Genomic DNA, 576,716 nt, shown 5'->3' with positions numbered 1-576,716 from the left:
CTGTGTCCCTGTCTGGGCTGGATTGTCCCTGTCTGGGCTGGACTGTCCCTGTCTGGGCTGCACTGTTCCTTTCTGGGCTGGATCGTCCTTGTCTGGGCTGGACTGTCCCTGTCTGGGCTGGACTGTCCCTGTCTGGGCTGGACTGTCCCTGTCTGGGCTGGACTATTCCTGTCTGGGCTCCACTGTCCCTGTCTGGGCTGGACTGTCCCTGTCTGGGCTGCACTGTCCCTGTCTGGGCTGGACTGTCCCTGTCTGGGCTGGACTGTCCCTGTCTGGGCTGGACTGTTCCTGTCTGGGCTGGATTGTCCCTGTCTGGGCTGGACTGTTCCTGTCTGGGCTGGACTGTTCCTGTCTGGGCTGGACTGTTCCTGTCTGGGCTGGATTGTCCCTGTCTGGGCTGGACTGTCCCTGTCTGGGCTGGACTGTCCCTGACTGGGCTGGACTCAGCACTTCCTGTCTGGGCTGGACTCTGGACTTCCTGTCTGGGCTGGATCATTCCTGTCTGGGCCGGACTTCCTGTCTGGGCTGGACTTCCTGTCTGGGCTGGACTCTGTACTTCCTCTCTGGGCTGGACTCTGGACTTCCTGTCTGGGCTGGATTCTGCACTTCCTGTCTGTGCTGGACTCTGCACTTCCTCTCTGGGCTAGTCTCAGCACTTCCTGTCTGGGCTGGACTCTGGACTTCCTGTCTGGGCTGGACTCTGGACTTCCTGTCTGGGCTGGACTTCCTGTCTGGGCTGGACTCTGTACTTCCTCTCTGGGCTGGACTCTGAACTTCCTGTCTGGACTGGATCATCCCTGTCTGGGTTGGACTGTCCCTGTCTGGGCTGGACTTCCTGTCTGGGCTGGACTCTGGACTTCCTGTCTGTGCTGGACTTCCTGTCTGGGCTGGATCGTCCTGTCTGGGTTGGACTTTCCTGGCTGGGTGTGCAGGGAATTCTGGGTTATTGGCACACACAGTGCCTCCTCTAAGCTGAAGGCTGCATGACAGTTGCTCAAACCTGGTGTATTTCACTTCTCAAGGTGGCCTTGACCGGTCCTGTCGTGTTACTGGAATAGTGTCCCCTCCTCCCGTTACTTCCTGCCACAGCTTAGGTTGCTACTGTGACCTCTGAACACATTTCTCCAGGTCCTCTCTGCTCTGCTCACCTTCCCCCCACCCCCCACCCCCCAACATCAAGGGCATTCCTGGCAGAAATAGTCTCTCCTGAGTGTTTGTATTGAAATGAACTGGTGTCAAGATTTAATCTTTGAGAATAACAGCTGGTGGCCACGATTTCACACTGTTTACTGAAACATACAGACACTGTCTCCTACAATCCGGTCCAGGCCAGCATGTCCCTATAACCTACACATCACACCGCAGGGTCCCGCATCAGAGCAGCACTGCCTTTGTCTCCCAATTAGGGTCTCTCGCACCCGGGGGTTTGCAGCGGATTTATGCCAACCAAGGCTTTAGCCAGAAGTGATTTAGCTTCTGCCGGACTGACTTCCATCAGCATCTCTTAAAGGGGTGGAGAAGCTCCATGACAATTACTCCGGGTTGGTTGTTTGTTTTCAAGATTAATTTGAAAAGCACTAGAGGAGACCTCAGCTAAAGATGTAAATTATAGTGAACAAATTTCAAGAGAATCAATATCTCTGAAAATGGGGCTTTTCTATACTCTGACCCACAAGGATGGTCCCAGCCATCGCCTCCTCTCAGAGTTTGGTTTCCATCAAGGGGTAACGCAAATTGTTGATGAAAACCCAGATGTGCTCATATCTTTTATTTGCCACATTCCTTTCCCTGGAGTCCACTCTTCTGAACAAAACAAAATACAGTGATATGGTACTTTCCACATGAATGCTTTTCCCAAATGCATCTTTAGTGTGTTTTCCAAAGCAGATGAGCAGAGAGGCGAGCAAAAGCCACAAATTATGCAAACCATCCCGCTGCGATTGGAAAATTAGGCTGCATATAGAAACTGTACTGTAATCGCAGAGTCAGAATGGATGTGGCCAAGGGTCTGGAACTGAAGGTATAACGAACCTTCGAGGCTCACAGAGTGGCATCACGTGCGGCCGTCAGGTTCAAGATAAAGCATGTGCAGCTCGCCACCACAGGGCCACAGCAGTCGGGGGCGGTGGCCATGATGTTTCAGGCCCCATGTGCCACTTCGTGCCACAGCCACAGTGAACTTAGAAAGGAGAGCAGCCAATAGCCGCTGAGCTCCTGTGTGCACCTGAGAACACACCCCTGCATCTGCTCTTCTGAAATGTCAATTTTATTTTAAACCATGTGAAAATTTTGACTTCAATGTAACATTTTTCTTATGTAGCCTGTCATGGTGCCGATTCTGTTACATGCACACGGAACCCAGATTCAAGTTCACATCGTCGTTTCACCCACCCCCACAGTCAGGACCCCAAGAGCCACGGAATCAAGGTTTACGCCCCGGGGAGAAAGCTGGCTTTGGGGCGGGGAGGGGAGGCACAGCAAACCTGGTGGAAATGTCTTCTTTATTTAGCTAGACTAAAGCACCAAGCAAATAACAGTTGTGATGGAACAGAACACGTCTCTGCCTTAGCATTCGCCCTGCTGGAAACGTGTTGCCAAGAACATTTCTACCGACATTCTCATTTTCTACTTAGAAAAGGGAGAAATAGACACCCTAAAAGAGTACTGCTTTTTTGTTTTGTTTTGTTTTATTTATTTTTTATTTTTTTTAATTGATTTTCAGAGAGAGATGAAGGGAAAGGGAGAGAGAGAAAAACATCACTGTGATGTGAGAGCAACACATCCATTGGCTGCCTCCTGCATGGCCCCACTGGGGACCTGAGTTCACAACATGGGCATGTGCCTTGACTGGAATCAAACCAGCAGCCCCTGGTGCATGAGCAACGCCCAACCCACTGAGCCACACCAGCCAGGGCAAGTACTCTTTCTGCAGACTGGATGGAGGGGATGTCTAAAATGTTCTAAATAATAATAATAAAATAATAAAGTAAAAATGAAAAGTAAATAAAATGTGTGCTGTTCTTCTCATTGCAGAGATCAGCCAGGTCTACAAAGGTAACCATTACAGACCAAACCCGAGAGAGAGAGAAAGAAGTGAACATGGTGTAAAGGTACTATTGCATAGGTTGAAAATCTCCCTTATTCATACAGTATTTTTAGTGTCTTTTTAAGCTTGATTCATTGTGTTGAAAAAAAAAAAACACAACTTACAGCTCATCAGAAAATATTTATAAATTCTCAGTGAACTAAACCACAAACAGGTGAAAAGACAAGGGATTCATGCTCATTATAGTAGAATTTAACATTAGCAGCAGTTTCTAGGAACTGAGATCCTTACTGCTTAAAATAAAAACTCTAATTACAATTTCTTCTTTGCTGTTAGGGCTAGATATGAAGAATGGTGGGATCACGTGCGGTTTGGCAAGGACCTTCGAGTCTGAAAGGACTGAGTGAGTGTGGCTTGGCTGGCTTAGCTGTGCTGTGCCTCATTCCATTCAAATCATCTCCTTCCGGGGTGTTCAATTAAAGTATTATTGTGAAGTATGGATTTAACAAGCCTTTTGAAATGATAGCTTGTGGTAACTCTGTTTTATTTCATGTTATAGTTTGTTTTGCCAATGGAATGTTAGTGAACTTGAAGCCTGGATAGTCCTGGAGGATGAAGGCTGGATGAGGACATTAGCACATCAAAGTGCTGTCAGTTTTGCACAGAAATGGGGACATTGTGTGTGGTATTTTACCTAGGAGGACACTACACTGTTTAAAGAGGCACTATTAGGGTGGGGCTCCAGGTTCCTGTATGAAAAGTTCAGATCAGCAGGAATGCAGGGAAATGAGGGCTCCGGCACCTGAGAGAACAGGCAGCCAGGCAAAGGGAGCAGCAGTCTTTCCTCTCAAGGCTGCAGGGATCTTTCTGTGGAAGGACTGCCATCTGTAACAGATGATGTCAGGATGCCACATCACCCACGTGCCCACGGCGGGTCCCCTCTCCATTCATCTCCACACAGGCTCTGCTCTTCCAAGAACATGCACTAGAGATGGTAATTTCATCTCTTCTACTAAAAATAAGTCAAAAAACACCACCCTGACATGTATTGTTTCTACGGCTGAAGAGATTCTAATGTGAGAGCTTCCTTAACATGCATAGACATGCCAGGTCCCAAACAGGAATAGTCGCCACCTGTAAACCCCAAGTAACTGACAAATTAAGTGAGTAGCACAGAACCTTTTTCTGAGGACCCACACTGGTGACAGGTGGGGCACTTTTGATAGGTGGCCCCTGCCTAGAGGGTCCCATCAGAGTCCCTAGCATGGAACAATGGGCCAGAACTTTAAAATAATGGGACATGGTTCTTTTATTTTTACAGCCTTATCTTCCTGCATGCCCCTGAAAGTATCTCACTCCATCCAGAGTCACAGAGAGGCCAGGCAGTGAGGGCTCTGAGCCTCTCAGGTGCGGAGTGCACACATCTACCAGGCAGCTCTGTCTACCTGGCAAATGCAGCTTTCACGTCCAGCCACATTCTCCAGGCTGCAGGACTGCACTGTTTATCGGCTAGCAGAAGTCCATGTAAACAATGTGGGATGGATTCCAAAATGGCAGCGGAGTAAGTGGAGGCTACACTGACACTGTCCCAGGGCCAAACTGGAAATACAACTAAAATACAGAAAAACCACCCTGAAGAATCAACTGAGGACTTGCTGGAGAGAACCCTGATAACCAAGGACAGAAAGTGGAGACCACACAGAGACTGGTAGGAAGTGCAGAGATGAGAAAAGACTGGCTGGGCTCCCACAGACCTCAGTTGAAGTTCCGGAAGGATATCTAAGCTCTGGGGGTTCCCACTGAGAGCTCTGGGGTCCAAACCCCAAGCTGGGCTCCCCAGCCTAGAGCATCAGAACTGAGAAAGGTGCCCACATAACATCTGGCTGTGAAAAGCAGCAGGTTGATATCTGCCAGGGAGAGACAACTCGAAATTCAGGCACCTTTTAAAGAGCCAACACACAAAATTCCCTGTGGAGCTACCCACCTTGTACTCTGACAGAGGGAGAGCAGAGTGGACTGGAGCTGCATGAGGAGAGTCCAGGGTTGGGAATCTGGGGTTGGAACTCAGAGGGCAACTACCCCAGTTTCCTGTGCTGAGTCATTCCCTCACGCTGCAGAGGACATCTTTCTCTGGGGGACCTATGCCATCCAGGCAGATTTTGCCTGGGGGAAGGCAGGTGCCTCATCTGTTGGAAGATCTCTTGCCCTACCCTGAGGTCAATAGTCTGAGACTAATGAAGATCAATCAGCCTGCAGGCGGAAGTGGATCTCTGGAGGCTTTGAGTCTTTGCCTCATCTCCTTCCAGGCCCAGGGCTAGGAAAAGTAGACCTTGGTGGACATCTTGGTCCTTTCCAAAGGCACACAGCCCCAGCAAAGGGAGCCGCAAGCTGTGGATTGCTGATAGCACCAAAGAGGATCCTTAGGGCCAGCCACAAACAGCATTTGACACTGCCCTGCACTAGAGATTGAGAGTCATAGCAGATCTCCATAATACATAGGTACAAAGACAAACAGGCAGCCAAAATTGGGAGACAAAAACAAAGCCCCAAATGAAAGAACAAGAGAATTCTCTAGAAAAAGAGTTAAACAAAACGGGGATAGGAAATTTATCAGATATAGAGTTCAGAATAATTATGTCAAGGATGCTCAACAGCATGAGAAAAGATATAGTAACTATGAAAAAAGACACAAATGGAAATGAAGAATGACATAGCACTAATAAAGAACACATCAGAAATAATACACAGAAGATTAGGGGAAGCCGAGAACCAGGTCAGTGAATTAGAAGACAGGGTAGATAAAAATAACTCAATCATAGAACCAAAAAAAAAAAAAGTAAAATAAACAATTAAAATACAGGAGCACAACATAAGGGAGCTGTGGGACAATATGAAATGTAATAATATTTGCATCATAGGAGTGCCAGAAGGGGAAGAAAGTGCACAAGGAATAGAGAATGTGTTTGAAGAAATAATGGCAGAAAACTTCCCTAACCTGGTGAAGGAAAAAAGTCACACAAGTTCAGGAGGCACAGAGAGCTGCAAGAAAGAAGATCCCAAACAGGCCCACACCCAGACACATCATAATTAAAATGCCAAGAATTAGATACAAAGAGAGAATCTTAAAGGCAGCAAGAGAAAAGCAATCTGTTACCTACAAAGGAGCTCCCATAAGGCTGACACCTGATTTCTCATCAGAAACTCTATGAGCTAGAATGAAATGGCATGAAGTACTTAAGGTAATGAAAAGCAAAGATCTGAAACTAAGATTACTATATCATTCAAAAATAGATGGTGAAATAAAGAGCTTCCCAGACAAAAAAAAAAAAAGTTAAAGGAGTTTATCACCACCAAACCAGCACTGCAAGAAATGCTAAAAGGACTGCTGTAATAAAAAAATATTGAGAGAAAGAGAGCATAGGCATAAAGAATGAAAATGGCAATAAATAAGTACCTACTAATAAGTACCTTAAATGTAAATGGATTAAGTGCTGCAGTCAATTAAATGCAGACATAGGGTAGCTGAATGGATATGAAAACATGATCCAATTATATGCTGTCTATAAGAGACCCACCTTAGAACAAAAGATTCACACAGGATGAGAGTGAATTGATGAAAAACAATTCTCTATGCAAATGGAAATAAAAAAATATAGCTGGAGTAGCAATACTCATATCTGACAAAATTGATTTCACAATGAAGGCCATCACAAGAGATAATAAAGGTCACTACATAATACTAAAAGAATCAACCCAACAAGAGGATATAACCTTGGTAAACATATATACACCCAATATAGGAACCCCTAAATAAATTTAAAACAAAACAAAACAAAAAACAAACAAACAAAAAACAACTTCTGGCCCGGCTGGCATGGCTCAGTGGTTGAGCATTGACCTATGAACCAGAGGTCACGGTTCAATTCCCAGTCAGGGCACATGCCCGGGTTGTAGGCTCAATCCCCAGTGTGGGGTGTGTGGGAAGCGGCCAATCAATGATTTTCTCTCATCATTGATGTTTCTATCTCTCTCTCACTCTCCCTTCCTCTCTGAAATCAATAAAAACATACAAAAAAAAAAAAAAAACTTCTGGAAGCCTTTAGAGAGATATCAACAGCAATACAGTCATAGTAGGGGACCTTAACACCCTACTGACTTCACAGGATATAACTTCTAGACAAAAAATTAACAAAGAAACAGTGACTCTAAGTTACACACTGGATCAGATGGATTTAATGGACATTTATAGAAAATTTCACTCCAAAGCTACAGAATATATTTTCTTTTCAAGTGCTCATGGGTTATTCTCAAAGATAGACCACATGTTGGGACACAAAACAAGTATCTACAAGTTCAAGAAGATTGAAATCATATGAAGCGTCTGCTCAGATCACAATGGAATGAAATTCGAAGTCAACTACAGTAAAAATACTCAAAAACACTCAAATGCATGGAAGATAAGTAGCATGGTGTTAAACAATGAATGGGTTACCAGTGATATCAAGAAAGAAAGAAAAAACTTCCTGGAAACAAATGAAAATGAACACACAAGAACCCAAAATCTCTGGGACACAGCAAAAGCAGTCCTGAGAGGTAAGTTCATAATACTACAGGCCTACCTTGAAAAATAAGAAAAATTGCCTGGTCAGTGTGGCTCTGTGATTGAGAGCCCGCCTGTGAACCGGAGGTCAAGGTTTGATTCCCATCTGGGCACATGCCTGGTTTGTAGGCTTGATCTCCAGTAGGCGTTAGACAGGAGGCAGCCAATCTATGATTCTTTCTCATCATTGATGTTTCTATTTCATTTTTTTCCTTTCCTTCATCTCTGAAATCAATAAAAAATATTTTTTAAAATTAATAATAAACTATTTAACCATACTATTTAAAGAATTAGAAAGAAAACAACAAGAAAAGCCAGGAAAAGAAATAATAAAGATTAGAGTAGAAATAAATGACATAGAGATGGAAAAAAAAAAAATCAATGAAACCAAGGGGTGGCTATTTGAAAAGATAAACAAGACTGATGAACCTTTAGCCGAACTCATCAAGAAACAAAGCGAGAGGACACAAATAAGCAAAATCAGAAACAAAAGCAGTGAAGTAACAAATGATACTACAGAAATACAAAAATTGTAAGAAAATTTAATGAACAACTAAATGCCAACAACTTGGACAATGGAGATGAAATGGGAAAATGCTTACAGAAATATCATCTTCCAAAACTGAATCTTGGAGAATCAGAAAACCCGAATAAGCCAATTTCTGGAAGCTAATTCCAGCATGTCCTAATAAATGCAAGAAGTCCTCAAAAGGTTAATGGGCTTCTATATTCAGCAGGGCTGAATCATATTGTTGCCTGCTGGAATGGCTGAAAGCATTTCCCCAAACCTAAAGATTTGCATATATTATTGCCTGTTGCCAGACAGCTTAGGGCATTTCAATCCACATGTTATTACCTGCTGCTGGCCAAACAGGTGAGAAAACCCTAAAGACTCCACCAAAAAATTACCAGATGTAATAAATGAATTTGGTAACATATCAGGATACAAAATACCCAGAAATCAATGGCATTTTTATACACCAATAATGAAGTCTCAGAAAGAGCAACTAAACAATCCCATTTACCATTGCAACAAAAGTAATAAGATACTTAGGAATAAACTTAACCAAGAAGGTAAAAGACTCAGAAAACTACAGGATATTGAAAAAAAGAGATAGAGGAAGATGTAAACAAGTGGAAGAATACACTGTGCTCATGGATTGGTAGAACTAATATCTTTAAACTGTCCATACTATCCAAAGCAATCTACAGATTTAATGCAATCCGTATTAAAATACCAATGGCATATTTCACAGATCTGGAACAAATATTCCAAAAATTTATATGGAACCAAAATAATACCCTGAATAGCCACAGCAATCTTGAGAAAGAACAAAGTTGGAGGGATCACAATACTAGATATGAAGTTATACTACAAAGCCACTGTAATCAAAACAGCCTGGTACTGGCACAGAACAGAACAGAGACCCCAGCCATGACGCTCAATATTTGACAAAGGAGGCAAGAGCACACAGTGCAGTCAAGACAGTCTCTTCAGTAAACGGTGTGGGGGAAATGGAAGGTACATGCAAAAAAATGAAGTTAGACCACCCACTCACACCACACACAAGAATAAACTCAAAATGGATAAAAGACTTAGATGTAAGTTATGAAAGCATAAAAATCCTAGAAAAAAACCCATAGGCAGCAAAATCTCAGACATCTCTCATAGCAATATATTTGCAGATACATTTCCTAGTATAATTAAAGCTAAGAAGAAAATAAACAAATGGGACTACATCAAAATAAAAAGCTTCTGCACAGCAAAAGAAACCATCAACAAAGTGAAAAGGGAGCCCACTGCGTGGGAGAACATACTTGGCAATGATACACCTGATAAAGGGTTAATGTCCAAAGTATATAAGGAACTCATACAACTTAACAAAAGGAAGACAAACAATCCAATTAAAAAATGGGCAAAAGATCTAAAGAGACATTACTCCAAAGTGGATATACAGATGGCCAAGAAACATATGAAAAAATCCTCAAAGTCACTGATCATCAGAGATGCAAATTAAAATGACAATGAGGTGTCACCTCACACCTGTCAGAATAGTTACCATCAACAAATCAACAAATGACAAGTGCTGGTGAGGATGTGGAGAAAAGGGAACCCTCCTGCACTGCTGGTGGGAATGCAGACTGGTGCAGCCACTGTGGAGAACAGTATGGAGGTTCCTCAGAAAATTAAAAATGGAACTGCCATTTGACCCAGTGATCCCACTCCTAGGAATATATCCTAAGAAACCTGAAACACCAATCAGAAAGAATATATGCACCCCTATGTTCATAGCAGCACAATTTACAATAGCTAAGATCTAGAAACAGCCCAAGTGCCCATCTGTAGATGAGTGGATAAAAATCTGTGGTACATTTATAACATGGAATACTATGCAGCTGTGAAAAAGGAGAATCTCTTACCCTTTGAGACAGCATGGATGAACCTGGGGAGCATTATGCTAAGTGAAATAAGTCAGTCAGAGAAAGACAAGTAGCACATGATCTCACTTATATGTGGAATCTAACGAACAAAATAAACTGATGAACAAATTAGATCCAGAGACATAGAAGCATAGAACAGACTGTAGAATCTCAGAGCAAAGGTAGGGGAGAGTGGTTGGTTGGGAAGATCAATGAAAGAACTTGTATGCATGTGTGCATGACCCATGGACACAGACAATAGGGTGGTGAAGGCCTGGGGCAGGTGGTGGGGGCGGACTAGAAGAGGTCAATGGGGAAAAAGAGGGGACATATGTAATACTTTCAACAATAAATATTTATTAAATAAATAAATAAATAAATAAAAATGTGGGCAATCGTGTGTAGCTAAAGTTTTATTTTGTAGAGTAAAGATATTAACATCAAATTAAAAGGACGTAACAAACAACCCACCATCTACAATCTCATCATTTCATAAAAATGAAAATTTTAACATTGAAAAGGAATAAAGAATAATTTCAATAAAGTAATACATTGGCCGTTCAGGAATGTCAGCCAGTACTTCCTGCTGATCTCATTTTCTTCCAGATAAGCACACGTTTTGTTAGCCAAGTCCTGTTCTCAAAGGAAGGGTTTTAGGAGATTTTTCAACTAGGCCAGTGACTGTTCTGAAGGTATTTTTTGCTTGCTGTTTCCCTTTCTCGAAAGTAAATTATTAATGACATGAATGAGGTCTTATTGGTCCCAGTATCTGCCACAGTGAGGGGATGCCCAGCTTAGAATGTGAACAGGATGCTGCGTGAACGGGAGATTTACACGTGACGACAACGCTGCAGACGGATAGGGCTGTTAGGATTTCTTAGGCTGAATTGAAATTCCTCCCAGATCTCCCCATTCTGCTGCAGAGAACAACTCTTTCTATTCTCAAAGCGCAAGCTTGCCAACGCTCAGCCCGTCCTTTCCCTCAGGCACCAGCCTCAGCTCTGCACACTGCTCCTGTGAGGAAGATGCTGGGACACGGTCCACTTCCTGGTCCCTCCCTGGGCTCAGCCAAGCTGCTCTGAGTCCCCGCAGTGAGGCAGCTCCGCGGGGCTTCCTGTCAGGGGCCTGGGTCAGGTGCGGCCCATCCCTAGCCTTCCTCAGCTGGAAATCAATTGACGTGACTGCTACCATTTCCTCGTTTTTACCACCATTTTCTGTGTTCTGTTTTTTTATGTGTTCACCACTTGGAAATACTAAACTTCACCCTGCACTACAGAGTTTAAAAATTAACTTAAAATACTGTTTTAATGAAATACTAATTTAAATAATAACTACATCACATTTATCACACCCCCAACAAAAATGGTCACATTATTTTGAAATGCCTTCTTGTGTTCAATTCCACGGGACTTGGCAGGAAAGCGCTTTTCCCGCAGAGAGCCCAGTATGTTTGGAGTTTAGTGGGTGAATGTGAGTATTTTTAGACAAAAACACACATCCCAAGTGCACCAAAACCCCCTACTAAATCTCTTCCTCATTTCACGTGGGCGCAGGTGTTTTTCCTTCACGGGTGCCCACTCCCCCTTGTTCCAGAGCTTTCTGCCCTTGAAAGGGTCCTCAGACGAGAGCCCACCTGTGCTTTCACTGATGGTCAGTTCAGCCAAGTGGGGGGATGGACACCATGGAAAGCCCAACACACCACAATTCAGAGGTTTCCCCCTTCTAGAGTCAGTAAACAGTGAGCAGCAAAAGGCCCTAACTCACACATATGACCCTGGGTCTTAGTCACAGATAATACCAAGAATTACCACAATATTCTGTGTGTATACTGTGTGTGTGCATGTACTAGTATGCGTATACACTGTGTGCATATATGTGTATACTTTTGTGTGTTCATGTGTGTATACTTTTTGTGTGTGCATATGTATACACTCTATGTGTGCATATGCTCTTGTGTGCATGTGTGTGTATATTCTGTGTGTGTGACGTGTGTGTATAACATTAAAAGACGGTCATGGGAATGACCTGTTCAAGAGAAGCCTCATCAGCGTTTGATTGGATGGAGTTCGGGATGAGGAACAGTGAAATGGGAGATTGCCCACAATGAAATAACCGATTGTTATTGTTAACGTATTGACTTGAATGAACGATGGGTCAATAGAGAGACAGTTGAAGGAAAGGAATTCTCCTGAGCCTTTACAACAGGGAAACCGTGGTGCGACGTCATCCTTATCACGTGTCCTTATTCCTGACCCAAATCCAATCTACTCCCCTCCGGAATTTCAGAATTAGAAAAAGCTGTACTGTTGTATCACTTATTGAAGGACGTGGACAGTTACTAAACTGTGGGAAAGGAGAAGAAAACAAATATTAACCGGAATGTTGTTCCTCATGTTTGCTGTTGAAAACGCATACTTAGAACAGAAGGAAGAGGATTCCTTGTTCACACGAAACGCTGAAGCTTTTAAAGTGTAAGCAGTCGCTCCAAGGCTTCTTGATGTCCCAGCAATGTGCTTATCAAGGAGAGCAGCAATCCAGCTCCTCCTCCTCTGTGGTGGGGACCACGGTGTGGAGATGGATCCGGGCAGTGGTGCGGGCAGGGGAGGGCTGACCGAGAAGGATCCTCTAGCTGACCAGAACACCTTCCTGCTCAGCCCGAGGAGGGAACTGCTCAGCCCGAGGAGGGAACTGCTCAGAGAGAGATAAGGAGCCAGCAGATTGGCGTGGAAAACCTGCTTACTCTCCAGCGGAGGTGGAGGGGGAATCGTGGGGTGAGCTGTGTCAGAGGCAAGTGGGGACCCCCCACAGAGCTGTCTGTGTACGCGCCCGCCCAGGGGACTCTGAGCAGCCAGCCACCCTGAGAAGCTTGAATGGAGGCGCATCATGAGTTGTGCTGAGCACCCCCAGTCCCACCAGCCAGGAGCCTAGCATATGGCCCGTGGGCGCACGCCCGTTATACTGCAGATCCACCCGCCCAAGCAAGGAGTGTGGAACTGAAATGTGATCATTGTCCTCTGAGCTTGTTCTTTTTGGTGCTAGGAGTGACGTGGGTGAGAAGGCTGGGGAGCAGGCAGGAGGCCCAGTTCTGCCTGATCGTCCACGGTGGACTTCAAGCAAACATGCTCAGCTGTGCACAGGTGTGTGTCCGTACACCAACTGACTTTAGATGCTGGGATGTGGGAGGTGCACATCCTCACATGGGTTAGCATACACTTAAATTGTTTGAACCAAACATGTCAGAATGGAGATTTGAGATTTATTTCACCATGAATTCAGCAACTGAACATAACGTAGAAGCATTTATTTTATTTTAAAAATATTTTGGTTTCAAAGCATTGAGCAATATGGGTTTAATGAAAGAACAGAAGGCTGTTGTTACCTGGCTAAGATGACTTCTTTCTCCATGGACAGCTATATCTCAAATAATATCATCATTCTCTTCATCAAAATATAAAAACAAAGTGTCTTGGTGGACATCAATATGGTTTCAAACTCTTTTATGCATATTGGGAAGCAAAAGATGCTGTTAAATTAGTATTTGAAAAAAAATTTCAAAAGGCAGAGTCTGACAAAATGAATTGAGAAGCAATTTGTTTTAAGTACAAGATCATGAAAAGGCCTAAGGATGGGGCCAGCCACACAGGAGGGCGAATGACTGCAGTGAAGACAGGGTAAGGCCGGCGAGGGCCAGAAAGCCACGTGTAGTAGGATGTTTGTGAAGTGCTGCACACAGAGAAATGCTCGGCCTATTTACCCAGCCGGATGACTCCTGAAAACTGAAGAAACCCACGGAACCAGAATGTGGGCCAAGAATCAAAATATTCCTAGCCTGCAAGTTCTCGCCATTTAGCCACCACATCCACTCTTGGGGTGACCCGGACCTGGGTCCTGACATGCAGGTGGACTTTGCTGAAACCTGTTCCTCCCGGCCGGCCATTGCGGTCACCTGGCGCGGCACCTGCCACACCCCAGCCCGCGCCCGTGTCCAGGCCCGAGGCGGACCCACGGGTGGGCGCTGTGGCTGCTGCACGTCAGAGCCTGAAGGCAGAGGGCGTGCTCCGGGCCGGGCCCCGCCCACCTCAGCACCCACGTGCCAGGCCGCGCCTCAGTGTCCCCGATTCCACGGCGTCCCCGATTTCCTCGGGGTCCCCGGATTCCTCATGAGTTTTTCCACTACGGAGCTCTCATTTCTTTGCAAAGACAGGAAGGAAGCTCTCTCACAGGTTAAACTGCTGAACGTCCCAGCAGCTGCCCTCACACACACAACACCACAGGAGTCACGTGGGCTCACATTGCAGGAAGGGCCCCGCACCTCCCCTGTGGCGTCTCCGTTACCATGGCTACGTGCGCACCTGGGCCAGCCGGACTGGTAGCGACCCCAGTCCCACAATCAAGAATGACAAGCGACTGCCCCTCAGGGACATCTGTGACAGGAGGTCAAAGAAGTCAAAGGTCACCCAGCGCAGTGAGCAGGCTGTTCTTTGGGGTGGACGTGGTCAGATTTGGGAAGATTTCAAAAGGAAAGATGTTCCCGGGTCCTGGGAGGGATAATAGAGCTAAAATAGCGGCGCCCGAGGCAGAGGAGTCAGCAGGTCAGGCCCCAGCTGCTCCAGAGCGAAGGTGCGTTCGCTCTGGTGCTGTCAGGCCACAGGGGTGCCTGCTCCCTCCCACCCCTCCCGCGCGCCCCCCCCCCCCCCTCCCCGGAGCAGCAGAAGGTCCTGTCTGCTCTGGCTGCCTTAACAGGATTCCCAGCCAGGGGCGGGGCGCCACCCCTGCCTCTCTCCCAGTTCTGGAAACTGCAAGTTCAAGACCAGTTAGCTGGCAGGACCCGCCCCTTGGAGGGGTCACTATGCGGGCCCATCTGTCTTTCCGAAGCTCTCTGCTCTCTTTTTAAAAGGGCAAGAACCTCATCTTGACCTCCCCTAAGTCTAATTACCTCCCACAGCCCATCTCCAAATCTATCAAATTCGGGGGTTGGTTCATCACATGAGTTGGGGGGACACAATTCAGTCCATAACAGTGTTGGGGGGCTTGACGGGTTAATGGAGACAGAGCACTGAAGAAAGATCTGGGCCTGTGTCCCAGGGGCACCCCCACCAGACTCTCAAGAGGGGCGGTCACTGACCCCACGCCCCCCTCCTCCAGCCCAGCATCCAGGCTGAAACAGGAACACACAGGAGACACAGAGGGTGCTTGGCAGTACAAATAAGGAAGCAGACTAATAAACTAGAAAAGACATAACCATGGCCATCCTATGTAATAAAGAGGTAATATGCAAATTGACCATCACTCCAACACACAAGATGGCCGCCCCCATGTAGACACAAGATGGCCACCACAAGATGGCCAGCAGAGGAGGGCAGTTGTGGGCAATCAGGCCAGCAGGAGAGGGCAGTTGTGGGTGATCAGGCCAGCAGGGGAGGGCAGTTAGGGGTGACTGGACCAGCAGGGGAGGGCAGTTGAGGAGAACCAGGCCTGAAGGGGAGGGCAGTTAGGGGCAATAGGGCTGGCAGGGGAGTGATTAGGGGGTGAACAGACTGTCAGGCAGAAGCAGTTAGGGGCAATCAGGCAGGCAGGCAGGCAGGCAAGAGGTTGGGAGCCAGCAGTCCTGGATTGTGAGAGGGATGTCCCAGATTGGAGAGGGTGCTGGCTGGGCTGAGGGACACCCTCCCCACACCACCATGCATGAATTTCGTGAACTAGGCCTCTAGTCTCTTATAAAAGCTCAAGGATGGATGGGGTGAATTAGATCTGAAAGAGTCAGCCCAAGCACATACCTGTGCCGGTCAGTATACTGTGCACATGGCCTTGTGAACAAGAAAAGGCTCACGGAGAGAATTTGGTTCCTGCAGGGCTGGAAGGAGCCTCTCCATCTCAGACACTGTTTTCAGGATCTACCATCTTCCTGATGGGGGTTGTGGGATTTCAACCTCATAGTTCCAGACAGGGTTGCAGTTTCTCTGCCACATTATTGACCACGGCAACTGTTTCGAAATCCAGAGATAAGTAAATCCCTGGGTACATCCATGAATTGCTTGCATCTAATGCTCTGTCAATCCGAGCCTTCCAAGGACATTGGTCAGTGCAAGGACGACAGCTGTAAGTGATTTACACAGTTCGTTGGACAGATACATAGAGCATTACTTCCAATGAATACAAAGCTACTTCTTCACAGGCACATATGGAACATTCACAAAAAGCAGACTAAGACACAAAGGAATCCTTAATCATATCCAAAAATCACATCATATGGACTATGCTCTTTAATGACAACTGAGAAAAAACTAAAAAAAATTCTTTCTGTTTGGAAACTAATAATATATACCCTATCTAATAATAGACAAATATGCAAATTGACCATACCTCCGACACACCCACAAGCCACGCCCACCATCCAATCAGAGCGAGTATGCAAATTAACCCAAACCAAGATGGCTACAGCCACAAAGAACAAGGTTTCCTAGGTAACAGAGGAAGCCAAGCTTTCCACCGGCCCTTGCCTAAGCCTCCACTCAAGCTACAAAGTTTCAATTACAGAAGGTAAACAAATTCAAACAAATGGCGGCAGAATTGAGCTTGAGAGAGCAGGCCAGGATTGCCGCCGGCAACAGGGGAAGCAAAGCTTTCTGCACACCCTGGCCGGGCCCACCTGCTTAAGGCAACAAAGTTTCAATTATAACCCCAACAGAAATGGCTGCTGGCCTCGGAGGGAGCCCCAGGCTTGGCTCTGCTCCAGGCTACAAAGTTTCAATTGTAAAAGGAAAATAAATTCCAGATACCAGGGCCTCTGCTTGGGTTACCAGGGGGCGTGGCCAGCCTGCAAACCACCACAGGCCCTCGCTCAGGCCGCCCCACACCCCAAGGGAACCCCACCTGATCCAGGACACCCTTCAGGGCAAACCAGCTGACCCCCACCCCTGTACCAGGCCTCTATCCTATCTAATAAAAGAGTAATATGCAGATTGATCATCGCTGCAACACACAATATAGCTGCCCCCATGTGGTCAAAGATCCTGCCCCCATGTGGACACAAGATGGCCACCACAAGATGACCAGCAGGAGAGGGCAGTTGGGAGGCACCCGGCCTGCAAGGGAGGGCAGTTGAGAGGGACCAAGCCTGCAAGGGAGGGCAGTTGGAGGTGATCAACCCTGCAGGAGAGGGCAGTTAGGGGTGACCAGGCCGGCAGAGGAGGAAAGTTGGGGGCAAACAGTCTGGCAGCAAAGTGGTTAGGAGGTGATCAGGCTGGCAGGCAGAAGCGGTTAGGGGCAATCAGGAAGGCAGGCAGGCAAGCAGTTGGGAGCCAGCAGTCCTGGATTGTGAGAGGGATGTCCGACTGCCCGTTTAGGCCCGATCTCGGGCCTAAACGGGCAGTCGGACATCCCTCGAGGGGTCCCATATTGGAGAGGGTACAGGCTGGGCTGAGGGATAACCCCCCTCCGTGCAAGAATTTCGTGCACTGGGCCTCTAGTCATTATATAAAGGGATAGCATAAAGCAGATTAATAGTTAGAGCTAAAAAAATACAAATAGAAAGAACACGTCAAAATAAATATATAGGAGAAACCAATGAAATCAAGAACAATAACCACATCCCCACACACAACAAAACACAAACAAGTAAAAAACCTGGAAGATAGTTCTTTAAAAATGTTAGTAAGAGACAAGAACCAAGATGGCAGCATAGGTAAATGCCTGTACTTGCTGCCTCCCACAGCCACATCAACATTACAACTAAAATACAGAACAACTATCATCCAGAACTGCAGGAAAGCTGTCTGAGTGGAAGTCCTACAGCTAGAGAGGTAAAGAAGAAAGCGCACTGAGACTGGTACAAGGTGCGTTGGCGCGGAACGGGCTGGTCCTACACCTGGGTGTGCTGCTTTTCTAGGGAGATCGCCTCTGCGGAAGCTGCCCGGAGGGGCAAGGAGTCCCAGCCCCACCCCAGACCCCCAGCCCAGGGTCCCAGAGCTGGGACAAGAAGTCCCTACGGGCAGTAAGAACTACGGACTGTAAAAACCTGTGTGGATTGGGGCTGAGTGACACACAGGCTGCTAGAGACCCAGCTGCTCCTCTTAAATGGCCGGCACCGTGAACTGAATTGACAAGCTCCCACTTGCTCTGAGCTCCAGTGCCGGGCAAGACTCTGGGGGACCCAGACACATACGGGGGAGAAACTGATCTGTCTGGCTTCAGGGCAGGAACATGGGGGGGGGGGCTTTCTTCCAGACAGAGGTGCTTGAAATGGTCATTGTTCCTGTGCTGGGACCTTCCAAGTGGTGGGCTAACTGGCAGCCATTTCTGTTTTTCTGCCCTGGAGACTCCCTGAGACCCTGCACCACCCAATTTACAACCCCACCCAAGCTGTGTGCAGTGGCTTTTTCATATCAATGGCCTGTCTTTTATCAGTCTAGAACCTGTCAAACCAATGACAGCTGGGTCAGGGAGCCCCAAATCTATCAATAAAAGGCCCAAGGCCCAGCACCAGCACCAGCCTGCCTTCCTTCACAGCTGGGCCTCATATGGGCACTTCCAAAATTGATAAAAAGAGGAGGAATCTGCAGATCTCTCTGTAGCTCCTGCTGGGTGGCCCCAGGCAGTGGCTGAACTTTGCACCTCCCTGGAGACCCAAGAGCCAGTGTACCCAGTGGTCAGTCTGAGACCCATCCAGATTAGAAATCTTCACATCCATAAGTGATACACTCAAGGGGCAGACTCAGTGAGCACCAAAGCCACACTGAAGCAAGTCCTGCCCCATAAGGGTGTCTCCTGCACAGTAGCTCTCCCAGTGTAGTCACAGTTGGTCCCCATAGCCAGTTGGCCTGGAGGTTAATTCCTCCCAGTGACACCAACAGCAATCAAGGGTTAACTACAACAAGACTGCACACAGCCCACAAAGGGGTGCACCAAGAGTGTCCACCTCAGGTGACTGGGGAGGCTGAGCCACTGGTCCCTATAGGACACCTACTACACAAGGCCACTCCATCAACTCAAGAAGACATAACAGCTCTACCCAATACATAGAAACAAACACAGAGAAGCAGGCAAAAGGCAGAGAAAAAGAAACATATCACAAATGAAAGAAATGGAAGAAAGCAAACTACTGGATATAAGTTGAAGACCACAGTTATAAGGTTACTCAAGAATCTTCTAGAAACCTCCAAGAAACTTAGTGCTTAGTGAGACCTTCAAGGATCTTAGTAAGAATGCCAAAAAAAAAAAAAAAAAAAAAAAGGAAAAGGAAAAGGACCAGTCAGAAATTAAGCATACACTGACTGAAATAAAGAATAATATACAGGGATTCAACAAGAGATTAGATGGTCCCAAGAATCAAGTCAATGATTTGAAATATGAATAAGCAAAAAACACCCAATCAGAAGAGCAAAATGAAGAAAGAATCCAAAAATATGAAGATGGTATAAGAAGCCTCTGGGACTACTTCAAGCATACCAACATCAGAATTATGGGGGTGCCAGAAGAAGAGAGAGGGCAAGATACTGAAAACCTATTTGAAGAAATAATGACAGAAAACTTTCCCTACCTGGTGAAAAAAAATAGACTTACAAGTCCAGGAAGTGCAGAGAAACATAAACAAGAGGAATCCAAAGAGGATCACACCAAGACACATCATAATTAAAATGCCAAGGGCTAAAGACAAAGAGAGAATCTTAAAAGCAGCAAGAGAAAAACAGTTAGTTACCATGCAGGCCAGAAGGGAGTGGCAAGCCATATTCAAAGTGATGAATAGCAAGAAACTACAACCAAGAATACTCTACCCTGCAAAGCTATTATTTAGAATTGAAGGTCAGATAAAGAGCTTCACAGACAAGAAAAAGCTTAAGGAGTTCATCACCATCAAACCAGTATTACATGAAATGTTGAAGGGTATTCTTTAAGAAGAGGAAGAAGAAAAAAAAAGGTAAAGATAAAAAAATTATGAACAACAGTGACAAAAAATACATATCTATCAACAAGTGAATATAAAAATCAAATGAATAAAAAATATGATGAACAGAATAAACTGGCAAATGGAATAGAACCAGGGGCATGGAAATGGAACAGACTGACAATTCTCAGAGGGAAGGGGATGTGGTGGGTGTGGGAAAAGATTAGACAAAGATCTTATATGCATGTATGCATTACCTATGGACACAGACAATAGGGTGGCAAGGGCCTGGGGTGGCATGGGGTGGGAACCAGGTGGAGGGGAGCTTTGGGGGGAAAAAAGGGGGACATCTGCAATAATCTCAACAATAAAGATAAAAACAATGTTAGTAAGATTGTTGATTATTTGGCAAAGCTGATTGAGAAAAATAAAAATACATATAAAACAGCCGCACACCCCTGGGTCTGGGGGAGGCCGTGCGCCCCTGGATCTGGGTGAGGCTGCGTGCCCCTGGGACTGGGTGAGGCCGCGCGCCCCCGGGTCCGGGTGAGGCTGGATCCCGGGTCCGGGTGAGGCCGTGTGCCCCTGGGTCTGGGGGAGGCCGCGCGCCCCTGGGTCTGGGTGAGGCCGCGCGCCCCTGGGTCCGGGTGAGGCCGCGCGCCCCTAGGTCCGGGTGAGGCCATGCGCCCCTGGGTCCGGGTGAGGCCACGCGCCCTGGGGCCTGGGTGATGCTGGGTCCTGGGTCCGGGTGAGGCTGCGCCCCTGGGTCTGGGCGAGACCAAACCAGAGGGAGTCGGACCTCCGTTACCACCATTTGTCCACCATCCAGAGCTGAAAAGTCAGTGCTGACACGTACACATAGGGAACTGGTGGACATTGAAATTGGGTCTCAAAAGAACTGTTGGTCCAGAAAGAAACTCACTACAGACTGATTCATTTGCCTGTCAGCATAACTATTATTGCTTGTCTCACATTCCGTTCTTATAAGTATATTTCTAGTAACACATGATCTCACTCATCTAGGGGAAATGATGAACAACATAGACTGATGAACAAGAACAGACCCAGAAACAAGGAGGCATCGATCGGATTGTCGGGCCTCAGAAGGAGCGGAGGGGAGGGAGGGGGGTAGTGGGGAGAGATCAACCAAAGGACTTGTGTGCATGCATACGAGCCTAACCAATGGTTAAGGACAACAACAGGGTGGGGGCATCTGTGGGGAGGGGTGTGGGATAGGAATGGGGGGATGAGGACAGATATGTGACACCTTAATCAATAAAGAAATTAAAAAATAATAAAAAAGAAAAGAAAATGCCTAAACCTAATGGCTGGACTTAATGGTTCTCAAACTTTATCATAATGAAACACTTATTAGTCACCTTGCTCAGTACCAAACTCCATGGAACTCTGATCTATGAACATAAATAAATATATTATTTTATGTTTTATCAGATGCCAAAAAAAAAACCAGAATGAAAGAATGGATAATTACTTCAGAGAGAACAATTATCAAGAAATAAAGAATATTGTAATTACTACAAAAGAGTATAATAGGTTTGAAAACCTAGATGAAATGGATAATTTTCTGGTAAAGTATACAGGATGGGGAAAAAGTCGGTTTGCAGTTGTATTTGAAACACAGAGTTTATTATTATTTATTAATGTTTATTTTCCATAAGAACAACTATAAAACTACTTTTGTCCCACATTGTACAATTTCAATATTGAAGTATGAATGAAAAATGCTGAATATATCTGGGACTTTGGATTTCACAATTTCAGTGCATTCAAGAAATAGTAATAATAAAACTACATTTACCTGTGCCAAGCACTGTGCTAAGCCCTTGAGTGGAAAATGTGGGCATTGATGACTGGGTCAGAGCTAATTATATGCATTTCTAAATAGGTCTAAAAGAATATTTTCAAAAGATATAAAATGAAATACTAATGAATAAGAAATTCATTGTGTCATGGCTTAACAGTGTTTTCATAGTGCTACATAAAGTAATTGTACATTTTATATTTGTTGGTTTTTGGATATAATGACATGTGGCAATATGCAAAGACTTCAAGCCACATGCCGAGACTTTCACCAAATATCTGTCATCCCTTTTTCCTTCAGTAACTAGACCATCCTTCTCTTCTCCCTCAATGTTAAGCTGGGTGCACTGAAACCAACTAAAGACTATAGTTCCCAGCATCCCGTGAAGTCAGATGAGATCATATGACCACATTTGGCAAAGTGTCTGTGCTGGAAGTGATGAATGGTGAAACTTCTAGGTTGGTTCCCTAAAAGGCAGGGTTCACTTTCTAAAAGGCAGGGTTCACTCTCTCACTTCTCCTTTTCTTGTGAACTGGAATGTGGCAGCCTTCCAAGCTGCCATCTGAGGCTGTGGATGGAGCCATGTTTGAGGTTTTGGAACCACAGTGTAGCAGGCAAGCCCTAAATACCCAACTGAAGCTTCCTGAGTTTTTATTGCTGAAAAAGCGCAGACTTTTCATCTTTCCTAGAAGGCTGGATTTTATCTAGAGTTCAAATGTTAGTAAGGATTGATGTGTTATTAAATTTACCATTAAAAGCTTAAGAAGCCAAGAAATATGTTTTCTAGGGTAAGCATATTTACCTAAAAAACAATCTCTCTCTCTCTCTCTTTCTCTCTCTCTTCTATATATATATATATATATATATATATATATATATATATATATGTATATATATACACACACACACACATATATATATACATACACACACACACACACACACACACATATATAGTTGAAGAATATAGTTACATATACTAGTATATGTAACTACATATATCCTATATAATAAAGTGGTAATATGCAAATTGACCCTCACATCCTCACACAAGATGGCCACCCCCATGTGGTTAAAGATGGCCGCCTAAAGATGGCTGGCAGGGGAGGGCAGTTAGGGGCGACTGGGCCAGTAGGGGAGGGAAGTTGGGGGCGACTGAGCTGGCAGGGGAGGGCAGTTAGGCATCAATCAGGCTGGCAGGGGAGTGGTTAGGGGGTGATCAGGCTGGCAGGCAGGTGAGTGGTTGGGAGTCAGCAGTCCCAGATTGTGAGATTGTGAGAGGGATGTCCGACTGCCGGTTTAATCGGACATCCCCCGAGGGGGTCCCAGATTAGAAAGGGTGTAGGCTGGGCTGAGGGACACCCCCCACTCCCCAGTGCATGAATTTTGTGCATCAGGCCCGGTGCATATATATATATACTAGTAGCCCGGTGCACGAAATTCGTGCACATTGAAAGGGAATTAATTAGATGAAATATTTTAATATTGCTATTTGCCCTTTCTCTATAATAAAAGTGTGAGAGATAAAAGGAAATGAGTACAATGTATATGAAAATAATACATAAATTTATTAATAAGTAAACAATAACAAAATGATATAACAATAACAAACTGATATAACAATAACAAACTCGTAATATAAAAACAACATTGATGCAAATAATGATTGATAAAGTGATTAAACTTATTCTAATATCTTCCTATATACCACATTAAGAGTAAAAACACTTTCAGAGTGCTTGACTAATTTCCCTTGAGATAAAGTATTTACAGCTTTAACTTTAACGTAACATGCTCTTTGAACTCAAGAGAAAGCAACAGCCTTAACTGGTTTGGCTCAGTGGATAGAGCGTCGCCCTGTGGACTGAAAGATTCCAGATTCGATTCCGGTCAAGGGCATGTACCTTGGTTGCGGGCACATCCCCCGTAGGAGGTGTGCAGGAGGCAGCTGATCGATATTTCTCTCTCATCGATGTTCCTAACTATCTATCCCTCTCCCTTCTTCTCTGTATAAAAAAATCAATAAAATATTTTTTAAAAATACTTTAAAAAAAAGTGAGAGAGAAAGCAACATATAACTGACCATGTCCAAAAATGGGTTCAGGTAGGAATATTCCTACTCTGTCTAGAGTTTGTCCTTGTGATTTATTAATAGTCATCACAAATGCTGGCATAACAGGAAAATATCTTCGAATTAATTTAAATGGGTGGCCAGTGTCAGATGGGGACAAATCAATTCTTGGAATCAGAACAATCTCTCCCTCTGCAGATCCTGTTAATATTTCAGCTTTGATAATATTAGGTTGCAATCTTTTGATAATAAATCTGGTACCATTACAAAGACCCCATTTACTATTAAGATTTCTCAATAGCATGATGATTGCACCCACTTTCAATTTTAATTTATGACACGGCATTCCAGAAGGAGTAATTCCATTAAGAAATTCAATAGGAAAATTTTCCTTTTCAGCATCATCTGTTGAGTCAATGGAATCATCACTCAAATAGGCGTGAAAATCTCCATCAAGTATATCCAAAATTTCTTCATTTAATTTTTGATCATGCTCATTTTTTGAACAAAGAATTGCATGTTTAGATATATTTTTAATATTATCTATAGATATACTATTTCCAAAGATGGCTTAAATAATAGATCCATTAAAAATCATTTCATGGGGAATTTCAATAATATCCATTCCTAAATGAAAACTGCTATCAAGTTTGCCATCTCCAAGTTTTACTAACCATTCACTATAAGCAGAATCCTCTGATCTCATATTTGTTTTAAGAGACAACTGTCTGAAACATCCCCAAACACTACAGTACTTTAAAACTTATTTGTACTATGGCCAATCGTATAGCATGGCAACACAAAAATCCCCTCTGAAAAGAACTTTCCCACCAAATGCAACATTCAAATTAGCGCCAGCGAGAGCTTTATATGTATGGCACATGTGCGAGTCAAAGTTTATTTTTATATTTCCAGTGCGTCATATGTACCAGTTGGTCGGACGGATGGACAAATGTCGGTCACTTAGCCTTTTATCTATACAGATTATAAGTCATGATTTTAACTTTTTTAAAAATTATCCTTTAATACCTCCAAAGCACAATGAGTAAGAATCTGAAGGTTTATGTGGCTTCTATTTGGTTTCTAGGACAAAGTTCTTTCATTTACCCACCACTCACTTCTCTCCTTTTACTCTTGAATGTTAATTCCAACATAATTTTTGTAACACCTCTTGAAAAGGATCCCACCAAGTTTTTGATAGTCCACATGATAAAACTTACAAAAAAATACAGCATGAGACTTTCATTCTCTCACTAAGTTCTTCATATAACTGTAATTCCTCAGCCTCTAAAGAATGAAAAAGGAAAATAAAAGTGCCTTCTCTCATTCCAAGGCCTTTCTCAGTCAGGCAACCACAAAAAGAAAGAATGAGCCTACAATTCATGCCATGTAATCTCTATCAGGCATAATTCAAATCAAATCCCATCATGCAAAGTCTGGGATAATTAAAATGTATAAGAGAACAGTGGTGACCTGGGGGAGAACTTATGAAACCTTGTCTCCTGCTTTTGCTGACTATTCTTTTCATTATGCTAGACTCCAAGTCCCTATCGTGGACCTGGTCAGATGGCTGTGGGTGCTAACCCACGCCACCTGGATCCGTGATCGGGGACCTGGGCAGCCTGCTGCAGGCATTAACCCACGCTGCCTGCCCTGGTCCATGATCCCTGATAGGGGCTTTGAGTCAGCTGCCACTGGCGATGGCTGCTGCGGGCCTTAACCGACGCCGCCTGCCCGGGTCCGCGATCGGTGATGGCGGACCGGGGCAGCCGGCTGCGGGCCTTAACCCTCGTTGCCAGCCTGGGTCCGCGATCAGTGAGGGCGAACCTGGGCAGGCGGCTGCGGGCCTAAACCCACGCCGCCTGCCCGGGTCCGCGATCGGTGATGGCGGACCTGGGCAGCCGGCTCTGTGCCCCGGTCTGCGATCGGTAATGGCGGACCTGGGCAGCCGGCTCTGGGCCCCGGTCTGCGATCGGTGATGGCGGACCTGGGCAGCCGGCTGCGGGCCTTAACCCTCGCCGCCAGCCCGGGTCCGCGATCGGTGATGGCGGACCTGGGCAGCCGGCTCTGTGCCCCGGTCCGCGATCGGTGATGGCGGACCTGGGCAGCCGGCTCTGGGCCCCGGTCTGCGATCGGTGATGGCGGACCTGGGCAGCCGGCTCTGGGCCCCGGTCCGCGATCGGTGATGGCGGACCTGGGCAGCCGGCTCTGGGCCCCGGTCCGCGATTGGTGATGGACCTGGTTAGGCAGCTGCCCTGGTCCGTGATCCCTGATCGTGGACCTGGGCAGCCTGCTGCGAGGTTAACTGCCTGCCCCGGTCCACCATCATGTCTTGGATCTCACTGGCATGGGTGCTTCCCTCTCCCCCGCCATCTTAACGTGTATATTTGCTTCTGATGGGCTGGTGGGCGTGGCTAGTGGCCGTGGCTGGTGGGCGTGGCTTATGGGTGTAGCGAAGGTGCAGTCAATTTGCATATTACTGTTTTATTAGATAAGATATATATATATATATATATATGGTATATGTAACTATATTCTTCAACTTTGGTTACAGAAAAACAATAACTAAGGTTGAAATCATAGCCAATGAGTTGTTACTCTAATAAAAACACAAGGACTTACCCTTAGATCTTCCCCAAGTTAAATTTTAAAAACTTTAAAAAACTTGATTCTTTGTCAGAGATATGGCAGAAGAATACATCTAAAATGAAGGTATTCTTCATTTTCTCTATCATTATACAGTGTAGTTATCATTTATGATGAAATTTGAAAGGCTTTCATGTGGTGTGTATGTACGCATGAGGGTGCGCACATGAGCATATGGGTGGGTGTAAGAGAACAGCTAGAACTAGGATTTACAAAAATATATTTCAATGTTTTTATTAGTATTTCTATGGTTTTAAAATAGAGCCTTAGCAATAAATAAATAAATAAATAAATAAATAAATAATAATAGGGCCTTTTCTTTCCCCTCTACCAAGGAAAGCATGTTGTTTTATAACATGTTAGGAAATAGGATGTAAGGTTTTACTAAAGAAATTCAGTTGGCAAAATTAGAGTTGGGACACTTCCAAGTTCCCACATGGAATATAATAAATTCTCCAGAGAGATGACCTCTCACTAGGAAGTCAGCACATGAAGAATTACACCCAAAACACATAAAGTTTAATAGGCAAAAACCATGATGAAACACCAGCAAAGCACTTTATTCTTTATATTAGTTCTTCTAAAAAAAGAACTTAGTTTTCTTTGCTTCAAAAAGTGTGTGTTTTAGAGCAAAACTTGTTGCAGCTTAATATAAAAAACACAACCATATTTTATAACTACAATTATTTTTAGGGAGCATATCAATATTAGTTATGATAATATTATTAATCTTGATACTTGCCATGTGTTGGGACCTGTGCTGAGTACTTTGCATACATTTATGTCAATCTTTTCATCTAACAATTTAATGAATGATGCATTATGATTCCCATTTTTAAGATGAGAAAACTGAGGTACATTGAAATTAATTTGCCCAGGTTCAGACCAATAGTAAATGATAGAGAGAATTCAAAATCAGGTCTGTTTGATTCCAAATCCAATCACTATCACGGGGCTTCATGTTTTGACCAAAAGTCAAATAGAGAGGATCTGAGGAATTCTAGTATATTAAACTGAGAAGGGAAATTCTAGATTAGTAAAATACCAGAGGATTCTTTAGGCAATATCCTATATAATAAAGAGGTAATATGCAAATTGACCATCACTCCAACACACAAGATAGCTGCCCCCAGGTGGACACAAGATGGCCGCCACAAGATGACCTACAGGGGAGGGCATTTGTGGGCCATTAGACCAGCAGGGAAGGGCAGTTGGGAGGGACCAGGACTGCAAGGGAGGGCAGTTTGGGGAGATCAGGCCTGCAGGGGAGGGAAGTTGTGGGGGACCAGGCCTGCAGGGAAGGCTGGCAAGAGAAGGAAGTTAGGAGTGACCGGGCCAACAGGGGAGGCAGTTGGGGGTGACCAGGCCTGCAGGGGAGAGCAGTTAGTAGTAACCGGGCTGGCAGGGGAGGGCTGTTAGGGGCAATTGGGTTGGAAGGGATGTAGTTAGGCATTGATCAGGCTGGCAGGAGATTGGTTAGGGGGTGATCAGGCTGGCAGGCAGGTGAGCGGTTGGGAGCCAGCAGTCCTGGATTGTGAGAGGGATGTCCGACTGCCGTTTAGTGGGATCGGGCTTAAACAGGCAGTTGGACATCCCTCAAGGGGTCCCAGATTAGAGAGGGTGCAGGCTGGGCTGAGGGGCAACCCCCCACCCTGTGCACGAATTTTGTGCACTGGGCCTCTAGTATAAAATATATACATGGAAGTACATTTGTTCAATGCTAAGTCTAATGTTTCCATACATTTAACTGTTCAGATTGTGTTTTCTGGCTACTGGAAAGCGATGGCTCCCACAGACACACATAAACTTATTTCCTCCTTTGGTGTAAGCTTTATAAATGGTTCTATGTTTGTATTTACTCAAGCACATTTATAGATATTAAAATATCAGCTGATGCTATTCATCTTCTAGAACTTTATCAAAAGGAAGTGCATTATGTGAGCAATAAACATTAGTATGGTCTTAGTTTTATTGAAAACTGTGTTTCTTTAGAGATAGTTCAAGCTATACCTTGGACTAGAGGACATGGCTGAAAGCTAATAAATCCATATTATAACATTTAAAGCAATTTGACACTCCCTGAGTACAGTCAAATGACTTTTAACATTATGAAACCTGCCATGTCTTTCCAAGGACAAATGAATGGCCTGCAACTCAACCAACTGTGCTATTTCCTATAAGAATTAGCATCTCTCCTCCTAAATCATTAGCTTATAAAATGGAAGACAATATTTTTTGGCAGAAAATTAACTGAAGTTTCAAGTGGTGTCTCTGAATTTTATTGACATGAGAATTAAAACCACCTCTCACAATCAGAACATTATATTAAAAATAAATTTCATAGTTAGGTAAGCATCTATGATAAGATTTATTCATTTTTGTCCTAACATTAGGTAAAAACACTTTTATCACGGGATTCTGATATTCATCCCTAATATTTTGAAAGATTGTTGGTTTTGCTATTGATATTCTTCAGGAAAACATGTTAATCTTCTCATGACCCATAAACACTTTATATTTCTGTCAAGGAGACATGTGAGAAATAGTCAAAAGATCTGAAACACATTCTATGAATCAGGCGTCTACAGAGACACAGAAACAAGAGGAGATTTGCTATAGGAATTGGCTCATGTGGTTATGGGGATTGAGAAGCCCGGGGTTTGCAGTCTACAAGCCGGAGACGCAGTGGAGCTGGTGTGATTCAAAGGCCTGAGGACCAGGAGGCCCGGCGTCTGAGGGCAGGAGGAGAACATCTCAGCGCAAGCAGAGAAATAATTCACCCTTCCTCCCCCTGATTGTTCCTTCTATTCAGTCCTCTCCAGGGAGGATGATGACACCTGAATTCTTTTTTAAAAATATGTTTTTATTGATTTTAGAAAAAGGAAGGGAGAGGGACAGAGAGATAGAAACATCAAAAAGAGAGAAACATCGATCAGCTGCCTCCTGCATGCTCCCCACTGGGAATCAAGTTCACAACCTAGGCATGTGTACTGATGGGGAATTGAACCAGCAACCCGTTGGTGCATGGGATTACCAACTAACCAACCGAATCACACGAGCTGGGGCCCAGCTGAATTCTTTACTCAGCCCAATGTGCATCTTTTCAAGAGATACTCTCATGGACTCACTCAAAAATACTATTCACTAGCTGTCTGTGCCCAATAATCAAGTCGATGCATAAAATTAACCATCGCACATATGTAACTGGTGTATCTGAAGGAAAGAGGAGAGAGAGAGAGAGAGAGAGAGAGAGAGAGAGAGAGAGAGAGAGAGAGAGAGAGAGACAAAGGGACAAAGATTGAGAATTGTTCTAAAACTTACCAAAGTCTTTAATCCACAGATTCAAGAAATTCAGTATTCCCTAATAGAAGAAAATATAAAGAAAACCAAATGTAGGCACATTATCATAAAACTGCTGAAAACAAAGACAAAGAAAAAATATTTAAAGCAGTGGGAAAACCCCACAGTATCTTCAAGGCAGCAAAAACTAGACGGATGGTTGACTTTTCAAGAGAAACCACAAAGCCAGTCCAATGGAAATACATTTCTAGAACACTAGAAGAAAAATTTCCTGTAAAGAGTTCTAGTAAAAATATCTCTCAGAAAGGCAAAATAAAGACATTATCAGACAAAACTAAAGCTGAGATATTACCACTACAATGAATTTTAAGTAAGTTCTTTAGAAAGAAGACAAATGATTACAGAGGACTACAATTGGATGAAGAAAATAAGCAGCAGAAAGGGTAAATGTATAGATAAGAGTGCAGAAAATTAGCTGTTAAAAACTTGTGGGATTGTTTTCATAGCAGCACAATTTACCATAGCTAAGATTTGGAAACAGCCTAAGTGCCCATCAGCAGATGAGTGGATTAAAAAACTGTGGTACGTCTACACAATGGAATACTATGCTTTGGTAAAAAAAGAAGGAATTCTTACCATTTGCAAGAGCATGGATGGACTGGAGAGCATTATGCTAAGAGAAATAAACCAGTCAGAGAAAGATAAATATCACATTATCTCACTCATTTGTGGAATATAATGAACAACATAAACTGATGAACAAAAACAGATCCAGAGACAAAGAAGCATTAGATCAGACCATCAAATCTCAGAGGGAGGGGAGGGGAGGGCGGGAGTAAGGGGGAGAGATCAACCAAAGAACTTGTACGCATGCATATAAGCCTAACCAATGGACACAGACACCAGGGGGGGTGAGGGCATGAGTGTGTGTGTGTGTCGGGGATGAGGGGGCAGTAGGGGGATAAGGACACATATGTAATACCTTAATCAATAAAGAAAAAAAACTTGTGGGATTTATAACATGTAGTAGAAAATATATGACACATCAATAGTGCAAAAGGTGAGAGGGAGTTGATAGGGTTAAACTATTGTGAGGTTTTTTACTTATCTTAACAGGAAAATGCATAAGAGAGGCACTATTGAATCAAGGAGCACATTGAAATCTTCAGTATCACTGATGAAAACACACAAGGCTGTGTAACTAAGATGCTCCTAGAGGAAGATAAATGGGATGTTTTAAAAAATGCCTGATTATTCTAAGAGAAGAAAGAAATGAAGAAGTAACGATCAAAGAAAAGTGGGACAAAATGAGACAAATAACAAGATGGTGGACCCAAACCACTTCCATGAAAGAACATGGCCTCTCCTTGGAGGAAGGGCTGACTCTAGGACGGAGGCAGAGAGCATGCAAGATGGGCCTGGACAGACCCTCCATGATGGATCTGTGTCACGGGCAGGCAGGAGCTCTCTGGAGGAGCTCCCAGAGGCCAAAGCTGGGCCATCTGAGCAAGGACACAGGAGGCATAAAAGAAATCTCCATGAGACCACGCTGATATAAAAGCAGGGGAGAGTGAACAAATCTTTGTCCTGACAATTCCAAACAATTATAGACACTCCACCCTCGAGGAGCCGGAGCCCAGTCTCCACTTCCAAAGGAGGGGCTGTGAAAGGGGAGCGGGAGGGGCAGGGACTTCCTGGGGGAGGAGCCCATAAAACAGCACTGGGTCAGCGATCAAGGTTCATCAATGGTGATAAGCGTGTTCGTGTATGTACCCTTGAGGGGGCAGCATCTTACCTCTGCAGTCCTCCAGAAACATAACCCCAGTACAATCATGGAGAAATGGACCAATCCCAACTATGAGATGTACTACAAAACGGTCAAGTCATAAAAATCAGGGAAACAGGAACAACAAGGAGAAGCCTAAGAAACACAACCAAAGTGGGGTTGAGGGTGAGATCATGGAAAATAACATTAGGTAAAAAGAAAGAAAATCTGAATTCAATATGAACTTCCGTTGATGTACCGATATTGGTTCATTAACTATAACAAACTTTATTTTAATTAAAGATACTAATAACAGGGAACACTGGTGCAGAGCCACTGTGAACTCTCCCTACAATCTTCTCAACTTTTATTTTTAAAGTTGCTAAGGTCAATCCTTCTGCTCAGACTCCTTTCCCCGCCTGCTGTCAGTGGTGGGCTGGCGAATGTTCCACAGCCAGCCCTGAGGGTGGAGTGGGAGCCTTCATGCATAGCATTTGCCACTCGTAATTCCCACCCCATGGCCAAGTTCAAATGCTCAGTTCCATGAAGAGATGCAATTGGCAGCCAGTAGGAGCCTGCTGGTCTCCAGGCCCGAGAAGCCAGGAGTGGCAGGGCAGCTGCCACTGACCTTGAGTGTGAACACTGCCAAGCCCATGGAAAGGCACCTGTGCTCTGACAGTCATGACCTCTAGACCCTCAGAATCGCATTTTCAGTGACATATTCCCTGAGTGTGTCCCAGAGAGTGGTGGTGAGCTGGGCGGCTCCCGTGTCCACTCCTCAGTTCCTGGCCTGTGGCTCTGCCTGTCAGGGACACGGCCCACATCACGTGATGATTCACGTGTAGACTGCATCTCGGAGAATGGCTCCCTACCTCAGAAACTTATCTCCGAGTCTGTGCTGACAGGTCACTCCACTGAATTGTCACCGGTCTAGTTGGAAGGACCAGTGGGTCCCTTGGCTATGTGCCCACTGCTGCACCTCTTCTGCCATAATGGGGTGACCCAGGGGGCCCAGCGTCCTCTCAGTTTGACTGAACTTTAGGCAGGCTCTCAGCCCTCACCTCCCCTTCCTTAGAGCACAGCTTTAGAAAATGTGTAATTATAGATTCTTCCTCTGTCCCTTTGGCCTGGAAATGTTTTTAAAATTTCTTGAAAGATTTCTACCCCAGAAAAGTCTTCCTTCAGACCTAGAGCCGTTCTTCTGAAATGCCATCATCCAGGAAGATAGAGCCCAGTGTCCCAGACTGTGGGAGCGTAGGGGCCTGACTGTAGGAATGTCACTCAGCAAACACAGATGGCTAATCCCGGGGAAAAACATCTGCAAACTCAGGAAAAACTAAATGTGTTTGACACAGCCACTGGCCACACTCCCCACGACTCTCCATGACATCCCCCGACTCCCCCCGACTCCCCACAACACCCCACAACACCCCACCACACCCCATGACTCCCCATGACTCCCCATGACACCCTCCAACTCCCCACGGCAGCCCACGACTCCCCACCACACCCCACGACTCCCCACGACTCTCCATGACACCCCCCGACTGCCCATGACTCTCCATGACACTCCCCGACTCCCCCCGACTCCCCATAAGACCCCCCGACTCCCCATGACACCCCACTACACCCCATGACTCCCCACTACACCCCATGACTCCCCACGACTCTCCACGGCAGCCCAGGACTCCTCATGACAGCCGCAGCCTCGTCTGGGGCTCCATGCAGCACACAGAAGCCCTCCTGCCTGGCTCCAGCACAGCAGAGCTCCGGCTAAGCTTCGCCTTCTCTGCCATGTTGCAAGAGCCTTGAAACAAGTCTTCCTTGACTATTTAACTTGTTTCGGTGCCATTTTCCAGTGACTGTGGGTCTCCAGGGCAACGCTGATCCTGAGAGGAACACTCTGAGTGAACCTGGCACTTTGGGTATTGGGGAGAGCTGAGGCCCTCTGGGCGGGAAGGTCATATCACACACAGGGTCTGATGGATCCCACTCCTTCCGTGGTAGAATGAATCTCTTCGTAGTGGAAAGGAGAATTCTATTTATTTTTTAAATGCTTCATGCTTTTAATTTTTGTTTTCATGGACCTCTAACATATATCTGCAATCATTTCTACTTTTTACTGGTCAATAAGCATTGTGTTAAAAAATATGGATGCACGTATCATAATATCTTAAAGTAGAAGGAAACCCAATGTTGTAGAGATGACAAATATCTCTGCAGGGAAACAAGCAAGCCAAGTACCGAGTGGTCTCTAAGTTGGAATGCTATCTCCCGAATCCCAGATGCTGGGCTGGTTCTGCGACTGTCAGGAGTGAACCAGATGTAACTGCTGTGCTTCCAGCGTCCCCTGGCTTTCTGAGAGCCTGTCTCCTCTTGTTAAAAGGGTTAACAATCCTATTGTGTAATGATCAGGTTGTTACTAGACTATTTCCATAATATGTGCCGTTTTTGTCCACTCTAAAAGAATGTGCTGTTTCCTCCCAAGTGAATTGTTAAAAAATCAGGAACAGATGAAAAGTCTGGGGCGCTATTCTTCCCACCCCCTCCTTTCCCTTGGGTGTCAGGAGTGAGGGATTCAGCCCATGTAGGGTGTGGTCTGGGTGCTGGTAGAGAACTCTGATATCCTCCAGGTTATTGTTTTACTGCCATTTTCAGAGTCAGAAACATAAGGCTTCTCCCAAGAGGAAGTGGAAAGAACGACCTCAGCTCCACTCAAGCTTTGCCGCCGTCTCCAGAGCCAGGGAAGCTGCCCTCGGCTGTATGGCAGCTGCTTGCCCAACCAGCAGATTGCTATGCTCTTGATCGGCCTGTGCACACACTCTTCCCGCCTCCGGACAACACAGAGGGCAGCATGTGCTTCCTCACACAGAACAGCCCTCATCTGAAAAAGCATCTTCCGTGAATCCTTCCACTTCACCTCCTTTTACCTTTCTCCCCCGCCCGAGGCAAAGGGCCTGTGGGACTGGCCCAGTGGGAAGTAAAAGGGAATGTGCATGGTCTTCCTCTGAGAGGAGAGGGGAGCGTCAGCAGTGAAGGCTCTCCCCGAATCCTCTCTAGACGTTTGCAGAACACAAAACAATGCCTTAACCATGGTGAACTTGCCCTCAACACCCCCCAGTGGTTTATATGAAATCCATTTATCCAGTTAAGTTTTACTTGTATTGTCTGACTGTTATATTCAAAGTATTGGTTACTTACACCTTGCAATCACACTTTTGAGGAAACTTATTTTTGCTGCGAAACCTGACTTTGCTGGTTCTATTGAGTCACGTGTTCATTCATGTGTGCCCTTTCTTTACGTGACTGCGTGGGGTGGCCCGTAAAGCTGTAGGCTCTTAGATGATAGAGCCCTGGGGAGGCGGCTCCTCCGGCCCAGGCCCTGCACGGTGCTCAGTGATACTAGAAGGCTGAGGTCTAATGGCGAGAGTCAGGCGCCATAGGCGCTGCAGCAGGAAGGCTTCCCACGGTAGAAAACAATTCGTTGATCACTGAGAAGCCGATCGCACCGGTTTGGTCTGCAGAGAGTGCCACGGCCGTCAGGGGCTGCAGGGGCCATGGTCACACATTGCATCCAACCTGCTGTTAGATTAGATTATAGGCCCTGGAACAAGCTCGGATCATTCGCTTCTTGGTTCTCAACCACAATATGACACCCCATGTGTGTGTCACAGTGAAGGTGTGCTTCTGGAACAAGTTGCTTTCTAACGTGCTCGGGTGGACTCACACCTGCCTCTGGAGTGACATCATCACTCACTATGCTCGGTGCTGCAGACACCAAACACAGGGAGCATTCCAGGACTTTCGTTCGCCTTTCTAAATGTTTCACTCCAACTGGTGGCGTGTTATGAAGAGAATTCCAACAAGAATCAAAATTATTTCAGGCATAATCAATATTTTTCAAGTTAAGGACAGAGCAGGAAAATAAAATAGCCTATTTTAAATCCATACCTGATTTAACACATATCTTTGTTGGTCATATACTATGGGCAAGGCCATTGTGCTAAGTGTGGTAGGGTGTTCAGAAATTTGTGACAATAACTTATGTCCAAGAAGGGAAATTGAAAACGCTGAAATTCACACTGCAAGGTTACTGCTCCTACAGTCCCCGACAGAGATGGGCAACGGATCGAGCTGTGTCTCATCAGCAAACTTCCCAGGAACAAAAAGTTAAGTTTAAAAGAACTTGTAATAAGGTGGACAAAAGTGACCAAAAATAAACCAACTGAAGTCAATTCAACTTATTTAAAAAACGTTATTTATTTTAAACAGTTCATGTACAGAACTCCCCTCCCCCACCCCAGTAGCTCATAGGTTTAATTAAAAACAGTTTTCTGTTTTAAGCTGAGTCCCCGGCTTTATCTGCACTTGGTGGTGTGTCTGCTAATTCGACAACATGGCTCTTGTTACGGGCAAATCATTGCTAACACTTCTGGTGCCATTACTGAGAAAGGCGAATTTTTTCAGTAGGGGATGGGCTGGCCCAGAGGATTAACATGCGAGCTTTCATTTTGTCAGTCAAATCCTGCAGATTCCTAGGTCAGATGAGCAGGCGGGTCTGCATGTAGAAATCATGCCACATGCCTGGCATGGAAACAGCCAGCGCTGGACGCAAAGAGCAAGTGAGGGCTTCGGAGGCTGTAATTGAAAGAGCATTTTTAGCTTCCTGTTTACTTCATTGAACTTTCTACGTCCTTCTTAAGTACAGACTGTGTCTGGTTCCAAATGGCTTTCATTGGGAGACGCGGCCTTTCCCTCTGCTCTTGGGGAAAACAGACTGACCCTCTGGGTGAGGGGCTGGACGGGGGGCAGCCTGGCGCCCTGTGGCCGAGGCTCCTGCACCCGGGACAGCGCGCCCGCCGGGCCCGTGGCCTGTCCCGGGCCAGCCCAGTGCTCCCAGCGCAGCGGGCTGTGCCCTCTGGTCCCAGCGCCCCAGGGGTGTGCCCCGCAACTTCTCCCATGTTCTCGGCGGAGGAAAGCTCCCGCGGACATGTAGGGACAATGGCTGCCTGCACCACAGTTGGCTTCCTCCAGATTCCCTCAACAAATGCATGCCTTTGCAACGTGCACTCTTCCTTCTTTCTTTAAATTTTAAATTAAATTTAATTTTCCTATCACCATGTACCCCATCTGTGCCTCCTCCATCTCTACCCCCTCCCCACTGCCCCTCAATCCCACGATGCTGTCCATGTCCAGGAGTGCTCTCTCTCTCCTTTTTTGCTCAATTCCTCCCCCACCCTCACTCTCTCCTGCTTTCTATCTATGAGTCTGGCTCTATTCTGCTTGGTGGTTCAGTTTGTTCATGAAATTCCACATATGAGTGAGATCATGTGGTCATGTCTTCCTCTGACTGGCTTACTCCTGTAACAATTCCATGATTTCCTCTTTCTGTTCAAAAGTTTGAATCCTTTCAGCCTCACCTGTGCCCCTCACTCCCTCATCACCTTACTGAGAGCTGACTGACAGACAGGGGACAGGGAAGGCGCATGCCCAAAGCTTCCAACGGACACTGTGACACATCCATCACAGGCTGGAAACTGTCCCTGGTCTCTGAAGTCCTGCACCTCCTCCCGTCATTTCTCCCCGGAGGCGAGGACCAGGCCCAGTCATCCAGGGGAGCTTGCACTTGCCAGGGTTCTACAGACAGGACCAATGCAGGGATGCTGGCCTTTCTCTAACTCCCTCCGCAGACTGTTGAGAGCCATCCCCATGCTCAGTGTGTCAAAGGTCCCTTTCTTGTGACTTCTTGGGCAGATTCCAGCCGCATGAATAGGCCACCAGATCTTCAGCCAACTGCCCATGAGCAATTTGGTTGTTTCCAGCTTTTGCCTATTTCTAATAAAGTTGCTATGAATATTTGTGCACAAGTCTTTGTACAGACATCCCTTTCTTCCTGGGAGAGTACGGAGGAGTAAGACAGCAGGAGGATTCATTAGGAGTGTGCTCGGCATTGTAAGCTGTCTGGCCACTTTCTGGTGCTCACAGCATTTGGTAGGCCCCCCAGCTGCGCACAAGGGGACAACTGCCGCCACATCCCCCCAACACCTCACACAGTCCCTGTGTAAATTTAGATGCTGAAAGAGGTGGGTAGTGGAATCTCCTATGGTTTGAATTTTCTTTTTCCCTAATGATGGTGAGCATCTTTCCATGTGCTTATTTGAAATCTAATGTGTATTCTTTGGTAACATGTCTGTTCCATGTTTTGGCCATTTTTCCTGTGTTTATTGACTTGGCGTGTTCTCTGTATATTCGGATGCAAGTCCTTTAAGAGATCTGCACTCTGCAAATTGTTTTTCCCAGTTAGAGGCTTACCTTTCAAAGAGCAGGTGATTTGTAACTTGAATGAGGTCCAGTTTATCATTTTTATTTTATAAGTTTTGTTTTTGACATTATATATAAGAAGTGTTTGCCTCATCCAAGGTCACAAAGATTTTCTCTATGCTTCCTTCTGGAAGTTGTAAAGTTTTAGGTTTTACACTTGGGTCTAGGATCAATGTTGAGTTAATTTGTGTGCTTGGTGCAGGAATCCATTAAATTTTACTTATGGATATGCAATTGTCTCAGTATCACCTATTGGAACACCATCCTTTCTCCACTGAATGGCCTTTGCATTTTGCTCCAAATAATTTGTCTCTATGTAGGTGCACATTTTTTTGCACTCTGTTCAATTCTATCAATCTACTGATCTATCTTGATGCAAATATCATGCTATATTGATTCCTGAGGTTTTGTTATGTCTTAAAATCTAGTAGTATTAGCCCTCCCCTTTCAGACATGGTTCTTTTACCAAGTGAGTTTGCCTATTCTAGGTCCTTTAAGTTTTACTACAAATTTTAGTATAAGCTTATAAATTGCTTTAAAAAATGCTATCATTATTCATGGTGGCCAAGACATGGAAACAATCAAAGTGTCCTGCAATAGAAGACTGGATAAAGAAGATGTGGCACAGCCCTATCCGGGTTGGATCAATGGATAGAGCATCAGCCTGCAGACTGAAGGGGCCTGGGTTCAATTCCGGTCAAGGGTACATGCCCAAGTTGCGGGCTCGATCCCCAGTAGGGGATGTGCAGGAGGCAGCCTATCAGTGATTCTCTCTCATCATTGATGTTTCAATCTATCTCTCCCTCTCCCTTCCTCTCTGAAATCAATGAAAATATATTTTTAAAAAAGATGTGGTCCATATACACAATGGAATCCTACTCAGCCATAAGAAAGGATGAAATACTGCCATTTGCAACAACGTGGATGGACCTTGAGAACATTTCGCTAAGTGAAGTAAGTCAGTCAGAAAAAGCTAAGAGCCATATGATTTCACTCATATGTAGGATATAAACTGAAATTCGTGAACATAAACAGCAGTGTGGTGGTTGCCAGGGGGAAGGGGGTTTGAGGAGAAGGGGTGGGGGGAAAGGGGGTCCTAATATATGGTGACAGGAGAAGATCTGACTCTGGGTGATGGGCACATGGTGCAATATACAGATCTTGTAACATAGAAACCCACACCCGAAATTTATGTGTTCATGTTAACCAATGTCACCCCAATAAATTTAATTAAAAATGCTGTCATTTTTAAAATTTTATTGAATTAAAATTTACATAGCATAAAATTCACACGTTTTATGTGTGCAGTTGAAAGATTTTAAATAAATGTATGGAGTTATGCAAGCACCACAATTCCGTTTTAGAATATGTTCATCATCCCAAAAGATCCACCTTATCAATCTGCAGTCACTTTCCTTTCTTATAGCCAGCCCTAAGCAACCACTATTTCTCTCTCTCTGTGCATTCGCCTTTCTGGACATTTCATAAAAATGGGATCTGCACTGTACAGGATTGCATCTACCTTCTTTTACTGAACATGGTGTTCGAGCTTCTTCCATGTTGTTGCATGTGTCAGCATTTCATTCTATTTCATTGTTTGACAGTTTCCATTCTATGGCTAGCCAGGTTCACAGGAGCCACTTACCCGATAATGAACCAGATTGGTCCAGATTTTTGCATCTGTGAATGCTGCTGCTGTGAATATTTGCATGCAAGTCCATGTGGGATGTACAGTCATTTCTCATGGGTAGACTCCTAACATTGAAATTGGTGGGCCATATCCTAAGGATGTGTTCAACTTTAAAAAAACAGATTTAATTTTTTAGAGTCATCAGAAGTTCACTGCAAAATTCAGCAAAAAGTACAGAGTTCCTATAAGTTCCCCACACATGCACAACCTCCCCACCATCATGTCCCCCACCAGAGCGGTGGTTAGCTATACTCAGTGAACCTACAGTGATACACCATCACCATCCAAAGTCCACGCTTACATGGTAGTATGCTCTGTGGGAATGTACAATGACACACACCCACACTTGCAGTAGCATACAGAGTATTTCACCGCTTTAAAGTCCCCTGTGCTCCATATATTTACCCCTCCCCCTTCTTTGACCCCTGAAAACCACTGATTTCTCACTGTCTCCTTGGTTTCTCTTTTACAGAAGGGCATAGATTGGAACCACACAGTTTTATAGTCTTTCAGACTGGCTTCTTTCACTTCACAATATGCATTTATGGTTCTTTCATGTATTTTCAGGGCTTGCTAGCTCATCTCTTTTTACCACTGAGTAATATTCCATTGTCTGGATGGACCACAGTTTGTGCTTCCATTCACCTCCTGAAGGATGTCTCGGCTGCTTGGAGATTCTGGCCGTTATGGATAAACTGCTATAAACATCTGTGTGCATGTTGGCTGTGAACCTAAGTTTCTAACTCATTTGGGTAAATACCAAAGAGTGCTGAGAGCTGGCTTGTATGGTAAGAGTGTGTTTAACTTTGTGAGAAACCCTCCAACTGTCTTCCAAAGTGGCTGCCCTGTGCGCATCCCACCAGCCCTGGGCGAGAGTTCCTGCGGCTCATGTCCTGCCAGCACTTGGTGTTGTCAGCATTCTGATTGGTCGCCACTCTAACAGGTTGTTGTTTGAATTTTCCATTCCCTAAGGACATAGGAAGGGAACGTCTATGTATATCATCTTTGCCGAGATGCCTGCTCATGTGACCATATTTTAAAATATATATTTTTATTGGTTTCAGAGATGAAAGGAGAGAGAGAGGGAAACATCAATGATGAGAGAGAATCATTGATCGGCTGCCTCCTACACGCCCCACACTGGGGATCTAGCCTTCAACCTGGGCCTGTGCCCTGACTGGTAATTGAACCGTGACCTCCTGTTTCATAGGTAATGCTCAACCACTGAGCCACACCTGCCAGGCTTGTGCCCATTTTTTAATCAGTTTTTTTTAAATGTTGTTTTCTTATTGTTGAGTTTTAAGTTCTTTGCATATTTTCGATAGCAGTCTTTAATCAGACATGTCTTTGGCAAATATTTTCTCCTAGCCTATCCTGTGATTCTCTTGATACTGTCCCTTAAAGAGTAGATTTTAAAAGTTGAGTATAGCCCAGTTTATCCATTTATTTCTCTCATGAACAGCTTTGCCATTATATCAAAAAGGTCATTGCCACAGCCAAGGCCACTTAGGTGGCCCCTCTCTTACCTCTAGTTTCCACTTTACCTCGAGGGCTGTGACCCACTGACTTCACTGGCGTGAAAGGTGCACTGGCTTCTGTCTACGAGCCGGGAACGGAGTACGCGCCAGACCCCACCCCATCCCCACCTCAGGCTCAGAAAACTAATGTTTGGGGTTCAAGTCGCGCAGTGTATGGTATTCTGCATTGACCGCTGAGCTAAGACCCCGTACACTCACAAGGCCTCACCTTCCCATGATCAGAGAAAGAAGCTAATGGTGAAGTTCACGGTCACTACACCGTCTGCTGGTGTCGGCACCAACCAGGACCCTCCTGGTTTTCACAGACAGAAACTCAGCTGGAAAAAAAAAGGAAGAACCGAATGCAGTAAAGGAACCCACTGGCTTGAGTAACTGGAAAGCCTACAGGGAGAATGAATCACGGGGCTCAGACATCCTGTTAGAATCCCACCTGTGGGCTCCCCTTCCCCCACGCCACCCCACCCCCACGCCCTCCTGGTGCCCTCTGCGCCCTCCCACATGGCGGGGGGGGGGGGGGGGGGCTGAGGACTACACTCTCCTGAGCTCCTTGCAGGCGGTGTCCTGCTGGCTGCATGAGCGCGTTCCTGCAGGTGCAGGTGCGAGGGGAGGAGAGGCCCGTGACCCGCTTCGCCCCGGGCTTTCCGGGGTCCGCCCCACAGCCGCGTGGCCCGCACCCAAGAGCCCGGGATGGAAAGCTGCCCTGGATCTTGCATTTCTGACTTCCTGACATTTAGCAACGCCCTTTGGCCCTGGGCTCTGCAGCCTCCGCAGCCTCCGCAGCCTCCGCTGTGGGCCAGGGGCGGGGCTCGGAAGGCCCTGACAGAAAACGGATGCGGCCACAGAACAGGAAAGCCTTACCGGTTCTCAAACAGTAAGGACAGGACCCCTGTGGTATCCATGCCCGTGTCCCCAGGTAAGCATCACCGTTCCTAGGCCATTGCGCAGGTCTGAAGAGTATCACTAAGTTTGGGCTCAGCTGCAGGAAGTTCCCCATAGTGACAGGATGGATGGGGGACCGGGCTGTCAGGAAACAGTCAGGAACGATGGGAAAGGAGACATTTCCACGGGAAAGGAGCAGAAGTGAAGTTAGGGAGTGTTCTCTTCACCAACACAGAGCAGTTATCCTCTAAGGGCTGTGGGCTTTACTTTTTATGAAAAATGGAATCAATTGTATTGTCCAATGAAGGTGCACGCTACTTATTGGGGGTGGAGATTTTGAAATTCTGCCACCATTTTCTTTAACAAAGAGCAATTACGTTCAGTTGAATTTCCTGAATCATGTCTATCAGTTCGATGAGAAGTTAGTGAAGGGAGAGAAACACCGCACTGCATACGTTAGAAACAAAAGCTGTAATCTTCCATCTCTCCAGCAGAGCTCAAACTTTTTTTTTTCCACCTTAGCAACTGATCATAAAATATTTCATATAAATTGATAATCGAAAAATAGCCCCAGGATGTGAAGTATGGCAGAGAAGCTACAGTTACTATTGTGATAACCATGTATGGTGCCAGGTGGGTACTTGAAATACTGGCAGGATCGCTCTGTAAAGCATGATTGTCTAACTACCTGAAACTGACACAAAATTATATTGAATGTATACTGCAATTGAAAAATAAAATAAATTCATTCGCATAATTTTTATATATAAAACGTGTTTTATATATTGAAAACATTTTCTTATATGTTTCTTTTATAAATTTTGAACTTTTAAAGCTTGATATATTGAATTACAAGAAATTGGAAACTAATAGATTGTCTTATGTGCTAGGCCAGTGGTCGGCAAACTCATTAGTCAACAGAGCCAAATATCAACAGTACAACGATTGAAATTTCTTTTGAGAGCCAAATTTTTTAAACTTAAACTTCTTCTAACGCCACTTCTTCAAAATAGACTGGCCCAGGCAGTGGTGTTTTGTGGAAGAGCCACACTCAAGGGGCCAAAGAGCCGCATGTGCCTCACTGTGCTAGGCTATTTATTTCTTTTCTTACACAATACTTGAAATATTTAAAATCAGGGGGATTTGTTCTAGGTCTGTGAAATATGCTATTGGTATTTTAATAGGGATTGCATTGTATCTATAGATTGTTTTGGGTAGTATGGACATTTTAATGATGTTGATTCTACCAATCCATGAACACGGTGCATTCTTCCACTTGTTTATATCTTCCTCCATCTCTTTTATCAATATCCTGTAGTTTTCTGAATACAGGTCTTTTACCTCCTCAGTTAAGTTTATTCCTAAGTATCTTAATTTTTTGTTGCAATGGTAAATGGGATTTTTTTTGTTTCTTTTTCTGAGAGTTCATTATTGGTGTATAAAAATGCCATAGATTTCTGGGTGTTATGCTAAGCGAAATAAGCCAGTCAGAGAAATGTAAGTATCACATGATTTCACTCATATGTGGAATCTAATGAACAAAATAAACTTATGAACAAAAATAGATCCAGAGACATAGAAACATCAAACAAATTGTCAAACCTCAGAGGGAAGGCAGGGGAGGTGGGTGGATTGGAAGAGATCAACCAAATACCTTGTATGCATGTGTGCATAACCCATGGACACAGATGATAGGGTGGTGAAGGCCTGGGGTGGGGAGCAGGGGTGGGCTGGAAGAGGTCAATGGGAGAAAACAGGGACATATGTAATTCTTTCAACAATAAAGATTTAAAAATAAATAAATAAAGTGCAGGGGGGAATGTTTTGGTTAGGGCAGGGCTGCAGCTGTTACAGAGACATAACAACAGAGGGCATGCGCAAGACAGACATTTCTTCCCTCTTTTCACTGTCTCACTTACCCACAGCTGTGACCAATGGGCAGACAGTTCTCCTCACAGTCATTCAGAGATGCCAGGTCCCCAATTGGGCATCTCCTCCATGTCACATGGTGTTCTCCCAACCTCCAGGTTTGATGCTGGGTCGATGACATGTGTTGGCTGAAGCCCTTTGTAACAGAAAGGTCATCAGGACTGTAGAGAGTGCCTGGGAAGGCACACGAGCATTTCCTTAATTATTGTCAGCTGAGTCCAGTGGTGCTGGCAGAGCCACGTCCTGGAAATATACCATGCCAGAGGCAGGAGTGTTGTCAGCCTGACCCTCAGCTCAGGTGCCAGGGGGTGTGTTTCATTATTTAAGTTTAGCCAGGAGCAAGGAATGGATGCAATTATTCGGGCTCAGCCAGGAGTTTCAGTTACAAAGAAGCCACAAGAATGAAGAATTACAGCTTGATCTTTAACCATGATTTCACATAATTTCCTTTGTTTTAAACTCTAGTAAAACTTCCTGGAATCATGCTGTATATAGTAAACACTCTGGGTCACTGTCCCTCCATCAGAGGGTAGCATCCCACCTGGTCCCAGCTTTCCCTACTGTCTCTGTGTTTGTCTCTTTTTTCCATTTTCTCAATCCCCAGCCACCCCTACTGAGGAACTTGTCCACTCCCTAGCTGTGCTGATCACAGTCCAAGAGAGAGAAACTTATAGGACCATAGAGGAGCCATGCCTGCCCTGTGGGTACTCAGACCCGGACACACACTCTTTAGTGACCACACCAGGTCACACGACTGCCCCTTGCTGCCTGGAACATGGCAGCTGCAGTCCCCCATCTGCCTGGATTAGAAGAGGTTCTAGAAAATTAAGCCCCCAACACAGAGAGTGACCTAGACATGGGGAACCAGTGAGACACCCCCTTCTGCAGGCCTCTCTTGGCCCTTCGCCTTGGCGTTCCTCTTAGCTTGCGATTGTTCTCACTTGCCTTCACTACATTGTGTTGTCCTTAAACACCCTCCCGCTGGCTTTCCCTGTGCTCACACCTGGTATGAGGTGTCACACAGTGAGTGTTTCTGTAATTAGCTTACTCCTCAACCTGATGTTTGCGAGAAAGTGTATACAGCTCCAGGGTTCGGATTCACCCTGCCATTGCTCCCCCATTTTTCATTTTTAAATGTAGCTTGTGGACATCTAGTTGGAGCCTTTGGACTTGAGATCACAGGAGCTTGTTGATGACTGGCAGCTGACAAGTGTCATCATAGCAAGAAAAGGGTTGGAGGGGGTTACCTGAACCCCCTGTTCTTTCACCACTTGCTGAGCATCGGTGGTCAGCTTCTTCAGTTGACCCCATATTGGCACCTCAGTCCCTTGTGTAGCCTTCAGTTTTCTTCTTCTTCCGCTTTGCTGTCATTGGGGCAACACTCAGTCCTTTTGAGTGAAGGGACAAGAAGATTCTCTGGGTCCATTGTGGTGATGCCACTGGGTTCAGCTGACAATAATTAAAGAATGCCCATGTGCCTTTCCAGGGGGCCCTCTACACATTGCTACACAGAATGTCCTCATCTCCAATACACACACTTTACCCACGAGTTTCAGCATCTTGTTATTTTAAAACCCTGCCATAAAACTTTCATGGCTCCTTGTGTGCATGTCAATAGTTTTTCTGGGATCTGTGCATATCTGTGTGTGTGTGTGTGTGTGTGTGTGTGTAAATTCCAGACATACCATAAAATCTAAACGCATTAATCCTAACTAAATATAAGTCTTCTCTGAAAGTCTTGGTTGCAGATGTGTTTGAGATTTTAATTTTCACATCAGAAAAATAATTTGGTGCACACACTATATCTTATACATCAGTGTCAGGAAGATTTGGGAAAGTTTATAATAAACACACACACAGAGATGCACACAGACACACCATACATATGTCTACAATGAAATTATTTCTGCACCTGTAACACATTTCTAGCAACATCTGCCCTTGACAATATTCTCTAAGGTGCTAGAAACTTTCTCTAGAGTCAGTGCCCTTTCTTCCTGAGCTCTCACCAGCATTGCCTTTAACATCTATATTTCCAACAGGCTCCTCAAGGCACTCCCGCTCTTCCCTGAGCCTCTGAAGTCTTCTGGACTAACCCTCACCCAATCCCCCAGCCTCTCCTGTGTGTGCAGATGTTTGTTTCAGCAGCTGTGCCAGCCTCTCATTACAAAGGCTGGAGTCATTTTGGATTAAGGGCCCACTCTACTCCAGTTTGACATCACATTAGCACCAACTCTACTTCCAAATACGGTCCTCTCTTAGGGTACTGGGGGTTAGGTTTCAATATCTCTGCTGGGATAAATAGTCCAAGCACTAACACTATCTCTCAATGGACTTGTATACAGAATATAGAAAGAACTTTTAAAACACAATAACAAAAAGATAAATAACCTAATATAAAATGGGCAAACAACTAGAATAAACACTTCTTCAAAGATAACAGACAAATGGCTAATAAACACATAAAAATATGCTCAATATCATTAGTTAAAAGAAAAATGGAAATCAAGATGTGTTGCTGGGGCAACATGTCACTATATAGCTATCAGGATGACAATAATAATAGTGGTAAAATTAATAACATCTTTTGTTATAATGCCAGTGGATGGGGAACCCTCATCACAGCTATGGCTGATGTGGCTCAGTTGGTTGGGTGCTGTCCATGCATAGTGAGATCCCTGATTCAATTTTCAGTCAGGGCACATGCCTAGGTTGTGGGCTCAATTCCCATAGGGAGCTTGCAGGACGCAGCCAATCATGGTGTTGTTGTTTTTTTCTCACTGATGTTTCTCTCCCTCTCACTTCCTCTCTCCCTCCCTAAAAAAAAAAAAATCAATAAAAACATTTTTAAAAACGTAAAAACAACCCAAAGGTCCATTAACCAATGAGTGGGCAAGTGAAAAATGGAATACCCATACAATGGGACACTATTTTGTCATAAAAATACATGGAATTCTCATGTCTTTTTATGACAAAAAACTTGGACTGAGAAGTGACTAAGATCCATCACAAATGTCCAGGCTTCAACATGGATGGTCCTTGAACACACAATGTTCAGTGAAAGAAGCCAAACATAAACACCACACAGTGGTGTTTCATAGAGATGAAACCTCTAGAATAGACAAGCCCTAGAGAAAATAAATGGTGGTTGTGTGGAACTGAACAGTGGGCAGGAATGAGGAATGACTATCATAGGAGGGTGATGAAATTTTCTAAAATTAGGAAGTGGTGGCAGGTGCAGCTCCCTCTCTGGACATACTAACAATCATTAACCTGTAGACTTTCCATGGGTGAATTTTATGGAATGTCAATGATATTGCAATAAAGATAAGAAAAGTTGAATGCAAAATATACACATGTTTTTTTAATCTTAGTGAAGATTTTCAGAACACATTTTTATAAATTTTTGAAAAATCTATTTTTTATTGAGTTCAGAGAGGAAGGGAGAGGGAGAGAGATAGATAGAAACATCAATGATGAGAGAGAATCACTGATTGGCTGCCCCCTGCACGCCCCACACTAGGCATCGAGACTGCAATCCATGCATGTGCCCTGGCATCGAAACATAATCTCCTGATTCATAGGTCAATGCTCAACCACTGAGCCATGCCGGTTGGGCCAGAACACATTTTTAAAGCATTTAATATACAAATCATCAGATATAGATGCCACAATTGTTTTTTGCTTTAGTGAAATGAAATTTTAAAAGGTTCTAAAAAAGCTCCAAACTTTCAAAAGAAACTAAGAGCTGTCCTAGAAAATGAGTTGGATTTTACCTATATGTCGAAAACAAAAAGGAAATAAACACATAGCAACTTGGACTGAGAAGTGACTAAGATCCATCACAAATGTCCTCTGACTCTTAATTTATATGGACAATTGTGTATTTTCCATATTTACATGTCAGAATGTTCCCTCTTCCTGCACTTTTTGGAGAATGAAAGAAGGGTAATGTAAAGAGCTGTTGGTAATATAATTTAATGCTGGGGAGTCATGGCTTTGTTATGAGTAATCTACACTGAGCTTGAACTGTTCTTTTCACTCTGACATCGTCGGATCTTCCTGACACTCTACCCTGTCCACCATGCCCCTTCATGATGAAATCCATCAGCATCCTCATGGGCACTTCAGATGGAGGTGGGGCAAATCACCTAAAGGACCAAAGGGTCAAAGGGCTGGAGAATGAGAGCTGTCACAGGATAAATTTACTCAAAGGAAAATTACTATCTCATATCAGTAAAAAATTAACATATGTCCAAAATCTCAATTAACTTATCAATTAATGGAAGAATCAGTGAAATGTTCCAACTCTCTCCGGGGGACTCAAAGACCACACAACTTGAGGTAACATGACTGTTGGGGTGATGTGTATAAATTTACACTTGGACGCTAGTCTGATCCGTCCACTAGGCATTCCTCAGCTGTGTCCCACCAGACAAAAAGTGGCTGCATCTCTGAGGACAACAATTACTTGTATTACCGGTTTTCTGCCACTTACAGAGTCATGAATTAGCTCAAAGATGGTGGAAGTGGGACAATGTGAAAGGGGGAATAATAGGGCATCCATTAATTTGTTTTGCCAATTTCAAAGGATTTCTCCATTTTTCCTGACAATGCAGATGCCTAACACAGTTGCTTCCTGCCTATAGGAGGTGAATGCTAGGAAAATGAGAGAGTTCAAGTGGTTAAAACATGGAATTGAGATGAATAAAATAATTGTAGAAAATAATTGTCTTCCTAAATCATATGGAATTGCTGAAACATGAAGCAAAGACACATGAAAGATTCTGAGAGGGGATCTTAAAACTTCTTCTGAAATCATTTTCAATCAATCAATCAATCAATCAATCAACCAACCAACCAGTCAGTCAATGTATCTATCCATCTGCCTGTGTGTCTGTCTATCTAATCATTCACTTACTGGTTTATGTAAGAACACTTTTATATGCATGGGGGGCCTGGATGCAAGGATTACCTTCTCGGATCACTTCTGATTTCTATCAGATAGGAATGCAATCTGATGAGAAATAATGAAAATTATTAGTGCTGATTATATGACAATGTGAATTAGTAATTCTAACAATAGTAGAGGGGCAGACACCTGTCTCTTCAATGGGACCAGTTTTATAGTCACTTTGAGGGGTGAACAGTGGGAGTCCTCAGGGGTTATCAATTAGTGGTGGTCCTACTGGGTTACTAACCAGGTGGTCCTCGTGGGTTACCAATCAGGGTGGTCCTCAAGGGTTACTAACCAGGTGGTCCTCGGGGGTTACTAATCAATCAATCAGTGGTGTTTCTCATAGGTTACTAATCAGGTGGTCTTCGTGGTTTACTAAGCAGGTGGTCCTCATGGGCTACTAATAAAGTGGTCCATGTGAGTTACTAATCAGGTGGTCCGGGTGTGTACAAAGAAGGTGGTCCTCAGGGATTAATAACCAAGTGATCCTTGTTGGTGACTAAACAGGTGGTCCTCATGAGTTACTGATCAGGTGGTCTTAGTGTGTTACTAACCAGGTGTTTTTATGGGTTACTATTAAAGTGGTCCTCAGAGGTCACTAACCAAGTGGTTCTTATTGGTGACTAATCAGGTGGTTGTCGTGGGATATTAATTAAATGGCCCTCATGGGTTAGTAATCAGATGGTTCTCAGGGGTTACTAACCAGATGGTCCTCTTTGGTGACTTATCAGGTGGTCCTCCTGGTTGAGTAATCAGGTGGTCCTCAGCTTTACTAAACACATGGTCCTTGTTGGTGACTAATCAGTTGTTCTTTCTGGGTTAGTAATCAGGTGGTCCTCAGGGGTTACTAAACAGGTGGTCTTTTGGGTAACTATTAAGGTGGCCTTCAGGGCTTACTCACCAGGTGGTTCTCATTTGTGGCTAGTGGTGGCCCTCATGGGTTACTAATTAATCAGTAATATTCCTTGTTGGTTACTAATCAAGTGGTCTTTTGGGTAACTATTTAGATGGTCCTCATGGCTTGTTCACCAGATGGTTCTCATTTGTGACTCATCAGGTGGTCTTCGTGGGTTAGTAATCGGTGGTCCTCAATGGTGATTAACCAGGTGGCTCTCTTTGGTGACTTAGCAGGTGGGCCTCGTGGGTTACTAACCAGGTGGTCCTCATGGGTTACTAATCAGGTGGTGCTCATGGATTACTACTTAGGGATTCTCATAGGCTCCTAATTAACTATTCCTCATGGGTTACTAATCAGGTCGTTGGGTGTTTTACTAATTAGGTGTTCCTCAGGGGTAAGTAACCAGATGTTCCTTATTGGTGACTAATCAGCTGGTCCTCATAGTTTAATAAACAGTTCCTTGTGGGTGACTACTCAATCAGTTGTGGTCCTCGTGTGTTACTAACCAGGTTGTCCTTGGGTGTTATTAATAATCAGTGGTGGTCTTCATGTGTTACTAATCAGGTGGTCCTCATCAATTAGCAAACAGGTGGTCCTCGTAGGCTCCTAATTAGTTGGTCCTCATGGGATACTATTCAGGCGGTGGGGTGTGCTACTAATTAGGTGGTCCTCAGGAGTAAGTAACTAGGTGTTCCTCATTGGTGACTATCAGGTGATCCTCATGGTTTACTAAACAGGTATTCTTGTGGTTGACTAATCAATCAATGGTGGTTCTTGTGGGTTACTAATCATGTGTTCCTCATGGGTTAGTAATCAGGTGGTTTTCAGGTGTTACTAAACAGGTAGTTCTCATTGGTGACTTATCAGGTGGTCTTCGTGGTGTAGTAATCTGTTGTTCCATAGGGGTTACTAACCAGGTGGCTCTCATTGGTGACTAATCAGGTAGTCCTCATGGATTACTAATCAGGTGTGCCTGGTGGGTTTATAATCAATCAGTGATGGTCCTCATGGGTTACTAACCAGGTGATCTTGTGGGTTATTAATAATGTGGTCTTCCTAGGCTACTAATTAGGTGGTTTTCCTGGGTTACTAATTAGGGTGATACTTGTCGGTTAACCAGGTGGCTCTCAATGGTGACTAATGAGGTGGTCCATGTGGGTTACTAACCGGGTGTTCCTCATGAATTATTAATCATATGGTCATCCTAGTGTACTAATCAGGGTGGTCTTTGTGGGTTAATAATCAGGGTGGTTTTCATGAATAACTAATCAGGTGGTCCTCATTTGTTACTAATCAGGGTGGTCCTGGTGAGTTACTAATCAGGTAGTTTTCCTAGGCTTCTAATCAGTTTAATCCTCTTGGGTTACTAATCAGGGTGGCTCCTTGGGTTACTAACTAGGTGGTCCTTGTTGCTTACTAATCAGTTAGTGGTAGTCCCTCTGTTTTACTAACTAGGTTGTCCTTTGTGTTTATAATCAATCAGTGGTGGTCCTAATGGATTACTAATCAGGTGATTCTCATGGATTACTAATAAGGTGGTCCTCGTAGGCTTCTAATTATGTAATTTTTGTGGGTTATTAGTCAGGTGGTTAGGTGTGTTATTAAGTAGGTGGTCCTCAGGTGTAAGTTAGCAGGTGGTCATCATAGGTGACTAATCAGGTGATCCTCATAGTTTACTAAAAAGGTGGTCCTTCTGGGTGACTAATCAATCAGTAGTGGTCCTTGTGGGTTACAAATAAGGTGGTCTTTGGGGGTTACTAATCAGGTGTTCCTTGTGGGTTACTAATCATTCAGTGATGGTCCTTGTAGATTACTAACCAGGTGGTCTTGTGGGTTACTAATAATGTGGTCCTTGTAGGCTACTAATTAGGTGGTTCTCCTGGGTTACTAATCAGGGTGGTACTTGTCAGTTACCAATCAGTGTTGTTCTCATGAGTTACTAATCAGGTGGTCCTTGTTGGTAATTAATCAGGGTAGACCTTGTGGGTTACTAAACAGGTGGTTGGGTGTGTTACTAATTAGTTAGTCCTCAGAGATAAGTAAACAGGTGGTCCTCATTGGTGACTAATCAGGTGGTCCTTGTGGGTTACTAACTAGGTAGTCCTCATGGTTTACTTATCAAGTGGTCCTCTAAGTCTACTAATTAGGGTGGTCCTTGTAGGATATTAATCACGGTAGTTTTCATGAATTACTAATTAGGTGGTCCTCATTTGTTACTAATCAGGGTGGTCTCCTGGGTTATTAACCAGGTGGTCATGGTTGGTTACTAAAGTTAGTGGTAGTCCTTATCTGTTACTAATCAGGTTGTCCTTGGGTGTTACTAATCAATTAGTGGTGGTCTTCATAGGGTTACTTATCAGGTGGTCCTCATGGATTACTAATCAGGTGGTCATTGTAGGCTCCTAATTAGGTAATCCTTTTGGGTTACTAATTATGGGTATTTGGATGTGTTATTAATTAGGTGGTTCTCAGGGGTAAGTAACCAGGTCATCCTCATTGGTGAGTATCAGGTGGTCCTCATGGTATACTAAACAGGTGGTCCTTGCAGGTGACTAATCAATCAGTGGTGGTCCTTGTGAGTTACTAATCATGTGGTCCTTAAGGGTTACTAATCAGGTTGTTACTAATCAGGTGGTGTTTGTGGGTTAGTAATCTGGTGATCCTTAGGGGTTACCAACCAGGTGGCTGTCATTGGTGTCTAATCAGGTGGTCCTCCTGGGTTACTAATCAGGTGTTCCTTGTGGGTTATTAATCAATCAGTGATGTTCCTGGTGGGTTACTAACCAGGTGGTCTTGTGGGTTACTAATAATGTGGTCCTCCTGGGGCCCACAGTGGTCGGCAAACTCATTAGTCAACAGAGCCAAATATCAAGAGTACAACGATTGAAATTTCTTTTGAGAGCCAAATTTTTTAAACTTAAACTTCTTTTAACACCACTTCTTCATAATAGACTCGCCCAGGCCATGGTATTTTGTGGAAGAGCCACACTCAAGGGGCCAAAAAGCCGCATGTGGCTCACGAGCCGCAGTTTGCCGACCACAGTCCTAGGCTACTAATTAGATGGTACTCCTGGGTATTAATCAGGGTGGTTTTACTAAATTACTAATCAGGTTGTCCTCATTTGTTACTAATCTGGGTTTTCCCAGTGGATTACTAATCAGGTAGTCCTTGTAGGCTACTAATCAGTTAATTCCTCTTAGGTTACTAATCAGGGTGGTTTCCTGCGTTACTAACCAGGTGGTCCTCATTGCTTACTAATAAATTAGTGGTAGTCCTCGTGTGTTACTAACCAGATTGTCCTTGGGTGTTACTAATAAATCAATGGTGGTCCTGTGGGTTACTAATCAGGTGATCCTCATGAGTTACTAATCAATTAGTATTAGTCCTTGTTGGTTACTAATCATGAGGTCTTTTTAGGTAACTATTAAGATGGTCCCAGGGCTGGCTCACTAGATGGTTCTCCTTTGTGACTAATCAGGTGGTCTTCATAGGTTAGTTTTCCGGTGGTCCTCAGGGGTTACTAACCAGGTGGCTCTTGTTGGTGACTAATCCTGTGATCCTAGTGGTTAGTAATCCAGTGGTCCTTGGGGGTTACTAATCATATGGCTCTCATTGGTGACGAATCTCATAGTACTTGCAAGATACTAATCAATCAGTGATGGTCCTCATGGGTTACTAACCAGATGGTCTTGTGGGTTACTAATAATGTGGTCCTCCTAGGCTACTAATTATGTGGTTATCCTGGGTAACTAATCAGGGTGGTACTTGCTGATTACAAATCAGAGTGGTTTTCATGGTTTACTAATCAGGTGGTGCTCATGGGTTACTAATCAGCATACACCTCATGGATTACTAATCATGTGGTTGGGTGTGTTACTAATTAGGTGGTCCTCAGAGGTAGTTATCCAGGAGGTTCTCATTGGTGACTAATCAGGTGGACCTCGTGGTTTACTAAACAGGTGGTCCTTATGTTTGACTAATCAATCAATCACTGGTGGTCCTTGTGAGTTCCTAATAAGGTGGCCCTCATGAGTTACTAATGAAGTAGTAATAGTCATTTTTGGTTACTAATCAGGTGGGTTTTCTTGGGGGGGGGTAACTATTAAGGTGGTCCTGAGGACTTACTTACCAGGTGGTTCTTGTTTGAGACTAATCAGGTGGTTTTTGTGTGTTAGTAATTCAGTGGTCCTCATGGGTTACTAATCATGTGTTCCCCCAAGTCTACTAATCAGTGTGGTCCTTGTGGGTTACTAACCAGGTGGTCCTCATTGTTTACTAATCATGTGGTCCTCCTAGTCCAGTGGTCGGCAAACTCATTAGTCAACAGAGCCAAATATCAACAGTACAATGATTGAAATTACTTTTGAGAGCCAAATTTTTTAAACTTAAACTTCTTCTAACACCATTTCTTCAAAATAGATTCGCCCAGGCCATGGTATTTTGTGGAAGAGCCACACTCAAGGGGCCAAAGAGCTGCATGTGGCTTGCGAGCCGAAGTTTGCCGACCACGGTCCTAGTCTACTAATCAGGGTGGTCATTGCTGGGTACTAATCATGGTGGTTTTCAGGAATTACTAATCAGGTGGTCCTCATTTGTTACTAATCAAGGTGGTCCTGGTGGGTAACTAATCAGGTATACCTCATAGGCCAATAATCCATTTAGTCCTCTTGGATTATGAATCAGGGTGGTCTTCTAGTTTACTAACCAGGTGTTCCTCATTGTTACTAATCAATTAGCAAAGGTCCTCCTCTGTTACTAATCAGGTTGCCCTTGGGGGTTATTAATCAATCAGTTTGTGGTCCTGATGCATTACTAATCTAGTGGTCCTCATGGATTACTAATCAGGTGGTCCTGATAAGCTCCTAATTAGGAAGTCCTCAATGGGTTACTAAACAGGTGGTTGGGTGTGTTACTAATTAGGTGGTCCTCAGGGATAAGTAAACAGGTGGTCCTCATTGGTGACTAATCAGATGGTCCTCGTGGCTTACTAAACTAGTGGTCCTTGTGGGTGACTATTCAATCAGTGGTGGTCCTTCTCAGGATTACTAAATAAGTGGTTCTCATTGGTGACTAATCAGGTGGTCTTTGTGGGTAGTAATCCCATGGTGCTCAGAGGTTACTAACTAGGTGGCTCTTATTGGTAACTAATCTGGTGGGTGGTCCTCGTGGGCTACTAACCAGGTGGTCTTGTGGTTTACTAATATTGTGGTCCTCCTAAGCTACTAATTAGGTGGTTCTTCTGGGGTACTAATCAGGGTGGTACTTGTCAGTTACCAATCAGGGTGGGTCTCATGGGTTACTAATCTGATGGTCCTTGTGGGTTGCTAATCAGGGTAGACCTCATAGGTTACTAATCACTGTGGTCTCCTGGGTTACTAACCAGGTGGCTCTCATTGGTGACTAATCAGGTTGTCCTTGTGGGTTACTAATATGGTGGTCCTCATGGGTTACTAATCATGTGGCCCCCCTCATCTAGTAATCAGGATGGTCCTGGTGGGTTACTAATCAGGTAGTCCTCATAGGCTTTTAATTAGGTGGTCCTCGTGGGTTACTAATCAGATGTTTTGGTGTGTTACTAATTAGGTGGTCCTCAGGGGTAAGTAACCAGGTTGTCCTTGTTGGTGACTAATCATGTTGTCCTGGTGGGTGACTAATCAATCAGTGGTGGTCTTTGTGGGTTACTAATCAGTAACATGAGTAATCAGGTGGTACTCATGAGTTACTAATCAATTAGTGCTTTTCCTTGTTGGTTACTAATCAGGTGTCTCTTGTGGGTTATTAATCAGATTAGTCCTCCTGGCTTACTAATCAGGGTGTTCTTCGTGGGTTAGTAATCAATCAGTGGTGGTCCTAGTGGTTTACTCATCAGGTTGTCCTCATGGGATACCAGTCATTTGGTCCTCATAGGGTACTAATCTGGTGGTCCTCCTGGGTTACTAATCAGGGTGGTTCTGGTAAGTTACTGATCAGGTGGTCCTTTTGGGTTACTAATCAATTAGTGGTGATCCTGGTCAGTTACTAATCAGGTGATCATCATGGGTTAATTATCAATTAGTGTTTGTCCTCGAGGGTATTAACCAGGTTGTCCTCAGGGGTTACTAATCAGGTAGTTTTTGTGGGTTACTAATAATTTAGTGGTGGGCCTCATGGGTTACTAATCAGGCAGTCTCCATGTATTAGTAACCAGGTGGTTTTCGTGGGTTACTATTAAAGTGGTTCAGGGTTTACTTATCAGGTGGTCCGCATTGGTGACTAATCATGTAGTCATTCTGAGTTACTAATCAGGTGGTCCTCATGGGTTACTAATCATGTGGTCCTCCTAGTCTACTAATCAGGGTGGTCCTTGTGGGTTACTAACTAGGTGGTCCTCATGGGTAGTCTTTGTAATTAGGTAATCTTCATAGGCTACTAATCAGTTTAATCCTCTTGGGTTACTAATCAGGGTGGTCTCTTGGGTTACTAACCAGGTGGTCCTCATTGGTTACTAATCAGTTAGTGGTGGTCCTCATGTGTTACTAACCAGGTTGTCCTTGGGAGTTACTAATCAATCAGTGGTGGGTCTCATGGTTTACTAATTAGGTGGGTTACTAACCAGGTTGTCCTCAGGGGTTACTAATCAGGTAGTTTTTGTGGGTTACTAATAAATTAGTGGTGAGACTAATGGGTCACTAATAAGGTGGTCTTTGTGTGTTAGTAACCAGGTGGTTTTCATGGATTACTATTAAGATGGTTCAGGGTTCACTTTCCAGGTGGTCTTCATTGTCATTCTGGGTTACTAATCAGGTGGTCCTCAGAAGTTACTAACCAGGAGGTCCTTGTTAGTGACTAATCAGGTGGTCCTCATGGTTTAGTAATTAGGTGGTCCTCAGGGGTTACTAAACAGGTGGTTCTCATTGGTGACTAAGCACGTGGTCCTTGTAGGTTACTAATTAAGTTGGTCTTCCTCAGTTACTAATCATGGTGGTCCTGGTGGGTTTCTAATCTGGTTGTCCTTGTGGGTTGTTAGTCAAGTTAGTCCTCAGGGTGTTCTCCTGGATTATAACTAAGTGATACTTGTTGGTTAATAATCAATTAATGGTGGTCCGCGTTGTTTACTAATGAGGTGGTTGGTTACTAATGGGTTAATAATCAATTAGTTGTGGTCATGGTTTACTAATCAGGTGGTCCTCCTGGATTACTAATCAATTAGTGATGATCCTCCTGGGTTACTAACCAGGTGTTCCTCGTGGGTAAGTAATCAATCAGTGATGGTTTTCATAGGTTACTATCCTGGTGGTCCTCATGCGTGACTAATCAGGTGGTCCTTGTAGGCTAGTGACCAAGTGGTCCTCCTGGGTTACTTATCAGGATGGTCCCTGTTGGTTACTAATCAGGGTAGTCCTTGTGGGATACTAACCAGGTGGTCTTTGTGGGTTACTTATCAATCAGTGGTGGTACTTGTGGGTTACTAACCAGATGGTCCTTGTGGGCCATTAATCAGGGTAGTTCGATTCTGCATGGATGTTCTACACAGCTGGTCTATGATGGCCTGTGGGTCATGAGAGATCTCTCCCCCAGCATTCTGTAAACCTTTCCAGTGTCTATGTAGTTTCAGATCGGCTGCCCTTGGCACACAGAAAGGACATTGCGTGGTGTTCCTTACCTCTTCCCTCCTGCATGTTACCCTCCCAGTGTCCCCTGCCCCTGCTGGGACACAGGTCTGAGCTGCTTCAGTGTGGGTCGCTCTGTAGGGTTGTGGGTTGATTATTTTCCAGTTAATTAAGAGTCCTCCACCGCCCTCCCCCCCTCCGCCCGATATGATTCCTTTAACAACTCCTGGGACTCGGGAAGCACCTTGGGAAGAAGCACATCTAGGGTGGTGCAGGGCGAGGCTTGGTCGCTGCTTCATTAAACTTGGTTCAGAACTCAATGCTTGGGATTCCCCCGAAGAAAGCAGAAGCTAAATATTTGATTTGAAAACGGACAGGTATGTTTCCTGGAGATGTCCCCCCATCCCCCAAAAACCTTATTCAACAGTGTCTGAGAATCCCTCATACTCCTTTTTGTTAAGGGAATGCTCTTAGTTAAACTACTGCACCAATAGGAAATGATTCTTTTAGCTATTAACACCTGGGTAAAATACTGAGGTCCTGATCATATGGCACATGAATCAGATAGGTATTTATCAGGAACAAAGAAAGGAACAGCCAAGAGAAATGCTTGAAGAAGTGACAGGTATGTCCCTGCTGTAAAGGAAAAGAAGAAAGCCTGTGGGTGAGGGGAGATGCCCACAACGCCATGACTTTCATTATTTTTCTCAACACTTGGTGTCAATTCCACACTCATTTTTCTTCTGTTCTCTCAAATGCTTAAGATCTTTGGTGTTTCATGTTGTGAGTTTTTTAAAATCAACTTATTGAGGTATAACTGATATGTAAAAAGGTGTATGTATTTAATATATACAACCTGGCAATTTTTGGGGTAAGTATATACCCATAAAACTATCACCACCATCAAAGCCATGGATCTATCTGTCACTTCCCAAAGTTTCCTCCCACTCCCTACATTACTCTTGTGTGTGTGTATACACTAAACATAATGCCTACCCTATTAGCAAACTTTAAGCATACACTACAGTGTTGTTAGGTACAGGCATTGTGCTGCATAGACCTGCAGAACCTACCTACCTTGCAAAACTGAAACTTTGTGCCTTTGACTGTCATTTGCTCATTTCTCCCTCCCCCAGTCCCTGGCAATCACCATTCTCCTCTCTGCTTCTGTAAGTTTGACTCTTTTAGATTTCACATTTAAGTGAAATGATACAGTATTTGCCTTTCTGTGACTTGTTTTATGTAAACACTAGAGGCCTGATGCACGGAATTTGTGCAAGAGTAGGCCTTCCTTTCCCGGCTGCCAGCACCTGCTTCCCTCTGGCACCCGGGACTTGGGCTTCCCTCGAATCCCTGGCTTAGTCTGAAGGACATCTGATCTAATTAGCATATTACGCTTTTATTAGTATAGATAATGCCCTCATGTCCATCCATAGTGTCACAATTGGCAGAATCTCCTTCTTTTGAAGGCTGAGTAACGCTCCACTGCATGGAGAGAGCACATCGTTAACCGCTCATCCATTGATGGACACAGTTGTTTCCATCTCTTTGCTCTTATGAATAGTGCTGCAGTGAAATTAGGGGTGCACATGTCTCTTCAAGACAGGGATTTCATTCCCATTGGATAAACACCCAGCAGTGGATTGCTGGATCACTCATATGGTAGCTCTATTTTTAGTTTTTTGATGAACCTTCATACTATTTTCCATAAAAGCTGCACCAATTTGCATTCCATCAACAGTGCACAAGGTTCCCTTTCCTCCATATCCTCACCAACACTCTTTTATTTGTGTGTGTGTGTGTGTGTGTGTGTGTGCGTGTGTGTGTGTGTTTAAATAACAGACATCCTGACTGACAGCTGGTAGTTTGTTTATTTTTGCTGCCTGTGCTTTTGGTGTCACATCCAAGAAATCATTGGCAAGTCAATGTTAAGGAGCTTTTTCTCTATTTTTTTTCCCTAGGAGTTTTAAGGTTTAGAATCTTATGTTTGAGTCTTTAATCCATTTTTAATTGATCTGTGTATGATGAAAGATAAAGGTCCAGTTTCATTCTTCTGCATGTGGGTATCGAATTTTCCCAGCAACTGATCTTATTGAAGATCAGTTGACCACATGCATGTGGGTTTATTCTGGGCTCAGTTCTGTCCTGTGTTTGTCCTGCTTCAGGTTATCTCCCTCATCCAGGATGTCACACTAAGCTGAATTATTGCTCACAGTGATTTTATCAGATTGATAATTCTCCCTAGTAAGCTTCTCCTATTCAATCACTGGCAGATTCTAGTTCTGATGGTCCCAGGACAATACTAAAATATTCGTTACATTTCCCCCTGTAAACCAGACATTATTGATGAGTGACTTGGGTATATTGCAAATTATTATTATTATTTAAAATATATTTTTAATAATGTCATATAGGAAGGGAGAGAGAGAAAGATATAGAAACATCAATGATGAGAGAGTCATGAATCTGCTGCTTCCTGCACATCCCCCCACTGGGGATCAAACCCACAACCCTGGCATGTACCCTTGACCAGAATCAAACCCCGGACCCTTCCATCCACATGCTCTATCCACTGAGCCAAACCAGCCAGGGCTATAGCAAATTATTTTAAGTGCATGAACTAGTAATGTCAAGAGAGGTGTCCATAACCTCCCCTTGTTTTTATGTATTATCTTGGAGAAGACCATAGCTTTCAACTAATTCTTAAAGATGTCAATAGTCCAGAAAGTGAGTCTCAAAACAAAGTGCCTTTTAGTACCACTGTGGAGTTTTTAATGCCACCACTCTCCAGGCCCCACTCAAGACAGGTAAATCAGAATTCTAGGTGTGGGACACAGGTGTCAGTGTTTTTAAACACTTTTTAAAAATAGTTTTTATTGATTTCAGAAAGGAAGGGAGGAGGAGAGATAGAAACATTAATGAGAATCATCAATTGGCTGACTCCTGCTCGCCCCCTCCTGGGGATCAGGCCCACAACCCGGGCATGTGCCCTGACCTGGGAATCGAACCATGACCTCCTGGTTCATAGGTCGATGCTCAAGCCCTGAGCCACACTGGCCGGGCAGGCACCAGTGTTTTTAAAGCACCAGGTGATGGGGGCGTGCAGCCGGGGCTGAGAATCACTCTTCTGGATACTCCCTCTCTTTTCGGTTACTTGTGCTCTTCACTTCAATCGCTATTTGTCCTACTTGTTTGTATGAAGACTGTGGGACAGGAAATCACCCTTCGAGGGCAGCTAAGTGCTCTTACCACAACTTATCCTAATTTAAATTCATTTCCTCCTGACGCCTCAGCTATGAAATTGCTCAACCTGGATAGTCACTCCTTAGTAATGAGCAGAAGTGGGTTATGACGAAAATAAAATAACACAAATTATACCCATTTCTTTAGGGGGAAGTCAAAAGGTACTCCAGCAAGTAAACAAAGCCCTAGGAGTTCAGCATAGAAATACTCCGGACAAAATGGCCTTCCCGGGCTGGCAAATGGCCTTTCGGAGAACATTTCCCAAGTCCCGTTTAGAGGCTCATTTAGGAAATGCACCCTAAGCACTGAGTAAAGATATGTTCCGAACAAAACGATTTTATATATTTAGCTTGAACTTTAGACAAGCAATTTGGCTGTTCCTGATATAGCACGGTGACAACAAGAGAGATTAACACCATTCTTCCTAAGCATCGAAGCAAAAGCTGACTACATATGCCAATCTAAGGGTCCGCCTGCCTCTTCATAGTGTGTCAGAATAGATTTTGTGATATTCTTCAATTCTGCCACAAAGAGGTTAAACTGTGTTTTTATAGAAAACCTTAAACATGATGCAGCATAAATTACATCAGATAAGCAAAGGCACAGATAAAATATATTCTACATTCATTCTTGGTTTTCTAGAAATACTCTTAACAAAACCTTATTAGTGCTGGTGTCCATCGGCTGGGCTTTGAGTTCCTGCGTATTTGTAATGTTAACTCCTGTGCTGACTGTGCCCCCAGGATTCATATGCTGAAATCCTGACCCCCAACGTGATGATATTAGGAGGCAGAGCAGTTGGGAGGTCATTGGGTGTCACTCATAATGGAGGGGCCCTCACAAATGGGGAAGCACCCTAATCAAAGAGACCCAAGAGCTCCTGGTTCCTTCTGCCACGTGAGGGCACAGTGAGAAATCAGCTGGTGTTGAACCGGGAAGCAGGTCCCCCCAGGCACGGAGTCTGCCTGCACCTGGACTGTGGATGCCCAGCCTTCAGGACTGTGAGAAATAACGGTCTGTTGTTTATAAGCCCCCTGGCCTATGTCTTGTTATAGAAGCCAAAATGGTCTAAGAGGGTAATCTTAAGTACAGATGTCAGGTTCTTGATTTCCCGCTACTTCCCGCACCTTGTCTGACAGATCCCTGGTTAAACAGTGGTTCTTCTATTGCTGATCTGAGGGTCAGCATACACTCGGCCGGATCACAGGAGGGAATTATTCCAAAGTGTATGGCTGATGGAGGGAGACCTGTGCCCAGTGCCCAGGGCCAGAGCCCTGCTCCCAGGAGTTTGACTGATGAGAAATGAATTGGGATCAAGAGTGGGTGCAATGTTGACATAAATGAAACCTCAACTCCACACATTCTTCCGCATCAGAATTATGACCTTTATTTTCCCTTGTGGAGTCTACATCGTAGAAAGCGTATTAAGAGAATCAAAGGAGAGTAATTGTCACAAAAAGAAAAAATTAGAAGAATTTAGCCTGTGACTGACTTTAGCACTGCTCATTAGAAGAGTCACACCAATTGACCATGTGTGTAAACACCTGGTTTTACAGACTAGAGTTTCGAATGTCTTATAATGGGAGGAGAGAGGGCCCACACATCCGTACCAGGGATGCTGTATTCACTAAAATTATCTCCCAGATGTACTGATAACAGACCAGGCCAGGGAAGTGCTTATGAACACTGTCAAATCACAGCTCTGCACTCCCGGCCAGCTTGTGCTGTGTCCCCTGCAGATGGGTTGACAATGTGCCCACTTCATAGCACATCACATGAGCTATCATATATAAGACATACATATGATATACACACATACAATATACACACACCACCCACAGAAAATATACATACAGTCACATAATATACACACACTCTACAATACACACATATAATATACACTAGTGGCCCGGTGCACGAAATTCGTGCACGGGGGAGAGGGTCCCTCAGCGCGGCCTGCACCCTCTCCAATCTGGGAACCCTTGGGGAATGTCCAACTGCCCAACCCCACAGGGCCTAAACTGGAAGTTGGACATCCCTCTCACAATCTGGGACCGCTGGCTCCTAACTGCTCACCTGCCTGCCTGCCTGATCACCCCTAACCACTCTGCCTGCTTGCCTGCTCGCCCCCAATTGCCCCCCTGCCAGCCCTCTCACCCCCAACTGCACCCCCACCAGCCTGATCTCCCCCAACTGCCCCCCACTGCCACCTGCTTGCCTCCAACTGCCCCCCCCCGCTGGCCTGCTTGCTCCCAACTGCCCCCCAGCCAGCCTGATCACCCCCAACTGCCCCCCCATGAGCCTACTTGACCCCAACTGTCCCCCACCAGCCTGCTTGCCCCCAATTGGCCCCCCCGCCAGCCTACTTGTCCCCAACTGCATCCCCTGCTGGCCTTCTTTCTCCCAACTGCCCCCTGCCAGCCTGATCGCCCCCAACTGCCCTTCCCTCCTGGCCTGATCGCCCCTAATCACCTTGCCTCGGCTCTGCCACCATGGCTTTGTCCAGAAGGATGTTCGGAAGTTCTCCCAGAAGGTCTCCTGGTCTAATTAGCATATTACCCTTTTATTAGTATAGATAATACACCATACATATAATATATAGTATATAATGTACATACAATATACATATAATATACATATACACATAATATGCACACTCTACATATACACATATATATGCACACATAATATACACACACCAGGCTCATATAATATGCATACATACAACTTACACACTATACACACATATAAACACATATAATATACACCTCCACACATATAATATGCAATAACACACACATATAATATATATGTGGCATAAACATACACACACATAATATACAGACACATATACTATACACATACGTATAATATGCAAACACTATGCACATACACACATACATACTATACTTATATGTACACTATATACATATAAGTACATAGTGTACTATATACTTGCATACACTGAGTGGCAAGATTATTATGATCTCTGAACACATAATAATCTGACCACTCAGTGTTTATATATATATACACACACATATATATATGTGTGTGTGTGTATACATATATGTATATGTGTGTGTGTGTGTGTGTGTGTGTGTGTGTGTGTGTGTGTGCCTATATATATATATGGGGCCCAGTGCATGAATTCATATATGGGTGGGGTCCGGCCAGCCTGGCCAGGGGTAGGGAACATGGACGGTTGGCTGGCCTGCCTGCTGGTTGAACTCCTGGTCGAGGGGACAATTTGCATATTAGCCTTTTATTATATAGGATATACAGTGAGTGACTGGATTATTATGCGTTCAGAGAGCATAATAATCTGGCCACTCAGTGTATAATATACATACATACACATAATTATACATACACTATATACATGTACACGCATATTATACACACACATATAATGTACACACATATAATTACACATACACTCTATGATATTTGTAAAGGATACAGTGTGTCCTAATTGTTTTTATATAGAAATCCCTGTTAGTCTTCTTACTTCCCTTTTACTTAGTTTTCTCTATTACAAGCATGTCAAACTCGTGGCCCACAATGAATATTTTTGCGGTCCAGCCAATATAACGGTATGTAGGAAACATTTTAATAAACATTTCGTAACTTAATTTTTACAATACCCTGTTATACATAATTATTAATAACAAACTACAACATTTGATAATAACTGATTACTATCATCGTGTTGCATTCATTTCCCTTACGTGCCTTACGTGCTGGCGCACCATTTCTCTCCACTAATACCAGCAGCAAATATTTTAGCAGCCAATGGCCCCGTCCTTAGTCTTGAACTGACTTGTTTGGTGAGCGCAATAGGAAATACTTTGCTTTTGGAGAACAAGAAAAATAGGTTTATTTGTGTTATGCTTATTAATTTGTGCAGTTATTCGGTGTCTGGTAAGTTAATGTTCAAGAAAATGGTCATTTTTATTAGAATGTTCTATTATTTATGTGAACAATAACTCATTTATTTCAGTCCTTTGTATTCAGCATGTCTCTATTGAAATAAACCTACGCTTGTATGAAAATTGAAGCTTTTGTTTTTTTGCAGTCCACATAACACTTGTTTACTTGGCCCATGTTAGCCTGTAAGTTTGACATGCTTGTTGTAAGTAACCTCTGAGCTAATGAAAGATTCCAACCACTTCTAAAAGGTGAGGTGAACTTAATGTCTCTTCCCTTAAAAGAAAAGTAGCTGCTGAAGTATTCGAAAATCCCAGAAAATAAATGTCCCAAAATTGGATGATGAGATATAAAAATCTTGCTATAAACTGAGGAAAGAGGATGCCTGGAAAGTTGGGGAGACTCCTCGCTGGGTTTGCATCAAATCTATGGGTGCAGTGAGGTGTATGCCAACCCTGAGCACTGGCACGGAGCGCTCACTGCTCGCTCACCGGAGGCTGTGCGGCTTGTACCAGCTGTTTTGTCAACAACAACAACAACAACAACAACAGGCCATTATTGCAGAGCAATTCTGCCACCTACGAGATAAAAAGCATTTCATGAACTGGGATTCCAGCGTCAGGCTGTCATGGGAAGCCAGGTGGCTCTTTATGCACTTCCTGTTCTGTGCTGGTGTGCCACAGTGACCAGAGCCACTCTGTGACTTCAGATACTTCACACACGCACACACACAGCTGCATACACACACACTTGAGCACACAGTGCACACACCCAACATGTGCATGCACCCATGCACATGCACACACCAGCACACACATGTACACACGTGCATGTGCTCATGCACACACATGTGTATACACAACAGCACACATGCATGCACGCACACCCCCACATGCACACAGTGGCACACACACATGAACCTTTATAACTAGGGACCTACCACAGTATCAACATAGCATTTTACTGTGGCTCTTCCTTGAGAGCCTCTGGTTAACATGGACAACTTTCTCTCCAAAGGCCCACAATTTACTTAAATTCTAAAAGGTAAAAGTTGCACTTCAAATGTGAAGCCACAAAAACAATGTTCAGGTCTTTAAATATGTTATTGTCATTACACAGAATATGGTTTAAGCCTATTTTGAACCAAATGTAGGGTTAGACTTTGACTTCTTTTCAACTAAGACCCAAGTTAATAGCACTTCTATAGTAACTTTAAATAAGGTAGGCTGGTTAAATTTGCATCCTAATCTCTTATTGTTGTTTTGCTTTGAAATGATGTTTAAAATATAACTGAACCTGGCTGGTGTGGCTTGGTGGTTGAGCATCGACTTATGGACCAGGAGGTCACGATTCAATTCCCAGTCAGGGCACCTGCCCAGGATGTGAGCTCAGTCCTCAATGGGGGGCGTGCAGGAGGCAGCCTATCAGTGGTTCTCTCTCGTCATTGATATTTCTCTCTCTCTCCCTCTATGAAATCCATAAAAATATATATTTTTTAAAATGTAAATGAATACGGTTAGGAAGTTGGAAGTACCCCAGCCTCTCCAATCTCCCCAACCAAATCATTCTTTCTGGCTCTACTTTTCCAGAAATATGGAGATAATGGTCCGTGTTCAGCTCTTTTGCACATGGCAATTGCGTTTCATTTAGTCACTGTTCACAGTTGACAGCTTAATGCAGAGCAGCGAGAAGGAACTTATATGCACAGGAAGTTCATGCGGGGATCAGAATGACGTCTTTGGATGGTCGTGAACTAACACTTGGTTTGAAAACTGGTCAGTGGAGGGAAAGAATCAAGCAGCTCTCCCATGTTTCTATCTCACCTGAACTGCACTGCTGAGCGAGAAGAGGGACGTTTCTCTTTGTAGAGGCAAACAGCGAATACGTGAAGAAGGGTGGACCCAATGCCATCGTTTTGTTAGTCAGCGCGGGGTGGCCAGCAGACGGGCTGCGAGAGGAGCAGGCCGGCGCCCCTGCCGCTGGGCAGAGTGTGGCCTTCGCACAGCCTCAGAGGGTGCCCGGTCTCCTCGGGGCTGGGCTTTCTCTCCTGTAAAATTAAGTAATCTCCACCTCACGGAGAAGCAGTGCAGGTTAGAAAAAATGCTCACTTTAGTACCTGGCACATCGTGAAGTTTCTTTTCTTCTTTTTTAAATTGGTTTTGTAGAAAGAGAAGGAGAGAGAGCAACATTGATTTGGTTCCACTCATTTATGCACTAATTGGTTGCTTCCTGTATGTGCCCAGACCAGGGATCAAACCCACAACCTTGGGGTATTGGGACAACACTGTAACTAACTGAGCTACCAGGCGGGGCCTATGGATTTTCAACAAATGTGTTGGCACAGAGGAAACTGGGTAAAGAATAGCACTTTGGGCATTGGGAGTATTCTAGTGAAGTGGGGCGCAAATCTAGGGTGCAAACAGCAGGGTTGTGGGGTGAAGACCTAGAGCAGCGAGCCTGCACTGTGGGCCCTTCTGGCCAGAGGGACAGTGGTGTGGATACGGGAACGAGTCAGAGAGACAGGTGGGGAGGCGGGCAGGTGCCTCGGAGACCAGGGTGTCAGAGGCCTTTCTGCTCTGAAATCACGCAGACCCACGGATGCATAACGTGGTGGCTATAGTGGGTAACACTTTTGTATATTGGAAATTCACGAAGAGAGTAGAACTTAAATGTTCTTAAAAGAAAAGGAAATATGTTCTTTCATAACATTTTCAAAATGTAACTTATGCACACACGAGGCTTGCTGTTTTACGTCGGAAGGGTGTGGTAACAGGGTCATAAACACTGGAGTCCCCGTGTCCCGTGTTCCTTGACTCAGCAGCAGCAGGCCTGAGGATGGAAATCACGCGAGTCTCCAAACTCCTTTTTAAAGGGTCTAGTGGAACTTGTTTTTCAGCAAAAAAACAACAAAACAAAACAAAACAAAACAAAAAAACCCAAATCATGTTTCTAAATATCACGAAATAATGTGGAGACACCGAGCACTCGGCCCGTGCTTGTCCAGGGCTAACGCGCTGGTAGGTGGAGACAGAAAGGAGCGTGGAGGGCGGTAACACAACCCTCTGAACACAGTTCAGTAAGCCCCTCGGGTGCGAGGGCCACAGCACTTCATTAGGAAATAGTCAAACACGTGAGGAAGATGAACCTTGAAGCAAAGGAGTGAAGTAGACAGTTGTGAGAAGTTTTGACAGAATATTGTCAGATACAGGGAGTAAGAAGGATGGGGAGGCGGAGGGTGCAGCCTGAGGACATGTGTGACGCATCTGTGTTGTGCTGTGATCAATAATGTACAGACCTGTTCAGCGATTCATGAGCTGTTTTCTTGCCTCACACCTCATTTCCTGGAGTCTCGCTTTTCCCTGAGAGCTGGTAAGTTTGGGCTTTTGAACATGGATTCTGTCCTCACGTTATAGTCACTGTCATCAACACTAACAACCCCACCTATTCTTCTTAAAGCCTAAACATAGCCTGCCAATCAGGCGCAGTTATTAAGACCTCAGGACTCTGACAAATGCGCAGTGTCAAAGCCTGCATTGGACAAAGGAACACAACCACACAGCAGATGGGGCCCACTGGGTCCTGTGCACAGGCCAAGGGGAGCCACCGCTTGCCAGTTCATACCTGGTTCCTAGGTTGCTCACCCAGCCTGCGGGCTGTTAGGGCTGTTACTTATTCCAGTTCTAAGTATAAGGACACCAAATTCTTCTTCCCCAAACCAACTTCTTGTATTACAATAGAGATGGCAAACACTCATTTAGTGCCAGCTTCTTTCTCCCCGCCCTGCACCCTCGTTAATTGAAGAAAATTGGATTGAAGCATTAAGTAACATCTTCAATGTAACAGTTTTTTTTTTCTTTTTTTTTGGGGGGGGGTGGTAGGAATAATACAAAGCTTATGTTTTAAAAGAAAATGTAACTGTGCTTTTTTTTAAAGTATAAAAACACTAGCAAAATAATTAGGTAATTTATTATTTATTGGCTTCCAGTCAGCATCAAAAACAGATTTTCAATGTGATATTTTCTAATTGTTTGTTGATAAATGGCTCAGATAGTGAAACACCTACTATGTGCTAGGAATTGTGTTTGATGTTGAATTGATGACAAACGAAGTTGCTCTGTTGCTTGCATTCGTGGGAGCTGTGATCAGAGGATAGATCAGGGTAACCTGTTACAAAAGAGCAGCAATCACAGACATTTTCATAACTGTTCTAAACTTCAGGCTGTGATTTACATGTTCTGAGAAAAAAGGTAATGTTTTTTAGAATGTTTCTATGTAGAGCTTGGACAACTTTATGTAGCAGCCACAAGTCAATCCATCAGCAGATGTTTTAGATCATAGACCCGCCCAAATGTCTTCTGAAAACACCCCAGAAGGTAGTAACACTGTGTTTGTGCCCAGGGTGCCGGGCCCAGTGGCCCCCCGCGGGCTATCTGTGGACTGCTGAGCACTTGCTGGGGCCACTACTAGTCAGGACATAATAGCCAGCAGGGAACATTGGGAAGTTAGTCCATTACCCACGGAAGAACTGGGGATAGGAAGAAAAATGGTATGATCTACAAGCTTCATAAACAGTTGTGGTCCCCAGCATCCTCGACATTTTTGTCTGGAAGTGACTTAATATAAAGGAAATAAGAGATTTGACTCTGAAAGGATTTAGATCTATTACGATTTATCTACTTATTTTCTCTGGTTGATGAGGATTGAGCCTTGATCATTTACTCTGAAGCAATTTGTTCGCCTTTGTCTATGAACCACTGAAGAACATGTTCACATGCTCAGGCCAGGAATTCAACCCTTACCTTCCAGCTTCTTGCAAGCTCCCTCAGCTGCAAATGCAAGGATTTTCAGCATTGACTCTGGGCAGCTCCCAACTGTCTTAGCTCCTGGTCTCTAAGCCTCTCTAATTCTTCACTTTGGAGACCATTTGATTAAATTAGCTTTCATTCTTACTTTCTATTGCTCTCCTGGGTCTATATCTTCAGTAGTTTATAATTTAATTGACTTACCAGCTTTATTATTATTCTTTAGAATTAATATTTTATAATTCTACTTGTTTAAAGAATTGTACTGGCTTTTGCTTATATTTCTTTGTGGTATTAGAATCATATAAATCATTATCATCTAGACTTCTCAGTTTTTTATCTCATTTCTAGCTTTTGTATTTGGTATCTTTAACATTCTAATTATTTTTAATGCTTATTATTTCTTAATTTGGTTATAACATGTTTTGTTCTAAATTTTTCTATATTAAAAAAAACAACTTATACTGTTGATTAAGAATAAACCAATAAGCAAAAGACCAGGAAAAAAAAATCAAAGAAGGCAACTGGCAAAACAAAACATTTTCATAAGCAATTTAAAATTCCCATAATCCTTGGATTTTTAATACTCTCTGAAAAAAAGGAAACACTCTCTCTCTCTCTCTCTCTCTCTCTCTCTCACACACACACACACACACACACGACTGCCTACAGACAATCAGAATTCTCAAGGTAGGAAATTAAGCAATTCTAGGCCACTTTCTGTTTCCACTGATACATCATTGGATAAGGCTGGTGTAACCTACACGCTTGCTGAAATCCTGAGTTGCCTTCTAACTGTCTCCCCAACTCTAGTCGCTGACTGTTGGAATCCATCCTATATAATAAAAGGGTAAAATTCAAATTGACCATTACTCCAACACACAAGATGGCCGCCCCCATGTGGTCAAAGATGGCTGCCCCCATGTGGACATAAGATGGCTGCCACAAGATGGCCAGCAGGGGAGGACAGTTGTAGGCAATCAGGCCAGCAGGGGAGGGCAGCTGGGAGAGACCAGGCCTGCAAGGTAGGGAAGTTGGGGGGGACCAGGACAGCAGAGAAGTTAGGGGTGACCGGGCTGGCAGAGGAGGGCAGTTGGGGGTGACCAGGCCAGCACGGGAGCAGTTAGGTGTCGATCAGGCTGGCAGGGGAGTGGTTAGGGGGTAATCAGGCTGGCAGGCATGCCCTCGCACAAGATGGTGCCCCCATGTGGTCAAAGATGGCCAGCAGGGGAGTGTAGTTGTGGGCAATCAGGCCAGCAGGGGAGGGCAGTTGGAGGCAACCAGGCCTGCAGGGGAAGACAGTTAGGGGCAATCAGGCTGGCAGGGGAGGGCAGTTAAGGGCAATCGGGCTGGCAGGGGAGCAGTTAAGCATCGATCAGGCTGGCAGGGGAGTGGTTACATGGTGATCAAGTTGGCAGGCAGAAGTGGTTAGGGACAATCAGGCAGGCAGGCAGGCAGGCAGGCAGGCAAGCAGTTGGGAGCCAGCTGTCCTGGATTGTGAGAGGGATGTCTGACTGACTGTTTAGGCCTGATCCCGGTGGAATCGGGCCTAAACGGGTAGTCGGACATCCCTGAAGGGGTCCCTGATTGGAGAGGGTGCAGGCTGGACTGAGGGATACACACTCCTCCCCCCATGCACAAATTTCATGCACCAGGCCTCTAGTTTTATATAACACAGCCAAATATGTATTTGCCAATGATGTTTCATTACATGGCTTTTAAAAGTAAAAGCTACTATGCTCTTTAAAAAAGAAGAAGAAGAAAGAAACAAGGGGAAGAAAACCAAAACTAGGAAAAGAAAAATTCTTGAGTTTCTTTCACAATATACTGGCTATTCCTGTCCAGATAAAATTTGAACTCTGTTTTATTAGAGCCTAAATTTTTACTGATATTGTAACACCTATTTTTTCCCTTTATTGCTTTTTCTTCTGGCTGCTCACTATTTTTCTCTCCACTTCTTCTCCTTCTTCTCTTTTTCCTCCTCTTCCTTTGCTATTGAATTTGTCTGCTATAATTTTAAGTTCAGCTTTTAAACTCACTTTGTTTTAGATTTATCTATTGTGTATAGCAAAAAGTTGTTGTTTTTTGTTGTTGTGTGATCCAGTCATAAACTCTTTATTTGAATTTAAACTATTTACATTTATTGGTATCATAACTAATTTTTTCTTATTTCCTTCATATTATTTATTTATTTATTTTTCTATTTGGAAGCCTCTACTATGTGATGTGTTTCCTGTATTTCCCTCTTCTGATTTTGAATGGTTTGCCTTTTCATTTTAGGGTTACCTTGGTAATGAAAACGTTGCCCTTTATACACTTCTCTAAACCCTTTATTTTTATAGGCCATGTCTATTACTTCCCCACTACGCACAATATTCAAGGTAACCTGTCTCCTCTTCCTCCCATCTTCTCCTTGCTTTTCTCTAACAGGATTTTAGACAATAATATTTTCTTTTGTCTTTATCTTTGCATCACCAAAAGTTTTATTAGAAATATGAGGGCAACCTGACATTTTTCACTATTACATGAGTTGGTATTTTTGCTTAGGTGCCTAAAGTGTATTATTTTTATATACTTGAAGACTTGTAATGTTACTAGAAGATGTTTGTGCCAATCATTTTAGTCCCCTTTGGCATTTAGTGTGTTATTTAAATATCTACTTAAAAGGCATGAATTATTTCCAGATTTTCACAAAATTATATGGAATATGTTGGTCTGTACATTTACTTCCTTTTTTGGAGATTACAATTATGCATCTAGTAAATGTATTCTGCATACATTTTTAGCTACTTTCTTCTCCATATTGTTAATATTTCCCATAGTTCATTTTATTTTTTCAGTTGTCTTATTCCCTCCTCTGCATTCCTTACTGGGGTTTCTGCATGTCTGTTCTCCTAAATGCTGCTTCTACTTCCTTCATTTCTTTGGCTTACTTTTATTTTTTCCCGAAGTTTTGCCAGTTCGCACACCATTTCCTGGAATGCTAACACCTCTGTTCTGCGTTTGCATTTCTTTCTCACGGACTTCTTGTAAGGGACCGTGTGGTGCGGCTCTCCACGTCCTCATCACGGCAGCATCCCTGCTCTGCATTTCCTTCACGAGAGGGCGGCGTTCATTGCTGTTTCTCAATGTGCTGTTGGTAAGGCTCTCTTTTGCTTTTGTATCTGTGTTGTTCTAGTCATCTTCATTTCCTTAGTTGTGAGTAGTTAAGGTTTTCCTGAACCACCTCTTAGCAAGAGGCTGGAGGAAGACCCCCTGGTTTCCTCACACAGCGGTACCCCTTTCTGCTGTTCTCCCAAGAGCCTGGCCTTTCCTTGCGCACACCCACAGCTTGTCAGGGTGACGTTCCTCTACCTCACACCCTCCCCTCAAAACCACGCTGTGTTCTGGGGAGGCTCTGCGCCAGCTCAGCTCACCCCGCTTTCACCCCGACGTTAGAGAACACAGGTGCGGCCCGAGGCTCACGGTGGGACTTCACCCCCGCCTGCCCGCCTGCCCCGGGGCGCCCTGAGGTGCAGGCTCCGCCTGCCTGCCTGCCCCAGGGCGCCCTGAGATGCTCAGGCCCCGGCTGCTCCCCCGGCTGCTCCCCCGGCTGCTCCCTCTGCTCCCTCCCGCAGGCTGCCTGCCTTCAGCGGTGGTAGCCTTCCTCCCACAGGAAGCCGGGCTCCTGTCCTCTCCTCATGCTGCGGAACACGGGTTGTGATCGTTTTGTTCTCAAATACCTTCCCAGAGGACAGGGAGAGAAATGATTTTTACCTCAGGACATTCCTGCTAGAGCTCTATCTCCGTGTCTTAAAACAACTCATTCCATTACGATTTGCTGGCTTTTCATTTGTACAAATCGTTTTTAATTTCCTACAATGGAGGAAACGGTTCAAACATTTTTCAAAATTCAGCCCAGACAAAGGCAAGCAATCATTAGGTCATAATGAGTATTCTTTCCACCATGACGTCTTTTACTTAATGTAACATAGAAAATAAATTCTCAAATTTTTAACAGAAATATTTCACCTAAAATGTAGTCAAAGAAGATACATTTCAATCAAAATAATATCAAGTACTATTGACACTACCTTCTTGGGAAATTTAAATTTAATTTAATTCATGAATTGTCCTGGTAAAATAATGACTTATACCAATATTAACATGAAATCTTAATTAAGTTAGAAGAAACCATTTTCTGTGATTTTGTTTTTCCTTACAGTAAAGAGGTATGCAATTCCTTTTGTATGTAAGTCCTGGAATTCAGAGAGAGCTAGTGTTTAAAATGTGAAAATTTCACTGATAAACTAATGTCCTCTTTTGGACATGTACAAGACTGGAATTCTACCTTTTCTCATGCACTTTCATTAAAAACTGAAAGCTGTGTGTGTCTGCTTCTTGGTCATGTGCTGAGCCAAGCATACCTGCTTTATCTGTGTTTGGGAAAAATGTTTTAGGCAAGGGTTCCCCAGCCCTCAAACAATGCCGCTTTGAGGATGGGACCCTGTGTGATGTGAACTATAAACACTAGTTTAAAGGTAAGAATTGCATCACTGAGTTCCACATAGAGGCTTTTATGTTGCAAAGCTGCATTTCATCCTGTGAGAGCAATTTTTACACACATGACTATTTCCTTCCATTTTACTTCTATTAAACACTATTTCACTATGTAAACAAATACTTTAACACCATCAAAGATGCTGAAGAACATACACAGAGGGGCCGTGGTGGGAGGAGCCGGGCAGGGGCATGGAGGAGGGGCTGAGACCCGCTCCTGTGCCCACCTCAGCCTCATGGCCCACAGTTCCTTTCAAGGTGCACAAATTCGTGCACTGGGCCCCTAGTTGATAATAAAATTATCTCAAAGGATTAATGTATTTCAAGTAGGACATTATTTTACACATATTATTAAGATTGGGAAAGTGACAGGAATCTTTAAAAAAATAACGGTGGAAATGATGGTCAGAGGATGAATTTTAAGAACTTCAAAGGCAGCCTGATGTGAGCATGGGTTTTGCTTCTCTCTCTCTCTCTCTCTCTCTCTATATATATATATATATATATATATATATATATATATATATACTAGAGGCCCGGTGCACGAAATTCGTGCACTGGGGAGGGTGTCCCTCAGCCCAGCTTGCACCCTCTCTAATATGGGACCCCTCGGGGGATGTCCAACTGCAGGACTAGGCCCGATTCCTGTGGAATCGGGCCTAATCCTGCAGTTGGACATTCTTCTCACAATCTGGGACTGCTGGCTCCTAACCGCTCACCTACCTGCCTGATTGCCCCCTAACTGCTTCCTTGCTGGCCTGATTGACCCCTAACTGCTCCTCTGCAGGCCTGATTGCCCCCAAATACCCTCCCCTGCTGGCCTGATCACCCCCAAGGCTTTTATTAGTATAGATATGACCCTGCACAGAAAATTTTACTAACCCTGCTTTACAATAAGGGCTTGACGATTGAATCATTAGGACCAGACACCAAGATTTCCTTTCTTTGAATAGTGGAGGGAATACTTACCTTGTCTTTAAGTTGCCCGGAAATTAAAATGAGATAATGACTTAGAAAAGTATAAAAGCATCACATAAAGACAACTGTCTTTTTAATGAAGTGGCAAAATGAAAAACACTTTTTATTCTCCCCTTCCTTCCTTTACAGCTTTTATTTAAACTTTGAAATTTATAAAAATTTCACTCCAATTTTCATTTCTTTACATTCAACATTATTTTGTATTGGTTTCAGGTTTTATATTAGTTACAGAATAGTGGTTAGACAATCATATACTTTACAAAGTGTTCCCCCATATTTCAAGTACCCACCTGGCATCATACCATCATTACAACACTACTGACTATATTCCCTATTTAAGTTACAATGGGTTTACAGGTTCCTTTCAATCTTTCTTTTGTGGTTTTTTTCCTTCCTTTTCTTTCTCACTTCTTCCCTCATTTTCTTTATATAGTATCTCAATTGGCCATCAAAGATCAGTGAAGGCACTGGGACACGCTTCATCCATTTTACAGACCAGGAAACTGAGGCCAATTCCAGTTGGCTGTGGAACTTGACTCAGGAAGCCCTCAGAGCACACAGGAAGCCCTCAGAGCCATGCTCTTTGCCCTTCCTAAGGGGCAGCGGCCCAGCAAACAGAACAAACCTTCCAGTCAGGCTTCCGAGCCTCTTTCTCAAGCACCTCTTCATTGCGGATGCTCCACATTCTTTCCTCTCCCCCCATTCTTTACTGCCCCCCCTTCTCCGAAGCAGGTGGAAGGCTTCCCACTCACTGCCTAGGCATGCTCTGCTATGGGGCAGGGTGTAGCGAGCTTGCTTTTGGGTGAAGGCAGGAGCAGCAGTCACTGCCTCTGAAGTGTGAAGGCCGCCTGAGCGAGGCCCATTAGCACTGGAAGCTTCTCTGAATCACGTCAGTCAGTCCAGTACCCTGCAGTGCAGCACCCCTTCACTGAGGTGGCTCCATCCCTCAACCCCCGCCTCAGGGGTGAGGGTCCTTGCCCCTCTGCCAGGAGTCCTTCCATGCCCCTTGACCCCTGGCTGGGCCCACCCACATCTTGGGGGCACTGCAGAACCTCCTTCTCTCTGCAGATGAAGCAGATCCCTGCCCTAGGTCTCCGCAAAGCTATGAATCTGTGGCCAGAGGCCTCCTCTGGGTCTCAGCAACCACATGCCTGCAATGTTCCCAGGCACACTGGGAGGGGCTGGGGAGTGCTGCCACGCCCCACCCAGGGTGGCCATGGCCCCCGGATCCCCCGGAGCCTGCCTCGGCCAGACTCGCGCCCCCACAAGGTGGCGATCGCCTGGCTCGGACCCATGGCATCGCCTGGCTCCAACCGGACACGCCCCCCAGGGTGGCGATCCCCTGGCTCAGACCCCCCGCAGCGCCTGGCTCGGACCTGACACGCCCCCTAGGGTGGCGATCGCAGCCCCAGACCCCCGGCATCGCCAGGCTCGGACGGGACACGCCCCCCAGGGTGGCGATTGCCTGGCTCGGACCCTCGGCAGCGCCTGGCTCGGACCGGACACGCCCCCCAGGGTGGCGATTGCCGCCCCAGACCCACGGCAGCGCCTGGCTCAGACCGGACACGCCCCCCAGGGTGGCGATTGCCTGGCTCGGACCCACGGCAGTGCCTGGCTCGGACCGGACACGCCCCCCAGGGTGGCGATCGCCAGGCTCAGACCCCAGGCAGCGCCTGGCTCGGACCGGACACGCCCCCCAGGATGGTGATCGCCTGGCTCGGACCCCAGGCAGCGCCTGGCTCAGACCGGACACGCCCCCCAGGGTGGCGATCGCCGCCCCAGACCCACGGCAGCGCCTGGCTCAGACCGGACACGCCCTCCAGGGTGGCGATCGCCTGGCTCGGACCCCTGGCATCGCCAGGCTCGGACCGGACACGCCCCCCAGGGTGGCGATCGCTGCCCCAGACCCACGGCAGCGCCAGGCTCGGACTGGACACGCACCCCAGGGTGGCGATCGCCTGGCTCAGACCCCCGGCAGCGCCTGGCTTGGACCGGACACGCCCCCCCGGGTGGCGATCGCCTGGCTCGGACCCCTGGCATCGCCAGGCTCGAACCGGACACGCCCCCCAGGGTGGCGATTGCCACCCCAGACCCACGGCAGCGCCTGGCTCAGACCGGACACGCCCCCCAGGGTGGCGATCGCCTGGCTCGGACCCCGGCAGGGCCTGGCTCGGACCGGACACGCCCCCCAGGGTGGCGATGGCCGCCCCAGACCCACGGCAGCGCCTGGCTCGGACCGGACACGCCCCCCAGGGTGGCCGATCGCCTGGCTCGGACTCACGGCAGCGCTTGGCTCAGACCGGACACGCCCCCCAGGGTGGCGATCGCCTGGCTCAGACCCCTGGCATAGCCTGTCTCAGACCGGACACGGCCCCCAGGGTGGCGATCGCGCCCGAGGACCCCTGGCATCGGCTGGCTCAGACCGGACACGCCCCCCAGGGTGGCGATCGCCTGGCTCGGACCCCGGCATCGCCTGGCTCGGACCGGACACGCCCCCCAGGGTGGCAATCGCCGTCCCAGACCCACGGCAGCGCCTGGCTCAGACCGGACACGCCCCCCAGGGTGGCGATCGCCTGGCTCGGACCCCAGGCAGCGCCTGGCTTGGACCGGACACGCCCCCCAGGGTGGCGATCGCCTGGCTCGGACCCCTGGCATCGCCTGGCTCGGATCGGACACGCCCCCCAGGGTGGCGATCGCCTGGCTCGGACCCCCGGCATCGCCAGGCTCGGACCGGACAGCCCCCCAGGGTGGCGATCGCCGCCCCAGACCCACGGCAGCGCCTGGCTCGGACCGGACACGCCCCCCAGGGTGGCGATCGCTGCCCGAGGACCCCTGGCATCGCCTGGCTCAGACCGGACACGCCCCCCAGGGTGGCGATCGCCGCCCCAGACCCACGGCAGCGCCTGGCTCAGACCGGACACGCCCCCCAGGGTGGCGATCGCCGCCCCAGACCCCCGGCAGCGCCTGGCTCAGACCGGACACGCCCCCCAGTGTGGTGATCGCCTGGCTCGGACCCCTGGCATCGCCAGGCTCGGACCGGACACGCCCCCCAGGGTGGCGATCGCCGCCCCAGACCCCCGGCAGCGCCTGGCTCGGACCGGACACGCCCCCCAGGGTGGCGATCGCCTGGCTCAGACCCCCGGCAGCGCCTGGCTTGGACCGGACACGCCCCCCAGGGTGGCGATCGCCTGGCTCAGACCCCCGGCATCGCCAGGCTCGGACCGGACAGCCCCCCAGGGTGGCGATCGCCGCCCCAGACCCACCGCAGCGCCTGGGTCGGACCAGACACGCCCCCCAGGGTGGCGATCGCCGCCCCAGACCCATGGCAGCGCCTGGCTCAGACCGGACACGCCCTCCAGTGTGGTGATCGCCTGGCTCGGACCCCTGGCATCGCCAGGCTCGGACCGGACACGCCCCCCAGGGTGGCGATGGCCGCCCCAGACCCACGGCAGCGCCTGGCTCTGACGGGACACGCACCCCAGGGTGGCGATCGGCGCCCCAGACCCCCGGCAGCGCCTGGCTCAGACGGGACACACCCCCCAGGGTGGCGATCGCCTGGCTCGGACCCCTGGCATCGCCAGGCTCGGACCGGACACGCCCCCCAGGGTGGGGATGGCCACCCCAGACCCACGGCAGCGCCTGGCTCTGACGGGACACGCACCCCAGGGTGGCGATCGCCTGGCTCGGACCCCCGGCAGCGCCTTGCTCGGACCGGACATGCCCCCCAGGGTGGCAATCGCCGCCCGGGGACCACTGGCATCTCCTGGCTTAGACCGGACACGCCCCCCAGGGTGGCGATCGCCTGGCTCGGACCCCCGGCAGCGCCTGGCTCGGACCGGACACGCCCCCCAGGGTGGCGATCGCCACCCCAGACCCACGGCAGCGCCTGGCTCAGACCGGACACGCCCCCCAGGGTGGCGATCGCCTGGCTCAGACCCCCCGCAGCGCCTGGCTCGGACCGGACACGCCCCCCCGGGTGGCGATCGCCTGGCTCGGACCCCTGGCATCGCCAGGCTCGGACCGGACACGCCCCCCAGGGTGGCGATCGCCGTCCGAGGACCCCTGGCATCGCCAGGCTCAGACCGGACACGCCCCCCAGGGTGGCGATTGCCTTTCTCGGACCCCTGGCATCGCCTGGCTCGGACCGTACACGCCCCCCAGGGTGGCGATCGCCGCCCCAGACCCATGGCAGCGCCTGGCTCAGACCGGACACGCCCCCCAGGGTGGTGATCGCCTGGCTCGGACCCCAGGCAGCGCCTGGCTCAGACCGGACATGCTCCCCCGGGTGGCGATCGCCTGGCTCGGACCCCTGGCAGCGCCAGGCTCGGACCGGACACGCCCCCCAGGCTGGCGATCGCCTGGCTCGGACCCCTGGCGGCGCCTGGCTCAGACCGGACACGCCCCCCAGGGTGGCGATCGCCTGGCTCAGACCCCCGGCAGTGCTTGGCTCGGACCGGACACACCCCCCAGGGTGGCGATCGCTGCCCCAGACTCCCGGAACTAAGAGGATTGGGCGCCGCCATCTTGTTCTTCTCAACGGCCGGATAGTCCCGCCCCCAGCCTCTCGCAGGCCCAATCATGGGCCTAGCGCAGGTGCGGTCAATTTGCATATTTCTCTATTATAAGGTAGGATGGTAATATGCTAATTAGACTGGGAAACCTTCTGGGAGACCTTCTGGACATCATTCTGGACAAAGCCATGGTGGCAGGGCTGAGGCTGAGGCAGTTAGGGGCAATCAGGCCAGGAGGGGAGGGCAGTTGGAGGTGATCAGGCCAGCAGGGGGGTAAGTTTGGGGTGAGCAGGCCAGCGGGAGGGGGGCAGTTGGGGGCAAGCAGGCTGGCAAGGGGGGTCAGTTGGGGGCAAGGAGGCTGGCTGGGGGGCAGTTGAGGGCGAGCAGGCCAGTAGACAGAGTGGGGTTGGGGGCGATCAGGCAGGCAGGCAGGTGAGCAGTTAGGAGCCAGTGATCCTGGATTGCAAGATGTATCCCAGATTGGCGAGGGTGCAGGTCAGGCTGAGGAACACGCCCCCCCCATGCACGAATTTTGTGCACCAGGTCACTAATATACTAATCCTATCTAATAAAAGAGTAATACGTAAATTAACCATCACTCTGCGACAAAGATGGTGGCGCCCATAGTGGCCAGGGCAGGATGCTGGTGGCGTTGCCCTGGCAATGCGAGCCCAGTGTCTGCACCCTAGCCGTGCGGTGAGAGGGCCTCGGGCCAGAGCGTGGGATGCTGGGTTCGCAGCAACACGAGCCCAGTGTCTGTGCCCCAGCCACGTGGTGGGAGGGGAGGGGCCTTGGGCTGCAAACAGAAGCCGAGAGCATGGGGAGCACCAGGAATGCTGGGAATCGTGGTTCTGGTGGCGGACGCATTGCGTGATCTCCTAGACACTCCAGCGAAGTGAACCTAGAGCAAGATACTGTTGTGGGTGGGAATAGAGGGAAAGCAAAGGTGAGAGACATAAATCAGAGTGTCGGGGGAAAATTAAAAGGAAGATATCCTGCAACTTCTAGGAAATCTCCACCAATGGAGCAATGAAAAAAAAAAAAAAAAGAGCTCTATTATTCTGTGAGCACCAAACCAGACTGGGCTGGGGCCTCACACAATTCGCTCATATGATTGCAAAGCCAGACAGAAACTTAGCTCTTTCATGTACCCAGGCCGATACAATGCTCGACATGCACGTTTTCACGGAAGAGGACTTAACAGCACCGTTTGCTATACACCCTTTGGTAAATCACCTTTTTGGAGGCCATCTGTGTTAGTTAGTTGCCATAATCAAGAGTAAAAATTAAAACTTTTCTATCTCTATGATAAGAAGGTCCTTACAACTTGGAGCAAGGCAACTATCTATAATAATAAAAGTGTAATATGAGGGGCAATGAGGAAGGCAGGCAGAGTCAGTTAGGAGTGATCAGGCTGGCAGGTGAGCAGTTGGGGCGATCAGGCAGGCAGAGTGGTTAGGGGCAATCAAGCAGGCTGGCAGGCAAGCAGTTAGGAGTCAGCAGTCCTGGATTGTTAGAGGGTGCAAGCAGGGCTGAAGGACTGCCCCTCCCCGTGCACAAATTTCATGCACCAGGCCTCTAATACACACACACACACACACACACACACACACACACACACACACACACTTTAATTCCCATTTGGCTTCTGTTTTAGTCTGCAAAATGAAACCTTTTTAATAAAACCACCAAGAAAAGCCCCCCATTGCTCCCATTGACATTTTTAGCTCAATCAAAAACAAGATACACCATTTTGTGGGGAAACTCCTGCCCAACATGTCTGAATTTTTGAACAAGCGTGTAGTTGTGGAGACTTTGCAGTGTCTGGCCCCCCATCTTTGTGTTCATACAAGCTTGACCCAACACTGCAAAAATGAAGGAGTTCAGCTAGTATCACCAGCCATCAGAAACTGCTTTATTGATCAATGACTGCATTATTGATTAGATAAAGTGGAAGACTGCATGCCGGAAATCCCACTCCAAGTGAGGTCAAATGGGCGCACGAAGGATTCCTGCCTCACATGCAGATGTGGGCCGCCGTTTGCGCTCTGACCACTGGCGCGTTTTATCAAATTCTTGTGTCTCCACAACCAAGACTAATAGCTGCCTCTAAATCTACTCTTCACAAATCTTCCAACTTGACATGGGCCCCAATGCTCTCTCTGTTACAAAGCCAGAAACCTCAGGGTCACCCTAAATCTTCTTCACACCTAATGTCTAGTCACCAGGGTTTTATTATTTTATTATTTAAACTAGAGGCCCAGTGCATGAAATTCGTGCACGGAGGGCGGTTGTCCCTCAGCCCAGCCTGTACCCTCTCCAATATGGGACCCCTTGAGGGATGTCCGACTGCCCGTTTAGGCCCGATCCCGGTGGGCAGTCGGATCCCTAAACGGGCAGTCGGACATCCCTCTCACAATCCAGGACTGCTGGCTCCCAACTGCTTGCCTGCCTGCCTTCCTGATTGCCCCTAACCGCTTCTGCCTGCCAGCCTGATCACCCCCTAACCATTCTGCTGCCAGCCTGTTTGCCCCCAACTTCCCTCCTCTGCCAGCCTGGTCACCCCTAACTGCCCTCTCCTGCAGGGTTGATCACCTCCAACTGCCCTCCCTTGCAGGCTTGGTCCCTCTCAATTGCCCTCCCTTGCAGGCCGGGTGCCTTCCAACTGCCCTCTCCTGCTGGCCATCTTGTGGTGGCCATCTTGTGTCCACATGGGGGCAGGATCTTAGACCACATGGGGGCAGCTATATTGTGTGTTGCAGTGATGATCAATCTGCATATTACTCTTTTATTAGATAGGATAGAGGCCTGGTACAGGGGTGGGGGCCAGCTGGTTTGCCCTGAAGGGCATCCCGGATCAGGTGGGGGTTCCCTTGGGGTGTGGGGCGGCCTGAGCGAGGGGCCTGTGGTGGTTTGCAGGCCGGCCACGCCCCCTGGCAACCCAAGCAGAGGCCCTGGTATCTGGAATTTATTTTCCTTCCACAATTGAAACTTTGTAGCCTGGAGCGGAGCCAAGCCTGGGGCTCCCTCCGAGGCCAGCAGCCATTTCTGTTGGGGTTATAATTGAAACTTTGTTGCCTTAAGTGGGTGGGCCCAGTCAGGGTATGCGGAAAGCTTTGCTTCCCTTGTTGCCGGCGGCAACCCTGGCCTGCTCTCTCAAGCTCCATTCTGCTGTCATTTGTTTGAATTTGTTTACCTTCTATAATTGAAACTTTGTAGCTTGAGTGGAGGCTTAGGCCTGGCAAGGGCAGGCGGAAAGCTTGGCTTCCTCTGTTACCTAGGAAACCTTGCTCTCTGTGGCTGTAGCCATCTTGGTTTGGGTTAATTTGCATACTCGCTCTGATTGGATGATGGGCGTGGCTTGTGGGTGTGTCTTGTTGGCGTGTCAGAGGTATGGTCAATTTGCATAGTTGTCTATTATTATATAGGATATTTTTAGAATTGTCCCTTGCTCAGAGACCTTTCCTGGCCATCCTCTACAAAACAGCTGCTCCCACCGCTCCATCCAGTAACACCTCATCGCTATCTCCTTCCTTCTGGTTCCTGTTGGTTTGGGAGTTATTATACTGATGTACTGTGTATCGGAGGTCAGTCGCCACCCTTTCATTGGAGTGCAGACTCCCACCAGGTGGAGCCAGCTCGTACTGTGCTCAGGGGCCGCAGCAGCATCTGGGGCGTGATAGATCACTCCCTTTATTGCTTACTGACTTAATGAATGCATTTCTGTATCCACATAGAGAGCTGTCATTAGTTTCACACATACATTTAGAATATTCTTTCTCTGGTTGTTCAGAGAAGCATTGTCTTATGCAACTGAAATACTTAAATTACTTTAGCATTCTTTTGCATAATTTTCTTGGCTTTAGTACTGATTAATAATTCATCATACTTAGCAAAGTTAGGGTGAGTGAAAGTGCTTGAATCCTCTAATAATTCTCTTCTCTCTGACAGTCCTTTGGATTTTCTTCATTCTTGAAACACCACCCATTCTTTTCATAGCATGTGATCGTTATTTTTTAATAGGTTTTCATTTTTTCAGGTCTATTTCATTCTAAAAGATCATTTTTCTTAATGATCAGAAAGTAATTAAACAATTATTAAAAGTGTTTTTTAACCTCACACATGGTTTTCAAAATGATTTAACCCATATGACTAAAGTGTATTTTTTTTTCCGTTGTGTCTCTTCACGCTGGTATTTCTTGACATTGTTAAAATAAACATATTAGGTCAAAGAAAGTACAAGCTAATCATATAAACTCAACCTGAGAAATGATATGTTGATTAATGGATGTGTTTGTAGACACATGTGTTAAAAGTGCTTCTCCAATTAGAGTCTCTGATACAAGAACATGTTCTCCACATCTCCAGGAATTCCATTACATCTTTTCATTTTTCTCTTCTCCATTGGGAGAATACAGGCATTTTTCTCAGTTCCTTGCTTTGGCTGTATTATTTTAGTCTACAGAACAGATGGCTTTCAAATCATTGAGCTGGCTCTTGAGAAAGGTCTTTGGAAAAGCAACTTAGTCAAGAAAACCTTTAAGCAATGTTTCATATGATCTTCATAGAATGAGTCCATGGGACCTAATTTTAACCCTTTGTACTCGCTTGCTTTTTTCTCGATTCCTTTATTCTACTCGGGATTTAATTTTTTAAATACCTCAGATTTTACAAAGAGCAGCAGTAGAATAAAAATCTGGAGTTTCTTTTCATACAAACTTATTTATTTGGATTTTTTTTAATATTTCAAATTATTGATACATTCAATATAATTCGACATACGAACTGCTACTGATGCTAACCGTGTCGAGTCACACTCAACATCCGAGTGCAAAAGGTTAAAAATGGAAGATATGATTCATAATTAAGATAATATAAATTCAACCTCATCTATATTTTCCTTGATGAGTAGAATTATTTAAAGGCAGGTAAAAAGATTGAATTCTACTAATGATAGCTCAGTAAATATCAGCAAAACTTTAAAATGAGTTTAGCTCTAGCTGGTTTGGCTCAGTGGATAGAATGTTGGCCTGTGGACTGAAGGCTCCCAGGTTTGAGGCCAGTCAAGGGCATGTACCTCAGTGGCAGGCTGGATCCAAAGTCCCAGTTGGGGCATGTGCAGGAGGCAACCAATTGATGTGTCTCTCTCATATCGATGCTCTCTCTCTCTCTCTCTCTGTCTCTCTCCCAATCCACCACTCTGTCTAAAAATCAATAGGAAACAAGTCCTCTGGTGATAATTAACAAAAAAATAAAATAAAATAAAATTAGTTTAAATTAATTCTGAGATGCAGAGAAAAGAAACTGATTTCAATTCTCATCCACAAGCCTATTATTTTCTCCTGGCTTCATTACAAATTGCTTTGTGTTACTGGAAATGAGCTAGCCTTACCCATACTTGAACACTGAAGTAGTGTGATTGGGCCATTTTTCATATACCTACAATTTTTAAATAGTAAAATAATAGTTCCAATGTAAGTCCAAACTTTTGTTCTTATCCCCCCAAATCATGTAGTAAACATGTCTTAGTATTGATCATCAAAACCAACGTTTTAATCACATCATAATAATGTATAGTGAACTAATATAATTTTCTGAGCTATGTTGCTAAACATTTGTTGCTTGACATGTCACTATTTTAGTTATGTCAATGTGCTGGCCTGGGAGGGAGGGAGCAGTGATGCGCATATTTGGGAAGTCAGGGTACTGATTTAAAAAATCAGTAACTCCAGCCCAGGCGGCGTGGCTCAGTGGTTGAGTGTTGACCTATGAAGCAGGAGGTCACGGTTCAATTCCTGATCAGGGCACATGCCTGGGTTGTGGGCTCAATCCCTAGTGTGGGGCGTGCAGAAGGTAGCCGATCAATGATTCTCTCTCATCTTTCTCTCCTATTCTCTTCCTCTCTAAAATCAATAAAAAATTTTTAAAAACAAATCAAGAACTCCACACATTGTCACGCAGTATGATTGGAAAAAATGAAACTGTGAAGTCATCCTTATGTATTACGTCAGATGTGGGCCATTGTGCTCCATGCTTCGGATCCATGGGTCTGTGTCTGGTGTGTTTTCTCTCTTTGGAGGTGAAAATTCAGTCCTAAGCTTTTGCTCCTCTGTCAAGATGTACCTGGTTGTGTTGAGAAAGCCCCTGAGAACTGCATCAAACATTACAGAATTGACTACCCACCCTCTTCTTGTTCATCCTTATCCCCCAATGCTGGTTTCCCACATAAATACTCAGTGATACCTCAAGTATTAACACAAATAAACAATTATTCTGTCAACAAAAGTCCTCTTTAAAAGTTTCCTTTGAGGCCTTGGCCGGGTAGCAGTATGCCAAGATTGTAGGTTCGATCCCTGATCAGGGCAAGCAATGAATGCATGAATAAGTGGAACAAATCTCTCTCTCTCTCTAGGAAACCAACAGAAATGGTTTCAAAGCTGATAAAGGTACAATGATACAGCATTTATTTTTTAACAAACTCCCAGTGAGCATTTTTGCAGTTACCAACACACTTTGGAGAACTTTCCTTCAGAAGTAATAAAATAATCGTCTTTATTGGCATTTTTCTTCTGTCTAGAAAATGTAAATTGTAAAGCTTAGCTTAAAGCAACCAAATATAGACATTTGGGTGTCTGCCATTATAACTTCCTAAGCAGAATCAAAATGTAGCTGTTTTTCTTATAAGTGCTAGAAGAGAAAAAGAACAACCCGTCAAAGAGAAACAATAAAGAGAAAAACAAAGGACTCAGTTTTCACTCCACTGGTTGTGGAGAAAGAAATTTTAGCATCAAGGGCCTGAAACAAATACTACAAAGGCCACTGAGGAGGCAAAGAAAGACGCAGGGGGCCCTGAACAGGCCAGTTTTTGAGCGAGAGCTCTCTGTAGCCAGGACAGAGTTACATTTGGAAGAGCATTGCTGGTGATCACTTGCCAGCTGATTTGGTTTACTAGCCATACCTCCCCTCCTGTCCAAGCAGAGACTGACTCCCCCTAAGTCTGCCATCCTATGTTAGCCGTCGATGCTGAGAACAAAATAGTTCTGAGACATAGACACAGACTTTATTTCCTGCCCTTCCATGTGCTCATTATGTGCAACCTCAATGTAAAACATTCTTTCTCTGTGTGAATCAGAGCAGAGAGCAAAGGGCCCCGGGGCCATAAAGCAACACAGAGTCACTGGAGCTTCCTGTGGATGGGCCCTGCCTGAGACAAGACATGGCAGACCCTTGGGGAGACAGCGATACCCATTCTTTATAGTTATTTGACAAATGCCGAAACACGGAAAGCTCCCAAAAGTTGCCTAGCCTGGGATCTCCTACCACTCATTCATCCATTTATTAAAACCTGCTGAATACAGGCATTGCTATCTCTTCTTACACCAATTTTTCAAATCTTATGGCCATAACTAGCCCAGAATTTCTTTACAAATCTCTCACACCTGGGTTTTGTCATTTGGCTGTCATGGTGAATACAGTTTGACTCTAGTCTAGTCTGGCTCCAATCTGGCTCCAATCAAAGCTATACGGTCATTTTTTATTTGCCTCTCAAATTTACCCCCACAAGATTTCATTGGTGAGCTTCTCTTTCTCCAAATGGGCAGGTCACAGAGGACCTGGATAACACAGTGGTGGCCAAGAGAGAGCAAAATGGAGCTTACCAGTTGGCATGTCTGCTGGCCTTGGGTTCTGGGCCAGTGTTGAAACAAGGTAAATACAGAAGGAAGAACCTTGATGAAAAGCCAGATACTTGGAGACTTGGGAGAAAGGGTGGGGTTTGGAGTAGTTTTGAACCAAGGAAGACAGTGAGTCCTAGAGAATCTTATAGCTTTTCATGGTCTCTCTAGACATCTGAGGTCAAGGCCATCTTACAGAAAGTAAGCAAACATGGAATATTCTATTTATAAAATGTTTTCCAAACAATCTGAGATTTGGCCAAAGTGAATTATTTATTGCTCCTTATATAGCCCTTGAAATTTTCTCCTTGTGAGTTAGCTCTCCATATACACTCCAACTTCTCAATACCAAAACCATATGCTGGATGAACGCAGAAGGAATCTGGAGGCTGTGCTAGAAATAAGTGATGGACATTTATTCAAAGGTCTTGGAGTTTGCAACCTGGAAGCACAGCTGGACGAAAACCCAGAAGTGTTCCAAAGAAGATAAAGTAGTGAGACGTTCTTACAGCAAAAAGCGCTTCATTGAGAACTATCAGTCCTGCGTGCTTAGCCCTAGGGTTGGTCCGGATGGTGATCGGTCAGATGGCAGGAGGCAGGTGACGGGTGCCAGGAGCTCTGGCTAATCCCCGTGGTCTGAACAATGGATGTGGGGTGGATGTATATGTGAGTCCCTCAGGGGATCAGGTGGCCTGGAAAGGTGAGCTCTCAGGTGGCAGTTAGAGGGCGACCTGGAGGTCTGGTATGTCCAGGCATTGACACAGGACTGGAAAGTCCAAAAAAGTTTGTTTCTGAGTGAGTTAGAACAAGAATGGTCTCTCCTCATGCCTCAACCTTCCTCCTGTTAATTTTAGCAGCTTGGTTGAAGTGACTCCATTGTATATACTCCCTATCTTCACTCTTTTCTTACAAACATACCTAAGAAAAAAGCCTCAATTTAAATTCTACCTTTCCATGAAGATAATCCCATGATCTCATTTTGTCTTCGTACACCCATAAACATTCCCCGTCTCCTGTAAGCCTTGAGAGTAACTATGCTACTTGTAGTAAAGCATGTATGTGAACCTGGCTGAGGCTGTAGCATATGCTGTGTGTGTTTCCACAGCAGTTCATCTCCTGCCTGGCTAAAGACTTCCAAGGCTCTCTTATCTGCAAGTTCTCATTGTCTGTCACTGCTTACACCTGGCTATTCAGCAGGAACTTGTTGGATAAATGAGGGAATGAAGATAAGAAGTGGATAACTGCTAACCCACTCTGTCTTGGAAATTTCCTTTATGTTCTCTCTCCTCCCCCTTCTTAAGGCTTTTCCCAATAAATATCACATTGAAAATATAGGATAACCTGATGACATAAGTAACAAAGATTTTTCCTGTGGTTTCATTTTAGTAAAACCAGTTAAAGTTTATAGAAGTGTCTCTAGTATAAGAATACAATGAAGAAGCTGTGAAGTTCAAAGTCATTGAGAAAAAACAACCAATTAAAAAACACCCTTAAAGACTAAAAACCAAAGATGGTTGCCACCCTACAAATTGGAGCCTAGAATGTCCACAGAGAAACAGAGGTGCTAGAGTTTGGGTCATCTTCTAGCATCTGGCCTGGCACTTCATCACCAAGCACAGTGAGGGTCCCAAGGGAAATGGTGTCAGGTGTTAGATCGTCAGCTTACTGGTGACATTCCAGGAGGCTGCGGGTCTAATGGTGGAGAACATCTGTCCTGCAGCCTCTCGAGGCCTGGATGACTCTCGGAGAGTGTGATGTCACTGCCCTCTCCTGGGTGGAAGGTAACCATCAGCTCAATTACAATGTACAGGTACTAGTCAATTTGCAAAATCTGAATTTGTAAAGCTAACATATCCATTTAAGTAAAGCTAATAATATTTGCTAGAAACTTCACATTGGCTTCTTGTAGCCAAATTTCTAGACAGTAGATGACATGAAATGTTAAAGAGAAATTTAAAAGAAACATACTTTAAAAGTTAAGTAAAAATAACTTAATGGAATGTATGAATATATGTTAGTTTTATATGAACAACTATATATGTATATACAGACTGATGGTTAAAATTTCAAACATTAGTGAATATAATGGATGCTGTCAACTGTCAACACCTAAGTGATTTCTCATGGTTAATATGTATGACATGGTCACATAGCTCAAGGTGGTTACAAATAAAGAAACTGTGTCCATTGGTAAACTGCAGGCATATAAAATGTTCAAGTCCTAAATTTTCCCAAAATACCACAGCTCACCATTTAAACATTTGCTGGTGTCCCCATGGGGCAGGCACTCAGCCACACTGGCCTGCCCCGGGTTCCACAGCCTTGAACTGGAGAGGCCGTCCATGGCCATCTGGGGGACAAGCATGGCCAGTGGTCTAGGCATCGGCTCAGTGCTCTTTGTCTGGAGGCCACATCCATATAATAAAAGGCAAATATGCAAATTGTCCCTTCCACTGGGAGTTCAACCAGATGGGGGGCCTCCCCCCGGCCAGACCCACCCCCAATCAGTCCCCCCCACCCTTACTGGGGGTGGGGCTGGCACCTCGCCCTGGCCGGCCTCACACCCAATCTTCCCCCCCCCCCGCCCCCGCTCGACCAGGGGAGGGACCAGCCTGCCAACCTCCCATGTCCCCGCCCCCTGGCCGGCCGGGCCAGATTGGCCCTGATCAGGGAGGCTGGCCAGACCCCACCTGTGCACGATTTTGTGCACTGGGCCTCTAATAGATAATAATTTTGAAAATTGGCCAATCCATTCTTAGGAAAATTTTCTTAGTCTTTACAAAGACTTACACAATACGTAATTATTTTAGGGCAGTAAAGTGATTTCTCACAAAAATACTATAATATCCAATGGTGTAGCTTTTCAGTGTTTCCCATTATTGGGTATTGTGTCTGTCTTGGTTCACCCTGTGGTCTTGCCAAGTTAATGGTAACAGACACATCTGTACAAATTGGGAGGCCCTCCCTCCCTCTATCTTTTTAAGGGAAACCAGAAAGGAGCTAGCTGAGGGTTTTACAACTCTGCTTATTCATACCTAGGTCAAGAATTGGTTTTGGGCCTAAATGTCTGACATGTCCCACTAGATACAGATGTATTCTTCTGGAGTGAGAATGTGGAGTTTCTGAGGCAGCTGCTTTCCCTCCACTTTTGCTAACATTTTAAATGGGATTAGGGGTGGGTTTCCTGCCACCAGCTCAGAGCCACTCAGACCGCAGGAGGCAAGTCTGTGCATCTGAGCTCCCACTTTGCTGTGTTCATGGCCACCGCTAACCCAGCGCCCTCGGCGCCCTGTGACAGTCAGACTGCACGTTTACAGGCAGGTCCCGGATAACACGTCAGCGCTGTATTGTCTAAGCACTGAAGTTTCCAGCTCCCCAGTGAGCAAGCCAGAGCAGTGAGCCATCTATAATAACAAAAGTGTAATATGCAAATCGACAAATGACCGAACAGCAAAAGGACCTTCCGGACGTCCTTCTGGACTACCACCTTATGACACACACTGGCACCAGGCCAGCCAAGGCAGGTGTGATGTGATTGGTCCGGGGGCCCGCCATCACCCCATGATTGCCCCAAAGAGGGAGGCCCAGGCCACCCTATGTACAGCAATGGATCAAGGAGCCCCAGCTGGGTGGGCAGGGCCTCCCTCCACTGGGTGATGGATCATGGAGCCCCCCGATGATTGTCTCAAAGAGGGAGGCCCAGGCCACCTGCCACAGCCTGAGAGAGGGAGGCTCAGTGACCGGGACAACGCCCAGCCCTGTGGCAGCAGTGCTGATCAGGCACAGCGCCTGCAGCTGGGCCCGGCCCCGGCGATACCACCTCCGCCTGTGGCTCTGCACAGCCGGGCTGCCACTCCTCCTGCTAGGATGCCTGTGCAGATCCTGGGCCCTTTCTGACTGCTGGCTCTCTGCCAGGGCTCGGCCCCCTGAGCGGACTCCCCAGCTCAGCCCTGACTGCAGAGGAGCTGAAATACACTGACATCCACAACATTGGGGCCATGATCACCCCCTTGCACTTCCTGGAGGTGAAACTGGGCAAGAGGCCTCAACCTGTGAAAAGTGAGCTAGACAAGGAAGAGGAGCAGAGGAAAAGGCGCCAGGAAAAGAACAAAGTGGCAGCAGCCCAATGCCGGAACAAGAAGAAGGAGTAGAAGGAGTTTCTGCAGTGGGAATCTGAGTGGCTGGAGCTCATGAATGCAGAGCTGAAAACCCGGATGGAGGAGCTGAAGCAGGAGCGGCAGCAGCTCATCCTGATGCTCAACCGGCATTGCCCCACCTGCATTGTCAGGACAGATAGCCTTAAGACCCCGACTCAGAAGGCAACCCTCTGCTGGAGCAGCTGGAGAAGAAGTGACCATGGGCTGGGAGGAGGAAGAGGAGGAGGAGGGTCCCAGAGGGCTCTTCCTTGCTGCATGAAAAACTCTTCAATGAGGCTCAGCACAGCCAGCATCAGCCAGGCTTTTTTGTGAAACTCAGATCAGCTACACCAGGGGAAGAAACCCAGGCTAATGAAACCCAGGACCAAGCGCTGAGACCAAAGTAGTCCTGAGGGGGGCCTGTTCTGCCTGGGGCCAGGCTTGCAGGAGGCAGGACAGAGGCTCTGGGCTGGAGAGATACCCAACCAGGCAGCTGTGGGCACTTCTCCAGCCTCTCTGCCAGGGCACCCACCCAAAGGACCTCCGAGCAGCCAGGAAAAGCCATGAGTTGCAACCAAAATTAGTCTGAGTATGGAAGTCAGAGTGAAACTCCAATCTGCCTGCCCCAGCCCTGACCCTGACCCTGACCCTGATCCTGATGCAAGGCTGGAGAAGGGCACAGTGCCAGGCCCTGCTGTACCCACCCACCATGGCCCAGCTCAGTCCTTCCTGGAGTGGCAGCCGGGGCGCACCCTCGCCGGCTCTGCTGGAGTTGCTGTGGGCATGAGGCATAAGCACCCTTTCAAAGCACATACTCACGGGATGTTTACAGACTGGCTGTCCTGGCAGGGCTTTCAAATGCACATGTTTTTTATACTTTATTTTTTTAAATATTTTTTACAAAAAAAGATTTTATACAAGCAATATATAAATGAATTTCTATAATCACTCAATGTGATACAGTATAAATATGCTATGGTTGTTGGTTATGAACAGATATTCAGCAGTTATGGCCATTGCATGTAACTTCTAAGTACTGTAGTCTCTCGGTGTTGGGGGTGGTGGGGGCGAGGGTGGGGTGAATTTCCATCCTGGTAAACCCTTCATAGTACTCAGTCCCATATCGCTCAGTAAACATTACTTTTACTTTAAAAAAAAAGGAAGCCCAGACTACCTGGTCGGCAGTGCTGCGGCGGGTGTGCGGGGCGGCCAGTGATCACCTGCAGAGGGACACCCAGGCCAGCCAAGCAATCGCACCCCAGCCTGTCGCCTGCAGAGGGAGGCAGCTGGTGGCAGGGAGGGGTGGCAGCCATACAGATGGCAAGCAGTGGCAGCGGCAGGGGTGAGGCCAGCTGACAGCAGCTGGGGGAAGGAAAGCCCCGATAGGCCCTGATCACTGGCCAGGCTTAGGGACCCTACCCTAGGGGTCCCAGATTGTGAGAGGCCGCAGACCAGGCTGAGGGGACCCCCTGCAGAGTGCACAAACTTTTGTGCACCAGGCCTCTAGTTTCTCTATATAAAACCTTAATATGCAAATAGACCGAATGGCGGAACAACCAAACAACCAAACAACTGGTTGCTATGACGTGCACTAACCACCAGGCGAGCAGAACATAGCGGGCATCGGCCGCGGCAGGATGGTGAAGCAGGTGAGCGGGGGCGCCAGACCAAGGTGGACGCCGGTCGCTGTCATCAGGATGAGTCGCTGGTGGTTACTGAAAATTCTTTGCTCCCATGCACTGCAGTACTGCTGGGCGCTCGCACCTGCTGCTGGTACCAGCCCTGCTTGTACCCGCTGCTGGCGCTGGCCCCAATCACTTCACGCCATCAGCGGGTGTGAGCACAGCTGGTGCCGTCAGCAAATGGGAGCCACTGCAGTGGGGGCAGAGCTGCCAGCAGACAGGGAACCGGGGGTATGGCGGGAGGGGCAGGCAGGGGCACGGAGGATGGGCCGAGACCCACCCTGTGCCCACCACAGCCTCGCAGCCCACAGTTCCTTTCAAGGTGCACAAATCTGTGCACTGGGCCCCTAGTTTAAGATAATGTACCAGCGATCCTAGAACATCCCACCCACAGCGCATCCCTCCTCCCTTAGAAAGTGGTCCTCGAGCATCAGGAGCACGAGTAAGCGCAGATAGCTGGCGCACATTGGAGCCGTGTTGGATGATGTGTCAGAATGCTGAGAACTACTCCAAACTTTTTTAAGAGGAAATTAAAACACAAGGGTGCAGGCCTGGCATTGACATGGTGCTCCCTGCCTATTTCAACATCCTGCTGGGACCTGCAGGAGATCTAAGGGGAGAGAGGAAAGGGCTGGAGGCTGCACCAAGTGTCTTCTGCTTAGCCTTCCCGTCAGTAAACACTGTCATGGTCGTACTGGCATTGTCTCCCTATTACCCATCCCTAGAAACACGCCCTCTGCTCAGCAGCCCATAGGGACCTGCAGCGCTGGCTCACGCAGCTGCACTGCCCAGTGTCACACAGGGGTCATGGGTTTTGTTATATCCCTCCATCCAGTTGTTAGTTAAGGTATTTTTTAAAATTTTAGTCTTGTTCCTAGAAATCCAGATGATGAGAAGTAGAAGAAAAAATAAATTGAGATCATGAGGAAAACGTTAAAAAAATCTCTCAGAACATAAATTTTAAAATCATTGTTATTTATACCTTACTTAAAAGTGTGACTAGGAGGAATAAGTCTAAGAAAGGACCGTGCAGGGACTTAAACAAGCCTGAAATATACAAATGAAAGGCGATCAATGGGTCAGTGTCGTCCTGAGAGAAGCTTGCCTAACAATTTACATTCTTGGTAACTTTAGTTAAATTAATTCTTAGGTTTATTTCCTCTTGTTACATGTCAATTTATTACATAAAATTGTAAGATGCTATAAAGCCTAGTTCTTAAGAAACATGAAGGAAATTTCACCAACCTCTTTAATATCCTCAATCTCTCTTCCTCTGAAAGTCATCACCTTACAGTCTTCTCCCTTCTTCTTTCCAAAATGTAAAATGCTTCACTGTATTCTGAAATGCTCTAAGTTCATCATGTCGTTAAAGTGCTAAAAGCAGGACATGTTTTTAATAACTAGCTCACCTGTCCTGAGTTTAGCAGTACAATTTTTTGTCTATTATAATGAGATACATTTCAATTTACTCGTGATGTTCAAGCCAAGCTACTTGTGATGTTCAGCTTCTAGGAAGTAGCTGCCTTTTTGTCTGTTAGGCGATGTGTAGGAATATCAAGATGGACTTAGTCAAGGAGGACAGATGGCAAAAGAAGTTTGAGAAGGGCCCTGTCTGGGCAGGTGACTCCTTTGATTACAATGTCACACCCACATGCCAAGATTGTGGGTTTGATTCCCAGTCAGGACACATGTAAGAATCAACCAACGAATGCATCAATAAGTGGAACAGCACACCTCTCTCTTTCTCTCCCCCTCACCTTCCTCTCTGGTTTTAAAATCAATAAAATAAAAACATTTTTAAAGAAGTTTGAAATTAAAAGTAAGACCGGAAAATAAATCATGACAGCTTAGAGTCTCAAGGGTTATTTATGTGTAAATATTGAATCAGGAAATTTCCACGTGGGTGAACTTTGATTGGTAGAAGTCATCACCAACGGGAGCAGAGTTCCTGGATGGCCCAGTTGTAAGTGACCCCCATTCTATGAAGAGCCCTCCGGGCCCTTAGGTAGGTCTACCTGCTCTGCGTCCACCGCACACCTGTGCACACGCGGAACTGTTCCCATCCCGTGTCACTGAAGTGCAGGATGCTCAGGGGCTTGTGCTATTTTTTTCTTCAAATTCAATTATTGAATAGTTACTATGTGACTAGTCGATTAACTATAACTATGAATTAACTATTAAATTCTGCCTTATCTGATAACTCAGTTCTGTGGTTTTTAGGTCCTAATTGAGTTAAGGGATACTCATGGTAAGCCTTTGACTCTACAAGAGAACAATAATAACGCCATCAAAATAACAGGCAGTGCAATTTTAAACGTTTTTCTTCTCTCATGGTCTCTGTTAGGCTGTGAAGCATCATATATTTGTGTAACCCCGTACAGATATGCTAGAATTTGCTACTTAAGATTACACCAAATTCTCCTGCTTTCAAACTAGCCACGATTACCTCCCAAGAGCTGTGGCTCCCAAGAGCTGTGGCGTAAACATGTCAGTGAGATTCCAAATCTTTATGCTCCTCCCATTTTCATGATTACAAAGAGCAGAGAGGAGAAGGCAGCTGGCCTGCTGTGCTCGCTCCTCATGGTGGGGAACAGAGGGCAAGTGCCACCCAAGGTCCTCCAGGAGCAGCGACTGGCCCAGGGAGCACACTGGTCGCAGCCCTGGGTGCTGAGTGCACCACGCCGCAGAGGTGCCGGCACAATGCCCACCTGCAGGGACCTGAGTGCCCACGCCAGTAAGACTAGAAGACAGTGACCTCCCAAACCAGCAGGAAAACAGCTGGTGCCAAGCATTACTTTTTCTCATCTCTGGCTTGTAACGTTGCTGACCTAAAGTTAGAGCAAGTTTGCGTATTGATACAAACTGATAAAACAATGGTCCTAACAAGGCAAAAATAACCATTATTTTGTTGTTTTCTTTTCACTAGTGGATCGTGTTTTACAACAATGTTAAGGCGCCAGCACATTGGGAAGAACATGCTCTTCCGTTGCAAGTGGGGTCACACCCCACGCGGTGGTCACAGCAAGCGCCATGCGCCCTGCAGCCCCAGAGCTTTCTACTCGTGAATATAATTGAAAGAAAGTATTGAAAGGTAATTCTGGGGGAAAAAAGTAAAATCATGAATCACATACAGATGCAAAATTAACCACATATTAAAGAATTACTTTACTTGTGTGACATGCGGAAACCAGGCAGATGTTACTACTGGTTCAGAGGAAAAGAGAACACAGCACAGATTTACATGGAAAAAGGGAGTGGAGATGAAATGCAAATGTGTTTTCCACATCAGGAGGAAGTTAATTAAAGTCTAACCCATGCACAGAATTTGCATATCATCAGTTACTTTCAACTTACAAAAGTTGCACAATAGCTCAAAGGAAAAGCTTTCAAATTTACACCGTTGAGTATGAGAATGGCTGAGGATCTGTCATATATGGCCTTTATTATGTTGAGCTACTTTCCTTCTGTACCCATTTTAGTGAGGGTTTTTTTTTTTTTTTAATTTTTGTGTTAATTCTCTCCAGAGGATATTTTTTCCATTGCTTTTCAGAGAGAGAGAGAAAGGAGGGAAGAAGGGAAAGAGAGAAAGAAAGAGACAGAGAGAGAGACAGAGAGAGAGAGAGAGAGAGAGAGAGAGAGAGAGAGAGAGAGAGAGAAAGAGAAACATTGATGTGTCCCATATCCATTGGTTGCATCCTGCACACACCCCAACCAGGGACAGGAACCGGCAACCCAGATACATACTCTTGAGCAGGAATCAAACCATGATCTTTTGGTGCACAGGCTGACATTCTAACCACTGAGCGACACTGGCCAGGACTTATTGAGTGTTTTAATCATAAATAGATGTTGTATATTAACAAATGCTTTCTCTGCATCCACTAAGATCATATGATTTTTGTCCTTTGTTTTGTTGATATGGTGTATTACATTGATCAATTTGTGTGTGTTGAGCAATCCTTGTGCCCTGGAATGAATTCCACTTGATCGTGATGTATTATTGTTTGGATGTACTGTTGTGTTCAATTTGCTAGTATTTTGTTTAGGATTTTTGCATCTGTATTCATCAGAGATATTAGTCTGTCATTTTCTTTTGCTGTGCTATCCTTGGCACAGGTTTAGGTATCAAGGTTATGGTGGCCTCATAGAACATGTTAGGAAGTATTGCCTCTTCTTGCTTTCACTTTGCCAAGATGAGACAGCCAAAGTGTCCTGTAACAGAGGATTGGATGAAGAATATGTGCTGCATATACACAATGGAATAGTACTGAGCCTTAAGAAAAGATGAAATGCTGCCATTTGTGACAACAGGGATGGACCTGGAGAATAGCATGCTAAGGGAAATAAGTCAGTCAGGAAAAAGCTAAGGACCACATGATTTCACTCATACGTGGGATGTAAAACTGAAACTCATAGACACAGACAATAGTATGTTGATTACCAGAGGAAGGGATTGGGGAGTAGTAAAAGGTAAAGGGGGTCAAATATATGGTGACAGAAGATGATTTGACTTCAGGTGGTGAGTACATAATGCAATATATAGATTGTGTGTCATAGAATTGTACACTTGAAACCTATATGATCATATTCACCAATATCACCCTCATAAATTTAATTTTAAAACAGCTCAAAGAACATAAACAGAGTGAGAAAATGATAAATCTGGAGGGGTGTGCTACAGAGGATGCATAGTTTTCCATTGAAACAGTTTTCCCTACCAATTTCCCATCTATATATATAAAAGCCCAGCGACTGAATGGCAGAACGACAAGAACAACCTGTTGACCAGTTGCTATGACATGCACTGATCACCAGGGGGCAGATGCTCAACTCAGGAGCTGCCCCCTGGTGTTCAGTGTGCTCCCACAGTGGGAGTGCTACTCAGCTGACTGGGATGAGTGGCTTCTCCCACAATGGGCAGATCCCCACAGACCACGCCCTCCACTAGTGCACAAATCTGTGCACTGGGCCTCTAGTCTTTTAATAAAAAATGGTCTTAAAGAAATCTTTAAGTTTCCTTAGGTTTGCCTGATTATTTGCACAGGTGCAGGAAAGTGTGGACTTGCCATACGGCCTTCTTAAGATTTCTGCTCAAAGTTTTCATAGGAACCTCAGGTTGGACCTTTAAATGCCACTGGAGGCTTAGAAGCCAAGTCCAGAGCTCACCATTCCATGTAACCTGCAGCACCTATTTGTTTGGGTGAATTTCTCTTTCTTCAAGGTTTTCAAAATATCAGTTTCCTGGGCTGGCCCAGAAGTGACCTTCACTCACCAGTTTTCTCAAAAGGGCTCTGTAAACATTGGTTCCATAGAATCAATCTTAATTCATCCAGAGTGTCTGCTAAGACCTAGCTAAGTGTGCATCCATCTTAAATATGATCCTGTAGGCCAACGTTTGCATAGCCAAGGTGTCCAGGTCTGTCCTAGAGGACCGGTGGTCACTGCTTCTTCCATTAGTGATATTGCTATGAAAATAAGAATATTCTAAAAGAGTTTCCAAATTCTGGAGGGCTCAGATAGGCGAATAAAATATCCTTTACAAATGTTTCATTTCAGCTTACAAAAAATAGAGTCTGCTAATTTATTATGAGTTATTAAAATTTGTCAAGAGATTTTAACACTCAAGATAGGAATAGTTTAAGAGAAAGAGAACAAACTTCCTTATATATCCTGAAAACAGGACATTAAAATCAACAATACTCCAAAGGAAGTCTAGCATCATCCCTCATCCAGGAGTTCCACCCTGTGTGGCTCAAATTCTGGAGCTCCCGACCCAGTTCTGCTGGTGTGGTCTCAGGTTTGCTTTGGTGATGCCATCCGAAGCTGGACCTGAAGGTCATGGCCTTGCCTGTTCAGCAGGCTCTTGGAGAGCCCTCTGTTGAAGACAGAGCCTGTTGACCGGGTTGACGAGCTCTCAGGGAATCATCGGAGTGAAACAGCATCAACAAACTCTGCCCACGCGTGGCCAGGCTCTAGGAGCTGGCCTCCTTCCTGCTGACTGGTTCCAAAGCGGAAAGTTAATGAGGGCTCATAAGGAGGCCGGTGCAGCTGACAGGGGAAAAAAACAAGATAATGACGTCAATCCCCAAAAGGGCTTCAGACAAAATAATTAGAAACAAATCCTATTTCCAAAGGAGACAATGAATATGAGTTGCTTATAAAAATTAGTGAAATGACCTTTATAGAATATTGTGGTGTAAAAATAACAATATTGATACATTATATCATTACTAGAGGCCTGGTGCATGAAATTCTTGCACGGTGGGTCTGTAGGCCTGGCCAGCAATCAGGGCCAATCAGGGCCTTCCAACTGTTGGCCGGGGCCTCCCTTCCCCGGCTGCCAGCTGAGGCCTTCCTTCATTCCACACCACCCTCTGGTGGTCAGTGCATGTCATAGTGAGCGATCGGTCTCCTAGTTGAACTCCCGTGTGGACAATTTGTATATTAGGCTTTTATATAGAGAGATTATACTTAGCGTTCAGTGAGAACAGACTGAGAACACAGCGAGGGTGTCAAGTAGAGTTTCAGTAAGTCTACAGTGGTCTCAACAGCTGTACGCTGTTCTGGTCGTTCTGCCATTCGATTTAACAGCATACAGCTGAGGTGATTACTGCAAATTCCAAGCCAAAAGCTACTAACTTAGAAGATGCTATATTCAAATTAAAGAAATAATGATGCAACAACATTAATGTTTTCAAATAAATGTAACTTAACTTGTGACTGATACAGGACAGCCAGAGCAGCTTCCAACATATGGAAACATACTGTGGACAGCGAGGACACTGGCAGACCCAGAAATAGCCCATATTTCATGCTTTTTTTCTGAAATATTCATAGTACTAGCATTTACCTAAACCAATTGGAGCATCTCTTCTGATTTAACAACTCTCTCCACACAGCTCATCAGTAATAATATAGCAAATACTCCTCATCATTTCCAGTCTTTTTACAAGGTAGAAAACCAAATTGTTGTGATTTTCCAGGGCTCTTCTGGGAAATTTCAGAAATAATTTTGGGTATAAGACATCCTGAAAAGTATGTGATTTTATTTTATATTTACATTTTTATTTGAAAAAATAAGCAAAAATCAAAAGTTGTCAAGAGATTTTAACACTCAAGATAGGAATCACATCCAAGTGCCTGAGAGAAAATATTGCCACTCATTTCAAAGTCACAATAAATATTTGAAAATTAAGGATGAAAAGTAAACCCGACAGTAAAGAACCTTGGTTCTTTCCTAGTGAAAACCTTTGTTTTCTAAATACTCAAGGACATCAGAAGTCAACATAGGCCATAGGAGATGATCCTGGTTAGGCACAAAATCGTTTGCATCTAAGCATATTATACAGGAAAAAAAGTCATGTTACTGGTGATGGCAATAAAAAGTAAACCAAGAAAAGAGGTCTCCCAAATTTGGGCACATTATGCTAGAAATTTAAAATATTTCACAGCTTTTTAAACTCAAGTATTAATGCAAGACAAAAATGTTCCTTTGCAAAATGTGTTCTTCACTGTGCTCTGTTCTATTCTGGAATAGACTGACCTTTTCCTGTGGAACCAATGTCAGGAGCCCCATAGGTCAGAATTAGTTTTATAGCATCACTACCATGTTATTAATGGGCAGGCAGTCATCATTGGTATTTTCAAATTCATTGATAAGTAAGCATTTAAAAAATTTTGTCTCAATTTCCAACACTCTAGCTGCCAATGATCATAACCCACAAAAGCCCCGTGGATCCCGCAATAAGCCTACAGAGCACAAAAGCATTCAGAGAACAAAACACACTCCTGTCTGAGGAAGTGACTTTCTTAAAAAGCAGAAGCATGTATCCAGATGTATTTCTCTGAAACTGTTGTGCCTAAGTATAATCTCATCCCACATTCCAGTGTATCAATCATAATTTTTTAACCCCAATAACTTCTGCTTTAAAGAAAACTGGGGTGGACTCTGTGAGTGTCCGCTCAGCACTTAACAGTTCAGCACAGCTCACAGCCACTGCCCCATTTTATAATAAACCTCTCAAAGTGGCAAATATTAATGCATCCAAGGACAGACCCAAAGATATAGTCTTTCTATAGCATCTACACTAAAAAAAAGAAATATGCAAATTGACCGTACCTTCGTGACACCCACCAGCCAATCAGGAGTGAGTATGCAATTTAACCCATCAAAGATGGCGGGTTAATTTGCATACGCAGGCCCGGAGCGGCTGGGGCCTCTAGGCAGCATGGGAAGGCGGAAAAGCGGCTCTGGGCCAGAGCGAAGGCAGAAAGGTGGCCAGAGAGAAGGCAGTGCCGGCAGCTGGGGGAAGGAAGGCCCGTTCTTTCACGAACCTTCATGCATTGGGCCTCTAGTATGAAAATAATATACAAAAGCATATGAACTTAAAATTAAGCTTAGCAGTCAGTGTTTCTGCTTTTATTTTACTTAGAAATAACCTAGTTATCTAATTAATACCCATTGATAACTAAGTTAACATCAATCCAAAGTTTTAAATTGCCTGAAGATCTTAGAAGTTATCTTCAAATTGAAATACTACAAAACATAATTAGTTGAAATAAATTTTCAAGATAGTGAATCAACTTAAACACAAATTTACATTTTTCATGACATTAAAGATTAAGTGAAAGTTATGAGGAAGTACTTGACCAGTAAACCAGCATAAGCTGAGGAAGAGCACGCCGCGTGGACACAAACCTGCCCTCCCGCGTAACCCCGGCAGTCAGAATCCACATAGCTGTTCTGTTTTCATTAAACCGAAATCATAAACCCGTCTCATTTGCCATCATTTACCTAAACCATATGCATTTGACTTCTTAAAACATTTTCAAGTTAGTTTTAAAAATAGTACCTTTTAAATCTAGCACGATGACAATGTTGGAAGTACTTGATCAGTAAACCAGCATAGGAAGAGCATTTCCTTATTTTTATAAGCCAACCAGAGTAGAGATTCTTTAGGAGTTGTGCAATCAATTTATTAACACCATTGAATACAGGAAGATATGACCTCACACAGTGAGACAAAGGCTGTTGTGAATTACAGACATAGAACCAGAGATACAGGCACGGATGGACAGAATGCATAGCTTCAATTTTCAAGTTTTAGACATGGGCCACGAATAAACACAGACTTACAAAAGTCAGTGGTTATCAAAGAACTCATCCATGGGTACAAATTCATCAAATGGTCAAACCACAAGATGAAATTCCAAATAGGAAATAATGTATCAGCCCAAAACTAAACTAGAGAGGGTAAAAATAAAACAAGAAAAACAGGCATCGGCCAGGCCAGGCGACCCCTTCAGACCCACCTCCGGAGTGAGCCAGACCTGCGACCTGTTCGGGATGATTGAGAAAAAGCTAAAATCTTGATTCCCTGCAGAAATCGGGATTGGCCTGTCTTAAAGAATGCATTTGCTCACATGATGATATGGGAACAAGACACATGAAACCAGTTAAGTCAGAACCGCACACATTTACACAGAGACAGGGTGTTGACGTGAATACAAATGTGGACAAAATTGGTTTGTTTTGTTTTTCACAGAGAAACACATCTGGGGACTTCTGCTTTTAAGGAAGAGTCACTTCCTCCAACAGGAGTGTGTTTTGTTCTCCGAATGCCTCCTTAAAATTATCACCAGACAGGACAAAACTTACCAAATGTGTAAGGACAAAATAGTCCAAAGACAGTGACCACAGCTGGAATTGAACAAATCGAGAGAGTAAACTACAGGTGACGTTTGCCACTGCAACAACATTTTTCCCACAAACGTAACCCTACACGTTACACCTATGACGTCATCGCCAGAGCCCACTCAGAGGCTCCAGGGGACTGCACAGCCTGGGTGGCTGCTCCGGGCGGGGCTGCACTCACTCAGGGGTGCGAGTCACCTCAGGCCCAGCCTCGTCCTGCACACCTCGGCCCTGTCATCACACAGCGAGGCCCGGGCCCGCTGCGAATGGGAACAGAGAGCATCTGCTTTTTGTTTCTCATACTTTGCAAGCACCCAGGGGAGAGGCCGGAAAGATGTTTGTATATAAACTATTGGCCAAATCACCCCTCCTCCCAGATCCTGCCAACGGAGACGATGGCAGGGAGCTGAGAAGCTCCCCGGGAGGCCTCCAGCCTCAGGGGCTACCCCCTGACTCAGGGGCCCTGGCCCAGCTCGCAGTCCTCCCAATGACTCCGGGACCCTCCTTCTCCCGCCTTGCTCTGCCGGCTGGTGCCCCTCCACAGGAGTCCTGGAGGGGCCCTGGGCCCCTGGCGTCCAGGCCCGCGGTGACAGGGAGCAGCAGCAGCATCAGGACTCCTCGGGGCCGCTGGAGTCCATGCACGTGGTGCCGAGGACGCACCGGGGAAGCGTGCCTTCCCACGCCGCGTTCTCAGCCTCGGGCAGCTCTGGGTCCTGACCTTCTGGCCTGAGCGCCACTCCTGTTTCCGGGGTTGGGCAGGAGCAATGACAGCGCCCACACTTTCTCTGGGTGCAGGAGAAAGGAGAGAAGGGGCCTGTGGATCACTCCGCCTGGCTCCCGAAGGGGAGGCCCCGGTACCCAGGGCGCAGCCTGACCCGGACACTGGGCCCCGGGAAGCACTTGAAACCACGGACCGGACAGGCTTTCTCCTGCCGGAAGGCGCCCCTCCCTCTGTCATCTTGGCTAAAATGGCACAAAATCATCTCTACACTTAAATTGTTTATTTCTTCCAACATTAACCCATGTCCTCTGTAATAGAGCAAGCACGTCAAACTCACAGGCTAACACGAGCCAATTAGCAAGGTTTACGTGTTTGTGGCCACAAAAAAGCAAAAGCTTCAATTTTCATAGAATGTAGGTTTATTTCATAGAGACATGCTGAACACAAACGGCTGAAACAAATGAGTCATCGTTCACATAAAATAACAAAACACTTTAATAAAAATTAATACTTTTCTTGAACATTAACTTACCAGACACGGAATAACTGCACAAATTAATAAGCGTAATGCAAATAAGCCTATTTTTCTTGTTGTCCGAAAGTGAAATATTTCCTGTTGCGCTCACCAAACAAGTCAGTCCAAGACTAAGGACATGGCCATCAGCTGCTAAAATATTCGCTGCTGGTTTAGTGGAGAGAAATGGGGCGCCTGCGCGTAAGGCGCGTAAGGGAAATGAATGCAACATGATTGTAGTAATCAGTCACTAGCGAACGTTGTAGTTCGTTATTAATAATTAAGTATAACAGGATATTGTAAAAATTAAAACATTTCCTGCATACCGTTACATTGGCTGGGCTCACCGGGGGCACATACACTGCAGCCCAGGCTTCCCTTTGTGCCCAAATTACGTTCCGTTCAGAAGTCCCCTCTCCGCAGAGAAAGGAGTGGCCTCCTGCTCTGTCTGGGGGCAGCTCCCCAAGTCCCAGGCACCCCGCTCCCAGCTGACACTCTGCGGCTGGAAGACTTAACAACAGTGACCCTCCCTTGACCTTTCCCACATTCTTTGCAGTCACGCTCCAGGTGGAGGCGCCCCCCGAGACCCTCCTGAAGGAAATGTCTTTACAGATGTCTTCTCTCCCCGTTTGCTCCCAGCCCGCAGGCCCGCACCCTCCCCACTCTGCTTCTCCCGTGGACCTGCCTCTGGTCAAACACGCTGCCATTTCCTGTCCCTTTCCCGTTTCTCGTCTTCCTTAGTTTGACAGGTTGACTGTCCCCATCCTGTTGAAGTTTAGGGTTTCCTCTCCAGCCAGGCGGGCTCCTTGTGCTGCTGGCGTTCTCAGGAGCCCCTCCCGGCGGGCTCCCCGGGCTCCCATTTCCCGGGCCCCTCGCAGGGAGCCCTTGGCGCCAGCCTCTCAGCGCTCCCTCGCTCCCTCGTGTGTGCTTTCCACGGGAGCTCCGCCTTTGTTCTCAGCATCTTCATTTGGGTGTTTCCGAAGCAGAACACTTCCTTTCCAGCACCCACACCCACGGTCCCCAGCTGCTCCATCCTGTCCCACTCAGTGTGCTGGGGAGGAGAGGGGTGGGAGCCAGTACCCTCCCTGCCTCTTTCGCACTCAGGCACTCAGTTCACCGAGCAAGTCCTTCTCGGTTCTCCGTTGGCATCACCATGACCGCATCCTCATGTCCGCTCCTGCAGCGCTGACACAGCCCGCGCTGCCTGCACGTGGGCAGCTGCAAGCGCCGCCTGAGAGGTTCTGGTTGCCTCCTACCCGGAGTCCGTTCTCAGCTCAGCAGCCAGGTGATCTGTTTAGATCACGTACCATCTTTCCACCTGAAGCACTGCTTATGCCCAACGTTCTTAGAGCAAAATCAAGCATGTTGCCAGGACTGAAACAGTTAAAATGATCTGTGGAATCATGCTTGGGACACATGTTCCATCCCATAATGCCTGTTATTCCATGTGGTTGTGGTAGGACACGTGTTTCATTTCACGGGGCCTGTTACTCCATGTTATTCTGTGTGTCGGCTCATACTTTCTTCCCTTTAATTCCAGGATAACTGTCAAAGTAACAAGCTGTGTGAGCATTTCTGTCCAGCAATCATGCTTCTTCCTCTCTTTCCTCTCCCCACTCCCCGCACACACTCTATTCAAGCAACTAAGCCATCTGTATTACCTGATGGACACAAAGGAGATGAGAGAGCAGTAATGAGATCCCCCCGGCCCCGTCTGAGAGCTCCCCCAGGGACAGGGTGGAGGGGAGAGGCAGGGCAGCAGGAGGCTGGAGGTCAGTGTGGCCAGGACCACAGAGCTGGACAGGGGTCACTATTCTATCTGCTTACAGGTGAACAGCTTGTCCCTTGAATAACCTGGAGTCCCCTCACACGTGTTTCCTACTCCCCGTGGGCAGCGGACCCTTTATCCACTAACGGCAAGTCTCTGACACCCAGCCTCACATCCCGAACAGCACGGCTGGCCCGCTCCCGGGGCAGCTCCATCCAGCCACACCGCCACGGGGCAGGAAGAGCACAGATCACAGAGAACCACCTCGGAGAGAAAGCCAGCCGCGCCCAGCACCTTGTCCTACCTCCCTCAGCTCTGTCACCTTCCTTCCCACCAGCTCCCACAGGATGGCGATGCCCACCTCTCTTCCTGCTGCCCTCCTGGCATGGGCTGCCTGAGGGGGCCTCCTGCAGGCTGCACGCTGCCCCAGCGGCTCCCCCTCACCCTCCTGGGAACACATGGCTTCTGATATGCAGACAAATGACCCTGAGTCACATTTGCGCTGGGAGCCACTTCATTTAGGAAAATTTACCGACATCCCAAACAAGGAATATTGAAAAGTAGTATGATAGCCACCATCTGCAAAGCTGGAAGCTGTCCATATTAATTTTTTTAAAAGAGAGAAAATAGTTATAAAAATGTATGTACCCCTGCCCCTTCTGCCACGGTTCTTTCTCTCTTGGTTTAGTGACTTGGAGAAATGATGTTTTAAAACACCACATACTAAAACGTGCCCCTTAGTGATGAGTGCAGTAATCCCAAGCCATTTGGGGGCGCCCGCTTTCCTGGGCTGTGGCCAGCTGACGGCTATAAAAGCTTGTCCTTAGGAGAGGCAGCCCCGAGACTGGATTTCCAGCCTCCAGACAGAGCAAGCGTGCTATGGTGCTGAGCGGCCCAGTGTGAGCCTGTGCCGAGATCATTCTAGGAAGTTAACCTCAACCCGGACTTTCTCCCTGTGACTGAGGAGCAACCATTGTGCATCGTCCCGACTCAGGACGGCGCCCCGCCTGCCTCAGCCTCGGGTCGGCTTCCTCCAAGCTCAAGCCAATGGTCCCTCCAACATTCTCCATGGAGCACGCCACCCCCCAGCCTCTGCCCCTCAAAGGCGAGTAGTTGTCAGCCCGCATTGAAACATCACAGCCGAGACTAAGAATGTCCCAGCTGTGGCAAAGTCAAGTATGTCTGAATTTAATCTCTGAACAGAACATTATGCCATGTAATAGTCACACAAGCCTCCGACAGTGTCCATGCATGTGAAACCTATTGAGTCTGTCATCTACTAAAACTTCCCAATCTTTTTTCTATGAATGTTAACTTCTAGCCCAATCCAACATACATGTGAGTATGAATTAATTGGACCAAAATACAGATAATTACATGTGCCTGTGAAATTGATCTCAGTGGAGGCGATACTTTTAGCTATCCTTCCTATTTCTAATATGGATTTTTGAATGCCAGTGCATAAGATCAATCCTCGCATTTTACATTGCTCAAGAATTTGACAAGCCTGCTATCAATATTTCCATCAACACTACTGACAAAAATGCCAAGCAGGTAAGGATAAATTGCATTAAAATCAAATCAAAGATAGAGTTCAATGGTGTGTAATATAAGCTTCCTCCAACTAAGCATCAACAATCAATCAATACTTTTTAGGACACTATTCAATCGGAAAGGAACCCTTAGAATATTAGTATCAGCCAGTATTTTATCACAAGCCCACCAAAAGGACATAGGTTGCCTGGTGTAGCTTATGTTCATCAATAATTTAGCAATAGTTACAATATTGTAGTAATTTGCCATCAGATAATAATTTAAAACCATAAAATCAGGTTATCTGAGCAGGATTAATTTGTGGATACATTTCATCATTTTAAGGGTTTACCAAAGGATGACAAACCAGCTGTTTAATGTAATTCCAGCTTCTTCTCTTAGGAATTCAGGTTTTCTTACAAGTTTGTGGTTCCCAAAATCAACCCTTTGTCTCTTCTTAAATATGTGCTTGCCTTCAAAGCCGTGATGCATCAGCAGTTTAATTTTTACAGAATTGGCAACTGTACACTCCTCATCCCAAGGCCTGGCGCCGGCTTTCTGTGGTGTTAGCTCTAAGCATTCCTGTGGGTGGCCCATCTCCTTGAAGAAAAAGGCGGAAGCAAAGGACACTGGGTGGGTTTTTCTGAGCAAGAATCCACTCCATCTTGCTGGTTTGCTGTGAACAGAGCGGAGCAGACAGGATCCTTGTTTCCGCAGCCTCGGAGAGACCGAGCCCTGTAACCTGTCTTCAGGACACATTCCAGCGTTTGAGGCAGCCTCTCCCGGGAAGACTTTCTATTCTCACGAGTCTCCTGAGACATGCACATATTATGTTTCTGTGTGATATGTGTTCTATTCTAAGGCAATTTCCTGAACAGCACTGTGTGGGTCATTATTATTCTGAAGAATATTAAATGAATGACTGAAGAAAATTAAATTTTCTGCATATAAATGTATCTGGAAATGTCCACATTATAACTTTCCTCTGTGTCTCCTTGCACAGCAGAGACTACGTTCATGTAATGAGGATGGTAAATCTTGCAGGAAAGGGACCCCCTTAACTTGTGAGACAGTCTCATGGGCTACTGAGCACAGAGCCTTTTCCCCAGAGCGGTGCTCACATGTAGTCAGAGGAGCAGCTGAGAAGGCGTTGGGTCATCAGCCTGATGACTTTCGCATCCATTATCCACCCCCTTTCCCAGGGCGCCCTCTGCCGGCTGTGGACCATGCAGTCCACGCAGCAGGAGCAGTGCCCGTGCTCTCACTCCGGGATGCTGCCTGCGAGGCACAAGGCAGGTGAGGCTGTGGCCCTCCAGGTCCCAGGGGCACAGGCCGGAGGCCAGGACCGCCCAGACCTCCACTGGGTGGCCAGGGCTCCGTGGGGCCTTCGTTTCATTCCGCTTTTCCTGCATCACCTACTTCCCCACCGTCCTCTCAGGCACTGATCCCACATCTTACACTCAGTCTCCCTCAGCATCTGCCGCCTGAAAACTTTTGTGATAAATAGGAAGCAATCTTGAATTGAAAAAAAAATGTTCGTAGAGGTGGGAGGCGAAGGAATGTTCAGGGCCGAGGCGTCTTAGAGGGGAGCCGCCCGGAGAGGCCCGTCTGCGTGGACTGGACACGTGGGCAGGGAGGCCGTGAACGATGGACGGACGTGTCCGGGCAGGGGAGTGAGGAGGAGCAAAGAAAATGAACGACTCCAAGGACCAATATAGTTGCAATTTAACTACATTTTTTTGGTTGATCTAATGATGGGTTACAAAGTGCAATGTTCCTCCGGTCTCAGGGCCAAGGACAAAGCCAACCTCCATTTCAAAGGAGACTACAAATTAAGGTCTGGGCCAGAACCGCTAGCCCCTGTCATTATCTTGCCTAATGTCAACCCTCAGCCTCCTGGCTGGCACAGGAAGTGGCGGCACTGACTCGGCAAAAATCTTTTTGGACTGAGACTTACATGATGACAAACCAAGGAGTCAATTCAGGGACAAAAAAAAAAACCACCTTAAACTAGATTATGCATAAATTCAATCAACTCATTGGGCCATTTAAGCAAGAATGCAATTCCAAAATCTGGCTAAATTGAGCAAATCTTCTATTCATCAAATTAAATATACACAAAAATAACTAAAACAGATATAAAATGCTGCTTTGGGTATTGCATGTTGAATTAACTTCTAAATCCAGTTCTCCAGTCTTTTCACTACATCCTGTTGGCCAACAGAGTCTGTCCTGGGCTCTACGCAGAAGGCTCTCAAAGACATGTCATTTTGAGATATTTGCAAATACTACATTTTCAATTAGAGTCATATCTCAAGAGAAGGGGGTGTTTTATGTCTTCCTCGGTGCAGACATGTACACATGGAATGTATGTTATAAATCCAGAAAATAAACAAATATGCCCTACTTCAAAACCTAGGGCTATGATGTAAGAATTAGTCATCTCATTCATATTATCTAAGTAAAGCTTATTTCTTTACTGTGACTAGACATGAATCAATTCAGGTACTGTTGAGTATGTACAGAGTTTAGTTGTCTATGCACAAATGTGAAAGCTCAGTACATTTTGAAAGAAAAATAAAACTAGTGAAACTTAATAATGATCTCTCTCAGAAAACAAAACAAATTTTCCACTTCTACTCTGCTGCTCCTCCCCCCTCCTGCTCTCCAAGGATTTGGTAACTATGGATTATGTGATGTGATTTATGAAGACATAAAAATGTGAGGCATCACAATGCATTGCAATTATTTGTTCTTGGAATCAAAATCATGTTCAGCTCCAGGAGACACCCTTTCTCACCTTTGACAGTAGAATTTATGGCAAGTACTGTGTCAGTGTTCTCACTGTCCTCCGAGGAGATAGTTAGGATAGATACTGACCTCCAGGAACATGCGCTGGCTTCTGGTGAATTACTTGGACTAAATGGAATGTTGCTTTATGGAGATGGATGAGGTATTCCTGTTGTCATGACAGCAACAGACAATGGAGAATAAATTAGTGGTTCTCATGGCCTCTTCCAGGTCTCTTACACACATTGTCCCAGTGTCCTTACCAATTGCAATCAGGTACATAGATGGTGAGCTATACTTTTTAGGTAAGAAAGTTAGCTGTGTAAGTCTCAAGACCTCTTAGTTTCTGACTTGTAGATATTGGACTTGAACCTTAATTTGGAAAGTCTATGCCTTTGTCTCATTAGGCTGCCTCCATCAGTAATGTGGCTCCCGTCAATAGTTAGTTAACATTTTAAGTTTAAAACAAGTTTTTTATATTGCATATCACCTACACTTATTTTCAGGGTTAAAACAAAAAACTTGATAGCATTTTAGAGTTGTTGAAATAAGAATCTGAAGAAAGAGCTAATTTAATATCAGTACTTTTAAAACTTATGTGGTTTTTTTTTAAATCACTGGTAGTTCATAAACAATGTACAGGTTTGAATGAGCAAAGCAATCAGTACATTTTTACTCTAAGTCAACAATTTGGTAAATAAAACAATAAAGAAAAAGCCTGAAACACGATGGTGTTAAATAATCGGTAGTGGCCGCAGTGGCAACAGCCTGCTGTATTCTTGTTAAAATTTCCAAAGACTCTGACATGTCCTTCCCTCTTCCTTACAAGCACTTGAGTAAAGCAATTTTGTTTACTGAATGCAGCTGTCCCAAGACAGGCATCGTCTTCTCCAATCTGTTTGCTGGCTAATTCTCAGGACAAAACAGGTGGGACTTACATGAACCTATTTTAAAAATCTGAGGTTCCATCCAGACCACTCCTGGTCATGATGCTTTCCCTTTTCCTAACAGCAACTCCGGGCCAGTCTGGTTGGTACTCTGGGCACAGCCAAAGGGGGGGCAAGAGTTCAAAATAATTCCTGTTCAGCCACCTGGGTCCTCTGCTTAAATGGACCATAGGATAATGGCACTTGGTTGCATTCACTGCATACCAGGTCCCTGGTAGTGGGGTAGGGGCCTACGTGGGCCAAAATGATGGACAAAATGTGTCTCTTAAGTTTTATATAAACGTTGTCCTTCTTGCACCTGACATTTCTGCACAAAAGGTCTGGGCTAGAGTAAGAGATGGTTGATAAAATAGTGAATTTATAGCTGCTAGAATGGGACATCACCAATTCGGGGTCAGAAGGAGAAAACCATCATGGAGGAGCCTGGGGAGGGGATGCTCACCCCCCTGGAAGAAGGAGGTGGAGGCAACATAATGACTTGGTCTTTCAGACCCTGAACACTTCTCACGAAGGAAGACATTCTATCTAATGTGGCCCTGACCACTGCTGGCATCATCTCCTGTGACAGTGCTGACGTGGCCACCACTGCCCTCCTCAGTCACAGACAGAAGTTAGCTGGCCTGCAGACCATGCCCCAGGCCCCGAACCTTCTGAGTACCACAGCTGTAATACTTAGCTCTCTCCCCAGCCTCCATGTCCAGGACTGTCCCTTGCTCATTCCCGAGCAGACGCCGCCTCCTGCCTGGTGACATGCGCAAACAGAGAGGTGAACTGGTTCCTCTCAGGAACTATCATCCAGTAACAAGGCTTAGTCATAAATGTCTGAACTGAGATGGGAACTCAGAGCTCTCAGCTAGCTGGGAGGCCACCTCGAAGGCCACCCGGGCCCCGGCTAATGTAGATCCCACTTGGAGTCTCAATGACTGTAAAAGCCCCATTTTCCATTGACATCATGTACATACATCCCAATGCTGTACTTCTTGTCATTAACTTGCCTTCATCCCCAAATCATCTGATTTGTAGCTTAGCAGAGATGACAGGAGACTTCCAAGTGTTAAAGAAATACCAGCAGAAGAGGCCATCTCAGATGACTGCAGAGGTCTCTCCAAATAAGGCCCCCCAGTGATTAGTCAGGGGCTTCTAGAGAGTAACTCCCCACATCTATAGAGATGTCATCCTGAGGAGGGAGCCATTTGGTAGCAATGATGGCATGAACCCTGTCCCTGACTCCAGCTGAGGACACCACCTTCGCCCTGAAAGGCATTTCCATCAACTCACTGTCATGGTTTTTGTGGATGGAAAAGTGCCCTGGGCACCCTGCATGCCAGGCAGTCAGCGTGATGACTATCGAGGACTTCTGCACTTGGATGAAAGCCTCCAGGAGAATGGAAAGGTCACTACAGGAACTTAAGGGGAAAGCCTACCTGGATATTTGAGACAGATCCTGATGGTTGATGTGATTTGCTTCTTGGGCTAAGTTTGGAGTCCCAAGGCCATGCTTGTTGGATGGCCTCACTCTGGCTTGGGGTCCTACTGATAGAATTCTTAATTAAATGTGCTACATGAAAAAAAAAATCACACAAATTGTTTTCACATTAATCAGATTCACTGATAGTATAGGAAAATTCACCAGAAGCTAAGACAGAGATGGTATAAAATGAAGGATGGAGCCCTGGCTGGCTAAACTGGTTGGAGTATTACCAAAAGGTTCTATCTCAGTAGGGGTGCATATGGGAAGCAACTGATCAATCGTTCCCGTCCTCTCTCTGTCTCAAAATCAATTTAAAAAATAATCCTGAGTCAGGATTAAAATAATAATAATAATAATAATAATAATAATAATAATAAATAATAAATAAAATGAAGAATGGATATCATTGGGAGCCAGGCGTGTTCCCCACAGGCCCTTTACTTTAGTGCTCATGTAGTGAGCAGACACACTGACAGCTCTATTCCAGACCAGCTTCCCAAGGAGTTTGTATAGTGAGGGGCCTTGCGGACAGAGCCAGTGCTTCCCTCTGGAGCCAGGAGCTGGTCTGCTCACAGCCTTGAGGGACAAAGACAGTCTCATTCTGGTCCAAAGAACAGCGTGCTTACTGCCGGTTATAAAGTATTTGGGTTTCCACTGTAACATGTGTGGCCCATGGGAACTGTATTGTGAACCTGGTATAAGATGCTGATATTCTTGTTACTTCTGATGAGGTGTGTAATAAAGTTCTTTGTTTCTGGCCCAAGAGTCTTGTGTCTTCTGTGAGCACCCATAATCTAGTGGCAGGATAAATGATTAGCCTCAAATACAGTCAAGTATTGAACATTTTATTGTTTATTATGTTTAAGACCTATACAGTTCTTGACTTAGGACTCAGCACAGTGAGAAAATAGACATGGTTAGTAGAGTCAGCATACTCAAGGCAATGTGCTCAGGAATAGAAAAATGGATGTACCCATCATCCCAAATCAATTCAGATTTCCAGCACTTGAGCCAGTAAATTTCAGGGACGTAAACTTGTAATGAGGTCATTTTTCATCAAACTTTGAGTATTTGAAGGTTGTTATCTACAAGTAGAAATGAGGGCACTGTGACAAAGAAGTGACATCCCATTGCTGAGTGTCAGGAAATAAGAGGTAGTGGACACAATGAGGATGGACAGCTGGTTTACCACAATCCAGGAGGAGAAGTCCCAATTTCACATACTGACACCAATAATTCCACTCATCATACTAGGTAATCGCTATCCTCAATTATGAGAGAAAAGCCAACCGAAGCAAGAACCACTGAGAAATAGATTGGGTTGTATATACTTTGTTTATGTTCATGCACCACAAAACGGATGTGGTTTTCACCACGGATGTAGACTCGGCCGTTCTCAGCATATTCAGATAACTGGTTTGTTATATCCATAGAGATGAGAACTAGAGAGGCCCTGGGTGACGGCCAGGCATACACCACTGTGGGCACAGCCACGTAGAAAAATGGTGCCCCACCAACTCATTCATCAACTTATTCGATTGCTCGATATCATCAACTTTTCAGTTTTGTTCCCCCACATGAAAATACTGTGCTGATCTTTTCCCTCCAGGGGCTTGTAATACATACATGTTTTTTTTAGAGAGGATTTGTAGTAAGCATGAAAATAAGTACTAGATTAACTGTGGAAAAAGTGGGCTTTCTGCCACTTACCAGTGGCCCAATTTCAAAATCCTATTTAACCTCCTTGAGGTAAAATTGACCTCTCTAACTCACATCACAGGGTTACTGCAGAGATCAAGTTAAATAAAGCATGTACAAGCACCCAGATTGACTAAAGAGTTTTAAAATGGAAGGCAGTGTTATGACTTACAAAGGAATAACAGATCTTTGCCACATAGCTAAGTAGGGGAGATTTTTAAAAGTTGTGTAATCTCCCCCTGACTCTAGGATACTTTTTCCTGAAATGAATTTTATGAAGAAAATGTTTCCTGTTTTCTGAATTATTACATCATTCTGACAGTGTGACTACCACCTTTTTAAAAATCTGTGTTTTCTCAGATTTTTAAGGGGAAAAAATCACTTGTTTATATGAATGGTAATATTTAACCACTTCCAAATTATAAAATAAAAATGAGAAATATGCAATTAGTCTATTATCTTTAAGGACACTGTCATCTACCATAATGTTCACAAATTCAGAATTAGTTTAATATATGAATTTTTTGCAATCATGTTCAAAGAAGTATTTCATGCATTTACAATTTAAAGTAGAACAAATTACTCATTGAAATATAAAAAATAATTCATCTTAATTTTCCACATTTAAAATGAAATACACTTAGAATTCCTATGCATAATTTGCTGACTCCAAAGGTAGCACTGGTAAACCAGGACCTGCATTTCTGCAGACTTGCAGTGCAGGCAACTGCGAGTTAGACCTGTTGATGTAAATGAGCCCCATTGGCTTTCTTCAGACAACTTAGTATTGACCGCTTGTTGTATAGTCAGAACACAGTGAGATTGCAATGACTGCAAAATCCAGAGAAAATATCTTTGGTGGAAAAAAGGAAAGGAAAGGAAATTTTGATTTATATTAATAACTAACACTGTTGGTTATAAAGAAATAAATCCAAGTAGAAAATAAATTGTAAAACAGTAGCACACAAAAGTGGCTCTGCTCTAAACTATTTGTTTTGGGTAATGGAAGCATTTGCGACATTCTTACTCTGCAGATAAGATGGTCTGTTCTTACCAGCTCTAATGTCGCAGAGGAATGTCACTGTCCTTATCAACATCAACATCCCACAAGGATATTGTCACCTTGATATTAATATTCTTACTGTTTTGTTATAATTACTTTGTCCGATAGACATTTCCTATAAATAAGCTCAGGTAGTATGACTCCTTGGCCGTCCCCCAGGGAAACTCCGTGTACTTTAGCCCAGAAGTGAAAGATGAATTGAGATCGCCTCCCTCCACAAGGCACTGTTCCTCATATTACACTACCCAGTCCCCACACAGATTTCCCCTGAGCCATGCCAGGCTCTCTGCCTGCAGGATGACCCAGTATAACTAGCAGGATCGTGAGCAGTGAGTGCGGGAGGAGTCCATCCGCTCACTCTGTCTGTGGAGAGCATCGCTTAACAAGAAAAAGGGCTAAATATCAAGATTGCATAAAAAGATTACAGAGGCTCCATGGTCTTAGCTTCTGGGTGTTTCTGTTGTTGTTGTTGTTGTTTTATCCTCACCTCAGGAGTGAGAATACTTTTTTCCATTAATTTTTAGAGAGAGTGGAAGGGATTGGGGCAGAGGGGGGGGGGGGAGAGAATGAGAGAGAGACATGAGAGATACGAGAGAGACATGTTTACTGGTTGCCTCCTGTATGCCTCTGACCAGGGCCGGGGATTGAACCTGCACCCTCTGGTGTGCAAGCCGATTCTCTAGCCATTGAGCCATGCCCGCCAGTATGCTTCTGCTTCTTAGATTAGTTAGGGGTCACTGTCATGCTGCATACAACGATGTCTCAGTCAACAACAGCCCACCTATACGATGTGGTCTTGTGAGATTAAAATGAAGTTGAATTTCCTGTAAGGAATGGAAGGACATGTGGTTCCGAAGGAATTTATTTTTCTCTGACGGGAGCAGTATCTTGGCGATTAACAATGCATTCTCTCTCCCTCCCAGGACCTCAGTTTTGAGTGCACAGGTGACTCCAATCAGTGAGCCAGAGAGGAGCTGTCCCCCAGCACTGCACATTCAGAGGGGGCCACAGCCTCCCAGGCCCGGCTCATGGTCAGCAGAGAACACTGCTGCACATTCTCTGTTGAGGACCTAAAATCCTGCCCAGAGCTCAGGTCATCAGGAGCCACCTCAACCAGCATGAAGTGCCAATGTCACTTCCGTAAAAGCGTCCCATCGTCGCGTGGAGCCAGCCTGTCCCACACTTTGGGAATACTTCCAGGCTATGGAAGTAATGACACAGTCTAGGTAAATTTTACTTCTTCCATCAGTTCAAAGCCAGAGAGGATCCTTGTGCCAGATGAGGTCAATGGGGTCAAAAATAAAATAAATTTCCAAAGTTAAATATTGAGTCCTCAGTTCTACACCCTGTTTTTCTATGAATACCACAATGTTTCTTACTCTGACCACTGCTCCAACGTGCAATACCAAAACCAAACCACCATGACAAAGCACATGTTCCTTCATCTCTCCATCTGTTTCTTATTCTTACTGACCCTCAGGCCTCCTTTCACTTACATTACATGTAAGAGCATGTAATAAAACTATTTAAGTATAACACATATGACCCTGACGTTCGAACTAGATCTGAATAAAGAGAGGGAGATCTTGCACACGTGGTGAAGGAACAACTTCTCAGGAAGAGGCCACATCACCTGTCAAGGCCCTGGGGCAGGGCGCCGGATGCTCAGTCTGAGAAGGCCCATGTGACAAACCCAGAGAGCACCCGGGCAAGGTGTGAGCCAGTAAGTATGTTGAGCTTCACTTAAGAGCAATGAAAAGTATTCTAACCTTCTCAATATGGTAAGAGTACGGGGATCAGAAGTTCTGATTTGTGTTTCAAAAAGATCACTTCAGTTAGAACGTGGAGACTAGCATTTGGAAGCCAGAGCTGCCTGTCATATTTAAACCTGGAACATGTTTTGGGTGTTTGGAGAGGAGATGTCTGCCTTTCCAATTAAGTTCTGCTAAGTTTAATACTTCAAAGGTATTTATCACCTCGGGGGATAGACACAGAGTATAAATCTGCACTTAATTTACCAAGTTTTACTGAGAAATAATCAATAGTTATAGTAGGTTAAATACATCAATATTTTAAATATTCGTACTTTGTCTTATCTTTGGTGGTATAATTGTAGGAAATATTTCACCACAATCTTATATAATAAAACCCTAATATGCAAATCAACCGAGCTGGTCGCTATGACATGCACTGACCACCAGGGGGCAGACACTCAATGCAGAAGCTGCCCTCTGGTGATCAGTGCTCTCCCACAGCAGGTGCCTCACTCAGCCAGAAACTGGGCTCACGGCTGGTGAGCACAGTGGCGGTGGCAGGAGTGAGGGGTCCCGGGCTTCAAGAGCCCCAGACTGTGAGAGGGATGTCTGACTGCCACTTAGGCCCGATCCCCCGAGGGGTCCCACACTGTGAGAGGGTGCAGGTGGGCTGAGGGACCCCTGTGCACCAATTTTGTGCATCAGGCCTTTAGTAATTGATAAGAGAGCTGGTATGGGAAGTGGTATTTTTAGCAGTAAGGTTGTGAATAACATAAGTTAGAGTGTCAGTGGGAAAAATATTGCTACTAAAGATGTCTGAGATTTTGCTGCCTATGGTTTCTTCAAGAATTTTTATGGTTTTATAACTTTAATTATTTTATCCATTTTGAATTTATTCTTGTGTATGGTGTAAGTTGGTGGTTTAATTTCAATTTTTTTTAATATATCTGTCCAATTTTCCAAACACCATTTATTGAAGAGACTGTCTTGACTCCATTGTATGCTCTTGCCCGCCTTTGTCAAATATCAATCAAACATAAAGGCTTGGGTCAATTTCTGGGGTCTGTGTTTTGTTCCATTGATCTATATGCCTGTTCTTGTGCCAGTACCAGGCTGTTTTGATTATGGTGGCTTTGTAGTATAACTTGATATCTGGTATTATGATCCATCCAAATTTGGTCTTCTTTCAGAAGATTTCTGTGGCTACCCAGGGTCTTTTATAGTTCCATATAAATTTTTGGAGTATTTGTTCTAGATCTGTGAAAAATGCCATTGGTATTTTAATAGGGATTGCATTAAATTTTTAGATTGCTTTGGATAGTATGGACATTTTAAAGATGTTACTTCTACCAATCCATGAACATAGTATATTCTTCCACTTGTTTATATCTTTCTCTATCTCTTTTTTCAATATCCTGTAGTTTTCTGAGTCTTTTACCTCCTTGGTTAAGTTTATTCCTAAGTATCTTATTACTTTTGTTGCAATGGTAAATGAGATTCTTTAGTTGCTCTTTCTGAGACTTCATTATTGGTGTATAAAAATGCCATTGATTTCTGGGTGTCAATTTTGTATCCTGCTACATTGTCAAATTCATTAATAAATCTAGTAGTCTTTTGATGGAGTATATCCTAAGAAACCCAAAACACCAATTAGAAAAAAATATAGATATGAACTCCTATGTTCATAGCAGCACAATCTACAATAGCTAATATCTGGAAACAGCCCAAGTGCCCATCAGTAGATGAGTGGATAAAAAAACAAACAAACTGTGGTACATTTATTTACACCATGGAATATTATGCATCAGTTAAAAAAAGAATATCTTACCCTTTGAGATAGCATGGAGGGACCTGGAGAAATAAGTGAAATAAGCCAGTCATGATCTTACTCATATGAACGAACTAATGAACAAAATAAACTGATGAACAAAATAGATCCAGAGACACAGAAGTATGGAACAGACTGTGGAATCTCTGAGAGAAGTTGGGGGTGGGTGGGTAGGAGGAGATTAACCAATGAACTTCTATGCATATATGCATAACCCATGGACACAAATAATAGTGTGATGAAGGCAAGGGGCGGGGGGCAGTGGGGAGGCTGGTGCAGGCTGGAAGGGTCAATGGGGGAAAAAGGGGACATGTGTAATACTTTAAACAATAAATACAAACAAAAAAGTCCATCTTACTAAATTTGTTATCGTATTGATCCTATTCGTTAGATTCCAAAGTTAACAACACCTCGATGTTAATTTTCACTTTGTTGACTTGCTGTGAGTCAGCTCTCAGTCCTCTAAGCAATGACACCTGTATCTTCCACACACTAAGGTTTTATAACACAGCTTGGGACTTGGACATGCTATGAGACTTTTCCCTGGAATTAGTATTCTCTTTCTTAGAAGGAAATCCCACTCTCTTGTTTCTGTGTCGAGAGACCTTGATTAGCTATAATCCTGCCTGTTGCTAAGCCCCTCCCTCCATTCCTCCTAATAAATCCTAGTTGCAGCATCTTTGAGAACAGCCTAGCACAGGGGGATCAGACCCCTTCCACTTTCCTAAGTCAAGAGCCAGCTGTCCCGAGACAGGGCAAGCAGCTCTGGTCAGCCCAGCTCTGTCTTCCCAGGTTGAAATTTTTACAGAAGAACCTCAACGTGGGGAATCCTGAGTCTTTCCATGGTAACCTTCATTTTTCTCATCATTCTGGAGTTTAGAATCAGGTGGTGCATTATGGCCACACACTTAAGCTTCAATTGCTCATGGGAATATGAGCTTTATTACTAATACAGATGAGTGTTTCATCTCCTTCCACCTAACTCTTGGTCTACCTTTTGGTTTCAATTTTATTAATAGACTGATAATTTGGAAACATTTTTGGTTTATGGGCAGATAGTACAGAGAATTCTTATATACCCCGTACACAAAATTTAAGCTATTATTAATACCCTACATGATTATGGTAACTTGCCCAGTTAATGAACCAGTATTGGTATTTTTCTTTATTAAACAAAGTCTCTAATTTACTCAGATTTTCTTAGTTTTTACCTAATGTCCTTCTTCTGTTTCAAGGCCTATCCAGGATAATGCATTCGAAGCAGTTGGCATTTCTCTTCAGCCCCTTCTTAACTGTGACAAATTCTCTGACTTTCCTTATTCTAGATGAGCTGTAGTCTTGAGGAGCACAGTTTCTCATGATTAGGCTGGGGTGATATGGATTTGGGGCAGGGATATCACAAAGGTAAAGTGTAGCTTCCATCACATCACATCACTATCAACGCAAATTATGACTGTCAGTGTTGACCCTGGTCACCTGGTTGACATAGGCTTGTCATGTTTCTTCACTCCCCTCCCCATTTAAGGTGATAATTTAATATTTTCTTGTGAATGGGGAATATCTGAACATACATTTAGGATGTTGAGAGGAACAAGTAGTGAAGGTGAGAATGGAAAGGGGGATTCGGTGGGAAGTTTACTAGGAATTGACGGGATTCTGGGCACTGACAGTGGAGAGGATGGTCATGGCCTTAACTGGAGCATCTCCCTCTGAGGCCATAGAGAAAGTGCCAGGGACTGTGATCCGATCATGAGGTTGAGCATGACTCATGTGTTCATTTTTTATGGGACAGTTTATGTTGTTTATTTGGTTTCCCTTGGCTGAGTGAAAGGAAGTAGCTGAGATTAGCCACATAGGAAAATAGAAAATTGAAACAACTAGAAGTGAAAAGGCCACCAAGTATCAGATGAGGGTCTATTTGAGGTTGGAAGCTATCAGTTTTCCCAGATTATGTAATTTGATATAGATAATGCAAATAGACCATTGGTTTGAATCACAGTTGGGAATTGGCAAGACAAGTGTAGTGTAAGTTCATGGGGATAGAAGGCTCTGGTGAGAATAGTGCTGAACTATCAAAAAAATTGAAAAAAAATTAAGAAACTGGAAAATCATAAGACTTAAAATGAGGTAATGAATGGATGGATTTCCTGGATTTGAGCTCAGCAGGTAATTAAAATGGGGGTAAAAGAAGGATGTCTTGAAAAAAAAAATCCTGATTTCAATATGGAGGGGAGAATGTGAAATTCTTCATCCAGTTGTGGCTACATGAAAGTCTACTGAAGTAGATAGATGGTTAAAAAGCCAAGCAAACAAAACAAAACAAATTTAAAAAATCATGAAATGACAGGATCTCACCATTTGGCTACCTCTGATAAGGACAGTTGGCATATGATATTCTGATGATGGTAGGCTATGTGGTTGATAAGAAAGTGAGTGAGGTACCATGCTCTTTTTAAAACATCAAATGTGTCTTTAAAATTAACAGATAATTGTGACAAGGGTAAAAAGAGGGCAATGTTCTTGAGATTTTATGGGAGGAATTGTAGCTGGCAGGCAGCGTGAAACCAGAGGAATGTTAAAATATTCCAAACTTTCTTTGTGAAGATGGAAGTACTAGAGAAAGTAGAGCCTCCTTTGAAGAGGAAAAGCATGAGGAAAAGAGGAGGTGTTAGCTAATGAAACTATAGGGTGCAGTAGAGGAAAAGATGTATTTCAGCACAAATCAAGGTCATACAAATTCTTAGAGAATGTGGTAATTTGTACACTTTGGTTTTCATAACATATTAGTATGCTGGAATATAATTTCCTCCTTCTGCATACTGAGTTCATTAAAATTGCAAAAATGGTAGTGAGTGTTTGATGTCCTGAGATGACACACTGTGGGGGCAGTGATTTAGGAGAAGATGACCCAGCACAGAGGAAGGTGAATGAGTGTGGGGGGCATGGCCCTGCTTTCCAGAACCTCAGCTCATCATTGGGCTGCAGTGTGGTGGTTGGAAAGGGAATTCCACCTAAATGTTTGAGCTCTGCCTCCAGAACACAGACCCTGAGTTAGCCAGGCACTCGAACTGCCTGTATTATTGAAACTAAATACATTTCAACCCATATCCTGAAATGTGATAATGCTTTCAATATCTGTCTTTCAGACAAATATCCAATACAAATGAATTTGCTTTTTTATAATGGGACTCAGGGGTTATTTTATATTGTTTAACTCCCACCCATTCTGCTATTCCTTTATTTGGAAAACTTGTATGTTAAAAATTTCTCTGAATACAATCTATATACATAAAGAGGTAATATGCTAATTGATCCTAATGGTGTCCCAGTCAAGACCGGTCAACAGGCAGGAGCTGGTGGGCGGGGACTTCCATCCCCAGCGCAGGCATGCACAGGCCTGCCCAGGGCTAACGTCATGCTGACTCAGAGGCGGAGGCCACTCCCAACAGAGGCACTCACAGGCAGGAGCTGCTGGGCAGAGATGGGGGTGGGCAATTGTGCCACCAGGACATGAGGCTGCCGCCGATGGTGGCCCCCCTGGCAGAGGTGCATGCAGGGCCATGGCGCACCCTGCCCAGAGAGGAGCATCAGGACAGGCCGCGGTGGCCCTCTGGCAGAAGTGCACAGGCCCCCAGCATCACCGAGCCCGGAGCGGGGCGGGCGTCAGGATGGCCGCGGTGGCCCCCTGGCAGAAGCCCTTGCAGGCTCGCAGCACCACTGGGCCTGGAGGTGGTGTCAGGACAGGGGCAGGACCTCAGCGGAGGGCTCTCAGCACTCCTGCACCGGGCTCTGAAGGCACGGAGAGGAAGGGAGAGCACATAGGCAGTTAGGGGGATCAGGCCAGGAGGGGAGAACAGATAGGCAGTTAGGGGTTTAGGCCAGGAGGGGAGAGAAGTTAGGGCCATCAGGCAGGATGGGGAGCAGTTAGAGCCATCAGGCAGGCAGGCAGATGAGTGCTTAGGAATCAGTGTTCTGGATTGTCAGAAGGATCCCAGATTGGAGAGGGTGCAGGCCAGGCTATGGGACCCCCCCATCCCCCGTGAACGAATTTCATGCACCGGGCCACTAGTATAAAATAAAAGTACTCTACTTTCTATTTAAGAAAGACTATAAAAAATTATTATACTGTTTCTGGCATTTTTTTTTCACATTAAAGAGAAAGTTTATTTTAAAAGATACAGAGGTAGAAGAAGTGAGCCAGATAAGCTGTATAGACTCAGGAAACAAGTCACAGAGGCAGAAGAAGGGCCCTGGGAGCTTAGCAGAGAGAAAGGCACAGATAACACAACCTGGGAGGAAGGACAGCGTGAGAGAAAGGCGGGGGCGTGCTCCCAGAGGGAGAGTGTGCTCTGGTATTCTTTATTGAGTATTTCCAAGAAATCTTTATTGTTTTTATTCTAGGTCACTTAATATTTTAGGGTTCTAACTGGGCCTTCCAACAGTACTTAGGGTTATCTCTGCTTCTGCTTCTCCAGACAGAAACAGGAGCTGCCCACGATGGACACAGGAGGTCAGTGTGGAGGTCATTGCTGTCGGAGGGCTACACCTGAGGTCCTGCAAAAATGTGACGGATGGTGAATACCTGGACCTTTCCAGATGCTTCGAATGTCAGTGGACCATCAGTACTCCTATGAAATGTGCCTCCACAGTTAGTTAGAAGAGTTCAGACTCAAGAAAGGACTTCAGAGAGGAAGTCTGTCAACGCCACCAAGTGTCTCAGATCTGGCCTTCTTCCTGTAGGCCATCAGCATGGACACTGAGTGTGTAAAGTGTGATTCATCCTGAGCCGTTTCCACCCAGCAGACAAGGCAGTCACTTGCTTACATGATGATGGGGAAGATGGCTCTTTCCCCATCTCACTGCCCCATTGGTCAGCACAGGGATGCACCAATTGCACAACTACACGTCTGGCAGACGAGTGCAGGGACCCCCACCATACTCCCAAACCATGATCCAATAAGAACAAAACCAGGGCCATGTCTCTTACTATTCACACCAAGTTATTATTAAAAAATAACATGGGAGCCAATGTTTGAAGTATACTATTAAGAATGGAATCTCTAATTCAGCAAATTGTTACAGATATCCTCTGTTCAAGACATGAATGCAAGCCCTGTTCTGTTCCTTTCATATTAAACCAACAAAAGTTATTGTCCTAAGAGTCCACACACATGGAATTCATAAGACAAGTTTAGTTTACTTCATATGATTTTATTTTGCTCTGGACTTCCTGCAACTCAGATGGTCTTCCTTTTCAATTACTGAGGCTAATTGAATAGCGCTGCTTTCCTTAGACAAAGAATGATTCATTGTTTAGATTTGAATAAAGGCTGTGGGAAACATCAGGGACGAGGGAATTCTTATTTTAGCTTTTAGAAATATGTTGGCCACATTTTATGATACCAGGCTTTAGCTGACAAGTGGCCCTTTTTTCCTTTTTGAGACTTTGAAAGTATAAGCATCATTTAAAAAGTTAAATATTCCATTCTAATAAAAATTTCCACTGATAAAAAATTAAAATAAAATGCTCTTAGATTCCTTATTTTTCCATAAAAATTAAGGACTATGTCCATGGGTAAAAGATATAGTTGCACCTCCTGGTGTGAGGCCAGCCAGAGACTTAGAGCATTGCAGTGGCTCAATACTCTGTGAATGACCATATTATTTATGCCACAGAAGAGCTACAACTTGTTCCATGTGACCTATGCAGAAATTCATTTCTCTAGACTCTGAGCAGAAGGAAATATCTGCCCTGTCCAGAAATTCAACACTGATAAGTATCTTTAGAGCAAAACGATTTTTCACGTGATTGTGGTGTGCTCAAAGGTATTACACGCACATTTAGGTAACAATATTGGACACATACAGCTCATCTTTCTTACCAGGATAAATTAAGAGAAGGAAACATTATTTAGGCTATGATAATAACAAAAATAAATGATTGACCTTAAGTTGCATAATAAGTTATAATTATGTAAAGGATTTCTCCAAACAATGTTTTAAATACATAAACTGTATAATCAATAAAATAAAATACTTTACTACATGAAAGAAAAAAATGATATGAAATTAAACTGGCTTTTTAAAAATCAGAATGAAATTAAAAGGAGTTAATAGAGCTCATGAGAAAAAGAGTAACTAAAAACACAGCAGTAAACTAATGTGCATTAGAAATATCAACAGAGAAAGGACATAATTATGAAATAGAAAATAATATCAGTGATGTTGAGGAATAATTGGGAAAGTTTTTTAAGAGTAAAAGAGAGGAGTGACATCAGAGGAATAGCAGCATAAGGGTGCAACTTTTCCATTCCCTGGGACATTTCAACAAGTTAACAAAAACCAAACCCCTGCTCAAAACAGACACATGCCTGAGAGACACACACACTGAAACACCTAACAATGGGCATCTGGAATAAATGGGAAACAAGAAGGGAGGAAAGTGCAGGCAGCCCACAGACACAGCCCTGCAGCTGGAAGCTTGTGGCTGGGCCAGGAGAGGGGAGTAAGGCCAAGGCAGCAGGCACTTCCTGAGGACAGGTGGGAAGAACAGAGAGCTGCAGGGGGCAGCCCATCAGGGGAGCAGCAAGAGGGAACAGTGTCTGAGTTGGCAGATGCCTGAAAGCGCTGGGTCCTGCCATGCGGCTCCCCACTGTCAGGCCTGGCGGTAGTGTCCTTTGCCATTATGGTGAGGGGAAAACAAACAAAACAAAACAAAAACCCACCCTCAACCAGCATGACTATACAGAAACTGGGAGACCACAGAGGTAAAAATCTTGTGATTCAACACCATCTACAGGAATATAGTAGAAAGACCCCTTTAGAGATAAATGCAAAAACAAAGGAGGACAGCAAATACTATGAAGAACCACAGTAACAACGATGATCAGAAAGAAAATGAAAATTCCCTAGAAAACAAGCTGGAACACATGGAAATATGTGATATAAATGACAGAGATTTCAAGATTGCAGTTCTGAAAATACTCAACGAGATGTGAGAAAATACTGGCAGGCCATTCAGTGCACTCAGAAAACAAATCAATGAACAAAATGAGTATTTTACCAAGGAAATTGAAATTTTAAAAAGAAACAATCAGAAATCCTGGAACTTAAGCATTCAATTAAGTTTAAGAATGAGCTACTGAGCATAGAAAACAGAGTGAAACAGAGAAAAGAACTAGTGATATCAAAGATAGGAATCAAGAAATGATGCAGAGGGAAGATGAGAGAGACCCAAGAATAAAGAAAAATTATAGAGCTCTATGAGACCTATCTGATTTCATCAGGAAAGGCAATATTAGAATTATAGGCATTGTGGAGGAGGAAGAAAGGGAGCAAGGAATGAGAGTACACTAAAACAAATAGTGGATGAGACTTCTTAAATCTATGGAAAGAACTGGATCCTTGAATCCAAGCAGCAAACAGAACACCTAGTTACCTCAATTCAAAGAGGCCCTCTCCAAGGCCCTTGGTATTGAAGCTGTCAAAAATTAATGACAAAGAACAAATTCTCAAAGCAGCCAGGAAAAGAAGAAAATGACCTACAAAGGAAAACACATCAGAATTTCATCTGACTTCTCAGCAAAAACTCTACAAGTCAAAAGAGATAGAACCAAATACTCAAATGTTTGAAAGAGAAAAATTACCAACCACCAATAATATATCCAGCAAAATTATCCTTTAAAGATGAAGGAGAAATAAAAACATCCTTAGACACACAGAAGTTGAAGGATTTTATCACCAGAAAACCTCAATTGCAGGAAATATTCAAGGGAGTTATTCTACCTGAAGCAAAAAACATAAGGTCACAATGCTACAAATAAGAACACCAAAAAACTTACAGCATAAGCAGAGATAATTTGTGACAATAAAAACATAATTGGGAAATGGAGAAAGATCTGAACTGGCAAAGCAAGATGACGATCATATACACTCACAAGGAAAACAACTATGGTATATATGCAACTTCATTCTTTATAAACATAACTAGTGGCCCAGTGCACGGGGGGGAGGGAGGTATCCCTCAGCCCAGCCTGCACCCTCTACAATCTAGGACCCCTCGAAGGATGTCCTACTGCCGGTTTACAAGGATTGGGCCTACACCGGCAGAAAATGACCTATAAAGGAAAACAAATCAGTCGGACATCCCTCTCGCAATCTGGAACTGCTGGCTCCTAACCGCTCACCTGCCTGCATGCCTGATTGCCCCAAACCACTCTGCCTGCTGGCCTGCTCACCCCCAACTGCCCCCCACCACCGCCTGCTCACCCCCAACTGCGCCCCCTGCTGGCCTGATCACCCACAACTGCCCTCACCTCTTGGCTTCTAACCACCTCTACCTTGGCCTGTCACCATGGCTTTGTCCAGAAGAACTTCTGGAAGGTCTCCTGGAAGGTCTCCCAGTCAAATTAGCACATTAACCTTTTATTAGTATAGATAGAGGCCTGGTGCATGGGTGGGGGCTGGCTGGTTTGCCCTGAAGGGTGTCCCAGATCAGGGTGGGGGTGCCCATGGGGCATGGGGCAGCCTGGGCGAGGGGCCTGTGGTGGTTTGCAGGCCAGCCACACACCCATAGGGTGGGTGTCCCCACTGGGGTGCCTGGACAACCTGGGTGAGGGGCTAATGGCTGTTTACAGGCTGGCCACGCCCCTAAGCAGGGACTATTACTCCATGGGGGCATGGCCAGCCTGGGTAAGGGGCTGAGGGCTGTTTTCAGGCTGGCCACAGCCCCTTCAGGGTGAGGGGTCCCGCTGGGGTGCCTTGCCAGCCTGGGTGAGGGGCTGAGGGCTGTCTTAAGGCTGGCCAAGGCCCCCAGAGGGGACCCTCACCCCATAGGGGTGTGACAAGCCTGGGTAAGGGGCTGAGGGTCATTTTCAAGCTGACCACACCCCCAGAAACCCAGGCCCCCAGCCACTCGTTCAGTGGTGGCCAGGGCAGGCAGGAAGCTTGGCTTCCTCTGTCACCAGGAGCAACCCAAACCTCCTGCTAGCTCCAGCTCCATGGCTGCTGCCATCTTTGTTGGGTTAATTGCATACTTACTCCTGATTGGCTGGTGGATGTAGCAGAGGGACAGTAGATTTGCATGTTTCTCTTTTATTAGTGTAGATGGTTACCACACACAAAAATCCCCAAACCAGGAGATATAGCTTTAAAAAAAGAGGAAACAGAGGAAAGATGTATGGAATACCACCAAGCAAAACAACAGACAGAGTACAGGTCTTTTACGTCCTTAGTTAAGTTTATTCCAAGGTATCTTGATTTTTTTGTTGCAATGGTAAATGGGATTTTCTTTTTTTTTTTTGGAGGGGAGGGGTGGTGTTTCTCTTTCTATGAGTTCATTACTGGTATGTAAAAAGACCATAGATTTCTGGGTGCTAATTTTGTATCCTGCTACATTGCCAAATTCATTTACTAAGTCTAGTAGTTTTTTTATGGAGTCTTTAGGGTTTTCTATGTACAATATCATGTATAACATCTGTGAATAATGACAGATTGACTTTTTCTTTTCCAATTCGGCTACCTTTTATTTTTAATTCTTGTCTGATCACTATGGCTAGTACTTCTAGTACTATGTTGAACAGGAGTGGTGCAAGTGGGCATCCCTGTCTTGTTCCTGTCCTTAGGGGAAATTGTTTTAGTTGTACTCTGAAAAATACAGGACACTGAAAAAAGAGATAGAGGAAGACATAAACAAATGGAAGAAAATATCGTGTTCATGGATTAGTAGAATTAACATCTTTAAAATGTCCATACTACCCAAAGCAATCTGTAGATTCAATGCAATACCTATTAAAATACCAATGGCATATTTCACAGACCTAGAACAAACTCTCCAAAATTTCATATGGAATTAAAAAAAAAGATCCAAATTCGTAAATAGCCGCAGCAATCCTGAGAAAGAAGAACAAAGTTGGAGGGATCACAATACTAGATATTAAGCTATATTACAAAGCCACAGTACTCAAAACTGCCTGGTACTGGCACAAGTACAGACATATAGACAAATGGAACAGAACAGAGAACCCAGAAATCAACCAAAGCCATTATACCCAGTTAATATTTGACAAAGGAGGCAAGAGCACACAATGGAGTCAAGACAGTCTCTTCAATAAATGCTGTTGGGAAAATTGAACAGATACTTGCAAAAAAATGAAACTAGATCACCAACTTACACCATACACAAAAATAAACTCAAAATGGATAAAGGACTTAAACATAAGACAGGAAACCATAAAAATCTTAGAAGAATCCATAGGCAGAAAAATATCGGACATATGTTGTAACAATACCTTTACCAATACAGCTCCTAGGACAATATAAGCTAAGGAGAAAATAAACAAATGGGACTACATCAAGATAAAAAGCTTCCGCAGAGCAAAAGAAACCATCAACAAAACAACAAGAAAGCCCACTGCATGGGAGAACATATTTGCCAATGTTATATCCAATAAGGGTTTAATCTCCAAAATTTATAGGGAACTCATACAACTTAACAAAAGGAAGAGAAACAATTCAATCAAAAAATGGGCAAAGTAACTAAGTAAACACTTTTTGAAAGAGGACATGCAGAAGGCTAAGAGACATATGAAAACATGCTCAACATCACTAATCATCTGAGAAATGCAAATCAACATGACAATGAGATACCATCTCACACCTGTCAGAATAGCTATCACCAACAAATCAACAAAGGACATGTGCTGATGAGGATGTGGAGAAAAAGGAACCTTCATGCACTGCTGGTGGGAATGCAGACTGGTGTAATCACTGTGGAAAACAGTATGAAGTTTCCTCAAAAACTTAAAAATGGAACTCCCATTTTACCCAATAATTCCACTTCTAGGAATATATCCAAGAAATAAGAAGCACCAATCAGAAAGGATATATACACCCTATGTTCATAGGAACACAATTTACAATAGCTAAGATTCGGAAACAACCTAAGTGACCATCAGCAGATGAGTGGATTAAAAAACTGTGGTACATCTACACAATGGAATACTACACCACTGTTAAAAGGAAGGAACTCTTACCATTTGCAACAGCATGGATGGAACTGGAGAGCATTATGCTAAGCGAAATAATCCAGTTGGAGAAAGATAAATATCACGTTACCTCACTCATTTGTGGAATATAATGAACAAAAATAGATCCAGAGACACAGAAGCATCAAACAGACTGTCAAACCTCAGAGGGAAGGCAGGGGAGGGGCGGGGTAAGAGATCAACAAAGGACTTATATGCGTGCCTATAAGCATAACCAATGGCACAGACAGTATGAGGATGAGGGTATGTGCTGGGGGGTGGGAGTGGCTGGGGAGAGATCAATGGGGGGGGGGAGACATATAATACTTTAAACAATAAAGAATTTAAATTAAAAAAATAACAGACAGAAACATAAAGGGGGGAAAAAAACAATCAAGGCACAGAACTACCAGAAAACAAAATATAAAATGCTATTGGAAATCCTCACACATCAATAATTACTCTAAATGTAAATGGTCTGAATTCACCAATAAAGAGGCACAGAGTAGCAGAGTGGATCTAAAAACACAACACAACCATATGCTGCCTACAAGAGACACATCTAAACTAACAAGACAAAGGTAGATTCAAAGTACAAGGGTGTAAAATGATTCTCCAAGCAAATAACCTCCACAGAAAAGCAGGTGAGGCTACTCTTATATCTGATAAAATAGATGCCAAGGTAACAAAGATAACAAGAGACCAAGATGGACACTTTATAATAATAACGGGAACTACATCAAGTAAACATAATACTTCTTAATATATATGCACCCAACCAGGGAGCACCGAACTATATAAAACAACTACTCACAGAACTAAAGGGAATAACAGATCAAAACACAATCTCACTCATTTATAGAATATAATGAACAACATAAACTGATGAACAAAAACAGATCCAGAGACAGAGAAGCATCGATCAGACCGTCAAACCTCAGAGGGAAGGTAAGGGAGGGTGGGGGGTAAGGGGCAGAGATCAACAAAGGACTTGTGTGCATGAATATAAGCCTAACCAATGGACACAGACAACAGGGGGGTGAGGGCATGAGTGGGAGGGTGGGAAGCAATGGGGGAATAAGAACACATATGTAATACCTTAATCAATAAAGAATTAAAAAAAACACACACACACAATCATAGTTGGAGATTCGAATACTCCATTGACAGCACTAGACAGATCAACCAAACAGAAAATTAATAAAGAAATATCAGCCTTAAATGAAACACTAGACCAAATGGACATAATTGACATTTACAGAACATTTCATCCCAGAACATCAGATTCTACATTCTTCTCTGTGCACATGGAACATTCTCAAGGATAGGCCATATGTTGGGTCACAAAACTAGCATCAACAAATTCAAGAAGATTGAAAATATTCCAAGCATACTCTCTGGCCTCAATGTCTTGAAATTATAAATCAACCACAAAAAGGAAGTAAAGAAACCCACAAATACATGAATATTAAACAACAAACTACCAAAAAAATGACTGGGTCAAAGAAGAAATAAAAGATGAGATCCAAAGATATATAGGGACAAATGAGAATGATAATAAAACACATCAAAATTTCTAGGATGCAGTGAAAGCAGTAATAAGAGGGAAGTTTATGTCATCACAGGCCTATCTCAAGAAACAAGAGCAATCAAGTAACCTAACATCACATCTTACAGAACTAGAAAAAGAATAAAAGCAACCCAAAGTCAGCAGAAGAAATGAAATAATAAAATTAAAGCAGAATCACAAGGACAAAAAGACTATTCAAAAAAATTAACAAAACAAAGAGCTGGTTCTTTGAAAAGATTAATAAAATTGGCAAACCCCTGGCTAGACTCACTAAGGAAAAAAAGGAAAAGACCCTTATAAACAAAATCAGAAGTGAGGGCGAAGTCACCACAGACATCACAGATATACAAAGGATCATACTAGAACATCATGAAAGACTACATGCCACCAAATTCAATAACCAAGAAGAAATGGAGAAGTTCCTAGAAATATATAACCCTCCTAGACTAAACCATGAAGAACTGGAAAATCTAAATAGACCGATCAGCAGTGAGGAAATTGAACAACCATCAAAAACCTCCCACAAAATAAAAGTCCAGGACCAGGTGGCTTCACCAGTGAATTCCACTGAACGTTCAAAGAAGATTTAAAGCCCATCCTCCTCAACTCTTCCAGAAAACTGAAGAAGAGGCAACGCTTTCTAACACATTCTACGAGGCCAATATAGCCCTGATACCAAACCTGGAAAGATAAGACAAGTAAAGAAAACTGCAGACCAATATCCCTGATGAATACAGATGCAGAAATCCTAGCAAATCGAATATAACAGTACATCCAAAAAAATAATACCTCAGCATCACGTGGGGTTCATTCCAGGGGCACAAGGATGGCTCCACATATGCAAATAAATCGACATAATACACCACATTAGCACAACAAAGGATAAAAATAATCTGAACGTACCAATAGATGCAGAAAAAGCACTTGATAAGATACAGCATCCATTTATGATTTAAACACTCAATAAACTAGGAATAAAGTGAAAGTACCTCACCATAATAAAGGCCATATATGATAAACCTTCAGATAATATGATACTCAACAGTGAAAAACTGAAAGCTTTTCCTCTAATATTAGGAACAAGACAAGGATGTCCACTCTCACCACTCTTATTTAGCATAGTGCTGGAAGTCCTTGCCAGAGCAATAAGACAAGAGATCTAAATAAAAGAATCCAAATAGGAAAGGAAGAAGTCAAACTGTCTCTTTTTGTAGATGACATGATTATGTATATAGAAAACCCTAAAGACTCCACCAAAAAAACTACTAGAAACAATAAACAAATGCAATCAGTTTCAGGAAACAAAATCAATGTGCAAGAATCCATTGTCTTCCAGTATACTAACAACAAAAATTCAAAAAAGAAATAAAAAAAAAAAAACAATTTCTTTGGCAATTGCAACCAAAAGAATAAAATACCTAGGAAGAAACTTAGTAAAGAATGTGAAAGACCTATATACTGAAAATTACAAAGCATTATTAAGAGATTGAAAAAGATACAGCAAAATGGAAAAAGATCCTGTTTCCATAGATTAGAAGAATCAGCATAATTAAAATGGCCATATTACCCAAAGCAATATACATATTTAATGTAATTCCCATCAAAATCCCAATATCATTTTTAAAGAAATATAATTAGATTTGTATGGAACCACAAAAGATCCCGAATAGCCAAAGCAATCCTGAGAAAAAAGAACAAAGCTGGAGGTATCATATTACCTGACTTCAAATTATACTACAGAGCCACAATAATCAAAACAGCATGGTATTGGCAGAGAAACAGACACACTGATCAATGGGAGAGAATAGAGAGCCCATCTATAAAACCACTGGTATAAGGATAGATAATTTTCAACAAATGAGCCAAAAAAGCACAATGGGGTAAAGATAGTCTCTTCAATAAATGGTGCTGGGAAAACTGGAAATCCACATGCAAATGAATGAAACTAGATTACAGTTTGTCCCATGTACAAAAATCAATTCAAAATGGATCAAAGCCTAAATATAAGATCAGAAACAATAAATTACACAGAAGAAAATATAGGTAACAAACTTATGGACCTGGATCATAGAGAACATTTTGTAAACTTGACCCCAAAGGCAAGGGAAGTAAAGGCAGAAATAAAGAAATGGGACTATATCAAACAAAAGACTCAGCACAGCAGAACAAATGGACAACAAAACAAACAGGCAGCCAACCAGATGGAAGAGAATGTTTGCAAATAGTAGCTCCAACAAAGGTTTAATTTGCAAAATATATAAAGAACTGGTAAAACTCAACACCAAACAAACAAACAACCCAATCAAAAAGTAGGCAGAGGAAGTGATTTGTTCAACTTGAAAAAAAAAAAAAAGTGGGCAGAGGACCTGAAAATACACCTCTCCCAAGAAGACAAACAAACAGCAATAGATATATGAAAAGATGTTCAACCTCACTAGCAATTAGGGAAATGCAACTTGAAACTATAATGAGGTACCGCCTCACACTGGTTAGAGTGGCTATTATCAACCAGACAAGCAATAACAAGTGTTGGAGAGGTTGTGGAAAAAAGGGAACCCTCATTCACTGCTGGTGGGAATGCAGACTAGTACACCCCTAGGGAAGACTCTCTGGTGATTCCTCAAAAATTAAGAATAGAGCTACCATACAACCCAGCAATCCCTCTCCTGGGTATACACCCAAAACACTAGAAATTATGTATTGGAAAAGACATATGCACCCCTCTGTTCATTGCAGCATTATTCACGTTCAACAAGACATGGAAACAACCAAAGGGTGCCATGATAGAGGACTGCATAAAGAAGATGTGGTCCATATCCACAGTGGAATACTACTCAGCCATAAGAAAGGATGAAATAGAGCCATTTGCAAAAACATGGATGGACTTTAAGAACATTATGCTAAGTGACATAAGTCAGTCAGAAAAAGCTAAAAACCATATGATTTCACTCATACGTGGGACATCAAACTAAAACTCATGAACACAAACAGCAGTGTGGTGGTTGCCAGAGGGAAGGGGATGTGGGAGAAAGGGAGTCCTAATATAAGGTGACAGGAGAAGATCTGACTCTGGGTGGTGGACACATGGCCAATATACAGATCTTGTAACATCTGCAAAATATATAAAGTAACTAAGAACACATTCTAGTGAGCCACCCACACAAAATAAACCAGCCTGCATAGTGACATCTATGTGTTCATGTGACAAATCCTATATAATATGTGTTCATTTGACCAATCCTATATAATAAAGAGGTAATATGCAAATTGACCCTCATGCCCTCACATCACAAGATGGCCACCCCCACATCTTCACAAGATGGCTGGCAGGAGAGGGCAGTTGGGGGTGACCAGGCCTGCAGGGGAGGGCAGTTGGGGGTGGTCAGGCCAGCAGGGGAGCAGTTAGGTGTCAATCATGCCAGCAGGGGATCAGTTAGGTGGCTATCAGGCTGGTAGGAAGAGTGGTTAGGGGCAATCAGGCAGCCAGGAAGGTGAGTGGTTAGGAGCCAGCAGTCCCAGATTGTGAGAGGGACATCCTCCGAGGGGTCCCAGATTGGAGAGGGTGCAGGCTGGGCTGAGGAACACCCCCACCCCCAGTGCACAAATTTTGTGCACCAGGCCTCTAGTCAATTTAATAAATAAAAAAAAAAATGAAAAAGAGTAAAAGAGAAATAACAAAGAGAAGAAAATTATTTTAAAAAGATCATATATTTGGAGGAAAGAGAGATGATGCAGCTTACATAGATTATCAGAATTCTGAGAAGGAAGCAGAAATGACTGCCAGAGAAATAAACAAACATGCAGGATAAAGTGAGTATTAGTAATGTCTAAATCTAGAACAAAACCATCCATTGCATTTAATACAATGGCAATTAAAAGACATCTACTATGTATCTATCATCTATTTATCTCCTTGTACAAAAAAGTTACAAAATGGTACATATGTAAATCTCAAGGCTAATACAAGAATTGTACAAGGAAATATAGGTATACTCACATGTATAGCTATGTCCCCTTGTACAAAAAGCTACAAAATGATAGAGGGAAAGACAGGTGTCCTGTACAGTTGGCTGACTGAAGAGGGGAGAGCAGTGTGTAGCTGGTTGTTCACGTATCACTTACCTAGAACCAAACCCTTTCCTCCAGTCTGGGTAGAACTGTGTGTTTCTAAATAAGACTGGAGTCAGGAGCACTTCCAATTCCTCCACGTCCTCTCATCAGATTTTCTCCGAGCAGCCTCATTACAATGATCATTCAGCCCACAAAGGCAGTATAATTACATTCCCAATTTAGCAACATTATCATTTCACAGAGCTGTCTGTCATCGAGATCCCAAAATACCCACAGTCGGATTCCTGAGCGTGTTAACAAGGAATCAACAATAACTCCCGGCAAGTGGCCTTTTCCTGACCCAGAGATGAAAAGAAATGGTTGTATATAGTTTCATGCTCAAAAGGCTCTTTTGAAAATTAGCAAATTGTTTAGAATAAAAGCTTTTGTTAGTGGCTATTGTCATAAATCTCACTGTGTAGTGTCCAAAAAATTGTCATAAATGTAGGGTGGCAGACAAGAAGAGGTTACAAAACATGGGTTTATCCCTTTACTTTTACTTAGTGTGAAAACTGTTTAAGAATCTGAATGATCAGCTACCACAGGAAAACCTGAGGACTCAGGAATTGGACTCCAGCCCCAGATGTGCTTCCTGTGGTGACTGCTGCCCCCGTGTCTATGAGACCCACACGCTGTCTCACACTTCCTCTCCGATGTCACTATGCAGGCTGGTTTATTTTGTGTGGGTGGCTCACTAGGATGTGTTTATTATTTTACTTCCACTTTCATCAACATACTTAGAACAGGGAAATCTACAAATGAGTCTTGCCAAAGAAAGCTATATTTAATACCAATCTACCTTGCATGGCATTAAAACAATATTATCCTCTCTCTTGGTGCTTTGTGATTGTACAGAAAAAAGGGAAACGTTTCAAAATAGAGAAGTATTTCTTCGTGGCATTTAATAATATGGGAGGGTAATTCAATAAAGAGAGTAAACAATACAGGGAGTAATAAGTGACTTTTTGTAGGGGCTTCAGATGCTAGAATAAAAATCTGGGTCAAGTTAGGTTTTTGTTTGTTTGCTGTCTTGTTTGATTTTATTTTAATACTAGAAGTCCAATGCACGAATTCGTGCACCAGTGGGGTCCCACAGCCTGGCCTGTGGGATTGGGCTGAAACTGGCTCTCTGACATCCCCCAAGGGGTCCTGGATTGCAAGAGGGCTCAGGCCAGGCCAAGGGACTCCACCAGTACACTATTGGGGCTGGGGAAGGACATGGGAGGTTGGCCAGCTGGGGAGGGCTCCAGGGCATGTCCGGCCTGCCTCACTCAGTCTCGAGTGGCTGGAATCCAGCAGCAAGCTAACCTACCAGTCAGAGCATCTGCCCTCTGGGGGTCAGTGCACATCATAGCCAGCAGTTGAGCTGCCTTAGCATATTATTAGCATATTACACTTTGATTGGTTGAACGGCCAACCAGACGACCGGACACTTAGCATATTAGGCTTTTATTATATAGGAAGTTATTTTTTCATGTTATTGCCACGAACCTAAAAATACTTTTTAATGATAATCACAGGTGGAAACTTCTTAACTCTCCTCACTACTCTTGTCGGTCCAATATTTTATTCTTTTACCTGTTTTCTCTTTGGCCTCACTTGTAGTTTGTTAATTTAATTACACATTACAGTTCATACCCCACTATCATATATTTCTGTATGAAGAATTCCCTCTTTTTGCATGTTTTTCTTTCATTCTCATACCTTGCCTCCACTACCTCCTTTCTCACAGGCGCTGTCTGATGTGACTGATACATGCCTTTCAGAATACATGCCCCTCCATATAAAGTATAGATTTGTCTTCTGTGCATATATTCTAAATTTCCATCAAGATTATTGATATGTGTATCTACATTTTTAATCCCTTTTCCACACAATATTGTGTTTTTATGACCTGTGTTGCTACATGGACATGTAGTTTTGCTTCTACTGCTACACGATAGTCTGTAGTTTAGTCCACTAGATGGACTAGCTCTGCTCTGCATGGGAATTTCTAGGCCCAATGTCATCCTGGAGTTATTTTTAAGCCTTCGCCACAGCCTCTGGAACATGGGAAACTACTTACACTCTCAGTAGATGTGTAGGAAACCTTCAGTATTTCCTCATCCTTGCTAACACTGAATATCCAGGTTTTCTATTTTCAGAATTCTCACTTTTTAATTTCATATTGAGAAGCTTTCTAGTAACTTAGAACATCAAGCACTTACCAGTTGTTTGGTGATTCTGTGTTGAAATGTATGTTCCATCCTTTGCTCCGCGTTATTAATGGATATCCTGCCTCTTCCTTGGAGAGTTCTCTGTATAGCCCTGTGATTTGTTCTGGTTTAGACAGGATGTCAGCTTCTTCTGTTCCCGGTGATGGTGGCTGTTCTCACTCCATCAGGGTCTCTTCATTGGGGACTCCCGGATCCAAAACATTCCCACCCTCTGGTCACGAGGAAGGGACCATACGGGGCGCAGTTTCACCACAATCTTCCCTAAGTATCTGTGACTAGAATCAATGCCTATCACGTTTGTGTAGCGCCATTGACCAAAACACGCCTTAGTCCCTGACCTGCATTTCTCCACCGCGCAGGCATTCCCCGGTTCTTCCTCGGAGAGGGCGCCCACATGCTCTGCTGTCAGTCGTGCAGGTGTAGTGTTTGCTTTCGGGTCTTCAACCTGTTAGGAGCGCAGGTCTGTTGGCTGGAATGTAGGAGAGTCTCTACACCTTCTCACCCAGATCCCCAATATCTCTTCTTTCCATCGCCTTCTGCTTCCCACTTTTCTGACGAGTTATGATACCAAAGGCCTCATTCTAAGGCTACCTTCTCAATATTTCACTAATCCTCTTTTAATTTTGTTATTAATATAGTCAACATATCTTATTTAAATTCCACATAGCTTCTAAAACTTGCTTTAAATTTATTAATTTGTTAACTAGCCTATTCATTTAACAAATATTAATGAAAATATCCATATTCTAAGACACAGATAGACAGAGGAAGGATGTAATTGACATTTTTTTGTATATAAATGTATTTATTAGTGGCTATAGGTAGCTATTTTTCCTTTTACTGTCTTGGTTTTCTCATCTATAAAATGAAGAAAATTTTCCTCATTATTATGTTGGGAGAATTAAACATTTTATTAATCCTCACCTGAGGATATTTTTCCCATTGATTTTTAGAGAGAGTAGAAAGGAGGGGAGAGATACAGAGAGAGAAACCTTAATGTGAGAGAGACACATGGATTGGTTGTCTCCCACACATGCCCCATTCGGGGCTGGGGATCCGGCAACCAAAGTACATGCCCTTGTCTGGAATCAGACCTGGGACCCTTCAGTCCATGTGCTAGTGCTCTAACCACTGAGCAAATGGTTAGGGCAGGAGAATTAAACATTTTAATAGAGCACTTAGCAAGTGCCTGGTATATAGTTTGTTTTCACTAAGAGTTAGTTCCTTTTATTATATTACTAGAGGCCCGCTGCACGAATTCGTGCACTGGTGGGGTCCCTTGGCCTGGCCTGTGCCCTTTCACAATCCAGGACCCCTCAGGTGATGTCCAACTGCCAGTTTTGACCCAATTCCTGCAGGCCTTTAGTATGCATCTAAGATCTTTGGTTAATCTCTTCCCACCTTTCCTCCTCCTCCCTTCCCTCTGAGATTCATTAGTCTGTTCCATGTTTCCATGCCTGTGCATTGAGCATCTGCCCCCTGGTGGTCAGTGCACATCATAGCTACCGATTGAACTGTCGCTTAGGCTTTTATATTTCTTCTATTGTTTGACTCCCTAAGTTTCCACTTTTAGAGTTCTTACATTCTTTTCATCTGCCTAATTAACTCTTGCTTACGAGTTAAATAAATAGTAAAGAGCTGGATAAATACTGAAAGAAACAAAAATTGACCACAAGAAATAAAGCAACAAAGAGCTGTTCTTCCTTTTGCTTAAAACATGAGGAAGCAGAGCACAGGATACGGAACTTAGCAAATCACTCGAGTGTGTTCTACAAAGCTCACTGGCCCCATGGCCTCAAAGAAAGTCACCTTAAAGCGTTAAATCCTCTCCCCTTCCCCAAGAAATGTGAAAAACGCTTCCTTGCCCATCAAAAAAGAGGACCAAGCACCTGTGCTGCAGTGAGAAATGCCAGGGCAACAGAACTCTGGCAGACGAAGCCTCACCCACCCACTGCTTATGGTGAGTCTCCTTAGAAACAAGTCATGTGGCAGCGTGTTCTTCCTGCCAGCAGCTTTGTTAATATCTTTTCCTCAAAATTACTGTTGTGACATTAATGTTAACATCATGTTTTAAAACATGCAAAGTCTCAAATGTAATGCAGTAAATACTAAGTTTTAAAAAAACATGCATGACCTTCAAAATAGTGTCCAAACCTACATTAACTGGAAACCTTTATTTAAAGCTGGGATGCCAAACTCATGTTTGTTTGTTTTTTTATTTAAAGTTTTCTACTGTTAAGTAATACAAATTACAAATGCAGAACAGTTTTATTGGATTAAACATGAAAGCACATTCAAGCATGTCATTTAAAACTTGTTTGCAAATAGTACTCTGGTCTATTAGAGAATCCTTCTTCTGTTTCTTATGATTTTCAATCTGCATATAAATAATTTTTTTCTTTTCTTTTTTAATATGTTTTTTATTATTGATTTTTTAGAGAGAGTAAGGGGAGAGGGAGAGAGAGAGAACCATCGATGTGAGACGGTAACATCAATCGGCTGCCTCCAGCACATGCCCACTGGGGATTGAGCCCACAATCTAGGCATGTGCCCTGACCAGGAATCACACAGGCTGGTAATATCTCATGGATGGGAGGATGCTCAACCAGCTGAGCCACACCAGCCAGGGCTAAGTCCATTTAAACCACAGATTTAATGCATTTGAGCCAGGTATTTGCCACTGCTATTTGCTGGTTGGTATTGTGCCAAGTATTTTTCACTTGAGGGTAAATCTAGCATTTTTTTAAATTAATGGCAGGATTGGTTTTCCCTTTCCAGATTATGAACTATCCTATATAATAAAGAGGTAATATGCAAATTGACTGTCATGCCCTCGCACAAGATAGCCACCCCCATGTGGTAACAATATGGCTGCCACAAGATGGCTGGCAGGGGAGGGCAGTTGGGGGGGACCAGGCCTGCAGGGGAGGGCAGTTGGAGGGGATGAGGCCTGCAGGGGAGGGCAGTTGGGAGTGACCAGACTGGCAGGGGAGGGCAGTTAGGGGTGACCAGGCTGGCAGGGAGGACTGTTGAGGGTGACCAGGCCAGCAGGGGAGGGCAGTCGGGAGTGACCAGACTGGCAGGGGAGGGCAGTTGGGGGTGATTGGGCCAGCAGGGGAGCAATTAGGCATTGATCAGGCTGGCAGGGTGTGGTTAGGGGGTGATCAGGCTGGCAGGCAGAAGCAGTTAGGGGCAATCAGGCAAGAAGGCAGGTGAGCAGTTGGGAGCCAGCAGTCCTGGATTGTGAGAAGGATGTCCAACTGCCAGTTTAGGCCTAATCCCTGTGAGATCAGGCCTAAGCTGGCAGTCAGACATACCCCGAGGGGTCCCAGATTGGAGAGGGTGCAGGCTGGTATGAGGGACACCCCCTCCAGTGCACAAATTTCATGCACCGGGCCTCTAGTTCCTATATAAACTGAAATGTGCATGATCTAGACCAGTGATGGCGAACCTATGACACGTGTGTCAGCACTGACACGTGTAGCCATTTCTGATGACATGTGGCCGCTGAGGTGGCCGCATGCCAAGGATGAAACATTTGCGAAATAATGTTATTTCCTCAAAGTGACACACTACCCGAGTTATGCTCAGTTTTTTGGCGAAGTTTGACACACCAAGCTCAAAAGGTTGCCCATCACTGATCTAGACAAAGAAGAGACAACTCAAAGTGACACAGAATCCCAGAGACCCTAGAAAGATGACAAGCATCAATAACAAAACTGATTATAACATTGTGATTTACATGTTCACTGGTGTTTTAAGCTACATCTTTTTTTTTTAAATATATTTTATTGCTTTTTTACAGAGAGGAAGGGAGAGGAATAGAGAGTTAGAAACATCGATGAGAGAGAAACATCGATCAGCTGCCTCCTGCACACCTCCCACTGGGGATGTGCCCGCAACCAAGGTACATCTCCTTGACCGGAATCGAACCTGGGACCTTTCAGTCTGCAGGCCGACGCTCTATCCACTGAACCAAACCGGTTAGGGCTAAGCCACATCTAAAACAACCAAAGATGAACCTGCTTTTCCATTTTTGAGCTCGTGGGCAAACGTCCTGCTGTCTTGGTGCTGACACCTGCCTGTCTGTGCCACATCCTACGGCCCCCGCCACATAACACCAGGGAGAGCACAGGGCCTCAGGGCCTCCCCCACCCGGCTTCTCCAATGCGCCAGATGTTAGGCTCCACCCACACAGTTAGACTGACTTTTGGGTGGTAGTTGTTCAATTTTGTCCGAGGGCCAAATTGAGGTCAGACTGGAAGAAAGGGGAATAGAGCCATCAGGGCACTTCAGGACGCTCCTGCCGTCCCAGTGAAGGAGGGCCCACAGGCTAACTGCTGTGGCGATTCTCTCTACTTGAGGCATATACAGGTGTCCTGAAATGGACACTCTCTAACAGCGGACAGCGCAATTTTGGAAAAGAAATGTATTTTAATAAACACTGCCTCTTTTATTATTCAAAGTGTGTGCAAACCTTTGGGAGGAATATGTATATTCAAAATAGATTTTTTTCATGATATTGTGGGAGTACACTTCCATCTCCAGGGATGACTTCCCACACTTTCTTGAGGACTAAATTACTCCTGGGACACAAAAGGTGACCACTAAGAGCAATACACAACCTTGTGATAGATGATAAATATAAGGTGCCTCCATTGTGATAGAAACTTTTAAAATGGTTCCAGGCCAGTTCAAAAGACTTTCATAACTTTTACTTAGCTCAAGTTACTTTTCCAACGGTTCACACATCTGCATTTTGCACCGGTGCCTTTTCATTCCTGCGGGCTGCCCCGTGGTCTCGCAGCCAAGGGAAATAGAAACCCTCGGGCCTGCTGGCTGGAACAGGAGTGACATCTAAGGGCCAGCTGAGTTGAGAGTATTTATTCTTTGGGGGTCAGAGTTCGAGCTCTCCCCTGGAGAAAACCGTATTTGAAAATGATATTAAATTTTTGTTTACTATAAAGTGGATTTTCGAAAAACACATCTTGAAAAATCAGCAGGGACCCTGAATTTCATTTCCGGGTAGAGTTTGAGTCTTTTCATCAAAAAAAAAAGCAAGTCTATTTGAATAACAACAAAGTGTTATCATCTGCCCAGCACAGCACACTGCTCTTCACCCGCTGGGAGCCATGTAGACAGGACTATACAGTCAAGGCCCAGTTGCCTTCTCTGCTGGAAACACATTCACTGTCATCAGAACAAGAGATGAGCCTAAATGAAGGATATTGTCATCCCAGTGGCATAAGAGCCCTCACACAGAAAGAAAAGATTCAAGGAGATTTCTTTAAATAGTTTCTAAATGTTTTTATAATTTTAAGTGATGAGATTAAAAAGAAATTCAGAAATAAAATAAAAATGTAGTATCAATTACGGAATTTGAGGTATAATTTTCTACCTTACAAAGTGAACCTATGAGTTTTAAAAATTAAATGTCTGCCATTTTAGTATTTGCTAGTACATATTTATCCCATTTACGCAATGCTGGCTGCTTACAATGTTACTCCCCTCCCCTCCCCTCCCTAAGTAAAATGGTAGCCTCTACACCAAGCATGTCAAACTGGCAGCCCGCAGGCCTCATGCGGCCCACAACAAATATTTTTGTGGCTCAGCCAATATAACTGTATGTAAGAAATGCTTTAACAAAAATTTCATAACTTAATTTTTGCAATATCCTGTTATACATAATCCTATATAATAAAACCCTAATATGCAAATCAACCAAACAGTGGGATGACTGGTTGCTATGACATGCACTGACCACCAGGGGACAGACACCTGGGAGCGCTATTCAGCCAGAAGTCAGGCTCACAGCTGGTGAGCACAGCAGCAGTGGCTGGAGCCACTCCCGCCTCCGCTGCAGACGGGCAGTAAGAAGAGAGGGGTCTCGGGCCACGAGAGCCCCAGACTTCGAGAGGGATGTCTGCCTTCCAGCTTAGTCTCAGTCCCCAGGGATTGGGTCTAAGATGGCAGGCAGACATCCCCCAAATGGTCCCAGACTGCAAGAGGGCACAGGCCAGGCTGAGGGACTCCCCTCCCCCAAAGTGCATTAATTTTGTGGACTGGACCTCTAGTTATGAATAATGAACTATAATGTTCGCTAATGACTGATGACTATAATTACGTTGCATTCATTTCGCTTAGGCACCTTTTATGTAGGCACACTATTTCTCTCCAGTAACACCAGCAGCGAATATTTCAGCAGCCGATGGCCACGTCATTAGTCTTGGACTGACTTGTTTGGTGTGCGCAACAGGAAATATTTCGCTTTTGGAGATCAAGGAAAATAGGTTTATTTGCATTACGCTTATTAATTTGTGCTGTTATTCAGTGTCTGGTAAGTTAATGTTCAAGAAGAAATATTAATTTTTATTAAAATGTTCTATTATTTATGTGAACGATGATTCATTTATTTCAGCCCTTTGTATTCAGCATGTCTCATTCGAAATAAACCCACATTTCTATGAAAATTGAAGCTTTTGTTTTTTTTGCGGCCCACACGCACTTACACCTTGATTATTTGGCCCGTGTTAGCCTGTGAGTTTGACGTGCTTGCTTTACACTCTCCCATGCTAGTCCGCCCTGTGCTTGCTGGGATTCCAGTGCTTGTGATGGTGCCATCACTTGCAGGCATCCAATGAGAATTGATCCATTGTTATTTCTACAGCTAATATAAAGGGGAATATATGTACTCTATATGTACTCTAGAGCATAAGATTGAAAAGAAATAGAATAAAATGTAATCTAATTTAAGAAGGAACACAAATACATGTTGGGTGGAGATGTTTAATTCAATTTCTTATCATTACTTTGACATTTTATACGTGAAAAATATTATTTTTATGAAAATTGTATTCTTAGATATTATTGTAATTCCAAAAATTTGGGGGAGAATTTTGTACTACTGCACACTTTTTGGAATGGTAAAATTATCTTAGTATTGAATTATCTTAACCCAGAATTGTGAAAAAGGTCATGAAGATTGGCACTTAATTGAATTGTGTTTGTCAGGCAGTCAGATAAAATTAATATGTCAAAGTTCTTCTTGTTTATTTATTTCATGCCAATGTCATCAACATATAATTCCTAAACTATGAAATTCCAAAGGCTTCTGAAATCACTGAAAACAAACAAACAAACAAAAAAAACTTTTGGACAAACTAAACGTTACCTAGAAGAAAAATCTACCTTTCAGATGCCTGGTGGTGGGCTTCCACGGAGATCACTGATTCCCTCACTCATCCTACGAATTCAGGTCAAAGGCTTTGCCTGTTGTTGAAAAAGTCTTCATGATGGTCAGGACCTTGAGTCATCATTTTTATCCAAAATATTTGGTAAAAAAGAAGAAGAAGAAGGAGAAGAAGAGGAGGAGGAGGAGGAGGAGGAGGAGGAGGAGGAGAAAAGAAATAAAAATGTATCTTTTTTTAATGGAGAAATTCACTGACAATTATTGAATTACTTTGAGTGAACAGAAATCCCCCTCCCAATTGGGTTTATCTCCATCCCTAAACTGCGTTTTCTGTTGTTATGAAGAGAAAGGGCAATTCAGAGGCAGTCACTCAGGTCTCAATGACTGGCCCATTTTTGGTGAAAAGACGGAGGTGTGTCTACATGAAATGCCCACCCCCACAAGATCACTGTGGATCCGGGACACAGCGGGACTTCCGGGGCTCCTGGCCAGCTTCCTCAGGAAGGCGAGACTCTGAGGTCTGGCCCACTCCCCACAGACAGAACACTGAAAACAACCTTAGCATTCTTTTGTGTTACTGGTTGGGAAAATTTTAAGTTCTCTGATTGTTTTCTTACTGGCGTCAGTCATGTGCACTCGCCCAAGGGAACGGAGGCTTAGGCTTGCAGGCAAAGGGAACCAGTTCTTCTCAGTTCAAACTAATTTCAAAGAATCCTGACCCTCAAGGAAGCAGTAGGCAAAGGAATCGGTGAGACCCCCACCTTGCTTTGCATTTATCACCCACAAAGTTGTGAAATAAAATTGATTGAAATTCAGAGATGAATTGCTGATTAACATGTAAAAGATCATTCCTTCAGACCACTGTCCTTCCCATAGTAATTCATTTTAAATATTCCACTTACATTTTTCTTTGCTTGGAAACTTTCTTCTCCAGTTTCTGTATCCAGAGCTTTGCTGTGCTTCACCTCCTCAGAGGACACTGAGCTGAAGACTCAGTCCAGAGCAGCCCACCCACCCCTGCTGCTGTCTTCTCCACCTTATCTTGTACTAGAGGCCTGGTGTACGAAATTTGTGCACTGTGGGGGGTGTCCCTCAGCCCAGCCTTCACCCTCTCCAATCTAGGACCCCTCGGGGGGATGTACGACTGCCTGTTTAGGCCCGATCCCTGTGAGATCAAGCCCAAACCAGTAGTTGTACATCCCTCTAACAATCCAGAACTGCTGGCTCCTAACCACTCCCCTGCCTGGCTGCCTGATTGTCCCTAACCACTCTGCCTGCTAGCCTGCTAGCCTCCTAACCACTCCCCTGATTGACATCTAACTGCTCCCCTACTGGCCCAATCACCCTCAACTGCCCTCCCCTGCTGGCCATCTTGTGACAATGTGGAGGTGGCTATCTTGTGATGACATGGGGGTGGCCATCTTGTGGTGGCCATCTTGTGATGACGTGGGGTGGCCATCTTGTGACAATGTGGGGATGGCCATCTTGTGATGATGTGGGGGCAGCCATCTTGTGAAGTGAGGGTGTGAGGGTCAATTTACATATTACCTCTTTATTATATAGGATTATTTCACAAGGCATGTTGTACCAACCAATCTCTTTGGCAACTCCGAGAGAGAATGCAGGCATGTGTCTCTGAATAATTGGTAGGTCTGGTGTGTAGTCACAGCTGATGCAGCACAATGCTCAGGGTTGGTGGCCAGACTGGGGTCACACTCACCTGAGAATGAAGAGGGTCCCCTTGAGGAAAGTCAAGGTGCCAGACGGTGAATCAGATTATTTGTGTGTGACAATAGTCAGTCACTTCACCCAATAATCTTCATGTTGACACACACCCACCACCCCCAAAGCCAAAGTAGCTCCAAATGCTAACAAAAGGTATCTCAAAGGATAATATCTCCGTGAGTTTTTAGAGTTTCTTCATGGAAATATATTGGCTCTATTAAGAGGCATAGCAACTTCATGTTTATTTTCTTTAAAATCTTTGTAGAAAATGCTACTTAAATGTAGCCATAGTTTGCATATTAGATTTTATTTCAGAATTTCTAGAACTAAATTTAATGACTTAATAGCAGCAGCTTATCTCTCTTCTGAGAAAACATTGTGATTTCTTATTACCTAACTAGAGGCCTGGGGCGTGACATTCATGCATTTGGAGGGGGGTGTCCCCTCAGCACAGCCTGTGCCCTTTAGCAGCCCTGGAGCCCTCAGGGGATGTCCGGCTGGCGGCTTAGGCCCACTCAGTCAGACACCCTTAGCACTGCCGCCGAGGCGGAAGTGGCTCCCGCCACCGCTGTTGTGCTCGCCAGCCATGAGCCTGTCTTCTGGCTGAGCGCGCTCCCCCTGTGGGAGGCACTAACCACCAGGAGCAGCTCCTGTGTTGAGCATCTGCCTCATGGTGGTCAGTGCATGTCATAGTGTCCGGTCATTTTGCTGTTAGGTTGATTTGCATATTACCCTTTTATTATATAGAATAAATGGAGGATAAAGGAATATATTGAAGGCAGGATCAGCTGGTGTGTTTGTACTCATTTTATGTCCATGTGATAACTTTTGTTCCTTTTCAGAATTTTGGGAGCTAGCAAGTGTAACTAACATCTGGGGAAAAAAACCACTACTTTTACTAAAATAAATATCAATTTAGTACTTCAATGAGATTGACTGTAAATCTGACACACTGTATAGAAACCCTTTAAAAGGTCTGCCTTAGTGAAATGTGTATGTTTTACGTTACCTCCAGGGTAACTACTAGTTAAATCAAGTTGCTTATTTAAAGGAAATTATTTTATATTCTTCATCTACCTCCAAAATAAATCTATTCTGTGCCCTTGGGGTTATTTGTAACAGATTTTGGTTTGGCATTGTTGACCTATAGAATAGGCAAATACAGCTGAAATAAGGACAACTTTGTAAAATCCAAAAGCCCTTGTTTCTGAAGGTAAATGAAGAACAATTTTCTCCCCCAAAGGGAGGGATATAATCCTTCCTTCAAAGTACCGCATCCTGGGAGCATTTTGAGAGTAATCAGTAGCTTTCAGGAAAACCAAGTGCAGTGCTTTGAGCCCTTACTGAGGACAGAGCAGGTCAGGATTTTTGGTGACTTTTAAATTATTTTATATCTAAGTTTAGCCAGGCTTTGATTTTGTATTTGCTTCCCTAGTAATACCTTCTCTATTGAAAAACTCATCACTAGAAAACCTAGGAACACGTGTGAAAAAGCAGTACAGGCACCTGAACTCTTCCCCAAGGAGGCCGGGTTTCCGGTGTATACACACGGCGCCCTCTTCCTGCCCACTGACCTGTCTATGCCAGGAGCCTGTGACGCTTTTGGCCTTGCTTTCAGTCCATGTTTCCTTCATGCATCTCCATGTGACCACGAGGCTGAACGGCACCAGTGCAGTTGGACACCGGCCAGGACATTGTAAACCAGCTGGTACCACGGTCAACCCAGGCAGTGAGCTCCCCTGGCTCACGGTCAGGCTGCAGGCTGGGCCGGCGTGGACCCCGGAAGCCCGGGCCTTGGTGACCAAGGAGACCCGGGGTCATTATGCAAAGGTCGTGTCGCCAGGATCTGGGCCGGCCCCTCACACATTCCCCACCTCTCGCTTTGCGGTGACAGAGAACTCTCCCAGTGCTTTTTGTTTTTAATTATTATTGCCCGGAAGGACTGTCCCCTTTAATACTTACCCTGAGTGCTCAGTTAGGGTTCTCAACGAGGTGCCTGTGCACCTATCAAGCAGGGCGAGACGCACTCACAACACACACAGCACGGGGGGGTTAAAAAATGGAAAGAAACCATTTTCCGGATGGGACTTCTTATGGCAATCCAGGGAGAAGCATCGTCCGCAGGCCCGGGCTCCGCCTGGGAGCTCAGTCACAGACTCGTGACCAGGTGGGAATCACGGATATTTGTTGCGAGTGCGCAGAGCAGCGACCCCCTGTCCCACAGTCACATTGTTTGCATTCTTTGCTCAAAGGCAACCATTTGGGTATTTTCTCGCCACATGTGTTCTTCAACTGACGGGAGCCCCGTCCTCAGACGGCACAATGAATCCAGGAAGGCAGTCACAACAGGCCGCCAGCGTGGACATTGCGCTGACACAGACCGGACCGGTCTGAGAGGTAAGTTATCTAAGGAAATCAGTGTCGTTTCTGAAGACAGCTCTCGCCTTGCTCTTAGAGCCTTTCTGTAGCGAGTGTGATCCAGCGCACCTCGAGCCCCACCTGTGCACCTCAGCGAGGGTGCCTGCAGCTTCCGCCACGGCCGCCCGCTCCCGGGGCTGGGTCTGTGTTCAACCCACAAAAGAATGAGAAGGTGCACTTAAATGGCATGCATGGGGTGAAACATGGGGTTTTGTAAACATGTCTATGGACCCGCCTTGCATGCAGATGTTCATAACTTCAAAGGAAAAGGAAAGGAGCCCACAGGCGGAGTATCAGGAACACCGCAAGCCGCTGCTAACACTACTAGTTATACCGGTTAATAATGCGGATTTATTTTCAATAGATGGAGTTACACATATGTTGATATACATGTGATTTGATATGTATGCTATTTTGTTGTATTGACAACAAGCTTCAAAACTTCATATGCCAAATTTGCTGAAGTGTTAACATCATACATATTTTAACTTAAAAATGTCGAATTTCGTGCCAAAAAAAGAGCATTTGTGGGAAGTTTTAATTCATTACTTTATTTTGAAGAAAAGTGCTACTGAAAGTTATCATATACTGCGGGAAGCTTATGGTGAACATGTTCCATCTCAAGATACTTGTGAACGCTGGTTTAAATGCTTTAAAAGTGATGATTTCGATGTGAAAGACAAAGAACATCACATCAACCAAAAAAGTTTGAAGACCAACAATTACAAGCATTATTCGATGAAGATGCATGTCAAACTCAAAAACAACTTGCAGAAAGATTACAGGATGCTCAGCAAACAATTTCCGATTGTTTACAAGCAATGGGAAAGAGTTTAAAGGAAGGAAAATGGGTGCCACATCAACTGAATGAAAGACAAATGGAAAACCGAAAAGTCATCAGTAAAATGTTGCTTCAATGACATGAAAGAAAGTCTTTTTTGCATCGAATTGTGACTGGCGATGAAAAGTGGATTTATTTTGAGAATTCCAAATGCACAGAATCATGGGTTGATCTAGGTCAACCATCAACATCGACTGCAAGGCCAACTCGCTTTGGAAAGAAGACAATGCTCTGCGTTTGGTGGGATCAGGAAGGTGTGGTGTATTATGAGCTTCTAAAACCAGGTGAAACCGTTAATACTGATCGATACTGACAACAAATAATCAATTTGAACCAGACTTTGATCATGAAATGACCAGAATGGGCCAGAAGACACAGCAAAGTAAATTTACTTCATGATAATGCACCATCACATACTTCAAAACCAGTTAAAGATACGTTAAAAGATCTTGTCTGGGAAGTGTTAACCCACCCGCTGTATTCACCAGACCTTGCTTCTTCAGATGACCACTTGTTTCCATTGATGGCACATGCATTTTCTGAGCAGCACTTCAAAACGTACAAAGAAGTGGAAAATTGGGTCTCTGAATGGTTTGCCTCAAAACAAGAAAAGTTCTATTGGGACGGTATCCACAGATTACCTGAAAGATGGGGGAAATGTGTAGCTAGTGATGGACATTACTTTGAATAAAGCACCTTTGATGTTTCTCTTGAAATTATCATGTTTTCTTTTATTACAAAATCCACTATTATTTTTAAAATATATTTTATTGATTTTTTTACAATGAGGAAGGGAGAGGGATAGAGATTAGAAACATCGATGAGAGGAACATTGATCAGCTGCCTTTTGCACACACCCTACTGGGGATGTGCTCACAACTAAGGTACATGCCCTTGACCGGAATCAAACCTGGGACCCTTCAGTCCACAGGCCTACACTCTATCCACTGAGCCAAGCCAGTCAGGGCAAAATCTGCTATTATTAACCAGTACAACTGGTAAGTATGGGAACTGCTTAAAAGTCTAAAGGATGACGAAATGATCAAGGGAGCATCCAACAGCCATGCTCATCATTAACAACACGACTTTTCTTTGTGTGTGAGACACTGTAACATGGCTTTGGTCACGTGGAACCAGACTAGAGAAGTTTGTAGGCATATTCTTTGGTGCTCCCAGGAGTGCTTCTCAAAGTGAAAGTCCCTAACAGCAGAGCTCCTGCTCACCAGTCAGAGTTCGCACCTCTGTGGAGAGCTAAGGCATCAGGCAGCCAGCCCAGTGACACCAGCAGAAAGCCCTCTCCTCCTTCTGTGGGTGTCAGTGTCCCCTCCCTTTCTCATAAACCCCGGGCCTCCACCCCTAATCAGAACACTACCTGGGTTCCTGCCTGCATCAGTGGCTCCCAAATAATTATTTGTTGATTCTAAATAAATGCTGTTGCTTCTCACTCTGGCCTTTTATTTTTAGGTTAATAGCACCTTTAACTGTTTATCCAAATGTTAATCTATCTTATGTTCATGTGATTGTTAGTCCAGCCAGCAGAACTTGGAAGGAAAGAAGGAAAATTGTTTTTCCTTCCCAAAACTTCACTTCCTCTGTATTGAAACATCCAGCCCTAGGTAGGAAGACAGTAACAAGAAGAGATGATGGACTTAACACACAAAGATTTAAAATAGCTATTCAGAATATACTCAAAACTCAGAAAAATGTATTAACAAAATAATCACTGAAAAAAATTCCCTAAAAAAGAATCTATAGGAACTTTTGTAAGGGAAATAAAGTATCTGAAACAGGAAATTCACATCCTATGTGTCCTTCGTGTAGCACCCCAGACTAGGGTGGTGGCCAGAGCTGGGGGGAAGTGATGAGGGACAAGTGATTAGGGGGCAGGTGATGGGTGCAGGTGATGGGGGGCAGGTGATGGGTGCAGGAAATGGAGGACAGGAGATGGACAGCAGGTGATGGTGGGCAGGTGATGGAGAACAGGTGATGGTGGGCAGGTGATGAAGTACAGGTGATGGAGCACAGGTGATGGTGGACAGGTGATGGTGGACAGGTTATGGAGGGCAGGTGATGGAGGACAGGTGATGAAGGACAGGTGATGGTGGACAGGTAATGGTGGACAGGTGATGGTGGACAGGTAATGGTGGACAGGTGATGAAGGACAGGTGATGGTGGACAGGTGATGGTGGACAGGTGATGGAGCACAGGTGATGGTGGACAGGTGATGGAGCACAGGTGATGGTGGACAGGTAATGGTGGACAGGTGATGAAGGACAGGTGATGGTGGACAGGTGATGGAGCACAGGTGATGGTGGACAGGTGATGGAGCACAGGTGATGGTGGATAGGTGATGGTGAACAGGTGATGGTGGACAGGTGATGGAGCATAGGTGATGGTGGACAGGTGATGGTGAGCAGGTTATGGGTGCAGGTGAGGGGCGACAGGTGAAGGGGGACAGGTGATGAAGAACAGGTGATGGAGGACAGGAGATGGTAGGCAGTTGATGGTGGACAGCTGATGGTGGACAGGTGATGGAGGACAGGTGATGGTGGACAGGTGATGGAGGGCAGGTGATGGTGGATAGGTGATGGTGAACAGGTGATGGTGGACAGGTGATGGAGCACAGGTGATGATGGACAGGTGATGGTGAGCAGGTTATGGGTGCAGGTGAGGGGCGACAGGTGAAGGGGGACAGGTGATGAAGAACAGGTGATGGAGGACAGGAGATTGTAGGCAGTTGATGGTGGACAGCTGATGGTGGACAGGTGATGGAGGACAGGTGATGGAGCACAGGTGATAGGGTGCAGGTGATGGAGAATAGGTGATGTAGCACAAGTGATGATGGACAGGTGATGGAGCACAGATGATGGTGGACAGGTGATGGAGCAGAGGTGATGGTGGACAGGTGATGGAGGGCAGGTGATGGTGGACAGGTGATGGTGGACAGGTGATGGAGCACAGGTGATAGGGTGCAGGTGATGGAGGATAGGTGATGTAGCACAGGTGATGGAGCACAGATGATGGTGGACAGGTGATGGAGGACAGGTGATGGAGCACAGGTGATGAAGCAGAGGTGATGGAGGGCAGGTGATGGAGGGCAGGTGATGGAGCAGAGGTGATGGTGGACAGGTGATAGAGCACAGGTGATAGGGTCCAGGTGATGGAGGATAGGTGATGTAGCACAGGTGATGGTGGACAGGTGATGGAGCAGAGGTGATTGAGGACAGGTGATGGAGGGCAGGTGATGGAGGACAGATGATGGTGGGCAGGTGATGGAAGATAGATGATGGAGGGCAGGTTATGGTGGACAGATGATAGAGGGCAGGTGATGGGAGTGTTAAGTAATAAAAATTCAAACCTATGAAGAATTTTTGTGAGTTTATTTGTGCCCAACTCTACAAATGCCAGGAAGCAAATCTCAATGGATTGAAATAATGCTCTGTAAAATATCAGTTTTTGCACCTTATTTTATACACTAGAGGCCTGATGCATGAAATTTGTGCAAGAGTAGGCCTTCCTTCCCCCGCTGCCAGCACTGGCTTCCCTCTGGCACCCGGGTCCCGGGCTTCCCTCCCAGCCCGACTTCATCCATAAGGTTGTCTGGTCTAATTAGCATATTACGCTTTTATTATTATAGATTACAGTCAAAAGGAGACCTCAGTGGGTTCCATGAAATCCATTGGTGATAGATTAGGGGGGTGGGAGAAAGCAAAGCAGGGAAACCTCTGGGATTGAATAAAGAATAAAATGATAAACACACAATTGTTTTACTTAGGTGGGTGAAGGGTAGTTAACAGTCAACAATTAACTTAATAATAATAAATTAATAAATTAATAATAAATTAATAATAATGAGGTGATTTGGGGTCTTCAAAGAGAGGTGCCTGTGTTTTGAGGGGTCCAGAAAAAGGGAAATTATTTTGATTTTTGTAAAGACATATTAATCAGGCATGTTATTTTATTTTTTTATTTTTTATTTTTTTCAAATACATTCCACTGATTTTTTACAGAGAGGAAGGGAGAGGGAGAAAGAGCCAGAAACACTGATGAGAGAGAAACATCAATCAGTTGCCTCCTGCACACCCCCTACTAGGGATGTGCCAGCAACCAAGGTACATGCCCTTGATCGGAATTGAACCTGGGACCCTTGAGTCTGCAGGCCGATGCTCTATCCACTGAGCCAAATCGTCCAGGGCAGGAATGTTATTTTCTATGCAAAAGACAAAGGGACAGGCTTAGTTAAGGTGAAGATTAACCTTTGTTAGGGGAAAATACTGGCTTAGGACATGACTATACACCATAAACTGTTTTTAGTTTTTAAAAAAGTTTTCATTTTAGACCATTCTTTGTGGTTCCTTTTGGTCTCTGAGTTTGCAAGGCTGCCACCCAGGCCTTCCCTGAACTAGTCAGTTTAGCATGGGGCTTCTTTAGGCCACAGTGGGAAGGTGATGGGGGCAGGTGATGGAGGCAGGTGGTGGGGGCAGGTGGTGGGGGCAGGTGATGGAGGCAGGTGATGGAGGAAGGTGGTGGGGGCAGGTGGTAGGGGCAGATGATGGAGGTAGGTGCAGGAGTGAAGGCCAGAGCCCCCATCCCCCCCCCCCACACACATTCCTAGAGTCTGTGGGGCCACCCTCCTCCCCTGACCCCTGGGATAGAGAGGAAGACCATGGCTCTGCCCCAGCTGCCACCATGATCAATAATGAGCAGCGATAGCAGCAAATATGGACACGAGGCTGCTGCAAATTCACTGGCCGCTTCAGACCACGGCTTCTGAAGCTGAGGTCTCTGGCAGGTCTGTCTCTGCAATGAAGCCCGAGGGTCGACCCGGTTACACAGCCCTGAGTTTTCTTTCTGTTTTTCAATGAGGTAAGGTGAATTTTTTATTATGAAAGTATTTTATGAAAAATATTCAGGATACAGCAAATTTGAAGAAATTTTATAACGCATATCTGTATACCCACTACTTGGATTCTACCATTAACATTTTATTATGCTAGTTTTATCATATATTTGTTTAAGGTAGATTTGGGAGGTATTCTATTGCATACAGAAGGGGTTTTTAGAAAGTCTCTATTGTTGAAAGTATTACATATGTCCCTTTCTCTGCCTATTGCCCCTTCCCCCAGGCCTTCACCACCCTATTGTCTGTGCCTGGGGTTATGCATATGTGCATACAACGTCTTTGGTTGATCTCTTCCTGCCCACCCATCTCCCCCATGGTGGATGCAGCATACAGGACCATGGTGCTGGGATTCTAATTGGGAGGATGATCAATTACCCAAAAGGGGTTTTCAGGGCCTTGGGTTTCAGAGAAGGGACCATAATTAATTACGCTGATTCCTTTTTGCATGTACATTTCATCAATTTCTGCAAAAAGCCACACAGGCCCAGACCAAAGGTTTCTGGTTCCTTGCTGACTGTAGTTAACAGTACGTATTGTAAAGTGCTTGCTAACCCTGAGCTGCAGCATAAAAAATCCAACTACCCTACCCGGCTAGAGAGACCACAGGGACAAAGCCGGCCCAGCTGGGCAGAGCCTCCGGCGTCCCTGCCGTGGCATTCAGACCGCGAGTGGAGCCACAGGGCACCATACACACTCCAGGTCCAGGTCAGTACCCCCAATGGACCCCAGGCAATGCCACCCGGAGCCAAAGATCACCCAGCCACGCCCCAAAAAATCACCACAGTAATGAAATTGTGATTATTCTAAGCCTAAAAATGCTTGCTATTTAAAATTATTATTTTATAAAAGTTTTATATGTATTGAACACTTTTTTACAATATAAAATTATTAGAGGCCCGGTGCACAAAATTCGTGCACTCAAGGGGGTCCCTCAGCCTTTCCCGCACCCTCTTGCAGTCTGGGAGCCCTCAGGGGATGTCTGACTGTGGGGAGCAGGCCTAAGCCGGCAGTCAGACATCCTTAGTGCTGCCATGGAGGCAGGAGAGGCTCCTGCCACTGCCGCTGCACTCACCAGCCGTGAACCCTGCTTCTGGCTGAGCGGCACTCCCTCTGTGGGAGTGCACTGACAACCAGGGGGCAGCTCCTGCATTGAGTGTCTGCCCCCTGGAGGTCAGTGCTTGTCATAGCGACCAGTTGTTCCACCAGTTGATTTACATATTAGCCTTTTATTATGTAGGATGATTTTGAAAACTTTGTTTTTAAATCCTCACCTGAGGATATGTTTTTTATTGATTTGAGAGGGTGGGGGGAGACATTGGTTGGTTGCCTCCCATACACACCCTGACCCTGACCAGGGATCCGATCTGCAACCTAGGCATGTACCCTGACCTGGAATTGAACTGCAACCTTTCAGTGCACAGGACGATGCTCCCACCACCTGAGCCACACCAGCCAGGGTTGATTTTGAAAACGTTTTTTATGAGATAAGAAAAACATTGATTCTAATTACTTCTCTCATTAGTCCATCGCATAGATAGCTTTACAACAACTAAATGAGGAGAGATGGTAGAAGCATATCCAAAATCTTCACAAGAGGGCTGCTGTGATTTCACTGCTCTTAGTACAAGTAAAGTTTGAGTGATGATTTTACAAGTTAAGGAATAGGCAGAATCAGATATTGGCCACTGAACAGAAAATTTCAATTAGTTTGGTTATAAAACTGTTGTTTTTGATCAGTCCACTTTGGGGCATTATGCAATAGGACATTTGCAAATAGAAGCTCCATGCAGGGCAGGCTGCTCCCTGGGAAATGTCAGGGTAAACTGTGAGTGTGGCCCAGACCATCATGGGGACCTAGGAGGTTGGGCAGCGTGTGCTAGTGGATCCAGGTAAGAGCTGAATCCTCCCAGACTAAATATTTATTATCCTGCCATTGGCGCAGGACACACACACACACACACACACCACACACACTATACACACACACACACACACACACACACACTCTACACACACTCTACACACACACACTCTGTACACACACACTCACACACACTCACTTACATACATACACTCACATACACACACACACTCTACACACACACTCACACACACACTCTACACACACACACACTCACACACACACTCACACATACATACACTCACACACACACTCACACACACTCTACACACACACACTCTACACACACTCACACACTCACATACACACACACTCTACACACACACTCACACACACACTCTATACACACACACACTCACACACACACTCACACATACATACACTCACACACACACACACACACTACACACACTCACACACACACACTCTATACACACACACACATACACACTCTACACACACACACACTCACACAACACACTCTCACATACTCACACACATATACACTCACACACATACACACACACTCACACATACACACTCTCACACACACATACACACATTCATTCACACTCACACACACACACTCTATACACACACACTCACACACACACTCACACACACTCACACATACACACACACACACAGTCTACACACACACACATTCACATACACTCATACACATACACACACTCACGCACACTACACACACACTCACATACTCACACACATATACTCACACACATGCATTCACACTCACACACACTTTCACACACACTACACACACTCTCTCACACACACATACACTCACACACATACACACACTCACACATACACACTCTCACACACACATACACACATACATTCACACTCACACACACACTTTCACACACACACACTCTCACACACACACACACTCACACAACACTCTCTCACATACTCACACACATATACACTCACACACATACACACACACTCACACATACACACTCTCACACACACATACACACATTCATTCACACTCACACACATACTCTATACACACACACTCACACACACACTCACACACACTCACACATACACTCACACACACACAGTCTACACACACACATTCACATACACTCATACACATACACATACACACACTCACGCACACTACACACACTCACATACTCACACACATATACTCACACACATGCATTCACACTCACACACACTTTCACACACACTACACACACTCTCTCACACACACATACACTCACACACATACACACACACTCACACACATACACTCACACACATACACACACTCACACATACACACTTTCACACACACACACTCTCACACACACACACTCACACATACAACTCACACATACACAACACACTCTCACATACTCACACACATATACACTCACACACATACACACACACTCACACATACACACTCTCACACACACATACACACATTCATTCACACTCACACACACACTCTATACACACACTCACACACACTCACACACACATACACTCACACACACACTCACACACACATACACACATTCATTCACATTCACACACACACACTCACACACACTCACAAGTCAGGCCTGACCAGGCTCGCAGCCAGGTCAGGCCCTCAGGGCCAGGCGGGGAGAAGCGAGCTCAGCCTCCCCTCTCCTCCTGCGTCTCTGTCTCTGTGGACTGTTCTCGAGGAGCCGAGACTTATGGGCTAAAGTACAGGTCAGGGCTGTTCTTGTCTCTGTAATAGAAGCATCACAACTTAAGTAAAATACGCCTGCAAATTATTTCAAGAAATGTCACCTTTGGACTAGACACCTGTGCCCAGCGCCACACGGACCTCGAGATCCAGTCTGGCCATTGCCTCCAAGGAGGTTGCGGGTGTGAGTTCTCAGGTGCGTAATGGGTGGAATTGTACCTGGAAAGACTTTCCATTTCTCAGATACTGGTGTCTTCTCATTATTTGGAAGACACAGCTCAACTTTCACATCTTTTGCAAACTTTTCTTGCAAAGGCCATTTAGTCCGACTCAAGGCCGCCAGCATGCCGCGACAGCACATCGCCGGCCGGTGAGCGGCTAGTTCCTGGGAGCGGATGCAGAAGGCCAGTGTGCAGCCCTGGCTGGTCACTCAGAGGGTCAGAGCTTCGTCCCAATACACCAAGGCTGTGGGTCCCATCCCTGGTCAGGACACATACAAGAAACATCCAATGAGCACATGACTCAGTGGAACAACATTCAGTCTCTCTCCCTCTCTCTCTCCCTCCTTTTACTCTCTCTGAAATCAATAATAAAAAAAAAAAATTAAATGTCAGTTTTCTTAGCTGTAGTGACTTTTTCCCAATGCGGTCAGCTAGGAAAGAAAAAAGAAAGACTCAAGCATAGGGGTGGAATTTTCTGTAATCCACGGGCTCATGAAAGTTGGATAGGCAGCTGCTGGCTAATAAACGCGGTGTTTCCGGCAGGAGTCCCGTAAGGACAGGTCAGGAGCCGGGCTGCGGGCCGCCGGCCTGCCGGAGAGTGGCCGCTGGCCTCCAGGAGCTTGTGGTGTCTGGGCAGAACAACGACCTCTTGACCCCAGCCCCCAGGATCTGCGAAGGTTCCCATGACAGCCAAGGGGCGGTGAGGCAGCAGGTGGAGTGAGGTCAGTAGCCAGGGAGGTGGGTGGTCTTGGGTGGCCCGGGAAGCCAGGCTGCCGGGTGGGGAGCGTGCGGGGGGTGCAGTGGAAAGGTCGGCACCAGCGAGCAGTGACAGACACTCAGCGGCCTGCTCTGTAGGTGGAAAGGGGAGGCTCTGGAGGGTCCCGAAGCGGAAACCGCAGGACTCTCCCCAGAGGCCACAGAGGGGAGTGCGCAGCCTGGCCCGGAACTCGCGTCAGACTCCGACCCTGGACGGAGAGGGCATGGGTTGTGCTCTGAAGACAGGCCTGTGCTGGCCATCACAGCCGCGACCCGTAGTTCTGATCCCAGCGCTCCTGTCCTCACCGCGTCACACCCTGAGGACCGTGAAGACCGTCCATGTCTCGTCCAGCTCAGCCTCCCCGCCCCACTGTCCAGTCCCTGCTGACCACCCTTCCTCAGGTGAACACATGGACTTCCAGCCACACACACCTTCCTGCTGCCATGCAAACAGGCCGCGCCCTTCTAGCTACTTGCCATGTCCTCTGACTGGGTCATTTTCTGGCTTAACTTTTCCCTATCAAACTCCGTGGCTTTCCCTCCTGGGCAGGCAGATCTTACCCTAACAGAAGCCTACAAAAGTCCCCCACTGCACACGCTGTTTTGTGTTCTGTGTATAACTTATTTAAGGAGTATTTCACTTGTTGACATGGCCAGCATCCATGGAACCCAATGCAGTCAGTCACTCGTGAACTGAGACCTCATTTAACCCGCTGTCCCCTGCATATGGAACGGTGGTTGGCACATACGGAGTCCTTAATCAATTTTTGAAGACTGAGTGAATAAACTACAATACAGCATACAGTGTCAAATGCAGCCATTGAAAAATTTAAGCCTTGAATCGGGTATGCATTTTGGTTTGGCATAGAAAGACAGAAGCCCCCTGCTCGTGCCCAGGTCTTATTTAAAGATTACAGTACACTGGCATTCACCGACATTTGAAAACTACTTTTCAATTTCCTCGATGCACTCAGTCCTGAAGCAGAAAGCCCAATGTATTTGCTTTATGATCTACGACCCCTTTCCTGTCCACTGAGCCGTGTTTCTCGCAGACCAGGCTTGCCTTTTGAAGATGACAGCTTTGGAGAGATAGTAGGCATTTTGCCTTTTGAAGATGACAGCTTTGGAGAGATAGTAGGCACGGGGCTGCAGAAACACGTCCACTGGCGAGTGTGGGAAGCAGCACCTGAGGCCGCGAGGTCCAACACTGATCACAAATTCTCACCGTCCGACCGGCGTGTCCTCTGGTCTCTGTAGCAGGACCGGCGTGGAGACCCACATGTGTGGGATTTCCTGAAGGCGTCTCTTTCCTTAAAGCATCTTAGGCTACCGGGGGAAAATAAAATAAATACTGTTTGTATTACAATAAAACCAAAATGTCTACATTGTTAAACGTGCCGTGAAAATCATGAGCTTTAAATTGATGTTCAGTGAAGAATCAACTTAGGGACCTCTGAGTAGTTAGACAGAGAAGCGGGCCAAAAGAGCTCTTCTGCAGCCTGGCAAAGTTTAGGGGACAATGGCATTTTGGGTAATTAGATGCCTTATCTATTTTGCATTGCCATTTGAAATCTGAGTGCCCCCTGGTGGCCATCCTGGTTCATAAGGGGTGACCCGGTAGATGCAGTTGTTTCTAAAAAGAATTAATCTGCCTGGCTGGTTGCTCAGTGGTTAGAGTGTCAGCTCGCTGACACAAGGGTCGTGGATTCAATGTCAGTCAAGGGCACATACCGTGGCTGCAGGCTTGATCCCTGGCCCTGGTTGGGTAACGTGCAGGAAGCAACCAATCAGTGTGTCTCTCTCACATTGATGTTTCTCTTTGTCTTTACTCCTCTCTTCTCTCTCTAAAAATTAATGGAAAAATATGCTTGGGTGAGGATTAACAAAACAAATAATAAAAAGAATAAAAATAGTGTTCGCTTCAGCAGCACGGGTACTGAAATTGGAACAATGCAGAGAAGATTAGCATGGCCCCTGTGCAAGGGGCGTTTCCAGCACCGCCCGGTGGTGCGCAGGCGCGGCCCTGAAACAGAGGCGGGCACAGCGAGGCATGTGCCCACAGCCACGCCATGCACCGCATTTTGTGAAAACTGATCGGCCTCCAATAACCACGGCAACCCCAAGTGCCAGAGCAGGAGCCGGCCGTCAGCCCCGAGGGGCTTGGTGGGGCTCACGTTTGTCAGGAAGATGCAAAGGCCTCCACGCAGGGGGCACCTCAGGTGAGTCCCACAGCAGTTTTCTCAGGAGTCGGTGCTTTTGCTTCGTGTCCAGTAACTCTTGGCCTCCCTGAAGGCCGTGGAGACCGCCTGGTGATAAGTCCAAGGCCGAGGTAGAGGAGTGCGACCTTGCCCTGAGGGCTGCCCTTGCCCTGGGGCTGCTGAGTGTGAGGGGAGGATGGTCAAGGTCACGCCTGCACAAGCATCTCCCGAGGCTGCACAGCTCCTGAACGGAACGGAGTCACGAGCCAGGTGGGAACATCGGGGGTCTGCTTGGAACTCCCCAGTACCTGGGGGCACATTGCTTCCACGCCAGGTGCTCGCTGTGTCAGCATGCGGATCACGTGACATCTGTCAGTTACCCAACTCACCCTCTGTGCCAAAGCAGCCAGCTGCATTCACGCAAGCCATGGCCACGGCCCTGTTCCAATAAAACTTTATTAAGCCATGGCTCCAGCCCACTCCGTTGGTCTGTCCGTCTGTCCCTCTCAGTATCACCTTTACCACTCATTGGCATGTATGTTGCATTGCAGGTGGTGAGTTAGGGCCAGTGTTGCCCGCTTGGCCATATCTTCCCTGAGCCTCTTTGTGGAGGAGGAAGGAGGTTTTGATGGGTGTGTTTGGGGTTTTGTTTTGTTTCCGTTCAGCTCTTTAAAGATGCGGGTTCTCGAGGCGGCTCCAGCGGCCTCCGGGGCTGTCCACGTGCTGCTCTGACTGGCAGGCTCCCATCCTCCTTGCTTTATCTTCCCCTTTGTCTCTTCTCTCGTGTTTTAATTTTGACAAGTTTCTCAGGATGTGCCTACGCCTGATGCAAACTTCATGTACCCTCGGAGGCAGCCGAGGCTTCTCGAGTCCGGGCCCACGGTGTCCATGGGTCTGGACAGTCTGCCAGTACCTTTCAGAGCGCTCGCCGCACGCAGTCCCACCGGCGGCACGGCTGTCCTGGCTGCTGGCTTTTCTGCTCGTTTTGCTCTCCTGACTCAGTGGAAATTTCCTACCGATCCACTGATTACAACTGCTTAACCGTCTGCCGATTTCTTAATTTCACTGAGGATATTTATAGTTCTAGGATGTCCATTCCATTCTACTTCATGGATCCCATTTTCCAGGGATAGCCTTTCCGTGTAGTGTTTTTAACTTATACTCATTCCAGCTTTCACTGCTCACAGTGGTCACTGTTGCCATGAATACACAAGACCAGATCCACACAAGGTCTGATGTCCCCTGATTAGAATAACCTGTGGGGCTATTGCCATTTTTCATTTCTCTCCACATTGATTTTCAGCTGCTTGATCTTATCTCTTGGCAAATCATATGAGTTTTAAAATTAAATTCCAGTCATTGTGTGTAAGGAGCGATTCTTCCTGTGAATGATGCCAGCTGCCTGTGGGAAGAGGGGTCTCTCCCCTGGAAAGCAGTTGCATCAGTGAGAGGAACTGGTCCAGGCAGCATCCGGATGAGCGAGGCCGGGCTCCGGGTGGCTGGGCCCCTGTGGGCTGCTCTCCCTCCCAGGGCGTGTCCTGGGCAGGCTCAGCGGAGCCTGGGTTTGGTTCCGGGAGCCCATTTTCTTTGGGAGGCTGTGAGCTCCAATTTCTGATTCCTCATCCATGGGGATGCTGACATCCTGGCTTTGATGAACTTTCCCCTCTCCTATGTAATTTCTGCCTAAGTTTTCAGCATCCGGTGCAGTTTCGGAATTGGCAGAACGCCTCGAGGGAGCAAATAGCCCCAAATACCAGACTCCCTTCTGTACCGGTTGCAGTTTTTGGGATCTTGCCTCTCACCGTGATGGCTGCCTTAGCACCCCGATTGCGCCTTACCGGCCCCGCCCAGGAGACTGGAGAGCCATGAGCTGGCGTTTCCCGCCAGTTGCGATGCCCAGCTGGGAGGGTGTCCGCCCTGCGGCTCTTCCCAATGTGTCCCTTCCTGCGGGCCTGGGGTCTGGCTGCCACGTTTCCTTCCAAGGCTTTAAACAGCGTTTTGTTTGTTTGTTTGTTTGTTGCTGTTGTGTGTGGCCTAGCTTTCTTTGTGTTTCTTGGTGGAACGTTAATCCTACATCAGCGCATCTTTTCTACCCAGGACTCTGCAAACAAAGCAGACCCCAGCCTCCCGCTGCCGACCCCACGGTGCAGCCCCATTGTCAGGGCCCTCCCCCCAGGACACTCTCAGGGGGTGTGGGTTATCCCAATGGCCATCTCAGTTGCTGTCACTTCAAAGAAGGAAGGGACACATGGAGAGCAGGAACGACCACCCGCTCCCAGGTCCTGAGCTCAGGGCTGCCTCTGGTATCAGGGTACCAGGAAGATCTAGTCTTTGTTACAACCAGTAAGAGTCAAAATATAGGCTGGCCTTATCCATCATGTCATGGGCTTTTACTAGTAATTGGATAAAATGTGCAGAATTCTACTCCTCATCTTCTGGCTAAGAGAACCCAGCACCACAAAAGGCTGAGAAGTAGACAATCAAGAAGCACAGCCCAGGCCCCTATACCTGAGAGCGCCGCTGGCCAGAAAGATGCTGATTTATTCAACCTCCTCTCTGGTCTGAGGACTGTCCCTGGGGACAGCGTGGACCAGGTTTAATGACTCTAACCTGAAACACTTCAGGCCTTGCGGCAGCTTTCCCTCTTCCTGGGTGCCTACACCTCCCCCCCGCCCCCCATGTCTCTCACTGGCATTCTGCTAGTCCTTTCACTCGGGTTATTCCCCCGGGATGTGCAACAGCATCAACAGCCCTTCTGGCTCCTGAGTCCAGAGCTCCCCTGACCTTCAGGTGCAGTCCGAATGCCCAGGATGCGTCTGCAGCTCTCCCACCTCTGTGTGACGCTGTTGGTTACTGTCAGGATGTGATTAACAGCTGGCTATACATTGTTAACACATTCTGTCTCTAGTACCAGCTAAAGAAAATTAAATAAATGTGTCTGCTAAAATACCATAACCTTATTCTGCCTTTTCTGCATTGAATCACAAGTTGTCCTTATTAAATTTCACCTTTTAAGAATGAGTTTATTACTTTTGTCCAGTAACGTGTTTTTGGAACTTCAATTTCCCATTCACTTTCTAAAAAATGCATGGTGATGTCCACATAGCCAAGAAATCCCGCCACCTCCTCAAATCCTCCTAAGACCGCATCTTGGGACTGGCATCCTGCGAGTGCTGCCCAATGCAGGCTGCTGCTCTGAGAGGAATGAACTTTGCTTTTGCTCCTTGTGTCTCTTTAGAATGCAACTTTGTTAATAAAAAGCGACTGGCTATGACTTAATCTACATAGAATTAACCTGTTTTAGAAATTTTTGCTAGTGTTTAAATGAAAAAAAAAAAAAAAAAAAAACAAACACCTCATCTTTTGGTAATATCTGTAGTTCCTGCGATTCCCCGAGGTTGTTAGTTCTAACATCTATAATATTAAGATGCCAGTTATTCCATTAGGACACTAAGGTAGATGAATAATATTTGGATTGTTTGTTTGGTGTGGAGTTGCATGAGTTATTTATATATTTTGGACATGAAGCCCTTGTTGGAGCTGATGTTTGCAAATATCTTCTCCCATTGGGTTGGCTGCCTTTTTGTTCGGTTGGGGTTTCCTACGGGGAAGAAGCTTTCTAGTTTGATGTGGTCCCATACAACTCAGCACCAAACAGACAAACAAGTCCAAGTACAAAATGGGCAGAGGACCTGGACAGACACTTCTCCCAAGAAGATATACAAATGGCCAACAGATATATGAAGAGATGCTCACTTCACTAGCTAGTAGGGAGATGCAAATGAAAACTATGAGAAACCACCCACACCTGTTAGAGTGGCCATTATCAACAAGGCAGTAGTAACAAGTGTTGGAGAGGTGGTGGGGGAAAAGGAACCCTCATTCACTATCGGTGGGAATGTAAACTGTCACAGCCACTATGGGAAAAACATGAAGGGTTCTCAAAAAATTAAAACTAGAGCTATCATATGACCCAGCTCCTGGGTGTCTACATAAAAACTTTGAAAACATTTATTCATAAAGCTATATGCACCCCTATGTTCATTGCAGTATTGTGCACGGTGGCCAAGACATAGACACAACTGAGGTGTCCTTCCATAGGTGATTGGTAAAGAGGGGCTGCATATATACTGCGGAATACCACTCAGCCACCAGAGAGGACAGGATCCTGCCATTTGTGACAACCTGGATGGATCTGGGGAGTATCATGCTATCATGCTAAGCCAAATAAGTCAGACAGAGAAATCCAGGAACCATATGATCGCACTCATGTGGGATATAAAACTGAAAGCAACAAAGAACAAAGAAGAAACACAAGCAAAATCTCATAGACACAGACAACAGTTGGTGGTTACCAGAGAGAAGGGGGGTAGAGAGGGCCAAATATATGGTGACTGAGATTGATTTGACTTGGGGCGGTGGGCAATATTCAGATGATGCAGATTATAGAATTATACACTCGAAACCTATATAATCTTATTAACTAATGTCACCCCAATACATTTAATTAAGGAAATGAATAATGCATTTTATTTCCTGGCGGTGCAGGAACTAATGACTCCCCATGTTGTTAGTCTCTGAACCCCAGAGCCTAGAACATGTTACCTCCGAGGCAAAGGGAAATTAAGGTTACAAGTGTTCCTAACCACCAGCCTGGACCTGGGTCAGTCTCCTGGATAATCCAGGTGAACACTCTGACCACCTGAGTCCTTGAAAGGGGGGCGGGGGCAGCAGGTGGTCCGGAGGGAGGGACTGGTGGACAGAGGCCTCCACTGTTGGCTGAAGCTGAAGGAAGTGGTTGAGCCAGGAAGGTCGGGTGCCCTAAAAGCTGGAAACAGCAGGAAACTCTTGGCCCTGGGAGTCTCCCTGCCACCACGCCTCAGCCTGGGAGAGGCTGCAGACCTCTGACCTGCAGGTCCCTCAGATAATGATGGGGATGGCATATGTGTGTGTGTCTGTGTGCATTGTGTGTGTCTGTGCATATGTGTGTATGCATGTGTGTGCATCTGCATCTGAGCATATGTGTACATGTGCTGGTGTCTGTGTGCCTCTGTCAATGTGTGTACATGTGTGTGCACATGCATGTGTGTGTGTGTGTGCATGTGTGTTCAGCCATTTAGTTTGTGCTGATTTGTTGTAACACCAAGTAGAAAACAAATACATAGTCTCACACAAAACCCAGTGTCTGTTCTTACCTGCATCAGGTGACTGCATCAGGTGATAAATAACTCTGGGAACATGTACTCCTGGAGCAAGAAACCAAGGAGGCAAAGTCCTTTGAATGTCACCTTGAAAATGTCATTAAAATCTGTGCGACCTGGACGGTCTTGGCTGTGTCTGCTGCGTCTCCAGACCATGGACTCCCCAGGGTTTCTGTGGCCTGGGAGCTGCTGATGGCTGGCCCCCTGGGATCCTGCCAGTGGGGCCTGATCCATCCCAATGAAACCAGAACTCAAAGGGCAGGGATCTCAGGCCTGGCCAGCGTGCCTCAGGGGTTAGAGCATTAGCCCACGCACCGAAGGGTCACAGGTTCGACTCCAGGTCAAAAGCCCGTACCAAGTCCAAGTGTGTGCAGGAGGCAACCAATCGATGTGTCTCTCTCAGCGATGTTTCTCACCCTCTCCTCCACTCTCTCTCTCTTTTTAACTATATTTTATTGATTTTTTTACAGAGAGAAGGGAGAGGGAGAGAGAGTTAGAAACATTGATGAGAGAAACATCAATCAGCTGCCCCCTGCATGCCCCCTACTGGGGATGTGCCCACAACCAAGGTACATGCCCTTGACCGGAATCGAACCTGGGACCTTTGAGTCCACAGGCTGACGCTCTAACCACTGAGCCAAACCGGTTAGGGCTCTTCCACTCTAAAAATCAATGGAAAAAATATCCTTGGTTGAGGAGCAACAAAAACAAAATTAAAAAGAACAGGAATCTTAGAAAATACCGTGGCCACGCAGGCTTGTCGTTGGCTTGGTTTTTGAAGACCAGGACTGTTCCATGCGGGGGCTCCCTGACGACCAGGCTGCCTCCACCGCCCTCCGCTGGGCGCTCCTCACACACGCCCTGGGCCTCGCCTCCCTCGGCCTCAGGTCCTGGTCCTGCCGCTGGGGTTCACCCTGAGACTGAGCACAGGCCTTCGAGGTGATGACAATGACGGACGCGGCGTCCTCTGTGGGTAAGTGACCTGCCGGGAGAAAGCTTCCTGCCGCTCACACCACGGAAGCCACGCTGCAGCTCCTCGGGAGCGAGCCGGAGCCTCCTGGCCCTGATCAGCCACGTCGCCAGCTGCGTTTCAAGCGCAGAACTGGCTGCTCCTGCTGTGAGCGAGGAAGAACACGGCCCGAGTCTCAGGGTGCAGGGTCTGCGCAGGCCCGGCCTTAACAAAGACAGCTTTTCATTTGTAAGTGGGGAAGGTATGGACGGGTGCACGCATAGGATTTTACTTTGCAGGAAACATGTTAATCATTTTCATGGAATAAGAAAATACTTTTAAACAGAGGTTTTGTGTGTGTGTGTGCATGTGTGTGCACGCGTGCACACACGCCTTAGGCCCATTTAATTTCTATAATCCAGGAGACAGTTTTAGCCTCTGCTACAGAAGAGTGCCATAAACCCTGTAATTACTGCAAGTAGCTAGTTAAAATTATTTAATTTTTAAAATTTGTCTCAAGGAATTCTTCATGCAAAGGAAAACAGGGAACAAGGACACCACCAAGAGCCATCCCAGGCCTGCAACGGCCTGAGACCCGTGCTGTTTATCAGAAGACGCCCCCGAGGCAGCAGCCCCGTCTCCCAGCGCGATGCTGAGCTCAAAAACCTCTGCTCCGGCCGCAGGGGAGAGAGGACAGCGGTGGGGACCCTGCTTTAGTTTCCATGGGCGTCGTTACTCTTAGGATCTGCACCCAAACTCCAAGGATCAGCATTCCGAGTCTCTGCAACCCCCTCACAGGTCCATATTTCAGGTTTAAGTAAAACGAGAGCATCGTCACAGATGACTCAGGGGCTGGAGAAACGGCGGAGTGGACTGCAGACCCGCAGGAGGACGGCCCACGGCCCGCCACCAGAGTCCCATTGACATCAGTCCACAGCCGTCACTCATCCGCCCCTGTGAAGCCGGCGCTCCCAAGGGCAGCCCTCTGAACACTTTTTAAATATACTTTACTTATCTTCAGAGAGGAGGGGAGAGGGAGAGAGAGATGGAAACATCAGTGATGAGAGAGAAGCACTGATAGGCTGCCTCCTGCATATCCTGTACTGGGAATAGAGCCCAAAACCCGGGCATGTGCCCTGACCCAGAACTGAACCATGACCTCCCGGTTCATATGTCGATGCTCAACTACTGAGCCACGCCAGGTGGGCAGGACAGCAACTTTTAAGAAACAGCATCTGTGGGTATTTTTGTGTCTTGGTGGTTGTCAGAACATATATATATATATTTTTCACCCAAAGGTATGTTTTTATTGATTTAGAGAGAGAGAGGAAGGGATAGAGAGGAAGAGAAAGATTTATCTGAGGGAGAAACATTGATCAGTTGCCCCCCCCACACCCCCCACATTCCAACTGAGAATCGAACCCTAAATCTGTGTCTGTGCCCTGACCAGGAATAGGAATCCAGCCCAAAACCTTTTGATGTGTGGGATGACGCTCCAACCCACCGAGCCACCTGGCCAGGGCAGAATTTTTTTTCTTAAAATAGTTTATAGAAATCAATAACCACACCAGAAGACAAAAGATCAATTAAACATCAATATTAATAACTTCTTTTGATAAAAATATGCTGTTAAGAAAATCATGAGCAAGCAACAAAAAATACTTGGAATACGTATTGACAAAACATATAAAAGAAAAGACAGGTCAATATTCAGGATCTATACTTGTGTCTGCATCAAATTGCTACTTCTTATTAATATTAAAAACAGCAGTAAAAGAATGGCAAAAGATTTGGACAGAAACTTTATAAAAGAAAATTGATGAATGTCCGAAATCAACATAAAAGTCTTTAGTCTCATTACTTACCTGGAAAATGAAAAATTAAAGTCACAGTCAGGTGCCATCAGACAGCCATCAGAACAGGTGACATTTACAAGAGAGACATTAAATGGTGGCCAGGTTGTGGGACAGCCGCACTCTCACGTGTTCCTGGTGGGAAAGAGATGTCACCCATTCACAGGTGAACACTCTCTGTGCAGTGTTCTCGATGCTGGGAGAGGACTGGGCACACATAGAAAAGGGACATTTTCTTACTCACAGCAGCGGCAGGACCTGGAGTATCCCCGTGTCGCCGGTTCTCAGAGGGGGTGTGAGACCAGGGGAACACATGAACACAAGGAGAGCGTCACAGGACAGGAACCCTGTCCAGGACCCTGCATGCCTCATCGCTGACAGAGCCTGCTCCTTGCTCTGGAGGGGACCCTGTCTCCATCCCCTCCCCCAGCTGTTTGCTAGACAAACCTTGTGCAAAGCTTGTCTGAATCAAAGAGCAGGTAGTGCCTCACCTGCAGGATTTGTGCAGAAATACAGAGAATTGTCTCTACGTTGCTTTGGGAAACAGCAGTTTCTTTTCTTTTTTAAATCTTTATTGTTGAGAATATTATAGATGCCACTCTTATTCCCCTCATTGTCCTCCTCCACCTGGTTCCTGACCTGCCCAGGCCTTCACCACCCTATTGTCTGTGTCCATAGGTAATGTACTATGGGGAGGCATGGGACAGGAGTTGGCTGAAGACGGCTGCCCCTGCCTTGACTTTTCAAACAAGTCTGAGCCCCGGGTGTCTACTGGAATCTGTCCGCTTAGTCTTCAGCTGTCCCTGCTTAAAGGACACTGCAGACGTGTGTCTTCTCAAGGATACTTACCCTGCTGATGGTATCCTATAGTTAATTTTAGTTCACGCTGTTGCTACAATAAAAGCCTAAGGAGGCAGGTGAATGGGGCTGTTTGGTTTCTCAAGCCAAGCAGTCCCTTAGCCCTCTCTTTCACAGAAACATGTGTCAGAGTAATCATTCATCCTTCGCTCAGGGTCCGGTAGTCAGCCCGGCAGGTGGTGCCCCGTGTAAGGACTAATGCAAGGAGACACAGTCAAAACCTCGAAAACAAAAGTAACTGTTCAGTCAGTCATTGGAGCCTGCTGGGGATTCCCAAGTTCGAAGGAATTGTTTCTCAGCTAGGAATTTACTACCTCTGTTATGCTTCTTAAGAATGTGAGTATATGCCCTAACCAGTTTGGCTCAGTGGGTAGAGCATTGGTCCACAGACTAAAGAAGGGTCCCGGTTTTGATTCTGGTCAAGGCCATGTACCTTGGTTGCGGGCTCAATCCCCAATAGGGGGCATGCAGGAGGCAGCTGATGGATGTTTCTATCTCATTGATGTTTCTAACTTTGTATTCCTCTCCCTTCCTCTCTGTAAAAATCAATAAAATATATATATAAAAGAATGTAAGTATATTTTTTACTGGAAAAATAAGCCTATTTTTGAAAGTAAGAAAAAAGAAGTTTTTTTCTATATTTGCCTAGGAAGCAAAGGTTTTATATATTTTTTAAATAGTTATGTTAATCAGGAACTTGATTACTTTAAATAAATAAATTATTTAACACTCTTTAATAATAATAATAATAATAATATAATCTTTTAGTCTAATATATTTTACTACCTTCTTAGGGTTTGCATTTTAAGAAACTTTTCTTTGACCTAGAATTGGTTTTAGGTCATTCCAATGGGCCCTGGAATGCCTCAAGGATTTGCTTTCTCTCTTTATGAAGAAAATTTTATACTTAAGATACATGGGAAGTTCTGTCAAATAAGGAAATAATGATTATATTCTATTTATATATGCATATTAAATAGATTCTAACATGCTTTCATTTATAATTAATTATTATTAGTTATAATATTGTGGAATATTGTGTTGTGCAGGACAAGATTCCATGTCATCCTATCTAATAATAGACGAATATGCAAACTGACCATACCTCCGACACACCCAGAAGCCACGCCCACAAGCCACACCCACCATCCACTCAGAGAGAGTATGCAAATTAACCCAAACCAAGATGGCTACAGCCACAGAGAGCAAGGTTTCCTAGGTAACAGAGGAAGCCAAGCTTTCCACCTGCCCTTGCCAGGCCTAAGCCTCCACTCAAGCTACAAAGTTTCAATTATAGAAGGTAAACAAAATCAAACAAATGGCGGCAGGATGGAGCTTGAGAGAGCAGGCCAGGGTTGCCGCCGGCAACAGGGAAAGCAAAGCTTTCTGCACACCCTGGCTGGGCCCACCTGCTTAAGGCAACAAAGTTTCAATTACAACACCAACACAAATGGCTGCCGACCTCGGAGGGAGCCCCAGGCTTGGCTCTGCTCCAGGCTACAAAGTTTCAATTGTAGAAGGAAAATAAATTCCAGATACCAGGGCCTCTGCTTAGGTTGCCAGGGGGCGTGGCCAGCCTGCAAACCACCACAGGCCCCTCGCTCAGGCCGCCCCACACCCCAAGGGAACCCCCACCTGATCTGGGACGCCCTTCAGGGCAAACCAGCTGGCCCCCACCCCTGTACCAGGCCTCTATCCTATCTAATAAAAGAGTAATATGCAGATTGATCATCACTGCAACACACAATATAGCTGCCCTATGTGGTCAAAGATCCTGCCCCCATGTGGACACAAGATGGCTAGCAGGAGAGGGCAGTTGGGAGGCACCCGGCCTGCAAGGGAGGGAAGTTGGAGGTGATCAACCCTGCAGGACAGGGCAGTTAGGGGTGACCAGGCCGGCAGAGGAGGGAAGTTGGGGCAAACAGGCTGGCAGCAGAGTGGTTAGGGGGTGATCAGGCTGGCAGGCAGAAGCGATTAGGGGCAATCAGGAAGGCAGGCAGGCAAGCAGTTGGGAGCCAGCAGTCCTGGATTGTGAGAGGGATGTCTGACTGCCCGTTTAGGCCTGATCCCACTGGGATCGGGCCTAAATGGGCAGTCAGACATCCCTCAAGGGGTCCCATATTGGAGAGGGTACAGGCTGGGTTGAGGGACAACCCCCCTCCGTGCACGAATTTCGTGCACCAGGCCTCTAGTTTATATTATAATCAAATCAGTAATCATATCATTTTACATTTTTTGTCACTTGAAGACAGTCACTGTTTTGTTATGATGCATTTGAAAAAAAATGTTACAACTTCTGAGGGATCTATAGAAAGGACTCTAATTTATTTTAAGCTACATATCTCTGAGAATAAACTTTCAGGTCATCCCCCCGAATTGGATAAAAATTATTAGAACTCTATAAAGTGTCCAGATTTGTATAAATACTGGCAAGAAAAATCAGAAGAAACAGAATTTGATTATACGACTAAATGAACTAAAATAATTATAGTTTTTGTAATTATTCTTCTCATAGCAATGTGTTTGCATAAATCCAATATTTCTTCCTAACAGGACATAGGTCAATTTCCAATTGTGGTTTTATTAACCAAAACTTTACTGGAATGTCATGTTGAAAGAGAGACGTGCCAGGACTGTGCATGTCGCCAGAAAGCTCTAAGGAATGAAGACGGACTCTAAGCGACAAGCTCCTTGGATAAGTAGCCTGGTACCTTCCTTGCTTAGTCACGTGGTTCATGGCAGTCTTTCCAGGTGAGGGACGAAGGTTGATTCCTGAGAGATGGCATGAAAGGCACCTCGAGGCGCCTGTAGGGAACTCAACTTGAGGAATGCGCCCCAATTCTATAGGTATTACAGGCAAAGCCTGATGGCAACTGCGTGGCTTGGTTTCTTTATCCTAAGGGTAAATTTTCTCATGAGATTCCAGCAAAGCATATTTTTTAATAGCCTATGTGATCAGCTGTTATTCTTGTGTGTTCATTCAAACAATCAGGCCAAAGTGGAACTCAACTTAGTACCATAAATAAATTAGTCTTAGTTTGGCTCCTTAATAAAAATGAGGGTGATTTTAGGGAGAAAAATTATTTCAACAGGAAATTATTAGGACTAAAATGCTTTTTATTCCACCAGACCATTTATCACAATTCTTACTGTTCTAACTTTTACCCAATAATACTAAATTTTATAACATAGTTTTGCAGGAACTAACTCCACCAGGTTACAAGTCCTACTCACATCTAAGGAATACCACTTCTAGGCACCATTGCTGCCTCATTCTGTATCTATGCCTCATCATCCCTCTGACAGAGAGCAAGGATCTCTTGGCTATGAGAGAAATATTTGACTCATCATCAGCAGGAAGCAGTTTCAGAAGAAATCCAGCATTCCCTTTCCCTGAAAGAATTTAGAGCCAAGATCCTTGAGGGATATGAGGTAGGCAGTTAGACAGATATGAGCAGAGCAAGGACAATGGGCCAAATGGAAGAGAGATAGACTCTGAGACATACTTCCCACCACTCCAACTGCTCTGAAGCTGGGAATAGAGGAGCCTGCATAGAACTGACCTTTAATTCTAACTAATTAGAAAGAATTTATAGTTTTGGTGATAATAGAAATATAGAGATAAAGGAAAAAGAAATTGAAATAGACAAACTGAAAGGGACTAAGTAAATTACAGAGGGTTTGTATAAGTTGCAGAGGATCTATAAAGAATTAGAGTTAAGGAAGTAAAAAAGATAAGAAGGGATATAAAGAAAGGAATATTACAAGAAAAGAAATTGAAGTAGGAATACTTAAGAATAATTGTGAAAGTTGTAAGAATATTTGTAAAAGTCATAAAAAGGTTATAAAGAGAAATCTTAAAAGAAAATTATCTATACTAATAAAAGGGTAATATGCAAATTGGTTGGGATGCCCTCATGCAATGAACGAACAGCAGGCTGCGAGGGGTGACCAGGCCAGCAGGGGGGACAGTTGGGGGCAACCAGGCAGGCGGGGGGGAGGGGAGTTGGGAGTGACCAGGCCAGTGGGGGAGGGTAGTGAGGGGCCACCAGGCCAGCAGGGGTGGCAGTGAGGGGTGACCAGGCCACCAGGGGGGGCAGTTAGGGGTGATCAGATAGGCAGGCAGGTGAGCGGTTAGGAGCCAGCACTTCCAGATTGTGAGAAGGATCCCAGATTGGAGAGGTTTCTGGCTGGGCTGAGGGGACCCCCGCTACATGAATTTTGTGCATCAGGCCACTAGTAAGTATATTAAATAACAAATCTTATAGATAGAGCACCTGAATTAATCTGAAAAGTAATCATATTATTTTAAATCTTAGAACACATATACATATGTGAATAGGGGGTTAAGTTTTTCTTAAAGTTTTCTTTTCAAGGCCTATGCAAAGTGACTTGGATGGTGACTCAGTGTGAATCCAACAAGAAGAACCAATAAGCATGGTCAAGATGACCCACCAGGAGTCAAAGCATCATCTCATTGCATGATGACTAATTACAATAGCTGACTAATTACAACTCCAGGCCCACACATAGCTGCATTCCTCACCCTCGCCCCTTCCCCTTTATAATTCTTTCCCCTACACCTTTCTAGAAGGCATGATTTAATGCTTTTAACCACCCTGTCTTCTTAATTGACTACCCATTACTGTCATTATAATTCTCTTTGTTTTTTTGATTGTCTGTAAAATTGGAATTCAAGCAGTAAACACTCTTCACGGACCCCGACATTTCAAAGCAGAAAGTTAACTGCCTCCCTCTGTCTTTTGCATCCGACAAAACAAAGTAGGGGGAAGATGTAAGGAGACATGGAACAGGAGTTGACTGAGGCGGCTGCCCCTGCCTTGACTTTTCCAAACAAGTCTGAGCCCCCAGGTGTTTACTGGAATCTGTATGCTTAGTCTTCAGACGTCCTTGCTTAAAGGACACTGCAGACGCATGTGTCTTCTCAAGGATGCGTACCCTGCTGTAAGTATCTAACACTAGTAGTTCATTTTAGTTCAAACTGTTGCTCCAATAAAAGGCTAAGGAGGCAGGCTAATGGCGCTGTTTGGTTTCTCAAGCCAAGCAGTCCCTTAGCCCTCTCTTCCACAGAAATGTGTGTCAGAGTAATCATTCATCTGTTGCTCAGGGTCTGCCAGTCAGCCCTGGCAATGTACATATGAATATGAGTTATTTGGTTAATCTCTTCTCGCCACCTCCCCCTTCCCTTTGAGATTTGTCTGTTCCCATGTTTTCATGATTCTGGTTCAACATCAGTTTATTTTGTTCATTAGATTCCTTGTTTGTTTATTTTGATTTTTAGATTCATTTGTTGATAGATATGTATTTATCACCATTTTATTGTTCAAAATTTTAAATCTTTTTTCTTCTTCCTCTTTTTAAAGAATACACTTCAACATTTCATGTAATACTGGTTTGGTGATGATGAACTCCTTTAGCTTTTCCTTGTCTGTGAAGTTTTTTATCTGACCATCCATTCTAAATGATAGCTTTGCTGGGCACAGTAAACTTGGTGGTAGGTCCTTGCTATTCATCACTTTGACTATTTCTTGCCACTCCCTTCTGGCCTGCAAAGTTTCTGTTGAGAAATCAGCTGGCAGTCATATGGACACTCCCTTGTAGGTAACTAACTGTTTTTTTCTCTTATTGCTTTTAAGATTCTTGCTTTGTCTCTAACCCTTGGCATTTTCATTATGATATGTCTTGGCATGGGCCTCTTTGGGTTCCTCTTGTTTGGGACTCTCTGCACTTCCTAAACTTGTAAGTCTATTTATTTCATCAGGTAGGGTAAGTTTTCTATCATTATTTCTTCAAATAGGTTTTCAATATCTTTCTCTCTCTCTTCTCCTTCTGGCACCCCCATAATGCAAATATTGGTACACTTGAAGTTGTCCACAGGCTCCTTACAAGATCTTCATTTTTTTATTATTTTTCCTTTTTGCTCTTCTAATTTGGGTGTTTTTTGCTTCTTCATATTGCAAATTGATGATTTGATTCTCAGCATCTTCTACTTTACTGTTGAATCCCTGCAAATTATTCTTTATTTTAGTTAGTGTGTGCTTAATTTTTGACTGGTTCTTTTTCATGTCTATGGTGTTCTCATTAAGTCCCTTGAAACTCTCATTAAGATCATTGAGCATCCATATAACCAGAACTCTAAATCTAGTACTTTGTTTGCTCTCATTTCATTAAGTTCTTCTTCCAGAGATGTCTTCTGTTCTTTTATTTGTAACATGTTTCTTTGTCTCTGCATTTTGGCTGCTTCCCTGTGTTTCTATGTTTTGGATAGAGGTGCTATGTCTCTTGGAATTGGTAGAATGTCCTTGTGTAGTAGGTGTCCTATAGAGCCCAGTGGCTCAGCCTCCCTAGTCACCTGAGCTGGGCACTCTAGGTTCACCCCTAGGTGGGCTGTGTGCACAGTCTTGTTATAGTTGAGCCTTGATTGCTGTTGGTGTCATTGGGAGGAATTGACCTCTAGGTCAATTGGCCATGAGAACACACTGTGACTACTGTGGGAGAGCTGCTATGCAGAAAACACCCCTATGGAGCAGGACTTGTTTCAGTGGGGCTTTGGTGCTCACTGAGTCTGCCTTTGAGTGCGTCACTTGTGAATGTGTAGAGTTGTAATCTGGTATGGTCTGAAGCTGTCCACTGGGAGCACTAGCTCTGGTGCCTCCTTAGAGGTGCAAAGTCAACCAGTGTCTGGGGCCAACCAGCAGGAGCTACAGTGTGATCTGCAGATGGCTGCTACTTACGTTGGGCTTGGAAGTACTCAGGAGAGGTCATGCTGTGAAGTAAGGCAGGTTGCTGCTAGCACTGGGCCTTGGGCCTCACTAATGGTAGCTGTTGCTTGTTTGAGAGATTTTAGGTGAGTCTGAAGCCTAAGCCAGTACAAGCCATTCATATGGAAAAGCCACTGCAAACATTTTGGGTGGGGTTGCATATTGGGTGTGGTGGGTTCTCAGGGACTCAATAGGGTGGAGCAAACAGTGTGAACCAGGCTGATACTCAAATATGGCCCCTGCCACTGAGCTCTGCGATGTCCGAGGTCTCAGCATAGGAACAATGAACCCTGTGAGCACCCCTGTCTATGAGAAAGCTGCCTCTGAGTCCTTGCCCCAATGCCAGCCAATCCAGTTCCTCCCTTTATGTTCCGGAATCCCCCAAAGTCACTACCCTAGTGCTGGAGCTCAGAGGGAGCGAGTCTGAGTAGGTCCATGTGCCAGACCTCTACGAGGAGCTGCCTCGGACTCTGGTAGCCTCTGTGTCACTCAGTCACAATCCCTGCTTGTTTTAAAGCCTGAAGTTATGGATAGTTATCTTCCTGACACTGGAATCCTGGGCTTAGTAGCCTGGTGTGAGACTAGGCCCCCTTGCTCCTCATGGGAGGCTTCCACAGCCTAGATATCCCTCCAGATTAAAAAATGCCACACATGGGTGTCAGTCAAGCCCATTCCACGCCTCCGCCCCTCCTGCCAGTCTCAATGCACTTTCTTCTTTACTTCTCTAGTTGTAGGACTTCCATTCAGCCAGATTTCAGGTGGTTCTGAATGATGGCTATTCTCTATTTTAGTTGTAATTTTGATGTGGTTGTGGGAGGTGGCAAGTACCACATTTACCTATACCACCATATTGATTCTCAATCTCACATAGCAGTTTCTTATAAATAGCAACTTCCCATGCCTGTCAATTCTACACATTGGGCCATGGGAATAAACACGTATGTTCACAAGAAGGCTGTGTAAGGATATGCATAGCAGTTTAACCTATAACAACCACAACGGAAATATGGAAATCAGCCCAGACATTCATCAGAAAACAATGCAAAAGCTAGCTTTGGGAGATCACATAATGAAATACTTCTAATAAAAAATAAAAAAGCTATGACTTACTGATACAAGCAAAAACATGTATGAATCTAGAAGGCATTATACTGAGAAAGCCATGCCTTACACAGAGGAAGCTGTGCTCTGTGATTCCATTTCTCTGATCTCCCTTACCAGGCAAATCACACTGGTGGGAAATGATGAGTCATCATCTGGGGAGGTGAGGGCATGAGGAATTGTTGCAGGTGAGGCTCATGTTCTGTGTCTTCAAATTTTTGACTAAAATCAGAGATATATACTTGTATGTTTCACTGCATTTTGATTTTATACCAAAACTACCATAAACACATGTAGTATTTATTTAATGACATAAATGCTTAAGTATTTAGGGAAGATGTTTCTGCTGTTTGCATTTTAAGTGTATTCAATAAAACAAACTAGTAAGTTTTATAAAAATGAATAATGTGATAGGCCTGTGATAAAGCAAGTAGAATAGAATCAAGGAGGTGGGTAGGTGTTTATTAAGTTCTTTCAATTCTGCTTTAAAAATATTTTATTATAATGCAGGAAAAGCTTTCTACCACAGTAAACAAATAAGAAATTAGACATCTTTGTAAGTGTTGGTGAGCGAATATGTACTTAGATTAAAGGAGACAGGTTGTGTTTTTTAAACCTCATGTCGGTCCTGAAGGAGGGACCTCTTTTCTCACAGCCCCCAACCACACAGTCTGCCTCCCAGAGCCTGGTGACTGCATTCCTGGGTCCCTGGCCTTGGACCCTGAGTGTCCACCAGGATGCTCGGGTACCGGACCTCCTTAACAATGTCATATTCAAAGTTGAAAGAACAGAATTGCTCTCTTTCATTAACTACTCACACCTTCCCTGGAGTTCACCATCCACTCCTGGTGAGCACACTCTTACACGTGTGAACATACCGGGTTTTCTCATCAGTTCAGGTAAACAGACTTCTGTCATTCAACTACAAGGGGGAAATATAAAAGTCTGATTACATTTATAGAAATAAGAGTATCGGCAAAATGTCAACTCTGCAACTCATGTTCAGTTGTATTTCTGAGGATAACGCTAACCAAAATAATAAACATTCATTGATTTAAATGAATTCATCTGGTTTTTAGTGAGTACTTAGCACTACTTATCCGGGGCACCTTGTCAATATTCTACGAAAGTAAGTCTTATTTCATAATTATCTAACATGCATTGAGGTTAATATAACATTCAAAACAGAATTTGACTTCTTGTTATATGAAACACAGAACTCAATAGGAAAAATCAGAGCCATTTTCCATTTGGACAACGTGGGCGCTAAACATGCTTATTTGGGTCCTTTGTCTTCTTAAATGCGCACCAGTCTTACTCCGTAGCCCTCTAAGCAAAAAGTCCATCTAATTCCACAGCTGGCAGCATCTGGCACATTTCCTGAGCTCAAAAATCTTCAATTACAAGTTATCATAATGCTCTCCCCGACATTCTGCCTACAAGCGTGGGGGATGCATAGACATTAAATAGCTACATTTTCTATGAAAACGAAAACATAATTACATTTTAGACAAAAATTCTGCAGAGCTTTTACTTAATAACAGAAGCATGCGCAATCCAGCGTGCCTCATAGTTCTAGTTGCATTGGACGTGTGGTCCCCACAAGAAAACATGGAACTGTTACCACAAGCTCGGGAGCGTGGGCTTGCGGGGTTCCAAACCCACACACGTGGAAGATAGCATGAGCGCAGACAGGAGTGTCTGGCCTCTGTGCTGGGCGGGCCCTTACTTGCCAACACGCCTGTTCGCCCTTCGGCTCCTCCTGTGCCCTGGAGAGAGGCCTCCAGCGTGGCTCCGAGAGTTCCGAGACAGTGTCCAGCTGCACTCCTCCGGCAGGGGTGATGTGATGAATGCTAACCTGCTCACCGGGGAAATGCCTGCTGAAGGCACACCACGCACGCCCCGGCCGCGCACCTTCCCGCTCAGGTTCCCACCAGCAGCGCAGCGCCCTCCCTTTCTCACTCAAGACTGAAGAGCAAGCAACATGCGCTCATTCTTCACTCACAAAACATGACTCCGGATTCTTTTTGAAACAATGGCCTTCGTGTACATTGTTGGAGCTGATGCAAAAACAAGTGCTGGAACATGGTGTTTCCAGCTCGCTAAGTTGGTGGAAAATTAATTCCGATACGTGAAATTCTCCCAGTTGTTCTAATTCTGAGCCCCACGCCTGTCTCCTCACGGCCTTCTCACTCATGAGCTGCCCGAGTTCTGGTGGGAGAGGGTGGATTCCTAAGTCCACGCTGTCCGCTGCTCACACGGGTCAGAGTTTATGTGTTTAAGTAAACCTGTGTGCCTCGGCTTCAGTGAGCGCCACATGAGTCAGTGCACCCCGAGACCGCCTGCGACTCTCCCTCCTCCCTGGGCCCGCAGGACCTGGCTCCGGCTCCTCTGTAGCACACACAGTCTGCTTTTCTTGCTTTACCTTCTGTCAAATATATGTGCATAGAGTGCCTGGCACAGGTGGAGGGTGCCTGTGTGTGGAGGCAGTGCCGTGTGTCCTGGCGTCAGGAAATCCTGACATTCCTGGGCTCCGGGGAAAACATCCTGAAAATCCCTCTGAGGACCACCTGTCCCAGGACTCCGCCTCCCTGGACTTCAGAGAGCGAAAGGGACCACTCTGCAGAGCTTTGTCCTTCTCGGTTGCTCTGACCCGCAGTTGGGTGAACAGTTGCCTGTTTACCAAATCCACACATCTGAAGGCTCAGGCCCTTTACAAGCTTTTCTTCCCTACCGGCTCACGAACGCAGTAATAAATCCGGAGGGCGTGGCTCCTCCTCAGCAGGACAATGTCTGCATTCCGCGGGTAGTTGCCGTGTTATGCTCTGCGCCCTTTCTGATCCCATCTGATTTTTAAGTTTGTTATGGACACTTCCAGCCCCGTGCAGGGGCTGAGCGCCTGGCTGCACCGTTGAAGCAGCACCGTAGTCGGTGTTGGTAGGAAACAATGAAGATGCAGAATTCGTTAAGCCCCCAGGGACGTTCCAGTGCTGAGCAGACAGCCTTTGGCCTTTCCTTGCAGGCTCCGGGTGTCACATCCACTTGCAAACACGAGGACCCGGCAGGCAGAGCCCACGGGGGTGGGCGTGTGGCTCTTGAGTCTGAAGGACGAGAGTGGGCATCTGGTTCTCAGAGGCGGTGTCACCTCCCAGGCCTCGCTGTCTTCCCTCGTTTGCTCGACATGGGGATTAAAGAAGCTCAGCGCAGGGCCCAGCCTCAGTGCGAGGCAGACTTGCCTGAGACTTGCCTGACGCTGCTGGCTCAGGCCCAGCTCTGGAAAGTGCCATCCCGAGCGGGCTTCTGCTGCAGCGAATGTCTCCCTTCCCATCCCGTCCTGTCCTACAGCCCAGGTCTGCAGCTCGCAGGCCACCCCAGGGCAGGCCATGAGCCGTGCTTTTCTGCTTTCCTGTCTAGCAGCACGGTCCTGGGTGAACAGGCATGCGTTCTGCTCCTTAAAACACCAAGAATGTCTGGTTTTCAACTTGACTGATTCCAGCGTGACTTCAACTCTACGGAAGGCGGTGGGACCGACTCGGCCACTCTGCTTCCCTGACTTCTTACTTGGGTAGCAAACCAGGAGCAGGAACCCATAAATAAATCGGCCTGAATTCATACGCTGCATTCCCGTACCCCGACTCTCCAGGAGCTGAGAGCACCACTCCCTCACCCCTGCATTAGAGGGAACCCCATTCCTCACACCCCTAAGCTCAGCGTCACACACGGTTTCAGACACTGATAGAAAGCCACGTGAAGAGCGAAGAACCCTATTAAACATGTGCTTCCAGAAGGGAGCCCTGCAGGTCCCAGGAAGAGGGTTGGGGAGGGGCCCGAGAGGAGATGAAGGGATGGAAGGGACGCTGTGTGACAAGAACTGGGTGCGCAGAACAGTTTAAAAGAAGCAAATACTAGTACACGTCCCCCAGGGCCTCGGGGAGACGGAGCGACTGAGCGAGACCACCTAGATCGTGAAATCATGACAGCACCCTTAAAAGAATTAAACACTGAGAAAAGTAACCAAGCAATAATGATGATGATATATTCATAAATACTTCCTTTTATAATGTCACCACTAGTCAAGTAACACATGTCGCAGGATGATGGGGCTGCCCTTATCACTGACCTCTCATTACTTCGGAAGACAACATTCTCACGTATTCCAGTGCACAGCTCTCTCTGACACAGGGTGAGAGTCACAATGCCACCATTTACTGGCTGTGTAGGATGTAAACCCCTTCAACTGCCTAGATTCCAATAGCCTCCTCTGGAAAATAGTGGTGATGGCATTACTTCAAACCTAGACTATTTGTTAATATTAAAGGGATAATACAAGGGAACTCTTAGCTGAGCGCTTGGCATCCTAGACGACATTATGCAGATAATATATAACATGCATTGTAGGTTATATTATTATATGATACTACATAACATCCAATGGCATGTACACACACACAAGGAAAGATTTAATCTGCTGTTCATTGCAGTGCATGGCTCACTGAAGAATTCATCCGATGTCAGATGTTGCCATAACAAAACAACCAGCACGCACTGATGAGATTGAGGGGGCCCTTCTGGAGAATGCTGGCACAGTGCTTCATGACCACGCCAGCTCAGTGTTTTGGCTAAAAAAATAATCAGCAGAAGAGTGCCATGTTTACATGTGTGTGTAGGATCTATGCTTGGATGACACGTTATGTAAGTCATTCTTCATCGATGACCTCGTACGCTGCCTCTTTCACTGCTCAGACCCAGCTGAGGCACGAGGCCGCCGTCCAGCGCCTTCCTGCTTCAGCTCTGGGCCCACAGAGCCGGTTCTGCTGAGACCCACGCACAGAGAAGATGCATGTTGCGGGCATCTCTATAATTCCTTTCATGGAGGGCTGACTTCAGAGCATACTGTTCCCTTTCCTAAACTGCTTGTTTTAATTTTTGAAATTAAAAAGAAGTATTGATTTTTAGAAAGAGAGGAAGGAAGGGAGAGGGAGAGGGAGAGTGAAAGGGAGAGAAAAACATTGATTTGAGAGCGAAACATCAATCAGCTGCCTCTTGCATGTCCCCTACCGGGGATCGAGCTGGCAATCTGGGCATGTGCCCTGACCCTGAATCAAACTATCAACCATTCAGTGCAACAGATGACACCCAAGCAACTAAGCCACACAATATTGCCCTGAGCCATGGCAACGTTTTTTCCAATGAAGTTCTGCTATGGTCACTTGGGCATATCCATCCCCACCCCACCTGGCTGAGTGGCTAGGCCTGCAGCGAAGAGCCGGCTTCTGTCAAGGTGCGGGGACGATATTCTTGGTGTAACCAGGGCACAGCCCCAGCTCATTCCCGAATAAGCATCCCAGGCTGCAGATCTGAGGATCGGCCAACATTACAAGTGTTTGTGTCTGTGGCTCTATGAAGGCCCAATCATAGTATTAACCTAGCAAATGCCTAGGTAATTCTTATCATTACTTTTAAACTCAAGCATTGGTTAAACAAAACTTCCTCTCCTCTGAAAATACAGAGGTGTCTTCAGAAAAAACAAACAAGCAAACATATATATGTGAACCTTTTCTTCAAAATAACCCTTGTGTTTGAATAAGAACCCTTTCTAGTTCACATTTTGAAATGAAATTAACAGGCAGGCCATCCATTCTTTATAAAGTGTATGTTCTTAGTTGGCAAAGTTGTGTTCCATTTTCAGCCCAGCGTTTCATGTTTATCAGGACCAATTCGACCCTTTGCCTCCGGTGAGAAGGAGGCTGTGCGAACGGAGGCTAGGGAAGTGCCCCAGCATGAATCTCTCAGCTGCTTGCAGAACCCCAAGATGATGGCTTCCCCCCAACCTGACCTTCATGTCGGTGTAACAGCCTCTGGGGCCGAACCACAGCCCTTATCACAGCTTCCCAGCTGGCCCAGGCTGCTGTTTGTGGCCCTAAAAAGGGTAATTGCTTAACATCTGAGGGAGGGGGGCGCATGCGGCCACAGGAAGTTGAAAAGAATAATTTAAGAAGGAATAATAGGATCTGGATTTTAATAATTCATAAGATTCCTTAGCAGGCAGGATTTTAATTGCATCTTTATCAGCTGTCCCTTTCCATTCGAGCGGCTCACAGCAATAAACAGTCGTACTGTACACGCCCCCAGCTGTGGCCCTTGTTTGAGATGCTCTCCGGCGGCTCTGGCTGAAGTACGTGGCCCATACGGCCCTCAGCTGTGACAGGATGACATTGAGGTGCTCTGATAACAGAGATGCTCTTCTGATGGGGCATTTTTAATGACAGCGAATTATCGAGGCAGGTTTCCATATCGTTTCTGTAAGATGTAAAAAAGACCCACAGAGTCAAACCAAGCCCTTCACAATGAGCAAGGCCATGAACTCATCCTGGTTTGTGGCAGGTGTAAGAGCAACAAATGCAAGACAACAATACAGTCCACTTTGAATCATTAAATACAAATTATTACAAATTAATTGGTACAGGGAATAAACCCCATTCCAGATGGGGTTATGTAAAAAACTAAATCTGATGGTTTTGAATGGGACAACATTCTGGAATTAGATATATGACCAATATATCAAATATCTATCAGATATATCCAGGTGGATATATAGATGTAGATGTAAATGTAGACATACATGTAGATAGAGATAGAGATAGACAGAGAAATAGAGACAGAGACAGAGATGAAGATGGATACTGACCACAGCAGTGTGGGACCCCAGGAGAGAAGAGAACCAGGAGGGAGGAGGGGCTACACATGGCCCGGAAGTCATCCACAGGGAACAGGACTTTGCTTCTCTCCCCACTATCTCTGCACTCTTGCCTGTGGCCTGATCTAATTCTAGGTCTCAGGATCGCAACTTGTCCTTGATCCAAGACAGAATTCTTGGGCATAGAAACTCAAGCAAACAGAGGGAGGGTTAAGCTCCTTTTAAGTGAGAAACTATGACTAGAAACAAGCCACAAGATAAGCCACCATGCAAGACATTATAAAGACAGGAAAAAAATCTCATTTAATTGACTATGCCTTCCAAAATAAAGTATTTTTTATTAATCCTCACCTGAGGATATTTTTCTACTGATTTTCATTTTTTAGAGAGAGTAGAAGGGAGAGAGAGAGAGAGAGAGAAAGAGAGAGAGAGAGAGAGAGAGAGAGAGAGAGAGGAGAGAGATGCATCGATTGGTGCCTTGTGCTTGCGCCCCATCCAGGAACAAGGAATGAACCTGCAACCCAGGTATGTGCCCTTGAGCAGAAGGGAACCCTGGACCTTCGGTGTGCTGGCCAACACTGCAACCACTCAGCAACACTGGCCAGGGCCCAAAATAAGATATTTAAATGATTAAACTCAATCTGGTGACATATCACCAGCAAGAACAATCAGAAAATATAAACTTTACTCAAAACGTGGCCACTGTCAGAATGGAGGGCCTGGACTTCCATGCAGTGCTCTGAGGGACCAAGAAAGAGCAGCTCAGTCACTGCAAGCCCAGTGCAACCTCAGATCAACACAATGGTTTGTCTTTCTGACTTTAGTGTCTGTTCTCGGAAGATCTCGTTAGAGTAAATGAATGGAACCGTCACTAGGAAACAAATAAAGGGTACAAGCCTTAAGTCACTTTTATTTAAAAGTCAGTACCCATTTAAGTAAGCCTAAAGTTAATACATGTTACTCAGTTGATAAATCTTAAGACTCCACATAATTAAAATGTGTCCCTTCTATTTAACTAAACTTTATAAAAAAATAATGTATGGTGGTTAAAACTATGGTTTTATGCTGCTGTGGGAGGTCGGGAGCTCCCGCTCGCTGAAACTGTTTGAATTTCCTTATAAATAAATGCCACCTCGTTTGCAGCCCTTAGGTAGCCCTGAGAGCATCCCCAGAGGACAAGATGCTGAGCGTTAGATGCTCAGATTCCTCCCACAGCCCAGGGGAGCCAGACAGGGCGGGGTCACCACCTCCACAGCCAGGTGTGCTGGCCGTGCCGGGGAAGCCAGGCCTCCTCAGAACCCTCTGGGTGCTGTTGGGCAATCTGGTCATTTCTATGCTGGACCCAGAAGGGTAGACCCGTTAGGGCCTCGGCAGCCTACTGCCCCCATGGATCTTCAAGAGCGCGTGTGCGGGGACCATGGGGATACTGCTAAACTCGGGCCTCGTCACCAGCCCAGCAGGAAGCCTAGGCTGGCGCCCAGCGAGCCCACGGCCACAGGCTCCACGTTTCCTTCGGCACCTTCCCTCACTCCCTATCTTTCCTGGCCCTTTCTCGGAATTCAACCCTTGGGCTAAAGTAGTCCCTCTCCATCCATCTCGCAAGCTGTGAGGAGCGCAAGACCAAAGGAGCACCTCTGCACACGGAGGTTAAGTCCAAGTCAAGGAGTCTCGGATGTAAACGGAGCCGCGGGGCTAAGTCAATAATATTGTAGCTATGGGCACTGCCAGTGGGGATTGGGAATGTCGGGGACCACTGTAAATTGCATGATTTTTCTAGCTACTAGGCTATAGATCCTAAGCTAGTCCTATATAACAAAGATGTAATATGCAAATGGTCGTTACGCTGTGAAGCGTAAGGACCGACCACGTAACGACCGGATCACGGATCAGCAGGAGGGTAGGGCAGCGAGCTACAAGCAGGCGGAGGAGAGCTACAGGAGGGGGCAGGGCAGCAAGCTATGAGGGGGTGGCAAAGGGGCTGGGGGGCTGGGGGAGTTACAGGAGGGCGGCAGCGAGCTCCTGGCGCATGGATTCGTGCACAGGGCTACTAGTATAGAATAATATTGATAGTGACCTGTAGTTACTAGTACAGCCAGAGGGAGGCACTGTGCCCAGGGCCTGCTGGAGACACAGGCCGGGTGGAGAAGGATGGAACCCACTGCAGCCCATCGCCATGCACACTCTTCCAGGGGTGTCCCCGGACCTTCGAGTCCAGCACCGTAACACTCTTCTAATATTGTTTTTAAAAAATGTTGTGTTCAATTATATCTGTAAAGAACATCTCAGGCGACTAGGATGTCACACTTTCCTCCACGGCTCTCTCGTCCAGAGGTGGGTGGCCATGGATTTCTGAGTCAGAGTTCATATTTAGGATCATGACAAAACGTGGATGGATTGTCATAATCCTAAATACTTAATACAAACAGAAGGAGACTTTGCAGGAAAATGCATGTTTTGAAGGTAAGTAAGCAACAAGAACCTTGTAATGGTGATGTTCCATGTTGCATTTGAAAATAAATCGACTGCAACAGGAAGTTCTAAAGTAGCTAAACAAACAAACAAACAGCTGATGAACCTAAAGAGGCGAGGCTGAGAAACAGCCAAAGAAGCTGGCTTATGGCTGTATCGCCTTCTCTCTCTACCCTGCTCTGTGCTGAGGTCAGTGTGTGTGAGCTCAGGCTGCCTCCATTCATTACACTGCACATCCGGGCAAATCCAGGTGGTCGACAGCGTCCCTGGGGTCACACAGCTCAGACACTCCAGGAAGGGAACTTTCTCATTGTCACCACACATCACCCAAACTCCCAGCGCCAGGGGAAGGCAAGGCTACCACCTGCTTCCCCTCGGGGTGGGCCAGCCCTCTGCAAAGCACTGCCAGTCCTGTCAACTTGCTTTGACTTGGGGAAACTGCAGACTTTCAGGCATGGCGCTTTGCAGAGTATTTTCCTGGGCCTCATAAATGTTACCTGGCTCACAGAAACAGAGCGGTGGTTAAAGTAAGAATTGCAGGGTGTTAGTGTTGGGCTACAAAAACAAAATTTAAAAATGTGTAATCTTCAAATTCTCCAACTACCTACTCCGTCATCTATCCAAAAACCCTAAAATTGCACACCTACACACACACACACACACACACACACACGAGCACACACACTCACAGCACACATCACACGCACACTCGGTCCTATACGTGTATGTGAATGAAGGGGGACCCAAACAAAGGCCCGGTGGTCACCCAGTCGGGGAGAAGTTCCATTCACCCCTGACGTACGTGGTGCGATCAGTGAGAAGGAGGAGGACGGAAAACGGGATGGGATGGGATATTTGATGTGTACAATTGAAATAACTTTCTTATAGCTTGAATGAGCCCACGACACTCTTTGGAGAAGAAAGAAAATTATTTTAATTCACCCTGTTCCTAACACTGGAGTAGCGGTTTCTTAAGAGCCAATGAGAACTAGACACACATTTCTACAACAAATGAAAAGCAGCGTGAGCACAGGAAGTTCAGTGAGCACAGGTGCAGGGACTCATTAGGGAGAAAGCAGCGCCCCGCGGAGCACACCTGGTCGCCCTGCGCTCAGCCCTCCGAGGAAGGGCCCTGCTGAACAAGGAGGGTGAGGATGTGCAGCCAGCCCGAGCGTGGTCCTGGAGAACTGCTGGCCTGCCAGATGTTCCCGCATCTGTGCTCCATCTGTTTCAACAGAGCTATCGGAGGGGAGGCAAAGAACCGGACCAGGAAAATGTAAATTCTTTTACAGACATATGCTCAATCATCAAAGCAATTTCATAGCCCTCTTTATTGGAAATTCTCACTTAATTCAGTGTTTCTGAGAAGAGGATTTATTTTGAAGACAAAACAGTGCTTCTTCTTTTCTAAAATCAAGATTAAGTCACATTTTAGAAACTTAATAAGTAGGGTTTTTAAAATATACACTAGTTAGCTGAGGGGCCCAGGCTGCGAGAGGTCTGACATTAACCCGGATCCCAGTTGGCAGGTTAGCGGGAGTCGTTCGTCATCACACGTGTAGCACCATAGGGCGAGGTGGGCACCACCGCAAGGAGTTTAGCAGGAAGTCTGACGTGGGGATCTCTGTGATACACACTTCTGCAAACCTGTCTCTTTTCTCTTTGGAAAACGGTTGTATATCCTCTTTCTAGTGAAATGCAAAAGCTACACAACAGATGTACAGAAACTTAACCCTGCTCATTATCAGCCAGGGGCTGATCCAGTCACAAGGATAGCACACTCCATGAACAACTTCTTTAATTGTAGCTTGTCAATCTGAGAGTGCGGGCTGAGTCTCACTGGGGCAGGCAGGATGACCTGCTGTGGACCTCAGTCTGCAGGCACTGTGTTCAGGGCCCAGAGTCTGCTGCACAGAGCACACGCCCATTGGGCACTTCTCAGAATGTGCCCAAGCTGGTGTCACACCATCTTCAGTTGGTTACGACCTTCCTCTCTAGCCGTCCCATGAAGATCATGATCAGATGGACGCTTCAGTCACCTTAAGGAAGCCCAAGCGTTTATGCTTAACATCTATTTTGTATCTTTCTCATCGTGCCTTATCTTTAAATATGTTTTCATTGATTAGAGAGAAAGAGAGGCGGGGGGGGAGAGAGAGAGAAAGGAAGGGAGAGGGAGAGAGAGAGAAACATTGATGTGAGAGAAAAATTAAAAACCATGCCTTATCTTTAAAAAATAGCTTTAATTTTCACTGCTATGATAGTGGCAACACATTTGGGGGTATTTTTCAAGATAAAGGGACTGAAAATAAAGATTGCGTATTTTTTAAATCCTAGAAGTAACACACACATTTCATTCTTCTTACCTTAATTCCTGAACGTTGTACTTATTCAAGAAATGTACTGTGGCTGAATGTGTTCCTAACTAGCATGTTGTGACTGCAACATAACCATATCCTTTGACATGCAGAGCATTTTCTAAGTCCAGGGGCTTGGAACCGATATGTGCATGTAGGCAGCCACACCGAGGCACCTGCTTCTTCCTCTTTAAAACATAGAAAGTGACTCCGCATGTTCTCCAACATGTGCTTGCACAGCGGCCGCCTGTAAGCCCAGCGCCGAGCTCCATGGCGGCCAGGCCTTCCGCGGCCACACTCCAGCTTTGAGCCTGATTTCAGGTTCCTGTTCCACAGGAGCTCCTGGGAGCAGCTTCTTTAAAACTGTAGTCACTGTTGCTGAGTTTGTTTCAAGCTTTCTTTCTTATTGCTTTTGTTTTCTTCTTTCTAGTTCAGGGAATTCAATATTTTTGGATCCTTATTTCTGTGCACTTAAATGTTTATTTTATTTATTTTCCCTAACTTATTTATGAAGCCCAGGTGGGCATGTTATGTTAATCCCTCTTTATGCCACTCAACCCATCTGTTCTCTACAATTTTTAATTACGGTATCCTATTTGAGTTAACTTCCTTTCCCTGTCACCTCTTCTCACCATTAATTCTTTAGCTAGCACCAATATAACGGGTTAGACAAAGAGGAAGAGTATAAAATATATACAAAGCTTAAAAGGAAAGGTGACCGTTAGTAGCCAGAATATAGAGCCTTAATTCCAGAAGACTGGGTGTGAACGGCCTGGGGCTCCATGCTTGCAAGGCAACGTATCGCAGGAAATAGGAAAGCCCACGCCTTTAAAACGGGCAGGTGATAGGAAACCTGTTAGGAGGGCATCATTCTGGTCACTATGTGGCACATGACAGTGAATATCTCTTAGAAATGCTCCCGGGAGTTGACAGGTCACAGTGAGGAGACAAAGGAAAGATACGGGTCAGTCCCATCAACAGCTGCTGAGAGCTGCCTTTTCTACGTGTAATAATTGTTTGCATGTGATTCGCCTCAGAGACATTTGCCAGGTGTCCCTCCAGACTCCTTTTCAGGGAAGATAGGGCAGCCTGCCAGATGAGTGAAATGCAACGGAAGGTTCTGTGCAAAGGTGAGGCCAGGAGCCACCGAGTCTGCGGAGTGACAGGGACATAGTTTAAGACAGTACACAGTCTACTTCATGGCTACATGTGGGCAGGAGCATCATTAATGGGCAATATTAATGGACAAAACTCCAATTATGATGTTTACAGCCTAGTGAGGAACAATAAATAACAAAAATAATCTCACCAACTACTGCAAACTTGCAATCATAAGAAGACTGCTAAGGTGGCTATGCACCATTTTCCAAGCTTTATAGGGCAAACACCCTGTTTTACTGGTTCATTCTTTCCCCACTGCCTGGCTGGTTCTGGGAGGGTGTTTGCATCCTACACACACTACCTGTCACAGTAGTGAGATAAGACAGCAATGACCATTAATGTACTCGTACGTGGTCACGGTTGGGAGGAAGGGAAGAGAAGGAAATCAAGGAGCAGGTGAAAGCAAAGCCCTAGGGGATCTCTGAGAGCATTACAAAAAGACACCCATCTTCCAGAGGCAGGCACAAAGCTGCTTAAAGATGCCTATTGGTTAATGATGTAGGGAACCTCAGTCAGCTGTTTAAAATAATGTGAGTGGGCCTAGCTGCTGGAAACCGATCTTGTCTCACTAATAGAGAGATGTGGACAGGAAACCCGGAAGGCTGGTCAACAACCTAATTGCTCTGAAAGGTCAGAGCTAATCACTCACTGTTTAGTTGAAACATTGTTAGCTGAAGCAGCCTCCACCTGTTTGTCTTATGTAAATTTCTATTATTGGAGATTCCTGCCTAAGGGCTATGGGTGTATCCCATAGTCTCAGTAAAAGGGATAGCAAGACCAGATCGGTGTGTAGTCCTCTCTTGGGTTCCCACCTGGCCCCCAATATTCCCAAATTAATACTTGTCTAAGTCTCTTTCATTTGTGTGCAGCCTTCTCCAGAACCCGAACCCTGAACCGGAACCCTGAACCATGCAGGACGTGAAAGGGGTTCCCACACCTAGCAGGTATGGCTCAGTTGGTTGGGCGTTGTCCCATGCATCAAGAGGTCACCAGTTTAATTCCAGGTCAGGGCACATGTCCGGACTACAGGCTCCACCTCTAGTAGGAGGCATGTACAGAAGAGGAGGCATGTACAGAAGGCAGTCTATTGATGTATCGCTCTCATCAATGTTTCTCTTTCTCTCCCTCTCTCCCTCCTGCTCTCTCTCTCTCTCTCTCTCTCTCTCTCTCTCTCTCTCTCTATCTCTCACTAAACACAATAAAAACATCCTATATAATAAAAGCCTAATAGGCAAATTGTCCCTTCTACCAGGCGTTCAACTGGGAGTTTCACCATTCACTATGACTTGCGCTGACCACCAGGGGGTGGCACAGAACATGGTAGTCATCAGCGATGTGGCACTGGCAGCGGGTGGCAGTGGAGGCACTGCCAGCCCTAATGGGCCCCAATGAGAGTGGGACCACAGCGGGACGGTGGAGCAGGTGAGTGGGCGGTGCCAGACCAAGTTAAGTGTGAGTGGGGCTCTATTGCCGCTGATGGTGACCAGCGTGGTGGCGGGGGGCAGGGACACTGCCTGGCTCCCAGGCACTGAGGGAGCTGGGCAGGGGTCCAATTACTCAGGCAGAGGGGGGCACACGGGGGTCTGGGGGTCCAGGTGCTACCCAGGGCCCAGAGGTCAGCTGGGACCTGCCCTTCCAGGCCAGATGCTCACACTTTGATTGCCAGCCAGGCCTAGGGAATACACCCATGCATGAATTTCATGCACTGGGCCTCTAGTTTAAAAATAAAATACCATAAGTTAAGACTAAAATAATGTTTTAGAGGAAAAGCTGTACTTTCTGAAACAAGCAGAAATGTCTCAGGCACAGAGCAGGGGATACGAATGTGACCTGCAGTGACATGATGGGCATGTTCATCCAGCATTAGGTTCTTTGTGCAAACAAATAAAATTACATAGAATTTTATTGTGAAAATAGAAATGAATAAAGCACAATATTTAAATGTAAATATGAGCTATAAAGGGTATAAGTAGGTTATATAATGGAGGCAACATCTATACTAATAAAAAGGTAATATACAAATAGGTCAGGACGCCCTCACAGTAATGACCAAACAGCAGGCTGTCTGGGTGACAAGACCAGCAGGAGGGGAAGTGAGGAGCAACCAGGCCAGCACAGGGGTCAGTGAGGGGTGACCAGGCCAGCAGGGGGGGGGGGGAAGTTGGGGGCAACCAGGCCAGCAGGGGGGGCAGTTGGGGGCAATCAGGCCAGCCGGGGGGGGGCAGTTGGGGGTAATCAGGCTGGCAGGCAAAGGCAGTTAGGGGTGATCAGGCAGGCAGGCAGGTGAGCAGTTAGGAGCCAATGGTCCTGGGTTGTGAGAGGGATGTCTGACTGCCGGTTTAGTCCCAATCTCTGGGATCAGGCCTAAACCGGCAATGGGACATCCCCCGAGGGGTCCCAGATTGGAGACGGTGCAGGCTGGGCTGAGGGACACACCCACCCATGCATGAATTTTGTGCTCTGTGCCTCCAGTTTAATACACAGTATATTTGGAACAAAGTGGTGACTGTCGGAATTCTCTGCAGATGCCCGGCCACCTCCTGGCTGCTCTGTGTCCCCTAACTGGCAGCTTTTTAATGGGTTTCCAGCTCTGGGAGGCCGGCAGTGTCCATGGACAGAAGGCAGATTTGTTTGCTGTCCAGAATAGAGAGGGTAATTCCTCCCGCTGAGGCAAAGGCGGGCCAGTATGCTGCTGACTATCCTAGGTGGCACCTGTAAGGCAGGGTGCCTGTGCTGTGAGAGCACGGGGCGTGTTCCCCAGCCAGGCTGCTCAGCATGGTTTGTGGGACCTGAGGGGCCAGAGCCCATGAGGACATGAAGCTCACTCTTCCTTCGGGCCGTGAGTCTGTGTCTCTGACCTGAGTGTCTGTGTCTTCTTCCAGAACCCCTGAAGGCAGCACAGCCTAACCTGTTAGCTCAGACCTTCACAGTCCCTAAAGCCCCTGCTTTACTGTTAGAGATAAGAAGACAGAGGATCTATGCTTAGGTAAAAACCCCCCAATGATTATTAAATAGTTGTTTTCAGATTTTTAAAAAATTATTATTGAAAAAAATAAAAATGATTCTGCTTCCATTCATAGACAGCTAACATGAAAGTGTAAGAATAACTTTTATAAAATACTTCTAAAAATCCAAATAAGATCCAGCATGCAGATAAAAATTTTAAATATTCATATGTATTTTCTTTTTGTTTGTTTGTTTTGTTAATCCTCACCCAAGGATATTTTCCCAGAGATTTTCAGATTTTCAGAGAGAATGGAAAGGAGAAAGAAAAATCAATGAGAGAGAGACAGATTGATTGCTTGCCTTCCACACACATCCACCAAGGCTGGGGTCGAGCCTGTAACTGAGGTACATGCCCTTGACTGGCATCAATGCCAGGGCCCTTCAGTCTGCAGGCTGAGGCTCTATCCAGTGGGACAAACTGGCCAGGGCTGTATTTCCTAATATTATTTGTAATTTGATACCAAAACATGAACATTCCTAATTAAAATACACCAACCAAGGCTGCTTATGAAAATATATTAAATTAAATTTAACTACATCACAAGATAATAATCTACCAGGAGCAAACACAATTTGTCAAAAACTCAACCCAACAGAGATCTAATTAAGCGATCTATTAATAAAATGTGTCACAGAGCAGATCAAAAAAGGCAAGCTGTGTAACAACCACATGACAAATGATTTTTAAAACTTTAGAAAAAATAAGAAGAGAATATTACCCCACTACACCACTGAATGTCTATTTCAAACAAATAATAGTGAACGTCTACATCTGGGTCTTTCAAGATATGTTTAAGCTAGGTTCTATTTGGAAAAAAAGGGTTTCACATTAAAATGTGGCATGATGTAGAAATGCAGTTGATATAGTCCCTGCTTGGGGATATCATGTTAAGAGAGGGGAATCTGCAATAAAAATTATGATTGAGCACAGGGAAAATGTGATAGCAGTCTGGAATCCTATCTAATAAAAGAGTAATATGCAAATTGACCGTACCTCCGCTACACCCATAAGCCAAGCCCACCAGCCAATCAGGAGCAAATATGCAAATCAAGCCAACCAAGATGGCTGTGGCCACGGAGAGAGCAGGAGGCTTGGGTTTCCCAGGCAATGGAGAAAGCCAAGCTCTCCACCCACCCTGGCCTGCCCTGGCCTCCACTTAAGGCTACAACGTTTCAATTATTAAAGATAAATAAATCCCAGATACCAGGGCCTCCGCTTGGGTCACTGGGGGTGTGTGGCTGGCCTGCAAACCACCACAGGCCCCTCACCCAGGCCACCCCATGCCCCAAGGGAACCCCCACCCTGATCCAGGACACCCTTCAGGGCAAACCAGCCGACCCCCACCAGTGTACCAGGCCTCTATCCTATCTAATAAAAGAGTGATATGCAAATTGACCATCACTTCAACACAAAAGATGGCTGTCCTCATGTGGACACAAGATGGCCACCACAAGATGGCCAGCAGGGGAGGGCAGTTAGGGGCAATCAGGCTGGCAGGGGAACAGTTAGGCATCAATCAGGCTGGCAGGGGAGTGGTTAAGGGGTGATCAGGCTGGCAGGCAGAAGTGGTTAGAGGCAATTAGGAAGGCAGGCGGGCGAGCAGTTGGGAGCCAGCAGTCCTGAATTGTGAGAGCGATGTCTGACTGCACATTTAGGTGGGATTGGGCCTACATGGGCAGTCAGACATCCCTCAAGGGGTCCCAGATTGAAGAGGGTGCAGGCTGGGCTGCGGGACACACCACTCCGTGCACAAATTTCATGCACCAGCCTTCTAATGCTTTTATAAAACAGAAGGGAAATGGTCAAAATGTTTCTCCACCAAAATGTAAATGCTAATGAGATGTCCCTTGGGTGCGCCTGTTCAGGAGTGACGGTCATTTTCCTCTATAAGTTTTCTTTTAATCTTTATTGTGGAAAATATTACATATCTCCCCTTTTTCCCCATTGACCTCTACCCCCCACCCCAGGCCTTCACCAACCTATTGTCTGTGTCCATGGGTTATGAATGTATGCATACAAGTTCTCTGGTTGATCTCTTCCCACCCATCCAACCTTCCCCACCTTCTTCTGAGAGTCCACAGTCTGTTCCATGCTTCTATGTCTCTGGATCTATTTTGTTCATCAGTTTATTTTGTTCATTAGATTCCACATCTGAGTGAGATCATGTGATACTTGTCTTTCTCTGACTGGCTTATGTTGCTTAGCATGATAATCTCCAGGTCCCTCCATGCTGTCTCAAAGGATAAGAGATTCTTCTTTTTTACTGCTGCATAGTATTCCATTATGTAAATGTACCACAGCTTTTTATCCACTCAACTACTGATGGACACTTGAGCTGTTTCCAGTTCTTAGCTATTGTAAATTGTGCTACTATGAACATAGGAGTACATACATTGTTTCTGACTGGTACTTCAGGTCTCTTAGGATATATTCTTAGTAGTGGATCATTGGATCAAATGGGAGTTCCGTATTTAATTTTTTGAGGAAACTCCATACTGTCTTCCACAGTGGCTGCACCAGTCTGCATTCCCACCATCAGTGCACTAGGGTTTCCTCTTCTCCACATCCGCACCAGCACTTGTGATTTGTTAGTTCGTTGATAGTATCCGTACTCTTAAGTGTGAGGTGTTAACTCATTGCTGTTTTAATTTGCATCTCTCTGATGATCAGTGACTTTGAGCATTTTTTCCTATGTCTCTTGGCCATCTGTATGTCCCTTTTGGAGAAGTGTCTATTTAGGTCCTTTGCCCATTTTTTAATTGGATTGTTTGGTTTCCTTCTGTTAAATTGTATGAGTTCCTTATATATTTTAGATACTAACCCTTTATCAGATGTATCATTACTAAGTATATTCTCCCATGCAGTGGGTTCCCTTTTTATTTTGTTGATGGTTTCTTTCACTATTCAGAAGCTTTTTATTTTGATGTAGTCCCATTTGTTTATTTTCTCCTTCATTTCCTTCCTAGGAGGTGTATTTGCAAACATACTGTAATGAGAGATGTCTGAGATTTTGCTGTCTAAGGTTTCTTCTAGGATTTTTATGGTTTCACAACTTACATTTATCCATTTTGAGTTTGTTCTAACATATGTTGTAAATTGGTGGTCTAGCTGCATTTTTTTTTGCATGTTTCTGTCTAATTTTTCCAACACCATTTATTGAAGTGACTGTCTTGAATCCATCGTATGCTCTTGCCTCCTTTGTCTAATATTCATTGAGCATAATGGCTTGGATCAATTTCTGGGGTCTCTGTTCCATTCCATTGTCTATATGTCTATATGCCTGTTCTTGTGCCAGATGCAGGCTGTTTTGAGTACAGTGACTTTGTAATATAACTTGATATCTGGAATTGTGATCACTCCAACTTTGTTCTTCTTTCTCAAGATTGCTGTGGCTACTTGGATCTTTTTCGGTTCCATATACATTTTTAGATAGTTTTTTCTAGATCTGTGAAATATGCCTTTGGGATTGCATTGAATCTGTAGATTGATTTCAGTAGTATGGACATTTTAATGATGTTGATTCTACCATTCCATGAACATGGTATATTCTTTTACTTTTTTTATATATTCCTCTATCTCTTCACTATCCTGTAGTTTTCTGAGTTCAAGTCTTTTTACCTCCTTGGTTAAGTTTATTTCTAGTATCTTATTACTTTTGTTGCAATTGTAAATGGGTTTGTTTCTTTAGTTTCTCTTTTTGAAAATTCATTATCCTATATAATAAAAGCCTAATATGCAAATTGTCCCATTGACCAGGAGTTTGACCACTCACTATGACGTGTGCTGACCACCAGGGGCCGGCGTGGAACATGGTGGGCATTGGTGATGTGGTGCTGGCAGCAGGCAGCAGTGGAAGTGCTGCTAGTCCTGTTGGGCCCCAACGAGAATGGGACTGCAGCAGGATGGTGGAGCAGGTGAGCAGAGGGCGCCAGGCCAAGGCGGGTGCAAGCGGGGGCCAATTGTCTTACTGATCACCCCACAGATGGTGACCAGCAGTGGTGGGGGCGGGCGGGGCCATCTGGGAGCCAGGCAGGGGACCAGGCCCTGACCAATCACTCTGCAGGTGGGATGGTAGAGTAGGTGAGGTGTCGGTACCAGGCCAAGATGGGGTGCTAAGCGGGGCTTCAGGGCCATGAGGCTGGGGGCATGAGCTGGGGCTGTGAGGCTGGGGGCATGAGCTGGGGCCCAATCTCTGGAAGCCACCCCATGGGACCCCACCCTTGCACCAATTCATGCACTGGGCCTCTAGTTGGTATATAAAAATGCCATTGATTTCTGCATGTTAATTTTGTATCCTGCAACATTGCTGAATCAATTGATTAAATCTAGTAGTTGTTTTGTGTGGAGTCTTTAGGGCTTTCTATATAATAATGTCATCTGAAAATAATGGGAGTTTTACTTCCTTTTTTCCAATTTGGATGCCTTTTATTTCATTATCTTGCCTTACTGCTCTGGCTAAGCCTTCCAGTACTATGTTGAATAAGAGTGGTGAAAGCGGACATCCCTGTCCTGTTCCTGTTCTTAGGGGAAATGGTTTTAGTTTTGGCCCATTTAGAATGATGTTGGCTATACGTTTGTCATATATGCCCTTTGTTATGTTGAGATATGATCCCTCTCTTCCCAGTTTGCTTAAAGTTTTATCAATAATGGGTGTTGTATTTTGTCAAATGCTTTTGCTGAATCTATTAATATGATTATGTGATTTTTTTAAAATTTAAATTTGTATATATGATGTATCACATTAATTGATTTGAAAATACTATACCAGCCTTGCAGCCCTGGAATAAATTCCACTTGGTCATGGTGTATGATCTTTTTAATATATTGTTGGATCCATTTTGCTAATATTTTGTTGAGGATTTTAGCATCTCTGTTCTATAATTCTCTTTCTTTGTGGTATCTTTTCTGGTTTTGGAATTAGGATAATGCTGGGCTATAAAAGGAGCTTGGAAGTGTTCCTTCCTGTTGCATTTTCTGAAATAGTTTGAGAAGATAGGTGTTAGTTCCTCTTTGGATGTTTGGTAAAACTCCCCTGCAAAGCCATCCAGACTGGGCTTTTGTTTGCTGTAAGTTTTTTGTATTACTGCTTCTATTTCATCAGTTGTTATTGGCCTATTCAGGTTGTATGATTCTTCCTGATTCCATTTTAGAAGATTGTATTTGTTTTAGGAATTTGTCCATTTTCCAGGTTGTTCAGTTTGTTGGCATGTAGTTGTTCACAGTATTTTTTTCACAGTATTTTATTACAGTCCTTTGTATTTCTGTGGTTTCAGTTGGTACTTCACCGCTTTTGTTTCTGATTTTATAATTTCAGGTCCTCTCTTTGTTTCTTGATGCATCTAGCTAATGGTTCATCAACTTTGTTTATCTTTTCAAAGAACCAGCTCTTTGTTTCATTGATTTTTTTTGTATTTTATTTTAGCCTCTATGTCATTTTATTTCTGCTCTAATCTTTATTATTTCACTAGAGGCTCAGTGCATGAAATTTGTGCATGGGGGGTTCCCCTCACACCAGCCTGCACCCTCTCCAATCTGAGACCCCTTGGGGGATGTCTGATTGCTGGTTTAGGCCTGATTCTGGGGATAAACTGGTAGTTGGACATCCCTCTCACAATCCTGGACCACTGGCTCCTAATTGCTCACCTGCCTGCTGGCCCAATCATCCCTAACTGTCCTCCCTGCCAGCCTGGTCACCCCTCACTGCCCCCCCTTCTGGCCTGGTTGCCCCTCACTGCCCCCCCCCCACCATCCTGGTTGCCCCAAACTTCACCCCTCACCTGCCTGGTCACCCCCAACTGCCCCCCTGCCGGCCTGGTTTCACCTCCCTTTTCCTCCCTTCCAGCCTGGTTACCCCACTCAGCCTGCTGTTCGGTTGTTGTGTGAGGGCGTCCTGACCAATTTGCATATTACCCTTTTATTAGTATAGATTATGATGTGTCTGGGTATGGGTCTGTTTGGGCTCTTTTTGCTTGGGGCACTCTGTGCCTCCTGAACTTGAGTGACTTTTTTCTTCACCAGGTTAGGGAAGTCTTCTACTATTATTTCTTCAAACATGTTCTCTGTCTCTTGCTCCCTTCTTCCCCTTCTGGCACTCCTATTATGTGAATCCCAGTGGCCTGGTGCACAAAATTCATGCACAAGGGTGGGTCCCTCAGCCCAGCCTGCACCCTCTCCAATCAGAGACCCCTTGGGGGATGTCCTACTACTGGCAGTTGGACATCCCTTTCACAATCTGGGACTGATTGCTCCTAACTGCTCACCTGTCTGCCTGCCTGATTACCCCTAACTGCTTCTGCCTGCCTGCCTGATTGCCCCTAACCTCTCTGCTTGCCTGCCTGATTGCCCCTAACTGCCCTCCCCTGCCAGCCTGGTCTCTCCCCCAACTGCCCTCCCCTGACAGCCTGATCTAGCCCCCAAATGCTCTCCCCTACATGCCTGATCTCACCCCCAACTGTTCTCCCCTGCTGGCCTGATCGCCTCTAACTGCTTCTGCCTGACTGATCACCCCTAACTTCCCTCCCCTGCCAGCCTGATCTTACCCCCAACTGCCCTCCCCTGCTGGCCAATTTAGTCCTGATTGGTCAGTTTCTATGCCAGTCAGTGTAAAAACTCCACCTCCTAGGTAGCCATTGGCTCCTCACCGTTCACCAGATTTGGTTCTGATATTTCGGTTTCTATGCCGGTCAGCATCAAAAGCTCCACCTCCTAAGCATCCATTAGCTCCTCACAGTTTACTCAGATTTGGTTCTGACTGATCAGTTTCTATGCCAGTCAGCATCTCTGGGCCTATATCCAGGCCTGATCAGGGAGGCGGGGCTGATCATCAGCCCTCTTGGAGGCCCAGGGAGAATAAGAGGTGCAGCTGCTGGCGAAGCCTGGAGAGAAAGAGAGAGGCAATGGCTGATCAACAGCTGCCACGGAGACTGCAGATCAGACTCTACCACTTTCTCTGGGCCTCTTTCTGGGCCTGATCCACAGCCCCCACAGAAGTCAGTGCTGGGTCACTGCACCTGCACTGGCAGCAGTCAGTGCTGGTTCACCACAGCAACCCAGCACTGACTACAGGACTGACTTCTGGTGTTCGGTCGAGTCTTCAGTTGGTCATTATGGACCCTGGGTTTTTATATGTTATTAGGTTTGTTACATTTCATATTGTCCCACAGCTGCCTTAAGCTGTCCTCCTGTTATTTAATTGTTTTTTCCTTTTTAGTTTTCTGATTGAGTGATTTTTTTTTGCTACCCTGTCTTCTAATTCACTGATCCAATCCTCAGCTTCCCCTAATCTGCTGTGTTCTTTATTAGCGCCATGCCATTCTTCATAGTTACTATATCTTTTCTCATGCATCTTTGCAATCATTATTCTGAACTCTATGTCTGATAAATTTCTTAATTCCATTTCATTTAGCTCTTCTTCTGGAGAATTCTCTTGTTCTATAGCTTGTTGTGTGTTTTTTTGTTTGTTTGTTTGTTTTGTTTTCTTTTCTTTTCTTTTGTCTCCGCATTTTGGCTGCCTGTTTAGTTTTGTGTTTATATATTAGGCAGATCTGCTATGACTCCCACAGGACATTGTCAGACAATTTTTGTGGCTGGCCCTGAGTACCCTGTTTGGAGCTATCAGCAATCCACAGCTTGTGGCTCCCTCTGCTGGGACTGTGTGCCTTTGGAAAGAACTAGGATGTGCACCAGGGACTGCTTTTCCTAGGCCTGGGCGCAGAAGATCAGGCAAAGACTCAAAGCCTCCAGAGATTTGCATCTTCCTGCAGTCCAATTGACACTCAGTCTTGTATAAGCATTCTCTCTTTTACCACATCCAGTGTGGCTAGAGGGCAGACCACGAATCCTGAGTAGGGGCAGCTGGGGATTGAGAAAATGAAAGAAAGACAGACATAGAGACAGAAGGGAAAAGCTGGGGCTGGGTGGGATGCTGTTCTCTCCAATGGAGATACAGTGACCCACAGCCAGTGCAGCACATTTATTTTATACAGTATAATACCAGGAAGTTTTATTAAAGTTTAAGATAAAGAAAATTATGTGAAATCATGGTTAAAGATCAAGCTGCAATTCTTCATTCTTGTGGCTTCTTTGTAATCGTCACTTCTGGCTGAGCCCAGATAATTGCATCCATTCCTGGCTCCTGGCTAAACTTAGATAATGAAACCCAGCCCCCAGCACCTGAGCTAAAGGTCAGGCTGACAACACACCTACCTCTAAATAGGTATGTTTCCAGGGTATGGCTCTGCCAGGCTCCACTGGATTCAGATGACAATCAGCTCAGGGGCCTTTCCCAGGTACTCTCTACAGTCTTGATTCATCTCAGGCTATTGACAATAGGTATGGGCAAGAGCTCTTCCAACAGGTTGGGGCAACTTACCTCCCCCACACCTCCCAGGCAAAAACTGCCTGGATAGCAAAGGTTCTAGGGGAAAGATGCCCTCTGCAGTGTGAGGGAATGATTCAGCACAGTAACCCAGGGTGTCTGCTCTCTGAGCTCTGATCCCAGAGCCCTGAAACCTGGCTTCTGCTCACAAAGCTCCAATCCACTCTGTCTTCCTTCTGCTGGAGTCCAATGTGAATGACTGCACATGAAATTTTGTGCATTGGCCCTTTAAGAGGCCTGCATTTCCAGCCATTTCTCACTGGCAGACAGCAACCCCACTGCTTTTCATAGCCAGATGGGCACTTTTCTTAGTTCTAGTGCTCTGAACTGTGGAGCCCAGCTTGGGGTTTAGAACCTAGACTTCTCAGTGGAACCCCCAACAGCTGAGATATGCCTCCAGATCTTCAGTTGCTGTCTGTGGGAGCCCACATAAACTAAGTACAACCCTTTCATGCCTCTGCCCTTCCTACCAGTCTCTATGTGGTCCCCACTTTCCATCCTTGGTTATCACAGTCTCTCCAGCGAGTCTTCAGTTGATTCTTGAGGGTGGTTTTTCTGTATTTTAGTTGTGTTTCCAGTTTGGTCCTGGGAGAATGTCAGTGTAGCTTCCACTTTCTCCACCACCATTTTGGAATGAGACTCCTTTATATGGTTTTATTTAAACTTTATATCTGAACAAAAAATATACATGACCAGGTAAAAGAACAGCGTGTGTTTTTCCTATGACTGATGCCCAGAAGTGACCTGTGTTGAGAGGCCCTCCCTTGTCTTCCCTGAGACGGATCCGTACTGGGTTACAAAAATTGCTAAATGACTGCTTAAAAGTTTTTAGATGATTTTGCATGAAATGAATTCTACTTATCAGATGTGAATGTTAGCTACATGAAATCAAAACTGTCCGCAAAATCCTCCATATAACAGAATTCCTAGCATGGTGTGAATCTTGTCGAGATGCTCATGAGAGCTGACACCGATTTTAATGATCCCTTAACACAAACCAAAAAGTGTGTCACCCATTCTATGCATAAGTAATTCAAGAAAATTTCTATCAGTGTCACTGGCTAATACATTCTTGAACTCCTATTATAGTTCTAATTTGTTTACTAGTTGGTCAACTGTAAAAATGAAATTCAATGCTTGCAATATTAGCCTTTGGGGAATGTTTGAATTTGCAGGGACAAATTCCCGTCACTCAGAAAGTGCACCTCGGGGCCCACCATGCAACTGGCCGGCAGCCACAGAAGTGCTATGGCTGATCCATCAATAATCAAGTTCTTACTGATAGTTTTGCCAAAAGCACAGTTAAACCAATAGTGGTTAATATCTATTATGTGACAGGGAGCTGTCCATTGCTTCACTTACATTAAACATGTTTGTGTTCTTTCACTGCTGTTCATCTTGCATAATCACTGAGGGCACCTTGATGGGCTTCATTTAGTTGGAAATGCATGTTTTCATGTACATGTCACGGTGCAAATGTTGCTGCCCCCTAGTAGCAATCATATGGATCAGTGATTTTTCAAACCTTTTCATCTCACAGCACACATAAACTAATTACTAACATTTTGCAGCACACCAAAAAATAGATTTTGGCCAATCTAACAAAAAACAAACAAACGGAGGTATAATTTTAGTTCATTCACACTGGATGGCTATTGTTGTGTTGGCTGTTGTTGTTTGTTTTATTTGACAACCTAAGGAAAAAGAGGTCAGTGCCCAACTAAATAGTCAGGAATTGCATGTTTTAAAACTGCTTGCAGCACACTGGTTGAAAATTGCTGAATCAGATATATATGGACTAATGTTTGTGTCGTCCCCCCACGCCCAAATTTTATATGTTGAAGCTCCTACTCTCAATATGGCATTTGGAGGTGGACCCTTTGGATAGTCCCTAGGTTTGCAGGAGGGGGGCCCCCATGATGAGATTCATGTCCTAATAGGAAGAGGAAGAGGCCAGACCTGGCCCTCCCCTGCTTTGCCAGGACGCATGAAGAAGGCCGCAGCCTGCAAGCCAGGAGGAGAGCCCTCACCAGGAATGCAGCCTGCTGCACAGTGCCCTCGGACTGCCAGCGTCTACACCTGTCAAAACAACCCGTGCTGTGAAGCTGCCCAGGGTTTTGTTATTGTAGCCTGAGCTGAGACAGACGCTTTTTAAAAACTGCTCCCACCTGGCTGGGTGGCGCAGTTCATCGGAGCCTTGTCCTTCGCACCAAAATGTGGCGTTCAATTTCTCATGAGGGCACATACCCAGGATGCTGGTTCAATTCCTAGAAACATATCCTTGGGTGAGGATTAAAAAAAATATTGCTCCCGAATTTTAAATTATCTCTTTTGTCTGTAGAAGATCTGTCTTCCCACTAACTGTGAAATTTCACTTTTCTCTTTTGCAGGAGATGCAATTGACGTATCTTTTTTCTACATACAGCACTATATTACCAAGTTTTTCTGTGTAAGAATTCTGCTGTCAGGGGCAAGTTCCTCTGTGAGCGCAGGACGGGAGCACTGCTTCTGTATTCTAAGTGCTCTTGTTCTCCGTTTAGCATTTCTTTTCTTAGCACAGATCAGAAGGGGCATGAACAGCTGGTAAGATGTATTCTTGTCATGACCATGAAAAAGGTTTTTAATATGCTAGAAATTATTTGTGGTTTTACAACTCTCAACTGGACCTGAATCCTAAATGAATGCCACAGCCCAGGTCAAAAACGAGTTACCTTCTCCCTCCAATGGCCTCTTACCTTTGGTTAATTACAGCCAGGAGGTCACTCTGGCTCAGAGCTCTGACTCTAGCCGAGGGCGGGACAGCATGCGAGCAAGCAGGTGCTTACAGAAGGACGGGACTGAGCGGTGTGCGGTAGAGTGGGGTTTGCTGCTGCAGGCCAGCGACAGGCCACCTGGCTTTTCCACGGTGCTCTCCGCTCCTCTGCAGCCTCCACATCTCTTGTGATTGCATCTGCCGTGCCATCTAACCACACAGCCCGGGAGGCCCAGACCCTCACAGACACTGAGGGACTGAGGAGCTGGCATGTTCCAGTGTCCGGACGCCTTCTGTGGTTGGAAGATGGAGGTGGGCGGGAGTTGTCCACAGGAAGACCGTGACCTACTAAGCGTGACTCTTATGAAATGAAGTTTATTGATGAAAATAAAGACCAGAGTTTCAGAATCTGCCTCTTCTTGCCTCCCCCGCCCCACCCATACTTCCCCAAATGACTATTCGTCACAGCATCTGCCTGCAGACACATTGGAGTCTGTAGAAAATAAGGCGTAAAAATGATCCAAAGGCATCACAGGCACTGAGTGATTCAAACTGCTCGTGCTGGAGTGAGAAACACATGTAGATGGGAAAGCGCTGTGTAGATGGAAAATCATTCAATGGAGACGGAGAACTGCCGTGTGGACGGAGAACTGCCTTATAGACAGAGAACCGCCATGTAGACGGAGAACCGCTGTGTAGATGGAGACCCGCCATGTAGACGGAGACCTGCTGTGTAGATGGAGACCTGCCGTGTAGATGGAAAACACTCCATGGAGACAGAAAACAGCTTTGTTCTCCGTGGCCTGATTTTCAGTGATTAAAATAATGGATGGCTGCTTCTTCTTCTTCTTTCTCAACACAAGCTGCCCTTAGTAAGCAGCATTCCTTGTGTGGTCAGCCAGATGAGCTGGGCCCGGCCCTGTCCACACTGTTTAGAGGGTTTAGAGGGGCCGCCTCTAAGGATGTGTGATGGGAACATGGTGGCTGCCCTATGACCCGCTCTGCAGTGTTAGGGACCCCACGACTGGAGCCCGGGCCGGTCGCCCAGGGGAGGACCCGGGTTAGTGAGCAGCCGGCCTCCCAGGGAGGACCCCGCCCAGTGAGCACCCAGCCGCCCAGGGGAGGACCCCGCCCAGTGAGCAGCCGGCCGCCCAGGGAGGACCCCGCCCAGTGAGCACCCAGCCGCCCAGGGGAGGACCCCGCCCAGTGAGCACCCAGCCGCCCAGGGGAGGACCCCGCCCAGTGAGCACCCAGCCGCCCAGGGGAGGACCCCGCCCAGTGAACACCCAGCCGCCCAGGGGAGGACCCCGCCCAGTGAGCACCCAGCCGCCCAGGGGAGGACCCCGCCCAGTGAGCACCCAGCCGCCCAGGGGAGGACCCGGTCAGTGAGCAGCCGGCTGCCCTGACCTCGAGCGCCTCCCCTCCGGGCACTTCCCCTGGAAAGGTGTCCTGGCTGCGGGTCACTCCCTGCGCTCACGTGCACACGGAGGGACGTCACCCCCTCCCCCCAAGTTCATACACGTCACAAGTTGGACTGAATTCGGCAGAGGCCGCTGCTCAGCAGGACCAGGGGGCATAGGAAACGGGACGTTCCTGAGGCCACAGCCTCACCATGGATGTCCCCCGTCCAGTTCCCAGGGCCAGACTCACGGACTCCCAATCGTTCTTCCATCAGCGTCTGCACCGCCTTGCTCCTGCCTCCCGCTGGCCCACTCAGCAGCCCTCGCGTCCAGTTTCTGACCGTGAAGCTCACTGGGTTCATCTGGGCTGTGGGGCACACAGCCCTCCTCACCTTCCTACTACCCAGGAGCACCCTTTCGGGGTCACCAACGGGGACCCACATTCGTCTGGGGCGCCCCAGCAGGTGGCGAGGAAAGTTGGGGGAGGGCCGCCCGGCACCTGCTCCTCAGCCACAGCGCAGCCCAGCGGCCTGGCCCCGGGCCGCAGTCCGCACCTGAGCAGCGGCTCCTTCCAGCCCAGCAAAGCCACTCGCCTGCCGCCCAGGCCCGGCACCGAGGCTGGTTAAAGAGTAAGGGGTTGGCCCTGGCCCGGTGGCTCAGTGGATAGAGTGTCGGCCTGAAGACTCAAGGGTCCCAGGTTCCATTCCGGTCAAGGGCATGTACCTTGGTTGTGGGCACATCCCCAGTGGGAGGTGTGCAGGAGGCAGCTGATCGATGTTTCTCTCTCATCGATGTTTCTAACTCTCTATCTCTCTCCCTTCCTCTCTATAAAAAATATTCTTTAAAAAAAAGAGGAAGGGGTTGGCCCTGGCCAGGTGGCTCAGTGAGTTGGAGCATCATCTCATACACCAAAGGGTTGAAGGTTTGATTCGGGTCAGGACACATACAAGAGGCAACCAATCGATGTCTCTCCCTCATCCTTCCACTCTCTCTAAAGAAAATCAATAATCCTGGGTGAGGATCAAAGAACAGTTTAAGAAATTGTATTGAGAAAACCCAGAAATATTAGGAAAATTTCCTAATTTTTTTAAAAAAAGTATTTTATTTTATTTCATAATTAACTTGATATTATGTAGGATATGTGTAAATATTATCGATATTCTTGATCTGATCTAATAATGTTAAAAAACCCTCACATGGTATTTCTTCAAATTAATGATTGTTTTAAGCCAGGCTGGTGAGACTCAGTGGTTGAGCATCAACCTATGAACCAGGAGGTCATGGTTCAATTCCTGGTCAGAGCACATGCCCGGGTTGCAGGCTGGATCCCCTGAGGCGGGCAGGCAGGAAGCAGCCAGTCAATGATTCTCTCTCATCATTGATGTTTCTATCTATCTCTCCCTTTCCCTTCTTCTCTGAAATCAATAAAAATATGTTGATGCCAAAATAAAATGTGTAACTATTTTCTTCTGTGATGTCAAAACCCCTTAGATGGTGTCAGGTTCTACACGTTTTCTTTGCTCCTATATATTCGCTTCCTAGCACACAGCAGCTTCTCAGTAAATGTGTGTTGAGTGAATCAATGAAGAAAGAAGTACTGGTATGTAAGTAAGTGCATTTCAGCCTGGAAAGTCTTCTAGGGAGCCCCAAAGCTTCTAGGGAGCTGGGGGTTCCTGATATCAGCCACAGGAGCCCGGTGTTCCATTGTTTGACTCACTCCCCGAATTCCTTGGTTTGTACAAATGCCATGGAGCCTCAGTCACCACCCAGTGCTTACATTGGAGGTGCCATTTTCATAACAAAGGAAGATGGCAAGAAAAATACGCTTCCATTTGTAAGGAGAGATTGAATTAGAAATTTCTTCCACTCAAAGCCATTCAGTCAGTCTAATTTCATAGGATGGTTTGTGCTAATTTTGATATAGTTAAGAGGTGTTATGACAAGGTTTGATGTTAATATTCATGAAGAACTTAGAGAGGGAAATGTGAGGTTTGCAGGGCAGGGAACAAAGACAGAGTCCAGGCCAGTCAAAAGGAAGAACTTTTAATCTTGCACTCCCGGGCGAGGTTCACCAGTCCTGAGGGTAGGGCCAGGGAAGTTGCGCTGGCGGGGAGCTGAGGCACTTTTTTTATACAGGTGTTCAGTGAGGACAGAGGACCATGAGCTGAGAGCAGGTGGAAATTCCGCCATGGGCAGGGGTTCCAGGAATGGAGCCAATATCTGCGCCACCATTTGCCTGGAGCACTGGTCCGTCACGGGTTCCAGGAAGGGACCAGCATTTGTGTTGCCATCTGTCTGGTGCACTAGCTGTTATCTTTGTCACCATCGGTTGCATGCATCAGCTTCTGGAATTCCTCTGACCTAACATCCTGGCCTTTTGGTGATAGGGGGCACCAAAATCATCCTGACTACTTCCTGCTGACCAAGGGCGAAGAGGGAGGGGGGTTTTCAAAGGCCAGGGTCAGGCAGAGACAGGTCAGAGGCCCGAGTGTAGGGATGGAGCAGGAGCTGGTTTACAGTCACCCGTGACATCTCCCCGATCCGGGTGCGGATGAATTTGAGGAGGCAGGGGGCTAGGGGAAAAAAGACACAGATGAGAATTAGGGGCCCTACCATGAGTAGGATCCAGGTAGCTAAGGGGCTTTGGAACCAGCCGAAAAGAGAGTTGTCCCGGGAGTGTCTTGCACATAGCTCTTCCCTCAGCTTGGTCAGGGTCTGCATGTTCTGTTCTACCAGTCCGGATTCGTTGATGTATTAGCAGCATTCTTCCTGAAGGAATATGCAATTCCCCCTTTTTCTGCAGTAAGAAGGTCTAGGGCCCATCGATTCTGTAGGGTTACTGCTGCTAAGAATGAGGGGTGCAGCAGTATGATTTCCCCAAGAGACTGGTTGGTGAGTCTTGAGAGCGATCCTGTTGAGTCACTTGGGAGGTAAAAAGCTGGTCCTGAGGCTGCCACAGCATCACTTGTCTGGTTTTGCTGCTTTTCTGGGCCTGGAGCTGAAATACAACTGAGACCTAGATGTCATTTTTAGGGGGAAAAGAGTAGGGGTCTCAGTTGCCTCACTAGTGATATGAAAGGGGAGGATAGGTTACCCTGAGGGTGAGGTTCTTGTTTTCCAAGTTTTGCCCCTTGCTGGGCATCCACAGGTTTCTTGTGGGTCCTGAGACAGGGTTTCAAAATAGGTAGAGCAGTGGCTAGTCCCCCTATGGCAGTTCCAACCCCTGCTGTGATGCTGAGGGTTAGGAGGAGAGGGATGATCTGGACTGCCCTTTTGTGTCAGATATGATGGGTTATGGGGACAGGTTATTGGGGCTGCATCTACATTGGGTGAGAGATGGATGAGAGTACAGGCTCCTGTCCAGCTGATGGGAGACAGATGTATGTGTTTTCCTAACAGGGGAAGAAGAATCCCTGATCATGGAGACAAGCTGAAAGGTGTAAGGAGAAGAGGTGGACTAAAGGGTATGAGGTTCCTTTTCCCAGTTCCGTACTCCAAGCTGAGAGGGTAGTCGCCATGGCGCTGCCAATAAGGGGTGACAGATGAGTGGTTGAGATTGTGTTGCAGTGAAAGTGGCAGGGAAAGGGAAGGAAAGGGGTAGTGGAAGCCAGGGACCTGGATGGTTGGATAAGAGGTTAGACACTGAATATTCTGGTTTAGCTTAAGAAGAATCCAGCAACCTTGTCCTGCCAGGCTTGGAGACTGAAGCCTCACTTTCTTGCTCAAGTAAAATGGTCCTTTTACAATTCTTGTCAACAGTTAACTTAGAACTTCTTTCTTTCAACATTTCTCTTTTCCTTCTCATCACATACACAACCTTCACAAAGTTCACACTTTCCAATTAGCCTTCAAACCTTCCTTCTGTGTCCTTCAAAAATGCATAACCATGCCTCAGGCCTTCCATTAAGTATAAAAGGCAGGAGGAGGAGGCAGCAGGCCCTGCAGCCTGTTCCAAGGCCTCTAGCCGCTTGAATTTTAAACTGCCGCATTTTTCCTGGAGATAATGATCTCAGTTTCTGATAAGTCTGTGCAGTCAAGGAAGTTGTTCTTTGGGAAGGGTGGAGTGGGGAAGAAGCAGGGAGGTTGAAGGGCTCTGAGTGAGCTGCAGAGTGGCCCCTAGTTTGGTGAGTATATTCCGTCCTAAAAGGGGCATGGGGCACGAAGGCATGACTAGGAATGAGTTGGTTATAGGGCTATCATGGAGGAGACAAGGAAGGGGCCTGGTGCCCAGCGGGCAGGTGGATTTGCCATCGATACCCATGACCGAGATCATGGAAGGGAAAAGGGGCCCTGAAAAGAAGGGCAGGACAGAGAAGGTAGCCCCCATGTTGACCAGGAAGGAGACCGGCTTACCCGCTACCTTGAGCATTAGCCTGGGCTTGGCGAGGGTGATGGGGGGTCATTGAGTCCGGGCATCTTCAGTCTTCAGCCAGTCCCAGCATGGCCAGTGGCGGGTCATGACCTGGAAGGGAGGCCCCCTCCATGCTGAGATGCAGAGGGCCCGTCACTTTTCCAGGGGCAATCACTTTTCCAGAGGCCGCTTTGACCGCACACTGGGCAGGGCTTGGTTGGAGCACGGGGCTGGGGGCACTGTCTTGCCCAGTAGCCTTCATTTCCGCACTTGAAGCATCCTCCAGGTGGTGTTAGTCCTCTCATTAGACCCCCATCACGCACAGCCCCCTTGGGACCATGCGCAGCTGCCGTCAGCCACGGGGCAGCAATCAGGGCTTGGGTTTGCAGGTTTACCTTCTGTCAAAGACGGGCTTCCTGATCCGACTCTGCCGGCTCCTCACAGGCATGAAAAACTTAAAGGCCATGTTCACTAGATCTCGGACCGGGATTTGGGGGCCATCTTCAGCTTTTTTTTAACTTTTTCCAAATATCTGGGGCTGACTGCGAGATGAAGTGGGTGGCTAGCTGGGGAAATTCTGAAAGAGAAAGTTGGGTGGGGGGGGGATGGGGGAAGGGAGGGAGCAGACGGCGGGGCCAAAGAAGCTATGGGGAGAGGGCTTGGGTAGGAAGGGGGATGAGTCAGAGGGGAGGAAAGATTTTCGGGGGGTTCAGATAAGGCAGAAAGTGGAGGGGTGTTGGTAGGTAGAGGAGGTTTCTCGGGAGCAAGGAGAACCTGGGCTGTGGAACAGAAGGAGCAGAGGGAGGGGCGGGAGTGCAGATAGAAAAAGGCCTGGACATATGGGACCTCAGGCCACTTCCCAGTTTGCTGGCAGAAATTACTGAGGTCAGTAAGAATGTTAAAATCAAAAGTCTCATTCTTGGGCCATTTTGACCCATTGTCCAATTCATACTGAGGCCATGCCATGTTACAGAAGTAAATGAGGCATTTAGGACGCAGATCCTGGGACAGGCCCAGCTTAGCCAGATTGGTGAGCAGGCACCCTAGAGGTGTGCTCAGATCAGGTTTAGAATTTTGATTACTCATGCTCAATACCTGAGGTCAGTAGCCAAGGCTAAAGGACCAGCATCCCAGTTGTTCAGACAAGGATATGGACGGGGACCTGAGGGACGGCAGGGACGTCTCCGCTACCTCCCAAGGTTCAGAACCCCTCCTGGAGGGGTCCGGAGGGCTATGCCCGGAAGGCAATCTCTGACGCGGGCTGCGGTTTATGGACAGAGACACCAGACAACCGTCAGGGATTGGAATGGGCCGGGACTTACCACTGAAGCTGCCGAGCTGGGGGAGAAGCCAGAGAATCCTAGAGAAAGAGGAGAGGGGGGAACCCCTGACCGTGAATGGTCAGATGGAGTGCTTGTACCCTCCTGGGTTTCGGCACCAAATGTGAGGTTTGCAGGGCAGGGAACAAAGACAGAGAGTCCAGGCCAGTCAAAAGGAAGAACTTTTAATCTTGCACTCCCAGGCGAGGTTCACCAGTCCTGAGGGTAGGGCCAGGGAAGTCGCGCTGGGCGGGAGCTGAGGCACTTTCTTTATACAGGTGTTCAGTGAGGGTGGAGGACCATGAGCTGAGGACGGGTGGGATTTCCTCCGCGGGCAGGGGTTCCAGGAATGGAGCCAATATCTGTGCCACCATTTGCCTGGAGCTCTGGTCCATCACGGGTTCCAGGAAGGGACCAGCATTTGTGTTGCCATCTGTCTGGTGCACTAGTCTGTTATCTGCATCACCATGGGTTGCATGCATCAGTTTCTGGAATTCCTCTGACCTACCAGAAAGTGAATGGAGTTTAAAGTCATACTGTTCCTGGGACATTTTCTTAGCAAAAATATAAAGCTAGCAATCACTTACAGTGTCAGCTTCACAGAGGTACAGAGTGGGGATAGAGAGGCAAAAAGTGGGCATTGTTGCCAGGATACGTGTTTGGAAGAGCTGTGAAAAGTCTATCTTAAATGCTACTCACATTCTCCAAAATACCTTAGCTGAAAGAGAGCCAGGATGTCATCAATAAGGAAAAGTCAAACCAAGGTCATTGTTAGTTTCAACTTCATAGTATTTACCAGGATGAGTGAGTTTACTCAGAAATAAGACCCATATATTGATCTAGTAAAAGTATTACAGCATGTATTTTTTGTCATTTTGTAGCAATGTGAAAGTCTTAGTGTCAGAGGTTTGTCTTCTGCAAAGTCTGGGTAGAGAAAAGGTCTGTCAATCAAATAAAAAGAAAACAAACACAAAAAATAACAAAACACTTGAAATCCTGAAATGCAGATTATTCAGCTGGTTGTTGGAAATGAGCAGGGAGGTCCAGCAGTCACACAGTGTATTGTTTTAGTCATCAGTCAGTCCCTGGACTCAGAGATGAAATAGATCTGAGAAAACAAGATCCCGAAACAGCAAAGGCACATGCTGGTGGAACATAATAACAACAAGCAAGTTCAGATGGGAGCACAGAAGGAGACAGGGTTCTTTTACATGGAACAGCCAGAGGGAATTACAAGGGAAAATAACATTTGAGAAGGTTTCACAGGACTTTACATGACAGAAAGAAGAAAAAGAATTCAAAGATGTGTATTCGTAAACGGAAAGAGGTGTGAACGAGCTTCGGGAATGCAGGAAAACGGGGGTCATTCTTGGTGACAGCGTGAAGGGTGTCCATGTCCTGGGAGGGAGGAGAGGGATGGGAAAGAGCAAAGCCATTGGGATCAGGCAGTGAGGACCATGAATACACACATGGCGATTTACACTTCAATGTGTGTGGCAAATAACGGCAAGTTTTATTAACATCATAAAATGATCAGATTTATGTCAAACCAAAACACACAAGGAACAAAACTCAAGGCTGGACTGGAGGAGACAGGAATGATGTATAGAGACCTGGTGGGATGGGCGCTAAGGGCTGCCAGCGGGCTGGAAGGAGGCGGAGTCTACAGGCAACAGGCTGAAGTCTGCACCAGCCGGCGCCATAATCAGCAGGTTTAATTTCTAAATTGGTGCAGAGAGCTTCATTTTTTTTAGAAAGTGGAAGGGTGGGAGGGATGGGAAGAGAGAGAGAGAGAGAGAGAGAGAGAGAGAGAGAGAGAGAGAGAGAAAGTGAGAGACATCTATTGCTTGCCCTAGACCAGGCTGGGGATGGAACCTGTAACCCAGGTACATGGTTTGATGTCCTTGACTAGAAATCAAACCCATGACCCTTTGGTGTGTCGGCCAATGCTCTAACCATTGAGATACCGGCAAGGGCTCTTAAGTGTAACTTCTAAGAAAATGCTAAAAATTATTAGAAAATATTAAGTACCATGGAATATCTACATTTTTAAAGCATAGAAAACATTTTAACTGATAAAAAAGTGCTTTGGTAAAATAGAATTTTGTGAAACAATATTGTTCAAGGCTAATATTTTTTACAATACAACATTGGTGCTCATCTAACACACGTGTGTTAGAGAATCGAGACTTACTCCTCTCATCTCTTCTGGAAGAAGCTCTTAATTTACCCATTCACCTTTGTGTGCCTATGGCCGGAAAGGCTATCCGGGCAAAAGCTCTGAAAGGCTTTTCCGGGGGAGCTCCTCGTGGCCCATTCATAGCTGAATGCTCAGTTGCAGGCAAGAATGTTAGCATAGGAGAAGCTCCAACTTCAGAACAAGTACACAGCCAAAAATGTCCATCAGGAAACGTGGGCATTTAGTCATTAATTTAGATTGAGCCAAGAAGGTCTTTTAAAGCATCGAGAAGTTGTTAAAAAAAGAAGAAAGTGGATATAAAATTGATGTGTGAGTGGTAAAATGAATTACTTACAACTCAAGAAAACTGAAAATTAATGTAACTTGAGTAAAGAGAAGTGTCACCTATTAACAGTAGTTAACTACTGGAAATTAATTTATAAGAATAGTAAATTATTTGATAGTCAAATGTACCATAATTTGAATCAGACAAAAATATTCTACTATTTATCATAATGCTTTACAAACATCAAGTTTGATGATTGGTTTTGAATCACTTAGAAATAAGCACTCAGCATGTCTTTTAAAAGGAGTAAAATACTGCAAACAGGAGAAACTATCAAATAGATGGTGATATGCAGTCATGACTTTATACTTTGTAGATCTGGAATAAACATTCACTCCAATCACATAAATAGCCCTAGCTGGTTTGGCTCAGTGGACAAATAGAACACAGATAGAATGGTCTCCATGCTGTTGGAACTGGTGTGTCTTTAAGCCCTCGAACACCAGCTTATCTGGCCAGGCACCTGGCTTTCCGTGCCCTGTCAGTCTGTGCTTCGTCACTGAGCGTGGGGCAGGGTGGGGGAAGGAAACAGGACCACGTGGCCACGCTGTTTGCAGCACACACACCAGCATTGTCTGACCTGCTCCTTGCACGCACATGCTCACCCAGGATGTGGTGGTCAGTTCCCCCCGCACCCCAATGCGGACCAGGGTGCAGTGGAGAGGTGCGGGCTCTCCTGCCGAGCGCCAGGTGGTCTGCAGAAGTGAGAAGACACCAGGCAGCCGCGGTGGGAGGAAGAGCGAAGCAGAGCTGCTGGCTGCTTCCGAGACGTAAAGGGGCAACCTATGGAGCCCAGGCCTTGCAAGCAAAGTTGTCACGAGGCGGCTGCATCTGACAGGCTGCCCTTGGAATAAGGACAGTACATGCCTCTCGCAGGGACTGTGGTCCAGTTTTACCGATTCCCAGGCGATCCCAGACCCCGGGTTACCATGATGCTGCATTGCAAACGGCCATGGCATCTGGCAAGGGTCAGGTTTAGATGTTCTCTCATTGAAATAACCAGGCATAGGAGTAGAAAAGACGGGTTACAGAGAGAGAGAGATGAAGGAGGAGAAAGGGAAAAGGGGGAAAAAAAGAGAGGGCGGGGGAAGAGCAAGACGGACAGACAGAAGATGGTGGAAGAAGACCCAGAAAGTGCAGATCATCAAGGTTGTCCAACAAGCACCTTCGATGGCCACACTGTGCACGCTAAGTACAAGCTGAGAACTGAAACAGACTAGAGGCTGCCAAAAAGAATCAAATAGTTATTCCAGAACTCAGCATTGAACTGACCCCATTAGCATCTCAGTGGTGGGTCTACAGAAGACGAGGCACAGAGGAAAGCTCATCAGGAGAAGACATAATATCTAGAATAAGTTACAAACAGGCAGGAGGAAAAAAAACCGAAGGACGTGACAGGGATTCCTGACCAAGTTTGTCTGTGAAGCTGGAGTCCCATGAGGGAAGGAGAGAACAGCCATATTTGGAGATAAGTTAATTGAGAATTATTCAAAATGTAAGAAAGCTACCCAGCCTCAGATTTAAAAGGTTTGTATAAGCAAATATGATTCCAGACAAAACAAAAACACTTTGGACATAGCAACAATGCAGACGAGAGGACGCCTTAACGCACCCACGAAAAAGAAGGGTCACTTACAATGAGCAACAACTAGATGAGAAATGGCAGGACCGATGCTCTGTGCCGACACTGACAGTTGCTGCCCTGTGCTTCTGGTCCAGGAAACTCTCCTTACAGTGAGGCTCAGGGAAGGCATGTGCAGGCACCAAAACAGAGCACTGGCCTGCAGCAAACCATTTCCAGAGCCAAAGGAATGGGATAAACTCTAGAGGCCCGGTGCACAGCATTCATGTACTGAAGGGGGGGGTCCCCTCAGCCCGGCCTGTGCCCTTTAGCAGTCAGGGAGCACTTGGGGATGTCTGACTGATGGCTTCGGGCGCTCCCCGCAGGGAGCAGGCGTAAGCTGCAGTTGGACATCCTAAGCGCTGCCATGGAGGCAGGAGAGGCTCCCGCCACCACCACTGCACTTGCCAGCAGTGAGCCCCACTTCTGGCTGAGCGGCACTCCCCCTGTGGGAGCGCACTGACCACTAGGCGGCAGTTCCTGCATTGAGCGTCTGCCGCATGGACTGCGCGCATCATAGCGACCATTCTGCTGTTCAGTCGATTTGCATATTACCCTTTTATTATATAGGATATTTTGAATAGAATGTTAGCCAAAAGCAAAATATCAATTTTTCAGGTAAATGGTAGGTACACTTACTGAAAAATTTATATTCTAGGTGCATGTACTTTAAAAAAGATTGAAAATCAATGAGCTAAATATTCATCTGAAGAAATCCGAGTAATACCAGCAAATTAAACCCACATGAAAGAAATGAAACTAAATAATAAGGTTTAGTGTTAAAATGATGAAAAGGAAAACTCAAAGGAAAAAGATAAGTTTTATTTTTTCAACGAAGTTTTGATAAAACTCTGGAAAAACTATTTTTAAAACTGACACAAATTGTCAATATCAGCAAATGGAGATCACCCACATTCTACACACATTGTGGTACACACCATCAGAGGACATTTAGACAGCTTCAAGAAAATTAATTTCAAAATTTTGATGAAGTGAACAAATTCCTGGAAAAAATACAATTTATTAAATTGACTAAAAATAAATAGGAGACCTGATTAGTCCAATGCAATTAAATAAATTAAAACCACAAGGAAAACTGTCCCAGCATGCCAAAGCCAGGTCCCAAGAGCGTGGGCAGCTAGTTCTGCGGGGGTTCAATCGGAAGCCACACAGGCTCCTGGGAGGGCGTGAGCTGGCGAGGCGGCAACGCTTGGTCACCTCCTGCTTCCTTCATAAGATAAAAATGGAGAAAATGAAACAACAATTCAGTGTTAATTAACCCAAGAAAGGACTATGTCAAGATTCACGTGTACTTGTCCCCTCGTCTCCACTTCAGCCCCCAACGCCCCTCCCTGAGGTCATCATGGGGCACCCTAAGCTATTTGCTGCCCACCTGCGGTGAGGGCAGAGCCAGGCCAGTCACAGTAAGAACACTTTCGGGCCCCCCATGAACACATCTGAGGTCCCTCATCCTCAGCTGGCAAGTCACCACCTCCCCTCCCCACTGACCCACCATGCGGATATGACACCACAGATACCTGAGTAGGAAAAACAGACATTCAAGGGTGCCTAGACACCCCATGACAACTGAAACGTTGTGCACGGGTTGTTCTGATCGTCCCTGGAAGTCTCTGTCTCTTTCTGATCATTTCATTTACCTTAAGAAATCCAAATGGAGGGATAACATCAACCCAAAGATTTTAAGAAAAGAAGAGGAGCCAAAACCGGTTTGGCTCAGTGGATAGAGCGTCGGCCTGCGGACTGAGGGGTCCCAGGTTCGATTCCGGTCGAGGGCATGTACCTTGGTTGCGGGCACATCCCCAGTAGGGGGTGTGCAGGAGGCAGCTGATCGATGTTTCTCTCTCATCGATGTTTCTAACTCTCTATCCCTCTCCCTTCCTCTCTGTAAAAAATCAATAAAATATATTTAAAAAAAAAAAAAAAAAAAAAAAAAAAAAAAGAAAAGAAGAGGAAGGCTTGAAGGAGAGACCTTGCAAGTGGCCAGAGCTGGGAGGCCTCCTGGTCCCAAAATAAACACGAGCCTCTTCACTGTTTATCTCCCATGAAGACCAACATCCAGCAGAATCCCACCATGTGGTTCCAAGCAGTCACTCAGCAAACATCTTCATATCATCCGCCGCTATAAAGTGATACTGATGAGCCGTGTGCTAGTTAGTCACACCTGGACTCTCCCACCATTTTTCATTTCTATTTCCTGGATCTACTTTTGAGTTTTCCCCACCAAATTTCGCTGCCTGCCTCTCTAATTCTATCTGCTTAACACTATTGCACAGGGTGGGGCAAAAGTAGGTTTACAGTCGTGAGTATGCGGAACACAGGGTTTATTTTATTCTTGGATTATTATTTATTAATTATTGTATTAATTGCCATACAAACAACTGTAAACCTAATTTTGCCCTACCCTGTATATTCTTTTGACTTTCTCAGACACATGGCTTATTTCTTGATATATCTTGTCTTATTAATACATTACACATTGTCATAATCCCACTCATAATTATTTAATAGAATGATGTGATGTGCTCAGCTATTTTTAATCCCCTTACATAACTCATTCTCATTGAATATAGGCTTTCAGTCCATTTTTACAATAATCCTGGCAGTACCTGGTATGTGTTATGGCCACTTTTGAATCAAATTTAGAGAGAAGGTTATAAAATATACATTGAAATTGTAGCTCTTTTTACCTCATAAAAACATACAAAATTTATTTGAACAACGGTTCACTCTTTGGTGCAAGAATGCGCATGAAACTAATTTATATTAAGTACTGACCCACTAGAGCTAGCAGTTACAACATATGTTCATAAAAGCACTTTTATGCATCAGATGCACAGAAATGGTTTCTTCTACCTGCTCCTGAAGAATTAAATGAGACTGAATTCAGCTCAACTGGCAAATTTCTTTACTAATACCATTAAAGATTTATATGGAAGCATCTTAATACATTGAAAACTGATTTGCTTTTCCAGTTTATTTTCCAACAGTCCTGGTTTACACAGTTGAGGGTACAGGTGATGTGGATGCGGAAGGAACAGCCCTGCAAAGAGATGATAAGAAAGCAGCTCCAGGATCATTTTGAGCATGAAATATATTTTTGGACCAAAGTATTTTGTAGTTAATGAATTTCACTGTGAAAATGTACCAAGAAGCCTGAAACTAGAAATGCATTTCAGCCTCTCCACAGCTCTGAGGGAAACAGTGAGCCGAAGCTCTTCAAATATGCTTGCATTTTTTGAAATATCTACCCATTTTTGTAGTTGTCTCACTCTGACATATGGGGAGGAAAGGGGCCACCTATAACATGACTAGCTCAGGGAAGGTCTGTGTGGTGGTCTTGCAAACTCAGAGACCTAAAGGAACCACAAAGGTTGGTCTGAAATTAAAACCTTTCATTAAAAAGCAGTTTATAATTTTTGGTGCGATGGTAAATGGGATGGCTTTTTATTTATTTTATTTTTTTAGTCTCTCTTTCTTTAAGTTCACTATTGGTGTATAGAAATGCCATAGATTTCTTGGCATTAATTTTGTATCCAGCTACATTGCCAAATTCATTTATTAAGTCTATTGGTTTTTTGATGGTGTCTTTCGTTTTTTTATGTACAATATCATGTTATCTGCAAATAAGAATAGCTTTACTTCTTTTCCAATTTGGATGCCTCTTATTTCTTCTTCTTGTCTAATTGCAATGGCTAATACTTCCAGTACTATGTTGAACAGGAGTGGTGAGAGTGGGTATCCCTGTCTTGTTCCTGTTCTTAGGGGAAATGGTTTTAGTTTTTGCCCATTGAGTATGATGTTAGCTGTGGGTTTATCATATGTAGCTTTTATTATGTTGAGGTATGATCCTTCTATTCCCACCTTGTTGAGGGTTTTTATCAAGAAAGGGTGTTGGATTTTGTCAAATGCTTTTTCTGCATCAAATGATACCGCTATGTGATTTTTATCTCTCAATTTGTTTATGTGATGTAACACGTTTATTGATTTGCAGATATTGTACCATCCTTGCATTCCTGGTATAAATCCTACTTGGTCATGGTGTATGATCTTTCTGATGTACTGCTGGATCTGATTTGCTAGAATTTTGTTGAGGATTTTGGCATCAATGTTCATGAGGGATATTGGCCTGTAATTCTCTTCCATTGAGTTGTCTTTATCTGGTTTTGGTATTAGGGTGATGCTGGCTTCATAGAAGGAGCTTGGAAGTGTTCCATCCTCTTGAATTTTTTGGAATAGTCTGAGGAGGATAGGTTTTAGTTCTTCCTTGAATGTTTGGTAAAACTCCCCTGTGAAGCCATCTGGCCCCAGGCTTTTGTTTGCCATAAGCTTTTTGATGACTGCTTCAATTTCGTCCATAGTTATTGGCCTATTGAGATCTTTAGATTCTTCCTGATTGAGTTTTGGAAGGTTATATTTTTCTAAGAATATGTCGATTTCCTCCAGGTTGTCCAGTTTGTTGGAATAGAGTTGTTCATAGTATTTTTTAGCAATCCTTTGTATTTCGGTGGGGTCTGTTGTTATATCTCCTCTTTCATTTCTGATTTTGTTTATTTGGGTCCTCTCTCTTTGCTTCTTGGTGAGCCTGGCTAGAGGTTCATCGATCTTGTTTATCCTTTCAAAGAACCAGCTCTTGGTTTTGTTGATCTTTTGTATTGTTTCTTTGGTCTCTATATTGTTTATCTCCACTCTGATCTTTATTATTTCCTTCTTTCTGTTTACACTGGGCTTTTTTTGTTGCTCTCTTTCTAACTCTTTGAGTTGTAGGCTTAGGTAATTTATTACCATTGTTTCTTGTTTTTTGCAGTAGGCTTGTAGAGCTATGAACTTCCCTCTCAAGACTGCTTTTTCTGTGTCCCATAGATTTTGTTTTGTTTTTTTGTTTTTTGTTTTTATTTTATTTTATTTTATTTTATTTTATTTTATTTTATTTTAATATTTTTATTGAGGTATTATATGTGTACATATCTTACTATTGCCCCCCCACCCCACACCCACACATGCCCTCCCCCCCCAGAGTTTTGCGTCCATTGTTTATGCTTATATGCATGCATACAAGTCCTTCGTTTGATTTCATAAGTCCCCCACCTTTCCCAAACTTTCCCCCTGTACTTTGAAAGTCTGTTTGATGCTTTACTGTCTCTGTATCTATCTTTTTGTTCACCACTTTATAATGTTCTTTACTATCCCTAAATGAGTGAGATCATGTGGTATTTTTCTTTCATTGACTGGCTTATTTCACTTAGCATAATGTTCTCCAATTCCATCCAGGTTGCTGCAAATGATGAGAATTCCTTCTTTTTTATGGCAGCATAGTATTCCATTGTGTAGATGTACCACAGTTTTCCGATCCAGTCATCTGCTGATGGGCACCTAGGCTGTTTCCAAATCTTAGCTATTGTAAATTGTGCTGCTATGAACATAGTGGTGCATATATCCTTTCTGATTGGTGTTTCTAGTTTCTTCGGATATATTCCCAGGAGTGGGATTACTGGGTCAAATGGGAGTTCCATTTTCAGTTTTTTGAGGAAACTCCATACTGTTCTCCACAGTGGCTGCACCAGTCTGCATTCCCACCAGCAGTGCATGAGGGTTCCTTTTTCTCCGCATCCTCGCCAACACTTGTTGTTTGTTGATTTGTTGATGATAGCCATTCTGACAGGTGTGAGATGGTACCTCATTGTTGTTTTGATTTGCATCTCTCGGATAATAAGTGACTTTGAACATGTTTTCATGTGTCTCTTGGCCTTCCTTCTGTCTTCTTTTGAAAATATTCTGTTTAGGTCTGTTGCCCATTTTTTTATTGGATCATTTATCTTCCTCTTATTGTGTTGCATAAGCTGCCTGTAGATGTTGGAGATTAAACCTTTATCAGTGATAGCATTTGCAAATATGTTCTCCCATGCAGTGGGCTTTCTTGTTGTTTTGTTGATGGTTTATTTTGCTGTAAAAAAGCTTTTTATTTTGATGTAGTTCCATTTGTTAATTTTCTCTTTAGCTTCCATTGCCCTAGGGGCAGTGTCAGTGAAGAAGTTCTTGTGGCATATGTCTGAGATTTTGTTGCCTGTGGATTCCTCTAGTATTTTTATGGTTTCCCGTCTTATGTTTAAGTCCTGTATCCATTTTGAGTTTATTTTTGTGTATGGTGTAAGTTGGTGGTCTAGTTTCATTTTTTTGCATGTATCTGTCCAATTTTCTCAACACCATTTATTGAAGAGACTGCCTTGACTCCATTGTATGTTCATGCCTCCTTTGTCAAATATTAATTGAGCATAGTTGTTTGGGTCGATATCTGGGTTCTCTATTCTGTTCCATTGATCAATATGTCTGTTCTTGTGCCAGTACCAGGCTGTTTTGAGAACAGTGGCTTTGTAATACAGCTTGAAATCTGGTATTGAGATCCCACCTACTTTATTCTTCTTTCTGAGGATTGCTGAGGCTAGTCGGGGTCTTTTTTTATTCCAGATGAATTTTTGGAGAGTTCTTTCTAGGTCTGTGAAATATGCTGTTGGTATTTTGATGGGGAGTGCATTGAATCTGTAGATTGCTTTGGGTAGTATGGACATTTTAATGATGTTGATTCTACCAATCCAGGAACATGGTATGTTCTTCCATCTGTTTACGTCTTCCTCTATCTCTTTTTTCAGTGTCCTGTAGTTTTCTGCGTATAGGTCTTTTACCTCCTTAGTTAAGTTTATTCCTAGGTATCTTAATTTTTTTGGTGCGATGGTAAATGGGATTGCTTTTTTAGTCTCTCTTTCTGTAAGTTCATTATTGGTGTATAGAAAAGCCATAGATTTCTTGGCATTAATTTTGTATCCCGCTACATTGCCGAATTCATTTATTAAGTCTATTAGTTTTTTTATGGAATCTTTTGGGTTTTTTATGTACAATATCATGTCATCTGCAAATAAGGACAGCTTCACTTCTTCTTTTCCAATTTGGATGCCTCTTATTTCTTCTTCTTGCCTAATTGCGATAGCTAATACTTCCAGTACTATGTCAAACAGGAGTGGTGAGAGTGGGCATCCCTGTCTTATTCCTGTTCTTAGGGGAAATGGTTTTAGTTTTTGCCCATTGAGTAAGATGTTTGCTGTGGGTTTATCATAAATAGCTTTTATTATGTTGAGGTATGAGCCTTCTATTCCCACCTTGTTGAGAGTTTTTATCAAGAAAGGGTGTTGGATTTTGTCAAATGCTTTTTCTGCATCTATTGATATGACTATGTGATTTTTATCTCTCAATTTGTTTATGTGATGTATCACGTTTATTGATTTGCGGATATTGTACCATCCTTGCATTCCTGGAATAAATCCTACTTGGTCATGGTGTATGATCTTTCTGATGTACTGCTGGAGCCGATTTGCTAGAATTTTGTTGAGGATTTTGGCATCAATGTTCATGAGGGATATTGGCCTGTAATTCTCTTTCATTGAGTTGTCTTTATCTGGTTTTGGTATTAGGGTGATGCTGGCTTCATAGAAGGAGCCTGGAAGTGTTCCTTCCTCTTGAATTTTTTGGAATAGTCTGAGGAGGATAGGTTTTAGTTCTTCCTTGAAAGTTTGATAAAACTCTCCTGTGAAGCCATCTGGCCCCGGGCTTTTGTTTGCCGGAAGCTTTTTGATGACTGCTTCAATTTCTTCCATAGTTTCTGGCATGTTGAGCTGTTTAGAATCTTCCTGATTGAGTTTTGGAAGGTTGTATTTTTCTAGGAATATGTCAATTTCCTCTAGGTTGTCCAGTTTGTTGGAATAGAGTTGTTCGTAGTATTTTGTAACAATCCTTTGTATTTCGTCGGGGTCTGTTGTTATTTCACCTCTTTCATTTCTGATTTTGTTTATTTGGGTCCTCTCTCTTTGCGTCTTGGTGAGCCTGGCTAGAGGTCCATCAATCTTGTTTATCCTTTCAAAGAACCAGCTCTTGGTTTTGTTGATCTTTTGTATTGTTTCTTTGGTCTCTATGTCGTTTATCTCCGCTCTGATCTTTATTATTTCTTTCCTTCTGCTTACACTGGGCTTATCTTGTTGCTCTCTCTCTAACTCTTTGAGTTGTTGAGTTAGATAATTTATTACCATTGTTTCTTGTTTTTTGAAGTAGGCTTGTAGAGCTATGAACTTCCCTCTCAGGATTGCTTTCATTGTGTCCCATAGATTTTGGATTGTTGTGTTTTCATTGTCATTTGTTGCCATGATGTTTTTTATTTCTTCCTTGATGTCTTTGGTAACCCAGTCATGGTTTAATAACATGCTGTTTAGTCTCCAAGTGTTTGATTTCTTTGGGTTGTTTTTATTGTAGTTGATTTCCAGTTTTATGCCACTGTGATCTGAGAAGATACTTGATATGATTTCTATCTTCTTGAATTTGGAGAGACTTTGCCTATGTCCTAACATATGGTCTATCTTTGAAAATGACCCATGTGCACTTGAGAAGAATGTATATTCTGTGGCTTTGGGGTGAAATGTTCTGAAGATGTCGATTAATTCCATCTGTTCTAGTGAGTCATTTAGGATTGATGTTTCTTTGCTGATTTTTTGTTTAGAGGATTTGTCCAATGGTGATAGTGGGGTATTGAAGTCTCCTACTATGATTGTATTACTGTCAATCTCTCCTTTGATATCTTCCAGGAGTTTTTTAATGTATCTTGGTGCTCCTGTATTGGGTGCATATATGTTTACCAGAGTTATTTCTTCTTGTTGGATTTCTCCCTTTAGTATTATGAAGTGGCCTTCATTATCTCTTGTTATGTCCTTCACTTTGAGATCTAATTTGTCAGATATAAGTATTGCAACTCCAGCTTTTTTTTTTCATTTCCATTGGCCTGGAAAACCTTTTTCCATCCCTTTACTCTCAGTCTGTATGCATCCTTTTTTTTGAGGTGGGTTTCCTGTAGACAGCAGATATCTGGGTTTTGTTTTCTTATCCAGTCTGTTACCCTGTGTCTTTTGATTGGGGCATTCAATCCATTTACATTTAAAGTTATTATTGATAGGTACTTATTTGACGCCATTTTTATTCTATACCCCTGTGTACCTTCTTTGCTTCCTATTTCTTTCTTTTTTTTTTTTTTACAGCAGACCCTTTAGCATTTCTTTCATTGCTGGTTTGGTGGTGATAAACTCCCTTAGTCCTTTTTTGTCTCTGAAGCTCCTGATTTCACCTTCAATTTTGATTGATAGCCTTGCTGGGTACAGTATTCTTGGATTTAGACCCTTCCTTTGCATGACTTGGTATATTTCATTCCATTCCCTTCTGGCCTGATGAGTTTCTGTTGAGAAATCAGTTGCTAGTCTGATGGGGGTTCCTTTGTATGTAACTGTCTGTCTCTCTCTGGCCGCTTGTAAGATTCTTACTTTGTCGTTGGTGTTTGCCAACTTAACTATAATGTGCCTTGGCGTCGGTCTTTTGGGGTTCATTTTGCTTGGAACTCTGTGAGCTTCTTGGATTTGTGTGGGTTTTTTCTTCCCTATATCATGGAAGTTTTCTGTTATTATTTCTTCAAACAGGTTTTCTATTCCTTGCTCAGTTTCCTTTCCTTCTGGCACCCCTATTATCCTGATGTTGTTTTGTTTTGTATTGTCCCGAAGTTCCCTTACGCTCTCCTCAATCTTTCTAATTTTTGTTTCTAGAAGCTGTTGTAATTGGGTATTTTTTTCCATCTTGTCTTCTAGTTCACTTATGCGGTCCTCTGCTTCATCTAGTTACTCTTGATGCTTTCTATTGAGTTCTTTACAGCAGCGATGTCATTTTTCATTTCTTCTTGGTTCTTCTTCATTTCTTCTTGGTTCTTACTCATATTGTCGAATTTGTCTTCCATCCTTTTCAGCCACTTTATGACCATTTCTCTGAATTCTTTCTCTGATAGGTTGTTTGCCTCTAAATCGTTTACTTCCTTTTCTGGTGATGCCTGCTTCTCTTTCCTGTGGGGGCTGTTTCTTTGTCTCCTCATGGTCTCTCTTCTCCGGATGTCTGGTTATATAGATTTCTCTCTCTGGCGTTGATTTAAAGGTATAAAATACAACACAACCAGGCACAACAGACAAGGCACTGAACAGAATTGTATTCACGATATTAATAACCTCCAATAAAGGTAACCACCAGAGAAAGACAAATTAGGGAATAGGAGTGGAAGAGGGAGAGTAAAAAGAAAGAACAACAACGAAGAAAAAAACAACAACAAAGAGTGTGAATCTGAACTTGGGAAAAGAGCAGAAAGAAAGAAAAGAAATAACAGAAAAGAAAAAGAAAAGAAAAAAAAAGTAAGAGAGACAAGAATGATACTAAGAGAGAAAAGGGGAACAAATTATATATATGGGGAGTAAACTCCACTAGAACAACCACTATTCCCAGCAAATTCCAGCAACACGAGCCTGGAGATTAATACAAACTGCAACAGCAGCTAATATCAAGTGAGGCAAGGGAAAACAAAAGTAAAAAACAAACAAAAACAAAGCAAACTAAAGAACCAACCAAACCAACAAAAAGAATAATCAAAACAATCTCATAAAAAAGCATAAAAATTCAATCTAATCAACATTCAAGCAAACAACAACAAAAGGCCCGAGAGAAAAATAATTTTTTAAAGGTAGCGTAGAGAGAGGTTTGTATGGATTTGGAGCAGGGGGTTGGGAATTAGATATATAAGTAGGGTGAAGTTTTAGCAGGGAGTAAACTGAAAAAGTAGGGAAAATCTAAAGCCAGAAGGGTTAAGATAAACTGGGGACCAAAAGGGGAAAGGTTAGGAGGAGAGTGATGGCATAATGTTAGCTTTGAGATAGGGTAAAGCGATTGTAAGGGAAAGATGCAAATCGAATGTAGGACACTAATCCAAAAATAAAAGAAAGAGAAAATCAAATGACATTAAAAAAAAAAGTAAAATAATAGTAATAATAGTGCTGATTGAAAATAAAAATGTAATAATTAAAAAGGTGAAAATCAAGTGAGGAAAAAGAAAAAAAATATTAGTTTCTTAAGTAAAAGATGCAAAAAATGAAAATAAAAAAATATGAGAATAAAAAATTTAAAAAATTGAAAAAAGAATTGAAAATTAAAAAATAGGAAGACTAAAATGTGCAGTAGCGGCTGTCATTCACTTCCTCTATTATTCTGTTTGGTACGCCTTTTTCCCAGTCTGGGCGGTATTTCAGTTCAGCTTCATTCCAGGGCTCCTCAGTGTTGGAAGCCAGTCCTGCTTTTTAAGCCAGCCCTGTCTTAATTTCTCATATTTATTTTTGATTACACCAGAGACAATTAGCGTTTCAGCCCCTGGGTGGCAGTGTTTCTGAATTGACTTCCGGGCCTCTCTAGCTCTTTTTTCTTTTTTTTTCCCCTTCTATGGCACTCACTACTGGTTTGTGGAGGTGTGCGCCTCAGAGCTGCCTCTCTGATGGTCACACGCAGCTCTGGCCCCAGGTTCCGAAAAAACACCTTCCCCCTGCAGTCTTTCAGGGTTTCCACCTGGGTTTTTCTATGTATTGGGCTTAGCAATCAGAGTCGGAAAGGGCCCAGGTGTGCGGACCGTGGGTCTGTGCCCCAGACTAAGGAGCCTGCACTCCTTTGAAAATTCTTAGTCTGACCCTCCTCGTCAGATTAAAATGAGTTGCTTTCAAGAGGTCACTTCTGTTAGCAGCTCAGAAGACCCCCCTCCTCATTCACGGATCACGGCAGTTCCAACTGCCGCTGATTTTTCTAGGCACAGACCTCCGGCTCCTGCTGGTCCTGCGGCTGCCGCACTTCCCTCACCCAGCGCTTCCCTCACCCACCGCGGGGATTAGAAACCGCAGCTTATTTCAGACAAAATCTGACCTTTCCGTGGTGCAGTGAAGAGTTTCTTTGAATCCAAATGTTTGCGCTGATAGGGGACCGGTGGTCTGGTGCTCCCAGCAGTTCAGTGTTTGCAGTTGTCGCGGAAAGTCAGGTTTCCACTAAAATCCTCCTTTCCTTGCAAGATGGCGAGGCGCCCATAGATTTTGGATTGTTGTGTTTTCATTGTCATTTGTTGCCATGATGTTTTTTATTTCTTCCTTGATCTCTCTGATAACCCAGACATTGTTTAATAGCATGCTGTTTAGACTCCATGTGTTTGATTTTTTTGGATTGTTTTATTGTAGTTGATTTCCAGTTTTATGCCACTGTTATCTGAGAAGATGCTTGATTTGAATTCTATCTTCTTGAATTTGAAGAGACTTTGCCTATGACCCAACATATGGTCTATCTTTGAAAATTACTATGTGCACTTGAGAAGAATGTGTATTCTGTGGCTTTGGGGTGAAGTATTCTGAAGATGTCAATTAATTCCATCTGGTCTACTGAGTCATTTAGGATTGATGTTTCTTTGCTGATTCTAGGAATAAACTTAACTAAGGAGGTAAAATATCTATACATGGAAAACTATAGGACACTGAAAAAAGAGATAGAAGAAGATGTAAACAGATGGAATAACATACCATGTTCATGGATTGGTAGAATCAACATCATTAAAATGTTCATACTACCCAAAGCAATCTATAGATTCAATGCATCCCCCATTAAAATACCAATGGCATATTTCACAGACCTAGAAAGACCTCTCCAAAAATTCATCTGGGATAAAAAAAAAATACCCTGAATAGCCACAGCAATCCTGAGAAAGAAGAATAAAGTAGGTGGGATCTCAATACCAGATTTCAAGCTGTATTACAAAGCCACTGTTCTCAAAACAGCATGGTACTGGCACAAGAACAGACATATAGACTAATGGAATAGAATAGAGAATCCAGATATTGACCCAAACCGCTATGCTCAATTAATATTTGACAAAGGAGGCATGCATGAACATACTATGGAGTCAAGACAGTCTCTTCAACAAATGGTGTTGGAAAAATTGGACAGATACATGAAAAAAAATAGACCACCAACTTACACCATACACAAAAATAAACTCAAAATGGATACAGGAGTTAAACTTAAGACAGGAAACGATAAAAATACTAGAAGAATCCACAGGCAGCAAAATCTCAGACACATGCCGAAAGAACTTCTTCACCAATACTGTTCCTAGGGCAATGGAAGCTAAAGAGAAAATAAACAAATAGGACTACATCAAAATAAAAAGCTTTTTTACAGCAAAAGAAACCATCAACAAAACAACAAGAAAGCCCACTGTATGGGAGAACATATTTGCAAATGTTATCACTGATAAAGGTTTAATCTCCAACATCTACAGGCAACTTATACAACTTAATAAAAGGAAGATAAATGATCCAATAAAAAAATGGACAACGGACCTAAATAGAATATTTTCAAAAGAAGACAGAAGGAAGGCCAAGAGACACATGAAAACATGCTCAAAGTCACTAATTATCCGAGAGATGCAAATCAAAACAACAATGCGGTACCATCTCACACCTGTCAGATTGGCTATCATCAACAAATCAATAAATGACAAGTGTTGGCAAGGATGCGGAGAAAAAGGAACCCTCGTGCTGGTGGGAATGCAGACTGGTGCAGCCACTGTGGAGAACAGTATGGATTTTCCTCAAAAAACTAAAAATGGAACTCCCATTTGACCCAGTGTTCCCACTCCTAGGAATATATCCTAAGAAACTGGAAACACCAATCAGAAAGGATATATGCACCCCTATGTTCATAGCAGCACAATTTATAATAGCTAAGATTTGGAAACAGCCTAGGTGCCCGTCAGCAGATGACTGGATCAGAAAACTGTGGTACATCTACACAATGGAATACTATGCTGCCATAAAAAATAAGGAATTCTTACCATTTGCAGCAACCTGGATGGAACTGGAGAGCATTATGCTAAGTGAAATAAGCCAGTCAATGAAAGAAAAATACCACATGATCTCACTCATTTGTGGATAATAAAGAACATTATAAACTGATGAACAAAAAGATATATACAGAGGCAGTAAAGCATCAAACAGACTGTCAAATTACAGTGGGAAGATTAGGGAGAGGTGGGAGAGATAAGAGATCAACTGAAGGACTGTATGCATGCATATAAGCATAACCAATGGACACAAAACACTGGGGGGTGAGGGCATGGATGGGAGCGGGGTGGGGGGGCAATGGTAAGATATGTATACATATAATACCTTAATAAAAAAATGGGAAAAAAAGCAGTTTATAGTGGCTATTCATGTCCTAGGCCAGTATCTTCCCTGACAAAGATCAACGTCAATCTTTACTGAGCCTATTGTCTTTTTACATCTATGATAACATGACTTTGGAATGTCAGGGCAACTTGTAACTTACCTTTTCCCAGACCCCTCAGGACACAACAAATGGTGCCAGGGCACAGATCACAGATTCCCTCACTGTTATTGCTATCATGTTAATTACTGACTGTTAACTGTCCTATATTCACCTATGAAAAGAAGCATGACTCTCATTTTACCTTTTATCCAACCCCAGAGGTTTCCCCGCTTTGCCTTCTCAAATCTCCCTAATCTGACACCAATGAATTTCATGTAACCCACGTACTTCTCCTCCTTTGATGTAATTTATAAACAGATGAAAAACCACTATTCTCCAGAGCAAGCATGTCAAACTCGTGGCCCACAAGGAATATTTTTGCAGCCCAGCCAATATAACGGTATGTAGGGAACGTTTTAATAAACATTTCATAACTTAATTTTTACAATATCCTGTTATATTTAATTATTAACAACGTACTACAATGTTCGCTAATGACTGATGACTATCATCGTGTTGCATTCATTTCCCTTACGCGCCTTACGCGCAGGCGCACCATTTCTCTCCACTAATACCAGCAGCGAATATTTTAGCAGCCGATGGCCACGTCATTAGTCTTGTACTGACTTGTTTGGTGCGCGCAACAGGAAATATTTTGCTTTTGGAGAACAAGAAAAATAGGTTTATTTGTGTAACGCTTATTAATTTGTGCAGTTATTCAGTGTCTGGTAAGTTAATGTTCAAGAAAAATATTAATTTTCATTAAAATGTTCTGTTATTTTATGTGAATGATTTACTCATGTATTTCAGCCCTTTGCGTTCAGCATGTCTCTATGAAATAAACCTAAGTTTCTATGGAAATTGAGCTTTTGTTTTTTTGCGGCCACACGCACTTCCACCTTGCTTATTTGGCCCGTGTTAGCCTGTGAGTGTGACGTGCTTGCTCCAGAGCATTGACCCAGTGCCTGAGGTTCTGCTTCCCGGCAATTGTCGGCAGTTTGGTTCAAATGAACTCACAAAAGTTATTTCCAGGCTTGCCTGTTCCTTATGCTCACACATATAATGACTAGCCCCAGGGCCTCAAAATGTCCCTGGCCGTGGGTTCGTTCAGGGATTGTGACCTGAGCACCTGAAATGGCAGACACCGCTCCTGTCTTCTCTGGCGCTGCACGGAGACAGGACACTGTCGCAAAGCCCCAGTAACGTTAGCTTCGTGACACTGTCCTCTCAGTATGTCTTTTCCTATGAGTTTCCCAACCGATGTTGAGAAAAGCAGGATTTATTCTTAAAAATTCTAGTGTTTCTCAGGCTGCCGTGGGCATCGCAGTCAGGAACTGCTGTTAAGATGTGTGGGCCCCTCCTGAGATTTCCAGTTGAGCAGGGGGCCCCGAGTGTGCGTGTGAGTGAGAGCCAGAGGTGCGGTGCTTCTGGCCACAGTCATACTTCGGGAATCACCCTTTTCCACAAACAGCCGCACATACGGAAAGTCAGGAGTTGGGGGTTTAGTGTTTTATTTTGTGCCACTTCCGATACCTAGCTAAGCCACAAGTCCAATGGGGTGTTTTAAATTGGAAACTCTTTCTGGCTGTCTGGAAATGGAACAGAAATCTCTACATGCCAACCAAATCAGAATGTTTACTAGCCGAGCCGCATGGTCCACAGATGGGTCCGCTGAGACGTTGCCTTTATAAGCGTCTAAGGATTTACTGTCAGTGAAATGGACATGTGAAATATTCAAGGAAAAACAATGGAAATCCTTACCAAACCAATCATCTTATCTCCCCCACACCCCGCATCTGGCGAGCAGAAATACAGCCGGGACATCCGTTTCCTTGTAATGGTGCAAGGCTGAGATGCGAACACGGAGCATTACACGTCTCGGATCAAACACGTCCCATAGAGCCCTCATCTTCAGCAGATGACACTGAGCAGATCTCTGCTCCGTGGTTATAAAGAGGCAGATGGAGACACGTGTAACGTAACGTCAGTAACAATGACGGGATTAAGGGGGAGCATGCACCCCAGCGTTCTGAAAGGAGAGAGCTTGGAGGATTATTCGAGGATTCAGACGGAAAAGCCTGGCGAAGCCACGCGAAGGGCGCTGGCCCAGACGTCTGGGTGCTGGGACTGTGCCGCTGCCAGGCTGCCGTCTCCCAGGCCCGGCACCGTGAGGCTCGGCGTTACCGACAGGCTGATGGAGATGGTGTGCTCCTCCAGCTTCACGGGTCCCTTTAACTCGGCATGGTCCGTGCCTTCCCAAATGGCTTTCACCTCTAGAGATAATTTTTAAATGTTAACGCCACAATTTAAATGTCATGCTAGTGGCTGGGAAATTCATTAAGAATGCTACAAAGCTACATTGTGCAGAGTACACCAATTAGTGTTTCCTAAAATAAATCAATGTATTGTGGAAACGCTGTATTTAATTATTTAGAAGAGCTTGAGATATTTAAAATCAACAGGGAAGAATCATGTGCAGTCAGGCACCCAGTCTGAGGTGCGACTGAGCCTGGGAGGTCTGGGGCAGAGGCCCCACAAAACGCAGTTTGTAAAATTGGGAGGCGTAGTCACACCCTGCTGGGTCCTGCCAGTTCCCAGGAGAGCAGAGAGGAACGGAACGGGACTGCAACATAAATGCCAAGGAGACACTCGCCTTCCTGTCCAGTCAGACCCATTTCATATCCATTCCCCTGCCTTTCTGTTCTAATTACATGAAAATTCTGAGGGATGGGGGCTAGATTGAATGCTGGCTGTGCACACATGCACACACTCACACACACATTCAGACACATACATACTCCCACACACACATACACACTCTCACACACAATGCATTCACACACATACACTTGCATACACACTCACACACACACACTCACACACACATTCAGACACATACATACTCCCACACACACATACACACTCTCACATACACTCACACACACTCACAAACATGCATTCACACATGCACGCTCGCATACGCACTCACACACACATCCCTGGGCATTTCAGAAGTGACATCCGTAAGTCTCGTTGCTTCATTTTGTGCATAGCTAGAGCCAGGAGGCTGAGAGAGAATAAGCTGAAATTCAAAGATTTTCTGCAAAACAACATCACGTCCAGCTCTTAAACGTCCAAACAGCCGGAGGCCACCGACAGCAAAGCCCTCGGGGCGGCCACGGGGGTTCCAGGCCCTTCCCAGTCAGACTGGCGGTCTTGACTTTGAGAGCAATGGACGGCTTTGCTGGAAGGGGCTGGGGTGAGCAGGGGCTGCGTCTGAGACAGTGCGGGAGGCTTCGGACCCAGGAGGCAAGTCAGCCTGTGGCCCTGTGCCCGCGGGCGGCTGGGTGCTGAGAGCACCAGACGGCGGCCCGGCTCTTTCCAGCACATGTTTACGTTTAATGAAAAGGATGGTTCCAGATGTTGTTTCTCTGTCTGGTAACTGTTATAAACTAGTTATGTAAGTTTAAAGACTTATAATTTCCCAATAAGTTGTTTTAGTTGGCCTAAGAAGGCCCTTATAGTTTCAAGATTACACAGGACCAGGAACTAAAGCTTTATTTAGTGTGACGCTGAGCTCACGGCACCTTTCCTAAGCACAGGCCTCCCCTCCAGCCGGGAGCCCAGGATGCAGGGAACAGACACGCAAGCAGAGGCGCGGGAAGGGCTGTCAGTAACCGGGTGAACCGGCCAAGGTGCGCCAAGAAGTCCCAGTTTCCTGTGGCTGGCGACGGGGAGTGTTGCACCAGGCGATGGTGAACGATTCCCAAGAGCCCCCGGCCTCTGAGAAAATAAGAAATCTGAGCTTAGGGCTGCGTCTGTCTTTTGAAGTAGTGGTTTGGGTTTCTTTGGGTAAATTCCCAGAAGAGGAATTGATAGTGGGGAAGGGCACGTAATGAGAACAGAGCCGGATTGTCTAACAATTGTTCACCTTACTAACTATAGATGAGAAGTTTACTTACAGACCCTGGGAAACTGGATGATGAAACAGGCTATAAAAAGATAAGAAGCGTTGACGGGTCCATTACTCAGAAAAGAAGTAAATTTTAAAGGCAGACCAGGAACATGGGACATACTTTGACTTGGTTGCTGTGCCCGGACCCTGACCCCCTCCAGGATTTTGCCTCAGGAATGCTGACCACTTTCCAGTCCCAGGAATGAGCTGAGCTGTTTGTAACATCATAGAAGACTAGAGGCCCAGTGCATGAAATTTGTGCACAGTTAGGGTCCCTAGGTCTGGCCAGCAATCGGGGCCAATCAGGTTCTCAGGTTCCCCGCCTCCCACCTGCTTGCCTCCTCCTTCCCTCACTCCCTCAGCGCCTTGCCACCAATGCCATTGTTCAACCTTCTTGTTCCGTGTCGCCCCCTGGTGGTCAGAACACATCATAGTGAGCAATCGAACTCCCGGTCTTCCGGTCTCCTGGTCTCAAACTCCCGAGGGGGCATTTTACATATTAGCCATATATATATATATATATATATAAACATATATATAGATAGATAGATAGATAGATAGATAGATAGATAGATATATGATAGATATAGATAGATACATAGATAGATAGATAGATAGATAGATAGATGATAGATAGATAGATAGATAGATAAAGATAGATAGATAGATAGATAGATAGATAAGCCACCATGTTATCGGACTCTGAGGTCCTGAAGGCCAGACTGCATACTCTACCCTCCTTTTTCCATGTTATATTGCAGCTCACAGCTGCAAGTAGCTGTCTTCTCCCTCGTGTATATATAACCAGGCAACTGGCGATGGGGGTCAGAGCAGAATTTCCAGGGCGACTGACTGCTCTACTCATCCTGCCGGCATTATTGCAAAAACACTCCTGTACGATTCAATCCTGTCTGCTAAACCCTTTGTGTCCGGTTTCAAAGGTGGCGACCATGGCAGGACCCCAAGTGGGATTTCTTCCCAGGCAAGTACTGGGGCTGGCTGCAGGGACTGGGGGTTCCTGGTGCTGAAATCAGGACCTTTTTTTTACCTGCAGCGCTGCCAGGGGTCTTCCTGCGGGTCCACTGTCAGCTCCAGCAATCCGCGTCCTCCCACCTAACAAAGCTGAACCAAGTGTGTTCGTACGACATGAGAAGCATCGGCTGCCTCTCGGCTAGGCTTCTCTGTAAGGCATGGGAAGCATGTACTGTGTATGTCACAGGAGGCATTCACTGCCTCTCGTCTGGGCGAGCCCGATCAGCTCCACGTGGCAGCAGGAGACCTCCAGCGCTCCTTGCTTGGTCTCAGAGCCCCTAGTCCAGGCGTCTTCAAACTACGGCCCGCGGGCCACATGCGGGTGTTTTGCTGTTTTGTCTTTTTACTTCAAAATAAGATATGTGCAGTGTGCATAGGAATTTGTTCATAGTGTTTTTTTTAACTATAGTCCGGCCCTCCAACGGTCTGAGGGACAGAGAACTGGCCCCCTGTTTAAAAAGTGTGAGGACCCCTGCTAGTTGTTCCACTCTGGGATGAGAGACATTTATCTGCTTCAGTCAGTGTTTTGTTTTGTTTTGGTGTGTGTGTGTGTGTGTGTGTGTGTGTGTGTGTGTGCGCGCACGCGTACACGCTTAAATGCAGGGTATCCTGAGGTTTCTGTGGCTGCACAGACAGAAGCATGGTGTTCAGCTCTTATTTGTGGGTTGTGTGCATGTGTAAATATTACACATAGAGTCCAATATTGATTGTTTGTTGTACTTTGATTGTACATTGGTTGTTGCTTTGTGTCTCTTAGTTGTTTGGTTTAATATGTTTGAAGATGGGGTGTATCCCACTTGGCTGGGGGCCTCACTGCTTGTGGGAGGCTGACTCCATGGCAGGGCTGCAGGCACCTTCCAGCAGCTGCCAAGAGTTCCTTATCTCGGGGACCCTCCCTGCTCTTCCTCTCAAGGCGCCGGCCATCCATGATGCTTAGCCAGTGAGAGTTCTTGTCTGTCTGTAAGGTCACTTTGGTTGCCGGTGTTCTTTGCTTGTTCTTTTATCTTCTGGGGACTTGGGGTGCTCTTCACGGTTCTACAAACACTGGGAACCCTGTCTCTGCTGTTTGGCTTTGTGCCCCTAGACCTTGCGAAGGTCATTGGCTGTGCGGGCTGATGTGAGAGAGATTCTAAGGCCAGTGGCCCAGTCTCTTCTTTGGAGCACTCACTTATTTACTTCAGAGGTTATTTCTGTTTAAAAATGGGATGAGGGCTCTTCTTATATGCAAGATTTCATGTTGTTACATCATAAGGATTCAACTCAGAAAAAAAACCTATGGGAAATAAACCTTGTAAACCCCCTCCCACCTGCCTTTTCTCCAGCCTCCTAGAAGTTGTCAAGGTCATGGTCTCTGTTACAAAAATTTCCAAGAAAATGCTTGGGTAATAATTCACTTTAGAATCTCATAGAGTTGTTAAGACACAATGAATAGCTATAACTAAAATGAAGCGGTTTTATTTTGTGTGTTTTTTGTTCATCCCTCACCTGAGGATAGTTTTCCACTGATTTTCAGGGAGAGTGGAAGAGAGAGGAAAGAGAGAGAAAACATCTATGTGAGAGAAACACATCGACTGGTTGCCTGTGCACATGCCCCTACTGGGGCCTGGGCCGGGGAGGAACCTACAACCACGGTACGTGCCCTTGACCTGAAGTGGAGTGCTAATATGTATGCGTGCACATTAGCATAACCAATGGACCCGGCCCCGGGGGCAGTGGGGGCTTGCCCGGGGTGGGAATGGTGGGGGGGGGGGTGTCAATTGGGGAAAAAGAAGACATATGTAAAACTTTAAACAATAAAAAAGGAAAAAAAGGAAATTGTAGGTATACTATATAATAAATCTAATAAGATAAATGAATCAAAAGTAAACTAATACAGAATTTGTTTGGTTCTTTTCTAATCTGTTTGTTAAAAGGGAAAAAGTTTTTCCTAAATTTGCCTAGGAAGCTTAGGTTTTATATATTATTGAAATAGTTATATTAATCAGAACTTGATTACTTAAAAGCCCATCTTCTTCATCATAGGAATTGTAGTTTTGCTAGCCTGTATTGTGTTTAATATCTTTGGTTGTCACTTTAAATGAATAAATTTTTAATACTGTTTAATAATAATATAATATTTTGGTCTAATGTTTTAATACCTTCCTAGGGTTTGAATTTTAAGAAACTTTTTCTTGACCTACTGTTGGCTTTAGGTAATTCCAATAGGCCCTGGAATACTTCAAAGATTTGCTTTCTCTCCTTATGAAGGAAAATTTTATACTTAAGGTACATGGGAAGCTCTGTCTAATATGGAAATAGTAACTACATGTATATATATATATATATATTAATAAATATATATAAATTTAGTGATTAAATATACTAAATTTATATATATATATACATATATATGTTTGTTTATATATATATATGTATATATACACACATATATATATATTAGTAATATATATATTACTAAAATAGATGCTCCAGAGATTATATAAAAAATCTCCAAGGTCTACAAAATTCTGATATACTTTTATTTATAACTCTGATTGTTATTCTGGAATGTTGTGTTTTACAAAGAGACAGGATTCCATGTAAATTACATTGTAATTAAATTTATAACCATGTCATTTTAAGTTTTGTATTTTTTTTTGTCATTTACAGTTATTGTTTTACTCTGATACATTTACAAAGCTGTTACATCTTCTGAAAGATCCATGGAAAGGACTCTGATTTATTTTAAGCTACATATTTCTTAGAATAAACTTTTAGACCATCCCCTTGAACTGGATGAAAATCATTAGAACTCTATAGAGTACCTGGATTTATATAAATACTGGCAAGAAAAATCAGGAGAAACGGAATTTTATTATAGGACTAAATAAACTAAAACTAATTATAGTTTTTGTAATTTTTTTCAAAGTATTGCTGATTTTTCATCTTCTTGTTTTCAGACACAAGGAAACTTGTTTCTTTTATTAAAGCAGTTTGGTGAATTATACTTTCACTAGAGGCCCAGTGCACGAAATTCGTGCACAGGGGTTGGGGGGGTCCCTACAGCCAGCCTGCACCCTCTCCAATCCAGGACCCCTCAGGGGATGTCCGACTGCTGGTTTAGGCCCAATCTCGGGCCTAAACCAGCAGTTGGACATCCCTCTCACAATCCTGGACTGCTGACTCCGAATCACTCACTTGCCTGCCTGCCTGGTTGCCCCTAACTGCTCCCCCCCACCAGCCTGATCACCCCTCACTGCCTCTGCATGCCAGTCTGATCACCCCTAACTGGCCCCCTGCCTGCCTGGTTGCTTCCAACTGGCCCCCCTGCCGACCTTGTCACCCCCAACAGCACCCCCCGCCCTGCTGGCCTGGTCACCCCCAACTAACCCCCTTGCCAGCCTGGTCACCCCTCATGGCCCCCCCGTCAGCCTCGTCAACCCACACAGCCTGGTTGTTAAGTCATTTGGTCATCCCTCACTAACCCCCCCCTGCTGGCATGGTTGTAGGCAGCCATCTTGTGAGGGTGTGATGGTCAATTTTCATATTACCTCTTTATTATTTAGGATAAGCGATATTGAGGCATTTCTATTTTTCTCCCTACCTTATGCCTTCAGAATTTGAGTATTATTGAGTGAGTATTATTGTTCTCACAGCAATGTGTTTGTGTGTATAAATCCAATATGAATCTGATTTGTTTATAACAGGACATAAAACAGTTTCCAATTGTGGTTTTATTAACCAAGACTTTGCTGAAATGTCATGTCTGAGAGAAAACTCAGAGAAATGAAGATTGACTCCGAAGCCAAATAAGCCCCTTGGTTAAATAGCCTGGTACCTTACTTGGTCACATGGTCCATGGTAGTCTTTCCAGGTAAAGAACTAAATTGCTTTCCTGAAAGATAGCAAGAAGGAACCTCAAGACACCTGTGGGGACCTCAAAAACGTGAGGGATTTACCCAAACGGATAGGTATTGCAGGAAAAGCCTGATGGCAACTGTGTGGCGTGGCTTCTCACCCTGAGAGGAAACGTTCTTGTGAGATTCTGGCAAAGTCGATTTTAAAGGCCTGTATGATCAAGTGCTATTCCTGTTGTGTTATGCAAATAATCAGGCCAAACTGGAATTCAAGTTAATAAATTAGTCTTGATTTGGAGGTAATCTTAGGGAGAAAAATTGTGTTTCAATGGAAACCATAATGCCCAGTTGTAGGTAATGAACTCCAATGCAGTTAATTGTCTTTAAAGTTTTGTTTCAAGGTTGTGTGTGTGTATGCCATACGGACCTCAGCACCTGAAGACATCACCAGAAACGTTCCATCTGCAGACAAGCTCCCAGATTGTCACAGTGTGACTTTATTCCAGCAGAAGCCTGGCATCTGGAAATCTTCTCAACTGGCTTATGATTTTCTGTACACATTAACCTTTATGTGTTGTGTTCTCGTGTATCATAGATCGTATGCCTATGTCCTTGATTAACTAATTGATTACTCACACAGTATGGGCCTCACTGGAGAAGCCATCTACATCACTGTGTCTAAAAATAAGACTCAACAGTTTGGACTCATAATTAAGTGAAACACAAATGGTCTATTGCAGTGGTCGCCAAACTGTGGCTCGCGAGCCACATGCAGCTCATTAGCCCCTTGAGTGTGGCTCTTCCACAAAATGCCACGTGCGGGCACGCATGTACAGTGCGATTGAAACTTCGTGGCCCATGCGCAGAAGTCGGTTTTTGGCTCTCAAAAGAAATTTCAATCATTGTACTGTTGATATTTGGCTCTGTTGACTAATGAGTTTGCCGACCACTGGTCTATTGGCTTCACTTAAAATCGCTTTCCCCTATTTGGCTCCCTTCTTCACTTGTCAGACTGGGAGGACTTCAGGACTCCACCCCCATCAGCAGGAAGCAGTTACAGAAGAGACCCGACACCCCTTTTCCCTGAAAGAATTCAGAGCCAAAACCCATAGGGGAAAATATAATAGGCCAGGACTGATACAGTTCAACTACATGACTTCTTCCATGTAAAACTAATCTCATAGACATGAGATGATAATACTAACGGGGGAAATGAGAGTGGGGAAGGGCATGTAATGAGAATAGAGCCACAGTTGTCTAATTACCTTACCAACTGTAGATGAGAAGTTTTATTACAGACCCTGTGAAACTGGAGGAGGAAACAAGGCTGTAAAAAGGTAAGATAAGATGCCTCGATGGGTCCATGACTCAGAAAAGAAATACATTTTAAAAGCAGACCAAAGACAGAACACACTTTGATTTCACTGCTGTGCCCAGACCCTGACCTCTCCAGGCGTTTGCCTCAGGAACGCTGACCATTCTCTGGTCCCAGGAACAGGCTGAGCTGTTAGTGACATCATAGAAGATTAGCCGCCTTGTTATGGGGCTTTGAGCTCCTGAAGGCTGGACTGCAAACCCTCCATTCCCCTGTCCATGTTACACTTTTGCCCGCAGCTGCTTGTAGCTGTGTTCTCCCGCGTGTGTATAAAATTAGCCAACTGGTGAGGGGGTCAGAGCAGCATTTCCAGGTGGCCGCCTGCTCTCCCACACTGCCCGCAGTGCTGGAATCAATGCTCGTGTATGATTCAACCCTGTCTCCGCTTAATTTGGCTCAGGCAGTGACAGGTGGCCTCAGACCTGTTATGTCTGGTTTCAGAATCACTGGTTCAGAAGGCAGTTCCACTTTAAGTTTTTAATTCCACTTTGTCCCTATAGAGGCTGTTGCAATCTGCATTCCCATCAACAGTGAGGAAGGTTCCCTTTTCTCCACGTCCTCGCCAACACTTGTTTGTTAATTTGTTGATGACAGCCATTCTGACAGGTGTGAGGTGACAGCGCATTGTGGCTTTAACTTACATTTGCCTAACTATTCGTGACATTGAGCATCTTTTCCTATGTATATTTGCCATCTGTATGTCCTCTTTGGAGAAGTGTCTATTCAGGCCCTTTACCCATGTTTAAAATAATAGGGAATGTAGTCAATAATACTCTGATAACTATGGATGATGCCCGGTGGGTACTAGGAAATATTGGGGGGAACACTTTTGTAAAGTGTATGATTGTCTAATGCTGTACAGCTGAAACTGATACAAAGATATTGAAGGTTAACCATAACGGAAAATAAATTTTGAAGTTAGTTGAAAATAAAGCTTGAAACTGGGAAATGTAATACTGCTTTCAATGTTAGTATCCAAAATTTATTTGAGATTGAAATAACCACTTTTTCTCTCTTGCTGGGAAGATGTGGGGGGATTAATACGATTCCATTGCCTCACAGGCGTCCAGGCAGACAAGGAGATGTAGAAAGAGCAGCGAGTCCAGCCGCACAGCAGAGGCGGCGGCAGCAGTAACCAGTGACCTGGAGACGGGACTGTGACTGGCTTCCTGCTTCCTCTCTGTGGTCTGAGGGGCGGGGACGGGTGGGCAGCATGCGCCTCACCTTTGCGTGTCTGTGACAGTTACTAGGTGACCCAGAGGACTGTGTGAGACCAAGGCCTTTGCTTCCACTGGCATCTCTGTGGCCGGGCTGTGTGCTCTCCAGGAGGGACCCTCTCCCCACATCCTCACCAGCACTGGCCTGGTGATTGGCTGATGGAGCCATTCTGACAGGCATGTGGTGACAGTTCACTGTGGTTTTATTTGGCAAATCTATTCTCCCATACTGTGGGCTTCCTTTTCAATTTGCTGATGGTTTCTTTTGCTGTGCAAAAGCTTTTTAGTTTAATGTAGTCCCTTTTGTTTGTTTTCCATTGTTTCCCTTGCCCTAGGACAGTGGTCGGCAAACCGCGGCTCGCGAGCCACATGCGGCTCTTTGGCCCCTTGAGTGTGGCTCTTCCACAAAATACCACGGCCTGGGCAAGTCTATTTTGAAGAAGTGGCATTAGAAGAAGTTTAAGTTTAAAAAATTTGGCTCTCAAAAGAAATGTCAATTGTTGCCCTGTTGATATTTGGCTCTGTTGACTAAGGAGTTTGCCGACCAGTGCCCTAGGCACAATATTGCTACGTGCACTGCTAGTGGGAATGCAGACTGTGCAGTCACTGTGGAAAGCAGTGTGGAGCTTCCTCAAAAAATTACAAGTGAGTCCTGGCCAGTGTTGTCCAGTGGTTATAGTGTTGACCCCCACACCAAAGGGTCTAGAGTTTGATTTCTGGTCGAGGGAAGGTACCTGGGTTGCTAGTTCAATCCCTAGCCTGGGCTGGGTGTGTGTGCTTGGGGAAGGCAACCAATCCATGCATCTCTGTCACATTGATGTTTCTCTCTCTCTCCCCCTTCTCCCCTCCCTCTCTTCCACTCTCTCTAAATCAATGGAAATATCCTCAGGTGAAGATTATCAACAAAAAGAAAATTTAAAAATGAAACTGCTATTTGATACAGTGATCCCACTTCTGGGAATATATCCTAAGAAATCAGAAATATTCATCAGAAAGAATGTGTGCACCCCTATGTTCATAGCAGCATTAATTACAATAGCTAAGATCTGGAAACAGCCCAAGTGCCCATCAGTAGATGAGTGGATAAAAAAGATGTGGTACATTTACACCATGGACTATCACTCTGCCATTCAAAAGAAGGAACTGTTACCTTTTATATTTTTTAAATATGTTTTTATTGATTTTTTTTAGAGAGAAAGAAAGGGAGAAGTAGAGAGAGAGAGAGAGGAACATGGATGTGAGAGAAACATGGATTGGCTGCCTTCTGCACACCCCCTACTGGCATGTGCCCTGACCAGGAATCGAACCAATGACCTCTTGGTGCATGGGATAACCCCAACCAACTGAGCCACATGGGCCCAGCAAGAACTCCTACCTTCTGCAACAGCATGGATGTGAGACCCCAAATGGCAAGTTGGGACTCTCGTAGGTTCTTGTCCTGTGAAGTTTGAAGAATTAAATTTACGGACTAAATGATTGTAAGCAAAAGTGTGGAAATTTATTGCAAGCATATACAATCTCCCCCTGGGAGGGGTCCCCAAAGGGGAAAATCCGCTCTCTCTCTAAAATGGGAAAAACCTAGTCCAGTGAGTCTCTTTGTCTATGGGTTTATCAATGCTGGTAGTCTTTGTCTGTTCATCACTTTCTAATTGGACCCTTCCTTGTTTTATGTCTCCAGTGCTTTCCTAATTGGCCACTTTCCCCCTTTTCCCTGCCTGGTCTCAGTCCCACAGTTTCAGCGCTCACGGTGCCCCCTCTTCTTCTTCCCTTATCAGTAACGTTCTTGTAAACCATGTGGCGGCTTGGAGTGGTCTCTGCCCATCACATATGCGTTCCTCTCCCAGACCCCCTTTCCCTAACTGCCTCTCCTGTCTCTAAAATCCTTTCAGATGGACCTGGAGAGTATTGTGCTAAGTGAAATGAGCCAGACAGAGAAAGACAAGTACCACGTGATCTCACTTACATGTGGAACCTAATGAACAAAATAAACCGACGAACAAAATAGAAACAGAGGCATGGATCCATGGAAAAGACCGACAGCTGTCAGAGGGGAGGGGGTAAAAGAAGGTGAAGAGAGTCACCAAAGAGCATATACTAGTATACACAGCCCATGGACAACAGCGCGGCTTAGGCCAGGGGCGGGGCCGGGGCTGGAGGTGGGCAGAGGGGGGAAATGGGGACATCTGCCAGAGTGTCAACAATGATGTTAAAATAGTGACTCTTGATCAGACCATAAGCAGTTTCTTTTCTGATGCTGTTTTCACTAAGAATGTGTTAACGAAAAAAAACCATTGAAACCTGTAAAGAATTTTAGTGAGTTTATTTGAGCCAAACTGTCGACATATGCCGAGAAGCAGAACCTCAATGAATTGAGATAATGCTCCAAAGAATGGCGGGTTACATCTGTATTTATACATTGCCATCAAAGGAGGGGCATAGGTGGGCTACATGAAATTCATTGGTGACGAATTAAGGAGGTGGGATAAAGTCACATGGTGGGAAACCCATGGGATTGGATAAAAAGTAAAATGATGGACACATACTTAGGTGGGTACAGGAACAATTAACATGATAATGAAGGAATTTGAGGCATCTGTCCTGGTGCCTACCACATTTGGTTGTGCCCCAGGGGCTCCAGCAAAAGAGGAAGTTACAAGTTACCCAGACATCTCACAGATATGTTATCTTAGAGGCAAAAAGGCAAATGGGCTCAGGAAAGATCTAAGTTGATCTTTGTCAGGGAAAATATCGGCCTAGGACATGACTGCCCACTATAACCTGTTTGTAGTTAAATATTTAATTTTCAGACCATCTTTTGTGGTTATTTTAGGTCTCTGAGTTTGCAAGACTGCCACACAGGCCTCCCCTGAGCTTGTCAGGTTAGCAGGTGGCTTCTTTCGTTCACAAATGTAACATTCTAACACTTGTTTTCTCTTTTCTTCATGATAGCCATCCTAGCAGGTGTGTGCTCTTCTTAAAGTCACACATCTCTTTTCCCTCTGCTATTTTCTTTGTAACTTCTTCACCTACTTCAGTGGTTTCTTGGTCAATACACCCTCTCCTGGGACAGCGAGTGTGAGTGTCCCTGACAATGCGTCGGTCGCTGCTGAAGTCCTTTAGGGGGAGAGGGGCAAACACGTGCAGCAGACATCAGTGGCGCTGACTTCACCGATAGGCCACAGTCACAGCCCAGGGCATCAGTTGTGGAAAACCATTTCCTTTCCACAGTATTGGTCCAGTGTGAACGCTGACCATGTGGATGATGTGCTCCAATAACCCACGGTGGCAGCTGCAGGCCGGGAAAGGTAGAACAGGTGAAGATGAATAGGCCAATAGCTTTGTTTTGATAAAAAAGAACTTTTATTGTAATGAAATCAGACACAAAACCGGTCCGGGCCACCTGTCACTACTTGGGCCAATTTAAGCAGCGACAGGGTGGGTCATATGTGAGCGTTTATTCCAACAATGCCGGTTCATGGGGAGCAGCGGGTCACCCTCGAAACTCTGCTCCCCCGCCCCTGCTCGCTGCTGATTATAGAGGGAGAGAGAGAGAGAGAGAGCTGTGTGCAAGGGGGCGGCAGGAGACACTGCAGGGCCCGGTCGTGTCTCCTCCCAGGGCCTTGAGGCCCCATGACAAGGCAGTTGATTTCAGTGGTGTGAAAGCCCAGCTCCTCGGGTCTGGGGGCTGGAGAATGGTGAGCATTCCCCAGGCCAACTCCAGGGGCCAGGGCCAGGCAGGGCAGCCAGATCAATAGGGTCCTGTCCCCCGTTTGTTCTCAAATGCATTTTCTTGTCTCAGCTATGGACCCATCCGGCCCCAAGGCGTCTCTGAGCTTTTCACAGCCCTGTTCTCCTTGCAGCAGGTCCTCCAGCCCCCGGGGCCTGCGGGAAACCTCTCCCCTAGTTAGCCGGGACCGGCCATCCACACCGGTCCTGTTCTCACTGCCTGCCCTCCCCCATCGTAACTGGGTGTAGTTCTCCATGCACCGGCCCCGGTGTGCTCCCTGATTGGAAAACTGGGCTGCGTCTGCTGCTCTCCGGTAACTCGTCTTAAGCCCTAACTTTATCTCCAGTTCAACCTGAGGGGCATCTTTCAAAGGCCCCCAACCACACCACTTTGTTCCTGAGAGCACCCCCACGGCTGCCTGGCAGAGGGTGGGGGGCAGCCCCTGCTTTCCCTCGCAGCCTCATTCTAAGGCCGAGCCGGGGGTAAAGTCAGGCTTAGAGAATGAGAAAGCGCGAGAGGAACGGGAACTGAGAAACAGGGAACCTAGGAAAGGGAAGTGGGGCTTGGAGCCGAAGTTCAGGGGTGTTTCTGAAGCCCAGCTTGTCTGCATGTTGCTGTAGCGGACACAGGTCTCCTCCTCTTTATTTCTCCCAGTGATGGAGTAAACTTCACAACAAGCACCACATTTCCGCCGCCCACTTTGGCATGCGGCTGAAGACTGAGCGCGCTCCCCTGTCCTGCGTTAGAGACCTGGCAATGTACCTCCAAGGCTCGCTATGCGTCATTTCATCCCTGTTAAGTTAAAACAAAAACCAAAAACCTTCTGTGTAAATAGTTCATAGCCATAAATTCACATGCAGCGAAGAGCTACCAGAGACACAAAACTACGCCACGGCTGTGAGGACAAAATGGGCACCAACAGGTCTTCGTTCCCTTTCTCCAACCACCTGTGGAGGAGATGATTGCACTCGCACACCTCATTTCCCCAAAGGTATTCCTGCAAGACTCTCAGGAAGGGTACTGCCCGAACTGCCACATCCAATGACTGCAGAGAGTGTCGTGAAGGAATTTCTTAGGATTTAGAGACAGAGAGGACAAATATTGAATTATGAAACACTCTGAAAAATAAAACTGTTCAAAGAGGAAGAGCAATTACATTGGAGGAAAAATTTTGCATGTTGTGTGGGGGGGAAATGACAAAATCCTTTTTATTATCATTGAGTTTGTGAAAGGAAAAGGGTGGTGAAGGCTTTCCAAGGGAAGGACATTCATTCCCCTGACCTCTGAAAAAGAGACCCTGACATTAGGCTAATATGGTGGGACACTATGGTTAGATGAAAGTCTGAGGAAAACATGAAAAACAGTAAAGTTCAAATGTTTTATTACAAATCATCAACAACAGCATTGTGTGGCATCACAGAAGAATTGACCAGTAAAAACTTCAATCTTGGTGATTCCCTCTAAAAAGGAGACTGTGACAAGTGAAAATGGTCAGAAAAGATAATAACAAGGTCCTAGTGAAATGTGGGCTTCTGGGGCGCAGATTCTTCTCGTGGGTTCTTGTCCAACAAAGTTGAAGAATAAAATTTGCAGACTAACGGCTTCTTGAATAAAAATGTAGAAGTTTATTGGGAACATATTCAAACTCCATCTGGGGCCCCCAAATGGGAAAAGCTTGCTCTCTCTCACATGGGAAAAAATAAAAAATCCAAAATCTGTCTCGTGTCCCTTTGTCTCAGTTTATATATGCTGTAGTTCTTTGTCTGAACCTGGGACCCTTTCTAATTGGACCCTTCCTCAATTTAGGACCCCTGTGCTTTCCTCATTGGTCATTCTGCTACATAGTATCAGTTTCCAAGACTAAAGCCCACGTGGTGCCCACTTTCTCTCCCCTTATATTGCAACATTCCTCTATGCTCTGTGAATGTATGCCTTCCTCTTCCCTTATCCTGTGGCATTGCTTTATCCTCTGTGAAAGCTTTCTGGCGTCTTGGAGCTAGTTCTGCCCTTCACATATCCATCTTACCTGTTCAGGTTGCAGTTGCTTTTGACCTCCCTATGGCTCTCCCAGCTGTCCTGGCTGGAGATGTTTTATTACCCCTTGTGGCTCTCCCAGCTGCTCAGGTCAAGGCTGCTTTTGATCTGCCTTATGTTTGCTGGAATTGCTCAGGCCAGAGGTACCTCTGCCCTTGGTTTATGGCTGTTTTAATTGCTCAGGCCAGCAATGTCTCCATCCTCCCTGTCCACCTCCCCGCGCCCCACCCCACCCCCCTGCACCTGTCTGTCTAATAAGCTAGCTAGCTAACCCTTATCACTAGGAAGAAATGTGGAAAGACTTGTGTTACTTTAGTCTAGAGATAAAAAAAAATGAATAGTCATTTAATAGGTAAAGGTATGTGTGTGTGTGTGTGTGTGTGTTTTCTTTTTTAACCAAATGTCATTCAAATGAGTTGCTCCATTGGGTTCTGGAGTTTCCCTTGAAGACATTCAGAAAGAGACTAGAACATGATTTCACAAAGTGTTGCTGATGCTCACCTGCCTGAGACAGGCGCTGGAGTAGGAGGCCTCTCAAGAACCTTACAGCCCCGTTACCTGATAATCTAGAGTTCCGTGCTAATTCAACTACTTTACACTGTCAGTGTCCTCCATGTATGGGAACAGGCATCAGCTGCTGTATTTTATTTCATATAAAAGACAAGAGCTTCAAAATACCGTCAGACAGCAATTTGTACCTGACCTGACATATTTTCATGGTTTTCTAAGCATGGGAGATTTGAAGGAACTGTGCGCAGACTGCCTTGCCTACAAAGGAAAGTTGTTAAACAGCATGCTATGAAAGAAATTAAAACAGAAAGGCAGGAGAGTGGTAGGGAAAACCTCTATTGTTAATGGTATTTTCAGGTCAAACCCTAGTTCCAATGCTGAGGGTGGCTGGGAGGTCAGGGACCTCCCCCAGCAGCCACCTGCCAGGCACCGGCTTCTCTACAGCAACAAGGGAGGTCACCCGTCCAGCGGAAGCACTCCTCTTCCCTGAAGGGCACAGGGAAGCGGCAGAGTGAGCATCTGTGGCTGGTTTAGTATGACTTGGGCTTTTCCTTATGCTTCTCCTCAGAGACAAACTCAAAAGAACATCTATTAACACTGACCTCCAAGTGTGTCCAGGTGCTTATCTGTAGAGTAGGGAATAATAAATAACAGAACCTACTTCATATGGGTTTTGAGAGAATTGAGTTGACCCATTTGAAGGTTCAAAGTTCTTGCTTAGGTTAACTATGATTATTACTGTACGGCTTTCTCAACTGATCACTATTTGATAAATTCATCAAATTAACCAATACTATGTACTTCCTACATAAAAATATTGTGATTAATATGCAAAGCAAACCAAAATGTATGTGGCCAGAAGGCCATCCTTATACTCAATTATTGTATAATCTTAGAAACACTTTTATGCATATTGAACAATGTGAAATTAAATAATGTAATGACTCAGTTCTTAAGTTAATGTCTGAAAGTAAGGCTGTTATCCAGCCTTGGCCTGTGTTGCTCAGTGGTTAGAGTGTTGGCCCGTGCGCCAAAGGGTCAAGGGTTTGATGCCTAGTCAAGGGCACATACCTGGGTTATAGGCTCAATCCCTAGCCCCAGTCTGGGTCTGTTCAGGAAGCAAAAAATTGATCTCTCTCTCTCTCTCTCTCTCTCTCTCTCTCTCTCTCTCTCTCATCAATGTTTCTTCCCTTTCCCTCACCCCTCCCTTCCACTCTCTCTAAAAAAATCAATGGAAAAAATATCCTTAGGAGAGGATTAACAAATAATAATAATAATAATCTACACTAATAAAAGAGAAACATGCAAATTGACCATACCTCCATCACGCCCACAAGCCAGTCAGGAGCGAGCATGCAAATTAATCCAACAAAAATGGTGGTGGCCATGGAGCTGAAGCAAGCAGGAGGCTTGGGTTACCCCCAGCGATGGAGGAAGCCAAGCTTCTTGGCTGGCCCTGGCCTCCGCTCAAGACTACAAAGTTTCAATTATAGAAGATAAATAAATCCCAACAAAAATGGCGGCAGCCACAGAGCTGGAGAGAGCAGGAGGCTTGGGTTGCCCCTGGTGATGGAGGAAGCAAAGCTTCCTGGCCTCCCTTGGCCTCCACTCCAGGCTACAAAGTTTCAATTATAGAAGATAAATAAATCCCAGATACCAGGGCCTCCGCTTGGGTCGCCAGGGGACATGGCCAGCCTGCAAACCACCACAGGCCCCTCGCCCAGGCCACCTCATGCCCAAAGGGAACCCCCACCCTGATCCGGGATACCCTTCAGGGCAAACCAGCCAGCCCCCACCCGTGTACAAGGCCTCTATCCTATCTAATAAAAGAGTAATATGCAAATTGATTGTCACTCCAACACACAAGATGGCTGCCCCCATGTGCTCAAAGATAGCTGCCCCCATGTGGACATAATATGGCCACCACAAGATGGCCAGCAGGGGAGGGAAGTTGAGAGGGACCAAGCCTGCAAGGGAGGGCAGTTGTGGGTGATCAGGCCAGCACGGGAGGGCAGTTAGGGGTGACCAGGACGGCAGAAGAGGGAAGTTGGGGGCGACCAGACCTGCAGGGAAAGGCAGTTGTGGGGTACCCAGGCCAGCAGGGGAGGGCAGTTAGGGGAAACCAGGCCTGTAGGGGAGGGCAGTTAGGGGTGACCAGGCCTGCAGGGGAGGGCAGTTAGGGGCAATCAAGCTGGCAGGGGAGCAGTGAGGCATCAATCAGGCTGGCAGGGGAGTGGTTAGGGGGTAATCAGGCTGGCAGGCAGAAGTGGTTAGGGGCAATCAGGAAGGCAGGCAGGTGAGCAGTTGGAAGCCAGCAGTCCTAGATTATGAGAGGGATGTCCGACTGCCCGTTTAGGCCTGATCCCAGTAGGATCCGGCCTAAATGTGCAGTCGGACATCCCTCGAGGGGTCCCAGATTGGAGAGGGTGCAGGGTGGGCTGAGGGACACACACCCCATGCACAAATTTTGTGTACCAGGCCTCTAGTAATAATAATAATTCTGTTATCAATATGGAAGTTTTGTTGAACACTTTGAAGTCTTTAAAAAGAGAAAGGTGAGCCACCAAAGTATTGTCACTCTATAATCATGGGTTCAACTAGAGAAAACTTTTTGATTGAAAAAACTCTAAGAAAATAGATGTTTTCTACTTTTAGATCCTTCTGGAGATTTATTTAACTTCTTGCTCCACTTATCAAAAAACAAACAAACAAACAAACAAAGCCAGAGATTGCTTTTGGTGTAATTTAGGATTCCAATTTCTCAATCATGCAACACATATGATACTCCAGAATCTGATATTTCATTACGTGTATTAAAATTATTATATGTAGCATACATGTATGCATATATACAAATGATATATATAATTTTTCATAATTCTTCAATATGAAGTCTTTTTGTGTTTGAAGACACCTAAATCATCACAATGATGTTCTAAAGTGCAGTGTGGAAGTCACTTTCAAAACCCATACTGCATATCCACCAGTTCCCTGCCTCTATCTAGGGAAAGACAAGCAAACAGATTTTGCAGCTTCGACTGATATTTTGAGTGGACAGTTTTATCACTATCATCATTTCCACTTAAATTAGAATTTTCAGATCCTGTACAGATCAATTATTACTCTAAAGCATAAATTATCAAAAACAGTAAGGTTGACTATCACATGATTAGGCAGTGACAGGGTGTCACATGATTGCCTGTGGGCTCCTCCTCAGGGTGGCCACCAGAGGAAATGTATCAAAATGGCGATGATATTGACGGAAGAGCTATACAGCTACACCTTTGTAAATAGGCTATTTTAGAGTCCTGTGCAAGTCTGACTTCATGAAATACTTTTTTCTAAAAATTTGGGTAGGAATTCTATTTGCAGATACAATGGTTTGAATGTCTGTGCCCCCATCCCCCATGCCCAATGTGCTGGTGTCGGGAGGGGGGTCGTTGTGACATGCTGAGGTCCTGAGGGTGGCGCCCGCAGGAATGGGATCAGTGCTCCTCTTCGTAAGACGCCCCACAGAGTGGCCTGGTCCCTTCCAGCGGGTGAGCTCACAGGAGAAGGAGCAGGCGGCTATGCAGGAAGAGCACCCTCACCAGAACATGACCATCCTGGGGTCTGGTTGTTGGCCTTCCCCGCTCCAGGCTGTGAGGAAGACATTTCTGCTGTAGATACCCCCCCTCACACACACCCCTCTCCCCCCCCCCCCCGTGTACAGCACATTGTGACAGCAGCCCAAACTGACTAAGATCTTACATACACTGCAGAACGCACAGGAAATGACCTGTGCTTTGCAAACGAGTTTAGATGGTGAAAACCTGTATTGTTTTACAGGTTTGAAAAGGCAACAATAAGCTTCCTATTCTGCTTTCAACTTTATACTTAATCTAATGAGCCACAACATGGTATTTACTTTAGATACACTTCAGTTAGAAGCTTATTGGGATTCAGATGTCACAGAACTTATTTTAAAATGTTTGGTCCATAAAATTTGTTATGGAAGATATTTCTACCTCTTTTTATGATACAAGGCCCTCATAAAAAAAATGAACTGAACAATTCCATTGTCCAGTGTAAATATATGAGGAGGAAGGTCTTTATATGAGTGAGTCAGTAGGAAGCGTGTCTACAGGCCTGAATGGAGACCATCATAGTGAATTCAAAAGACAAACTAAGCAGAAATGGAGCCATGCGGAAACCCAGCTTTTTGAGCCGGTGTCTTTAATAAGTGACCAGGGTGTCCTTGAGGTTCCTTGGGATGCTCATCCAGTGGTGGTCCCATTTGCCGAAGCCTGGAACAATCCCGTTGTAATGCAAGGAGTCTCTCACTGTCTTATCCTGGAAAGACAGGGCAATTAAAGATAATTAATCCAGTCACCCCTTAAACTTTAAAACCTATCATTCCATAAATGGCAGGAATTCCATAGAAAAACAATTAGAAAAACAAAAAAGGGAATCTGTCTTAAAACTTGTAAAGATAGAATTTTTCACCTAAGCAAAATATATAGAAGATATGATTTATACACAATTTCTATTTAAAAAAACTCTTCAAAAATTCGTATTTATTAATTATTTCTCAATGGAGCTAAGTTTTTTGACGTTTCAAAAACAAGGATGTGAGGAGAAATTGTAACTGGATTTATAGAGCATGTTTTTCCAGTTCTATATTCAATTTAACACTATTTGGTCTATGTGTTTAATGCTACTATGTTTGCAAGAACCTTAAAGTATGCTTTAGACGAGAGGGAGACACGTGAACAAAGCATTTCATGATAGTTCGGGATGACCCGAGCCCTAACTGTCTGTCTGCCCTGGGCGGGCCACCAGCACGACTGCACGACACACTCCGGGTGGGAAACTGGGATGTGAGGATCTCAGAGGAACGAGGGAGACTCAGGGCTGCCCACATGGGATTTATGTGGAAGCATGATGCTCAGGAAGGAACCCTGGGGAGGGAGGGCGAGTCACACACAAAAGCTCAGACCCCAGCGACTTTGGCGCCGGAACAGGCGTCCTGCAGGGTCAGTCGGACGCTAGGCGCCGGGGCTTCCCCACAAGAGCTCCTGCGGCAGGCGCTTGCACAGGTGGCAGAGCCGAGATGTTAGGCCTGGACGTGAGCGAGGAGCCGCAGGTGTGACTTCATGAGTGGTTCCCTCATTAAAGCCGACAAATCTGAGTCTCGCACAACCAGCCAGGAGCTCACCAATCACTTTCTGAGTCGGTGTCTGACCACAGGAAATAATTAAAGAAACAAGAGCTAAGTGAAGGCCCTCAAGGCCCACAGTTTCCAGGGATTCCCCATAAAATCGGGGTGACATCAACAAAGTCATGGCACCTCCCTGCTGGGCCATGCCAGCAGAGAAAACACCTCCTGGCGGTATGTACACCTTCCTGCCTTCTTTCTTCGTCATCGCTGAGTCCCCGTGCGAGACAGGCCTGTGCCTGTCAGTCTCTGTCCCGTGTGGGATGACAGTCTAGTCATGAAACACGCAATAGCAGTGATTCAGTCGAAGGTGTTTCAGACAAGAGAGAACCGTTAGAGGTTCCGCAGGGCAGGCGATCTTGGCAGGGGCAAAACTCGTATAAAGTCACATGCAAAATTCTAAAACCAGATTTGGTTTCCTTTAAGGGAAATTGGAAAGTATGAAAATATTATTTACTTTTAAATGTTTGTGTATGGGATTAAAGAGATGGCCACATTTTTAGATAAAGCTAGAATTTAAAAGGAAAAATGCTACGTATGTCAACAACAGACTTAGTCTTAGTTGTTTAGTAAGTTGTAACATTTGGAGCGAAGCAGAGCCCTGGTGGGAGCTGAACCGTGGTGACTGGGGTGGGTGGGGGCTGCCCAGGAGAGCAGACACCTTCTGCAAGGGCGCCTCCAGGCCATGGGAGGGGGTGTTTGACGTGGGAAGCCACCCCCTCTGTTTTGCTGCTCTCTCCTGAACAGAGGTACGCATTCGGGGGCTCTCTTGCGCCCCCACCTGCTCCCTGGCCCCGGGGACCAGCACAGTCTGTGGGCCTGCGAGGGCGGCCCCTGGGGCTCAGCCCAGCCCGCCAGGAGCTCCTGGGAGAACCAGTCCCCTCGTCTGGTGTGTGAGAGGCATTGGAGCGGGCTCGCTCTAAATTAAATGTCCTGCGTAACGTCTCTGCCTGCCACTTCCACGTCCCATTGGAGCTGTGGCGTCTAGTCCACCTTCTACCTCCTCAGCCAGGAAGGCGAACCCAGGTGCCGCCTAATGGTTGTCTTGGTCATCACGCTGGGGTTTCCCTCTGGACCGTGGAGAAGGCATCTCAGCCGAGCCTCACTCTCCCACTGACCCTTTTTGTTTCTGAGCACACGCACAGACACACGCGAGGCCATGGCCACAGGGTCCTGCCCTGGGCATCTTGGAGGAGGCGCTAACTGGCCACGGAGGAGGGGGGAGGATGTGACCCATGAGGACGCCCGCAGGCAGGGAGTTTCCACTCTGCCGGAGCTGGAGAGCCTGAGGCAGTGTACCCTCTCTACCCTAACTTCCTCCAACTCACACATCACGGGAGACTCACACATCATCACGGGGGACTCACACATCATCACGGGGGACTCACATCACGGGGGACTCACATCACGGGGGGACTCACACATCATCACGGGGGACTCACACATCATCACGGGGGACTCACACATCATCACAGGGGACTCACACATCATAGGGAACTCACACATCATCACAGGGGACTCACACATCGCGGGGACTCACACATCATCACGGGGGGACTCACACATCATCACGGGGGGACTCACACATCATCACAGGGGACTCACACATCATCACGGGGGACTCACACATCATCACGGGGGACTCACACATCGCGGGGACTCACACATCATCACAGGGGACTCACACATCATGGGGAACTCACACATCATCACAGGGGACTCACACATCGCGGGGACTCACACATCATCACGGGGGGACTCACACATCATCACGGGGGGACTCACACATCATCACAGGGGACTCACGCATCGCGGGGACTCACACATCACGAGGGACTCACACATCATCACGGGGGACTCACACATCGGGGGGACTCACACATCATCACGGGGACTCACACATCGGGGGGGACTCACACATCATCACGGGGGACTCACACATCACGGGAGACTCACACATCGGGGGGGACTCACACATCGCGGGGGACTCACACATCATCACAGGGGACTCACACATCACGGGGGACTCACACATCATCACGGGGGACTCACACATCATCACAGGGGACTCACACATCACAGGGGACTCACACATCATCACAGGGGACTCACACATCACGGGGGACTCACACATCACGGGGGACTCACACATCGCGGGGGACTCACACATCGCGGGAGGCTCACACATCATCACAGGAGACTCACACATCATCACGGGGGACTCACACATCACGGGGGACTCACACATCATCACGGGAGACTCACACATCATCACAGGAGACTCACACATCATCACGGGGGACTCACACATCATCACGGGGGACTCACACATCACGGGGGACTCACACATCACGGGGGACTCACACATCATCACGGGGACTCACACATCATCACGGGGGACTCACACATCATCACAGGAGCCTCACACATCATCACGGGGGACTCACACATCACGGGGGACTCACACATCACGGGGGACTCACACATCGTGGGGGACTCACACATCATCACAGGGGACTCACACATCACGGGGGACTCACACATCATCACGGGGGACTCACACATCATCACAGGGGACTCACACATCACGGGGGACTCACACATCATCACAGGGGACTCACACATCATCACGGGAGCCTCACACATCATCACGGGGGACTCACACATCACGGGGGACTCACACATCGCGGGGGACTCACACATCGCGGGGGACTCACACATCGCGGGGGACTCACACATCGCGGGAGGCTCACACATCATCACAGGAGACTCACACATCATCACGGGGGACTCACACATCACGGGGGACTCACACATCATCACGGGAGACTCACACATCATCACAGGAGACTCACACATCATCACGGGAGACTCACACATCACGGGGGACTCACACATCATCACGGGGGACTCACACATCACAGGAGAAAGACGTTGATGTCCTTACCGCCCTCCCACCCTATGGCCCTGGCAGAGCTTCACACACACAGAGAATTCCCTGGGCTGGAAACGGGGCAAATGCAGGTTCCATTCACTGTGTGACCTGCACAAGTTGCTCCATCTGTCCAGTCCTCAACTTCCGCTTCCATCAAATAAGGGGAGCAATCGTCACAGGTCACGGGCAAAGGACGTGACACGTGTAAGTCACTGAGCACACAGTGCCTGCTTCACGCATGCGCTTCCCTCTCACATTAGAGCGAAAACGTGGTCACAACAAATTGATTTCCTATGTCTTCTGTGAGCCAGTGCTCAGCTATGAGGAACTAATGAATATATTTTTCAGTAGGAATATTTTCTTTAACGTCATTTATTGTAATTACTTTGTTTCCCTTGATAGTCATGCTCTGAAAAGACTATCACTAGTTTAGTTAACTAGTCCACCACAGTTTGTTGTAATATATAGTAGCATACCTTGAAAGTTCTCCATTCCTTTTGTAGTTCTTTTTGCAAATACTTATATCTGACATCCTCCTGCAAGAAAATGTAAGGTTAGATTGATCCAATGAACCAACGTGTACTCAGCTATGTAGCATCCTGTACTGTGAATTAATTCACTGCACTGACAGTCAGCAAGCCTGGAGGGTGACCCCAGGGTGGCGGGAGAGTGGCCCAGAGCTGACGGCTCACAGTGGGAGACGGTTCCCTTGTGCGCAGCACAGCACACAGGCAGGCGGCTCGGGCCTCCCAGGCAAGCAGGGTCTTGAAACCCAGTTCCAGGGCAGCTTTTAAGAAGAATTAACAGATATATAAATAATTTAGTTACACTTATATCAACACACACAGTATTTCCAGGTGTCCGTCCATCTTGTAAAATAAAAAGCAGTTAAGAGACAGGAGGCGGAATTAGACCTGCTCCCGTGTGTCAGTGAAGACTGGGCCAACATGCTTTCTCTGGGACTGTGTCATAGACTGTCCACCCACTTGTTTTCTGTGTCTGTCATCTGTTTGTCATTACTGTATTTAAATTCAAATTGTGAACATAATGAGTGAATACAGGCCCGTCTAGATGTTAAATAAATGTTTATACATATAAAAAATTAAAACCAACAAGTATCTTACTAATTGTCCCCACAGCGCTTTCAGTTATCCCATGTAAAAGGGTGTTTTCACACGTTAGGACATGATTAAACACATGAACAGAAAAACAGATTGCTTACGCAGAAAAGACTGCACCACTTAGTATTCCAATTATTCCTATCAAAACACGTAATAGGACCTTCCAGCCCATGTATGACCAAAACAATCAAATGATAATGAATCTGATTTCATACATCATGGCATAGAATGAGGATGTTCAAGTCACATAATGTACAGCAGCTCATTTTCTTCTTCAATATGGTCTTTGACATCAAGTAGTAAGTTTCCAATTGTTCTACATGATGAACAATAAGTTGTTATAGTTAGAAATTAATCAAATAAACAAATTAATAAAGAGTAAGTCACGTGGGTTTTTCATTTTCACGGAGCACCTATGAGCGCACACTGCACTGGGCAATGCCAGGACCGCGGTAATTCAGCCACATGTGGGGTTCCCACCTTGCCCATTACTTATGTTTTTATTCAGATTCAGAAGTATCAGTTGACAGTGACTCCTGGGGGATGAATGCCGTAGAACATTACTTGTGTTTTTTTGGTGGATTTGGAGAGCCATGCCTTGGAAACCATGCCTCCCTGTGTGCCACAATCTCAGGAAGAACCAGTGCCACAGCTTCCCTGGCTTTGCCCTCACTCACGGAGAGCCCGCGAGAGCCTTACACTGAGTCCCAGCCACTGGCCCGCTGTCTGGCACTCCGAAAGAAACATCTTTCAACAGAAGCAGAAAGCAGATGTTCAACGTTAGCCGATGTCCAGGGGACACACTGGCCATATGCAGGAGTGAAGGCCAAGCCCTCCCCTCTGTGTGGGAAGTGCTGACTGGGAGTCAGATTTCCAGGTGGCTTCATTTGGGTTTGTAAGAGCAGTGTGTACAGTATTCCAATCTCCACACTGTAGCCAAAACTACTTTCCTTTTGAAAGTAATTGTAATGATCCATTCGATTTTTTTAAACCATAACTAATTTTATTCAAAGCCTAAGCGACCGTTCAACCGTTCAACTGGTAGCTACGATGTGCACTGACCAATACACAGGCATGGAAACATGGAACAGACTGATGAACCTCAGAGGGAAGGGGGAGAGGGTAGGGCAGGAAGAGATTAAGCAAAGATCTTATATGTATACTAGAGGCTCAGTGCATGGATCCGTGCACAGGTGGGGTCCCTCAGCCTGACCTGTGGGGATCAGGCCAAATCCATGCACCGGGCCATTGAAAACCCGAAGGGGTCCTGGATTGTGAGAGGGTGCAGGCAAGGCCAAGGATCCCCACTGGTGCACGAATCTGTGCACTGGGCCTTTAGTCCTATATAATAAAGAGCTAATATGCTAATTAGACTGGATGGCAGAACAACCTTCCAGAATGACCAGTGGGCGGGGGGCAGGGCCGGGGCCATGAGGGCCAAGGCAACTGGGGCTGCAAAGGCCTACTCTTGCACAAATTTCATGCATCAGGCCTCTAGTTTCTACATAAAATAACAGAATAAAAGACAGTAATACGCAAAGGTAATTTATCTGCACCTTCACAAGAATTTCTTAATCTCTTTTGTCCAAAATCGTCAAGTTGCTTCCTCCATCATCATTATCACCCTACTCAGACATCAGCCTCTCCGTGTGGGCTGCGGGAACCTGACACCTCACATCAGTTTCATCCCCTGGAGCTGTGAGGCACTGGACTTGCTTCCACTGTCCTGGGTGCCAGGGTCCAGGGACAGCAAGTGCTCCTTCATTGTGCGCTGAGCAAGAGAAAGGGACGAAATCTAGTCATTTCCTGCCTGCCTTCCCTCCTGCCTTCCTGCCTTCATCCTTCCTTCCTTCTTTCCTTCTCTCCTTCCTTCCTCCCTTCCTTCCTGCCTTCATCCTTCCTTCCTTCCTTCCTTCCTTCCTTCCTTCCTTCCTTCCTTCCTTCCTTCCTTCCTGCCTTCCTGCCTTCATTCCTTCTCTGGAGGGGAGGAGGGAAAGGGGCCACCTTCACAGTTGTGCCAAGGGACCTTGACTTTGATAGGCATTAAACATCAGTCACCTGAATTAAGGCTCCTCCCTAACTAAACCCCTTTATTTTTTAATATATATCTTCATTGCTTTCAGAGAGGAAGGAAGAGGGAGAGAGAGAGAGAAACATCCATGATGAGAGGGAATCATGGATCTGCTGCCTCCTGCATGCCCCACAGTGGGGATCAAGCCTGCAACCCAGGCATGTGCCCTTGTCTCAGATCTCCTGGCTCATAGATCAATGTTCGAACCCTGAACCACGCCGGCAGGGCAACTAATTCCTTTATAAGTGATCTTTCAGCCAACATTATTTTTAATTTGAATAAAATTGCATGCAATAAAGGTACTTCTTTTACATTTTCTGTCTCATGATCTTTGACAATTGTATGCATCTGTAACCATCACCCAAAACATGATAAAAAATTATCACCCCGGAGCCTGGCTAGTGTTGCTCAGTGGTTGAGCGTTGACCCATGAACCAGGAGGTCACAGTTGAATTCCCAGTCAGGGCACATGCCCAGGTTGCAGGCTTGATCCCCAGTAGGAGGCATGCAGGAGGCAGCCAATCAGTGATTCTCGCTCATCATTGATGTTTCTCTCTCTCTCTCTCTCTTCCTCTGTCTCCCTCTTTCTTAAAACAATAAAAACATATAAGAAATTATTCCCCAGAAAGTTCCCTCACAGGCTTTCCATCACACCCCTTCCCAGAAATAATCATGTCCTAACTTCTAGCACTGTAGCTTCTTTGTAACTAGCATTTTACTAAGTGAAATTATACAATCCTGTGTATGTCTTTTTTAGTTTCTAGTTTTGTTCACTTTGCATAGCTGCAAGGTTCTTCCTGGAGTTCTATGTAACAGTTTGTTACTTTTTATAGCTGGGTAGGATTCCATTGAATCAACGAAGCACATGAGGCTGGTTCATGTTTCTGTTGATGAATATTTGTGTTTTTCAATTTTTTTATTATTAAGACTTAGGCTGCTATGAACATTCTTGTAAAACTGCTTGTGGATTCATTTCTTTTTTACTTTGGTGGCAAACACCGAGTCCTGGGGTAAGTGTATGTCTAACTCTAGGAGACGGGCACAGGTCTCCCCACGCTGGCGGTGCATTCGACACTGACACAAGCAACAGACAGCAGCTCCAGCGGCCCCTCCTGCCACATGCCACCCCTGACAGCAAGGTCATAACAATATTCCGTGTTTTCTTCTAGAAGATTTATGGCTCTGGGTTTTATGTTTAAGCATTGGCTCTGTCTTAGTTTTTTGGTGTTGTTATTTTTTTTTTGTGTGTGTATGTGGGAATGACCAATAAGCACAATAAAAAGTGTTAAATATCTTTAATCATTAAATCCAGTTTAAAACCACAATTGGAAACAATTTCATATGCAATAAAATGGCTAAAATTTTAAAGTGAGAAAATAAAATATAACAATATTTCCATGGAAAAAAAATGAATCTCAACCCCTATCCTCACTCTATATCAAAATAAATAATGGCAGTATATTTTCCTTTGATTTCTAGAGAATTCAGAAGGAAGGGAGGTGGGGGAGAGAGGGAGAGGGACATCAAACCGGCCATGGCTGCTGTTCAGGTCTTATTGGGGGTTGATGCACACGGGTAAATGGATCCCTTCAGTCCAGTGACAGTATTTAAATGGCCCTTAAAAGACCAGGCAAGTTTATGCTGTTGGAAATGGAGGCCCCTGAAGTAACTTACAGCTGAAGACGCCACACTCGGGTAGTGACCCTCCACTCCCTCCTGCCTCAGTGTCCCCGTCATCCCTAAGCTCTCAACCCAGCCCTGAGTATAGTCTCTGAAAAACCAGGCACCGGAGTAAAGAAAGGAGACGGGAATTGCATGTACACTTTTAACAGTTACAATAACTGTTTAGTGAAATTTAATCACAGCAGGATTCGATTCTTATCATCTAAACACAACATTCACATGCCGAGAAATCAGTGACATTGCCTCACAAGTAAGAGGTAAATAAAATCGAACTGGACTGCACTGTTTCTATAATTTTAGAAAGAAAGTCATTAGGGTGTAATGAATGAGAAAAGAGATGACCTAACAAAGTACAACAAAATCTGCTCGTCAGCAAAAGTGAAACATTGACCAGCTCTGTCAAGAACTAAGCTCCCCTGAGCCAAGGCCCGGCTTTGACCTCGTGTGAGTGTAGAAGCAACGTTAGGAAGAGGTTCTAGAACTCGCAGCAGAACCAGAGACACCATTTACTTAGGCTGTGGTCTGGGATGCCGTCATCATTTTCCTGACACGTGATTTCCACTGGATGGGACTTCACTACTGCACAAGGGAGCCGGCCATTGAATATACAGGCCCTTGTAAAAGGCTGCCTTATACTAACTTCAGATAGAATTTCTCCTTACATCCAACCATTAACCCTTAATAAATCTGAGACAAGGAATCCATTTATACCTCCTACATAATTTTTAAATTATATATTTAATGTAATCTATTTTCTTTTCTCTATCATGAGCATCTTTCTTTATATAAACTCTCCATTTTTAAAAATATATATTTTTTTATTGACTTCAGAGAGGAAGGGAGAAGGGTAGAGAGATAGAAACATCAATGATGAGAGAGAATCACTGATTGGCTGCCTTCTACACGCCCCACACTGGGGATTGAGCCCGCAATCCTGGGCATGTGCCCTGACCAGGAATCAAACCATGACCTCCTGGCTCATAGGTTGATGCTCAACCACTGAGCCACACTGGCCAGGCTAACCTGTTTTTCAATTAAGTTGCCAGCCCTCCTTTGAGAAAGCTTGTACTATTTCCAACCAGAATAACCTGTGAGGTGAGAACCAACATACTTGGCATTTAAGGTACAATGTTTAACATGAAAATGTGCAGTAAAAATAACATACCCCAGTAATGAAATCCTTGAACTTTAGATCTCTCCTGCAATTCCAGATAGACATTATATTATCTTCACATCCTGTTACTTGAATTTATTCTTTTGAAAAAATTGTTATTTTGTTATCTCATGAATTTCACATGGCAATATCAATTTCTCAGGAAAAAATACATATGTGTGGTACTAGAACAAATAGTTATTAGGATTTGAATTATTGGAAATTTTTATGTGCATTAAAAATTTTTAACTTATTTAAACAAATGTATCCTTAAAAAATAAAGAAATGTATCCTTTTGTTTTACAGCAAAATTAGTCAAAATAATAAAAGATAAAAGTTCCTGAGTTGTCTTAGCCCAAAAACTTGGCTACTATGAGAATTGTACTTAGCATTTGATAATGTGGGGGAAATGTAGAACATATTCTTGTAGCTTCCGAATTATCACTCTGTCAAGTAAATAGCTGTGTTTATTTTCAAATCCTAGTACTAGATTCCATCATTACCCAGAGCCTACCACCTATGACTAATCCTCCATGCTGTGAAGACCGTAAGTTGCCTTGTTTCTTTTAGGTGCCATGGGAATGGAAATGGTGAGATGGATCCCTGTGAACTGGGAAAATAGAGCACAAAGTAAGATGTTGACATGGCTGTTCAGTTTTGTATACCTGCCTACTAGGACAGAAGTGCCAAGTGCACACCTCCACTCGGAACTGCGTGCCCAGGAAGCCTTCTCCCGTTTGTACATGTTCCTGCTTGACTGGCTCCTGCATCTTGTGCTCAGGAGCATCCAGCTGAGAGGCGCACACTTTCTAGATGGAGCGAATGCCCAGGAGAGGGATGCGGTTGGGCACGGATGAAGAAGGCAAGTGTTGAGAGCAGGGCAGGAGGAAACTGTGTAGGGTAAAAAACACGTGGTGTCTGCTGAAGATAATGACCATCTCATATACATAAGTGTTAGGGATACACAACACCTCCCCAAAGGAATATTCACTAGCCAGTTAATGCCGATTCTCAGTGGGCTCTGACTTCTCACTGGGCGTGGCTGACTTCAGGAGTGATCTCAGAGCAAAGCCGTTCCGCTAGAATGGGGAACCCAGGCAAGTGTCGCTCAGAGAAATAGGCTCTGGGCACCTGGCTGGGAGGAGCCAGGAGCACCTGCCTCTACTTCCCAATTCAACAGGAGTTGGAAACGCAAGCAGGTGTGACATGGATAAACATGCCAATATGCTGTGTTGCCTTCCAGTTCTTCTAATGTTCTTTAAAAATTCATCTGGAGGAGAGATCAACCAAAGGACTTGTATGCATGCATATAAGCCTAACCAATGGACACAGACAACAGGGGGTGAGGGCATTCAACTCATGTCTGAATGCTAGTTTGGAACTGGAAGATGGAAGCATGCATCTCATCACTGAGTAACACGTGTTTGTGATTCCTTATGAATTTCGAGCAGTCGTGTTTTGTGTTAAGAGGAGAAAATATTAGGGGTCAAGAGGACCTTAGATTTTATTTGTTACCTTCTACGTATTCCATTTCTCAAGCGTATGAGTCAAGATTTTGGAAAAAGTAACTGCCAAGAATATTAAAGAAAATATATAAAGAAGACATTTTCAACCCCAAATGATTTCAAATCCAGTTTTTTCATCATGAAATACTTTCTAAGAAACTTGATTAAACAGAAGTTGAGCTGTATTCAATCAGTTGTGCTATGTATTTTCTTTCTTTACTAAAATAAAAATAGAAGTGCATCTTATGATAAAGGTTTCAAAAGTGTTTGAGTAGCCCTGGCTGGTTTGGCTCAGTAGATAGAGCGTCTGCCTGTGGACGGAAGGGTCTCAGGTTCAATGGCAGTCATGCTGGGTTGTGGGCTCCATCCCCACTAGGGAGTATGCAGGAGGCAACCTATTAATGGTTCTCTCTCATTATTGATGTTTCTATACCTTTCTCCCTTCCTCTCTGAAATCAATAAAAATACATTTTTAAAAAGTGTTAGAGTATAAGAAGTAACAATAAAATTGGTCCTGCTACCCCCAGGCTCACTGCCCCCCTCAGAGGGAAGGGCTGGCAGACACTGGTGGTTCCAGGGAGATGCTGGCTGGTGTTCTAGAACAGAACGGGTTGCGGAGATGCCCCAGCAAATGAACTGCTCATAAGGGCACCAAGAGGATTTTGAGAAAGACCGGACATCAAACCAAGTCAATGCTAATTCTTAGGAGAACATGGATTATCAGAAAACGGCCACTTCATTGTTTGCAATACAGAACTGAAACATGGATGTGTTATTTAAACTAGGACACCCACCACAGTTGCAAGAATTTTCCGGTTCATGATATTTCTATGTAAAACACCAGCTAACTTTTAAAATGTTGACAGCAACCTGTCCCCTGGATCAGGTGGACTTGTGCTCACCTCACGCTACCCCTCGGTAACGGGCAGAGACGGGGAGCGGAAGACTGGGTTCACCTAAGCAGCCTGTGTTTTAGCTGAAGGAAGGTCGCTCTCAGTGACAGGTGAAGGAAGTGATGTGCCCAGCACAGAAGCAGATTGGAACCAGGAGGGAGAGAGGAGTCTGCCTGCAGTGAGCAGGCTTCAGAGAGAGCGCTTCCATGCTGGGATCTGAAAGGCAGCCTCCTGCCCGGGCTGCGAAGATGAGAGCACAGCACAGGCAAGGGCACGAGGTGGGAAAGGAGATGGGGCAGGCCTCTCCACTTGGCATTGGTAAGGCACGAAGCAAAGAAGAGCAGGCGGCAGGAGAGGTTCCTGAGGTCAGCGGGGCCCACATGTGGGTGCCAGGGTGTTTCTCAGCATCTAGAAGGGTTCAGGAATATGGAGAAGGGGCTGCTTGTAAATTAATAAAGGGACTATAAATATAAATTTGGAAGGCATTTTGGAGAGCCAGAGGAGACTTAGCTATAGTAACCAAGTTCTTTGAATCTCTGGGCCCCTAGCTTTTTATTAACATACTAGAGGCCCGGTGCATGAAATTCGTGCACGGGGGAGGGGTGTCCCTCACCCCAGCCTGCACCCTCTCCAATCTGGGACCCCTTGAGGGATGTCTGACTGCCTATTTAGGCCCAATCCTACTGAGATCGGGCCTAAATGGGCAGTCAGACATCCCTCTCACAATCCATGACTGCTGGCTCCCAACTGATTGCCCCTAACTGCTTCTGCTTGCCAGCCTGATCACCCCATAACCAATCCCCTGCCAGCTTGATTGATGCCTAACTGCTCCCCTGCCAGCCTGTTTGCCCCTTCAATGCAGGCCTGGTCATCCCTAACTGTCCTCCCCTGCAAGCCTGGTCACCCCTAACTGCCCACCCCTATGCAGGCCTGGGTCCCCCCCAACTTCCCTCCTCTGCCAGCCTGGTCACACTCCTAACTGCCCTCCCCTGCAGGCTTGATCGCCCCCAACTTCCCACCCTTGCAGGCTTGGTCCCTCCCAACTGCCCTCTTTTGTTGCCCATCTTGTAGTGGCCATCTTGTGTCCACATGGGGGCAGGATCTTTGACCATATGTGGGCAGCCATCTTGTGTGTTGGAGTGATGGTCAATCTTCATATTACTCTTTTACTAGATAGGATAGAGGCCTGGTGCATGGGTGGGGGCCAGCTGGTTTGCCCTGAAGGGTGTCCCAGATCAGGGTGGGGGCTCCCTTGGGGCATGGGGTGGCCTGGGCGAGGGGCCTATGGTAGTTTGCAGGCTGGCCACGCCACCTGGCGACCCAAGCGGAGGCCCTGGTATCTGGGATTTATTTATCTTCTACAATTGAAACTTTGTAGCCTGGAGTGGAGCCAAGCCTCCTGCTTGCTCCATGGGGCAGCCATTTCTGTTGGGATTTATTTATCTTCTATAACTGAAACTTTGTAGCCTTAAGTGGAGGCCTGGGCCAGTCAGGATGTGCAGAAAGCTTGGCTTCCTCCATCGCCAGGGGCAACCCTAGCCTCCTTCTCTCTCCAGCTCTGTGGCTGCAGCCATTTCTGTTGGGGTTTATGTATCTTCTATAATTGAAACTTTGTAGCCTTGAGTGGAGGCCTGGGCCCACCAGGGTGTGCGGAAAGCTTGGCTTCCTCCATCACCAGGGAAACCCTAGCCTCCCTCCTGCTTGCTCAGTGGCCGCAGCCATCTTAGTTGGGGTTAAAATTTGCATACTCGCTCCTGATTGGCTGGTGAGCGTGGCTTGTGGGTGTAGCAGAGTGATGGTTAATTTGCTTATTACTCTTTTATTAGATAGGATATTGCCCTAAAGCAAAGCAGATATACGTATCAAAGGTAAGGTTTGGTATACAGTAGGCATTGTCAGGTTGGGGGAACTGCCTTCGGCTTTCAAGCAGCAGGCAATAATATATGCAAATCTTTAGTTTTGGGGAAATGCTTTCAGCTATTCCAGCAGGCAATAATATGTATCTTCAGCCCTGCTGAAGCCTCAAGATCCACCAACCTTTTGATGAACTTCTTGCATTTATGACCTGCTGGAATTAGCCCCCAGCACATGGACTTGTCTTAGCTCTGTCCCTCTGCGCTGACCCATAGGCCCTGGGTACCAATGAGTGAGTTTTAGTTGGGGAGGGAGTCAGAGGCTGTGCCACTCACATTTACCTGAGACTGTCTAAATCACCTGCAACCATGGGGTAAGCAACATTATGCAGAGTCCCTCAGCCCAGCTGCACTGGCTGAGAGGTTCCGAGAGCCAAGTTCATGAGTGTCAGTGTGGGGAACCGAGGGTCCGGAGAGGGGTAATGACTGCAGAAGTGTGCCAGGAAGGCTGGATTGCAGCTGTGACTGGGCCTGGACCTCCTAATCCATTTCATGTTTCAATCCTTAAGAAAACTACTGAGATAGCCATTCGCTGCCTGTTTTTGTTTTCAATCAGTTAAAGATATTTATTTTTCTGTCTAATGCAAGACAGCAAGCTGAGTGCTGTTGCAAGGTATTTTGTTGTTTGTTTTATAAAAAAAATATGTTTTATTGATTTTTGAGAGAGAGAGAAAGGTAGAAGGAGAGAGAGAGAGGAAACATCAATGTGAGAGCAAAACATGGATCGGCTGCCTCCTGCATGCCCTCTACCAGGGATTGAGCCTGCAACCTGGGCATGTGCCCTGACCAGGAATCGAACCGGCAGCCCTTCCGTGTACTGAACAATGCCCAACCAAACTGAGCTGCACCGGCCAGGGCTGTTGCAAGGTTTCTGAAGTAAAAAGTGTTGCCTCCCTGTGTACTAGACTCATTTGGGATGCTCACTTTGAACTATAAATGTCTCATCACCGTGTGGTACACCTGAGACTAACACAATTTTGTGTGTCAACTGTAATTGGAAAAACAAAGTATTGCTCTTTTAAAATGTAGAATCTTGTTGTGGACCCAGGGCTTTTAGGCATTTTCAATATTAAATAATGCAAGTGATATATAAAGGAATATAACAGTGTCAGACAGACTAAATAAAACAAAATTGTGCCATATTTAAATCAATGTGTGGGTCACTTAAGTTTACCTACAGCTTCCAAAGTTTGAAATATTAGCATTAACATAAAAGATGGCATTTCTAGAAGGGATTACTCAAGATACAGTTCTGAGTGGGTAGGAGGCAGGGCCTGGAACCATAGCCCGGCTTCAAATTCCACCCAGGCCTCAGCAGCCAGGTGACCCTGGGACATTATCTCACTTCCTTGTACCTCAGTTAGTTATCCGGGAAGCAGAAATAACAATAGCAACTGCGATTGTTGTGAGGGCTTAAGTCAGTAAATGTAAAGCATTTACTAAATATTATCAGCTGGGCCCTGATAGGTTGTCCATGTTGGAATATTAAACATTGTGTTTAAATTTGAAAGTGTAAGGCTATTGGGAAATGCTACACGTACACATCCACGACCACACCCACACTACACCTATGTCTGCATCGACATCTCTCTATGTCTGTCTATAAAACATGTTGCTCTTCACTTTTCCAATACCCATTGTCTGAAAGAGAACTATTTTAGACCTTAGTTCCTCCTCCCACCAATCTTCAGAACTTTCAAAGATGGACAACCCCTCTGCTAGGGGCTGGATGGGGGATAAAACAGAGGAAAAACCCCGAACAGGTTCCGTAGATGTCAGCCAGGCTCACTGCCATTTTGTTCTTGTTGCCTCGCATTTTACTGTCCTTACTTATGCCTTTATCTGTCTCACAAGCTATCTGTCACATCTCTTTGAAAGCCACGGTCCCAAAGGAAGGACTGGGGTCACCCTCCTGCATTCTGCCAAGATGCTGACTGCTTTCTAGCTTAGTGTAAATTTGTCCTGGTTATTTTGTGGTTGGTGTTAGTGTGAGTAATAAAAAACATTCTTCCAGAATTCTGCTTCAAAAGTAAGGACTTGGGTGACATGCCTTTGGCTACCGAATCTTAGCAGCTGTGGCATTTACGAAAGCTGCAGCCTTCACACCGACTCTACGCCTGGCTGGGCTACACTGAGACAGCCCAGATGTGACAGATGTAGGAACCCCACTGAGCTCATCTTCATCCTGGAGGAAATCCCAGAATATCTGGCCAGAGAAAGGTGAACGAACGCACTCTGGGTGACATCATGCAGACTTGAAGGCTCAAAGCAATCCTTAAAAACTTGCTTTGTTGACTTGTGTTTGAGATCTTGCAGACAACACCCATTGTGAAATGCCATGGGCCCATATGTATCATGAAAAGTAAACAAAATGCTAAAAGCATAAAGTCATTTTTAATTAACATGCCAATTACAAAAAGCTCAGCTGAACAGATGTCCTTTGCTGAGAGCCCAGAAGTTCAGTGAACTGGGGCTGTCAGGTCAAGAGGAAGAAAACAGTGCCACAGACTAAAGATTTGGGGAGTTTTAATAGGGGCACCCTTTGTAACTATGTGCAGACATGGACACCCCTCCAAGAATATCATAGGTCAATGTCACAGAAAGGTTATAGATTCTATTTGAATTCCATCACTGAGGAATTACAGTTTATTAATTCAATACACCTGGATGGAAGTCACTGTGCTAAGCAAACCTGGCATGAGTAACCAGTACTAAACCTTCCTATACTCACCTTCCTATGTAAACATCTCAAGGGAATCCTCGTGAAGGTGGGAGAAGATCCAACTTATATAAGAATCAAGTCACTTGCAAAATATGACACCAGACTACTTCTCAGACTCGTCAACTATAGATACCCATCATTTTCTCTCCACTTCTACCTGGTGTTGTCCTTATGAAATCAAGGATTCATGTGTGGACGAAAGGGGCCACATGCTGACCTGACAGCTCAGGGGAGGCCTGCATGGCCGTCTTGCAAACTCAGAGACCTAAAGTCACCACAAAGGATGGTCTGAAATTAAACTGTAACTAAAAGCAGTGATGGTGGGCAGTTACGTCCTAGGCCGGTATCTTCACTGACAAGGTCAACCTTTACCTTAACTGAGCCTGTTTGTCTTTTTGCATCTATGATAACATACCCTTGAAATGTCTGGGTAACTTGTAACTTCCCTTTTTCTGGAGCCCCTGAGGCACAACCAAATGTGCAGGTGCCAGGACAGATACCACAAATTCCTTCATTGTTATCATGTTAATTGTTCCTGCACCCACCTAAGTATGTGTCCATCGTTTTACTTTTTATCCAATCCCAGGGGTTTCCCCGCTTTGCTTTCTCCCGCCTCTCTAGTTTATCACCAATGAATTTCATGTAACCCACCTATGTCCCTTCCTTTGATTGTAATGTATAAATACAGATGTAACCCGCCATTCTCCCAAGCATTATCTCAATTCATTAAGGTTCTGCTTCCCGGCATATGTCGACAGTTTGGCTCAAATAAACTCACAAAAATTCTTTACAGGTTTCAATGTTTTTTTACGTTAACACATGTCGTGCTCAAAGTATAGCTCATCTTACCCCTTCCTACCACTTACATCTGGAACAGCCAGTTCCTTCTTCAGGGCAAATGTAGAAGGCGCTGTGTGTAATTGCTCTACCTACATCCTCTCTAATGTCCACCATATGACCAGCAGTCCCCTCTCTGCTCCCATTGTTCTTGGTAAGAATGCACTCTGGCCCTACTGCAGAGGCTAACAGGAGTCAGAGGTGATTGCATTAATGATATACAAAATCTGTGGGTAGGCTGATGTAGCCTACAGAAAGAGCTTGAGAAGATAAATATCTTTAAATTTCAAAATCTAAAGTAGAGAAGATTGAAAACAAAAGCATGTTAGTGGCTCCATCATCTTCCCCACTGCCATAAAACAACCAATTTTGCTATAATTTTCACAGATATTACTGTTAGTTATGTTCAACTTTTAATTCCGAGTCCCTTAAAGAAAGTACTAGAACATTAATAATGGTGGAAATGAACACATTTCGGACTGTATTTGTAAAATGCACAGCTCCAAAAGGGAGAGGCTTTAGATAGAGCCCAGGCTGTGAGAGGTGACCTGGAATAGACCAGTCATGATGAACTCACGATGATCTTTCCATAACCTTCCTGCTAACTAGAAAAATTATGTCATGCTCTCTGGAGGAAAATAACGTCAGACTATAATTTTTCCAGACTATTTTTCAAAGAGGCTGTATCATAATTCATTCCTGCCAACAATATACAAGAGTCCCAATAATTTCATATCCCAGCCAACTCTTAGTATTGTCAGTCTTTATAACTTACTAGAAGCCCAGTGTACAAATTCATGCACGGGTGTTGTCCCTCGGGGTGGCCTGCGGAGATCAGGCCACAGCTCGTGCCCCCAGTCTCGCAGCCCCACTCTCATCAGGGCCCATCAGGCACCCCTCCTTGGCCTGGTGCCGCCCCCTCACCTGCTCCACCATCCCACCGCAGTGCCACTCTCATCAGGGCTCATTGGGGCTGGCAGTGCCTCCACTGCCACTCGCTGCCAGCACCGCATCACTGATGCCCACCATGTTCCGCACCGCCCCCTGGTGGTCAGCGTACGTCATAGGGAGTGATAGAACTCCCAGTCCAAGGGGACAATTTGCATATTAGGCTTTTATTATATACTAGTAGGATTACATGGGCAGTGATCTATCATTATAGTTTTATTTATTACACTAGTGGCCCAGTGCACAAAATTCATGCATGGAGGGGGGAGTGTTCCTCAGCCCGGCCTGCACCCTCTCCAATCTGGGACTCCTGGAAAGATGTCCTACTGCCAGTTTACAGGAATCAGGCCTAAACCAGCAGTCAGAAATCCCTCTCACAATCTGGGACTGCTGGCTCAAGCCGATCACCTGCCTGCCTGCCTGCCTGATTACCCCTAACCATTCTGCCTTCCGGCCTGCTCTCCCCCAACTGTCCCCCACTGCTGGCCTGCTTGCCCCCAAATGCCCCCCTTGCCAGCCTGATCACCCCCAACTGCCCCCCTGCTGGCCTGCTCACTCCAAACTGCTCCCCCTGCTGTCCTGATCACCTCCAACTGACCCCCACTGATGGCCTGCTCACCCCCAACTGGCCCCCCTGCTGGTCTGCTTACCCCCAGTGGCCCCTACTGTCCCATCCTGGCCTGATCACCTCCTGCGATCCAAGGTCCCAGCCCTTCCTTTTTTTCTTTTTTTTTCTTTTTTTCAGTGCCTCCTTGAGCAGAGACCAGGGCCAGCTGGAAGCAAGTATCTAGGATTTATTTATCTTCTATAATTGAAACTTTGTAGCCTTGAGCGGAGGCCAGTGCCAGCCAGGGCGGGAAGCTTGGCTTCCTCAATTGCTTGGGCAACCCAAGCCTCCTGCTTGCTCCAGCTCCGTGGCCAGCTGCCATCTTGGTTGGGTTAATTTGCATACTCACTCCTGATTGGCTGGTGGGCATGGCTTGTGGGTATAGCAGAGTGATGGTTAATTTGCATGTTTCTCTTTTATTAGTGTAGATGTGTAGTGCTATTTTATTATAGTTTTATTCTTTATTACCTTGAAGACTAATTATATTTACCATTTTATAAATATATTTTTTATTGATTTCAGAGAGAGGAAGGGTGAGGGAGAGAGAGAGAGAAGCATCAATGATGTAAGAGAATAATTGATCAGCTGCCTCCTGCCTACTGGAGATCAAGCCCAAAATCTAGGCATGTGCCCTGACCTGGAATCAAACCGTGACCTCTTGGTTCATGGGTTGATGCTCAACCACTGAGCCACACTGGTCGGGCTATCATGACCACTTTTATGTGCTTTTTGACTATTTATAAATGGTGTTTTCTGACATGTGTGTTCAAAACTTTGGCCATGTTTTAATTAGTTTATATTCCTTTGTTTTTCCTTTATAAGAGATGTTTTTATTTTCTGAATAAAAGCCCTTTATCACATGTACCTTTTGCAAATATGTTTTCCAAGTGTGTTGTCCTTTTTTTTTTTTTAATCCTCACTAGAGGATATGCTTTTATTGATTTTAGAGAGAGAGAAAGAAATATCAATGTGAGAGAGAAACACTGATCTGTTGCCTCCCATATGCACCCTGACCAGGGATCAAACCTGCAACCCAGGTACATGCCCTGACCAGCAATCAAACCTGATAAGGATGATGCTTCAACCAACTGAGCCACATTGGCAAGGGCTTTCAGTTTTTCATTATATGATTCATGTTTTCTGTCTCCCGTCTAATAAATCTTTGGATGCCTATACTTTCCTCCTTTTTGTAGTTTTGACATTCTTTAGTTAAATTGTGTATAACAAGTGGGGTAAGGGACAATGCTCATATTTTTCCAAATGTACATCCAATATTCCCAGCACAGTATGTTGGAAAAATCATCCTCTCCTCATTAAAGTACTTTGGCGACTTTGTTGACCGTATATGCATGTGTCTACTTCTGTATTATACATGTATTATTATAAAGTCTATTCTTATGCCAATGTCACCTGGTCAATGCAGCTCTATAGTGTATCTAGAAATCTGGTTCCTCAGTCTCTAAATTGTGTTTATCTATTTTAAATATTCTCATATATTTCTAAAGTGTCTAATCTATTCTGTGTACTCCACATTTTTATATTAATTTTTATAATCAAGTTGGCAATTTCTAGAGAAAATATCCTGGGATTTGTAGTGTAATTATGTTTAACTATAAATCAAATTGGCAATGATTGTCATGTTAACAATTTTGAGTCTTTCAATCCATAAACATGGTATATGTCTACATTTATTTGTCATCTTTGATTTTTCTCAACAATTATTTTTAGTTCTCAGTGTACCTACATATTTCATGGCATCAGTAGTATTTTATCTGATTTCTTTTCCCCTGCTTTATTGAGGTATAATTGACAAATAAAATTGTAAATATTTAAAGTTTACAACCTGATGTTTTGATATGCTTACATAAAGTGAAATGCTCATCACAGTCATTAACACAATTAAAACATCCATCATCTCACACAGTTCCATTTTTTTTCTTGGCAAGTAGATGCCAAAATATTTAAATAAGGAATTATTGTGTATCCAACTTAGTATTATAACAAAATAATACCAAGTTGGTTTTATTATAGTGGGACATTGAATATGTGAAAAGCTCAGTATCTTATCTTTAAAAAATAGACAAAATTTAATATCCCATTGATAGATGCAGAACAAACATTTTTAAAACTCAGTAGTGGTTGTGATAAAAGCCTGTAGCAGACCATAATTGTGGAGGATTTCCTTGATCTGTAAAGAGGCTATACATATGAACATGTTTATATGCAGTTAACATGGTGAAATACTGAAACTTCTACTAAATATTATTTTACATGTGCCCTCTGATATAATGACTCACGGGAATATTTTTTAAATATAAGGAAAAAAAGTTTAAATTAATCTGTCATTATGCACAGTGGCATGATTGTGTTACCCAAATTATATGTATTTTTTATATTATGTGTGTGTGTATATTTGCATGTTTAAATCCCATTGGGAATGACCCCATTTTTGTTTAAAGAGCCAACAGCCTGGTTAGGTTCAGGCTGCAGGTTGTAACACAGCTGTGTGTCCACTGTCATGTAAGGTTCCAGACTTTGAAATACTCTTCCAATCTGTCCCAATGTGCCACCCATGGCCAGCCTGGTGCTGGCGTATCTGTTGGCTCTTTCTCAGAGTCTTTTTAATGCCGACCAGGAACAGATCTATGCATGTCCAACTCACAGGTGAGCGGGGCATTGTAAATCGAATCTATAAACTCACATTCATTTCATTTGTATCTGGTAAGCGTACTGCTGGTTGGGTGCTACTTTGAAGTCTTGTCTTCCTCCCCAATCTGCCTCTCTCCAAGTGCCGTAGCTTCATTCAGTGAGTGAGAGGGAGGAGTGTTACTCCATCTTGCCTGGAACTGGAGCCAACAACATTGTTCTTAACAACCAAAACTTGGGAAAACCCAAATGCCCATAAGCAGTCAAGTCACTTATATATTCTGTACCATGGAATGGTAGCATATTTACAGCACATACTGCCATTATCAATAAACCTACAACAGCATGGGTAAATGTCATAGACATCAAATACGGTGCAGGGGGTAAGGGGAGCCAAGGATTAAATAATGCACACTCTATAATTCCACTTACATAAAGTTCATGAGGAAGTAAAAGTGGCCTCTGATGGGAGAGTGGAACTAAGTATTTCCTTTGGAAAAGAGGGAGGGTGAGATGCAGGCAATGTCCCTATCCTGAACTGGAGGAAACCTGCAGTGGTGACATGGTTGTTGTCACCGCACCTCCTGGAAACAGATCGAATCGCGTGCACAGGCGGGAAAGCCTGGCAGCATCACTGTTCTCCCACAACAGGAGAAAGCGACCCCCTGGCCTAAACACACCTAAACTCACTCACCTGGACAGGGAAGAACTGCACACTATGTGCATGCTTACTTCACTCTTGTTCTGTGTTCATGCTTACTTCACTCTTGTTCTGTGTGCATGCTTACTTCACTCTTGTTCTGTGTGCATGTCATACTTTCACTCTTGTTCTGTGTGCATGCTTACTTCACTCTTGTTCTGTGTGCATGCTTACTTCACTCTTGTTCTGTGTGCATGTCATACTTTCACTCTTGTTCTGTGTGCATGTTTACTTAACTCTTGTTCTATGTGCATGTTTACTTCACTCTTGTTCTGTGTGCATGTCATACTTTCACTCTTGTTCTGTGTGCATGCTTACTTCACTCTTGTTCTGTGTTCATGCTTACTTCACTCTTGTTCTGTGTGCATGCTTACTTCACTCTTGTTCTGTGTGCATGTCATACTTTCACTCTTGTTCTAAGTGCATGCTTACTTCACTCTTGTTCTGTGTTCATGCTTACTTCACTCTTGTTCTGTGTGCATGTCATACTTTCACTCTTGTTCTGTGTGCATGTTTACTTCACTCTTGTTCTGTGTTCATGCTTACTTCACTCTTGTTCTGTGTGCATGCTTACTTCACTCTTGTTCTGTGTGCATGTCATACTTTCACTCTTGTTCTATGTGCATGTTTACTTCACTCTTGTTCTGTGTGCTTGTTAAAGTCATTATGGAATTTAAAACTGAGTCATGTGCATTTAAAAGAAGCTAAATATTGATCACTAATTTGAAACAAAACCTACATACATGAAAGACTTAGAATTTTGTTAAGGCTTCTAAACCTGAAAAACATTAACCCTCCCAGGTATGAATAAAAACGCCATCTTACTAAGGAAGTCTATTCTTAAGCAGTAAAGCACACTTCCTTAGAATCGACCCCTTTGGTGTTGAAGGTAAATGAGACCATTGGAAGGTGGTTGCACATCAGAGATAATGAGGTTAGCGACAGAGTGTGCCGTGTACTAGGCTGTCAATTTATATCTAAGAAATAAAAAATGAGTATTTCCCCTCGGGACTCCCGTTTCCAGCCAGGCAGCGTTACCACAATCTTGGTGGCAGTTTGGGATCATTAGCGCCCTCAGCTGCCCACACTGTAAGCAGCACAGCTCTGGGAATGCTCTGTCCTCCTGGAAACAGATCGAATCGCGTGCACATGTGGGAAAGCCTGGCAGCATCGCTGTCCTCCCTCAGCGGAAGAAAGCACCCTCTGGCCTTCCTGCCCGCTCTCCAGCTGTGAGCAGGGAGGCACTGCTCCCACTCACAGAAACGGCAGCGATGGGAAGCTTGTTGTAAAGGCAATCGCATGACTCTCTTGTTTCAAAAGTAGAACTTCTGCAAAAATAATGGAGGGCCTCAAACGCTCTTTATTGTTTTAAATTATGCACACAAAAACGCTGTTCCAATATGGGAAATGTTTTAGAAAACTTGAAAACCTGCTTTGAAAAGCAGAAATTGTTGCCAAATTCTAGAAGTTTGCTTTATATTATTTTTCTTCTGAAAAACTGTGATTACAAACAGAAGGATTCTCACAATAATTATGCATAAAAAGAAAAGCTTATTAGATCAAGAGTACCTTTAAGAGACAATATTTGTTCTAATTAGAAGCAGTGATTTTCATATTGCAAGGTAACATTAGTGTTACTTCCTAAACTTTATTTTCATAATTTACTTGAATATAAAATAAGGTAGTACACTAGACCCGTGGTCGGCAAACTGCAGCTCTTGAGCCACATGCGGCTCTTTGGCCCCTTGAGTGTGGCTCTTCCACAAAATACTACGGCCTGGGCGAGTCTATTTTGAAGAAGTGGCATTAGAAGAAGTTTAAGTTTAAAAAATTTGGCTCTCAAAAGAAATTTCAATCATTGTACTGTTGATATTTGGCTCTGTTGACTAATGAGTTTGCCGACCACTGCACTAGACCTTAAAAGTCCTTTGTACTTACGGTTATTATCTATCTTTTAATGAACATTTCAGTTTAAACTAAACTGTAAAAATCAGGCTTTATATAGTACTAGAGGCCCGGTGCACAAAATTCGTGCACAGGGGGTGTGTCCCTCAGCCCAGCCTGCACCCTCTCCAATCTGGGACCCCTCGAGGGATGTCTGACTGCCTGTATAGGCACGATCCGGGCCTAAATGGGCAGTCGGACATCCCTCTCACAATCCAGGACTGCTGGCTCCCAACTGCTTGTCTGCCTGCCTTCCTGATTGCCCCCAGTCTGATCACCCCCTAACTGCTTCTGCCTGCCAGCCTGATCACCCCCTAACCACTCCTCTGCCAGCCTGATTGATGCCTAACTACTCCCCTGCCAGCCTGTTTGATGCCTAACTGCCCTCCCCTGCAGGCCTGGTCACCTCTAACTGTCCTCCCATGCAGTCCTGGTCACCCCTAATTGCCCTCCCCTGCAGGCCTGGTCCCTCCCAACTGCCCTCTCCTGCTGCATTTAAAAGAAGCTAAATATTGATCACTAATTTGAAACAAAACCTACATACATGAAAGACTAATTTCATGTATGTAGGTTTTGTTTTGCCATCTTGTGTCCACATGGGGGCAGACATCTTTGACCACATGGGGGCAGCCATCTTGATGGTCAATTTGCATATTACTCTTTTATTAGATAGGATAGAGGCCTGGTGCACAGGGGAGGGGGGCAGCTGGTTTGCCCTGAAGGGTGTCCTGGATCAGGGTGGAGGTTCCCTTGGGGCATGGGGCGGGCTGGTCAAGGGGCCTGTGGTGGTTTGCAGGCCAGCCACAACACCCGGCAACCCAAGTGGAGGCCCTGGTATCTGGGATTTATTTATCTTATATAATTAAAACTTTGTAGCCTTCAGCAGAGCCAAGCCTCCTGCTTGGTCTGTGGCCGCAGCTATTTTTGTTAGGATTTATTTATCTTCTATAATTGAAACTTTGTAGCCTTGAGTGGAGGCCAAGGCAGGCCAGGGTGTATGGAAAGCTTGGCTTCCTCCATTGCCAGGGAAACGCAAGCCTCCTGCTCGCTCTGTGGCCGCAGCCATCTTGGTTGGGCTAATTTGCATACTCACTCCTGATTGGTTGGTGGGTGTGGCTTGTGGTGTGGCAGAGTGATGGTTAATTTGCATATTACCCTTTTATTAGATAGGATGGATGGTCCATGGTGATCATAATGTTTAGGACAAGAAATGCCATAGAATAAATACCCAAATGTTAATTAAATGAAATGCCAGCCTATTGAGTCTATTCAGAAGATACTTAGAAGGAAAAATTAGGTTTTATTCTTTAATTAAAATAATTTTCTTAATTGGATCATTATAATTGTTCCCTCTGTCCATTCTTCTTTATCAGATATTGATTCATCCAGAATATGAATAAAATAAAAATTCACCGTAAAATTTCCTAGTAATTATATTTTCCTGGCTATTTTTACATATTGCTTTAGTATATTTTTATTTGAACTATGAATAAAATAATACAGTAGTATATATAATATATATTCACAAAATTTTATCACTCTGATAATATTGATTCAAGGTAAAATGATTTAGATCATGTGGTTGCCACTAGGTGATAATGATTAATCTGAACTCAGTTTATTTTGTTTCTCTGATGTATCTTAAAATGATTTCCTTATAAAAATATATACAACCTACAAAATAAAGAAATCAAGACTGAGTGGAAATTGCTCAAGAGCGGAAATGAGGGTAGGAAAAAGAGATGAGTAGACGAAAGGTGAGTACGGTTCACGCATCCCCAAAGTTCCTGCCCACCTGCTATCGATGGACACAAATTTAGCCCAAAGCTTTCTAATAGTCAACACAAGGGAGGGTCAGTGACTCATTGAACGGCTCACAGCGTCCTTGAAATAAAAAGAACATATTCATTCAGAAAAAGGTCTATTCCAGGGACTAGAGCCAGAATTCCCCATGTGTCTTGCTGAAAAGAATATTAGAAATTACATCCACACCTACATTTTTACATTTAAATACAGTCAGAGTGTTCTGACATTTCTAGTCATAACATCCTCAAAGCACGCTGTGCTAGGACCAGAACACAATCAGATGCACACGACTATCACATAAGCAGGGCTGGTGCTGCCGTGGGTCTGGGCGGTAGGCTTCATGCTTCACTTCACATCAGCACTGTCCTGTGTGCATACACAAGAGCTCGTGGACATGTGGACACAGAGAAGAAAGAGGATCCAATTCCACTTTCAAACATTTTTAATTGATTATTTTTGGCCCCATTTTCTCACCTAAAAGACAGTTTGTAAAGTTACAGATCAGAGCAAAGTGCTAACCAAAATAACTGTTTCAGACATCCTCAATCGCTGGCTTTCACGTTAGGTAGAATAAGTGACAACGAGTTCTACGTTACCCTTTCTGATAGCTTTTTATAATATTATTACTTTATTTTTTCTTGTTTGATATGAAACTAACTGCTTGAGGTGTGAGTAGAACTAAAACAGTGTCTCATCATTGAAAGGTAACGGCATTGGTGAGGAACACACATACCTGAATGGACAACCTAGATTGGGATAGGGCATTTAACCTTTTGCACTCAGATGTCGAGTGTGACTCGACATGGTTAGCATCGGTAGCAGCTCGTATGTCGAATTGTATTGAATGTATCAATAATTTGAAATGTAAAAAAATCCAAATAAATAAGTTTGTATGAAAAGAAACTCCAGTTTTTTATTCTACCGCCGTGCTTTGTAAAATCTGGAGTATTTAAAAAATTAAGTCCCGAGTAGAATAAAGGAATCGAGAAAAAAGCAAGCGAGTGCAAAGGGTTAAAAAGTAATTTGGCTTTTATTTCAAGACCAAAGAACAAAGTTAAAAAAGTGTTTTGAAATGGATGCCACTTAAAGCCTACATAATAAACAAGAAAAATCTCAAATAAGCAACCTAACTTTACACTTTTACACATCAAGAAATTAGGAAAGAAGAGTAGAAGGAGAGAAATAACAAAAATCAGAGATTGTAATAAATGAAATAGAGACAGAAAAGACAATAGAAAAGATCTATAAAACTAAAAGCTGGTTCTTTGAAAAGATAAGCAAAATTAGCAAACCTTCAGCTAGAATCATCAAGAAAAAAAAAAAGAGGAAACTCAAATACCGGTAAGTAAAAAATAAGAGATTTTACAATTGATATTTCAGAAATACAGGATTATAAAAGACTACTATGGATGATATTAAACCAACAAATCTGACAGCCTAGAAGAAATGGATACATTTCTAGAAATGTACAACCTAGTAAGATTGAATCACAATGAAATAAAAAATTGATTTGATCAATTACTAGTAAGAAGATAAGTAATCAAAAACCTCCCAATGAACAAAATTCCAGGACTGGATGGCTTCACTGGTGAATTCTACTATATATTAAAGCCATTACTTTTAATTAATTAATGGCATTTTAAGTAATTAATGCCAATAATTTTCAAACATTTCAAAAAAAAAAAAAATAGAAGAGGAGGAAACACTTCCAAACATATTTTACAAGGCCCTGATAACAAAACCCACAAGGAGGCCACAAAAAGAAAATTACAGGCCAATATCCCTGAGGAACATAAATGCACAAATCCTCCACAAAATATTAGCAAAACAAATTCAACAATACATTCAAAGATCACACACCATAATCTAGCAAAATTTATTTCAGGTTTTCAAGGATGGTTCAACCTCTGCAAATCAGTCAATTTGATACACCACATTAACAAAATGAGGGATAAAAACCATAGGGTCATCTGAATCGCTGCAGAAAAAGCATTTGACAGAATTCAATATCTATTTATGATAACTCTCCACAAAGTAGTAAGGGGGGACCTAATTATCAACATGATGAAGGAGCTGCAAGAGAAAGGACACATAGTGTGAACATTTCTCAGATATTTAAAGGAGTCTGAGATAAGAAGGAAAAAGAATGGGCCAGAATCATTTGGAAAAATCCTGGCTGAGAATTTTCTACAACTAATAAAAGATATAAACCCATAGGTTCAAAAAGCTCTAAAACCTAAACAGAATAAATAGAAATAAAACCAAAACCAAAGGTAGGCACATTAAAATAAAACTGCTGAAAATAAAACACAAATAGAACACCTTAAAGTTCCAGGAGGTTATTTTGTGGATATTGATGACTTAACTTTATTGTAAAATTTAAATGGAAATTCAAAGAGAAGGATAATTGACAAAGCAATTGTGATGAACAAACTAGGAGGATTTATTCTACAAACAAATAAAAATTTATGTGTAATCGTCAAAAATTAAGCCATTGTTGCACGGTGTGGGGATAGACAGTGGACCTGTATTGAAACATAAAGAATACATGACTAGAACACATTTGTAGTCAGCTATGGCGGACTGGTACAGGATATGAGCAGGTAAGCGGGAAGGAGGTACAAGGTGAACTCAGAAGTTGGTCCTTTGAGGCATCATGCTCAAGAGTTTAGCTTTGTTTAAAATTCTAATAATCATGGCCCGGCCGACCTGGCTCAGTGGTTAAGCATCGACCTATGAACCTGGAGGTCATGGTTTGATTCCCGATCAGAGCACATGCCAGGGTTACATGCTCGATCCGTAGTGTGGTGCTTGCAGGAGGCAGCTGATCAATGATTCTCTCTCACCATTGATGTCTCTCTTTCTCTCTCACTCTTCCTTTCTCTCTGAGATCAATAAAAATATATTTTTTAAAAATTCCAATAATCATGAAAGGACTACTGAGCTGTGTCTAAACCTCCTAGTTTTTATAAACTAGTCAAAATAATTCCACGTCTGTGGAAAATGCTGATTCGTGTGAATAAACTTAAATGATGCAAGTGTTATATTCAGATATACTAGAACATTCTTCCACAATTGGTTAACAAAATAATGTTATCTTGTGCAAAGTAGAGGAAAAGAAGCCTCTATTTGAAGCAGTGGCAGTAACAACATCGTGACAAAATCAGGATTAAAATGAGTACTTGCATTGGCGGTTGAGTGGGTATTTGTTTACATGGCTCACACGTGTCTGCCTTTGTGGGCACCCTGCTCTCGCCCCCCCGGGAGCGGGATTCGGCACCTGCTTCCACTCAGCAGAGACAGAGCTCCTCCAAGGCGTTAGTGAGGAAGCGAAGACTTTAAAGGAAAACACAAGGTGGGCTTGAAGCTGCCTTGCGAACAGCTCAAAGTCTAATTAGAAATGTGTTTGCTTCTGTCTCTCTGCGGCCACCCTTCCCACCTGGGATTTCCTCCTTGGCCCGTGTGCTTTCTGCACTGCCTGTTAAATGTCTGTTCCTCAGAAACTTCACGTCCCCGTTAGGATCGGGTCCCCCAGACACGCATCCTGACCTCTGCACCCGCTGGTGGCTATTCCAGCCCTTCCCTGCACTTCCTCTTGCCCATTCATATGTTTTCTAAACAAAATTATCTCCATCCCCCTAAAAGCCATAGTTCTGTAAAGGTTGTGTAACACCAGGTTTCCTTGCCAAGCGCAGGGTCCACCGACAGCTGGCTTTACTCCTCTCCACCACGGACACAGGTGCCTCCTCCATGGCCCCTTTGGGCTGGTGCCCCCGACCCGTCCGACGACTTAGCTGTGAGGAAGCCTCTTCTCTGGACTCTGGTCATCCCGCCCAGTCGAGTCGGGCAACGTTACACGCGTGTCAGCAGAGCTCAGGCCCTGCATCCCGAGGTCACGGGACGCGCCATCATTACTGCTTCCGAGGAGGTTCCGAGGTGAACACAGGAGCCAGCGCTGACCTCCCTCCCACCGGCCTCCCGGGCCAGCGCCACCTCCAGGAGATCTTTCCGGCTCCTCCACAGCCCCGGGCATCGCTGCCCGACTGGAGCCCCTCCGGCCCGGAGCGGGACTCTCTAAGACGGAGCAGAGTGCCGGTCCTTAACAACCCGATGAATGATGAACGGCTTCGTGTTTCTACTTCCCACAGACTTGGGAAGTCTGTTTCACTTCCGGTCTGCTCCTTCACGGCTCAGGGGTCCCGTGAGCTCTGTGGGAGGACCACCAGGCCAGAATTAAAGGAGTGGGCAGCTCAGTGCCCAGGCGAGTTTGGGGCCGGTGTCCTGTGCCCATCACAGCCTCAGGCGGCCGAGCTCCGGTTAGCAATTCACAGGTGGGCCACTCAGAACGGACAGTTGGTGCTTCAAACCCCCTGTTCCGATTCGCCCCTGAGGGCGGCTTCATGACTCTCACCTTCTTCCTCCGGAATCAGCTCTGCTGAGAGCGAGACCCGGAGGAAACTGGTCTTTAATGAACTCAGGGCGTTCCCGGCCGGTGTGCACATTGCTCTCCTGTCAGAAGTCTGCTTACAAAGTCTCCAATTTTAAGGTGCGTGTAGGAGTTTCTTATTACCTGTCTTTTTGACTTAAGATCAGAATCGGTGTCTTAATCTCAGTTCCTCTCCTCTCTATAATACACCACCAGCAACGAGACGCGGCCACCTCAGGTGATGGCAGCACTGGCCTGTGAGAGAGTTCCTCATCTCTCCCATTTCTCCGCTTCACACCTGCTCTCTCCAGCGCGTATTCTAACCACAGACCAAAGCCTCTGCTCCTGTCACTGGCGTTCCACCCCTCACCTTTCTGTCTCCGTGCAGCTTTTGCCCCCAGCGACTCAGTCTAATGCTGGATTGAGGACCCGTCACCCACAGAGCCCTTTCTCCAGGGACTTCACCTCGCCTGACAGCCGCCACGGACATCTCGTTACCATCCTGGCAGCAAGCTTTCAGGAGCTTAAGAAAGTGGCTTCCTGTTGTGTCTCACTCCCTTATCCATCACCGGCGTCCCCTCACTCACTGCAGGGAGCCCCCGCGGGAGGCGCTCATATTAAATGTGCACGTGGCCAACGCCGGTCTCAAAGCGCCCCTCTTCCACGAAGCCACACGCCTGCAGCCGCCTGGGTTCCTGTCCTGGGGCTCCCGCAGCGAGGAAAGGCTCCGGCCTCGCGCTCCTCAGGAGGATCCACCCCTTCGGGCTGAGACCTGCCCTCCTGCCCAAATCCCAGGTGAGCTCTCCAAACACAGCCCAGATGTTGTCCCGTGGGGACTTGCCCGGCCACGCGGTACTCTGAACGAGGGCCTCAGCGGAGCTCAGGCTCCACCACGAGAAAGCAGAGCCTGAGCGTGGCCCCTGTGGATCTCACTGAGCGTCTGTGGGGGACGCGGGAGGGCTGGCAGCAGCACCGCTCCACCAACACCTCAGTCTTTAAAACCCCCTTCAGGGTTCTGGGCCTAAAAGACCGGATTGGGTAAACTGCCAGCCCATTTCCTTTTTTTTTTTGACAGAGAGGAAGGGAGAGGGATAGAGAGCTAGAAACGTCGATGAGAGAGAAACATCGACCAGCTGCCTCCTGCACACCGCCTACTGGGGATGTGCCCGCAACCTTGACCAGAATCGAACCTGGGACCTTCCAGTCCGCAGGCCAACACTCTATCCACTGAGCCAAACCGGTTTCAGCCCATTTCCTCTTTCCTTGGACTTGGTCATATCACACATCACGGCGCCACCTTTACAAACGCCCACCCCAGGCACGCGGCCCTGCCTTCCTTTCCCATGTAGAGTCATCCCGCCGGGCCATCTGTTCTTCCCCGGATCTTCTGGAATGTGAATGATTTGAACTTTCTTTTTTTTTTAATTTCTTTATTGATTAAGGTGATTTGAACTTTCTTCATGTTCTTTATTCTACCGTAAACTTGTTCAAGATTTTCTTCACATTTCTTGTTCAAGTCGTTCACTGTTCTAGCATGAAGTCACTAATATTCTAACATGGTCTCATTCATGATGCTCCTCCTCTATGCATTCTAGAGCATGATATGAATATAAGTCTTATTGGAATTGGCATAAGGTATATTTATTGCAACTATGAGAAATATTAACATAAAAAGGACATGCTAAAACTAAAAAGTGATTCACAGCTTTTAAATACATATTTAAATGTTTATACTGTTCTTAAAAATGTATTTTTGTGGTAAAAACACTTAACCCTCGTACCAGATTTCTGTGTACAATACCGTGCCGTTATCCACAGACACGAGGCGGCACAGCAGACCTCTGGAACACGTTCATCTTCCTCGCTGAGATTTTACCATTTCCTCTCCTCCAGCCCCTGGCAACACAGTTCTATCTTTTCTTCCATGAGCTTAGTTCCTACACCGCATATAAGTGGGGTCATGCACTATTTGTCTTTATATGACTAGCTTATTTTATCTAGTGTAAGGTCTTCAGGGTTCCACCATGTTGCACTTATTGCCAGCATGCAAAAGAATGAAATTGAACTCTTACCCACACCATACACAAAAATCAACTCAAAATGGATTAAAGACCAAAACATAAGATCTAAAACTATAGAAGTCCTAGAAGGAAAACCTAGATGGAACTCTTCTATGTAAGGCTGATCACATGTATACTTGTGTTGTGACGGGCTATGAAAGTTTTTGTAGTCTGTCACAAATCTCCATGTTGCCAAAAACATTGCTATAAGTAACATGAAAACACAGATGTAGGAAGGTGGATCATTGTAAGAACTTTTCTTTCTTTCTTTTTTGTTTAATCCTCACCAGAAGATATTTTTCCATTGATTTTTAGAGAGAGCAGAAGAGAGAGAAAGACAGAGAGAAACACTGATGTGAGAGAAACACATCAATTGGTTAGCCTCCTTCATGTGCCCTGAACAGGGCCCAGGCTGGGAAGGAGCCTGCAACTGAAAGACGTGCCCTTAACTGGAATAAAACCTGGGACCCTTTGGTCTGCAGGCCACCCTATCCACTGAGCCAAACTGGCTAGGGCCTTTGTATGAACTTTTTTACAAGTATCCTATTCAACTATATTCTAGAGAGTGGATAATATATATTACTGTGTTGCTAATAAAGTTAAAATATAATAGAAGCTTGCATTTAATTGCCATGAATGTGATACTTATTATAATTTGAACATTTTACTTACATCTGTGAGATGACCAAAAGTTGGTTTAGCTGTTTGGAGCATAAGTTGCTGGGTCACTGGATCTAATTCTAGAGGAAAGCCAAAGAAAATATTCAGAATCTTATCAATACTACAAGGCAATAAAAAAGAAAGAACTCTTACCATTTGCAACAGCATATGGGTAGATGGACCTGGAGAGTATTATGCTAAGCTAAATAAGCCAGTTAGAGAAAGATGGATATCACATGATCTCACTCATTTGTGGAATCTAATGAACAACATAGACTAACAAAATAGTCCCAGAGACATAGAAGCATGAACAGACGTTGAACCTCAGAGGAAAGGCAGGGAGGGTGGGTGGGAAGAAATCAACCAATGAACTTGTATGCATATGTGCATCACCCGTGGACACAGACAGTGGGGTGGTGATGGTCTGGTGGGGGGATGGGAGTGGGCTGGAAGAGGTCAATGAGGGGGGAAAGGGGGACTTATGTAATACTTTCAACAATAAAGATTTTAAAAATAGCCCTAGCCAGTGTGGCTCAGTGGATAGAGCATCAGCCTGTGGACTGAAGGGTCCTGGGTTTGATTCTGGTCAAGCCACATGCATGAGTTTCGGGCTTGATCCCCAGTAGGGGGCGTGCAGGAGGAAGCCAATCAATGATTCCCTCTTATCATTGATGTTTCTATCTCTCTCCCTCTCTCTTCCTCTCTGAAATAAAAAATATATATATATTAAAAATAATAAATAAATAAATAATAACAAAGTAATAAAAATAGGCAAAAAGTAGAGAAGTTGCTAGGTTGCTAGTCTTCTTTTTATAAATATTTTGATATAGAAGATGAATTTGAATTTCCATTAATTATAAAATTGATTCATTGATACTTCTTCCTAAATTCATATTCAAAGACACCTAAATCATCACAGAGAATTTTAGTATAATCACTTAATCTACTTTGCATAATGTCTAACTTCATAATCAGAAACTGGAAATTGTTTAATACTTAACATGTGGCAGACATTATTGGTTACCCCAAAGCCATGTCCTTATCCCTGGCCAGACTCACGTTTCATACAGAGGCTACAAACACCAGGTGTTTGGGTGTTTTTGTTTCAGATCTCTATGTTCCTAAGGCATAAGCCTGTGACCAAACCTAAAATAACCATAGTTTATCATCCAAATGGCACATTTGCGGATAGAGGGGATATCCTGTCTGCTTGCTCCATAGAATGCACCAGAAACTTTACCAATGGGATTTAAGAGGAAGTGTGAGGAGACGGGGAGTTTGGGGAAAATCTAGCTTTCAGATCTTAAAAGCAACCCAGGAAGGGCAACTGCCCTGTGTTTTGGACGAGGCTGAGCTTCACCCCGGGTCCACAGCAGCATCGCGGATGCATAAAGAGACGGGGCTGAGGACTCGAGCCAACGCCCCGGGCACCTGTGAGGACAGACAGAAAGAACCCGAGTCCTTGCTGACCATCCCTGAGTAACTTGCATCTTTTAACAATAAATAACGCTATCCTTTTACTTAGCTCCTTCTTACCAGCGCCATAAGCATTCTAAACAACCTGTTTATAAATATGAATACTTAGTAAAAGTGGGGTCATGGTACTCCATGCCGACCCACTCAGGTAGCATGCTGTCCTGTCCATTCTTCCTCCGCAGGCTCTGTAATCTCCCTGTTCTCTCCTTTTTCAATATTGGACTATATGAAGCGTCCACTAACATTTTTGAGATAAAGATTTCAAAACACTCTGCATGACATCAGTAAAACTACGTACCAATCTCATATAGTCTATAACTCCATATCTCAAAAATGCATGCAAGCTTCTCGGAATAACAGAATTTAAAAAGCGGCGGAGTAGCTTATAACTCACCTCACTTGATTGTAATGATTAGCGCTCATTCAAACCAACTAAAGCACAAACGATGAACGCCCGAGAAGGACCTGCAGAGCAGACAGCAGACCTCGAACCCGGGCCCAAGAATTAAATCAGGTCAGGAGGGCGGTGCTGGCCTCGGGCCCTGGGCTCGGGCCCTGGGCTCGGGCCCCTCTCATGCCCCTTCCCTGTGCTCACCCTCACCGCCTCCTTTCTCGGGAGAGACGGGCGTTCTCAGTGAGCTACAAGGCAGCGGGGAGCTGTGAGGAGTTCCGTTACTTACTCGCTCAGTAAACATGTTCAGCTTCAACTGCAGGTCAGAAATGAGGGCACTGAGGCCGTCTGACCTTAGCTGCCTGTGTGTTCCCGCGCTGGGGAGACTAGAGCTTGGAGTGAGACACGGAAACCCTGGTGGGTGTGAGGGAGAGGACCGGAGCCGAAGGCGCTGTCCTGGGGCAGGTACCGAGCATCTCCATGGAGCCAGGAGCGAGCCGGCCTGCCGCGTGTTGGGTGAGCACGGAAGGTCCTGGTCACGTGGGAACAAACCGGGAAGATGCTTCTGAGCAAGGACGATGCTGCCTGCAGCCCGTCCTGGGAGGAAAGTAGAAACAGTGCCCCACGCCGTCAGGAAGGAAGCCGCGCCGGTGAGCTGTCACTCCTCGCCGCTGAGGGACTGCGCACTGGACTCGGTTCGGGCGGTGATGGACCAGCCGGCGTCAGGCCAGCTGGACCGAAGGCAGCGCTGGAGGAGCTGGAAAAGGCACTCAGCCCCTCGGAGGTTCGGGAGTTACCAGGAAAACCACAGTGGAGGAAACGAGATCAAGGACCGAAAGGGAAGCGCTGCAGGGACCGACCCGGTGCCATTCTCTTCCCTCCCGGCCTCTGCTGATCCCTGCGCAGCGCGGCGCTGGTGGCTGAGGGAGCGGAGGAGGGCCTGTGAGGATGGAGAGACTGAGACCTTCTGGGGTCCCAGGGCGGGCAGGCCCGGCGGGAGGTGGGCAGGGCCCGGCCAGGGGTCTGGTTAGCATGGCAGAACCTGAAGGCTGCACTCAAGATGGAAGGCCCAGCTGAGCCAGGCCAGCCCCCAAAGGCACCGGGTTTTACCAGCTTAAAGCGTGCGCAGTCCCAGTACCGGGCTCAGGCCTGAGTCAGAAACACACACGGTAAACCACCTCTGGAGGAGGCGGCATCACTCAGACATGGGAATGACCTGCCATATTTTGACACAATGGTTAGGGTTCAATCATAAATTACCAGATGTCAGAACATGAGATCGATTCCCACACAACAGAGGAAATAAAAATAAAACGAAAAAGTACAGAGATTCAAACGTCATCTAGATGTTACGGTTATAACATAAGGACTTTATAAGAACTATGATTCACAGGTCTATGAAAACATGCCTTAGGGTAGACATTTTAGTAAATAGTTAATATCTATATACATAAAAGGCTAATATGCTAAGTGTCCCACCACCTGAGTAATGACATCACATAGCAACGCCCGGCTTCCTCTCCCTAGTGACGACTAGCCTCCTTGCAGTTTCTTCAGCCCAGGAACACGCCTGACTTGCTATATAGCCAGGTGCAAACATTTTACACTTTAACCAAATGTCTGTGAAGTGTTTTCCCACGCCTCATCTCATTTGATCCTCAAATAGGTAGATAGGAGACTCAGTGGAATCCTATTTTCTTTTCATTAGCCAGAAAATGGAGATTTAGAAACCTTAGAAACTTGACCCGACTGAAAAGAAGTAAGAAATGGTGGACCTTGAAAATGACTTCAGGTTTTCTCACTGTGCAGAATATAGTCAAACACTGCTGCAGTTAAATATTTTACCCTTTGTTCTCCCTGCGTGATCTACAATAATAATCTGCTTTGTGTTGATATTTACTGCTGTGTTGCTGACAATTATCTGAAAGGGAAGTTGGGGTGCTTCACTGGGCTGGAAAATGTTCAGCTAAATCAGAAAGCAGATTAAACAAGTTTATTCTATATCTATAAAAGGCTAAGTTGACTCGTGCATGCATGATACATATAAAGCTCTCGCTGGCGCCAATCACACATGTGTTTTGATCTGTCATTGTCGATCAGAATTTGGTTGACACTTCTATTATAGAGAAAGGGTGATTAGCAATATTAAAATATTCCTTCTAATTAATTTCCTTTGAATGTGCACGAATTTGTGCACTGGGCCACTAGTCTGCTAATAAAAATCAAAAGCTAATTATAGCATTAACAATAAAATAGCATAAATGGAGGACTTGATAGGTGGATTGACAAGATTAGACACAAAGGACCATGAATTCAGGTGACTCCAAAGAAAAGGCTGAGCTTGAAGAATGGGAATAAAATAGGTTAGGGAAAAAAAAGAAAATGTTTAGCACACATAGAATTATAGTTCCATGAAAAAAAGGAGACAATGAAATACAAGCAATATATGAAACATAATTACCAAGAATTCAAGACATATACTAAAAAGTAAAAGTATATTATAGAACTAAAGAGAAAAGGTAACTCAGTAGAGGAAAATGTCTAAAAGGTAATGTAAGAAAGTATCTTCATTAACTTCCTTGAAAGAGCACAAAACACAATATATGAGGGGAAATGATGAGTTGGGTTGCATTAAAATTAAATTAACTTCTCATCTAATGAAAACATTAGAGAAATTTCAAGGCAAAAAGGAGGATAGAATATTTGTAATACATACACCTGACTGGCATATAATTTATGAAAAAAAATCTACAAATCAGTAAAAATACAGGCCAGCTAATATTCAAATGAGACAATATCCAGATGATTATAACTTAAGATTGCTTAACTTTTGTTATTCTTCAAGGTAATGCAAATTGAAACCACAATGAGATAACACTATCCATCCAATTGCAGAAAAGAAAAAGGCAGAATATATCAAGAGTTGGTAAAGATTGGAATTAATGAGAATTCTTATAGGCTGATGGATAAAGTGAAAATGTGCACATAGCAATTTGAAGAATCATTTTTCAGTATTTGCCAATGCTAAACTTATGCATAAACTATGACCTGGAAATTTCATTCTGAGAAGTAGACTCACTCGAAATATGTGCAGGAAAAGGCATTTACTAGGAAGCAAAATGCTCATGTCAGTGTTTTTCATAATAGACCCAAATCAGGAACAAAATCAATATCTATCAACAATAGACCTGATAAAAACATGTAGCATGTTCAGATAAGAGGATATGACACGGCAATAAAAATAAACAGTGCATGATGTTAGCAGCAGCATGGAAACCATGCTGAGTGAAGGAGGCCATCTACTAAATATAAAGTATGCTTCCTTATTAAAAATCAATGTGAAGATGAGCCCAATTTCTTCGTGGAATTGCCAGTGAGACAGGACGAACTCAGAGACGCAGACCGGTGCTGCTGATGACGGGAGAGGTCAAGTAAGGACTTCGGGGGTAAAGTCTGATTGTACCCTAGTTCTCATCTAGGGCTGTGGACCAGGGGCAGCATGGACACACTGCCTGGCAGGTAACCCCATATGTACAATAAGTGGTGCTACCCTGCTGGTGTGGCTCAGTGGTTGAGCAACGACCCATGCACCAGGAGGTCACTGATTTGATTCCAGTCAGGGCACATGCCCAGGTTGTGGGTTCGAACCCTGGTGAGGGCATGAAGGGGTAGCTGATCAATAATTCTCTCTCATCGTTGATGTTTCTATCTCTTTTTCTCTCTCCCTTCCCTTCTGAAATCAATAAAAGTATGTCTTAAAAAAGGTTTCCCATCCATGAATGACAATTACCATCAACAGCTTAGAAGATGCACTTGGCTACAGGGCATTACATGAGTGGTTTTCTATATTCCCTCCTGATGGCATGTGATCTAATTAAAAGAAGGTAAATGTCAGATGAAACAAGCAATCTAAATAATACTCATAGTTAGGTGAATTCTAAAGCCAGGCTCCTCCGCAAGCCAGGAGAAACGGATTGCAGGGAAGATGGACGTGGTCAGGTCTCATCTTGTCCAGGGATCCATCTCCCAATACTCGTTGATGTTCTGAGCGGACAGGTGTTGGGTGTTTCCCGGATCTAAAGTGTTCGCTGGTGAAATGGAGATCGCTCCTTCTACTCCTCCTCATGGGAGTCACAGCAGATTCTGAGGTCGTTTCAATCCTCTGCACCAGAGACCCGGGTCTGGGCCACAGACATGGCACAAAGCCTTTCCTTCTGCTGTCGACTTTGTGGTCATGTCACGGCAAGTCATTCTTCCCCTCGGGTCGGGTCGGTTCTCAGGAGGCGCTAATATGGGTGAAGCTGCAACGTGCCCGCTGCGCGGCTCCCTGTCCGCGGCCTGTGAGAACCCGCCTGCGGTCCCCGCCTGCTTCACACAGTCAGTATCAGGAAATTGGGCAACCTTATCTCGGCAGCAGTGAGCCACTCGTGGATTATTGCTAACTATCTGCCATATGTAACTCAATCAAAGGAAATGTTGCATCCCATCAACTTAGTGTTTCTCTCAGGAATATACTCTAAGGAGGATTATATTCGCACTAATCACGTCTCGTAAATAATATTAACCATGATACCTTGCCAAGCACTTTCCCGACACTATTTCTCACCTAGGAAATCATGTTTTGTAGTAAAGGTTATTGCCATATTATTGATCTAAAAAGAGGGCTTATATAGGTTAAGTACTTGCTTTTCAAAAAATCACACAGCTTCTAAGAGCTGGAGATTGGGTTGTACTCAAAGCTGGCTCGGCCTGGAGCCCACGTTCATGTAGCTAGTCTTCCTCTCCTCTGGGCAGCAGGCGGTGAGAGCACGCAGCGCTCCGGGCAGAGGTTCAGACAACCATTCCGTCTGTGTGTCCTTCCTAAGTGAATAAATGATGTAGTTCCTGAACCCAGCACTGCTGTGTTACAAAAATGTTACACTCAGAACCTCGCCCCTGCTTTTTCCGCTATAACTCGGGGGGCTGTGCAGCAGGCAGGTGCGCCCTGACAGAGATGTGCACAGAAAGGACCCAAGGTCCCCTTTCAGAATGTCGCTGCCGCAGACAAATGGAAGCCTCAGAACGAACGCAGGTAAGTGACAGAGAACCCGTGAGCAGCCGACCAGGAGCCTGACAGGGAACCCTCCGGGGCGGGGAGGGGACATTCCAGCCTCCTTCCCCAGGTGAGCGACAGGTGCCGAGGCCACTGCAGACCCAGGCCCACACGGGCCCTACCCTATCGCAACCAAAGAAACACCCTGTAGGACACGGGGTATTTTAAGGCCAGCATGGTCCTACTGATTGATTTCAAGGAATTTGCCTCAAGGAAAATAACTAGTTTTTGCCAAATAATTTCAACACCGTAAATCTCATCCAATAGGAGGAAATGTGGGGGGGGGGGATTGGGGGGAGGGATGGTTTCAATCTAAAGTTTTGTCAAGAACAGGAGGAAAAGCACTTAAAAATAGATAAACAGTATTTTTTTAAAGCTCCAAAGTACACCTGGAGGCAGCACTATGGTGTTGAAAAGAAGCGACCCATGCCAGGACCGCTGCAGTTACGGGAGGCCAGCCACTGATTGGAGGCACGGCCCCGGCCAGTTTGCTCGGTGGACAGAACATCAGCCTGCGGACTGGAGGGTCTCTGGTTCATGCCAGTCAAGGCCATGGACCTTGGTTGCAGGCCTGATCCCCAGCCCATTTGGGACATGTGCAGGAGGCAAACAGTGGATGTGACATTGATGGTTCTCTCTCTGTCTCCACCCCTTTCCCTCCCCTCAAAAAATCACTGGGAGGGAGAAACCAAGATGGCAGCATAGGTAAACACCTGAACTTGCTGGCTCACACAACCACTTCAAAACTACACTGAAAGACAAAACAGACATCATCCAGAACCACGGGAAGGCTGGCTGAGTGGAAATTCTACAACTAGAAGGGAAGAGAAAAGCACACTGAGACTCGGAGGAGGAGCGGAAGTAAAGTGCGGAGGTATGGAGGCACTCGCGTGGAAAGGGCTGGCAACTGGGTACGCTGTTGTCTTTTTCAATCGTGAGGGAGACACAAGCTCCTGACTGCTCTGAACTCCAGTTCCGGGCGAGACTCTGGGGACCCAGACTCATATGGGGAGAAACTGGACTGTCTGGCATCAGGCTGGAACACAAGGGCGGCTTTCTCTCAGAGGTGCTTGCAGCGATCATTGTTCCTGCATGGTGCCGCGGGACATAGAGACCCAGGGGCCTCTTCGGGGCAGGGCTGACAGTCAGCCATTGCTGTTTGCTCTACCCTGGTGATTCCCTGAGACCCCACCCCACCCAATTTACAACTCCACCCAAGCTGGGCACAGAGGCTTTTGCGTATGAATGGCCTGACCCTTTGCAATCTAAAACCTAACATACTGCAGCTGGGTCAGAGCTTCCAAAAGAAGGCCCAAAGCTGGACAGCAGCTTGCATTGCTTCACAGCTGGGCCTCATCTGGGCATCTCCAAACCCCAAACAAAGAGGAGGAATCTGCAGTTGTCTCTGTAGCTCCTGCTGGATGGCCTCAGGCAGTGGCTGACTTTGCACCTCCTTGGAGATCCAAGAGCCACTGTACCCAGTGGTCAGAGTGAGACAATCCAGATTACAACTCTTCACATCCATAAGAGACACACTCAGGGGGCAGACTCAGTGAGCACCAAAGCCCCACTGAAGCAAGTCTTGCCCCATAAGGGTGTCTCCAGCACAGAAGTTCTCCCATCGTAGACACAACTGATCCTCACAGCCAATTGGCCTGGAGGTCAATTCCTCCCAGTGATACCAACAACAATCAAGACTTAACTACAACAAGACTGTGCACACTGTCCACAAAGGGGTGCACCAAGAGTGTCTACCTCAGGTAATTAGGGAGGCTGAGCCACTGGGCCCTATAGGACACCTAGCACATAAAGCCACTCTATCAACACAGGGAAGCAGCCAAAATGTGGAGACAAAGAAACAGGTCACAAATGAAAGAAATGGAGGAAAGCAAACTATTGGATATAGAGTTCAAAACCACAGTTATAAGGTTTCTCAAGAATCTTCTAGAAACCTCTGAGAAATTTAGTGAGACCCTCAAGGATATGAAAAAGGACCAACTAGAAATTAAGCATACACTGACTGAAATAAAGAATAATATACAGAGATCCAACAGCAGACTAGAGGATCCAAGAATCAAGTCAAATATTCAAAATACAAAGAAGTGAAAAACACCCAACCAGAAAAGCAAAAAGAAAAAAGAATCCAAAAATATGAAGATAGTGTAAGAAGCCTCAAGGACAACTTCAAGTGTACCAACATCAGAATTATGGGGGTGCCAGAAGAAGAGAGAGAGCAAGATATTGAAAACCTATTTAAAGAAATAATGACAGAAAGCTTCCCCTACCTGGTGAAAGAAATAGACTTACAAGTCTAGGAAGCACAGAGAACCCCAAACAAAAGGAATCCAAAGAGATCCACACCAAGACACATCATAATTAAAATGCCAAGGGCAAAAGACAAAGAGAAAATCTTTAAAGCAGCAATAGAAAAACAATTAGTTACCTACAAGGGAGTACCCATATGACTGTCAGCTGATTTCTCAACAGAAACTATGCAGGACAGAAGGGAGTGGCAAGAAATATTCAAAGTGATGAATATGCAAGAACCTACAACCAAGATTACTCTACGCAGCAAAGCTATCATTCAGAATTGAAGGTCAGATAAAGAACTTCACAGATAAGAAAAAGCTAAAGGAGTTCATCACTGCCAAACCAGTACTATATGAAATGCTGAAAGGTATTCTTTAAGAAAAGGAAGAGGAAGAAAAAAATAAAGATAAAAATTATCAATAACAAATACATATCTATCAACAAGTGAATCTAAAAATCAAGTAAATAAAAAATTTGATGAAAAGAAAAAATTGGTGAATATAATAGAATCAGGGGCATAGAAAGGGAGTAGACTGATAATTTTCAGGGGGAAGGGGGTGTGGGGGTGCAGGGAGAGACTGGACAAAAATCATACACCTATGGATGAGGACAGTGGGGGCGTAAGGGCAGAGGGTGGGGTGGGAACTGGGTGGAGGGGAGCTATGGGGGGAAAACAGAGGAACAACTGTAATAATCTGAACAATAAAGATTTATTTTTAAAAAAGAAAGAAAGAAAATTGAAAAAATAATATGAAGATGAAAAAAAAAATCAATGGGAAAAATATCCAGGGGTGAGGATTAACCACAGCAACTAAAGATTGTCCTGCACGGCCCACCCCTCTCCTCCCCCGCCCCTTCCTGCCCCGCCTGCCCTCTGCCCTCCCTGCCCCTCTGGCCTTTTCAGGAACCTGCCAGCAGCCCACCCTGCCAGGCCCTTGGTGGTCAGGACATGTGGAGTACAGACTAAGCAAGCACCATGTCTGTAAATTGTGGTCATTTACTGTTGACATAGTGCTAGTCATAAGGTAAGTGAATCTCCCTGTGTGGGGACGGGGGACTCAGAGATGGGCCTGGTACCCTAATCACAGCCCACAAGTTTTCCCTTAAGTGAAGGTCCAGGACGCCAAAGAACCGCGTGCCAGGACCACATGCCGCAGCCTGACACGGCGGGGCGCCTGCGCGCCTTAGCAACCTGCACTCCAGCTCCGATGGGAGTGAGGCTGTGGAGGGATGGTGGTGACGGTAACAAGTAGAAGAGCAGTAATAATAATAAAAAAACAATAATAGTAATAATAGTAATTACTCATGCCTACTTTGCACGAAGCACTATGCATGAAGCACCATGCTAGGTAATTCATATACTTCGTTGTCACAGAAGGAAGAAACAGAACATGGAGTTCACATCTTACTAGAATTTCCACATCATTATCCTAAACCACGCTGAGCTTCCTGCGTGCTGGTGTCAGGTTGTTTAGTTACTAGAGACGCCCAAAGGTCACATCCATGCGAAGAATCTACTGAGCAGGATGTCAGTGCCCAGGATGGGACCGCGGCGAACGCGGCTGCTGTAAGCTCTTCCATCCCTCTGGAGCCTGAGAAGCTCAGCGAGAGCCATGAGAGCCATGCGCACCTTGCAGCACTCCTGTGTCCCCAGCTTGTCCTTGGAGCCATTGCTCTTATTCCAGATGGACAACAAGCCACGACACAGCCAAATGCGCCTAACATTTCCATCTCCTGCCCAGGAGGTGCTGCAGCCAGCCAGCTCTCCCCTGGGGTCTGGGGGCAGCGGGGCCTGGCCAGAGCCACAGCTGGAAACCGTGAACTCTGCCTGGTTGCTACACAAAGGCTGTGGCAGCAGGAAAAGGGAGGTACGCGCGGCGCGGGGGGGGGGGGGGGGAGGACAGGCACCACCAGGGTCGCCACGAGGGACCTGGACCTAGGGTGACATGGCTGCTGTGGCCACGAGTATTCCTCCCTGGAGGAGGCACTTCCATCGTCATTCTTTCCTTTGCTCCTTTTCTGACATCGTTGCTCTTCTTCAAAGGATGCTTCCGGAAAGGATCTAAAGCTTTAATATCAGGGACCATTCATTCTGGGGGAATCCAGGTTAGCTGAACTGATTAAAATATTGAGACATTTCCTCACCCACCGCATTCAGTAGCCACTGAGCACAGGCCCTAGTGTCCGCGGGCGCCTCCGCTGCTCCACCCCCGCCCTGATCGGCTTCCTCGGGGCGTCAGGGTGGGCACTCCCGAATGGTAACTATGGGGCAAAGCCTCCCTCGCGCTGATGCTCCCTTCTGCACGTGGGGCTATTAGAGGGTTTGTAATTATCCAGCACACCAGGAATGCACGTTAGCCCAGGAACGGAACCTAGCAGGTCCATATGCTTTCTTCCAGATACATACATGTATAGGCCATGAAGTGAATTCACAGTCCCAGATAAAGAGATAGGAGGCACTGAGGAGAGCTGGAAAGAAAATCAAGAGGAGGGTTCAAATGACCCTAAAACTTGACACTACCTTAGAACACAGGCATCCTTGTTCCCAGCATCCTCAGTCCCAGCATCCTCGTCCCAGCATCCTTGGTCCTAGCATCCTTAGTCCCAGCATCCTCAGTCCCAGCATCCTCAGTCCCAGCATCCTTGTCCCAGCATCCTTAGTCCCAGCATCCTCAGTCCCAGCATCCTTGTCCCAGCATCCTCATCCCAGCATCCTCAGTCCAAGCATCCTTGTCCCAGCATCCTTAGTCCCAGCATCCTCAGTCCCAGCATCCTTAGTCCCAGCATCCTCGGTCCCAACATCTTTGGTCCCAGCATCCTTAGGACTAGCATACATTTAGCAGGTACTTTAAAATTCTTACTTGTTAATTTCTAAGAATCATATTTATAACCTAAAAGAAACACCAAAAGCAACAGAAATAACCACTGTCTATTACATTATCTTGGGTTGAACTAATACAGTAACTAAAACCAAAATACATTCCTAACCGGTTTGGCTCAGTGGATAGAGCATCGGCCTGCAGACTGAAGGGTCCCAGGTTCGATTCCGGTCAAGGGCATGTACCTTGGTTGCAGGCACATCCCCAGTAGGGGAGTGTGCAGGAGGCAGCTGATCCATGTTTCTAACTCTCTATCCCTCTCCCTTCCTCTCTGTAAAAAAATCAATAAAATATATTTTAAAAAAATAAAAACAAAATACAAAGAGAGAAAGTATAGATAGCTGTTCCATTTGGGGGAACAAGTAAGTGGAAATATTTTGTTTAGTGTCTTTAATCTCCAAGGGAAACTCTCCTTGATTTCATTAAATAATTAATCAGGAAGAAGGAGAATCCGACAAATGTCCCACCAAGGGAACACTGCTTTCCTCCCGGAGAATGGGGGGGGTGAAAGTTATAGCAGTAAAGTCCGTACATTTTTTAGATTTACTGCTTCTCTTGGTCTGAAAAGAATATTACCAATAGAGTTAAAGCCCAATAAGTCACAGAAGAAACTTTAAGAATGTCATGTAGAAGCCTTCGGGCAAAATATGTTTACCGCCTAATGTACTGAGCGTGGTGATGTGGTGAAATGAAACTTCTAAGACGGAGGAATTATATAGGCAATTGCATATATATAACCCACAGGCTCCGAGACGCAGAGTGAGGAAAGGCAAGCTCAGATACAATCAAAGAGGACAGATGGGGTTTAGGGAAAAGATGGATTGTGGGGAGACCTATGGTTTTACGGAAATGTATGCAACTGAGAGTAAAAATATGCTGAGCAGCATTTGAGAGAGCCGAGGGGTCATGGAAATGCCTGGTGATGCATTTTAACTCCGTGCGCCTCAGACAGACGTGGGAAGTGCTTACTCCAGCCCCGACATAAACAGTACACACGACCAGACAGGCTCGATGTTCTCTGGAGGCCTGTTTTCTCTAGACACCATGCCCAGGGTGTGCCGGCACATGGGGATGACATGGTGGTTCCAGATGTGGAACACAGTTTAATTCTTTAGAAGTTTAACAAAATCCACACATGAGTATTTTAGAGGTCTTCAGGAAACAGACATGTGAGAAGGTATGGTAATACTTCCATTTATTCATGTAGCAAGGGAGCTTGAAGAAAGATGCTTGTCTGTAACATCGGCAAGTCCACACCTTCACATGCAGACACTGGCTCCTGAAGCTAAGGGATGTGACTGCAGCTTGATCATCAGCTGATGCTGACTGTGTAACTGCAGGCATGGCCGTTGTTGAATCTACGTAGTCATTCCGTGTTTCACTGAAGGAAGGTGACCTACATAGAATTCTGAAGATGATGAATAGAAAATGTAACTCGAGCTCTGGCCAGTGTGCTCAGTGGTTAGACCATCGGCCTGGGCACTGAAGGGTCCAAGGTTCAATTCCCACTCAAGGACAGGTGCCTGGGTTGCGGGTTTGTTCCCTAGCCTCCATCAGGGTGCGTGCGGGAGGCAACCAATCAATGTGTCTCTCTCACATTGATGTCTCTCTCTCCCCTCCTTCCTACATCCCTTCTGCTCTCTCTAAAAAGCAATGGAAAAAATATCCTTGGGTGAGGATTAACAAAAACAAAAAGGAGTAATTTGACTACATTTCCAAATGATCAAGAAAGAGCGGAGGTCTGTGGCCATGGCCTGTCCGGCAGTACGGAAGGAATCGCTGTGTGGAGCTCATTTGTTTCCCAGCGTTTCCCACACCGACCTCACCCTCGGAAGGCAGACAGCTGACGGAAGCTGGCTCTGTGGCAGCATGGCCCGGGGCACTGGCTCAGGAGGCAGACCCAGCTGGACCTACAAGCAGGAAAGGGGGCGAACAGACCTGACTCGAAGACATGGCTCTTAGGCATCCAGCCAAGGGTGCAGCCCCTCGCTGACCCACACAGCCTCGCGAACCCCCTGCGCAGCACCAGCGCGGCAGCTGTGGGCCCTGGAGGAAATGATGCGTAAGAACAAACAGAACCACGCAGAAGACGGCACGCGCGCCACAGGAGTGGCCCTGAGAAATACAAAGCCACGACATACGAGTAATTAAAAAGTACCCTCACCTTTACCCATAAAACAAGCCGAACAGTCAGGAGGACAGAAACAGACCAGAAACCCATTTTTAAAGTCTGCATCTGAAATCACTGATAAACTAATAAATACACAATATTAGAAATGTTAGTCTTCCATGATCGTTAGGGGTCGGAATGATCTCTGCATTACACTGAAAACATTCTAGATAATTCAGAGAACTGGGTGAAACCAAAACAAACAAAAATTATTGCACATTAGACACAAATCAAGGAGTTGGAAAGTAGTGGGGAGAGGATTGCTCTTGCTGCATTAAATAAGGTGTCAAAACATCAGAAACGAAGAGTGAGTGGACTGAGGAAATATTTCCAAGACCTCACAGGAAAGCCTTCAGTGCTACTGACATAAGGAAACCTCGTCCGCACTGATGAAAAAGGGACAAGCTAGTGAAAACAGACAAGAGCTGCACACAGCTAATGACAGAAATCGAGAAACGCAAACCCCAAATCTATGTGAAAAGCTGCTCTACAGCAGTGGTCGGCAAACTCATTAGTCAACAGAGCCAAATATCAACAGTACAATGATTGAAATTTATTTTGAGAGCCAAATTTTTTAAAACTTAACTTCTTCTAACGCCACTTCTTCAAAATAGACTCGCCCAGGCCGTGGTATTTTGTGGAAGAGCCACACTCAAGGGGCCAAAGAGCTGCATGTGAATCGAGAGCCGCAGTTTGCTGACCACAGGTCTACAGCATTGGCCACTGAGGAAAGGCAAAGCAGAATGGCATGCAGCGGGCTCTTGTTATTCCTGGGAATCATGTCCTGGGGACACACGGTCAGGTTTCTGTGAACTTCTAGTCACATTTTCATCACCTGGCCGATATGTCTCCATATTTTACGGTGTTTCTGTTAAAAGACGCCTTATTTAAGAAATACTGTTACTGAGTCCCTGATGCGGAGCTCACAGCCCACAGCCCATCACTCAGGCCTGGTGGATCTCATCCGACAGGCACATCCAGCCCTCAGGCCTGAGGCCCGGGGGAGAGGGGGTTGGGAGCAGTGAAAACAGCAACAAGCACAAAAAGGCAGAAAATGGGCGTAAGAGACGGAGAGGGGAAAGGGCAGAGTGCCTCCCCCCTCCACCAGGCCAGGCCTTCGGTGCCCCCTGCCCAGCTGAGCTGGAAAGCACCGGGACTATGGGTGGGGGTGAAAGGCCTGTTTAGTGAGAAAGCGAGTTCGCAAGCATGGAGTCCGAGGATGAGGAGGATCCTGCTAAACACCTAGCGAGCCAAGTCTGAGGAGATTCATACCCGCTGTTGGGTGGGAGCAGGGATTCCAATAGCCCGCTGGCGGGAATGTGGTGGAGCCCTCCTGTGTGAAACTGGACACTGTATGCAAATACACAAAATATAAACCGTGCACACAGTAGGGCTGAGTGACTACTAGACTCAGCCTACGTTCATGTAAATGTGCATGAAAACGTAATGCAAGAAAACATATCAGGAAGATTTCTCATAGCAAAAGTTATAAACAGAATAAATGTTCAGCTTTCAAAGAATATTGAAATGAACCACAGTGCATCTATACTGTACTATACTGTATGTTAGAGTAATTTGTAAAGAAAACATTAGACCTATCCTATCTAATAATAGAGTAACATGTAAATTACCATCACTCCGCTATGCCCACGATTGGGCGGCGGGAGGCTGGGGGGCGGGACTCAGGGTGGCCTATCTTGGCCATTGAGAGGCACGGACCCGCTGCCACTGAGGGGGCAACCCTGCTGTTGAGAGGCGCAGGGGGCAGGACTCCCGCCCCCTGTGCCTCTCAACGGCCAGATCCGCGGCCACTGAGGGGGCCTGCCGCGGACACCCAGCTGTGCCTCTCAACAGCAGGGTAGCCCCCCTCAGCGGCCGCGGACCATCAAAAGTGGGGGAGCTGGGTGCCTGTCTGCTCTGGCACCAGGCCGGAGGCTTCTGAAAGGCCTGATGTACCAGCGGACAGGCACCCAGCTCCACCGCGAAAAGCGAAAGCGTGTAGGGGACCCTACACGGGCATGATTCAATCATGCACTGGGCCTCTAGTATACACATAAAACTAACACATCCTACATATAACATTGAGAAAGGCCATTTGAGACCAATATATATTAACCCAACTTCTGTTCATACTTAGGTTTTTGTATATAAACTTATATGAACACTAGAGGCCTGGTGCACAAAATTCAGCCACAGGTAGAGGGGGGTCCCCTCAGCCTAGCCTGCACTCTCTCCAATCTGGGACCCCTTGGAGGATGTCCAACTGCCAATTTAGCCTAAACTGCCAATTGGACAACCCTCTCAAAATCCCAGACTGCTGGCTCTTAATGGCTCACCTGCCTGCCTGCCTGCCTGCCTGGTTGCCCCTAACTGCCCCCTCCCCCGCCTACCTGGTTGCCCCACACAACCTGCTTGTTCAGTCATTTGGTCCTCCCTCACTAACCCTCTTGTCAGCCTGGTCATAGGCAGCCATCTTGTTAGGGTGTGATGGTTAATTTGCATTTTACCTCTTTATTATATAGGATATGTTTAAAGTTATGAAGAAAATAAAAGAAAATAATTAAGTGTGATTATCTCAAGAGTAGGAATTGGGGAGATCTGAAGAGGAATTTACTACTTTTAGGTATGCTACTTGTTTATTTTACTACTTTTAGGTACTATATATTTTTCCCATAATAATAATGTTAAAAAAATATTTGTTATTAAATATATATCTCACAAAAGGAAGAGTTAAAAAAAGAGACTATCTTTGCCCTTGAAGAGTTAGAATTCAGTATGTTGCTTTATAAACAGTAAAACTTCTAAAGTATTATTTCTCTCCCTCTTCTCCAGAACTCAGGTTCTAAAACCATAGAGTCACAGGAGGAAAATTATGTTTGTTACTGACAAAAAAATTCCATGGCAATCAATTGTGCATCTGCATAATTATCAAGTTAACTTCATCTGTGACAGCTATCATGTTAAATATTTATTTAGAAGTCTGTAGTCTGCTATGTCACGCTCAAAGCTTAATTTCATTTCATGCCATTATGTTCTCAGTGAGAAAGCATTAAGCAAAACAGGTTGAGCTGTTGACCTACGTTTAGCAAGAAAAGTGGGGGGAAAATATTAAAACCACCATTTTACTTTAATTCAATCAATTAATTTGGTAGTTTAGTGTCTTTGCTTAAAAGGTAATGAGTAATGTCTCCCCCTGACTCGCCTCATCATGGCAGTAATGAACATGATGGGGTATTTCTTTAGGACCTGTAAAACATGTTTTCTCTCTCACCGGCTTCTCTTTTACTAAGAGGCTGCAGAGAAAAGCACCATAAAACTGAGAACTCAAGGTGGCTTAATCACGTGATAATGAGCTTAATGATCTGAAACCTAAACTAAATGTTTTCATTAAAAATAATGAAGAATTCATGGCTTCTTTTGAAGTAAGGATAGCCACCAACTAACCAGAAAAGTAAAACACAGTTCTCTAATGTTAAAATATTCTAAAAATAAAGCACAGACACTGGTTATGAGGAAGGGTAGGGTTTTTATCATCAAAGCCCTGGATATGCAGGTAAAAGCAGATAAAAAATAGAAGTAATTATTCTAGCCTTTCTTATTAACCATTCATGGGGCGGGGGGGGGGGGGGGGGGGCATGTCTGAGAGACAGATGTGAGGGACACAAGGAGACAGGGAGACAATGAAAGTGTAAAGACTTTAAAACAAATGTAAATGGCAGAGCAGGATGCTTCCTCTCTGGGATTCAATTTCCTGAATTTAAATTGCATAATGGGTCTGAATTTAAATACTGGTAAAATGGAACCTTCTGAGCTCTTTTCTCCCCAGCCCACTGACCATCTCTTCATCTAAATAGCTAATATGGGTATAGTCGGGAACAATTACTTAACATTTGACATGCTTTGTATCATCTGGGGTCTTTCTTGAGAGCATTAAGCTCACTTGTAATCTTTAAGGCAGTTCTGATTTTAAATAATCTGCTCAGTATGGATAATGACCGTGTCCCATCCACAGATGACAAAATCTACCCTTTGATCATGTCTATAAAAATAAATATGAGTCCGGCTGGCGTGGCTCCGTGGTTGAGCATTGCCATGCACCAGGAAGTCAGGGCACATGTCCTGGTTCCAGGCTCTATCCCCAAAAGGGAGAGTGTGGGAGGCACCCGGTCAATGTTTCTCATCTATGTTTCTCTCTCTCTCCCTCTCCCTTCCTCTCTCTGAAATCAATAAAAACATATTTAAAAATATGAAATAAGCATTAGGCTGATAATGATATCATTATTACTTATTACTGTTAACCCTGTCATTATTCCGTTAACCTGGAAGTAGTTGCTGGGACCCTCTTCTCCATCCAGTGGGTCATTTCGGAACTGGCTCTCTGACGCACCGGCTATCGGAGCCTGGAGGCTGCCGTCTTTGCTCACTCTGCCCGGAGGAGTCAGTGTGCGATCCGTCTGCTCACCTGCATGTGCTGTTTCCTCCCATGTTCTGGTTCTCTTCCTCCTCCCAGCAACGGGTCCTCCTGTGCTCTGTCGGCCTAGAAAAAGCCTCGCTACTTCAGAGCACTTGTTTGAGGTGATGACCCCACCTCTTACACAATTTCCTAAGTTTTCCGTGTGATTACCCTCCAGGAGACCTCTGTGTCTCTCGCCGAAATCTTTCCAGTAGCTCCAAGGCCAGAAAGTAGATGGCAGAGAAGTGGAAATGCACTCCCCACAGGCAATTTAGCTGCTGATAATGGAACTATCAGCAATTCCTGTGGAGGTCTATGTGCAAGGGCATTTAAAAAGCAAGGAAAGGATGCGGGTTTTCCTCGCAGATTGCGAGGCCTGGCATCCTTGGAGACCTGCAATAGCTTCTAAACCAAGACCTAAATCCAAGGGTCTTCACTACGTGCCTCTGGCACACCCTCAGAGAGGACAGTCTGCTGAGTTCCTCTCCTGGACGTAAAGCCAGAAGGTGAAGTCTTTGCCTTTGGGGAGACAGCCATTGGGAACTTTCTCCGTAGAGTGACTTGTCACCGTGTCTGCAAACATCTCTACGTCATTTTACATTAAATCTCAAAGGCCTGATCCGACAAAGTCTACCGAGGTGACCTTGGATTACTGCTCTGTCCAGCGTTTCGCTTCCTCCTGGAAATGTGCGCTTCCCACGTCTCTGTGAGCCTACAGAGGGCGCGCAGTCTGGGGCTTCTGTCATGTTCTGGAAAACGGAACTAAGCAATGCGCTATTTTTAAAAATATTTTGTCAGGGGATTTCTAAAGTGCATTAATTTTGTAAAGGAGCTGAATGCATGTGTCTGCTGTCTCTCGTACATGTGATGTTCTTACAGCACACTATCCAAAAGTAATTGTAAAACTTGTTCTAAAACTTAGCACATGCCTTCTTCATGCACATACACATTCTCATTCCTAAATGTGCTTTGAAATTCTTCTTGAGCAGATGATTTCTAAATGTTAAGAACGTAAGAATCATCAAGCAAAGTATACTCATTTCCTATCCTAATTTGGGATTTTTACTTTTTAAGAAGAAAATCTTGCATTTTTGCCAATTATATGACTCAGGACAGCCCTTGATAGTCGCTATAACAAACAAATAAAAATCTTGGTTGCCTAATTCAACCAGGGTGTGCCACCTGCACAAAGTCTAACACAGATGTGCTGGCTGAGCCAGGGCTCGGCAGCTCCATCCAAGAGGAGGCCCAGGGTCCGGGCAGCCCCCCACGTGGCTGCGTCACCTCGGTGCCCATCACTGCCAGACAGCGGGGAGAGCGCGGAGGATCATTATTCCCTTCCATTCCTTCCATTCACCAGAGCAGCCACATGGCTGCGACCTTCCTTCTGGGCGGGCGTGTGGATGCGCTTGCTCTGTGCTCAGGGTGGGAAGGGCGGCTGTGGAGCCGCAGTCTCGGCCCTGCAGACACACCACTCGGAGAACACGACACAAGAAGGGCTTTCCAGCCATGAGGGCAGAACCCACAGGGACACTTCCTTTTGCTAACACTGTCCTCGGGAGGACTTGGTTCATGGAGTCAGATTTTTGTTGTTGTTAATCCTCACCCGAGGATTTTTTTTCCCAGAGAGTGGAAGGGGTTGGGAGGAGAGAGAGAGAGAGAGAGAGAGAGAGAGAGGTGAGACACATCCATTGGTTGCATCCTGCACACACCCAGACCAGACCAAGGATCAAACCTACAACCCAGATACTTGCCCTTGACAGGGAATTGAACCCACAACCTTTTGGTCTGTGGTCAACACTCTGACCACTTAGCTATACTGGCCAGGGCAAGGAGTCAGATTTTAAATTGTTTTCTTATTTGCAGATAATTGTCAATAGAAATGATGTTTTTGAAATATTTATGGGACACATTGCACTCAATTACATGTTTTCTTAAAAAAATGAAATACTGTCAATATTGAGCAATCAGGCAAGATTCAATTTAAAAATTCTCTGGAAAAGCACTAAGTCACTGTATCTCCCACAGTGGCTATAATGGCCTGACATTGATGAATGGGGCACAGTATTTCCTATATTCTGACTTTCTTCTTCATGGATTATTTAGTAAGGGATCAGTACTTGTAGGGGATTAGTTTTGCCATATTATATAAGTTACCAAAAGATAAAAATACTACACTATTAAGGCATGGCTGGAATTATCAGAAGTTCTAACATTTAATCAGAGGCAAACTATTGTAGTTTCCAACAATTAAACAAGGTTTTGCAATATAAATATTGAAACTTATCAGGAAATACTATGTAATTGTAAGTTTATGAAATTACATTTGTGACACATAGATTTAGAGTCTCCTTAAAAATACTGAATCATAGGATTTACACAAAAATTTGGCTTGAAATTTTATGTGAACTGATTCTAAAATAAGTTTAAGAAATACAAAATTTTCATCAATTTTTGGGTTGGTTTGAACTTGACATCTAACTAATATTGTATTGCCTTCTAAACCAGCAAGGTTCTGGGATATGGCTTAGGAATGTCCTATTAGCCAAAAATGTATAATAATTTCCTTTTATTTACAGGTAATGGCAATTGTCAGACAGACAAAGCGCTTTCTAAGTGAGATAGCACACTACCTAAAACTTTATCTGAGCTGTCACCCAGATGTCTTGCTGAAAATAAATTCATGGCTACGGCATCAGATAATCACAAGACTGAAGAATTGAAACCTCTGAAAGTTAAGGACAGGCATCCTAACTACGGCCCGCGGGCCACAAGCAGGTGTTTTTGCCGTTTTGTTCTTTTACTTCAAAATAAGATATGTGCAGTGTGCATAGGAAATTGTTCATGGTTTTTTTTAAACTATAGTCCGGCCCTCGAAACGTCTGAGGGACAGTGAACTGGCCCCCTGTTTAAAAAGTTTGAGGACCCTTGGTTAAGGACTAAAACTAACCTAATTATTGTTATCCAGATGCTCAGTGTCCTGGGAACAAGAGATCCACCGTGTGCTCTGTGGTGATGATGCCTTAAAACAACGTGTGTGGATGGTGGTGGGAATTCCTGCTGAGAGGAAGCATGTGAGGTGTGTGCGTGGTGGTGGGAATGCCTGATGAGAGGAAGCATGTGAGGTGTGTGGATGGTGGTGGGAATTCCTAATGAGAGGAAGCATGTGAGGTGTGTGCATGGTGGTGGGAACGCCTGATGAGAGGAAGCATATGAGGTGTGTGGGTGGTGGTGGGAATGCCTGATGGGAGGAAGCATGTGAGGTGTGTGGGTGGTGGTGGGAATGCCTGATGAGAGGAAGCATGTGAGGTGTGTGGGTGGTGGTGGGATTTCCTAATGAGAGGAAGCATGTGAGGTGTGTGGATGGTGGTGGGAATTCCTAATGAGAGGAAGCATGTGAGGTGTGTGCATGGTGGTGGGAACGCCTGATGAGAGGAAGCATGTGAGGTGTGTGGGTGGTGGTGGGAATGCCTAATGAGAGGAAGCATGTCAGGTGTGTGGGTGGTGGGAATTCCTAATGAGAGGAAGCATGTGAGGTGTGTGGATGGTGGTGGGAATGCCTGATGAGAGGAAGCATGTCAGGTGTGTGGGTGGTGGGAATTCCTAATGAGAGGAAGCATGTGAGGTGTGTGGATGGTGGTGGGAATGCCTGATGAGAGGAAGCATGTGAGGTGTGTGGGTGGTGGTGGGAATGCCTGATGAGAGGAAGCATGTGAGGTGTGTGGTTGGTGGTGGGAATGCCTGATGAGAGGAAGCATGTGAGGTGTGTGGGTGGTGGTGGGAATTCCTAATGAGAGGAAGCACGTGAGGTGTGTGGGTGGTGGGAACGCCTGATGAGAGGAAGCATGTGAGGTGTGTGGGTGGTGGTGGGAATTCCTGCTGAGAGGAAGCATGTGAGGTGTGTGGTGGTGGTGGGAATTCCTAATGAGAGGAAGCACGTGAAGTGTGTGGGTGGTGGTGGGAATTCCTGATGAGAGGAAGCATGTGAGGTGTGTGGTGGTGGGAATGCCTGATGAGAGGAAGCATGTGAGGTGTGTGGTGGTGGGAACGCCTGATGAGAGGAAGCATGTGAGGTGTGTGGTGGTGGTGGGAATGCCTGATGAGAGGAAGCATGTGAGGTGTGTGGGTGGTGGTGGGAATTCCTAATGAGAGGAAGCACGTGAGGTGTGTGGGTGGTGGGAACGCCTGATGAGAGGAAGCATGTGAGGTGTGTGGGTGGTGGTGGGAATTCCTGCTGAGAGGAAGCATGTGAGGTGTGTGGTGGTGGTGGGAATTCCTAATGAGAGGAAGCACGTGAAGTGTGTGGGTGGTGGTGGGAATTCCTGATGAGAGGAAGCATGTGAGGTGTGTGGTGGTGGGAATGCCTGATGAGAGGAAGCATGTGAGGTGTGTGGTGGTGGGAACGCCTGATGAGAGGAAGCATGTGAGGTGTGTGGTGGTGGTGGGAATGCCTGATGAGAGGAAGCATGTGAGGTGTGTGGGTGGTGGTGGGAATTCCTAATGAGAGGAAGCACGTGAGGTGTGTGGGTGGTGGTGGGAATTCCTGATGAGAGGAAGCACGTGAGGTGTGTGGGTGGTGGGAACGCCTGATGAGAGGAAGCATGTGAGGTGTGTGGGTGGTGGTGGGAATTCCTGCTGAGAGGAAGCATGTGAGGTGTGTGGGGGTGGTGGGAATTCCTAATGAGAGGAAGCACGTGAAGTGTGTGGCTGGTGGTGGGAATTCCTGATGAGAGGAAGCACGTGAGGTGTGTGGGTGGTGGGAACGCCTGATGAGAGGAAGCATGTGAGGTGTGTGGTGGTGGTGGGAACGCCTGATGAGAGGAAGCATGTGAGGTGTGTGGGTGGTGGTGGGAATGCCTGATGAGAGGAAGCATGTGAGGTGTGAGGGTGGTGGTGGGAATTCCTAATGAGAGGAAGCACGTGAGGTGTGTGGGTGGTGGGAACGCCTGATGAGAGGAAGCATGTGAGGTGTGTGGTGGTGGGAATGCCTGATGAGAGGAAGCATGTGAGGTGTGTGGTGGTGGGAACGCCTGATGAGAGGAAGCATGTGAGGTGTGTGGTGGTGGTGGGAATGCCTGATGAGAGGAAGCATGTGAGGTGTGTGGGTGGTGGGAACACCTGATGAGAGGAAGCACGTGAGGTGTGTGGGTGGTGGGAACGCCTGATGAGAGGAAGCATGTGAGGTGTGTGGGTGGTGGTGGGAATTCCTGATGAGAGGAAGCATGTGAGGTGTGTGGGTGGTGGTGGGAATTCCTAATGAGAGGAAGCACGTGAGGTGTGTGGGTGGTGGTGGGAATTCCTGATGAGAGGAAGCATGTGAGGTGTGTGGTGGTGGGAATGCCTGATGAGAGGAAGCATGTGAGGTGTGTGGTGGTGGGAACGCCTGATGAGAGGAAGCATGTGAGGTGTGTGGTGGTGGTGGGAACGCCTGATGAGAGGAAGCATGTGAGGTGTGTGGTGGTGGTGGGAATGCCTGCTGAGAGGAAGCATGTGAGGTGTGTGGTGGTGGTGGGAATTCCTAATGAGAGGAAGCACGTGAAGTGTGTGGGTGGTGGTGGGAATTCCTGATGAGAGGAAGCATGTGAGGTGTGTGGTGGTGGGAATGCCTGATGAGAGGAAGCATGTGAGGTGTGTGGTGGTGGGAACGCCTGATGAGAGGAAGCATGTGAGGTGTGTGGTGGTGGTGGGAATGCCTGATGAGAGGAAGCATGTGAGGTGTGTGGGTGGTGGTGGGAATTCCTGCTGAGAGGAAGCATGTGAGGTGTGTGGGTGGTGGTGGGAATTCCTGCTGAGAGGAAGCATGTGAGGTGTGTGGTGGGAATTCCTAATGAGAGGAAGCACGTGAAGTGTGTGGGTGGTGGTGGGAATTCCTGATGAGAGGAAGCACGTGAGGTGTGTGGGTGGTGGGAACGCCTGATGAGAGGAAGCATGTGAGGTGTGTGGGTGGTGGGAACACCTGATGAGAGGAAGCATGTGAGGTGTGTGGGTGGTGGGAACGCCTGATGAGAGGAAGCACGTGAGGTGTGTGCACTAAAGCCTGGCATTTCTTGCCTGCTCCCAGTTGTTAAAGCGAAGCAGCTGGGTGCCTAGGGCGGCACACTGATAACCAGGAACCAGTATTTTAAGTAGATGAGAATAACTGGAAATCTCTGAAGTGCCTCCGCGGTGGTGAGGGTAGGAGAGAGCTCAGGATGGCGGTGGTCAGGGATCATGAACATCTCTGTGTAGAGCCCCCAGGGGCTGCAGGGGAGACGCTGCCTCTGCTCAGCTGGAGTGAGCCCTTCCCAGGAGCACCTGAGGGCCTCCAGCGCCTCCCGCAGGCAGCAGCCACACTGCCTGGCTCCCCTGACAAACCTAAGGGTCTGAGACTAGCTAGTTGGCTGCTGAGAAGAAGCCATGTCCGGGGCTGGAGGCCGGCAGAGCAGCGGTGTGGCCTTACCCCAGGCAGACCTAGCTGCCTAGACCAGGTGTAGACTCACAGAAAGGAACATCACCGGCAGCCCATAGGGGTGCCCTGGGGGTTGTGTAAAATAATATACCAAGAAACCAGTATATGAAATAAATTTGTTTCCAATCAAGACTTGGTCCAAAATCCCAAAACAAAACAAACATTTTGTTTAATTAATTTTCACTTTTTCTTTTAATATTAGTAGTAAGGAGTGAAAGAGAAACATGAGAAAAAAAATACTTTGACGTGTCACACCTTATTTTTAACTTGGAAATGTGTTTTTATACCAAAATGTTATCATAAAACCAGAGCAAAAAACACAGGGGGAGCAGAGGCCTGTCTCCTGAGGGACACTGCTCAGGCGTGTAAGCTCCTCGCTCAACACTGTTTCCAACGAGGCCCCAGGACGGGCCTGGGCTCAGGGGAGGAATGCTGACTGCTGGGAAGTAGACCTTTTCGATAAAAATGCATTCATGCCTGGCCGGTGTGGCTCAGTGGTTGGGCATCATCCCACACAACAGGAGGTTGCTGGTTCGATTCCAGGTCAGGGCACATGCCTGGGTTGTAGGCTCCATCCCCAATAAGGGGTCGTGCAGGAGACAGCCGATCAATGAGTCTCATCCACGTTTCTATCTCTCTCTCCCTCCCATACCTCTCGGAAATCAATAAAAATGTAATTTTCAAAAATAGACCCATCTCCAGTAAACATGTGGTTCCTCAGGCTTTTGATTAAGAGAAAGTCTGTGACATTCTTCCTGTTTGAAAACATTTTCAGATTATGAGTGAATAAATGAGTGAACAGAAACCTAATTTAAAATGAAGTGGGGGCAGAAGGAGGCGCTCTCAACCCTCACCCATCACAGGGCCTGAAGGGAAGGACTTGTTCGTAATATGCCTCCCTCCCCTCCCCTCCCCTCCCTCTACAGACCACTCCCGCCTTTGCTGGACAGACACCCTCTGGCTGCCAAGGCTGCAGGTTCCCAGTGTGCAATTCCCTGTTGTTCTGGAATAAACCCATTTGCTGGAGATACACTGACTTTTTATTTAGGTCCACGGTACCCTTGTCACCTTGGATGTGGAATTCTTTTCAGGAAAGACAATTTAAATCCAGAGCTATCCCTTATTTTTTTCAATCATGCATGGTTGACTGAGATATAACTAATAACAAAGGTAATTCATTTTTTAATATAAAAAGCAATTCTTTCTCATTATAAGAATAGGACACTTGTTTTAATGGTAGGGATGAGAATTTCAGATATCAATAAAATTAACATAGCTGGTATGCATAATTTTAATCTAATGGTTTAAGATATCAGTTCTGCACCTGGACAGAAATATATTACTTTCATAAAAATAATAACCCAATAAACTGCATCCCTGGTGGCATTGATTGAAAATAAAGTATATGTATATTTGCTTAAACTTAATAATATCTCTGTTCTCAATTTTTATTTAGATGCTTCAGGTAACGTCTGAGAATTATGAACAAAGATTACAAAACAGGTTATTTCTTATCTTCTAGAAGTTAATGAACTAAGTAAACAAAGAAACCACTCTGTAGGTGGTTGTAAACATTGCAAAACGAATCACTGCACGTCTCCTCTACGGTTGTACAGAGGAAGCTGTGAGTAACTCTCCAGGGAAAGCAGTGAGCTTCTATGTGGCCTTTCTGCTTCTTGGATTCTGCTCTCACCATCCCCAGGTATAGGTATGGTGAATGCATTGCTCACATTAGGTATCTATCCTATATAATAAAACCCTAATATACAAATCGACCAAACGGTGGAATGACCAGTCGCTGTGACACGCACTGACCACCAAGGGGCAGGCACTCAGCACAGGATCTGCCCCCTGGTGGTCAGTGCACTCCCATAGGGGGAGCATTGCTCAGCCAGAAGCAGGGCTCATGGCTGGCAAGCACAACGGTGGTGGTGGGAGCCTCTCCCACCTCCCGGGCAGCACTAAGAACCCCTTGGGGGATGTCCGACTGCCGGCTTAGGCCTGAGGGGTCCCAGACTGCAAGAGAACACAGGCCAGGCTGAGGGACCCCCTCCCAGGACACAAATGTCCTACACTGGGCCTCTAGTCTATAATAATAAAAGCATAATATGCTAATTAGACCAAATGTCCTTCCAGACATCCTTATTTCTGAAGCCGCAGCAGGTGGAGGCTACGGCAGAGGCAGTCACTGCAGCAGCAGGCAGGGGCCAAGGCCCTTGCACGAATTTAGTGCATCGGGCCTCTAGTATATATATAAAAGGCTAAGTGACCAACATCTGTCCGTCAGACCATCAGACCAACCAACTAGCCGGTACATAGGACGCGCACTGGCAATTTAAAAATAAACATTTACTCGTGCATGCATGATACATATAAAGCTCTCGCTGGTGCCAATTGCATGCATGTGTTTCCATCTGTCATTGTTGATAGTGGTTTCTCTGATTCCAAGAATTGATTTATCCCCATCTGACACTGGCCTCCCATTTAAATTAATTTGAAGACAGTTTCCCGTGATGCCAGCATTTGAGATGACTATTAGTAAATCACAAGGACAAACTCTAGACAGAGTAAGAATATTCCTACCTGAACCCGTTTTCAGACATGGTCAGTTGTATGTTGCTTTCTCTCGAGTTCGAAGAGCATGTGATGTTAAAATTATAGTTGTAAATACTTCATCACAAGGGAAATTAGTCAAGCACTCTGAAAGTGCTTTCACTCTTAATGTGGTATACAGGAAGATATTAGAATAAGTTTAATCAATTTACCAGTCATTGTTTGTATCAGTGTTGTTTTTATATCATGTCTTTGTTGTTGTTATATCATGTTGTTATTGTTTATTTATTAACTAGAGGCCCGGTGCATGAAATTGGTGCACAGGTAGGGTACCTAGGCCTGGCCGGCAATCGGGGCCAATCTGTGGGGCAATCGACAGGGCAATCAGGCAGAGAGAAGTGGGGGGGCGGCCTGCTGGCATCCGCCTTGGCTGGCCTGGGGCCTGGGGGCTGGGGGCAGCTCCTGCCTTCAATGTCTGCCCCCTGGTGATCAGTGTGCATCATAGCAACCAGTCGTTCTGCCAGTTGTTCCACCGTTCAGTCAATTTGCATATTAGGCTTTTATAACATAGGATTAATTTATATATTATTTTCATATACATTTTACTAATTTTCTTTCATCTCTGACAATTCTATTATAGAGAAAGGGTGAATAGCGATATTAAAATATTTCTTCTAATTAATTTCCTTTCAATGTACATGAGTCCTTGCACCAGGCCACTAGTTTACTAATGGTTGTTGATAAACTGGATCATTTAAATGCTATTGGCTCTTTAATATGATGATGTGCATGGGAACAAATAGAAAATATGACCTTGTATGCTTGAAAAAAGATATGGACTTTATTCCTTCAGTAATACATTTTTCAGTTCTGAAAAAAAAAATCACTCTATTTAACAACCTTTGGTAGATTAGAAAGTTCAGCTAACATAATCAACATATGACTGAGGATTCTGTTGGAACATATTGGTTTTATTTAATGTTTGTTTATTTATTTATTTTTCAGTTCTATGAAGTTGCCTTTATTTTTCTAACACCCGTGCAATAGAGCAGCTAAAAACAACACTATTTCTCAATAGCAAGATGGCATATCCTGAGTTTGCTCATGTCTCTTATTTCAGTTTAACATTTTCATTTGTCTTCAACCTGATATTTTTAGTTTCCCTTGGGCCCTGCCTTACACTATTTCACAGAGGTGGGTTCAGATTTCAGACGATAAAGGAAATGGAATAAATGGAAGCAGGATAAAGTCATATGAAAAATGCAAATAGAAATATCATCTTTGTTTATGTGTGAAGATGACCCTTCTGGCAAAATTAACTAGTAAGTTTTTCAGTAAAACTATTTAGTTATTTATTTTTTTTTTTACTTTTTTGGAATAAACAATAAAATAACTAGAATGTAGAAATAAAGAACAAGCCAAAGAGAGTTCTCAAAAACATTTTGGTTGGAGGTTTAACTAATTTACACACAGCACAGCAGTAGCTCCATCACATCAGTCCCAGCTGAACAAAATGTAGAAAGAAATTGAAAATGTGAGGAGCAAAACGCAGGTCAAGTTCCCACTGCGCAGCCCTTGGAAGGTTAGTTTCCAGATGGTATGGGAGGGCCCCGCTGCAGCCACTGTGGAAGACGGTCCTCATGTGTGAAATGTTAACTTCACAGACACGTCCCGGCGCACTGGCCTTGCACCAGTTAACGTAATTAGTCCAGGAGGAGAGGGCCTCGCTGCGCCAGAGAGAAGCTGTCGTTTTAACTGGGAGCTAGTAATTATTTTTAAGTGATATTTGCTTTGAGGAGGGAATTGTATCTCAATGTCACAGAAGGATGGAAAATTAATCAATGCAATTTCAAATTGATAACTTTGAACATGAACACATGAATTTGAAACTAAGCCAAAGCAGAGTTTAGCAGCTCAAGGGAACATATCCCCTAAGAGACACACAAAAAATACTTGAAATTCAGGATAAGGAGATTCAGTCATATCATCAAAATCTTTCTAATTGAATTTATTTGAAGCAAATATCTCACCCATGTTAATTTCTATTAGTTTCTCCTCATTTATTTAGTCCGTATTCAATGTTTGACATATTTAGTTTTATTGTAGATAAAATTATATTTTTTATTAACCTACTAGAGGCCTGTTGCATGAAGATTCATGCAATAGGCCTTCCTTCCCCTGGCTGCCAGCACCGCTTTTTCTCTGGCACTCGGGACCCAGGCCTTTGCTCTGGTCACTCCGGACGGAGCCTTCAGCCTTTTCCGCTAGGGCCGGAGTGCCGCTCCTGTAACTCCCTCCGCCCCCTACCTTCCACCTCATAGCAGGCGTCCCGCTCTGCACCTGCTTATGCAAATTAACCCACCATATTTGTTGGGTTAATTTGCATACTCACTCTTGATTGGCTGGTGGGAGCCGCAGAGGTACAGACAATTTGCATATTTCTCTTTTATTAGTGTAGATTGTGTTTTGACTGATTAACCCAAATTAATTTATCCTTTATACTGAATTGCATATCCCATTTGAGTATTTATAATGTTTGAGGGCTAAACACAGTAGCTGCATGATCATTCTTCTAATGTTACTAGAATTCTAAACTTTCAGATAAAAGCTTGAATATAAGTTATAGGTCTTCATATACACTTGATCTAGACTGTACATTGGAGGATAGTATAGAACCAGAAACCCAGCAGCAGTAATTTTAGAGATTAAAAAAACAAAACAAGCAAAGTGCTCCAGAAAAGGAGAGCGCTGTGATTTCTTTCTTTGTTAATCCTCACCCAAGGATACAGTTCCCATTGATCTTTAGAGAGAGTAGAAGGGAGGGCAGGAGAGATAGAACAAGAGAAACACTGATGGAGAGAAACACACCCTGACCAAGGCCAGGGATCTAACCTACAACCCAGGTACGTGCCCTTGACTGGGAATCAAACCCTCAACCCTTGGGTGTGCAGGCTGACACTCTAACCACTGAGAAACACCAGCCCGGGAGGGAGTGCTACTATTAACAGTAACTGGGAAATTAGAAGAGATAGTCCAGTAATTTCAAATCAGTCTTTTGAAATAGTTCTAATATCTCCTAAAGGAGCACCATTAAAACAGTCAGAATATGAAGTGGGGACAGGCTGTGTCTGTAAGGAACATGGCGCACCTATTCTTACTTACGTGTCCTGACTTGACTATGAACTATGTCCCCTCCTGTCAAGTACTCAACAAATAGAAGCTGTCACAGTAAAAGAAGACAGTGTGTGTTTACCCTGCAGGTCCTTGTCCTGGATGACGGCCGCCTCCACCTCCGCCCCGGCCACCACGGTGCAGGTGAAGGGCAGCTGCAGCAGCGCGCTGAGCTCCCCGAAGGACTCCTGCCTCTGGAGCTGCCCCATGTAGACCAGCTTCCGGACTTTCTTCTGTGAGAGAGGAGGGTGGGAGTGAGCGCTGAGGCCACAGCACATACTGCTCCTGCCAGGAGCGCTGCTCGTAAGCCCGCTGGTGTGTGGTGCTTAAACTGCATTGCAACTTCGTGTGACCAGAGAACACCTTTCCTGAGCTGTGTGAGTTCTGTGACATCCGTGCACCACTCCGGCCGGAGGACACTGGAAGCACTGCCATTCAGTGCAAACTGCGTTTTTGCATCTGCCAAGATGCTTGGGAAATGCTGGGCCCATTCCGTTCTTCAAAGCCCCAGGCTCGCATTGTAAGCACCGCTCACCTGGTGTGTTACCTCTGACGCAGGGATGAGTTGGTGAGCGGTAAGATGAAAAAGTAGGGAAAGGAACAGGGCAGCCATCAGGCTAGAAGGGTGAGAGGAAATCTAAAAGGGGTCACAAGCCAAGATCTGCCTGGAAGGTGTGTCCCTCTTACAACCAGGCGTCCCAGCCTGCCGGTCGAAGACGCAGCAGAGCGGCTGGGCCGCAGGGACCAGCGAGAAGGTGCCTGACCCGCCAGCAGCTCAGCCCCAACTCCCCGCCGCTGCCTTCTGCCCCTGAGAACTGCACAAACCCGCATCTCACAGACCGACTCTCGGTCCGCGCCTCTCCCCCTGCGTGCAGGTTCTGGAAGGCATCATCCTGTTTTCCCTGAGGTGGGGTGCTCCCGGCCACATACCCACAGCACCCCGCAGCAGGCCCGGACTCCCTGGAGCTTAGCCTCTGGCTAATGACGTTCCTGTAGGTCTTCGCGTAGGCAGTTCACTTTATTTCTCTGGAGTGAATATGCAGCGAAATTCCTGGGCCATATGTTACGTGTATTTCAGCCAACCTGATACCTTATAGTGATACTTTGTGGTGATAACTGGCATTTTTCTGATAAAGACGTTAAGCATCTTTCAATGTGCTTATTGGCCATTAGGCACATTGGTCATTGATATATTGGTCACAACTCAATCAATAGATCTTACAAATTATCTTACATTCTGGTATCTTACAACTCAGGGAGGGGGAGAAAAAAAACCTTACCAAAAAGAGTAAAAAACATTGAACAGAAATTTCACAAAGGAAGACACACAAATAATGTATCCAATGAGCAGTGAAAAGCTGTTCAACATCCTTTATTCACTGGAGTAGGTTAATAGGTTAAAGAGAACATGAAGATTTGAAACTTACCACTCGTTTTGGCTGTAATCTCACGAATCCTACAATATCTCTATAAATGTTACAGTGTCCAGAATTAATATAAGCCACGAAAGGAATTATATTTCCACTTTCCACTATCACTGAAAACAAAAGAGATAATTCATTATTTCACACATTCTTCTCTATAAATGGTGAGTTTAAGAGAATTTCACACATTCCTACTGTAAATGGTAAGTTTCTTAATGGATGCCAGTCTACAGGCAGCACTGGCCTGTGACAGAATCCACCCCTGGCATCGACAGAGAAGGAAGCATTGGTGGGACTGTGGCAGCAGAGCCCCCCCTCCCGCCCCCATGCAGTGAACGGGGGAAGGGCCAGAGGCAGGGGGGCCAGAGGAGGGGGGAGGGGGAGAGGGGGAAAAACAAGCCTCAGATGGCATTTCCGGATCTTTGTGGTGTGACTTCCCTGCCATGCTAATGCCAAACTGCCAATGGTTTACCCACTGGCTGGCACAGCCCCTGAGTGTGTGACATCCCCGAGCCCGATGGTCGGGGTTCGCACTCTCCTCTCTCGGCAGGGGTTAAAGCAAGGTCCTACATGAGCCATAAATTCCATCAATCCCTGAGCTTCGGGCTTTTCACCCTGAAAATGGCAAAATTAAAAACCCCATTCTATACTCAACGTGGTGTAATTAAGTGCATATAAAGTACTTAGTATGATGGCTGGCACCTAGTATTACGTAGTAAATCATGCTGTTAATATCATTATTTTTTGCTCAAATTTGTGAAGCTACCCTAAAACCAAGATCTAGCTGAAGGTGAACTGGATAATCTATATATATAAAAACCCAGTGACCTTTACAGCAGAACAACTGGAATGACCAGTCGCCATGAGGCACACTGACCACCAGGGGGCAGACGCTCAACGCAGGAGCTGCTTCCTGGTGATCAGTGCGCTCTCACAGCAGGAGTGCCGCTCAGCCAGAAGCCAGGCTCACAGCTGGCGAGCGCAGTGGTGGTGGCTGGAGCCTCTCCCGCCTCCATGGCAGCACTAAGGAGTGGCAAGCCAAGCATTAAGGAGCGAGCAGGTGGGTGGTTAGGAGTGAGGGATCCCGGATTGTGAGAGAGCACAGGCCAGGGTGAGGGACACTCTCCACCCCAATCATGAATTTCGTGCATGGGTCCTCTAGTACCTTTATAATTACCCAGGTACTGATTAAAAAGCAATTGGAATAAAAACCTCCTGATCTACATAACATTTTAAATTATCAACATAATTTAATTTAAATAATAAAATCAACTAGTTATACATAAATTAAAATTGCTATTTCAAATTGGCTTTTTATTTTGTTCATTTTGAAGCATATCAATATTTTTTCTGCAAACCCTAAAAGTAACAGAGAAAACATATGTATAGACACATGATTTTTTAAAGAAGAATAGTATTTCATTGTGTAAATGTACCACAGCTCTTTTATAATTAAAAAATAAAAAATTTGATTATTCAAAATTATTTATTTCACGTTATATAAGAGTATATATCAACATGAGAGAAATTATTTACGTTATTAAAATAATTAGCTGGAAAATAGCATAGCTCTGTAAAAATTATAGTTAAAAAGAACAAGGTAACTATTGATAACATTTACCATAAGCAAAAATAAACAACAGACAATGGAAAAATACTTTAAGATAAAAGTGGCATTTCAATGTTTTGCTGAAATGTTTAAGAGAATATGTTATCTCCCTCTTCTCATATAACATTCAGAACTCAAAGTCTATAACACAAAGATTGAGAGATGATGCTACTGTCAAGAACCAATTATTTACCTAAATAAATTATTATGGTAACACATATTCTCTTATACTATTTTCCTTACAGCCAGACAATGATATTACAAAGTTATTTGAAGATATAAAAGTGCACTTTGTCTATAGAATTCGGTGCAGATTGCATAGACGGGGAATTTTCTCAGAGGTCGCACTCATCAAAGCAACGATGGCCTTGCTACCCAGGTGGGGACAGTAGAGCCCACCCTCCTTCCTTCAGCCAGCCAATGGGTGCAGAGCAGGCCTGGAATACTGCAAGGTCGCGGCAAGGAGAGGTGCACTAAGCACACGGAAACCCTTTCCTCTTCACTTGCCGTGTGTGCTACTCTGTTTTTTCTTTAAAAATATATATATTATTATGGATGCGGGTTTTTAAATTTTATTTCCCATCACCTTTTATCTCCTCTGTGCCCTCTACCACCTCCACCCATCTCCCTGCTGCAATCACCACACTGTTGTCCATGTCCATGAGTTCTTTCTTTTTTGCTCAAATGCTCCACCCTCTCCCCACCCCCTACCCTCTCTCACACACACACCCCAGCTGTCTGCCTGCTCTCTATCTATAAGTCTGTCTCTCTTTTGCTTGATAGTTCAGTTTGTTCCTGAAATTCTACATATGAGTGAGATCATGTGATACTTGTCTTTCTATGACTGGCTTTTTCACTTAGCGTAATACTCTCCAGGTCCCTCCATGGGGTAAAATTTTCTTCCATTGTATAGCAGAGTAGAATTCCATGCTGTAAATGTACCACAGCTCTTTTATCCACTCATCTACTGATGGCACTTGGGCTGTAAGCCAAGCCCTCTATAGGCCACAGGGAAGCATCTATAATATCCAGGAGGGCAGGGACCTTGTGTTGAAGGTCAGGCTACAAGGTCAAAGCCAAACCACTGCCGTGAGGACCCCTCATTCCAGCAGTGATTCTCCTTGGTCTTTCTAACAATCGCTGCAAATGTTTGTCTTAATGACGACAACTCCAGGGAATTCTGTGTTTAAGGACATTTTCAAACATGTTCATTTGAAACATTACTGTTGACTAGAAAAAGTCATACCAGTTCCCTGGGACAGACTTCACACCTCCTCATTGTGTCTCCAGGTTTTATTGACTCCGCCCTGTCCTGTTTCCCACACCCAAAAACTGCTGGCGACATGCTGTCAGCTCCTTGCCCTTCCCTCGGGTGACATAGAAAATGACACACAACATGAAAAGACCCAGAGGATTATAACAAAATTTTAATTGAAAAGATTTAGTATGGACTACATAGATGACATTGTATTCATTATTTTTAAAGGTCAGATTCATTAATGTTCAGCAAAGAAAGTTGATTTGTATTTAAAAATGAGGTTTTAAAGAGCCCCATAATAATTCAGACTGACATTCTAAGACATTGTAAGAAGTGCAAACTTGATTTTATCCTAAGCGTAAGTAATAGGGAGAAAAAAAGAATTCACAGAGAAGAACATGGGGCATCTTCTTTTGCGTCTCTATTGGTTATCACATGCCAGGAAATACCCCAAGTCTAATAAACTATTTTATCCCAATTGCCAGGCCCTTCAGAAGAAGCAGGGGAAGGACAGTGCCTTCCTGGCTGTCCACATCATCACTGGGGCAGTTCAGGGCCCGTTTCCATGGAAACTAGTATTTGGAAAGACAGTCATAGGACATCTTCTAAACTGAGACAAAGCCAGGCCCTTGGCAGAGGTCTGAGCCCGGTTTTGGAGAAGGAGTGTATCTGGGACCAGAAAGGTGGGTGCAGCTCCAAGCAGGACACATGTTCACTGTGAAGCACTGTGAACACATGGTCTGGAAGTGCGTGCACCCTTCTACATAAAAGTAAAGATGTTTGCCTTGCTGCCTGGCTCCCAAGTATGTTTTGTGTTCTATCAGGACCCCTGACTTGGGGGGATCGCCTTATTTCTAACAATTTGGGGGCTCATCCGGGATACTGTCTGTCGCCACAGGGAAAATAGACCCTTCTCCTGAAGAGGTGCACCCCGCTGCCAAGTTGCGGCAGTCTTGGTGATGAGGAACAGCCATTACCCCTGTGACAACTATGAGCTCGGGATCGAGAGTCAGCCAGCAACGCAGGAAGGGCCCAAGCAAGACTTGCGGCAATCAGGTGACCTCAAGTATGAGCCAAGTAGGAAATGGACTGAATACTACTTTGGTGATTGGGTGTCCTCGGAGGTGGGGCATATGTGACTGGGATGTGTCTTGGACATAAAGCGAGTGCAGAGTTCTGATCTGTGGTTCCATTCTCCTGTGAGAGAAGCGGCCAGAGAGGGATGAAGCCGATCTCGGGGAGTAGGAGAAACCTTCAATATGGGGCATTGAGTACATAGTCACAGGGGATCTGCTGAGAATGGGAAACAGAAATTCTAGGCCTAGGGAATACATTCCCCAAAATAGTCCATTGGGAGAATGCTGAGGTTCTGGGGAGGCAAGTTCCCGAACCAGGGACAGAGACATTGTTCTTGGTGTAAACTTTTAGTGTTGTGTGCACCTGTATGAGAGTGTGTGTTGATGTTTTATGTCTGTTATTTGTTTAATTTGTTTAATTAGCTAGTGAAGTTTCTGTCTGTATGTCTGTGATGCAATTTTGGCTTACTTTTAGGGAATTTAATTTGCTCTTTCCTGATTTATGATTTTGCTGTGCTTGGTTAAAATTTTAAGATTATAAGATTAATTTAAAAGTGTAACATTTGTAAAGGTTGCAATCCAGGGGATTAAAATAAAGGCCAGCCAGTTCTAAGACTGCTTGTTGTTAACAAACCATTATCTTCCCCACCTGAGGCAAAGCAGGAGGGGAAAGAAAAAAATGAAGAAGCCGGAGGTTTCCAAGCGGCAGAATGGGAAGCGGTACTTGGGTGCTTGTGGAACTCAGCAGGATGGAGAAATTTGCAAAACCCCATCCAGCATCACATCCATTAAACATCCAGTTGTCAGCATTGGTATTAACCGGGATGGGACTGCAACAGGAAGCGGGTGGCCCGAGATAGGAAGTGGGTGGCTTGTGCCTGCTTGTGACATCACAAACCCATGCTGGCCAGCTGAGGCAGAACTAAGGCTGACCTTGGGGGCACTGCAGCAAGAGAATGGCTGGTTCTTGAATGAGGATGGACCGCATTCCAAGGGTGGTCCTGAAGGCATAGGACTCCCAGCCAGATTAGCGTGTCCTTTCTTTGAACAGAAAGGGCAATCATAGTTAACAGCATAATTCAAATCCCTGTTATAAAATTAGTCAAGAAAATGCATTAGGTAATAATTGGCTTTAAGAATCTCAAAGTTGTTAAGATATAAAGCTTTCAATAAAAATCTAAAAGTGAACAAGCACAGACAAGAATGAGACCTTGTCCTGCCTTCCCCTCCCTATGTCACCCAGGGATGATCTGAGGGACAGCCAAGAGGGCAATTTGCAATCCCAGCCTCCCCCGCATGCTCCAACCAGCTCTTTGGCCACATGCCTCCAGCTTTTCTAGGCTGCAAAAGAAGTTGGAGCAGTAAAAAAAAAAAAGTTAAAAACTCTGCTGGAAGACGCATGTGGCTCAGCTGACTATCTAGACTAAAAGCAGGGGGAGTGATTTGAAAGTCGGCCATGGCTATCCAGGAAAGGGAGCACCTGGCTGGCCCTCGTGTGCTTCCAGCTGATATAAGATTTCCAAACCCAGGATCCCCAGTGGGACCTTAACAACAAGGCCCATAGGGGACACACGAGAGATCTCAGGGAACTAATCATTAAAGGGACTAGGGGAGCAGGTCCCTGGTCTCAGAACCTAAATAAAGCCTTCAATAGTCAGCAGGGCAAAGAAGAAGGGCCTTCCGAATTGTACCAAGACTAAAAGATCAAATGAGAAAGTACTCTGGGCCAGACCCTGAGGACCTGTTGGGCCAAGAAATATTAAAATTACATTTTGTCACCAATAGTTGGCCTGGCTTCTCAAGAAAACTGCCAAGGTAAAGAACTGGAAGGATAGAAGTGCAGAAAAGCTGTTAAAAGAGACTCTGAATGTCTAGGTACATAAAAATAAGAAAGGCAAAAACAGAAAACTAACATAATATTATACTTTTTAATTTGCCTTCTCTTAGTTTTTAATCACAGAAGGTCTCTTGTACTTTGTTGAAGGTATATTTTCTTGAAAGTAAAAGTGCATTTAAAGTGTGTTCATAAATGTTAATCTAAGAAATGCTGTTTACTTTTTAGTAATCATTGAAAAATTAAGGTTTCTAAGAATGCTATTACATTTTTATAAAAGAAAGAATATTAGAGTAGAAATGCTGAATGGAAGGACTAAGGCATGGTTATGCATTTTGAAGAAAAAAGAAGGTAGTTTCTAAAGGTGATTATTTCTGGAAATTGTAAAAATGTTTTTGAAAGTTGTAAAAATGTCCATGAAGTTTATAAAGAGAAATGTTAAAAGGAAATTAATTAAATGATACAGGCCAGTGAGCCAGGACAAGCAGAACAGGGAAACTGAGATATTTAAACAGCAGTTTGCAACCATCTAGAAAACTCTGTCTTCCCTAAACCAAGGACACTTGAAAGTCAATGATTTGTATTTTGCCTCCATAAACAGAGGGTAAATAGCTTATGCCAAAGTTCTTAGGAAGACTGATGGGAGAAATCCAATTGGTGTCATTTGTTGTCCACACCCAAGGACAAATGAAGTAAGAAAATAAGCCTTTTTTGTCAGTTCTTTTCTAGTAAAATAATTATGTTATATTTATCTGGTATTTAATAAAAAGACCATCTTTTAATTATAGGAACTGAAGTTTGCTGGCCTATGTTCCTGTCTCATACACTTTAATATATAATCTTTTGATAAAATCAAGTTTGACAATCTTCCTAGGGTTTGAATTTTAAGAAAAGCTTTTTTTACCTAGAGTTGGTTGTAGGTGGTTCCAATAGGCCCTGGAATGCCTCAAGATCTTCCTACAATGGAAACTAGGGACCAATTTCTTAAGAACTGAGTACTGGGTATCTCTTCTACTTTAATCTCTCTCAGGTTAGAAGGCCTCCTGACCCAAGGCCCTCTTGAATTTCCGGTTTATCACCATTGACAGGAAGACTATGTTTGTTCTAATGAAGACTTGGAAGGGAAGCAAGTTGGAACCCTCCTGGGAAGGACCTTACCTGTCTTGCTTACCACAGGGACTACTGTTCGGACTGCAGAGCGAGGTTGGACCCATCACACACGGGTTAAGGGCGGACACACCTCAACTTGGACAGCCATACCAGGACATGTCCCCTTGAAATTGACGCTAAAAACTGTGAGCTGTCTTAATAACCATCATGCACTGGGCTCTATCTATTTGCTTAAGGAATATGGCAAATTGCAGGAGCTTACAATGTGGGCTGGAGAAATGTATACAATCTGGATCATGCTTACCCAGTTAAGTTATTGGTTATAGATAACTTGAATGACTTGGATATTTCAGCCTTTAGGTCAAAAGATTGGCTAGGACTAGATTTAGGAGTAGATGTCACAGGACAAGATCCCCTAGGCCACTGCCACCACCATGCAAATAGAAGTAGGATATAAGGGAACGAATGCCTGGGTGGAATGGATTAGATATTCTGTTCGCGCCCTGAATAAAAGTGACTGTTACACTTGCATGGCAGGAAGGCTAGAGGCTCAAGTGGTCCCATTCCCATTCGGATGGACCTCAGACAGTAACGGGATGGAATGTGTGCTTGCCTTGTACCAGAACCCCTAACTGGGGGGGGGGGGGGGGAGCACTCGCCTTATTTCTAACACTGGGAAGGAGCAATGGGAAGAAGGCGCCAATGATGCCTTTTGTGAGCTTACTTTCCACGCGAGGAAATTTTCCAAACATGCTTTTCTCATAGATAGATTTAGTTTGCTTTCATAATGTTGTTAAGAAAGATAGTGGTTAGAAAGGAGTTTGCATTTACTGAATATTTCTGTAAGAGTCCACTAAAGATACTTTAACCACTATTAAATGGTACTTCTTCATTATTAAGAAATGCATATTCTTGACTTGGGTGGTAAACACACAATACAATATATTGATGTTGTGTTGTAGAATTGTATACCTGAAACCTGTGTAATTTTATTAACCAATGTCACCCCAATGCATTCAATTTTTAAAAAAGAAATGTATATTTATGTGCAGATAAATACATTTATGGCTAAGTAGAGACAAATCTTAAATAGAAATGCATATCAGAAGAATTGATCATTGGTTAATTATTAATTTTAAATTCATGGTACATTAAAACAGGTCATTCTTGCAATGAATACTATATGTAAAATCTTCATGTATATTAAATAACTGTCACTTTCATAAGAAGTAAAAAAACAAATGGACATTTCTCTAATCTCACAAATTTGTGATTTGGTAAAAAGGTTATGCACAAATAAGTTATTGATAGAGGAAATCCAGAGAAAGACATGGAAGAAATTTTAGATTTCAACATGCCTCAGAAACTACTCCAAGTGAAGAACTTACCAAAACAATGAATTTATATAATTATTTCACAGAAATGACAGTGTATGACTCTCCGCACAGTCGGGCAGATGAACAAGGGCCACAGGTGCTGTCGAGCCCCGCATCCTCCCTCCTCCCACTCTCCCCACGCTCTCCCCGCCCTCCCAGCTTTCAAGCTGGACAAACACTAGGCTCAGACCCTTCACAGAGGGAGGGTCCAGGCTGGACGCCCAGCCCACGGCCAAGGAAGCCACACCCTTCCTTCACTGTCTCTCTGGCTCAGGTCTCCTTCTCAATCAGACAGCCCTGACTTCCTACTTCACCCACAGTCCAGCCTGCTCCCCAGCTCTTCACTCTGCCCCTCTTCCTGGTTTTGTGACCACCTGACATGCTGTCTAATTTACTGACTTACTTCTTGTGCTCAGTGTGCTATACCCTTTAGCTCCATTGAGACAAGAAACTTCAGCTTTTGTTTCCTCCTGTATCTGCATAGTAACCACTCAATAAATGTTTGTGAAATGAATGCAAGATCTCCATTTTAAATTGCAATTTCCCTCAACAGGTTAACTAAGTGCAAGAGGAAGCTCACATATGGTGGCTTTGGGTTTTATGGAACTCTGGATAAAATATTTTACAATATCTGAAATGATGAAAAGAAAAAAAAACTCAACTGCCAGGAATAAAATGTAAGTGCACAGTCACAGGTGAGAAAGGTCTGGAGCCAGCGGCAAAGTCAGCAGAGAGAATGGACGTGGCCAGTCAGCTCCGAAGGCCCCGAAGGGCAGTGGTCACAGGGGTGAGCTGGCACAGCCACTCACGGAGCCTGGAGGCACCTTCAGCTCCTAGTCCTGGTGCTGCATGGCAGGGGAAGAACAAGAAAAAGCCTGAAAATTGCTAACCAGAGCTCCTGGCGTTGCGGCTAAAATCCACTCCACCTGGGAGGCACTGAGTTTCATTTTAAACTGAACTCTGTCTTTGCAACTCTTCAGGCTTGGGGGAAAGGAAACAAATTCTTTCTAGATGAATTAACATTCATCCTAGGCTTCAAAGATCCCACACACATCTGAAGAGACTACAGGATCCCAACAGACTCTCCACAGTGGACCCCATTATCCGAGGTTTCGGTGGGCACTCAAGATTTTTTTTTCTTTTTAATATTTTTTTATTGAGGTATTATATGTGTACATATCTTACCATTGCCCCCCCCACCCCACACCCATACATGCCCTCACTCCCCAGAGTTTTGCATCCGTTGGTTATGCTTATATGCATGCATACAAGTCCTTCGTTTGATTTCTTATCTCCCCCACCTCTCCCTAACCTTCCCAATGTAATTTGACAGTCTGTTTGATGCTTTACTGTCTCTGTATCTATCTTTTTGTTCATCAGTTTATAATGTTCTCTATTATCCATAAATGAGTGAGATCATGTGGTATTTTTCTTTCATTGACTGGCTTATTTCACTTAGCATAATGTTCTCCAATTCCATCCAGGTTGCTGCAAATGATGAGAATTCCTTCTTTTTTTATGGCAGCATAGTATTCCATTGTGTAGATGTACCACAGTTTTCTGATCCAGTCATCTGCTGATGGGCACCTAGGCTGTTTCAAATCTTAGCTATTGTAAATTGTGCTGCTATGAACATAGTGGTGCATATATCCTTTCTGATTGGTGGGGCACTCAAGATTTTTGTTCTGCAGGAAAAAGTAGTATTGAGCAAATTTGGGTCAGGTGGCTGATCCAGAGAACTTCCTTCTGGGTTTGATCAGCAAAGAATTTCAGTGACAATACCTGTGATTGACTAGCTGTCAAGTCACACAGTAATTTTATGATTACCATCCTCCAAAAATATTTCTGATTCACTGCTAACGCCCCCCTTTTGTTTCCTGGCAATGTGATGAATCTTGATACATACATACATAGAAGGATGGTGAGTTAAATAGATATGTACGTGTGTATATTTCATTTCAATGAAATATTGTAAGTTAGGACAAGTAAATAATTGTGTGTAGCCTGACACATGGAATTGGAATTCTATTTTCAGTTGAAACGCCAAAATGACCTTATCTCACAGGGTTCTTGGGAGCACCACAGAGATCAGGCAACTTAACCTGCGAGAGACAGTGCTGTATAAGTAGCACTAAGTGAATAGATGAAAATTATTTCCATCTTTGTGTAGAAAAAGAAGAGTTTCTAAGTTTTCACCTGATGATCATATATTTTAATCATAGATTCTAGCTAATCATAGTAATTGTCCATTTAATGATATGCTGATTAGTTACTTCATTTCTGGCCCTACCTAACCATCTGCATTAATTTCAGTTCAATTAGTTAGCAGCATTTTTTTTCAGAGAGGAATAATCACATCTAAATGGACTGGTCTAAAGAAGTACTTGGATAAGAGGCTGTATTTATCATTTGTAACTAGTATATATGATAATTAAATTCATTCATTATTTGAAATAATGATTTTCCTCCTTAATGTCACAATAATTAATTTTGATTCAAGAGATATTCTACTTGGTATATTTTAACATAATTGGAACCAGTGTAGGTAAATATTTGCATAAAGAAATGTATTACATGCCTCAAGAACATTGGTTATTTACACTCGAATTAGTGCAATAATTTTATATGATGTTTATGCAAAATCGCACTTCAGTGCAATGACTGCACCCTTCAATTTTGTGCAAAATTTTCTGACAAAATATTGTGAAAATTGTTGATTTTACTATTTTAGCAGTTTTCAGAACAACTTTTAAAAAGATGAAAAATTCCATTTCCATTTTTTAAATATGGAATATCAATGTTTTTATTAGATTTTTGTGAACTCTTCCATATTAATCCTCTTTTACAATATTATTTGTGTTGATTATTCTGAAACTTATTGTTTTCTTCTTAATCTCATTACTTTTACATGTTGAAATTCAAAATAAATTGTATACCCATATTTTTCTCCTATTGTCATTTTTATTTTTACCTTAATAACTAATCCACTTAAAGTAATGTTTGCCATATGTCAGTTTGAATATCTAACTTAACCTATTCTCCCAGGTGTGCAGATTATTTCTTAACACTTTTTATTAAATCATATCAACAGTGATAGCAGCTATGAAGAAGAACTAAGCTGACATTTTGAAACTGAGGAATAAAACCTACTAGAGGGACTTAACAGGCCTTGACCAGACCAGAGAAAGAATAATCGAACATAAAGACAGGATTTTTGTACTTACTGAAGCACAGGAGCTAAAAGAAAAATAATGAAGAAAAATGAAGAGAGCCTGAAGGGTTTATGGGATACTATCAGATAGACCCAGAGACACATTGTAGGAGTCCCAGAAGGAGATGAAAAAGAGAAAGGGGCAGAGACCCTATTTGAATGAATCATGGCTAAAAACTTCTCAAATTTGAGAAAAATGGACACACAAATTCAAGAAGCTCAATTCACCCGAACTACGATACATCTAAAAAGACAAACACAGGCACATCATAATGAAACCATCAACTGTTCAAATTCTCTTTAATTTGGAAAGCAGCGAGAAAAAGTGGCTCATCACATATAAGGCAGCGATACGACAAAATTTATCTGCTATACAACATCATGCTTATGATAACAATACGGTCCATTTAACAATGGCCAAGCACATCTCAAGTTTTGTGTTCTTGACCACAATAAAAAACAAATTTGTGTTCAAATTTAATGTCTGAGTTCCTAATATTTTTTTCATTCTCCATTGAAACACATCCAATGTAATACACACACACACACACACACACACACACACACACACATATACGCACACACACAAAATTGTTTAGCCCGCAATTTACTATGAATAAGAATTCCTTCAACTGTTTGAGATATTGCTTATAAGCCATTGACCTAAAAGAGATGGCATATAATATTGAACTTTTAACAAAATAATTTTTCTGTGTCTAAAGTCCAGAATTATAACTACACAAGATATGTTTACACAGACAACTAAAAATAGTCTCAGAAATATTTTCAGTCCAATTTTTAGAGGTGTTGAAAATATTTTATATTCTAAGCATGAAGACTCAATGCCATTGCCCTTTCTATCTAGGCAACTGTAGAAACAGAAGTAACCAGTTAAATTATTTAATTTAATTAAGTGACTAACATGCACAAAACACACTATGTGCTTTAAGAAGTCTGAAACACAGTTGCCTTGACAAGGCAAATAATGGTAAGTAAAATAAGTAAGATTTAAATGTTATCAGATTCCAAATCAATTTTTTTCTATTAGAGCTAAAAGAACATCTACACAGTATCATGTATTGCAAAAAGCAAGCAGAGACTCAATATTTTTGTTCATATGTTATGAAAACTGCACTTGATTTTGGAATGTATCTCTATTCTAAGGAGCTTTTGGGCTAGAGAGCATACATGTAGGGTGGGGCAAAAGTAGGTTTACAGTCATTTGTATAGAAAATAATACAATAATTAATAAGTAATAATACAATAATAAACTGTTCCATGTACTCACAACTGTAAACCTATTTTTGCCAACCGCTGTATTTTAAAGATTTTTAAATTAATTTTTAAAATATATATTTTATTGATTTTTTTACAGAGAGGAAGGGAGAGGGCTAGAGAGTTAGAAACATCGATGAGAGAGAAACATCGATCAGCTGCCTCCTTGCACACCCCCTACTGGGGATGTGCCCACAACCAAGGTACATGCCCTTGACTGGAATCGAACCTGGGACCCTTCAGTCTGCAGGCCGATGCTCTATCCACTGAGCCAAAACGGTTAGGGCTAAATTAATTTTTTGAGAGAGAGTAAGGGAGAGGGAGAGGGAGAGAGAAACATTCATGTGAGAGCAAAACATTGACCAGTTGCCTCGTGCAGGCCCCCACCGGGGGTCCAGCCCTCAGCCCAGGCATGTGCCCCGACTGGGAATGGAACTGGCGACCTTTCGGGGAATGGGATGTCACCCAACCAAGTGAGCCACGCAGGCCAGGACTTACTCAGGTCATTTTTAAAATTTATTTTTATTGGTGAGAGTATACAGATGTCCCCTTTTCCCCCTACTGCCCCCTCCACACCGCACCCCCCACCCAGGCCTTTACCACACTGTTGTCTGTGTCCATGGGTTATGCATTTTTGCATATTAGTTCTTTGGTTACTATCTCCCCACCCACCCTCGCCTTTCCTCAGAATCACGTTTAAATGGTGCAATTACTCAAAAAGGAAAGAGAGAAAACACAGTTCGCTGAAAGGACACGGAAATAAAAGAGGCAGGCTCCTACACAGTATCTCTATCACCTATTTGAGCATAACATAAACATTTATAACTTACACAAAAGCTCCTTTTCCTAAATGGCTAACCCAGTCTCCATTCTTTTCAAACTCTTCAATTTTCATTGTTAATTTCTCTCTCACAGAGCCATGTTACCTTGCAATCAATCAATATTTGTTAATTAAAGTGGAAAGCATTAAGTAAAGGTAAAATTGTCTTACATTTCTGTAGCTCAATGTATTTATTATGTATCTATTGGGAGAAAGTGCATTCTGCCTGCGGCTAAGAAATCCTGGAAATGGTTTCATTCCTACATCCTTCCTGGCCTAGTAGGGCTTGTCCAGCAATGTGGAGCTGTTCTGTGCAGCCCTCGGGCTCCTCCCAGGAGCGCCTGCAGTGATGTGTGTGCACACCCGTAGGGCCCCGGCCCCGAGGTCCCCGTTCTGCAGGAGTGTCAGTCATGGTGATACCTGTGGTTCTGTTACTGCCACAGGCAAGACTTCGCAGGAGGCAGCAGGTGAGTTCCTCTCTCGTGGATGTTTCTATCTCTCTCTCCCTCTCGCTTCCTCTCTCTAAAATCAATAAGAACATATTTTAAAAAGAGTAATATGAAATATCTCTATAGTATACTAAATTGCTAGGCTTTTTCTTATTTTGTTTGTCTTTCAAGTAATCTGCCTATCAAAATATTTGATTTGTATTACATTCCCTTGGTATTTTCTAAGTATTTTCTAAGTTTTTGGCTTGTTTAATTTTTTACAATGCAGTATCAACATAACCCACTTTAAAAAAACAACTTACTGTTGTTTTTGTTAAGTTCACATTGTGCTAATAAAATCAGTGTAAATAGGCATCTTTCATAGTGTGTTCCTATTCAAGAATGAGTTATACCTTAAATATTATTTCAGTTTATGTAAGTCAGCTGAGTTATATAACATCTTCATATTTTTTATTAAGTGTATTTCTAGATATTTAATATTTTGGTTGTTGTTATATATGTAATCTCTTCTTCCTTTAAGTATTATTAAACTAGAGGCCCGGTGCATGAAAATTCATGCACTGGATGGGGGAAGTCCCTCAGCCCAGCCTACCCCCTCTCCAGTCTGGGAGCCCTCATGGGCGGGAGGCGACCTGGTGATCAGGGGAAGGCGACACCCCCATCACACCTCTGCTGCTGCCACTGCTGGCAGCGCAAGCCTCAGCCACCCCTGGTTACCTGAGCCTCGGGCAGCCCTGGGCAGCTGGGCAACCACCATTCAAGGCTTGCCTGTGCCTTCGGCATTGGCTGGGAAGCTGCCATCCGAGGCTTGCCTGCGCCTGGGGCTAGCCCTGAGCGGCTAGGGGGCTGAGGGCCCTGGGGAACTCCAGAGGCAAGCACGCAGAGCGGCCGGACCTGCCTGGGCCTGCTGCCCTGGTGAGGTTGAGGGGACTGGGTGCCACCATCTTGTGGCTGTGGGCTCTGCCATATTTGAGGGTGTGGCAGTCAATTAGCATATTCCCTCTTTATTAAATAGGATAGCCGTTATAAATTTTAAATATCTACCTTGTCACATCACCTCACTTAATTCTATGATTCCTGATAATTTTCTCATTGACTCCACAAATATTCAACTACCTAATGATATCATGAGTAGAGAAGATGATTTCACCGTCCCCTTTTATAAGTTCATGCTTATTATTTTTTTTTTTTACTTAAGAACATTCGTAAGCTTATCCTTTAATGATAACTATCCTGGTATTTCCTGCCAGGAACTCATCAACTTTGTTTTGACATATAGGTGGTTTTATCATGTTATGCAAGTTTTCACCTGATCTTATTTTTTTGGGAATGTGTGTCAGAACTTCCTCCAATGCTTGAAGATGAGGTTATGTTTCCTCTCCCTGAATCTATATTTTAGTAAAATATACTAATAGATGTTTAAAGCCATATTGAGCTAGTTCTCATTGAATGCCTAGAATGAACTGGCTTTGCTTTGGTGAATTTTCTGTGAAGTGCTGCTACATTATGTTTTCCAATATAATTTATATTGTTATTCCCACTTAGGTGCTTAAATAGTCTTTTTTATATTACCTTTGTCCATTTTAGCTTCCATGTTATAGCAAATTGGAAAGAAAGCATTAGTATCATCAGCTCCTTGAAAATGCAACCAAGCTAACTAACGCGGGCACATTAGATACCCTGCCAGGTTTTCTAATCAGGGCACTCAGCAGGGTCTCCTCAGCCTCCCAGCAGAGGCTCAGTTTTCTAAGGCAAACAACAGTTTACTCTAGAAAATGCAAGACACAAAATGCGGTCAAGACCACTTTTGGTCCTGGCGGACCATTATTCAAATCAGTTCTGTCACTGAGACATCTCCTCTACTGTCATTGTGTAAGAAAAGTGACTAGAATGTTAAACATGTTAAATACATGTAGCTAAGAATTCTCTCAAGGTGGTGAGTGTGGCAGGGGAAGGGAGGGCGGAGGTAGAAAAGGGCATAGAAGGATAAATGATGATGGGGGAAAAAGTAGGCATATCTCTCAAAAATGTACACTGGAGTGTTTTTTAAATAAAAAGAATAGACTTTAAAAATTTATACAACTAAACTATCTTTTTTATATCTTTCTATTTATAACACACATTTTTAAAAAGCTGCATATGACCTATTAACCCAGTGAGAGGACATGAGAACAAAGTCTACGCTATCACATTGGCAGCAAACAAAGCATCACTGTCCCCTCAAAGCCGCAGGTCACAGGGACGCTGAGGGAGAGGTCATTCTTCTGTGGTTCACACACAGGAAGCACTACTGCCAGCCCCTTGGTGACTGAAAGGCTCGTCCAAGTGGTGGATATTATATTCCCTCTCTTTCAAACCGGGTCTTCAATACTGGACCAATAGCATGGATCAATGTACTTCTTGAGAATAAAATTGTGCTGTGCCACTTTGCTAAGCAGTGTCACCCCAATAAATTAAATAAACAAGTTTTTTTAATTGTTCTGTGTAAAATGCCTAAATAATTACTATCACATTATTTAGGCACAAGTCGTTTACTCTTGCATAGCAACCTACATTTGATTTATAGTTTGCGTTGTGTGGCAAAGGTTACCTCCAGATAAGTTCCAGCAATATTTTCTAAAATAACCTTTGTTGTATGAGCATGGTCTGCACGAAAAGAAGCAAAGCTCTCAAGCTCAGGCCTGTGGGAAACAGAATCTGGGTCCACGGAGTTCCCATCAGAAGCCCTGCCATCCTTTCTGGGGGAAGAATTGACTTAATGTTAAAATGAACATCAGGAAACACCACTACCCTCCCAAACATGCTCAAAAGTTAAATGAGAAGAATAATTCAAAACTTAAAAGAGAAATTTAAGCCTAAATCCGTGAATGCCCACATTTTTTCTGAGCTGTAACCATCTCCTAAAAGTTCCTGAAGTTTAGGAATTTAAGGAACCAGAAGGAAATGCAGGTCTTGGCCCTGACTGCCCTCTGCTGCCCCAACATTCGTCTCATTCCCACAAAGGGCTTCTATGGCGTTTTACTGTCTGCAACTTCCGAGGCTTCTAAAGTGCAAGATTCAGCAAAACCATGCCAATAACACTATTTGATTAAAGTTTGAAAATCAATATATAGACGTAAGAGTAATTAATGACTCATGTGGCTGTCATTTGCATGTAGAAATGAAAAAATTATAATAATAATTTCATTGTCAGAGGCAGATTTTCCCAAGCCAGCTCCTGTTTTTCTTCCTTTTGTAAATACGCCAATGTCCACACAATGTCACAGGAGATCAGCTCCTTAACTGGCAGTTTGGGAAACTTCAAATAAACATTTGTTTGGGATCCAAAGAGTATACACCAGTGCCACTGACATCAATTCAGTAATGCCAACATTTAAAGCGATGAACTAGCTATGCGGCTGCTGTCCTAAGACACCCCACAGGCTGCGCAGGCGAACTCTCACCTGGTCATGAGAAACGGTCAAAACACAGCTCTGCACCTGGAGCAGGACGCCCCTGGGGAAGGCATTACTGCGGAGCTGGCTACTGCTCTCAGGGAAAGTACAAGACGGTGGCTGCTTTTAAAGCATAGGGGATCTTCCGGTATACTCAGCCCAGGAAATAATCGATTATATATACGTACAGATCTACAGATAGGTATAGAGATGGGCACAGGCATAGCACAGGCAAGGGCACAGGCACAGGCACAGGCACAGGCATAGGGACAGGCACAGACACAGACACAGGCACAGGGACAGGCACAGGCACAGACACAGGGACAGAGACAGACACAGGGACAGACACAGACTCAGGCACAGACACAGGCACAGAGACAGACACAGGGACAGACACAGACACAGGCACAGGGACAGACACAGACACAGACACTGGCACAGACACAGGGACAGACACAGGCACAGGGACAGGGAGAGGGACAGACACAGACACGGACACAGGGACAGACACAGGCACAGGCACAGACACAGGCACAGGGACAGACACAGACACAGGCACATGGACAGACACAGACACAGGCACAGGGACAGGCACAGGCACAGGCACAGGCACAGACACAGGCACAGGGACAGACACACACACAGACACAGACACAGGCACAGGCACAGGCACAGGGACAGACACAGACACGGACACAGACACAGAGACAGACACAGACACAGGCACAGGGACAGGCACAGGCACAGGCACAGACACAGGCACAGACACGGACTCAGGCACAGACACAGACACAGGCACAGGAACAGAGACAGACACAGGGACAGGAACAGACACAGACACAGGCACAGGGACAGACACAGACCCAGGCACAGGGACAGACACAGACACAGACACAGGCACAGACACAGGCACAGGGACAGGCACAGGGAAAGGGACGGGGACAGACACAGACACGGACACAGGGACAGACACAGGCACAGGGACAGACACAGGGACAGACACAGACACGGACACAGGGACAGACACAGGGACAGACACAGACACAGGCACAGGGACAGACACGGACACAGACACAGGCACAGACACAGGCACAGACACAGACACAGGCACAGGGACAGGCACAGGGACAGACACAGACACGGACACAGGGACAGACACAGGCACAGACACAGACACAGGCACAGGGACAGGCACAGGGACAGACACAGACACGGACACAGGGACAGACACAGGGACAGACACAGACACAGGCACAGGGACAGACACGGACACAGACACAGGCACAGACACAGGCAGAGACACAGACACAGGCACAGGCACAGGCACAGACACACACACACACACAGGCACAGGCACAGGCACAGGCACAGGCACAGGGACAGACACACACACACACACAGGCACAGGCACAAACACAGGCACAGACACAGGGACAGGGACAGACACAGACACAGACACAGGCACAGGCACAGGCACAGGCACAGGCACAGGCACAGACACAGACACAGGCACAGACACAGGCACAGACACAGGGACAGGGACAGACACAGACACAGACACAGGCACAGGCACAGGCACAAACACGGACACAGGCACAGACACAGACACAGGCACAGGGACAGGCACAGACACAGACACAGGCACAAACACAGGCACAGGCACAGGGACAGACACAGACACAGACACAGGCACAGGCACAGAGACAGACACAGGGACAGACACAGACACAGGCACAGGGACAGGCACAGACACAGGCACAGACACAGGGACAGGGACAGACACAGACACAGACACAGGCACAGGCACAGGCACAAACACGGACACAGGCACAGACACAGGCACAGGCACAGGGACAGGCACAGACACGGACACAGGCACAAACACAGGCACAGGCACAGGGACAGACACAGACACAGACACAGGCACAGGCACAGAGACAGACACAGGGACAGACACAGACACAGGCACAGGGACAGGCACAGACACGGACACAGGGACAGGCACAGGCACAGACACAGACACAGACACAGACACAGGCACAGGCACAGGCACAGACACAGACACAGACACAGGCACAGGCACAGGGACAGACACAGACACAGACACAGGCACAGGCACAGAGACAGACACAGGGACAGACACAGACACAGGCACAGGGACAGGCACAGACACGGACACAGGGACAGGCACAGGCACAGACACAGACACAGACACAGACACAGGCACAGGCACAGGCACAGACACAGACACAGACACAGGCACAGGCACAGGCACAGACACAGACACAGACACAGGCACAGACACAGGGACAGACACAGGCACAGGCACAGACACAGGGACAGACACAGGCACAGGCACAGGGACAGACACAGGGACAGGCACAGACACGGACTCAGGAACAGGCACAGGCACAGGCATAGGCACAGACACAGACACAGGCACAGACACAGGGACAGAACAGGCACAGGGACAGAGACAGGGACAGACACGGACACGGACACAGGGACAGAAACAGGGACAGACACAGACACAGGCACAGGGACAGACACAGACACGGACACAGACACAGGCACAGACACAGACACGGACACAGACACAGGCACAGACACAGGCACAGGCACAGGGACAGGCACAGACACAGGCACAGACACAGACACAGGGACAGGCACAGGGACAGGCACAGGCACAGACACAGACACAGGCACAGACACGGACACAGGCACAGGCACGGACACAGGCACAGACACAGGCACAGGCACAGACACAGGCACAGGCACAGGCACAGGCACAGACACAGGCACAGACACAGGCACAGACACAGGCACAGGGACAGGCACAGGCACAGACACAGACACAGACACAGGCACAGGCACAGACACAGGCACAGGCACAGACACAGGCACAGACACAGACACAGACACAGACACAGACACAGGCACAGGGACAGACACAGACACAGACACAGGCACAGACACAGGCACAGGCACAGACACAGGCACAGGCACAGACACAGGCACAGGGACAGACACAGACACAGACACAGGCACAGACACAGGCACAGACACAGGCACAGACACAGGCACAGGGACAGACACAGACACAGACACAGGCACAGACACAGGCACAGACACAGGCACAGACACAGACACAGGCACAGGCACAGGCACAGACACAGGCACAGGCACAGACACAGGCACAGGCACAGACACAGGCACAGGGACAGACACAGACACAGACACAGGCACAGACACAGGCACAGGCACAGACACAGGCACAGGCACAGACACAGGCACAGGGACAGACACAGACACAGGCACAGACACAGACACAGGCACAGACACAGACACAGGCACAGACACAGGCACAGGCACAGGCACAGGGACAGACACAGGCACAGGGACAGACACAGGCACAGGCACAGGACAGGCACAGGCACAGACACAGGCACAGGCACAGGCACAGGCACAGACACAGACACAGGGACAGACACAGACACAGGCACAGACACAGGCACAGGCACAGGCACAGGGACAGACACAGGCACAGGGACAGACACAGGCACAGGGACAGACACAGACACAGACACAGACACAGGCACAGGCACAGGCACAGGCACAGGCACAGACACAGGCACAGGGACAGACACAGGCACAGGGACAGACACAGGCACAGGGACAGACACAGGCACAGGGACAGACACAGACACAGGGACAGGCACAGACACAGGCACAGGGACAGACACAGGCACAGGGACAGACACAGGCACAGGCACAGACACAGGGACAGGCACTGGCACAGACACAGGCTCAGACACGGACACAGACACAGACACGGACACAGGGACAGACAGGGACACAGGCACAGGCACAGGCACAGACACAGGCACAGGCACAGGCACAGGGACAGGCACAGGCTCAAAGTCACTGATCATCAGAGAAATGCAAATCAAAACGACAATGCGGTACCATCTCACACCTGTCAGAATGGCTATCATCAACAAATCAACAAATGACAAGAGCTGAGGAGCATGCGGAGAAAAAGGAACCCTCGTGCACTGCTGGTGGGAATGCAGACTGGTGCAGCCACTGTGGAGAACAGTATGGAGTTTCCTCAAAAATCTAAAAATGGAACTCCCATTTGACTCAGTGATCCCACTTCTCGGAATATATCCCAAGAAACCCAAAATGTCAATCAAAAAGAATATATGCACCTCTATTTTCATAGCAGCACAATTTACAATAGCTAGGTCAGTGATGGGCAACCTTTTGAGCTTGGTGTGTCAAATTTCGCCAAAAAACTGAGCATAACTCGGGTAGTGTGTCACTTTGAGGAAAAAACATTATTTCACAAATGTTTCATCCTCAGGAGCAGCAAATGTTTCATCCTTGGCATGCAGCCGCCTCAGCGGCCGCGTGTCATCAGAAATGGCTACGTGTGTCAGTGCTGACATGCGTGTCATAGGTTCGCCATCACTGAGCTAGGATATGGAAACAGCCCAAGTGCCCATCAGCAGATGAGTGGATTAAAAAGCTGTGGGACATTTATACTATGGAATACTGTGCAGCTGTAAAAAAGAGGTTCTCTTATCCATTGGGTCAGCATGGAGGGACCTGGAGAATATTATGCTGAGCAAAATAAGCCAGTCAGAGAAAGACAAGTATCACATGATCTCATTTATACGTGGAATCTAATGAACAAAATAAACTGATGAACAAAATAGATCCGGAGACACAGAAGCATGGAACAGAGTGCAGAATCTCAGAGGGAAGGCAGGGGTTGGGGGGACGGGTGGGGAGAGATTAACTGGGGAATTTATATGCATATATGCACAGCCCACAAACACAGACAGTAGTGTGGTGAGGGCTTGGGAGGGCTGGGTGTGGAGTGCAGGGGATTAGTGGGGTAAGGGGGTCACATCTGTAATACCTTCAACAATAAAGACAATTTTTGTAAAAAAGAATGTACTTAATTTTATAAGAAACCACAAACTGTCTTCCAAAGTGGCTGCACCACTTGGCACCATTAGCATCTGAGCGTCTGCTGCTCCGCATCCTCGCCGCACTGCTGTCAGCGTTCTGGGTTTTCCCACTCGGTGGCTTTGCAGCAGTGAGCGCTCTGCACAGTGAGCTGTGGTGGGTGCTGTGTACAGTGAGCTGTGGTGGGTGCTGTGCACAGTGAGCTGTGGTGGGTGCTGTGCACAGTGAGCTGTGGTGGGTGCTGTGGTCAGTGTGCTGTGGTGGGTGCTGTGCACAGTGAGCTGTGGTGGGTGCTGTGCTCAGTGAGCTGTGGTAGGTGCTATGCTCAGTGATCTGTGGTGGGTGCTGTGCACAGTGAGCTGTGGTAGGTGCTATGCTCAGTGATCTGTGGTGGGTGCTGTGCACAGTGAGCTGTGGTGGGTGCTGTGCTCAGTGATCTGTGGTGGGTGCTGTGCTCAGTGAGCTGTGGTGGGTGCTGTGCTCAGTGTGCTGTGTGGGTGCTGTACACAGTGAGCTGTGGTGGGTGCTGTGCTCAGTGAGCTGTGGTGGGTGCTGTGCACAGTGAACTGTGGTGGGTGCTGTGCACAGTGAGCTGTGGTGGGTGCTGTGCACAGTGAGCTGTGGTGGGTGCTGTGCTGAGTGAGCTGTGGTGGGTGCTGTGCTCAGTGAGCTGTGGTGGGTGCTGTGCACAGTGAGCTGTGGTGGGTGCTGTGCTCAGTGATCTGTGGTGGGTGCTGTGCTCAGTGATCTGTGGTGGGTGCTGTGCACAGTGAGCTGTGGTGGGTGCTGTGCACAGTGAGCTGTGGTGGGTGCTGTGCACAGTGAGCTGTGGTGGGTGCTGTGCACAGTGAGCTGTGGTGGGTGCTGTGCTCAGTGTGCTTTGGTGGGTGCTGTGCTCAGTGAGCTGTGGTGGGTGCTGTGCTCAGTGAGCTGTGGTGGGTGCTGTGCACAGTGAGCTGTGGTGGGTGCTGTGCTCAGTGAGCTGTGGTGGGTGCTGTGCTCAGTGAGCTGTGGTGGGTGCTGTGCTCAGTGTGCTTTGGTGGGTGCTGTGCTCAGTGAGCTGTGGTGGGTGCTGTGCTCAGTGAGCTGTGGTGGGTGCTGTGCACAGTGAGCTGTGGTGGGTGCTGTGCTCAGTGAGCTGTGGTGGGTGCTGTGCTCAGTGAGCTGTGGTGGGTGCTGTGCACAGTGAGCTGTGGTGGGTGCTGTGCACAGTGAGCTGTGGTGGGTGCTGTGCTCAGTGATCTGTGGTGGGTGCTGTGCTCAGTGATCTGTGGTGGGTGCTGTGCTCAGTGTGCTGTGTGGGTGCTGTACACAGTGAGCTGTGGTGGGTGCTGTGCACAGTGAGCTGTGGTGGGTGCTGTGCTCAGTGTGCTTTGGTGGGTGCTGTGCACAGTGAGCTGTGGTGGGTGCTGTGCTCAGTGTGCTGTGGTGGGTGCTGTGCTGAGTGATCTGTGGTGGGCGCTGTGCTCAGTGATCTGTGGTGGGCGCTGTGCTCAGTGAGCTGTGGTGGGTGCTGTGCACAGTGAGCTGTGGTGGGTGCTGTAGTCAGTGTGCTGTGGTGGGTGCTGTGCACAGTGAGCTGTGGTGGGTGCTGTGCACAGTGAGCTGTGGTGGGTGCTGTAGTCAGTGTGCTGTGGTGGGTGCTGTGCACAGTGAGCTGTGGTGGGTGCTGTGCACAGTGAGCTGTGGTGGGTGCTGTAGTCAGTGTGCTGTGGTGGGTGCTGTGCACAGTGAGCTGTGGTGGGTGCTGTGCACAGTGAGCTGTGGTGGGTGCTGTAGTCAGTGTGCTGTGGTGGGTGCTGTGCACAGTGAGCTGTGGTGGGTGCTGTGCACAGTGAGCTGTGGTGGGTGCTGTGCTCAGTGTGCTGTGGTGGGTGCTGTGCTCAGTGATCTGTGGTGGGTGCTGTGCTCAGTGAGCTGTGGTGGGTGCTGTGCTCAGTGAGCTGTGGTGGGTGCTGTGCTCAGTGAGCTGTGGTGGGTGCTGTGCTCAGTGAGCTGTGGTGGGTGCTGTGCACAGTGAGCTGTGGTGGGTGCTGTGCTCAGTGAGCTGTGGTGGGTGCTGTGCTCAGTGAGCTGTGGTGGGTGCTGTGCTCAGTGAGCTGTGGTGGGCGCTGTGCACAGTGAGCTGTGGTGGGTGCTGTGCACAGTGAGCTGTGGTGGGTGCTGTGCACAGTGAGCTGTGGTGGGTGCTGTGCTCAGTGAGCTGTGGTGGGTGCTGTGCTCAGTGTGCTGTGGTGGGTGCTGTGCTCAGTGATCTGTGGTGGGTGCTGTGCTCAGTGAGCTGTGGTGGGTGCTGTGCTCAGTGAGCTGTGGTGGGTGCTGTGCTCAGTGAGCTGTGGTGGGCGCTGTGCACAGTGAGCTGTGGTGGGTGCTGTGCACAGTGAGCTGTGGTGGGTGCTGTGCTCAGTGAGCTGTGGTGGGTGCTGTGCACAGTGAGCTGTGGTGGGTGCTGTGCTCAGTGAGCTGTGGTGGGTGCTGTGCACAGTGAGCTGTGGTGGGTGCTGTGCTCAGTGAGCTGTGGTGGGTGCTGTGCTCAGTGAGCTGTGGTGGGTGCTGTGCTCAGTGAGCTGTGGTGGGTGCTGTGCATAGTGAGCTGTGGTGGGCGCTGTGCTCAGTGAGCTGTGGTGGGTGCTGTGCTCAGTGAGCTGTGGTGGGCGCTGTGCACAGTGAGCTGTGGTGGGTGCTGTGCTCAGTGAGCTGTGGTGGGTGCTGTGCTCAGCTGGGGGCAGCGCATGTGGGAGATCTCTCTGTTTTCTGCTCAATTTTGTCATGAACCTAAAACTGCTCTAAATAGCAAAATCATTAATGGACGAATACGTTACATTAAAAAATATTCACTTAATGCAGAGAGACCAGAAAAGAAGGAATAAAAGACCAAAGGCAGCTGTTCCGGGATGCTCCGGGCTGTGCCCGGGCTGAGCTCCGATGCCCGCGGAGGTCGCTGATCTGAAAGACCGTGTCAAAAACTCGGGATTTGGAGCCTAGATGTTCCAACTCCCAACAGGCAGAGCCTCAAAGCACATGTTCTGTGGCTGCAAGTTTCCACTTTTGATGTGGGAAGACTATATTTTTGCTGTTATTATATTGGTAGATTTTACCTTTCAGAACAAGTTACAATTTTTTTATGTCCAGTAATTGTGTGTGTGGAGCAGGGAGCGCATGGACAGAAGCAGGATAACAGTAAAATGTACCCCAGGGGCTCGCCGAGGCAAGCCATCGACCCTTTCTCTGGGACACGTCATTCACCGCGAAACAGGTGCGCAGCAGGCGCCACGCTGGCCCGATGCCTGGGAAACAGCACCGGCCAGACCGTGGTTGGGTGGCGCAGCCAGACCGGCCTGAGTCGCAGGCAGCTCCGGGCGGGTCCCTGAGGTCCGGGCGCCAGGCCTCTGACCCAAAGTAAGAAGACTCAGGCGCAGGGGCACAGCCAGAATAGCTCCCCTCCTTTCGGTCTGCTCAAGATTCACCCTCAAGTCCACCAGCTTTTGGAGTAATTAATCTCTCCGACACTCCATCCAGCACACACCCTCGGGGAGATGGAAACACACTTACTATGCTTTGGGAATCTTACTACTGCTAATTTAAGCCTAGATAATAACTGTGATTTGAGCTACATTCTCTGCATTTCTGACAAAAATTCACAGTGATCTTGAGTAAAGTCGAGATCTGTTGTACCTAATGCTTCTCTTTGATGCATCACGTCTGTCAGGGCCAGAAAACCAGGTATGCTGCCAGGACGCACTCCTGGGCATGAGCGTTTGTAGGAGTCTCCCTGTTGTAGAGCTGGGGGCACGGAGGTCGCCAGGGGAGGGGACACAGAGGTCGCCGGGAGGAGTGGTTTTACAGGAAAACCTGTCAACAGCCGCACTGACGTTTGGTGAAATGACGCTCCTTTCGGCTTACCCAGTGCCATCACAGGCTGCCCGGGGCTAGAGGCTGGGCCCGCCATCATTTTTAGGGACATTTTCCGAAAAGATCTGGAGGTGGCCTCGCCTGAGTCCGTGTCAGGTCAGTGCCTCCCTAGCCCTCCGATGCGGTTTAAATCCTCCAGGCGGACGTTCAGACTGAGACACATATCCACCTTTTGTAATGAAACACGTTAAAAGCACATAACGATTCCCCTTTGCCACACGTGGCGTTCCTTAGGCTCACATAATGAAATATCTTCTTGCTGTGGTTTCTTTCCTCCTTTGTAAGCATCTCAAAACTATTACTGTCCTGACACATTGGCAAGGCTGAGATATTATTTTTATACAAAATGGCCCGAAACATGAGGCGTGGACCAAGGCTTAAAATGCCTGATACAAACTGGGGAAACCAGAATAAATTCAGAACTTCCACATTAAAAAAACAACGATTTCTGTCCAATGAACCTGCTGAATTCCCAAATGCGCAAACCCCAGCGTCTCATCCGCGGTCGCGACTCACCCTCCGGGTACTTTTGCCAAAAAAATAAAATAAAATGTCTTTTCTAACTCGTCAGGGAAAATGTTTTATGAGCAAATGCAACCTAACCAATACTCTGTTGTTATACGCAAAAGAAAGGGCAGTCCTTGGCGAACCAGGGGCGGGACACTGTGTTCCCAAACCGGTGCGTGAGACGCAGAGGCCCGCACTGAGAGGGGGAGCTCACTGCGGGGGAGGGGGGTCCTCAGCCCACCCCGTGGCTCCGGAGCTCCGCTGGGAGGCCCCACGGCCCCAGGACACTCGCTTCTTGCTACCCAAGGGCCTGTCCGCCTGCGCCGGCCTCTTGGGCACAGGGCCTCTGGCACGCAGCCCGGCCAGCCCCCCACACCCCTGCCGCCGCAGGCTCAGTGACAGCAGCCAGCATCGGGGCTGACAACTCCTTCTCAGGCTCTTGAGACTTCATCTCCAGCTCCTGCAGACCGTCCTCCCCGCACAGCCCTGAGGCCCTAGGGTGCAGGAGCGGCCCCTTGACCCGCGCCCTTGCTGCCTCACCCCGCGCCCTCCCCGCTGGTGGCTGCCTCCTGAGCTCTGGCCGCCCAGGCGCTCCCTCTGTGGGTCTTGGTCAGATAACAGATGCATAGACCTGGGGCTTCCATGGAAACCGCCTCTCAGTTTGGGGGGCTGGGGCGTCCCAGGATGAGGTGCCCGCTGACTAGTGTGTGGTGGGAACCTGGTCCACAAGCTCACAGCTCCCCGGGGGTCCTCGCGTGGAGAGGATCGCTCCTCACAGGTCTCCTGTTTGCAGGGCACGGACCCACTCGTGGAGGCCTCATTTCCAGGACTAACCCCCACAGGCCCCCTGCAGCACCCACGGGATGAGGGTCCCCTCTGGCTTCTGCGGGACAGCACCCGGTGCCTGGTCCTTGGCTGTGGGCTCTCCCGGAGGAAGGCCCACACAGAAGGACGATGCCACTGCACTCTATGCTGGTGCCACAGGGAGTGTATCCAAGCTCTGCAGGTGGACGGTGGGTGGTGACCTGCCCCGCCTCACCCCTTCCCCAGGACTGGGCTCTCCTGGGGGCCGGAGTCCTCCACAGCGCAGGGCCCACTGGCTACTTAGGGAGGTGACTTGTTGGGGAGCATGGACCTGCCCCCCACACACCCTGTCCCTTTCTCCCCTCCAGGCTGGGCCTTAGGCCGGGGGTGGGAAAGATGAGGTGTGAGCACAGCCAGCCAGGCCAGTGTGGGGCAGCCTCAGTCTTCAGGAGGATTTTCAATGAAAAACAGGCAACAATGCAAATGTCCGGTTCAAAGGTAACAGTAAATAGATTCGGCAAACATGTGAATAGCATATGAAACATTAAAACTGAAAAGTTACAAATTCCAATTGTGTGAGATTATGTGTAAAAAAAGTAGAAAAATTGCATTAAACTCACCATGACCCCGAGGGAACCTCTTCCACTTCACCAGCAGCACCAGCTCGTGGATGGACAGGGTGGGCCACTCCTCGTAGTAAGGGCACCCGCGGATTAGTTTCACTATTTGTTTATTTTCAAGCTTTGTTTTTTCCTGGAAAAAGGTTATCACATTTTCTCTGTTAGGTAATTTAAAAAGGAGAAAAAATAGATACATGTCAGTGAAAGAAAAATAAAGGTTAAACGATATGATTTTACATAAAATGCACTTGAATTTTATCAGAGCACCATTCTATGACCACGTAACCATAGCTACAAGTCTGCTATTAGAGTTTGATTTTTCCACCTTTCATAATATTTTATGAATGTTTTAGTATTTTTAAATAACTGTCATAGTCAAGACTAAACTCAAAAGTTGTATTGATCATCTATCTAATCTAATAATAGACAAATATGCAAATTGACCTTCACTACACCTAAGCCACGCCCACCAGCCAAGCCACGCCCACCAGCCAATCAGGAGGAGTATGCAAATTACCCCAACAAAGATGGCAGCTAATTTGCATATCAAGATAGCGTCGAAAGAAGCCAAGAGCTGCAGAAGGGAGTAAAGCTTCGAAGAAGCAAGCAAGCCGGGAGGGGGGGTGGAGGAGAAGGGAGGAGCGAAGTCAGGGCCGGGGGCGAAGGGAAAAGCAGGCGGGCTGGAGGAGAAGGCGGGGCAGGCGACAAGGGCAGAGGGGAGGAGGGGTAGAGTGCAGCAGGAAATCCTATTGCAGGATTTTTCCTGCAACAGGAACGCTAGTCTATCTATATAAAAGCCTAAGTGACTGTTCAACCACTCAACTGGTAGCTATGACATGCACCAGGGAGCAGATGCTCAATGCACATGCATGGAAACATGCAACAGACTGATGAATCTCAGAGAAGGGAGCAGGGGGAGGGTAGGAAGAGATTCACAAAGGTCTTATATGCATACCAGAGGCCCAGTGCACAGATTCGTGCACCGGTGGGGTCCCTGGGCCTGGCCAGTGGGGATTGACCGAAACCAGCTCTCTGACATCCCACGAGGTGTCCCAGATTGTGAGAGGGCACAGGCCAGTGCGAGGGACCCCAACGGTGCTTGAATCTGTGCACCAGGCCTCTAGTATCCAATAAGTAACACTGATATTTTGAAAAGAAAAACAAAACATACAAAAAGAGTTTTGGAAGCCAGCCGCTCTGAAACCAGGGTGGAAGGAGGCCGCATTTTGAGAACATCAGTGGCTCCACCACCACCAGCATCGTGGTGTTGAAAGAGACACCGACTAGCAGAGACCTGGACCAAGCACATGGGCTCTCCCCCCGTCCTGCCCACGGAGCACCCAGCCCGGGCTCCCCCGAGGGCAGGACCACCGGGTGGGGCGGGTCTCTGACACATTTCTTCGCCCTCCAGTGAGGGGGTAGGAGAGGGACACACTGGGTCTGACTAAAGGAGACATTATCGAACAGCGTAAAACGTTATCTTGATGCCTTGGAATTCGGGGCAGAGCCTGCAGCTGGGGAAGCCGGTCACCTGTGGCGCCTCCCCAGGGCTGGCAGCACACTTGGCCGCCGGATCATCCTGGAAGCCTAGCACATGACCTGCTGCTGACACCCCAAAACACACATTTGTTGAATGAAAAAATAAATTTTAAATTCATGAAAAACAAAAAGCCATAAAAGTATACATAAAGCATGGGGGTGCGGGGTGGGGGGTTGGCTCACAGCCCCGGGCAGGCTCACGGGGCTGGGCCCTGGCATGTGCAGGGAAGGCTGCTGGCTGGATTCCCGTCAGCACACAGCCTGGGCTCTGGGCTTTACCCCCACAGGAGGCAGCCAATCCGTGCTTCACACTCACATCCATGTCGCGCGCTCTCATTCTCTCTCTCTCTCTCTCCCCCACCCTCCCTCTCTCACTAAAATCCAATTTTAAAAAAGTAGATTTACAGTTGTTTGTATGGAAAATAATAAACTGTGTTTCACACACTCACAACTGTAGGCCTACTTTGGCCCCACCCTGTATATCCATAAAGACCTTTTTTCCGACTTCAATTACCCATCTCTATTGGAGATTTAAGTGATGGTCATTTTCTGTTGTCCAGGTCAGATCAAATTAAAGGTAAGAGAGATATGAGCATCTGTCCAGAGAGGCAAAATGTTCTTGCATCTACAGCTACATTGTGTGACTGTGTGGATTAGTCTGGGTCATACCGACTTTAACTTTGCATAATTGGCTGCGGAGATCTTAAGAAGTTCACAGTCTTCTTCTGTCACCACCGAGTACACCGCTGGATCCGACTGAATCTGAGCTGTGACTTCCAGCGTCCCAAAGGTGCTCCACGGTCCAAGCTGTAAGAAGCCACAGGCAAAGGAAAGTTCACATCACCGGCAGCATGCGCAGAGCAGCCAGACGCCCAGGAGGGTCGGGGCGGGGGAATGTGGGGGGGAGGATGTCGGGGGGGGGGGGGAGATGCAAGGGGGAGATGTGGGGAGCGCACATCCAAGAGGGAACGGGTCAGAGCAGCCCAAGTGGGTGTTAGGCTTCTGCCCACTGTCACTCCCCAAAGCGAGAAAAATGTCCCGTTTTCAGTACAAGAAGGAGACAACTTAGGACATTACTCTATATTTTTGCTAAACAGTAAGTCTTTGAGACACAGCCATAGTAATGTAATCCATTCATTTTCCATTGCTGTGTGACTAGACTCAAGTTATGTATTCATTCTTTTGTTGCTGAACATGCGTGTTGTTAGCGGTAGTTGGCTACAAAATGATGACATGGACATTAGCACACATGTCTCCTCATTTCATACGTGACTATTTCTCTGAGACACATGCCTAGGGGAGCACTTGCTGGGCTACAGACGTGTCCGCAGCTCGGCATCTGATAGACATTTTCCGAGCGCGAGTTCTAACTCGTCCCCCTTCCCAGAGCGCCAATGCAGGCAGTGGTGCTTCTGCGCAGCCTCTGCAACACTGCGTGCTGCCTGACCTTCCTATTTTCCCACGGGATGGTAAGAGCTGTGATTGATGGCACCTCTGGTTATTTATTTCTATTTATTTTTAAATGTAACATGGCCTTCTGCCTGTCTCCCGGATTGCTAGCGGTGGAGCGCCTGCCTTTGCCAACTCCTCTACGCAGAGTGTCTCTTCTGTACAGGGCTGTTCCTGGGGTCAGTATTTCCTGTTACGCCTGCGGATCACCATGGGTTCCAGGTAGTGACCCTCGGCCACCTGTGATGTTAAAGTATCTTCACCCGATACGCACCTGTCTTTTCATTACTTGGGGTACCATGCCATGAGCAAAAGGGCCTGGATTTTAAACAAATATCCTTACAGTTTACTCTAAAAGAACCTAGTTTTACAAGCTTTTGCTTTCATGACATCATGAAGAAATTCTGCCACGCATTCTAAAATATTTGAGTTCATTCTTTTCTGATCCCAATTTGATGTTTCTGTGCGACGTGAAGTAAGCAGCAGTTTTAAATGTTCTGTTCACGTAACAAGCGATTGCTTGCCCCCTGTGAGCGCACCACCCACCACCCCCCCATGTTCTTCCCAGCGCTGTTTCCCACCACGGCTCGCGTCTGCCGGGCTCATTTTGGACCCTCTGCTGCCAGGAGGGTCACGATGGCCTCTCTGGCCGTCACCACGTAAAAACGAAGCCTTGCTCTCCGGCAGGACCAGCACTCTTCCCCAGGTGTTTTTCAGGAGTACCGGGCCTATCCTTGGTCTTTGGCTCTTTAGTCCAATTTTTAGAATCACCTTGTCAAGTTCCACCAGGAAACTGGATGTTTTCATTGCAATCACATGAGACCACACATTATGCAGGGAGACGTGTTGTCTTAGTGTTGGATGTTCCTGTCCATGAACATAGTGCAACTGTATGTGAGCCTTTCCTAAGATCTTTAATGAAATGTAAAATGCTATGCAAAACGTAACATTTTTATTACTTTTAAGTAATTGATACTTTGTGTAGCTATGTAAATAGTATCTCTTTATTAGGGATATTTCTAACTGATTATGACCTATACTTCTGTGAATTATTGATCATCAAATTAACAATGTAATTCTGAAAGTGTCTAATTGTTTTTAATAATTTCCTTAGTGGTTTCCATTTAGAGAAGAGCTGGCAAACATTTATTATAACAGACTAGAAAGCCAATATTCGCACTTTTCAAGCCATATGGTCTCTGTCACAACCACTCAACTCTGCTATGAAGAGTAAAAGCAGTTAAAACGTATATAACCAATGGGGGTGGCTGTGTCCTAATAAAACTTTATTCACAACAACAGGCTGTCATCCATGTGTGCCAACTTCGGATCTAGAACTTTATTCATATTATCAAGTTCCCATATTCTCTATTACTTATGTCTTAATTTAAAAACATATATAATCATACCAGAATATGTATGAAAATGATATCTAATATTTAACATACAATAGTAATATTTGATATAATATATCATATGGTATCATAAAAGAATATTACTAAAATATGTTTTTGTGTAATTTGAATTTTAAAAATTAGAGTATCTATTTTTTAAAATGATACATTCCCTCCTGTAATAGCCTGCTGTTCTTTGTAAATGTTTTACATCTAATTTTCTTTAGCCTTGGAAATTGGGTTTAGAGGCTTGTATATTTATATGTCAAATATAAGTAAACTGTATTATGTAAGATCTATTAAACGCTTTGAGGAGGAAAGAATCCAGCTGGGAACGTTGCTGGTCTTGGTCAATGTACTGAGCCTGCTGAAAGCCTTTGGTTAGTCATTGCTAATGACAGAAGGAAGGACTCCATTGCAATTCACCCTTGTCAGGTGAGGTATTCCTGTACGTGAGTACAAAGCAAATCCTCCGGGAAAACAGTACACCCCTGAGCTTATCTGGGAACACGTGTGTGTGTGTGTGTGTGTGTGTGTGTGTGTGTGTGTGTGTGTTTACATGTTGGTTGAGGAAAGTCTTAGTCACCTCTTTAAGGAATTGTCACCATCTAGAACCCATTCAGTGAAGGCTTACTAAACCCTTCAATAAACATTTTCTTACTGATTTTGAATAATAGTCAGTGCTATATTTTTTCCTGTTTGATTTATGCAGATAGATTTGTGAAGATGGGTAAAAGTCGTTTCTTTAAAAATTCTTTGGACAAAATAGCCACAAAAGTTGATTTCCAATATTATGACACACACACACACACTCACATGTGGCTTTCACACACGGCCAGCTCAGAAAAGAGAAGTGTGGTCACCACAGCTGACAAGGACGCTATGCGCATGTGGACAGTCCCCGACTTACAGCGGTTAGACCCATGGTTTTCAACTTTACGGAGATGCAGATGCAGTTACACATCCGGTGGGAGCTGTGCTTTGAATCCTGATCTTCCCAGGATAGCGCCACATGGATAACCCATGTCACGCGGCCGGGCAATACCCACACGATGACTTTGTCCACCTGGAGGCGAACGCAGGTGCCTGAGCACGTTTAAGTGGGTGAGGCTACGTGGTGACGATGGGCAGGCCGGGTGCATTGAACCCATTTCAACTCGTGATGGCTTTATAGGGTCATAACCCCATCGTAACTCAACAAGTATCTGTGTAGACATTATTTTCACTGAAGAAAGACATCAGGGTTGAGCTCATTAGCACCACCATGGTTCCGATCACACGTTTCAGGTGATAGCATACAATGAACACATGTAAAAGGGGCCCACTTAAACCAAGGAAGTTTATTCCCCAGTCTCAACACGGGACCTGGTTCGCCGACTTCTTGTTCCCACAATGGCTGTGTTAGTCCCCTCATCAGAGCGCTAACGCGAAGCTGGCAGCTGCGTTTCCAGCCATGCCCACCGCATCGTCATCTCTCCAAAGCCAAGACAAGTTTTTATTTCAGTAACAAACACATAGGTAAGTGTTCAAAATGTCAGTGGAACCGAAATGACCTTAAGGAAAGTGCCAAAATATAGGTGTTTATCTTAAAGTATTGTAAAATTGTAGATGCTGAAAGAGTATATTTTATGATGACCTATCTCAACTGGGAGACCCACACTGAAAGTTATTGTCCTGCCTTTGACCAGGGCATATGTTAAGGGGATTCTTAAAAGCAGGGGAAGAAAATAAAAGAATAAAATCTGCAACTGGAAGTAATGCTGTCAAAGACAGAGTCTGAGGCTCAGTCGGAATGTCCAGCCATTCTGCCTCTAGGTCCTTTTTATCGTTTAACCTATATATATAAAAGCCTAAGTGACCATCGCAACAGAAACAACTGAATGGACAACCAAATGTGGGGCAACCAGGACAGCAGGGGGGTTAGTGAGGGCCAACCAAACGACTGAGCAGCAGGCTGTGTGGGGCGACCAGGCCAGCAGGGGGGTTAGTGAGGTCCGACCAAATGATTGAGCAGTGGGCTGCGTGGGGTGACCAGGTCATCGGCGGGGGGGGGGGCAGTTAGGGGTGACCAGGCTGGTGGGAGGGGCAGTGAAGGGTGACCAGGCCAGCAGAGGGGTGCAATGAGGGGCAACCAGGCCAGCGGGGGAGGGGGGGCAGTTGGGGGTGATTAGGCAGGCAAGCAGGTGAGCAGTTAGGAGCTAGTGGTCCCAGATTGTGAGTTGGACATACCCAGAGGGGTCTCAGATTACAGAGGGTGCAGGCTGGGCTGAGGGTACCCACCATGTACAAATTTTGTGCACTGGGCCTCTAGTAATCTAATAAAAACACAATGTTCAGCCATCCTGGACACTGTGCTTAATAAAGAATTTATTAGGGACAAAGCATAATTATTGAACTATGCCTAAGTGATATTTTGCCATCAAGATAGAGAAAAGCACAACTTCTGACCTGTGGCACTGTTCCTGTACCCTTTTCCCCATGGCAGTGACCAACTGGGGGGACACAGCAGTCATGGAGGAAAGGTGGGCCGGATTCACGCCTAACCCATAAAACAAAAGGAATGTGCTTGGTCTTCCTGGTATCACTACACTCAGATACATCTCAAATAATTGGTGGTGTAATTTCAACTGTTTCCAAAGGGAAAATCTGGTACAGTAAGAAAGCACTATTGCAAAGAACTTGGGATGAATTGAAATGTGAAAGTACACTTGAATAAAACATAGGTGTTCTTTGTTGCTTGAACAAGTGGGAAGAATCAAATAACTCTCGGGGAAGACAAGGCAATGGCCTGGAGGAGCTTCCAGCAAAACAGACACCAACCTGAAAGCAGTCATTGCTATGCTGTGTTTTCACGAGATGTCAAGAATCTCAACAAAGCACTTGAAAGGTTTATGCTGCTAGTGGAGAGAAAACGTGCTGCATTGAACCAAATAAAAATCATTTTTTGTTGTTTTTTCAAAGTTACTGATCTTTAGACAATAGAATGTTGGTACTCAAAACTCTTGGCGTAAAGCGCACAAGAATCGATGGATTTTTGAGAGGACCTGAGCCCGCATGGAGCCCTGCAGTGCGGACACTGTAGTGGTCTCAGAAGGAGGCAGAGAACCCGCAGCCACAGCTGGTCATGAAAGAGCAACCAGGATGCTGAGATACCAAATGCTCAAGTATGTGGTTGTTCAAGTAATTGTTTTCCTCACATGGACAAGAGTAGAGTTCTCTTAATTTAAAATTATGTGTTTATAGTTCTTGATCTTATGCTAATAAAAAATATGCTGTATAGCCACATTAATCTTGCAACATCAGTCTCTTTTGTCTTATTGTACTTAACCTATATAATAAAAGCTCAGCAACCGTTACAGCGGAATGACCAGAACGGCCAGTTGCTATGATGTGCACTGACCACCAGGGGGAAGACACTCAATGCAGGAGCTGTCCCCTGGTGGTCAGTGGACTCCCAGAAGCCGGCTCACTGCTGGTGAGCACAGTGGCAGTGGCAGTGGCAGGAGCCTCTCCCGCCTCCACAGCAGCACTAAGGAGCAGTGAGCCGAGTGTTAAAGAGCAGCGAACAGGCAGGTGGTAAGGAGTGAGGGGTCCCAGACTGTGAGAGGGCACAGGTGGGCTTAGGGACCCTTCCCCCCGCCCCCAGTGCACAAATTTCGTGCACCAGGCCTCTAGTAAAGAAATAAAATACTTCCTGATCCCAGGCACCACACTCAGACTTTGCAAATATTGGCTTCCTGAATCTTTATAACAACTCCAAGATGTGAGTTCCCTTATTGGCTTGGTCACTGACCAGCTGTGTGACCTTGATTAAGTTACTTAGCCTCCTGAGTCCATTGTCATCATTTTTAAAATGAGGATGGTAACCTTCCCTTGCTCCTTCTCTGATGCTCTTCTTTTCTTCTACGTACATCCGACTTTGCTACCTATAGCATTTCCTTCCTCTCTAAAGAATTTCTTTTAACATTTATTGCAAGGCAGGTACAATAGTAACAGATTTTCTCAAATTTTTAAAATGTATTTTTATTAATTTCAGAGAGGAGAAGGGAGATGGAGAGATAGAAACATCAATGATGAGAGAGAATCATTGACCAGCTGCCTCCTGCACACCCACTTCTGGAGATTGAGCTCATAACCCCCATATGTGCCCTTGACTGGAATCAAATCTGGGACCCTTCAGTCCACAGGCCAATGCTCTATCTCCTGAGCCAAACCAGCTAGGGCCACAAATTTAATTTGTTTGAGAAAGACTTACTCCCCCTTCACTTTTGAAGGATAATTTCTCAGGGTATAGAATTCTAGGTTGGGGGATTTTTTTCTTTCAACACATTAAGTATTTTCCTAGAAGGGCAGGGCACTGGCCCACACAGCCACCCCTAGACCTGAAAGGAGAGAACCCAAAGGAGAGCTGTGTGGGGAGGGCCATGTGACAGGAGCTGGGACATGAGGGGACAGAATCAGTCAGTGACAGGCACAGAGGGGCCACGGGATCAGCACCCTGACTTCCTCCCTCCTGCCTCATGCTGCTCTCCACTGGTGCTGTCCCTGGGTGGATCTAGCCACAGGCCAGTGGGCAAACGAGCCCTCCAACTTAATCCCTACAATCTGGCCCTGGGATGAAGGACAGAGCAAAGAAGGATGGCAAGTGTCTCCGTGAACAAGGGCCAGGAGAAGATACAGACTTGACGGCCTTCTCTTTTTGTTTAGTGCCCAGACCATCCTTGGACCTGGCCCAGCCCAATCTTTCTAATTCCTCTCTCTTCTCTCTTTCTTCTCTAGACCTGCCTTTTATTCATTTACCACTGATCTCCCCAAACTTCACATTTGCCAATGTTTGCTCATTTTCATTGTGCAATCATTGCTTCAAAAGAGGGTTCCTCACAACAAATGTATGTGCCCTTACCCTTCCTTTTGTCAAATTTTTCCTGTCCTTTGAAGTGACCAGCCTGCCTTCTCCACAGGTATTATCTGACACTCAGCCAAGGTGATCCCTGCAACTCTGACACCCCATAGAACATTTTATCTTGGTCACTTAGAACTACAATAGAGACCAGCTCACATTGTTGTGTAATTTGTATGTGTACATGCATTCAGCCACCAACTTGATTGCAAATTCTTCAGAGGCAAGAAAAAACTGTTCTGAATTTCGCATTCCCCGTAACTTCTAATGAGGCCTAGTGCACAAAATGTGTGCACTGAGGGGGGTCCCTCAGCCCAGCCTGAGTCCTCTCACAGTCCAGGAGCCTTCGGGGGATGTCTGACTGATGGTTTAGGCCCACCCCTATGGCTTCTGGCTGAGAGGCGCTCCCCTGTGGGATCACACTGACCACCAGGGGGCAGCTCCTGCATTGAGCATCTGCCCCCTAGTGGTCAGTGTGCATCATAGTGACTGACCATTCCACAGTTTGGTCGATTTGCATATTAGCCTTTTATTATATAGGATACTCTAAGTCAATTAATGAATTGCTCCTCTGATTATAAAAAAGTTTACAGTCTGGATATGAAATTGTCTTTCTTCATGAAATATAATCATTGAAATAAAAGCATAATTGATTTTGAGTAGTGTTAAAAGTCTCATTGTACTAACAAAATATTGAAAGTCAATTATTATTGTTTGATGTTAGTCAACCAACTTCATAGAATTGGAAATAAAGGATAAGTACATTTAGTTTCATGTTCAGCAAACACTGAAAGGATTAAGACATTTCCGTTTTCCTGTATAGGACACAGCATATCTTAAACCACCATTGAACCGTATTTATCATAATAATAAATATAACTCTGGTTATAACAGCATAAAAATATAAATAAGTGTCAGAAGGGACACAATGGACTTAATCTAAATGACTGTGTTTGTTGCTCCATCAAAAACACATCACCATCAATTTATGTGGGAATATATGAATCTGCTCATCACATTGCAATCAAGGTGGACTCCACAATGATGCTTTTCAAATCCACTTAGTCCCACCCCTTGAAAAATACTTTCTTCACCCCTGGCCAGTGAGGCTCAGTTGGTTGGGCGTCAGCCCATGCACTGAAATGTTGCCTGTTCGATTTCCAGTCAGGGCACATGCCTGCATTTCCGGCTTGATCCCCAGTAAAGTGAGTGCAGCAGGCAGTTGATAGATGTGGGTTCTCACATCAATATTTCTCTCCCTCTCCCTTTCTCTCTCTCTAACAGTCAATTTAAACATGTTTAAAATAATGCTTTCTTCAAAGACACCTTACTCAGAAATATCGTATTAAAAAGACAAGCACAAAGGAGTTATTTTTGTAAGAGATGGTGCCTGAGAACCAGTCAGTGTAGGGGGCAGTCAATCTTCTACCCAAAGTGACTAGAGGTAAAATGAGAAAATCAGTGAGAGAAACATTTGCAGGCATCTGCCATTGAGTAGTGAATACCACAGCCTTGGGAAAGAATGAACACTAAACGGTTTGCAGACAGGAGGGGTCAATGCAATTTCTAAGAAAGGTTGTGACATTAAAGAAGCACCAGCCATGTTCAATACTCAAAATATTAGGCAGACACCACCACAAAACCAGGGAGCCGAGACCACACTAATGGTCTCGAGGGTCCTGTTTACATTTTACAGAGAGCTTTGCCGATCTGCAGATGCCGCACTGACTCCTGGGAATTTTGTGTCAGAAACACATCCATCTGCTTATCTCCTTGGGAGCACGTCCTTGCTGCTGCCTCACTTGCTCACACAAGCCTGGTTTTGTTCAGGCATCAGGCTGAAAGTGACCAGAGATCACGGGCTGCCTTAGGGCTGGGTCCTGATTTCTCTAAGCTAACAATGGCGGTCCCTTCACCTCTGTCAGCACTGAGTTGAAAGATGGACCACCATCGTCCATTCTGGAAGCCATAAGAAATACAGTAGATGAGTGACTTACAGAGTGGAAATGCCTGGGATAGTGAGGACTGAGGGGGATCTGAGGAGAAAGGCAGCTTTCTAAGGCTGGTCCTAAGGGAACAAACCCCAGACTTCCTTTATGTGACATAATATACTTATTGCTTAAAACCTTTACGGATAGGGGTTTTAGATTACACACATTCTAAACCCTCTTAATGATAACGGAGGCTAAGACCAAACTCTAACCAAGTTTCATGAAAAAAATTCCAACTGTACGGAAAAAAAAATCTGTCCTTAAAAATGGGAGACCATACTCAAAGTCTACATTACTGTCAAAAATTCTGACAGTTATTGGCATCATCAAGTTTGCTGATAGCTGCACTCAAAAGCTTCCCATTCCCACTCTGGTCAATGACAGAAGCAGATAAATGATGACTAGGGAAATGAAAACCCGTAAGTGAGCTTATTGCAGAAATAGTGGGAAAATTACTAATGGAACAGGCTGGCTGGTGCCTTTACCCTCATCATGTCACCATTCTGTCTGGTAGAAAAATTAAAAAACCAGAAGCGTGATTGTAAAAAAAATAATAGAGGAATTGCAACATTAAGGCAGGAGTTCTGGAGAAGTTTCTGGAGGTGAAGCAGGAAGTAAGGTAAAGCAAACCTATAGCTATGAGACATCAGTCCAAGAATCTGCTGGGCTTTCAGGAATTTTACCTGAACAATTATATTTATTTGAGTGATCCTTACAAATGAGAGATGGATTTATTCACCCAAAATATATCCCTTGGGGATAGTGGCTGCTGAGACACTTTCTCCTGCTTAATTCTCTGATGAGAAAACTCATTTTTACAAAAATGAAAGCACAACCTTGGAAACGAGACGATGCAGGTGTTTGCCTGGTGTGGATTGAGTGTGGGGGGACTTATTGTTAATAGTTTGGGTGGGATGCGATCATGTGACAGACACCTGGGGGGGGGGGCTGCTTTCCTAATCCTACTCAAGTCCTTTGGGGAAGGTCTGCGATGGATTGTAGAGCTGCTTGAAGGACATGGGAGCGTGGACTATGTCAAAGACTCAGCATGAGGGAGGAAACCGCCCTTTGAGATAGAATAGATTTGAGTCCCGGAAAACATTAAGTAAAAATGTGACTTTGGTGATTATGATTTATCCATGCAGGTTCATCAACAGTAGCAAATGCACGACTCTTGTGGGGGCGACTCCTGTGGGGAGGCTGATAGTGGGGAGGCTGTGCATGTGTGGGGTCGGGGTACCTTGAAAATTATGCTGCAGTGAACATGGGGTGCATATATCTTTTCAAGTTAGTGTTTCTGTTTTCTTCAGATAAATACCCAAAAGTGGAATTGCTCAATCATATGGGAGTTCTATTTTTAATTTTTAAATAATCTGCACACTGTTTTCCATAGTGGCTGCACCACCTTACCTTCCCACAAGAGTGTCTGAGGGTTCCCTTTTCTTCACATCCTCACCAGCACTTGTTTTTGATAATAACTTTTGTGTCAGATTAAAAAAAAAAATCTCCCAGACCTATGTCAAGGAGCTTACCACCTAATTTTATGTCTTCAAGTCTTTAATCCATTTTGAGTTAATTTTTGTGTGTGGTGTAATATAGTGGTCTAGTTTCATTCTTTTGCATGTGGCTGTCCAGTTTTTCCAACATCATTTATTGAAAATACTACATAATCCTATCGTATATTCTTGGCCCCTTTGTCATAAACTAAGTGATCATATATACAGACAGTCCTCGGGTTATGTCGGACTTGATGTACGTCATTTCGTGGTTATGTCACCATCTCCCATTTATTTATATAAAAAATAAGTTCTGTCATTTCGACGTATGTACATATGTGCTTTATGTTTTTTATTATTTATTTACCACAAGTAAAGGTCAGGAATTGTTATCTTTCTTTTAGGTGTTTTTTTTTTTACTGTTTCACTTCATTACTGCTGTGTATATGCTCCATGTGAGTGACGTAGGTGCTTATGTAGGTGGGTTCCGACTTACGGCAAAAATCGTGTTACATCGCCCCATAAGAACGGATCTCCGACATAACCTGAGGACCTACTGTACTTGAGTTTATTTCTGCGATTTTTGTTATGTTCCACTTGTCTATGTGTCTGTTTAATCCAATGTTTCAATTACTATCTATAATAATAAAAGTGTAATATGCTAAGTAGACCGGACAGCCAAACGACCTTCCAGACGTCCTTCCTGATGAAGCTGCGGTGGCAGGGGCCAAGGCAGAGGCAGTTATGGGCAATCAGGCAGGCAAGCAGAGTGGTTAGGGATGATCAGGCAGGCAGGCAGGTGAACAGTTAGGGGCAATCAGGCAGGCAGGCAGAGGGGTTAGGGATGATCAGGCAGGCAGGCAGGTGAGCGGTTAGGAGCCAGTGGTCCTAGATTGTGAGGGGATCAGGCGGGCCTAAACCAGCAGTCAGACATCCCCCAAGGGGACCTGGATTGCGAGAGGGTTCAGGCCAGGCTGAAGGACACCCCCCCCCATGCACAAATTTCATGCACTGGGCCTCTAGTAACTTTATAATATAGCTTGAAATCAGGGAGCATGACACCTCTAGCTTTGTTCTTTCTCAAGATTGTTTTGCATATTTGGGTGTTTTTTTTTATGGTTCCATATAAGTTTTAGGATTATTTATTGTAAATCTTTGAAAAATGCCATTGTGATTTTCTAAATCTTTATTGTTGAAAGTATTACATATGTCTCCTTTTTCTCCCATTGACCTCTTCTAGCCCCCTCCACCCCTCACCCCAGGCCTTCACCACCCTATTGTCAGTGAACATGGGTTATGCATATATGCATACAGGTTCTTTGGTTGATCTAATTAATAAAATAAACCGATGAACAAATAGATCCAGAGACATAGAAGCACGAAACAGACTGTGGAATCTGAAAGCGAAGGCAGGGGAGGGTGGGTGGGTGGGAAGAGATCAACCAAAGATCAGCCAAAAGAAGCCATTGTAACCTTGATAGGGATTACACTGAATATGCAGATTGCTTTGAGGAGTATGGACATTTTAACAATATCCATTCTTCTACTATGAGCACAAAATACCTTCCCATTAATTTGTGTCTTCTTCAGTTTCTGTCATCAATGTCTCATAGTTTTCAATATACAGGTCTTCACCTCCTTAGGTAAACTTATTCCTAAGTATAAACACTATAATTTTTACTCTTCCTCTAATTTATTTTCACATAGTAGCATCTTGGCTATGACCCAATGTTTATTTTTAGTTATACCTCACATTTGACCTCTATGTGAAAATAAATGTCCACTACATTTAGTAATGATAAGAAATATTTTCACTATATTAGTCATGATAAGAAATATTTTCACATTGTAAATAAACTATATTAATTTTTTAAGGACTGGGGAGACAATTAAATGTTAAGTTCTAATTCCATAACTATAGCAGAAAAATTTTTTGTGTCATTTTAAATGTCTGAATATTCTAATATTTATATTTCATTTTTAAGAACAAAATAATTGTATGTATTTTAAGCAGAGCAATTAAGATAAAATAAATGCAGTACATAAAAACAGGAACTTTGAATCAATGGAGATTAAATCCTTTATTGTTTGCAATTTAATTTAATCAAAACTCATTTAACAATTGTCTTTAATGTTTTGAAAGCTCCGTCTAATTAAATGAAACTAAATGTAATTAAATTTATTCTGATTGAAAGCCCTAAAAGTTCCTAGAATACCATACTGGGCATTAGAAAAAAATAAGCTCCCTTGTGTCAAGGACGTGACCTTCACACTGGGGTTGGGAGAGGGGTCCAGGAGCAGAGCTAAGACGGCTGCAGAGGATCTCAGGACAGTCTGTGCGTGAAGGAGCCAGGAGCTGTGAGGAATCAGTAGGTCTGGCCTGGAGCGGCCTGGGAGGAGGGTTTGGTGTGCAGAGGCCAGAAAAGAACGAGGCCACGAGCTTAGAGAAGGGTCCACCAGAAAGCCAAGCAGCACCCAGTCTCAGAAATCAGGAAGCAGAGGGTCTGACACCCTGACGACAAAGTCCCTGCCCCACTGAGAGGACTTTGCCTTTGCTCTTCAGGGTACCCCACTATCCTGCTTGGCCCAGAACTTACAATTAATCGGAATAAATTTCCATTTGAAATTATTGCCTGAGTTTTATTCTTGACTTAAGATGAAATTGCTATTCAACTGCCTTAGGAAAAAGATGTCTCATTTCTCAAGATGGAAGAACCATTTATCAATGCCTGTTAAGTTCCCCCAACTTTTCTCCAAATATCTGATAAAACCCAAACTTCATTGGGTAGTATGAGTAAGATCTCCATGGCTCAATTACCCTCACCTAAGAAAGATACAATCTGTACTGATAACGTAGATTAGAATATCTTGTAGATAAGAGATGGGAAAAAATGGGATTCCATGGTGAGTGATTAACTTGCTCAAAATATCTTCACTCCAAATTAAGGCTACATACATGCTGGCAGCAAATTGGTTTTACCAATTCCCACCCCCTCCCCTCACCCCACCACCACCCAATCCTCACCCACACAGCTTGTTATTGACTGACTAGCTAGCAATTGATACAAGCCAATAAAAAAGATAATTGAGAGGAGGTTTATTCCTGAAAGATGTAGGAATTAAACTAAACATCAACAATTAAATGCATGCAGCCAGCAATCAGAGCACGCATGTGCTTATTATCTCTGCTAACTAATTTCACTCTCATCGGCTCCTTTGGCTCTTTTCGACCCAAAATCTAACACCGGCTTTCTTAGCCCAGTTCCAGGCTAAGTGGACCAGACCCCATCTGAGATCCAGAGCTCCGGGAAGACCCTGGCTGTTTATGCTTTGACAGCTGGCAGCCCGATTTACACAATCACCATGGGAGATGGACCATCGCTTTCACCTGCTCCGACAAGGAATAAATGGTCTAATTATAGATCTCAGACTGAATGCAAATAAATATCATTTTGTTTCCTTTATGTGCTGGTCCTGGTAGCACATACATAAACCATCTGATTTATATTGGCACAAACTAAGAATTTAATTACTGTGTACTTAATGCCCTTATAATATCACTCCTGGACCACAGCAGTGATCAGACAATTACTCTTCCTTCTTTATGTACCAGGCTTCTATAGTTATTCTTTCAAAAACATGCCTCATATAAATTATTGGGTAAAATACTATTGTGGGTATAAGTCAATGTCCATGATTTCAAGTAGTGTCCAATAAGAACAAACTCCTTAACCCTCAACCTCAAGATCCTCTACTCTCCTGCCTAATTTTCTAGACCTACCTGCAAAATAGTGCCGTGGAGGGTCTTACCATTCTCGGCAGAGTTTACTCACTGGCACCAAGAATACCTGTGAATTCTGACTGCATTTTCCCCCAACAGCCCCTTGGGACCACAGTGTGCCCTTCCCTGACCTGCTCAGTCCATTCATTTAACCTCTCAGTCCATCCCCTTTATCTAAATCCTCCCAAAAGTTACCACACTTTCCCTTAAGCTCAAATAGTAATTGCTTCCTGAAAAGTTCATTTAGCAACTCATCTATCGGTAATCTATATATATAAAACCTAAGTGGCCTTTATGACCAAACAACCAGAATGACTGGTCAACCAGTCGCTATGATGCACACTGACCACCAGAGGGCAGACACTCAACGCAGGAGCTGCCCCCCTGGTGGTCAGTGCACTCCCACAGGGGGAGTGCCGCTCAGCCAGAAGCCGGGTTCATGGCCAGAAGCAGGCACAGTGGGCCAGGATGAGTGCGAGCGGCTCAGGCTCCTCCCTGGCTGCCTGCCGCTTGGTGCACTGCTACATCCCCCGAGCAGTCCCGGATTGTGGAGCACAGGCCAGGGTGAGGGACCCCCTCCCACCCCCCCCCCATGCACGAATCCGTGCACCAGGCCTCTAGTGTATAATAATGAAAGCAGAACTTTTTTGAGCTCTTAAGCTTTTGTTCTTATTTGTGTTAAGTACATTCGTGGATCATCTTGTTCTCAAAGCAGAGTTATGAGAAGGATCATATTAGTATTATTACTACCACTAAATTGATTTCACAGATTAAGGAAAACATGAGCTTCAGAAACCTTAAGGAGCGTGTCCCCGCTGATGGCAGTAACAGCAGAGCCAGGACTCAAGCTGAGACTTGTCTCCTCCGAGTTTTGTGCTCTTTCATTCTCACCTTTGTTGCTTCAAGTTGCACTTAGTGTTTCCTTGTTCTTTGCGTCTCTCTCTAACTGCAATATTGTCCCTGCTTTATAGGGTGCATTGGTGTTCTATACATTCTGTTAAGTATATAAGCATTTACAGGTAGAGATACATATTTCTATTTGGTAAGTAATGCAACACAGTTTTGGAGACCGTAACAAAGCTAGACAGCTACAGCAAAATGAGACGGTGGGCAGAAGGCACCCATCAATTCGCAGTGATGCTACACACAGTAACCCTGAACACGAGACCAAAGGTGAGGGTCAAGATCATGAATTAGGCAGATACTGCAACTGAACAACCAACTGAGCTTCCTTGTAACCTAATGGCCCATGAATGAGAAGCCAGTAATTCTAGTGAGTTAGCTGGTGAAGCGGGTGGGCCGTGCCAGGCACCTGCCTCCGCAGACAGGGGGGCAGAAAAGGAAGGTCCGTGGCGAGATTCGGAGGCCAGAAAAAGGAGATGGAACACGGTGTCTCCATGTTGTAGATACGCTTTCCCTCCGTGGTCGTGGCTCCCTGGGGTGGGATGAGGGGCAGAGGTGCTCGAGAGGGGAAGACGATGAGACACCGAACTCCCAACACGAGCCAGCTCCCGACTGAGGAAGGCCTGCAGCTGCGAGCATCCTGCTTGGGAGCTGCCCCAGCGCACCCGGTCGGGGCAGCATTTCGGGGTGCGCAGCAGGTGCTGATCCACTCCAGCCCAGCAGCCGGGGAGCATTAACTATCTTACAGCATGTAGCAACCTTCTCCATGCTCCTCACTCTGCTTCAGCCACAGGGACAGTACATGTTACAGCATGTAGCGACCTTCTCCATGTTCCTCACTCTGCTTCAGCCACAGGGACAGCACACGTTACAGCATGTAGCGACCTCCCTGCTCCTCACTCTGCTTCAGCCACAGGGACAGCACATGTGACAGCATGTAGCGACCTTCTCCCTGCTCCTCACTCTGCTTCAGCCACAGGGACAGCACACGTGACAGCATGTAGCGACCTTCTCCATGTTCCTCGCTCTGCTTCAGCCACAGGGACAGCACACGTTACAGCATGTAGCGACCTTCTCCCTGCTCCTCACTCTGCTTCAGCCACAGGCATAGCACATGTTACAGCATGTAGCGACCTTCTCCATGTTCCTCACTCTGCTTCAGCCACAGGGACAGCACATGTGACAGCATGTAGCGACCTTCTCCCTGCTCCTCACTCTGCTTCAGCCACAGGGACAGCACATGTTACAGCATGCAGCGACCTTCTCCATGTTCCTCACTCTGCTTCAGCCACAGGGACAGTACATGTTACAGCATGTAGCGATGTTCTCCCTGTTCCTCACTCTGCTTCAGCCACAGGCATAGCACATGTTACAGCATGTAGCGACCTCCCTGCTCCTCACTCTGCTTCAGCTACAGTGACAGTACACTAGCCTTTATGGAACCCACACCCTGGTGAGAGCAGGATTGCATTTTCTCAGGTAAGCTTCACAGAATTCCTGAGGCGGGTCCAGTAACGACCCGTTTGTAGAGGAAGCAATGAAGGAAGCTGTTCGATGGAGACAGTAAGGGGCCACATGAGGAAGGCTTGTTTCACCCCTGGCCGCCGAGAGCTGGGCCACACCACGCTCCATGGCACACGTCTGCACTGGAACAGAGACCTTTCTGCCTGAATGTATGTCAGCGTCGAGCAAAGCAAAGACAAGAGCTCCTTCCAAACATCTGCTCTCCCTGTCGAGTCCGGCCCGGGGAGCAAGGAGCGCAGGCGTCTGCAGTCCCCCCGTACCCAGAGCTGGACGGCGACCGTGAAGAATGAGCCGGGTCCTAGACTGTGGCTTCTCATCTGTTCACCATGCCAGCGACGCCCACCTGTGCACCAGCTGCTGGAGGGAAAGTGAGGGGTGAAGGTGCCCGGCTTTATTGGTTCTCTAATGGGACACAGCAAAAACCCGAGTGACGGCAACCAGCCTAACAGATGGAGGGAAAGTCCACATACGCCCGGTAACCCTGTGATTGCTTGTAAAAATTATGAAAATTCTGCCATGCACAAATCTTTGGGAGTCGTAATATTTTAATTTTTAAGAGTCCCATTAAACGAATACACAGGAAGGTCAGCGACTGAAATTGGGCAAAGAGCAGCATGTTCTATGGACACAACTCACAGTGTTCAGTGGCGGAGTCGGCAGCAGGGGTCAGGGTTAGCAGGAGTCAGGGTTAGCAGGGGTCAGGGTCCACAAGGGTCAGGGTTAGCAGGGGTCAGGGTCCACAAGGGTCAGAGTTAGCAGGGGTCAGGGTCCACAAGGGTCAGGGTTAGCAGGGGTCAGGTTTAGCAGGGGTCAGGGTCCGCAGGGGTCAAGGTCCACAGGGGTCAGGGTCCGCAGGGGTCAGGGTTAGCAGGGGTCAAGCTTAGGACCAGACGTGAATGAACAGTCACAGACTGGTCACTTAACGAAAACAGAAGCTCTAGTGTTGCTGACAGAATGGTCTGCCTGCATGTCTGTACTTTTTTAAAAGATTCTATCAGAACTACAAAAAAAACGAAGAATTTCAGAGCTGACGACTGCCTGCCAGATGCTCGGCCGCCACGGCACTGGCTCCCCAGGGGGCAGCGGGCCCTGGTGGACAGGCGGCGCAGCGCTGCGGCCAGGGCTGGGCATCCGCAGAGGAGGAGGAGCGGGGGCTGCACCACCTCCGACCCTGGGAGGCTGAGCTGAGGAATTCTAGGATGACCTGCTGGGACCAGCAATAACCAGGAGGGAATGGGAAGCTGGGAAAATCAACCAGGAGCTCAAGGTGGAGCATGTGATCCAAGGTTCCCATGGCAACGCATAAAGACACTCTCTTCCCAGTTGAAGACAGGAAAGCTGAGGGCTGGCAGCAGAGCCCAGATAAGGCTGTGGTCGCAACCCCAGTGAGTGTTCTGTTGAGCCCTGAAACAGGGTAGGGATTTTTAAACCTCGACATGAAGTGTCCTCCTGGCCATGTTACACTGCAGCATGTGGAGAATGTTCCAGAAACAACGGGTGTTGTCCCAGGTCTGGTGGCAACTTCCATGGACCTCCACTGCACAATTTCCGGGGACAGCTGGCAGAGCCCTCGCGTGGTCTCCTGGTCTTTGTGGCGAGAGCCAATAGTAAGGAAGAGGAAGTGGAAGCCTCTGGAATTGCTCTCTCCCTGCCCTCCTCCACCCCAGCCAAGATCATGAATCAAATCAATATCACGGACCTCAGCAAGATGAGGGACCAAGAGATCCCACTCAGCCCTCCCCCCTGCCTCCCCCCACAAAACAGCCATTTAACAATAATCCGCAAACTGAAATAGCTGTGGGAGCGTGTGGGGTTCAATTAATAAGCTGAAAATCCCAATGGAGGGCGCTGGCCACAGAGATAAAGGAAGGACACATTTCACCCACCATCCCTCCCCCGGGCCACGCAGTTCAATGAGGAGAGGACCCCCTGCCTTGTGAGTTCTCCAGGATGACCTGGGGTCTTCACGACTAAGGACCCGGCACCCCAGCTGCTGAGGACACAGGACTTGGGTCCCTGAGAAATGCCAGACTTGGCCAGTGTGGACCTGCTGCCAGAGACCAAAGAGGCATGCTGCTGTGTCTCCCTGGAATGGAGCATGTGCCCCCCAGAGCTGGCACCACTGACACCCCTGAGTCCTGGTGCATGCTCACCCTGGACCCAGCACCACTCCTGCGCACGCACCCCACCCAGAGGGACAGGAAGCTTACTTAAAGAAATAAAGCCCCCAACGCCCCAGGCCCAGAGAAGGAAACAGACATCAGGATTCAAGAGGCCCAAAGAACCCACATAGATAGAATGTAAAAAGCTCCACATTAAGGTGTATTATAATTAAATTTTCAAAAGTCAAAGACAGAGAATTTTGCCCTAACTGGTGTGGCTCAGTGGATAGAGGGTCAGCCTGCGGACTGAAAGGTCCCAGGTTCGATTCCAGTCAAGGGCATGTACCTTGGTTGCGGGCACATCCCCAGTAGGAGGTGTGCAAGAGGCAGCTGATCGATGTTTCTCTCTCATTGATGTTTCTAGCTCTCTATCTCTCTCCCTTCCTCTCTGTAAAAAATCAATAAAATATATTTAAAAAAAAAGTCAAAGACAGAGAATTTTGAAAGCAGCAAGAGAAAATAAATATGTTACAATAAAGGGAACCCCCGTCAGATTATCAATGGATTTCTCAACAGAATCTGGCAGGCCAGGAGGGAGTGGGACAATTTATTAAAGTACTGAAAAAAACCTGCCAATAAAGAATAATATACCCGGCAAAACGATCCTTTAAACAATGAAAAAGAGACAAGAGGTTTTTCTAAACAAATAAAATCTGAGGGAGTTCATCACCACTAGACCTACCTTAGAAAAACTGCTAAAGGGATTTCTTCAAATTGAAACAAAAACATGCTAAATAGCAAAGTGAAAGCATGTGAAAACATAACTCTCACTTCTAAAGGTAAATATATAGTCAAATACAAAATAAAGCAACACTATAATGCGGCATATAAATTTCTTCAAGCCCTAATATAAAAGTTAAAGACAAAATATTAAGAATAACTATAACCACATAGAAAAGTTAATGGATACATATTATAAAATGAAGTAAACTCTACAGGTACACAAAGGGGAGGGAGGAGGATGTGGAGGGTCAGCGTGTGACTGAAGTTCAGTTGTTAACAACTTAAGCAGACAAATATAAGTACAGGATATTTTATGCAATCCTCAAGATAGCAACAAAGAAGAACCTTTAATATACACAAAAGAAAAAAAGCAAAGCAAACCACTTCCAAAAACATCATCAAGTAACAAAGACAGACAAGAGAGGAAGAAACATACAACTTCAAAGCAAACAGAAAACAATCAACCAAATAGCAATAGTAAGCCCTCACTTATCAATGATTCCTTTAAATGTAAGTGAATTAAACTTCCCAATTTAAAAAAACAGAGTGGCTGAATGGATTTTATTTAAAAAGAACCTGTGATATGCTGTCTATAAGAGATTCTGTTTCGATATAAGGACATCCATGATAACAGAAATAATAAATGAATTCAGTAAAGTTTCAGTTTTCACAGTAAAAGAAACAATCAACAAATGAAAAAGCAACCCATATAAGGAAGATAACTATATGGCAGATGAGTGGTCAATATCCAAAATATACAAAGAACTCATACAACTCAATAACAAAAAATCCAATTAAAAAGTGGGCAGAAGAACTAGACATTCTCCATAGAAGATAGCCAACAGTGCTATGAGAAGATGCTAAATATCACTACTCACCAGAGAAATGCAAATCAAAACCACAATGAGAACCTGTCTCACACCTGCCTGATGGCCATCTTCAACAGGGTAAGTAGTGTTTGTGGGGATGTGGAGAAAAAGGAACCCTGTGCACTGCTGATGGGAAATAGTATGGTGGCTCCTCAAAACTAAAACAGGACTCCCATATGACCCAGCAATTCCACTCCTGAGTGCATATCTAAAGGACATGAAAACAAGCCTCCAAGAGAGAGCCAACTCCCGTTTGTGCAGCATTATTCACAATAGCCAAAATACAGAAACAACTTAAGCATCTCTCAGTGGGCAGATGAGGAAAGTAGATGTGGCCTATGTAGACAATATCATATCATCCAGCTGTGAAAAAGAAGGAATTCTTGCCATTGCAACTACATGGGTGGACCTAAGTGCGATGAGTCCAATGGAGAGACATATACTGAAAGTGGAATTCAGCTATCACACGTGTGGACTTTGAAACCTGGTTATATGCCATGTCATCATGGCCATTGAATAAATTTAGTCAATACAGAATAAATTTAGGTAAAAACAGAGTGTACAATGGGGCTGGGGCTGAAGGAAGGGGAGATGTTTAAGGTACAAACTTGCTACTTGTAGACAATAACTCCTGGAGATCTAACGCACAGCACAGGAACTACAGCCAGCAATATTATCACTAAATCTTCATTGTTCTTCCACAAAAAATTAAATAGCGATCATGTGACATGAGACAGGGGTTAGCTAACACTACAGTGGTAATCCTATTGCAATTAATAAATGCATCAGTAAACACGTCATACATGTTCAACTTCACAGTATTACATGTCAGTTAGATCTCAAAAATTGGTAATTTATAAAAAAAATTGTAAATGTCCATACTACCAAAAGTGATGTGAAGAGTCAATGCAACCCCTATCAAACTATCAGCACCATTATTTCAGTAATAGAAGAAAACAATGCTAAAGTCATAGGAAAACACACAAGACCCTGCCTAGCCAAAACAGGCTTGAGAAAGAAGAACAAAGCTGGAGACATTACACTCCCTGATCTCCAGCTACAATCATGGGCGCTTAATGACGGAGATGTGAGTCCTTAGACGATGTCGTCTTTGCGAGAGAGTCATGGAGAGCACTCACACAGACCTGGGTGGGCAGCCCCACACCCGGGAACCCAGGGCCTGTGTGGTCCCACCGCGCTAACTAATTTCTCTGTCATTGATTCCTTGGGCTCTTTTCTGCTGGGACCATCTTGACTACCCTAAGCTAACCCTGGCTTTCTTAGCCACCATCCAGGCTAAGGGGACCAGACCCCATCTGAGTACCCAGAGACCCAGGAAGATCCTAGGGGTGCAGGCTTTGACAGCTGGCAGTCTTGAAATCTTGCCTATAAGATAGATTTTCTTCAGGCCTGGCGGATTGTGACAGACCTTGGCATCGCTCTTGAGATAAACAAGCTAAGCACACAGTCCGAGCTGGATTTAAAAGGCCGCCCAGGTCGCCTGCTCCCCCTCCCCAAGTCACCTGTTCCCTCCCTCGTCGCCCGTGGCCCTCCTCCCTCCTCCACTGGGTCGGCCACGCTGTCTTGTCTCCATCCATGACACCGTGAGCCCCGCCGGGGGGCGTATGTTGTTGCAGGCATCACTCACCAATTTCTTAACGAATTTCAAGTTTGATGTAATTAATTTCATTTTTATTTTTAAAAGACATATTATCTTAAACATTTCAGGGTTCCCTGAAGGAACGTGGATCGTTCTGGAAGGGTACGCTTTTGCACCGTGAGGCCGTCTTACCAGGGTGCCGCACAGCGCCGCCTGCTGGTCCGGGGCCGCGGGCTGCAGGTCCTCGCTGCACACGTAGCTGTGGAAGCTCTGCGGGATGAAGGTGGCCGAGGAGCCCTCCTCGTCGATGAGGCTCTTGTACAGCTGGGTCTGCGCCCGCGCCAGGCCCCTCAGGATCACGAAAAAGCCGTCGTTTCCGACCACTGCAACGAACCGGCGGTCAGTGTGGGCTTCCCGGCTCCTTTAGGGTGCCCCAGGCCCGGAGCAGGGACCCACTCCCGTCACCGGCACAGACACCCCGCGGGCTTCTCCTCCGGCAGCTGTCACGTGACCAGCCCCAGGGCCCCGGGAGGAGGGGGAGCCCCGCCCCAGGGAGCAGACCTGATGAAGCTCAGCCAGCCGAGCCCCGGGGTTAGACATGTGTGCCTCCCTCGTGGGCCGCCCGCCCATGGTGTGCTAGGAGCAATGCACCCCTGCATGAATCTCCATCTGTCCCCGGGAGGGAGCAGCCGGTGGAGGGACTGTCCAGGGTCCCCCCCTCCACTGGGGACCCCGCGGGGCCGCCAGGAGCGGAGCGGCTGTGAATGAAACTGGACAGGATGCAGTGGACACTGCCGCTTCCCTTCGCCCTAAGACACGCCTTCTCTGCTGTGCTCTAAATCCCGGCCCCAGGAGAAACCAGGAGCAGCTGGCCGGGCAGGGCGGCAGCTGGGGTGGCTCCAGGGGACAGAGGCTTGGGGGGCACCATGTGTCAAAACTCAGCAAGCACCAGATTTAGGCTCGGACATGCACACGCCGCCTGTCACCATCAGCTTACCGTCGAGGCCGGGAACCCGGCTGACCTGGGCGAGCCCTCGGGCCTCGGGGACCTGCCCGCACAGCGGGGACAGCTGCGGAGAGCTGAAAGGACGCCAGCACGGCGGCAAGCTGTGGGAAGGTGCCTCTAGGCCCCCGGGCAACTGATTTTCCTCTCCTTGTCCTGAGCCAGACGCTCTTCCACACACACTGCCTACATGAGCCCTTGGCATCCCCATACGAACCTGCGGCAGCTCTCACCCCGGGCACACCTTCGGGGCTGAGGACCAGACCCTGCCCTGGCTGACCCTCCCCCTCCTCCTCCTTTCTCTCCCTTTCCCTCTCTCCTCCCTTCCCCCTCATCCTCTCTCTCCCCCTCTCCACCCTTCCTTCCCTCCATCCCTCTGCTTCTCCTTTGTCCCACCTTTCTCTTTCTCTCATGTATATTTCGTAGGAATGTGGTTTTGATTATGGTAAAGTGAGACCCTATGTGTGACCTAGAGATCATGTTTCATTTTAGGTGGAAAGAAAGCACATTTCAAAGAAATATAAATTATTTTAAAATGTTAAAAAATAAAAAGTCAACATATGTACCCATGAATACATGTTTATGGTACAAATGTCATGTAACAACACAATTCCGGAGCAGGTTCGGTAGTTAGTTTGTAAGAAAACAGGGTGTAACTTGAATGCGGGTCATCACAAAGCACGCTGTTCATCACTGAGCAAAACAGCAGCCTGGACCAGGCCTCCCCCGGACCTTCCCTGTTTTCTCCAGAAGGTCCAGGGCCTTAGGTCTGAATAAGTGGGTTGATGGGCCAGCCCTAAAAGCGGCTCATCCTATCTAATAAAGAGGGAATATGCTAATTGACTGCCCCTCCCTCAAAGATGGCGGCACCCACAGCCACAAGATGGCAGCGCCCAGTCCCCTCAGCCCCACCGGGGCACCTGCCTCCAGAGTCTCCCAGTCCCCTCAGCCCCCCAGCTGCCCAGGGCCAGACTGAGGTACAGGCAATCCTCAGATGGTGGCTGCCCAGTGGCCCAGGGCCGCCCGAGCTCAGGTAACTAGGGCGGCCGAAGCTTGTGCTGCCAGCAGTGGCAGCAGCAGAGGTGTGATGGGGCATCGCCTTCCCCTGATTGCTGGGTCGCCTCCCGCCCCTAAGGGCTCCCGGACTGTGAGAGGGGGCAGGCCGGGCTGAGGGACCGCCCCCTTCAGTGCATGAATTTTCATGCACTGGGCCTCTAGTTAAGAAATAACCTCCTACAGATTTCCAAAAGCAGAAACATAGCTGCCCTGGCATCCAAATAGGCTGAACTCGCCCTGACAAATAAGCGCAGCACTGGTCATCGATCACTGGGTGGGGTGCTCGGACTCATTCTCTCAGGAATCCCGAATGTCACTTAGCATCAGTCCATTTTTCAGATGAAGAAATTAAGGCTCAAAATCATTAGGTAACATCAAAAGTGACAAAATACATTAATTTCTGCAGGTTTTCAAGTATAGGGTGTCCCCCAAACTATACACACACTTTGAATAATTATAAAGGCAGTGTTCATTAAAATACATTTCATTTTCAAAATTGAGCTATCAGCTGTTAAAGTGTGTATATGTTTTTTGGGGACACTGTATATACACACACATACACACACGTACACAAAACCCACATACATATCTAAGAATGTGCATGCAGTGTATTACATGCATAATTATGAAGCATATGCATGTGCATATATATTTATGTCTGAAATAAAATGTATATGTGTATGTACATGTATACATAGAAGATAGTTCTATAGATTTTATAGAGGATCTCAATGAAGATTTAAAACATTCTTACTATTTTCTTACAAAGTTCAGTTCAGAAATTGACCCTCAATTATTTCCTAAAATTAATGTACTATTTTATTTATTAACTAGAGGCCCAGTGCACAAAATTTGTGCACGGAGGGGGGTTGTCCCTCAGCCCAGCCTGTACCCTCTCCAATCTGGGACCCCTCAAGGGATGTCCAACTGCCCATTTAGGCCAAATCCCTGGGATCGGGCCTAAACGGGTAGTCGGACATCCCTCTCACAATCCAGGACTGCTGGCTCCCAACTGCTTGCCTGCCTGCCTTCCTGATTGCCCCTAACCACTTCTGCCTGCCAGCCTGATCACCCCCTAACCACTCTGCTGCCAGCCCGTTTGCCCCCAACTTCCCTCCTCTGCCGGCCTGGTCACCCCTAACTGCCCTCTCCTGCAGGGTTGATCACCTCTAACTGCCCTCCCTTGAAGGCCTGGTCCTTCTCAACTGCCCTCCCTTGCAGGCCGGGTGCCTCCCAACTGCCCTCTCCTGCTGGCCATCTTGTGGTGGCCATCTTGTGTCCACATGGGGGCAGGATCTTTGACCACATGGGCGCAGCTATATTGTGTGTTGCAGTGATGATCAATCTGCATATTACTCTTTTATTAGATAGGATAGAGGCCTGGTACAAGGGTGGGGGCCAGCTGGTTTGCCCTGAAGGGTGTCCCTGATCAGGGTGGGGTTCCCTTGGGGCGTGGGGCAGCCTGAGTGAGGGGTCTGTGGTGGTTTGCAGGCCAGCCACGCCCCCTGGCAATGCAAGCAGAGGCTCTGGTATCTGGAATTTATTTTCCTTCTACAATTGAAACTTTGTAGCCTGGAGCAGAGCCAAGCCTGGGGCTCCCTCCGAGGCCCGCAGCCATTTGGGGTTATAATTGAAACTTTGTTGCCTTAAGGGGGTGGGCCCAGCCAGGGGGTGTGGAAAGCTTTGCTTCCCCTGTTGCTGGCGGCAACCCTGGCCTGCTCTCTCCAGCTCCATTCTGCCGCCATTTGTTTGAATTTGTTTACCTTCTATAATTGAAACTTTGTAGCTTGAGTGGAGGCTTAGGTAGGCCTGCAACAGCTGGCAGAAAGCTTGGCTTCCTCTGTTACCTAGGAAACCTTGCTCTCTGTGGCTGTAGCCATCTTGGTTTGGGTTAATTTGCATACTCGCTCTGATTGGATGGTGGGCGTGGCTTGTGGGTGTGTCGGAGGTATGGTCAATTTTCATTTTTGTCTATTATTAGATAGGATCTATCAATATTAGTTTGATAGAGATATGAAAACAAAAGACTGTAAGGGAATTTTCAGAAATATATGCAGAATGAGATGAACTTCTTCATACAAATACTTGAGGAGAAAAAAGAAAATCCTCATTCAAACAAAAATATAACATAAATTGAGGTAAAAATGAAAAATCAAGAGGAAAATGAAATAGAGCCACCAGCAGAAAATTCTCAGATAGAATTATTCATGTAACATCTGAAATCGGCCCTCAAATATATGGACAAATAATGTAAGCCCCATAAAAATGTCTACAGGAAAAATACAACTGAATGCTACTTACAAATCACAAAGTGGTGTTACATTTATGAACTGTGACAAAAAATATATATATACTAGAGGCTCGGTGCATGAATTCATGCACCAATGGGATCACTCAGCCTGGCCTGTGGGATCAGGCCAAAACTGGCTCTCTGACATCCCGCGAGGGGTCCTGGATTGAGCGAGGGCACAGGCCAGGCTGAAGTACCCCACCAGTGCACGATTGGGGCTGGGGAGGGACAGCAGGAGAGCCCCAGGGTGTGTCTGGCCCATCTCGCCCAGTCCCAATCGGCCGAACCCCAGCAGCAAGCTCACCTACAGGTCAGAGCATCTTCCCCCTGGTGGTCAGTGCACATCATAGTAACTGGTCAACTGTCTGCCCCCTGGTGGTCAGTGCATGTCATAGTGAGCAGTTGAGTGATCTTAGCATATCATTAGCATATTACACTTTGATTGGTTGAATGGCTGACTGGACAACCGGGCACTTAGCATAATAGATTTTTATTATATAGGATTAATAACGCAAGATAAAATAAGCTTTTGAAATCTAAGTAATGTGAAGAAACATATGGTATAGATGCCTTAGTCAAATTTTCAAAGTACACAAAATACTTCATGTAACTTTTAGAAAAGAGAATACTCCAAGCATCTAAGAAAAATCTATGTATATAAAAGGCTAATATGCAAAGTATCCCATCGAGAGTTCAACCGAGAGAATGGGAGTTCGATCGCTCACTATGATGTGTGCTGACCACCAGGGGGCAGCGCAGAACATGCAGGTGACCAGCAGAGGCAGCAGAGCACTGAGGAAGCGGGGACAGGAGGAGACGGGGAGGCAGGGAGGCGGGGAACCTGATCAGCCCTGATCACCAGCCAGGCCTAGGGACCTTTCCTGTGCATGAATTTCATGCACCTGGCCTCTAGTCTGACTATAGGAATTAAAACAATACAGATCAAAATGGCATTAAATCTTCATCCCCAGACTTTATAAAAGAATCGATAAAATCATGTTGGTTACCAGTAGGATTCATTAAATTACTTATCTAGCCAACCTCTATGACATGAAAAGACAAAAGAAATCATTCCATAGGACTTGAAGGAATTTCCTAGTAGAGGACCTTGTATTTTAAAATAACAGTTTACCACATTTGTATCAGGTGAACAGAAACATTCAAAAGGAAACAAGAATACTAATAATGGAAGGTTTAATGAATCATTTTGTGACTTTAAAAAGGTGAGAGGCCAAACATAAAGTTAGATTAAAGCAAACATGTTTGTGAATTCCCTGCTAAGGATCTACACAGGACCCTCTGCTGAAATCCACCATTCTAAACGGTTTCTAATGTTTCCAGGGTCTACAGTTGAACCAGGTCATGTGGTCACATGGTTGGTTCTACATGTGTATAGAACTGAGCATCAGTGTCTCTCCCTACGGGAAGCCTCCCCTGCCCTCCGCCCCGCTCACCATCCTGACCACCTCCCCTCCCGGGACGTCCTCGCAGTGTGACTCGACACAGTTAGCATTAGAATAAAGGAATCGAGAAAAAAACAAGCGAGTGCAAAGCGTTAAAACCTATCCTATATAATAAAAGCCTAGGTGGCGTCATGCGACGTCCTCACAAGATGGCTGCTGCGACACATACAAGTTGGCTGCCCCCACATAGTCACAAGATGGCCACCACAAGTGGTCACCACAAGATAGCTGGCAGGGGAGGGCAGTTGGGGGCGATCAGGCCGGCAGGGGAGCAGTTAGGTGTCAATCAGGCCAGCAGGGAATCGGATAGGGGCAATCAGGCAGGCAAGTGGTTAGGAGCCAGCAGTCCCAGATTGTGAGAGGGATGTGGGATCAGGCCTAAACCGACAGTCAGACATCCCCCAAGAGGTCCCAGATTGGAGAGGATGCAGGCCGAGCTGAGGGACATCCCCCCCCCACCAGTGCACAGATTTTGTGCACTGGGCCTCCAGTTACTTCATAATCTTTTTACTTAGTCCTTCTCACTAAGAAAAAAAAACACTAAGAAAATTTATTATTTCAAAATTGTTTGTTCACATGGGGATTAAGGTAGAGGCCTTTGTTTTTTTCAGTAAATGATATAATTCATTAATTTAGATTCTATCTTGTTATCTGAGAGTTATAGTAAGTGAGCTTACAAAAATACATACAACATTGCTTTAAAAGTTAGTGATGAAATAGAATGAAGGAAAAATGGATGAGAAAAAAGATAAAGGCAAGAACAAATTAAAAAACAAATTGTGTGAAATCTTACATATTTTCCAGGAGATAGTATTGAGTAAGCAGACAGTTTTTGCCCCATTTGTCTTACTTTTAAAACATGTTAATGTCACATAATTTTTAAAGGCCTATAAAAATGTCTCAACTATTTCACATGCAATACAAAATGAGAAATATGATTGGTTATGTGATTTAGCAACTATAAGAGAATGTTTAAATATAACTTGCCTGAAGTCTCAAAATCACTGAATATATTTATCCCAGAAGTTCTTTAAAAAGAAAATAATGTTGTGTAAGCACAACTAAACTTCTCACAAAGTACATTATTAGAATGCAGGGTCCTGACAGACTATTTCTAAGGACGTAACAACCATTTCTACGTGAGAGGGTCAGAAGCGGACCTGGGGCAGCGGCGTGGTGGAGGGTCCACAGGTTTGACTCCTCCTGTGGCAGGGACACATTATTTGAATCATAGTTCACATACACAGAAGTGATGCCCACTACATTTTTTTCATGAGATTTACTTACTGTGTTTATACAATACATTAAATGAAATTTAAACCACAACAGACAATAAAGTCTGAGCAGGTTAAGAAAATGCTTAAAACTTAGTAATATAAAAAAGATTCTGAGCATTAAAAATAAATGTGGCTCAGTGTTTGAGCATCGACCCATGCACTAAGAGGTCACCAGTTTGACTCCAGGTCAGGGCACATACCCAGGTTGTGGCCTTGATCCCAAGTAGGGGATGTGCAGGAGGCAGTAAATCAATGTTTATCTCTCATATTCATGTTTCTATCTCTCTTTCCCTTCTCCATCTCTCTCTAAAAAATCAATAAAGACATATTTAAAAAATAAATATAAGAGTATATTAAAATGAGGAGCCATGGTGTTATGAGGTATAACATCAAAAGTTAGGAGTAAAATGAAACAATGAACTTGAATGGGCTTCAAATAAAGAAAACAAAGTAAAGATGATATAGTGAACAAAAGAAAAAACCCTTCAATAATTTCATAGAAATATGTCAAGCCTATATAATAAAGAGCTAATATGCAAATGGTCGTCATGCTCTTGCACCCTCGCACCCTCGCACCCCGCACCAGGGCCAGGGGACCTGAGGCTGAGCTGGAAAACCTAAGGCCATGCCCCCTACCCTGGCGCCAGGACCAGGGGACCTGAGGCCAGACCGGGGGACATGAGGTCACACCCCCTGCCTGGTACTGGGCCAGGGTACCTGGGGCTGTGCCCCCCACTCAGCAGGGCTTGACAGAGGACCTGAGGCTGTGCCTCTGCCCAATGGGGCTTGACAGGGGACCTGAGGCTGTGCCCCCCACCCAGTGCCAGGCTGGGGTACCTGAGGCTGCGACCCCTGCCCTTCAGGGTCTGACAGGGATGGGGCCAGTCGAGTCTGGGTCTTGTGTGACTTCAAGGTGCATGCGGGTAGGCAGGGACTTGATGGTGGGTCCTGCAGCATGCCCCAAACTCTGACAGGAGGGAGATTTTCATATACATTTTACTAATTTTCTTTAATCTCTGACACTTCTATTACAGAGAAAGGGAAAATAGCAATATTAAAATATTTACTCTAATTAATTCCCTTTTAATGTGCACAAATTTCATGCACTGGGCCATTAGTCTAATAATAGAGGAATATGCAAATTGTCCAGGACCCCGTCACAGTAATGACTGAACAGCAGGCTGCATGGGGCTACCAGGCTGGCAGGGGGATAATGAGAGAAGACCAAGACACTGAACAGCAGGCTGTATGGGATGACCAGGCCAGCAGGGGGGGTTAGTGAGAGACGACCAAACAACTGAACAGCAGGCTGCAGGGGGTGACCAGGCCAGCAGGGGTTGCAGTAAGGGGCGACCATGCCAGCGGGAGGGGGGGAGCAGTTAGGGGTAACCAGGCAGGCAGAGGGGGCAGTTAGGGGTGATCAGGCAGGCAGGCAGGTGAGCAGTTAGGAACCAGCGGTCCCGGGTTGTGAGAGGGATGTCCAGCTTGGCTGAGGGGACCGCCCCCCCTCCATGTGTGAATTTCATGCACCAGGCCTCTAGTGTTAATATAAAAATAGATAGTCATAAAATTTTTATCAAGAATCTAATTCCAGGTTAGCCACTACCCTGGATTCCCAAGCAAAATAATTATTTTAGCTTCCCTAAGCTTCAGGTTGCCAATCAAAAACATGCCCCCTGCCCAGAGCATAAAACAATAGTGCAATGGAACACACTTGAGATGTCTTTAATTGAGTAAACTGTACACCTATTAGCATGCAGAAAGAGCACACTACTTGGGACATCTATTATGCATAGTATTTTTAGGATAGTGATATAGTAATCATGTTTCAGTGCCATATTCACTTAAACTGGAAACATGTATGCTATTCAGTACTTCACATCACAGTTCCTATTGCCTTGCATAAGGAGACTAGTGACAGGCTGCATGAGTGCTGGGAAGGTTAGGGAGCCACCTTAACAGTGAAACCTCAAGGACGTGTGGCCAGAACAGACAGAAGGTGCCAACAGCTGTTGGAACTGCAGGTGAGAAACGGCAGCCTGGGTGGCAGGCTGAGCATCAGCACCTGGTGGAGAGGCTGCGGGACACTCTCCATAGCAGCAGGGGAGGATGTGCATCCCAGGGGGTGAAAGATACCTGGTTGGGCTTGTGTGTTAAGTTGGATGAACAGAAAGGTTTACAAAGGTCGGTAAGTGAAACCACTGAGCTGCCAGAATCGGTGTCTTCAAAACTCAAGAGAAGGGCTTCCACACAGACAGTGAACACAGAGGCTGAAATTTTTAAACAGCGTTTGGAAGTATGAGACGTGAGCTGCGATGCCTTATTCCACATAAATGATCAATCAGAGTGACATTTGTCCAGGAAGGAAAGTTCATATTTTAACAGTTAATCACCTGAGTCAGTAAGCTGCCATCAGAATATTTGCTTCTACTTGTAATTTTAAAACCTTTGTGGAAAAAAATAAGTGTGTAGTTACAAACACTGACTCGTGGATATACACTCACTATGGAAAATTCAACACAAAGATATGGGGAAGGGAGAGGTCATTGCTCCCGGTCACTGTCCTTCAATTCCTCTCTCCTCCACCAGGGTAACAACTTTCAAAACAGGCATTTTGGGATTGTCCTTCAGGATGTATCCCTGTGGATTTTGCCAGGTGTTTTCATATATCTATAATAATAAAAGCATAATATGCTAATTAGCCGGGGGAAGGAAGGCCTACTCTTGCACGAATTTCATGCATCAAGCCTCTAGTTTATATATAATTTCAGGTATTTATGAAAGTATACATGTGATCATAATACTTACTAATGCTACAGTTGTTCTGTTTGCTGGTGTGGGGTTTTTGGCTTTGTTTGCTGTCTTTAATAAGCCCCATGTCAATATATGCAGATTCTCTTCAACCATGGCCTAGCAATGAAGAACCATCAGGGAAAACGCTCAAAATATGTCCTGTTTCCAGCAGACACACATTATCTGAAGCTACAGTTAAACTTTCAATGTGGGGACCCTGAGGAACCACTTGCTCAGACTAGCAGCTTGACAGGATGGGCGGAGAGCAAGTGCAGCCCTGCGGTAAAGTGTGTTTGAACTCCACTCCAACCAGGATACACGCATGATGCTTTGTGCCTTAGGGTCCCAGGTGCCCATCAGTGATGAGTGGATAAAACAAAATCTGTGTACATTTATGCCATGGAACACTATGCAGCTGCAAAAAGGAAGGCTCTCTCACCTTAGAGACAGCATGGAGGGACCTGGAGAGTATCAGGCTAAGTGAAATAAGGCTGTCAGAGAAAGACAAGTATCACATGATCGCACTCATATGTGGAATCTAATGAACAAAACAAACCAAAAAACAAAACAGAAACAGACTCAGAGAGTAGACTGACAGCTGTCAGAGGGGAGTGGGGCTTGTGAGGCTGGGTAAAAAGGTGAAGGGATTAAGCAAAAAAAAAACCTCATAGACACAGACAACAGTATGGTGATTACCAGAGGAAAGGGGATGGGGAGGTAGAAGAGGGTATGGAAGGAGACTTGACTTGGGGTGGTGAATACACAGTACAATATACAGGTGACGTATTAGAGAATTGTACACCTGAAACCTATATAATTTGTTAACAGATGTAACCCAATACATTCAATAAAAAAGAAAATAAATAAATAATAATAACCTACTTTTATTTGTTACTGTGATTAATAAATAAGGAAGATTCCCTGACACAAAAAAATGTATTAAGTAAATTAGTCTCTCTTTTCTAGGAGATACTTACTAATCACAGAAAGAAGAACTGATGCTGAATTCTTGGTTTTGGTGTGTGACTCCATGTGTGTTGACTTGTCTGCCCCCCATTAAGATATAAAATATTCTCCTAAAGCACCCAATATACGCTTGGTAAAGGGGTTAGGAATTAAAATTGGGAAACTGAAAATCTGTCTTGAGAGGTTTTCCCCCCAATATTTAATTAGTATTGGGATCAGTCAAATAATCACTTAGACCACTTCCTGCCTTAACTATGAACAGCAATGCCAGATTGTTATTAAATGTGCATATTGACGAGTGGTTCTCACAGTGTGGTCCTCAGAGTGGCAGCATCACCTGGAACCTTACTAAACATGCACGTTAAGCCCCGTCCACGCCCTGGAAGCAGCAAGCACAGTGTGGGGGGCGCACTGCAGTGCATCCCAGTGAGTCTCCTGGGTGACACTGCTGCGTCCTCAGGTGGAGAAACGCTCGTGACTGTCTCTAAACTTAAGTACTAAGGCGTGAAATGTAATTCATTCAGTGACTATATCCTTACAAACGAAATACCTTTACACAGTACATTTTTAACACGTCCAGTAAAATAATTATATTAATGGAAGGCTAATATGCACACTGTCCCCTGGACTGGGAGTTCAACCGGGAGTTTGACCAAGAGGTGGGGCCAGCCGGCCAATCGCCCATGGCCCCTCCTCCTGGCCGGCCAGCTGGACCCCACCTGTGCATGAATTCATGCACCGGGCCTCTAGTTCATATTATAATGGACAGAGAATCAAAATGGGGACATGCATTTGATCTTGCCAAGCGTCCCTCCAGAGTCCATTACCTGTGCTGCCTTTTATCCAGGTTTCGGAAATGACATTCTTACTGAGTGTCTTCAGATGGTCATCTGTCAGCTGATAAGTTAAATCTGGAACTGTTTTCAGCATCTTCCACACGGTCTTGTGTTCATGCAGTGTTCTGTGAATGGGCCTTCAAAAAGGAGACAGATTGCAAATTGAGAGACTTCAGCATAAATAGAAAGATACAAACAAACCAAAATATTCTTGATTTGAGCTTCCTAATTTGTATTTTCTTTTATTTAAGGGTTGCTTGAGGACACCTGTGATGATGTTTTTTGTTTGTTTGTTTGTTTGTTTGTTTTTGTTTGTTTGTTTTACCAACATTCAGATGCATCTCCAAGAAACTAAACTTTTGGGAACTGCTGGTACCTCCTCTTTTCAGAAAACTCAGTGTTTCACGGTAAGGTTGTACCTTTTGCTGCTCTCCCACTCCGCGTCACGGAGCTTCCTGGTGAGTAGATGATGCTTTTCACCAAATTGGGAAGTTATTGGCCATCTTGTTTCACACATTCTCTGCACCTTTCCTCTGGGCCCCTCATGCTTCCACTGCCCCACCCGCTGCGGTTGCACAGGTTCTGGCCCTGTTTATACTGTTTCTTATTTCTCTGTCTCTTTGACTGCAAACTCTTAATTGGTGTATCTGCAAGTTTGCTGAACCTTCCTTCTGCCAGTTCAAATCTGTTGTTGATCCCCTCTAGTGATTTTTTTAATAAAGTCCCGTACACCACAGAGAATCTTTTTTTTTTTTTAATTGAATTTATTGGGATGACATTGGTTCACAAAACCATTCAGGTTTCAAGTGTACAACTCAACAAAACATCATCTGCACACTGTATCGTGTCCCCATCACCCAAAGCAGTATCTTCCCATCCTCTTTTCCCCCACCTCCACCCACCTCCACCCACCCCACCCCTTTCCCTCTGGCTATTACCAACTGTTGCCTATGTGTGATATAAATATATATGTTTTTTGCTTAATCCCTTCACCTTCTTTCACCCACTTCCCCACTCCTTCCCCTCTGACAGCTATCAGTTTGTTCCATACATTCAGGCCACTGTTTCTATTTTTTTTCTTCAGTTTATTTAGTTCCTAAGATTCTATGTATAAGTGAGGTCACATGGTATCTGTCTTTCTCTGACTGATCACACAGAATCTTAAACCCTCTCCTCCAGAGTGATACCTGTAACCCCTCCCACCCCTCAAGGTCAATATATATTTCAAGCGCCAACAAAAAGGGCCAGGGAAGTGCATTCGACCATTGGTGGTGGGACAATCACACATATTTGGTGAAAACACTACTAACAGATGAGATTAGGAGAAATAATGTTTCAAGCCTGGCTTCACTCAAAAATTATAGCTCGTAATCATTTTGATAAATGAATGGGCTTATAATTTACATATTCTGACGAAACATGCAAAACATTTCCTAAAATTCACCTAGTTGCTCTGGAAAATCCTATTCCTAATACATTCTTATTTTTCAGTTTCCTTCTGCCTTTCCTACAGTCAAAAACTTTCAAATATCTGGCAACTATGTTTGGACCATGAAGAAGCAGGCAGACGGGTGGTAACTCACAGCACCCACCTCCATGCCACCATTTCTTGTTGGCTTGCACTGCCCCATTCGGGTTCTGGTCTGAAGGGTTGCCCAGGCTCTAGCCTGATAAGTGATCTGCACTTTCCAGAGTTCTGGAATTCACCCAAAATTTCTACCATCCACTCCTGTTTTCCATCCTCAGGATGATAATCAAGACCTTCAGTCTGAAAACTTGGCCTTGATTTCCTCTCTCTAACCATGACTTTCCTTCACTTGTCCCTCAATTCCTGCCTCTATTTGGCAGGAACTTCCTTTACATATGTCACATCTACTCCTTCCTCACCGCCTCCTTCTGGCCAATTCCTAATATACACATGCTGCAGTGAAAGGAAGTAGATGAACAAAAAACAGATTCCTGTTCACTCATAGTCGAGCAGGACAAAAGAAGAAGGGAGTAATGCTGATCGCAAGAAAGACTTGGTTCAGAGACTTGCCTGAAGGCCCATGAAGGTCTCTGCACATGAAACTTTGGAGCTGGTGATTGTTTTCCTCTTCTTGTTGGTTTACAAACATCAAAGAAAACATCTTTAGTCTCTTCATCAAACAACCACATTTTAATTGGAAGTGAAGACGTCTGGGGATGGTGCGGGTTCATATATTTGAAGAGCTCTCAAATTAGGGAGGGGTTGCGGTTATTTTGTCTAACAATTTGAGTGGAAATTATAGAGGTCTTTTTTCTAATTAAAAAGTACAATTAAAAGATTAAACACAATGAAAGAGATCTGTGGGGAGTTATATACAAATTTCCAGTGTTAGCTCCCTCTCAAAATCCTCCTGCTGGTTGAGTTCTTACTTTCTTCTAATATTGGATAAAAATAACAACCACCTAGGAGCCACAGGAGGCTCAGTCTCATGTGCTGGGAAGAACTTGATAGTCCTCTCACGTCCCTGAGAATTGGGGGACATTGACATTTTTCCGTTATTTCTTTTTTACTTATTTTCACTGAGTGCTTACTCTCTGATCCACTAGTAGAAGCAGACTTTGCTGTTGTCAGTTTTCTTTTGTTTCCTTATAAATAATGTCTCATCAATCCTACATGTAAGATTTGGGTCAGCTAGAGAATACATTATCACTTGCCTTCAATGTTAATATTTTTACGATTGTTACCATGTGATTCCTTATACAAGAGTTGCAAAAGCAGTGGTGTTCAAACACACACACAGTCACGGAGCCCTTTGTTCAAACTGAATCTCACATGGGATGTACATACATAAAAGCAATGAAAGCAGACTCTGCCATGTAAGGAAAGAGAGGCAAGGTCGGTTCCACACGAGACCGCATCACCCTGCACATACAGCCAAAGGAGCATGGGGAATCCACAGGCTCCTGTGAGATCCCAAGAAAGCCCAGGGGCCTGCCACAGGGCATTCTGTTAAGTAGTTGATTTCCACTAGATTTTATGTTCTGTGTGTTATCATACAATTATAAGGAACTCCAAGGAATTACATTGTCTAATGCAATCTCCCCTTGTAAATGAGAAAGCTGAAGCCTAGATATGCCGAGTAACTTCCCAAAGTCCCATTTAACTAGTATGGGGCCAGGATTTCACCCGGGTGACCCCACACCAGGCCCAGGCTCCCATCCACTGGCGCTGCACTAAGCCACATCTTCACAGTGTGACCTTCACTGATGCTGAGGTGCGGAGAGCTGAGAGTCAGGGCAGGGACTACTCCAGGTTTTGTTGTCTGACACATAAAACAAAATAGAACTCAGATTTACAGATCAAGTGTCAGTACAAATGTGCATGTTTCAAAAGATAAGGAAGCACAACAAATCACCAGTTTCTAAATCCTGAAAAGTCTTACAGTTCTTCTATTAATTAGTTGCTTATGGACTTCCATTATATTTCTATTTTTAAATATTCTTTCTGTGTTTCTTACCAATTCTAACAGTTTAAACTTCATTACCTTCAGGGTAAATTTACCTCTAAGTCAAGGTCGAGTTATTAAGCAAAAGAAAAAAGAAGATGGGATCCGTAATCAGGGTGGATTTGAATCTGGAGCGAAAAGAGGGAGGAAAAAGCATGATGTGAGGAATGTGGAGCAAAGTAGAAGGAAGAGCCCGAATTGGAGGCCCCACAGGAATTTGCTTACGTTGATAGTTTGGGGGAAAATGGTGGCAAGGACAGTGTGGGCCACCAGCTGGGAACAGAGCCCATGGGAGTCTGCATGTTTGGCTACATCTGTCCCCAGTACCTGCCATGTACACCAGGCACGTGAGTTCCTCAAGGGTCCCCCATAACCTGCTGGAACCAGATGGCCTATGATGGGGACACAAACATTTTCAGAAATTGCACAGCTTAAGTCCTTGGGTGTTAACAGATGCAGAATATTCAATTAAATCGTCTGTGATCCACAGACTAGCAGGATAGAAAAATCCAGCTGAAAATGTTTTCATTAAAGGATGCCAACTGCACACTGTTGGCCCTCCATTGCTTACAAAGCAGCACTTATCCTATATAATAAAAACCTAATATGCTAAGTGTCCAGTCGGCCAGTTGGCCGTTCAACCAATCAAAGTGTAATATGCTAATGATATGCTAAGGCCACTCAACCGCTCACTATGATGTGCACTGACGACCAGGGGGAAGACAGTAGACCGGGAGGTGAGCTTGCTGCTGGGATCTGGCCAATTGGGACTGAGCGAGGCAGGCCAGACATGCCCTGGAGCCCTCCCCAGATGGCCAACCTTCCACATCCCTCCCCGACCCCAATCGTGCACCAGTGGAGTCCCTCAGCCTGGCCTGTACCCTCTCACAATCCGGGACCCCTTTGGGGATGTCAGAGAGCTGGTTTCGGCCTGATCCTGCAAGCCAAGCCAAGGGACCCCACTGGTGCATGAATTTGTGCACTGGGCCTCTAGTCATAGTTATAAAATTAAAACAGTTCAAAATGTAATCTCCCCAAATTTAATTTATTTATCCATTCTCCTGTATGCTTTCAAGTAACTCACTATAGAATAATTCTTCCGGAATCTAGTGTGTACATGAATTTTGCTTGAACTGTGCATGGTTAACACTCACCCCCCTCCACCTGGTTTCTCCTTGGAATTGCCTGACCCATCAAGGACGGGCGAACAGAATAGCACTGGTTTTATTTGCTCATTCAAATTCCCAGGACGAGTGGGTCATGTCAGTGTTCCCAGACATGGGGTGTCACTGGTGGGGTGCACCCCTCAGTTACTGCAGGACTTGGTTCTCCAGGCCATTCCTGGCGGCAGCTCGAACTCTCCTTCCCAGCCTTGAAAACAAAACCCTTTTATGAATTGAAAAATGATGATTTGAAATGTCTGTCTGTGGGGAGAATGCTGGCTGGTTCCTGGAGGACAACCAAGCTCACGGGAGCTCCAGGGGAAACGGGCCCTCCATTCCAGGATGGAGCGAAGAGCATGCTAAGCGAGTCCGCTACCTGGAGCGGAGGAGGCACTCATCCCAGCGGGTCAAATAGCTTAACCTAGCCCCGTGTCTGGGTTCCTCCTTTGTCTCCAACAACAAAAGAGAATTTTGATTATCCTCAGACAGGAACCTTGTCAAAGAGCCTTTCTTAGCATCTTTCAGAAACTCCGTGCCTGAGACCCCATCCCTAACCTCAGCCACACAAAGGGTACAGTGAGGTCTCAGGGCACAGTGAGGTCTCTCTCAAGGGCACAGTGAAGTCTCAGGGCACAGTGAAGTCTCAGGGCACACAGTTAGGTCTCAGGGCACACAGTGAGGTCTCAGGGCACAGTGAGGTCTTAGGGTGCAGTGAGGTCTCAGGGAACACAGTAGGTCTCAGGGCACAGTGAGGTCTTAGGGCACACAGTGAGGTCTCAGGGCACACAGTGAGGTCTCAGGGCGCAGTGAGGTCTTAGGGTGCAGTGAGGTCTCAGGGCACACAGTGAGGTCTCAGGGCGCAGTGAGGTCTCAGGGCACAGTGAGGTCTCAGGGCCCAGTGAGGTCTCAGGACACAGTGAGGTCTCAGGGCACAGTGAGGTCTTAGGGTGCAGTGAGGTCTCAGGGCACAGTGAGATCTCTCTCAAGGGCACAGTGAGGTCTCTCTCAAGGGCACAGTGAGGTCTCAGGGCGCAGTGAGGTCTCAGGGCGCAGTGAGGTCTCAGGGCGCAGTGAGGTCTCAGGGCGCAGTGAGGTCTCAGGGCACAGTGAGGTCTTAGGGCGCAGTGAGGTCTCAGGGCGCAGTGAGGTCTCAGGGCACACAGTGAGGTCTCAGGGCACACAGTGAGGTCTCAGGGCACAGTGAGGTCTCAGGGCACACAGTGAGGTCGCAGGGCTCAGTGAGGTCTCAGGGCACACAGTGAGGTCTCAGGGCACACAGTGAGGTCTCAGGGCCCAGTGAGGTCTCAGGGCACACAGTGAGGTCTCAGGGCGCAGTGAGGTCTCAGGGCACAGTGAGGTCTCAGGGTGCAGTGAGGTCTCAGGGCACAGTGAGGTCTCAGGGCACAGTGAGGTCTCAGGGCGCAGTGAGGTCTCAGGGTGCAGTGAGGTCTCAGGGCGCAGTGAGGTCTCAGGGCGCAGTGAGGTCTCAGGGCGCAGTGAGGTCTCAGGGCGCAGTGAGGTCTCAGGGCGCAGTGAGGTCTCAGGGCACACAGTGAGGTCTCAGGGCGCAGTGAGGTCTCAGGGCGCAATGAGGTCTCAGGGCACACAGTGAGGTCTCAGGGCGCAGTGAGGTCTCAGGGCACGCAGTGAGGTCTCAGGGCTCAGTGAGGTCTCAGGGCACACAGTGAGGTCTCAGGGCACAGTGAGGTCTCAGGGCACACAGTGAGGTCGCAGGGCTCAGTGAGGTCTCAGGGCACACAGTGAGGTCTCAGGGCACACAGTGAGGTCTCAGGGCCCAGTGAGGTCTCAGGGCACACAGTGAGGTCTCAGGGCGCAGTGAGGTCTTAGGGCACAGTTAGGTCTCAGGGTGCAGTGAGGTCTCAGGGCGCAGTGAGGTCTCAGGGCGCAGTGAGGTCTCAGGGCGCAATGAGGTCTCAGGGCACACAGTGAGGTCTCAGGGCACAGTGAGGTCTCAGGGCACACAGTGAGGTCTCAGGGCACAGTGAGGTCTCAGGGCACACAGTGAGGTCTCAGGGCACAGTGAGGTCTCAGGGCACAGTGAGGTCTCAGGGCACACAGTGAGGTCTCAGGGCGCAGTGAGGTCTCAGGGCACAGTGAGGTCTTAGGGTGCAGTGAGGTCTCAGGGCACAGTGAGGTCTCAGGGCGCAGTGAGGTCTCAGGGCCCAGTGAGGTCTCAGGGCACACAGTGAGGTCTCAGGGCACACAGTGAGGTCTCAGGGCGCAGTGAGGTCTCAGGGCGCAGTGAGGTCTCAGGGCGCAGTGAGGTCTCAGGGCGCAGTGAGGTCTCAGGGCGCAGTGAGGTCTCAGGGCGCAGTGAGGTCTCAGGGCACACAGTGAGGTCTCAGGGCGCAGTGAGGTCTCAGGGCGCAATGAGGTCTCAGGGCACACAGTGAGGTCTCAGGGCGCAGTGAGGTCTCAGGGCACGCAGTGAGGTCTCAGGGCGCAGTGAGGTCTCAGGATGCAGTGAGGTCTCAGGGCACACAGTGAGGTCTCAGGGCCCAGTGAGGTCTCAGGGCACAGTGAGGTCTCATAATACCTCCGAAGCCTGGCTCCTGAGCATCCTCACAGCGAACAGGGTGCTCACAGTCACTGAAGCACACAGATGCTTCGAACTAAGGGTTTGTGCATCTTCCGTGCTCAGACATTTGAAAGAGCTGCTTCCAAGACAGAACTAACCGATGACATGATTTCCCTGTAAGAGGAGCCGATAGGCGCGTTTTGGGGATCAGAGTTACTTTTAATCGCCCTAAGCCTGGCAGGCTCCGCCCCGCTGCACAAGGGCCTCTGCTGCCCTTGACTGGCACTCGCCCAGCAGGGGTCTGCGATGTCCTGTCCAGGCCTGGCCAGGTGTTAGCACACCGCAGGAAGCCGCAGCAGGACCGGGGGCACCGACCTGAGAGGGAGGCCACAGGCAGCAAGGTCAAAGGCCAGGGGCAGTGAGAACCCAGAAAGCTCCGTGCAGGTTCTCCGAGGAGAGGCGAGTCAGGCCAGGGCTTTAAAAGACTCAGATTTTGAAAGTTCTCTCAGGCTGTGCAGAGGGTGCAGCGACCAGTGCCCTGGTCCCGCCCGGGCCACAGCCCCTCAGGACAGTCCGACTCCTCTGAGACTGTCGATGTCCCCCCTTTCTGAACTCATGAGCTGCATGTTCAATGTCACCACCACCTGCGCATACTCACTGGCAGCAACAACTCACGGCCTGGCCTGCGGAGCACAGAGAACAGACCGCCCATCTGAGCAGGCGTCCAGGCTGCAGGCGTCCAGCCAGGCTGCGGCCGCACAGATGCAGGCTCCCCGCATGTGGGTGGCGGCGGGACCGGCCAGCAGGCGCGGTCCTGACCCTGGCAGCTGGAGGGCAGGGAGACAGCCTTCCTCCTGTGCAGGGAAATGACTTGTTGGCTCAGACCATTCGCCTGCCTGCAGCTTTCCCTCGGAATCAGTCCCCTGTGACCAGGGCGTCAGGGGACAGCGGTCTACCCAGGGCGGGGCCTGCTCGCTGGCAGACACTTGGAAAGTGCCGCTCCCGGGCGTCTGCTCTCATCCCCGGTGCCTAGTCAGGGACTTGTTCCAGTGACTGGGCAACTACCACATGACTCAGTCGGACCCAGACCCTGCACCAGAGCTGGGGGACGGGCGGTAGGAGGGTAGTGGGGGGGGGAGAAGGGGAGGCAGCACGTGACTCAGGAGAGCTCGCAGCTGCCTGTGGGGATGCTGGGCCCTAAACGAAAGGCTGCACCTGAGTGTGTTCATGCCTGCGGGTGCATATCCTCCGTGGCTGCCCCAGAGCATTCTGAGTTCAATCCTAATTCTGCCTCGTCCTAGTTACGGGTTAGAAAATTACTAATCCATGTGTATCTCTGTGCTGTGATATGAACAACAATAAGAACAAATCTATTTTACAGGACCGCCATGGGGAGCAGCCACATTTAAATGCATTCTTATGTAGACAGGCTTATTCATACAGTCAACATGTAGTTATCAATGAAAGATCAAACCACCTCTAAGGCAAGAACATTTTTAATGTAAATCTATACTAATAATAGGGCAATAGGGGGCAGTTGGGGGGCAAGCAGGCTGGCAGGCAGAGTGGTTAAGGGAGATCAGGCAGGCAGGCAGGTAAGCGTTTAGAAGCCAGCAGTCCCGGATTGTGAGAGGGATGTCCGATTGCCGGTTTAGACCCAATCTCCGACTTCTGGACAAAGCCATGGTTGCGGGGCCGAGGCAGAGGCAATTAGGGGTGATCAGGCCAGGAGGGGAGGGCAGTCGGACATCCCCCACGGGGTCCCAGATTGAAGAGGGTGCAGGCCAGGCTAAGGACACCTCCCCCCGTGCACAAATTTCGTGCACCAGGCTACTAGTGTTTTTATAAAAGAGTACTATATAGTATGAAATCAGATCAGAAGTTAAAAAAATTAAATTCTGAAAAGTAAGAAATATGACTAATTTACATTAATTTAATTTATAAAAGCACTTTCAGGATGATAAAATATTTTCCTACAACCCAAGCTAATCTTATGGCTGTTGGAATAGATATGAAAGTTTCCTAACTAATGATGCTTTTCCTTTATGTGTTGAAATTTCAAAGCAGAAACTAATTGGACATGCTCAAAAACATAGCCTAGACAGTTCAGAGACCCCTTTCAGAAAAGTATTCTACAAGAAAAAGAGAAAGCAAATTTATGCTAAAAATGTGAAAACAAAAGTCACTCCACAAAGAATTAGAAAGTAAAACAGTGAAAAAACTCAGTGTAATATAACTTTAAAAAGCTCAGTTCGACAATCCTTCAATGCAGAGGAATTCGCTAATAAATGGATCTGCCCTGACATTTTTAGTTTTTTGTCTATGATGCTCAAAATTAAAATTTACCATTCTGGAGGTCATTCATAGTTTCACGTACTAAAAAAATAGGCTAGATTGCATCATATTCAAATTGTTTGATTAGACAGAAATAAATTACTATTCATGTACAGCTTTCAGAATTTCTGAAAGTTCAACCAATTTAATAGAAATTACTCTGAGCAATATTTTAAATAAGTATAATGTTAATTCAAAAATTTAAGAAAATACTTACCAATGTAGTCAGAAATGTACATTTTAATTCTTGGATGTAAGACCACTAGCTGTTATTAACAAAATTATCCACATAACTAAAATGTTTTCATTAAAAATGGCAAAAATGTATTTTCCTCGTGCACACAGCAGACATCTAGGGAGCCCTGCTCTGGGAGCCAGTGGCACAGCACAAACATGGCTCAGGCGCTGCCCTCACGGCGCCAGATTCTGAGAACAGAGAGTAGAGAACGGCAAGTAGATGACAGATCGATGCACAGATAGAGAAGAAAATATCTGGTGATTCAACTTGTTATGGAGAGGACATAGTTTGGCCTAATAAAGCGTGGCAGGTGGTTGTGTAAAAGGCGTCTGAGAAATTAGTCTCCATCTGACCCACACAAGGCAGGCTTTCCAGAAGGAGCAGCCGACAGCAGGAGTAGTGGGATGGCGGAGAGCGAGGGCAAGGAATGGGGATTTTATTTTAGCCGTCAGAGTAAGCCCCCGAATATTCAAAGAAGAGGATGAGCGTAATTTGATTTGTAGTTTTTAAATGTCTATGTATTTAAAAATCACTGTAACTACTCTGGTAAACGAGACGAAGGGAGAGTGGTGTGGAAGCGGAGGCAAGGGTGGGAGTGGCGTGGGGGAGAGATGAGGGCACCGTGGTGGCCACAGCAGAGGTGGGAGAGAATGAAGACACAGGACACTGCTGGAATATCTACTCCACGGGACTTGCTGGCGGAAGCGCGAGCGAGGGGGACGGAGGAAGCCTGGGCCACTGCCCGGGCTGACTGGGGGAAGGAGCAGGGTCAGGGCGCAATGCTGATGCCCGGGGCGGGAAGACAGAGCACAGGGCTGGTCAAGAGAGGAACCAGCTCTTGGTCCTTTTACGTTTATCTGCATCAAGATGACGCTTAAAGACCTGGGTCTCTAGGAAGTAGCTAAAGAGCACCAATGAGGTTCAAGCACAATGTGGAGATCTCAGACTAAAGACATTGGAGAAATGACTTACTAGTACAAAAGACCATTTCACGACTTAACAGTGACCTTTTCAGGCAGATACTTAATCATGTATTAGAAAATTGGAAAAGTAAAAACACAGAAATAAATAAGCAACTGTTTACCTACTTCTAGTGCAGGGAATTGGGCTAATATTTTTTAAATAATGTAATGGCAGTAGATTAAAATGTTTTTATATGAAAACATGACAATTTTTAGGAGAATGAGCAGAAGCAACAGAAATTTAATGTCACTTTGCTAGACAGGCGCTTTGACCAGCTAAGCTAATGTCACTTTGAAAAAATAAAATACCCATTAAAATAATTATGAAATGGAGTGTAGACACTAGATACTATTTAGGTTTTGGCAACAGATAATCTAAATGCCATTTATATTGAAACAAAATTTCAAAATATATGAGGTCAGGACTCTACCTTCCAATATAGAGACAAAAATCAAACAAAAAATAGCATCTTGAATGTCTCAGCTCAAGACGTTAACTGCAGCCCAAGAACATCTATTTCAAGGAGACAGCACAGCCTCGGTGTTCGTATAAGGTATGAGTGGGGCTTTTCCAGAAAATCTGGTACCCCATGAATTGGAGTCAGAACAAAAGGGAAGACTCACAGACAGAACCCAGAAATCCCAAGCTCCTCTACAGTTTGTTCTAGATAAAGATGGATAACCTCTTGTTTCCCTAAGTTTAAAGTTATCCAATATCTTACACCCTCACAAAAAGTAAAAAGGATTTTCAAACACCTTAAATGGACGTGCCCTCCATCTTACACACTGCTGTTTCCTGACCTTTTACTTCCATCCCTGCATATTTAATTGAAGATTATTATTCCTATCATGGTCGTTATAATTTTATACAACCATTATTTTATTTACATGAACTTTGTCCAGACTATTTGTCTATGATTTCTTCTTGCATTTCAAACCTGGGGTCTAGGATCATTTCACTTCTTCCGAAAATATATCCTTCAAACCTTCTTTGGTGAGCATGCATAAAATGTTGTGTATCTGAAAATGCTTTTCCCTGATCCATGAAAGATTTTTTGTGGGTACAGATTGTGAAATTGTTATTAATTTTTCTGAGGAATTTAGTTTGCTCATCTACTGTCCTTTGGTATCTACCATGCTATTGAGAAATCTACCCTCAGCCTATTTTTCATTTTTTGTGTGTGTGTGATGGATGCTTTTTCTCTCCCGCTGCCCTTAGGATTTTCACTTTGTCATAGTTGTTCTATAAATTCACTATGAAATATCTAAGTAAAAATCTCTTCAGCCAGCTTCATGGTATTTGTATATTGATGCCTTTCATTATTTCCAGAAAACCAACATCTATGTTTTTAAATATTGCTGTTCTTCCATTTTCCTTATTCTGCCTCTCTCGAGCTCTAACTAGATACCAGTGTTCTTTTTACAGTCCTATTTCTTAACCACTCCTTCAAATTCTATATCCCGCTGAAACCGGTTTGGCTCAGTGGATAGAGCGTCGGTCTGCGGACTGAAGGGTCCCAGGTTTGATTCCGGTCAAGGGCAAGTACATTGGTTGCGGGCACGTCCCCAGTGGGGGATGTGCAGGAGGCAGCTGGTCGATGTTTCTCTCTCATCGACGTTTCTAATTCTCTATCCCTCTCCCTTCCTCTCTGTAAAAAATCAATAAAATATATTTTAAAAAAATTCTATATCCCCTTGTATGTTTGCATTGTACTCAGCTTAGCCCCTGAAATGTCTTGTTTTAAAAAATGACTGAACGGCCAGATAATGAAAATATCTTCCCAGATTTGTCAGTCTGTCTATAAAAGAACCCTATTCCTTTGTAAGCTAAACTTCTTCAAAATTATTGATGGGTTAGAAGCAAAAAATTAAAGTTTAATTCTGTGTAATTATGAACGTGGAAGAGAGACAAAACCCACACATTTTTTAAAATATTGATAAATGCCACACTATATGATTTGATACCAATTTAATGTGATTTCCATGTTTGTTTTATATTTCTAAACTTTTTCAGAACATTACAAAAAAAGTTATATTTATTTAGGTTAACTCCACTCCAGTTAAATATTGCGGATGCTTAAGCAATTCTGGCTTCCTGTGACTCCATATCACCCAAACCTCAGTGTTAAACATTTTAGTAGACGGTCACCCGTCCTGCCCTCCACAGGCTGCCTTAGTCCTCGGCGATTTCCAACCCTGGCAAAGCCGAGGCTGTTTCTGCTCTTGGTTGAAGCTCCAGGAAAAGATCACGTGACTGTGACGAAGGACCTCATCCCACTGCTCCCACCTCACTGTTCTCACCAGGCACGTGCTCATCTCTATGCAGCGCCTTGTCAGCTGCGGCAGCGGCTCTTCCTCTCTCCTGAGGGGACGTGAGTGCCCTCACTTCATTCACTTGTTACCCCTTTTCTTGTGTTTGCTGTCTCTTGCCAAGGAGTTGGACTTCAATAAACGTTTGACAAAAACATTAGTAAATAGGCACATCCAACTGAAAGTAAAGGCTGGTGGTTTAACAGCAGAATGGGAATGAGCCCATTCATTGTGGGGTCTAGGATCATTTCACGTCTTCTGAAAATACATTCTTCAAACTTTCTTTGGTGAGCATGCATAAAATGTTGTGTATCTGAAAACGTCTTTATTTTCCCTGATCCATGCAATATTTTTTTGTGGGTACAGGAGCCTTGTTAAAACCTTTCCCACAAGATGGATCTACCCAGTTTAAAAGGAACAATTACATCACAAATGTATTTACGCTTACAGCTGGTATTAAAGGCATAGGAAAGCTTTCGTGTGGGCCTGCGTATTGTAGAATACAGAATGTGATTGGACAGGAGGTCAGGTGAGAACTGTGAGGCGTGTTCCTAGGACCGTTAGCAGCTCCACTTGTTCTGCATTTTACGCATTAGACTGGCACATTGGCTGCTCCCCCTGACCTAACGTCAGGATGGTTTCGTATTCCCACCCTTCAGGCTTATTATTTGAAAATATAATACATGAAGACCAATAAAGGATAAATTACCGAAACAGCGCTGTACTGAGGAGGACTTAGGAAATTTCTAAGCCTAGAGAATATGAAAATTGTTGGAAAACCATCTGTCCTAAATGGAATAGACATTAGCTTAACTATAATTAGGAGCATGGCCGTGTGCTCTGATTTGTGGACAAGTTAGAAGACAGGTCCACACTAAATAACCTTCTACAACACGATTGGCAGGAAACAAAGTACATGTTTTATAGCCTCTTCCTCTTCAAGGAACAAAGAAACCAGCACCGATGCGGCTCACACACTCCAGCCCGAGTTACACCAGCGGCTTCTGTGCCGTCATACATGGGAACTCAGCAGGACGATGCGAGAAGCCACAGTAAGACTGTAGCAATCAGTGCCATGTGGCAGGTACACCGCTAAACGGAAACTGGGCCGCTGGTGTAGAAACAAAGGCCTTTTCCACTCAGTCTATTGATTCTGCAAAACCCAACGGAGAGCACAATGCCTGAGCAGTGAAACCTGTAGAGGTTAAAAAATAAAAATAATCAACAATGCTGACGGGATGTTTTTAGTGGACAGGAAGTAAGGACTTTCGGAGACGTGCTCCTTTTTAGTCTTTTTTTAACCTTAGTATTTGCTGGGCATGGCAGAGGATTGAGCAGACCCAGTGCATGTCGGCAAGGAAGGCCCAGGCCTGGACGGGAGGACGAGCCGTGCCTGCGTGCAGGCTGCCCGCCCGGCTTCTGTGGCCTTTGTTTCCCTATGAAAGCGCCTGACTGTCTGCGGTGGCACCTGACACCTGAAGTGGCTGAATCTTTGAATTTTTAACACTTTTAACATAAATCTTGATGTACTGTAACTTTAAAAATTGAATTTCCATGAAAACACGCCTTATTTCTCCGGATAAACATTCTGTGGTAATCTCACTCCATACCGTGCCTCCGCTAAATATTATTTAGTAAGCCATCTGTTTCACGTCGATGGGCCCGTCACTCATCAGGCTCTCACACGGTTAACACTTGGAGGGTGCGTCCTCAGGCTCCGCGCTCCACAGCATTTGCCAGCCGTGAGCGAGCGGGAAAGAGACGCTTCGAGGAAGTGTCGGTGCTTGCACCCGCAGTGATGAATGAGAGAGAAACCTCCGAATGTCCGTCCTGTTGCTGCCGTGTACCTTGTGGTTTCACCAACTTACATGACACGTTCCTCATCTTCTTCAGTTAAAGAAGAGAGCCTGCATTACGTAGGGACTGTGCCTGTGCGCACATGTGTGTGTGTGCGTGCATGTGTGTGCATGAGTGTGTGTGCATATGTGTGCATGTGTGTGCGTGCATGAGTGTGTGTGCATATGTGCGCATGTGCATGTGTGTGTGTGCATATGTGTGCATGTGTGTGTGTGTGTGTGTGAATGCAGACTGTATGAAGGGCTGGCCTGAGGAGTGATGCCATGCACCCAGCAAAGATGGAGAAGTAGGAGGCCGGCACAGGCACTGCTGCGGGAGGAACAGGCCCTGTCGTGGGTAATTGCAGCGTTCGCCTCCTCTCCCTTTAGAACTTGACCTTGGTCCAAGCCCTGCAGCCAGTGAGAGACTTTCACACCGAGAACTGAGGGATGAACAGAGCTTCTGCTCTCTCTGCAAATCATTCTCCAGCGAGGGAGGATACCAGTCCTCCGACGGACCTGTCAGCTCAGGCTGAGGAGCTGGGGTCCCCTGCACCAGAGGCCTGGCTGGGCCCTGCAGCCAGAGCCGTCCTAGGCCTCCATCCTGCTGGCCCGGCTCTTCGGGGCCTGGGCGTGGTGAGCTGTTTCCCTGACTTCTTGCACCCAACCCGACCCTGATCACGAGAGACCCGGCACCGCCAGCTCAGCTGAGCTCTCAGGTCCCCGGGCACCAGCTGCCCTCCCCGCTCGGGCTGAGGAGCCGCGGTGGTTCTTGGATCCTGCTGATGGGCCGTGTACCCGCCCACGGCCAAACGTGCTCACGTGGCCCAGGGAAGCTCGGAGGGCGGGGCTGCTGGCCTTCTGGGGTCCCCCCTGCCCTCGGGGCCTGTGTCGGGGTGGCAATTGGCCTCCTGAGAGCAGGACACATTCTGCCCAGAGACACCGTCCTTCGCTACCCTGACCCGACCCGTTCTCTCCCTTTCCACCAGTCCTATGAGACACTGTGCGGATTATAATAACAAGGCCATGAAAGCCACAACTGTTTCCCTCCACTTGGTACTTCTGGTGTGACCCACCCCGTTGCAGGGACAGCTGAGTCTAGTCTGAACGGAAAGGACTCAGAAGGAACAACGAAGGGCAGGGATGACAAAAGCAACGGGCTCATGCTTCACACGGTCATTCTCTCCATCGAGAGGGGATTTATAACGCAAACCGGGACAAAGCGGGCCCTCCGCACCCGCCCAGGCTGGAGTCCCCGTCCTCTCCAGCCTGCCCATTTAAAATTACTTCCCAACAAGCGCAATCTCTCTTGTTCAAGAAAACCTCCCACAATTTGCCATAATTAATGTGCCTTCTAAGCTCTAGGGAAATCATTTAGTGCCGTGTTTGCTCTGTTCCTCCCCAGCTGTTCATTGCGCAGCTGTCATGGGCCAGGCCTCTCCTGGACGACGGGAATCCAAACACGAGTCACAGCCTCTGATGGCAAACAACTCAGAGCCCAGCGGAGGGACAACCCCAGACAGACGAGAAAATGCGCTGTTGTGTTTGCATTTCCAGGTGAACGCAGCAGAGCAGCACGGACCCAATCAAGCAGTCAGGAAGGACTTCCTGGAGGAAGTGCCATCTAGTTCATTTTTCCAAAGGGCTTAAAGGAGAACAAAAAGCAGAATCGCTCACTATCACACAATCATAATTAGGGAAGAAACTCTGAAAAGTTGTCATTCTACAACTCAGTGGAAGTAATACATACCCCCCCCCCGCACACAGCCTCCATATACAGCAGAGATTTTTCCATATATCATCATCATAATTTTTCTTAACAAACTCTTCCTATACATATGTTTTCCCCATTCTTCCCATAAAATAAGGGAATAAAAATATCAGTACTAAAAATGCATTCTCTGGTTCTATCATGGGAATATCTCTCTAAGCACACACATGTCACACAAGACAACAGTGGTATCTCCCACATTCATTGCAATGTTAACAGCAATTTCATGTGCAATTAAAATATCATCATCCACTTTGAACTAGCGGGCAATTACACAGCAAAGACACACCCCAAAAGCCAAAGACTGCAGAATACAAATTCTTCTCAAGGCAACATGCAAAGTTCACCAAGATGGGCCATATGCTAAGCCATAAGACAGGTCTCAGTACATTTTAAAACATTAAAATCTTGCAAAGTATGTGCCCTGACTGTAATAAAATTATTTGAAAATAACAACCATGTTATATCTAATAAAGGCTAAATATTTAGCAATTCAAAATCACACTTCTGAAAAAAGAAAAGAAAAAGTTAAGTATTTTAAATTGAATGATAAAAGAATGACGTAACAGACATGATGGGCTATGGCTAAAGCAGTGCGGGAAAGCATTCATTGTTCTCAAAATATGCTGCGTTGTCATCTTTAACGTGAAAAGCTGGAGGTTGTCATCTTTCATGTGAAAAACTAAATGGACATTTTGTGTTTACTGTCCAGGTTTCCTTGCCCATTTCTTTGCCTGTTTAAATCTGCATCAGCTTTTGAAGATACAACCTCACATGCACGGCACAGTGACACCAGACCCAGAGTAAAATCATGTTAAGTTCCAATAAGTTCCCTCACACATTCACAAATGACTTGGCTGTGCCCACGTGAAATATTTCTTGCCATAAACACACACATATATACTCAGTCTCCTTTCAATGAAAAGCAGGACTGAGTTAGAGAAATCATATCCACACTATTGATTTGAAGAATCGTTTAAACCTCTAACACAGTCCATACTAACGTGTGAAACCATTACACAGCCATCAAGCGTGACTGAGTTCCCAGTACTGTGTGTGACGTGGGCAAATCTGATAGCACAGGCAACGCCCCACCCGTGAGCAGCGTGGAGAGTCGCAGTGGAACAAATACAGACCTGCAAAGCAGGAAGACCTTTGCTTCCTCCAAAATGCAGGTTTTATACTGGGGGGCCCTGTCCAGAGTACGCCGATGGTCAAGGCCAAGCTGCCACACGCAGGTGCAAAGGCAAGGACACAGCAGCTGTACTGTGCGGCTGCTTTGACAACTGTTTTGTCTGATGGCTCCTTGTTAGCAATGGCTACTTGGTCTGTAGTAAAGCCTCTCCTATACACCTACAACTGCTCATATGCTGTCTGTCTAATACCTGGCATCTACGGGTGCAGCCCCCAGCAGAGGAGACCTGTGCTCATAGATAGATAGATGATAGATAGATAGATAGATAGATAGATAGATAGATAGATGATAGATAGATGATAGATAGATAGATAGATAGATAGATAGATAGATAGATGATAGATAGATGATGATAGATAGATAGATAGATAGATAGATAGATAGATAGATAGATAGATAGATGATAGATAGATAGATAGATAGATGGTAGATAGATAGATAGATAGATAGATAGATAGATAGATAGATAGATGATAAATAGATAAATAGATAGATAGATAGATAGATAGATAGATAGATAGATAGATGATAGATAGATAGATAGATAGATAGATAGATAGATAGACAGATTACATATATGACCAAATAGTTTATAGGCATTGTTTTCAAAAAGCTCTATTACTTTCTTTCACTCTTTAAAACTGCTTCTGATGTTCCATCATCTTACGTTGTTATGACATGACATCCACATGTGAGGGATGACATACATTTGACTTTTCCCTGGGTCTAACTGAGCCTCTCTCCCAGACAGTCCAAAGGGACCAGAACCGTCTGGATGCTCCACAGAATGACAGGCCATGGAGCTGACAACACTGTGTGAACTGGACTTGAGCAAACATGTGTGCGCTCCGGCCGCACGGCCCGAGGCGGAGGAGCTGACTGGGCTGGGCTGCTGGGACCGCCTCCAAGCCGAAGGACAGCGATGCGCCTGGTGTCACCCCGTGGAGACAGAGCCTCTGCGGGTGCTGGAGGCAGCATACCGTGCCCGGGCTACTGCTCTGATCAGGGCTTCCGTGTTGGCGACAGTCCCACCTGAGTGTCAGAGCACGAGCAGGCTGCCCACGCCTGGGTCAGAGGTCAGTGACAGGGGAGAGCCTGTGTGGAATCTCTGGCACGGCCCCAAGGACATCCACAGGGCAGAACCTAACAGCAGGGGGTCAGGAGCACTTCCCACATGCGGTCACAGCCACCGCCCCTCTGGGTGGCCTGAGGCCAGAGATCAGAGAAGCATCCCAGGGGGCAGAACATCCTACAGGAACTCCTGTTCAATTATCGCCCGCTGTCTCCAAGCCCATCTGGTGCGGGCTTGGTAGGGAACAGATTCTGGCTTCTCCTTTCCACCCGGCTCGGGTGTGCTAACACAGCTCCATGGCATGATGAGTCTTCTGTGCCCTAAATTATGAAATATTTCTATTGTGTCAGAGATTATAAAAAAAATATCTGACGCTCCTATTTCTTAACCACAGTGCGCCGAGGCTGCCTCCCACAGAAACATTTCCCCTCAGGCGCCATGCAGAACTGCTGGCGGGAATGGCCCTCCGTGTCCCTGAGCACGCGTCCCGACTGGAGGCTCCACCCCTGTGCAGGGCCCACAGGACTGAATCTCAGCCTTGTGTGTTTCCTCACCAAGAAGCAACCCCGAATGACGCACAGGAGGTGGGAGGTCACAAACTGTATTTCAGCCTCTTTGCCATCTTCATATGTTCCAAATTTGGTGGTAATTAAATCTCACTTTTAACTCAGATAAGCTGAATGCATGAACTACATCCTTCAGGTTACACAGTGTGTGAGCATTTGAGCTGGATGAAGTGGGGGTCAAGTATAAAATAACATTTGTCAGCCCTGCTGGCATGGCTCAGTGGTTGAGCGTTGACCTATGAACCAGGAGGTCACAGTTTCATTCCCAGTCAGGACACATGCCCGTGTTGCAGGCTTGATATCCAGTGGAGGGCATGCAGGAGGCAGCCAATCAATGATTCTTTCCCATCATTTATGTTTCTATCTCTCTCTCCCTCTACCTTTCTCTCTGAAATCAATAAAAATGTATTTGAAAATAATATAACATTGGTCAACTGTATAAAAACCTTTATTGAATACTGTTTTGTTACTTATGAAGGCCTCCATTTTGTTCCTAGAGGGGCCATAGGAGTTCTTTGACTATAATATAGACCAAGAGATTAAAGACTGAAACCCAAGAGTATTTCATTGCGAGGCAAGGAAACCTATACAACATCCTCACACAAGCCAGAGAAGCCATTATTGTCATAATACAGGAATACGTTACAGGTGAAGGCCAGGATAGCAGTCTGATATTTACGGAGAAAGTACCAAAATTCCAAGTGTATGAAGTAGGTTAAGAATAGAAATGATCCTAGACCCCAAATACTTGGACTGCCTTAATATTCACTCAGTGAAAGCTCTTGACCTTTTCCTCCCCTAAACACTCCAAAACTTCTATATAAATGAATTTGGAAAAATTTGAAGAGGAAAGACTTTGGGTATGGGCTCCTAAGAGATGGGAATCATAGTCACCTATGAAGCTTTTAACCAAAGCACAAACTCCAGTAGCCACAATCCAGACCCGCTAACAAGGAACCGCCCAAATTGGACCTGGTCTTTTGTGTGACTTAAAAACCCCACAAGAATCCTTCACAAGGTATCCACTTATCATATCATCCCATGGCACTTTTTTTAAATATATTTTTTATTAATTTCAGAGAAGAAGGGAAAGGGGGAGAAAGATAGGAATATCAATGATGAGAGAGAATCATTGATCAGCTGCCTCCTGCACACCCCACACTGGGTATCGAGCCCACAACCTGAGCATGTGCCCTGATGGGAAATCAAACCATGAGCTCCTGGTTCATAGGTCGATGCTCAACACCTGAGTCATGCCAGCCGGGCATTCTATTGCACACTTTAAGTATGCTATAATTTTTACTTGTCAATTATACCTCAACTAGAGGCCCAGTGCACGAAATTCATACATGGGGGATGTGTCCCGCAGCCCAGCCTGCACCCTCTCCAATCTGGGACCCCTCGAGGGATGTCCGACTGCCTGTTTAGGCCCATAGGTCGGGCCTAAACGGGCAGTCGGACATCCCTCACACAATCCAGGACTGCTGGCCCCCAACCGCTCACCTGCCTGCTTTCCTGATTGCCCCTAACCACTGCTGCCTGCCAGCCTGATCACCCCCTAACCCATATGCCATCCCCATACGCCAAGGTTAGGGGTTCAATTTCTGGCAGGGCACATACAAGACTCAACCAAAGAATGCATCAATAAGTGGAACAACAAATTCATGTTTCCCTCTCTCTCCCCCTTCCTCCTTCTAAAATCAATAAATAATAAAAAAGAAACTATTACAATCTTACCTAATAATAGACAAATATGTAAATTGACCGTACCTTCGCTATGCCCACATCCAATCAGAGTGAGTGCGTATGCAAATTAACCCACCAAAGATGGCAGTTAATTTGCATACGAAGGCAGGGCAGGCAGCACAATGGCCTGCTTCGGGGAGTACGGGTCCATCGGGGGTGGAGGAGGCCCTGCGGGCAGCGCCAGACACCGCCCACGAGGTACCAGTCCATCTGCCAGGGAGGCAGTGGGGTGGGCAGCGCGAGAAGGCACAGGAGGGGTCCGGGTCCATCACAGGCCCCAGGAGGGGCAGCGACCTGCCTAGCCACTCCCGGGGGTCCCTTGCAACAGTGCCGCCCCGGGGAGGTGAGGCCAGACCCGTCTAGCCACTCCCTGGGGTCCCTGGGAACATTGCAGGAAGGGGGTTGCTGAGACACAGACCGGGCCTCTGGCCACAGATTCATAGCTTCGCGGAGATCCAGGGCAGGGATCTGCCTCATCTGCAGAGAGACAAAGGTTCTGCAGTGGCCCCAAGACGCGGGTGGGCCCATCCAGGGATCAAGGGGCATGGAAGGACTCCCGGGCAGAAGGGCAATTGTCTAACCACTATTCTATAACTAATATAAAACCTGAAACCAATACAAAATAATATTGAATGTAAAGAAATGAAAATTGGAGTGAAATTTTTATAAATTTCAAAGTTTAAATAAAAGCTGTAAAGGAAGGAAGGGGAGAATAAAAATAGTGTTTTTCATTTTACCACTTCATTAAAAAGACAGTTGTCTTTATATGGTGCTTTTATACTTTTCTAAGTCATTATCTCATTTTAATTTCTGGGCAACTTAAAGACAAGATAATTGTTCCCTCCACTATTCAAAGAAAGGAAATCTTGGTGTCTGGTCCTAATGATTCAATCACCAAGCCCTTATTGTACAGCAGGGTTAGTAAAATTTTCTGTGCAGGCTCATATCTATACTAATAAAAGCCTTGGGGGTGATAAAGCCAGCAGGGGAGGGTATTTGGGGAAAATCAGGCCTGCAGAGGAGCAGTTAGGTGTCAATCAGGCCAGCAAGGGAACAGTTAGGGGGCAATCAGGCAGGCAGGTGAGCGGTTAGGAGCCAGCGGTCCCAGATTGTGAGAGGGATGTCCAACTGCAGGTTTAGGCCCGATTCCACAGGGATTGTGCCTAAACTTGAAGTTGGACATCCCCCAAGGGGTCCCATATTGGAGAGGGTGCAGGCTGGGCTGAGGGACACCCTCCACCGTGCACGAATTCCGTGCACTGGGCCTCTAGTATATTTATATAAATGCTATGACATGATTTCATTTCTAAATGAAACAATGGCAAAAAACAAACTGATAACAGATAGGAGGGCCATTCACGTTGGTCAAGTCCTGTGTATGCGCTTACAGTGTGAGTGACAGTCAGCTGTGCCCAGGTGCAGTGTGAGTGACAGCTGTGCCCAGGTGGAATGTGAGTGACAGTCAGCTGTGCCCAGATGGAATATGAGTGACAGTCAGCTATGCCCAGGTGGAATGTCAGTGACAGTCAGCTATGCCCAGGTGGAATGTCAGTGACAGTCAGCTGTGCCCAGGTGCAGTGTGAGTGACAGTCAGCTGTGCCCAGATGGAATGTGAGTGACAGTCAGCTATGCCCAGGTGGAATGTCAGTGACAGTCAGCTATGCCCAGGTGCAGTGTGAGTGACAGTCAGCTGTGCCCAGGTGGAGTGTGAGTGACAGTCAGCTATGTCCAGGTGCAGTGTGAGTGACAGTCAGCTATGCCCAGGTGCAGTGTGAGTGACAGTCAGCTGTGCCCAGGTGCCTTGTAGTGACAGTCAGCTGTGCCCAGGCAGGAGAAGTTTGCGTCCCTAAGACATTTCTGAGTCTAGACAAGTTCCACTGAAAACACCCTGTGAGGCCAACGCCAGTGTTGAAAGACAACTAAAAGGAAGCTGCCCCCACAAATTCTTAAGAGAGTCACTCATCAAATATTTATCGCATGTTTTTAAGGTACTAAGTCAGGTGATGATATTCCAGGATATACCAGTACAAGATCCATGTGACTTCTGCCTGTTAAGGCTTATATTCTTACAGATAAAGTCATTTCAAACAGAGTAAGTACAAGCGTGCAGCCAGGTGCCAGACAGAGAACAATGGGCACAGAGCCTTGGAGGAGCTTGGGGAAGGCTCTCTGAAGCTCTGATAGGTAAGCTGAGGCGTAAAGGAAGAGGCTGGTGGGCGAGCAGGCTGGTGGCAGTGCCCCGGGGTGAACAAGCTTCCTGTAGTTAAGAAATGAACGGGGTGAGGCTGCTAGGACCTCAAGAACAAAGGCGCCCTGGCGGGGAGCGGGGGAGGGGGAGGTGGGGGCAGAGAGCAGGTGCAATCAGCATCCGGTTTGGGGGCTAAAGCCAGGGATTAGCTTTGTCCATAATACCTTTCAGATGTCAGTGAAAAGTGCCGTAAATCGTAAAGACAGGAGCACCCCAGGAGAAGGCACGGAAGGGCCCGTGTGGGTGAGTGACCAGGGGACCAGCGACACCCAGGGAACCTGGGAAAACAGCCATGGTCTGCATCCCGGTCCTGGACACACAGAGGCAGAGGCTGGGGGAGGTGGGGGCGGGTGACAGAGCACAGCTCAGGAGGTCACGGTTATTTGATGATAACCTGAAAGTGCTGTCTGTAGAAACTCCTCTCTTTGGTCAGTGCGAGCAGTGGCATCGCTTCCCACTGGCCGCGGTGCAGATGGGGGTCAGGGCACAGCAGGGGAGGCAGGCGCCTGTTCTGCGGGGCAGGAGCTCGCGTGGTGGCCGAGGAGGCAGCCTCTCCGGTCCGCCGGCAGGTCTGTGTAACTGAGTGACAGGTGGAAGAAACACCCCGTGATAAAGCACAGGCATCTGGCAATGGCTCCTCCATGTGAAGGCACAGGGGCCTCACTGGGGGTCGGGAGAGAAAGAGGAGCCCTGGCCTGGCCTAGCTGGGGGTGGAGCCGCACCGCTGTGCCCAGATGTCACCGCAGGCCCCCCAGCCAGGGCAGGCCCAGTGCCCCCGCCCAGCTGCCTCTGCAGGAGAACGGGAAGACACCAGACTTGGAGGCTCCCCCGCTGCCGTTTCTCACTTCAATTGTCTTTTTTCAAAACTTTTTTCCTTTGTATTAAATTTATTGGGGTGACACTGGTTATCAAAATTATACAGGTCCCAGGTGCACAATTCTATGACACATCATCTGTGCGCTCACTTCTCCAAGTCAAGCCTCCTTCTGTCACCATTTATACCCCCTTCCCCTTCCCTCTCCCCCCCCCCCCCCCCCCCCGCCCACAATCCACACGCTATTGTCCCGCTCAGGCTCGCTCACACTGTCCAGCTCCTCCACAGAGCTGAGCTCTGGCCTCTGAGGACTTAAGCCTCCACGACCTGGATTTCTGCCATCCTCACCCCCGGCCAGAAGTACCATCAGGGAAAAAAAGCAAACACGCACATCTCATGTGATCACCTGACCTAGTTTTCAACTGCCCCTCTTCTGAGTTGTTCTCCAGCTCCTTCTAAGAGTTGATCTGTCTTAAAACGCTTGTCAGCGCTGTATACAAGTGTTATTACCTGCAGATTGGTTAGTACAACACAACACGACGTGACACGATACTATAGTCCCAACAGCCACAGCCCCAACTCTACAGAAAAGGTTTGTCAGCATCACCAGTGGCCCCACAGCCCACAGCCAGTGGCCAGTCCTCCCTTGTGGGAACTTGCAGCAGAACCTGCCACTCCTGCCTGGTCACCTGCCCTGCAAACAAAGCCTCCTGGCCTCTGCCCTCCTCGGCCTTCTTTCTCAGGCCCCTTCCCAGAACTCTTCACGCCAAAAATAGGCCGCGAGTCAACTCTGCCACTGCTGTGCCTACAAGCATTTCCTTGGTGATGTCACCAATCTAGTGGCTTTAAAATGTCTACATTTACAGCTGTCGTCCCTGAGCTCCAGACACATCTCGGCCTCACTGCTCACTTCTCCACTCAGAAGGCTGACACCGCAGATCTAATGATGCCCAAACGGACCCTCAGATTTCAGCACCCAACGCATCTAGGCTGCACACCCAGCCTATCAGGAGGGTCATCCGTTCCCAGCTGCTCACATCTGCAAAAAGGCGGAGGCCTTCCCCAAAGGCTCCGTGTGATCACACTCATTTCAAAACATCAGATACTTAAATGCTCAGCCCTGCAGGACGTCGCTGACCTTCGGATAAAGTTCAAATTCCTAATATGTCTTATAAGCTTCTGCTTAATGTTGGTCTCACTCTGTCTCTCCGAAGAGTTTCTTGTTTTTCATAATAGTCTCTCTCCCCACATGGGTAATATATGCTCATTTTCCAAGTCTCATCTTTCAGGAATTCTCCTCTTACGTTATGGCCTGGATTCGCCCTCTGGCTCCCGGGCCACTCTCCTCGTGGTAGTATTTGTGCATTTACTGAATCTCAAACCTGCGAGCCCTGATACATCGTCACCTCTTCGTGCACTGCTGCATTCTGAATATTTGGTCAAATGTAATCTGTGTCAAAAATGAAACCTAAAGCTTTTAGAACTGAGTAAATAAAGCTTGCTCGTGGCTATAGAACCATGATGTGGAAAAGCTAGTATCTGACCCCAAGGCTTTCTAACTCCACGTTCTCCACACAAAATATGCAGGAGTTACATAAATTAGAGGCGTGCTTAGATGGCACACTTGTCATAGCACAGTGCACTTTCCCTGCATGTCAGGGATCCATCACCAGGAATTACCTTGAAAAAATGAGTTTTTCTATGGCAATGTGCCAAGCGTGGCACAACAATGGCAATTCCTCTTTCGATCTGTACCATCGGTCATCAGGCCAATTCACATACTTCTCCCGGGCTGCAGGTCACCGCACAGTGAGCGTGATGGAAGCTGACGGGCGGGAAGCGGTTCACTGGTGAGGTGTCACTCTTCGCCGCTGCCCCGCAGGAGCCCGGAAAGCCCCCCCTGAGACGAGGGGCCGTTGGAGCAGAGCGCATCCCCGCCAATGCGTGTGATCAAGTCCGCAGGGACGTGGCTGCCCTGACTCCTCGGAGGCCAGGACTGCCAGCTCCATGCTGAACACTGATGAGCACAAAGGCAGCCCATCGGGAGGCCAGGCCTCCCGGGAGACACCCTCCCACAGACACTGCTTCCCGCCCACGGAGACTGTGCTCCCGCTGGTTGGCAGAGGCAGGCCTGAGAGCGCCCGTGCGGACAGACGTTCCTCCTGCTGCACGTGAGGCGGTGAGAGAGACGGTCTCCGGGTTGGGCTATCTTGGGTGCGAATCGGCTTCACGTGTCGTGTAAACTGTGAGCCTCAGTTTCTTCTTCCATAAATTGCAGGAACATCTCACTCAGACTCCTTTTTGAGTTCAGCTAGTCATTCCAAACGTGGTCTGGAGCCCTAGCTGGCTTGGCTCAGGGGGTAAAGCATCAGCTCATGGTCAAGGGCACAGACCTCGGTTGCAGATTTGATCCTCACTCCTCATCAGAGTCCATGTGGGAAGCAACCAATTGATGTGTCTCTCTCATATTGATGTTTCTCTCTGTGTGTCTCTCCTCCTCCCTTCCACTCTCTCTAAAAATCCATGGGGAAATATCCTTGGGTGAGGATTAACAACGAAAAACAAAAAGTGGTCTTTAACAACATAAGCACAGAATTAAAAGAAAGAAGGGTTACCGGATACCAAAGTCGGAGTCAAAAGGGAAAATAAAATGAAATTTATATCAACCAGATTTATGACACAAGAAAATACTCAGAAAACCCAACACTCTCCTTGTCCCTAGCTCAGCCTATAAACTCCTTTCCTTCCCTGAAAGTTCCGTGTGACCGCTTAGAAGGCCCTGGAAGGACAATATCCAGGAGGGAACCTGCCGTGACAGGCGGCTACACCTGCTCCCTGGCGGGCCTCGACCTTCCGCCTCCTCCAGCCTCAATTCCTGCTTCATCCAGTGCATCAGGACCACCTTTGGGCATTTAAACTTGCCTCCCCTCAAGTGTCCTTTCAATCTGCTATTATTTCTCTGTGAAGCTTTATAGATTAAAGGCTTGGAGAGAGAAGACAAAAAAAAAAAGAGCAGAAGCAGAAAAAAACACGAGAAACAAAGCCCCTCCTCTCGGCCTCCTCTGTGAATCCCCCTCCACCTGACCACTCTGTCTGCCTGTGACCAGGATGCAGATCCTAATGGGTGCCGGACTGATGCTCCCTCTCCTCACCTGGAGGCAGGACCCACAAGGGAGGAAAGCGCCCGCCACCCATTGTCCTGTTGCTGAGTTCTTCCTCAGATGCCTCATATTTAATCATGCTTTTCAGCTTTAAAAATAGATCTTTGTTAAAAATGATTGAGGCCCCACTATCAACTGAATTGTCTCCCCAAAATTTATATGCTGAAGGCCTAACACCCCGAGGTGAGTGTGTTTGGCATTCCCGATTGAGGTTAAATGAGGTCATAAGAGTGGGCCCACTCTGACAGGAGTAGTATCCTTAGCAGAAGAGACTGGGAGAGCATGGCTTTGTCCCCTGGGGCACAGGAGGGAGTGGCCTCCCCAAGGCAGGAGAGAGCTTGGCCCAGATGCGGAGAAACCAGACCCTGGTCTCGGACTCCAGCCTCCAGAAATTAAAGTCCTTTAGGCCACCCAGTGGGATAGCGCTGGTCATGCTGCCTGAGTGACCATCACATCCCTGTTTGACTTTCTACAAAACAGTCCCTCATGGTGGAATCTGTAACAACACCAAAGGGCTCCTGCCTCTGAGTGTAGGGGTGACTCCAGGAGTAGGGGAGACCGATTCCCTAGCACCATCACTACCCTCCTCAGAGGTGACACTCAATCAATCATATGCAGAAGCAAAGGAGGATCAAAGACCAGAACAAATACATATTCATTCATTCATTCACTGGAAGGGACTAACTGAGCGCCTACCCTGGGGTGAGTTATAAGAACGGTAAGATTGTGGCCCTCCAACTTCATAGAGGACATGGACAGAGTCTAGCAATTATGATGCAAAAACCACAAGTGGAAAATAAAGGCTATCGACAGTTAGAACAGCCGAGATAAAAGACGTGGAACCTGGCGAGAGTGCAGGAAGTCAGGAAGGCACTGCAGAAGGAAGCTCTGCGACGGAGCAGGGCTGGGCCTCGCCAGCGCAGTCCTTCAGTGCAGGCCCTGGGGTGACTCACTGTGCAGCGCTGGCTTCCCAGGAACCCACGGCAAACAGCGCTCTCTTACCCCAGAGAGTGTGGCTTCCAGGCTATGTCTGCGCATACGTAAGGCAACCAGCCATGTCTCTTTCACATGGATGTCTCTCTCTCTCTCTCTCTCTCTCTCTCTCTCTCTCTCTCTCTCCCCTCTCCTTCTCTTCCTTCTACTCGCTCCTTAAGACGAACAGAAAAAATATCCTCGGGTGAGGATTCTTAAAAATGAGCATTCTCATTATGAAATGAATAAATGTGTAAACATGAAGTTCCTTCTTCCTTTTCATGACTGTTTTTACCACTTTCTAAAAGTGAACATGAAAAAAAAATACATTTCAGACAGCACTGGAGAAGAACATTAAGGTAAGTCATAGCAAAGGGAGATCTGCTCCAGGAGCTTCTCCCAAGAGCCTGCACCTGCTGTTTGCAAAGCTTGGCCCTTCCCGCCGCATGGCCTCCGTTGTTCTAACTGAACAAGGTGCTGAGGGAGCAGAGAGAACAGTGGAAAAGTGAGTCCCAAGGCACCTGACCTGGAACGCTTATCCAAAGTCCTAGCATGGCCACCACGGCCCTGCCCACCCATAAGTGTCCTCCTCTGTGTGGTGGAGGGGGAGGGCTGTGGAGTGGGGAGGGGAGGGGTGAAGGAGGGAGTGGGAGGCTTGTCATTGGCACCACCTCAGAGAAGCAGGCAGGTGTGGTGGGCTCTGTGCAGGTCAAGTGTGTCCTAAAGTGGACCAGGCCACAGGTTCCACAGCTACGGGTGTTACCGCCCCTGGGAAGGAGGAGAGATTTTAAACCAGCCAGGGTGCACATGGAAGCATGTACAGAGGGATCACCCTCGTCCTTTCAGGCAGCCGAGCTGTGCTGTTAAGTTTCACAGAGAACTCCGGGAAGGAAGTGGCCCCGCCAGTGGGGAAGGAGAGCAGTTGGGGCTGGAGGTCTCTGGGACAGGAGAGGAAAGGGGAGCCGCTGGAGCTGGATGAGGCCAGTGTGCAATGGACCGGAGCAGGCAGGGCACAGGCCTTGGAGGAAAGGACACAGGACGAAGATGGACACGCACTCAGGAGGCTTCTGGTGGAGGCTAAGAAGGAGGCTCTGGGTGCTCTGAGGGACAATGGGTCTGAGCTTTGGGAATTCACATAACCTTCAGGAACTGACACAGAGAAAAGACAGGGGGAGGGGACAAGCGAAAAGGGGGTGTGGTGTTCAACATGCCCTTTAAATGGAGCTGATGCCCCCTGTGGCCTGCACTACATTGGGTGTTAATAGAAGCTTTGAAAAAGATGAAGACTTACTGCATTTTATAAAGAGCTGCACAAGAAGAGGCTATAACCCTGGTAAACATATATGCACCCAGTATAAGAGCACCTAAACATATAAAGAAACTTCTGGAGGACTTTAAGGGAGAGATTGACAGCAATACAGTCATAGCAGGGACTTTAACACTGCACTGACTTCACTGGATAGATCTTCCAGATAAAATATTAATAAGAAAACAGTGACTTTAAATAACACACTGGATCAGATGAATTTAATTGACATTTATAAAACATTTCATCCCAAAGCTGCAGAATATACATTCTTCTCAAGTGCACATAGGTTATTCTCAAAAGTAGACCACATGTTAGGACACAAAAACAAGTCTCTACAAGTTCAATAAGATTGAAATCATATCAAGCATCTTCTCAGATCACAATAGAATGAAATTAGAAATCAACCACAGTAAAAACACTCAAAAACATTCAAATGCATGGAGACTAACTAGCATGCTATTAAACAATGAATGGGTTACCAAAGAGGTCAAGAATGAAATAGAAAACTTGCTGGAAACAAGTGTAAATGAACAAACAACAACCCAAAATCTATGGGACACAGTGAAAGCCGTCCTGAGAGGGAAGGTCATAGCACTAGAGGACTACAAGAAACAAGAAAAACTGGTAATAAGTTATCTAACCTACAACTTAAAGAATTAGAAAGAGAACAACAAGAAAAGCCCAGAGTAAGTAGAAGGAAGGAAATAATAAAGATCAGAGCAGAAATGAATGTAATAGAGACCAAAAATAAATAAATAAATAAATATCAATAAAACCAAAGGCTGGTTCTTTGAAAAGATAAACAAGGTTGATGAACCTTTAGCCAGAATCATCAAGAAATAAACAGAGAAGATCCAAATAAACAAGATCAAAAATGAAATATGTAAAGTAATAACTGACCTCACAGAAATACAAAGAATCTTAAACAACACTATGAACAACTATATTAGAAAAAGCTGGACAACTTGGATGAAATGGACAAATGCTTAGAAAAAAAATACAATCTTACAAAACTCAATCAGGAAGAATCAGAAAATTTGAATAGGCAGATAATTACTGATGAAATTGAAGCAGTAATCAAAAAACTTCCAGCAAACAAAAGCCCTGGTCTGCATGGCTTCACAGGGGAGTTTTACCAAACATTCAAAGAAGAACTAATACCTATCTTCTCAAACTATTCCAAAAAATCCAAGAGGAAGGAACACTTCCAAGCTCTTTTTAGGAGGCCAAGATTATCCTAATTCCAAAACAAGATGAAAACACTACAAAGAAAGAGAATTTCAGGCCAATATCCCTGATGAACATAGATACTAAAATCCTCAACAAAATATTAGCCAATTGGGTCCACCAATATATTAAAAAGATCATACAACATGATCAAGTGGGATTTATATCAAGGATGCAAGGTTGGTACAATATTCACAAATCAATAAATGTGATACAACACATAAACAAATTGAAAGACAAAAATCAGATGAACATATCAATAGATGCAGAAAAAGCATTTGACAAAATTCAACACCCTTTTTTGATAAAAACTCATCAAAGTGGGAATAAAAGAATCATACCTGAACATAATAAAAGCCATATATGACAAGCCTACAGCCAACATCATACTCTACGGGTTAAAATTAAAACCATTTCACTTAAGACAGGGATATACACTTTTACCACTCTTATTCAACATAGTACTAGAAGTCCTAGCCACAGTGTTCAGACAGAAGAAGACATAAAAGTCTTCCAAATTGGAAAGGAAGAAGTAAAACTGTCATTATTTGCAGATGAAATGATATTGTACATAGAAAACCCTAAAGACTCCACCAAAAACCTACTAGATTTAATAAATGAATTCAGCAACATAGCAGAACACAAATTAACACCCAGAAATTTAAGGCATTTTTATACACTAATAATGAACTCTCAGAAAAAGAAACTAATAAAACGTTCCCATTTATCATTGCAACAAAAAAATTGAGATACTTAGGAATAAACTTAACCAAGGCAGTAAAAGACCTGTACTCAGAAAACTACAGGATGTTGAAAAAAGAGATGGAGGGAGATGTAAACAAGTAGAAGTATATACTGTCTTCATAGATTGGTAGAATCAACATTATTTAATTGTCCATATTATCCAAGGCAACCTATAGATTCAATGCAATCCCTATTAAAATACCAATGGCATATTCACAGATCTAGAACATATACTCAGAAATTTATATGGAACCAACAAAGACACTGAATAGCCACATCAATCTTAACAAAGAAGAACAAAGTTGGAGGGATCACAATACCACATATCAAGTTATACTACAAAGTCACTGTGCTCAAAACAGCCAGGTACTGGCACAAGAACAGGCACATAGATCAATGGAACAGAATAGAGACCCCAGAAATCAACCCAAGCCATTACGCTCAATTAATATTTGACAAAGGAGGCAAGAGCATACAAGGAGTCAAGACAGTCTCTTCAATAAATGGTTTTGGGAAAATTGGACAGATACATGCAAAAAAATGAAATTAGACCACCAATTTATACCATATACAAAAATAAACTCAATATGAATAAAAAAATTAAATGTAGTCTTGATAGCTTTTAAATTTTAATTTTTTGCACTAAAATATGACTGTTATAGGTTCATTACATGTTACGTAATTTTACCATGAGATGAACTACCAATAAAAATTTTAGTTAACACTTTAGGAACAGCTTTTTGTCCAGTACAATTAATTTTTCTAGAATTTTCGCTTATTTCAATTAGCCAATTTAAATTAGTCTGAAAACTTGACTACTATTTTACTGTCAAATTTAATACTCTAACAACAATCTTATTTTACCCTGTAAATATTAGTGGAAATGATTATTTGCCTTCTTGAGTAGGCTCTGAGCATTCCTGCTACTAGTTTGGATTTAGGTATCCAAAACCCACTTCTCCACACCATGGGTATAAGACAACTCAAACAAGTCTTGTTGCAGTGAGAGGGCAACTGCTGTCGACCAAGTCTCTGTCTGTTACCTGGGTCCCGATCTGAGCTGGGCATGGGCAGCAAAGCAGCCATGGGGGCAGTAGACCTCCCTCAGAAGGGGTGAGGGTTCAGGCCCCTGTTGCGGGGGGTGAGGTTCTGTGCCCCACCTCTGTTGACCCCCAAGTTCTCTCCTGATGGCCCCTCTGCGACTGTGCCTGTCTTAGGTTGTTCTTTCCCTGAGGAATCTTACCCATCTCTGGCTACCCAGCCATCCTCTGGGGCCAAGCAGGGTGATGTGAGGTTCAGTTCTGTCTCCTTGGTAGCCTATGTCCCCGTGGCCTCCCCGTGGCACCTGCCTTGGGATCCCCTTGCCTGCTGGCGAGGCCCTGGCACTAATCAAGACTACATTATAAAATTTCCAAAAGCCTCCTAATATTTAAATAAAAAAAGGGGGGATAGTAGAAGAATATCATGTAAGGGAAAATACCCTGTAAGTAAATTACATCTAGAAAGTTAACTTGCATTTGTAATGCTAATAGCAAGACACCCATGAAAAACACACATGGTGTCAAAACAAGCCAAAGGAAAATTGTTTGGGCAAAAAATGAAAAAGGATCCCAAGTCAAATTTTTAGAAAATATTCCTTTATTAACTTTTGGTCAAGAATATGTTTGTATATTTTCAGAAAACAACTCCAAGACCATGCGGATTCCTGCAACAGAGAGGATTTGACAGGACTGCTCCAGCCATGAAGACAGAAGAGAAACAGTCCAAAGATGGAAGACCCTGATAACGCCTTGCCATAGTACTCAGCAGCTGTGCGTCGCTGCAGGTTGCCCAGGACCAAACCAGAGAGGGTTGGATCTGCATTACCCTCATTTGTCCACCATCCAGAACTGGAATATCATTGCTGATATGTACACATAAGGAACTGTTTGACACTGAAATTGGGACTCAAAAGAACTATTGGCCCAGAATGAAATTCACTACAGACTGATTCATTTGCCTCCCAGCATGACCATTATTGCTTGTCTCATTTTCGCATGATCTCACTCATCTAGGGGAAATAATGAATAACATAGACTGATGAACAAAAATAGACCCAGAGACAGGGAAGCATCGATAAGACCATCAAACCTCAGAGGGAAGGTAGTGGAGGGTGGGGGAAAAGGGGAGAGATCAACCAAAGGACTTGTATTCATGCATGGCATGTAAGTCTAACCAGTGGTCACGGACAACAGGGGGGTGAGGGCATACGTGGGGAGGGGTTTGGGATGGGACTTGGGGGATGAGGACAAATATGTGATACCTTAATCAATAAAGAAATTTTTAAAGAAAGAATTAAATGTAAGTCATTAAACCATCAAAATCTTAGAAGAAACAAACGATTGGCAGCAAAATCTCAGACATGTCTCGTAGCAATATGTTTACTGATATATCTCCAGGGCAAAGGAAACTAAGGAGAGAGTGAACAAATAGGATTGAATCCAACTCTAAATGTGTTACTTTAAAAATAATGTGTTGTATGTTAATTCCAGTAGAATAGTGGCAACTACTGTGTTCTGATGAATTAGCACGTCTCCAGTCCTTTCCTCATCTTCCGCAGTTACCAGTGAGGCCTGCATTCAGTGGGCCACTGTCTTGGCAGGTGTTTCACGAACAGTCTCCAGAGGTCGCCTCTGAGAGGAAATACTGAGATTGGAACTCTCTCTACAGTCCATGCTCCGCCAAGTCATCTTCAAATCATCCTGCTTCTCTCCTGGGTATTAGGTATCCCTCTCCCTCACAAACCGCACATGGATTACAGAGCAATTAAAGGAAGTACTGGGAACACTGTATTCTTTGGAAGGGAGCACCAGCAGAATGAGTGACTAAAAGTAAAATGTCATAAAGGTGTTTCATTTTCCACTTGCGTTCATGAGAAAGAATCAAATAGGAGAATGGGACAAATGAAATGAAAATAAAAAGAAATACATTGGCCTGCATTTCCTTTCCTATCTGCGAATCCAGGCTGTACCTGCAGACGCAGTCTAAGGCGTGGTCCGCGTCCTGTCAAATGCCTGCGTGCCTAACGGAGGACACTCTGTGTGAACAAGTAAGAGTTTCAATGCTATCAAAAGCTAAGATGATGAAAAATCTTAAAGAGAAGAAAGGAACAAATTGTTGGAGAAAATAAAAAATAAATTGTAATTCCAAACCCATGTTCTCACCTCCCCTGACCCCTAAATCTTTGCAATATGATCTCACCATTTCCTACTAAGCCCTTAGAATCCTAAGCCAACAACTCTCTTGTCGTTGACATTCTCCCTAAACCTCCTTCTCCGCGTCCTCTCTTCTCCTGTGTGCCCACACTTGTGTGCTGCTCACTCACACAGCCCAGGCCCTGCGTGGCTGTACACATTCACACATGTTCATTCTACACTTCTACCAGACTGTCAGGTTTGTTAAGCTAGGGATTCTCTTTTGATTATACTTCTGTCCACAAAAATACCAAGAGCGATATAAGTGCTTAATTTTGTTGTTTTATTGCATTAATATTTCAGTTTACTTTTAAGGACACTTGGCTTAGAGATTCGTTTCTTTAAAAATCATTCTTTTACCATTAATGTCAAGGGATGTGGGGTTGATGAGGGCTTGGTGACAAAAAGCTTCTTAAACCAATGTCAAAATTTACTCCTCCCTTTAACTCTAACCCTAATACTATTACCACTTTTAACACATAAAACATTTCCTCCAAACACCTTTTCAAAATCTCTCAGTGAACATTATTAAAAGTTAAATTATTTAGCATGATGTTTTTAAAACAAGTACAATAAAACGAGTCATGACTACGAATGCCAGGGAACAAGAAAAGTGGCAAACTTATGATGATGTATGAAGTAATTTCTAAAACCCACAAATGCTCCTTTCGTGTTATCCTGAAAGACAGCTCCGCCACGTGTATAGACAAGCCATGTATAGACACGTGTATAGACAAGCCATGTATAGACACGTGTATAGACAAGCCATGTATAGACACGTGTATAGACAAGCCATGTATAGAAACATGTATAGATGAGACACGCTGTGTCCTCAGTTGGGCACAATCTAACCAAAACTACTTAATTTTGCTATAAAAAGAGCATTTTATTGGGCATATCCTGCCAAGAGGGGCCAGTTTACAACAACTGTCATCAGGAGTGCATTAGCCTCTAGCACTGCTTACTGTGCACAAGTGCTAGTAGGCGGCAGTGTCAAAGGGGAAGCATTTGAAAAATGTCTTTGAAACGAATTTGCCCTCGGATTAGAAAGTTGCCTTCCTAAGTGGCACACACACTCGGCCCCTGGGAAGGGGCACAGCACTTTTGCAATCAGTGCATCCCTTCTGAAGGCTATTAGATGGTGACCAATGACTTCAGGTGCACATAATGTGATCATTTTCTTTTTCAGAATAAACATGGCCTAGAGAACAGAGCAGCAGACACAGAGAGAAGGAAAGTGTGTTCTCTGCCGGCTTCCCGCCTGCCACCCGGGCCTCGGGCCAGTCAGTTCACATCTCTGTGCTATTACCTCCTCTGTGAAACAGGGAAGGTGGCTCAGTGCCTCTCAGGTCATCTCAGGACTCAAAATCCTAAAACTCTCAGCGAAATGTATCAATAGAAGCATCTCTAGGGCATTTCTCTACAATACCTCCAACAACGTGTGTCTGCTATTTTGCCATATTTTGCTCTATTTTTGAATGGAGACTGAATTTCCTCCATTCACTTAAAATCTCCAGTGTCTAGTTTGGTACTTTACACACATCAGGCACTCAAAAAACACATAAAACCTAAGTGTATAGAATGGAGACAAAACATGTTTCACTAGCATCCATTTTCCCGCATCTCAAGTATTCTTGATGTTCATCTGCATTTTATTTTATTCTAAGGAACAGAACAGAGAACCCAGAAATCGACCCACGCCATTATGCTCAATTAATATTTGACAAAGGAGGCAAGAGCATATAATGGAGTCAAATGTAAGACATGAAACCATAAAAATCCTAGAAGAAATCATAGGCAGCAAAATCTCAGACACCTCTCATAGCAATCTGTTTACTGATACATCTCCTAGGACAAGGGAAACTAAGGAGGAAATAAACAAATGGGACTACATCAAAATAAAAAGCTTCTGCACAGCAAAAGAAACCATCAACAAAACAACAAGGGAGCCCACTGCATGGGAGAACATATTTGGCAATGATACATCTGATAAAGGGTTAATATCCAAAATATATAAGGAACTCGTACAACTTAACAAAAGGAAGACAAACAATCCAATTAAAAAATGGGCAAATAACCTACATAAACACTTCTCCAAAGTGGACATGCAGAAGGCCAAAAGGCACATGAAAAATAATGCTCAAAGTCACTAATCATCTGAGAGATGCAAATCAAAACAACAATTAGCCCTAGCTGGTTTGGCTCAGTGGATAGAGCGTCGGCCAGCAGACTGAAAGGTCCCAGATTTGATTCCGGTCAAGGGTACATGCCTGGGTTGCAGGCCCGATCCCCAGTAGGGGATGTGCAGGAGGCAGATGATCAATGATTCTCTCTCATCATTGATGTTTCTATCTCTCTCTTCCTCTCCTTTCCTCACTGAAATCAATAAAAATGTTTTTTAAAAAATGAGGTACCACCTCACACCTGTCAGAAAGGCTACCATCAACAAATCAACAAACAAGTGTCAGTGAAGATATGGAGAAAAGGGAACCCTCATACACTGCTGGTGGGAATGCAGACTGGTGCAGCCACTGTGGAAAACAGTATGGAGTTTCCTCAAAAAATTAAAACTGGAACTCCCATTTGACCCAGTGATCCCACTTCTAGGAAAATATCCTAAGAAACCAGAAACACCAATCAGAAAGAATGTGTGCACCCCTATTTTCATAGCAGCACAATTTACCATAGCTAAGATTTGGAAACAGCCTACGTGTCCATCAGCAGATGAGTAGAAAAAAAGCTGTGGTACATCTACACCATGGAATACTATGCATCAGTAAAGAAGAAGGCTCTTTTACCCTTTGGGGCAGCATGGAGAGACCTAGAGAGTATCATGCTAAGCAAAATAAGCCAGTCAGAGAAAGACAAGTATCACATGATCTCACTCAGATGTGGAATCTAATGAACAAAATAAACTGACGAACAAAATAGATCCAGAGACATGGAAGCATGGAACAGACTGTAAACCTCAGAGGGAAGGCAGGTGAAAGTGGGTAGGTGGGAAGAGATCAACCAAAGAACATGTATGCATATAAGTATAACCCATGGACTCAGACAACAGGGTGGTGAAGGCCTGGAGAGGTCAATGTGGGGAAAGGGAGACATATGTAACACTTTCAGCAATAAATATTTAAAAATAATTTTTAAAAATAAAATAAATAAAAACAGAAACTGTGCTAACATTATAGAGACTGAAAAGCCACACAGTGGGAGAAGATATTTGCAACACGCATAACCAATGGACTTGTCTCATCAATTACAAAAAGACAATCTAAATTTACAAATGGGCAAAATATTTGAACAGAGATTTCTTTGAAGATCACATTTTATTTGTGGATAAAATAATTAAAAGGCATACAGACTCATTAATCATCATAGAAAGCCATACTAAAACCCCCATGAGATAGCTCACACCCAACATGGTTCAAACTAAAGACAGATCAGTGTTTTGCTGATGACATGATACACTGGGAATTAATAGCAGTGAGGAGTCAAAATTGTTACAACTTTGGAAAACCAATTGGTTGGCAGTATCTACCAAGGTTAAAATCTCACTTACACTAGGATGTACCAATGCCACTCTTCAACATAGACACAAAAAAAGTAGAGGCATGTGTGAGCTACAAGGCATCTTTAGAATCCTTGTAGCTGGTTCTTCATAGTAGCACTAGCCTGGAAACAGCCCCACTGACCTTCAAGGGTAGAAATTATAAAATATCATGGTATATTCCATACAGTAATGAAAATGCATAAATAGCCTAATTACCCCTATATACAGCAACATGGTTGAATCTCATGAACAATGTTGAATGAAAGAAGTCACACAGCAAAGAATACACACTGTGCTAGCTGGTTTGGCTCAATGGATAGAGCGTCGGCCTGCGAACTGAAGGGTCCCGGGTTCGATTCTGGCCAAGGGCACATGCCTGGGTTGTGGGCTCGATCCCCAGTGGGGGGCATGCAGGATTCTCTCTCATCATTGATGTTTCTCTCTCTCCCTCTCCCTCCCTCTCTAAAATCAATAAAATATACTTTTTAAAATACAAAAAAAGAATGCACACTGTATGATTCCATTAAATGAGGAATTTAATATTCAAAAACATGCAAAACAAATTTATGATTTTAAAAATCAAGGAACTGTCCAGCCAGTGTGACTCCGTGGTTGATTGTCGTCACCTGCACCAAGAGGTCCCTGGTTCAATTCCTGGTCACAGCACATGCCTGGGTTTCAGGCTCAATCCCCAGTAAGGGCTTGCAGGAGATAGCTAATCAATGATTCTCTCTAATTACTGTTTCTATCTCTCACTTCCTCTCTCTATAAAATCAGTAAAAACATAGTTTTGTAAAAAAATCAAAAAAACTGGTTATCTTGGAAAGACAGAGAGTGTGTGATAGCTTAGCAGATCAAGAACAGCTCTTCTCCATACTGGTGATATTCTGGTGTTTGATGTGGCTGCTGTTTCATTCTTGTGATAATTTTTGAGTTCTATGTTATGTTCTTCTCATTTATGTCTTTTACTTAATTTTTAAAATTAAAAGGCATTCTTGGGAGGAGTTTAAAGAACAAAACAAATGGCTAAAGTTAGTATCTATATAATGGATAGTTAAACAAAAGGGCCCTGTGACTAGTTTGTAAGAAAGAGATAATGGGGGAAAGGAGGAAGGAAGAGAGAGGAAAGGGGAGGGTGAGGGAGAGGGAGAGAGATACTTGGTTTCGTTTATTCCAAGAAATGGAAACTTAAATTAGAGGCTCTGACATTTAGAAAGAGGAGGGAGGGAAGGAGGAAGGGAGTGAGAGAAGGAAAGAAAGAAAAACTAAAACATTTGATAAATCCATGCTCTGAAAGCACAATTACAGTGTTCATAATTTAGGTCATATGAAGCTTTATTGGAACAAGTCTTCTAAATTTTGTTAGAACTCCTGCTCACTTATACACACTCCGCCGCCACCACTGCCTCTAGCCATCTCCGAAGAGACCAGGTATGAGTGTTAAGGGTCTGAGAGGACACACTTGGACAATATGCATCATCCATTCTCAGAAACGCCAGTTGTTACCAATAAGACTGTCTTGCCTAGCTCCTTCTCTCTCTCTCTGTTTTTAGGAATTCTTCAGTATCTCACACAAAGCATAGCAGATGGACCTATTCCAAGAGGGTGTCAAGCCCACTGAGGACCGGCTGAGTCCCACACGCAGGACAAACATGCAGGGCAGAGTCTTGGGTTAGCCCAGTGGTTCTCAACCTTCCTAATGCTGCGACCCTTTAATACAGTTCCTCATGCTGTGGTGACCCCCAACTATAAAATTATTTTCGTTGCTGCTTCATAACTGCAATTTTGCTACTGTTATGAATCGTAATGTAAATATCTGTGTTTCCCGATGGTCTTAGGCGACCCCTGTGAAAGGGTCATTTGACCCCCAAAGTGGTCGTGACCCACAGGTTGAGAACCGCTGGGTTAGCCTGAGAAATGCAGCGCTACCTACCTGACGCTGTGGGAACCCTAATCGGAGCACACCGGATGCTCAAGGCCAATTTGAACGTGGGGGCCCTGTCCAGAGTACGCCGGACATTCAAGGCCAGGTTGCCATACGCAGGTGCAAAGGCAAGGACACAGCGATCTTACTGTGCACACTGCGCGGGCTGCCTTTCTATAACCCAGACACTGATGTCTCTACTTGGCAGGAAGCCCTTCTGTCTGAGTTGGTGTGAAGATGTGTGGCTGACCCGCCAGGGGCTGGCTGCTTGGTCGGGCTCCTTTGGTAGCAATGGCTCCTGTGTTTGCTGCTCTGAGAACTGGTTTGTCTGATGGCTCCTTGTTAGCAATGGCTACTTGGTCTGCAGTAAAGCCTCTCTTACATGCCCAGTGACACCTTCTCATGTCTTCTCTGTCTGTACCCGGTGTCTGAAGACCTGTGTTCCCAGAAGGCAACGCCATTTAGATCCGTCCAGTGCGCTGCCCTCTGGCTGAGAGGCTTTGGAGGAGGGAGGAACTGAGGAGAAAAGGGAGGAAAACCGACTGCTGGCAGATTCCTTAAGCACATCTCAATGGCGTTTTGCCTGCATTGAATATCAAACCCCAAACAGGCTCTGACAAAGAGTTCTTTCCCTCCGATTTGTTAATTTTATAGCCACACTTTCTCGTTGATGTCCCCCTTGGTTCTAGAACAAACCGAAGTTAGCTTACCAAAACACAAACAAGACGCACCAGCCCGGCTCCACGGAAATCCTCAGCACTTATGAATGTGGACGTACTGGTAAGTTATTACCTGGGACTTCGGTTTTGTAAAGATTTTTAATAGAAAACCCACCTTAAAGGTTTGTGGTGAACATTAAATTAAGTTAAAGTGGAAAAGCAATTAATATTCCCTTGTCAGACCCCTTAACCAACTCAAAGTTAAGGAACAAAATAGGATTTTTTTTCTAATCATTTTAAGACTTAACACTTTATTACATTTATTCATTGGAAGTGTTTTAAGTGTCCCCTATGTGCTAGTCATCTGTGCGTTTCCTCAGAACGTGTGGGGATGTGGAGAGGAAGATAGCACACGTCCCCAGAGCCTCCGCTGCCGGGAACCAGCAGGTCACGCTTGCTTCATGATGAAGGTCGAATCACACACACAATTAAAAAGGCAATTAAATGCTGAGAGCGCCGATGATTGCGTGTCCACCCCTCAGAAGGCCAAGCATGTCCTCAAAGCCTAGTTTGCTAAAGCTGTGCAAGAGAGTGCTTGTACTTCCTCCTAGTACACAACGGTGACTCGGCTTTTTGGATAGTGATTTCCTGGAAAAGCTCAGCTGGTAATTATTTTTAGGTCAAACTAGCCTCTCGTCTTTGTGAGTGGTTATTTAAATTCCTTATTGGAGAGGAGCATTTTCTGCCGGTGAAAACACTAAGTACATCTGAGGCGTGAAAACAATTACACAGTAAATAAGGCCTTAGTGGGTATCATATTTTAAAGAGGCAAATTGTAACAACACAAGGTTCTGAACTAAGTCTGAAGTGCAATCAGGGGGCCTTTCCCCTGGTTTTAATTTGTGAAGACTAGAGTCCAAAGAGCGTCTGAATCCTGGAGAGCAGTGCTTCTTTGTGTCCTGGGGAAAGGGAGAACGTGGGAGATGATAAATATGTATGACTAGCTACAGGTTCATTTTACTTTAAAAGTTTCCTTAGTGGTCTCATTAAAATTTTTCATATATTAAAATGTGCACAAGAACACTGTATGTCATAAAGCTTCATAAATAGCATCTTGTGTGCGATGAATGCTTTCTGGGAGCACCAGGGGAGTTTAAGCCCTCAAGAGTGGCTGCGGCCAGTGTACTCCGCTGGTTGGGCATGCTCCCCAGCACCGAAAGGTTGCTGGTTTGATTCCGGGCCAGGGCGCAAGCTCAGTTTTTGGCTCAATCCCCAGTAGGGGGCATGCAGGAGGCAGCCAACCTGATTGGATATTCTGTTCTCACATTGATGTTTCTCTCTCTCTAAAAACAAAGTAAAATAAAAAATATCTCAAGAACGAAGTCACAACACCACTATGAGAATTAATAATCACAAAATAGCTGCACAATTAAAACTTACCATCTATACACTTTGAGAAAAGCTTGTGCTGTCTTCTTGTAGCCTTCATCCATTTCCCCAAACCTATTCACTGGGGATGATAAAATTATCCACGTGTAAAGCCTTTGTGCACATGTGAGCACCAGGTAGAGACGTGTTTAATACTCCATCTCTAAACACTTAGTATGTCAGAAGCGTGAGCTCAACTCCCAAGTGCACCCACCATCATGGAGAAGAGGTGAGGCTCCTCTGGGTGCCCCTCCCAAGCGGGCAGCACCGCGTGCACTGCGCCTGTTAGAAACGCAGCCAGGAGGGCCGGGAGCTCGGCTGGCAGAGCCTGATGTGCCAAGGTTGTGGGCTGGATCCAAAATTATAAATACCCACAATTTATAAAGAACTCAGACAGCTTAACACCAGGAAAACAAGCAACCCAACTAAAAAGTGGGCAGAGACCTAAATAGACACTTCTCCAAGGAGGAGATACAGATGGCCAATAGACATGAAAAGTTGCTCAACATCCCTAATCATCAGGGAAATGCAAATTAAAAACTCACACCTGTCAGAATGGCTATCATCAATAAACCCACAAACAACAAGCGCTGGTGAGGATGTGGAGAAAAGGGAACTCTCATGCAGACTGAGAAGCCAGTGTGGAAAGCAGTAGGAGTTACCTCAAAAAAAATTAAAAATGGAACTGCCTTAAGACTTAGGGATTTCACTTCTGGGAATATATCTGAGGAAACTGAGACACTGATTCAAAAATACACATGTACTCCTACGTTCGTTTAGTGCTATTTACAAACCAGGATTTGGAAGCAGCCCGGGTGCCCATCAGTAGATGTGTGGATAAAAAGCTGTGGTCCATTTACACTGTGGAATACTACCCGGCCATAAAGAAGAAGGAACTCTCACCCTTTGCAACAGCATGAATGGACCTGGAGAGTATTATGCTAAGCAAAATAAGCCAGGAAGAGAGAGATAAATACCATATGATTTCACTTATATGTGGAATCTAATGAACAACATAAACAAACAAAATAGAAACAGACTCATAGATACAGAGAACAGACTGGCAGCTGTCCGAGGATAGGGGGTGAGGTTATGGAAAAAGGAAAGGGATTCGCAGTACAAATTGCTGGTTAAAGAATAACCACAGAGATGTGGGTTGGAGTGCTGGGAATATAGTCACTATCAGGATGAGTACATGTGGGGCCAGGTGGGTACTGGAAGCAGCAGGGGATCACACTTTAAAGTACATGATTTTCTAACCACTTTGCTGTTCATCTGAAACCAATACAGAATCATATTGAAGGTAAACTGCAATTAAAACTAAATATTATTTTTTTAAAAAGCCCGGCCGGCATGGCTCAGTGGTTGAGCATCTACCTATGAACCAGGAGGTCACGGTTCAATCCCCAGTGTGGGGCATACAGGAGGCAGCCAATCAATGGTTCTCTCTCATCATTGATGTTTCTCTCTCTCTCTCTCCCTCTCCCTTCCTCTCTGAAATCAATAAAAATATATTTAAAAAAATAAATATTAAACAAAAGAAAATGCATGGTCTTTCCCATAGTGGTGCTGGGAGCTGGATGTCCATAAGGAGTCCTTATGGACCAGGCTATTCCAATCCTCATAGCACCCTCGTCAACACGCCCCTCCCAGGAACACAGCGGTGTTAGGAGACCTTACTGTCAACTATCGTATACTCCTGTGTATTCTTCTCTCCAGTTAGCTCCCAAAGTTCCATGATACAGCTTGTCAACCCCTCATTACCATGGTTACCTTCATCTCCATGGGCTACAGTTCACCATTATCTCAGGACAATAACCAAAAGTGAACAGTTCCCAGCGAATCTGACCTGCATGGGAAGTCCTTGTGTCTCAGCTGTTATACCGCTAACATAGCTACATATTAATTTTCTCAGGCTCACATCAGTAGATAGCTTGTACTATGATTACAACCAGCTAAATTCCTTTTATTCCCACACTTTGAATTGTGGAGTTGCAGAATACTTTTAACCTATGCCCCGTGGTTTACATTAAAACCTATTAAATTTAAGGAGACAATAAGCTATAATGTATAAAGCAGTTTAATATGGCACCTGATTTATAGTAAACTATCAAAATATTAACTATTAATGTCCCTTTTCTTTGATTTTAAGCTCATTCTGGGAGAAGAGAAAGCTCATGCACATGCAAACACACAACACAAAGACACACGCAGGCCTTGAGGCATCCGTTGTCCTCAAGCTTCTCGTTAGCGTAGAAAGAAGCTGGCTGGCATTGCCAAGAATGTTTTGTTGAAATTACCTTTATTTGAACACTGACAATACAAACCTCCATGGCGTGGGAAGTGAGCTTGCTGTCGCTGAGACCTCTGTAGTTGGCTAAGGTGTTTGAATGAATATTACCACTGGCCCGGGAGTGCATGGGGGGCCCCTCACAACCTCAGTTCCCCCTCAGGTGGCAGGTGGCATAGTCTGAGACCGCTGATGGCCTTCACTCGCTCACCAGCTGCTACGCTCAGCTGACAATAGATGCCCTGCTCTGGGTCTGCCTGAGCTGTGCCCACAGGACCCCGGGCAGGACCGTTGCTGAGGTGGCTGCAGGGAGCCTTAGGGAGCTGCGCCCTCTGACCAGCCGTCCCTGGCTTTTTACATTTACTACATGAGAGCTTGGAGGGGAAGTGTCTGCACGCTTTCCTGGGGAAACATTACACACTCTTCATATTCTCTGCATGCACCTGCTTGCAATGCATGGACGAGGACACATTAAGCTACTTGAAATGTCCTCAGCTGACCCCCCTCCTTAAGCAGTCTCAGAGCGGGGTGCAATGGCAGTCAGGCCTGCGGAGCCCCACGGAACGGCCAGTCACGCTGAGAAAGGAGCTCCATTTAAAAAACAGTCTGTTCAACACACCGTCCGCGATTATAACAGCCAAGCTGGGAGTCAGCGGGGATGGAGATTAGGAGGATTAAATCTTGACGATTAGAGAGAAATGTTTAGAAGGAAAAAGTAAATTAGCAACTTGTGGGGATTACAGAGCATCTTAAATACACAGAGGTTTGCAGCAGGATTCTGCGTCTGCTGGCAGCAGAGCTCTCGTCAGGCAAATCCTAATGAATTTTCCACTTGAAATGATTGATTAGCCCCGATTAAGGACACTAATCCCTTTAGCCTCTTCTTATCTCCTGGTCTCCGGCTGGCCCTGGCTTGGCACAGATTCCCAGCCAGCCTGTGGGGCAGGAGTTCTCCCACTGGAACGAGAGAAGCGAGGACAATACTCATTTGCAAGCAGCCACAGGAAGTTTTATCGCCAGGTGGGTGATCGTGACCTTGGCTTTTTGGAAAGAAATATTGCATTCAACCGGGACTTTGCGTTCACTATGGAATCTGGGCTCTCCAAATGATCCCTGTGATGGGCCAGGGGCAGAGGCAGTCAGGGCAGCATCCCACACAGTTCACGCCCTTCAGCCTTGACCCACGGGAAGGAGCTCTGCTGCGGGTCAGCTTCTTCTTCATGGACAAAACGTTTTTGATATAAAGTTTATAAACGTTTATCTTTCGTGAATCACATTCTTTTTTTTTTCTTTTATTTTAATATATTTTATTGATTTTTTACAGAGAGGAAGGGAGAGGGATAGAGAGTTAGAAACATCGATGAGAGAGAACCATCGATCAGCTGCCTCTTGCACACCCCCTACTGGGTATGTGCCCGCAACCAAGGTACATGCCCTTGACCAGAATCGAACCTGGGACCCTTGAATCCACAGGCCGACGCTCTATCCACTGAGCCAAACCGGTTAGAGCGTGAATCACATTCTTTATTTATTTTCTTTTTCAGATTCTATGACCTCCAAATATAATAGATGTATGACCCTTTTTAATGTTTGAAGGAAACACATATTAATTTTTAAAATGTTTAGTTAGTTATAATATTGTTATGCTCAAAAGTTTTAAAATGTCCATGTAGACTGTTGTTGGTCTGAGACGTGTTTCGATCACTCCCAAGCTTAGACTGGAGAAAGGTTTTAAAAGTGCTTTAGCTTCATTATCTTGTGATTTGATTTTTCTCAGTATGACACATCCAATCTACCTGTTATTTACCTCAGTGATGGGCAGCGACTCTGAGACAGAGACGAGGGGTAGGTGTCAGTGCACTCAGGTGTGAGGAGGCACTTAAAGTAATTTGTGATGTCCCTTTATAATACACTAGGGGCCCAGTGCACGGATCCGTGCAGCTTGAAAGGAACTGTGGGCCATGAGGCTGCGGTGGGCACAGGGGCAAGTCTCAGCCCATCCTCCGCGCCCCCACCTGGCCCCTCCCACCGCCCCCCTCCCGTCCCCTGTCTGCCGGCAGCCCCGCTCCCGCTGCCACTGCTCCCACGGGCCGACTGTGCAGGCCCCAATCACTCTGCCGTCAGCACCTCAGGAGCAGGAGGAGGTGGAGAAGCCCTCCGGGGCGATTGGGCCAGCAGCCACGCTCACACCCACTGATGGCACCGAGCAATCCTCACACCAACTGATGGCACCGAGCAATCCTCACACCCACTGATGGCACCGAGCAATCCTCACACCCACTGATGGCACCGAGCAATCCTCACACCCACTGATGGCACCGAGCAATCCTCACACCAACTGATGGCACCGAGCAATCCTCACACCCACTGATGGCACCGAGCAATCCTCACACCCACTGATGGCACCGAGCAATCCTCACACCCACTGATGGCACCGAGCAATCCTCACACTCACTGATGGCACCGAGCAATCCTCACACCCACTGATGGCACCGAGCAATCCTCACACCCACTGATGGCACCGAGCAATCCTCACACCCACTGATGGCACCGAGCAATCCTCACACCCACTGATGGCACCGAGCAATCCTCACACTCACTGATGGCACCGAGCAATCCTCACACTCACTGATGGCACCGAGCAATCCTCACACCCACTGATGGCACCGAGCAATCCTCACACCCACTGATGGCACCGAGCAATCCTCACACCCACTGATGGCACCGAGCAATCCTCACACTCACTGATGGCACCGAGCAATCCTCACACCCACTGATGGCACCGAGCAATCCTCACACCCACTGATGGCACCGAGCAATCCTCACACCCACTGATGGCACCGAGCAATCCTCACACCCACTGATGGCACCGAGCAATCCTCACACCCACTGATGGCACCGAGCAATCCTCACACTCACTGATGGCACCGAGCAATCCTCACACCCACTGATGGCACCGAGCAATCCTCACACTCACTGATGGCACCGAGCAATCCTCACACCCACTGATGGCACCGAGCAATCGGGACTGGTACCGGGCACTGGCTGCGGGTGTGAGTGGAGCTCCAGCGCCAGCAGCAGGTGCGAGAGGCGGCTGCCAGCCCCAATCACCTCCCAGGAGCAGGGGGAGGTGGAGAAGCCCTGAGGGGCGATCAGGGCCCACAGCCACTGCTCCCACCCACTGATGGCGCCAAGCAGTTGGGCCTGGCACTGGACACTGGCAGTCGGTGCGAGCACCGGGCAGGATCATGGCGCGGGAGGAAAGAATTTTCAGTAACCACCAGAGGCTCGCCCAATGACAGTGACCAGCACCACCCCCCCCCTTGGTCTGGCACTCCCGCTCACCTGCTCCACCATCCTGCCATGGCCAATGCCTGCCATATTCCATGCGCACCCCCTGGTGGTCAAACGCATGTCATAGCAACCAGTTGTTCGTTTGTTCAGGTGTTCTGCTGTTCAGCCTATTTGCATATTAGGGTTTTATATATAGAGATTAGGTTCTTACATATAATACACCAAAGGCAAAATTATCTCTTCTTCTCCACTGATGTCTGTTCATTCTCTAATACCCTACTTTCAGTAAGGGTTGTCATAAGATGGGGTTAATATTTTCCTATATATTGCTGCATAATAAATTAGCACAAACTAATAGCTTACAAAGCACACTGGCCAGATAGCACAATGCTCAGTTGATCAGAGCGTCATCCCAATACACCATGGTTGTAGGTTTGATCCCAGGTCAGGCACATACAAGAAGCAACCAATGAATCCATCAGTAAGTGGAACAACACCTCTCTTTCTCTCTCTCTCTCCTTCTCTCTCCCTCTTTCTCGAGCATGCCCACACCTTTCCCCCTAATTCTTCCCCTACGGACATTACCTCTGTAACTCATTTCCTGGGCCCATGCAGCCCAGCTGGCTCACTTCTTCTACTTCTGTGACTTTCTAAAAAAATCCATAAAAATAATAACAAAATCATGAATGTGCCATCCTTTGTCATATTCTATTGATGAAAAGTAAGTCACAGATTGCACTACACTCACACAAAGACACAGGTGTAACTCCATGAACAGATCACCAGGGCCACCTTACAATGCCACCTATCATATATTTGTTCTATAGTAAGTGTTATGATTTTTCTTAAACATTTATTTGCAAACAAATCAAGGTCACCTTCTCAAGGAGGCCTCTTGGACAGCATGTCTAAATCCGCCTCCCCCTTCCCGCTGTCCTTCTCCAGCCCTCATCCTCCCTCATTTTTCTTCATAGTGTTTATCACATCTTTAGCCTATACTACTCTTTTATTTGTACCTTTTATTGCCTGCAACCTCCCGAAAAAAATATCTCTTTTCTATATTTGACTATTTTAAAATAAGTTTTGTTACTTTTGTCATCTAAAACAATAAATTATTTTAATTAGGAACCACAATAATGTATCACATAGAAATTAATAATACGAAGAACTCTTCCAAGAAAATATACTTTTTATCATATCTCAATAGAAGATTAAAAAATCTTTGTTATTTTATTATTAAAGAAAAATATGAAAAATAAGTTAATTAAACATTCAACTCAACAATCTAATCTGGGAACTATAAAATAGAAGAAAATTGCATGTTAAGAATTTATTAAATTGAAGGAAAAGGTTATCACATTTTCAAATTCTTATAAAAATAAACAGAAGTGAGAAATAAAGTGGAGTCACTTCTTAGAAAAAGGACAATAAAACAGATAAATCTCTGGTACATTTGACTTAAAAAACAAAAAAAAACAAAACACAAAAAATACAGGAAGACCCCTGGCCAGGCTGGTTAGAGCATCATTCCCATAAGCCAATGTCTCAGGTTCCATCCTCAGGCAGGGCACACACAGGAACAAGCCAGTGCATGGATGCATACATGAGTCGAGCAACAATCTCTAAAATTAATCAATCAATCAATAACGAGGAAAACCCCATGATATTCAGAAATAATAATGAGAAAAGAGCTATAACATTCGCCAAGGAAAATATTGTAACCTCTGAGTACAAACCTCTGATCCACTAAGTAAATAAGAAAGAGAAATTCAGGATGAGGTCAGAACTTGAATAGAAAAAACGATTTTGAATTCCAAAGACATACAGCTGCCGCAATCACGAGAGATGATTCAAGTGCACAGACTCAAGAGAAATCAACTGCCAGCTGAACACCGCAGGCTGAAGATAGGTGTTCTTTCACCCCTAAAATGTCACAGAAGAAGAGAACTTAAAACGATAAAGAAATTCCTACAGGCACAAATCGTGGAGGAAGAGTTCACAGCGGACGTGAGGGGTCAACAAAATTCCAGAAAATGCAAACCAGATGCACAATAGTAACCCAGTTGAGCTTCCAGTGCCTCTGTTCTGCTAACAGGAGAAGCCCACGAGCGTGAAGGATTCACTGCACAAACCCCGGGAAGACTCAAGAATCAGAGGAGTTGAGACGCTAAAAACAATGGACGACTGGCTGAACATGACCATAAAGATATTAGATCTCCAGGCTCTGGCCCGTAGCTCAGTTGTTAGAGTGTTGTCCCCTATGCCAGGATGCCAGGGTTGTGGGTTTGAGCCCTGGTCAGGGCACACAGAAGAATCAACTAATGAATGCATAAATAAGTGGAAAAACAAATTGATCTCTCTCTCTCTCTCTCTCTCTCTCTCTCTCTCTGTCTCTCTCTCAATCAATTGATAACATTTTAAAAAAATTAGATCTCCATTATTTCCAGCCTCATCCCATGTGGGCAGATGGCCACCTCTTCCCAGTCCGGCTGACTCGCTCTGTGCAGGCCCCACGTGATAGAGGACAAAGTGAGGCGCGCTACAGCGAGCACACACCAAACTGTGAGGCCCCTTCCCTCCCACCATCCCACCCCAGGAACGCTGCTCCAGGCTCTGAATCCTACGTACGTGCGGACAAAACATGGATTTTAGTTTATGTTCTACCTGACACGGGACAACTTACGCCTAATTAGCCTGGGATCAGTGAACATGTTTCCATAACACAGTATACCAAGGCCATCATTTTGTCAGCTTTTTACTAAACCTGCAATGTCACTTCAGACATCTGCCCACCACTTTTCCCATCACGAGTCCCCTGGGAGATTTCCAACCCTAACCCCTTGCCATATCTCATTAGATATTGATGGTGGAAAGGCCCATTTATATTTTTTCAAATTTGTTAGAGCCAGGAGCATCCATAAGACCCAATGGTGAGACACAATCAGGAATATGTCGGGGAAAAGGTTTCCGAGAAATTTATGTTTCCTCCAGATAAAAAGAGGAGGACAGCCCTCCCCTCCCTCCCCTTCCCGCCTCGCTCAGAGGCCGGCGGAGCTGTGGTCCCCCCTCCTGAGGCCAGTCCAGCCGCTGCAGGCCCCGCTTCAGGGACTGCGAGCCTGTGTGTGTTCGTAGAGGCCTGGTGAGGACAGGCTGACGGCCAGCCCATTGGGAGAGCACCAGAGTGCAGGACAGCTTCACTTCAGAACACTTCCACGGCCCCAGCCTGTGAGTCAGGGGATTGGCAAGGGCAGAGGAGAGAAGAGTGAGCAAAATAAATGGAGTTCACGGTGACAAGAGAATAAAAAAGGCCGGATGATTTTTGTGGGTCTAGACAGCTGTCTGGAATTTTATAATTTTCCCACGGCCCTCACTACCTCCCCAAAGTAAGCCCGTCTCTACGGTAAACCAAGGAGGACTGTGTAGGGAGTCCACGAATATCCAACTGCGTCTGTTTCACGCTTCTCTCCCCCGTTTTCTGAGCTGCGCCATCAAACCAGAATTGGAGGAAACGTAAATATTCTTACAGCTGTCAACGTGTTTGTGTTTTTAAATGGATATTTTAAATCCATTCAGCCTTGAAGCATTGTGAGACGGTTTCCATGGTTACTTCTGTTAACTCCAGCAGCCATAAACATTTAGCAGCTGCTTAAAACAAATTAGTGTCATCAAGCATTTAAAATTTTTTAGAAATGTTGATCTTGACTACGAGGCATCTCAATAGTAAGAACTGTGAGCGCTCAGCAGGTGTGCTCCCTCAGTGAGCAAGGGGAGCCGCGCTGGGAAAGGCACCTAGACTGCTCGCTTTCCCTTCCGCGTCTCTCTGTGCGCCAACTGCTGTGGGGATGCTGCACACACGTGTGTTCAAGGTTAGATCAACATGAATTATCAGGGTCTTCACTTTTATGGAAGATTATAATTATTTCCTATTTTAGTAGGTTCAGATTTCGTATTTCAGGAAATTAATCCCTCAAAACGAAAATACATTTTAAAACAAAGCCTCATAAACTTACAATTGTCATAACCATAAACCCTGCCAGGTAGCTCACTTGGTTACAGCGTCATCCCAAGGTTGCAGGTTTGATGCCTCGTCAGAGCACATACAAGAATCAACCTTGAATGCATAAATAAGTGGAACAATAAATCAATGTTACTCTCTGTCTTTCTCTCCTCCTTTCTCTCTCTCGCTCTCTCCCTCTCTCTCTCTATCTCAATCCAATAAATTTTAAAAATGTAATTAAATTAAAACATAAAATAATGGTATACAAATTATTTTCCATAAACCTTTTTTCCCAGAGATAAATTTTTGTCCATCAGTACTAAAAGACTTCTAACAAAATATTGGGAGACCCTCTCTCACGTCTCCCTGGCCTCTCTCACAGGGCAACCACTTTTGACTGTTTTTATCTTACACTGTTTTATGTCCTCCACTTTCCAATAGTTATATAACTATACAAAAATTGCAATAACTTTGGTTGACTCTATACAGGATGGGGAAAAATAGGTTTACCGTTGTGAGTACACAAAACAGAGTTTATTTTATATTATTCTTTATTAAGTACTGGATTACTTTCCATACGAACAACTGTAAACCTACTTTTGCCCTCCCCTGCATTTCGTTTGAAGGAATTCTCGTCTGAAGAGTTCCGTAACTATGATTCCTGTGCTTTTGCTTGTCTGTCTGTTTAGCTTCTCCTGCCCGATACCGCACTATGCTTCCCTCCTCACGTAAACAATCTGAAAGAATATTTTTTAATTAAACATACTTAGGTTTCATACTTGGGAAGAAAAAAAGAGGAAAATTGGGAACGAGAGGTGAGAACACATTATCAGAAAACAATTACAGGACAAACAATCCTTCTGTTTAAATCACCTTCTATTTAAAACCAAATATTTTGCCTGTGCTTTAAATTAGAGTAGATATTACAAAATTCTTTTTAAATGTGTCTTCACATTCATATATAGAATGGTCATTTCGAAGAACTTTGCTATAAAGTTCTAATATTGCTCTTCTTCTTCCTGATGTGGCTTCTAAATCAGGAGTAACTCCAGGGCCCACATACCTCAAATCATAAAATAGTCCCATAGACCTCATATGTAATTTTGAAATATAAATCCATAATCTGAAGATGAGGCAGATTTTCTTTTATTTTTATTTATTTTTTATTTTAAAGGTTTTATTGATTTTTTAGAGGAGGAAAGGAAAGAGAGGGAAGAGAGAGAGAGAGAGACTCCCAAACAGGCCCCGACAGAGGATCAAACCCACAACCTGAGTAGGTGCCCTGACCAGGAAGCGAACCACCTATTGGTGTATGGGACAATGCTCCAACAACTGAGCCACACCGGCCAGGGCTTAGGCGATTTTAGAATAGATACTTTTATGTCCATGTATTTTTAAAGATTAGAAATACCACTTCCCCCCTCAGAGTCACTGTTTAGCGAGTAGAGGTACTATAGGTAGGAAGGAAGGAAGGGTGAGAGGGAGTGAGGGAGGAGCTCATGGCTACTGTAGTTTTATTAATTGCAAGGAAGCCATCATTCTCAGGAGAATGTGGTCCTCCTAGTGTCGTAGGTCTCACTGATTTCTACATTTCATTGTATGCACATCATTGGCCCATTTGATGCAACTTCTTACTCCTCTTCTCACCAAGATAGAGACGTAACCTTTCTGTTTCAGACCTCTCCACAATCTTTAGATTATAAATTATTGCTGAATAGTTCATGAGATGCCTTTTACAATCAATCTGTAAGTCAAAATGTGGGCAGCCTTTGTTGTTGTTATTGTCATTTTCAATATAATTAGATTCCTTTTGTTAAAAATTACTGATTTTCATTTATTAAAATGAATATATGTGTTAATTTTTCTCTAACGGGGTCTCTATTCGTATTTGGAAAAGTACATATCAGGTCAATGTTAGGCACTCATAATGCTTACTGATTTGAGTAACAGGGCATTTATATCATTTTCTCTAACAATTCATTTACATTAACTTTATGTTTAGATCAGAGTTTCTCAACCTTGACACTACTTACACTTTGGGCCAGACACTGCTGTAAGGTAATGAACTTCAGGGTATTAAAGACATGTTCTTGGCCTCCACTCTCCAGATGTCAGGGGACCCTCGCCCCAGTTGACAGCCCAAATACCTCCAGATGTTGCTAGATGTCTGCTGTGAGGCAAACGCGTCCCCAGCTGAGCATCACTGGTTTAAATCAATGAATCTGTTCGCTTTTGATTTTTAAAAAGGTAGGCATTGGGATGCTGAAAAACCAGAGTGTCTGTAATTCAAAGTAGCTCACCCAGGTAAGAAATATTGCTCCCAAATCATATTTAACTACCCACCCACACTTTTGTGTTTCTACAATGCGGATAAGAATAGTAGCACACGTACTACAAAAGCATTTCTAGGCTGTAGGAAAGCTTACTGAAGGAACATTGTGCACAGCCCTGCCCCCGCAGAAACCACAGCAACAACCAACAAAACTGGCAGCGTTTCCTGCGACCTCTGCTATAACGTTGGACAGCAAACGTTGGACCGGCTGCTGACAAAGGCCTTTGTCAGTTCTCATAACGGACTTTCTAATGCAAAGCCAGACCGCGTGAGCTGTCCTCCAGCAGAGCTGTGTCCTCCGTTTCCCCTGCACAGTCCTTCCTACGCGCACGAGAACTTCCTTAGCTTCGTAGGAAACGTACAAAAACAAGGTTCCCACAGCCTTAGCTTTGAGACTCCAATTAATCTGTTCTCCTTTATCAAGCACAAGTTATTTCATGTACACTTTTTTCTTAATGTCAATTATCTGAGCTACTCTTCTAATATTGTTTATCTTCTCCAGAGTTTCAGTTAGTCATCTGTGAAACAGTATGAGTCTCATGTTTATTCTTTAAATTATTGTCCTGGAAAAAGCTGACAATATCAAGTATTATAACCTTAAAAACAGAAAATAAGGGGAAAATGTCCTTTTAAACATTTTTTTAGACAATAGTGTCTTTTTAAAATATATTTTTTATTGATTTCAGAGAGGAAGGGAGAGGGAGAGAGAGAGATAGAAACATTAATGCTGAGAGAGAATCATTGATCAGCTGCCTCCTGCATGCCCCACACTGGGGATTGAGCCCACAACCTGGGCATGTGCCCTTGACCAGAAACAAACCCAGGACCTTTCAGTCCACAGGCTGACGCTCTATCCACTGAGCAAAACCAGCTAGGGCAAAAATGTCCTTTAAACAAAATGTTTTTCTTAAATAAAAATGCTTATTTTGATCTTATTCAATTGGTACAAAATAAAGATTCACCCATTTAATGAAGCATTTTTTAATTTATTAGAGGATGTTGGATGAAGACACAAACAAGAAACAAGTCCGTCTGATGGCAAAGTAGCTCTTCTCAGATAACCACTCCAACAAGAAAAAAATAGCATAGAAGTTGGATAAATTTAACAAAAACCAAGGAACAAACAAATATGGAGCTTTAGCAGATCTGAGAAACCAGAGGAGACCAGGCGTCACCATGCTGGGGAGGGAGCGCCACAGCGGAGCTCAGCAGTGTGTGCTGTTTCCCCTTCAACACATTTGATGATTCCTCAGCTGCACAAGGCAAGAGGCCAAGAAGCCAACAGAAAATAAAGCTCAACAACATATCTAAGTAGAAAGTTCTACAGTCTCGTGGTGCTAGGGAGATTAAGTATTGGAATTAGAGGTCGCCAAGAAGGAAAAGACCCTGATTAACACTCCACGTTTTCCAATGAAACCCCTAAAGAGCTACACTTTAGGGACAAGGGCAAAGCAAACAAAACCAGCCCCAGGAAAGACTGAATCCCGTCCTAAATTTTCCAGCCGTGACTGCAACACGATCCGCTGCTACTCTTTCTGCCACAAAACAAAGCAATCCCCTCCAAAACAGATGTCATCCCCAAGTCTCCACGGGGCTTCACACTCAGGGTCTGGAGTGCAAGCACATCCCAGGCGTGCCAGGGGTGTAAACCAAGTGATTAACAACCAAGAAGAAGAATGGGGAGAAAAACAAGAAAGAGAAAGAAAGAGGGAAATGTGTATCTACAAGCAATACACATACTGTATTTTCAGACATGGATTTCGAATAAGTGCTTTCAATATATTCAAGAAAATAGGTGACAATATGGAGACTTTTACTACAGAATTGGAATTTATAAAGAAAAATAAAATTTAAGTTCTAGATAGCAAATTGCAATAATGGGGGGAAAAATAAACAATAGGTAGGATTAATAACAGATTAGACACAAAACAGATCATTCTCGAACTGGAAGACAGATCAGTCAGTAGGAAACATCCAGAACGAAGCTTGGAGAAACAAAAAGATGAGAAGCAGAAGAGTTTCGGAAACATATAGGCCATCAACAGCAGGTCTAACACCTGCATTTAAAGTGCTAGAGAGAAGCGGGAGGAAAGGGCAGAAGCAATATTGTGTAAATTTTTTCTAAAACTGATGAAAGACAACAAACCACAGATTGATTGCATCTTATTTGCCAGAAAGATCTATACCAAGAAACAAGTCACGCATGTTACGGGAAGTCTCCAAAATATGAAAGGAAAAGAAGAAAACTAAAAAGCAGCTGAAGTGATAGGAGAGGGTGGTATCCCTTTAAACAGGCAAATTAGATTACCAGCTGAGCCCTGGCTGGATGGCTCAGTTGGCTGAAGCATCGTCCCAAACACTAAAAGGTTGCAGGTTTGATGCCTGGTCAGGCACAGACCTCTGGTGCAGGTTCAGTCTCTAGTCAGGGCACTGACCGGAGACAACCCAACCATGTTTTTCTCTTTCTCTCTTCTCTTCCTCTCTCTCTAAAATCAATAAATATATCCACAGGTGAGGATTAAAACAAATAAATAAATAAATAAATAAATAAATAAATAAGCAAACAAACAAACAAACAATAAATAAAAGAGTATCAATCCAAGTTACTTCAAAGCAAAAGAATGGGATAGGGGGTGGGAGGTGGGGGATGGGGCGTGGGGGTAAGGGTGGGGGATGTTACAATGAAGAAGTGGCAGCCTCGGCTGTCTCAGTACAGTGACATCTGTAATTTCCTTAAAGCAAATAAGTGCAACTCAGAAGTGTCTAACCAGTAAAAATATCCTTCAAAAATAAAGGTAAAATGAAGATGTTGCAGATAAAAGCCAAGAGAGCTGGCCACCAGTGGGCCTGAGCAGGAAGAAATACTAGAGAAGCAAGTGGGCTCAGGTGAAGGCAGGAGGTGCAGGAGGCGGAGCAGGAGAGAGGGTGCATCTAGGGCAAGCCGAGGTGGATATGGATCCTGCAGACCAATAGCAATCATGTCTGACAGGTGAAAAACACACCCAGCATTTCAGTGGAAGGAAAGAACAAAAGGAAAAGGGTGAAATTCTTCTAAGATCATTCCAAGTTTCTGAACGTGGGAAAGTACTAATTTCTCAGGAACTCAAACAAATCAAGGACAGATGTAGTAATTCCTAGGGGAGAAAATGACAGAATGCATGGCGAGCCAGATCATGCAGGAAAGAAAGCAGGAAAGAGAGGAAAATAAAGGACAACAATGACAGCAACAACCAAAACGCACCCAATCATGGAGAGTTAAAATGGAAAACCAAGAGATTTCAACCCAAATAAATTATAATTGCATTAAGTAATAGACAGAATAGATTTCATCATTAAACCAAATATTATCAGACTGAGCAAAAAGTTATATATAAATTTACTGAAAATGTGAACAAAAAGGTTTTGCATCAAAGGAAAATATAGGTTGGGGCAAAAGTAGGTTTACAGTTGTGAGAACAGAAAACAGTTTATTCTTGCATTATTACTTACTAACTAGAGGCCTGGTGCAAGAATTCCTGCACAGGTGGGATCCCTCGTCCTGGCTGGCAATTGGGGCTGATCAGGGCATCTCACCAGTCCCGATCGGGGCGGGGCGGGGGGAGGAATTGCAGGAGGTTGGCCGGCCGTGGGAGGTTGGCTGTGGGAGCTCACTGACCACCAGGGGGCAGCTCCTGCATTAAACGTCTGCCCCCTGGTGGTCAGTGAGCTTCACAGCGACCAGTCAACTGGTGGTTCAGTCACTAAGCTTTTTTTATATGTAGACTAGAGGCCCAGTGCATGAAAATTTTATAGATTCAAGTTCCCAAAATTATAAGAATTTATCTTATCAGGTATCAAAGCGTATCTCAAAGCTAAAGTTATTTTTTAATCCATATAAAATAGGCGTAAGACTACACAAATTTTCATGAAAGAATAGTTAGCCCAAGTATATAATAATTATTAAATGTGATAAAATTACATCACAAACCAATAATTATGATTGAAAAGGTACAAGGTTAAATGACAATATGCAGATTTGGGCAAAGAACTGTACAGTTTGAAAAATAATCCACAGGAGATGTTTAGTGCTGATAGTGCATCACTGAGTGTGAGAACCCTGAATGCAATGAACACCAGGTCAGGCCCAGCTACAGAGAGAACTGGTGAACAGGAAAGTAGGACAAAGCAAATACGCACATCTCTAGGGGTGGGAAAGATTCTAACTTGAAGTGAAAAGTAAACTAGTCACGCAGACATGAAGTCTCAGCTTTAACATTTGCATCAATATTGAAATAAAGTAGACCTTTCTATGGGCTCAGTTTCCTCCCAAAATCCTTCTGTCTGTTAAAATCTTAAACCCCAGTGAGATGGATTGGAGGTGGGGCCTTAAGAGGTCCATCCATCTGTCCATCCATCATGAGGATGGACCCTCAGGGCTGGGACCAGTGCCTTCATAGAGAGACCCCCAGAAAGCTCCTCCCTGGCCATGTGAGGACATGGAGAGGAGACTGCTGAGGAGCCAGAAGGAGGGCTTTCAGCAGACGTGGAACCTGCAGCCACTGTGATCTCAGACTTCCAGCCTCCAGAACTGTGAGAAATAAATTTCTGTTCCTTAAGCCACCCCGTCTACAATATTTTCTAAAATTTAATTTTAGAGAGAGGAAGGGAGAAAGAGAAACTGATGTGAGAAACATTGATCGGTTGCCTCCTGTATGTATCCTGACTGGAGATCAAACCCACGACCTGGTATGTGGCCTGACCAGGAATAGAACCCACAGCCTATTGGTGTATGAGATGACGCTCCAACCAGCCAAGCCACCCAGCCAGGGCCAGTCTCTGGTATTTTTGTTATAGCAACTCAGATGGATTAAGACATATCTACACAGTAAAAAAAATAATAATAATAATTTTCACAAGAAATATTATAATAGAGGCTATTTGCTTGTTTCCAAACCATAGAACAAATTATACAGGTATCTACGCCAGTAAAAGAGAAATATGCAAATTGACCGTACCTCCACAACACCCACCAGCCAATCAGGAGTGGGTATGCAAATTAACCCAACAAAGCTGGCAGGTTAATTTGCATACACAGGCACGGAGCGGCCGGGCAGGGCAGGATGCCTGCTATGAGGGGAAGGGCGGGGGGCAGAGGGAGCTACAGGAACAGAGCTCTGGCCAAAGCAGAGAAGACTGAAGGTGGAAGGCAGTGGCCAGAGCGAAGGCCTGGGTGCCGAAGGAAAACCAGTGCCAGCAGCCAGGGGAAGGAAGGCCTATTGCTGGAATCTTCGTGCAATAGGCCTCTAGTAATTTTATAAAATACTAATTAATCTGTGACTGTGACCAAATAACAGTTTCTGAAACTCTAGTATAAAGAGATCACTGGCAACTTTGTAACCCAATGTGAATATATGATAAATAATTGACCGCCGTTATTTACTCATAAGCTGGGAGGGAAATGTACATATTCCTTCCTGAAGGGTAAACAATGGAATGCTTTGTTCTTCTGAGCTCCTAGGAGCCCCTTTCTACTTCAACTGTAGCAAGTGCACGAGGACAGGCCCCAAGGGCCCGGAGTGGACCAGCATGCACCTGGGCCTTACTGCTCACAGCGCTCGCTCGGGCTCAGGGCCACAATGACCCCAGGAGGTGGTCAATGTGCCCTCGTGTTGATGAGTGGATTGAGTATCAGAGGTAGAAAGGCACGCAGATCACACAGTGAGTATCGGGAGGAGGTCAGTCAGCACCCAGTCCTTTCTGACCCACAGCCTGGCGCTTGGCCATGTGCATCGTGGTGGCCTGCGCCTCCCACCCACCGCGGAGCCCGAGGCAGTGCCACCCCGTCTGTCCCCAGCCACTGCCGGCGGCTTCCCGTCTGTCCCTCACTCACTGTCTCCTTAACCTGTAATTCTCTTCCCTTATGCCCTTTCCTTTTTCAATCCTCACCTGAGGACATGTTTTTATTGATTTTAAAGAGAGAGGAAAGGGGAGAGAGAGAGAAACATCTATCCGGTCGGTTGCACCTCGTACAGGCCCTGACCAGGGATTGAACCCACAGGTGTGTGGGACGATGCTCCAACCACCTGAGCCCCCGGCCAGGTAGCTCCCTTTCTCTGTCATAAGTGATCGCTGCTCCCGTCAGAATCTACATGACTTTCCGTGACCACACCGTTACTCACTAACCTATGTTCCCTTCGGCTTCAAGTAAAGCCTTTCTTTCCCAGGAGGCCCTCTCGTTCCATCCACTTCCCTCCCAACCACTTGGGGCAGCATTCTGAGCACAGCACATCCCTGCCCAAAGCACATCTCCTGGGGGGCTCGGTGTGAGACCGCGGGCACCTGGTCTCTAAGCCCCCGGGTCTCCCAGCCAGACTCCCGCGTCGGGGCACAGTCCCCAGCACTGCTGAGCACGCTGCTCGCTGCTCCTCCTCGGGGTGGTCCTCAGACGCCTCGTTGCCTCCAAGGGAACATCTTCATTGGAGGACGTAGGCTAAAAGAACAGCTGGGCCAAGTCTCTCAGAGGACCTTAAGCTGCTCTCCACAGCTCACTTACACGCTTCTCTCACCTCCTACCCTTTCGGCAACCCCCCGAACTCACAGGCGTGTTTCTTTTCTTCAGAAATTAGTCATTTATAAAATAAACCAATTAGTCCTTTATAAAAAGAAACCAATTCTTTTACCCAAGCAGTCCTTGACTGCGTGTTAGACGCGGTGGGGTTGCAGGCAACGCACTCAAACACTGACATGCGGGAGGCCGATGTGCCCGCATGCTCCTTTTAGTGGTCAAGTTCAGCAAAGTCTCTGATGTTTCCAAGACGGTCGATTGAAACCTACTCGTCTTTTAAAAAAGGAAGAAATTCAAATTCTACACGTCAGATTGAACTCCCCACAACTGAAGTCCGGACACAGCCGCTGCACCCCGACCAACTCCATACAGCCACTGACAGGTCACCCCAAATCCACACCCACAGTCCACTCCCCACATGACCCTCCCAAGGGCCATCACACCAACATGAAAGACCCCACATGACATCTGCCCGTCGCACCTGCCCTCCCCCTCGAGCTGCAGGACACCGACCCCTTGCTCACAGGATGTGCCGTCCTGGGCCCCCGCTGTGTCCTCCCTGGAACGCTCCCCTCCAGGACCTGCTGGGCTGGCTCTCAGCTCCTCCATGACGCGGCCGGGGTCGCCGCACAGAGAGGACTCTGATCCTTGCCTCGTGCTCGCTCCCGACTGGGCAGCAGTGCTTCTTCCCACACTGATCACTCACGGGACCTGCGTGTGTTCATGCTCTCCCTCTTACATGGGCATGTCAGCTCCCAGGAGGGAAAAGATGGCGAGCTCAGCACTGCAACCCCCAAACCAAGATGCTGCCGGGAACCCATAAGCATTTCAAAGTGCGTGCTGATTTCACGAGTTTAGGTGTGAAAAATAAATCAGTCGAAATTATTTAGAAATTAAAACTCCAAGCCATGTTTTAGCTCATAGCTTTCAATGTTTATCCATGAGTCATTTTCCCCTCCTTCTGAAATACTTTCTCTTTTGAAATGTCATCCCTTTACCAACAGGTACACTCAGCAAAACCGTGGATCCAGGTGTACTGCCCCTCAGCGTTCATCCGGGGACTGAGCACAAACACACAACCATCTGACTCCCTGTCCCTGGAACCAAAGCAGCTACAACGAACACATTCCAGGGCTGGGTCCTGGAGAGACCTCCAGAGTTTCTCTGGTTCGTCCTGTCTCCAGATCTATAATTCTTCCATCTGGGGCCTCCAACACTCTTCCGTCGATTTTCCCTCTCCTCACCCAAGGATATGTTTTTTATTGATTTGAGAGAGAGAGAGAGAAACATCAAAGTGAAAGAGAAACACTGATCTGTTGTCTTTCATACCTGCCCCAACCGAGGACCGAACCTGAAACCCAGGCATGTGCCCTGACCAGGGATCAAACCCTCACCCTTCGGTGCACAGGAATCTTAAGCTCCAGCCACTGAGCCACACTGGCCAGGGCACTTCCTACCATTTTTCAAATTATTCAGAGTCCTTTCCGTTGCTCACAATCTAAAATCCTAACTAACATACCTGATAAGCTTACATTCAATCTCATATGCCTGCAAATACATGATTTAACAGGAGTCTCCCAACACTCTCTCTCTCTCTCTCTCTCTCTCTCTCTCTCTCTCTCTCTTTTTTTTTTTGTCTCCCTCATCTCCTCCCCGCACTGTCTGCTCTGCACACACGTCCCAGATATGCCTTGCCCTTTGGTTCCTCCAGCCCTTCCTCTCAGGTGACATCTCTTTCCCATGATGCGCCCTTTCCCATGATTTTAATGTTTCAAACTCAGTTATCCTTCCTCCCCTCCAGCACTGTTGACTTAGAGCTGCTTAACTGAGGGAGAAGGTAAGAATTAATCAACATAACGAAGGCAAATCACACTGAGTAATCAATGAGCAATAGTTTCTTCATCTTGTCAGGCAGATTTACATGTCTTCAAAAGAGGCTACTGTTACCCAAAATTGATTTCTTTTTGTTAAAATCACAGCCAGAATGGCAAAGTGGAGATTTTTAGAGAGTGTAAGGTAGTTGCTTTTAAAAAGTGTTGTCACGTCATGAAGTCGCCCACCAAGCCAGTCATGGTTCAGCAAGTCCCAGGCAAACACAGGGCTACAGACCTGACAACTTTCCACCAATGCCCAGGTCTCAGCTGAACTACGTGCATTCATAAAGCACTCAGCCCACTCGACGGGGTCAACAGGGTCACAGAGAGATGTATAATATTACCGAATATGGCCAGCACATGCTGAGAGACCCCCAATCTCCTCTCCCTTAGTTTTGGGATGGGAGAAAAACCAATGATTTGTTTCTAACCAATAAAATCTGGGCAAGGTCAGGTCTCTACATGCCCTTGATTCGGTTACATAAGATTTCAGTTTAGCAGAACGAGAGACTCTTCCTGGCTGGCTTTGAAGGTGGAAGCTTCCTGCTGTGGACGGTCTGAGCGAGGGCCACACAGCAGGGTCTGTGGACCTCTAGGAGCCCTCTGCCGAGAGCCAGGAAGACAGCAGAGACCTCAGTCCTTCAACCACATGAAACTGAATTCTGCCGACAGCACAGGTGAGCTTGGAAGGCAAGCTCATGTTCCAGAAAGGAACACCACCGGGCAAGCACCTTGATTGAAGCCAGCCTGTGACATGAGCAGAGGACCCGGCCAATCTTGCCCAGAGAGATAATAAACATATGTTGTTTAATGCCACTGAGTTGATGATACTTCATTACATAGCAACAGACAATGAGTAACTAGTGTATGAAGGCGACAAGATAAAAAGCACATGGCTGTAGAAGAACAAACACGAATTGTAGACTTAACCTATACATTGCTCTTTTACTCACCAGCTTTTCTATCGTATCCACCTCAAAGCAGTGATGTGAGGCTTAAATCAGAAATATTTAGAGAGAAACTACCGCTTTGTGTGAACATTAAACACCCCATAAAGTAAGTTCCCTTTTCAGGTGCTCCGCTGTTGTCATTCAGTGGCTGGGTTGCAGTTACAGTACACTGACCCCTAACAGCTAGCTTTAAAAAGATAAAAAATCATTAGAACGAATCCTGTATAATAAAAGCCCAGCAACCGAATGGCAGAACCACCAGAACCACCAGAACCATCAACCAGTCGCTATGATGCACACTGACCACCAGGGGGCAGACGCTCAATACATGAGCTGCCCCCTCATGGTCAGTGCACTCCCACAGTGGGAGCAGTTACTCAGAGGGCGGGTCCACAGCCGATCCCTGCAGGCCATGCCCCCCACCAGTGCACGAATCCTGTGAACCAGGCCTCTAGTTTAACAATAAGAAGTAATATATTAAAAATACTTAGAGTCCTGGCTGGTGTGGTTCAATTGGTTAGGTGTCATCCTGTGCACCAAAAGGTTGCCAGTTTGAGTCCTGGTCAGAGCACATGCCCGGGTTGTGGGCTCAATCCCCAGTAGGGGGTGTGCAGGAGGCAGCAGATCAATGTTTTGCTCTCATCATTGACTTTTCTCTCTCTCTAAAAATAAATTTAAAAATAACTTAAAATACTTACAGTTTCTTTAGGATAGCCAGGAATTCTTCTACCTTCTCTTCAAAGTTTTTGGGTCCACATGGATGACTACCGAGCACTTGTTTAACGTAGATGGCTATGTTGTGAGCGTCGTCCTCAGATTGTTGGCGCTGACTTTCTTCTGTGTCCTCAGACAGTTTTCTAGACAAGGAAACACATTATTTACAGCTTTGCATACAAAATGCTGACATGAACTTTTGCTTCATTGTCAAGAGTAGGAATGCACTCTTCTGACATAATTTGACATTTTATTTATTTTATCTTTATTGTTTAAAGTATTACATAAGTCCCCCTTTCTACCCATTATCCCTTCTAGCCCACCCCTGTTCCCCATCCCAGGCCTTCACCACCCTATTATCTGTGTCCATGGGTTATGCATATATGCTTACAAGCTCATTGGTTGAGCTCTTCCCATTCACCATTCCCTGCTTTCGCTCTGAAATTCTTCAGTCTGTTCCATGCTTCTAGGTCTCAGGATCTATTTTGTTCATCATCAGTTTATTTTGTTCATTAGATTCCACATATGAGTGAGAGCATGTGATACTTATCTCTCTCTGACTGGCTTATTTCACTTACCATAATACTCTCCAGGTCCCTCCATGCTGTTGTAAATTATAAGAATTCTTTCTTTTTTACAGCTGTGTAGTATTCCATTATATAGATACAGTTTTTTAATCCACTCATCTGCTGATGGGCACTTGGGCTGTTTCCAGATCTTAGCTATGGTAAATTGTGCTGCTATGAACAGAGGGGTACATAAATTCTTTCTGATTGGTGTTCCCAGTTTCTTAGGATATATCCCTAGAAGTGGGAGCACTGAGTCAAATGGGAGTTCCACTTTTAATTTTTTGAGGAAACTCCATATTGTTTTCCCTAATGGCTGCACCAGTCTGCATTGATATATTTATTTCCAATGCCTTCATATTTTTATTTTTTATTATTATATTTTTAATCCTCACATGAGGATATATTTTTTTTATTTTAGACAAAAAGGAAAAGCGAGAAACAATGATGTACAAGAGAAACATCTATTGTTTGCCTCCCGGATATGCCTGACCAGGGATCAAACCTGCAACCCATATGCCCTAGCCGGGAATCAGCCCAAAACCTTTCTGGTGTATGGGAAGATGCTCCAACCAACTGAGCCACCGCTGGGCTGCCTTCATGTTTTTAACCATCAGTAGTTCAGTTATACATGTCACTCTGTTAGCTCTAAGCATTTGCTTATGTAAAATATTCCCTACACACAGCGTTTTAGTGTCGGTATTCTAACTGCCCTAAGTGACTGGGACATAATACATTACATATACATAATTCAGGGCAATACTTCCAGTTATTGGTTAACACCCTTATCTTTACACCCAAACACTTATCAGTGTTTGTTTTTATTTTTTTTAACACCAATGTTATAAGTGCTTTTTATTTTTTTTAATTTCTTTATTGATTAAGGTATTATATATGTGTCCTTATTCCTCCATTACCCCCCACCTCCCATTCATGCCCCCAGCCCCCTGTTGTCTGTGTCCATTGGTTAGGCTTATATGCACGCATACAAGTCCTTTGATTGATCTCTCCTCCTTATCCCTACTGTCCCCTACCTTCCCTGAGGTTTGATGTTCTGATTGATGTTTCTCTGTCTCTGAATCTATTTTTGTTCATCAGTTTATGTTGTTCATTGTATTCCACAAATGAGTGAGATCATGTGATATTTATTTTTCTCTGCCTGGCTTATTTCACTTAGCATAATGCTTTCCATTTCCATCCATGTTGTTACAAATGGTAAGAACTCCTTTTTTTTTTACCGCAGTGTAGTATTCCATTGTGTAGATGTACCACAGTTTTTTAATCCAGTCATCTGCTGATGGGCACTTAGACTGTTTCCAAACCTTAGCTATGGTGATTGTGCTGCTATGAACATAGGGGTGCATATATCCATTCTGATTCGTGTTTCTAGTTTCTTGGGATATATTCCTAGAAATGGGATCACTGGGTCAAATGGGAGTTCCATTTTTAGTTTTTTGAGGAAACTTCATACTGTTCTCCACAGTGGCTGCACCAGTCTGCATTCCCACCAGCAGTGCACGAGGGTTCCTTTTTCTCTGCATCCTCGCCAGCACTTGTCATTTGTTGACTTGTTGATAATAGCCATTCTGACAGGTGTGAGATGGTACCGCATTATTGTTTTGATTTGCATCTCTCTGATGATTAGTGACTTTGAGCAGGTGTTTATATGTCTCTTGGCCTTCCTTCTGTCTTCTTTCAAAAAGTGTCTATTTAGATCAGTTGCCCATTTTTTGATTGGGTTGTTTATCTTCTTTTTGTTAAGCTGCATGAGTTCCCTATAAATGTTGGAGATTAAACCCTTATCGTTGATATCATTGGCAAATATGTTCTCACATGCAGTGGGCTTTCTTGTTGTTTTATTGATGGTTTCCTTTGCTGGGCAAAAGCTTTTTATTTTGATGTAGTTCCATTTGTTTATTTTCTCTTTAGTTTCCATTGCCCTAGGAGGAGTATCAGTGAAGAAATTGCTTTAGCATATGTCAGAGATTTTTCTGCCTATGGATTCCTCTAGTATTTTTATGGTTTCCCGTCATATGTTTAAGTCATTGATTCATTTTGAGTTTATTTTTGTGTATGGTGTAAGTTGGTGGTCTAGTTTCATTTTTTTTTGCATGTATCTGTCCAATTTTCCCAACACCATTTTTTTAAGAGACTGTCTTGACTCCATTGTATGTTCATGCCTCCTTTGTCAAATATTAATTGAGAATAGTAATTTGGGTCGATTTCTGGGTTCTCTATTCTATTCCATTGATCTATATGTCTGTTCTTGTGCCAATACCAGGCAGTTTTGAGAACAGTGGCTTTGTAACACAGCTTGATATCTGGTATTGAGACCCCACCTACTTTGTTCTTCTTTCTCAGGATTGCTGTGGCTATTCGGGGTCTTTTTTTATTCCAGATGAATTTTTGGAAAGTTCGTTCTAGGTCTGTGAAATATGCCATTGATATTTTAATGGGAAGTGCATTGAATTAATAGATTGCTTTGGGTAGTATGGACATTTTGATGATGTTGATTCTACCAATCCATGAACATGGTATGTTCTTCCATCTGTTTATGTCTTCCTCTATCTCTTTTTCAGTGTTGTGTAGTTTTCCGCGTATAGGTCTTTTACCTCCTTAGTTAAGTTTATTCCTAGATATCTTAATTTTTTTGGTGCGATGGTAAATGGATTGTTTTTTTAGTCTCTCTTTCTGCAAGTTCATTATTGGTGTATAGAATGCCATAGATTTCTTAGCATTAATTTTGTATCCTGCTACATTGCCGAATTCATTTATTAAGTCTAAAAATTTTTTGATGGAGTCTTTAGGGTTTTCTATCTACAGTATCATGTCATCTGCAAATAAGGACAGTTTTGCTTCTTCTTTTCCAATTTGGATGCCTTTTATTTCTTCTTCTTGTCTGATTGCAATGGCTAGTACTTCCAGCACTATGTTGAACAGGAGTGGTGAGAGTGGGCATCCCTGTCTTGTTCCTGTTCTTAGGGGAAATGGTTTTAGTTTTTGCCCATTGAGTATGATGTTGGCTGTGGGTTTGTCATATATGGCTTTTATTATGTTGAGGTATGATCCTTCTATTCCCACCTTGTTGAGAGTTTTTATCAAGAAAGGGTGTTGGATTTTGTCAAATGCTTTTTCTGCATCAATTGATATGACTATGTGATTTATTTATCTCTCAATTTGTTTATGTGATGTATCATGTTTATTGATTTGCAAATATTGTACCATCCTTGCATCCCTGGGATAAATCCTACTTGGTCCTGGTGTATGATTTAAAGAGTTTTCTTTTCAACTGGTAAATTATGGACACTTTGAAAGTGGCCACCATACTTTATTCTTGTGCTAAGTATGTTACGTACATAAATTCCCAAGAGATGTAAGACTGAATGGCATTTCCCATTCGTTTTCCCAGCTCCTATTCAGAGGTCACTGAAAACCTAAGGCAAGGAATCTAACAAATAACGCCCATTCTGAAGAAAAGGTCAGTGAGAGATGATAAAAGCCTAAGTGATCATAGATTCATCGCCTTTAGCTATACACATGAGAAGATTAAAAAACAAAATATAAGATAAACATCAGGTGGAATGTAACAGTAGTGTCAAAGAATAAAGAATTTAAGCTGCAAAGTAAGACACAGTTTATCTGGGGTGTTTAGGGGTTCAAGTCTGGCGTCCAAGGTTCCAGAGGAAACCTGAAGTGTGCTCCACAAGAGATGGAGAGAGACAGAGCTTAGAAAGCCCAAACCCACGAATTGTTTCCTATTGGCTGTCAAACATGGCATTCGGACTAGTCTAACAGGGATTGGTCAGGTCCAGGGGCAAGGCTCGGGGTAGGCATTGGCCTGGAAACAGGGAAGTAAACCCACGCTGTCCTTGCGGCAAGCACACCCACAATGTGCACACGCAGGAGTCTCATTCCCCGGGGCCTCGCGGCTCCAGGGCCCCTGAAGGTTAGTGACTCCATTTCAGGTTTTTCTTTGTTCACAGTAACAGCATACATGAACATCAGCACATATTGGAGTCCTTAAATGTACTGGCTACTCTGCTAAACAATATACACACATATCTCCTTAATGTTAGTCGTATGAGATAAACAGCATTGTCCCCCATTTGTAAAATAAGGAACACAGCTTGTTTTATCTGAGGTGTCTAACAGCTTATAGCCAGTGCAGCTGGGCAGAGTTTTAAATCTACTTACAGGAAGAAGACGCCTTATCCTAACTTATAAAGCCAAGTTAAAAGCCCAAATTATTCCCTGCCACCCCTTTCACAGAGCCTCAGCCATCCCATCCACAGGACCTCGAGCTCCACTTAAAGCGCTGCCCCTCATTATTCCTATAACTAGGCTACAAGAGTAAGTCCAGGAAAACCTGCCAGTGATGAGGATGCAGGTATAAAGCAATGGGCTGTCCTCTCCCCCACTCTGCCCCCAGCCTGATTCTCAGATACAAATGGTGTAACGCACTGCTTTCTTATCTTCTAGCGAGGAGGAGGTCCGTGGAGTGGAGGGCTGGTGGAGAGAGAGACGGCAGAGTTGGAGGCAGCACTGTGGAGCGAGGCCCCTGGACCCAGGTTCTGGAGGGGTTTGTCACCTGTGCATGCAGGAGGCTGCTGGGGCTCCTGACTGGTTGGAAATTCCAAGTCCACTGAGAGATTCAGAATTATCCCAAAGGCCCCCCAGACACTGAGGCCAACCAGGAGAGGCCAAACCACAGAAAGCAGCAGGAACAAATTCGTGGCCACACAAATCAATTGATTGATTGGTGCTTACGTGGTGCCTTAGGCTCTTCAGAAAACAGAAGAAAATAACTCTCATCATCATCCTATCTAATAAAGATGGAGTATGCAAATTGACCATCATGCTGTAACAAGATGGCAGCCCCCACAGCGGAGGCTGGTTCCTTAAGGAACATTAATGAGCAATCAGTAGGGACCTGGGGCTGTATGACGCTGAGCTGGGGCGGTGGACCTGAGGATGTGCGCCCCCCCCCGCCACCCAGCGGGGCAAAACACACTCACAAGCCCACACCCACATAGGGCCTTCAGCCATGCCACCCGCACCTCCCTGGACTTCACCCTCCAGCCCGGATCCTCCTGGTCATGCCTCCCTCCAGCGTGGCGGGAGTCAGTCTGGGGAAACTTTTCAGACTTGCTTGGTGCTGGGACTGGATGCATCCAAGCTCACTGCAGGCTCCACAGAGGTTCCTGGTGGCCGAGGGTGCAGAGCCAGAGTGCGGGCATGTGGGTGTGTGCATGAGCGTGGACCTGAGCGTGAATGAACTACACACACACCCGCACCCACACAGGGCCTTCAGCCGTGCCACCCACGCCTCCCTGGACTTCACCCTCTAGCCCCATCTTCTTGGTCCCCACCTAAGGTTTCTTAGTAACCCAGCATGCAGGATTTGGGAGTCAGGACTGGGAGCGACTGCGCTGTCTCCCTACCACCCCCTGTCTCCACCCACCCGGAGAAGGGGACAGGGAAGGGTGACGGGGGCTCTCACTGCTCAGGGCTGGCAGGGACACAGCCAGAGGGGCACAGCCGAGCTGCCCCGCCCCGCCCCACAGCCCGCCCAGGGCTGGCCCCACCCGTGTGCCCCACCCCAGCCCCAGAGCACAGCAGGCATCCGGGTGTACCCCTCCCCCAGGTGGGATGGTCTCCACTGCGCTTCCACCTTCTTGGGAAACTTTGCTTTTCCAGCTCTGTCCCCTTGGGAGAGCCTTAGGGGCACTGGATCCCTTTCCTTCCTTCAAAAGTGCCCAGAAAAGCACGCAGACAGCTAAGCCGGGAAGGGGTCGCTCAAGTTCAGCAAGAGTTTGTGATTTGCCCGAGGCGCATTGAACAGTTTTCTCCTACTACGTTTGTGGGAGTGTAACCTGATTTAAAACCAATGGACTAAACAAACGAAGCACTTCCTAGAAAGTCAATTTGGAAATGTGGATCAACATTCAAGTGAATTAGCTTTGGGCCAGGAGTTCCATGTCTGTGAATGTGTCCTAAGTAAACAGTCAAATAAGCAATTAGTTGTGATGCCAGGGGAAACCGGAAACAGCCTGCCCCACAATAAAGGGTTAGTGAAGTAAACCATGGTAATGTCAAGCAGTCGGGGATGACACTGTAGCCAGTAAAAATTATGTCTGTACATCCAATTCATTGACATGAAAAGAAAGCCATAGCCAAATATTAAGTGGAGGGTGGGGGAAGCTCAGAAGAGGGCATGTATATTTATAGGTATGTATATTGTGTTTCAGGTGTGACAGGTGTCCTCTGGTGTCCCATACACACAGACATCCTTGCCTGTGGGACAGCCTGAACCTTTGCCACACCTGCCCCTCTCTGCTGTGGCAATGGCCCAACCAGACATTCCCTTTTATTGGACTGGTTTCCTTTTCTCCTTTGCCCAAACCACACCTTTCCAACAAAAGAATATGAACCAAGCAATCCTAACAACAACTTTTTTTTTAATATATTTTATTGATTTTTTTTTTTTTATAGAGAGAAAGGGAGAGGGATAGAGAGTTAGAAACATCGATGGGAGAGAAACATCCATCAGCTGCCTCTTGCACACCCCCTACTGGGGATGTTCCCACAAGCAAGGTACATGCCCTTGACCGGAATCAAACCTGGGACCCTTCAGTCCGCAGGCCGACGCTCTATCCACTGAGCCAAACCGGTCAGGGCCCTAACAACAACTTTTGTTGCCAACTGCAACTTATGCCCTTTTACACAAATGTTGTTGCTTTCAAGCCTACCAGGTTGTATTTCAAAACTTTTATTTTTCTGCAACTTGACCGTTTTTTATTTGCTTAAAATATTCTGGAGTATTTTAAATACATATAGAAAAGTAGAGAATAATATGACAAATACTTATCTATGCTAATAAAAGGTTAATATGCTAATTAGACTGGACATCCTTCTGGAAAAGGCCACGGTGGTGGGGGATGAGGCAGAGGGAGTTAGGGGCGACCAGGCCGGCAGGGGAGGGCAGTTGGGGGCAACCAGGCTGACCAGGGAGGGCAGTTAGGGAAGACAGGCCAGCAGGGGAGGGCAGTTAAGGGCAACTAGGCTGGCAGGGGGGCGCAGTTAGGGGCAAACAGGCAGACAGATAGGTGAGCGCTTAGGATCCAGGGGTCCCAGATTATGAGAGGGATGTCCAGCAGTAGGGCATCCCCTGCGGGGTCCTGGAATGGAGAGGGTGCAGGCTGGGCTGAGGGACACCCCCCCATTCATGAATTTCATGCACCAGACCTCTAGTATTTATATAACAAAACTAGCAACAATGCAATATGCATAATCTAAAAATTCCAGTCAGACAAAATTCAAACTCATGGTATAAGAGGTTAATGAACTACTTTGCAAGCAGGCAAAGCAAGCAGGAAGTATCAAGAGGCCATGGATATTTTGAAGAAACATCTAACATGGGTTTCCACAATTCTGTGAATGCTTATTATGTGTTTCCTCAATGACTATCATTTTCTTAAATGTCTGTTTTCCTCTGGAAATAAAATGATGTAAAGATGCATTGATTCAAAGTCTACACCTTTTCTTGTTATTTATAAAGGGTGATATTAAATTTATTGAAGCAAACAACGCAGTGATTTTTAAAATTGTTTTGAAGATTATATGTATTTCTTTGTCGTTGTTTAAACTGCTTGAGAAAAGATAGAATTTTGTGTCAGGTGGTATAAATCTCGGTGAGTCACTGTCATCTAAAGTCTCTTCCCATGCCACCTGTGAAATGCGATATTAATTTCATCCTCTTCTGAGTAAGAGCTGATGGAGCCAACGGTCAGAGACTATTCCAAAGCCAGGTTGCTGCTTTGGGGCAAAACAAAAGCTCAAGTCCAAGTCTTCTGGGTCCAAACTCGGTGTTCATTCTAAAACAATGGGTCCGTGCATTCGATCCCCTGCAGCTGTGACTAGACCACAATGTGCCGTGTGGTCCATGAGTCAAACACATTCTAGACAACAGTCCCAGCTCCAAGCAGCCCTGAGGTCACTCCTGTCCTGTCCCCACAGCTTTGCTCACAGACTTTTCCCTCCTCGCAGCCAGGCCTCCCGCCGCTCAGCCGGTTTCCTGGGGCACACGCACTCTGCTCTCCTGGCGCATGGCGCTCCCTCCACCTTAGCCACGGCGCTGCCATTGGCATTCTCCCAGCTGCACAGACGGCAGGGCCGTTCCTCAGAGTGCATCCTCCTATTGCACCTGTCACACACTGGTGTTACATGAACTGAGTGTTGACTCTGACCATGATGATGGAGAGAGGCTGCTGATGAACAGTTCTGATAGTGCAGCACTTAGTGTCTGTCACGGTTCATGTTTCCTCATCGACTTCATCCTGCCAGGAGCTTCTCCGAGTGGCCTGAGCTCTGTGCCCCCTCCTGAGCAGTGTGGGTGCAGCCCATTACACGAGGGACCAGGGTGAGCCAAGCCTAGAGAAGATTCATAATTTTTAAATATATTTTGTGAAATTTATTTAAGCCAGTTTAAGGTATTTTTATTGCTATTTTAGGGTATAGTTCTTTCTGGCTGGGCATACTCAGTTTTTGTATTGCTTAACAGTCACTTACTGCACACACGAGAGGTGAAAGCATAATTTTACTTTTACTGTGAGACATGGATACTGAGTCATTATCAAATGCCTTTTCATCATCTCCAGAGAACATCATGTCTCTTGTCTGTGGGCAACTAATATTATCCTATCTAATAATAGAGTAATATGCAAATTAACTGTACCTCCGTGACAAAAATGGCAGCCCCCATAGCCACAAGATGGCGGCGACCAGTACGCTCAGCCCCGCCGGAGTCCCCCAGTCCCAGGGATGGCTGCCACTGAGAACCGGGCAGCCCAGGTGTCCAGCTGGGAGGTGCCGGGGACCCCATGCTACCATGCCCTCCCAAAGGCAGCACAGGGTGTCTGGATGGGAGGCGCCCGCGACCCCATGCCACAACCCCTCCCAGAGGCAGCCCAAGGTGTCCGGCTGGGAGGCGTTCATGACCCCACGCCGCCATCCCCTCCCAGAGGCAGCCCCAGGAGTCTGGATGGGAGGCGCCCGTGACCCCATGCCACCAACCCCTCCCAGAGGCAGCCCAGGGTGTCCGGCTGGGAGGCGTTCATGACCCCACGCCGCCATCCCCTCCCAGAGCCAGCCCCGGGAGTCTGGATGGGAGGCGCCCGTGACCCCACGCCGCCATCCCCTCCCAGAGCCAGCCCCGAGTGTCCAGCTGGGAGGCGTCTGCACCCCCATGCCACCAACCCCTCCCAGAGGCAGCCCAGGGTGTCTGGATGGGATGCGCCCGCGCCCCCAGGGAGCAATTCAAGTACTGATGATTCTACCAAAGGAAAAGTTTAGAGAAAGAGAGGACAGAAAAGGAATACAAGGAGAAAAGAAAGAAAGGACAAAAAGATGAAACATCAAGAAAAAGAAAGAGAAAAAAAAAGGAAGAAACAACCACATGATATCACCTTTCCAAGTCTCATGAAATTCCTGTTTAAGGAGTTTATTTTATGACACTTTTAGTTTGGGTTTACATTTTTACTGTTTTGTAAAGACCACAGCAGGTACACTGTCCAATATGTTTTTTTTTTTAAATACATTTTATTGATTTTTTACAGAGAGGAAAGGAAAGGGATAGAGGCTAGAAACATCTATGAGAGAGAAACATCGATCAGCTGCCTCCTGCAGTATGTGCCCCCAACCAAGGTACATGTCCTTGACCGGAATCGAACCCTGGACCCTTGAGTCTGCAGGCCGACACTCCATCCACTGAGCCAAACCAGTTAGAGCTGTCCAATATGTTAAAGAAAAAACCCTATCTAATAAAGAGGGAATATGCAGGGGAGGGCATTTGGGGGTGACCGGGCTGTCAGGGGAGAACAGTTGGAGATGATCTGGCTGGCAGGGGAGTAGTTAGGCATCCATCAGGCTGGCAGGGGAGTGGTTAGGGGGTGATCAGGCTGGCAGGCACAAGTGGTTAGGAGCAATCAGGGAGGCAGGCAAGCAGTTGGGAGCCAGCAGTCCCGGATTGTGAAAGGGATGTCTGACTGCCTCTTTAGGCCCGACAGGGATCGGGCCTAAAGAGGCAGTCAGACATCCCCCGAGGGGTCCCAGATTGAAGAGGGTGCAGGTTGGGCTGAGGGACACCCTCCCCCAGTGCATGAATTTCGTGCACCGGGCCTCTAGTAAATTTTAATAATGGCTGTTTTAATGCTGAGCTTTCTTTACAGTCAGAAGATGAAGGCAACCTAACTGTGATGAGCCAATCGGCTAACACTCTGTGGCGTTATTTCATTTGCTAATGATTTATTTTGTACTAGAGGCCCGGTGCACAAAATTCGTGCATGGCAGGGGTGGGTGTCCCTCAGCCCAGCCTGCACCCTCTCCAATCTGGGATCCCTCTCACAATCCAGGACTGCTGGCTCACAACTGCTCGCCTGCCTGCCTTCCTGATTGCCCCTAATCGCTTCTGCCTGCCAGCCTGATCATCCCCTAACCACTCCCCTACCAGCCTGATTGATGCTTATCTACTCCCCTGCCAGCCTGTTTGCCCCTAACTGCCCTCCCCTGCAGGCCTGGTCACCCCTAACTGCCCTCCCCTGCAGGCCTGGTCCTTCCCAACTGCTCTCCCCTGCAGGCCTGGGTCCCTCCCAACTGCCCTTCCCTGCAGGCCTCGGTCCCCCCTAACTTCCCTCCTCTGCCAGCTTGATCACCCCTAACTGCCCTCCCTTGCAGGCCTGGTCCCTCCCAACTTCCCTCCCCTGCAGGCCTGATTGCCCACAACTGCCCTCCCTTGCAGGCCTGGTCCCTCCAAGCTGCCCTCCCCTGCTGGCCATCTTGTGGTGGCCATCTTGTGTCCACATGGGGGCATCCATCTTGTGTGTTGGAATGATGGTCAATCTTCATATTACTCTTTTATTAGATAGGATAGAGGCATGGTGCATGGGTCGGGACCGGCTGGTTTGCCCTGAAGGATGTCCTGGATCAGGGTGGGGGTTCCCTTGGGATTTGGGGTGGCCTGGGCGAGGGGCTTGTGATGGTTTGTAGGCTGACCACACCCCCTGGCAACCCAGGTGGAGGCCCTGGTATCTGGGGTTTATTTATCTTCTACAATTGAAACTTTGTAACCTGGAGCGGAGCCAAGCCTTCTGCTTGCTCCATGGTGGCAGCCATTTCTGTTGGGATTTATGTATCTTCTATCAATGAAACTTTGTAGCCTTGAGTGGAGGCCTAGGCCGGCAAGGGCAGGCAGAAAGCTTGGCTTCCTCCATTGCCTGGGAAACCCAAGCCTCCCTCCTGCTCTCTTTGGCCATAGCCATCTTGGTTTGGTTTATTTGCATATTCGCTCCTGATTGGCTGGTGGGCGTGGCTTTTGAGCATGGCTTATGGGTGTAGCAGAGTGATGGTTGATTTGCATATTACTCTTTTATTAGATAGGATGTTTGCCTATATAGTCATAATTAAAATGGTTATTTCCTATTTATGTCATTCTTGTTAAATCCTGTGTATGCCAAATTTACAAGCTAATTTTCATTGTATATACTCCAGGATAATTAAGTTGCATAAGAATTACTTTTTCTTAAAAGAAAGTTCTAGTGATATCATGTGGGCTTGTTTTTGTTGGGGAGGGAGGGTGTTAATTTTACTTTTGTGCTTTTTTTGCTTCAAACAATACTTTTGAAGAGTACTTTTCACAACTACTTATACCAGCATTTTCACAACTATTTATATCATCTTTTTTTAAATTCTATCTTCTTAAATAAATTTAGTATGTAGTTTTTAGAAAACTAGCCAATAGCGTCAAGATAATCAAATTCATCTCATTACATAAAGTATTATATCATAATTTACAATTTCCTTCATTTTCCTGTATCATGTGTATTATCTTTCTCATTCCTAACAGTATTTCTGCTTGTTATGTTTAATAGACAAGACTAGTCATTTATTCATGTTAATTATAACAGTGAGGAAGCAACACACTTATTAGTCCCAATAATCACCATGTCACTAAAACTCCTGTGAAATGGCCGCCTGGGTCTGCCTTCCCCTCCCGGCTACCCCCCATCATCACTCTCCCAGGTCAGCTGCCCCCCATCACCACTCCCCCAGGTCGGCTGCCCCCCATCACCACTCCCCCAGGTCGGCTGCCCCCCATCATCACTCTCCCAGGTCGGCTGCCCCCCATCACCACTCCCCCAGGTCGGCTGCCCCCCATCACCACTCCCCCAGGTCGGCTGCCCCCCATCACCACTCCTCCAGGTCGGCTGCCCCCCATCACCACTCCCCCAGGTCGGCTGCCCCCCCATCACCACTCCTCCAGGTCGGCTGCCCCCCATCACCACTCCTCCAGGTCGGCTGCCCCCCATCACCACTCCCCCAGGTCGGCTGCCCCCCCATCACCACTCCCCCAGGTCGGCTGCCCCCCATCACCACTCCCCCAGGTCAGCTGCCCCCCATCACCACTCCTCCAGGTCGGCTGCCCCCCATCACCACTCCCCCAGGTCGGCTGCCCCCCATCACCACTCCCCCAGGTCGGCTGCCCCCCATCACCACTCCCCCAGGTCGGCTGCCCCCCATCATCACTCCCCCAGGTCGGCTGCCCCCCATCACCACTCCTCCAGGTCGGCTGCCCCCCATCATCACTCTCCCAGGTCAGAGTCCATTTGTCCCTCTGCACACACGCCAAGCCCACTTTCCACAGAAGGCGTCGTACCTTTTCTCCTCCGGTTGAGAAAGTCTAGGCAGCCTGGCTTTTCTCTGCAGGAATATTTTTGGGTAATTCTTGATAAGATCATTGTGAGCTGATAGGATACTCAGAGAACTCGGGCTTCAGAAAGAGCGAGACAAAGAAATTAAGCTGTAACTATCATTGGACAATAACTGCCAAGGGCAAGATTTTTGATTCAATACATACATCTTAATCCTATCTATTTAATCTAAGAAGCAAATAATAATTATATGAAACCAACATCTTATGCTTTAATAATATCACTGTAGAAATTGTCTATAGTGTTTTTCAGTGGGAAATAGTTTAAGAATGTCACATTTATGGTAGTCTTTGTAAAAATGGTTATTTTGAGTTGGACCTCCTGAAAACTTTAATTTCTGTCATTGATATAAAACACAGCAGACGCCCAGCTGGTGTGGCTCAGAGGGTGAGCACGGCCCATGCGCTGGCTCAGCTGCCTGCAGGGCACATGCCCGCTGTGGGCTGCATCCCCACAGGAGGCAGCAATCGATGTTTCTCTTTTTCTCTCCCTCTCCCTTCCTCTCTCTGAACCAATAAAAACATATTTTTAAAAATAAAGCATAGCAGACAATTAAAATTCCTCCAAAATGATTGACATACATTTTACATATACATTCCTGGAAAGTATATTTATCTGAACATCCCAGGCGTCATCGGGAGCTTTCTGTAAGTGCTGACTTCTGACGGTTTTCCTGGAAATAGATCTGCAGGCACCAGGGGCCGGGGCTGCTGGGCCTTAAACCCTCCCCAAGCGGTGCCTGTGGCAGCCAGGGTCCCGCCCACTGCAAATACTCACCATGTCAACAGCAAGGCCCGCTGTCCGTCAGGCCAGGCGAGACCTTTGCTTTGGGAATGCCTGCCTCATTCACTCTTCCATTGACAACCACTACAAAAAGCTGGTCCATTTTTAAAATGCTGACCAATTCATCTTGCCAGCTTATTTCAATAATTATCCAAAATGATCACACTTACAATTTAACAAACAGGGAATGTACAAATCCTTAAGAGAAAACATTTATTTCATTGTCAATGTAACTAATAACACAGAGTAAAATATTTAACAGCTTTTTTTCTCTCTCAGCCAAAGTTCCTAAAACACCTTATTAATTCTTTGCAAATAGTGCATATTTTAAGAATACTGTTTAACTTTATTTGACTTAATTGATTCAGATAATGCTGTGTGAATGGCATTTGACATTAGACATTTCTCTCCTACTTACCTTACAGAGAGACACTGACCAAGAATCTACTCTTTTAAATCCAACCACTGATATCACTGGAAGCTTTTCCAAGATCTTTTTTTTCTTTCTTTCTTTTTTCCATTTGGAGCTGGCATTCTGCAGCCATGCTTTTACACATCTACCTCTCATATCCTGGGTACTTGCTATGTGCCAACACTGCACTGAGCTCTTCACATTGCCTTTGTCTCATTGTAAATTTATGTAACCTGACAGGGTGACATACTTCACTGCCATTTTACCATAAAGAACCTGAAAACTTAGTAACTTGCCTAATTCATTGAACTGGGAACCAGAGAACGCAGAGTGCAAATGAAAAATTAATTGATTTCAAAAACCATTCTCTTATCCTTTTGGATTATATATGCTCCCCCTAAACAATAAAATGTGTCAGTTCTTACTGTGTGCCACTCACTCTTCTAGACCATTTACATGTGTCAGGTCATTCAATCCCTACACAACGAGATGAGCAGATGCTCCTGTCTTTCCCACTTCATAGACAAAGAAACTGAGGCCCAAAGAAGAACAAAGTGTGGTCCAAGGTCATGCAGCTGGGACCAGGCACTGGTCTGCAGAGAGCAAGTACAGAACTCTTGGCCTGAGTCCCAGAGGCACTGGGGGTGAGGAGAAGGCAGGGGTGCGAGAGGAAAAGTCCTTCTGTGGAGAAACCCACAGAGAATCAAATAAACATACCTTCCTCGCTTTCTCTGAGAAAGAAGCAACAGCAAGACGGACAAAAATATAGAAATAACTGAAGGGGTTAAGAGGGTGTGACACAGGAAGGGGGTGAAGGGGGTGTGACACAGGATGGTGGTGAAGGGGGTGTGACACAGGATGGTGGTGAAGGGGGTGTGACACAGGAAGGTGGTGAAGGGGGTATGACACAGATGGGGTGAAGGGGGTGTGACACAGGAAGGTGGTGAAGGGGGTGTGACACAGGATGGTGGTGAAGGGGGTGTGACACAGGAAGGGGGTGAAGGGGGTGTGACACAGACGGGGTGAAGGGGGTGTGACACAGGAAGGTGGTGAAGTGGGTGTGACACAGATGGGGTGAAGGGGGTGTGACACAGGATGGTGGTGAAGGGGGTGTGACACAGACGGGGTGAAGGGGGTGTGACACAGGATGGTGGTGAAGGGGGTGTGACACAGCTGGGGTGAAGGGGGTGTGACACAGGAAGGGGGTGAAGGGGGTGTGACACAGGAAGGTGGTAAACGGGGTGTGACACAGATGGTGGTGAAGGGGGTGTGACACAGATGGGGTGAAGGGGGTGTGACACAGGATGGTGGTGAAGGGGGTATGACACAGACGGGGTGAAGGGGGTGTGACACAGGATGGTGGTGAAGGGGGTGTGACACAGCTGGGGTGAAGGGGGTGTGACACAGGAAGGGGGTGAAGGGGGTGTGACACAGGAAGGTGGTAAACGGGGTGTGACACAGATGGTGGTGAAGGGGGTGTGACACAGACGGGGTGAAGTGGGTGTGACACAGGAAGGGGGTGAAGGGGGTGTGACACAGGATGGTGGTGAGGAGGGTGTGACATAGGAAGGTGGTGAAGGGGGTGTGACACAGGATGGTGGTGAAGGGGTTTTGACACAGATGGGGTGAAGGGGGGTGTGACACAGGATGGTGGTGAAGGGGGTATGACACAGACGGGGTGAAGGGGGTGTGACACAGGATGGTGGTGAAGGGGGTGTGACACAGCTGGGGTGAAGGGGGTGTGACACAGGAAGGGGGTGAAGGGGGTGTGACACAGGAAGGTGGTAAACGGGGTGTGACACAGGAAGGGGGTGAAGGGGGTGTGACACAGGATGGTGCTGAAGGGGGTGTGACACAGGAAGGGGGTGAAGGGGGTGTGACACAGACGGGGTGAAGGGGGTGTGACACAGACGGGGTGAAGGGGTGTGACACAGGAAGGGGTGAAGGGGGTGTGACACAAGAAGGTGGTAAACGGAGTGTGACACAGATGGGTTGAAGGGGGTGTGACACAGAAGGGGGTGAAGGGGGTGTGACACAGGAAGGTGGTAAAGGGGGTGTGACACAGACGGGATGAAGGGGGTGTGACACAGGATGGTGGTGAAGGGGGTGTGACACAGATGGGGTGAAGGGGGTGTGACACAGAAGGGGGTGAAGGGGTGTGACACAGAAGAGGGTAATGTACAGAAGCTCGAGGCATTTCTCCGCAGGCCCAGGGATGAGGGAAGCTCTGCCGGGAACCAGGTCCAGCATGTAATAATTACAAGAGTTTCACCAAAAGGTTGGTGAAGCTTGGGGGGCTCAACAAGCGTGAGCCACTTATGTAGTTTACCTGTAGGAATGACTAAACGGCACTTCCCCCAAACCAGAATTTGATAGTTAGCTGCCAGACAGCTCAGGGCATTTTATTGCCTCCTGTTGGCCAAACACCTGAACAGCTAGCTGTACGCTATTCCCCAAACTGACAATGCATCTGTAAATGGTACCCTTTAAAGTGTATTATCTCCTTCTTGCCTTAGGACAAATTGTGTTAAATAAATACCACGGGGTCCTTGGACAAGGATGAGTCTTCTAGTTCCTTTAGCTGAAGATCCTCTGACCCCCAATGCCTTTCAAAATTATCTTTAGTCCTTGGACTCCTTAATCACCTATTCGCAGCCCCTTTCTCCAGAATGCTGAACCCTTTGTAGGGCTGGGAAAAGAACCCCGGCAAAGCTCCTCCCCCTACGAAGGAAGGTGGGGGGCCCCGGATGGACAGAGAAGAAGCTACTTTCATAATACAGAAATCAAGCTTGGGCTAAGGAGTTGGCAAGGAAGGAGATTTTTAAAAATTACATCTTCTAGCCTAAGGCATCTTAGGAAGCCTGAGCTTTGAACCGTGAAGTTTCCCAGTTCTTAGGTCTCATGGGATTTCATCTCCTGGCCACTGGCTCGGATTTGGGATTTCAACCATTGTGTTGTCTTGGGCAGAAGATTATGCTCAGGGGCTGATTCCGTCTTTGCCGGCAGTTGGTTGATCACAGGTCTGCCATAGGGACTGGAATGATTTTGAAAGCCAGCAGTACACACGACAATATCTTTTAATAAGCCAGTGCAGAAACAGCACAGTCCAGACTAATGACAGGGTAACACACTGTTGTTCCAGGCAAGGGGAGACAAAAGGATAAAGTCTAAATTTAACCGAGGTGGGTGGGCCCGGGGAGCCACTCCCTGACTTCCAGCTGCGGCTCCCACCTCAGCCCCTGCTTGCGGGGGACCGGTGCAGGGGAACCGGTGCGGGGATGGGCTGGCTGGCTGCGCCGAGGCCGTCACTCCACAGCTGGGCAGGGCTTAGGGCCACTGCCCACCCAAGAGTCACCTTGGCCACCGCGGGAGAAATGTCTCCCGAAGTTCCGAGGGCTGTTTAGGGCAGCAAAGTGGGCCTTGCCCAGCCAGAACTCCAGCACTCCTCACAGCCTCAGGAGTCAGCCTACAGGTCCCAGGCCATGGGGGCTTCTCCTCCTGGTCCTGCGGACACGCCTCCAGCTGGGCCCACAGAGGTGATGACGTCCTGACACAACTTTACTTCCAAAAACAGCCTTTCTGGTCTGTGTCATAAACAAGGGCATTAAAACAACGTCTAAGTCATAAACACGTGGACTTAAAATCACATCAAACAAACACAAAGCCATTGAAGCTTTGTCCACCACTCTCTCAAAGCACCAGAAGGGCCTGCTGGGCACGAGCCACGCTGTGTCCCACAAAATTGTTTCCCTGAAATACAATATGTGTCCTGGGCCTTTAATCCGGAGAAATAACCTCCAGGTTCTCAAACACTCTCATCTGTGCGGTACATCAGGCACCTGTGAGAGGCTTTATTCATGAAACAAACACATTAATATCCAGCTGAATGACAAAGTATGCGTGACTATCTTACTTGGCCTGCTGTCTGCTCACATGGAATAATGCATCCAATTGACCATAATCAATGTGCTTCGGCAATTTCAAGCCTGCAAAAAAAATAATTAAAAATGTGAGTAATTTTCTGTAATCTTATTAACCAAGTGTGTAAATAGAGTTTAATTGCAAACATTCATCATAGTAAAAGAATCCCGTGACTATAAAAGTGAGCTATTAACAGTCTTTGACGCATAAGCAGAATTGAATAGTGTGATTAAAATGAGGAGAGAAGTTCATGCTTTCCACTGTGCCCTGTGTGTCCGGCGTTGTTTGTTTGTTTGTTTGTTGTTTCCAGTAACGCTGGCGATTACAGGTGTCAGGCAGCGTCACTCATCTGGAAGTGAGCCTCTTGGGATCCCCACCCCACTCAGGTGGGACGCGGATGCTTCCAGAGCTCCGGACTGGACAATCCACAAGAGTTTCTGAAGGTCGCTCTGTCCCTCTCTGGAATTCCGGTCACATTGATTGATCCAGTGCAGGCGCCTCCCCTAGCCATAGCCAGCCCTCTCCAGCGCACTTCCGCGTCTGGATTCAGGTTGCAGTTCCTTCTGAAGTTCAAGGGTAAGCACATCACACAAGTTCCTGTAAGAGCAGAGACAGTACTTGCAGCCAGAAAGCAAACTGTGACTGTCCTGCAGCCCAGAAAGAGCGCCCTCCTTCGGAGGAGATGGCGGGAGAGAGTGCGCCCGTCGGACCCTCAGGAATATCTGGGGACCTCCCTGGGCCCAGAACGTGCGCCCTTAGACACACCAGGAAATGGAGAGCAGGCCATACACGCTCGCGCCCTTCCCTCAGTGAAAGGTACTAAGTGAGCAGCTTCACGCATTTCTAAAAATTGTCCCAATATATTCCCTGACCACACCCAGCTATGAAGAGCTGGTGTTTGACATCGCCAAATGCATTCATTTTCATGTCAGGCGATTGAATCATGAACTCTGACTTTTTGGTTAAGCCTTGGGTGGTCTAAAAATCGATCATCAATAACGGATACCGCCTTCCCAAATATGAAATTGAAAAAAGGGAAATTTAAACAGAAAACCGATTGCTACACACATAAATCATACCATTCAATAAATATGAAAGTACTAATTACATTATTTCAGCATTTTCTTATCTACATTACTCAGTTAAGCCTTAAGAAACAAAAAATTACCTAATTGCACTTCAGTATCATATGGAGTAATTATTTTAAATGAGTCAAGTTGCAGATGGATTATATCAAGTGACTTTGGCTGGTGCAGCTCTGTTGGTTGGGCTCGTCCCGTGCACCAGATAGGCTGCTGGTTCCATTCCCGGTCAGGGCACTTGCCCAGATTTAGGGCTCTATCCCCACTAGGGGGTGTGCAGGAGGCAGCCGATGGATGTTTCCTCTCACATCAATGTTTCTCTCTCTCTCTCTCTCTCTCTCTCTCTCTCTCTCTCTCTCTCTCTCTCCTCCTCTCTCTGAAAATCTATAAAAATATATTTTTAAAAATATTTTTAGTATACCAATGTTGCTGTGTAGGATATTGTATACATTTTAATGAGAGCAGATTTTTAGGTACATGGATTAAGAAGAGACATCTGCCAACTATTGATTGAGCCCATGTTCCTGACACAGTTTGGTACCGAGTCAGAAATAACCCTGAGGACTGTGTGGACAGGACAGGAGGACGGTGCCATAAAGATGTGAGAAAAGGTTTAGAAATTCTGACTAAAAAAGGGAGCTTTAAGAAAGCATATGTCTTCATCCTTCAGCTAAAATAAAATTAAAATAAAATTCACAGGATGGACGTTATAAGTGTAAGAATTTCTAACTAAGAACAGAAAAGCTGAAGACTTGCCTTGCCTGAGGGTAAGGCTCTGTGCCAGGCTTGGAACAGCCAAGGAAACTCAAAGCCAGAAGAGGTGCCAGAGACACTTGCCTCGAAGACACTTGACACCTTACTGAGTATTACCTCTTCACTCAGCCTCTTTTCCAAGAGGCAGACATGTCAGAGGGTCTCTACATCAGGGTGGTGAGCCACAGAATGGAGCCTGTCTTTGAAGCAGTTTCATTAAAAAGAAAAAGGCCAAAAGATTTCAACATGAAATTGTAACTTTGTAAAGACCAGAAGTTGAGCTGGTGATCAAGGTGACACTGGTGACGCTCACAGGGTTTCTGAGGCACTGGGTTTTAATAGATTGCAATTCCACAGGACACGTGCATTTCCACTTGATGACTATTGACAGATTGTCTTCCAAAGAGGTTGTATGGATTTCTAGTCCCACTACCAGTATCTGCAAGCTTTCATCTCACCACATTTATACTAACATCATATATACATAAGGCCAGGGACTGTAACACCGTCACAACCGGAATGACCAGAGACCAGACCAGAAACCATGGCCCTCCGCCCCGGCAGCCCTGCCCACAGCTGGGACCCCCACTCAGATCCAGGGCCCTCAGCAGGGCAGGACAGCCAGCCCCCACTCGTGCACCAGGCCTCTATTCCTCTATAATAAAAGGGTAATATGCACATTGATCCTAAAGGTGAAATGACCAGAACCACCGCTGGACCAGTCACTATGCGGTGCACTGACCACCTCTAGGTCCCTTTCCTCAGCCGGCAGGCTCCAATCGCCTGATGGCAAACAGGAAACTGGGGATGGGTGGCGGGGGATGCGGGCAGCGCCAGGCCAAGGCCCTCACCCTGCCGGTCACCCTACACACAGAGGGCGACCTGTGACCAGCGAGCGGGCAGGAACAGCCGACCTCTCAGTCCCTTCCCCCGGTGGTCAGGCACCAATCACCCAATGGCAAAAGGGGAACTGGTGGTGGGTGGTGGTGGTGAGCAGGGCCAGCTGTGGGCAGCCGGAAAGGATGGCCCTGGTCACAGGCCAGGCCTAGGCACTGTACCTGTGCATGAATTTCATGCACTGGGCCTCTAGTCCCATATAATGAAAGGCCAGGACCAGAAGGATAATGACCAGAACCACCACTCGACCAGTCACATGAGGTGCATTGACCACTCAGTCCCTCCCCCCCTCCACAGGCCCCAACTGCAGCTTGGCAAATGGGGAACCATGGTGAATGGAGGTGGCGCAGGGCGGGACTCGGGACTGTGAAGTGGCAGCAGATGGCGGGCAGCGAGCGGTAGCAAGCATGGCAGGGCGGCGGCAGCGAGCATCGTGTAGCTTCACAGGGTGGGGAGTGTCAAGGAGCATCGTGGGGCAGCGGCAGGGAGCGTGGAGGAGCGTTTCAGGGGGCAGCTTGGAGCAGAGCAAGGCTGCGGAGGCGAGCGTCGTGGAGTGTCACAGGCAGCAGCAGGGAGCGTCTCGGGCCGCTAGTGTATTATAAAACCAATGTTGCTAATACATTAATTAAAAGTGGTTTTAATTGCTTTTTAAGTTTGAGGTTTATAACATTTTCTTTAAGATTGAGGTTTAGAATATTTTCATAAGTTTGTATTTCTGTGAATGGCCTGTTTCTGTCTCTTCCCCACCAGCGTTCATTTCCCCTTTTACTTGTAAGAACTCCTGTGCACAAAGGGGATTAGCCCTTGGGCATGTACTGGACAGATACTTTTCTCAGTTTGCGTTTTCTTTGTCTTTGTGGCCTGCGTCACAGGAGGGTGTAGGGAAGGTGCCAGGGTGCTGGGCGGGCAGGAGGCCGGGCGGGAGTGGGTGGAGAGGACAGCCGCAGGCCGGGCCCCGAGGAACTGGAAGGTCAGCACCGCGCAGAGCGGGGAGACGGGCTGCGGCGGAGAGCGTGGTGAGGAGGGTGAGGGTGTAACTCGGGATCACTGTCCCTCAGCCTGGGGGCCCCAGCTCTGCTCCCTGGGGAAAGGCACAGTCCATGGACTCGGTGGCACCGCTCATGCTGGCGTGGCTCCTGCCTGGCGAGCTGCAAGGGGTCTGGGAGGGCCGGTCTCGCCTGGCTCTACGCACAGCCGCTTGGGCGCCAGGAACGTTGGGAAAAGGAACGGAAACCTAGGCTCTTGCTTTACGTTTCATGTAAATGTCAGTTTCTTTATTTTTAATCCCAGAGGAGAGAAAAGTGGGTGTTTTCCTGCCAGTAACAAGCATTCCCCTTTTCCCTTAGGACTGCTATAACTCTCTCAAGGCACTTGTACTTTTTGTGAAGAAATTGTGAGTAACCTGTAAGAGTGCTTCCTGCCCAAAGTTACCAGAACTTAACATCCACTTTTCTCTCCTCTGGGATTAAAAATAAAGAAACTGACATTTACATGAAACGTAAAGCAAGAGCCCAGGTTTCCGTTCCTTTTCCCAACGTTCCTGGCGCCCATGCGGCTGTGCGTGGAGCCAGGCGAGACCGGCCCTCCACCTCCGCCTCCTGAGCCTTCCGTTTATGCCGAGTGCATCTGAGCCCTCCGTCTGATCCCTCCTTTACGATTCAGGTCCAGTTACCTTACAGGTGACAGCATCGTCCGTACCATCCCTGGACCACTGCTTCAGCAGGAACCATCAGAGCTCACAAAGGAAAACGGCCGACTTGCTGGAATTAGCACAGACACGGTTACTAAGCAAGCAGGACACGTCTCCGAAGAGAAGCCACAGACAGAACATGAGTCCGAGCCACTGCAGGCCAACAGGCTCGCGGCGTCCACTCGCTCTGTTCAGCTCTGAGATCTAACCAGGCGCTGATTCTTCATCTTTAATCGCTTCGCACACGGAGTGTCCTTGGGAGACACGACAGGGCAGCACGTGCCTCGTCCCTGGGATTCTAATTAACATGCTCTTTTAACTCCCTGTGCTTCCTGGGCTGCTAAAAACAAAACCACCTGAGGGGGACTTTGCTATCTTTTTCACAAATAAAACCTGTACACTAGGACCTGTGGCTTTTGACAAAATTACATTTTTTAAATTACGTTTTTATTGATTTCAGAGAGGAAGGAAGAGGGAAAGAGATAGAAACATCAATGATGAGAATGAATCATTGATTGGCTGCCTCCTGCACACTCCCTACTGGGGATCAAGCCCACAACCTGGACATGTGCCTTTAGTCCAGGACCCTTTAGTCTGCAGGCCAACACTCTATCCACTGAGCCAATCCAGCTAGGGAGACAAAATTACATTTAATACTTATTTAAACTCACATGGAAATACAAAACATTGACTATGTACAAAAAGTTTTTCACAATAATCTATATGTATATATAAACAGGGAATATGCTAATTAGCCAGGTGTCACTACCACTCAGGAGAAGGCTGTCTCACGACCACTCAGGAGGAGCTGCTCGTGCAGATGGGCAGGAGGGGACTGCGTGCCACCCCCAGCCCCAGCGGCCGCGGGGAGGCTGCAGCTGGGGGCAGGCCAGAGTGGAGACACAACACACAGGAGCACCTGCCCCCAACCCAGCAGACGCAACACAGCGGCCGGGGGCGTGCTCTGAGCAGCTGCCGCGTGACTTGGATCACACCCCCACCCCAGCCTACACAACACGGCAGCCGGTGCTATGCGGGTCAAGCATGGATCCCGACCCCCTGCGGGGCGCCTTCCTCGCACGGCAGGAGGGTGGGCGCCTCCTCGCACGATTTCAATCGTGCACTGGGTTTCAAGTAAAAGCATAGAACAGTAGCATATGTAGAAATTAATTTGCTTTAAATAAAAACTTTGTCTAACACTGTTCAAAACATAAGTATACTCTTCAGGGCCTCAACTGCTGCCTGAGACACCTTTTCACCTGGAGACCATGGTCATTAATCTATACTAATAAAAGAGTAATATGCTAATTAGACCGGGAGACCTTCCAGGAGACCTTCCAGAAGTCCTTCCGGACAAAGCCATGGTGGCTGGGCCGAGGCAGAGGTCATTAGGAGAGATCAAGCCAGAAGGGGAGGACAGTTGGGGGTGATCAGGCCAGTGGGAGGGGGGGAAGTTGGCAGTGAGCAGGCCAGCAGGAGAGGCAGTTGGGGGCAAGCAGGATGATGGGGGAGGCAGTTGGGGGCAAGCAGGCTGGCACACAGAGAGGTTAGGGGCAATCAGGCAGGCAGGCAAGTGAGCGGTTAGGAGCCAGTGGTCCTGGATTGCGAGAGGAATGTCCAACTGTCAGTGAAGTGGGATCAGGCCTAAACCAGCAGTTGGACATCCCCCAAGGGGTCCCAGATTGGAGATAGTGCAGGCTGGGCTGAGGGACACCCCCCTGCATGAATTTTGTGCACCAGGCCACTAGTCTATCTATATAAAAGTCTAAGTGACGGTCGCAACCAAACAGGCTGCGCGGGGCATCCAGGCTGGCAGGGGGGGCAGTTGGAGGCAACCAGGCCAGCAAGTGGGTGACATTTTGGGGTGATCAGGCTGGCAGGCAGAGGCAGTTAGGGGTGATCAGGCTGGCAGGGGGGGCAGTTAGGGGTGATCAGGGAGTCAGGCAGGTGAATGGTTAGGAGCCAGTGGTCCAGGATTGTGACAGGGATGTCCAACTGCCAGTTTAGGCCCGATCCCTGGTATTGGGCCTATACCAGCAGTCGGACATCCCCCAAGGGGTCCTGGATTAGAGAGGGTGCAGGCTGGGCTGAGGGGACTGAATTTCATGCACTGGGCCTCTAGTCTATATAATAAAAGCCTAAGCGACTGTTACGGCGGAACGACCAGAATGACCGGTCACTATGATGCACACTGACCACCAGGGGGCAGATGCTCAACGCAGGAGCTGCCCCCTGGTGGTCAGTGTGCTCCTACAGAGGGAACACCACTCAGCCAGAAGCTGGCTCACGGCGGGTGAGCACAGCAGTGGTAGAGGGAGCCTCTCCCACCTCCACAGCAGCACTAGGAGCAGCTAGCCGAGCAGTAAGGAGCAACAAGCAGGTGGGCAGTAAGGAGTGAGGGGTCCCAGACTGCAGAGGGAGTGGGCCTGAGCCCACACAAGAGGTCCCAGACTGCGAGAGGGTGCAGGTTGGGCTGAGGGACCCCGACGCCCATCCCCCAGGGGGCACAAATTTTGTGCACTGGGCCTCTAGTATATATATATATATATATATATATATATATATATATATATACACACATACATACATACTAGAGGCCCGGTGCACGAAATTCGTGCACGGAGGGGGTTGTCCCTCAGCCCAGCCTGTACCCTCTCCAATATGGGAACCCTTGAGGGATGTCCGACTGCCCGTTTAGGCCTGATCCCACGGGCAGTCAGACATCCCTCTCACAATCCAGGACTATTGGCTCCCAACTGCTTGCCTGCCTGCCTTCCTGATTGCCCCTAACTGCTTCTGCCTGCCAGCCTGATCACCCTCTAACCACTCCCATGCCAGCCTGATTGATGTCTAACTGCTCCCCTGCCAGCCTGTTTGCCCCAACTTCCCTCCTCTGCCAGCCTGGTAACCCCTAACTGCCCTCTCCTGCAGGGTTGATCACCTCCAACTGCCCTCCCTTGCAGGCCAGGTGCCTCCCAACTGCCCTCTCCTGCTGGCCATCTTGTGGTGGCCATCTTGTGTCCACATGGGGGCAGGATCTTTGACCACATGGGGGCAGCTATATTGTGTGTTGCAGTGATGATCAATCTGCATATTACTCTTTTATTAGATAGGATAGAGGCCTGGTGCATGGGTGGGGGCCAGCTGGTTTGCCCTGAAGGGTGTCCCTGATCAGGGTGGGGTTCCCTTGGGGCGTGGGGCGGCCTGAGCGAGGGGCCTGTGGTGGTTTGCAGGCTGGCCATGCCCCCTGGCAACCCAAGTGGAGGCCCTGGTATCTGGAATTTGTTTTCCTTCTACAATTGAAACTTTGTAGCCTGGAGCAGAGCCAAGCCTGGGGCTCCGTCTGTGGCCGGCAGCCATTTGTGTTGGGGTTATAACTGAAACTTTGTTGCCTTAAGAGGGTGGGCCCGGCTAGGGTGTGAGGAAAGCTTTGCTTCCCCTGTTGCCAGAGGCAACCCTGGCCTGCTCTCTCAAGCTCCATTCTTCGGCCATTTGTTTGAATTTGTTTACTTTCTATAATTGAAACTTTGTAGCTTGAGTGGAGGCTTAGGCCTGGCAAGGGCAGGCAGAAAGCTTGGCTTCCTCTGTTACCTAGGAAACCTTGCTCTCTGTGGCTGTAGCCATCTTGGTTTAGGTTAATTTGCATACTCGCTCTGATTGGATGGTGGGCGTGGCTTATGGGCGTGGCTTGTGGTGTGTTGGAGGTATGGTCAATTTGCATATTTGTCTATTATTAGATAGGATATATATATATATGTATACACACACACACACACACACACACATATATATAGTAGAACTAACTCTCACAGGAAGATAAAAGAATAGATAAGTTAGTTCTTCAGTCAATACTATAAATTTACCCTACAATTAAAATAGTATACAATTCAATAAAGTAATGTTCAATAGACTAAATGCTTTATCTCATTCAATATAAATTCACTTATTTTTTCATTTATTTCATATTAAATAAAGTAAATGCTGTTTTGAAGTTGAAAGGGTCACAATTGTTACCTTCATTGCCTAAAAGATGTTTTTAAATCTCAGCTATCACTAGGACTACTACATATGATTAATTCAGTCCATTGGTAATCAAATAATAGATGTATAAATTTGATAGCTATGATAAGAAGTCTTGAGAAAAACATTCTGGGTTTAGGCTGACTATAGAAAATAAGAAACTGTCAATTGTAGAAACTTGAAAATATTTAACTTTACATTTATAGTCCCCATGATATTGTAAGTCAATGACTGCAAAATAAAATGAAATAGGAATAAATTTCAGAGCAAGAATAATGGGAACTGTCTTTTTTATTCCTTGAAAATGTAAAGTGAGGCAGGGCCGGGACACCCTGAGCCTCTGCCTCTCTCCTCTTTAAGTGTGTTTGCTGCCGGAGGCCTCAGGGTCCCCACATCGGAGCCTCGTTTTACAAAGCAGAAGACCTGAGACCAAAGGAACCGAAATGGCTCCGAGGACACAGAGAATTTGTGCGTCTGTGTTTTCTGCACCCACTGACAAGCTGTCGCTAAGACTGTCAGTTCCCTCCCAACCATCTGAGAGGCCCTGTTCTAACGTCTGGGCACCCTGAGGCCCGCTCACCTGGCACACTGCGGGGCGCGGGAGGCGGCACGTTGTTAATGGCCTTCATGTGGGACAGGATGGCCGAGGAGAGCGAGGACACAGGCATCCTGGCGGCTCAGAGGCAGCTGAGCACAGCAACCGGAGAGGCACAGGAGCCCTCCTCGCGCTTCACAGAGCAGAACCCCGAGGTGCCCCCTGATAGGCTGGTGCCCCGGAACCTTCCCAAGGTCCTCACACGTGTGCCAGTGCCTGAGGGGGCGGCCGGGAGAGGGGGAGTGAAGAAGGGAGCTGTAGCTCACAGGGCGCTCGAGATGGCACAGGGCAGAGCAGGAGCTACTTTCACCCTGAGCCAAAGCCCCCAGAGGCCGCAGCTCACACGGATTTCCCGAGTTCTTGGAAGAATGAGTGCATTTGGGGAAGGTGAGACTGGGGTGCCTGTCCTTCTCGCCTTCCTCACAAGATGAAACTATTTTATCCGTGAATCCCCACAGTTGTTTTCTGTCTGCATCCTTCAGAAAATACCTATTTGGGGGTCTCATGTGTAAATAAGGATGTCATTTTAATATAGAAATAAATCACTATGAAGATGAGTTCAGATGCAATTTTATTTTTAAAAATTAAGAATCATTCTTGAAAGATATAATGTTAGACAAATGCTGTCTAAAACACAAATAAGCCCTGGTGGGTGTGACGCAGTTGGTTGGGCATCGTCCCATGCACCAAGTGGTCACTGGTTCGATTCCAGGCAGGGCGCGTGCCTGGGTTGTGGGCTCAATCCCCAGTAGGGGGCATGCAGGAGCACCCAATCTATGTTTCTCTCTCTCCCTCTCCCTTCCTCTATCTAAAAATCAATAAAAACATATTAAAAAAAAACAACAACATACAGCCCTAATCGGTTTGGCTCAGTGGATAGAGCGTTGGACTGTGGACTGAAAGGTTCGATTCCGGTCAAAGTCACATCCCCAGTAGGAGGTTTGCAGGAAGCAGCTGATCGATGTTTCTAACTCTCTATCCCTCTCCCTTCCTCTCTGTAAAAACTCAATAAAAATATATATTAAAAAAACATACAAATAAACTATCTTTCTTAAATAACTTTTGGTAGTCTTCACCAACAGGATGGAGTCAGACTGCACCCCAGCCCTTTCTATAACGAATGTAAATGTTCAGAAGGAGAGGCAGTGGCGCGGTGACTATTTGAAATCAGCACATGTTACCAACTGCTGATGATTATAAACGAAAAACATCTTCAGTGAATAATTAAACGTTAGACAATTATGTAGTCCTGAAAACCACGGAGATCAGAAACCTTGTCAGACGGGATGGCATTAGCCATGTCCAGGGTGGCGTTCTGATGAAATTGTTCCAAACACATTCACTATATAGCAAAACTTTAAAAATACATTCTCTTGCTGACTTTAAAATTCTTTCCTTTTATAGACAGTCACAAACAGATGGCATCCCCTCTGAGGAGAGATGTTTCCTAAATAAAACAGAGAACAAGCACAAAGCGTTTCCGTCACCAGGGACGCTAACTGGGTCGGCATGTGGAGCATTCATTTTACTCAATTACAACGTGACGAGCCTAGTGTGTAAAGTCTGTGCAAAACCGACTGAACGTCACAACACACCCGTGCTCCGGCCCTGTGGCTTTATTGGATCAGCGCTTTCCTCGGTAACACGGGGAGAGACGTCTAACTCGGCATTCCGTCCACATTTCTGTCTCGGGAGAGTGACAGCTGAGAACCGCTCACGGGTGGACTGTATTCCCATTCCCGAGCTGGGTGGTGTCCTGCATCATCTCTTCCTTAGTTCGATCTTTGCAAAAGTCAATGAGGCAGAAACTGATATGGTCCCATTTTATAGATTTAGAAACAGAGTCTGGCTGATGATCAACAATTTCCCAGTCTTCCAGCCACTGAAATCATGTCCAGGATTCGCATTCTGGCTGACGCTTCGGCCTGCTGGTCAGCATCCCCTCAAGCAGAGGAACACGTGGACAGGCATTTTCCTGGGCTCTGACAATGTGAGGCCTCTTGTGAGAAGCAAGTGTGTGTCACTGTGGACACTGGCGGGCATGCGTTTCTAGAGCCACACTCTATCCTTTCTTGACTTTTCTCCAGATAACGTTACTTTGAATTCACAGCATTTCACTCTGCAGCTGCTCGAGTTCATTTAAATTTAAAAGTGCAATATCCACTTTCAACCCCGGAGGACAGGAGCCATAGCTTCCTGACCTAAAAGGGACAAATTAATAATGTCCCTTCTCTTTCTTCCTCTCTTGCATTTCCTTGTGTGACTTACTTATTCTCAAAGACCCCCCGGCTGTGTCCACACACGCCCAGAGAAGCTCTGAGCGGGGTCACACAGGTGTGCCTGGCACACGGATCCTTGTCCAGTCCTGTCTGGGCACATGTGTGCTTTCTAGCTGGGGGATCACGCGGCCAGAGGAGTAAAGACGCAAGGGCACGGGGCCTCCTCCTCGGGGTGAACCCACTGAGCACCCTCCGTTTCCGGAGCACAGCAGTCCCCGTTCCACCCGCGCAGCAGACAGAATCGACTCCCACCTCAGGCGTCCACGCTCACCTCTCTGAAGGTCACATGATGAGTTGGGAACACAGTCACGATTGAAGCCCGGGGACAGTTCTTTGCCCGCCACGCCTGCCTCCTGGTCTGCATTCCTTCCCTGGCGCGTGGATGGAGTGACTGGTATTCCCCTCTTTACCCACTCGCTGCACTGCTCCCGTCTACCCACTGCTCTCTTGCACGCGCCCTGCACGGCACCTTGGTGGTTTCTCTGGAGATTTTAGGAGGCTGTTTAGAGGAAGTGGAAATGAGGCCAGCTACGGGAGGAGCGAACGGTCGTGGAGATCCATTCACAGCACCTAGTGAGTCCCGTGTCCTCGTGTGTCTTTTCTAACGTAATCTCGTCATTTAGGTTTGACATTTCAGATATTTGAACTTGAATGCGGTGCCTGTGCCAAGCTGCCTGGGGACGCCTGCTGAGCTGTGCTTTTCCCCAGTGATTCAAGAAAGAACATTCCTCTCCTTCATTGCAGCCCAGCCTGCCACGCACACTCCCACAAATCACTATGATTTGCACCCACAGCACACTATCAGCATGAAGGGGCCTGTGCAACTTGCAACTTCTGAAATGGCCTGTAATATTGTAAATCACTGGACCGTGCTGGTATAAAATACGACTTAGGGAAATATCCATGGCTCTGCATTTCCTCCCTGGAGAACTGTTAGTCACGTTGATTGTTCAGAAAGAAAGCCCGTGCGGCCATATTTCTCCAGGCGTTTTGCTGTCAGTGGCTGATGTACACTTTAGTGCTCACAAGCCACTGTGTCTTTGAACAAAACACATATACTTGTCCGTTCATTAGTAAACGATAGGTCATGTACCAGAGAGCTGAGGTCCATGTGAATATTTTTATTAAACATTATTTTGTTGCATGGTATTTGCAGCAAACATAGATCAGATTTATAGGCAACGACATGGCTCAGTGGAAGCAAATCCCTAACTTATTAGGTCAAGCACAGGACAAGAACAACTACCCGGCACACCCGGGGACACAGCTTCGGAGCCATCCATCCTGGTGCTTTCTCTATTTTCTGTGATACATCAAATTATCTTTCAAAATTGCGCATCATTCATTTTTTTGATGGGTTGGATCTAAAAAAAAATTTGTCCTTGCTGTTTTTCAGAGCTTGCACTGCAGCTGCCTCTATCCACCCTGTCGGCCGGGTGTGGTCAGAGGAGCAGGCCGGCGGGGTGAATGCGGGACACAGGACTGACTGCAGGGATGGGGCTCACACTCTGCAACCCCCGGGCATGCATCGCTCCTCCTGTAGCTGACCTCATTTCCATTCCTCTAAGCAGCCTCCTGAAATGTTCAGAGAGACCACCCGCAGGACGCGTGCAAGGGAACAGGACAGCAAGATGGCCAAAATGGCCTCAGTACCACCTCCGGGACCGTTCTTCCAAGCTCACAGTCAGTCATAAACATGCCATCAATGGCAGAATGCTTACCGCAAACATTAAAAGCGATAAACAACCTAATCAAATCTGGAAGAGGTCTATAAAATTTTATATGGAGGGGGATTGAGGGGAGTCTACCTGTTATGGGTTGAATTGTGCCCTCCCAAAAAACAAAAACAAAAACAAAACAAAAAATACAGTTTCAGTCTGTGAAAATAGCCCGAGAGGACGATGTAGCTGGCCTACACAGATTTTACTTTGGGCTTCACGAGCGGGCACACTCCACGCGGCAGTCCTCCGAACCTGACACCGGGCACGAGCAGCTTCTTCCATGGGAGACGGTGATTGGGAGCAGGGAGGGTATTGCACGAAGCTGATTGGCTGGGGCCACATAGGTGACCTTACTTAGAACGAGAAGTCATTACGATTCTTGGCAATTGGTGACTTGCTGGCTGGACACTCCGCGTTTCTGGTCAGGGAACATTTATAGGAACGTGAAAGCTACCTATGTTTCTGTTTGCTGCTGCAGCATTTTGGGCCTAGAAATTAATTTCGGCAACTCCTAACCCAGTATCTCTAAACGTGCCTTATTTGTAAGTGGAGTCTTTACAGAGATAATCAAATTAGAATGAGGTCATTAGCGTGGGCCCCTGTGTGGCTCAGTGGTTGAGTGTCGTCCCATGCACCAGGAGGTCACGGATACATGCCCGGGTTGTGGGATCCATCCCCACTAGGGGGTGTGCAGGAGGCAGCTGATCAATGTTTCTCTCTCATCAATGTTTGTATCTTTCTTTTCCTTTCCTTTTCTCTCTATGAAATAAAATAAAAACACGTCTTTAAATAAGCTCATTAGAGTGGGCCCTCATCAGTATAGCGGGCGCCCTTATAAGAAGGGGAATGTTGGACATTCGCAGAGGGCAGCGATGCCCTGTAACAGGAGCAGTCCATCTACAAGCAAGAACCTAAGGATGCCAGGAACACGGGAAGCTAGAAGAGGCAAGAAAGGATTCTCCCCACAGTAGTCAGAGAGCCAGTCCTGCCCAACCCTGGCTTCCAGACGTCCAGCCTCGAGACTGTGAGACAATGGATTTCTGCTATTTTAAGTACCCCAGTTTGGGGCCTGTTACAGCAGGGCCAGCCCCATTGCATAGCATCATTCCCAGTATGGTCCTCACAGCTTTTTCTATGGCATCCTTCCTCCCAGGACACTGCTGCAGGTTGGGGTGTGAAGGCACTGAACTTCCCTGAGGCACCCCCTCGGGCTAGCTGTCTTACCCCGCTCCCCCTGGAGAACCGGCCCCTGGGTGTGGTCTGCGGACTCTGCCCACAGCACCTGGAAAACCCCGCCCTGGCTGCCTCACCTGAGCACACCAGGTCAGAACAGTTCCCCAGAGGGACAGAAAGGTCAGCCAAACGTTTCCAGATAACTAGCTTACACCTGTAAGCACCAAACATCTCTTCCAAATTTTCACCATTTTAGATGGCAGTCTTTCTAAAATATCAATTAATTAACTAATTAATTAACCGACGCTGCTGGTATGCGCGTGGATTTCGGGTTATCATGAAGAGCACCAGTTGTCATGCTGCAGCAACATGACCCAGCCGCTGGGAGCCGTTGAGGGGCGTGATGCTGCCGGCATCCACTACACGGACCCGTCCTTTCATTTGGGAGAAGGCTCTCCGAAGCTCACACTTTGTAAATCCCTGCAGTGATCCTGGCCTCTGTTATGTGGCAGCTTCCCCCCTCCTCATCTGTTCTTCCCATGCAGCGTGGCCAGGGCTCTCAGCTAAGCTGGCTTCCTGGACTCGTATTTATGAACCCAGAGATGAACTGCCTGAAACGTCCTTCAAGGGAAGACCTGTTGCCTCGGCAACAGGTTTAGTCTCAGCCACAGAGAAAGCTGCCAAGGGTACCCCTGCCCGGGGGAGCTCATGTCCTCACTGATGCACACATATGGAGATAGACACACAGATTATAGATATTGAGAGTGATAGGTATGCATGTATGTGTGTGAGACAGAGATGGGATGTATCATCATTCCGATGGTTGGTTGATTATTTAAGATCTCGCAATAATTCTTGCTGCATTTCATTATATTTGATGAGACCTATCTTTGTAAAATGTTATTATTGTGTTTTAAATAACCACATTGTTTTTCTAAAACTATTAAAGCCCTACCTCACAGATTTTTTTTAAGTTTTTAATTATTAGTAATTTTCATTGTAATTATATAAATATGTTGTTTCTTGATTAAATAAGAATTAATTTTACTTTTGGACTTAACTGACAATTTAATTAAAAGGACTTTCATCACAATTGGACTTTTGTGTCAGGTGCTTCTTGGCAAATTCAACTGATTTAGATACTTTTCTATTATATGTACTTCTTTCTTGGGCAATTAAAATGAACTGCGTATTTCTTAGCCGAGCAGTGGCTTCACGCCGGGTAGAGAGGGAGACCTGCCCAACACTGGTTTCCTGTTCAATGCAGATGTTTTGAATAATATGCACCATATTTCCCTTAGATTGTCAAATGCTCAAAAAAAAATCATGTGCTTTTAAGAGTTCTACATACAATTGAATGTAACTGGGTCCTGCAGTTTCTTGAGCATGATGACATGATGATGATAATGACATGATGATGATGATGACATGATGACATGAGGATGATGATGATGATCAGGAGTGTGTCTGAGTGAGATACGTGTCCAGGAGAAAATGAGTGAGGTTGTGTTGGCATCAGTCATCACTAAGAACGTATCAATAGTGCATGAATCATTTAGAAGCCGCAAAAAGACCCTTGATGTTATACTATTCCATATTAAATTATACTTATTGAACTGAAATCAAGTAGAAGACATGTTTTGAGCTCCCAATTTAGAGTGCCTTATCTATTTTAAGTCTTAAAAGCAGGTGCTCTGGGAAAAATAGCATAAAGATTCCTGGCTGAACATGGAGAGACTGTCAAGCGGAACGGTTGACTGATGATGGCCTAGTTGACATGTCTGTTCTTAGCTGTATTTTCAAAAGCATCAAAGTCATTCTGCAGCCTCCTGGTAAATTGTCAAATCTGTCTGGAATTGCTGTTGGATTCGGGTCATATCTGTCTATTCACAAAAAGTTTTAAAAAAAACTACCAATAAACTTTGGCCTTTGAGTTTGAGTTCTCGTCAAAGAGAAGTTGTATATTTTTTTCTTTCCTAAGAGCATTTACCCTTTTAGTGAATTGCCTGAATTATGCGCTACAAAAAAAGAAAATTTCAGAATGGGTTGAAAACAGTATAACAGATATCTGAAACAACTAAGAATTCAACCAATTTTAGGTTAAAAGAGATCATTTCATAAGAATTACAGTTTTAGAATTACTACTTATGGTCCAATTGATGTAAAAGGCACTAAAATATCATGAGAATAAAGATATAGCTAAGATGTACCTAACTGAGGATTGAAACTATATAGAGGGGAAACTAACCCTAATAAGTCATTTTCTTTCTTTGGTTTAATTCAGGGGGCATAAGCAGAGAGCCCCAGAGTAAGGAGCAGAATAGTTATTTGAATTCCTACCCATTGAGTGAGGTAGACGAATCCAGTAAGTTCAGGAGAGGCGGGTTACAGAGGAATAGGGGCCCAGAAAAGAGGGTGCAAGAAGGACTCAAGCAAGTTAAAGAGAATTATTAACCAGTACACGGCACCAGCAGCAAGAATGGAACCCAAGACTTCTGAAAGAACTTACTGTAACCGAGTGTGCGCTGGTCTCTGGGTGCTGTATGCCAGCTAACTGGAGTCATTCAGACGCTGACATGATTGCTGACCCTTTTATAAATGCAATACTGGAAAACATCTGACTTATGATGCATGTATGGCCACTGTTAGAAAAATGAAAAGATCCAAGAGAGTGATCGTTCTAAATACCTCTGAGTGTGAGTTCTAGACCCTTTGACAAGGAGGGCCTCTTTCTTCTTTTGTGTCTCTGACAGTGTTTTCTGCGTACAATTCTGATCTTGGGAGACAGAGTAGCCTTCATTCAGTTCCACCTGGCATTCTCCATGTAGGAGTAAAGATCAGGAATAAATTTAAGATGAAAGAGCTATTATTCATTGATGGTTAGATATGTCTTCAAAGAATCTTATCAGGGAAGTATTTCTTAAGCCAAATACTACAGGATTTCTTTTCTTAGGTGAATACAACCTAGAGAAACATGAACAAGCTAATAATCACCCGAGTTTTCAGAATAATGTAACTTAACAAAAGAGAAATAATACCATTTTCCCATAAATCATCCTGCTTCCTATTAATATGTGTGCCTTTTAAAATCATAACCATAAAAATTCTGTAAAGCCAAAGAGGGAAAATCAAGTTATAACCAAATACTCATGAGTATTCATCACCACCTCCTCCTAAATACAATGTATGTCATCCCCACATCACAATTGTTCTGTGGGTGATCTGATGCTTTAGGTCAAAAATTGAGCTGCTGAAATAAATACCTCTAAGGAGGAGGTGATAGTGAATTTGCAATCCTCTCATTACTTTAAAATTGGGAACAAGGCTAGGTCATTGGGATCGTTGGGGTGGGATATGGTTGTAAAATTCAGTTGCAGCATGAGTCAGAATGAGTGTGACTGACAGTGTTCATTAAAGTCACACAATGAGTAGACAAAGCATGCAACTGGCATCAGAAAGCAGTGCAACAGACAAGGCATGAGGAAAGAGCTGGATCTGGGCTCAGGAGCAAAGTTCACTGCCACCCAAAGAACCAGGTCCGGTCCAAAGGGGCCACAGGAGAATGGAGAATGTGAGCTTGTTCCCTGGGAGAACAGCAGTTCTGAGATGATGCGGACACACCGGACCTTTATCTCCAGAGCCTAGACCAGTTGGACTTCTCCGTGCTCTCTGGAGGCTCCCCTTGGGACAAGAGAATCATTGCCAGTCCTTTAAAGGTATTTGAGGCTAGTCATCTTGCCTAAACTTTTGCGGAGCATATTTTATTTCTTGTTATATCCCCCATACATAAACGAGTGCCAGGCACATAGTAGACAATAAATATTTTACGTAATGCACCCCTGACTTATCAGAGTAGGTGTGCCCTCAGGGGTTCAACACTGTCAATGGGCCTTTACAAAGTGGCACAGCAATACTGTTTCCCTAACACACATGTAACATTGACAGTTTGCAAAGCACCCACCAATGTCATCTCATCTAGTCTTCACTGCCATTCCGAAGTAAATACTAATTATAACCATCATTCCATTGACGTGAGAAAGCTAAGCCTCAGAGAGACTGAGTGACTTGGTCAACTGACTTAGAGTAAGTAGAGGAATTAGGGTTAGAAATTAGATTTCTTAGATCCAAGTCCTGTTCTCTCCTCCTTGAGTTATGATGTTTAAAGTTAGAGAAAATACCGTAAAAAAGCATATATTTAACCTCAGGCAAGTTCTTCACACACATGGGCCACATCTTCAGCCCAACATCAAATGCGACGCAGACCACAAACAACACTGGCTTACAAAAGGAGGCATTTGCTAAAAAGGATCAAAGAGAAAAGCACTATAAAGAGGAAAACAGCATGCATTTATGATTTTATAAAAGACTAGAGGCCCAGTGCATGATTGAATCATGCACATGTAGGGTCCCCTACACGCTTTCGCTTTTCGCGGTGGAGCCTGGTGCCGGAGCAGACAGGCACCCAGCTCCCACGCTTATGATGGTCCGCAGCCACTGAAGGGGGCTACCCTGCTGTTGAGAGGCGCAGGGTAGCCCCCTGAGCCTCTCAACGGCCGCTGAGGGGGGCTGTCGCGGACACCTGGCTACCCTGCCGTTGAGAGGCACAGCTGGGTGTCCGCGGCAGGCCCCCTCAGCGGCAGCGGATCTGGCCGTTGAGAGACACAGGGGGCGGGAGTCCCGCCCCCTGCACCTCTCAACAGCAGGGTAGCTCCCCTCAGTGGCAGCAGATCCGTGCCTATCAATGGCCAGATAGGCCACCCTGAGTCCTGCCCCCCAGCCTCCTGCCGCCCAATCGTGGGCGTAGTGGAGTGATGGTAATTTACATGTTACTCTATTATTAGATAGGATGTAAATAGCCCTAGCTGGTGGCTCAGTTGGTTGGAACATTGTTCAGTACACCAAAAGGTTGTGGGTTTGATTCCTAGTCAGGGCACATACCTAGGTTGTGGGTTCATCCCCAGTTGAGGCACATATGAAAGGCAGGAAGGAAAACACATCAATGTTTCTTTCTCTCTCTCTCTCTCTCCTCTCCTCTCCTCTCCTCTCCTCTCCTCTCCTCTCCTCTCTTCTCTTCTCCTCTTCTTTCCTCCCTTTCTCAAATCAATAAAAGCATATCCTCAGGTGAGGATTTTAGAACATAGCTTTCCTGTATTCCTAGAGTACATTTTGGCATGCCTTGTCCTTGTGACCACTGCCCCATTTAATTTCTTCTTTCCAAAGGTGAACAGGTATATTCAATTATAGTCATGGAAATCAAGCCTTCAACTCTTAGTTACAACTAGAGGCCTGATGCACAAAGATTTGTGCAAGAATGGACCTGCCTTCCCCTGGCTGCTGGCCGGAGCTGTCTTTCCACCTTTCCGCCTTCCCACGCTGCCCGGGGGCCTGGAGTGGCTGGGGCAGTGTGGAACACCTGCATATGCAAATTAATCCACCATCTTTGTTGGGTTAATTTGCATACTCACTCCTGATTGGCTGTTGGGCGTCGTGAAGGTACAGGCAATTTGCATCTTACTCTTTTATTAGTGTAGGTAGTCTTCCAATCTTTTCACATAATGTGTATACATTCTATGCACCTGTTCAAGTAGTACTGCTAAAGTAGTGTGTGATTTTGGCAGAACAAAAGCTCCCCCATCATAGATACAATACAGAATGGAACATAGGTAAAGAAAGTGCATGGTGCACATACTCATAAAAGTATCATTAGACTCCTTGCTTAACCAGATTGAATAGGGGAGATACGGGCATTTTCTGTCTGTGACCATACTGATGGGATCGTTAGCAGTGTCGTGGCCATGGCATAACAACACCTTAATCAATACTTCCTAGTCCCCACCTTACATTCCAAAATTGCATACATTCAGGGCTGAGTACAGAAATTAACCACACTTCATTTTAAGCTTCACCCCTATGCTTCAAGTATGCTGGGCACAAATGCAGAAAGCACATAAAATTGATAATTTAGCTCACCTAAGGCCTGGCAGGATGGGACATATGCCTTCCCAGATTAAAAAAAGAAAGAAAAGAAAAAAGAATATAATTATAATATAGTTAGGATTCAAATTCAGTTTTGTTTATAGCAGGTAATTCCATTTTCAGATTAAGTAAAATTCTGAGTTTCTGCTGAAAATCTGCAGAAATATCAGGGTTTATTTAGGGTTCATTTGCATAGCTCTTGGGTAACCTGGCCAGGGAAATTCCTCAACTTAAATTCAGCTATGTGGACTAAGAAATAGGAGAGTAAGAATCCTTAAAACCCAGTTAATTCAAAATGTCAGTATAACCTGTGCACTGTTATTCATCAATCCACTCATACTTGTATTAACTCACTAACGTGTTTGTATCAATGATATGCCCATTGTCTATGATATACCTCTTATGACTAATCAACGTAACCCCTGACCCCTTGTCCTTCCACCTGGAAAAATTTCTCCCCTCTTTCAATATTGAACACAAGTATCCTTCTCAGACACTTAGGTGCTCAAAGCTCAAACAACAAAATAAGGGCTCATGCTATTCCACTTTCCGTACTTCTTCCTCATTACCGACGGGTCCTCCTTAGGCCAGGAAGACTGTCATCGGCGTTTATTACTGACTTAACTTGGTATGAGCAAGGCGAAGTGCAATGCCTATAACATATTAAACACTCAGCAAAAATCCAATGAATGATCCATTGATTGATTAATTGATTGAATGTTAAGAAGTAGGAATATTACTAGTCACTCAGCTGTTTTGAATCATATTTAATCTTTCCCTTGTCCATTTCCAGCTGACAAAAATAAAGAACAGAAAAGAAAACATTATCAATACATTTGAGTAGTAGATTGTTCCTCTAAAATCTCTCCATAAGGATTAGGTATTTGGGAAGTCTTATTAGGTAATCAGTATTTTCTTCACTTTTATAGAATCTGATTTTCTTATTTATTTACTAGAGGCCCGATGCACGAAATATGTGTGAGAGTAGGCCTTCCTTCCCCTGGCTGCCAGCACCAGCTTCCCTCTGGCACCTGGGAACCGGGCTTCCCTCCATCCCCGGCTTTGTCCAGAAGGATGTCCGAAATGATGTCCGGTCTAATTAGCATATTACCCTTTTATTATTACAGATTCATGACTCGTGACTCATGTTCATGAGTCATGAATATCCTAGCAATAGTGTTCCTGGTTATAAGCAATAGAAATAAATTCTAATTTAAAACCAAGTGGTTGATGGGAAGTGTGTTAGGAAGAGGCACACAGGCTGGGCTGGAGGCTGAGGATCACGGGCCAGGGGCGGAGCCTCAGAGTCACAGAGCCACCTGCTGGCAGCCCCCACAGCACCTGTGCACACGTTTGGGATGGCTCCGCGGCTGCCTCCCCCTCTTCCATTCCTGCATTCTGTGCTCTGTGTACATTTCTCCAGGCGCTCACTTGGCTCCGGTGGTTCAGGGCCACCGCCTCCCAGGGAACGGTGGCTTTCACAGGGGACACTGTCATCAGCACAGCCTGCCCCCATGGAAGAGAGGCAATGCCGTCCAGAGGCAGGGTGCCATTCGGGAAGGAAGTGGATGTTAGCGGCCAGAAACATCGCAAATATTCCCCCACAGGTGTGTAATGCATTTATATACAATGCTGTCTTCAAAAACTGTAGTGATATCCGGGATGAGCAGCTGGGCATCCTGCTGGCTAAGCAGTGGTCTCCATGGAGCTCATTGCTCAAATCACAGAGTCACATCCCCTGGAAAATGAGGACAGGGTATTCTGTGGAATACATGTAACTGCTAATATTCAGTCATGTTTTACTTATAAAAATGGCAATTTTATATGGATCAACCTAAAATTTAGGCAAAACAGATAATAAACCATTAAATTATCAAATTCTGAGAGCTAATAAGCAGGGTTCTTTTTTTTTTTTTTTTTCTGTAACCACTAGAGGCCCAGTGCACTGGTGAGGGGCATGGCCTGCAGGGATTGGCTGGCTGTGGGAGCACCACTCATCCTGGTCAGCCAAGCAGTGCTCCCACTGTAGGAGCACACTGACCACCAGAGGACAGCTCCTGCATTGAGCATCTTCCCCCTGGTGGTCAGTGCACATCATAGCGGCTGGTCAACTGGTCGTTCTGGTCCTTCTACCGTTCAGTTGCTGGGCTTTAATTATATAGGACTAGAGGCCTGGTGCACGAAATTCGTGCACGGAGAGGGGTTGTCCCTCAGCCCAGCCTGTACCCTCTCCAATAAGGGACCCCTCAAGGGATGTCCGACTGCCCGGGATCGGGCCTAAACAGGCAGTCGGACATCCCTCTCACAATCCAGGACTGCTGGCTCCCAACTGCTTGCCTGACTGCCTTCCTGATTGCCCCTAACTGCTTCTGCCTGCCTCTCACAATCCAGGACTGCTGGCTCCCAACTGCTTGCCTGACTGCCTTCCTGATTGCCCCTAACCACTTCTGCCTGCCAGTCTGATCACCCCCTAACCACTCTGCTGCCAGCCTGTTTGCCCCCAACTTCCCTCCTCTGCCGGCCTGGTCACCCCTAACTGCCCTCTCCTGCAGGGTTGATCACCTCCAACTGCCCTCCCTTGCAGGCTTGGTCCTTCTCAACTGCCCTCCCTTGCAGGCCGGGTGCCTCCCAACTGCCCTCTCCTGCTGGCCATCTTGTAGTGGCCATCTTGTGTCCACATGGGGGCAGGATCTTTGACCACATGGGGGCAGCTATATTGTGTGTTGCAGTGATGATCAATCTGCACATTACTCTTTTATTAGATAGGATAGAGGCCTGGTACAGGGGTTGGGGCCAGCTGGTTTGCCCTAAAGGGTGTCCCAGATCAGGTGGGAGTTCCCTTGGGGCATGGGGCGGCCTGAGCGAGGGGCCTGTGGTGGTTTTCAGGCTAGTCACGGCCCCTGGCAACCCAAGAGGAGGCCCTGGTATCTAGAATTTATTTTCCTTCTACAATTGAAACTTTGTAGCCTGGAGCGGAGCCAAGCCTGGGGCTCCCTCCGAGGCCGGCAGCCATTTGTGTTGGTGTTGTAATTGAAACTTTGTTGCCTTAAGCAGGTGGGCCCGGCCAGGGTGGGCGGAAAGCTTTGCTTCCCCTGTTGCCACCGGCAACCCTGGCCTGCTCTCTCAAGCTCCATCCTGCCGCCATTTGTTTGAATTTGTTTACTTTCTATAATTGAAACTTTGTAGCTTGAGTGGAGGCTTAGGCCTGGCAAGGGCAGGCGGAAAGCTTGGCTTCCTCTGTTACCTAGGAAACCTTGCTCTCTGTGGCTGTAGCCATCTTGGTTTGGGTTAATTTGCATACTCGCTCTGATTGGATGGTGGGCGTGGCTTGTGGGTGTGTCGGAGGTATGGTCAATTTGCATATTTGTCTATTATTAGGTTAGATTCTTCCCAATATATAATAGTTACCTTAAACTCAGTGTGTACTGCTTGTCAGCTCTGACCTCTGTTTACCCAAGTATTCACCTTAACTTCCTTTACTAAGTAATAGGATTTCGGTGGTATCTGCAGACTCACAAAGCAAAATAATGTTGTGGTATGTTTTATTCTGATATTATTAAAGTGAGTATATCCTAATGCATGAAAATAAATGGGGAATAGAAAGTAGGCCATGTGGCCAATGGGAATTCGCCAAGAGAAACATTTTCTATGACTACTGAATAAGTAAATGGAATGGCTTCAGAGGCAATTATAGCGCAAAATGATTGTGTGTGATGCTCCAGAATAGTAAGTGGGAAATGTTCTTTTCCAGGAAAGTATAAAACTATGAATGGGAGGGGGAAAGAATCCAAATCAGAAAAGTGCTGTCAAAATTGCAAGCCCAGTCTTCTAGTTCTTCAAGATCGTGGAGAAGGTGGTTCCCATGCCAACTTATTGAAACAATGTTTCCATGCCAACTCAAATGATGAGCAGTAAAGGGGACTATTTTTCCAGGTCTCTCCTTGAGCCAGCTCTCTCACAGGGGTGAGTGAGCCCCATCACGTGGCAGAGGTGCTTGGAGACCCCTCCAACCTCAGCTGCTGAGACCCGACCAGATGGACTCACAATGGGCTGGGTGGGTACACTTGAGACGGCACAGCTCTCCTGAGATTCACAGTGAGATTCTCTGAGCTAGAGTGCCTTGTGGCTTAAAAGGATTCATGCAACTTCTCACTTGCCCAATTTAGTCTCAGAAACTTTAGAAAGGGAGTAGAAAGGACCCCTTTTTGAACACTTCATTTATTTATGCATTTAGTTGTAAGACTTTACAGTACTAAACTTCTTCCTCTTCGATATTTTAAGGATGACATTTAGGTCTCTGTCAGGAATCCCTAAGACCACACATGACTCAAAAATTCACTAGAAAGATTACCACACTCAAAATAACTGTTCAACTCACATTTCTGGTTTATTATAGAAAGAATCAAATTAAAATCAGGGAAGGAAAAGGCTCCTGGGCAAATGCCGGGAGAAACCAGACAGTCCCGGGTGCCTCCTTCAGTGGAGTCGTATGGCACGAAGTCTCCCAGCAGCCATGGGTGACATATGCCATTGCTGCCCATTTGGGCAGCTCCCAGGGTCTGGAAGTCCGGAGTGTTTAGTGGAGGGTCAGTGCCACAGGCATGCGGTGCCTGCCTGCATGACTGACCTCAGGCACTCAGACTCCAACCCCTCACAGAGCAGACTCTTCACCATAAGTCACAGGGTTTACATGCACTATCTGCTCAGACTGGTAGCTCATGCCTAAGGCCTCGCGAATATAAAAACACTCTTGTTGGGCAGACTATCCCAAGGGCTCAAAGCTCATCTCCCAAAAGCTGGCCAAGCATCAGTCCTAAAAAGGAGCTCCTTCTCAGAATGTGCAGGACTTGAGCCCCTGGTGCTGAGTTAACCCTCTCCTGCATGGCAAACTGCTCGTTGTTATCTGAAATCTTCTTAAATGCCACTAATTGTATCTGGGCACATGGCAGAACAATTAGAAATTACATTTCCCAGGGGGAAAATCTGAGGGACATCGACAACAGTGTGGTGGCTGCCAGGGGGAGGGGGATGGGGAGGGGCAGATGGAGGAGAGTATAGGGTGGATAAGTGGTGATGGACAGAGACTTAACTTGGGGTGGTAAACACAATACAGTTGTGTGTTGTGGAATTGTGCATCTGAAACCTATATAATTTTGTTAACCTGTGTCACTCAATAAATTCAATTAAAAAAAAAAAAGAAATGACATTTCCCATCCTCCCTTGCTGCTGATTCTGACTATGTGACCAACCTCTCTCCAACAGATGACATGAAACCCACCATACTGCTTTAAAGAAAATTGCTTTCACTGAGCTTTCTTTGTTTGCTCATTCCTGTGGAACAATGATGGGTCAGCAACCCATGACCAAGAAGTTCTGTATCTGATAATATAACCCAAGAATTCTCACACATGTCCTTAGGGCACATAGATAAAGGTGTTCACCAAGCATTGCTTGAGGCCGCAGCGAATTAGAGGCAATAAAGAAAATGTGGTGTATTCATACTAATCAGAGGCATGCTCAAAATATGGAACAAAGTGAATGACATCAGTCCCAGCCAAACGAATCCCAGCCTTGGCACTAGAGTAGGTTCTGAGAGACCCCTATTTCCCCTCCCCCCAGAGCTTGGTGTCAACCCAGTAGGTGCTGGATTGTGGAGGAGCCCTCATGAGACCTGAGCAGAAACTACTCACCAGCTGTGTGGCGACATCTCTGTATTTTAACCACCAGAATGACCACACAAGGGCACACCAACTGAAAACACCCTGAATGCAGTGCTCGGCATATGATTAGAATAAGTGGACTACATGGTCACAGAGCAACACAGATGAAGAAATAAGAAATAAAATGAGATGCATAGCAAGAAACCATTTATTTATTTATTCATTTATTTACTTATTTTTTTAATCTTTATTGTTGACAGTATTAAAGATGTCCCCCTTTTTCCCCCTTTGACCTCCTCCACCCAGTTCCCAATCCACCCCAGGCCTTCACCCCCACTACTGTCTGTGTCCATAGTTAAGATCTTTGGTTAATCTCTTCCCGCCCCCACTCCCCCCTTCCCTCTGAGATTCATCGGTATGTTCCATGCTTCCATGTATCTGATTCTATTTTATTCACCAGTTTATTTTGTTCATTAGATTTTTTGTTTGTTTATTTTTATTTTTAGATTAAATTGTTGATAGATATGCATTTGTTGCCATTTTATTATTAATATTTTATTTCTTCTTCTTCTTCTTCTTCTTCTTCTTCTTCTTCTTCTTCTCTCCTCCTCCTCCTCCTCCTCCTCCTCCTTCTTCTTCTTCTTCTTCTTCTTCTTCATACCCTTCAACATTTCATATAATATTGGTTTGGTGGTGATGAACTTCTTTAGCTTTTCCTTGTTTGTGAAGCTCCTTATCTGACCTTCAATTCTAAATGAGAGCTCTGCTGAGTAGATTAATCTTATTTGTAGATCCTCATCACTTTGAATATTTCTTGCCACTCCTATCTGGCCTGCAGAGTTTCTGTTGAGAAATCAGCTGACAATCCTATGGGCACTCCCTTGTAGGTAACTAACTGCTTTTCTCTTGCTGCTTTTAAGAGTCTCTCTTTGTCTTTAGCCCTTGGCCTTTTAATTATGATGTGTTGTGGTGTGGGCCTCTTTTAGTTCCTCTTATTTGGGACTCTCTATGCTTCTTAGACATCTAAGTCTATTTCTTTCACCAGGGAGGGGAAGTTTTCTGCCATTATTTCTTCAAATAGGTTTACAATATCTTGCTATCTCTCATCTCCTGGCACCCCAATAATGTGGATGTTAGTATGCTTGAAGTTGTCCTGGAGGCTTCTTACACTATCTTTACACTTTCGAATTAGTTTTTCTTTTTGCTCTTCTGATTGGGTGTTTTATGCTTCATAATATTCCGCATTGTTGATTTGATTCTTGGCATCCTCTGCTCTACTGTTGGATACCTTTAAATTATTCTTTATTTCAGTTAGTGTATGCTTAATTTCTGACTGGGCCTTTTGCATGTATTTGACTTTCTCACTAATATCCTTGAAAGTCTCATGAAGATTTTTGAATAACCTTATAACCATAGTTTTGAACTTTATATCCAAAAGTTTGCTTGCTTCATTTCTTGCATTTCTGACATGTTTCTTTGTCTCCCCATTGGCTGCTTCTTGTGTTTGTTTCTATGCATTAGGTAGAGTTGCTATATCTCCTGGAATTGTTAGAGTGGCCTTGTGTAGTAGGTGTCCAGCAGGGCCCAGTGGCTCAGCCTCCCCAGTCACCTGAGCTGGGCACTCTAGGCAGATCCCTGTGTGGGCTGTGTGCACAGTCTTCTAGTTGAGCCTTGCTTAGTGTTGGCATGACTGAGAGAAATTGACCTCCAGGCCATTGGCTGTGAGGACCAGCTGCAGCCACAGTGGGAGAGCTGCAGTGCAGGAAACACCCATATGGAGCAGGACTTGCTTCAGTGGGGCTTTGGTGCTCACTGAGTGTGTTGCTCGTGGATGTGTAGAGTTGTAATCTGCTATGGTCTGAAGCTATCCACTGGGTCCACTGGCTCTAGGGCCTCCAGGGAGGTGCAAAGTCAACCACTGGCTGGGGCCATCCTGCAGGAGCTATTTCCATTGTGCTTGGAGGTTCCAAGGTGAGGCCCAGCTGTGAAGCAAGGCAGGCTGGTGCTAGTGCTGGGTCTTGGGCCTTTTATTGATAGGTTTGGGGCTCCCTGACCCAGCTGTAACTTGTTTGAGAGATTTCAGAAAAGTCTGAAGCCTGAGCAAGGACAGGCCATTCATATACAAAAGCCACTGCAAACAGTTTGGGTGGGGCTGCAAATTGATTGGGGCAAGGTCTCAGGAAATCTCCAAGGTGGAGCAGTGTGCTCCAGGCTGCTGGAGACTCAGATATGACTGCCAGTCAGCCTTACGACCAGGGAGGTCCCAGCCCAGGAACAATGACCCCTGAGAACACCTCCATCTGGGAGAATGCTGCCCCTGAGTTCCTGCCTTGATGCCAGACAATCCAGTTTCTCCTTGTATGTGTTTGTGTCCCCCAGAGCCTCAACCTGGTGCTAGAGCTCAAAGGCAGTGGGATTTTGTAAGTTCAGTTTGTGTGCTGGCCCTTTAAGAGGAACAGCTGTGTCTCTAGCAGCCAATCCCCGCTGGATTTTACAGCCCAAAGTTATTGGGGACTTCTCTTCCCATCTAATTTAAAAAATGGCACACATGGATGCTGGTTCAGCCTGTCTCATGCCTCAGCCCCTTCTACCAGTCTCAATTTGCTTTCTTCTTTACTTTTCTAGTCGTAGGATTTCCATTTAGCCAGATTTCAGGCAGTTCTGAATGATGGTTGTTCTGTATTTTAGTTGTAATTTTGATGTGGTTGTGGGAGGCAGCAAGTACAGGCATTTACCTACACCATCATCTTGGTTCTCAGGAAACATTTAAATGAAATATTTGTACACAAGCCATAGCACACACTTTATAAGAACCCTTTACTTGCACTTATTACATGAGCAAGGGGAAATGGCAAAAGGGAATAGAGATGAAGGAAATAAATAAATAAGAGGGGGCCTGTGTATATCAACGATGATGATGTCCAGAATATTCCATAACAACTAGTTTCTCTGAGTCCAGCCAAAAGCAATCAGTCTGTCCCTTCTGTGACCTGCATGGCAGGGTTTAGGATCTGAAGGAGGGGCTGACGCACAAATGAAAATGCTATACAAGAAATATGAATTTAGAAGTCAATAGGGGCCAGGTGGAGCCTCTTTATTTAAGAGACACACTGACTTCTGGCCTGGTCCACTATTTATTTACTTGAATACACATTTGCCCTTTAGCAATGCATACAGGCAGATCGAAGGTAAAGTTTGGTAAATAGCATAAGGATTATTGGGTCATGGAATTGCCTTGAGCCATTGAGCCCACAGCAGGGCAATATTATCCTGATTTTCAGCCCTGCTGAATATCAAAGTCCATTGGCCTTCCAATGATTATTTTTGCATTTTTATGCTAACAGCTGTTTGCTTTAGCTTCTGGCATTTCCCCCTTTTTGTTTTTTTAATAAATCTTGAAAGGTGTATGCCATCTGAAGGGCTTGAGTCTTTTTTAAGAATTTTCATTTTGCTTCTGCAGACTAGAAATAAATAAATAAGACTAAGAATGAGACAGACAATAGTGGTTATGTGAAGAGGCAAATGTAGGGAGTTTCAATGAAAAGGATTAAGTTCTTTCATGTCCTTTTTAAATTGCTGTCAGACATCTAAGGAATCGGTCCATAAGTTTGCTTGGAGCTTCTGCTATTTGGGGCCGGAGTAGTCCTCCATCTGCAGCTACAGGTACAGGATGAGGCTTCAGGTGCAAGGTCCTCATTAGTTTGGTCAGTTTCTTCCATGGCTCTATGTTGGAGTTTAATGTTCCTTGCAGGAATCCACACAGGCTTGGAGAAGTTTTCTGGAAATACACAAGCATATTCTTGATCAAAGGTTAATAAAGGGTTGGGACCTTTGCATAAACCAGACTCAGGATCCTTCCATTTGATCAAGCTTTTTTCCTTTTGGCTTATTATGACAACAGTGTAATTTTATTGGTGTCTTGCCATCAGCATTACAAGTGAAAAAATTTAAAGTAATTAAGGCTTGGTGTAAGTCTACCTACAGGCGATTTCTTCAGGATCACTATTCCCCCTTTTTGTTTTTCAAGTTGGGATTTTAGTCACTGAGTTTTATAATTCCCTGTCCTTGGGAATTGTATGGTATTCCCATAATGTGCTGAATTTTCTATTTTTTACAGAATTGTTGTAAATGACAGCTTGTGTATGCAGGTTCATTATTAGTTTTAAAAATTTTTGGCATTTCCATGATGACAAAAGCAGCTAGGCAATGATTAATGACCTGTTTTGCCATTTTCCCTGTAGATGCAGTGGCCTAAAGGACTTTTGAAAAGGTATCTCAGAGACATGCAATGCCCCAAGGCATCCAAAAGGAGTATAATGTGTTATATCTATTTGCTAGATATGGTCCCTTATCAATCCTTGAGGATTAATCCCTGTATTAGTCCTTTGAGGCAGGTGTAACATACAAGCAGGGTATTTCTTGATAATCTGTTTTGCCTGCTGTTGAGTGATTGAGGATTGTTTAGATAACATTCTGGCAAGCTGAGGTAAAAGCTGGTGAGATTCTGTAGCTTGCTGTAATAAGGTAACCAACTGATTGGCATATGCATTTTCTCTTGTTAAAGGACCAGGAAGGGTGGTATAAGCCCTGATATCTATACTAATAAAAGGGTAATATGCTAATTAGACTGAATAGACTGGACATCTTCCAGACGTCATTCTGGATGTCCCTCCTGACAAAGCTGGGGGCATGGCCGGCCTGCAAACCACCTGTGGCCCCTTACCCCGGCCAGCCCCGCCCCCCGCATGGACCCCCACCCCAATCTGAGGCCCCCTTCAGGGCAGGCCAGCCAGCCCCACACGTGCATTAGGCCTCTATCCTCCTATATAATAAAAGGGTAATATGCAAATTGACCCTAATGGCAGAACAACCACTAGACCAGTCACTATGAGATGCACTGACCACCTCTTGGTTCCTTTCCCTGGCTGGCAGGCTCCAATCACCTGATGGCCACCCACCGTGTGGGTGGAGCCAGTGAGCAGGCAGGAACAGCCAACTTCTCGGTCCCTTCCCCTGGCCGTCAGGCACTGGTCACCCAATGGTGAACGGGGAACCAGAGGTGGGTGGCAATGGGGGGCAGGGCCAGCTATGGGCAGCTGGGGAAGATGGCCCTGATCGCAGACCAGGTCTAGGGACTGTACCCACACATGAATTTCGTGTGTCAGGCCTCTAGTGAGTAATATAAAAGGGATATTGTCTTTGCTGTACAATTTGATGTACCTGTTTAAATAGTATAAACAGACTTTGGTCACTGAGTCATTATAATTAAGCAGTTTTAATTCCGTTTACCAGGCAAGCAGTATAGGCAGAATCAGAAATAACATTGAGAGGCTCCTGAAAATTCTGCAGTGCAGCCTTGATAGCTTCTAATTCAATCCTTTGTATGATTAGTCTGGATGACTTGGTCTGAATTTACTGTATGATATGCAGCTTTGCCATTAGAGGAGCCATCAGTAAAAACAGTTAATGCTCAAGGAATAGGTTTCTGTCTATTATTTTTTGGTATAAATAATAGGGCTATAATATAAAAACTGTAGTACTGTATTTTCCGGTGTATAAGACGACTTTTTAACCCAGGAAAATCTTCTATACACCCAGTCATCTTATACGCCGGAAAACACGGTAACTTGCTTTTTAATAGGTGACAAATAAGTTCCCCTGAATATTCACTTATTTTAATTTGCAAATTTAAGTCAGTCTGAAATAATAATTAGTTTTTAACTTTATTTGTCTTTGGGTGTGGACAGCAAATGACAATAATTGGATTTCTGCTAGCAGTCTTTTTTAATATATTGACATAAGCTATTTACCTTTTGTTTAGGGAGGCAAAATGCAAATTATTTACTCTTGAGTGTCCTTGGTTTAGGGAAGATATGATTTATTAGATGGTCCCAAACCACTTGGCATTTATATTTTTTAGAGGTTGCAAACTGCTGTTACATGCTGTATTTGCTGTCTCACTGCTTGAGTGAGGTGAGCCACGAAATTAGAAAATGATTTTGTAGGTCTTTGCATACACTTAATAAAAGCTCCTTAGGATTCCCTAAGTATATTGAATAAATTTGTCATTTCTTCCATAGAGATTTTTAGATAAGGTCTTAACTAATTAATGTCCTCTAATAATTTCTATGAGTCATTTAAGGTTTTAAGGCAATCCTTTTGTATTTCTACCTTTTGAGGCCTGATATATTTATTTTCAATTACATTTTCCAGATATTTGAGGATCATTTCCCTCTGTATTTTTTCCAGAGCAATCTTTAAGCCCCATTTAGGAGTTTTCTTTTCAAATTGGGTAAACATTGCTAAAATTTGCTTTTCCTGTGGGCTTGCCACAAGTTGCTACATTAAAGACCTTCACTTTCTTTTCAACAAAACAACCAACGTGGTTGCCTTTCAGAAAAACAGGTAGGAGAGAGACATGCTGGCCAATACTGTAATGTATACATCTCAAGTAAAAGTAACTTTCTTTTTCTTATGGTGTCTCATTAATGTTGAGATTTAATGCTTACATAATAATTTTTAGTTTACTTTGTAAATAGTAGTGGAAGAGATTTTAAAATTTCTCCTTCTTAAGCTTAAATTTAGTTCTAAACAGCATTCTTTTTGTCTAGTGCTTATTTGCATATGTATGCAAATTTTAATTTGAACTTTAGTATAACCAATCCTAGCTAATAATAGACAAATATGCAAATTGACCATACCTCTGACACACCCACAAGCCACGCCCACAAGCCACACCCACCATCCAATCAGAGCAAGTATGCAAATTAACCCAAACGAAGATGGCTACAGCCAGAGAGAGCAAGGTTTCCTAGGTAACAGAGGAAGCCAAGCTTTCTGCCAGCTGTTGCAGGCCTAAGCCTCTACTCAAGCTACAAAGTTTCAATTATAGAAGGTAAACAAATTCAAACCAATGGCGGCAGAATGGAGCTGAGAGAGCAGGCCAGGGTTGCCGCTGGCAACAGGGGAAACAAAGCTTTCCGCCCACCCTGGCCAGGCTCACCCGCTTAAGGCTACAAAGTTTCAATTGTAGAAGGTGAATTAACTGCCACAGAAATGGCTGCCGCCCCAGAGGGAGCAGCAGGCTTGGCTCGCTCCAGGCTACAAAGTTTTAATTGTAGAAGGAAAATAAATTCCAGATACCAGGGCCTCTGCTTGCATTGCCAGGGGGTGTGACCCACCTGCAAACCACCACAGGCCCCTCACTCAGGCCGCCCCACGCCCCGAGGGAACCCCACCCTGATCAGGGACATCACCCTTCAGGGCAAACCAGCTGGCCCCCACCCATGCACCAGGCCTCTATCCTATCTAATAAAAGAGTAACATGCAGATTGATCATCACTGCAACACACAATATAGCTGCCCTCATGTGGTCAAAGATCCTGCCCCCATGTGGACACAAGATGGCCACCACAAGATGGCCAGCAGGAGAGGGCAGTTGGAAGGCACCCGGCCTGCAAGGGAGGGCAGTTGAGAAGGACCAAGCCTGCAAGGGAGGGCAGTTGGAGGTGATCAACCCTGCAGGAGAGGGCAGTTAGGGGTAACCAGGCCGGCAGAGGAGGGAAGTTGGGGGCAAACAGGCTGGCAGCAGAGTGGTTAGGGGGTGATCAGGCTGGAAGGCAGAAGTGGTTAGGGGCAATCAGGAAGGCAGGCAGGCAAGCAGTTGGGAGCCAGCAGTCCTGGATTGTGAGAGGGATGTCCGACTGCCCGTTTAGGCCCAAAAATCCCATTTAGGCAGTCAGACATCCCTTGAGGGGTCCCAGATTGGAGAGGGTACAGGCTGGGCTGAGGGACAACCCCCCTCCTTGCACGAATTTCGTGCACCGGGCCTCTAGTTGCTTATAAAATACTAGAGGTCTGGTGCACAAAATTTGTGCACGGGGGTGTGTGTCCCTCAGCCCAACCTGCACCCTTTCCAATCTGGGACCCCTTGAGGGATGTCCGACTGCCTAAATGGTATTGGGTCTAAACAGGCAGTCGGAAACCCCTCTCACAATCCAGGACTGCTGGCTCCCAACTGCTCGCCTGCCTGCCTTCCAGATGGCCCCTAACCACTTCTGCCTGCCAGCCTGATCACCCCCTAACCACTCCTCTGACAGCCTGATTGATGCCTAACTGCTCCCTGCCAGCCTGAATGCTTCTAACTGCCCTCCCCTGCAGACCTGGTCACCCCTAACTGCCCTCCCCTGCAGGCCTGGTCACCCTAACTCTCCTCCCCTGCAGGCCTGGTCACTCCCAATTGCCCTCCCCTGCAGGCCTGGTCACCCCCAATTGCCCTCCCCTGCAGCCCTGGTCACCCTAACTGCTCTCTCATGCAGGTCTGGGTCCTCCACAACTGCCCTTTTCTGCAGGCCTGGTCACCCCCAACTTCCCTCCTTTGCCCACCTGGTCACCCTTAACCCTTTGCACTGGCTTGCTTTTTTCTCGATTCCTTTATTCTAATGCTAACTGTGTCGAGTCACACTTGACATCCAAGTGCAAAAGGTTAACTGCCCTCCCCTGCAGGCTTGATTGCCCCCAACTGCCCACCCTTGCAGGCCTGGTCCCTACCAATTGCCTTCTCCTGCTGGCCATCTTGTGGCAGCCATATTGTGTCCACATGGGGCAGCCATCTTTGACCACATGGGGGCAGCCATTTTGTGTGTTGGAGTGATGGTCAATATGCATATTGCTCTTTTATTAGATAGGATAGAGACCTGGTACATGGTGGGGGCGGCTGATTTGCCCTGAAAGGTTCCTGGATCAGGATGGGAGTTCCCTTGGGGCATGGGGTGGCCTGGGCGAGGGGCCTGTGGTGGTTTGCAGGCTGGCCACACACCCCCGGCAACCCAAGCAGAGGCCCTGGTATCTGGGATTTATTTATCTTCTATAATTGAAACTTTGTAGCCTTCAGCAGAGGCCAGGGCAGGCCAGGAAGTTTGGCTTTCTCCCTCACCGGGGAAACCCAAGCCTCTTGCTCGCTCTGTGGCCGCAGCCATTTTTTGTTGGGATTTCTTTCTCTTCTATAATTGAAACTTTGTAGCCTTGAGTGGAGGCCAGGGCTGTGAGAAGCTTGGCTTCCTCCATCGCTGGGGAAACCCAAGCCTCCTGCTCACTCAGTGCCAGGCCGCCATCTTAGTTGGGTTAATTTGCATACTTGCTCCTGATTGGCTGGTGGGCATAGCTTGTGGGTATAGCAAGTGATGATTAATTTGCATGTTTCTCTTTTATTAGTGTAGATTGGCTTCTCATATAACTGAGTTTATATGAGACCTTGGTTATATTGTTAAAAGCTAACTTATTAAATAATTAAAGTATGTACCTTTATTATAAAAGTAAAGTAAGTAATTTATATATTTGACCCATGAAGTACAGATGCCACCCCCCCCCCCCCCAGCCAATATGAAGAGCAGGCTGGGTGGGAGTCCAAGGCATCATGTATGCTCCTATTTTGAAATTTTGCTGCAGAGTATTCTGTTTTTGTATAAGAAGCATTCAGCAATCTTGTCATGCCAGGCTTGGAGACTGAAACGTCGGGCTTTCTTGCTCAGAGTAAAATGGCCCTTTTACAATTCTTGTTATTTAATTTTAGAACTTCTTACTTTCAACATTTCTTTTTTCCTTCTCATCACATACTCAACCTTCACAAATCTCACACTTTTAAATTAGCCTTCAAACCTTCTTTCTATGTCCTTCAAAAATGCATAACCATGCCTAGAGCTTCCATTAAGTATTTCTACTCTAATATTATTTCTTTCTGTCATCAACTTGTATATACCTTCAGCAGCTTGCAGACCTTTTTCTTATTTTTCCTTTAAAATGTATGTCCATGCCTTCTATTATTAAAACCATACAATATGTAAACCTTAATTTTCCAATGATAATTAAAAATAAACAGCCAGCATTTCTCAGGTTGACATTTATGAATATTCTCACCTTTAAGAAATATATTTTTAGATTTCTGTAGTAAAAGGTAAAACCAGGTGAGCTTAAAACTTGTTGGAATATTTAGATGTTTATCATTTAATCCAGCAATGTTCCAAAGCTTTTGAGTTGTCAAAAACTTTGGAAGATTATGTATAGGCATATATAATTACCACTGAAAAAGATTTACCATATACCCTTCATTTTAGTTATATATAATTTGCCTTAACAACTTTGAGATTTTAAAGTCAATTATTATTACCCAAGGCATTTTCCTTGGCAAATTCTGTAACAGAGATAACTTACTGACTTTCAGTGGCTTTAATGTTAAAGTATTATTGTATTGTTTTTTAATAAAAACAGGAGTGCCCTTGGGACCTTGGAGGTAACCTTAGAATGTGGTATATTATTATTCAAGAACTGCCCTTTATCATGGAAACATTACTCTTGTTTCCCAGACACAGCCTGTATATTTTCCTTGTGTCATCTTCGCCATCTTCCAAAGATAAACAGTCTGGGGCCTATTATATAGCATCCATGAAGAGATGGGGCTTAGGCCAAGAAGCCACCCAAAATCGGGTGGGATGCCTCTCCCTTGAATTAGCCTTTTTCTCTTCGAGGGTACAGACATCAAAGATGACATCCCTACATTGTGAGAAATGTCTCATCTGTCCAAATTTCAAATGAGGGACTGGGAAATAAAAACATGATGAAAATGAGATTTTTAAGAACACTGCCAAGAGTGGGCATCCATTTTACAGGATCACCAAGAGACCTAATAATTAATGGGCTGAGGCCTTTTTTAATTACATCCCTTTGTCTAGAAATTTTCCTAGGAACTGTGTTATCGGCCATGTGTGTCACTCATATTCATTCTCCCCACCCCCACATTCTATTTGCTCTGGGGAAATTTAGTAATGGCCTAGCCATCTACTGTTTCTTTCTATTAAGATAAATTAAAGGCATGCTTAATCATTAAACCAAACAAAAAAAGACAGATAAAACAACAATCAACAGACACCTATATATACAATATTTACAATTGCGCATAACACATAGACAAGACTTAATAAATCAGCGTTTTTTTCATGGATCTTTCAGATGTTTTACATTGCCTGGGACTTACAGCCAGATGTGGTCTAGATCTCAGCCTGTTGTTCACAGATCTTATCATATTCTGCTCTCTATAGCACTGACTGGCATCTAAAGTTGTGTCAGCTAAAATCGGCCAGTTCCAAGGCGTCATAAGATAATTTTCAGACAAAGCATTAAGGGAGTCCTTTTGTAAAAGGACTGTTAGCCCCTTTTTCTCTAGTTGATGAGCCTTCCCACAATAGAGGCAAAGGATCTGGGGCCTTAGGTTTTACAGACTTTTGATCCTCAGTACAAAATGGGCATAATGCAGTTCGAACAAGAGCCCACATAGTTAAAGATGACAAGGGAACTTGTTTTACTTGAGCCTGATTTAAGAGAATACCTTTTGACACCTTAATTCCTTTATCCTTGAGCATTCAAGCTAAAAATTTACAATGATGTTTTTGCCTTTTACTCTAATTCTTCCCCATTATAACATGGCTTATTAAAAATGTCCCCATCCACTTACGGTCTAGACTCCAAAGCTGGTATGGGGTTTGTTTGCAGAGAACTTCCCACCTTTCCGATGAATTTCCACTTTTCCTTTTTCACCTCATTTTTCACTCAGGTGAATCTCCTCCAGTCCCTGTTCTAGGCACCAGATGCCATGACCTTCACAGCAGGGTTCAGGATCTGAAAGAGGGGCTGACGCACAAATGAAAATGCTATACAAGAAATATGAATTTAGAAGGCATTGGGGGCCAGGTGGAGCCTCTTTCTTGAAGAGGCACACCAACTTCTGGCCTGGTCCACTATTTATTTACTTGAATACACATTTTCCCTTTAGCAATGCATACAGGCAGATCAAAGTTAAAGTTTGATAAACAGTATAAGGATTATCAGGTTAGGAAATTGCCTTGAGCCATTGAGCCCACAGCAGGGCAATACTATGCTGATTTTCAGCCCTGCTGAATATCAGAGTCCATTGGCCTTCCAATGATTCTTTTTTTCATTTTTATGCTAACTTCTATTTGCTTTAGCTTCTGGAATGTCCCTATAAAGTTCCTTGAGTTAATAAAGTTATGCAGAAGAAAATAACTGGATCAGAAGCAGACTTTTGCCCAGATAAATTATTTCAACAACTAAGAAAAGAAAAGTTTTAAAAACTCAGTTCACAACAAGGAAATGACTTACTGAGGATTTTGAGAAATAAATATAGAGAAGATAGGGTTTTCTATGAGCATTAAAAGAGAGATAAGATTTCAGAATCTGACAGAATTTGACAAAGAAAACACACAAGCACAGGGATGGCAATGCCTGAGGTGACAGGAAGAGGAAATGAAATGAAAAAGATGGAATAAAGTGAGAAATCCAGCAGTGAAAATTGCTGTGTCAAATTGGAAGGGTAGTGGAAATTCAGGAGAGAATGAAAAGTAATTTAATGTTGTTGTTACTGCTATTGTTATTAGTATTAGCATAAATATTACTTATTCAAGTCGATGATTTAGGAGGATTAATCCCGAAGCTCTGCTTAGAGTGGATTCGAGGGAAGGAGTTTTAAAGAAATCAGTTTGAAGCAATTACCATAATTCGGATCAGAGATGATGAACATTTCCTCTTGGGCTCAAGATTAGACAGAAGAGGACAGAAATGGGGAAAAGTTTCAAGTAAAAATCTACAGGCTGTGACTGATTAGAAGAGAACTTTGAAGGTAAATGAATAGAAATGACTCCGTTTTGATGTTTAAAAGATGAAAACCATTGTTTCATCCAGAAACAGTGATTGTTACAGTCAGGAAAAAGAGAGAGAGAAGGAGTATTAATTTTAGGCATTGGAAGGAAAATTCTTAAGGGGAGGGCTTTTTAGATATGCAAAGTGAGCATATTTCCAGTCAAGAGGGCATGACTAAAGATGAAAATTCAAGCAGGCTGCATTTTAACACAAGGCCCTAAAGGAAAAGCAAGAGAAAACCATGGCCTTGGTAAGCAGTCAGGAAATGTCCTCTAGCCCTCCTAGCTGACTATATAAAGAACTATGTTCATTATTTTGCTATAGAAACGTCTCTGATATTTTTACTTTTTTTTTTTTTTTAATCTCTGCAACCAGTAACAAGGCCCCTGCCTAAACCCATTGCTATTTTCAGACATCGAATTGTGAGCATGTTGTGATTTCTGGGAAGAGTAAGAAGGATAGTCGCCTCCTCCTGACGGCTCTATTGTGCAGTGTGCGCAAACCCACAGCGGACCGCCAACACCCCTTGTGGAACGGCAGTGCCCTTCAAGTGGTGGGGTGCCAGGAACCCCTCCAACGGTGACTATCTGCTGGCAAGATTTCAATCCAGGGAACAGTGAGCAAACTTTACCATCTCCGAACTGTGATTTACTCACTAAGAACCCTGAAATCCTTTCCACAATAACAGTACAATAATGTATATGTAGACGTTGTACATGAGAAATGAAATGAGTTTGACATCCTAATCCACTTTTCACTTTGAAAACAAACAAATATTTTGACATACCTGGGAGATATGTTTCAGAGAGCATAACTAGGACCCCACGAAGATTTGCAACTGTGAGTCTAAGACACATTAAATCTTTATTTCCCTTGGGTCAAAAAGTGATTTATCCCAAAGTGGTTAGAGATTTTTAAAAGGCAATTTACTCAAAAGCGATTTCAAAGGGAATTTTTTTGTAAACAAAGTCACAAATTGATTATTTTCAGTCCCTCTCTGTTCCTTCCTATTGGGCACATAAAGTGACCTTTGAAACACCAATGCAACATGTTTGTGACTTTGTCCAGTTTACCTGGATGGAGTGCTGCTCAGAAATAAGGGATGAAAACTGTGTGGAATAACGTGTTATGGTCCCCACAGTTCCCTAAAATCATTTTCACATTAATTCTACTGAACAATTATCCCTTTCCTTAGACTTGCCCCAATGCCATAATTATGAGATAAATATGTATTAAGCATGTATTATTTTCAGACATTGGGCTGGAGTGACTAAATAGAGTCTTGTAGGTAAGGATTATGATGATCACAAGATTTGGGTGAGAGTTACTACCATATTTTCATACCTCATAGGTATTTCTTCTGTCTTCTGCTTTCTAGGCTAAGTTTCCATACCCCTTCCCTGCAACTAAATGTATCCTTCATTTTATCAGGGATATTCCCAGAACATAAATTCGCTAGTTTTTTCATGGCTTAAAACTCATCAGTGACTATCATGTGGATTAAATTAAAAACTTGTGAGTTGCTTTCCAGGTTTATCAATCCCTCTAGTTTTTTCACCTTTTAAACAATCAGTTCTGAGACTTAAGGTGCCTTTTCACACCCTTGCCTTCTCTGACAGTTACCTCCACCTTCCCTCCAGCCCTGCCTGTGTGCCCTTGTTCTACCTGAAAGGCACTACTTTGGCTTTGAAGACTCATTTCAGGTGTGACTCATGAAAACTTTGTTCTTAGAAAACTCCAACTCCAACCCAAGCATTGCCACTTGTATTCTGACATAGATATATATACGAGAGGACCAGTGCATGAAATTCATGCACAGGGGCAGGGGTGTCCCTCAGCCCAGCCTGCAGCCTCTCCAATCTAGGACCCCTCAGGAGATGTCTGACCGCCAGTTTAGGCCCAATCCCACACCAGCAGTTGGACATCCCACTCACAATCCAGGACTGCTGGCTCCTAATCACTCACCTGCCTGCCTGCCTGCCTGATTTCCCCTAACCCGCTTCTGTCTGCCAGCCTGATCACCCCTAACCGCTCCCCTGCCAGCCTGATTGACACCTAACTGCTCTCCTGCCAGCCAATCGCCCCCAACTGCCCTCCCCTGCCGGCCATCTTGTGACAACGTGGGGGCGGCCATCTTATAACAACGTGGGGCTGGCCATCTTGTGGTGGCCATCTTGTGATGATGTGGTGGCAGCCATCTTGTGAGGGCATGAGGATCAATTTGCATATTACCTCTTTATTATATAGGATATATCCGATCTAATAAAAGAGTAATATGTAAATTGACCGTACCTCCGCTACACCCACAAGCCACTCAGAAGCACGTATGCAAATTAACCCAACCAAGATGGCTGCAGCCATGGAGTGAGCAGGAGGCTTGAGTTTCCCTGGCAATGGAGGAAGCCAAGCTTTCCCCACACTCTGCAGTTCCTGGACTCCACTCAAGGCTACAAAGTTTTAATTATAGAAGATAAATAAACCCCAACAAAAATGGCTGTGGCCACTGAACAAGCAGGAGGCTTGGGTTTCCCTGGCAATGGAGGAAGCCAAGTTTCTGGCCTGCCCTGGCCTCCACTGAAGGCTACAAAGTTTCAATTATAGAAGATAAATAAATCCCAGATACCAGGGCATCCGCTTGAGTCACCGGGGGGGCATGGCTGGCCTGCAAATCACCACACGTCCCTCACCCAGGCCACCCCATGCCCCAAGGGAACCCCCACCCTGATCCAGGACACCCTTCAGGGCAAACCAGCTGGCCCCCACCAGTGCACCAGGCCTCTATCCTATCTAACAAAAGAGTAATATGCAAATTGACCATCACTCCAACACACAAGATGGCTGCCCCTATGTGGACTCAAGATGGCTGCCACAAGATGGCCAGCAAGGGAGGGAAGTTGGGAGGAATCAGGCCAGCAGGGGAGGACAGTTGGGAGGGACCAGGCCTGCACGGGAGGGTTGTTGGAGTTGATCAAGCCTGCAGAGGAGGGCAGTTAGGGGTGACCAGGCTGGCAGAGGAGGGAAGTTGGGGGCGACCAGGCCTGCAGGGAAGGGCAGTTGGGGGAAACCAGGCCTGCATGGGAGGGCAGTTAGGGGCAATCAGGCTGGCAGGGGAGCAGTTAGGCATCAATCAGGCTGGCAGGGGAGTGGTTAGGGGGTGATCAGGCTGGCAGGCAGGCAAGCAGTTGGGAGCCAGCAGTCCTGGATTGTGAAAGGGATGTCCAACCGCCTGTTCAGGCTCGATCCTACTGGGATCAGGCCTAAATGGGCAGTCGGACATCCCTTGAGGGGTCCCAGATTTGAGAGGATGCAGGCTGGGCTGAGGGTCACACCTGCCTGTGCACGAATTTTGTGCACCAGGCCAAATATATATATATATATATATATATATATATATATATATATATATGTATGTATATGCCCGGTGCACGAAATTCGTGCACTGGGGAGGATGTCCCTCAGCCCAGCTTGTACCCTATCTAATATGGGACCCCTCGGGGGATGTCCAACTGCAGGTTTAGGCCCGATCCCTGTATAATCGGGCCTAAATCTACAGTTGGACATCCCTCTCACAATCTGGCACTGCTGGCTCCTAACTGCTCGCCTGCCTGCCTGATTGCCCCCTAACTGCTCCCTTGCTGGCCTGATTGCCCCCTAACTGCTCCTCTGCGGGCCTGATTGCCCCCAAATACCCTCCCCTGCTGGCCTGATCACCCCCAAGGCTTTTATTAGTATAGATATGACCCTACACAGAAAATTTTACTAACCCTGCTTTACAATAAGGGCTTGACGATTGAATCATTAGGACCAGACACCAAGATTTCCTTTCTTTGAATAGTGAAGGGAATACTTATCTTGTCTTTAAGTTGCTCGGAAATTAAAGTGAGATAATGACTTAGAAAAGTATAAAAGTATAAAAGCACCATATAAAGACAACTGTCTTTTTAATGAAGTGGTAAAATGAAAAACACTATTTTTATTCTCCCCTTCCTTCCTTTACAGCTTTTATTTAAACTTTGAAATTTATAAAAATTTCACTCCAATTTTCATTTCTTTACATTCAACATTATTTTGTATTGGTTTCAGGTTTTATATTAGTTACAGAATAGTGGTTAGACAATCATATACTTTACAAAGTGTTCCCTGATATTTCTAGTACCCACTTGGCATCATACCATCATTACAACACTATTGACTATATTCCCTATTTAAGTGACAATGGGTTTACAGGTTCCTTTCAGTCTTTCGTGTTGCTCATCCTTCCTTTTCTTTCTCACTTCTTCCCTCATTTTCTTTATATAGCATCTCAATTGGCCATCAAAGCTCAGTGAAGGCACTGGGACACGCTTCATCCATTTTACAGACCAGGAAACTGAGGCCAATTCCAGTTGGCTGTGGAACTTGACTCAGCACACAGGAAGCCCTCAGAGCCATGCTCTTTGCGCTTCCTAAGGGGCAGCGGCCCAGCAAACAGAACAAACCTTCCAGTCAGGCTTACCAGCCTCTTTCTCAAGCACCTCTTCATTGCAGATGCTCCACATTCTTTCCTCTCCCCCCATTCTTTATTGCCCCCCCTTCTCCGAAGCAGGTGGAAGGCTTCCCACTCACTGTCTAGGCATGCTCTGCTATGGGGCAGGGTGTAGCGAGCTTGCTTTTGGGTGAAGGCAGGAGCAGTAGTCACTGCCTCTGAAGTGTGAAGGCCACCTGAGTGTGGCCCGTTAGCACTGGGAGCTTCTCTGAATCACATCAGTCAGTCCAGTACCCTGCAGTGCAGCATCCCTCCACTGAGGTGGCACCACCCCTCAACCCCCGCCTCAGGGGTGAGGGTCCTTGCCCCTCTGCTCTGGAGTCTTTCCATGCCCCTTGATCCCTGGCTGGGCCCACCCATGACTTGGGGCCACTGCAGAACCTCTGTCTCTCTGCAGATGAGGCAGATCCCTGCCCTCGGACTCCATGAAGCTATGAATCTCAGCAACCCCATGCTTGCAATGTGCCCAGGGACCCCCCGGAGCGGCTAGGGTCCGACCTCGACTCCCCTGGGCAGCGATCTTCCCAGGGACCCCTGGGAGCGGCTAGGTGGGTCCGGCTTCACCTCCCCTGGGAGGCGATCTTCCCAGGGACCCATGGGAGTGGCTTGGCGGGTCTGGCTTCGCCTTCCCAGGGCGGTGATCTTCCCAGGGACCCCTGGGAGCGGCTGGATGGGCCCAGCCTCACCCCCTGTGTTGCCGATCTCCCCAGGGACCCCCGGGAGAGGCTGGATGTGCCCGGCCATGCCCCCCCAGGTTGACAATCTCCCCAGGGACCCCCGGGAGTGGCTGGGAGGCCCGGCCATGCCCCCCATTTTGCCATCTCCCCAGGGACCCCAGGGAGAGTCTGGATGGGCCCAGCCACGCCCCCCCCAGGTTGCCGATCTCCCCAGGGACCCCCGGGAGTGGCTGGGCAGCCCAGCCTCGCCTCCTCGAGGTGGCAATCTTCCCAGCGACCCCCGGAACTAAGAGGACTTGGCGCCGCCATCTTGATCTTCTCAACGGCTGGATAGGCCACACGGAGTCCCACCCCACAGCCTCCCGCCGGCCCAATCGTGGCCGTAGCAGAGGTGTGGTCAATTTGCATGTTTCTCTATTATAAGGTAGGATATATATATTTATACACACACACACACACACACACACACACACTAAAGGCCCGGTGTACGAAATTTGTGCACAGGTGTGTGTGTCCCTCAGCCCAGCCTGCACCCTCTCCAATCTGGGACCGCTCGAGGGATGTCCGACTGCCCGTTTAGGCCCAATCCTACTGGTAGGATTGGGCTTAAACGGGCAGTCGGACATCCCTCTCACAATCCAGGTTTGCTGGCTCCCAACTGCTCCCCTGCCTGACTTCCTGATTGCCCTTAATGGCTTCTGCCTGCCAGCCTGATCACTCCCTTACCACTCCCTTGCCAGCCTGATTGCCCCTAACTGCCTCCCCTGCAGGCCTGGTCACCCCTAACTGTCCTCCCCTACAGGCCTGGTCCCCCCCAACTGCTCTTGACTGCAGGCCTGGGTCCCCCCAACTGCCCTTCCCTGAAGGCCCAGTTGCCCCCAACTTCCCTCCTCTGCCGGCCTGGTCACCCCTAACTGTCCTCCCTGCAGGCTTGATTGCCCCCAAATGCCCTCCCTTGAAGGCCTGGTCCCTCACAACTGCCCTTCCCTGCTGGCCACCTTGTGGTGGCCATCTTGTGTCCACATGAGGTAGCCATCTTGTGTGTTGGAGTAATGGTCAATTTGCATATTACTCTTTTAATAGATAGGATATATATATATATATATATATATATATATATATATATATACATATATCCTACCTTATAATAGAGAAACATGCAAATTGACCGGACCTCCGCTATGCCCATGATTGGGCCTGCAAGAGGCTGGGGGCAGGACTCCGGGTGGCCTATCCGGCTGTTGAGAAAACCAAGATGGCGGCGCCCAATCCTCTTAGTTCTGGGGGTCCCGGGGCCGATCACGACCCGGGGGGTCGTGGCCGGGCCGAGCCAGGCGCTTCCCGGGGGTGCCAGGGCCGATCGCGACCGGGGGGGCGTGGCAGGGCCCAGCCAGGCACTTCCCGGGGGGTTCCGGGGCTGATCACCACCCCGGGGGGGCGTGGCCAGGCCCAGCCAGCTGCTCCCAGGGCAGGGGTCCCCGGGCGATCGCCACCCTGGACTAAATGGCTGGTGCTGAGAGGGATCAATGGGGCCGGTGGAAGGAGCAGGTGGTAGTTGACCACCGAGGGCATCTGCAGCAGCCAGATGCAGAGCTTGGGTCCACGTTCTCCAGGTTGGCCTCTGTGGGGTCCGTGTCGCACCCATAGTGGCCAAGTGGGCATGCTGGCATCATAGCCCCAGCACGAGGCCAGCTTCCCAAGCCAGACTGCGGAGGGAGGGAGGGCCTCTGGGCTGGGAGCACTCCCCCACCCCAGAGGACAGGGCAGAGCGAGGGAGCAGCAGAGAGCTACTAGAGGTGGTGGGTGTGGTGGCCTGGCTTCCAAGAGACTGGCTTCAGCTGCTGTGGCCTGCGCTGAGGTGGCTGGTGGTGGGGGCAACTGCATGGGCGCATCCGAGGCTGGGGCACTGGGAGACGTGGGACTGCAGCCCAGAATGTGAGGCTCCGGAGGACCTGGTCACCGACCCCCGGCATTGAAGCCGCCTCCTACAAGATGTATCCTAGCCTAGGTGTGTGGGAAGCAGGTTCAGGAACCTCTCCCTTTGCGGCGCCAGAGACCAGGCCTGCCAGGGCCCCAGAGGAGACCCCTGCCAGGATCGGGGGCTTGACCAGTCTCTAAACCAGGGCGGCCATTAGCCCAGGCCTGCCAGCACCCCAGAGGAGACCCCGGCCAGGATCGGGAGCGTGACCAGCCTCCAAACCACCAGTGACTCTAACCCAGGCCTGTCAGCGCCCCAGAGGAGATCCCCACCAGGATCGGGGCGTGACCAGTCTCCAAACCAGGGCGGCCATTAGCTCAGGCCTGCCAGCACCCCAGAGGAGATCCCTGCCAGGATTGGGGTCATGGCCAGCCTTCAAACTGTGGCGGCCCTTAGCCCAAGGAGGCCTCCTGGCTGAGGACGCCTGAGTCTGTTCTTGACCTAGGGCCGGGCTCTCCCCACAAGGGACTCAGAAGCCACCAGTCTCTGGGAGTGCATCCACTGTCCACCAAAAAGTAGGGCCATCAAACCATTCAGTCCCAGTGCAGGCACAGGTCCATGGCTGACGGAGTGGAGGCCAGACCAAAACAAAACAGCAGAAACACCCTGCCCACCTGGGCGGGTACTGCTATAGTCCACGTGGCCTGGGCAGTGTAGAAAGCGCTACCTTCTCCCGGGTCCTGTGCTGGCACCGCCGCCTCACTCACCCTCAAGCCCCCCTGAGTCCTGACAGCAAAGTGTGTGGGGCATTCTGCAGGAGTTGTGCCGTTCTGGGTGCTTTTGCCCAAAGACACACTTTGGGATGAATTCAGAGCCACATCTCATTTCCCATGAGACTAGAAGAACCATGTAAAAGGATTTTGACAAAAGCTTTCCACATCTCTGTTTATTCTTTTGAATCCATAAAACGACCTTAAAAAAAGCATCCGGGCCACCTAAAAAAGAATGCACTTTCTGGCCAGAGCACGCAGGATTCTTTTGCCCAACAGGTTAAAGGGAGCAGAGCTGGCTCAGTGGGAATGGCCCTGGTGCCCTATGAGGAGACCGGGGGAATGGGGTTGCCGAAATTCCATAAGCCTCTTGCCACCTTCTCCTTTTCAAACCACACCATCCAGATCCACCAGGACTGGAGGCAACTGGGAATCACAGCTGTGATTTGGGACATGGTGAGCAAATCTTGAGGGGCCTCTGAAAACATCTGCAATTGATTATAAGACTGGTCGTTATTTAAAAAGAAATAAAAGAACAGCTTTGTTGAGATATAACCCATATACTGTACATGTCACCTAAAGTGTACAATGAACTGGTTTTTTAAAGTAAATTCAGAGTGGTACAACCATCACCATGCTCAATTTTTAAATATCTTCATGACCCATCCCCTCCAAAAAAATACTTCTACCCATTGGAATCACTTTCCTGATCATCTTCCCCAAAATAGATTGCACTTTAAAGGTGGGTAAAGGAAAGTTGAGGGAAGTTAAAACACTGCACAAAGGATATTGTAAGATGACAAAGCCCAAAGTGAAGATCATGTGTTTTCTTTAAAAAATATATATTTTTAAAATTTCAGAAAGGGAGAGGAGAGAGAGAGAGAAACATCAATGATAAGAATCACTGATCAGCCGAAACCGGTTTGGCTCAGTGGATAGAGCGTCGGTCTGCGGACTGGAAGGTCCCAGGTTCGATTCCCGGTTAAGGGCATGTACATTGGTTGCTGGCACATATCCCGGTGGGGGCTGTGCAGGAAGCAGCTGGTAGATGTTTCTCTCTCATCGATGTTTCTAGCTCTCTATCCCTCTCCCTTCCTCTCTGTGAAAAATCAATAAAATATATTTTTAAAAAAAAAGAATCACTGATCAGCTGCCGCCCACAGGCCCCCTACTGGGGATTGAGCCTGAAACCCAGGCATGAGTGCCCCTGATCAGAATCAAACCTGGACTCTTCAGTCCACAGGCCGATGCTCTCTCCATTAAGCCAAACTGACCAGGGCCATGTGTTTTCTTCAAGTTCTGCGTGGTTGTAATGGTCCCCAAATATATACTAATAAAAGGGTAATATGCTAATTAGAGTGGTTGTCTTACAGACATCTTTCCAGACAAAGCCGCAGTGGCTACAAAGGCCAAGGCTCAGGCAGCCATAACCAGCTGCAGTGGCAGTAGCATTGGGGTTATGGGGGTGGTGCCTCCAGAGGGAGGCCAGACTGGGGTCCAAGGCACAGGCAGTTTGGGGTGATCAGGCTGATAGGGGAGGGCAAGGTAGGGGCAATCAGGTTGGGAGGAGATCAAGGTAGGGGCGAGCAGGCAGGCAGGCAGTGGGGTTAGGGACAATCAGGCAGGCAGGCAGGTGAGTGGTTAGGAGCCAGCGGTTCCGGATTGTGAGAGGGATGTCCGACTACTGGAAGTTGGACATCCCCTGAGGGGTCCCAGATTGAAGAGGGTGCAGATTGGGCTGAGGGGCACACCCCCCCAACCCCTCCCAACCCCCCAGTGCACGAATTTTGTGCACCGGGCCTCTAGTATATATATATATTAGAGGCCTGCTGCACAAAAATTGGTGCACTCGGTGTGCGGGGGCGGGGGGGTCTCTCAGCCCAGCCTGAGCCCTCTCACAGTCCAGGAGCCCTCGGGGGATGTCTGACTGACAGCTTAGACCCGCAGTCTGGCCTCCCTCTGTTGGAGGCAATTGGGGCCAGCACAGGCTGGTGAGCAACCAACCCCACCCCTCATCAGCCCTCTGCCACCACCAGTCGCCACTGCCCCCGATTGCTGTCCCCTCCCTCTGCCCACTGGCACCTGCCTTGGCTGGTCTGGTGCCACCTGCTAGCTGGCCCTTCCTCCCTGCTGACTGGTCATTCCACTATTCGGTCAATTTGCATATTAAGCTTTTATTATATAGGAGATCACTCTTTACCTTTGGTCTCTTTTTATTTCCTGACCCTGTATTATGGGATCTCTGACATTCAATCATACTTATTTGTCTTTATATCTATTAGACTAAAATTTCTTTGGGAAGAAAAACAATATCTTATACAGAGGGTCTGGCTTATTGTAAGTGTTCAACAAATGTTAATAAATGAATGAATAAATATTCAGTACTAGACCAATCTTATGTACAGTCGAGTAGTCTACTCTTTCTGGGGACTACATTTTAGTTTTGAAAGTAGAATAAATTTTCCTTTTTTTTCCCCCTACTTTAAGTGTCCTGATATGTCTATTGCATAAAAGGATGCTATTGAAAGAGCAGTAAAATAAAGTGATGTGGATCTGCACCTCTGCAGCCTGATAAACTGGATGTGAATCCCAGCTCAGTCATTTTCCGCCTGTAGAACATTCGTATTTTTTTAAATGCTTGAAGATTCTGTTTCCCCCGTCTCTTAAACAGGGACAATAAAAGCACCATCTTCCCAAGGTCACTGTGAAGGTGAATGAGAGGAAACTTGAAAAGAGAAACCACTAGTCAATTTTAGCTATAATCACCTATCATCGCTACTACTAGAGCTATGTAACGCACCTGGTTTGAAGTGTGTAAGCCTAGCCTATTCTTCTGTTTGATTGAAGTATTATGAGCATGCAGACTCCTCCCTTTTCTCCAACCTCAGTCACTTTCAAACACTCAGCATCCAGAATTCTCCCCTCAGAGACCAGTAGGAAGGAGCACAGCCACACACAACTACTGTGCTATGGACAAGGTCCAAACCAGTTCAGCAATCATGCTCAAGCAATCGGGAATCCTGGGAGCTCAGTCACCACATGCGTAGAGGATAGAAGGTATTCCAGGACACTCCTCTGGACTGGAGGAGAAATGACTGGGACTTTGTAGTTAGGTGGCTCAAAAGGCTTAGCATCTTTATAAAGATAACACTCTGTTAAAAATGGATGTGACCTTCAGAAATCATGCTGTGCACCTTATTTCTGTTTCCTCTCCATCCTTTCCTCCGCACTGAGTCTGCAGTCAAGCTGTACAACTGACCACAGGGACCCGTTACAAATGCTCCCACGTGCAAAAATACACATCCCTGGGGACGGGGGATGGGAGTTACTTTTTGTTTTCTTTCACCCACTTCAAAATACCTTATATCAGAGGTGATGATAAAGTTGATAACAACTATTTTTTAATCAAAAGATATTCAATTTCAAAATAGATTTTGCTATGAAAATTAAGGAAAGCCAAAGGGTGATCAGAGTTTCTTAATGCATTTATATTACAGACTATTTCTGTCTTCATGTACCTGGACAGGATGCGCTTTAAGAATGTTTATAGGAAAGCAGTCAAACTAACAAATGCAATAGTCAAAGTAATAAATCTAAGGATAGGAATTTTATATGTGTCAATTGAATGTCTAAATTATGACTTAGTGAGGCTAAACATTCTCAAAACTATTCCATGTTTAGTTCCTCAAAAAAGAAAATGTAAACTAGTGCATGTTAGTTCCTCTATAAAGAAAGTGTAAACTAGTTCATGTTTAGTTCGTCTATGAAATAAAATACAGTTTAAAGCGGGCAAGTGTTCTGCCATTACTTTTCTTTTCACTTGATAATTCAACATACTTAGGGTGCTTTAAGAGATTAATCATTTCCATTTAGTTCTATTTATGTAATTTCTTTCTTTCATTATGACTGTGTTCAATTATGTCATAGCAGCAAGTAATATGCCTTGGTTCAAAAAAACATCAAGAGGTTGCCAAAATTAGATGGTTTTAATATGAACAATTATATCTCCCCACCCTCTTCCTAAATGTTAAACTATACAAGTTGAAATTTTTATTGTAGAATATAAAAGCCTTCTCCCAGCTTCAGTGATGTGGAGAGCAGCACAAGTCCTACTTACAACAGAGATTTAACAAGGGTGCATCACATTGGATCTACCTCTTGAGTGAAAATAACTAAATCACACATGAATTAACTCGGTTTCTGCAAAATTCTAAAACCACAACTGCAGACAAGTTATTCAGCTTGAACAGTCTCCACTGTGAGTACTACTCACCTCATCTGAATACTAGACGTGAAACCAGAAGGTACATTCAAGTTGGTTTGGGGTTGTTTTTTTTTAATATATTTTTATGGATTTCAGAGAGGAAGGGAGAGGGAGAGAGAGAAACATCAATGATGAGAGAGAATCATTGCCCTGCTGCCTCCTGGACTCCCACTACTGAGGATGAAGCCCACAAGCCAGGCATGTGCCCTTGACCGGGAATCGAACAGTAATCTCTTGGTTTACAGGTCAACCAGGCTTAAGTTGTTTTCGTCTCCTGATAAAAACACATGAGAGGACTTTGACTTCAACAATGTGCCAGAGTATTCTCTTTTTCTCAGGAACTATGTAGGGAACAGAGATCTCTGCTCCCAAGAAAGAACACATAACATAGTAACAAATCAAAAGAGAATGGATGGAACCCTAGCCAGTTTGGCACAGTGGATAGAGCGCTGGTCTGCAGACCAAAGGGTCCCAGGTTCGATTCCAGTCAAGGGCTTGTACATTGGTTGCAGGCTCCTCCCTGGCCCAGGCCCTGGTAGGCTTGTGCAGGAGGCAACCAATCAATGTGTTTTTCTCACATTGACATTTCTCTCTGTCTTCCCCTCTCTCTTCACTCTCTCTAAAAATCAATGGAAAAATATCCTTAGATGAGGATTAACATAAATAAATAAATAAATAAATAAATAAATAAATAAATAAATAAAATCTTTAAAAAGAGAGAATGGATGGATACTGCAGTGAACCACCATGACTGCCAACTTATTTCAAGTCTCATCTTCTGCATTCTCAGAATTTATTGCACCTCAGGCACAAAAACGTAGCCTAACTTTTGCCAATGGCATGCCCCATATGGAGTTGGGTTTGCCATCTAGCAGTGTGAAATAGAGGCTGCTCTGGGGAACTCAGCTTCGGGCAAGAGAGGTAGACAGGGATTAGGTGAGCTTTTTAAAGAAGGGGGTGTTCACCAGCTGGCTGCCTCTAGTGGCAGGTTGTAACATAGCAGTGGAGCCTGTGGTGTCCCGCCCAATTGCCACCTGCCTTGAGCAGCAGTGGAAGAGTGTCTTCATTACAGAGGCCTCCAGCTGTGGTTGGCAGTCATGACTTCCGGGCTGCCCGGTTTCTCTAACTCTCCGAGAGATTTTGCGAGCTACAGACGCTCCATAATAAATTCCTTCCCTACTTAAACTGGCCAGAACCCATCCCACCGCTCACAATTGTTAGTGGAACTGTCAGACTCTGGATGTCAAAAAGCAATGGCTCTTGCCTGTCTCTGATGCTAACTGGCAGTGTGGCTGATGGCGTCAATGACCCTCTCTGGGTGAGGTTTGCTTCATGAATGAATTAGTAGTAGGAAGCAAATAAATTCTAAATGTTTCAAAGACATCAACATTTTTAAAAAATGAAGTCACTAAAGTTCTAGAAAAAATGTAAGCACACATATTTACAACTTTAAAGAGAAGCTATGGATACCACAAAACCCAAGTACTAAAATATATCAGATTAATCAGTTCAATTAAGAAAAAATTTTAAGTGCATGGCAAATAAATACCTTAAGAAAATGATGACATGGATGCAAGTGTGCAATTTTTATGACAAAAGCTAATTTTCAATATTCAAAAGACTCACTAAAAGAAGAAAAGATAATATGGGCAGATAATTGCCTCCTCCCACCTTCAAACACAAATGAAGTTCAAAAGGCCAGTAAGTTCAGGAGAAAATGTTCAGCCTCACTCATATGAAGAAATTAAAATCAAAATCAAAATAACTCGATACTACTTTGCATCTGTCAAATTGGGGAAAAGGTTAAAGGTGTATGATACCAAGTACACACCCAGATGTGGGACAAGGCACTCTCATTCACTGTTGATAATAATGTAAATTAGCACAGCCCTTGGAGAGGCGACTTGGCACGATCTCAAACTCAAGGGCACACGCGCTTGGACTCAGCAATTTCATTTCAAAGAATTTACCCCAAGGATAACCCTGCAAAACTGCATGAACATATGTGAAAGGATATTCATCACAACATGGTTTTCTAGCAGCAGATAAATTGCAATGACCTATAATTCCATGAGTATGACAGTAATTTTAGAAATAATGGTGGAAGCATGCCGTGGAGTGTGCTGAAATCGTTAGAAGGAATGAGTTCAAGCTAGAGGTAACAATGGAGAGATTGCCAAGATTAAATATTAAAGGAAAAGAAGCATAATGTACAGCATTGTCCCTTTGGGAAGCTATTTACAAGATGACATATGAAAGGAACATTGGTTGCCTCTGGTGGCAGACTGTATTTAAAGTTTTCAGCAATACCTTCCACCCAACTATCCTCCTGACAAGTGGGCCCTTAGTGACTTGCTGTGGATCGGCCGCATGCAATGGAACTGCCTGTGACTTCTGAGGCTGCCAGGAAAGATCCCAAAGCTCCGCCTGGCCCCTGGCATCCTCGCTCTGCTATGATCCCTCTCATGATGTCTCTCTACCTCTACCTCTCTCTATCTCTGTATCTCTGTCTCTGTGTCTATGTCTATCACCTGTTTATCTCTCTATCTTTACGTATATGGCTGTCATCTCAGTATCTCTCTATGTGTAGTTCTATCATGTCTCTCACTCCATCTTTTAATCTCTTTATCTCTACCTGTCTCATCTGTCTACCACTATCTCTCCATCTCTTTTATCATGTTTATCTCTCTATATCTTTCTATTTCTATCTTCATCTCTATGTATCATCTATTTTACTGTCTCTATCATCTCTATATATGTTTACAACCTATCTCTTTATCTCTGTATGATCTGTTTACCTCAATCTCCTACTCTCTCTTTCTCTCTCCTTATCATCTGCTTATCTATCTTTCTATCTCTATCTGCACCATCTATTTTTTTAAATATATTTTACTGACTTTTTACAGAGAGGAAGGGATAGGGATAGAGAGTTAGGAACATCAATGAGAGAGAAACATTGATCAGCTGCCTCCTACACACACCCCACTGGGGATGTGCCCACAACCAAGGTACATGCCCTTGACTGGAATCGAAGCTGGGACCCTTCAATCCTCAGGCCGATGCTCCATCCACTGAGCCAAACCAGTTAGGGCTGCATCCTCTATTTTAATGTCTCTCTGTCTATCTCTCTATGGAAGACCACCTGTTCCTGGTCAGCTGCAGGAAGAACACGTGCCAGCTCCGACTCAGCCGAAGCCCTGAGGTGACTGTTGAGACCCCTGTGTGGGGCCCAGGACCCACAGGATCTCCAATCCTGGCAGAGCAGCGGGCTTGGGCTTGTTTTGCTCCAAGGATACCGCTGGACTAGAAACCCGCCATCCATCAGACATCCTCACAGGAAAAAACTGGAATTACAACTAAAATACAGAAAAACTCCCTGGATAATCAACAGAAAACTCACAGGAGAGAAATCTGATACCCAAGGACCAAAAGTGAAAACCACATAGAGACTTGTAGGAGGGGCAGGGAGGCATGAAAGGGCTGGCTGGGTACCCACAGACAGCAACTGAAGTCCCAGAGAGATATCACAACTGTGAGGGGTTGCCACTGAGAACAGTGGAATCTAATCCCCAAGCTGGGCCCCCTAAAAGAGAGCACCAGAACTGAAGAGAGTACCCATATAACATCTGGCTGTGAAAAGCAGCAGGGTGCTATCTGCCAGAGAGTAACAGCTGAAAATTCAGACACCCTCTTAAAGGGCCAATGCACAAAATTCCCTGTGGAGCCACCCATCTTGTGCTCCAGTGGAGGGAGGGTGAAGTGGACTGGAGCTGTAAGAGCAGAAGCCAGGAATGGAGACTCGAGAGATAGAGCTCATAAGGCAGACACCCCAAGTTTCCTGTGCTGAGTCATTTCCTCATGCAGCAGAGAACATCTTTCCCACATGGAGGAAGACACTTGACACACCCTATTGGAAAATGCCTTGCGCTGAGGCCACTACGAGATTAAAAATAAAAATTAGCCTCCAGGCAGAAGGAACTGCCACACCCTGTTGAAAAAAACTCTCTCCACACCAGAGGACTATTGCCTGGGGGCAATTCAAATCAGGATCCTATTAGTCTGTAGGCAGGGGTGGTCTCTGGAGGCTTTGAGTCTTTGCCTCATCTAATTAGTCAGAAACAGCCTTTAACACTGTCCTGCACTACAGATTGAGAGGTGTAGAGGATCTACCTAATACATAGCCACAAACCGAAACAGAAAGCCAAAATGAGGAGACAAAGAATCAACCCCCAAGTGAAAGAACTAGAGAATTCTCCAGAAGCAGAGATAAGAAATGTATCTGAAACAGAGTTCAGAGTAATGATACTAAAAATGCTCAACAGCATGAAAAAAGATATAATTACTATGAAAAAAGAACAATCTGAGATAAAGAATGACATAACACAAATAAAGAACATATTGGAATGAATACACAGCAGATTAGAGGAAGCTAAAGATTGAATCAGTGAATTAGAAGACAGGGTTGAAAAAATCACTCAATCAGAGAACCAAAAAGAAAAAACAATTAAAAAACAGGAGGATAGCTTCAGGGAGCTGTGGGACAATGTGAAACGTAACACTATTAGAATAGCAGATGTGCCAGAAGAGGCAGACAGGGAGAAAGGCATAGAAAAGGTGTTTGAAGAAATAATGGTAGAAAACTTCCCTAACCTGGTAAAGGAAAAAGTCACACAAGTTCAGGAGGCACAGAGAACTCCAAACAAGGAGAAGCCAAACAGGCCCATGCCCAGACACATCATAATTAAAATGCCAAAAATTAAAGACAAAGAGAATCTTAAAGGCAGCAAGAGAAAAGAAAACTGTTACCTACAAAGGAGTTCCCATAAGGTTGACACCTGATTTCTCATCAGAAACTATACAGGCCAGAAGGGAATGGCATGAAGTACACTCAAAGTGGAAAGCAAGGATCTGAAACCAAGTTCACTATATCCAGCAAGGCTATCATTCAAAATAGATGGTGAAATAAAGAGCTTCCCAGATGAAAAAAGGCTAAAGGAGTTCATCACCACCAAGCCAGCATTACAAGAAATACTAAAGGTATTGCAAAGGCACTCACCTTCCACCTTCTGGAGAGACCAGCTTCACAGAAAAACATCCTTGAAGATGGAAGGGTCATGAGGTCTCCAAACGCCCAAAGTCCCTTTCCCTTCGGCAGAGTGTGACTTGGTGAGGTTGTGGGTGTGCGTGTGGACATCTCTCTAAATAGAGCTGATACTGAGAAGGGTGGGGAGGGCTCCTGGAGTCACCTGGACCTATTTTTTGAGGTTCTGGTGAAGTTATAACATAAAGAATTGCTTAATTGGGAGTACAGAAATTATGATATAGTAAGTTTAATGGAATAGTTTTAGTGTGGTAAATTAAATATGAAGTATTTAAGTTGTGTTAATATTAAGATTCATTGATTTAATTATTCAAATTAAGTTATTTATCATTATTTCTTAATTTAATAATAAATTATTCTTTAAAGTAAAAAAAATAAAGAAACTCACCATCCAACCTGGGCACAGAGAAAGAATCCTCAGCACCCCCAGGAGGTGGAACCCAAACACTGAGGTCTCTGCAGACAGGCCCACAGCCCTGTGAAAGCAGGGTCTTGGACAGCTCTTCACCTGCACTGGTGACCTCCCTCAGGCCCTGCGGCAAGAGTGCGGGTTCCCCACCCATGCAGCAACCCCAGGTCCCAGACTCATCTCTCCCCACATCCCTCCCCCGCCGCCCCCGCCGTGCTGAGGGCCGCCCGAGGGATAGCACATCTGACCAGGAGCCTTGGGCTCTGGAACAGGAGGGCTGAGGGACAGCGCATCTGGCCAGGAGCCTGGGCTCTGGGACAGGACAGCTAAGAGCAGCACAGACTGTGGCCAGGTTTGGCAGACAGGTGTCTCCTGGGCCTGGCTTGAGATCCTCACCAGGGGACTCACTGCCTGCCCACCCAGGGATGGTGGAGCATGTGGGCCAGGAGCAGCCGTGAGGCCCGGCCAGAAGAGATGCAGCAGCCTCCAGGTCCTTTCTCCTATTTCTCTCATAAAACCTGCAAAGGCTACTTCCCTTGGTATTTTCATGACACGGACATGGAATTTGTGAGGTTTGTGACTGAGGACTCTTCAATGTGGGCACCTGTGGGAGTCTGGCCTCACAGGGGCACCTCCAGCTTCCAAGTCATGGGACACCATCACCTGTCCCACAAGTCACACCTGCCCCAGGCCCCCCACTCCCACCACACCTGTCCCCTGGGTCACACCTGTCACCCTGGTCACACCTTCCACCCTATGAGTCACATCTGTCCCCAGGGTCACACTTGATCCCGGGTCTCACCAGATCCTTCCCCCCCTTACACTTGCCACCTGAGTTATATCTGTACCCCCCCAGGTCACACCTATACCCCCTGTCACACCTGACCTTGGTCACACCTGTCCATGGGTCACACCTGTCCGGTGTTATACCTGTCCCCTGGGTCATACCTGTCCCCTGGGTCACCCTGTCCCTGGGTCACACCTGTCCCCTGGGCCACACCTGTCCACTGGGTGACACCTGTCCCTGTGTCACACCTGTCCCCTGGGCCACACCTGTCCCCTGGGTCACACCTGTCCCCTGGGCCACACCTGTCTCTGGGTCACACCTGTCCCCTGGGCCAAACTTGTCCCCTGGGTCACACCTGTCCCCTGGATCACACCTGTCCCTGGGTCACACCTATCCCTGGGTCACACCTTCCCTGGGCCACACTTGTGCCCTGGGTCACACCTGTCCCTTGGATCACACCTGTCCCTGAGTCACACCTGTCCCTGGGCCACACCTGTCTCTGGGTCACACCTGTCCCTGGGTCACACCTGTCCCCTGGGTCACACCTGTCCCCTGGGTCACACCTGTCCCCTGGGTCACACCTGTCCCTGGGTCACACCTATCCCTGTGTTACACCTGTCCCCTGGGTCATACCTGTCCCCTGGGCCACACCTGTTCCTGGATTACACCTGTCCCCTGGGCCACACCTGTCCCCTGGGTCATACTTGTCCCTGTGTCACACCTGTCCCCTGGGTCACACCTCTCCCCTGGTTCACACCTGTCCCCTGGGCCACACCTGTCTCTGGGTCACACCTGTCCCCTGGGCCAAACTTGTCCCCTGGGTCACACCTGTCCCCTGGATCACACCTGTCCCTGGGTCACACCTATCCCTGGGTCACACCTGTCCCTGGGTCACACCTGTCCCTTGGATCACACCTGTCCCTGAGTCACACCTGTCCCTGGGCCACACCTGTCTCTGGGTCACACCTGTCCCCTGGGTCACACCTGTCCCCTGGGCCACACTTGTCCCCTGGAACACACCTGTCCCCTGGATCACACCTGTCCCTGGGTCACACCTTCCCTGGGTCACACCTGTCCCCTGGATCACACCTGTCCTCTGGGTCACACCTGTCCCCTGGATCACACCTGTCCCTGGGTCACACCTGTCCCCTGGGCCACACTTGTCCCCTGGGTCACACCTGTCCCCTTGATCACACCTGTCCCTGGGTCACACCTGTCCCTGGGTCACATCTTCCCTGGGCCACACTTGTCTCCTGGGTCACACCTGTCCCCTGGATCACACCTGTCCCTGGGTCACACCTTCCCTGGGTCACACCTGTCCCCTGGGCCACACTTGTCCCCTGGGTCACACCTGTCCCTGGGTCACACCTTCCCTGGGTCACACCTGTCCCCTGGGCCACACTTGTCCCTTGGATCACACCTGTCCCTGGGTCACACCTGTCCCCTGGAACACACCTGTCCCCTGGATCACACCTGTCCCCTGGGTCACACCTGTCCCTGGGTCACACCTTCCCTGGGCCACACTTGTCCCCTGGGTCACACCTGTCCCCTGGATCACACCTGTCCCTGGGTCACACTTTCCCTGGGTCACACCTGTCCCCTGGATCACACCTGTCCCCTGGGTCACACCTGTCCCTGGGTCACACCTTCCCTGGGCCACACTTGTCCCCTGGGTCACACCTGTCCCCTGGGTCACACCTGTCCCTGGGTCACACCTGTCCCCTGGATCACACCTGTCCCCTGGGCCACACTTGTCCCCTGGGTCACACCTGTCCCCTGGATCACACCTGTCCCTGGGTCACACTTTCCCTGGGTCACACCTGTCCCCTGGATCACACCTGTCCCCTGGGTCACACCTGTCCCTGGGTCACATCTTCCCTGGGCCACACTTGTCTCCTGGGTCACACCTGTCCCCTGGATCACACCTGTCCCTGGGTCACACCTTCCCTGGGTCACACCTGTCCCCTGGGCCACACTTGTCCCTTGGATCACACCTGTCCCTGGGTCACACCTTCCCTGGGTCACACCTGTCCCCTGGGCCACACTTGTCCCTTGGATCACACCTGTCCCTGGGTCACACCTGTCCCCTGGAACACACCTGTCCCCTGGATCACACCTGTCCCCTGGGTCACACCTGTCCCTGGGTCACACCTTCCCTGGGACACACCTGTCCCCTGGGTCACACCTGTCCCCTGGGTCACACCTGTCCCTGGGTCATACTTGTCCCTCGGTCACACCTGTCCCCTGGGTCATACCTGTCCCCTGGGTCACACCTTCCCTGGGCCACACTTGTCCCCTGGGTCACACCTGTCCCCTGGGTCACACCTGTTCCTGGGTCACACCTGTCCCCTGGGTCACACCTGTCCCCTGGGTCACAACTGTCCCCTGGGTCACACCTGTCCCTGGATCACACCTGTCCCCTGGGCCACACCTGTCCCCTGGGTCACACCTGTCCCTGGGTCACACCTTCCCTGGGCCACACTTGTCCCCTGGGTCACACCTGTCCCTGGATCACACCTGTCCCTGGGTCACACCTGTCCCTGGGTCACACCTGTCTCTGGGTCACACCTGTCCCCTGGGCCACACCTGTCCCCTGGGTCACACCTGTCCCTGGGTCACACCTGTCCCTGGGTCACACCTTTCCCCTGGATCACACCTGTCCCCTGGGTCACACCTGACCCTGGGTCACACCTTCCCTGGGCCACACTTGTCCCCTGGGTCACACCTGTCCCCTGGGTCACACCTGTCCCTGGGTCACACCTGTCCCCTGGGTCACACCTGTCCCCTGGGTCACACCTATCCCCTGGTTCACACCTGTCCCCTGGGTCACACCTGTCCCCTGGGCCACACCTGTCCCCTGGGTCACACCTGTCCCTGGGTCACACCTTCCCTGGGCCACACTTGTCCCCTGGGTCACACCTGTCCCTTGGATCACACCTGTCCCTGGGTCACACCTGTCCCTGGGTCACACCTGTCTCTGGGTCACACCTGTCCCCTGGGCCACACTTGTCCCCTGGGTCACACCTGTCCCATGGGCCACACTTGTTCCCTGGGTCACACCTTTCCCCTGGATCACACCTGTCCCTGGGTCACACCTTCCCTGGGTCACACCTGTCCCCTGGGTCACACCTCCTCTCAGGGAAATATACCTCAACTAAGTTGTCAGAGCAAATTCAAAACTTCAGAAAACTGCAGCAAACTGTATTTGTAAATATCATGTTACTTCTTTCCTCCTCCAAATCAGGACCTTTTTGGTTACTTCATTTTTTCATTCCCAAGAGCCTTTCTTTTCTGTCTAGGTGCCGTTGACAGATGGCATCGCATCAGTACCAGGCACACAGCATAATGACCATTATTGACACACTGCGGGGCGAGCACAGCAGCTTAGCTAGCTTCCTCACCACACAGATTCAAGTTCTTCTCTCTTGTGATGAGAACTTTCAAGATCCACTCTCCCATGTCAACGCAAAAGAGACCTGAACCTCGTCAATTTAAGAAAGGGTTTTTATTTGAGCACTGTACCCCTGGCCACACCTGTTCCCCGGGCCACACCTTCCACAGGTCACACCTGTACCCTGATTAATGATGCTCAGCACCTTCTCTGTACCTGTTGTCCATTTGTATATCTTCTTTAGAAAAATGTCTATTCAGATCCTCTGCCCATTTTTTATTCCGATATTTTGGTTTCTGCTATTGAGTTGTGTAAGTTCTTCATATAGAGCAGGCGTGGGGAACATCTGGCCTGCGGGCCATATAAAGTCTCCAAAACCACTTCTTCTGGCCCTGCCAAGGCATTAGGAGTGAGTTAATTAAATGTTTGACCAAATATATCAGGCTAATTTTTAAGCTGATAATTTTTTATGGCCCACAGATGATGTTATAAATATCAAAATGGCAGAAAAAAGGATTCTCCACCGCTGATATAGAGTGTCCCCCCAAAATGTATGTACACACTTTGAATAATTATAAAGGCAGTGTTTATTAAAATAAATTTTATTTTTTGCAAGGACATGTGGTTCAGTGGTTGAGCTGTGACCCATGAACCAGGAGGTCACTGTTCAATTCCCGATCAGGGCACGTGCCCAGGTTGAGGGTTCAATGCCAAGTGGGGAGCATACAGGAAGCAGCCAATTAATGATTCTCTCTCATCATTTATGTTTCTATCTCCCCCTCTCCCTTCCTCTCTGAAATCAATAAAAACATTTTTTAAAAATTTCATTTTCAAAACATGTCAGCTGCTAAAGTATGTATGCATTTTGGATATTAATATGTGGATATTAATACTGTGGATATTAATCACCATTCAAGAAACCTGAAACAGTGCTCAGGCTTGGAAAAGTGAGGGAGAACTACAGGTGGTGATTTTGAAGTTTCAATTAGGAAGCATCCATTTCAGTATTAACACTTTCCATCAGGTGCAGAGGATGTACCGATAAGGGGGGCGGGGGAGGGCTGTCTGTTCGTGGGCATCAGGAAGTCTGGAAACAACTGGTTTGAAGCTCTTCAAGGCAGTCTCTTCTCCTATGATCGTTTTTCTCTAATGTGTTGACTGTGGAAAAGTATATGTGATTCCCCATGGGATGTCCAGTCAGGAATTTGAAAGGCTCAGTGTTCTCTTTTGGATACTGATTCTCACTTAGATTAGTTCAAAGACCCTTTCTTTCTCACTTAGCTGCTTTCAAATATTGACTAGTTAATATTAATTACAGTCACCATGCTGTGCATCATATCCGCAGGATTGGTTCATTTTATAACTGGAAATTTGTACCTTTTGACCCCCTGCATCCATTTCATCCCCCTTTCCCAGCCCTCCCACCCCCCGCCCAAACAACCACTAGTATGTTCTCTATATCCATGAGTTTTGGGTCTTTTGTTTGTTTGTTTTTGTTTTCTTATTTTAATATGCCACATATAAGTGAGGTCATATGGTATTTATCTTTCTCTTTCTGACTTATTTCACTTAGAATAATACCCTGAAAGTCCATCCATGTTGACACAAATGGAAAGATTTCATTTATTTATTTATTTATTCATTTATTTACTCGTTCATTCATTTATTCATTTCCTCACCTAGTGATAGGTTTATGAAGAGAGAGAGAGGGGGGGAGAGAGAGAGAGAGAGAGAGAGAGAGAGAAACATCGACGTGAGAGAGAAGCATCAGTCAGTTGCCTCCCATATAAGATCTGACCAGGGATGGAACCTGAGACCTAGTTATGTGACCTGACTGGGAATTGAACCCACAACCTTTTGGTGTACTGGACAATGCTGCAACCAACTAAGCCCCCTGACCAGGGCAAGATTTTATTTTTTATGGCTGAAATACACACACACACACACACACACACACACACACACACACACACACACTAACTTCTTTATTCTTTTATCCATTGATGGACACGGGTTGCTTCCATATCTTGGCTGTTGTAAATAATGCTGCAGTGAACATGGGGGTGCATGTATCTTTTTAAATTTGTGTTTTCGTTTTCCTCAGATAAATACTCAGAAGTAGAATTGCTGGGTCATACGGTATTTCTAGTTTAAATTTTTTGAGAAGCTTCCATACTGTTTTCCATAGTGACTGCACTAATTTACAATCTCACCAATAGTGCCCGGGGTTCGCCTCACACCATTCTTGCCAGCATTTATTATCTACGTCTTTTTGATGATAGCCAGTCTGGAGGTGTGAGGTGTCATCTCACTGTAGTTTTGATTTGCATTTTACTGATGATTAGTGATGTTGAGCATCTATTCATGTACCTGTTGTCCATTTGTATGTCTCCTCTGGAAAAATGTCTGTTTAGACCATCTGCCCACTTTTTAATCAGATTTTTTGTTTTGTTTTGTTTTTGCTATTGCGTTGTATAAGTTTTTATATATTTTGGATATTAATCACTTTTCAGTTATACAATTTGCAAATATATTCCTTTTCATGTTATTGATGGTTTTGTTTGCTGTGCAGAGGCTTTTAATTTAATGTAGTCCAACTTGTTGATTTTTGCTTTTATTTTCTTTGCTTTTGATGTCAGATCCAAAAATTCATTGCCAATATGTATGCCAAGGAGCTCACTGCCTGTGTTTCCTCCTAGGACTTTTATGCTTTCACGTCTTACATTCAAGTCTTTAATCCATTTTGAGTGAATGTTGGTGTATGGTCTAAAACAGGGGTCAGTTTCATTCTTCTGCATGTAGCGGTCCAGTTTTCCCAGCACCATTCATTGGAGAGACAGCCCTTTTCCTCTTATGTATTCTTGGCTTCTCTGTCCCCAGCCCTCCCTGATTGTCTGTCTGTGGGATGGGTCACAGGACAGTGACACCCATAAGGCCTCCTCTCGGGCTGCTCTTACACAGGTGAGTCCCTGTGGAAGCCCCAAGTCATCCCCCTGCAGCTGTTTTCCTTGGTCATACTCCAGGCTCCACTGCCTGAAAGAGATTTCGATTCTACGCCACTCCTTGATGTCTTGATTGTCCTGGAAAATGCACTTAAAATCATTTATTAGCATGTGCCCTGGTCCTGCAGGGACCTTTCTTTCCCATTCATTTGAAACAGGCCTTCTTAAACAGAACATTCTCACTGTGACTCGGCAGAAAACGGTGCTTCTTCACATTCTGGAGAGTATCCAGGACGCTCCTTATTTCCTACCCAAGTCCTTGAAAGAGGCCAGGGCTCTGTCACCTTACTAAGTATTAACGTTTTGTTTAATGAAAACACTTCCCTGTAGTGGGTGATAATTAATTGCTCCCTTACATAGGGCACCGTAGGCTCTCACACAGTACCTGGGAGTTATGCTCAGCTCCATAAAAGCCGACACATGAGGAACTGACTTTAATACACTGACTGATTTACTTGGTCTTATTCTGACTCACCCCATGTCATTGTTTGTGTCAGAGTTCATCAATCTTGCTTTGTTTTGGAAAAGATGATTCATGTGTAGGCTTCAACTGACTGAATAACAATATAGAGGAGAACAAAATGCATGGGATTTTGGTATATCCGTTTTTTGATGGTAATAAACTGCTACAAATGGATTTTCATGTTTCAACTTAATAAATTCCAGTAGTTCATTACTGGGCAAATTAAGACAAGGCCAGTGTGAAATAACTATTGGAACTATGTTATGAAATACTCCCCTACATTTCAGACCCTGAACGTTGTATATATTAATTTGACCTTGAAGCCCAGAAAAACTTTATTTAGCTAAGCTTTAGGAAATATGCCCCATCAATAACAAGAAAACCAAAATCACCTAATAAATCCTGAGCATATAGTACAAGAAGGATAACAGTATACAACATCTAATTATGGTCTAACCAGATGATTAAGACTGGCCACGTAATTTTTCTCACACTTTGGCTATGATTAGATCCCATCTGTTTGACCCTGTCATGTTTCTATTCTCACAATCTTCTCAATATTTGAAATACTTTTAACAGAATAGCTTGAATTAAATAGAATCTTTCAAGGTGAGGAGTACATTACCAGTGTCAAGTATAGAAAATTCTAGTGTTGGATTGATTAAAATAAAAGAAAGAATTTTAATTCCATGAAAGTGAGGCCATAGATTAAGGAGAGAATTTCCAGTCCTGGCATAAATATGTGAGAATCCTGGGCAGATGTTTAAATGTTGCTCTGCTGCCTCGAGCAGACACAGCGCACACTGTTCTATTTCAGGAGCAGAGAGCGTGATAATGAAATAAACACGTCTGACAACAAGAGATCATTTTCATGAATTAAATTGTTGGAAGATGAAGGATTTTAATATAGTATATCATTGTACCAGGTATAAATTTATAATATGTCTTTTTTTTTTCAAAATAGACTAAAGTCAAGTTTAAATGAGATTAAATGAACTGATGAAAAGCTGTTTCTGAATCTTTGAAGTGGTTTGGGCTTTTTTTTAATCAAAGCAAGTCTGTCTCATACATGTTAATGTAAATTATGAGAGTGAATGTCATATCTCCATCTGCTCCAACAATCTGCTAAAACATACAGTTCTTTTGTAGAGAAAGAGTTTGTGATCTTTTCAAATATTTTATCAGAACCTCTCCTCAATAAACTGTGTTTTGGGATCTATTCTTCCCCAATGACCTAATTTCCTGCTTCCACATCTTATTTATGCTTTCACGTCTTACATTCAAAAAGTCTTTAATCCATTTTGAGTGAATGTTTGTGTATGGTATAAAACAGTGGTCAGTTTCATTCTTTTGCACGTAGCGGTCCAGTTTTTCTCGGTGAACTTCTCGGTGCCATCCCCAGAAGCTCGTCAACACGTCTTCTCTGTTCCTAGAAAGGGCACTATCGGCTCTTGATAACATCCCTGTTCCATGGGCATCGCCCGCCTCCGTGCAGCAGCTATTGCAGTTAGAAACCACCCTGGGAGCCAGAAGTCCTTCACAACAGAATGTGTACATTGCAGAAGAGGGAGAGAAGTCAAGGGGGACTGGCTTTCAATCCCAGAACGGGGGGACTCAGATCACCTCTGGAGTTGAGTTTCCCAAAGAGCCTGCCCCAAGGCTGGGTGGCTGTGCTGCTTTTCCAGGGAGAGCTGGGCAAGTCACCCCCTGCTCCCAGCCTCACTTTCCACATTTCTAGTAACAACCTACAAAGCGCTATAAAGCTCTAGCCGGGTTGCTCAGTGGATAGAGCGTCGACCTGCAGACCAAAGGGTCCCGGGTTCGATTCCAGGCAAGGCATGTACCTTGGTCGCAGGATCCTCCCCAGCCCAGGCCCTGGTCGAGGGTGCTTGCAGGACGCAACTAATCGATGTGTTTCTCTCACAGCGATGTTTCTCTCTGCCTTTCCCTCTCTCTTCCACTCTTCTCTAAAAATCAATGGAAAAAATATCTCCAGGTGAGGATAACAACAACAACAAAGAATAAAGTGCTATATAGATTTCCTATATAATCAAAGCCTAATATGCTAAGTGTCCGGTCGTCCATTCAACCAATCAAAGCATAATATGCTAAGGCTGCTCAACCACTCACTAAGACATGCACTGACCACCAGGGGGAAGATGCTCTGACCAATAGGTTAGCTTGCTGCTGGGGTCCAGCTGATTGGGACTGAACGAGACAGACCAGACATGCCCTGGAGCCCTCTCATGGTCCCTCCCCAGCTGGCCAACCTCCCTTGTCCCTCTCCAGCCCCTATTGTGCACCAGTGGGGTCCCTCAGCCTGGCCTGTACCCTCTTACAATTTGAGATCCCTCAGGGATGTCGGAGAGCCGGTTTTGGCCCCATCCTACAGGCCACCCCGAGGGACCCTACTGGTGCACGAATTCGTGCACTGGGCCTCTAGTTACACATAAAGCACTATGGAGGTAAAAACCACCTCACTGTTCTTCTGTAAACATTAAAGAAAACAAATCTGTATGTTATTTTCCCATGTTGCATTTTTAAGCCCTAATTTAAATTTGACAAAGCAAATAAAACATAGTAACTAGGATCCTAAAATATTAAATTGCAAGACATCTTAAAAATTGTGTACTTCAGCTCCCTCATTTTAAAGGACTTTTTAAAAATTATTATTGGGGAAATTAAATGGATTGACACTAATCTTAGTGGAGTCATTATATAAAATTGGACTAAAAATTGGCTTATTATAAAAACATATTAAGGTCAGAATGCTTTGCTTTTATCAAAATGACGGTTCATTATATACACATAATGTAAGTGTTTATGGAGACAGCGTGTCAGGGCTGTGCAGGGTTGGACTGAGCTAGGTGATTTTAGGACAGGTACTGAGAACAATTCACACAGCCTCTGCCTTCAAGGTGCTATACTCTATAAGTCAAAGAAAACAAACAAAAAGTTGCAGTTTCTTATGAAACTAAACATACTCTTACCATATGATCCAGCAATCACACTCCTTGGTGTTTATTCAAAGGAGCTGGGCTGAAAATGTATGTCCATACAAAAACCTGGACGTGGATGTTTACAGCAGCTTTCTTCACAACCGCCAAAAGCACCAAGACGCTCTCCAGCAGTTGAATGGTAAATAACTGTGGTACACCCAGACGATGGCATGTAATTCAGCAGTAAAGAGATATTAGCTATCAAGCCATGAAAATACATGGAGGAAACTTAAAAGCTAATTACTAAGCAAAAGAAGCCAATCAGAAAAGACTACAGACTGTGTTATTTCAATTGTAGGACATTCTGTAAAAGCAAAACTGTGGTGAGAGTAAACTGATCAGGGGTTGTCAGGTGTTGAGGGGGCATGAATAGGCAGAGCGTAGAGGATTTTTAGGACAGTGAAACTACTCCGATACAATAGTGGCAGACACATGTCATTATACAGTTGTCCATTCTCAGAATTTACAACACCGAGAGTGAGTCTTATGTGAACTGTGGACTTTGGGTGATAATGGGTCCGTGTAACAAGTGCACCATTGTGGCAGGGGATGCTGATGATGGGGGGCCTGCATGTGTAGGGCAGGGGATATCATGGAAAGCTCTGTACCTTCACCTCGATTTTACTGTGACCCGAAAACTGCTGGTAAAAACAGTTTTGAAAAGTTATGCCATGCCCAGAGGCAAGGACCATGATAAATATGTATAGCACCATAATGTTTACAAGAAGAGAAACAGATCACATCCCGATCTATTATTTCACACTTAGTTATTAGAACTGTCCCCAACCCATTTCTTGTAAGTGTATGTGGAAGATTCCCTATATACTCTCTTGTGGGCCTAATTAGTCTTTGATTCACTTTTTTAAAGATTTTTTTTTTCAATTACAGTTGACATGGAATATTATATTAGTTTCAGGTGTGTCTGTTATGTGAGTTGTGTGCACCCTCTTGTAGTTGATCCTCGATTGCTGTTTGGAGGGATTGACACTCCGCCTGATTGGTTGTGAGGATTGACCATGATTACAGTGGAGAAGCTGTTGTGCGGGGCCTGACTCTAAGGAGCAGCATTTGTCTGAACAGGGCTCTGGCACCTGCTGAGTCTGAGGCTGAAAGTGTGTTGTTTGTGGAGGTGCTCTAGTGCGGTCCAAAGCTGGCCACCTGGTGTGTTGGTTCTGGGACCTCCTGGGAGACATGGGCCAAGGTCAAGCTGCTATCCGTGCCCCGCTTGGGACCACCTGGTATGAGCAACAAAGTGATCTGCTGATGGTTGCCACTTGGCTTGACCTTGGAAGTGGCTGTGAACTGAGGCTGGGTGCCACTAGTGCTGGAGGTGAGGCTGCTCAGTAAGAGGCACAGGGCATGCTGAGGCCAGATGCTGCTTGTTTGGAGTTTGTAAACTATTGAGAGATTTCAGGAAAGTCTAAAGCATGAGCCAAGAGAGGCCTTTCGTATGGAAAAGCCACTGGAAACAGCTCGAGTGGGTCCACAAGTTGGGTGGGGTGGGGCTTCGGGGTATCACCAGGACAGAGCAAACAGTGTGAGCCAGGATGATGGAGACTCAGACTTGGCGTCCACCTGCCAGCACTTCTGTCTAGGAGAAAGCTGCCACCCGCTCCCCCCCCCCCAACTGTCACCCTGAAGCTGGACAATTCAGTTCCTCCCCTATGTCCCGGGTGCCTTTCAAGCTCCTTCACCAGCACTGGAGCTCAGAGGGAGTGAGTCCGATTAAGTCCAAGCCTGGTCCCTTGACTAGGAATCCTGGGACTCCAGCTGCCTCTGTCTCCCTCAGCCTCCATCCCCGCTGGTTTTTATAGCCAGAAGTTATGGGGACTTCTCTTCCTGGCTCTAGAACCCTGGGTGAGGGGTCCTGGTGAGGGGCTGTTACCCTTGATCCTCAGAGGGCACCTCTGCAGATGCGATGTCCCTCCTGATTTTTATCAGCTACACGTGGGTGTGGGACCAGCCTGTTCTCCATCTCTGCCCCTCCTACCAGTCTCCAGGTGGCTTCTTGTTTAAAACCCTACTTGTAGGACTTCTGTTCAGCTAGATTTCAGGCAGTTCTGAATGATGGTAGCTCTGTAGTTTAGTTGTAATTTTGATGTGGTTGTGGGAGACTTCTAGAACCGAATTTACCTACACTCTCATCGTGACCAGAAGCAGCCTTTGATCCACTTTTAAATGAATGATTATAAAAGTTCTCAAGACCGACTTCCCCCAGGTAGAGGTTGTGATAGCGTTCTGGGCATTCTGCTCTTACAGTGTCCCTCTCAGTGCACGGCAACCACCATGTCTCTTCTCTGTGCAGGGAGATCCCAGAGAGGGACAGGATGCCTTCTCCGATGGGGATTCCTCCTGCGCATGTGGCCTGGCGTCCTTGACATTGAGAGACTCCAAAAAATGTTTGTCAAATCAATGTGAGTGCTTTTAAGAGACAATGAAATGAGAGGACAGAAACATCGCCTTCCACAGAGAAGCCAACTATAATGAAAGTGGTTCCAGATGCTCTGCTGTGGGGAGACAGTTCCTACTGCATTGATCCATGGCTGTAGTAACTCCCAAACTTCCAGAGCTCTCGGCACTGTAGGGCAGGGCCACCAGCAGAGCACAGACCAAAGGAAGAAGGACCCAAGGAGCCTTAGCACTCGAGTTAGAGGGAGGCAATGCGGCATTGTTCTCTTGGGGAAAATCAAACAGGTAGGCCTGTCTGTCCATGGTGACTTAATGAGCACAGTGAAACTCCCTATATCAGCCTACACAACTCTTCATTGATTGCTATATGCCAACAAAACCTTTCCTTTATTTCTATGCCTAAGTTTATTTAACAATTATTTTAAAGTTCAAAACTTTAAAGAAAAAAATTAAAATATATTTTTATTTTCACACTTCTACTAATAGAAAAATTTTAAATACTATAATGTGAAGCCTTGAAAATATGCATTTTAGAAATGTGTTTACTCTTCATTTGAGGGATATTTTAAAGTCTGTTTTCCCACACATATGCACTATTCTTCAAGAATAAGAGCTAACATGTAACATAAATATAGGAGATTTAAAAGAATATATTTTATAAGAAAAAATTATAAGCATTACACATCAGCCACTGCCAGCCATCATGAGGACATAGATATGACTTTAGGTTCATTATAAAAGCACAGTTTTATCAGAAAACATGATAGAGGTTCCTGTGCTGTTGAGACCTGTGTGTCCATGAGCTTTGAAAGACACTCTCCAAGGTTCACTGCATAGAAGGGCAGGTCAGAGCACATTCCAGGAGGAAAGCGTCTGTAGACGCATCCTAAGTCTCCCCCTTGAGTTCTGATGGTTTAGAGTAGCTCTGCCTCTTCATCTTTATCCAGAAAAGCACACTCCAGCTCTGTGCTCCAAACCCACCCAACGTCTATAATAAAACTCTACTCACTATAAAAAGCAAAAGAACACATTCTTTGAGCTCAGAGAAGATATTACTTGCTTTTTCTGGTTATTTTGTATTATATATTCTTATATAAAGTCTTTTCAGAAAAATAAATATTACATTTGGTTATTTAAATATGATATTTAGAACTTTTTAAAACTACATAGCAGGATATTTGCTTAAACTTGAATGCAAACTAAAGTTTTAAAAATTCATTGATGAAAAGCTCAGGAAAAAGTCAAAGTCAAAATAAATAATAAAACCTGAATCTCAAATAAATAACAGGATTTTAATCAACCATGAGTAAATGTCAAAGTGGGAAGGAAAAATAATAATTTTTATCCAGAAGTTCATGAAGGGGTATTTTTTTTTGCGGCGGCAGGAGGGACTTAACCAACAGAAGTTTATTTTCTCGCAGTTGTAGAGGCTTCAAGTCAAAAGCAAGGTGTCATCAAGGTTGGTTTATTTTTTCTTAATAAATCTTTATCGTTCAGATTATTACAGTTTTTCCTCTTTCTCCCCCCCCCCCATAGCTCCCCTCCACCCGGTTACCACCCCACCCCATGCCCTTACCCGACCCCCACTGTCCTCGTCCACAGATGTACGATTTTTGTCCAATCTCTTCCAGCACCCTCCACACTCCCTTTCCCCCAAGAATTGTCAGTCCACTCCCTTTCTATGCCCCTGATTCTATTATATTCACCAATTTATTCTGTTCATCAGATTTTTTATTCACTTGATTTTTAGATTCACTTGTTGATAGATATGTATTTGATGTCACTCCAAAAATATGAACATAGTGTAAGGAGCCTCTGGAACAACTTCAAGCGTACCAACATCTGAACTATGGTGGTGACAGAAGAAGAGAGAGAGCAAGATATTGAAAACCTATTTGAAGAAATAATGACAGAAAACTTCCCCCACCTGGTGAAAGAAATAAACTTACAATTCCAGGAAGCGCACAGAACCCCAAACAAAAGGAATCCAAAGAGGACCACACCAAGACACATCATAATTAAAATGCCAAGGGCAAAAGACAAAGAGAGAATCTTAAAAGCAGCAAGAGAAAAACAGTTAGTTACCTACAAGGGAGCACCCATACGACTGTCAGCTGATTTCTCAACAGAAACTATGCAAGTAGAAGGGAGTGGCAAGAAATATTCAAAGTGATGAACAGCAAGAACCTACAACCAAGATTACTCTACCCAGCAAAGCTCCCATTTAGAGTTGAGGGTCAGATAAAGAGCTTCACAGACAAGAAAAAGCTAAAGGAGTTCATCACAGCCAAACTAGTATTATATGAAATACTGAAGAGTATTCTTTAAGAAGAGGAAGAAGAAGAAAAAGGTGAAGATAAAAATTATGAAGGATATTTTAGTTGAGGCCAGAGAAAGTTTGAAGGCTCATCTGACCATGGAAAGCCTGTCTTTCGGTTTCTTAATGTGAAGCTTGACGGTCACTAATTGCCAGGCAGGAAATGATCTTCCTGGCCTGGTACAAATTGGGAGGAAGAGGAACTGCAGCATACCAAAGCATCAGTGCCTTGAGAGACCACCATCAAAAGTCAAAACACCACGTTAGGGTTAGTGCTGCTTGACCAACAACAACACAAAAGTGCTTTTGAAGTTTATAAAGTTCTATGGATTTAGGGCATTCAAAATAGGTTTGAGTAAATGGTGGAGTTTGAATTGGGCCTTGAAGAATAGATAGATTCTGAGAAGGTAGAGGTGAAAGGTTAAGTGAGGGGATGGCAAGAATAGGGTTGTCTCATCATGAATCTGGATCGCATACCATGGAAACTATTTCTAAATAAACATTTTGAGTTGTAAGTCAGGTTGTACATCAGATGACTTCAAATGACCCTGATGAACTAATGAGTCATAATTGGTTATCTACTAGGCAGAGACATCACATAGGTCTCCACTTTTTGCCATGTACTGTGCTCACTACCCAGGACATCACTGTGAGAAAAAATAGCCATGTGTCCACCCCTGGCATAATGAAGGCAGTAGTCTTTATTCAGATACCCACAGATGCATATGAGACTGAGAAAAACTACCAGCCTGTAACACCACTTGTGAACAGAACAGATAGCATGTTAATTCAAGACGGGTAACCCAAAGCTCATGTCCACCACCCATCACAGCAAGGTCTCCTGTGGCAGTTTTCTGAAAAGTGGTTGTACTTAATGTGACAGAGGAGGAAGACAGTGGGTCCAGGGGGTTAAGTAACAGAGACACTGATTTTAGTCCACAAATTGACTAAAATTACAAATGCCACAAACTTAGACTGGCCTGGGCTTCAGATAGAAATTTACTCGAAGACTAAATTACTGCATGCCCGGAAGATTGTAAGGCGGTTCCTGCACCGAAGTCCCTCCAACTTGAAGGTTCGGTCAAACCACACTCTTCTTCTATAACATAATAAAATTCCTGAACTAACAATAAGCATTGATGATGCTATACAAAAAGGTGTGCCATCAAGATATTTCAACAAGTAAATAATATGACCTCTGCTCTAAAATGATTGGATGTTCATCTATCATTGGTCTTTGCATCGATCGTATTATTTCTAAAGTCTCCCTACCAATTCTTACCTGAAAGCTCCTTTGTTTAGTATTCCTTTCCAGCCTTATCAAATCAAGGGGAAACTTGAAACATTTGGCTTTCTCACGCATCTTTTAAATGCTCAACACTCTATATCAAATTAGTATTCAGCATCATTTCTGTGAAACCTTAAATTAAGACTTGATTTTAATTACCTCTCAATTACATCCTGCACCACTCCTGTGAGTTAGATATTTTAAAGGAAGTGAAGTTGCTGGGGAGAATTCGATTTTAAAATGCAATATGACAACTTTAGACTCAACTTCTGTTGCAATTATGAAGTGGTTCTTCAAAACAAGGTGCCTTCATAATTTGTTTTCTTTTTTTGATTACATACCTCTCACCTGTCACCTCAAATTTCCACATGTATCTATGCCTTTTTCAAAACCAGTAGATAGAAAACAACCAGGAGGCCCCACATAGAACTAGACAAAGCCCAAAGCACAAGCATTCTCTGCATTATTGTTTGTGCATGGCTGTAAAGACCTTGAAACAGTTTGAAAAAAATTTATAAATGTTAACAGTTTAGAATTTTATGGATTTACTAGAGACCCAGTGAACAAATTTGTGCACCTTGAAAGGAACTGTGGGCCCCAAGGCTGCAGTGGGCACAGGGGTGGGTCTGGGCCCATCCTCCTCAACCCTGCCCAGCCCCTCCAGCTGTAGCCCCCGGTCCCCTGTCTGCTGGGAGCCCCATTCCCACCACCACTGCTCCCACGTGCAGCCAGCACCAGCCCCACTCACACCTGCTGATGGCCCGAAGCGATTGAGGATGGCACCATCAGCGGGTGCGAGTGGAAGATGCTGCCTTGATCACCCCTCAGGAACAGGGAGAGTTGAAAAAGCCCTGAGGAGCGATTGGGGCAGGCAGCTGCACTCGTACCCACTGACAGCACTAAGCGATCAGGGCAGGTGCCGGGCACTGGCAGCAGGTGCAAGCGGGGCCAGTGCCGGCAGCAGGTGTGAGCACCTAGTGGGACTGCGATGCACAGGAGCAAAGAATTTTCAGTAACCACCAGAGGCTTGCCCCAATGACAGCGACTGGCACCCCACCTTGGTCTGGCGCCCCCGCTTACCTGCTCCACCATTCCGCTGCAGCAGATGCCCACCATGTTTCACATTTTGCCGCCTGCTGCTGATGCCTGCCATGTCCGCGCGTGCTCCCTGGTGGTCAGTCACATCATAGCGACTGGTTGTTCAGTTGTTCGGCTGTTCCACTGTTGGACTATTTGCATATTAGGATTTTATATATGTAGATAACCTGATCACTCCTGTTAACTAGCTTTGGAAGTTGTTTCAGTGAACAAAGGCTCCTGTTAGCACTTAAACATTTTCTTAATGAAGCAAATATACATAAACAATAATGAAGATGAAGATGATGATGGTGGGGTGGTGATAACAGCTACATTTATCAATATCTACTGTGCTCCAGGTGCAGTTATAGGCACGCTATATGTATTAGTTAATCTAACCCCACAACCACTCTTGGAGAAAGATTCCATTTTCTCCACCACTTTATAGAAGAGAAACCAAGGGACACAGGTTTCATGGCAAGTGAGAAACAGGACCCAGATTCTACTTCTGTTAGTGGGGCCCTCAAAATTGTTTTAAGCCACTATATTATTATTAATATCATTGATTTCTGCCTCTGTCTTGGAAATAAATAGAGGACTTTCTCACACCACTTTTCCCACTTTGAATAGAAAGACTAACTGCTTTAAACTAAACTCAAAATGGATAAAAGACTTCAATGTAAGTCATGACACCATAAAAATCCTAGAAGAAACCATAGGCAGCAAAATCTCAGACATCTCTCATAGCAATGTGTTTGCCAATACATCTTCAAGGGCAAGAGAAACTAAAGGAAAAAATAAACAAATGGGACTATATCAAAATAAAAAGTGTCTTCACAGCAAAAGAAACCATCAACAAAATTAAAAGGGAGCCCACTGCGTGGGAGAACATATTTGGCAATGATACATCTGATAAAGGGTTAATATCCAAAATATATAAGGAACTCATACAACTTAACAAAAGGAAGACAAACAATCCAATTAAAAAATGGGCAAAGGACCTAAAGAGGCACTTCTCCAAAACAGACATACAGACGGCCAAGAGACATGTGAAAAAATGCTTAAGTCACTGATTAGCAGAGAGATGCAAATTAAAACGAGCTGGCCACCTTGCTCGGCCCCTTTCTCATCTCAACTCCTGGGAGGAACGTGTCAGGTAGAGCCCACCTCTTTAAACAAAATGGGTAAGGATGCGCGAGGACTGTGCCTCAGACCTCCCCTAGCATCCCAGAGGGGGTAACAGGAGTGGAAGAACAAGAGAAACGAGTCCCTCCTAGAAAGAACTCTGAGAAGGAGCAAAGTACCATCAGTGTCACCTTGAATTTTTTTTAATATAATGAATAGATTGTTCCAGAAAATAAAAACCCAAAGCAAAGAGACATGAGCTCTGGAGAGAAATGGTAGGAAAACAGAATAAGGTCAAACTGGCTGAGAAGAAGTGGGGAAAGAGCGCCATCATCGGGATGAAGCAAACAAGGGAAAGTATATGGAAGTCAAAATGGGGAAAGGAAGCAAAATGAGATGAAAATGAGCAAGTTAAGTGATTGGAGAGAAAAATCATACATGTGGAGGAGAAATAAGATTTCAATATATGGTATGCAGCCCGGCTATGGTGGCTCAATGATTGAGCATCAACCTACGAGCCAGGAGATCACGGTTCAATTCCCGGTCAGGGCACATGCCTGGATTGTGGGCTCCATCCCCAGTATGGGGCATGCAGAAGGCAGCCAATCAATGATTCTCTCTCATCACTGATGTTTCTCTCTCTCTCTCCCTCTCCCTTCCTCTCTGAAATCAATAAAAATATATTTTTAAAAAGATTTCAAAATATACAAAATTTATATTGATAAAAAAAACTTAATGTAATGGTAGAAAAAAAAAAAAGAAATCGTTTAAGAAAATTATCCAGAAGTTTAGAAATACTTAAATATGTGGGTCACAAGACACTGGGTGTCTCAGTTAAAAATGCCCACAAAATGTGCAACATGAAGGAATTTCTAGCTAAGCTCCTGATTGTCACACCTTCGGGAACTGGAGGCAGGACGGGAACAGGAGTCGTTTAAAGATAAGCCCAGTACTTACTTGCACTTGAAGTCTGAAAATAATGAAAAGGATAAACATAAGAACTAAGAAAAGAGGGACAGGGACTGGGGGTGGGGGGTCAGGGCTGGAGCAATGGGAATATTTGCATAGTGTGAACAATAAAACATTCAATAACAAAGAAACCGCTTTATTATTAATTAAAATCAGGTATGGAAAGGAAAGATCTAAGGTGGGAAAACCTAGAAATATCATTATCTTATCAATGACATTAACTAATTCAATAGAACCTCCATTAATAAATAATTGCAAATTACTCAAAAGAGTAGAACAAATTAAAACTATATTGTAACTGTCAAAAAACACCAAAAAAACCCTGTTTTTCTCCTTCTCTAACTCATCCTCTATCAAAGATAAAATCAAAATATATCACTAGTTATTGAATAGCCTTAACCAGGAATATTAAGTAAGGTTTACAATTTAGAAAATATCCCTTAAAATAGACAGAAATCTTTAAAAGCTAGGGCTCATTTACTTGGCACAGAGAAAGCTGAGTGTCATTGTAAAAAAAGATCTTACAGACCCACAGTTTCCTCCCCCTTTTAAACGTCTAGACTGGCCATAATTTCTGCACAGCATTTATATATTTTAAATGATCCTAAGTCTGTATTCTAAAATATCTTTATCTTGGGCTAAACATATTTTTATGGAAGTCTCCCTTCTTCGTTAGTTAAAAGGGAAGTCAGGTTCTGTTTACACAAATTCTCTTAGTTCCTCCAAGCAGGGTATCCCTATATAGAATATGCATGTTTCCCTCACCAAATGTGAGGTGTGTAGGCAAAGTGTTACTCCAGTAGTAGTTACTTTCTCATTTGTATTTACATTTTAATTGAGGTTTCAAATCCGCCTCTGAGCAAGTCCCGAGCAACGTGTTACAGGCAACTGCTTCCATGCAATTGTCTTAGCAGATGGGCTGCCGCTGTTTAAAAACCACGTGTCAATCCACGCTCAGTTACCTGAGCTAATGTATTCTAGAACAAATAGAGTCAATTCTGGCCTGAAGAGCTAAATCCAGATTTTTCCTGCTGTTTCTAAAAATTAAACAAAGAGAGCACTTTGGCGTTCATTCGTGAGTCTTCAGGCGCCGACTTTCTTTCCTTCATGAAGAGGCTGAGCAGTCTTTAATTAAAGACGCTCTTTGCTGGTGGAAATCTCTAGAAAAGGATAGCCACCCGCCACTTCTGCTCCTGACAATGAAGAGAACGTGTGTTGTTTCCATCTATTCCCTTCTTATTGCTGCTTTAACCACTAATGAATCCACCAGTAAAATCGTGGCTTTTTAATTTAGGATTTAATGTTTGTTTCTTTCCTTTTTTCTCTCTTTTCTATGCCTCCTTTTTACCTGTTTCCTCGCTGGTCTCCTTTGCAAAATGACATTGGTAAGAAGTGATGAAGGCAAATTGCAAAAGGCCACAGACTGGTTTCAAGAGAAGAAAGCTGTTGTCTGGCGTCCTGAGCGGGCCAAACAGGAATTGGTGCGCCTTGAACTTGGTCTGGCCTTGAGGCTCGGCCTGTGGTGGGGGCAGGGACCCGCAGGTGAAGGAGGAGGTGGAAGCAGCTGCTGAGGGGGGTGGAGGGGGGCGAGGGGGGAAGGGGAGGGGGGAGGGGGGAGGGGGAAGGGCGGGCGGGGAGGCGCTCAGTACCCAGCCCCGCTCTGCTCTCCCCCTCCATGCCCCGGGAGGCCCCAGCTGAACCAAACCCGAGCTGCAGAGGAAGGCGCAGCCCGGCTGGCGCTCAGTCCCAGGGGTTCCGGGTTGGGAGGGAGGGGGGCCAAGTGCATGAACACTCTCACAGACGCCCACAAACACGCACACCCCCTCCCGGGCACAGGGTTCCTACACTGGGTCCCCTGGAAGCGCTGGCTCTATTACAGAGGGAGGGAGGGGGAGGCAGAGGGAGGGGGGAGGGTCCAGTTGTGGCTCACCAGCCACTCTCATCAGATTCCACCCCCGTGGCCTGGGCTGCCACCCAGGGATGTGCGCCGCTGCCCTGGCCTCGGAGGTACCTTCAGGGTTAGAGGTTTCCTCTGCTCCCTGGTTTGGAGAGGCGCGGCCACGGGGCGGGGTCAGCCGCCCAGGCCCGGGAGCTGGCCTTGGCCTGTCCCATCCTCTTGCTGTGAAACCACCGTTCACACCGCCTGCCTCGCAGCCGCCTCGCCGGGTCTGCCCCGCTGCCTGAGACTCGCCACGGCGCTGGGGAGAGAGTGGGCGTTTCCAGGGCAGAGATTTAGGAAAAGAATTGTTAGGAAAGAACTGGCGTTCAGAGGTCAAGGCCGGGGGTCACTGCGCTGGTTGGTAACAGCGCAGCATGGGGTTCAGACTCCAGCCTGGGGACCCACGCCAGCTCCTCCCTCCGGGTGTCTGCGTTCTCCCTGACCCCCGCCATCTCTCTCGGGCCAGGTCCAGATTCCCAAGCTCTGTGGCTTGTTCTCAATACTGAAGCCCTTATTCAGAGTAACATATATGTGTACATTTTTGCATATACTTGTCAATTTACAGTCATTCATTCCACACTCCTCATTAGCATATTCGCATACAATATTAATTCTTTACCGTAGCAATCACCCGCACAGTCCCAGTTATTCTTGGCAACTCACATTATTAATGCCACCGATTCTGTCTTATTGTGGAAAGTCCCATTCTTAGTTGTGATCATCATCCTCCCTGGGGCTAGACAAGGGATGTGACGGAGGAGGAAGAGGAGCGGGGGCAGGGGCAGGTTGGACTGCAGTAAGAGAGGGGTGCAAACGCCCCCCACCCTCCGGGAGGACGGCAGGTCGGCCGGGTGTGAGCAGGCGGGGTCCCACTGCCACATGAACGTTGGAGCCACTCCTGCAAAGCAGCAGGGCCACCCGGGAAGGCACTAAGACATCCAGCGCTCCTCTTCCCGCGAGCCCTCACCTCGCATGTGTTGAATCCCAAGGTAACCCCACAGGCAGGTGAACACTCCTCTTTCAGGGTGCGGACGATGGGACGGGAGGTTTGACTTTTGCAAAAGAAAACGGACTGATAGAGCATAATGGATGCAAGACACTGGGAAGTGAGGGCATGTATGGGAGTGGGGTGGGAGGCAATGGGGGGACATGAAAACATATGTAATACCTTAATCAAAAAAATATATACTTGGTTGTTTTTTTTTAAAAAAAGAAAGAAAACAGACTGAGGCTTTGGTCCAATGCCTAAGTCGATGCTGTTTGCAACTACTGCTTCCAATCGCCATTTGGAAACTCTTGCCTATTTTTAAGGAAAATTCTCTTTTAAAATATACACTGAGTGGCCAGATTATTATGATCTCTGAATGCATTATAATCTGGCCACTCAGTATATAGGCCCGGTGCATGAATTCATGCATGGTTGGGGTCCGGCCAGCCTGGCCAGAGGGAGGGGACATGGGCAGTTGGCCAGCCTGCCTGCTGGTCGAACTCCTGGTCGAGGGGACAATTTGCATATTAGCCTTTTATTATATAGGATATACACTGAGTGGCCAGATTATTATGCATCCAGAGATCATAATAATCTGGCCACTCAATGTATTTCCTCTATATAACACCACTTACTGTTGTTATCCTTTGGAGGATCATGGGTTATTATACTCAAAGTAAGGGAAAGATTGCTTCAAAGTAAGCATAGATATATTCCAAGAAAGATAGATAGGTAAGGCAGGGGTTGCATATGTATGTATTTTAAATATAAGCTTGGATTATTTTTATTTTCTTCTAAAGTAGTTCTTAAATATAAGTGAGAATTCCATGAGTGTGTCTCCTGCACGAGTGAATTAGAAGAAATGTATGCTTCACAGTTGAAAAACCAACTTACCTAACAGGGCCTCACAAGAGGCTAATTGCAGGGGGTCTGTTGTGAAGGTCATGGACAGTCCAGGCAGCATGCCAAGCAAGAAATCTGCCCTAAGTTTAGTCACTGGAGTCTCAACAATCAGACTAAAAATATTGACAATTATTTATTTACTCGTGGCCTGGTGCACAAAACTCATGCACACTGAAAGGGAATTAAGTAGAGGAAATATTTTAATATTGCTATTTGCCCTTTCTCTATAATAGAAGTATCAGAGATGAAAGGAAATTAGTAAAATGTATATGAAAATAACATATGAATTTATTAATAAATAAACAATAACAAAATGATATAACAACAACAAAGACATGATATAAAAACAACAAAAACATGACATAAAAACAACATTGATGCAAACAATGAAGTTCCAGTACGGTGATAAACTTGTCCGTGTATTCTAAAACAGCATGGCCCATATCCTGATGGCGATGCAATATCTGTACCCATTGAAGCAAAAGCAAAATAACTATTTATGGAATGAATATTTTCCATGAAATTTTTACTGTCAGAATCTTCGTTTGTCATTAATCTTTTTAAATATGCTGGGTATTCTGGAAAATATATATCATTTGGGCAAACTTTACCTTTGCTACAACATCGAGTAAATTTTCCATCAGATGACTTTTCATCAGAGAAATTTAGTGATAGGCAAAATTGACATCTAACAGTCATTCCACCACAACTATGTTCAAGAATTGCATCCTCATGTACTCCATTTTCGCTGAGAAGGCAGCTCCTACCAGTATTGGTAGTACTTGTTGATGACTGTTCTTTAGACATATTCTGACATCACCACCTCCTTTTTCAGCTTCAGAGGCACGTTGGTCTTCAGACATTTCTGTCGATGACACCGGCTTCTTTCGGCTGCAGAGCTATGTTGTGTCAATAGTTGCTCTTTAGACATATTCCCACCTCCCTGCTGTCGGGCTCTGGGATGCAGGTGAATGAGAGTCCTGGCTGTCAGGCCGCTGAGAGCTGGCTGACCAACGGCTGATTCTGGCTGATTCTTGGGGGATGGGACTCCCTCCTCCCTGCTGTCAGAGTCTGGGCCGGCGCCCACGGGGACACAGCGTCAAGTCTGCCTGTGCCGGGAGACCCACAGTCAAGCCCCTGCCACGTGCATGTGCCTCAAAATCCTGCGAGATCCAGACCTGCCTGCACCCACGCAGATGGACACAGCATCAAGCTGCACGGAGCCGTGGGACCCCCCATGGAGCCACCCCCTCGGTGCGCCAGGCTGAGGGAACCCCGGTGGAAGCTGCACAAAGCAGCAGCCGGGACCCGCCCCCTGGCGGGGCTGAGGGAACTCCAGTGGCAGGCACAACCAGCAGCCGCCGGGCCTCCCGCCCCCCTCTCCCTCAGAGCCATGGGAACTGCAGCAGCAGGCATGCAGAGCAGCCAGCCCCACCCCCACTGTGCGTGCTGCCATCTTGTGATGGTGTTATGGTGTGAGGGTCAATTTGCATATTCCCTCTTTATTATATAGGATAGGGTGCTATTAAGTTTTCTATATGTGTGGTTGCTGATTTTGGATTCCATGTCAACCTACCATGGAGAGCCTGTTTGTTCTTTGATGACGTGTGGATTGGGGAAGCCAGTGAATCCTGTAGTAACTTGGTTGAGCAGGGAGAGGCTCACAGAACAACTGCGACACTCCTGTCCCGATGTCTCCCAGTCACACAGCTCCAGCATCAATTTCCACCTAATGTCAACGGCAACCAAAGCCATTCCAAAAGCTGGATGAAACCACAAGGGTGTAGACGGAACTCTGTGAGTTCTATCTTCACCTGTGGCTTCTGCTTTGATTTTCCTAATTATAATGGTGATAATAAGAGACCATGCTAGAGAACATGCTAGGTGTTTTAATATCTCATTTAATTTACAGAAAAACCTTCAAAATCATATATTATTATTCCCCATGGAGATAGGGACAATGAGGCTTAGAAAAATTAAGAAAATTTCCCAAAAATTATGGGATGAAAGAGGAAGAGCAGAGTCAGCGAAGGAGTTCTTTGCCATCTGTCAGGGGATGGCAGGTCCTGGCACTCGCCCTGGTGCTGGGGTTTTGTACTGGCTGTTTCCTTGGCCAGTGCCCCACCAGCTTCTCCCACGAGGGGCTCTCTCATTCCTGAGAAAGTCCTACCAGAGAGAGCACGTTCCTGGCCTGTGTACCTTATAAGGGATCCCAAGACAAGCCCAGTTCCCACCTGGCACCGTGCTTAGTGATGACGATGTTGCTGACCCTGTGCCCTGGGCTGTTCTTACATCCCTGTGACTGACTTTTACAGCTTAAAGTGTGTCCTTCTTAATCCCATGCCCCCACACCTGCAGGTTAATCCATAAGAAATGCTCAGTGAATGTTTATTGATTAAATGACTGGATCCTGACAGACATTATCTAACAGATGGCCCTTCAGACCAAGAGAGGGAGACCCTGCCCATGGGTCCGCACACTCAAGGTCACACACACAGACCAAAGAGAGGCTGCACAGAGGCTCTGTCCTCCAGGGAGCCAACCCACTAGCTCCCTTCTTAGGGGAGCAGGCTATTAGGGCTCTGACTCTGTGAACATGCTGTGGGCAACCTCTGAAGTGCCCCCAGGAAGGCGTGGCCACCGCATATGCACCTCCTTCCAGTGCAGCCCATCCCGCTCTGTGCACTCAGAGCCCCTCCTTCCAGTGCAGCCCATCCCCCTCTGTGCACTCAGAGCCCCGCCTTCCAAGCCCCTCCTTCCAAGAGGTAAGAAAGCGCGAACCGCTACCCAGCTGAGCTCCACCACCGGTTGGGCCTACCCGTGCCTCTGTGAGAAGTAGATGTCTCTTTAAACGCGCCGCCATCTAAGTTTGGAGACTTTTTCTCGTGAATGTGTAAGTCATCAGTGAGTAGTGGTCACTGTCACTTGGTAAGGTCGTCGGTCTCATGTGCAATCAGGGCAGTGCTTGCCCTCTGTGGGGCAGTCACAACAATTCCTGGCCAATGTGCTTCATCTGGGGAGAAGCCAAGAGCCGCCACTCTGCTTTGGGGGAAGTGGATTAAATCATGAAAAATGTTTGCCTGGAATAATTGAGATGTGTAATTTCTAAAAACTGCCTCACTGTGGGTATGCAAGCCTCAGTATGTAATATGAGTGTGCACACCTGCAAAGATCCAGTTCCGTGCAAAACAAATACGAAATCCCCTTGATTCCTGAAGGAACCCACTCTGAATCCAAGTCCACCTTCACTTACTGCGTGCCCACTCACTCACAGCCTGTGCTTGGCACCGCCTGTGAGGAAAGTGCTCATGGATACCCACTTTTCAGTGCGCCCGTGTGACCTGGTCGGAGATACGGGGAGATTGACACTGGTTTGCCGTGGCCTTAAGGGAAGGTGGACGGAGAGATTAGTAAAGATTTTCCTGTGCATGCCCTAACTGGTTTGGCTCAGTGGATAGAGCGTCGGCCTGCAGACTGAAGGGTCCCGGGTTCGATTCCGGTCAAGGGCATGTACCTTGGTTGCGGGCACATCCCCAGTAGGGGGTGTGCAGGAGGCAGCTAATCGATGTTTCTCTCCCATCGATGTTTCTGACTCTCTATCCTTCTCTCTTCCTCTCTGTAAAAAATCAATAAAATATATTAAAGAAAATTTAAAAAAAAAAAAAAAGATTTTCCTGTGCTGGAACAGGTAGTTCTAAACCGACTGCTGTGCACCGAGCAGTGGCCTCCGGGCAGGCTGAGCTTCCACCTGGAGCAGGAAATGGGGGAGGGCTCCAGTTCCCCTCCTCCTGACCCCACCTGTGGGCCCTGGTCTCTCAGCACACCCTCCTCTGAAGAGCGGCTTCCCTTGGTCACGCAGCTACCTGCCTGCTGTCAGCAGTGTCACAGCTGAGCCTGCTGACTCTCCCAGGAGGGTGCGCCTGAGGACAGGCACCGCCCACCAGATGTCTGTCTCCTGGGCACCAGTCCAGCTCTCGGCAGAGCCGGTGCCAGACCAGCCTGTCTTCTTCCTCGACAGGAAGAGGCCGAAAGTGTGGCTCCGACCAACCAGCCCACCTGCGTCTGCTTCTTCTTTGCTTCCCTGCATGTCTCAGAGATGCCGTTCAAAGAGAAGCATTTGTCGGTCTTCCAGGCCCAGAACAAGCCTTGCTTTGTTAGCCATTTCCCTGTTGCTAACAGTTCCCGGATGGCGCAGACTGTTCATGTTGAGAGGTTAACGGAGATATGGCTGAACAGGTGTATTGGTTTACACAAGTTAAAAGCAATGAGAAAGCCAGGCTTCCCTCAGGTTTTATTGGTTATGCCAAGTAGTTTCTTTGAAATATGTTATGGGGTTTGGTTTGGTGTTTAACTATCTCACTAATTCTTTGGGTATATTTTTATTAAATCTATTGCGGTGACATTGGTTAATAGGCTCATGTTTCAAGTGTACAATTCTATGATACATAATCTGAATATTGCATTGTGTGCCCATCACCCCAAGTCAAATCATCTCCCATCGCCATGTATCTGGCACCCTTTACCCTCTGCCACAGCGCACCCCTTTCCCTCTGGTGACCACCTAAATAGATTCTGAATGAGATGCAAAGTGACATCATCAAAGGCCACAGATTTCAGAGTCCAAAACACCTCAGATCTGCTCAAACTCAGCCCCTTACTTCCCTGCATTTAATGTATTTCCTCTGACACCTGCCAGGAGGTTGGCCCTGGCTAATCCTCAGGCCAGCAGTGATCAAGGATATGACTCCTGCTCTCAAAAGTTTGAGATCCAAAAGTGGTGGGAGAGGCATAAAAATATGAACATGCTGCATCAGTGCTGATAGAGAAAGTACAGGAAGCTGGGAAGCATGTGGGAAGTGAGCCGACATGTGGGGACCGCTGATGGGCTATGTGAACTAGACCCTGTAAAAGACAAATCATCACCGTTCCAGCCTTCGTGTAATAACATAACATGGGAGGAAGCCATGGCCAGAGGAACCGGGAGAGGGGCAGGTATCTTCCTTTGAAGAAGAGACGATTCATGTACAAATAACTGTGAGTATCTGATGGTTCTCCGCCTTCCGTGTCTTGAAAATCTGCAGGTGCTTACCTACCAAGGAAATCTCTGTGGACTCTATTCCAGAAACTGTGGGCTACTAAACAAGTCATGTCTTATATCAAATGTAAATTATTGAATAACTGATTTGATTTACCCATTTTCTTAATTTATCTTTACTGTTGAGAGTATTACAGATGTGCCCCTTCCTAACCTCCCCCCCATTGACCTTCTCTACCCGGCCCCTGCCCCTCCCAAGCCTTCACCACACTATTGTCTGTGACCATGGGCTATGCATATCCTAATATATAAAAAGCCAGGGGCTGTCACGACTGAAACAACCAGACAGATGACCAAACAGCAGGCTGTGTGGGACGACAAGGCCAGCAGGGGGGTTAGTGAGGGACAACCAAATGACTGACCAGCAGGCTGCATGGGGCGACCAGGCCAGCAGGGGAGGGCAGTTGGGGGCGATTGGACTGGCAGGGGAAGGTAGTTGGGGGCAATCAGGATGGCAGGGGAGCAGTTGGGTGTCAATCAGACTGGCAGGGGAGTGGTTAGGGGGTGATCAGGCTGGAAGGCAGAAGCAGTTAGGGGCAATCAGGCAGGCAGACAGGCAAGTGGTTGGGAGCTAGCAGTCCCAGATTGTGAGAGGAATGTCCAACTGTCGGTTTAGGTCTGATCTTAAACCGGCAGTCGGACATCCCCAGAGGGGTCCCAGATTGGAAAGGGTGCAGGCTTGGCTGAGGGACAACCCCCAGTGCACAAATGTCATGCATCGGGCCTCTAGTATGCTTATAAGTTCTTTGGTTAATCTCTTCTAACCCCTCACCCCCCCTTCCCTCTGAGATTCATCAGTCTGTTCCATGCTTCTATGTCTCTGAATCCATTTTGTTCATCAGTTAATTTTGTTCATGTAAGCAATATCATGTGATACTTATCTTTCTCTAACTGGCTTATTTAACTTAACATAATACTCTCCAGGTCCCTCCATACTGTTGCAAAGGATAAAAGATCCTTCTTTTTACAGCTGCATAGTATTTCATGGTGTAAATGTGCCACAGCTTTTTTATCCACTCATCTACTGATGGGCACTTGGGCTCTTTCCTGATCTTAGCTTTGTAAATTGTGCTGCTGTGGACATAGGGGTGCATATATTCTTTCTGATTGCTGTTTCGAGTTTTTTAGGATATATTCCCAGAAGTTGGGTCACTGGGTCAAATGGCAGTTCCATTTTTAATTTTTTGAGGCAACTCCATACTGTTCTCCACAGTGGCTGCACCAGTCTGCATTCCCACCAGCAGTGCACAAGGGTTCCTTTTTCTCCACATCCTCACCAGCACTTGTCGTTTGTTGATTTGTTGGTGGTAGCCATTCTGACAGGTGTGAGGTGATACCTCATTGTCGTTTTAATTTGCATCTCTCTGGTGATTTGTGACTTTGAGCATTTTTCATATGTCTCTTGGCTGTCTGTATGTCTATTTTGGAGAAGTGTTTCTTTAGGTCCTTTGCCCATTTTTTAATTGGATTGTTTGTCTTCCTTTTGCTGAGTTGTATATGTTCTTTCTAAATTTTGGATATTAACCTTTTATCAGCTATATCATTGGCAAATATGTTCTCCCATACAGTGGGTTCCCTTTTCATTTAGTTGATGGTTTCTTTTGCTGTGCAGAAGCATTTTATTTTTATATAGTCCCATTTGTTTATTTTCTCCTTAGTTTTCCCTTGCATTAGGAGATGTATTGGAAAACATTTTGCTACTAGAAATATCTGACCTTTTGCTGCCTATGGTTTCTCCTAGGATTTTTATGCTTTTACTAGAGGCATGATGCACGAAATTCATGCAAGAGTAGGCCTTCGTTCCCCCAGCTGCCGGCACCGGCTTCCCTCTGGCACCCAGGACCTGGACTTCCCTCCAGCCGCTGGCAGGCACCCAGGATCTGGGCTTCCCTCGCAGCCCAGGCTTCATCTGGAAGGTCGTCCGGTCTAACTAGCATATTACGCTTTTACTATTATAGATGGCTTACATTTAAGTCTTTTATCCATTTTGAGTTTATTCTTGTGAATGGTATAAATTGGTGGCCTAGATTCACTTTTTTTGCATGTATCTGTCCAGTTCTCCCATCACCATTTATTGAAGAGACAGTCTTGACTCCATTGTATACTCTTGCCTCCTCTGTCAAATATTAATTGAATGTAGTGGCTTGAGTCGATTTCTGGGGTCTCTGTTCTGTTCCATTGGTCTATATCAGTGGTTGGCAAACCGCGGCTCGCGAGCCACATGCGGCTCTTTGGCCCCTTGAGTGTGGCTCTTCCACAAAATACCACATGCGGGCGTGCACATACAGTGCGGTGCTGGCTGCAGGGCCACTGGGAGGGAGGCGGGGCCACTGGGAGGGAGGCGGGGCCACCAGAAAGCGGGGCCACCGGGAGAAGGGGCCACTGGGAGGCGGGACCGCGTCACCAGGAGTTGTCTCAAAGGGGTTGGTCACAGGCAGGGGACCACAGATTCAAGATGCCCAGCAAATCCCCTAAAAATAAATCAAGTGTACCACCACCACCCCCCGCACCTCATGATGAAGTTGCAGAATACCAATAGGAGATAGAAGATCTTTAAAAACAACAGAGAAAAGATCATCTTCCTAAGAGAGCTATAGAGTGGGAGCCAACTTCTCAACAGCAGCATGGAGGCCAGAGGATAGCAACCTGTGTATCCGCTGAGAGAATGCGCCTAGAAAAAAACACTTCCAGGAACCATGGTAGAATCAAGACATTTTCAAATAAAATAAACAAAAAATTTGCCTCCAGCAGACTTTCACAAAAAGGAACTTCAATGAATGTACTTCAGGCAAACAGAAAATTATGTCAGATGAAAAGCCTAAGATGCAGGATGAGATGAAGAGCCAAACATGATAAATTATGCATTAAATAAAAAAGAACTTTGACTACATAAAATAACTAGAGTCCCAATGCACAAAATTCGTGCAAGGGGCTTGGCCCTTGCAGCCCCAGCTTCGTCTGGAAGGTCGTCTGGACCATCACTCTGCTGTTCGGTCTAATTAGCACATTAGCTCTTTATTATGTAGGATAATACAAACTCTGCTTCGTGGGCTCTCAACAAGAGGATGAGAAATAAAACAATAACGTGCCATGAAGAGAGCTATTGGAGCCAAGTGCCCTGAGGCCCTTGGTTGTCCTGGAGAGGAGCAAGGTACTGGGTATCCAAGTTTGATAGACTGAAGATAAATGTAGGAATTTTTAGGGTAACTGCAAAATGATATAAGCAGAGTGGATATCATCCAAACCATTAGTGGAAAAATAAAAGAGGAAAAAATTTAAAAGTCAGTACTAAAGATAAGAAGTTATATGGCTTGGACAGTGTGGCTCAGTGGTTGAGCAATGACCCATGACCCATGGTTCTATTGCCAGTCAGAGAAGATGCCCAGGTTGCAGGTTCCATCCCCAATAGGGGGCATGGAGAAGGTAGCCAATCAGTGATTCTCATCATTGATGTTTCTATCTCTCCCTCTCCCTTTCTCTCTCTCTAGAATCAATAAAAACACATTTTTTTAAAGAAAGTATATGGCAGCCTCAGTGGCTCAGTGGTTGAGTGTCGATCTATGAACCAGGAGGTCACAATTCGATTCCCGGTTAGACCATATGCGTGAGTTGCAGGCTCAATCCCCAATAGGGGGCGTGCAGGATGCAGCCTATCAATGATTCTCTCTCACCATTGATGTTTCTATCTCTCCCTGCCTCTCCCTTCTCTGAAATCAATAAAAATATATTTTTAAAAATAAAGAAAGAAAAATAAAGAAGAAGAAAGTATGTGGGTGTAACAAGGAGGAAGGGGTGATGAGAGGTGAATTATCTTTAGATAATTGTAGGAAATGGGCCTCTGTGACCCATCTCCAGCATGATCAGCTTTTGACGTCACTGAATTTCCTCAGGGCAAACAGAATGTAAGGAGGAGGGAAGAGGATGTAAGAACAAAGAATTGTGGATGAGGGCCAGCATCATGGTGGAAACCCCTGAGGCACCTGCCTCAGCTAGACAGGGGGAGGTGGAGGCATCTAGAAAAGGTCCATTGGGAGACAACAAGACCTATGTCAGTGGTCAGCAAGCTGTGGCTCGTGAGTCACATGCGTCTCGCAAGCTGTGATTTGCCACTCTGTTGACTAATGAGTTTGCTGACCTCTGACCTAGACTCTCTATTCCAATAATTACCGGCTGTTGTTGTTCCTTGTGATTAAGCCCCTATCCCAGTGGTCAGCAAACTCATTAGTCAACAGAGCTGCAGTTTGCCAACCACTGACCTAGGTGATGTATGAGGAAACAGGTGACCCCATCATACTCAGCCAATGAGGAACCGGAGGAGAAACAAAAATAGACTGTGTTTGCTACCCGAGTGCGCCTGTACAGCAGGATGGCACCCACCCTTGAGAATGTATTAAAAGTCTCATTTTTCCTGGGTCTGGGAGTGGCCAAACGTTCCTGGGTCTGGGTGAGACCATGTGTCCCTGGATCCGGGTGAGGCCTCGTGCACCTAGGCCCGGGTGAGCCCAAGTGGCCCTGGGTCTGGGAGTGGCCAAGCGTCCCTGGGTCCGGGTGAGACCATGTGTCCCTGGATCCGGGTGAGGCCTCGTGCACCTAGGCCCGGGTGAGCCCAAGTGGCCCTGGGTCTGGGAGAGGCCAAGCGTCCCTGGGTCCGGGTGAGACCATGCGTCCCTGGATCCGGGTGAGGCCTCGTGCACCTAGGCCCGGGTGAGCCCAAGTGGCCCTGGGTCTGGGAGTGGCCAAACGTTCCTGGGTCTGGGTGAGACCATGTGTCCCTGGATCCGGGTGAGGCCTCGTGCACCTAGGCCCGGGTGAGCCCAAGTGGCCCTGGGTCTGGGAGAGGCCAAGCGTCCCTGGGTCCGGGTGAGACCATGTGTCCCTGGATCCGGGTGAGGCCTCGTGCACCTAGGCCCGGGTGAGCCCAAGTGGCCCTGGGTCTGGGAGAGGCCAAGCGTCCCTGGGTCCGTGTGAGACCATGTGTCCCTGGATCCGGGTGAGGCCTCGTGCACCTAGGCCCGGGTGAGCCCAAGTGGCCCTGGGTCTGGGAGAGGCCAAGCATCCCTGGGTCCGGGTGAGACCATGTGTCCCAGGATCCGGGTGAGGCCTCGTGCACCTAGGCCCGGGTGAGCCCAAGTGGCCCTGGGTCTGGGAGAGGCCAAGCGTCCCTGGGTCCGGGTGAGACCATGCGTCCCTGGATCCGGATGAGGCCTCGTGCACCTAGGCCCGGGTGAGCCCAAGTGGCCCTGGGTCTGGGAGTGGCCAAACGTTCCTGGGTCTGGGTGAGACCATGTGTCCCTGGATCCGAGTGAGGCCTCGTGAACCCAGGCCCGGGTGAGGCCACGTGCCCCTGGGTCTGGGAGAGGCCAAGCGTCCCTGGGTCCGGGAGAGACCATGTGTCCCTGGATCCAGGTGAGGCCTTGTGCAACTAAGCCCGGGTGAGGCCACGTGTCCCTGGGTCTGGGAGAGGCCAAGCGTCCTTGGGTACGGGTGAAGCCAGATCCTGGGTCCGGGTGAGGCCGTGCGCCCCTGGATCCATCCGGGTGAGGCTGGGTCCCAGGCCCGGGTGAGACCACGCGCCCCTTGGGTATGGGTGAGGCCACGTGCCCCTTAGTCCAGGTGACGCCGTGCCCCTGGGATCGGCCGAGACCAAACCAGAGGGAGTCAGACCTCCATTACCACCATTTGTCCACCATCCAGAGCTGAGGGGTCAGTGCTGACATGTACACATAAGGAACTACTGGACATCGAAATTGGGTCTCAAAAGAACTGTTGGTCCAGGGGGAAGCTCGCTACAGATTGATTCATTTGCCTGTCAGCATAAATATTATTGCTCGTCTCACATTCAGTTCTTATTAGTATATATCTAGTGACATTTGATCTCGTTCATCTAGAGGAAATGAGGAACAACATAGACTGAGGAACAAGAACAGAACCAGAAGCAAGGAGGCATCGATCGGACTATCGGGCCTCAGAGGGAGGATAGGGGAGGGTAGGGGGAGGGTGGGGGGAGGGGGAGAGTTCAACCAAAGGACCTGTATGCATGCATATAAGCCTATCCAACGGTTAAGTTCAACAGGGGATTGGGGCATGCGTGGGGAGAGGGGTGGGATGGGAATGGGGGGATGAGGACAAATATGTGACACCTTAATAAAGAAATTAAAAAAAAAAAAAAAAGTCTCATTTTTGCCATACTTCTGTCTCCAAGTCCAGTATTTGAATTCAGACAAGTGAGCATTTCTCACAATTTGGGGGCTCATCTGGGATTTCTGTGCCCATCTAGAGGGGGCAACCGATCAATGAAAGGGAGACACGCCCCACCCGATTTTGGGTGGCCCTTTGCCTGAGCCCCATCTCTTTGTGGATGCCATAGAATAGGCCCAAGACTGTTTTATTTGTTTGTTTTTTTGCCCAGAAAATGGCAAAACTGACACAAGGGGGACAAAAAAAAAAAAAAAACAACCCACAGGCACACGTGCAGCAACCAGCCCAACTAGTGCATGAGCCAAGGTGAGGAAATCGGACTATAAATACTACCTTGGTGGTTGGGTATCGTCGGAGGTTGAGTATATGTTACTGAGATATGTCTTGGACACAAAGCGAGTGCCCAGTTCTGATTTGTGGTTCCGTTCTCCCTTGAGGGAAATGGCCAGAGACAAATGAAGTAGATGTCGGAGTGTGTGAGAAATTTCCAGTATGTGGAGTTAAGCACAGTGCAAGAAACCTCCAGGATTGGGGGTGGAGAGGTGGGGGAGGGGGTTGAGCACATAATATAGTCCCAAGAACAGAAACCAAAAACTGTAGACCTAGGAAGACATTCCCCTGGATTGTCTGTTGGGGAGAATGCTGAGGTTCTGGGGAGACAGTCCCCGGACCAGGGACAGGAGATACTGCTCTGCTTCGGTGGTTATGCAGGGCATTCTGGGATGTCTGTGGCTGGACAGACAAGGAGCATGGTGAGAAGCTCTTGTCTGTGAGTTGTGCATGCCTATAAATCTATAATAATATAAGGGTAGTATGCTAATTAGACCGGACGTCATTCCGGACATCCTTCCAGATGAAGCCGGGGCCAGAGGGAAGCCCCAGTGCTGGCAGCTGGGGGAAGGAAGGCCTATTCTTACACGAATTTCATGCATTAGGCCTCTAGTATTGTATAAAAGAATGTTTCTGTTGATATTTTGTATCTTGGTTTAATTTGTTTAAAGATGGGGCATGTCCCGCTTTGGGGCCCATCTGTTTGTGGCAAGGTAAACATGTGGCAGAGATTGCAGGAACATCCCAGCAGCTGCCGAGAATTCTTAATCTTGGGGACTCTTCCTGCTCTCCCTCTCAGGGCATCAGCCACCACAAACTCTTAGCTAGTGAGAGTTCTTGTCTGCCTGTCTGTAATGTAACTTGGTTACTAATGACTTAGTTTGCCATTAAATGACAAGGGCAGTAAGCCAGGAATAGGGAAACTCAGATGGATAAACAGCCATCTAGTAAATCCTATCTTCCTTAAACCAAGGACACTTAAGAATGGATGATTTGCATTTTGTCAGAGGATAAGTGGCTTGTGTCAGCCTACTCAGGGAGACAGATGGCAGAAGTAAATGGGAAAAGGTCTTTCCTGTTTTTGCCCTGGAAGCTGGCATATTGTGTTTTGTAGGAAGGACAAAATTGCATGTCATTTGCATTATAATAAAATCCATAAATGTGTCATTCTAGAGCAGTGGTCAGAAAACTCATTAGTCAACAGAGCGGCAAACCGCAGCTCTCAAGCCGCATGTGGCTCGAGAGCTGCAGTTTGCCGACCACTGTTCTAGAGACAGTCAATGTTTTGTTATAATGCATTTAAAAAAGTGTTGCATCTTCTGACAAAAAAGTGGATCCATGGAAGGGACACACAGGAAAAATCAGGAAAAACAAAAATTGATTATGGGACTGAAGGTCTTAAAGCAATTTGGTAGACTGTGTATTTTCCCCCTACCTGATCCCTCCAGAATTTGTCAATTCTTAATGAATGAATCATGGCAATACATTTCTTTGCATGAATTCAATAAGACGAGTTTCCAATGGTGATTTTATTAACCAAAACTTTGACTGGAGTGTCATGTCTAAGAGAGTCATATCTGGACTCTGGATGTCACTAGAGGACTTGAAGCCAATAAGAGTGCCTTGGAGAAAGCCTGGTGCCTCAATTGGTTACATGGTAGCCCTGAAAATGGATGACACTGGAGCATTGGGCCCATACCTGGCAGTTGCTGGTGGTCGGTTGGAGAGGGAGAGGAGCAGTGAGAGTGCCTCTGCATCCCTGCCCACACCCTCACACACACTACACAGCGAGGAGTAGGAGAGCCAGGGCAGTGAGCCTTGAAGCATAAGGCTCTGGCCCAGGTGGAGCCACCGCAGGTGCAGATCTTGGTGAGGAATTCACCCAACTCTGCAGGTATTTTAACAGGCAGACCTGATGGCAGCTGGATGGCTTGGCTTCTCTGCCCTGAGGGGCTCATTGAGACTCAATCATGAAATTCCAGCAAAGCAGATTTTGAAGAGTCTGTGTGGTCAATTGCTATTCTTATTGTGTTTATGTAAACGACCAGGCCAAATTGAAACTAGACTTAATGCATTAGATAAATTGGTCTTAATTTGGCTCTTTAATAAAAATAAGGGTGATTTTAGGGAGAAAAGTAACATTTCAATAGGGAATTGTTAGAATTGAAATGTGTTTTTTTCCTTCCACCAGACCATTTCTCGTAACTCTTGCTGTTCTAACATTTGAAATTTTATAACACTGTTTGTCTCCACCAGGTTCCAATCCCTACTTGTACTCAAGGAATGCCACCTCCAGACACCTCCTTCTGTGCCCAGGCCTTATCGTCCCTCTTGCAGAGAGCAAGGATCTCTTGGCTCTGAGAACCTCCATCCCTCCTCAGCATGAAGCAATTTCAGAAGAGACTGCATGGCCCTCTTCCCTGAAAGAATTCAGAGCCAAGATCCTTGAGGGGATGTGGTAGGCAGTTAGACAGACATAAGCAAGCAAGGATGATGGGCCAACTAGAGGAAAAATGGACAGGATCCTGAGACATGCTTCTCACCACTCCAGCTGCTCTTAAGCTGGCAATGGAGGAACCTGTGTAAACTCTCTCTCCCTCTCCCTCTAAGAAAGCCAAGAGGTTTTAGAACAGCTAATGAAGATAGAATAAATTAGCAGGGGTAAAGGTGGAGAGATCAACCAAAGGACTTGTATGTGTGCATATAAGCCTAACCAGTGGACATAGACACCAGGGGGGTGAGGGCATGATTGGGAGGGGGGACATGGAAGCATAAGGACACATATGTAATACCTTAATCAATAAAGAAAAATTTAATTAAATTAAAATTTAAAAAAGAAGAAGAGGAGGGAAATTGTAGGAAGTGGGCCTCTGTGACCCAACTCCAGCATGGTCAGCTTTTGATGGAAACAGTTGCTGAATCTCCCCAGGGCAAACAGAATGTAGGGAGGAGGGAAGGATGTAAGAACAAAGAACTGTGGATATGAGCCAGCACATGGTGGAAACCCCTGAGGCACCTGCTTCATGCCTGCAGCAGCTCCACAGCCCTGCAGCCCCACCCTGCACCCTGCCTTGGCCTGGTGCCACCCCCTCATCTGCTCCACCATCCCACCACGGTCTTGCTCTCGTCAGGGTCCATCAGGGCCGACAGTGCCTCCAATGCTGCCCGCTGCCAGTCCTGCATCACCAATGCCCACCATGTTCCGCACCACCCCCTTGTGGTCAGCGCACATCATAGCAAGTGGTTGAACTCCTGGTCAGACTCCCAGTTGAACGACCACCTAAGGGAACAATTTGCATATTAGGCTTTTATTATATAGGACTAGAGGTCCGGTGCACGAAATTCATGCACGGGGTGGGGAGGGGTGTCTCTCAGCCCAACCTGCTCCCTATCCAATCTGGGACCCCTTGGGGGATGTCTGACTGCCTGTTAGTCAGACATCCCTTTCACAATCTAGGACTGCTGGTTCCCAACTATTCGCCTGCCTGCCTTCCTGATTGCTCCTAACTGCTCTGCCTGCCAGCCTGATCACCCCTTAACCACTCCCCTGCCAGCCTGATCGATGCCTAACTGCCCTCCCCTGACACCCCGGTCACCCCCAAATGCCCTCCCTTGCATATTCCCTCTTTATTAGATAGGGTTTTTTCTTTAGCATATTGGACAGTCCTAACTGGTTTGGCTCAGTGGATGGAGCATGGCCTGCAGAATCAAGGGTCCTAGGTTCAATTATGGTCAAGGGCATGTACCTTGGTTGGGGGCACGTACCCAGTCGGGAGTTTGCAGGAGGTAGTTGATCGATGTTTCTTTCTCATAGATGTTTCTAGCTCTCTATCCCTTTCCCTTCCTCTCTGTAAAAAATAAATAAAATATATATTATAAAAAAAGAAACATTTAGGATTCCTCCATATCTGCCTGGCTGGTGTGACTCAATGGTTGAGACCCCAGGCTGCCACCACTGGAGGGGTTCAGGCCCCGGCCAGGCTGAGACCCCTGCCCAGGCTGCCATCTCAGCCTGGCTGCTGATAGCCCAGTGGGTGCCTTCCCTGGCCTGAAGATCGCGCACTGGGGGTGCACTGCACTGCCGGCCCCAAGCCCCGCGGCCCGCTTCACCCCCGATTGCGCGCGGCTCTGGGGCGACCAGCCGGACATCCCGGACTGCCGCCACTGTGCCAGGATTGCTGTGTGTGGGGCGGGTGCCTCCCAACTAGACACCCTGGACTGCCGCTGCTGGGCAGACATGGGGACTCTGCCGGGGCTCAGGGCTAATAGGACTGGGCGCTGCCATCTTGTGGCCATGGGCGCCGCCATTTTTGTCGTGGAGTGATGGTTAATTTGCATATTACCCTTTTATTAGATAGGACTAAAGACCCGATGCATGAAATTTGTGTGGTGGTGGGGGGGCCCTCAGCCCAGCCTTCATCCTCTCTAATCTGGGACCCCTGGGAGGATGTCCAACTGCCAGTTTAGTTGGACATCCCTCTCACAGTCTGGGACTGCTGGCTCCTAACCACTCACCTGCCTGCCTGCCTGATCATCCCCAACTGCCCTCCCCTGCCAGCCATCTTGTGGCAGCCAACTTGTGATAGCCATCTTGTGGTGGCCATCTTGTGATGACGTGGGGGCAGCCATCATGTGATGACATGGGGGACGGACATCTTGTGATGATGTGAGAGCATTGTGTGAGGGCGCAAGGGCCACCTAGGCCAGTGGTTGGCAAACTCATTAGTCAACAGAGTGGCAAACCACGGCTCGCGAGCCACATGACCTAGGCTTTTACTAGTATAGATAATATACTACAAATGTCTATTATATAAAATTTGTTAATCATCCTGTTCAATTATCTGTATCCTTACTGATTTTTTAAATAAGGATTTTAAATCTCCCATTGTGATTATAAATTTATTTATTAATCATCCCAGGCCTGTTAATTTACGATTTTTATATTTTAATTTAATAATGTTACACACATCTCCGCAGGCCACCCCAAGGGGCCTCACCTGGGCAGGAATTCATGCACTGGGCCTCTAGTACTCAATAAATGAATATACGGTTCACAGAGCATTCCTCCCATCTACATAAAGTAAAAGTAAGCTAAGTTGTTATTTATTAGTAGAAATGCATACAAATATGCTCAAACTATAAAGACAAGTAGGAAAGGTTTTATGATAAAAGTCAGTGCTGTGTTACTTATGATGGATGGTCGGGCATACAGCTTAGCTGGAAGGGAAAATGGGTGAGGTCTCTGGGTTCGTCCATGTTCTGTTTGCTGATCTTGTTAGTGGTTTTCATAGATGTTTACTTTATAATTATTTGTCAGATTAAAATTTTGCTTTATGCATTTTATATATTTCTAACAGTTTACAATTTTAAAAAAATAAGGAAATGTTGAGCTAAGGAAATATAAGTAATTTTCTAAAGATCAATGCCATTACCCTTTAAATCTAGGCCAGCAATTTTCAACCCTTTTTCATCTCATGGCACACATAATCTAATTACTAAAACTCTGCAACCCACATATATATATATATATATATATATATATATATATATATATATATATATATATACTAGAGGCCCGGTGCACAAAATTCGTGCACGGAGGGGGGTTGTCCCTCAGCCCAACCTGTACCCTCTCCAATATGGGACCCCTCAAGGGATGTCCGACTGCCCGTTTAGGCCCAATCCCCGGGCAGTCTGACATCCCTCTCACAATCCAGGACTACTGCTGGCTCCCAACTGCTTGCCTGCCTGCCTTCCTGATTGCCCCTAACCGCTTCTGCCTGCCAGCCTGATCACCCCCTAACCACTCTGTTGCCAGCCTGTTTGCCCCCAACTTCCCTCCTCTGCCAGCCTGGTCACCCCTAACTGCCCTCTCCTGCAGGGTTGATCACCTGCAACTTCCCTCCCTTGCAGGCCTGGTCCTTCTCAACTGCCCTCCCTTGCAGGCTGGGTGCCTCGCAACTGCCCTCTCCTGCTGGCCATCTTGTGGTGGCCATCTTGTGTCCACATGGGGGCAGGATCTTTGACCACATGGGGACAGCTATATTGTGTGTTGCAGTGATGGTCAATCTGCATATTACTCTTTTATTAGATAGGATAGAGGCCTGGTACAGGGGTGGGGGCCAGCTGGTTTGCCCTGAAGGGTGTCCCGGACCAGGTGGGGGTTCCCTTGGGGCGTGGGGCGGCCTGAGCAAGGGGCCTGTGGTGGTTTGCAGGCCGGCCACGCCCCCTGGCAACCCAAGTGGAGGCCCTGGTATCTGGAATTTATTTTCCTTCTACAATTGAAACTTTGTAGCCTGGAGTGGAGCCAAGCCTGGGGCTCCCTCCAAGGCTGGCAGCCATTTGTGTTGGGGTTATAATTGAAACTTTGTTGCCTTAAGCGGGTGGGCCTGGCCAGGGTGTGCAGAAAGCTTTGCTTCCCCTCTTGCCGGCGGCAACCCTGGCCTGCTCTCTCAAGCTCCATTCTGCCACCATTTGTTTGAATTTATTTACCTTCTCTAATTGAAACTTTGTAGCTTGAGTAGAGGCTTAGGCCTGGCAAGGGCAGGCGGAAAGCTTGGCTTCCTCTGTTACCTAGGAAACCTTGCTCTCTGTGGCTGTAGCCATCTTGGTTTGGGTTAATTTGCATGCTCGCTCTGATTGGCTTGTGGGCGTGGCTTGTGGGTGTGTCGGAGGTATGGTCAATTTGCATATTTGTCTATTATTAGGTAGGACTAGCTAGAAAAAATCCTGCAATAGGGTTTCCTGCTGCACTCTACCCCACCCTGCCTGCTCTCCTCCCTTGTCCTTCGCCCCACCTTCTCCACCAGCCCCCCTGCTTTTCTCCCTTCTCCGCCAACCTGCCCGCTTTCCTTACTTCTCCCCCGGCCCCACCTGTGCTCCTCCCTTCTCCCCCGCCCCACCTTCTCCGTCAGCCCGCCCGCTCTCCTCCCTTCTTCCCCGGCCCCGCCTCCGCTCCTCCCTTCTCCTCCCCCCCGGCTTGCTTGCTTCTCCGAAGCTTTGCTCCCTTCTGCAGCTCCTGGCTTCTTTCTATGCTGTCATGATATGCAAATTAGCTGCCATCTTTGTTGGGGTAATTTGCATACTCGTCCTGATTGGTTGGTGGGTGTGGCTTGGGCATAGCAAAGGTGCAGTCAGTTTGCATATTTGTCTATTATTAGGTAGGATGTGTGTGTGTATACACACACACACACACACACACACACACACTAGAGGCCTGGTGCATAAAATTTGTGCACTTGGGGGGGCCCTAAGCCTGGCCTGTGCCCTCTCGCAGTCCGGGAGTCCTGGGGGGATGTCCGACTCACAACTTAGGCACACTAAGCCATCAGTCAGACATCCTTAACATTGCCACGGAGGCAGGAGAAACTCCCACCACTGCCGCTATGCTTGCCAGCCATGAGCCCGGCTTCTGGCTGAGCAGCAATCCCCCTGTGGGAGCACACTGACCACCAGGGGCAGCTCCTGCATTGAGTGTCTGCCCCCTGGTGGTCAGCACATATCATAGTGACCAGTCATTCCACCATTCAGTCATTTGCATATTAGCCTTTTATTATACAGGATACACTGTAGATGAGGCCCCCTAGAACCATAAAAAATGCAAAAAACTCACTGTTAACTCATTCTCAAATTTCCCCCACTTAAAATCAAAGTGTCCCCTGTGGGGCATGTGCTGCACCTTGGGAACCACTGGGCTTGACACTTGTCCTCTCTGAGCTTCATTTCTGAATACACACGCATGTACCATGGGAGTTGTAATCTCTCCTTCACTGGGTTGTCATGAGGAGGTTCATCAAGTAAGTGATGTCTAAGCGGGAAGAGATTGTTATTTTTAAGCCCACAGGTACCCTCGCAGGTAGCAGGTGCTGATTAGGGGAGGAGGGCATGATTGTTTCCTGGGACTGTAGCTATCGAAGCCTTGCAGAGGGTTCCGCAGGCCTCGGAGCGGTGGGCTCTGGCCAGCAGCCCTGTAGCAGTGGTCATCCCTGGAGGCGCTGGCCTGGGGGGGGCGGCACTAGGGGGGCAGCGAGGCCGAAGGTGGAGTAACTGTCCAACCTCCCCGCTTGGCGCCATTCTTTAAATTGTCCGTGGCCATTGGGACCCATGGTCATTCCAAATCCTTTAATTAAGTTCCCGTTTTTGCATAAAATAGTTTGGGATTTTCTTATATGAAATCAGAAGAACCTTAAGTAATTTAAAAATGATAAAAGTCTCTAATACACCCATAACAGGTTTATTTCTAGTTTGTAATCATTTTCTGAAAACCTATTGCAGCCAGCCTTCCCTTTTATTACTTGGCTGTTTTATTTTTTTACGTGTTATTTTTCAATTACAGTTGACAGTCAATATTATTCTGTATTGGTTTGGGGGGTACAGCACAGCAGTTAGACAATCATATACTTACAAGGCGTCCCCCTACACTCTCACGACCCACCGGACCCCATACACAGTTCTCACAATGTTATTGACTCCGTTCCCTGTGCTGTGCTTTACATTGCTTGGCTTTTCATTGAAACTGTTATAAATTCCGTAATTTGGCTTGATGCTCTTACTTTACTAGCTCTTTACAAATCACTTTGTCTAGAAATTATTAAAAGGTATTTTCTGGGGAAAATAACTCTTTAGGAACATAAATATGTAAAGCAAGTTTTAGAATGAAGATTTTTATTTAGATTACAAAAAAAATGCTATTGATTTTTTTCCTTCCCAACAAAAGGTGTCTACCGTTCTAGCTATTGAAACTGGGTTGGACATGGACTTGACTGGCATGGTGGGGCAGTACCAGCCATGCTGCCCAGGACCGGAGAGAACTGATGTCCAGAGGCTTGATTTCATGCTGCGCTTGGTACCTGAGACCCCGGGTGAGGTGGGGAGTGACGGGCACATAAAGAGAACTGAGGAAGCCAGGTCAATGTCCGACCAACCACAGGCTCAGGGGCCGTCCCACATCAACCAGCTGCCAGTGCCCGCCGACCACAGGTGCAGGGGAGGCCCTGAGGCTGCAACCTGCGCACAGAATCGTGAGGTCAAGTAAATGGTTGTGGTTTTCAGGCACCAAGTGTGGAAGCAATGTTTTTAACGCAGCAATAGACAATCAGCTCAGAAATATGAGCTGTTTCCCTTCATTGGACCAAAAAGCAAACAGGAAATTTAGTCCCCAAATAAAAGCAAATTCTAAAATATAGACCAAGCTTCTTATAAATTTAGCCTCATCTTTCCCTTGCCTGGAATGCTGCCACTCAGCCCCTGAGCCCCACCCACTTCTGCCCTTGCCCCACTTACTTCCTCACAAGCCTGTTCATAGTGGTCAGCTTATGGGGTGGGGGGGTCCTACAACCTTCATGACAGAAAGAAATCGCTTCATCCTGGTGCTACGCCTGTGTAGTGCTCAGACCTCTGCTGGAGTGTTCATGCGATCAATCAGCCACACTGACTCTACTCACCTTCACTAGAACCGGACCGCCTCAAGCCTGTGACTGTCTGATTAATTCAGACATGGAATGATGGCCCACAGAAGCAAGCACTCAGGAGAGAGAGAGAGAGAGACAGACAGAGAGAGAGAGAGAGAGAGAGAGAGAGAGAGAGAAAAGGGGGGGACTCACAGCACCTGACTGGGTTATAGTTCACATATAATCAAATGCAGACATATTAAATGTAGACCACTAAACTTTGACAAATATAATGCACCCGATGTAAGCATCATGATAAGGAACATTTCCAACACCCCAGGCAGTTCCCTCCTGTTCCTTTCCAGTCACCTCCCCGCAAACTCCCACGCCCACCCCGCCACCCAGAGGCTACCACTGTTCTGATATGTATTTGCATGGACCAGCTTGGTCTGTTCTTTCACTTCATAGAAATGAAATCAATAACTATGGATTATTTTGTGTCTGGCTTCTTTCTCTCAATACAGTGGTTTTAAGATACATTCATGCCATTTCCCACATCAGTTGTCTGTTCCTTTTGTCTGTTTCTTTGTATGAATAGGCCACAGTTTTAACCATTTTCTTGATAACGGGCATTTGGGTTATTTCCAGTTTTGAGCTAATTATGAATAAAGTTGCTCCACAGTACAACACAGGTCTTGATGTGGACATAAGCATTCAGTTCCGTGGGTGCTACTAGGAGTGGGATTGCTGAGCCACAGAGTAAATATCCATTTAACTACAAAATGCCCAAAGGCTTCCTAAATTATTGTCACATTTGCAGTCCCATCAGCAACACAGGAGTATCCCTTGCTCCATCGCAATCCCCGTGAGAAGGCAGTGGGCGCTGGTCCTCCACAGGGAACGCTAAGCAAACCTCGAGGAGATGGCGCATTTCCTAACGTAGCACACCCGCAAGTGACAACACGGTGACCATTAACCAGGAGCTCGCTGTGTGCATTAACGAACTAGACTAAACCACGCTTAGCACCCCTGCTACCAGGTGCTCAGTATGTGCTAACTTTCCTTCTTCTTCTTCTTTTTAATTTCTTTATTGAACTTTTCTTCTTAACCTAGTGTTTATCATTAAATGAGAAGTTCTGTTGCCAAGCATTTTCAAAGCTGTACATCACTTTGACAAATGTAGCATTTAAAGGTGGAGGGGATGTGCTGAAGGAGCCTGCTTCTCTTCTTTGAGGAGAGAGCTGGGGTGCCTGTGAGCTGCGAGTCCCAGAACCCACAGTGGTGCTGGGACCCGCTCAGTCCACGGGCTCTGGTTTCAGACGTTTCCCTGTGGGGTGAAGTTGCCTCTTTCCAGTGACTCATGAGGGTGTTTCAACTTTGTTCAAATAATAAAGGCGGAAATGCCAAAATGTTAAGACAGGAAAGTGAGCTCATTGCCAGATTTCCATAATAATACAAGCAAGGTTTTTTCTGGGACACTTCCTGGGGACAAAGGAATGGACTAGTTGACATTCATAAACCCTCTAGTTATAATTTTTCTGTGAGATCAGGCTGGGCATAGCAGGAACTTTCCATAACTTGCCATACCTGGAATCACATAGTTGGTAGTTCTCCATAAAACTTGTTGGTTTATGATAATAGCTGTTGGTTATCTCAATGTGAGGTGGAGAATTTAGGAAGTAGTGTATGAATTAAAGGCAGTGATTTAACTCAGGTAATATAGAACCCTACAAGAAAATTCGCTTAATAATTCAATGGACAGACTTGCTAATAATTATCAAAATTCACTACATTTGTCTAGCTGTGTAGAGACAGTTTGCAACCACTCATAACAGTGTCAGTTGTTTTAAAATCACATACAGTTTTAAATGTAGGCTATTTTTGCTGAATATTCAAATTAAAATATACTTCAAATATTCAAATTAAAATATATTTGCAAATCTTAGGTATAACTAAGTACCTAGCAAGGGTGTTTTTACACTTCTTCCCTTTAATATATTTACTTGTTTAATAGGACATATTGGATGCTGGCAGGTGCTGTAGGCACGGCCGGGTGCAGAGGGCCTGTGTCGCCCCGCTGCGCTGCAGCTCGGGGTCAGGGCCCAGCTGTGCTGCTCATTAACTCTGTAACTTTGGGTAAATTACTTGGCTCCTTTAAGTTTCAACTTTTAAATATTGGAGGCAATGACTGACCCTCTGATAAGGTCTGATGAGCAATAAGTGAAATAATACATGTAATGTGACAGACGGCAATGTCTCTGATCATCATGTTTGTCAGGTCATCCAATACCTGAATAAATGCGCCCAGGAATCTACAAATGGGTAGACACAGCATAATCCGTGGCTTAACTAGTACATGACGTATGAGCAACTTTGCTGTAAGTATGCAGGAGCCAGGATAGGGTTTGGACTTGTATTACCTGAGAGATTTGACTAAATATTTTAGAGATATTAATTTGACAAGGATGTATAAAATAGATGCTGTGATCCTACTGTCAAGGTTATGGAAGACAGGACTCATTTCAGAAGAGACTGAAGAGTATGACAAACCATGGCCTAAAATTTAAAAAATAAAAATAAATTAAGCAGAGTCTGTGGATTGGGTGTCAGTGTTATATCAATGATGAGTCCCTGACTGGGAGGTTTGAACGGTGGTCACGTAGAAGTGTTTGGAAACACAGTGGACATGGGACATCATGTTTGCGGCTGCTCTCAGCCAGTTCAGGAAAAGAATGATGATTAGTGTATACACAGGGAGACAGAGAGAGAACAAACGCAGTGAAAGTAAAATGTGATCCAACTGGGGGACCTTAATGAAGCAGATACTGATTGCTTTGTAGTGTTCTTGTAACTTTTCTGTAAGTTTTAAATTATTTTAAAATAAGTTGTTGTTTTTATTTCTAACAAGGGTATGGGGAGATTCAACATGAGGCAGATTTACAAATCAATTTCAGAACTTATGTTCAATGAAACCTGTGATTTCTTTGATATCAAGAAAAATATGGACAACATTATTCACACAAGTGCTCTGCTGGGCTCCTGATGGCCTCCTAAACTAGACTAAACCACTCTTAGCATCCCTGCTACCACCTCCTCTGGCCAACCCCGAAATTATTACAGAGTAAAGCCTGCTCCAGGGCTCAGACATGCTGGTGCGAACGAGAAGGAAGAAGGAAGAAGGAAGGACAGGGAGCAGCAGGAAGAATCAAAGAAAGGAATGACTCATACATGTACTAAGCATAAGGGAAGTTAAAGGAGTGATAGCACCTTAATAAAGCAGGAAGTAAGAAGATCAATTTGTTTTTAAGTAGATTGATCAGAAAGCGATCACAGGACATTCCACATTAAAACCCCAGTGGACTGTAGGAATCTGGGGCTCACACCTACAGGTGAAATGAATCCTGGCTTCTAACTAAAGAACTAATAATACTCATTCTCAGAAGATTTTCAAATTGCTCTATATTACATGTATCTCTCAGACCTAAGAAATGAAATAAAGCTTTCACCGCTGGTCAGTGTGAGTGCTGGAAAGCCATGACATCCTCACATGGGGTCAAGGATCAATATATTTGCTTCACACACATTGGCGTCTGAGATACACATTGAGATAACCAGCAGCTATTATCATAAACCAACAATCACATTCATTGGCAGTTGGGTGTATTTTTCGTCAGGACTAAGAAAGTCTTGGTATAGCTCAGAAATTTCTAAAGCATTAGGTTCAGATCATTGATAAATTTAGAATATAGGGTAAAATCCAGGGGAAAGCAGCTTATCCAGGGAGCTAATTGTATGTAGACAACCTTCTTTAAGAAATGCACTTCTAATCCCCTTACATAACAGTAGACCATGCTGTCCAATTAACCGAAGTGCTTTCAATTAGCTCACTGGATGATAAAAGATCAATAAATAAGCAATAATAGTCCATAATTGGAACCAAACACTGAAGCAGGCCTATTAACTTAGTAAAAAAATGTAAAAGAATGAAGAAACTTCCATAGTTACCCCCCAATATTCATGCAACAAGTTCATCACAACCGGATTACTGTTTATGAAATAGTAACATAAGGATTTTTTCAAAACATTTATTCTATTAGTCACAGTCTCAGCCAATATAGCATTCATTAGTCACAGATGCCACGTGTTAGTGACAATCTCCTGAAGGCATTTCACCCTTAGTGTCTGTTCCATTCGCTGCTCATACATTTTAATTATAAATTGAAATCAATAAGCATTTCTGCGTACTGAAATACTATATTTAAAATCACTTGAGTTTCACGTCAGCTGAGTTGCATTACATCCAGTCCCGTTACACCTGCAGGTGACTGAAAACATCTAAATAGTCTAAATTTGTCATCACATAAAATCACACTGGCAAGTACTTCTAAATACAGCGCTGCATATTTTATGATGGAGATGTTGCTAAGTATGAGTCGCTATAAATCCACTTTGTAAGATCATTCCATGTCATCAACTCAAGCAAAATAAATACATTTGAAAGTCTCATTGGATACTTACTTCTTGAACTTAGTGTTTTGCTAAAATGAACATTAAATCAGTATCTTTGGTTCCTTTTGGAAGTACTATGGATTATGGTTCATATTTAGTTTAAAGAAAATTGTGTATGTACAGAACTTCCTAGTTCTTGTTGATATTCACCAGTGATTTAATGAAGCTTGGCCGCATGCCTGCCGCTCACTGTGATACGGTAACTCACGGGACTACGTTGTGGTGTCTGGAATGTCCACAGGGGCACAGGGTCTCTGGGAGTCCCTCCTTCTTGCAGCCTGTGATGAGCATTAACTGGGCTTCAGCTTTGCTCTCCATTTGCTGTGCCCTGACCCCTGGGCACACTCGGCCGCCTGCTCGTCTAAGCTAGAGGACAGTGCTCACAACTTCCATGGCCGATGCCCAATGCTAATTGTTTATACCTCTTCTCTCTCTAGAATCCGTGTGCCCCTGGGCATGTGACGGCCATCTCTGTGTGCCCACGGCATACAGCAAAGCACCTCACAGTAAAACCTCAAGTGTTAGTGCTCGAGGAGAGTATGCGCTTTAGTAAGCAGAGTATGTTGAATTTAGTGCCCTTCAGAAACATACTTTGTGTTACCTGGTAATTAATAAATGTTTGCTGAGCAGATGTATCCAGGAGCCTGCGTAACCTTCTCCAGGCCCCTCCGGCCTGTGAGTCTGCCTCTGCCTCACAGATGAAGCCAGGCGCGTCCCTCCAGCCTGACAGTTGACAGGGCTCTTCACGCATCCACTGCCCTGCCTTACGCCTTCGGGGTGGCCAGTGGCCAGGCTTTCATCCTCCCCTACAGATAGACCCCCCCAAACCTGGGAAACAACTGCTCACTGTTTTGATTTAAGTTATTGTTTGAGGTTATCTGCTATAAATGCCCATTATAACTCAGTGGTTACTCTTTTCCTATTAATATTCAGGTTTTGAAAATTTAACTCAGAAGGATCTCAAAGAGTAATTTAAATGTTGCTTTCTTTAGTAGTCTTAAGGGGAATATACCCTTAGCTAGTTTTCTAGTTTGTTTCCAATAGTCTGCCAGCAAAAAAGAAAGCTGCAACTCATGCCACTTCCAGAACAGAGAAAACCGTGGTTCGAGAAGTACTAGAAAGTTCTCTGCATCCAAAATCTCCCTCCAGTGGAATGTCTGAAACCGGCACTAAGGATTCCTTCCAAGGAAGCCAGCACTTCTCAAACTTGCTTCCTATTAGGTGGGAAATTTATTCTGGACCCTCAGCATTGACGTGAATGACTTTATAGGAATAAGATGCAAATACATTTAAGCCTGAACCAAGGAGTAAACTCCACTTGCTGGTATCTTCGTTGTTGTTGTTGGAAATCTACGGAGGATATGTTCCCATTGATTTTTAGAGTGAGTGGGAGGGGGAAGGGATGGAGAGAGAGAGAAACATTGATGTGAGAGAGACACATTGACTGGTTGCCTCCCAAATGCGTTCTGACAAGGCCAGGGATCCAACCTGCAACCCAGGTTACATGCCTTTGATTGGAAATTGGACCCATGACCTCTGGTGGGAGGGCCGACGCTCTAGCCACTGAGCACACCCACCAGGGCGCTTGTATCTTTTCTATAACTGGAAAGCTAATACCTATTTGTAAACTTAACATAAAACATAAACATCCGATTGCAGAAAAGCCCTGATGGGCTGGACAGTGCTGTGCTGAGACTGTTGCTAGTCCCGGAGGGGCGGGCACGGCCCTCCAGCTGCTGGACCCTCCCTCCGATCCCATAAGGATCCTCCTTCCCTCCTGTCAGGGAGACAGCACTTCCCGGAGATCACAGACCACGGAGACGTTGGTGCATTGGTCCCTACATGGTTCTGGGTCTTCAGACAGTGCAGGGTGCCGGCACATTGTGAGAGGGCTGCTAGAGCATCGCCCATGCCTGCGGTGGGACCGACTCCAGTCCAACCGTGCCCTCGGGAGAGGGATTTGGGCACAGATGGGCCGAGGAGACAGTGTGAGGACACAGGGGGAGAGGCCAGACAGTGCCTTCCCTCGTGGCCTCAGGGGAAACCAGCCCTGCAGACACCGGGGTCTCAGGCATCAGCCGCCAGCTCTGCGAGAAACACATTTCTGTTGAGTCTCTGGCCTGTGGTGCTGGCTGAGCAGCCCAGCAAAGGGGTGCGCCCCCTGCTTAACTCTGGTGTAGGCTCCTCAACCTGGGGGGGCGTTTGGGCACCTCGGAGTGGGAAGCCATAGGTCTCACTTTTCATCATATTTCTAAGAAGCCCATTAATCCAATCAAACGCTAAAACACCGATGCCTGGAAAAAGAGAAAAAGCAGAAACAATAGCTGCTTCGAGTGCAGGACTGGAGCTGAGCCCTTGGGGAGTGAGTGCCTGCTGCTTTAGAATGTAGGACTTTGTGCACGCTTTACATTTTTTTATTATTTGCATGTGTTACGTTGATTAACATGAGATAGATGAAGATGGATAATGAGAAAGAAAAAATACATCAATGGGCAATTTGATCATATTTAGTTCAGACCATATTTAGTTCAGATCAAGGATAATGTTTTATTCAGTCCTCTACTTATAAATATTCTCAGGGCATTTTGACTCTCTCAGGTCCACGAACACAGATCAGATTGCCCAAGCAGACGTGGCCTGCTGCTCTTAAGCCGAAGCCCTGACTATCTAGAGAGTTGCCTCCAGGAATTACCCTCAACAAAATCGGATTAAACAACTAATTGGCTTGTCTCATAATGAAAAGAAAAACAGAGGACATTTCTCTACCTGAAGACAGGGTCAGAAGAATAGAAGTTTTCTGAACCACGTCTCAGATGTCCAAGTCGCTGACAATGAAATTCAACAAGGTGCAGCCGAGAGGAGGGGACCATGAAAATAAACAAGTCCCCTATCCCCGCAGCCCGCCTCCTCGGCCCAGGACACAGGTATGCTCCTTACATTCCTGGCCAGGCTTTATTCTCAGCACTGGGGGTCCAGTGCACAAATTCATGAACCTTGAAAGGAATTGTGGGCCCAGAGGGTGTGGTGGACACAGGGGTGGGTCTCAGCCCATCCTCCCCACCTTGCCACCGCAGCCCCCGGTCCCGTCTGCCAGCAGCCCCGCTCCCGCCACCACCATTCTCACCCACTGACGGTGCTGGCCCCACTTGCTCTCACTGATGGCACGGAGCAATTGGGGCTAACGCCAGCAGCGGGTGCAAGCGGGGCCAGCACCGTCAGTGGGTGCAAGTGGCAACTACTACCCCAATCGCCCCTCAGGAGCAGGGGGAGGCGGAGAAGCCCTCAGGGGCAATCAGGGCTGGCAGCTGCCACTCGCACCTGCTGATGGCACTGAGCGATCAGGACTGGCGCCGGGTGCTGGCAGCAGGTGTGAGTGGCAGCTTCGGCGCCAGCAGTAGGTATGAGCGGGGCCAGCACCAGCAGCAGGTGCAAGCGCCCAGTGGGACCATGGTGCGAGGGAGCAAAGAATTTTCAGTAACCACCAGAGACTCACCCCAATGACAGCAACCAGCGCCCTGCCTTGGTCTGGCATCCTGCTCACCTGCTCCACCATCCCACCACCGCCCACCATGTTCCACATTCTTCTGCCTGCTGCTGACACCCGCCATGTTCCATGTGCACCCCCTGGGAGTCAGCGCACGTCATAGCAACCAATTGTTAGGTTGTTTGATTGTTCCGCCATTCAGTCTATGTGCATATTAGGGTTTTATATATATAGACTAGAGGCCTGGTGCACAAAATTCATGCATGGGGGGCGGGCTCAGCCCAGCCTGCACCCTCTTGCAATCCGGGACCCCTCAGGGGATGTTTGACTGCCAGTTTAGGCCCGGCAGTCAGACTTCCCTCTCGCAATCCGGGACCACTGGCTCCTAACTGCTCACCTGCCTGCCTGCCTGATCACCCCTAACCACTCAGTCTGCCTGCCTCATCACCCCTAACCACTCGCCTGTCTGCCTGATCACCCCTAACCACTCACCCGCCTGCCTGATTGCCCCTAACTGCTTGCCTGCTTGCTTTATAACCCCTAACCACTCTGCCTGCCTGCCTGATTGCCCCTAACTGCTTGCCTGCCTGCCTGATCACCCCTAACCACCTCTGCATCAGCCCCTGCTGCCGCTGCTTCTTCTGGAATGACATCCAGAAGGTCGTTCGGCTGTCCGGTCTAATTAGCATATTATACTTCTATTATTATATATTCCTCATCCAGTTATGGGTCTGCCAGTCCCTGTGGTACATAAGACTGCACCACGCTTCACCCACCACCATCTGGGTCATGTGCTTTCTGTCTTGGGGATTTATGTATACTGTATAAATTTGCTCTAAAACAGAATAATAAATGTTCAGAAGACTATACTGGGGTTTGGAAAACCAAGTAAGACTTCTCATTGTTGATTTCACTTCTGCCATCATCCAAATGAAGTCATCTCATGGATGTGAACTTGGCTGCATGATTTAGTCTCAACAGAGAACCTCAAACACCCTGGTCTTATAAACTGCGACGGATTGGGAACTTCTCCCAACCAGGCATTCTCTGTCGGGAGCAGCTGTCCCAGAGCCTGGGCAATGTCGGCAGACACTTGGTTGTCCAGTTCAGGCCCAGGGATGTTCCTGGCGCTTAGTGAGTCGAGACTAGAGACACCCCAAACTTCTAGGATGTACACACAAATTACCCAGTTCTCAATGTCAGCACTGCCCGGGCAGAGGGCCCTGCTCTCTGCAAAATGGAGAGAAGTCCTGCTTGATAGCCTTGTTAGCAAATGAAAGACGTGCACATAAAGTTGATGGTAGGGACTTCCCAGGTGGCTATTATGATTATTATCATTAGTGTTAGGGTCGCCAAAAGAGGAACGCACAAAGCAAAAAGGAGGTGAAGAATTATGAATTTATTAGGTCATCTGGATACCAGATGGACTGAGCCCCAAAATGGTGCCAGCACCCTGTGACAGGGAGTCAGAGGTTTTTAAGGACTTTGGCGGGCTTTTTCTAGGTGGAGAATTCTCTGTGCAGGTCTGGATTCTGGGAAACTCTGGAGGGGAGAGACAATGGTCTTAGCAAGTGGAATGTGATCTTATCAAGTGGAATGTCCATTGTAAAGTGGCCTAACGGTCAGTTCCCAGGGGAGGGGTATCAATTCACTTATTTGATCAGACCTAACATTCCAGCCTTTTTGTTTTATGGAATAGGGACGAAGGTCATATCTTCTGTATTTACTTCCTGCTGAGAGGGGATGTCGAGATCACAGGGGGATAGATTTTGATAGCAGTGGGCTGGACAAGAGATTTCCCCAAGAGACTGGTTGGTGAAGGCTCAAAAGCAGTCCTGTTGAGTGACTTGGGAGGTAAAAGCTAGTCCTGAGGCTGCCACAGCATCACTTGTCTGGTTTTGCTACTTTTCTAGGCCTAGAGCTGAAATACAACTGAGGCCTAGGTGTTATCTTTAGAGAGGAAAAGATCAGGGTTCTAAGTTGCCTGACTAGTGATATGAAATGGGAGGATAGATTACCCTGGGGGTGAGGTTATTGCTTTCCCAGTTTTTCCCCTTGCTAGGCATCTGGAGCTTTCTGCCCTGGTAAGTTTCTGTACCTGGCCCATCGTCCTTGCTCTGGGAGTCAAAGAGATGAAGAGGCCTGGGCACAAAAGGAGGTTGTAATGGTATCTAGAGTGGTTTTTGTCTGAGTACAAGTAAGGCTTGTAACCTGGTGGAGACAGATGGTTTTATACATTTTAGTATTACTGGGGCAAAATAATTTTTTTAATTATTTTGAATAATTTAATTATTTTAATTATTTAGAATAATAATTATGACAAATGG

The 576,716-nt window shown here is 45.7% G+C and overlaps 1 protein-coding gene and 2 pseudogenes across 6 annotated transcripts; 2 read left to right on the top strand and 1 right to left on the bottom strand.

Annotated features, from left to right (window-relative positions):
• The first annotated feature begins 87,439 nt into the window (after positions 1 to 87,439).
• LOC129147204 (jun dimerization protein 2-like) lies at positions 87,440 to 91,386 on the top strand (annotated as a pseudogene).
• A 69,771-nt stretch (positions 91,387 to 161,157) lies between these two features.
• On the top strand, positions 161,158 to 161,229 carry LOC129147297 (U6 spliceosomal RNA; annotated as a pseudogene).
• Positions 161,230 to 252,290: 91,061 nt separating this feature from the next.
• Positions 252,291 to 474,662, bottom strand: CNBD1 (cyclic nucleotide binding domain containing 1). 6 transcript variants are annotated; one of them, XR_008554555.1, is made up of 14 exons: positions 474,532 to 474,662; positions 465,502 to 465,574; positions 460,339 to 460,452; positions 447,048 to 447,206; positions 382,587 to 382,732; positions 371,104 to 371,294; positions 348,789 to 348,926; positions 346,581 to 346,713; positions 318,312 to 318,421; positions 316,967 to 317,117; positions 285,954 to 286,021; positions 274,401 to 274,545; positions 256,723 to 256,782; positions 252,429 to 252,446 (listed from the first exon to the last, which is right to left on the bottom strand). XR_008554555.1 is itself a non-coding variant. In XM_028137827.2 (13 exons), the coding sequence occupies exons 1-13, from the start codon at positions 474,617 to 474,619 to the stop codon at positions 252,330 to 252,332; spliced, it is 1,548 nt and encodes a 515-aa protein (XP_027993628.2). In that variant the 5' UTR covers positions 474,620 to 474,662; the 3' UTR covers positions 252,291 to 252,329. The 6 variants fall into 6 exon arrangements, 5 of the variants coding, with proteins under 5 accessions (XP_027993628.2, XP_027993631.2, XP_027993629.2 ...); XM_028137827.2 differs by lacking the exon at positions 274,401 to 274,545 and having other exon boundaries at positions 252,291 to 252,446; XM_028137828.2 differs by lacking the exons at positions 252,429 to 252,446; positions 256,723 to 256,782; positions 274,401 to 274,545 and adding an exon at positions 258,965 to 259,138.
• Between the last annotated feature and the right edge of the window lie 102,054 nt (positions 474,663 to 576,716).

This window comes from Eptesicus fuscus, chromosome 19 (genome assembly GCF_027574615.1).
Source record: "Eptesicus fuscus isolate TK198812 chromosome 19, DD_ASM_mEF_20220401, whole genome shotgun sequence".
NCBI lineage: Eukaryota > Metazoa > Chordata > Mammalia > Chiroptera > Vespertilionidae > Eptesicus > Eptesicus fuscus.
Note: the sequence above shows the minus strand (reverse complement) of the source record. Positions and strands in the feature narration are given on the sequence as shown.

Coding starts and splice junctions, on each gene's coding strand:
- CNBD1 (XM_028137827.2), bottom strand. CDS start 474,619: ATGCCTGTGTCCTCGCTCTCCTCGGCCATCCTGTCCCACATGAAGGCC. Junction 348,927..371,103: donor CGGCGCTGTGCGGCACCCTG/GTAAGACGGCCT, acceptor GGCTTCTTACAG/CTTGGACCGTGGAGCACCTT. Junction 346,714..348,788: donor ATTATGCAAAGTTAAAGTCG/GTATGACCCAGA, acceptor ACCTTTTTCCAG/GAAAAAACAAAGCTTGAAAA.